A 576,716-nucleotide genomic window follows, 5' to 3' on the forward strand; every position below is an offset into this window, starting at 1 on the left:
AGAGAAGGCAGGACACAGTTTCACTTGAATAACTTCTTTCAAAAGAATGCTTTACAATTTCTGCTAGATAGTGCATAGATTTTATATTAGACATATTTTTACGCCTACTTCACAATAAACACAGAATAATTTTAAAGAGTTTTGACACTTACATCCTAAAAAATATTCTGCCATTTGATGGTTCGCTCAACACATCATGGAAGCCCAACAGGTTGACCCCTGAGGATGGCTTTGCAGTCAGAGAAAATCTGTGGACAGTTATTTAGCTGAAGAAAACTCTTCTTATTGACTGACAGGCCCGGAAACTGGACTTTAATCAAAAGATTTCATTTAGTACCAGGAAGAAAGGGCACTGGCCTGTTTGTATGAGCAAGCCATGTGCCGATGCAACACACTGAAGAAAAATGTCTCGAATTCCTCCATTGGTCCAGTCTGACAGGCAGCCTGGGGATCTACCCAGGAACAAGAGGAAGCTTGAGTCCAGTCTCGGCACACATGCAAAGTGAGGGGCAGAAATGATTCAGATGACACATACATGCAACTGTGAACTTCACAAAACCCTCAAGCCTTCAGAGATTAAGGACTGACCTTTATCAGAAGGTGGGAGACATTTACAACAAACCCCAGGCCTGACTGGTTTTCTATTTTTTGGCCATATTCCCAAATTCTTAGATAGAGAATAAACTAACTCACAATGTGTCAGATTTTGAATTCGCTCCAAAAACCAAGAGTTGAGTTATTTGACCTTATGTTATTAATGTGAGATTTACATGTGGCCCTGGCAGATAATACCATCCCCATTTACAGACATATAACCTCAAGGTATGCATCAATCACTTGTGCTTCAGGAGAGACATGTACAATGTGTAGGGTGTTCTTAGAAGGCATCTAACTTGGGTAATGGAATTACTCAATGACTTAAGAAGACTACACTTCAGACAAATAACCTGAGTTCAAATCTAGCTCTTCACATGGTCTAGATTTGAACAGGTTGCTTGAGCATCTCCGAGCCGTTTAGCAAATTCATTCCTCAAATGGGCATCACAGTACCAGCTTAAGAGTAATCAGTTTGCTTGACTTTTTAGTAAGGATACAAAATAAATTACAATTGCTATCATCAAGTCTATTATTGAATTTGTGATTATTATTTTTGAGAACTTCTAAAGTGGTTGTAATTTCAGTTCCCACTCCAGGAACACCTCCTCTAATTTGTGGCTGGAAAGACTTACTTTAAATTCTAAGTGTAGAACACTTGCAGCTGACACTCTCACACCTAAGCCTAGTATGGGCACCCTCATCAGCTTATTCTCTGAACACCTCTTGACTATGGTCAGAGATCCCTGAGAAGTTTGTGATCATGTGATCATGTGATCATGTAGGGAAATCCCAGTTGGCTTGGAAACCTTCCTGGGCTTCAGAGCCTGGTGCTTGGGTGCTCAGCTTCCTGCCTCCAGACTTCTCCTACCCCATGTAGAGAAAGAGGCAACTGCTTGATCATGGGGCGGGGCAGGCATGCCATCTTAGGGAAGCAACATCAGACTTCAGAAATTCAGCAATAGGTGAACTCCCTTCTCAAATTCTCAAGAGTAATGTGGGTGAAAGTTGCAGTGGCTTGATGTGTTTGGGGGTCCCCTGGCAATGGGACCAGGACTTACCCCAGGTACACGAACTGGCTTTTTAGACCCCGTTCCCTATGGTGTGATGCCTTACTCAGCCTTGATGCAGTGGGGAGGGGCTAGGTCCGGCCCCAACTTGGTATGCCAGCCTGTGTTAACTACCCAAGAGAGGCCTTACCCTCTCTGAGGAGAGTATGGAGGTGTAAGGGGGTAGGTGGGGGGGGGGGGGAGGAGTGGGAGAAGAGAAGGGAGGGGGAACAGGGGTTGACATGTAAAAGAAAAGAAAATTTCTTTTAAATAAAAAATTATATATAAAAAGAGTCCTGTCGGTCTGCACAGTTAGACTCAGGACAGTGTCTAAGGCCTTCATTTCCTGCCAAGGCCATTGATGTGGGCAGGTGACTACCAATCTGAGTTTCATGTGTCTGCTCACCCATACCTTCTGCAGATTCCTCAATATCTGAACAGGTAGTCTGTGGCACACACCTGGGCAAACAACTCCATGTCCCAACTACATCTGGTTTAGCTCTTTTTTTCTGCGAGTGCTGGGAAGACAGTTTCAAGGGAGCTGGTCACAAGTCACACACCACACTTGCCTGGAAAAAACTTCTCTCTTTTTTCCTGAGCGATCTGTTAGTGAGCCATGCTGCTTCCTCGTCCCTTTTCTCTTTGGCATACCACAGTCAGAGGGCAGCTGGCTGGCTCTCCATCCCAAGGCTGAAGATTTGGTCTCCAAGCAGGCTTAGTGTTGCTCTGCCAGGCTGACTGTACTTGGAGGGCAATGCTGAATTAACGCTATGCCTTTAGGGTTTATACCCAGCACCCTACAAAACCCTTAGAGCTCAGAAGCAGTCCTGTGAAGGTTTGTCCTTCAAGGAGTTGAAGCCTTGATTTACTCTTACCAGATTCAACTTTCTATCACCCTACTCAACTTCCTGGGACTGTGGGAACTGAGGCTAGGTTCTGCATGAAGGCTAAGACTCTAATCCTGATAAATAGATACCCCAATCCCACAGGCCCTCCTAGTTGCTCCTATTGTCAGGGCCTTGTTTCCATTAGGATGTCCCTAAATGTCCCTTTTATTGTCCAGTGTTAATCATTCCTCACAGAGATCGCTCATTAATATCTTTACTGGACTTCTGAGCATACCTGCCACTGTACATATCTGGGGTTCTCTCTGATCCCAGTTCCAGAAGACTGTAAGTATTCTAGGTCACTCTGTCCTTTGGGACTGAGTCTCTCTTAACCTGACTAGGACATCCCTCCCATAAACATTTCTGTGCTGGGTGCACAAGGTTTAAAAAAGTGGATATGGTCCTGTCCCCGCCCTTCAGGAGCTCACTGTCTAGGTAAAACAGCTAAGTTGAGTGTAAAGAAGGAAGAACTATTGTGTAGGAAGCACAGAAGATGACTGACCACAGACAGGGCCATCTTCACAAGACACACTGGAGCTGGCCCTATGCCCTATGCTGGGGAGTGGAGGGAACTCCTGTCATAGGAAATGTCTTGAGACTGCAGACACAGGGATAGAAAGGGCCATAGTCAAGCAGCTGAGCTTGTCTTGTTGGAAACTTGGCTGGAAAGGTGGCCGTGGACCTCCAGGGCATGGTGAAGAATTTGGACTTCATCCCATCAGTGATGTGCAGCCATGGCCGGGCTCTGAGCAGGACAGGGGTCTGTGATGGAATCTCACTCCTTCCTCGGTGGCTCTTTTTCTTCCGTCCACTTACCTCTTTCATCAGAAACAGTGTGCCTGCCTTGTCATTCCAGTAGGGCTACAGCAAAGCCTGTGAGTTCAATCATGGTGCTTCCACGCAGGAGGCCCGGGAGCTAAGTGATTAGATTGTGAGGAAATTGGAAGGTGAGCTTGAGTTCTGCTGGAGTCCGTGTCAGTCCTTATTTCATTCATCTTCCAGACCAAATTAGACCCGCTCCACTTGGAGCCACGCGTCCTTCCACCTGCACTCGCTGCCTTCTCAGGGCCTGACCCTCTCAATTATCTTCCTTCTCTGCTGCGCTCCACACCCAGCTCTTTCATTAGCTTTTAAACATGCCCCAGCCCTTCCCATTAAGAAGTAGCAAAATAGCAACAAGCCAAAGGAGCCTCCTCCAGCTGTATTTGTGTATGTCTTCACCATGCACAGTCAATCTATTTGAAAGCTTATGGTGTTCTTTTCTCCATAATCAATCAGCCATCTTCTTCGGCTACTATCTCTGTGGTGAACTTGCCCTTAATAAGGTCAGCAATGCCTTCCCATAGATAGTTCATGGGCATTCCCTCTGTCTCTCTCTTGGACAGGGCCCCTATGTAGCCCAAGGCGGCATAGGACTCATATCAATCCTCCTGCCTCAGCTTTCTAGATACTAGGATTCCAGACATGTACCACTACAGCTGTTTTCATGAGTGCTGGCTATTTGTTGTGTTTGGAGGCATGATCTCATGTAGTCCAGGCTGACCCAAAGTTTGCCATGTAGTTAAGGATGACCCTGAACTCATCCTCCTGCCTCTATCTTCTAAGCCCTGGGATCACAGGTGTGCCTTTCTCTGTTGGGTCTTTTTCCAGACTCACCTCACATAGGCCCTCTTAGAAGCATTGGGCCTTGGGATGACTGTTCCTTCTCTAAAATGTGTTCCTCTGACTGTATGGACACCACAAGCTCCTGATTTCCCCTCCCCGCTGTGGAGTTTCTGTTGACACTCCTCTGGGAACCCTCAGTTGTCAGGGTGGCTATTGAATAGGCTGCATATCAAAGCTGCATGCAAGCTCACTTCTCTTTCCATCATCATATCCCAAAGCCATAAACTCTTTTGCTTCCATGACTTGACTGGGCAAAGGATGCCTCCAAGAGTACAAGCTAGGATTTCTTAGCTGGATTGTAGACCTCTGGACCCTGTGCTCATGGGCAGCTCTGATACTGTGTCTTCCTTCCTTGGGTTTCTTTCTTCTTGTATATTTCCTACCTCAGTTGATGTATGAAAACCTACCCAGACACCTAAACAAAATATGAGGGGTGTCATTTTAGTCCTTTCCTCTCTAACTCCTGGCAGCCAATCCACCTCCCCCTCTGCTGACCTTGCCTGATTTGTGTTTCTTGGGTGGATCTGTTTTCTTCACCTTTCTGCTACTTCGAAGCATACATCCCCAAGACCACTGTGGTCTTCTACCTTGAGCACAGGTCTCTGGATTAACCTCTCCAAATTGGGTTCGATATCTGCCTTTCCATTTTCCATCTGCTGGCCAGTGGCTTATATGAAGTGGATGTTTCTTGCTTGAATCTACTTCCTAGCCCATGCTTCAGAGTGATATACAGGTCCCTTATCCTCTCATGTAAGGCCCTTCATGGGGCAGGCCCTCCCCACCCCTCCAGCTACCCACAGCCAGCCCTTTATTCCTCAGCCTCAAAGAATAACCTATGACCCCACAGACATGACATTTGACTTCTGAAACGAACAAGCACGAGCTGTTCCCTCCACTGCTAACCCAGAGCTCAGCTTGGTAACTTCTTCCACTCTAGTTCCAGTTGAGCAGCACCTATGGGATCACTGTCTTTGACTGCTCAGGACGATGGTGGTTCTCCCATGACCGTCCATTTCCCCATCAAGTCACTTACAAAGTTGCATTCTGCTGTGAAGCCAATGCCTGGAACTTGGCATTGTATTTGGGGCAGAAGGCCATTTCTAGCACTACAGCAGTTGCTCACATGCAGGCAACTATGACTTCAGTAAGACCAGAAGAGGCGACTTAAATATCCTTGAGGAGACAGCAGCTTCTCTTCCCGGAGAACAGAATGGTATGGGCTCAGGAGCTTAGCGGAAGCTTGTTTGCCTATACATTTGTTTTGTTTGAGTGTTTTAATTTTTATTCCTTCTGCTGAGCAGGAGGCTGCAGAATTCTGAGTGAGGGTGTCTTCTGGGAGATTAAATAAATCTTGGAAGGAAGAAATTGTTAGTGTAGAGGGCTGTTAAAACACTGATGTAGGTCTGGTATTATGGCTCAGTTGAGAGAGAGCTTGCCTAGCATGCACAAGGTCCTGAGTTTGATTCCCAAGAAGACATACACTGAGCATAATGGTACACATTTGTAACCCCAGTTCTTGGGAGGTAGAGGCAGGGGGATCATGAAATCAAGGTATCCTGCTTATAGCCAATTGGAGGCCAGCCTGGGCTACACAAAGCTCTGCCTCCAGTTCTCCAAAGAGAAAATAAAATGTACCAGTCAAGTTTCCTTGGTCAGAGGAGCCCTGACAATCCCCATTTGGCCTAACGACAAGTTACTTTGGCAGTACATAGTCCCCAGGTTCAGGGGTTCAGGACACACTCCAGGTCCCTCTCAGGATAGGTTGCCCTCTGCCCCCTGGATTTGCTTCTGTCAGACCAGGAACAAGACAAGTTAGTTTTGCCTCTTGGAGCCCTTGTGCAGTAACTAACACTCAGTGGAAAACTGCTGTGTCCTCAGCTGGAGCTCTGGGGAAGACTGACATTGTGTTAAAGATTCAGACAGGGTTGAAAGAGAGCGTTTTAAACATCACAAAACTAAAATTAGGGTAGACTGGGACTGATAGCAGTTAAGAGTAATTGAGGAAGATCCCAGCGAAATACCTGGGGGTTAACTTATTTTAAAGCATGCTGTCTAAGGTCATGAAGTCTAGAGGTAAAATAATGACTTACTCAACTTTCTCAGTTTAAACTTTTTTCAGGCACCACAAATTCTAGAACCTTCTACAAGCCACATGGCATGCTAACAGAGAGCACCAAGGCAAGGATGAACTGTGTTCTCTTTCACTTGGGAATTGCCAAGAATTGTGATGTACTAAGTTGTGACTCTCAACAGCTTGGAACCACTCCAGGGCCCTTGATAACAAGGCAAGCCCCGAGGGATGCAGGATAGTGAGCGATCTCTTCCCCAGGTGTGCAGTAGAGGCCCATTCCCCACTGTTCATCCCCATTACCCTTGCTCTGAGGCCTGAGATCTGCCAGGGCCTACGTTTGTCCTCAGATCTCTTGCTGGTCTCCCAAGACTTGGTAGTGGTAAACACAGATGCCATTGGTCTCAGACCATGATCTTCCAGCATGACCCACACACCCTCTCCACCATTTGGCCACCTTTCTGTGGCCCTGGCAATTCCACTCTAACACTGCCTGGAGTCTCACCAGCGTCTGGGAAGACACAAACCTGTCTGTTTTTGAAAATGACCCTACAACTTCTATGTGTAGGGTATAGCACAGTGACCGAGGAGCTAAGTCTTCTCTGAATCTTTCCATTTCTTTGGTTATTGGGCCCTTTGAGATTCTGCATGGTGCCTGTGTGCTGCTGGTCTCCACTCAGGCTTCCCTTTACTTCATGTGCAAGGAACTTAATGTATCCTTAGCCAGTTGGTGACAGTCATTATTTTCAAATGATGATGAAAACCCTAGGTTATTTCACAAAGAACCTCTTAGAGCAGACAGAGCTATCTGGAGCTTGCATTTCTTATTAAATGGTGTAGTTTTTCCTCTTGTCCTCTGCCTCACTGACCCTCACCCCAATATTCCTAGAATCCTATGTCTCCATAGATACTGCTCTCTCTGTCCTCTTCAGGAGTCTTTGTTACTCCCTCTGAGTGTTGGAGTGACAGACAGAGAGAGAGAGAGAGGGAGAGAGAGAGAGAGAGAGAGAGAGAGAGAGAGAGAGAGAGAGAGAGAGAAAGAGAGAGAGACCAGGAGAAGATGAGTATCTCTAAGGCTTCTGCACATAAGCCATCTTCATTTCTGTCACCCCTGGCCCGCCTGCCATTGGCGGATCATACGTACGGACTCTTGGTGGTCTCCTTTATTTGAACCACACCCTGGGCTACATGGCAAGGCTGCAGATTGCATGCCGTCAGCTTGGCTTTGCATCTCACAAATCACTGCATGTATTTTAAGTTCTGGACATGTTATGGGAGGTACTCATGAACTCAGCAGCTATGGCTGCCCGCAGAAATCAAGCCAGTCAACATCCCAGCATGGTTGGGGGAGGGGTTCATAAGCCCCCACCCACACCTGAGGAGTTATTAGAAGCTGCTGGCTGCTGGGAGAGAGTCATTTTTCTTCAAGGATGTGACCACTGGTAGGTTGTCTAAGGACCAGTGGATGGCTCTATATCTATGTACTTATAAGCAGCACTACCTAGACTCAGTGGGTTATAAAAACAAAGAGAACAAAAAATTGGGAGGGGGATGTGGGAGGTCCCAGGAGGGGTCTGGAGGAGACAGTGAGGGATAGATAGATAGATTCACAAAATACATTATATACATGTATGAAATTCTCAAATAATAAATTAAAATATAATATTAAAAAAGTAGAGCTCTTGAGGCAAGAATGTGGCTCAGTCGGTAGAGTCCTTGTCCTGAGTTCTATTACCAGCAATCCCCCACACAAAATGTCTCAGTTGGATGATCGTTAGCAGCACATGCAACTGGAATCTAGAAGGATAGGCTCTCACAGCTAGTAGGCATCCTCCTGAGAGAACTCTTTGAAAGTTGAGAAGGAAGTCCCCTGAACCCTGCCTGCCAGTCTCCCCTATCACTTCACACCCAAGAGTGTGAGGGTTCATGCCTCTCTGAGTTCCCAGGAACCCCAAGAACGCCAGCAACTATCACTTCCTGAGCCAGCGTCTTCACACAGAACACTATGAATTCTCAGGGAGGAAAGTTAATGTAAGTCTGGCCTCCTGGGCCAGCAGCATCAGAACCATTTGTAAGATGTTTAAGTTCTAGGTTTTACTCCAGGCCTGCCAAATTAGAAACCCAAACATGGGTTCTGTATCCTGTGATTACAACCCCCTCCCGGGTAATGTCAAGTCACACTTTGGTGTAACAGCCCACTGGGGCAATGGTAAGGAGTAGGGTCAACTGTCCTAGTAAAATGCCGACTCCATTGTGTGACCTAGGAAAGGTCTTTGTTCTTGAGATTCTGAGTCTGAAGGTGGGAACGAGGCAGGATCTGCTGGGACTTCACAATTTATAGTGAAGTAGAGATCTCAGATATGTAAAGCTTTAAAAGACAAAGGCTGCTTGCTAGTGACACTCCTTAGACCCCTTCCTGCTTCTTCTATTGGTCTGGGTGGTGGTGGTGCTGGGCAGCTTTGACTGGGACACCAGGTAGGGTGTCTGCAGAGCAGGCCTGAAGTTGTTGAGAGCTTGTTCATGTCAGTGTCACTGAGAACTGTGTCCCCTTCCTGGGCTCTGCAGACCCTTCTTGTTTTCTTCTCTGTGCTCTGCCCTTTCTGGGACCTTGTGCTAACACCAAACGGAAGTGCTTGACATGAACTTCATGTTAACCCTGCCTTGACCACACCAAGATTGGTAGGTTGGTGTTGATAGTGCTAGAGAGGAGACTGAGTAAGAGATACTGCCTAAAGAATGTGGTGACAAATCAACTCATCCCTGTGAAAACTGAGAATAGATTGGTCATATGGCTTAGGCTTGAAAGACACTCATGGATAATTAGTAAACTACTGTGCGTGTAATTGTTAATCAACTAAGCAGGGGAGATTCTGTCTTCCAGTCTCCTGGCTGAACTAGAGCCCTCTGCAGACCACATGGGAATCTGTTGAAGGGTGCTCTCTCTCCCCAGCTTCCCCCATCCTCCAGGAGCCAACTTTATAGCTATGCTTTAAGGTAAGCTCACCTGGGTTGTAGCTGTATCTTCAAGTTATGAGTTACTTTGAAGGTGCTTCCTGCTAGTCCAGAGCTGGTAACTCAAGGCCAGAATTCCCCTGTGACAGTTTAAATCGTGAACTTAGAACAACCTTCAGGGATGGGAGTCTCGATAAGGCTTGCCTAGGTCGGGTTGGTCTATGGGCATGTCTAGGGGTGATTGTCATGATTATGTTAATTGATATGGGAAGACTCAGCCCACTGTGGGCAGCACCATTCACTAGGCAGGGGATCCTGGACTGTAAAAAGTAGAAGGGGCGCTGAGCACAAATGAGCATACATGCATTCATTTTCTCACTGCTCTCAACCGTGGATGTGATATGACCACCTGCTTAAGGTTTTTAATGCTTTGACTGGCGTGCAATAATGGATTATCACTTGGAAGTGTGAGTCAAATAAACCTTTTCTCCCGTGGGCTGCTTTTGCTATGATATTTTATCACAGCAACAGAAATGGAACTAGGATTCTCTCCCATCAGTTCACTAGGCCTAGAGGAAAAGGCTCACACTGCCTTAGATATATATTGAGTTTGGAACCAAGGTTTCTTCCAAGTCCTCACATCTCCCTAGATGTGTGTTTACAGACATAACAATAGCAAGCAGTCTAAAGTTTGGACATCAACTTCTTAGTATAGTGTGTGAGCTAAAATCAGAGTCCAGGGACACACACTCTGACAACATCTTACATAAACCCAGACATGCTTCTGCTCTTTTTAATTAGACAGATAAAATTAGCAAGGAGATTAAGGTAAAAGGAGAAATTAAAAATATTTAAATGTTAGGTGGAATTTACAAAAGTGAATCAAACAATGAACAATGAGGTACAAGAAGGAATGTGAAGAGAAACACGGACAGGACAGAGACATTCCTCGGATGTCACACGGCTTCAGCCAGTCCGCAGGCCAGGCAAGAAAGAATTCTCCCTTGCCGCCTCTAAAATTGCTGGTTCCGGGGATGTGGAAGAACATTCTCCAGAAATCCTTTCCTTCTCCTTTTCTTCAGATCTTATCAGTGATAACTCTTCAGTCAGCATCATTCTAGAATGGCCCACACTGCATCCAATTCAAACCACTCACCTGTTTCCTTCTTAATTTGCAAACTCTTCAGAGACTGTTTTTTTTTTTTTTTTTTTTTTTTTTTTAAATTTTCATTTGAGTTCCCCGCCCCGCTCTTTTCTCTTCCCATTGAGCCAAGCAGCCAGTGGGCCAAGCAGAAAGCCAGGCCAACAGCGTATTCCAGCCCCCTGAGACCTCCCAGAGCCCAAACTCTCAAAGCCCAATTCTTTTTTCTTGTTTGCATCTGTCACGAACAAGCACAGTCGTTTTATAACGCAGACACACATACGTGTGCGCTTGCACACGGAAACAGGTTTTTTCTATTATTTTTCCAATTTGTGGTTTCTTTTTTCCTTTTTGCAGAAAATGCAAACAAAAGAAAAACGAGGTTTTCAATTGAAGGTACATCTCTTCTTCAATATGAAGACATTAATTGGATTGGTTGGATCCCCATGCAGTAGTGGTCAGCAAGGTCCTTTGGCAACTGACAGAACAACATCTGGAGACTCAGGAGCTGGGTTTGATTTGAAGAAACTTCCCTACACGAGTCATGAGCAAAGGGAGATGATATGGGGAGGGAGGAGGGACTCTCAGGGAGGAGTACAAAAGGAGAAAAGAAAAGAACATCATTGGTGAGGGAGAAGATGGAACAGCCCGAGGCTTGTGTCTCATCCCTCCACCTCCTTCCCTTCTTCCTGCAGACAGGTAACTCCAATCCCTTAGGAGCCGAGTTCACCTTGGTTCCCAATTCATATGGATTCAGCTTCACTTCTGTTAAACATCACCTTTCTCTATCTTTATTATCACGTGTTTGGTTTCCCACGGCATCGACGTGCTTCTGTTGCGGAGAAACGACGATTGCCCATGAGCCACGGGTCCAGTTCATTCTTCACAGATGGAAAGTTGTTTCCCAGCCAAAAAGCTGATCTTTCTTGCACATTCCACAGTGGTCAACCTCTGGTTTCCCTTTGACCCTGGTTCTTTTCACTTCCTCTCCTCCCCTGTGAATGCAAGTGTTCTCATGCCATTACCGATGGTGACTGACTCATCTGGACCCTCATCGAATGGATGCTGCTCAGAATCTTCTTCTGATGGCCTGCCAAGGTGACCCCTATTCTCAGGAGGTCTCTAGAAGGGCAAAGGAGTCAATGTTAGAGTTAGGGCAGCTTTTTCACAGCTCAAACTTAACACCAAAGGCATGCTCCTGAAAATAGTAGGGTGGGCAGAAAAATGTGCTAAAAATCCCAGAATCTTAAGTGAAATCAGGCCAAGTATTTACCAATATTTCTTTTACTTTGTATATGTGCAAATGTGTGTGAGTCTCTAGTGGTGTGTGTGTGTGTGTGTGTGTGTGTGTGTGTGTACATATATGTACATGGATATGGAGGTCAGAGGCCAGCCTTGAGTGTTACTCCCTAGTCACCATCAACCTTGTCTTGTGTGTTTGTTTCTATGAGATTGTCTCTTGCTGTGGGATGTTCTGTATGGCAAATGTGTTGCTGATTAGTCAATAAATAAAACACTGATTGGCCATTGGCTAGGCAGGAAGTGTAGGCGGGACAAGGAGGAGAATAAAGCTGGGAAGTGGAAGGCTGAGTGAGAGAGACACTGCCAGCCGCCATGATGACAAGCAGCATGTGAAGACACCGGTAAGCCACGAGCCGCATGGCAGGGTATAGATTTGTGGAAATGGATTAATTTAAGCTGTAAGAACAGTTAGCAAGAAGCCTGCCACGGCCATACAGCTTGTAACCAATATAAGTCTCTGTGTTTACTTGGTCAGGTCTGAGCTGCTGTGGGACTGGCAGGTGAGAGAGATTTGTCCTGACTGTGGGCCAGGCAGGAAAACTCTATCTACAAATGGCATCCAACATGGTGGCAAGAGTTTCCACCTAAAAACTGAGAAAAAAGATTCTAAAACGGAGCTAAAAATAGTTCCTAATTGTCTCTCTCAAATGAGCGGCAGCTGCCGGTTTGAGCTACTGGCCGGTTCCTAGAGTGTGTGCTCGACCTGCCGTATGGCGGGAATGAGGCCTCTGCAAGTGGCAGATTAAGCTGCATGGTGGATTTAGACTTTGCTAGCACAAAACAAAAAAAAAAAAAGAGGTTTCTGGTCTACATGCTGCTTGGATTAAAAACATAGACCCACAATAGCTCCCAGAGCTGGCGGTAAACCACTGCCATGTTGGGAAGCTGAGGTGGGCGGAGCCAGCAGCCACAGCTGCTGCAGTTTAAAGCAATAAATTCACAATAAGACAGATACAGACGTAATAGTTTACAATGTGTGTAAAATATACGTAGGCTTGAAAGAGACAAAAAAGGTGATACATACAGTTATAGAAACAAATACATAGTTTTAAAAAATAAAGTCTTTAAAGAGACAGTAAAATTAATATAAAAAATAAGCCACGTGAAGATGAATATTACACAGAGAATCTGGATTGTGTTGTCTTTGGGATTTTTAACTGCAGAAAAACATTTGATTGTAAAAACTGTTGAATTATGCCAAAATGTATATTTTAAAGGTACCTTGACTTCAAAATTTGGATATAAGGATATGTTGCTTTGGAAAGGAGACTCTGCTTTTGTTCCCACAGAAAGCCAGAGGCTATGGATTTGTTCCAGATTAAGATACATCAGGTTTGACCAGCCAAGACCTCCTGAAAGGTCTCCGATGACACCATGGCCCAGACGATCCAACATCCAGAATGGTTTGAAGGCAACTGGCTCAGACAATACACCCTCATGGACTATTTCATAATCCTAAAATTTTCTTTATGTCCCCATAAGATACAGCGCCCCCCTCCAGCAGGAAGTAGTAAGAGAAGCTACGCCCAAATTCCCAAATTATATGTAATTTTACTTTGTTAAGGTTAAAACCTTCCTTTTGGAAAAAAAAAAGGGGGGGGGAAGTGCTGTGGGATGTTCTGTATGGCAAATGTGTTGTTGATTAGTCAATAAATAAATCACTGATTGGCCATTGGCTAGGCAGGAAGTGTGGGCAGGACAAGGAGGAGAATAAAGCTGGGAAGTGGAAGGCTGAGTGAGAGAGACACTGCCAGCCGCCATGATGACAAGCAGCATGTGAAGACACCGGTAAGCCACGAGCCGCATGGCAGGGTATAGATTTGTGGAAATGGATTAATTTAAGCTGTAAGAACAGTTAGCAAGAAGCCTGCCATGGCCATACAGTTTGTAACCAATATAAGTCTCTGTGTTTACTTGGTCAGGTCTGAGCTGCTGTGGGACTGGCAGGTGAGAGAGATTTGTCCTGACTGTGGGCCAGGCAGGAAAACTCTATCTACAGTCTCTCACTGACTGACCTGGGGCATGCCAATTATGACAGTGTGGCCGGCCAGTGAGCCTATGGGGTCTTTCTGTCTCTACCTTTTCAGTGCTGGGATTGTAAATGAATGCCACCCTACCCAGCTTCTTTCACAATGATTCTGGAGATAAAACTCAGGTCCTCATGCTTGCCTAGCAAGCATTCTACTGACTGAGCTATCCCCCTCGCCCCCAGCACCAAGTTATAATATTACCCTGCTCAAACTCATGTTCTCTGTGCACCCCTTGTCCCACCAATCTCCATGGGCCATGCCTTATTTCTCATCCATGGATTCAGAAGCAGCCTTTTCACAGTGGCATGACCCTCAGGTGGACTGGAATTTTCCTCTGACTCTCTAAGTGCACACTCTATGGGACTTTGGTTATTTTGTGGAACTTTCTGCCTAAATTAGTGAACACCCACTGAGATTGAAAAGCTACAGGGCTTGCCTGGTCTTCTGATGTTTCCCCCTGAGTTTCCAATCTCTCACTCTGTTTGAATTTTAATGCCATGCATTTTTAAGAAGGGTGATCTTAAAATAACTTTAAAATATCTGCCCAAGTAGGAATCCAAAGAATATGTCTGGGAGAGAGTTTCAGATCGGATTCATTTGTCAACTGTGAGAATTAATATGAACAAGTCCTTAGCTGGTAACAATGCAGAGTACTGCCCAAGTGCATACCATGTGCTATATACTATCCTATCTAAACTTGCAGGGATGTGTTTCTCAGTCATCAGATAGAGAAACTTCAGTCACAGATGGTAAGTTTAACAGCACCCAGGTTTTCTGAGCAGGCAATGGACCACACGCATGCTTGTTAGACCATGCTATTCCATTTGTCTCTATACAAACCAATGACAAGGGCACTATTCTTACATGTGCATTTACAGACAAGACAAGTGTCATTCAAAGAAGTGAAGCACTGAATATCACACAGCAGGTAAGCAGTGAGAGACATAGAATTCAAATAGAACAGCACCTGGTTCCCAGCCTCCTAACAGGCCTTTCAAACTCTTCTACGGGACTGCTTATGTCTTCCACACTCCCTGAGCCTAGCACAGGCAAGCTTTTTTGTATACTGCACACCCTGGCAGACCCTGGGCTGTGTGTCTGTATCCACAATGCCTTGGCCCTACGCCTCCCCAGACCCCAGCGCCCCATGTTAGCTAGCTGCAGTCCATCTCTCCAAGGCTGCAGCTGCTTGAGATAGGCAAATTGCCTGTGTCTTTTATAGCAAATACTTTGGGGAAGCATGCTTGAATTTTGAATTCACAAATTGCCCCGCCATCTATTTTATCGAGTTGCTCATTTTCTTTTTTTTTTTCCTCCATCTTTCATCTCTCAAGAAACAAACTGAATTGCTCCAGTACTGTGTGGCTGTGTTTTACTTTGAACTAAATCCCTTAATTTTCAGTTTGACTTTCCTTTTAATCCTCTCCTTGTTCCTTTTTTCTGCGACTTTCCCCAGACTGAAGGAACAGCTTTATTTGACTCATTCAGTTATGGAGGGGAGGAGGGGGAAACATGTCAAAGAAAAGTCTTAGGCAGACTAGAATGAGCAAAGTAGTGTGGCCCTGACTCGATGAATGCCTACACTTAGGCCCTCTGATCACCCAGGAGCATCCCTCTGGGCGCTGCAAGATGGGAAGGCTGGTTCTTTTTAACTTTGTTTATTTTAGTTTTGTGCTGTCCAATTGGCAACCATTCAAAATGTGTAGGACTATCTTTTTTTAGGGATCACCAGGAAATGGACCTTTACCAAACACACACTGCTATTTAGTGGGTTCAAATGGAGATGCACATTCAATCCACCAAACGGAGAAAACCCAGACTCCATCGTTTATGATAAGAATAAACCTCACAGTGATAAGCCTGACTCCAGGCATGGGCCAGAAGCCAGTCAGTGTCTGAAATCTGTCCTTCTGCACCGGAGTATAAAGCCAGGAGTGGATCTCCACTCTTCTCTCCCGGATGAAGCAACTGGCCTGGTCATAAGAAAACCCCAATGCCCAGCATTGTGCCTAAGATATAACAGATGACCAGTTAACATATTACCTGCCTGCTGGACTGATGGGTCCTCAGTCATAGGAGACATGTATCGCAGGTCTCCAAAATCCATTCTGATGCTATCAGTATGCATTGTAGCTCAGGGGTGTGTGTGTGTGTGTGTGTGTGTGTGTGTGTGTGTGTGTGTGTGTAAGAACTGATTTCCTGGCTTGGATTATTTGAACTGTTTAAGTACACAAGGCAAAAGCAAAATCTAAACCTGGTCCTTCTTGTGTTTCACAACCTTTGTCATACATCAGAATGACCTGGGGAATGCTGAAATCCCCTAAGCCCTGCTCTCACCACATAGCACTAATCAGAAGCCTACAGGTGGTGTCGATACTTTGGTCTTTTGTAGTCCAGGCTGGCCTTGAACTTGATATGGTAACTGAAGACAACCTTGAGTTTCTGATCCCCTTGTCTCTACCTCCCAAGTGCTCGGATTATAGACATGCACCACCATGCCCAGTTTACACAGTGCTAGAGGCTGAACCCAGGGTTTCATGTGTGTTAGGCAAGCACTCTACTGGCTGAGGCGCATCCCCAGGCATAGGCTTTCGTATTTCTTCAAGATTCCCAGACTACTCCCATGAGCGGCAAAGCCTGAGACCTCTTTTGGCCCTTAGAGGGGAAAGGTGGGGAGGGGGTAGATGCACATTGAACCAGCAGCCGGAAGAGCAGCCTGTGCCCCATCTTGCCTCCTGTGTCGTTCTATTTCACAATCTGTTGAATGGAAAGACTGGAGCTGGATAAATATTTCCCAAACTGCAGTTCCATAAAAACCTGTCCCTCAAAACTATGGTTCTAGGGTATTTAATAATTTGAAATGGGCTTCTTTATCTCAGGGTTTCTCGTGGCCTTTATAACGCTAAAATCAGCCGTGAGTCTCCACGAGGATGATAAAGTGTGCAGTACTTCCCAAATTTATTTGACCGTGAGACCTTTTTTCCAAGGAGAACCTATTAGCATTTCCCACAGCTGGTGCTGCTTGCAACGTTCTGGGGCAAACGATGGACCACATAGATCTTTAAGAACCCATCTCGCTCTCATCTTATTTGAATAATTTTATTTTGTGTATTCCTCCACACTCCTGTGGGAGCAGCAGACTGGCACGTAATGAGTAGGGGATGGAAGCATGTGTGTGTGTGTGTGTGTGTGTGTGTGTGTGTGTGTGTGTGTGTGTGTGTGGGTGGGTGTTTACAAGGGTTGTCCAAGTGTGAGGCTGACGCCCGGCTCCACACTGAGTCAGTGCAGTGCCCTGCCTGCGACTGTCTGAAGTGCTGGAGCCTGCTGTGTTCTTCCCTTCCATCTGGATGCTCTCTTTGGTGGGCTGAATGTATAAACTTAAATGGGGAGGAGACTTGATGATTAGAAAAATGACATATGGCTACGACTATGAAGAACTCTCATCCAGGGCCCAGAATAGATCTCTACCATCACCCCCAATCCTCCTCCATCTCCCGCCTTCATCTTCTCAAAGTACAGCCTCCCAACAAGGCTGGCTCTATATAGAGAAAGGGCCTTGACCCACATCATCTTCAGGAGCAGGGAAGGGGCCAGAACACTTTAGCTCTGGGCTGGACAAAGGAGGGTCTCTTCACTTACTCTGACGTCATCTGGGTGACCAGCTGGAGGGAGGTGAAGCCAGCGGTGAGGAAGCTGTCCCTGTACTGGACCATTTTGATGGCACTCAGCCAGTCATCCACGGTAGTAAAGGCCGTGAAGTCTGGGATAGAGCGGTCAAGCAGGGGTTGGGAAGGCCTGGCGAGACAGAGAGGAACAGGTGACCTCACGGCTGAAGAGAGGGGGCACTCCAGGCTGACCCTCCCCTCCTGGCACTGCCTCCAAAGCCGAAGGACCAGTCCTCCACTCGTAGGCATTGTCACAGGTCAGTCAACAACACAAACAGCTTGGTACAGTATTCAGTTGAAGGGAGGGGGAGACTGTGACTCCTCATCCCAAGATGTGGTCCTGTAAAAGATGTGTATAGCCTTGCCAAATCTGATGGCAACGGCTTTCCTTTTCCTGTTATCTGAAAAGCAAGGCATGGAACAGCCTAGCAATGACTGTCCTTCTCTGAACAGACTTGAAGTAGATACGCAGGGAACTGAACCAGCCATCTTGATGTCAGCTATCTTGAGGTCACTCCAGTTTCACACCCACTTTCCCTCTAGGCCACAAGAGTTTACTTCCTGTATCTTTGCATGGCATTACCCTCGTTAAGGTATTCTCTTGAGCTCTCCTTTACAAGGTCCACACTGAAGCCAGATACACTTTTCAAAATGCAGACATGATCACATCAAAGCTGTCTCCTTGACCGTAATACATACCAAACCCTTTGATGGGTGCTCACTGTTCTGAAAATGAAGATAATGCCCAATACACCCCGAGGACGGTGAGTGGCCTCATTTTTGCCCACCTCACCAGCTTCCTCAACTTCATGCTTAGCAACGGGCCCTGAGCACCTGACCCTCCTCACAGGCTGAGCACTTGCCCTTTGCTCCAATCTCCATGCTGATCTAGTCGATGCACTCTGGTCCTTCAAGTCTCATCTGCAAGATTGTTACCAGGTCCCTCTCGACTGCAATTGGAGACATGAGCTCTGGGTGCTCTGCATAGGACCCTGCCATGTCAGCCATTAAGATCTTAATTTTAAATTTTTTTATGATCATCTGATTAATGTCTGCTGTTCCTAAATTATTTTAAACTCCATAATGGCAAGGACTACATCTTACTTGTATAGAACCAGCACTGGCTACAAAGACTGGCCTGTAGCCACCTACTACATTTTAGTTGAAAAGAGAAATTAACAAATGCGTTCACGCAAATAGAGGTAAGTGAAGCACAGCAGACACTGTAGCTGACAGCTGTGTTGTGCACCCATTCATATCAAATGATTCTGCCGTGTATTTTTTTTTTTGGTCCCACAGTAATTGGAGCCTTTACCTATCATCTAACTATTGGCAAAAACTTCGAGCCCACAGCTATACGGGCCTAGACAATCAGTGCCGTTAACAAAAAGGTACCTCCTGGAAACAAGATCATCTAGAAATGCTGTAACACCAATCATATCAGATATAGTCTACTAATACAGAATCCAGTACTGAGTCCACTGGCTGCCAACAGATGGTAGAAACCTGACCAGGTCTTGGAATATCTGCTCACAATGGACACTTGGAATATATTTTAGAGGGAAGGAGGATAAAACGAAGGCAAAAATCTGGGAATGTATTCCATAGTGGATAATCTGTGCCACTCTGACTGCTTCTGACAGAGCAAAGGCTGCCAGCCATGCCCTTGGGCATGAGAACAACCACATCGAGGTATTACCCTGTTTCACTAGACTCACACAGCGGTGATGGTTGCCACAGTCTTGAGACTAGCTGGGTTCCGGATCATCTTGTCCAGGGTGTTGACAATCTCTGCAAAACGGGGCCGGCTATTGCGGTCCTTCTGCCAACAGTCCAGCATGAGCTGGTGCAGGGCAGCTGGGCAGTCCATAGGAGGGGGCAGCCGGTAGTCCTGTTCAATGGCATTGATGACCTGTAGTGGCAAGCAAGAATCAAGGTGACTAGGGAAATGTGTCAGCTAGTCATTAGCAAAGATGGAGTCTCCTCTAGCCGGGTTGGCACAGGTATGTTCATTGGTCACCACATATTTCCCACTATGTGATTTGCTGTGATCTTGGTTTCCCTACTTAGGAAGTAGGGACCAGATCTTGTCCCTTTGTGTCTCCTGTACCTGGTGCAGGGCCTGATAAAATTGGGTCTCTGCAAATGTTTGTGTAAGAACAAGAGGGTCAGAGGGCTGGAGAGGAGGCTCATTGGTTAGGAGCACTTGCTCATCTTGCAGGAGACCAAGGTTTGGTTGCCAGTGCCTACATCAGGCAGCTCTCAACCATTTTCAACTCCAGCCCAATGGGATCTGATCCCCTTTTCTAGATTCTTCAGTTACTGGCTGCCCATGGTGCACACATAGACAAAGACACAAACATACACAAATACAAATAAAACATTTAAATAGGTTTTAAGAGTAGAAAGTGGGACCAGAGAGCTGGCTCCAGTGGTAAAGAGTGTGCACTGCTCTTGCAGATGAATGGGTTTGATTCCCAGCACCCACATTGTACAGCTCACAATGGCCTGTAGCTCCAGAACTCCAGCTCTAGAGAGATCCAATGTTTCTGGCCTCTGAGGGCACCAGCACTGCCGTGTGTGTGCACATGAACACACACACACACACACACACACACACACACACACACACACACACACAGAGAGAGAGAGAGAGAGAGAGAGAGAGAGAGAGAGAGAGAGAGAGAGAGAGGGGACAGGTATAGGAGCTAGGCATGGTACACACTTTTGTAATTCCAGCAATTTAAAGTCTGATGTAGGAGGATTCTGGGCTAGCCTAGGCTATATAAGAATACTTTGTCTACAAAACAAGAAAACAAAAGGTATGGGGCTCAAATTTGCCTTCCTGGAAGCAGGTGGAAAACAGCAGTGACAGATTATGCGGAAACTTGGTGAACTAGTTATTTATAGATATGCTCCAAAAGCCTGAGATGGCCTCATTCTTTCAGTCCTGAGGGAAAAGGAAGGGAGGAGATGAATCAGCATTGCAGGTCCCACTCCATGCCTGGACTCCTCACATGCATCCTGTGCGAGGCTGCCCTAAGCATCCTGAGACAGCAACATGGAAAGGACTGGAGGTCAAGGCGAACAAACTCTGCAGTGTGGTGACAACAGCCCACAGAGCAAGGTGGGCTCACAAAGTGAGTGAAAACCTCTAATCCAGTGTGGGTGGCTTTCACCCCTCTGGTGAAAAAAAACTTTGTGAAACTTTTGGGACCTTTCGGTGCTTTATTTTTCAGACATGTGTGTGTTTTCACACTGTACTTCTTAATTCAACTCATATAAGTCAATTCTGCCTGCTATGCACTTTCTGTATCAGGAAAACAAAATCACGACCGACCCAGGTTCTAGCCGTATGATTGTATGAGGGCACACTTATAATACAACAGAAAGCCCAGAATCCAACCAGCCTTTAAAGAGACAGAGCCATCGAAATGGAAATAGGCTCACACTACCCTATCAGGCAAAAGGGTGGGATGTCTAACTGTACAGTATAGTCTTGCTTTCATAAAAAAACAAGTCATAACGTAACAGAGCCCAGCAACTGCATGGCGACCTTAGTTGGATATACACTGTGGGGCAAATTTCAGTCACCTCTGGGCAGGGAGGAATACAAATGTTCTTGATGTTTTTCATCTTGCTTGTTTGTATTTTATTGTCTATAATAATTGTGCATTGATTTATACTAAACAGGTGAAGCACCTTAAACAACAAAGGAAATTATTTGGAGTTCAGTGATTTTCTGGTATTTTTACCTCAATTTAAAAAAATCAGATTAATTTCAACTGATTGTTCTTTTCTTTCTGACCTTGTAAACTGGTTATTAGAGATAATCAGCATATTACTTTTTCCATTTTATATGGTGGAAAGTTAGCATACACCTCATATTAGTGTCACTACTATATAAAATGATGAGTGACTGGGAATACTGTCTTTTGAAGAGTGTATTGTACTGACTCATATTTATCTCCTCCACCCTGTTGTCAGTCAAATTCCCTTCTAGCCTCTTTGGAGGACATTACGGCCCCATTTCCCCATGAGGAAATGGAGAAATAAGCAATGTGCCTGAGACATATGAAGAGTAATAGTAACACACACAGGATACCTGCCTTTAAGGTGCCTGTAATCTAACCCTAAAGGCCACAGCACTCAGCTGGAGCCTTTGGGGTACTCACGGGCTGAAACACGATGGAGTTGAGCTAAGGGATGGAGCTCAGCTGGGGGATCCATGAGAACCAGTGACTGGGCATTGTTCCCATTAACCTGGCTCGTTGACATATGCTTTTTTCTAATGCCTTCCAAGCAACCAGACTGAGGGGCCTGGCGTCTCCATTCACTGTGGAGACAAGTGGAATTGTCCATTGAGTACTCAGAGTTGCTTTCTCAGGGTCAACCTAACACCAAGCTAGGTGAGGCCAGCAGGAGGGATGAGAGTCCAGGTTCCAAGTCCCATGGGGTCTTCTACACAAGGTAGTGGAAGGCATTAGTGTTCCTCTAAATCCCTGGCACTGCTGTACAAACCAGTTTTCCCCAGAAGCAAGGCAACTCCTCTCTCTATTTCAGTGGAACAGCGCTGAGGAGCACTGCTGAGGAGCACTTCACTATGCTGCGCTGTGGACCCAAGCACTCCAGACAGGGCATCAGGAGGATGGGATCCATGTTTGTGCCAAATCTTCAGCCCATGAGCTTTAGACCAAAGCCATGTAGCCGTGTTGATAACCACCCTGGTGTTTGTTTTGGCATTTCCTCCACTTGTTTGGCATGCTTACCATGCTTCTTTTGAAGAGGATATCAAAACGTCATTAGCTCCTGCTCCTCAGAAAGGTCAGTCAGGAGCAGAGTGGCTGTGTTGGTGAGAGTACTACATAGGGATTGGAGGTGTTGGCCAGTGGATCCTGGGTGCAAATTCTACTTCTTATCTATGAAATCAAGGGATAGTCACTGGATGGAAAACTGCACAGTGGGATGCTTGAAAGACCAGATGACAGAAGGAGAGGGTACATGCTGAGCTCTGCACAGATGACTGACAGAAAAGTCCTCATCATGTGGAGGGTATTATTACCACCACTTTTTTAGTGGACAGCTTCTCAGCAAGTAGGGAGCCACTACTGGCCATTTGGGAGGTCTAGGAAGGTAGTGTTTGAAATCATCAAGCACAAAGTAGGGACACATTGGGACCATACTCCGTTTCTCACCTTTTTCTATAGAGGACAACCATGGGAACTCTCTTCCCATATTCATCTTACAAAGTTGGACTTCACTCCATCAGCTATTTCTTCCAGATGATTTTGTTGCTATTATCCAAGCTGATACCCAAGCACTGATGCTTCTAAATTCTTTACAGTTTGTACTAGTTATATTTCTCATGGCTAAGAGTGGACAGAAGCAACTTAAGGCAGGGAGGAACTATTTTGGCTTACAGGTTCATGGAGTTAGGGTCCACTGTGCCAGGGAAGCCATGACAGAGGGCAAGGTCAGCTGTTGCTTGCTACATAGTACCACCCAGGAAGCAGAGAACTTGGGCTAGAAGGGAGGTTTCCTATGACCCTCAAGGCCTGTTTCCTAGTGAGCTACTTCCTTTAGCTAGACCTCAGCTCCTATTGGTTTTATACTCTCCAAAAACAGCTCCACCATCTGGAAAACAAGTGTTAAAACACATGAACCTATGAGGGACATTTCACATTCAAATTCTTCTTATGATTTAGATATGGATGCAAAGGTCATGTGTTTGAGGCTTGTTCAGTAGCCTATGGTGCTAGAGGGAAGTGGCATAACCTTCAGGAAGTGTCACCTAGCTAAAGGAAGAGTCCATCACTGAAGACATGCCCTGGAATGGGATATTGGCAACCTGGCTTCTTTTCCCCTTTCTTTTTGCTTCCTCTGCCACACGCCACACCACCCTGATGTTCTATCTCACAAAATCAGCCTGAAAGCCACGAAGTCAGCCAACTGTGAATGACATGTATAAAATGAAAATAAAATAAAATAAACCTTCTTCTCTTTTAAATCATTTCTCTTGTGTATTTTGTTATAGAAATGGAAAGCTAACTGACAAGACTCTCAAATGAAAAGAAAAAAATGACTTGGTCATCCACTGGTGTTTAGGCAGCATTTACCTGCTGGTCTTTATCTTTGAGGTGATTTCACTTGGGAGATTTTTATTGTCTTTTATCGTTTTTTTGTCTGTCTGTTTGTTTGTTTTGTTTTGTTTTTCGAGACAGGGTTTCTCTGTGTGGCTTTGAAGCCTGTCCTGGAACTGACTCTTTAGCCCAGGCTGGCCTCCAACTCACAGAGATCGCCCTGCCTCTGCTTCCCGAGTGCTGGGATTAAAGGCATGTGCCACCACCGCCTGGTAGGATTTTTATTCTCGTTTTAAGGATCTAGAGCTTTCCTAAATTTTTGGAGTGCATATAATTCATAGTTACTATTAAAATATCACTAGATCAAAGACATTATTAAATCTCTATTAGGGCTTGGAGATGATTCTCTGTCACCCTGCCTCTCTTACAGATATGGAGAGCAGTGTAGAGAAAGTCAACATGTCTAACTGTGACAAATACTGGGGGCTACATTTGAATTGTATGGGAATCCTAAGGCCAGGGCCTAGGATATCTTGCCAAGCAGGAATGAAGATCAATTGGTAGGAATTCTAAGTTCCTTCCTTGGCTCACAGCCGGGTGAGGTTTATGAATATGAAGAAGAATGGAGTTCGAGGCTAGCCTGGTCTACAGAGCAAGTTCTAGGACAGCCAGGGCTACATAGAAAAACCCTGTCTCAAAAGAGTTGATATTAGAGCAAGATCAGATGGCATTTCAAGGAGAAGGAAAGAGGGAGGCATTGGGGTGGGTATGAGAAGCAGTCTAGGCAACTTAAGCTGAGCTCACTGCATGGTCTGCTATTTCTTTTGAACACCTCAAAAGTCCAGTGTAATTAAACATCCTAGGGCCTAACCAAAATGTTGAGATAGGAGAGGAACTTCCTGTGTTCACATGAGCCCAGAGATGGCAGGTCTGTGGTTGAATCGGACTCAGGAGCCTGTAGAAAGTCCGAAGTGTTCTCAGGGTTATATGATATGAAGTGAACATAGCCTCTCTGGAAAGTGAGAGAGTCCCTACCTCAAATTCTGGGTTGAGTTCATGGCTGTCCCTGAATGCCTGTTTCCTGTTAGTGAGCTGGAGGTGGTTGGTACCTACTCGACCCTGAACTGGGAAGAGTGAAGTGGGGAAGCGCAGAGCAGTGGAGGAACCAGGGCAGAGTGGGTTAAGTTGAGCTCTGATGTTTCAATGAAACTGCAGCTCCTCTCCACAGACACTGCCACTCTCATTATCTCTGTCAATCAGATCCAAGCAGCAGAAGTTCCAAGTTGCTCTCTCTGGCTGACAAACTCTCTGTACATGTTCAAAGACCTTCCTGGGCTCCAGAAGCCCAATTACCAGCACTCCGACTTGCCTCTGCAATTCTTTTCCTTAAAGCCTTTTCAATTGTCATCTGTAAAATCCTTCACCGCCACCACCTCCATGCTTTCTGATGAGTGTGACTGCAGCCCAGCCGTGGGGAGCCCCTCCTGACTCTCCCCCAGGCCAGGTCCCGGGGGCTTTCTGAATGAGCATGATGTCACCTCCTGTTCCCATTAGGAGCAAAATGCACTTGGAACAGGGGCTTTATTTTGAAAAAATACAACAAAATGAGAATTATCGACTATTTTGCAGATGTTCACATTCCCTCTGAGTCTCCCCTCAAACATCAAATATCCAGGAAGCTTCCTCCTTCCTCCTAAATGCTCCCCAAACCCTCAGTATTTGCCACTGGACTGTAAACCCTTCAAGAGTAGAGACAGCAAGTGCAATGCTTTAGTCACCATTAGCATGAGTTGACTGTGTTGAATGAATGATTTGGGAATTCTTGAAACCCAATGTCAGAAATTCTATTTGTTTTCAGCACAGGTGAATGCATTGCCTGAGAATATCTCAAGTGTCAAATCTCACTTGTTGGTTTTGTAATCTATTCTATGTGAGCTGAATTGTTCTTTATCAGATTAAGGTCTCTGGGTGGGGACAAGATGGGTCTGCTTTGTCTGGCTAGCATTTTTCACTTAGACAGTATAAATGGAAGCTGTGTGCAGCCGATTTCATAAAAGCAGCCTAGTTACTGTCAGATCCACCACTTACTGATTGGACACACTACAGGAACAGAGGCGAGGCGTGGCTAATCACAGATAATAGAGGACCTAGACGCCGCATGGTTGGCATCAGGACCTGGTTAAGGACAAAGTCATTTTATCGGCTCTGAACTGGAGCACTCGGCACACACCAGCGCCAAGTACTGTTCCACAATCACCCAGACCCTCTTAAAATTTTGCTGGAAAACTACAACCTTTCTCACTCTTCGGAGAAAATCTATAAAGACTGTCTGGGGCAGTTTTCACAAGCTGAGCAGTGCCTTGGAGGCCATCCATGCATGGATGTGTTTACAGTGTGACTATGGGAGCTGAATGAATTGGATCTATACTGGGGACAGTCCTGTGTCTTCCAGCCTATAACCTTGGAAAGAAAAGAACTGTCCCCAGGAAGGTGGGAGGGAAAACAGGAGACACACACATGCACTCTTTGCAAGTAGCAAGCCTTTGAGCACCAAGGGGAGAGTGGGCATTCAAAACACAGAGGAGTGGTCAGGGAGAATAGCCCAGGTCAAAGGTGGTATTAAAATCCAGGCAATACTTTTGATTGGAATCTTATCATACACACCCAATCACCCTCAAAACTTTCATCACTCTTCACTTTGAAGCAAATTTCCCATCCAGAAAGAACATCACCAAAATGACTCACTTACACCACCTTTAGTGACTTCTTCCTTCGTTCTCACACTCTCCACCGAGGGCAACCTGGAGGGAGGTTGATGACCTCCTCTTCATAGACAGGGCCTTACTCCTGCAGCCTGCCTGAAACTGACCATCTTGGGAAGCTTTCTCACCACCTCCTATGCTGATATTAGCACAGGCCCAACAAGGCTGGATTCTTAGGGAAGAAGGCTCCTCACACTACTTTTCTTTAAGTTGATGGTAAAAGTTTCAAAAAACTGTAGCTTGCTTGGAGCAATACAGCTGTTGTGGGCAGTGCAGGATGGGGACTCAGGGCCATGACATTCAGAATACCCCCTCTTTCTGATCCCCGTCACATACATGGAAGCCTTGGCACTACAAGCATGAAGTCTGCAGGGATAAGTGTTTACGGCAATTAGATGTGGCTGATACTTACATCTTGATTGGACATATCCCAGTAAGGTCTCTCTCCAAATGACATGACTTCCCACATAACAATTCCATAGCTCCAGACATCGCTGGCTGATGTAAACTTGCGGTAGGCGATGGCCTCTGGAGCTGTCCATCTCACAGGGATCTTTCCTCCCTAGAAGAAGGAAAAAACAAAGTTGGCTCAAAACAGTAAAAAGAAATAAGGCGCACATCTTACTCCACACCATACCCTGCACTGCCTAGCTTGTGAATCAGAACAGCCAAGAAAATCCTTGAGGGGTGTCTACTTAGAAGAGCTAAGGGGGACCAGCAAGGCCTATACTAGCCCCATGGGCATTCCACACATGAAGGGGATGGCAGTGATGAAATTTCATCACCCTACCCTGATACCCTAAACTGATTCTGCTGGTAAGGTGGTGGGAGGAGAGAGCACAACCATTCTAAATCACTAGAACCTCATCAGATTGGCTACCTGTGGTACAAGTGATGGTTGTCATTGTCTCATGTCAATGTAAACACCACAGATTTGAATCAAGAGGAAACACAATGGACCCAAAGGAGTGATGGGGCATAATCTCTGAGGAGCCTCCTACTTAAAAGTCACACCAGCTGCACCTCTGCCCCTGTTCATATTGTATTGTGTTCCATCTCTGAGGGAAGGTTTACCTAGCTCCATGTCCTGCTTACAGCCCTGGGTTGCACTGGGTAAGAGGGATCCTGACATGTTTGTATGCTGGTCATCCCAGCTGTCCTTCAGCAGAAGTCAGGATCCGGGAGATAGGAGATCCTGTTTCCAAAGGGTTGATCTGTTTTTCAGGTTTTGTTTTGTTTTGTTTTTCGTTTCTTGTCCTGAGTACCATGTTGGATGTTTTTAACTCAGTTTTCTATTTAGCCCTTAACTTGCCTCTAGACCTGGTTAGCACTGCTAACAGGGCTCAAATCCATCTTTGCCATCACTTAGTCAGTGAATAAGCAAACAGAACCTGCTTTTTTCTGGGCCCTATTTGAGGAAGATCTGGGGTCTAAGAAAAGGGCCACCCAGAGAGGATACAAACTGCTATTGGGGTGCATGGATGGTGAGGAGGCAGACAGAAAATGGAAACTCCAAATGTAGTTAACACAATTGAAAAACGAGGAGGGTAGGATGGAAGTTAGCTGTGGGGGTTCTGCCCGTGTAACCAGGGCAAGTGCCCAGCCTCTCTGGGCTCCTGGTCATGAGCACCTGTGCAGTCTGGTCACATCTCGCAAGTGGCTCCTCTTCATATAGGTCTGATGCCACACTGCTTGTGTGTTAACTACTGTCTTCACTGGAGAGCAAGCCATGAACCAGACAAACTTGCTGTAGAAGAGACCTCCAGACAGGAAAGAGCTTAGGGAGCCTCGCCCAGCCAAGGCTAGTGATTCCTCAGAAGGAAACAGAAGGGGTGAGGGTGGGACAGAGAGCAAGGGACTTGTCCTACACTCACACTGACATGGACTTTACGTGTTAATGTGATCCACATCAAAGCTGTCACCCAAGCACACCATTCCCTAGGACATGTGTGACCCTCTTTTTACTCATTCCAACTACCAGTATCTCCCTCCACAGCACTGTTCTGTGCCTGGGCAGTGAATCACTCCATAGTGCCTGAAACTTGGGGAATCAGGCAATGGAGCCTGCACCAAGGGGCAAAAGACCCCACTTTCTTGCCCCCCAGGACTCATGTTGCAGCTGTAGGTGGCTAACTTTTATACTGAGTCCTCTTACAATCCATTCAAATCACCAAAATCTAGGGTGGAGTTTAGCAGAAATGCCTCAAACACGTTTAAACGGTTGATCTACAGGAGATGGGGAGAAGCCACAGGAAACAGCAAAATGCATTTTTTTAAATCTGGCTTCCTCTCCAGGGCTGGGAGGAATAAAGGCCACCTGGCCTGGACCTCCCCGGCACATGTCCAGCTTTCTGCAAGGAAAACAGTCCTGATTTCCCCTGGGGATTCTGGCAGGCTTTTGTGGTGGGAGATGTCCTCAGCTCAGATGCCAGAAACACAACAAATGCCTGGAGGATGGGATTAGGCTGCCCTGCAAGGGCTGCTCTGTCCTCACCATCCCCAGAACACAACTGCACTTACTGGCTTTAGCAATATGGTACCCATGATTGGGAAGAGAGAGAGAAAACTCATCTGATGAACCAATAACTACCAAACACATAAATGTCAGCAGGTGGTAGCTCAGAGACCCTGGTTCTATGTTGCCCTTGAGGGAGGGGTTGTTGCAACATCATGAGGTAGCCTGGGCTTCTCCAAAGGAAAAAGGGGGTTGTTTTTTTCAAAATACTTGAGTTGGGCCAAGGCGATAGGTCAGACAATAAAATGCTTGCCTTGCAACCATAAGGATCCAAGTTTGATCCCTAGAACCAAAATAAAGAAGGCCAGATGTGGTGGCATGTGCTTGTAAAATCAATACTGGAGACGGGCATATGCCTGGGGCTCATGGCCGGCCAGCCTAGCCTACTTGGTGAGCTCTAGGCCAATAATAGACCCTGCCTCAAAATACAATGTAGACAACACCTGAGTAAGTGAGGTCAGAGAGATCAGGAGGTGTGGGGTGTGTGTGTGTGTGTGTGTGTGTGTGTGTGTGTGTGTGTGTGAGAGAGAGAGAGAGAGAGAGAGAGAGAGAGAGAGAGAGAGAGAGAGAGAGAGAGAGAGAGTGTCTATGTGAGTGGGAACTTAGCGTGTGTGTGCAAGACTGAGAGAGAGAAAGAGGACTAGGTAGAGGAAGACCATAAGTAAAGGGGACTTGGGGCTTGCTTATCTTCTGTGTGTGTGTTTGCTGGGGAGGGGTGAGGGATGAAAGTGTAGTTCTAAATTTCAAAGAGATGATTTGGGAGTCTGGAAGTGTCCTCCTCTGCCAAATCTGGAGCAGACCCCAGGGGCCGTCAGCGACAGCTGTTGAGCTGCTCCCTCTTGCATGTAAAGTGGCAGTGCCAGGCCCACTGGCGGGGAGCCTGGAGCCCTCCTGCCACCTTGCACTGCCGGGCCTCACTGAGCATGGAGCCTGTCAACACCAGTCCCTCCACCTCAGCAGGCGGCTGGGCCTTCCAGAAGAGCCACCCAGGACAAGGAAGTGACGGCTTGTCACGGCCAGCTCTTCTCCTTGGCTGAAAGACCAGGGGTGCACTGACCCTAAGGCAGCACAAAGGGAAACACGAAGTCAGGGAAGCCTGGGGTGGGTGCCTTCCCTCCTGAGGAGCTTACATTTTCCTTCTGGTTTTTTTAAACACATTGGCTGCATTGCCTTCTGATGCTCATCGGTAATTACAGTGATGGTTATGATTACTTAACTTGTCTTCAATTATGTGACAGGGAATCTATTAGGTTAGAGGATGCTGACCAGCCCCACGAGGGGACCAAAGCAAAGGAGGTGGATGGCACTGCAGCAGGCAGGGTGTCCACAAGCCAGGAAGGTCTTGCTGCTAGAAGAGGAAATCTGGACCAAAACCAAGGTCAGTGCATCCACATGTCTGCAAAGTGTTGTCAGGGTCCCTTACTCTCCAATGACATTAAGAAAGGGGCACAGACGAACAGTAACTTCCTCTATTGGATGGTAGGTAACACAAAAGAATTCTTGTGCTGAAGAATGGATAGATTCATTAGGAAGAAATCAGCATCCTCGTGGACAGAGAAAGACTGAAGAGACCTTCAACTCTGGGCCAGGCTTTGCACAGTACTCTGACTCACTTCCCCCAGGGATGCTGAGGGTGCAGGTCTACATTCTGCAGGCAATGCTATGTTAGTCCTGTTCATCTTTGCCATTACCAAATACCTGACAGAAACAAGTTTATGCTGGCTCACAGCTTCAGAGGTGCTGATCTCTCATGATGGGGAGAAGCAGAGCTGAAAAGTCACTTCACAGCAGACAGGAGACAGAGCAGGGGGCACACAGGAAGGGGCTAGGGTAAGGGACAACTTCCAGTGACCAAGGTCCTCCAACTAGGTCCCACAGAACAGGCATCTATGCTGTGCCTACTCTGTCCCCAGCAGGGAACTGGGGACATTGCAGTGATGAGACCCAACTCCGACTTCAAGAAGCAAAGTTTATCCCTGTAGCCACCCAGTCAGTATACTGTCTTGTCACAGTGAGGACAGATACAGCACATACCCTTTGTCCTCTAATCTACCCTACTGGGAAGTTTCCCAGGCCAAGCTCTGGTCTCAGGACTCATCCCCCGATGAATACTCATCTTAGAGAAGCTTCTGGGTGACTGGCATAGTCATGATATCTCTCTCCACCATATTCTGTGAAACAAAGACTCTTTGGGATTATACAGGAATCCAGGCACTAATGAATATTGACCATGGTGATCATAGACTTATTCACAAAATACTGGAATCATGGTGCAGGCATCTCTTAAGGTTTGGAAGTGATAGGTTTGTGACAAGAGTGTCACACAATGGATCTGAATTTCATAAGCCTACTGCTCTAAAAGATTTATAACATTGGAAATATGTTGGAATTTTAATGGGCCAGGCATATAACCCATGAAGCATGTTATTGTTATCATTAAACAAGGACCTACTAAATTTATAAGTCAGACTATGTCACCCACAGGAAGATATGTCCATCTTCTAACCTGTTGTAGTGACATTAGGGTTCTGGAGGATATAATCAAGTCAAGATGAGGTCATCCTGCATTGGAACTGGCCCTAAATGCAATGCTAGCTTCTTTACAGGAAGGTCATGTTCATAAATGGCAGCAGAGAGGGGTGATCACTCTGTAAAGATGGAGGCAGAGATGTGGATGGTGTATCTACAAAGTCACGTAAGGGACAGGTAGCATCTAGGAATGAGACATGAGTAGAGATTCCTTTCTGTGGCCTTCAGATGGAGCATGGCCCTTGCTAAATGGGAACCTTGGCCTTCCAGCCTGCAGCTCTGAGAAACTGAATTCCTGCTGTCTAAAGTCGGGTGGTTCTACTTCCTTACAGCAACTGCAGAGAGCTAATGCATGGACTACACACAGCTGGGCGAGGCAGCTGTTTAAAGTCCCTGCTCCGATCTCTTAGGTGGCAAATTCTTCCAAGACACTGTTATTAGAGTGGTGGGTAGGACTTGGGGATGAGGGGTACTGCCGACACTTCATATCAAAGCGTCTTAATTAATCTTGGGCCCCTGTAATATTTATTCAGTGCTAATTTATCAGACCCAGCCACAGTCCACACCATGGAGGGCTCTTCCCTAGCATGAAGCAGAGTCCCAAAACCTAGGTGGCAAATTCAGCCCTGACAGCCGTGCTAGACATACCCAACACTGAAGGCAAAGCCAACAGTCCTCTTCACACCCAGGTGGCCTAGCCCAGGAGTGCTCAAGCTTGTCTGCCCACTGTAATCACTCAGGGCAAGTCTTTATTGTCTTTGTAATCTGGTACAGCTAATCCCAGGTACCTTCTTCATTTGTGTCGAATTTCTGGGAGCGATGCCCAAGGATTGGTAGGTTTAACAGGAATCTGAGAACAGAATCACTGGTAGGTGGTCCTAATATGTAGACACGAGTTGCCTCTGAGACCACAGAAGGGGGTGTCAGTCTTGGTTAGCAATGTCTGCAGTGGGTGAGGGAGCAGGCGGCTAAGTATGCGTGGCAAGTATCTGCCAGTACTGCACTAAATCCCACAAGACCTTAAAATGCTGAAACAGGAACAGAGGGCAAATTTGCCTTGCACGTCAAGAGTCACTCTGGAGTAGGCAGATTGGACACACCCCTTGGGGCAGTGACCATCCTGACTGTAGTTGACCAGCCTGGATGAGGCAGCCACCCATGAAGGCAGCTCTGTGCAGTCCTGTGTAGACAAGTTGGGGCGCAGATGGGCCCTGTCTTCAGAGCACGTCTATGTGACACACACCCCTCCTGTTCCTCAGTCACTGTCTGCTACTTTCGACCAAAAAGTCTGAAGTCAGCCTATGTGCTAAATGGGAAGAGTATTTCAGAATGAATGGCCGGCTTTAAAGGTGCTGGCAAGCACACCAACCCATTTTTTTTTTTTTCAACCTAATAAGTCAAGTGATTTCTTTTTCACTAGAGAAGCCCAGAATCAGTCAAGGACAGAAAGTTTCTGCTTAGAGGTATCTCTCTACCTTTGTGTCTTCCCAGCTCCTAGCAGCCAGTGGAAAGGGCTCCTCCTGCCTGTTAGATTGCAACTGAACCTATGGAACAAAGAGGTGATCCTAGGATGCCTGGAATTTGCAGGGACACAGTCTCTCCACCTTCGGGAAGAGTTCATCTGGCCCTGCTGCTACCTTCCTTCTAGAAGCCAGGCTCTTGTTAGAGATGCTGTAGTTTATTTCCTTGCTAAGGATTATGATGCAACCTACAGAGAAGGAGAAGGACTCCATGAGCAGTGGGCTGGCTGCTGGGACAGGCACGCTTCTGGGAGGGCGTTCTCGTTTGTCTTGCAAATAACATACCCTAGCAGCCCAGGAGAAGGCTGGGAGAAAAGAACCCAGAAAAAAGACACCCAGCCTTGGTGACTGCAGAAGAAACTGCTTCTAAACAGAATGTTTTTCAAAGCTTTTCTTGAAGCATTAGCCGCGCCCGCAAAATGAATGACACAATGTATTTTGTACCAGTAATAAAATATGTGATTTGAATAACTACAAATGAAAAGATTTACAGTCGGTGGGCTCCTGGCTGCCTCTCCCCTGAGCTTTGTGTGTGCCGAAACCCTTCTGCAAGATGCTGCAAAAGGTAATTGCAGCCCAAACATCATCTCCCAGCAGCTAGAGAAAGGCCTATTTGGACATAAATTAACTAAAAATATGCGGGTGATAGTGTGTATTTCATGTGTGAAGAACAGAAAGGCCACTTGGTGACGTTTCCGACTGGGGAAAAAAAAAAAAAAACCTCAGTTCTGAACCAAACAGATGAAACAGAAGTCGTTTCTCTGCAACACAGTGACAGGAAAACAGCTGGCTTTTATTACCCACCCCCAAAACAGCCCCCGCCGCCGCCGCTCCATCATTATTGTCTTTCAGCATTCGGCACTTCTTGCGTTTACAATTAAAAAGAAAGAATGGAGAGATGAGGGGTAAATGGTTCCCAAGCTGCCTTCATTCATTTGACGTGTGCATAGGTGGCGGTAATTCTCCCGCTGGCCTGGATCAGTAGAGCAAAAGGAAGAAACGTGGCTTCTCCCCTGAAGGGGCACTGTCCAGTGCGGGCTCAGGAATGGCGGTGCAGGCAGATGCTCTTCTGCATGGTACCCTACCAAAGCTGGGCCCTGCTATCAGCACTTCTGAAGAACCATCTTAGGTCAACTGGATGAAAGGGATCTAGATTCTTTGCATTTTGCCTTCACAAATGGACTGCTTACTGATAACCCAGGGAGGGAGCTAGACATCCACCTAGGAGTCTAGGGAAGAGTTATGAACTTCCTTGCTATGGAAACAAAATGCCCTCATTTAGTGGTCGGGGACCATGAGCCTCTAGGCCCTTTAGATGACAGGTGGGTGTGGAGGATCAGGGAGCAGGGAATAGGGAAGGCTGAAAAGAGGCTCCAAGTTTACGCAGATGTCACAGCCACTGTATCATCCCTGCTTCTCAGAACCTGTAGGAACTGAGCTTTCTCCTGGAGCTCATCTAACCCCTTTGCTTTCTGCTGCCCTCCTCAGCTCCAGGCCCCTCTAAGTGACCACACCCCCCATCTGGAGACAGTCCATTTCCTGCATCTCTATACCCCAACTTGTCCACAGCAAGTTGAGAGCTCTTGCCTCCATTCTCCTACCTTTGTATCTGTGTTTCCCCCATCACACCCATCACCCCTCCCATTCTTTTCCATTTCTGCTTCTGTGCATGGAGGGCACTGGGTCTTTCTGCTGTCTTTCACTGGAGTGTCCCTCCTACAGCCGTGCACCTGGCAGGGCTTCTTCCTGACAGTGAGCAGAAGAGGTGGAGGCTGCTCTGCCTCTAGATTAGTGGTTCTCAACCTGTGGGGGTCGTGACCCCCTGGGGGGGCTCGTATCAGATATTTACATTACGATTCATAATAGCAGCAAAATTACAGCTATGAAGTAGCAACAAAATAATTTTATGGTTGGGGGGTGTTACCACAACATGAGGAACTGTGTTAAAGGGTTGTCACCACATGAGGAAGGTTGAGAACCACTGGTCTAAATAAAGCAAGGGATCTTAGATACAGGCTGGCTTCCACTCTGCCACCCTGGAGACTTCTGCCCAGCTTTGCCTAAAACTGTGGAGTTTGATCTGCCTGCCTAACTGAGGTTACTATGATCTCTAGTATTTTCTCTATTTGTGGAATATCAGCATCTGAGAGACGGTGATAATAACTTACATTAACAGGGAAAGTAGGTCTATTCTTAGTCACATTCTATTTTCTGATGCCTTACCAATGTCCGCTAACCACGGTTCAAATCTCCTTTCTTATTCCTACCCCTAAAAAGCTAATTTAAAACAATCGTTCACATTAAACAGCTTATTCTGGCCTCCTGAACAGCAGCCCCTTCTTGGCATGGCTTCTCCCTCAAACAAACCCAGCAGTTATAACCAAGTCACTTAACCACTCCATCTTACTGTCTCCACCTGCCAATGGGGATAATAATGCTTAATTATCTCAGAGGGGTGCATGAGGAGCTGTTAGCTAATGCTGGCGGTGGAGTGTGCAAGTGTGCTACTGAGGCTGCTCCACCTGCCTCCCAGCAGGACCCCTGTTCCCTGAGTCTCCTGTCTTCCTCTAGAGGTAGTGAGCAATGGCTGGGGAGAACTGGGTGGAGCCATGCCCAAAGGCCACCTAGGGAGGCCAGTTTCTTCCTGGATGTCTTCCACACCAGTGGTGTGAACTGAATCAGGCATTTTGAATCTTGATTTATAGACCCTGGGAATGGAGCTACCCAGGGTACCTACCTGATGAAAGGTGGTGGGAGCACTGAAACCTCCCCTCCTACACTGTGTTTCCTTCCCATTGGATAATGGGAAAGAGGGCAAGATAAATGGAGACTTGTGTTCCTATGTGTGGCAGGAAAGCAGCATTTTTTCTCATACAAAGGAAGAAACAGGATGGGCTCTGCATTACATTCTTAGGCTGCAGAGCTCCAACTCTCTCTAAAACTCACCCCTCTCTCTCATCCTCCCTTCCCACCCCTCTCTCATATAGCGTTAACAAGCTCAATGTGCAGGTTGGGAATAAGTGAAGGGGATCAATGGTGTCCTGTGTGAGGAATGGGAGTTGGAAATGGGCTTATCTCAACCATGGTAAAAGGACTTGGAAAATGAACTTCTACCTAGATTTAAATCTGAAAATCTGTAGCACTGTCACTAGATACAGATGTGACACACTGAGAGGGACACACTATCATCTGCATACTGTATAATGAATAACCTGGATCCCATCATGAGAAGATATAAGGCAAACCTGAATCAGGGAGATTCCATTAAAAATATACAAATGGGGGCCAAGGGCATGGTTCAGAGGGTAAAGGCATTCACTGCCAAACCCAAGGAGTCAGTTCAATCCTGGGAGTGAACAGATTCCCTAAAATTGTCCTCTGACCTCCACACACATACCATGGCATCCATGCATACACACACAGTAATAAATAAATGAAATAAAATATACAAATGATATTCTGTTGTGGAATAATCTTTTTGTACATTGTGAAGATGTGTCACTTGGATTGATATAATAAAAAGCTGATTGGCCAATAGCTAGGCAGGATTTTCGGGGCAGAGAGAACACTGGGAAGAAGGCAGAGTTGTGGGCCTGATGCAGGGAGGATGCAAGACATGCAGAAGGAGAGGTAAGAGTCACAAGCCATGTGGAAACATGTAGATGAATAGAAATGAGTTAATTTAAGTTATAAGAACTAGTTAGAAACAAGCCTAAGCTATCAACTGAGCTTTCATAGCTAATAATAAGTCTCTGTGTCCTGATTTGGGAGCTGGCAGGTAGGATAGAGAAAGACCCACGACAATATTCTTCAAAATAGCATTAAAGACATCAGTAGCATTAAAAAACAACATTGTGAAAGCATTCTTAATTAAAGGAGAAGTCAACATTAACTAAAGACATAATATCTGATCCCAGTATTAGAGGGAAAAGAAATGCTTAGGAAAATGAAAATACAGAGCACATTAGATAAGAGTATTTTATCTGTGTTAAGTTACTAAATAGAGAAGAATGCCAGAGCAATATATGAATATATCCTTAATACAGAAATAATTTATAGGGAAATGTCCAAGAGTAAAGAGTTACAGTGTATGTAACACATTGTCTAAGAGTTCAGAAAAGGGTTGTGATACAGATTAAGGGACAGCATTTGCCTAGGATGTATGGGATGTCAGAGACCCTGGGTTCCATCCCTGATACTGAAAAAAAGAAATTAAGATAAGAATACAGGAAAAAGTATTTTTCAAAATTAGAATGGGAGTGTAAATAATAAAGAGATGAACCATGAGCTGGGCCCAATGGCACGGCCTGCAATCCTTAGTTCTTCAGGAGGATGAAGCAGGAACATCCAAATTTCAAGACCAGCCTGGGGAACTTAGTGACCCAGTTTAAAACAAACAAACAAACAAAGGACCTGATGGGGAAGTGGCCTGGGATATAGCTCAGTGGAGAGCACCTAGTTGGTATCATGTATTGTTTGAGGCCTGAGATTCCCAGCAAAACACACACACACACACACACACACACACACACACACACACACACACACACACACACACACACACCAAAAAGACATGGGCTAAAACATGCATAGGTGTTATTATTTCTTTGCAAATATTCCTTACATTTGAATTTTTACATTTTAGATGTGCAAAATGTTTTAAAATATGTTTTACTTATTTTTGACAATTTCATACATCTATATAATGTATTTATATACCTACCACCTATTCCTCTCTATCCCCCTCCAACTACCTCTAGAACCCTTTGTCCTAAGTGTATCACTCTTGTTTCATGATTACTTTTTGTAACCCAATAGGTTTAGTGAGTGTTACTTGCCTGTATACGGGTTTGAAGTTATTTATCGGATCATAGCAACTCACCAGTGTTCCACTCATGAAGAAAAATGACTCCCCACCTCTCAGCACCATTAACTTCCAAGAGCTCTTTAGAGAAGGGTAGGATCTCATGGGCCCCTCTCCCATCCATGCTGGAATGGGCTTGATCATATGCAGATAACCACAGCTGCCATGAGTTCATGAGCGGGTGAGCCATGTCATGTCTAGAAGACAGCATTTCACTAGGCTTCTCCTCATTCTTTGGTGAATGCACAAAAAATATTTTGGATGGCAAGTTTTCTTAGGTTATTATACAGAAGGTTGACGTGAGTGTACAGAGGCATCTATGTAGCAGACTTCCTTTTGGGCCACCAACCAGCTCCCAAATCATGACACCAAGACATATTAGTTATGAATGCTTGGCCTTAGTTTAGGCTTGTTTCTGGCTAGCTTTTTTTTTTTTTTTTAACTTAAATTAACCTGTTTCTCTTCATCTACATTTTTGCCTCAGGGCTTTTTACCTTTCTTTCATTCTGTACATTCTACTTTTCCTGCTTCTTCCTATGTCTGGCTGGCTGGACCCTGTAATCTCCCTCTCTTTTTCCCTTGTTCTCTCTTTCTCCCTCTAGCCTAGATGCCTCATCCTACTTATTCTTTCTGCATACCAGCCTTGCCTATCCCTCTACTACCTTGCTATTGGCTGTACAATTTCTTATTAGACTAACCAGGTGTTGTAGGCAGACAAAGCAACATATCTTTACATCGTTAAACAAATATAACACATCTGTATGAGAATTTCTCTGAAGTACTATTTGAAATCATGTATCAGAAGCTACCTAGATGGTCACCCTGCAAAAAAGCTGATGAAATAACTCATCTAGGTCACCTGTACAAAAGGTGTCAGTGGAAGCCTGAAGAACAAACCACACGACAGAAAAAAACACACACAAAAAACCCAAACAAACAAACAAACAAAACAAACAGTCTCCTAGGGCATAAAGCAAGGACCAACTGTCATATTCATAATATTGGGTAAATGACCAAGAATACCCATAGCCAGCCAGGGTGGGCTGATTTAAATTTTAAGAGATTTTATTCACACACACACACACACACACACACACACACACACACACACATACACTGTATATAGTTAGAAAGGAACCATAAGGAAAGCACTGATGATTAACCATTTAAGAGAGCTGTGGAAAGGAAGTCAGGGTTTTGTCTTTTTTTTTTAAACCTTAAATGTATTTATATTATAACTATAATGGTTTAAAAACACAGCATCCTGAAGACTTCTTTTGGTTCCTTCCTTCACAGAGACTTGTCTTCCAAGTTGGATAACAAAGTCTCCCTTTTCTTCAACTTCTGGGATTACTTTCTTCCCAGATGTGGGACAAGGAGTATCTGGGTTTTGTTAAATAAAAGTTTGATGAAAGGGGCTGGTTATAACAGTCATCAGAGTGGGAACAGAAACCACAGTGTTTCTTCCAGTGTGAAATACCTGGAAGCCTCTGGGGCAGCCACACTGCACCTAAGGTTCAGAGGCTTCTTCTTCATTGTACACTAGCTATTCTTAGCTTCTCAAATCTCCAATGATGTTTGTCTCACTTTAATTTCTTAGTTCATTCTACAGATGTTTCTTGAGCAGCACACAAAAGTTCAAGGTTATTGTGCTATAAGGAAGAAAAGATGGCAGTGGCTGGTCAAGAACCCCAGGAGGTAGAGCTTTTTTGAGCTCCTGGATAGGTTGGGGGAGGGGACAGATTTTTAAGTGCAGTACTGAGGGCACAGGGGAGGCAGGCCTAGGTCTCCAAGACTGTCTCACTATGTTGATCCACCCAGGCCTCCCTCAGCAACACTGACATTGATAGTATTACCTGAGTCTTCCCCACTGATTGGTCTCTACATTCTGATCCCCCTTAGGATCTGCTTCTCATTCTCATTTCTTAAGAAACCAAGCCCTGGAATTGCTCCCACATTTCTATGCTTAACAGAACCAATCAGAGAAAGGTTGTGTTCTGGACACATGGTTAATAAGTTACAAAGACTCCCAATGAACTGAACAAGATATATAATGTAAAACCATTTTAGAGATCATAAAAAAAATACAAATAAGTGTATGCACACACACTCACACACGACAGTTAGGAAGGAACCACACCAAACTACAATGACAACATGTCCTCTGTGGACCACAGGTGGACCCAGGCATGGGTTAACCCAAAGGCATTGGGGATTTTCACAGTGGGAGGAAGAGTCCCTTTGTTTTCTGCTCTCCTAGCCCTGACTTTGCTCTTTACAGGATGATCCTGGTGGCTCATCGCACTTGGAGACTTCCCAAATGTCTGAGGGTTCTTAGACTGGGTGCAGCAGCAACACCTTCTACAAGAACTTAAACATCTCCTCCAGAGCTATGGGGGTTCATAGTCACCACATTTCAGGGACCCAGCACCCAGAAGGCAATCCTTAATGGCTTTGTTCACCCTGGAGGTTCTTTGTATCTTGCCAGAACATTCCAGAATCATTCAAGACCCACAACATTTTCACCTTTATGGGTCTTTAAGAGCTATATCTTACTAGCTGTTGCAAAGGATGAGTGCCATGAGGACAGAAGGGGGACAAGGCATCCCAACTTTGGATAGAGTAGCTTGAAACCAGAGAACCAGGAAGGGAGGAGGGAACAGTATGTGAGGCAAAGAGAAGCATGCCTGGTTGTCACCTCATCTTGTCATTTTCATCCCCAGGTAAGCCACCAACTGATAGACATTTTTACACAAAAGGTGAGGGCAGAATGTAAAGAATGGATAAGCTCAAGTCTTAAAAACCATAGTTCAGACCAAAGAAGAGAAATATGTGAATACATGAGAATCTTCATGTTGCTGACCAAAGGTCTTTCTAAGGACTTCCCAAGCAAAAATCAAGACTATGACCTTCAGAATATTGTTAGGTTGAAATTCCAAAGAGAAAAGGGGAGCATTTGTTTGATATACTGAACTATTCAAATAATTCCTTGTAAGTGACAAGTACTGGCTGGTTACATAGTGGCTTAAAAAATAACATTTAGTTAATATTAAAAATTGAGTCTGAGATTTATCAATGGATTCTAAAATTGGGGTATTTTTTTGATGAGACTTAGGATTCCAGTGTGACCTAGTAGTATCTTCTCACAGGGAAAAGTGCAATATGGACAGTATGTAACTACCATTGGTGAACAAAATTAATAACGCCAATGAAGGACAGATGGACATCACATGTATCCAAAATTAATAATGCCAATGAAGGACAGATGGACATCACATGTCTCCAGACACAACACTGCTAGAATAAAATCATGGCCAAGAACGTAGAATGGGAATGGAATCATGAGAGATGTCAGAAAAACCCCAAGGGACAAACGTTTCATTTAAAAAAGTGAGTGTGTGCTTTAAAAAATGTCAGTGTCATAAAAGACAAAGAAACACAGGGGAAATAGTCCATATTAGAAGAGGCTAAAGAGACAAGAAAATTAGAAGTAGCCCCTGCTAGACAGCAGATTAGAGGCTGCTTACTACTAGTAGAGGTGGACCCAACAAAATTAAAAACCTGTCCATGATATAGACTTCAGAGTCATTAAAAAAACTCATCCAAACAAAAAGTTTTCTAAAAATTCCCTTGCCAACTGATGATGTATCTTAAGGAATCATTTCACCAAACAGCGACATTTCCTTTTGAGTTGTGTTTGGAAAGAAGCCAATGAGGAGATCCCCAAGACAATTCTATGGCTTCAAATGTAGACAGTAAATAAAATGCAATGTGCACCATCTTCTTTGAAGCTCCTGAAGTTAAGGGGGGAAATGTTCCAAGAGTCATCTTTAGAAACAAACTAACACTGAGCATGCTCTGTGGACTCTCTTTGAAGTCCAGTGAAAGATGACAGGGACAGAAATATTGACCTCAGAAACTGGCTCACTACAGCAACAAAAGCCTTGTTTGGAAGACACCTTCAGTGAAGACAAGCTACCAACAGCAGGTACGTTGGGGGTGCTGTTCCTCGGGTTAGGGGCCCGGGGCCTGGGAGATCTTTGCACCACCAGCACTGCCTGGTTCCATTCTGTAAAATGCTATCGCATGGAGAGAATGCTGGCCACATCTCACAGGTGCACAGACTCAAATACAGAGGAGAGCCCACGTTTCCCACATTTTTTTACACAGATAGACGTGTGAACATGATCATTTAGTTTCAATCTTACTGAAAGCTAAGTTTTTCCTGCTTCGGATAGCCCTATTGATGGTGCAACTATAATATGCTGAGATAGAGTGCAAACTTTTTGAAGGTGACTGATCAGACTCTAATTTCCTAACAGGGGCATTTCTGCTAGACAGTCATACACACATTTCACATAAACCTCATTTTCTGCAAAAATGTACAGCGAAATAACAGAAGCTATGGGAGGAAGTACATTTGGAAGAGAACACTTGAGGTCTAGTGAAGACCCACAATCTAATAGCAGCAGCACAGTGGAAAATGACAAGCCTCCTGTGCACCTGCAGAGTCAGTCAGTCCAGAGAGTCTTTGCAGCCTTAAGCTCCTCTGTTTTGTGCCTCTCCTTGGAAATATCAGTCGTGGTGGTTTGAACATCTCATAGGCATCGGTTTGGTCCAAAGTAAAAATCCAACCCAGGTTATAGGCTTTTTAAGTCACACAAGCAAATATGTTTTCAGTGTCCTCTGCTTCACCAGATAATGAAATGGACAGTGAGGTGACTTTGGAATCCGCTAACCTTGCCACCCTTAGCCCTAAATAAAGGCCTTTCGATCAGGGTCCAGCTCTGTACTTTAGGTCTTCTCATTATTCGAAAGCTTATTCTTTGATGGTAAGAAAGCTCAGATCTACGTGTTTTAGGAACAAACACTGGAAAAAGGCAACATGAAAACCTGACACTGTCCTGGTACCCTGTTCTCATTTACTAATCCTCAGTGAGTAAATCTGCACTGAAGACAGGCACTGGAGAGCAGGCTGGATCTTCATTCCTTGGATAAGGCACAGCAGAGGAGGTGAGTGCTAATGGACAGAGATCCAGTATCTACAGTGCACCAACTTCTCTGCTGGGTACTTTACATATTTAATATCCATGTTTCACATATTCATGCACTTTTCACAGTAATAAATGGGTTCTTATCCCCCTTCCCCAAGACAGGGTTTCTCTATGTAGCCCTGGCTGTCCTGGAACTTTCTCTGCAGACCAGGCTGGCCTGGAACTCACAGGGATCTGCCTGCCTCTACCTCCCAAGTGCTGGGATTGAAGGTGTGTGCCACCACTGCCCAGACAATAAATGGGTTCTATCACCACTTTACAGATTAGAAAACTGAGGCTCGAGGAGTAGATACCCTACCTGGTCTATCACATAGTATGTTAGTAGCAGAGCTGGGCTTAAGGTCTCACTGCCATACAAGCCTGGGAGAATTTGTATGTGAACCCTCACACTCGCATGATTAGCTGAAAGGAAACAACTGGGCATGTTGGTAATAGTATTTAGCATGTCCAATGTTGTTGGAATTGATTTTGCCCCCAAATCAGGTGAAAGTTTTTCACTGAGATCAGAAATCCTTTACTAATGATCCTGTTTCATCAGCTTTTGTAATAACATTTTATAGGATATTAGAGGTGCTAGGGGGTCATGAAAGCACATAATCCTGCTTCTCCTCTGATCTTTACAATGATTGTGTTATATAGACCAGACATAATACATTCTTTTCCTTTGGGCAGATAACGGAGTAGTCTCACAGACTTAGTGTAAGTTCACCTAAGTTACCAGGAGAGGCCCAGCACTCAGACCATGTTTTCTGACTCCATATCCAGCTTTGTTCTTAGAACTTCTGAGGGGACCCCCCAGACCCCTTTCAGAGCTACCTATCCTTAGATCTCCAGTGAATTGTCTCTGGTTAGCAATGTTGGGATTTGTTATATCACATGATTTGAAATATTATGAAAATATAAAATGAAAAAAATAAGCTTAGGTCTTCATTACAGAAGATGATGATCAGGGTAATGAGTATCAAAAGTTAACACAAAAAACCCAGCAAAGACAAAGACTGATGTGTTTTAAATGACTGAGTCTACTCTCTTACTAAAATAATTTTTGAATAGTATTAATTATTATAGACTAAGAACATCATAAGTAACTACTATTTAAATTTAAAAGTAATAGAACCGTAGCATGTGAAACAACCAAACAAATTCCCCAGGGAGAAGTCTTCAAAAGTGGTGAGGTCCACAGTCAGGGCTCTAGGACCATTCCTGGCTAAGTAGTGGTTTAGAACTTAAGAAGCCTGTGGTTTATGCCCCAAACATGCACCTCTCTTAGGCAGGAATAACTGTGAGGACCGAGGGAGCTATTCTCATCCCTTCTAGCTTGGAACAGCAATGTGTGGGTCTGGTGGGGTCAGCTCCAGACATCTGAGAATGTTGGCTTTGTATTTTATTAGGAAACTCTCAGAGAGTTCATAAATAGGAAGTCACCTTGGCCCTTGTCACTGCCCCCGCCCCCTTTCTCTATACTGCTTGGCTCCTTGGCCACAAGAGAATAGAGAGGCTTTACAGAGCACTTTGCAAAAACAGTTTTTGCTAAGTGTGTAAAAAGCTGGGGGGAAAGTCTGCCGCCAACAAAGGTGAGAGCCAACCATGAGGAGAGGTGAGCAGCTTGCCCTGGCAAGCAGAAGCCACAGCTCTGAACCTGAACTTCTCCCTATGCCTTATTTTTCCCTTTTTTTTCAACACCCAGGTCTTCTCTAAGTGAGCAGAGTTAATAGAAGTCGATGCAGATGCTCTCACCGGAGTTCCTTTTTCTGTATTACTCTCTTCTCACAGGAAATGGTTTACTCTAATGCTCTATGGGAGGATTACCCTGAAGCCTTCAGTCTAAAATCCTGCATATCCCCTGCAGCTGGAGCACCAGCACAGCCTTTGATCAGAGCTCCAGGTCTCTCTCCTTTACTCCCTCCTCTGTCTCCCTCATCTACCTCAGCATTGGTTAACCTGCTGGCTCAGAGTATCCACTCCGTGTCTTTAGGTATTTGAATTCTGCTTTCCCAAAGGAAGGGAACTAGGTTCAGCCTTGACAATACTGGTTTTGAACTACCAAGCTCTTTTAGAAAAACAGTCTTACCTCTGCATTCTCAAAATGTCTATCCAAGTTTCCTTTTCTTGGATAAACACTGTGCCTTAAAGAGACTCAAGGGACCCACAGACTTTCTCAGGGAAGGGGCTCTGCGCTGGGAAGGTTCACAGGCCAAGTTCTGGCTGGTCTTGGAGGTCTTTCTTAGGCTGGGTGCTTAGGACAAGAAGCCTATCCTCTACATCAACATCACTAACAATGCTTAAGACTTCTGTGGAGCAAGATAGGATTGCTAAGACTTCCCCAGTCTCTAGGCTGGGCAGGGCTTTCCAAATGTGAGAAGTCCCCGGATTTTTACCATATTGGGACATAGCACTTTAAAGACCATGCTCCTGCAAGGGTGCCTTTACACACACACACACATACACACACACACACACACACACACACACACACACACACACACACACACACACATCTCTTTAAATCTGAAGCCATAAATCTGATGTTCAGTGCTCTGTTTAGCTTAAATTAACAACTTGACACAACCTAACATCACCTGGGAAAAGAGTCTCAAGAGGAACTGTCTACACTGGGTTGGCCTGTAGGCATATCTATGGGCCATTGTCTTAATTAAGTTAGTTGACATGGTAAGACCCAATCCACTGTGAGCCACGTCATTCCCTAGGCAGAGAATGGGCTGAACTTTGTTTAAGCGTGGAGAAATTGAGCGGAGAACCATCAAACAACTGAGCATGAATGTACGCACTTCTCTCAGCTCTTGACTATGGCTTTGATGTGACTAGCTATCTGAAGTTCCTGCTCCCACTTCCCCCATAACAATGGACTGCAACCTGCAATTGGAAGCTGTAATAAACTCATTTTTCTCCTAAGTTGCTTTTTCCAGGGTGTTTTTATCGCAATAACAGAAAGGAGACTAGAACTGCTCATCCCCCACTTCTCCTAGATAAATTCTAGGTGGATTTTCAAGAACCCCCATATAGAGTATTCCATCCCCATCCCTTACAGTCTGACCACTCACTCAATGCACACCTGTCTGAGGATAGTATTTCTTTCTTAGGACCTATACTGATTCAACCTAGCTGTTCTAACACAGTTCTCCAAACTGTGGGGCTTAAAGCAGTAGAATTTATTGTCTCACTGTTCTGAAGGCTGGAAGTCTGAAATGAAAGTGTCAGTTGGGTCTTGCTCATTCTGAAATGGTGCCCTTTCTAGTTTCCAGTGCTTACTGACAATGCTTGACACTCCTTGGCTCATGGACACATCATTCCACTCTATGTCTGCTCCTTTGTCACACAGCCACCCTCTCCCTGTATGTCTCTACGTGTCTTCTTTCCTATCAGATCCAGGAGCCACTCTCCCAATTTGATTTCACCATCACTTGACCCATATTCATAAAGATACAATTTCTAAGGAAGGATGCATTCTAGATATGTGTATGGGTGTGGGGTTAAGGACTCCCCTCTTTCTTTGGGAAAGGGCACAGTTCTGATAAAGGGTCCCCTAGCTGAAAAGGCTAACCATCTTCATTCACACTCACCAACTTTAGCTGAACGAGCCAGGCACACCCAATGAACATACTGATGCTTTCTATCTTTTTCTGACTGGATCATCTTCCCTTTCTACAAAACCTCCAGTCCCTGAACCATTATCAGCTTGTCCATATTGCCATCCATCCACTCCAGCATCTGAAAAATGTCTTTCATGTGCTCATTTCTACTCTAGAATCTACTTTTCAGAGCTTAATGTGCTGTTTCTTGCTCAGGGTTCCAAACCTGTACTAAACATCCAACTGGGAAAAGAAATGATAGCTACATACTATTGCCAATCAACATGCTAAATATAATCTTTAAATATCTTCTCTAGTAAAGGTCCTTACTTCTTGCAAGGAATCAATGATCCTTGATTGACTGGTTCATTGATTTATTGACTGACTCTCTGTGGGATCTCACCTAAGAAGATGAAATCATGTCCCTCTGTCTGGGAGTTATACAGCTCATCCTCCATTTATCCACAACCCCCAAGGCCAGTCCCTTCAGACTAGCCTCTTGACTCCTAAATCTAGTTTTTCATATCTTAGCAGGACTCCAGGGTCCAACGGCTGGGGCTAAACCACTGTGGCTGTTCACACAGTGTTCCCACATCCATATTGATTCATCTCCGCATCCATTTCTCCCAGTGTTCCCTTTGGCTCTTCCAGCAGGACGGCTGTTTCTTCCCATTGGTACTTGCACAGAGGCTCCTCACATCCTCACTCCCATGTACTCTGTCCTCGATGAACAGGATGCATGTCCACCTCCTGAGTACCCTAGTTAATTCTTGCCCATCTTTGGGTCTCAGCCCAGGGATTCCTCTCTTGGGATTCACTGATATACACTTGATATTCTCCATGATCATACTGAACAGTTATAATTACACAATGAATTATATAATCATTTAATGTCTACTTTTTGTATGCATGTAAGTATGAATGTATGTACACATTTGTCCCAGTTCACATGTACTGGTATACATGCCTGCCTGTGTGTGAGTAGGCCAGAGAACAACCATGAGTGACATTCTCAGGAACATCATCCATCTATTTTGATAGCAATTAGGCCAGAATGGTTGGAAATTGAGCCCCAGAGATCCTCTTGTCTCTCCTTCCCCAGCACTGGGATTGCAGATGTGTGCCAGCACGCATGGCCTTTTTACATAGGCTCTGGGGATCAAACTCAGGTCCTCATGTTCACGAGGCAAGCACTCTCTGCCTGGACTCCTACCACCCCTCCTTTGACTTGGAAAGGAACTTGAGGACCTGTGTCAGAACTGTACCTGTCAGGCTTTGCATGTTAGGTGATGTACCTGTGTTAGTTGGAGAGTGGCTGGAAGAGGCTGCCCTCTCATGTGATCACATGTATATGAGGTCCTGGCTCTGCACACCAGCTTGTGCACACTACATACTCACTGGCCCAGAGCAGAGAGGGGTACTGGATGAGAAACCTGACCAGCCCCTGGGTACTGGCTGGCTCAGGCTCTGAAATTCCATACTGATCCCACCCCAGCTAATAATATACAGGGGCTGCTAAGAATAATTATGCTGAGTCTTTCTCAAAAGGGCACTCCAGTCAAGTCCTGCTATCCCTATATGTGCATCTGCTGACAGAGTGACCCAGCAAGAGATCAGAAGGAGGGGGAGGAGGCAAGAGCCACCCAGGGAAGAATTATTTGAGTGGCAGAGCATGGGGCAGAATGACATTTGAATTATTCTTCCCTCGTATTAATTAATGCCAGAGAAGAATTTCCAGGGGGCCAGGAGTCAGGTTGATTCTGCCTGCAATTAAAGGGTCTCCCCATCTTTTCTTTGCTTGTCTTCGTTCCTCTCCATTTTCCCACTTACCCAGGAGATGGAGCTTACGCCCAAGCCAAGTGATTGAAAGAAGAGCTGGAAATCACTCTGAAAGTGGCCTCATGAGGGAGGCCACATCAGAAAAGGGGAAGTACGATTTAGATGTAAAACCACCAGGAACAGAGAGGAGAAAAGGCTGGGCCAGGACCACTGGGCACAAACGCACAGACATTGCTCTTTCTGAAGGATGCAGGTCATCGCCAGAGTTCTATAATCTCCCTCTGTAACCCAGGTTGTCTTTGAACCTGTGCTCTGCTTGCCTCAGTCTCCTCTCTGCCCCCAGTATGTTGGGATTAAAGGTATAAGCCACCATACTGGGCTAGAAACAACTTCTTTAAGAGCTACAACCAAGGGCAGATGGATGGGGATTTCTCCTGAGATGCTTGCAGGAAGGATTATCTTTGAGATAATTATCTGCTTTCTCTGTGTCTTTTAAGTATTAAATATATTATGAGGGGGAGGGAACCTTCTAAAACCAACTACTAGAGCAAACAAACTCACTTTTTATGAGTAATGAAAGAAAGATTAGGTTTTAGCTTTTTTGCTAACAGCTATTTGGAATGTGTGGATGGTGGTTGTGTATGGTTTTTGGGCAATCCTGGGTACATGTGTGTATTTATTTATGCATCCCTCTGCATCCAGTGCAAACCTGTGCATCACACACTTCTGCAGTGAAAGCATGTATGTGTTCACATATGTGTTTGTATGAATATGTATATGTATGCACATATGTGTATGGTACTGATGATGGGTATGGTGAGCCACTCAGCTCAGATTTTGGAGAAAGTTCACAGAGCTTTATATCCTCCTGGTAGAGTTCACCTAATCCTAGCCAGTTTGCCCCAGAACCATGCATAGCATTACTGGCCCCTAGAGAAACACCAAAGTCTGGACAGCTTGGACAAGGAAAGGCCTGTTCCCAGCACTGCTCCCTGTTGTTTTCCAGTGAATGGTGGTGGCAGTTTAGACCCAGACTTGACAGGAGGAAGACAAATGTCTCCAAGGCTAAGGTTTTGGCATCCCCTTGGCTTCCTCTCTTTGAGTCCCTTCTCTTAAACACCGCCAAGAAATTTCTGTGGACAGAGAAGAGCTTTCTCTCACAGACAGGTGTCCTGAGTTATCGTGTTAGTCAATTTTCCCTGACTGTGACAAAACACTGGAGATAAACAACTTCCGAGCTGAAAAGATTTCTTTGGGTTCATGGCTTCAGGGGTTTTCAGCCCATGGTCATTTGAACCTGTTGCTTCATGCCTGTGGTAAGGTCAAACATCATAGGAAAGAGTACACATTGGCCTAGAAGTAAAGGCAAGAGAGAAAGGGGCCAGGGTCCCCACATCCCTTTTCAAGGGTACACCCAATGACACAATGCCCTTCAACTAGGCCCTATCCCCTAAACTTTCCATCACCCCCAAACAGTGTCAGTACCTAGGGACAAAGCCTAAAGCAGCTTTGGGGGACATTAAAGACCCAAGTCATAACAGCTACACTCACTCTTCCTTTAAAGATCAATTAATGGCATGATAAGGACAACTAAATGCCATAAAGGGAATTCCTTCAGTTCAGTTCTGATGGACTGGGAAGACAAGGGAGCTTTTTTTTTTCTGATGAATGAATGATAATGAAAACAATGGCAACATTAGTAATTTATCTACTTTTGACACTATGATATAGATTGCTCTCCAGATTGGAAGTGACTGTTATTGGTTTCTTTCTGAACTTCTTCCTATACATCTCCATGGACCCAGGCCTGATTTAATGAATATTGCTTTGGTGTTTTTCCAAAGAGATTTTGGTTGGGGCAGTGATTCCGATATTGGGTGGGAAAATGTTACAGGATCAGAATAAGTTCCCAAGATTAGAGGCTGATATTAACTTGGGGTTCTGAGATGTAGCTTCACTGTCTCCTCAGACAGCAGTGATAGCTGGTGGCTGGTGGGAAAGTCCTAACTCTGAAAGACACGGAAGTCCCAAGTAACACCCCAGCCTTCAATTCCCTGGGCTTGAGGCAGCACAGTACAAAGATGGCTGAAATTGTATTTCCTTTCCCTAGTAAAAACTTGGTACAATATTTAATTTGATTTTTTTTTTTTTTTGGTTTTTTGAGACAGGGTTTCTCTGTGTTGCTTTGCGCCTTTCCTGGAACTCACTCTGTAGACCAGGCTGGCCTCGAACTCACAGAGATCCGCCTGACTCTGCCTCCCGAGTTCTGGGATTAAAGGCGTGCGCCACCACTGCCCGGCTACTTTGATTTTTTTTAAAGTAAGGTATGCTGTCTAGTTTTATGTCAACTTGACACAAGCTTGAGTCATTTGAGAGAAAGGAACTTCAATTGAGAAAATGCTTCCATAAAATCGAGCTGCAGGCAAGCCTGTAGAACATTTTCTAGATTAGTGATTGATGGAGAAGGGCCCAGCCCATCGTGGGTGAATGAACTAAACTCTTTCTTCTCCAAGTTACTTTGGTCATTGTGTTTCATCACATCAATAGTAACCCTAACTGAGACAACTTGGTAACAGGAGTGGGGTATTTCTGTGACAGACTTGACCATGTTTTGGGGGAAGGTTGTGAAAGAACCTTGGAACTTTGAGTTAGAAAAGCTACTGAGTGTTCAAAGCTTGGTGAGCTGTTCTATGAGAGGGTGGAAAACAAGTGTGTTGAGAGAAATGCAGACCATGGAGACCTGCCTCACTTGTGAAATTTCAGAGGAAAGCAAAGACTCTACCAGGCCCAATTGTATGAAGAATGTATAGTGTCTAGTCAGGTGGAGCTGAAGAATCAACTGTGATTAACTAGAGACCAGAACCACTGAAGTAAAACCTTTGCTTTACTGGGACAATTGATGCTGGTTATCTGGAGCAGAGCGAGGTAGTTAAGAAGAGATCAGCATCACTGAGGAGAAATCTTCTGGAAATGTTTCCTGAGAGTCAGCATACAGAAGCTGTGTTCCAGAGGCGGCCAAGGTTGTACCTCACACTGGCAGCCAAACTTGGTAGTGTAAGAGTCACTCAGGTGGTACTGGCATAGAGGGATCATGGAAAACAGCTGAGGTTTGGTACTTTGAGAGTGAAGGTGAAGCCTCAGTAGCAGTTGAAGACTCAGGATTGAAGGGGTCATGTAGAAAAGTTGAGGGTTGGCAGCATGAAGAAAGAGTCTAGGAGAAGCTATTGGTGAAAGTGCAGCCCAGTTGTAGCAGAAGACCCTAGCATTTTAGAGATGCCAGTACCATGAGATGACCACCAAGAACAGCAGTAGTGGTAGATAGGAGGCTGCCCAAGCTTAGAAGACAAGCTGTGTGTGTTGTGGAGGGCAGAGCTGGAGAACTGATCCAAGCCCTTTGAAGGAGCCAGAAGTTTGTGAGTGAATCCCAGACACTGGACATCGAGTTGTTTCTACTGTTGGAGTTTGGTTTTGCTTTGTTCAGATTGTGACTGAGCCCTGGTTCTTCCCTCTTGAAGTGAGAAGGTATTTAATTTAATTCTGAGTTTTACAGGAGCCCACAGCTGAAAAACTCTGAGCTTTTAAAGATTTTGGACTTCTAAAAAAAGAGATTGGATATTTAAAAGAGATTGGAGTTTTAATGTGTTTGAACTTTTTTTTTTACTGTACTATTTATTTATGTTTTATATTGTGGTATTGGTATTAATGTATCATCTTTGGGATAAATGTGAAAAGAAAGGTTCTAACTGAAAAGTTATGTGTTTGTGTGTCAAGTTGACAAGGGGTCAGTTGTGTTGAATAGTTTTATGTCAACTTGACACAAGCTAAAGTCATCTGAAAGAATGGCATCTCAATTGAGAAAATGTGTCCATAAGACTGAGCAGCAGGCAAGCATGCAGAATATTTTCTTAACTATCAATTAATGGGAGGGGTTCCAGCCCATTGTGGGTGGTGCCATCCCTGGGCTTTTGGTCCTGTGATCTACAAAAAAGCAGGCTGAGTAAGCCACAGGGAGCAAGCCAGTAAGCAGCACCCCTCCATGGCCTCTGTCTCAGCTCCTGCCTTCAGGTTACTGTCCTGCTTGAGTACCTATCCTGACTTTCTTTGATGATGAACTGTGATGTGGAAGCATAAGTTGAATAAACCACTTCAATCCCAACTTGCTTTGGTCATGGTATTTCATCACAGCAATAGTAACCCTACCTAAGACATAAGGTGACTGACATTTCTTGTGAAGTAAGATCTGAGCTAAAATATATTTAATGCAGTAGAATTGCAAGAGTGGTCCAGTGCCATCAGAGTTGGAATTAAATGGGAGCTAAGTAGAATGCAAAGTCTGGCTCCCCAGCAGACATGAAAGCAAGACCTCTGAGATAGAGACACAGAAACCTGTGTCTGAGAAGCCCTCCTGGGGATTGCAGTGCACTACAAATTGTGAGAACCATTGGTGTCTGTTGACCCAAGCTAGGTTACCTTCCTTGTGTTTTCTTTTGAGAAACTGTCTTCAAAATTCTCCCTACTGATCCCATCACAAGGGCCTTCAACTTTTCCCTTGTGAATATGTATCCGGCCATGGAGTGGGGATGGGAGGGATGAGGAAACACTCATGTTGGCTCTCCTAGCAATAGTATAAGCTGTAGCCAGAGCAGGTTTGTGTGAGAGGTTATTACCAGATTATCAAATGACTTCTTAGAAATATCACAAAAGCTTGCAAATTCTCGAAGTCTGGAGATGCAAGCCAGGTTCACAGAATATAACATAATCCAAGTCCTCCATTCTTTCTATCATCTCAGTTACTTCTCCCACTAGAGTTGGAGAGGTAGTTACAGAAGGATTCTTTCACTCCAGTACATACAGAACTCAGCTGGGCAGGACAATATCATGAAATAAAGACATGTGTTCTTCTAAAATGAAGAAGTCTAGATCTAGTATGGAGTCAGCTGTGGCTGATGTGGGTGATTCCCTGAAAATACAGTTGTTTCAGACTGGCTTTTAAATGTCCCCCAAAGATCATGTTTCTTCCTTCCATGCAATGTTTAGAGACCAGGATTTTGGGAAGTGACTGGATCATGAGGACTCTGATTTTATTAGTAGACAAATTCCATTCTAGATTCAGAGCTTAATGGGCTCTGGAGGAAGGGTTTTGTTATATAAGTGTTCTCTTTTCCTCTTTGTTTCCCTGATGCCATGAGGTAAGTAGCTTGTCCTATCCACAGTGACACTTGGCCTAATCCCAGACTCATGGTGATGGGACCAAGAGGCCATGGACTGACTATAACAGATCTCTGAATCTATCAGCCAAACAAAGCTTTCCACTTTAGAAGTTAATTGTCACAGTGATCCCACTTTCAACTTTTATTACATTTATTTAGTGGTGTGTGTGTGTGTGTGTGTGTGTGTGTGTGTGTGTGTGTGTGGTGTGTGTGTAGGCAGAAATTAGAGCAGAACTTGTGGAAGCTAGTTCTTTCTTTCTACCATGTTGAGTTCCAGGGATTGAATTCAGGTCTTAGATAATTACCCACTGAGCCATCTTGCCAGCCAGTATCTCAGCTATTTCTACACAACAGTTAACATAACTGTAAAGATAAAGGCTGTAGCTAAGACAATAATTCACAGGAAAAGTGGATAATGCAGGGGCAATGGTGAGATGCTGCTGCGGGCCACCCTGTACCTGGATGACCAGTTCATGACAGGGGAGCAAGGGCATCTGCAGAGCACATGAAGGGTATGCCAGGACAGCAAGTGTCCCTGGTTCCAGTGGGAAGATGGACTCCTATGTTCCAGGCCCAGCCAGCACAGCAGATGACTCTGATGCAGATGGGCCTACACTGGGGCAGACGTACCATGCAAGCTGTCCAGGCAGGCAGTGCAGGAGAAGAGGGGCAGCCACAGGGCAAGGTGGTACTTGAGAAAGCACACAAGAAAAGTAACAAGGATCTCAGAAGGATAAGAGCAGTGGAAAGACAGCTTAGAAGACAGCTTCTGCCCCCTGCTCAGAGGCACAGATGCCCTGGAAACAGTTCCTCCTGACATTCACAGATGGGGACAGAGACAGGGCAGACATCAGCCGACTTGAGAACAGAAGTCAAGGAGCAGGAGAAGGAAGGGACAGGCTTAGAAGGAGGTGAGCTTTAGATGTGGCAGAAACACAGAGCATGGGAGGAGCAGCTGCTCCATACCAGAGAAAGGGGAGCAAAGGGGAAGGGCAGAGAGAGCTCGGAGAGCTTTGAAGACTTTGTGCAATTCATGATGAAACAGGGAAGCCTTGAGGGAGCAGGACCTGTGGAAGGCAGGAGCACAGTTGGAGACTTCTTAGAGAGGCAGCCCAGGAGGGATGCTATAGGATGGGAACATTGACACTACTTTAGCAGAAGAAACACATCTGAATACTAAGGAGGAAAATCATGGTCACTATGGGACTGGCAGGGCCTCTTCCCATGCATCAAAAGAGAAGAAACCCTGCCAAATGGGGCAGAACTTTTTGTCCCCTCAGCATAAAGCCTCCATCCAGAAGTCTCTGGGATCCAGTTGGTGTTTGTTCTGCACACCAATGTCAAACGTCAGAGGGTAGAGATCAGCTTTGGGAAAGTGTATGAGATTCAAAATGCAAAACATTTGTCACAGGTGTGGCATCTTTCCTGGGATGTGTAGGCTGTTTTCTAGGTTGCTAACATTACCCAGAACCAAGTATCATGAGAGTATGATCTGCAAGGTCAAACATTGAGAACTTGTCTTTAACAGGGCATAGGAGTGTTTGTTGAGACACACATCACAGAATACAGACACATATCTGGCAAGAAATAACATTTGTAGATGGCACAGGCGTTCAGAGCCCAGCCCATCTCTTTTTTTCTGTTCACCACAACAGGCAGGAATATTAGTAGCTGCTCAGAACTCTTTCTTAGGTTAGTGAATTTATTGCAATCACAGGAAGCACAAAGGAACAAATTTTATCTGTTCATTATTGTGGGAGCCTGTTGGGAAGGAAATGCTCCTGGGGCTAGAAATAGCAATTTAAAGTGGAGAACAAACACCCAGAGAAAAGGAGTAGGGTGGAGAAGAACGTCAGAGTGCCGGATGAAGGATGAGGGCCTAGGAGGAAAGACTAGAAAACTCTAATAGCTATTAATGAGGTCCTCACTTACAAAGAAACACCAGGTGAATTAGAAGATGATGATGCTAAAGGGGCCTTGAAAGAGCTGTGTGAAAGAGAATGAAGGTGGAGAAGACTGTCTCATAGAACTGAAATTAAGGGCATGAAGCTGCAAGCTCCACTTTGGATATGGGGGTGGATATGCTTCTAATAAACAAAGCCTCCAAGAAATAATAAGGAGTCTAACTGGAGACAGAACGGGAAGGAAGAGGGGAGAAGAAGAGGGAAGGAGGGGAGATTCCCTGAATTTTCTGGAAACTGAACAGCACAAAGCTATGCCTTTTGCAGTTCTGGATACCCTGGGTCTCTGCAGTCTGCTCATCCAACAATACCAGGGGAAAATCTCACCAATTTTCCCGGTTGCGAGAACAAAGAGAGGGCTCCCAGGGTAGTGTCCATCAGAAGGGCTGGAGAGGAAGGGGTCTGATCTCTAGCTGCCCCTGAAGGTTGCTGTACAAAACAGGCTAAAACTCACAGGAACTGAGAGCTAAGATGGAGATACAGTTTGCTGTTCAAATACAACTAAAACACTAATCTTAAATGGTTTTATTAATAAAAAAAACTTGAGAGCCAGGGGTGAATTCTGAAAGATCAGAGAAGCAGAACAAGCCACAGCTAACCTCACCTTGACAATTACTCATCAGATCTTGTTTCCATGAATCTTCAGACTGAAAGTTTCTGAGTCCTCACCTGAATGGATCTCAGCTGAACTGCTGTTAAAAGCCTCAAAGCTTAAAAGCCTCTAGTTCCTGGTCCTCACACCTTATATACCTTTCTGCTTCCTGCCATCACTTCCTGGGATTAAAGGTGTGTGTCACCATGCCTGGCTGTTTCCAGTGTGGTCTTGAACTCACAGAGATCCAGATTGATCTCTGCCTCTCAAGTGATAGGATTAAAGGTGTGTGTGCCACCATTTTCTGGCCTCTATGTCTGTCTAGTGGCTGTTCTGTTCTCTGACCCCAGATAAGTTTATTAGGGTGCACAATATATTGGAGGACTCAATATCACCACATGCAACTAAGTTATTTTCCTGCTAAATTAAACCTATTAACACTCTGGACCCATGTATCAGAAACTAGTCTCAACAGTATAATATTCACCATGTTTATAGTCCCAAATTTCTAGGTATACAGAGAGCCAGGGACATGTGGCTCATTTCTGTGGGAAAAGACAATGAAAAGGTGCCAATCCAGGGACAGAGTAGTTGAAAAAAAAAGACTCCAAAGTAACTGTTATAGCCATGTTCAGTGATGTAAAGAAAAATTCCTTTAATGAATGAAAAGAAAAAACACTTCAACCAAGAATTACAAGGCACAGAAACAAATATGCTAAATATTATAGAACTACAGTTCATAGAATCAGAAAAATCCAGCCCTAGGTGGAGAAAGAGGAGATAAAAAATAAAAAATATATTTTGCAGAAATATGATTGAAAACTTCCTGAATATGTGAAAAGCACAAATATACAGATTTAAGAAACTTAGAAAACCTTAATTGGGATAAATTTTGGAGGAAGGACACATTCCTAAGTACATCTTAGTGAGGGTAAGGAAACCAAATATTGTGAGGAGCACTTGGACACAACCAGAGAAATATATTACACAATACAGTGTGTACCTGTGTGTGTGTGTGTGTGTGTGTGTGTGTGTGTGTGTGTGTGTGAATCTCAGAAGATTGCAGACCAGCCCCTTCATAAAATAAAAACCACCCCCATTTGAGTCGGATGTCCCCTCCTGATGTAACTCATGGTATACATCTTATCTATAAACATCAGTTACATGATTCCCAACCTTCTCTGCAAAGTTACTTTGTTGCATTTTTATTAAATGAGTAGTACGTGTGTGTGTGTGTGTGTGTGTGTGTGTGTGTGTGCACATATGCACATGTGAGGGCAGAGGCTGACTGCCAGTGTCTTCCTCCGTCACTCTCTATGCTATTTTTTTTTTCTAACAAGGACCTCTGATTCTGCTAGCCTTGCTGGTCAGAAAGCCCCAGGGATCTGCCTGTTCATTGCTTCCCAGCATTGGGGTGAGCGTATATGCAGCCACACTCAGCTTTTACATGAGTGCTGGTGAGCAAACCCAGATCCTTCTGCCTGGACAGCAAGTCCTTTAGCAACAGGGCCATGTCCCCAGCCCCTCAATCAGTATTTGAAAAGAGACAATTTGAAGCTATGTAAAAACTCTGCTCTTTTCCCCAGGCCCTCCTCAGGTTTTAGTATCCACTTACATTTTTTTCATCAGAAATAACCATTGATTGATAGTTGCCAACTGGTAGATTTCTAGTAATATTTTAATAATGTTCTTTCTAGTATAAGGTAGCACTTTCTTGTCCTATCAGTGTGAACTCAATAGCCTTATATTATTGATCTTATTAGGCGAGTTATAATCTGCTACTGTCATCTTGTATTTTATATTTTAAGGTTCAAATTATCTAAGTTTAGACATTAGAAGATGCTTAAAGCTGGATATTTTGGATTTTTTGACATATCCTTATCATTACTTGAATGTTTTCTCACTTTTTCACACACACACACACACACACACACACACACACACACACACACACACACACATGGACAGACGGTGTGCTGACTCATCTTATTTTCCCTGCTGAGGCTCTGGAAGGGGCCAGTCTCTAATGAGTCCTAGTTGCTTGAAGTGGGGTAGATAAAATTAATCAAAATCTGAATGCCAGATGTACTCTTCCTGCATAGATGTCACCACTTCCAGGAACCCCCAACCCTACTTATTTGCCTGTCTCACAGTCACACAAATATGTCTGCTCAAGCTCAACACTGCACAATCCATTCCAGCTTTCATTCTTTCCATGTGTGCACTGTAGCATGAATTCTAACTGGTCTTAATAATAAAAATCCAGAGCCAGATATCAGGGTAAATGCTGAAAGATCAGTAAAGGAGCCAGCCACTAGAGAGACTTCTTACCTCCAGGACCTCTCAGCTGAAAGGGACTGGGCTCCTATCTCCTCCCACTCTATATTCTTCTCTCTACCCAGCCATATCACTTCCTATCTCCACCTCCCAAGTGCTGGGATCAAAGGTGTGAGCCACCACTGCATGGCTCTGTTTTTCTTTTAGACTGGGTCAATCTTGTGTAGCACAGGGTGGCCTTGAACTCACAGAGATCTGTCTGCCTCTGCCTCCCAAGCGCTGGGATTAAAGGTGTGTGCCACTACTGCTTGGCCTCAAGGGCTAACTAGTGTCTTAGCTCTGCATTCTGATCTTCAGGAAAGCTTTATTTGTTAGGTCACAAACAAAATATCACCACAGTGCACCACTCTCCCCATAGTTCGTATACCCACCATAGTTTTTAATCACTCACTGGAGTAGGGGTGCCCTCACACACAAGTGTTAGTCTCTACTAGATTATGACAGCTACCTTTGTTGGCCCTATCAAGGAGTGTTTTGGTAAAAGAAAGTAAAGAGAAAAACCAAGGAAGTATGGTTTTTTTTTAATACATGAAAACAGAGGAATGGAAGAAACTCAAAGGCAAAGGCAAGTGGAGAGGGAAGTCAAGTTATTTTTCTCAAACAAATCTATCACCTTTAGATTATGTGTACAGATCTATATGCACAGCATACACACACACACACACACACACACACACACACACACACACACACACACACACCCCTTTACCCTTTGAATGGTTGTCCCCCATCCCAAGACTATTAATTCTACCACAGGTGTCTGAGAGAGCCTATTGTTGTTGACCTCTTAGGCATTTTCTCATTCTCAGTTACCAGGAATGGTGGTCTCTAGTCTAACACACTGAATTGTCCCTCTTGCCACAGGACCTTTGGAAGCCCTGCTTCTTTGCTTGTGTGGCCCAACCTGATATGTTCCCTTGGGGAAAAGAATGTTATACTCTATTTGTGTGCCTTCAAAGTAATATATATGTTAAAGTCCTAATCCCCAGTGGGATGATATTTGGAGGCAGGCTTTTAGGAGATAAATATGGTTAGAATTAGACCATGAAGATGCAGATCCCATGATGGATTAATACCCTTATGTTTATAAGATTATTTCAATCCTCAGTTTTTAGGAGAGGTATGAGCACTCTCTCTCTCTCTCTAATGCACATACCAAGGTATTCAAGGACATGATTAAGAGGAAGGTCCCTACCAAGAGCCTGACCAGGCTGTTGTTGTCTTGACTTGAGACACTCTACCTTCCAGGACCAGGAGGAATGAATGTTTCTTGTTTAAGCTATCAAGCTAGGGGCATTTCATTTCAGCAGCCCAGGTTGACTAAAGTTGACTTATTCTTCCAATCTGTTGGAACACCATCATCTCCTCCCCTGGAAGTCCTCCTTAATCCCCCTAGACACCATCAGAACATTGTATTGTTTACTGTTTTCTTCATGCTCTTGCAGCAGATAGCTGTGCTGTCATTGAGTATGCATCTGATGAATGCCCATGTTGTCACTAAACTCTATGCATTGTGAAGCAGTAGTATCTCTTTTGATCCTGATTATATGCTTATGTGATATAGTACTGACACATAAAAGACACTCAATAAATGTTTATCTTTTGAATAAACTGTTTGTATTTTTGAAGCATAATCTATTCAATCAACAAATGTGTTCATTTCTATTTCTAGGAAAAGGCAAACAGAAGAAATGGCATGGGAAATATGATGAGTCAAGTGAACATACAACCAATGCTCCTGAAGACTCTGAGGTCCAGAGTTAACAGATCTTGTCGTATAGAGGAAGCATCTATAAAATCCCTGCAGACAATCTAAGCAATGTGTATGGTAAAATCATGTGGGAAGTTTTCCCTAAGAAACTTCTCCTGTAAGGTACACTGTAAGGTAGATGTAAGTTTTGTATTTGACTCCATCACTACTTAAGTGACCCAGGAGCATTAAAGTGTCAGTTCTTCCAAAGGCAAGCTGAGCTCCATTCAAAGACCAGCTGTGAATACAAACACATTTTGTGTATGTTTGGACCCAGACAAGGGAATTTCAAATGTCACTTAAAAGAAAGGAAATTTAAGACTAGTCTGAAAAATGTTTTTAAGAGAAGGATGGAAGACTTTGCTTCTTCCAAATGGTAAGACTTTCATTAAAATTTTGTTATATGATATTTGCTCAAGTCATTATGACTACACCAATAAGAAGAGATACTGGATAAACAGATCAACAGAATCAAAGAGTTGATGGAAAGAACTTAATGTCAAGGATGACACAATGTCTTGGAAATAAAGTATATATTGAATGAGTGGCATGATTGCTCACCTTGACAAAGCTAAGTAAGAAGTGACTTTCCAATCCACATTTAAAAATACATTTCAGAATATTCCTGGTGTCTGTCAATAAGATGATGGGAAAATAAACAACAAACTCAAGAGGAATAAACTCCTACTGCACATAGCAAGAAGAGTGATTCTCTCAAACACGATACAAAGGGGAAACACCCAGACATCCAGGAGTATGCCCTGTATGGTTCCATTTCTATGACGGTCCAGACTGACTGTGAAGTTCTGATACATACTTACATACATACATACACACATACATACACATATAAACATTTGAAAAACCCAGGGCAGTGGTTGTATCTGAGTGTGTTTGGCAGGTGGGGGTTGACTAGAGGTGTGGCACATGGAGGAGCCTCCTGGGGTGATGACTAGACTCTTTATCTTGCTGGAAGTTTGAGTGATACAGCTCTATACATTTGTTGAAATCCCAAATTTGTACTTAAGATGTGCACACCAATGTGTGCAGAAACAAAAGGTAAGTGTAAACAAAAATGACACTGGACAGAGGTACAGGCCAGCGTTAGATGGTGAAGCACACAAAGCAAGATACTCCTTCTGGGATCTACAAGGGGTCCATATGAAGATTCTTGGTCAAATTCTTTAAAGTTCTATGTATGCCCAAAATTTTTCTGAAATAAGTGTGTGTTAAAATAACTTCAGGTGTGCTAAATATTTACATATAGCACAAACATAGACACAATGCATTTGTACTGAAAACTCTAAGAAACGTTTCATAATTTTGTGTGAGGAGAACTTTAAAAGCAAACCAGAATCCTAAGAAGATATAGAAGAAATGATAGATATTTTTGACTACCTGAATCTTGGTGACTTTGTAAACCAGACGATGCCACATGCAATTAGAAAAGCAACATGTGGGAACCCAACTGTGTCATATACCATCAAGAGGCAACATTCCCAGCATAAACACCAGGAAAAGACCCAGTGGGGGAAAAATAGGTAAAGACATAATGGGAGAGAGAAAAATGAGTTCTGGCAATTGTATAAAAATGCAAATTAAAACAAAATGAGGTGGCCATGTTTTGCTATTGAATTAGCATAATTTCAAAGATTGGTAACCTCCAGTACCACTCAGGATGTTAGATGATCAACACCCTCCCAGGAGAGTATGAATATTCACTAAGCTTTGGAAAGTCAATCTGGAAGTAAAAAAATCCCATGGGGCACAGAAGAATTCAGAGAAACAAGTATAGCGTGGTTGGAGAAAAATGTGGAAGGAGACACATCTAACTTAGATGATGCTTCCAGGAAGAGGTTGGAGCGCTTTGGCCTGAGTGTCAAATTTGGCTTCTCTCATGTGCATAGCTCAGAATGATGTTTATCACTTTTTAAAGGGTCGCACTACAAATGGTTACAGAATTCTTTACATAATTCTCCATTTTGTTTTCTTGGCCAACAAAGCCTAAAATACTAGCCAGATGGCTCTTTAAGGAAAAGTTTATGGACTCCTACTGTGGGGGAGTCATCATTCACTAATTATTTTTTGCACTTGCTTCTCTGTATTATTTTAATTTGTACATTTCATTTTGAGGTATAAAGAAGATAGATAGGGAGGCGAGGGAAGATATTGCTGGATCATGAATGTAAGCAGAAAACGAAGACACTAGCTAGACACTCAGTGTAGCAGTCTAGGCCAAAGAGAGAGGAGCCTTACAAGGTCAGGGGGCAGTGGAAGGAAGAGTGGGGATAGGTTTCCTAGGAGTAACAGAAGACCAGGCTGGAATATTGAGACATGGGAGGAAACCAATGGTGACTCTTCTATTTCAGTCTCTAGTTAAATAGAGCCAGCCATGGAGATGGAGCGATGGGAAGGTTACATTGGAGAGGAAAGCCAGAACTCTATTTTGAACCCATTATGCTTCCAAGAGGAACTGTGTGAAGGAGGCAGTGGGATAGAGATTAGAGCTACTCAGGATGTGGAGGGGGAGGCTGAGAGGAGATCATATTTCAGCACCCAGTATGGAGCTGGTACTTAAAGCCCCCTGGATGCAAGATAGGAAACTGAACCAGATTCTGATGATGCAATGCCCAGCTCAACTGGGAACCAACAGTTCCAACTTTGCCTAGAGCTGCTTCCTGTGGAAAGATGTCTCTGATGCCACTCTTGCTTGTCTGGATTCTCTAAACTCACCTGCTCCAAATTGTTCTTGCCACTGGCTAAGGCACACTGTGGCTTCCAAGTAGACACCGGCTCTTTCTGGAAAGCTGAGGTCAAATCCTTGCCCAGACACTGGCTGCTACTATTTCTACTGGAGGGATGGGGTGCCCAGCATCTATCTTCCCTAAGTGAGGAAAAAAACTCAGCCACAAGTCCTGAGATACCTTCAGCCATCGCTGACTCATGCCTTACTTTCTCTGAGGGGGCTAAGGACTCACCAAGGAGCTGGTGTAGGTGGGATCTGAGGTGTCATCCTGGAGGTAGCGAGAGAGGCCAAAGTCAGACACTTTGCACACCAGGTTGCTGTTGACCAGAATATTCCTAGCAGCCAGGTCCCTGTGCACATAATTCATCTCAGATAGGTACTTCATGCCAGCAGCGATGCCCCTCAGCATCCCGACAAGCTGGATCACGGTGAACTGTCCATCATTTTGCTGTGATAAGACAAAAGGGAGATCAGGATCAAGATGGGCTTCAGTGGCTAAACAGGAGCCTAGACAGCATGGCCGATGGGTTGTCAGCCCTTTGTCAGCACCCAGCATTCAGTTCCCCATTGCTTCTTCCGGCTCCTCCCTCCTCCTCATCGCTTTCCTTGAATGCTCTGCTCTCTTCTTGCCAAGCCCTGTCGATTTCATCTCCAAATTACATCTCAAACCGTCCACTCTTCTCCCTTTCCACTGCCACCATTCCAAACAAGTCACTGCCATCCATCACCTGTAACAGCCTCCTGAACCTGCCCCCTACAATCCATTCTCTCCATGGCAGCCAGGGCCATCTTTTCAAGACATAAATCAGCCCATGTCACTCCCTGGCTTAAACTCTCTAATAGCTTCCTATTGCATTAAGGAAAAGCTCCCAACTCCTCAGTACAGCTTAGAAGACCCTAGGGACCAGCTACAGCCTCGCTTCAGGCTCTGGACTCACACACTCATGCTGCATGAAGCCACAGGGACTGGAGAACTCTAGATTCTTTCCAAGGCAAGTCCTACTTGCCCTGGAGCTTCATAAGTACCATTCTTCTGTTTCTTTCTCTCTCAGCCCATCCCTATGTACCTTCTGTTCTCTGTTTAACGTCCCTTCTCAAAGATGTCATCCTTATGATTGCCCCTTCCCCAAATGTAATTAGCATTCTCTGAACATTATTTTCCGATGTATTACTGTGTTGCCTTCCATTTCACAGGTTTGAACTTTGTGGATGTGTGTGCAAACTTCTGTCTTTGCTGTTTGAATATAACCCTTTGAGCACAAGAACTCCCATCCCTCAAGGTCCCTATAGTATTTTCAGTGCTGAAAACTTTAACAAAAAAATAGAAGAAGAAGAAAAGTCCCCACATCTTAAAAAGCATATGTAGTTGAGTGACCAGCATCTCTTGCTATTTCCCAAACTCAAAGTCTCAGTCACATTCTTTGAATTTTCTGAGCTGGCAAGCTTTACTTTGTGTAACCAAGCTCACCTCATAGGGGTCAGTGGGGGCTGAAGCTCACACACAGTGTCTGGTACCTGGAACCCTGCTAGTGTCCATGCTAGTCTATATTACTGTTCTCTCCCATCACTGGTGGACTCAGTTGCTAGCACCAATGCCCCCTCCCCATTAGACAGATTTTCCAACAAATCGAATGTGTCTTCTTCTTGCCACACATAAGCTCCTGGGTCTTGCCTCTGCAGACAATGGTTAAATCAGTGGGCCCGGAGCCATGCTCCCAGGAACTTCCCTTCCTATTTAGTTCAGCCTCAGTTTCTCTCCAAAGGGTAGTAAGTTGTGTCCATGTCAATTAGCACACCCTAAACATCGGAATGCTATGACTGGAGGAGAGATGGGAGGAGGCAGGGCACCTGAGGTCTAGTCTAGTTATTGTTGAACACAGTACTGGGTAAGCCACACTCTCTGCTTCAGAAGTCCACATGTGAAATCCACAAAGCACACACAGTGTGAGGAGCCCCTTTGTATTGAACATCTAATGGGGAGATCATGCAATACACACACATCTATTATCTCATTTCAAATGGATGGGTATGCCATTTTTGCACATATAACAATGACTGTCTCTTCTTCAGAATCCACCAGTAGCCAATGATCCTATGGGGAAGGTGTACTGGTTGGTTTTATCAACTTGATACAAACCTAGACATCAGAGGGAATTGTTTCCATCACATTGACCTGTGTGCATGACTGTAGCAAACATTTCTTGATTAACGATTAATGTGGGAGGGCCATCCCACTGTGGGCTGTGTCACCACTGGACAGGTGGTCCTGCCTAGCATCAGAAAGCAGGCTGAGCAAGCCATGGAGAGCGAGGCAGTAAGCAGCTCCCCTCCACGGTTCCTGCTTCTGCTCCTTCTGTAATTCCTGCCTGGATTCCCACCCTGAAGGGACACGACCTTTTAGATGAAGCAAACCCTGTCCTCCCCAAGTTGCTTTGGGTCAGTATTTTAGCACAGTAACCGAGAAGAAAACTAGGACACGCCCCATGGGCCAGGCTGCTCCCGACTCAATTCTTACCCACCGCCCAACCTGTCCAGAATGCTTTTTCTGTGACATTTTCTTCTAAGGACCTAAAATAAAAGTACAGTGCTGCTCTGTGGAAAGACTGACTGACATGCCCATCTGGGAAGGATGAATGTACCAGGGATGATTCAAATCCTCCTCCCGAGTGAACTTCCATCAGCACCCTTTCCAGAAGCCAGCTGGCCTTTCAGGAACACCCCGCATTTTCCCTAAGCACATCTCTGGGAGGTTTGCCTCCTCAGAAAGTCCCCATGCAACTTCTGTAGATTATAAAAATGCATCCCAGCTTCAAGTCACGTGTGCTGAATTTTTTTTAATTCCATTTTTCATTTCTTCTTCTTAAGTGTAGGTGACATTCTAATGAAAAATTGATATCTCGCTAAAGATTTCATTCTAGAGAGGGACGGTGGCACTTAAAAACAATGGGAAGGCTGCTGGCAAGGCATCCATACTTTTGCTTTAATTCACGGAAGCCTTCCTGGGTTTGCCTTGTGGTTAAAATTTAGACCAGACACCACTATAGTTTCAAAGGTTAACAGAGGCCAGAAGTGGTTAAAAAGTTGGGTGTCTGGATCCAAACAGATATAGTGTGGACCCAGGCTCTGCCATTCACTGGCAAGCAAGTGATTTAGCCTTCAGAGTGGTGATCCCCACACCTGAAACTTAAGGAGCACAGTGTGAACTCTTCCTGGACTCTGTGGGGGTTAAATGAGTTCACAGGTCAGTCGCCTTCATCTGGGACCCTGTGATGCACTCAGGAGTCAGGCCATCCTTTCCTCCCAGTCACCTCCTCCATGGACCTCAAGTGTTCTCATTGAGGGAGACCTGGATCCAGTTCAAGGTTCCTCATGTTTTCCTGAGTGTGTGAGAGACACTCTAGGGTCATCACTCAAGGGAAGTCCAGTCCAATGGGCATTCTAAGCTCGACATACAAAGAGTCAATACTGGTAACAATTCCCTGCTGCAAACCCAGTGGTAACAGTGGATGATGAAGACTTAATGACACACGCTTGAAATCTGAATCAATTCTCACATACCAGCTTCTTCCATTACATGGCTTACAAATGGCAAATCATACTTCACAAAATATGATCAGAGCCTTCAAACTGGCCCTGGGCAGAAGAAAAGGCAGGCAATATTGTATTGTTTTCATAGATAAGATAAAGGAAGTCCAGAAGATCTACGTGAACAGACTTAAATCACTCTGTGTGAGTTTGTTTTATAACAGAGGTCTAAATCCAGAGTGGTAAATTACTTCTGTGCTGACATTCCATCTCTGATCCTCCAGTAATGGCTGTCTTCAGTGGTGTATGGAGGAAAAGGCTGTGGGAGCTTCTTCAGGAGAAAAGCCACCTGTGACTAATGATGCTGCTGTTATCTGGTCTTTGGACTCCTGTCCTGTGCCTCATTCCCTGGAATATGCTGAGTCTGCAACAGGCAACATATTTTCCTTAGGCACTGAGGGTAAACATATCTCTACAGGAAGGGTCCTGACTGTTGAATTTACCATCTTGGTGAAACCTAAGGGTATAAACATACTATCCTTCCCCTGATGGGTCCAACTGCTTTTTGCTCAATTCACTGGAATGGTGCATGTATGGAGGTCAAAGGACACCTTGATCCTCTCTATTAGGTGGTTTCTGGGGCTTGGACTCTGGTGGTTAAGCTGGTAGCAAGCTCCTTTACCCACTGAGCCATCTCATGGGCCCTGGGAAATTGTTTTGAGAGACAAGTTAAATTATGTAGCATGGTGGGCCACAGGCTTTGTAACTGCAAAGATAAGAACAGCAGCGTGGAAAGTCAGCAAAGCAGAATAAGCACCACCTGGTTTCGGGGCGACTTTGGAAAGCAACGGGGCTCCATGGTACAGTGAGGAGATGCAGGCCTGGCTGGAGTGGTTTAAACTTTCTTCTCATTCTGAAGTGCTTTCTACTGAAATTGCTTTCCTGCAAATGCATGGAGCCACTTGCTGGTCCTCGTATCAGACAGGGAGGATTTAGGTATTTCCACTTTCATTGACAAATCCACTTCAGGAAATGAAACCCTTATTTGATTTGTTTGAAGAGAATGAATCATAGATTTTTTTTTTAACTAAAAGAGAACTTTCAAGCTCATCCAGCTCAATGCCTTTAGTTTATAGATTGGAAAATTGAGTTAAGGGACTCGCTCCAGGCCATAGGGTGACTCATAGCAGAAGCCAAGCCAGGGCCTCAGTCTCAGGACTTTCAATCTGATATTCTCTCCCTAGTTGCTTCCTTCTAGCTTCAGACCATGAACGAGCTTCCCTGATGAAAAGGATCCCATTTGACATCACTCACTGACTACCAAGAGTCTTACAGATATGACCATCTATGAATGAACCAACAGTGACCACAGGGTTCTATTTTGGAGCCTTTGAAAAGACATGGATCTGAGTTTCAGGGATGGTTCTGAAGATCAGGGAAGAGCTACCAGGAGGGTGATATTAGAATCTGTTACCAAGAATGAACTCTTCCATTTAAAACGATTAGCAATTTGGAACCACCTCTTGAGTGTTTCCAATCCTCCTAGAAGATGGGAATTCCAAGTTCTGCAAAGACAAGGATGGAGAATGGAAAAAAAAATGAGGTGTGGATCTCTGAGGCTCTGACCCAAGGCCAGAGTGGGAGGCCTCTCAAAGCTGCTAAGTCCAGGACTGGAAGAAAGCAAACACTTGTACAATTTAAGAACTAATTCTTTTTCTTTCTTCTTTGAATGGTGGTCCTAAAATTATCCTCCTTCCCAGAAGATGGAGCCTGTAGAACTGAACTGATGACCTATTTTTTCAATTTTACCAAGTAGCAGATACATCAATTAATGTTGCTATGCTCTAGGGTTCAGTAGTAAGGCTGAAATTAGATTTATAGATTACCTGCCTCCACGAGGTGCGAACAGCCAGAAACACTGCATTTCCCTGCTGCTCTTGGCACTGCCTGCTCTTGCCACCTCTTTCCAGTTGTTCCCTTGCCTCTGTTTTTCTGTGTTCCTCTCTTGCCCTGAGCTTTCCTCCCACGGTGCATATAGTTTCATTATCATGAAAAACCCCAGTGCCCAACAAGTCTATGTGTCCTGGCCCCCAGGTGGAAAATGCTCTGTCTGGGAGGAGTAACAAGGTGGGGCTTTGCTTCTCAGAAGCTCCTGAGGGATGACTCTCCCTGTCCTACAAGAGACCTTGAGAGGGACTCTGATTCTTTCAACCATGTGGTGACTTTCTCTAAAGTAGAATCAAGTGACACCAAGGAAACACATGACTCTGGAGAGAGTCTTGAGGCTGGTCCAGAAAATTCTTGCCTTTCTATTCACACACATTTCACTGTCTCCACAAGATCTCTGATCATAAATGATTGCCCTTGGGAAAGCACAAGAGTGTGCCTTGCTCTCATGTGTCTACAAGAGAATGAGGTGCCATGGGCACACAGCATTTCTAGAACTCTCTTCCACTCTCTAGAAATCATTGTGCATAGTTTTCATTCAGCCAGCATTTACCATGGCTCATTGTGCTAGGCACTAGAGATTCAAAACAGAGATGCAACCATTCCACCAAGGAGGCATGTACTACAGCAATTTCTCCATTCCCACTTCTTCAACAACTCCTCCCCCAACTACCAGCTTAGGCAACAAGCATGTACTGCCCTGAAAAGGCAGCTTCAGTGGTGTCAAAGTACAGCTTCCAATCAGGTCCCACTGCAATCAAGTCTCAGTGCCACGCCCACCCTGCTCCTGGGAGTGGGAAGGACCTTGTAGCTGCTGTAGATTGTGAAATAGCCCATGTTCACTTTAATTTCTACACATACCAAGCTATCCCACATTTCACCATCCACCTCCCCACTGGTCTTCGAGACTCCCCATGCCCTAGTCTCAGAGAAGTTCTCCCTCTCTTTGATACCTCCCCCGACATCCCCAGGAAGACTCATGTTTGACTCTGTAATATCTCTGCCTTTCACTCATAGAAACAAAGTGTTACACAAGCAGGTAACAACTGGCAGCTTTGAACATGCAGGTTTGAGGTAGGGACTGCCTCTATGGTGGGTTGTATTCTATCCAATGGCTATAGCAAATTTCTCTCCCTCTCTCTCTCTCTCTCTCTCTCTCTCTCTCTCTCTCTCTCTCTCTCTCTCTCTCGTGTGTGTGTGTGTGTGTGTGTGTGTGTGTGTGTGTGTGTGTGTGTATACCTGTGGGAGCCAGAAATCAACACTGAGTAGCTCCCACAATCACTTTTCACCTTATTTTTTAAGACAAGGCTTCTCATTGAGCTCAGTGTTTCAGTTAGACTAGATAGCCAGAAAGTCCTTATAACCCACGTGTCCCCTTTCCCCACCCCAAGCCTAGTACTGTTGTTACAGATAGGGGCCAATGCATCTGTTTATGTGGGTGTTGGGGATATGAACTCAGGTCCTCATCCTTATGCAAGCAAGTGCTTTATAGACTCAGCCATATCCCTAGTCACCTGAGACTAAAGTAAAAGATACTGTGTCATTGTCATCCCTAAAACATGAGGACTTCTCTCTTTCCCTGGCTCTTGGTGGGCCTGGGACTGTGTTAAAAGTGACAGTATATGATTTCCAAGACACACAAATGGTACAGCCTTCACTGTCTCCTTGAAGGATGCTTGTTTTTGGACCCAGCTTGTTCCAAAGATGTTTAAGCAGGTCACTAGGAAAGGTATGGCTGATAACACATTTAACCTCCATGTTAACACAAGAGTGAAAGAGACTTCTGACAACTTCCAACCTGAGCTGTTCCATATGACTCTACAAGAAACTAGACCAACACCCTTGTCTCAGTTGCGGGTCTATGAGTACCGTAAATCATGTTGCTGTGCTGAGTCAGTTGGGTCATGGGTGATTAGTTATAAGGCATTAGAGCTGTATTCTTCTATTGCATAGGCCTAGTCTTCAGTGTAGGCTTGGCAAGAGCACTCAACAAACCAATGCTTCAGTATGAATGGATGGTCCTTTGATCAGCAACCACAGCTGCTGACTGAGTGTAGAGACATGCATAGTCTGTTCACCTAAAGTCCTCTCTCAGAAGGTTCTGGCCATTCTTTGATGCTGTTCCAAGACCCTCTGCTCCTAGACTCACTAGACGTTCCCTCTCAGCCTCTTGGTAAGGCCTGATTTCTGGTCTAGGTTTGCTACCATCCATTCTCCATATGCTTCTGTGATATCCTGCAAAAAAAGGGGCTCCATTGTGAGCACGGCCTCACGAGAACACGTCCTGACACAGATCCTTCAAAGATCTCTCAAACAGAACACAGCTAGGTACCTCCACTTCTGCTGCAGGTTGGACTGGGAGGACACACAATTCTGTATGGAAGCCAGGAAAGACTTCTGGGTGGCTGTGGCAGCCTTTCAGATGCCTCTTTGGATGATAGGAGGCTCATGGATTTTTCTAGAAGATGGCAACTTGTTTTCTTTCTGACTAGCCAACTGAGGAGAGCTGGCTGTGAGGTCGCCTATGCTGGTGTAGGGCAATAGTAGCCATTAGCATGAGTCACACTGGGCCATGAAACCACTGAGAGTCTCTTGCATCTCAGTCTCAGTAATTCATGAAGATATCAGTGACCGTTCTTTGCTTCCACCATCTTACTCAACCTATAAGCACTTATTGAGGCCCTCCCCTGTATCATCCTCCCTTTGAGGAGACCTCAGACTCTGCTTTGTTCTTCTTTCTTTTTAAAAATAATATATTTTTAATCTTAAATATATTTTAATTAGAATATAATTACATCACTCCCCCCATTCCCTTTTCTCTCTCCAGCTCCTTCATCTATGGTTCAGAGAACATCATGGAAGAATTGATAGACAGAAAGATTGTATGAGTTGGAATGCCAGTGAGTCTGCTCTGAGAATGCCACTGATAAATATAACTGCATAAACAAGACCCAAACAACAACAATATCAAGAGACACGCCAATGAGGAAGAGGGGAAATGTCACGGTGGGGAGTTCCACCCCTACATCAAGAATTATAGACAACTAATGACTCCTGAGAGATTGAGGATTAGCCTCTCCCAGGGATGAGACTCTGATTGGTTACCCAGTGCAAAGGCATTCTTCCCTTTCCACAACAAATATCTGCTAAACTTGCCAAGATTAAAACCTGCCCACATGTGACCAGTCAGTCCTGAAGGCAGATTATCCTCACAGGACACTTCTCCCCAGGACCTTTGCTCTGAATCCGACAGTATTAACACCACCCATGCCCCTCAGTGACTCTTACCCTGAGGAAAGAATCCAAAGCACCATTCTCCATGAACTCCGTAATGATCATGACAGGCCGACTCTTGGTGACGACACCCTCCAAGCGAATGATGTTGGGATGGTCAAACTGGCCCATGATGCTTGCCTCACTCAGAAAATCCCGACGCTGTTTCTCTGAATATCCAGCCTTCAGGGTCTTGATGGCCACATAGATTTCCCTCTTGCCTGGCAGTTTCAAACGGCCCTTGTACACCTCTCCAAACTCCCCTGAAACAGCAAGCACGCAATTAGGCTCCTCATCCTTCTCAATCTGTGGAACCACAAGGGGAGGCATCTTATCAAGAACAATGGTGCTCAAGGTAGGATTGTGATTAGAGTGAAGAAATGGAAATTGGATTTTTTCTATGCAACTGTGATGTCTAGGCTGTAATCAGTTCATAGGAAACACAAAAGGAATACTAAAGTATACTCCTTACATCAGTTCTTAGAAATAGTTTGAGTAGCCGAAGTAGAATTTTAGAACATATCCAAGTTTGTGTTTTGTCTCACAGTTAATATGTGTGAGTATGTGTATGTGTGTGTGTGTGTGTGTGTGTGTGTGTGTGTGTGTGTGTGTGTGTGTCCCAGATGAATAATTAAAGAGAAATAGCCAATTTCATTTTGGCAGAATCGTGGTTCATTTTTAGCAGAGCTGGGTACACAGATGTCTGGGGGATAGAGGGAGGATATGTGGGTTCTTTAGTTGATGCTCCCACATTAAACACATTGAACACATGGGTGGCTATTGTGTCCTCCAGAAAACTGGCCCTGAAAAGTTAGGAAATGAGCAAGTTTATCCATGAAACATGAAAGGGGAAGGAAGCAGGACTGGACACAGAGAGCCCCAGATCACAACAAAACACATCCCAAGCGGACCTGACAAAGTCTCAGCCAGCCAAATAGGCAATAACAAGTTCCTGTTCCCAAAATAGCCACCCCTAAAATCCCCACCAGGCTCAGCCACTAGCTGGGGGCTGCCTGGAGGAGCTAGGCCTCTGCAGGAAAGCAGAGGCAGACCCAGAGAGTGCTGCTGAACAGTAAGATATTTATTTCTCCAAGTAGGCACAGGCTGAACACCTCCATGGGTGCGCCATAGGATTCAACGTGGGTTTTTTTTTTCAGTAAAATTGCTAAGAGTAAAAACAATTTTGATGACACCATTTCATAGCTGTCTAAAAGAAAAAAGTCTGTTGAATCCTGCTTAATGTGCTTTCAAAAGTTATTTGAGGATTTCACTTGGTTTTGTGACTACCGGTTCTTTCCTGGAAAGTAGTTAAGTGCCTCCTCGCAAGGGCTTCACTGAAATGCATGTCAAAGGCCTGTCAGGAGAAACAGGGGCTTCTGGTGGGCACACTTTCTCTTTTCCTTTAAGCTTCTGAAGGAAAATGATAGGGCAAAGTGTGAACAATCAGATAAACTACCAGCCACACTGAAGAGACATGTTAACATGTGTCTGTGCTTTAGTCCGGAGCGCCTTTTGCTTTTTGCGACAGACAACACTGGAAGAGAACTATGCAAAAAGACTTTTATGCAAAACTGCCCTGAATTCTACTGAACATGACAAAATGTGGGGCTGGATGAGAAGCTGGCTTAAGCACTATTAGGAAGATCTCAGCCCAGACCTAATACTCAGAGAGCTGTCATTTGTAACATTTGGCTTTGACATTGAATCGTAGACGGCTTTGGTGAATTGCTTGGGGTCGGACTGAAACTCTCTCACATTTAGAGCTTGCACACCCACTGGAGTACCTGGTGTGTGCCTGGCATGCCAATAAAAGTCAGTGTGTCATATGTATCGTTATTGCTTTGGCCTTTGCCTTGCCCACACTCTGACCATAAACTACTGAGATTTTATCACTGCTTCATCCAAAAGAAGCCCAAGCGTTGGTGCTTACCACTGTACGTAAAGGGATGCTTATAGGGGCCTTTGGTGCTTACCACTGTATGTAAAGGAATGCTTGTAGGGGCCTTTGGTGCTTACCACTGTATGTAAAGGAATGCTTGTAGGGGCCGACAGGACAGCTCAGTGGGTATAGTGCCTGTGGCTCAAGCAGCAGGATTTTAGCTCAGTTCACCAGCACTTAGATAAAAAAAAAAAAAAAAAAAAAAAACATGCCCATAGGAATGCTGGGGAGATGGAGACAGGAGGATTCCCTAGAACTCACTGGCCAACTAGTCTTGCTGAGTTGGTGAGGTCCAGGTTCACAGAGACTCTGCCTCAAAATGTAAGGGACAGCAGTCAAGAAAGATTTCCAGCATCAACCTCTAGTCTCCACATGCATATAGACATAGGTGAACGTACATACCAACACTGTGTACCCACTTGCCTCTACCCACACATAAGAATGCTTGTACGCAGCAGATGAATGCTGAATGCCTATGTAAAGGAATGGTTGGAAAACACCATACCCATCTCAGGGAATGCCTAGAAATATGGAAAGTAATAGATGAGTGATATATGTTGACTTTGAAAGATGTTCACATTATACTGAGTGAAGGAGAGAAGGGAAGCGAGTTACAGAACATCATTTGCTGTGTGTGCCCACAGGGGATGCATGCCAGGATAAAAGGATAATTATGAAAAGTACATATCAGATGTATTTTTAACATCAAATTATTTTTAAAAATGCTTATATGAGAAGGATGGAGATAGGACATGGGAGTAGAGATTAGTAAACTTGGTTTAGTTAATTTTATGTTGAGTTGCTATAATAAGCATAACTTGAGTAGTTAAAATGCAAAAAAAATTTAAAGTCAAACACTAAACAGGGATCTGTCATATATATGTGTCTCTCTATATGTATATGTGTCTACATATATATGCATACATATATAACACGCATATATAGTAGAATCCATCCTTCTGGTAAACTAATATTTAGTAACTATGAATATAAATAGTATATTTGAAAAATACGCTAATTGAATAATATTGGTTAGTATTTCTTCTTGTTGCCATAATGAGTTCTAGCTTCCTTTAGGAGAAAGGCATAGTTGAGAAATTGTGGGGCACGTATACTACTATTTCTTTTGGGTGGAGATAGCCCACAAATAATTATCTATTGGCCAGCTGCTATGGCATACTTCTTTCCATTCAATCACCAGGACATTCCTGCAAATAAAATATCCGTTTTACTAATAAGTAAATTAGCAAGGAGACACCAAAAGCCTGTTCCCAAACCAGACAGCTGAAAGTCGGAGTTGGGGCTCTGGCCACACCTGTTTCATTTCTTACCATTTGCTACTGGATAAAAAGTTACATTTCAGAGAGCATCCTGCCTGCTTCTTCCAGCAGTTCTATCTGATGCACTGACTATCCCAGCAAGTCAGTATCCAGGTAAGAGGACAGAAGCAGAGTTTCTTCCTTGTCTTCCTTCCTTTCCTCTCTCCTTCTGGCCTCCGCTCACTGTCTTCCTTTCTGAGACACGGTCTGTAGTCCAGACCATCCTTAAATTGTCAGTAGTCCTCCTGCCTTGGCCTCCTGAGTGCTGATATTACAGACATATGCTATCACCCATCTCAGAATAATTCTTTAAGTGGATGCCATTCATCCAAGACTCTGGGAGTTAGGTGGAACCAGAATATTTATCAGTCTGTGTGTGTAATTTGGGAAAATGCACTAGATAGACCTGATGTGCCCCCAACCTTAACACATAAGCATCCCAGTTAAGAAACTGTTCTAAGTCAGCTGTCCCTGCAACAAGAGTACAAAGATTGAGGTTTCATCTGGAGATTCTGAGAAACTGATCTGGGTGCAGCCTGGGAATTTATATATTTAAAAGCTGCCTACAGGATTGGCTACATAATTTCAGTTACTGGCAGAAAATGAAAATATAGGACTTCTTTGCTCAAAAATTATGAAGGACTTCAAGATGGAGACAGGAGAGCATAAAACTGAAGTGGAGACGTTTCTGAACATGGGTCCAAATTCTTCACTGTCCAGGTGCTCCTGAGGTGTGGCCAAGGTTGAGAACTATAACCTCCACCGTCCTGCAAACAGATTAGTGGACTACCCAAAGCCCGGGAGTCAGAAACTTATTTTGACTCTGTTAAGCTTACATGCCAGCTGCCTCACACCGCACATATCCAGGAACACCATGTAGGCTTTATTGATGAGTGGAGAGGAAGAAGACAAGGCAGGAAAACAAACCAGGAAAGCATGCTGTTGAGTTGTCTCCCCCTAGGACATAGTAGATGAGATTACTTCACTGTTTGATCTTTATGGCTAACCAGTCTTCAAGTTGGTTCTAAGACTAGAGCTACAGATTATACCTTCTGTGGGGTCTCAGCTCACTCTTTGAAAAAGTAAGAAAATAAAAGCTTGTTCTCCTTGGGTAGGGTGAGGTGGGTGTAGTTGCTGGTGACTTTAGTGCTCAGAGATCTATTCTTCAGTGGAGTAAAGAGAGGACATTCTGGAAAATTAGAGAAACCTAGTAGTTTCTGAGCCAGGAGGCCTTCAAAGCACCAACTGCAAAGTAAGTCACTCAGTATCAGTGCCTCCCTCAGAGATACCCCATAATTAAGTGGCCCCTCGGTGCAATGGAGCAGGTAGGGGAAGGAGCATCATGTCTACTCTGGCCTGCAAGCTGGTCAACAGACCTTGGCTTGGCCCCTACATCTCCAGGACTCAATGTTCTCATCCCTATATAATGGGAAGAAGCAGAAGGCTGCCTTCCCTTTCCTGGAAGTCAAGATACGGGTCTCTAACTGTCAAACAGTTAAGGATGCATGTGGGTGGTGAGTGATAATCAAAGAAACAGGAATGAGGAGAGAGGGTGTTTGTGGGACATTATGGATAGCAAGGGGGAGGAGACATAGGTCTCTGTAGTCTTGCAAGACTTAGAGGTGCCTGATCCACAACAGATGCCAGAGGCTGTGGAAAGTCCCTTTGCCAGGAATCCCAACATGGAGGATATCCCCAGCCAAGTCTTACAAGGTAAAATCTGGGGTCTCTGGCCATTTAGCATTTCCACAGCCTCACAGGGAGGTGGAAGCCCATGGCCATATTGCCATTATTAATGGCAAGGAAAACCCAGGACTTGTGTCATTTATTACCAAAGAAAGTGCTACTCCCATGTATTCTTTAACTTATGTGCTAACTTTAGTTCAGGTACGAATTTTAAAAACTGTACTTGCCTGGGTGCCGTGGTATGCAGAAGACAGAGGAACACAGGTTGTGAACAGACTGGACTGTGCTATGAGACTCAGTCAAAAAAAAGATCAAGCAAGAGAGCAAACCAAGTGACCAACTGCATTCATCCTTATTTCTGCTTTCTGATCATTTCCTGCAACTGGAGCAGAACTTGATGGTGCCTTGTAGTGTGAGGATCTGAAATCTTACAGACTTTCCTGTTGTATACACCCCACATCAGGATCACACTTTTTTTTAAATTTCATAATAAAATATTTCAGCACATTGGGGTATACCAGGTCGGCTGAAGAGTGCAGTTGGTTATTTGGTGAAGATTCTTATCTACAGTAGGTATAGACAGCCTAATTTTGGTCTGGGTAGACTTTGATCAGCATGCATCTCTGCAACTGATGTGGGTCCTCTCCCATAGCCTCATATCAATTTGCTTAGGGCTCAGCTCCAGCACCCAGCCGGTATGGAGGCCACGGGCACTGAGTGGCTCTCAGCATGTCTTGCCTAGCATCTGTATCTGGAACTTGTTAGAAAATACAGATTCCCAGAGTCCCACCAGATTTACTAGAGCAGAGGCTTGGTGGGTGGGACCCTGGAATCTGGATGTTAGCTCATTTCCAAGTGATTCTGATGCCAGGCTCTCCTCCAAGAAGCACTTCCTCACGGCTGTCAGTTAATGCCTTCTAGCTGGCTCTTCTGACAGTCGTCCCTGACAGCTGTGGAAACTATTCCTTACAAGTTGCAGCCTTGCCAATGCCTCTTTCCTACCTTCCTTGACAAAATGAGGAAGAGAGAAACAGTGTTTCGGCACCATTAAATACCTCAACTATTATATATAAAATCAGAAGGGAAGAATTTTCAATTTTTGGAAATGAAACATCCAACCTGCCAGCAGGTACTTCAAGCAGCAGCTATTGGCTGTATGCAGCAGAAATCTACACCCACAATTGCGCCCCCCTTTTCTAGCAGCATTTTGAAGTCTCAAACTGCCTTGGGGGGAAAAATGGAAAGCAGAAATTCTAGTTACTAATTCAGGCATACCCTCGATAAGGAACTTTTAAAGAATAAATTTAAGCTAGGTTCGAAAGAATGGTTTCAAGCAAGTTCCAACACAATAGCCTGTGCAAGAGAAGTAGGTTATGACTAAACACAAGAGTGATAAGGACTATGGCATGCATCTCACCATCTCCTGGCCATGCACAGAGGACAGACATTACTAATTGATCACATCCATTTTCATCCTTTGGCAGAGTTCCTCTGATGTCGATTACCCAGGCTGCTATAGTAAGTGCAAGAGATCGAATGGTTTCATGGTCACAGTGTTTACAGAATGTAATGAGATGATGAGGGCAGAATGGACTTCTCTTTTTCTATAACTCGTTGTGGTTGTTAGACAACAGTATGCTTCTGTATCACATGTGTTTATATATGCATACATGCATGGAATTACATGTGTATATACAATGATGATATTTTCATAATTAAGCATATATAAGTATAAATTTAAAGATATTTGGGGCCTTATTGACCTTAGGAGACAGAGACAAGGCAGACAAGGTAAGTGTGGAGTGTGTTCTATGAAGAGCATGGTTTTTCCAGGGACCGTAGGACAGTTATTACAGTACTACCACATGGGATAATGAATTGGAAGGCAGTATTGAAATTCCAAGCAAAAAGGCCTGAGTACTCCAACTGCTAGGCAGAGTTTACCATCAGAAGCAATGACTGTGTATTTAGCTGCTCTTTTCCACAGCAACGAAAGTGGCAGCGAGTGCAGGGGTTTCATTTACCAGCTCTGGATCAGCTGCATCTGGGTTTAAATTGTAGCTGCATCATTAACTCAAGGGCAGCACAGCCCGCAGCAAGCCATCCTCTGCATGTTGATTTCCTCACCAGTCTAAAACACCCATACACACGTAAACATCAACTCTGACTCAGGCTATTACAAGGATTAGATGCACAGTACTTGTGAAGTATGCAGGGTAGTGCCAGGCACATGGCACATGCTAAGAACATGCTGCACACTTTAATTATATTTCCTGGAGACATCTGCTTGGGCTCCTCTTCTAGAACCCTTCCTGCTACCCTCATGTTTTGCCCATCTTTACTCTAAATGATGCCATGCATGTCAGGTTAGCAAGGAACCTTTCTCTGCAGAGATTCATCCAAAAATAACAACTCCGTATAGTGAGCACACATCCATCTGTGTACAGCATCCATTCCCTTACCCAGTCCTCCCCTGCAAGCAGCCTTCTTGGACATAATCATCTATGGCAGAAGGACTGTACTAGTAGCTACTGGAGATGGGCATTTATTCACTGAACTACAGTTAGCATGCTCTCCCCTGGATAACACCTCTAATGACAGCCTTACCTACAATTTCATGCACTTAACAGCCATATGCTCAGGCTACTGCACAGTTACGCGGGTAGTAGCAAACTGAGCACAGGAGTGTTTTTCATTCTGTAAGAATATATACGGCAGCCCTGACTGATGCTCTAGGTAAGTCCAACTGATCAAAATTAATCAAAAAGCCAAAAGTAACCAATAAGGTGACTCTTATTAGTCACACCCATGACAACCATGAGCTGATAATCTCCATCAAGACCAGAGTGGTGTGTTGCCTCCTCTACAGAGACTTCAGTTGACCCCATTGTCCACATGAGGGAGGGGATGGATTAGCTGTCTCTCACTCCAGTGAGCCACCTTCAGAGTGCCAAATGTGCACTGACCTTATTCCATCTCTCTAGTCTCTCTCTTCATTCCCTCAAACTCTGTCTAGCTCCCAAAACTTTTACCCTGCCACATGCTTTCCTCCAAGTACCCACTGTCACCAGCACATCTGAGAAACATACAGTTGAACAACAAAGTTCCACACACTAGGTCAGGTCCCAAGTTAATAAAAGCACACGCGTTCTCTCCTTCTAATATAACTGTGAGCCCCATGAGGATAGGTGGACTCAAACAACTACATATTATTGACATATTAATCTTCTTGAGTGGTGTCACACCAGGCTCTACAATGATTATTTTTCATTCTTTTATTCAACATCCTAAACAACTTTAGAAGATACTTTGAAGTTAATGCCATTTGCCTGTCTCGTAGTTTCCAGATTCTACTTCACTGACCTTCACTCACACGCATAACCGACACTTCCACACCCTAGGTGCCAAGCAGCCTTACTCTACCTTCTTGGTACTTAGCCTGATGGTCCTCATTTCTGGGCCCAGCCTCCATGCTAACTGCCCCGATTCACTCCAGTTGCTAAACCTCATAGTAGATCCATTTGCCATACTACTCCAGCTTGGACATCTAGTTATGTCAATGCCATCTCCCATCCCACCCTTTACCCCAGCATCAGCCCTCTCAGAACCTCTTCCCACATCTAGACAAAGTCATATAGCTTGTCTCCAGGCTTCAGAAGGCTTACCCACTCTTGCCCATAATCTCCTTCCCATCAGACCTACAGCAGTTACCATGGTCCACTCTCTGAACGCCATCCTATTGCTCAATCTGCTCAGAATCCTGTTTTTTTCTTGGGAAAATCTGTACTACAGTTGTTCCATCTCTAGGCCAGCCTGATTCTCCAAACTAACCCACAAGACTCTTTCCAGCAGCTTGCTCTCTCTCTGTTCTTACTCCATCTAAGCTATTAGTCCTCAGTGGTCACTCAGGTCTCTATTCCCCAAGTCCTCCATGCCAGCAAGCCTCTCCTCCTATTTCCAAGGCTGTATCCTCCCTACGGTCCTCCCCTCATCTCTCAACCTCTTCTTTCCTTTCATGGAGTGTGGCATTGTGCTTTGTGCTAGACAATACTCTCCCATGGCAAAGATTGTTAAACATGGAGTACATTTCCCAGCATCTGCCACAGTTGCAGGCTTAATGAATAAAGGTTTTTCTGAACACTAAAATTAATCTCTCCTGTAACAAGCACAACCTCCTTCTCTGGCTCTATATTTGGTAGGCAAAGGCCTTGGTAACCTCTTTAAAATAGCCTTGCACTTTTCTATGGGGTGGCATTCCTTGTACACTCTTAGAGATGTAGGGTAGTATGGATTTTCATTGCTGTGAAGAGATACCATGACCATGGCAACGCTTATAAAGAAAACATTTAATTGGTGTGGCTTGCTTACAGTTTCAGAGGTTCAGTGCATTATCACCACGACAGGAGCATGGCAGTGTGCGGGCAGATGTGGTGCTGAAGCTTAGACCGCTGTGTCTTGTAGGCAACAAGAAGTCAACTGACTCACTGGGCAGTATTCCGAGCATAGGAAACCTCAAAGCCCACCCCCATGGTGACACACTTCCTCCAACAAGGCCATACCCACTCCAATAAAACCACACCTCCTAATAGTGCCACTCCCTATGAGATTATGGGGGCCAATTACATTCAAACTACCACAGTGTGCAACTACCAGCTCTCTCAAAAGACAAGAAATAGGGAGAACAAGAGCTCATGGTAACAGTGTTTGCCAGCTCAATATACCTATAATAGCCAATGGTGAGCACCAATGGTACTGCACACGGGGCTGAGAAGAGGTACAAAAAGTCTGCCCAAGGGTGCTAGTGCAGGCTGACTCCAGCATGCCTCAACTGGAACATAATGTTCCTCCTCTTCCTTGAATCATGTGGCATTCCTTTTCTGTCACTGTCTGTCTCTAATGCAGAGGTTCTCAACCTTCCTAATGTGGTGACCCTTTAATACAGCTCCTCATGTTATGGTGACCCCAACCATAAAATTGTTTTCGTTGCTACTTCATAACTGTAATCTTGCTACTGTTATGAATCATAATGTAGACATATGTTTTGGATGGTCTTATGTGACTCCTGACCCCAAGGGGGGTCAAGACCCACAGGTTGAGAACCACTTCTCTAAAGTGTTTCACAAAACCTTACTTTTTTCTACTAGTTTTCAGCTTGAAGGTTATTTCTTTTGTGCAGTTTGGTTTGTGGTTTGAATGTAAAAATGCCCCCATAGGTTCATTTACTTGAATACTTGGTCCCAGCTGGCTGCTGCTTTAAGAGGTCGGGGGTGAGGGGCTGCAGAAACGAAGAGCACGTGCTGCTCTTACAGAGGCCCCAGGTTCAAGTCCCAGCACCCACATGGTGGGTCATAGTCATTCATAGCTCCACTTCCAGGGGATCTGATACCCTCTTCTGACTTCTGTGGGCACTAATCATGTCCATGGTGCCCATACATTCAGGCAAAATACTCACATGCAACATAAAACTAACACACTTTGGAAGGGAAAAAAAGGCTGTGGCACCTTTCAGAGGTGGAGCCTTGCTGGAGGAGTGGATCTCTGGGGGCAAGCTGTCATGTTTGCTTCCCAGCTGCTCTCTACATCCTGACCCGGTGCTTCAGGCTCCTTCTGTCGTCATCCCTCCATGATGAACTGTATCCTTCTTTAAACCATAAGCCAAAATTAACCCTTCCAATCTTAAGTGCTTCTTGTCAAGTGTCTGATCACAAGAAGAAAACTAAAAAAATACAGGAGCCCTCCTGATCCCCCAGGACCCCCAGCCCATGGAAAGACCCACATCCTGCAAGGACCCAGAGGCTGCTCTGTGGCTGCACCGTGTGAAATAGCTCTGACCACTTCGCTCACTTCCCACTAAGTCTGTCAGACTTTAGAGCCGAGGAGCCATTTACTCTTCTTAGGAAATCCTCTTCAGCGTATAGAAAGTATCCACTGAAAGCTTTTTGATGGAAGGAGACAAAGAAGAGAAGGGAGGCAGAGAGGGAAGAAGGGAGGAAGGGAAGAAGGGGAGAAAGGAGGGAAGGAAGGAAGAAAGGAGGGAGGAGGGAAGGTTGGTTGACCATTGATTTTCTTCTTTGTGGCTTTTGCTTTTGTTTTTGATATTTTTTTCCATATTGCAAACCAGTTTTCTCTTTCTGCACCAATGCTTCTGGGTGGCTAAGAGAAACATTGTCAATTGTATTGTGTAATTGTTACTTTTTGCTTTTTGTTTGGCTACCAAGCTCTTTATTAGCAAAAGGGGGAGCAGTCTCGGGGAGGCAGGGTATGGGGGAAGGGAATGTGTTGGTAGAGTGTCTCGTGTTAAAATTGCATCCAGTTGTGAACAGTGAGTTAATACCCACAGGGATCAGCCCTGGGATGGCTTTGAATCCCAAGTAGATGAGCCTTGGTCGAAGCTCGTCAGCAGGGACCAGACACAATTCTGAATGCCATGCTGCTGAGTACTGAGTATCGTGTAATCTGTTAAATGCATTTCTCTTAATCCCACACAAGCCACACCGAAAACACCGAACCTCCTCTGAGCAGAATGTACAAACACAGCAGCAGTGGCAAATGCTACACACGATGGAAGGTGAAGGATAGAGTGGGACCATCAATTGTCCCTTTATGGGCATCTGGCAGTTGGTGAGCTCACCCCAAATTGTAGCTCCCTGGCAGGATCATAAAGCGAGAAGGCTCTTTACTCGTCCCCTGACAAAGGCAGGAGGGGTTTTGATGTGTGCTGTCTAGGATGAAATGCAGTCCAGAACACATCACTCTAAGCACATGACATAAATAACAACATTAAAATCACTAGCACCATTACTGCGAGCCATAACAACAATTAATAACACGGGCAAACAGAGTGCAAGACAGCGGGCACGCCTCCTCAACACTCTTAAGTTTCCTGGAGAAATCAGAGCCTGTAAGAGCAATCCAATTTATCTGGTACCCAACCTTCCAACACACGATCCTTAAATATGTCAGTGTCTAAAGAGTAAGGGAAAATTATCGACACAGAAGTGAAAGTCGTGGTTCAGTAAAATATTTAATGATAGTAAATAGGAACTATGTAGAGACCCTGGTGGATAAGATTCTAGTCGGCCAGCTAGAACTCCTTAGGATTTGGGGATGGGTGGTGGTGTGATGTGACAGGGAGAGTTCCAGGGCCTTCCACAGTGAAGCTGGAGGAGGGGCAAGGATGCAGCACTTAAGAGGAACCCAAAGCATGGAGATGATGTCCTACTGGGGTATGCTTCCCAATGTGACTCCCAATTCCATAAGTGGTTTTTTGACCCTTCGGTACATTGAGAGAAGGAGTGAGTGGAAGGATGATGACATTTCCTCTAAAGATAATATATGAAGTGGCCGTCTGTTGAATGTCGCTTAAACATGCTTTGCTGAGTTAAAATGTTACTGGGAGGTGCCACTCTATGGCTGTCCAGTGACACGAATCAAGCACTTCAGTGACAGGAGCAATGAAGAGGACAACCTCTGCAATGGCTAATAAGAACCGAAGAAGTAAAGACAAAGAATGGTGTAGAAGCAAATAAAGTCTGGAAGGAGACCCAAATCAAAGAAGTAAAGAGATTACTTATAAAGGAACGATGTCGGGAATGTTTTTATCTAACATTAAGGCATCTCACCCACACTACATTAATTAGGCTGGGTCTATAGACAGATTGGCTCTACAACCTGTTAAAGAAAGATGAGTTTTTCTGGATCAGTCTTTTGGTGTGATTTCTCAGGAGCACCTCAGCAGTTAGTTCTAACCTAGGCTGGGATTCTGTTCTGATGCCCGGTCTGGATACAAGTATGTAAGCACAGGAAAAGGAGAACTCAAAGTGGCGGGGGAGAAGTCTTGGCCCAAAGTCATTGAGATACCATTTTCAGCAAGTGTGATGCTAGATCAACTTTTTAAATTGCTTATTCCTATCTTCATGACTAAGTACGCTACATCTCTCTCCTTATCTGGGTTTCCTGGTCTGTTTCCATTGCTATTCCTGAATCTTTGAAAACTAGAGCCAAAGCCTGTGCTTTCCCAAGCAAGCTTAGCCACTGTGACCAAGGTCCCCAAAGATTCTGAGCAACACTCTTGCATATTCTAGTGGTCCAGGTTCATATTCTGAAAAGAATGAAAGACATCTAGAATAGTAGGAAGACAGTGTTTGGACAACAAGAAGACAGAGACGAGGGGAGAGTAGAGCCATACCTGCTCCGATGACCTCTTCAATTTTCACAAAAGATACATCAATCTCCTTGGCAAACTCCCGGACAGCTTCATTGGGGTCCTCATAAGTGAAGGGATCAATGTAGATCTTCATCCCTGGGGAGCCTTGTTGGATGAGACAAGCAGGTTAACATCCCAGACAGAATACGGGTCACTGCTGCTACTGATGTCCCCAGCACCAAGGGTATTCCTGGGAGGGACCCTTCTTTTAACCGGGTGGCTGTAAACTTCCTCTGCCCCATCTCTTCTTCGTGGGCTTCCCCATCTCTCTTTTCCCTGGACCACTCTGGTTCTCTGCCCTCTACTTCTCCTCCATATTTTTTCTCTTTCTATGCTCTTGATGAAATGTGGAACAGATTACTTATAAGTGACAGATCGGGACCAGTTCCCACACCAGGCACTCACAGAAGCCGAAGAAGCTGATTGATGCCAACCAAATGCATTAGCAGAAAAGTGGTGGTAAAATGGTAGGGTAGATATCAATATTTATCAACTTGACAACCTTCCTGAGTGGAGGCCACGGTTAAGGTTATAACTGAGGGCTGTGGTCCATGGCCACAAGAGGGATGAGGATGGATATTTTAAAAAAAGGAAGAAATCGCTGTTAGAAAACCCTCAAGACAGAATTGCCAACACTGTACACCAGAAGAGAAAATTTGAGGAGAAAGCTCAGAAAATACTAATGCAGGAAGGAGCAACGTCTACATAGGAAAAATGGGGTGGAATGAAAGAAAAATGGTAATTGAACCCCCCATGCCTTCAGACACACTGAAGTATGAAAAACGAATAAAATGGTAGATGAGAAATACATAAAAGAATATAGACCTTGTCACTGATGTATACAGTGGCAAGATAGATAGCTGTGCTTGAGGACAAAATAGAGAATTGTCATTGCAGAAAAAATACTTCCAAAAAGTAGAGGACAGGGGACTAAAAAAGCAAATGGAACACAAAAAACAAATGGATTCATTTGAAATGTAATTTTTCAACTTGTTTGATGTGTCATTAAGTGAAGTGTAGAAATTGTTTCCACGGTGCTGGGATGGTAAAAGGTGGGGCCTCCAAAAGACAGGCTGTATGGTCTACTGCTGCCTGCTGTGGTGTGCTCATGGAGGAGGCTGATCAGCGGGGACAGGTCCCTGGGGTCTCTATGGGTGATGGTGGGGATCCAAGCTGAGGCTGGGCTTCAGGTTCCTTGTCTCTGCACCTCACCCACACCTGAATCCCTATGGCCTCCCAGCCTTGCACCCACACTCCAGTTCTGTCCTTTTCCATCAGAAAAACATCTGATGCCTCTCTCAATGTCTTGATCAGCACCTTATTCAGGAAAGGATTAAAATCTTAGGATATAATCCAAAGAAGGAAGGAAGATACACCGAAGAAGAGGGGAGATTTATTTTTTTTTAAGCCAAAGGAAGCCAAATGCCCTGACATGAGAAATAGATTTTCCTAAAAGATAGGTTCTTTTGTTCTTAGGCAAAAACTGCTCCTACTATTCTGGAGTACTTGTTTGAAAGTAGTCATTCTAAAAAGCTTCTGGTGGTGGGATTGAGAGCTTAGGGACATAGCTCAATCAGTAAAGTACTTATCTTGTGAGCATGAGGACCTCAGTTTGACCCAAACATTCATGTAAAATTTTGGATGTCGTGGCATTGAATTGTAACCCCAAGTGCTGGGGAGGTAGAGAGAGGTGACTCCCCAAGGCTCACTATCCAGCCAGCCTGGCCTAAAATAGGAAGGTTCCAAAGAGAGATTTTGCCTCACAAAAAATTGGACAACACAGGAGGAACAACAAGCAAGATTGACCTTGACCTTGACCACTGTCCATCCAACAAATGTGCACACATATGCTCATGAACCTGTGCTTGCACCTCGCCTCGCTCCACATCCCTATACATACATGAAAAACTCTACAAAACCTGATGATGTCTTTGACTTTGGAACATACTAACTAAAATTTGGACAAAGCAAACAGAGATCCTTACTTCTGTCTATGTCCAGTCTGTTGACACCGTGAAACACTATCAACAAACTTCATGCTTGAAAACCATACAATCGAGCTAAAAAATTGGTGGCAAAAAAAAAAATCTCATAATGATTTAAGTAAGTTTATGATTTTGTCTTGGGCCACATTCAGAGTAACTCTTGGTTGCAGGAGGCTTGCTGCCCACCTGAGACATTTTACTCCCTGGGGGATAGCAGTCTGTGTGCACATGTGCATGAGTGAGAAAGCTCTTCAGTAGCGACGGACCAAGGGCAAAGCAGAGATGAGGCATCACTGATTTCACATCTGCTGTGCAGAGCAGTTGAAGAGCAATGCAAATGGCCAGACTTCCAACTCGTGAAAAGCCCAGGGCATCATTCAGCCCTGCTTAGGGTTCACCTAGAAACTGCCCTAAAGGCCAAGCTATGAAAGCAAATGGTTTGTCTGGGGCATGCCAAGAAGTGCAGGAAAGGAAAAAGGAAATTAAATAGGGAGCAAACATTGCTGTGGGATGTCTTTCTGTATGCTGTGACTATGTGTGGCTCCCACTGGATAATAAATAAAGCACATTGGCCTATTGCATGGCAGGATGGAACCAGGTGGGAAAATCCAAAAGAGATAGTGAGAGAAGAAGGGTTGAGGAGACGCTGTGAGCCACTGCCAAGAGAAGCAAGATGTGAAAGTACCAGTAAGCCAGGAAACCATGTGGCAAGACATAGATGAACAGAAATGGGTTGAGTTGGGTTATGGGAGATAACTAGCAAGAAACCTAAGCCATAGGCTATACAGTTTGTAATTAATGTTAAGCCTCTGAATGATCATTTTATAAGTTGCTGCGGGACCGCAGGTGGGAGAGATTTGTCTGAACCTTGGGGCCTGGCAGGACTGGAGAAATATCCGCCTACAAAACGTGGCAGATGTAAGGTGTATCCTTAAGCCATTAACTATTGTAGGTTATTATAGCTGGCTTTATCTCCTTGAGGACACTCTGTGAACTTGGATGAGTGGCCACAAGCTTCAGAATGGGCACTCCCTAGGGTGAAGGGAGCTAAGGTAGTTCCATAAAGATTGCCATAATCAAACTTTAGGCACTGAATGGCCAGTAACATGAGCAAGAGGGAGACTCTAAGACCAGAGAGTGCAGTCAGGCAAAGAAACACAGATGCTGATGGTGGAGGTCAGCCAGCATGATGGAAGGATGAATGAAGGAGGCAGACAATACAAAATCACTCCAAGTGCATAAAAGAAAAGAGGAGTAACCAAGGACATCAGGGTAGAGTCAGTAAGCTGTGACTTTCCCTCCTAATTCTGTGCGTCCTGGTGCTGAGATCTGCAGGTGACATTAGACCCCCCAAATACTTTATTAACCTTGCATAATACAGTAAGTTCAGACTTATCTCTTACCACAGCTTTTCCACCAATAGGGGAAATGAGACTTTCCTTCCAGCTTGCCTGTGAGAATGAGGACCCTATGACAAGTGGCAGGCCCAGCACAGTGCCCCATGTACTGAGAAGACTCCCTGACTAATAGACTCATTACGGTTATCAACAAATTTGTTCTCAGAAGTGTGCGGGGAGGTAGAAAAGGAAGTGAGGCATGGTGGGCAGTGGGGAATGTAAGCCACTTAGGGTTATATTAGTTACTTTCAAAATAACTACCTTGTTATTTTAGATCAAGGGCTTTTAAAGATGTATGCTAAGCTGTCCTAAAGGAGTTCTTCCATGGAAACTAATTAAACAATCTAGAATGGGCTGTAATGAATGGTTTGCAAGTAAAGACATATATGAGGATGAATGGGAAAGGATTCTGAGCTAATGAGCTTTACAGATATTGGCTCCAGCCAGTTTGGGGAAGAAGCTGTTCCCAGAAGGGAGACAGCTCATCTCTTGATGGAGCCTCTATTTTTAAGGCCAGTAATGTGCCACAAAGTGCACTCAGATGGGAGAATGTCTACCCTGTGACCATGCATGCACTTAACTCCCCAAGAGATATGTGAGGAATTGAAAAGTGTAAATACATATGTGCATGCATTTGCACTCACGTGTACATATGTGTAATATCATAGCCGCTGAGCTGTGTCTAAGGGCTTTGGCTGTCACTGAGGCATTTCCTCAGAAGCCAAGAGGGTTGCTTAATGCCCAGGACTATGATCTGTTGAAATGCCCAACCAAAATGAATGCCCTAAATCCTGCATCTAATGCATCACTAAAAATCACTCCTCGTTTTCCTAGACATTGAGTAAAAGCATTATTATGTGGAGGAAGGAAACTGGGAAAGTTCAATCAAGGTCTAAGAAATGGTTCACACTTAGTGCCTTTCCTCTAACCACAGCCTGGTAAGAGCCCAGTAAGGCAGGAAAAAGAGATGGCGCTGGCCCAGGTCCTCCTGCTACAGGCAGGGGTCTTCGTATTCCAAATTAACAGACGGATTTGGCTAAGCATATGAATACAATGGATCTCCTTGCAAATACCTCCCCATATGATGACAGATCTCCCTAGACCATGCTCCCAAGCTCTAGCCAGCCTTTCTCAAATCCCAGAAGATGAGAGGGGAAAAAAATGCCTTTCGCTAGGCGGAACAGGTCATTTGTCTTTTGGCTCATTTTGTGTTTCTACATAAATCCCGCATCAGCCTGTTCCTGCTCCCACTTGCCAGTGAGCAGTTTTTAATTATCAGGAAAATGGTATTTAGTGCAATGAATCACCAGACAGTGAACAAGGAATCAAGTCAGCAAGAGAGTAAGGCACAGACACTGGGAGGCTGGATACAGAAAATGTTTTCTGATTGTGAATGTTGAGGAAATCCTGTTAGAGGAGATGGTGACATATCAGAGGTAACAGACCCCTATAACACATGGCATTTTATAGTGATTGATGTGACCTTCACAGCATTGTGAGTAATAGAAATACTGTTAAAGTGTTAGCCATGTCTGAGTTTCCATTTTTTTTCAATCATAGATTGCATATCTTTGGCATCAAAGGGGCATGTGTGGACTTAAACTTCTGATTGTTAGTGTCTTCATTGTTAGTGCTTTGCTAGTAAGCACACCCCCAGCTTTCCCATCTCCTCGTTTACAAATCTCCAATAAAGATCTCGTTTGTAAACATGTTCATAGGGAGCATGGCTTTACTGCTGTCTGGTACCTTCTTGCATGGCATCAAATAGTTGTGGAAGCAGAAGAAATTTTTTTTTCCACTGTCAGAGACCCTGCACCAGAGTATCAACAGAGGTGGCTAAGATGAGCTCTGGATGCAAGAAGTCTTACTTGGGGGAATTTGAAAGGTTATGGAGACATTTATAAGTGCCAAGGGTGCAGGGGAAAACCAGAGAGCTCACTGTTGTAAACAGCAGGTGACATGCATGGACTCAGAGCTAGGGGAGAAGACCCACTGCCCTTGTGCCAGCCTGGTGTGCATTCTGAGCGTAGAACTAGTAGCAAGGACATCTGCAGGCCAGTTGTGACAACTGATCCTAGGGCTTCAGAGGTTCCAGCAAAAGCCAGCTGGCCTCTAGCTGAGGGAGGATTGCTAGAACCTACAGGGTAGTCTCAGAGAATGAATGAGTTGAATTGTCTCCAATCATTAATATTCTTGTGTCCCAGCAGGTCCTGATAGAGTCATAAGGAGATAGGGAAGTGTGCCTGCTAGTACCTCATTCTGAATCCAAGAGAGACTGTGTCACCTTGTGACAGTCTCATCCAGGTATTTGAGCACGAGAGGGGAGCCATTTAGAAACATGTGCAGTCCTTGAGGGACCTTCTCTGATAATCTGCCTCAGGGCGTCAAGTCTCCCTCCTTTTCCTCTACTCTGCTAGACATCCAACCAGCACTGTGGCATCTACAAGAAAGCAAGGCTCCTAGGGTTCTTCATGTGATTGAGACATGAAATAGGCCATGAAAGGGCACAAAGCTGGGCAGTGCTGAATCAGGAGACCACAGCTGGTCATGGGTTGCAAACACTATAGAGACTGGAGAAGGCAGAAGGCCATGGATGCCACTCTTCAAAGTCAGACTGCTAGAAGCTCCAGAACTGGATTAAATCTAGAAGGACAGCAGGACACGATCCTACAAAGGAGAAGTTTGGAATGTCCAGAGAGAGGCTTGGTACCAGGTGCGGAGGAAGAGGGAGGCCAGCTTGAAGCAGAGGCAACAGTTTTGACAGACAAGCACTGGGGCCCCAATTACTCAACACAGCGATGACTGATGCCACAGGGCACACAGGGCTGACAACTCTTTTATCAGCAGTGGAGGGGTATTCTGAGAGCAGGACAATGGAAAGTTTATTTTGCTGAAGAAGGGACGGTAGGCTGGGGAAATGGTTGTGAAGTGGTCTCAGCAATTACTTAAGGTGTAAGATGGCAGCATTTGCAACCAAAGTGTTGGAAGGATGACAACAGAAGAGGCAAGAGCAAATAATCCTGGAAAGTTGCTTAACACCTCCATGCATGTGGGTATGTATGACCAGGATTGACAAGTTCTTCCAGGCAGGGACCTCTGCTGCTGGACTGCTGAAGTCCTACTGGGAACCCAAGGGCAATAGACGATGATCCTGGAACTACTGGAGGTAACAGTTGCAGAAGCTCTGGCTAGGAGCCAGCAGCATACACATGGGTGAATCTAGATCTTTCGATTTATTTGTCATTTAACAAACATTGACTGCAAACTCGGCCTCCTTTTATACCAAGGAGCCTTTCCTTCTGTGCCTGTAGGCCTTCACTTATATATGATCTAATCTTAGTGCCTCAGTCTGTCTTTTCCTTCCAGTGTCCTCCTGTCCTGCATATCAAGTCTCAGGTGATTTCTTGGGAGCTGGGTGCTATCGTGAAGTTCAGAAAGTATCAACCACCCAGAATGCAGTAACTTAGATATAATTCTGGGTGTGACTTCATCCCGTCTCTCACCTAAGGCATCCATTACTAAAAACTCTCAAGCCCTAGCCTCATTGTAGAGGAACCTTTTTGATGGACAGCCCCTGTGAATCTGGCAACATACTGCCACTGAGTCAGACACTGGCCACGCCCGACACAGGCAGGCTGCTCTTTTCTGGACTGGTGCTTTGCAGAATGTGTCCTTCTTGAAACCAGGCAGGTTCTGAGGACAAAGTCCATGACTCTGAGTGGGTTCTTAACAGCACAAAGAGTAGATGTAAACATTTAATACAACAAGTACTCAAAATGGGTGTTATTAATATTCTTCATTAGTAGTGACACTGAGAGTAAGCATGTGATCAGTTAGGTTTTTTTTTCTCACACAAATAAATAGTAAGTGGGATCGCTCCCTATTTGTACTGCTTCAGTTTTGTTTTAACCTAAACACTAGGTTCCAGATTTATCCTGCTAACATTTTGTCTTGCAGATTTCAAATTAGCATTCAAAGCTGTTGGGTAGCTCTGAATTTTGATTCTGTCTTTTATGGTGTTAGTTCTGCTTCCCAACTGTTACCTACAAACTCAATCAGCATCCCCACGCTTGCTTCTGACTCCTGAAGTTAAAAAAGCAATCAAACAAACATGGATTGAACAGGACAAGAACTAGAATAACGCCAGGACCTTCCTCCTGAGTGACAGTCACTAATTCACTTTCTCTCCGTATGAAGACAAGTCTGTATCTACTTAACAATGCCTTCCATTATACCATAAGATATTTTTGCCAAAATAATCATTTGCTACCCATAATTCTTGAATTTACTAAATGTAATATCTAATTAAAAGAGACAAGGTCCCATAATTTTTTTTTTCTTAATCATCTCATGTCTATTCCTAATGATGACAGAACTCAAGTTCATTGTCTCAGACCCATGTTTTTCACAATGTCATGAGGCATTTTCTGGGCCTGGACTCACAACTATATCCTCTCTCTCTTTGCTTTGTCTGAAGATTATGGTGTTTCCTGATCTCAAGTATTATGGTTGGCTTTAATATCTTTTTTGCCACGTATCAGAATCACGTGACTAGGGAGCCCCACCTGGAAAAGCATGCTGAGTTATTTGATTGATATGGAAAGATCCACTTCAACTGTGGGTGGTGCCTTCTGAGATGAAAAGGACATGGCAGAAGAAAAATGATCTCCCTGCCTCTTGTTTGCCTGACCTCCCTCGGCCATTGAGTTAATCTGTCCCACTGCTGCTGCTGGTTGCTATACTACTACCAGCACCAGCATGTCCAAGCTTCCGGTCCAAGCTTTCTTTGGGACTAGGGATCAGCAGTTCTCCAGGAACCTTCAGAGCTTCTGGGGCCAAATTGAGACAGCTGAGTAGTTCCCAGTTCTCAGCTTCCAGGTGTGATTCTGCTGTTGTTAGCCTCTGTGTGTGTGTGTGTGTGTGTGTGTGTGTGTGTGTGTGTGTGTGTGTGTGTGATTATTCATTCCATTGGTTTCAGTCCTCTGGAGAATCCTGACAAATACAGGTCCATATCTCATTTATGCTTTTTTTCAAAACATGCCAGTAGACATTATAATTTATATCTTCCACTCAGAGGCAATTTTCTTAGGACTGATCTCCTAAAGTCCTTAACCCTTTCACAAGCCCCGATCTCCCTTTATCTCCAGCCAGTTCAGAAATCAAGAATGACCTATGTTCCCTGAACACCTGTTTGCATTTCCCCGGAATAGAAAGAACCATAACTTCCTGAAGTTAGATTCCTAAGCCTCCCTGCTTTACCTGGACATTCTGTCCAGGTCATCCATAATTAGTCAACAACTTATGAGAACTGGACAAAGAAACCAAGACAACATACTGTCTACCCATTTCCGAGCATGAGAAGCCCATGTTCCTTCCCACCCACCCTTGAACATGAACCTCTGGCTCAATAACTCTTTATCAGACTGACACCACATGCAGCATATTCTTTTTCTAGTCCACCCTCCAAGGAGTGTCTTTCCACCAATTCAAATTTCCCTCTACATCTCTGTTCACTAAAGTCTCAGACAGCAGTTCTCATCCTGTGGGTTGTGATCCCCACAGGGGTACATATCAGGTATCCTGCATATCAGATATTTACATTATGATTCATAACAGTATCAAAATTACAGTTATGATAGTAACAAAAATAATTTTATTGTTGGGGGGCTAACCACAACATGAGGAACTGCATTAAAAGGTTGCAGCATTAGGAAGGCTGAACACCACTGTCCTAGGGTCAGGGGTGAAATATGAGCCCATTCCTGAATACAACATCATGTTTTCTAGTAACCAAATCTGCCATCATGCCTTGACTCATTAGGGAAGACCAGACTGTTGGAAATATTTCTTTTCTGTCTCTTTCAATCGCTGCATCACTTTAAAAGGGAAAGTCTGCAAGACAAGAACCACCAGCTCCTTCATAATGCCCCCTGGAAGATCCAAGGGAGTTGGGGGTCCCCAGACAATGGGGAACAGAGCTGAGCAACTGCTGCAGATGCTGTCACTCCAAGACCAGGAAACCCTCAGAGGTTTCAAAGCACCCACACTCCACAGAGGGCATTCTTACGGGGAGTTCAGGCTCAGTTATGCATCTGCACACACAATTGGGCACATTTGAGCCTTTTGACTCTTGGAATGGGACTCTGAGGTGGGGACTCACAAACCACCAACCAGGGCATCTGAGATTAGACATAGAGCTGCACCCAAGACTAGGCACACTGAGCCTCTGCAACATGGAGAGATCATGAGATCTGCAGCCAGACTCAGAGGGCGCACAATCCACCTCTTCAACCCTCAAGCTTTGTCACTCAGAAAAGTCACTTGTCCTTCTGAGATTACTCCCTGTTTCCTTGAGTGGTTGTGGAGACCATGGGAGTCAGGCAAGCTACTAGATTACAGTTCCCAGTGTAGGCACAGATAAAACCTTCCATAGCCATCCCACCCACTGCACTCTGTCTGCCCTCCATCCCAGCTAGGCTCTTCCTTCACCAGAGCTTTAGTTTTCTCTTCTGCTCTTTGTACGCTGGTCCGCCTTCTAGCTGCATGGTCCTTGGATCACAATTCTCCAATAGTAATGGCTTGAACCAAAGAGATGGTTGTTCATAGGAGAAAAGCACATAAACACAACTTAGTGCACAAGGGTGTGAGCTTAGAGAACCCAGGTGTGTGGGAGGGGAAAGTGTCAGGCCAGGTGTGTGGGGGGAGGCAAGTGTCAGGGATTGATTAAAAGAGAATAGTTGTACACAGAGGAGAAGGGCATTTAGAAATGGGTCATATATCTAAGGTAGCCTAAGAAGTAAACTGAGGCTGCCCACAAGAAACCTACATCCATGTAGCAACAACAGGTGAAACTTACTGACTGACTCCAGCCATGATCACTGGTGGTAGCAAGGGCCCTATGGCTGAAGACTGGGGAGTAGTTCTTCTACAGAGACTAGGAACCAGAGATACCGCCCTCTGTGGCTATCCCCCCACTCTCCCACACAGGGAGACATGAGCATTTTAGAAACAAATCTTTGTACACCAAGTAGCCTGGCAGAGGCATGCTTGAAGAGAAGAACAGCCAAGTGTCAGGCTGACATTGTCAAAAGAGCATCATCACTCTACCCTGGATGCCTGGGGATCCTCTGTGCCCCATCGGAGGAATGGCACAACTTTAGAAAGAGGGTTCTCGACTGAGTCACTTTTGGGCACTGTTATAAGTCTCTAGACTTCAAAATGAAATTGCATCTTTTGAACCCAATCATGTACTCTTGGGGTCCCGACTGCTTTAAGGCCCAAAGCACCATCTATAACTGATTTATCTAAAGAACCAGATCTGAGCCGGGCGGTGGTAGCACACGCCTTTAATCCCAGCACTTGGGAGGCAGAGGCAGGCGGATCTCTGTGAGTTCAAGGCTACTACAAAGTAAGTTCCAGGAAAGGCGCAAAGCTACACAGAGAAACCCTGTCTCAAAAAAAAAGGAAAAAGAAAAGAAAGAACCAGATCTGAAATGGACATCTAGTGGCTCATCAGAGGAAGGAACTGGCCCAAAGCAGACAAGGAAGCAATGCCGGAAGCCAGGGCTAGAGGAGGGAGACAGAGAGCGGGCTTTGGGACAACTCTGAGGCACTAGGCAGCAGTACATATCTTCTGAGAGTCAGATACCAAAGTCCGAATTCATGAGCTGGACTGGGGAGTCCTGATGCCCTATGGTGGCTTCTCCTCGCAATGCCTACCCTGTACACACCCTGGTTGTCAATGGTTTGATCGTATATAAATCTTCAGCTGTGCCATGATTGAAAAGCCGTATCTACAGAGTGACTTTTGAGCAGCCCAAGCTCGTACCCTCCACATTAGAACATGTGCTCCTTCATAGCATGGATGTAGCTGTGAGCACTGCATTTCTTGTCTCAGATGACCTTGGAGAAGGAAAGTAGTCTGGTTCATGAGAATTTTAGTCTTAAAAGCCATTTTTACTTACAAAAGAACCCACCCAGTGAAATGAACCCATGCTTCAGGTTATATGTGTCTATGGGATCTGCTCACTGCTGAGTGCTCAGGAAAAAAGTGGTTTAGGAAACAGGAGGAGGACTCGAGTGTGATGTGGCTTACAGGGGAAAGCCCAGTGTGCTGGGCAAGATTTTTGGGGGGCACTTGTGGAATTCAGAAAGAGTCATTTAGAAGCAGTATCTTAGGTAAGGCTCTAAGTACCTGCTTCTGGAAGCAGGGAGATGGCCCACCTTCCCTCCTGGGAACTGTTTTAGACTGCAATGCTGGAATCATTCAGAGGAAGAAGCAGCAATTTTGATAAAGAATTCTATGTATGTTGGTGAGAGAAATTTGAGTTACAAAAAAAAAATTTTATACAGAGGCTTAAAAGAGAGAGAGGCAGGGGTAAGATAATGAATGAGAGAAACTTTTAAGGTACTGTTTAAAAGAAAAAGGCTTGGGAGATACCCCAGCACTTCAGCCTCCTGGGCTCTGTTATCTTTTTAATTCCCTGCATTCATGTTCTATGGCTTATCTGTGAATTTGGTTAACACATTCCCCAGCCGCTCAACTGGATAAGATAAGGTAGAAGATGTTAATAGAGAACCCTCCATCTTTCCCCACTGAGTGTGATTTCAGGATTCATTGACTTGCTAAACTCTGTCTCCCCCTGTCTCGAATATGGCTTATCAGTGCAGAAAGTAATCTCCCACCAGGAGTCCAGTGACTGTCCTTAAAGGGCAGGCAGTGGACAGCCCGTGGTCTTCAGGGACTTGCAGAGAAGGGCCACTTGGGCACTGAGGGCTTGTCAGACATTGCTGCTATACCTGATCGTCACTAGACTGGCTCTGAGGACCACTGTACACACATACTGGCTGGGTGTGTGCTCTCTACTCACCTCGGCCTGTGCTGTAATGCTGGAGTTTATCACTGTACACAGCCTCTTTGCTGTAAGCTCGCTTCCTGCAGGTAGAGAAGAGGGGCTTTCTTAGCAGGGTCACACCCAGATCTCACGCCCAGACACAGAACTCAGCCCCGGTGTCTCCTGGGATTGGAAACTGGGGACTCCTCACTGGAAGGTTTTGCTTCTGCTTTAGTTCACATTCTGGTAGGCCAACACACATTCCCTTGGGTAGAGGCTTCAGCTTTCAAGCCAAAGGCTTGCAGGTACCAGGAAAGGCTGTGGGCATCTGCCAAGAGGGCAGTGGTGATGCGGGCTCCCATCAGTACCAGTGAACTGCAGAATGCTCGGTGGGAGCCGACTACAGGACTTTGTAGGCAATTTCTGGGATAACCACCCAAGGCAGCAGCAAACAGTATTAAAAATTCACAAGGCCTCCAGGCCAGTCTGTGTGCAGAGCTCAGCTCACACCGTCTCTTCCTTACCCCCTCTTCTGCCTGCTTGCCTTTTGCTTGCCGCCCAGGGCCTGAGCTCTCTAACCGGAAGACTGCCCGTGCACAGCTATGATGCCCCAGTGGGTCAAATGCAATTTTGTAACTGTCACTCGGAAAAGTCCTTGTGCATGAGGGGCTAAAAGTCTTGGCTGAAATGAGGTTGGAGGATGGACGCTGTTTACTTATAGTCTTGCCCAGTTCCCATAGCAGGTTTTTATCCAAAGGCACAAAGAAAATAAATAATCTTGAGATTTCTAGGCTGCTGGTCGAAGAACTTACCCAGGCTGACCAGCTTGAGGAAGGGCCAACACGGGAGAAGCGTACACAGAGAGGGGCTTCCTGGGTTCAGGGAGGGTAGAGTGGAAGACCTACCTGCTGCAGACGATGGAGATGGCCACCAGAGACACAACAAAGACGACCCCAGCTGCTGCGGAGCCAGCAATCAGGGGGAGCTGCTCTCTCAGCTCTGACTTGTAATCATCTAGGTGAGAAAGAAAAGAATTAGAATCCTTCCCGCGTGCCCCGTGCACATAGCTGGACTTGGTGCATGTTCCCAAAGACACCAGATATATGGGTATGTGTGGGTTCCACTTTCTAATGCTTCAGAGTGGGCAACAGCAATAAAGACTAAACAGCAGGGGCAACTCTGGTAACTCAGGGCTGATGACAATCGACTCCCAAGAGAAGGTGATGCCCGGCCTTCACCACCTTGCTCTGAAGGTTTTTCCAAGTCCTTTCCGTTGTATTAAGACTAAGACCAATGGAGGGGAATCAAAGGCTGTTGCTGAAACAGCTTAAGCTGTTGAAACGCAACTTGTCAACAGATTCATTGAGCAGATTTTTACAGTTTATCTGTAGTCAGCCAGCGCTGTGGCAGGAGCTGTGGAGGATGACGAGATGCCAGAGAAATTGCCCAGCACTCTGAGCTCCCACTCGACAAGAAAAGGATTGAAGTTTCTGCCAAGTGCTGAAACAACGATGCATTATGTGTGGAGTGGAACACCTCAGGGTCATAGAAGTGGACAGAGATGGTCCAAACCCTGATGTTGCCTGTGCATTCTTTGTAGTCTTGGGGGAAATTATTTTACCCCCTATGATTCTCAGGCCTCTTGACAGTTGACAAAAGGTCAAACCAAGTGAATAGCTCACAGTATCTGACCTACATCATGGATGTGCCCAAATTCTACTTCTCTTGAATCCACGCCAGCCACCCAAGTCAGCTTGTGATCCTTCCTGTGGTGGCGGTTGGCCATGGATGCTGCGAAGAAGCCATTATCTACAGCTTTAGACCCAGGCTAAAGCTGGATGGTCAAACTGTTTATATTTTATTATGATTAGAGTTGTCAGATACAGCAAACAAAACCACAACCTGCACTTCAGATAAATAGTGAATGATATTTTAGTATAAATATGCACCCAATATTGCATGGGAGATATTCATCCTTAAACATTATTGATCTGGAATTCAAATGAAACTGATCTCCCTATATTTTATCTGGCAACCTCAATGACAAAGCTCACTACACTAAGGGTCCCCCATAAATCACACCAGGATCTCTGTGAGCACAGCTGTTAAACTCCACTATTTCTGAGCCCCTCCTCAAATCTACTGGTGAAGATCAGGGTGTCTGCATGTTTCACCAATACCTCAGCAAGGGTTTATGCTCTCCAGCATTTGTGAGCCATCTTTCACCTAGCTGGGCAGAAAAGGTAACTTCTAGAGACAAGGCTGTTAGCTCTTAGTGTGTATACATGTGCACGGGGGTTGAGATCAGAAGGCAACTTTGGATATCATTTCTCAGGAGCCATCCTCCTTAGTTTGGTGTGTGTGTGTGTGTGTGTGTGTGTGTGTGTGTGTGTGTGTGTGTGTGCTGTGTAGGTGTACGAAGGTCAGAGGTCAACATCAGATATAGTCTGCAATGATGTCACCATTTTTTTAAAGATACAGTCATCTCAGAACTTGAAAGCTGGCCATCAAGGCCTAAGATCCCCCTGTTTCCCAGCCCTGGGATTACAGGCACAAACTGTTCTACCTGGCTTTTTATGTAGGTACTAGTGATCCGAACTCAGGTCCTCACATTTGAACAGCAAATCCTTTACTGGTAGCATTCACTTTGTCTTTTGAGATACGATCTCTCACTGAAACCTAGGATTTGCCAATTAGGATAAACTGGCTGGCCACCTAGCCTCAGGGATCCATCCATTTCTACCTTCCCAGCACTGGGACGACAAATGTGTACTATGCCACTTAGCGTTTGTTTCTTTGTTTGTTTGTTTAAATATGGGCTGTGATGCTGGAACTTGGGTCCTTATGCTTATGTGGCAAGCACATTATAACTGAGCTACCTACCCAGACTGCTGTTGGCTCTTAAAATGCCTCATTCTATAGACTATAGAAAGTAACTAAAAAGACTGAAGGTGGAATTTTGGTTTCGTCAACTGAGAGTTTTGTTTGCATGTCTGCACTATGTGTATCTGTGTGTGTCCAAGTATGGTTTTAAATGTGAGTACAGGTGCCCATGGAAATCAGAGAGGGCATTGGATCCTCTGGAGCTGGAGTTATAGTGGTTGTATGTCCACTCCTGAAGTGAATGCTGGGAACTGAACTTGGGAAGAGCAGTACGCATTCTTAACAACTGAGCCATCTCTTCAGCACCAACTGGGAGTATGTTTTTTAAATATGTATTTTACAAAGGAAGTTGTCAGGAAATAAAATGCAGGGAACCACAATGATGAGTCTTTGACAAAGTCTTCACAAAGCAAATCTTCACAGAACAATATGAAACCCAAAGGTGATGATGATAATTAATAAACAATAACAGAAAAAAAAACAAGTCAGAGGTTAGCACACAGTAGCTAAGAGTGGCCAGGGCACCATGTGCAGTCACCTGCCCAGTATAGCCACTGACCTAAAAGGGTCCCACAGGTCTTCCTGCCTCAGTGTCCCTCCCACTGATCAATCTTCAAACTCCGTCTCTGTTGCAGACCTGTCTGCGGCTTCAGTGAGCATCATCACCAATAAACAAGCCCCGTCATTAAGATAAATTCTCTCAAATTTGGCCACTTACCAGAACTCTCTTACATCTTCCCTCTCTCAGGTCTGCAAAACTTAACTGCCAAATGTAAAAAGAATAGCCTTCTTGGGGGAAATTTGTTACTTCTTGATTTGTCTAGCAGAATTGCCAAGAGACCAGTGCTCAGAGCATTTGGAGTTTGGGGCTTTTAATCCTGTGTACCTCCTGATGCCAAAGTGCCTATAAATCTAGATGGTAAGTGAGGTGCAAAATGGGGGAGCAGAGTCCTTAAGGGAGAAGCAGATGGCCTGCGTTCTTCCCATCCCAGCAGTGTTATCAATCTCAATGCACGGGCTCACCTTTCTACCCCATCTCACCAGCTCGAAACATGAGAGAAAATTCACCTGGCATAAACTCAACTGGCTACACACTCCAGTCTCATAGGGGCCAGACAGCTCATGCAAAGCCTCCAGCTGAGCTGCTTCGAGGTGGGGGGCACCATCTGGGGTAAAACTGTTACTCTCCTTTGTCTCTCTCCTCATACCAGAACACCCAGCCCTGGCTTCCATAATGTTTTTTTTCACAAGAAATTTTTGGATAAAACAATTTGATTTTTAAATATTTCTAATTAGTGTAGAAACTGCTTCCAAATATGTGTGTCAAGATAAAACCTCAAGTCTTCTCAAGAGTGCCAGTCTGAACTAGAATGCTTTGTGGAAGAAAGACATTTCAAGTATATGTTAACTATCAAAGAAAGCATGAAGGGCTTCCAATTGATGGGTTGTAGAATAGATTGACATTTAGAAAATTATATGGAAATGGCTCATGAATGAGTCAATATAGACAGGTAGGCAGGCAGAAAAGTACAGGCATGCACAAACTCTGGTAGATGGCTAGCTAAGGGAAAAAGAGGTGGGTAGTGAGACAACCAGAGCTGAGCGCAATGCCACGGCTGCAGCGAAATCAGATCCGCTGAACTAATGATGGAGGTGTTCTCAGAGGACAAGGAAGCAAAGTTAAAAGAGGTAACAAACAAGCTCCCAAAGAAAAGTTTTTGGGGTGTGTGTGCAATAGTCCATATAACTGGCAACCTGGAAACATCTAGAATGTCCCAGGAGACAAACTTCTGGGCATATCTATGAGGGAGTTCCTAGCTTGGGTTAATTGAGATAGGAAAACACACCCTAAATATAAACGACACCAGGCCATGGGCTGGGGTTCTGGATTGGATAAAAAGGAGAAAGAAGTTAGGTATCACCATCTGTCTCTTCGTGTTCCGTAACTGTGGACACGGTATGGGTGGCTGCCTTGGGCTCCTGCTGCCATGACTTCCCATCATATGCCCCCGAACTGTGAGCCAAGATGCACTCTTCCTTCCTGCATTATTTCTGCCAGCTATTTGTCATAGTAAGGAAAGTTATTCAGGGGAATGGATTTTCTGCACTGAAAACAGCTCCTCTGTGTTCTCTCTCTCTCTGAAAATACCTGAGCAGGTCATGGGTGAAATGACTGCAGTATTCTGAGATCCTGGGCACATGGCCCAAACATTGTCTCCTCTTTTTTTTTTTCTTTCTGTTCCAGAGTCCAAGCATAGCGGAGTGAGATGGAGGTGAGGAGGAGGCAGTGCAGTTCCCTGGACTCTCTTAAGGAGACAAGGAGGCACCTGTGAGACATAGGGGATCTCACTCTTGGGTAGATGCAGAAACACATAGGGTATAGAGCCACATGGGGTACCCTCCCAAGGCATTCAGTCAGACGCTGAGAGAGACAGAGACCAGATTTCAGAGTGCTGGCATGGACCAAAACAGTCCACATGGTCCTGCCGGGAGACAAGTCCTACTAAAGGAACACCGCTAGTCTAGTGGGACTGGGTACCATGGAGGTGTCTACAGGATTGCTTTTCTTTCACCATTGCCTGCTCTGTGCCTGTGTCATTTACACCCCCAACACTCATCCCCGCCCCCTCCTCACCAGCCTTACCATCTGTCAGAGTCTGGAAGCACATCTTGCCACTGAACTTGCCGTAGCCGGCCACGGTTCTGGCGCGCACCTGGACCACGTACACCATGCCCGGCCGCAGCCCATCAATCCGGGCCGTGTTAGTCTGGCTCCTGGCCATGGAAGAGTTGAATTCATTGTGCTCCTAAAGAAGAGACAGGGGAAGGGAAAGGGGTCAGCAGCCAGCTCCTGAGTACTGTAACCCCAGGCAGCTCTGGGAGGGCACTCAGTCCCATCAGTTCTTGGTCTTACACCTCTGGTAGAAGTTGTCTTTCTCGGAATGAGGACAGCCTGCCTGGGCCGAGGGAATGAAGAGTCAGCTTTGGCCCACAGGGTGGCGGCACACCGAAGAAAGGAATCTGAGGAGAGAGTTGAGCTCCCAGTGCCTGACCGGGAGTTCATAGACACTTTCTGTCCATGCCCCAGGCCTCCCTCAGGGTTCACAGGTAAAATAACAGCTCAGTCAGCTTTGCAAATTCCATCACCCCTCTGATCTCAACAATGGCAAGCTTTGCAGCCGACACGTGCCTCTTGTCTGCCTCTATTTGCTTCTGCTGATGTACAGTGCGTTCTCTCCCCACTTGAGATCTGCTGGCCATGCTGCACAATTACTGTTCTAGATGATCCTGAAGTTCCTCCAAAGCGTTCAGTGAAGGGCTTTGCCTCCATTCTGCTACAGTGGCTGAGGTCTTTCTAGACTGCCTCTCATACCTGCTTCTACCTTCTCTTGGCCTTATCTGGATATCCATGTTCCAACTCCCCACCATCAGCTCCTGAGACAGCATGTCCCTTCTCCCAGGGGTCCTCATCCCTTCCATCAACTCCAGGAATCAACCCATCTTCCTGCCTCCTCTCTCTAATATGTTTGTCCAGCGTTAAGGTTCTTGTCTTAAAGGGTCGCTGCTTTAACTGTCACCAGATGGAAACCAAACTTCTCAAGTGAGACAACCATGCCCTTCAGGATGAAAATAGTTCTAATCTTTCACAGTTCCCTTAAAGCTGTGGTCTTATTATTCCCCTGGGAACCACGCCCAAGCCACCAGCATTTTGCTCAAGGCTATTTCCCCAGTCTGAAATGATCCTGCTCCCTCCAGGTTATTTAAGCTCACATCCCCCAGTGCCTCCTCCCTAGGGAGCCCTATTTCACTTCCCCAGCACATAGGCTCTTTTATCACTGCCCTTGCTGTTTACAGCTCACTCTTAGCACCCTATACATCAGCCTGGTCTCCATTTCCATGTGAGCATATCTTTCCTCTGCAAGGATTCTGGGCTAACACTAAGTGTGCAGGAACAAAAGCTTAGAGTCTGGGCCTTCCTCTGTATGAATCCTGGAGTGAATCAGTGAATCCTGGAGTGCGATGACTTCCTTGAAAATAAAGAGGCAGGGTCACTAAAAACAGACCAATTCCCAACCTCCTGTTCAGATCTGGGAAGCCATTAAGAGTTCTAGGCACAGTGGTTCAAGAGGCAAGGAGACAGATGAGAGAAAGGTGCACACGGAGACTCTACACCCCCACATGCTCAGCCAAATCCCAAGGAGAAAACATGGGGAAGTGAACTGGAACAAAAGAGGAAATTCTGACTCTCCTAAAATATGTAGAACGGTACTTTGCAAAAGCAAAATCCACTGTTTTCTCTCATCCGGTCAATATATATATATATATATATATATATATATATATATATATATATATATATATATATTGTATATATATATGGGTGTGTATGGGCTGTGGGTCCAAAGTGTGGTTTGTCTCTTCTGGGGAGACAACACCCTGTGGAATGGAGAGGAAGACACATGGACGACGACAGTGTTGATTGTGTGATGTGGCAGAGGGACACTGGCGGTGGGGAAGGGGCTGTGGGGATGTGTCAAAGGGAAACAAGCCTGATTTGGGGAGAGAGCTATTCAGAGGGAATCAGGAACGAGTAGCATAAGTACCCTCACACACATGAAAGAAATCAACAACATTGCATTGGTAACTGGAGATCAAAAACAGAATAAAACAGACTGAAAGAAGGGCCAAAAGGACTGAGGAGCATGCAGTGTCCTGGATAGTTTTGTGTCAACTTGACATAAGCTACAGTTATCTGAGTGGAGGTAGACTCAATTTAGAAAAAGCCTCCATAAGATCAGGTTGAAAGCAAGCCTGGAGAGCATTTTTTTTAAAATTAGTGATTGATGGGGAGGACCCAGTTAATTGTGGATGGGGCTACCCCTGGGCTGGTGGTCCTGAATTCTGTAAGAAAGCAGGTTGAGCAAGCCAGTAGCCAGTAAGCAGCACTCCTCCATGTCCTCTGCATCAGCTTCTACCTCCCTCCAGGTTCCTGCCCTGTTTGAGATCTTGCCCCAGCTTCCTTCGAGGATGAATATGGAAGTGTAAGCCAAATAAACTCTTTCCTCCAGAACTGGCTTTTTTTTTTTTTTTTTTTTTTTTTTTTGTTACGGTATATCATTGCAGCAAAGAAACCCTAAGACACAAAGAATTTGGGAGTGTAGGTGGCACAGGGGTAGTAATGAAAAAGTTTGGCTTGAGGAGTCATGGGTTCAAGGCTAGCAGTTGAAAGTTACAAAAAGGCCCTAATGGAGAGGTTTACCCACTGAGCACTGGGGGAAGTTGTGAAGAAAGGAACTTCTCACTGGCCTTTGCATCTACTTGTACAGCAGGGGCTGGAGACGATGCCCCTGGGGTCCTCTCCACCCCAGTGAGGGATTGAGCAGATGGAAGGTTGTTCACTGTAGAAGGGATGTCATCTAGAACTTGCTAATTACTATTGTGACACACTGAAGACAAGAGATCAGAAACTATGAGCATCACCTCATCATGTTGCAAAGAAGAAGAAAACACCATTGCTACAAAATGCAGGCAACTGCCCGACTTCCCTGGTTTCGCAGGAATCAGATGGAATCACGCACTGCTTGAGATGAGTGAAACACTGATTGGGTAGCGCTTACTGCGGGGAGAGTGTTTTGATATATTGGCATTTGGATGGTGAGGACCAAATGTTAACCCATAATCACTTTCCAGTCCACACACGCTTGAAGCGGTTCAGTGATTAAAATGGGCATCAGTTCTTGTTCTTTGCCAAGTCATTAATCAATTCCAGACAAATGAGTGAGAGCGATGAGCAAGGTTGCTTATGACTGGTTTGATTATAAGTATGTGAAGATGGAGGACACAGCTACTGAGGGCAGTGGTTATGTCTCCATTATCTCTCTACCCCCAGCATCCCAGCTCCTCGCAGCCGGGGCTCGCCACAACTCAGTGCTAAGGGAATGAGCAAACAACGGTGCGCTTACCATCAGCTGAGCACAAGGTGTTGCTAAGGTCTAGAAGTGTTTCTGTGAGATCTTGAAATTTGAAGAGTAGAACGCCCCCCTCCCCAACCTAAACCAACTGGCCCTAGCTTAGACAGTTGTTATGAAGTGCTGGAGAGATCTAAACACTTAATCATAAAGACAGCGGAGGGCAGATGTAGATGCTCCCCCTCCATGGTTTGCGTACATGCACTGACACCAGGAGTGAAAAGTTCTACAAGACAGTAAACAAGAGAGAATGATGAATGGGCATATATTGAGATGGGGAAAGAGACGAACTTGGGAGAGGCGCAGGGAGTGTCTAGTTCTCTGATCTGAGATCTCTATTAATGAACGGCTGGGGGAAGGCAGAGCCCCACTGATTCTATTCACAAAACTGAAGTTAGTTGAAAAGTGTTCCCAGCACAGACTGAGAGTCTTATTGGGCAGGAGACCCACAAGGGTGCTGCCAGAGGCTGCAAAACTACCACCAGTGGGCCAGCCACTTACCTTATAAATAAAGTGCTATGGCACACAGCCACGCCCATCTCTTGCTATGCTGCCTGGGGCTGCTTTCCTGCTAATGACTCTCGGTTCAGATGAAGAGAGTGGGACATCCACAGGGAGAGGAGGTGGTACAGGATGAGGGCATATGGAATTTTGTTTCTTTGGACTGGATCCAAGACATTGAATGGGCAGGATTCTATTTGTGTTGGTGAATTGGACATGATGATCATTCGTTTTGCTTATACGTCTTTGGGTTTAATATTAAAATCCAGTATCTTATTTCAGGAGTCACTCTGATACAGAAATCCTGAGCATAGATGATGATTTCATACAATTCCAGAAATTTCTAGCATTGAAATATAATAAAAATGTCTGTAATTTGGTTCTGTGACTCCCTATATGTGACCTGTGTGGTCGTGGTTGTCATTTAGCCTTTATGTGATTTAGTTCCATCATCTATAACTGATTATAAGTGGCTTATAAATGTATTTCTTTCAAGGATCAGAACTAATATGTCTGTGTATATTTGGAACATAATAGGTACTCAATATATGATGAATTACCATTTTGGTTATTATTTCAAAATGCCCTCACAGGCCAATGTCTTTTTCTTTAGTCATATTGGAAATGGTCAAGGCAATGTAATGGATTTTGCAGTGGAGCTCTTTGTAAGCCAAGGAGAGTTTTTTTCTCATATGCTCAAGGGTGGTCAATGACTAGGCAAAGAATCCTCTTATGTTCCCAAGAAAAGCAACTCATCCTCTGGAGGAAGGACAATAATATGCTCCACTGAGGTGTGCAAGCTGCCTCAGGCATTGAGTGCCATGTTTATGTGTGTGTTAATAATTAGTATGAATTAATGAGAAGCAAGGGGATGGCCTAAAACAGGAGACTAATGTCCTTCATAGCCTAAAAAGCTGAGGTTAATCACGGTGCTGCAAAGGAGGAGGTTTGAGTGGAAATGCAAAGACAGTGGCAGACAGAGGTTGGCCTGCGCTGAGCCGGGGAACAGGAAGCCAAGGCACAGAGGCTGGAGCCACATGGCTGTGGACCCAGGTTATGTCAAGCACTTGACCTCATCACAGTTGCCCACTGAAGTGTCTGCTCTCTGCCTTGTCCACAGAAAGTGAGGGCGAGGCAGAGCAGTTGGCACCAAAACACTCAGCCCCTTGCCAACACTGCCACCTGCTGCAGGGTAAAAGAGCAGGTCTCACATCCTAGCTATGTGATTGACCTATGAGAGTATTTTTGCTTATTTTTATTGTGCAAAGTGGTTATAATAATACTGAACATACTAGAATATGAAAGGAAGCGTAAATCTTATTAAGTAAGGTACCAAATAGGCATATCTTAGAAAAATTCTTCTTCTCAGATAAAGTATAATTTCAACAGGGCTGCAAGGTCACATGTATGGTAAAAGGGATTGAGTAGATCCTGGCCAATGACCCAGTACACTGCACAGTAAACTGGTATATGTAACTTGGTGAGACTTCTAGGTCAACTTTGGTATAAGATGAAGCCAATGGGTCCAAACAGTTTTATAGATTGGTTCTTACCTTATTATCTCCCCCCCCCCCAATTTGTTTTGCACAAATAGATCCTTAACTTGGAAGTGACTTGGGTATAACGGCACGCTGGCTAGTTTTATGTCAACTTGACACAAGGTAGAGTCATCTGAAAGGAGGGAACCTAAACTGAGAAAAAGCCCCCATAAGATCCAGCTATAGGGCATTTTCTTAATTAGTGATTGATGAGGGAAAGCCCAGCCCATTGTGGGTGGGGACATCCCTGGGCTTGTGGTCCTGAGTCCTCTAAGAAAGTAGACTGAGCAAGCCGTGAGAAAGAAGCACCCCTCCATGGCCTCAGCATCAGCTCCTGCCTCCAGGTTCCATCCCTACTTGAGTTCCTGTCCTGACTTCCTTCAATGATGGACTATGATGTTCCACATTACTATGATGTAAGCCAAATAAACCCTTTCCTCCCCATCTTGCTTTTGGTCATGGTATTTCATGATTCAGCAACGATTACTATAACTAAGAAAAATTGGTTACAATTCCCTTCAATTCATTGAATGTTATGAGTCAACTGTCTATGAAGGCCAGTGTTCTCTAAACAGAACTGAATGTTATCTCATTCGTCTCGCTGGCATGTACTCCCATAATGTTGAGGAGCATACCTCCCCCACAGACAGGACTGGTGACCTAGACTGATCTGTACCTCTACTTTCAGGGATGTAAAACAGATACCATTTCACAAATGTGCAAACTGTGCCCTACAATGGTTCAGTCACAGGCCACAGCAGCTTGTCAGGGTACTGGAAATGAGGGCTTTGCTTCTACTGCAGTGCTATTCAGCCATCCATCTGGCCTCCCTGCAGGGCTGTGAGGTCTTAATCTCTAATTTTCTCTATATCTATCTACCTAGCAAATGACCTCAGTTAGACAAAGGATTTTCATACCATGTACATCCCAACAACTCACACATGGGCATCTTCAAACCATCCCCTCTCTTAATTCCAAATGAAGAGTTACCTTCTGGCTGAGGTCACCAGTTTTCTATTTCACACCTCTACTTGGCTTTCTTACAGGCATTTTAGCCACGGAGCTCTTCTTTCATCCCAATATCCATTACCCATGGAGATCTCCTCCTTGGTTGACGTTGCCTACTTCATTCTAGAAGGTCTCTTTAAACTCATCCACATCCCATCCAACTTAGAAACCCTGTTAGCTCTCCCTGTAGTGTGTACTATATATCTAGAAGCCAGCTAATTTCCACAGCTCGTGGGTGATGCTCCAACTCAAATATCTATCTTCCTGACAGATGATTATGGATCTAGCAAGCCTATTTACAGCCTGAACGATGTTCAGAATATAAGTCACATCCTGTCCCTCTTCTGCTCTTCAAGTGTGGTGGTTCCCTGCCTTACTCAGTAGTAAAGCTTGAGTCATTATACCTCAACATGTTGACTTCCCCTGGTAATAAGCTCTCTCACGTGTCCACTAGCTCCCTACTGCTCATATCATCCCAGGTGTTCTCATCTGCTTCCTGTTCCTGGAGTCACAGCTGTGACAGCATTTCACATTCTATCATTCTCTCCTTGCTGAGATTTTTTTGTGTGTCTCTGTGTGTCTATTTTATGTGGGGGTGTATATGTGCCACTGCATATGTGTAGATGCCAGAGGACAACTTTCAGGAGTTGGTTCTCTTTCAACCTTTATTTGGCTTCTAGATATCAAATTCAGGATATCAGGCTTGCTCACAAAATACCTTTACCCTCTGAGGATCTTGCCAGATCATCTATATTTTTTATGCTATGATTTTAAACATGATAATCATTTCCATATTTTGTATGTTCATTGTGTAGTCTGTCTCCCTCTTTTGGGAAGCAAAACTCCTATGGCAGAACACTTTTGTTCACTAACATATCCTAGAATAGGACCTACCAAATAGTATTGAGATCAAACTCTTCAACAAATAAACAAATGCATCTGGTGTTTTCCTAAACAGTATGTTGGGTTAGTTCAGGAAGCACTGTATTTTCCCAGGATTTTTGCAAACGCTGCAGTTCACCATGGTGGTCCTGCTTCCGTGGATGATGAACAAGCTAGGGACCAACCCTACATGGCATTGTTTCCCTTTTCTTGGCAATACATGCCCTGGGTAGCCTTCAGCAGCAGCTGCTGACAAGTAGTCAAGGACTGCAATACACAAATTTCTACTTCAATTCATTTTTTTTATCTCACCCTTTTAAATGTCCAATTACATGTTCCTTAACCTCCACATTAGTGTCTTGACACATGCATATAATTTATAAATAAGTAAGCTTGAGTTGGAGGCACGGGATCAACAATTTGGAAAACAAATCACTTACAAGAGTCCCAAATCCTCTAAAGGTTCGGGGGCACCGGGTGGTTTTATTGCATTCTCCTTGGGACGGCAAATACGTGGCTGTAGGATGGGGAGTGGTTTGCAGAGTCCAGTCCAGTAAACTGTCCAGACTGTCAGACGATGAGTCTGAAGGCTCTCTCCCGAGTCAACGCAGAGAAAGCCTGGGCAAGGCAGACCCGAATTTCTCCCCAGGGATCCCCTTTCCTCCCTATGGGCTTCCTCCAGCCTGTCTCCTTGTGCCTTCCACTGGCCACACTCACTGAACAGTGTTGGCTTAGCCTTAGAAGCCTGAGGTCAAAGCTAGCTCACCTTCTCGTAGTACCGGATCTCATAGTCCAGGATGATGCCATTGGGCTGCTCTGGCTGAGGCCATGACAAGGTGATGCTCCTCATGGTGGCACTGACCTGGTGCATGATGGGGACAGTGGAGGGGGCTGTGGAGAGAGGAAGAGACAAGGGTAGCCAAAGAAATAATCAATATGGGAGAAGTGCTATCTTTTGGAGAGGAATAGAGAGAAAAAGGTGACTGGGTTTGAATTCTGTGCTTTCTCATTAGCTGAACTGGATCTGCAGAACTCCCTGTGGGTTTTGTGGGCTGAATGGAGTTGAGATGATAGAGCAGAGAGAAGGTGATAATTTAGCAGAGGAAAACACACGTGGGCAGGGCTGGGGTGGATGTGGAATATTTACGGTACAGAAGAAAAAGATTAAACAAGGGCTAGTGATATGGTTCAGTGGGTAAAGGTGCTTGCTGTGAAAGCCTGGCAACCCGGGTTCAATCCCCAAAACTGGCACAAAAGTGGAATGAGGGGACTAACTCCATAGACTTGTCCTTTAACCTTCATATGTATACTGGGGCATATGTGTCAACACACACACTTAAAAAATCCAAAGTAAAAGAGAACTTGAAAAATAGGTGGAAGAGACAGGAACAATGAGAAGCCTTTGAAGTACAAGGTGCTGAAGGACCCTCAGTGCTGCTGTCATGGGCTGAGAAAACCTGGGGCAAGAGAGAACATCAAGGGTAGAACTGATTAGTGCAAAGTAACTAACTGTACCATAGAAAGGGATATTCCAGCTAACATTTCTTTCTGGTACTGTGTGTAAGATTTTAATGTACTTCCAAAGAAAGGAGGTAGCATCCCTCACGAAGACAGGAACAGAGCTGCAACAGAGGCCCTGTCAGAACTCTCCAAATGAGAACATTTGTAATGAAGAACTCACAAACGCAAATGAAGAAATGATACACAAAGCAAACGTTTGGAAACAGGGTAATAATTCCAAGATCAGCAAAGATGATTATGAAATTTGTGTTAGGAAATAATATTTATCTCCAAATTTAACGTTTTTCACACAGTGTAAGTAAAATGAAAACAGTCTGGAAATAATAAATGAGGGCTGTCTTCCTAAGGGAAGAGGAGGGTAATGGATGAGGCTCAGTCTGCGATCTGCTCAGGGGCTGTTTTGTTTAGTCCTGGCACTTCTGCAGTGATGAAGGTCATTTCCTCACTCGAACTCCACTTTACAAGGGCTTCTCTGGGGACCATGGCTGAGTGACATTTACTATCCTCAATTTAAGTTAATAGATTCCCACCAAGACCTGGAATTACAGAGCACAGCTAGCAGATCACGTAAGGGGGAAGGCATAGATTTGCCCACAGTTCGTCAGACTCTGGCACCTACTAAAGTCAGTCTGTGCCAGGGAAGGGGAAGCAGAGGATGCATTCTAACCATAGAGTGAGAAGTGGGAAATGCTACATGACATCTTAGCATCAGAGTGTCCTCTGGGACTTTGGAGGTCAGTTTGCACAAAGCCTCCTAGAGACCATGTGTTGGCCATGACACTGCACCTCTCTGAACTCCTATTCCTAGGGTCATAACTGACTAAGAGCCTCAGATGCTGTGCCACTGTATTTACACAGAGGCTTGCCTCCTTCAGAGTTCCAGATAATCACTGAGTAGCCTGCCCATCCCTGCAAAACATGGGTTCCCCAGTGGGTACTCCTAATCAAAGATCCCACAATGATCTTTCCAAGGCTTCATGATAATAGTACAGGTGTGCCCGAATCCTCCTGCCCAGTCCTTCTGCCTCTCCTCTTCCTTCCCTCTCACTTTTACTGGAATGGGATGATCACTGTTGTTTGACTGCTCCCCCTACAATGTCCCTACCAAGCACTTGCTGCCAAGTTCCTGCTACATGTAAGACATTTCGCTCCGTGCTTCTGTAAATCTCACTACTTTTGTATCTGCCTTACCCACATCTCTGTCTACTTCTCCTTGGTCTCACCTCTCTCAACTAAAGTAGTCTAGTGTAGCACGAATCTTAAAAGGTTTTATTAATAAAAACAAACCCGGGAGCCAGATATTGGGGTGATTGCTGAAAGATCAGAGATCACAGCTAACCTCACCTCGCCAACTCCTCAGCTGATCCTGTTTCTTCAAACTGGAAGCCTCTGTGTCCTCATCTGAATGGATCTCAGATGAACTGCTGCTCAAAAGCCTAAAAGCTTAACAGCCTAGTTCCTGGTCCTCACGCCTTATATACCTTTCTGCTTTCTGCCATCACTTCCTGTGATTAAAGGCGTGTGTTACCGTGCCTGGCTGTTTCCAGTGTGGCTTTGAACTCATAGATATCCAGATGGATCTCTGCCTCCAGAATGTTAGGATTAAAGGTGTGTGTGTGTGTGTGTGTGTGTGTGTGTGTGTGTGTGTGTGTGCGCGTGCGTGCCACTATTTTCTGGCCTCTATGTCTGTCTAGTGGCTGTTCTGTTCTCTGACCCCACATAAGTTTATTATGGTGCACAATATATTGGGGGAACACCATATCACCACAGTCTAGAGCATTCCTTGTTGCACATAATAGCTTGTCAAAGATCTAAAAAAACAAGTTAGATTGTACTTGAGTTTTCCCTGCTATAAAAATTGGTCAGCTGCTATAGATATTTCTGCCATAGCAGGACATGCTGCTACCTGCAGTAGCTCTTTCCAAATGGGTCCATGTTATCTACATGTCTGTAGGCATGAGATAGAGACATCAGTCTAATTCTCCTCCATTGTTTGTACTACAAGTTAAGTTTAAATCTAATATCTACCATGTTTTGTGTTTTCTATTAATTTGACTATTAGCCTTTGGATCAAAACCATGTCTTTGTTGTTCAATCAGGAAGTTAGAGCCACATATAACCTCTAGATTTTGTCAAGGTCTGTTCTCTCTCACCATGTCTACAGAGTTGGATTTCTGCTGTGGAGATTCATAATCCCTCTTTGCTTTTTTATGGTATTAAATTTGATTTACTAATCTAACAAGTTGAAAGAACTTTTTATTCTCTTTGTAACTGTCTAATGCATTTTTTCTCCTACCTTGGTATTATAGCCCAGCTTTGTTAGTTAATTAAACAGTTGCTGTTTAATTGCATCTGCCATGCAGCTGCTCTTTTAGGTTCTAGAGATACATTCATGGGCAAAGTAAAGCTTCTTGCCCTCATAAAACCTACTCTCTACTGGAGGGATTCAGAGTCTAGACATACTAAACAAATAAAAAGATATATAAAAGGTAGTATGTACAGTGGGGGAAATGAAGTAGGGAAAGAGGAGGTGGAACACCAGGGTAGGCAGTATGTGGCTGGCTTATGGGCAGCAAAGGCCTCCCTGAGTAGCAGTGCAGGACTATAAGCTAGAGGACAGTGAGAGCAGCATTGGAGAAGAGACAGCCAGAGTACAGTGTCTGACCTGAAAGCATCACAGTCCAGGGGGAGGGGAGGGCCTTTGGCTTCTATTCCAAGTGAAGAGGAGAGTGAAAGGATCGGTAACAACAGCATAATGACGATCTGACTTGTGTGCTAACAGTGGCATCTTCTTCTGTGCTGCAAACAGAAGGTGTGGGCCAGACAAAAGCAGGAGGACCCATCATAAAGTCACTGTTGTGAGATCAGCCTCCAACAGCAGAGAAGCCAGAGCCCGCAGAGCAGCAGTCTCCAACTTAATGATGCTTTGGCCTTGCTCTTTCAACTCTACCATGTTGAAAAGTGATTCTTATGCAGCAGAAACTATTTCTGATTTTGAACCTTTCCCAACCTAGAGATATTGGCTACAATACTCTCGTGATGCTGGGCAGCAACAATGAGCCACATCCATGTAAACATACAGTGACTAGTCCATCATCCACAGTTACGACATCATCAGTTGTGTGTGTGTGTGTGTGTGTGTGTGTGTGTGTGTGTGTGTGTGTGTGTGTGTGATGTTTGGTTTGGGATGGAGCTGTTTAATAAACTTATTTAGCTATATGAGATGTTGATATACTGTCATAAACTGGGCTCTACATTAGGTAATTATTCCCAATTGTAGGCTGATACTGTTTTGAGCACATTTCAGTTAGGTTGGCCTAAAATTGGTGTTAGGTGCAGTTAGTGCTGTAGTGTAGCTATTTCTTCCCAGGAAACCATTCCTTCCTGGAGAGAGGAGGGAGCCTCATAAGACTCAGAAAGCTCATAAAACATAGAAGCCTCAGGAAGCTCAGAAAATGACAAGATTCACAAGGCCCTTCCCCAAGTTTATACAAACAATAACAATTTCTGGAGAGATGAGATTCTCTCTGGTGGAGCTGCCTGTAAACTGTTCAGGGGGCTCCAGGGATTGTAGTTTTCATCAGTTGTCACCCATGCTGGGGTAGGCTTTTCAGAGGTGCAGCTGCCTTTGAGTCACTCATGCTCCCATTAGTTATCCCAGTGAAGTTACTAATGCACTAAGCTAGACTCGAGTGGGGTTACTCCTCTGATCTGTCATGGGTAGCCTATCTAGAGTGATCAGAGATCTGTCTCTCCTGGAAAAGTCATATACAATGTAATTTTGACTTATTATATTTGCAACTCAGTGAAAGTGTCATGGGGATGTAGCCCCCTCACAAGTTGAGGAATACTGCCATTGGGAATGGCTCATAGATGTGGGATACAGAAGAAAAAGAATTAAAAACAACTGCAAGGTTTTTGTTTGGAACAACCAAAGGGCAAGGCTGCCATCAACTGAGACGAGAGACGACATCAACACAAGCCATCTGGGAGGACAGACCAGGGGTTCCACTTTGAACACATTATTTTTCAGGTGTCTAGGATGTCCCATGTAGACACTGGGTAGGGAGACAAGTGCGGAAAGTTGGAGCTGTTTACTAGTATTTCAATAAATCAGGAAGGAGCAGAACTGACAGATCATGAAGATAACTAGTGCAGTGCATGTTTTAAGATGTAGGAAATGAGGAGAAAACAGCAAGGGGCCCTGTGAAAGCAAGGCCAATGGAGTAGAAGGAAAGCCTGAAGAGTGTGATTGCCTGGAAACCAAGTGGAAGGAGGCATACTCAGGGGACCGAATATGTTAAATCTTACTGCTAAGTCAGGTAAAATGAACCTGGAACTGAACTCCTGATTTAGGGACAGCCTCTGTGGTTAACCATTTGGATGGTATATATTCAGATTGCTCAAGATCCTGCATGCCTTAGCAGAACTATGGGAGGAAGTATAGGTAGTTCAGAAAGTGGCACAGTCTCCCAGAGTTGCTACATGTTTGGGGGATCCCAGTGTGACCCAAGATGGAAATGACTGAAGGGCTCCTGATAATAATGCTTTCCTACCACAACTTGCCATTCAGGCTCCTCTTACAGGCCATACGGAAGCACAATCTGCATAATGTTGGTTTTAGAAGTACCACACAGGTTTTCAAGCTCCTTCTGTCTTCAGAGGTAAAATGTCATCTATTAATACTGGCAGACTTAGAGCTGGGAATGTAGGTCAGCTGGTAGAGTACTCACTGAGCATGCACCAAGCTCTGGGGTCAATTCCTAGCACCACAGAAAAAATAACTATTGTGGTACACATCTGTAATGCCAGTTTGGGGAAGGTAGAGGCAAAAAGATCAAAAGTTCAAGGTCATCCTTGGCTATCTAGTGAGTTCAAGACCAGCCTATGCTGTATGAGACTCTGTCTCAAACAAAGAGGTAACAAATTTAAAAAAAAAAAAAGGAGGACTCCAAGATGGCATGATGGTCACTTTCTCTGGGGATAGAATCAAATGCAGGAGAGCAGCTACTTCTTGAGGTGGGTGGTGACAAAAACACGCTCAGAGGCTTTGGGGTTAAAACAGAGGGTAAGAAAGAACATCCCAGCACCGAGGTCAGTAGCTGTGTGCAGAGGGCAGAGGTGAAAGGAAAAGGGAGAAACATGGAAAACACAGTAGCACAGGCCTAGGCACCATGCAGAGGTCCAGAAAGGCACACAGGGAGGTTTCTTAGCTTCACAATGGGTAGTTGGGAAGTCATCTTGATAAGATCTTGCCTGGACCCACTGCTGGGAGAATCAAAGTTTCCTTCATTTTCCTGTGTCTGGGAACAAAGCCATGAATAAGTACTGGCCAGAAAGCCAGTCTGGCAACCATAGAAAAGACTCTGAACTAAAGGGCTAAGAACTAGGCATGATGACTCACACATGAAATTCCAACCCTCCAGAGACTGAAGCAGGAGGATTTTGGAAAGTTCTAGGACGACTTGGGCCTACATAAAGTTTCCGATCAGCCAGGACTGTGCAGTAAAACCTTCAAAAATTAAATAATGTTAATAATTTAGTTAAATAACAACAATCACAACAATAATGATGAAAAAAGTGAGAGTTCTGTGAAGTGGAAAACCACACCAGGCTGAAGCAAATAAAAGGGAACAAAATTCCAGGCCAGTTTAGACCATCGATTTGCAAGGGAAGGTATGGGCACTGAGGTGAGTCTGTACCTTCCAGTAACTGCCCCCAGGAGCTGAGTTTCAGAACACTAGACCTGAGGGGAGGGCCCCAGATCTGTGCTACTTAGGTTATGTCAACTTGACACAAACTAAGCTGACCCGAGAAGAAAGAAGCTCAATTGAGGAGTTCTATTGGATGGGCCTGTGAGCATATCTGTGGGGCATTTTATTTATAAATGATTGGTGTGGGAGGGCCCAGTCTACTGTGAGTGGTGCCACCCCTGGGCTGGTGGTCCTGAGTTATACAAAGGAGCAAGCCAAGAAGCCATGGAGACCAAGCCAGTAAGCAGCATTCCCCATGGTCTTTGCTTTAGTTCCTGTCTCCAGGTTCCTACCTTGAGCTCCTGCCCTGACTTCACTCAGTGATGAACTGTTACCTGGAAGTGCGACGTGAAATGAACTCTTTTCTTTCCAAATTGTTTTTGGTCAGTGTTTTATCACAGCAATGGAAATCAGACCAGGACAGAGTCCTCCACTATCCATGCTTCAGGGTTGATGGTTGCAGTTCCATACTGCTTCCCTGTCATCCAAACATACACACAGGGTCCTAGATCTGCAACAACAGGTAGCAATGGGGCAGCCATCCAAATGCACATGGAACATGAGACCTGTGCAAACCTGGTTGATTCACAGATTGTACCTCCCCATGACCAGGAGTTACAAGTGGCTCTGTCTATAATCCATACCTGGTTGGTGGGTGAACAGAAGGGAAGCAGAGAAAGATGGCAGACAGTGCATAGTCTGTGCTTTCTCCAAAACCTGCACAGAACTCTCCCTTCTGCCTCCACATGGGCAAAAAGGAAACTTGTAGGATTTTTTTTTTTTGGTTTGTTTTTTATTAAAATTTTTTGTCATGCCTGCTTAGATTGAAATTTATATGTGCATCTTTTTCATCTCCCCTCCTTTTAAAATATTTAATTCTTAGGCTATAGCTCTATCTCAATTGGCAGAATGCTCATTTACCATGAGAATATATAGGTTCATTCTCCAGCACCACATAAAACTGGATATAAAGGTACAACTTTGTAAGTCTGACCAGGAGTTCAAGGTCACCGAAAAAGAAAAAAAAATTCTTAATCCTTTTCTATTTCCTCCTCTATTTCTCTCCCTTTTAAAAAAATTCACTAGATTATTTTCTTTTTCTCATTTTCCCCTTTGATGTTTTCCATTTAAAAATCTTTTATTTGATTTTCCCTCTCTTCTTTGTTGTTCCTCCTTTTAATATTTCATCTTTTCTTAGCATTCAGAACAGAAGGAGAAAAAGACCCTCAAAGATAAACATGAACTAAAACAATTCATGACACTAAGTCAGCATTACAGGAGATATTTAAAAGTTCACTTCATAGTAGAAGAAGATAAACACAGCCAAGAGAGCATGAGGAAGACTAAGCATATTAAGACCAGATGAGCAAATAGGCACTGGGAGAGAATCAAATCTTAGAGAAAACAACAGGAAACAGAACATGCTTTTTAATAATACTCCTGTATGTAGATGGTTATAATTCTCCAGTTAAAAGACAAAGAAGAGTGGTTTATTAAATGATAAACAAGACCCAACTACTTGCCACCTGCAGGAAACTCACCACAGTGGCAAAGAAATACACAAACTGAAAGTAAAAGGATAAAATGTTATATTCCCAGCTAATAGAATGTGAAGGCAAGTAGAAGTGGCTATTCCTATATCCAACAAAGCAGATCTCAACCTAAAACTAGAAGAAACAAATGTCATCTATATTGATAAAAGAAACATTATACTAAGAAGATATAATGGTTGTAAATATACACACACTGATATCAGTATGCTTCAATTCATAATAGAAGTGCTATTGTCCGTAAAGATGCAACTAAGGATCAATACAATAATAATGGGTGTTTGTGGTTTGTTTATTAAATTTCCCTTAAAGCTTCATGCATTTGAAGCTTTGTCCCTGGCTGGTGGTGCTACCGAGATGTGGGTAAACCAGCAAGGCTGTGACCTAATCAACAGGTTAACCCACTGATGGCATTATTGGCATGTGATGGAAGTGAGGAGGTGAGCCTGGGCCCAGAAGATCACTGGGGTGTATCTTTGAAGGGAATATATTGTCTGTGGCCATTTCCTGTCTCTCTGCGTCTTGGTCATCATGAGGTGAGCAGCTGTGCTCTACCATGCCTTCCTGTTGCCATGGTGTCCTGCTTCACCACAGGCTCACATCAGGGAAGCAAACCAAACATGGACTGAAACCTGTCAAAGTATAAGTAGGAATAAGCCTTTCCTCCTTTAAATGATTTTTCCAAGACACTTTCGCAGTGGCAAAAAGGCTGGCTGGCACAGCAGATGACTTTAGCATTCTATTCTCCCCAGTAGATAGGCTATCCAAAGCAAAACTCAACAAAGAAACACAGGAGGTTAACTGCACTGCAGGTCAAGTGGAATCAGCATACATCTACAGGATATTTTTTCCAAAAGATGCAAAACATTCTCTTCTCGGCAGCTTATGGAAGTTTCCCCCAAAGTGGTCATTTTAAAGATACACAGCAAGGTGCAACAAATACAAAAATACTGAAATATTTGTTTGGATCTTACCAGTTCTCAATGGAAAAACTGGAAATAACTGGTGGGAGAAACTATAGATAATTCACAAATACACAGACTGAAAAACACACTTTTGAAACACCAGTAAGCCATTGAAGAAATCAGGGGAGAAACTGAAATAAAAGTCAAAATATCTGAAAGACTCTGCAATAAGATCATAAATTTTATTTAAAAATTTAGTAGAGTGACAATACAAAATCAGTATATGAAAATCAGTAGATTCTCTAAACACTGGCAATGAACTCATTGAAAAAGAAATCAGGAAAACAACTGCATTAATAATAAACTCAATAAAATTAAAAATAAGCCTAACCCAGGAGACTTTCATAATGAAAACTCTGAAACCCTGAAGAAAGAAATAGAAGAAGACACCAGAGGATGGAAAGACCCCAAATGCCCATGAGTCAGCAGAATTGCATAATTGATACTGGAAATCAGCCATATTGCTGAAAGTGTTTCATAGGTTCAGTATAATCCCTACCAAAATTCCAATGATATTCTTCATAGAACTAGAAACAAACAAACAAACAAACAAACAAACCCCAAAGTTCATAAGGAAGTACAAAAGATCCCAGATAGCCAAAGTCATCCTAAGCAAGAAACGCTGGAGGCATCAAAACGCTCCATTTCATATTATACTACAGAGCCATAGTAATAAAACAGCATGGAATGGGCACACAGATTGACCTGTAAAACAATGAGACAGAAGAAATAGCCAGAAATAAACTCACACAGCTACAGAAGCAGATTTGGACAAAGATGCAAATATATAAACATGAAGGAAAATGCCATGTCTTTACCAAATGGTGTTGGGAAAATGGTACATCCACAAGCAGATGACTGAAATTCATTCGAGCCCCACCTCTCACTCTGCCCAAAATTCATCTTGAAACCGTATGAATTTAAGACCCGAAGTTGGAAACTTCTGGAGGAACATTTAGCCGAGACCTTCAAGATACAGACATAGGCAATGGCTTCAAGAATAGGATTTCCATAGCTAAAAGAGAATAGTAAGGGTTGACAAGTGAGGTTTATCCAATTAAAAAGCTTCTGTACCTCAGTAGAAACAGCAGCGGAATGAAGAGGCAGCCCACACAATGGAGGAAATCTTTGCCAGCCATTCACCTGATGGGTGACACTGAGTATATAGAGAACTCAGAAAGTTCAAGCCAAATAAATAAATCATCCAATCAATAGATGGGCAACTGGACTCAACCGATACTTTTCAAAAGACCCAGATAGCCGATAGAAACTGTGGGACATCCTTGGCTATGGGGGAAATGCAAATCAAATGTATGTCAGAATGACTGTAGTGGACAACAAAGGCAACAAGAGGTAGCAAGGACGAGGTGGGAGAAGGCTTACACAGTGTTGGTGGGAATGTGCATCAGTACAGCTATTCTGCAAATTCCTCAAAAACTTAAAATCAAAACTATACAATCCAGTTTTCCACTCCTGAGTCAAAGTCAGTAAGTAATGCACACACACACACACACACACACACACACACACACACACACACACACACAAATGCATAGGGGAACACTATTTAGCCACAAATAAGAATGAAATCACATCGTTTACAGGGAAATAGACAAAACCGGCAATCATCATGCTATGAAAACCAGACCAGCTTTAGAAAGACAAGATTCACATGCTTTCTCTCATATGTGGTGCTGGGATCAGGGACATGCAAGAAAATGGAAGTAAAGAATTGTGGGAGAAGAACAGGACCAGTAGAAAAAGGAAAGAGGATACAAGAGGGATAATTGGGGAATAAACATGATCAAAGTATCTTATATACATGCACAAATATGTAAGAATAAATGCCATTATTTTGTACAATTCTGTGTACTGAATTTTTGAAAGATTAACTCTAACAGTCTGAGGCTAACCCTGAGCTTGATTCTTCTCTATGCCTCTGTCTTCAGAAAACTTTCATTCAAATCCATGTACTTGTCAAACACTATGGCATGCCTGCTCTGATCACTGGGGTCAGAGAAAAGAGATCACAACCTTGTTCTTGAGGTTCTTAGAGTTCAGTGGGGGGGTCAGACTATAAAGACAACCACAGGGCATGGCAGAGAGAAACAACCAGTATCCCAAATCATTAATGCCCTTGTTTCTGGAGTTGGCATGGGCCACCCCAGCAGCCACCTAGCAGCTCATAGATCCATGAGAAGGGGGTTGTGGTCATCCCTGTCAACATTTCTTGGATTGATAGTGATGGCCTACTGGTCACAAGTCCTTTGGAAAACTGTGTGCCCCACACAAGGAACTCTAATGTCTTACACTTTAATTGTGATGGGGCTTAGCACATGGGAGAAAGCAACAGAGCATCCTCCCATGAAAGTTAGGAACAGCTTACAGCCAGGCTCTGCCATCAGCAGTACCTACACTATGGATTTGGTTTTCCTTTTCTAAGGGCAAATATCACCCCTAAATCTTCTCTTTTATGTGCTATGAAACCATCAGGCAAGCAGAAAATAAAAATAAGCTCAGGTATTCATTCATTCAAACACCAACTTCTAGAAAAACTAAGGCAGATGAGAAGATAAATTCCAGCAGGCAACCCCTGTGACCCTCCCATCCCCAAAACATTGATTTCAGCAGTCAGTCAGGGCAGTCTTTTCTACATAATCCTCAGAGGAAGGAATGGTTTTACTGAATGCTTGAAAGAATCTGTTTTGCAAGGACGCACAAAGCTTTTGAGTAAATTAAACATTCTACCAAGAGACAGAAATAATGAAAATGAAGAGTTCACAAGATTATTCAAATTTAAAAAAAAAGAGCCCCCTTTTTTTAAGAAAAGGTATGAAGAAAGAATTAGTTTGGGAGTTATTTGGAAAGAAGATAGACGATACCAAAGTCTCAGTAAAGATGTTTGGCCTTAAAAGGAGGTGCTCAGAAAAATCTAAACAGAAACAAAATTGCCCTGCAGTCCCTCTTAGAAAAACACAGAGGCTAGACCTACAGGATGGAAAAGTACAGAGGCTAGCCCAACAGGATCATAAAGAGAGCAGGAAGCAAAGAACGTCTCTTCTGTCCCCAATACAAAAATTAACCAGGGTTCAAACAAAGTTAGAGCCAAGAGTATCCACTAGGAGAGCCTACCATCCATATTCAGAGTGCCTTTAAGGATGTGAAAAGAATCAGAAAAGAATGTAAAAGCAGTTACTGAGCAGCTCAGAGATGGAGAAGAAGCAAGGGCAGGTCAAGGGAGAAAAGTTCTTTGTTTCTGGTTTTGCCACTGAAGACTTTTGGGAGATCTTACACTCCAGTTGCTTTAGTAGCAGACAGATCCAAGAGAGGGCATCGTATACACTATAGCAAGTACACAAAATGTTCTTGCCTGTTTCTGATAAGTGGGATGTAGATAAATTGTAGATAAGATGGCCCTAAGGCAAGTTGGAAAAGATTACAGTCACAACACAGGACAAGTGCCAGCCCAATATTGGTCACTGGTCACTGCCAACAATACTAGAGATGGGTGTCAAGCACAGCAGTAACCAGGCTTCCATTTTCACAAAAAGCTCGAGGGGACAGTGAGGCTTATGACTCTGTGGAGTCTGATATGATGCCATGAATCTACCTCAAAAATTCATCCCTCCATATATGGACCCTAGAGTCCTGATGTGTGGCAGTCTTGATAATGCCACCTGGATGGTACATGTCTTGACCCCCCAATTTAGCTACAGATTTGACCACATTCAAGGTTGTCTTCTTACTCATTTTGTTTCCTTTATTCAATAGGGATATTTTCCCCCAACAGATAATCATTTCCAATTCCAAAATATAAGAATAAGTAAATGTGCTTTTCTTCTGTGATAATTACTAAGTTCTGATGCATTATCTTTGCTCATTAGAAATTACTTCATAATCTCTTAATTGATTTTTTGGTCAAAATAATTCCTTCAAGAATTATCCATAATCCACTTTTGGGATCTAACAAATAATACAAGTTTACTATGTTAATACACTTTTAAGACATTAAAAATATTTACGTATTTTTCTCATATACATATGAGAACATTCACATCCACTCAAAATTAAGTTGTTCTGTTGAAGTATAATCTTTGAAGAAGTTATGAAAATAAGACATTGGGACTTTTGAAGGTCATCAAACCTTTTCTAAAAAGAAAATGGTGTTGCTTGTATGGCTTGGAGTCCTTCCTTCCAGGGATAGCTGGTTTCCAGGCCATCTCTCCCAGCTCAGAATGTTGAGTTTCCTCTAGTTTACTCAGATAAAAAGAGAAAGGCCTCAGAGTCTCCTGAAGAAGTTCATATCTGGGGTTTCTCAGAAGACTCATAAAAAGAGGATCCTAGCCTCGAAGTAACCCATGGTTGAGATGGTAGGGTCATTTTCCTTGACCCTTTCATAGGAGATGGTCCTCACAGTGACCATTTCTCGTGAGAGAGGTACTGCTGCCTCAGCCTGAACTGTGGAAACTCAAGACCTACTAACCACTTTTAATACAAGCACTCCTTTTTGCATTGTTTCCACATCGGGGCTGTTGAGATAACGCTGGCATTCAGCTGTCAGCATCCTTCCTGGTGGCTAGAGTTCAGGGTACCGGAAGGTGCTATGCAGGGCCGTAAGGAGAGAAAGGTCACCAAGGCCTTTCCCAGCTGTGGATCCTTTGTGCTATAGTTCTGACTAGACAGGCAAGATGCACACACTGGTACAATAGTGGAAGGAATATTTTGTGGGCAACCAACCATTTTCCAATTGAATTTGAGGGCCACTCTACAGATGGGAACACATGTCTCTTACTGTAAAGTGGTGCAAAATTCTATGCATGGGGAAGCTACGGATCCTCGGGAGAATGTACTACTGATGTTTTGTGTAGCCAAACTGACTTCTAAGTGTTTATGTTTATACTCAGAGACTACTCCTGCTCTCAGCCTGGGTCATGCAAGCTTCTTTTTGTACAAGGTGGCAATTAATTCAGAGACTCACAGCTGGTCAAAATACTGAAAAAGTGACTGTTGAGTGCTCAGCTCTAAATGGAACTGACTATATCACCACCCTTCAAGGCCAGGGGGACACATAGAGGAGGGCCAGAAAAATTGTAGGAGCTTGAGGGTGAAGGACAATGCTATGGAATGTTGTCATTTGGATATGGAATAGCCACAGATACAGAATATGTAGGAGGGATAGCTACCTGCAAAAGACCTACATATATGTATGTGTGTGTGTGCATGTGCACACACACACACACACACACACACACACACACACACACACACACACACAACATGGGGGTATGAAAGGGATTCATTGGGAAGAAAGAGAAGGAAGTTTACAGGAGAGTGGGAGAGAAAAGAGAGTAATGGAGCATGAATATGATCATAATATGTCTTATACATATATGAAAGTGTTTTTAAAAATTATAAAAAGGAATAATTCAGGGTCAAGGAAAATGGCTCCGTCAATCAAGTGTTTGCCTTATAAGCATGAGGACCTGAGTTTAAGCCCCAGAACCACCTCCCCTGCAAGCCAGGTGTGCTAGTATACATCTGCAATCCCAGTGCTAGGGGGGCAGAGACAGGCAAATACCGGGGACTTGCTAGATAGATAGTCAACCTGGCCTATCTGACAAGCTCTAGGCCAACGAGAGACTTTTGTCTCAAAAAACAAAGTGGAAAATCCTGAGGAATGTTGTCTTCTGGCCTCCACACGTACCTATACATCACATATGCACCTGTACACCTATTAACACACACACAGACACACACACATACACACACACACACACACACACAGAGAGAGAGAGAGAGAGAGAGAGAGAGAGAGAGAGAGAGAGAGAGAGAGAGAGAGAGAGAGAGAATAATGCTTCTGTGAGCATTCATACACCAGTTTCTGTGTATCATATTCTAGCATTTCTCTTGAGGGTAAACCTAGGATTGGATTGCTGGAGCATATGGAAATAGCAGCCCCCGTACTCTGTCTAGAATAGCATTTCCCAGCCCCATCGTCCTTGGACTCATAGCTTGCCTTCTATACCATCGACCACATCTGTGAAGAAAGGTGGGATAAGGAATAATAAACAGCCCAAGGCCCCCACTCAGTGTAGCAGGAATTAGCAGAAATGAAGGAGGGCTGTATTCAGGGCCCTATAACACTGCTGAGAGACTGGTCCCTTTTCCAGCTTGGCCTTCTTCTTACTCTGTGATCTTGAGTTAACCTGAGGCCTTAACGTCTTTGAAGCTTGTAGTTTTTAGCCATACAACAGGAATGTTAATCCTCACATTATGAATTTTCCAAATGTTCTGAGGCTGTGCCATGTGTGGTCTACCACTCCTATCAGCCTGGGTGTTTGGCATCCACCTGCAACCCTCCTTCTGGGACCAGAGCTGCTCACACATGCAAATCAATCCTGGGCATAGCTCCCCAAGATAAATGTGAGAAGCACAATCCAATCCAGTGGTGGCCTCCGGTATTTATTTCATAAATACCTTTGAGGCAATAAATATAAATGTCAACCAAGTCAGGGTGGAGGTGCTAGGCAAGACCAGGCTTGGAGATAGGGAGGGTGAACAAAATGGACCAGAGGTGGAAGAGACACATTCCAGAAGTGGAATGACTTTCTTGGGAAATGGGAAACCTGGAGTCAGACTGTGTTTTCCAGGAAGTAATTTAGGAAGAAATAAGTGCCTAGCTCCTAAGAATAAGACAACCTGTGACTCTGTGGGGGGAGGGAGCCATACCCTATTCACCCAGTGGGATGCCCTGAGTGTTCCTGAGGCTCCACCAAGGCCTGTTCACAGATCTCGTTACTCCCCTTATGCCTCACCCTACTGTCCCAGCACTCAGATCCTACCCCTGGACCTCTTGACTTTGAACTGCTAGACCAACTGTCCTGAAGCTTGATGTTACACATGTTACCCTGATATCCCAAAACCTTCAGTGACCCCCTCTCCAGTGGAAAAAGTCCTAACTCTCTCCTTAACATTTACAGGTGTAGGCATTAATTGCTGCAGGTTCAGGAACTTTCTTCTCATGTATGACTGGGACCTGCCTTCATGACACTGTTAGCCTTTAAAAGCACTGCCCTGTCCCAACTCAAAGGCCTTGCTGTTGATAACATCATTGGGAGATGTGCTCAGCTTGAGAATCATCATGCTATTATCTAACTCTCTTGCCACTCTGTTATCCATCATTGGAGGAAGTTCTTTGGGGCAGGAGGTATGGTTTTAGTCACTTCACATTAAACCAGTATCACTAACCATATTTTAGATGCCTAGCAACACTTTGTTCAAACTGCAATGGTTGGGGATCTCCTCCAAAGTTCTCAGAGGAAAGGGGGAGGGGTGGGAAATGGCTTAGTTCTACCAAACACAGGTATTAGCATTTAGAAGAGGGTGGGAGAAGGGAAGCAGAGCTGTGAATCCTGGGAAGGGAGACAGGGAACAACTGTAAGTATGAGAGTTCCAGAGAAGGAGGAACAGGACTTCTGTATTGTGTAGATGATAAAAGCCAGGAGGCTGAGTCAATCCTGATCTTAGTAGGGCACTAAACTGCTTGAGACCTCTGAGAGTTCCCTGGAGCCTCGGGGTTAAATTGTGTGAGCTCCTAGCAAGGTATGAATGACAGAAATAGGAGAGGCCCATTGGGAGTGGCTGGCTGTCTTTTCCCTCATGGAAAACACATCCACAGGGAAAAAGAAAAGAAGCCCAAACCTGTATAGAAATGTCAGCTAGGGTCCAGGCCCACTGGTACTGGCGGCAAAGAGTGATGTGCACCCCGATCAATGACTTGAGTTTCTCGTGACATTTCCATTCTAGAAAGAAAGCCAGCTAAGAAGGTTCTGCCTGGAGAACTGGCTCTCCCTCTGTTGATGGAAACTCATCCCACTGCACAAATATGCTTGAATTTTACATTAGGAAGCCCGACTCATTAAATACTTTTGGTGCAGTAACACTTCTGGTCAAAGTAGATTAAACAAATAAGCAATTAGTTTGGAGCCTGGATATGAATACAAAAGCAGAATTAATTATTTCTCTCATTGTTTTCTCCTATTGTGAGCACTGGCTTCATGTTTTATTCTAGGAATTAACCCTGGCACTTCCCTTCAATTCTCTCCCTAACCTGGGATTACCTGGGGTCAGAGGACGCCCTAGGTCTGCAGCCTTACTTCTTTATTGTTGTGGGATACTGACTGAGTCAGAGGGTAGGACTCCATGAGAGAAAGTGAGGGCTGAGCTGAGTGAGCCAGTGAGCTTATGCCCACAGGCAGAGTCATAGGCTCTTCCTTCCATTAAGGGTTTAATGCAGGAACCTTATTTCTTCTATTATGTCTCATATATGTGGGAGATATTCTTTATTGAGCCCATCTACCTAACTGTGGGAGTTCTCAGAATGTGGTCCCAGATCAGCAGCACCAGGGACCTGGTAATAATGCAGATGTTTCATTCCCACCCATGGCTGAGCTAGGACCTGGGAGAGGTGAACCCAGTAATCTGGGCTTAAGGACCCTTCGAGACCTTCACATCAGTCTGATGCATGCTCAGGTTTGGAAACTGCTTATCTACAAATCTGGAAATCGGAAATGTTAAGCTCTGAGAGGACATCCCGGTCATTCAATTTTCTGTCAACTCTTCGAATTTACAGATTAGAGTGCTGAAGGCAGGAGAGGGAAAGTGACTTCCTTAAGTCCCTAGCAAGTTCATGCAGAGCCAGAAATAGCCTGGCCTCCTTTCCGGGACTGATGCTAGCTGTCCCTCTATGCTGTCCCTACACTCAGGAGCTCAGCAATTCCACTGTCCCCCGAGGATGCCTTGAACCAGGGTGGGAGGCAGTTAGCTCCTATCACTCACTGTCTTCAGGAACTCATGTTCTCAGAGAGATCAGGGGCTCCCTGCAACCTCTTCCATCCAAGTGTGGAGAACATTGGTCCGGAAGGCGGAGGTCAATAGCCCTGCCACGCAATGCTGCTTCTGGTGCCCCAGCTTGGCATGTCCCCATAGCTCCTCCTCCCTCTCAAGAGAACCAGAAAGGTACCTCAGAAAATGATAATTTACTGTAGAAATGGCAGCAAATCTGAGCTGTGGGACCCTGTGGAGTTGTATGTGTCGGGGTGGGAATGGGGAGTTAGTTACTCCTCAGGAGAGGCTGTCCTTGGCAGGCATCCAGGATCACTGCTAAAGCATGTGAGGACCTATAGGTTAGCTGAAGTGCTCTTTTCAGCTGCCTCCTGTGGACCTATGTGCCTTTCCTGGTGTAAGATGAGTGCTGGCACCTTTGGTCTGATATCTGATCAGAGAAAGTTTCACCAGAAAGTTCCACCACCCGGGTGGGGCTGGCAGGCTCTGGAGGCCACAAAAGATATATTGCAGTGGGCCGTATGTCCTGCTTACTCCCTCCCTAAGTCTTACCCAGACACATTCAGCGAAGCCTCCCCACCCCGCAAGTGGCTGGGACACTTCTGCCACCATCCTGAGGCAGGCATTACCACACTGTCCTCCCCTAGGCCTGGAGTCCCAAGTCTTTTTGTCTGAAGGCCCGGGACCTTTCCTCAGCAGAGCGGTTCACTGGCAGTCAGGTGCCTTCCTGCAACACACACTGTCAATTCCTCCTCGCGTTTCACCATCCCCCCTAAGTACCAATCTCTCTTCCCTCAACCCTGGCTTTACTGGCCCTGCAAGGAGCACATTCCCGTTGGATCTTCCAAAATGGCTACTCAGAAACCAGAGAAATCTCCAGTCCCCACTACCTCCTCTGACAACATGCTTTCTGGACCCATGTTAAGGAAAAGCTCTCCTCAGAGGCACCTGCGCCCTACAGCTCTCTCCAGCGTTGGTACTTGGCGATTTTATGCCTGCCACCCCTCAGAGGCAGGAAGTGGGGTATGCCCTTCCTGCCTCTTCCACCTCTCTCACATTACAGCATCTCCTGTATCCTCTGCAGAAGCGCCACGTCTGGGCCACCACTGTCCAGGCTGTGAGACAACCATGCTCTTCTTCCTTCTCGCCGTCGCTTCTCCATTCATGGCTGTTTCTTCCCCTCCGCCACGAGCCTTGCTCTCCAGAGAATAACTCCAATGTCTTCTTGAGTAACTCACTTTTCATCCCCTCTGCTCCTCACCTCTCCCGTGTCTGCTTAGTCCACAGTATGCACTTAGACTTTACCTCACCCAAAGTTACTCCATTTTCAAAACTGTACACTAAAGATTGTACTTCCTCAACACCATCTCTGATGATCCACTGTAACTCTTCCTGGCTTCATCTGGCCTTGTTGGTCCCATTTCCGCCCACGAAGCCAGTCCTGTTCTGGTTTATATTGCTCATTATCCAATTTTGGTTCTGTCTGTCTAGTGTTATAATTCGAGGTACTCATGCCCTCAGACAAGGGTGTCTTTCTCCTTCCACCTGTCAAAATTCAACCAGAGATGGAGCCATGGTCCCTCTGCAGGGTCTCATCTCCAGGAGGCACACTGTGGGAAAGGCTACACAAAAGGGCAAGGCACGGAGAGTGTAGGGGGTGTCTTTGTAAACATGTGATTATTAGCTTCAAATAAGCTCTCAACATGTTCCAGAAATGCAGAGTTCTCTGGTAATTCCATCTCCCATCCTCTGTAATTGCTCACGGGATTTATTTCACTCCCCTCCATTCTTCAGCCCCAACACTATCCTTTTTGCTCTTGGCGAGCAAACTTATTTCCCACTTCACAGAGAAAATTGAAGCCTGAATATCCGACTGCATAAACAACACTTTGAATAGGCACTCAAATCCTCCATGATTTGCCACATGGAGGACTGAACCTATCTTCTCTAGATGCTGTCCTGAAAGCTTCCGGAAGCCCCTGGGATATCTCCTGGGTGGATTCTAGCCACTGCCTCATTCTCCTGTTTTTCTCTCTGTGTTCTCAATGTCAGCTGCCTGCAAGACCCCTTAAGGAAAACTGCTCATTAAGTCAGATTACACTCTCCTCTGGAGGACCTGCAGCCCTGTGAGTACACAGTTTCCGGGCCTCTTCAGGCAGCACTGGGCTCACTACAACCCCTGAGAGCTCCCCTCTCCCTATTAACTATGGCACCTTATCACAAAGCCTCAAGCCTGCCTCAGACCTCACAGCATTCTTCACACCAATGTTGTCCCCATCTTTAGTCTCTGCACTCATCCCCACCTACTGGATGAGGAAACAGACACCAAGAGAACTCTACTGTCCCCTAGCTTCCTGCACATCTGCTTCTTTATAAGTGTCTCTTCCTGTACACAAACCCCACCCTGCAAAGGACATTGGCTTAGGAGGCAGTGTCTCTGGATATGACCTAAGGCCAGCCAGGAGACTGTAGCAGAAGACACAGGGCTGAGATACAGGAGTTGCCTGGGTTCTTTTCCTGCAGGACCCACCAGGAGAAACATGACCATAATGTGTGTGTGTGTGATTATGTGCATTCTCTCTCTCTCTCTCTCTCTCTCTCTCTCTCTCTCACACACACACACACACACACACACACACACACACACACACACACACACTATTGCCCATCCAAGGACTCACTATGTCATCAATGTGGCTAGCAATGTTTAAGGAAGGACAAAGCCAAACTAGGATTTTTCTATGGGGCAGATACATCACAGGGAGCATGACTGGGCCCCTGCTCTGTCCTTATGTCCTGGAAGAAAAGAAAGAAGGACAAAAAGGGAAAGTAGGAAATGCATGCTTTAAAATCTTAGGATTTGATGCTATAGCTACCATCCTACAGTTAAGCAGACACTGACTGATTCCACGGCCTGGGGTGCTGGCAGAGTCCCCTTTTCCCTACAAAATATTTGTGGTCCAGCACTGCCTTTATTTACCCAGAACGTTTGCTGTGCCTTTTCCCCCATCTTTCACATCCGCTCTGAGATGTTAATTTTCTGAAATTAAACACTTAGCTTGATTACTGTTTTGTTAATTGCTGCATTCAAAAGCCCCTCATGCTCCTGCCTGCTTAACATGGATGGTGCTGTGAAAATGACAGGCAGGGAGCTTGGAATGCAGGTGGACAGACAACAGCACTGGAATGCCATCCCAGCCAGCCATCACTGTGCCTGCCTGCCAGGGTTCCCTGCCAGTGGGGAGCAAGGAGAGCAGGCCAGGCCATAGGAAAGGGGCTCCCACAGGGCCACTTCAAGGAGATACAGTACACAGGAAGTCCCACACTCATCAGCACTTGGAGGGGTTATGGGCTTAATCCCAATCTAGTTCCAGAATGACATGCCTGGTGGAGAAACCACTGAGAGAGCTGAAGCTAAATCATTTGTTGATGCTGGAAACTGATTTCACAAGAGCAAGACTTTCATTATTATTTATTAGCATTTGTAGAATACGTTCTGTGTTTTAAGCATCTAGCTAGACCACAGGCTTCAGAAGGCAATATGATAGTTTCAGTTGGCTCATATAGGGGCCTTGCCACTGGAATGTTGTGGTGATCTGAATGAGAATGGCCCTCATAGACACATATATTTGAATATTTGGGTCCCTGGTTGGTGGAATTGCTGAGAAGGATTAGGAGGTGTGGCCTTGTTAGAAGAGGTGTGTCACTGAGCATAGGCTTTGAGGTTTCAAAAGTCTACACTATTCCCAGTTAGTTCTCTCTGCTTCATGCTTGTAGATCAGGATGCAAGCTCTCGGTCACAGCTCCAGCGCCATTCCTTCCTGCCTGCTGCCATGTTCCCTGCCATGATGGCCATGAACTCTGACTTTCTGAAACTCTAAGCCCCCAACAAACTCTTTGCCTTGGTTGTGGTATCCCTTCACAGCAATAGAAAAGTAAAACAAAAGTTAAGTGGACAGCTAACCCCTCTCCACCCTTCTACTCTCTTTGCCAAGACCACAGTTCCAGTGATAGTTATTTCACAATCTAACTTGTTCCTTCTGCAGTTGAGGAGTACAACAATCTCATGTAGACTTTGAACAGATTAGGAACTCCCTACCATCTCATTGTCAGCATCCCCAACGTCATCTCACGAGCCGCATAGCATACTCACAGTACTCTATCCAAGATGGAGTAAGATGAGCAAACAAGTCCCCAGGTTTCTGGTGACACTCTAGTCACTTTAGCAGTGATACAGGGGAGAGCCACTTCTCAGCTCTCAGCATCACTAGGTACAACTCAGTACGAGAAATAAAGATGTCTGAAACCCAATCTTTGTGTGGCCTACCCACATGAATATCAAACTAGTCCAGTTAGCTAACAATAAAATTATACCATCCGACACAGACACTGGAGAGTAACTGGCACCAGAAACTGGGGTGCTTTCTGGAATTTGCCTGTGTTTATATCCTAAGTCTCAAGCAGGGAGTGGGGCTCAGACCTTCAAGTCACAACAAAGTCATCAATCCATTTACTTATGGCTGTTCTGGGCCTCTTGGCCTGGTCTCAGTGGGTGCTGTGAACTAATACAAGCTCCATGAAGATATGGATCTTTGCCTGTTTTCTTTCCAGCTATGCCCATGGTGTGTGGACAGTGTATGACTGACAGGAGTATCAGTGCATATTTGTTAAGAAATTGAAAGGAGGAGAATGTGTAAGATTTGAGCCATCACCTGCTAAGCTGTCACAAAGACGGCATTAAGTGATTGTATCTCCAAAGTTCAAGTGTTCATATACACCAATCAGTCTCCCTGTAAAGGTAGCTGAATCTCTTTCTGTTCCTCTAATTGGATCGTAGCTCTCTAAGTCCTTTTAGGAGCCACAGTAAAGGAAGATACCTGGTCATCTGGCTGATCTGGAAGAAGTCTTAAGATGTCACCTGTAGACTTCCAAGACACATTCTAATTGCCACACTCCAGCCAAACACATGTACTGGTTGCTATCGGTGTGGAATAAAGCTTTCTAGCACCAATTTAAAGGCTCGCTGTGCCTGGTACTCAGTAGCTCTTTCCCAAGGAAGCCACTGGTAGATGAGAGAGCCTGGTTTTCCCCAGAGCTCTCCATCCATGCAGAGGAAAACTCCAAAGCTGTAGGAGGCTGACAGCCACATGCTGACCTCAGCCTCACTGACAACACACCAGCTGTCGTCACTACATATGGCCTTTCTGAAGTCAAGGCCTTTCTAAGGCCACCTGCAAGCTTCTTCTCAATGGCAGGACTTAAGACACAATCTGAACCTGCCTGAAGTTAGCAACGAGAAAACAGCAATGGAATGAACTATGAAATTGAATTAAGAACAGTGAAAATTTCATTTCCTTAAGTTGTTTTAACTTTTCTTTATTTACTTCTTTCAAGGTTTTCTTTAAAGTCATTCCAGTCTTTTTAAAGCCCTGACTCAATCTTTTCTCTGCTCTAGAGCAATTCTCACCCACTCCTTTCCAATGAGACCAGCCTTTAAAAATGAACTGGTTCCAGCATATGGAATCTTAACACTCTACATTTTTACAGGCAGCGTGTAATATTGTTTTAATATTTAATTTTGAGATTTACATAATATCTTTCCTCCAAAGAGCTCGATATATTGCAATATCGTAAATTCCTTTTCATATTCAAAGATTATTCTTTATGCATGCAAATACTATATTTAACCAAGGAATAATGCAAATGAGGTGATGGATTCAGAGGTATTGACGTTCTAGGTAATTCTTTTGTAGGAAAAGCAGTGCTTCTGAGTGATGTTAATTGCCTAAGAACTTCAAAAATGCCTTAAAAATGGACAAATTGTAGGAGCTTATGACTATTAACAGAAACAGCATAGTTATTTTAGACAACACTAAGTAATAGATTATGTCTGTGTTGTGGACATGATAAATGGAATTGCACATGCAGGGGTCCAGCAGGCCATACATGAACTGTATGCAACAGAAACATCACACATTTTTTTAGAAAGGCAGAGGATGCCTCTGAGAGGCAGAAACTCCCTGGGTCAGGTACTGGAGCCACTGAGTCCCACCCTCATCATGATCTCAATGATGCAGACTTGGTTCCCTCCTTTCTGGTGCCTATTCCAATCAACACAACATGGGCAGATGGATACAGATAGCCTCAATACCAAACAAAGAGACTCAGAAGCCTTAGAAGAAAACATATGAGGAAGGGAAGTCCAGCAATTTGCTCAGGACATATTCCCAGAAATGATGCTAATCTCCCAGCCCATAGCAGGATGTAGAGTGATTTTTTCCATCTCCATCTCATTTGCTTGTCGCTATAGTACCAGGAAGCAGGTTATCACGGTTTTCATTTCACAGGTGAGAAATGAGGGATGCTGACAGTTAAATGAATTTTTGAGAATCATGTGAGGAACAGAGAGGGGATCCAACCGAGGACTCCCTGTGTGAGCCCAGGAGGTGAGGAAGACGTCTGCCCCAGGCAAAACGAGGCTCCACAGCACAGCAGCTCATGTTAAGGCTTGGGTAAATCAGATTTGTCCTTGGAATGAGAGGCTACCAGCCATAGCCAGCAGGCCAAATCCAGAATCGGATTTGTTTGGCTCTCAAGTACTTAAAATTTTCTAATCAGTTGTCAACATTTTAAATCCATATTTCTGGCTTATAAAATCAGGCAGTGCCAGGCATGGCCACACTTGCTGGAACAGGGTGGTGGCTGTATAGATGTCCTCCAGTTCTCCCCAGTCCCCACCAGTCCCCACCTCCTTTCACCTAGTCCAGCTGATTTCTCTCCACTGCTATCTGGCCTTCCGGCCTTTGAGTTTGTTCACTTTGGCTTGGACAATCTCAAATCAGGCCTTGGTGTAATTCATCTCCCCACTCCCAAGGTCTCAGGGGCTCCTTTCCCTGATTCTGATGCTCTGGGGCTAGTCAGCAGATAGAGACTCCAAGTCTGTCATTCATTTAATTCTCTCTGTTGATCAGATGACCCAGCTATTGGAATAATCTGAGGCCAGGTGCCAGAGAATGACCGTGGGAGTTCATGGTGGTAACAGCTTCACTGCAGACTGTTTGGCCACTGGAACAGGGAGAGTTTTGCCTGATCCAGCCTGTTTTAAACTCAACTGCAGCTGTATTCAGTGCGAGGATACATCCCTCCAGCCCTCACGTAAATCTGGGCTTGCATAATTCATGACCAACCCTGACCAAAGATGATGGACACTTTTTTGACAGCTAAAGTGGTCCAGCTACATGGCAATAGCTTAGAGAGAGTTTATAGGTTATATGTCCCTCCATAATGTGATTTTTGATAGGTTTGAGGATAAAATGGTCACAAACCTGAGCCTGAAATTCGGGAACACTATTTTCTCATGGTTAGATGTTAAACTTTAAAAACACTCCAAACCCGGTTTCTTCATCTGACACACATCTCCACAAAGAGCTTGCTAGGGATAGACACACTGGAGGTGCTCAGAAGTAGAAGAACGTTTTCTCAGAAGTAGAAGAACCTTATCCTGGGTGACAGTCCTCTTCTGTTATTAGTCAAGGCAACCAAGGTACTGAAATATCATTAGGATTGTGATGGAAAACCAAGACTATGAATCCCCAAGTCACCATCAAGTCTGAGTGAAGAACTATGGGCCCCATGTCCAATGGTCCATAAGGAAATTACAAAATTCTGTCCCTTGGGGACCAGAAAAGTCTACCATTATAAACTATTAAATGGGGAAATCAGAGGAGCCATCTACTTTTAGGATAGGATGCCGGAAGGCTGAAACCAAGATGTGAGATCATGATAACTTTCTACACACCCTTCCATCTTAGATTCTCCTAATTCCTGCAAGTCTCTGTTTCCTTATCAGAAAGATGGGTAATTATTGGGTAATTGTGAGAATTAAATGAGGCTGCACACTTCATAATTCTTTGTGAATGTAAAAGACATATACACATGAGTTATCCATAGTAACCTTTACTTGTTTCTCCACGAGGACCCACCCAATAGTGGTCAAACAGTCCACAGTAGTTCCTGGCTTGTCTAATACTTACAGGTTGACTTAATGATTGATTTCTGGACTTCTCTTGGTGAGATTTTCGACCTACTGTCTACTTTTAGGACAGTGGGGGCCACAGACACTTACATGGATCATACTGTAAAGCAGGGGAAAGAGGGGTGGTGGGAAAAGGCTAGCCTGTCCATCTCCAACACTGGATGAGCTCAATGGTGTCTTGAGAAGGCTAGACACATCAGGACCTTGGTTAAACACAGGACCACCCACTTCATTCCCTACATTTGGTTTTCAGAATGCCTACTATTTAGTCTCCTAACTATGGTAACATGCATAGCTTTTGTTCACATTTCTAAACTGTTCTTACAAAGGCATGGGGTCAAGTATTCATTTTAGCCATTCCTACCTTAAAAAAAAGACAATACTATTGGCTGAAGATGACTTGCACTCATGTACATAGTCACCAAATAGACACTGTTCCTCCATGTTACACAGCACACCAACTAGGAGCCACTAGCTGACTTGATATTTGCTTTACATAAACCACATACTATCATGAAGCTATTGCATCATTCTCTTGCCGATTATAAACTTTGTGATTTCAACGTTTTAGAATTATCAAAGAAGAATTCTATATTGGAAGGTTATAATGAGGCATAAAACAGAGGAAGGTTAAGAATAAAGGATCTGCTGGTGAATAAAGTGCATGAGAAATGTGTTTGTACCATCGCAAATGAGTGGGGATAAAAATAAATATTTTGAATGTTGGTACTGCAGGGCCCCTTTTAGGAGCCCTGGTACCTCTGCTCCACTGAAGCCCAGGAAGGTGCGGATGGCAAGACAAGCAGATGGGCAGGTTCGGGAATAGCAGGGTAAGGGAAGGGAGGAAAAGAAATAAAAGCAAACTGATCTAAATGGCAGGTTTATTCGCACATGCTTAGAGAGAGAGAAAAGACAGCCAAGCTCAGAGTAACATGACAGCCTGGCAGGATTGTTATTCCCAGAAGCTGGGACACTAAAATATTTCAGCCAGTTTCCTGCCTTAACTCTCCAAGGGAAATGCTTGCTAACAAAGACTGTCCATGTTACATGCTCAACATAATGCAGAAAACGCCATTCCATTTTCTTGGGTAAGACAGACTGTCACAACCTTTGTCTCCATGGCACCGGTCTGTGGTCACCAGCTGGAGGTTTCTACACTTTCACTCTTGTTTTCTCACCATACACGTATGCATACAAACACGTGACCACGCACATACATATAAACACACCACATGAACACACACACACACACACACACACACACACACACACACACACACACACAGCAACGGCACAGCCATCTGGACAGCCATGCTTTCCCATAACACTTTTTTTTCTTCTCAGTTCTGAGAGTGTTAACCCAAGAATCATCTGCCATCAAAAATGCCTGATATTAAAAAGGGTGGAACAAGTTTGAGGATGGGATGTTTATGAGTAGGAAAGGATAGAGCAAAAAGAGGGAGGTCAAGAAGGAGGATACAGAACAAGAAAGAAAGCAAAGAAAGATGCTTAGTTTCTACTATTCTATTAACAAGTTGTCCTTATAGAACGTTTTTATTAAAAATCTATAATTACAAATAAGATCATAGTCCAGTGTTGATAACCCCTGTCACCTATAGATGTGATATTCACTTGCCTCCTGAGTCTTGCTCGCTCACACAGGAGACAAGCATTTCTTTTTTTAATTACTTATTGTTTACTGCCAGTGTATAGCACACTATGCTTAGAACACAGCACCTTACAACTCTGTGCCTTAAGTCAGGGTCTTGCAAATGCTTCCATTAATGAGTTTCATGGGATAGACAACTGTGTCTAAGTATCACTGTATTTCTCATAGCATCTAGTCCACAGCATGGTATAGAGTGGATGCTAAATAACTGTCTCTTAATAATGAATGAGTAAATAAATGAGTTAGTGCATGAATGGACTGGCTAAACAGATATAAAAGGAAATGGATTGCTCTAAGAAGTGTAAAAAGCAATAATGGGGAAAGATGGGAAGAGTAAGCAATAAACACAGAGACAGAAAGATGTATTCTGATCTATGCATGCTGCAGAGCTACTCAGGGTCCTAGGTATCTCCCATTATTGTCTACCCTAGGACTCTATAGCACTGTAGCATGCATCCAGGAAGGATGTACTCTGGAAAAACAAGAGTTTCATTGAAAATGAAGTTTGTTTCATTGGTTTTCTATGAAAGCACCATTGGTGTTCTAGTTCTCTCTCAAAGATTTATAATGTTCTCACCACTCATTCCTTATCTACCTACCCACCTATCTTTCTATCTGTACATGCAACTGACTCATCCATCCATTATCTTTCCATCTATTCTCTTTCCATCCACGTATCCATACAACCATCAATCTAACCATCATCCTTCTATCCATTTGCCCACTAGCACTTACTAAGGCCCGGCTAGATGCAGAGTACCAGGCCCTGTTCCAGGTTAGACACATGTATTTGCTTTGACGGTGGGCAAAAGAAAATTTCTTACTTTCCAACTCACTCTTGAGGTTGAAAGATGATGTCAGTTTCCTCCACAGTCATAAACATCTGTCACCTGCCTGAGGGCAGGTTGGTGGGATAGGTGTGGCTTTGGCTATGACCCTACATAGAGATGGATGAAAAGACAGACAGACAGACACACAAAAACCTGCAGACTCACCAGCCTGGTTTGTGGTGATGTTGACGGAGACATGCTGTGGGGGGAAGGGACTCTTGCTAGAGACTCCATTGATGGCCTGGATATCAAAGGTGTAGGGGGTGTGAGCCCATAGGCTACTGATGGAGACACGACACTCAGTCAGGCCCAGCTGCCTGGGTACAAACTCCACATTATCATCACAGCGGGAGCAGCTCCGGCGGTCTGCTCGGCACTTCTTGCAGATGATGTTGTAGGTCACATCATCCCGCCCACCGGTCTCTCTTGGAGGGTGCCACTCCAGAATGATAGATGTCTCATTGACTATGGAGATGACATTTCGGGGACCTGATGGGACACCTGCAGGGAGACAAAGAAAGGTCTAGTGAGGCTGAGAAGATAGCTCCTTGCTCAGCAGCAACTCTCTAGGCTGCCTTCGGTGCCTGCTCAACTTCAATTTCATCATACACTCTATTTCCCAACCCAAAGATTCATGTTCAAATCCATCATAAAGGGAAAATAAGGTAGACAAAGATGACAACCTGTCCCCAACTCCCTTTTGCATTATTCCTACTCTGATTTGCTTCCTTTTGATCAGGTGTGCCAAAAGAGAGAAAAGTTTAAAGATGTGAGTTCAAGTATTTTTGTATTGGGGACCAAGCCCCACCCTCCATGAACATTCATGGTTAGTATGCATGTATCTAAGACAGTTACTGAATTTCTTACCTTTTCTTCTTTGTAATACAGCTCAATGATATATGAGCAGACCCCCCCCCCCCAAACCCCAACAGATCCTGGAATCCCACACAAAATTCTATACAACTTAGTACTCATGTGCATGATTCAGGGCTGTGACTCTATGGGACAGGCTGGCAGAGCAGCTGGAGAGATGAGTAGTCACACTGTGCCAGGTTGATAGCTGTAGACCAGAGACAGCACTGAGTGGCAGAGGTTCATACAGCCACCATCTTTGACCCAACAACACAAGGAAGCATAAGCACATGTTTTGGAGCAGCCAGCCAGCTGCTTCATATGCATGACTTACTTACCTGCCCCTCCCACCAAGGAATCCTACCAGGAAGATGCAGCAATCATCTCAAAGGTTTAGGGAGACTAAAGCTTACAAAGAAACCTAGTGATTGGTCACATGGTCTACAGGAACCAAAGTCAGAATGGATGCCCAGACCTGCCTATTTCCAAAGTTCATGTTCCTAAGCAGAGACATGTTCTTAGTACCTGCTTCCCCAAAACCAAGCAGCCTCACTGGGACGCTCATGGCTATTCATGATTCAAAAGGTGGAAATGCCTTGCTACATAACTCTGGAAAACTTGTGCCCTGTACAAAAGCAAAACGTTGCTGAATTGATGGCCACAATGTCGACATTTTCAGATTTTGTTGGAGAACCTCCTTCCTACCAAACAGGATTGATCATAGCCTCAAGTTTCCAAGCCTGAGCCTTGCATATTGTCAATGTTTAACGGATGGAAATGAATCCCACCCGGAAGCCCCCCTTCTGAACAGCAGGTCGGCTTGAGCAGCCGTTCCCGGTAGTAATGCATTCAGAATCCACACACGTGACCATCACCAGCTGAACGAAGACATGTGTAAAGTGGTTCATGCTGGAGACAGGAATCAATTGCCAACACACAAAATGAGGGAATAACAACAAGGTCGGAGGGCACCAGGGAAGGATTCTGTGTTGAATCAGTCAACAGCCAGCAGCTAGAGCAGAAAGCAAATATTAAACCAGATTCTATTAAAACATGAAAGAAAATCAGTACTGTACTATATAAAGCCCATTAGGCCTGAGCTAAAGCATGGCATTCATGCACACTTGTGACAGGGCTGAATTCATGAAGCTTTTTTTACTGAAGCCTTGCAAACAGTGTTCAAGAATTCTCCACCCATCTCTCCAGGGAAATACATCCATTCTCTTCGAGTCGGTACAGAGCTGGTACAGGGAAAGCAGCAGGCCCTGTCTCAGATGTGCTCTTCCTGAGCCAGGTTGCCTTGCTGCACTGTACAGTCTGTTAAAGCCCATTTTGGTCCCTGCACATCTTGAACATCTTTGTTTGCTTCAGGCCAGGGAGACGCAGCCCACAAGCTCCCATTGATCGATGCCACTACGGCTTGCCCCATTTTCATAGCAGACAGACTTGCCTCAGCCACAAGCCTCTCTTGCACTCTCAATACATACATCCTCTGAGTGGGTGCACTGTACTAGGTATGGAGTAAATCTCTTAAAAATATGTTACATCAGAGCATCCCACAGGCTTCCAAGGCTATCTTTAAGAAAGCAGCCTTGGGTAAAAAGGCTGAGGCTTGACCAAGAGAGTAACGGTCTAGTGCTTGCATTTCTCAGACCCTCTCTCCTCTAGAGCTTTCTTCTGTTGGAACTCCAACTTCATCCTGTCCTCTTGACTCCAGGTTCCAAGTGTCAACCTGCAGAAGTTTTCACTATTTTCAAACCAAATACCACACCTGGCATCATTCCACATTGCTCTAGCTAAGCTTTTCCGAAGTAACTGTCCCTCCTACCTCTGTGCTCCGCCACCTGCTCCCCTGCCTCCTTACTCCTCCTATGACTGTGTTCCATTTCTCCTTTGCTTGACAAATTCAGGGACTACAACTCAGACAACAGCTATAACACAGCTCAGTCCCTATGTTTAGACACCCTGTTTTGTCTCTAGCCAGGCCCTCGGAATCACATCTGCGTCCTCCAACTCATGGGTCCTCTTTGTGACCTATCAGGGCCACTACCTTATTTGCTGTTCCCTATCTCCCCACAGCTTCAGAATAGCCCCAGGCCTCATCAATTCGCTGCCTCACTGAAGGGCCTCTCAGTTCTCCTGCATTTCTTCTGCACCTCTCTCATCCATTCTCTTCTACCAGAGAGTAAAATCTAAAATGCACACAGGGACGTCGTGTTCCTCTGCTCAAAGCACTGTGCCTTCCAGTTACCCTGAATGGTCACTCTGCTTTCCATGTGACATCAGTCACTTTCCTAGGTTCTTCTTCTGAGGATTCCATCTCCTCAGACTGTTTACGCTTGCCTCTCCCAGGACGGCCTTTTGGAATGTTCCTACAATTTCCTGTGTGCCCTAAACTCTCTTTGCCCCCCCCAAGACTGTACATGATGTTCTTTGTTCTCCCCCAAGTTCTTGCCCCTCCTACCTACTTCAGGAACTTCAGCTCATCCTTAGAGACCCAGGGTCTATTCCTTAAGGGACTGTCCCCAACGTCTGTCAGTCATGCAGTCCCTTCTTGGTCTCCCATAGATTCATTTTTACACACCTAACCAGATTGTACCATTGCATAGTGAAGGTCTCTCTGTGCCATCCTCACCACGCTGTGGCCTCCTGATGAGGAGGTACTTGGTGTGTCTGAAATAGCCAAGACCACATAGCACTTTGCCTATCCTTTGCCAGTATCCAGTAGTCATGTACTCTTCTCAGTTGGCATCCTTTTTGTTTTCTATGTGCGTGACTGATGGTCTCATATGTCCACCCCCCTCTAGTGAGATGGGATGCCTTTCTGTGGGCAGATGAAAGGACCTCAGGTAGACCTTAACCTCAGCAGCAGTCAAGACCCCCTGAAATGGCCCTAAGTAGCAGAGGTTTTGATGAGATAAAGTAGGGAAGAAACAATCCTCTTCCATCTGCAATCGAGGGCAGCTTGGTAGACCTACCTTGGTGGATGCTACTTCCCATTGTTCCTTGCCACCCAGAAAGGATGTCCTCAAGAAGGGACTTTTCCTCACATTTATTTAGGAACAATTTTCACGTGAAATATGGCCACTCCATTCTGATCCATGTGTGCTTTTCATAGTGGCCATCCCTGCGAGACATGAGGAGGGAAGGAGGAGGGCATGGTTGTTGAGTCCAGGGGCAAATAAACCTCATCATTTTCTCCTAAGTAACCTTTACCAGACACCCAGGGCCTTTCCTGAGGATGGAGCACAGAGACTGAGGAGAAGGTAGTATGCCTGATATAAATCCTCCCCCAGCTTCCTCACTGGTGTTTATTGCACAGATTGGGTACCAGTGCATTCTTATGGAGATAACTCAAGTTTGGGCCATAAGAGTGACTGGGAATCCATTCATTATTCATCTACTTGTCCATTCTTTACTACTATAACAAAAAGTCTCTGGACTTGTCCAGCCTCTTAGGAGGCAGAGAGGAGTAAGAAACAAAGCAGGCCGACTTTTTCCTCCGATGGAACTGGTATTTATCTCTGGAGATGGAAATCTGACAGAATAGAAGTAAACCTGGGGACAAATGGGATGGTTTCAGATAAGAGTAAGTGCTGTGAGATAAAACAGCCCTGGGGCTCAGATCCCAGGACAATGTCCAACTCTGTCCCTTATTCCCATGAGGCCTGCTCTGGGCCAGGCAAGCTAGTGCTTCAGGGTTTGGTGGTAAAATGAGGATGGCCGCCAGTGTCCGGGCTCCGGCATCTTAATGAGACAGGTAGGTTCCTGAAGACAGGCTGCCCGGGCTTTCATGCCTGGATGAAGAGATTAGCTGGTGCAGGTCTAGATCCAGGCATGAATCTCACTAGAGGAAGGGGCTACGATCACTTTCTAACCATTTAGGTGTTTCTCCTGGATTGGGGGCCCCATGCTTCACTGGGACTACGCATTCAGAATGGAAGCTTCCAGCAACATCCCAGGAAGGAGACCTAAATATCTTAAAGGGGAACAGAAAGGGAGGTCAAAAGATAGGAAGAAAATCAGCTACCCCCATCAGCAAGAGTCCCCATCAACTGCCCGGCCAGGATCAGCAACACAGTCTCCTTGTCTGAGCTCCCCGCTCTCATGGCTACTCCCTCGTTTTTCTTAATTACATACAGACAGGCCTTCTGAAGCCTGTCTGATCTGTTGCCACGGTTACTACCGATGAACATATTCTGTTTAAAAGGCTAGGGAAATTCAGTCCTTTGAAAGAATGGGAAAAGTGTTGAGCTGTGATTTTTCTGCTTGGATGAGGAGGGAGCACGGTGGGTCCTGAGTTATGAAGATAGGTCTCTAATGTGAAGTATGTACCAAAGGGGCTGGCTCAGTCACATGAAACATGGGTGTCAGGGGGACCTCAAGGAGTTAAACTGGATCCCTCTAGAGCCTTCAGCTCAAGTGTTATAATCTCGAGATAGGATCTCCCTACTTCTTAATGTGATTTTGGCCAGGTGACTTTATTTAAGAATGGAAAGACAAGGTAGGTGGCAGAAAGCAGGCGAGTTTATTTGTAGCCATCAAGCTGGAAATAAGAGTACACTTAAGTAAATCAAAGGGAAAATGTGCTGAGGACGGGTAAGCTCTGAAAGCCAGTCCCCTTATCAGGAATCTTAATAAGGCCAACCTCCTGGTCTCAGAACTTCAAATGAGTTCCAGGACCACACAAAGAACAGAGAAGCTAATCTGCACTGCTGTAGCCAGGTCTGCATCCTTAGATATCTCCCTATGGGGGTTCCTAAGGATGCCAGCAATGAGATGATGCTGTCCTAGAGATTTCCACATTCAGCCTGGCATGGTACTCCCTGCATTAGGCCAGAAAAGGTCCCTTCTACTCTGTGCATGCCCCCTGGGATAATCTGATAAAGCAACCAGGTTTTTCTGCAAAAAAGTGAACATATGCTCAATGCATGACTGTTCACACAGTGAGTAGGCTCACAGTCTTCTTAAGCTAACCATGAACCCCTTGAATATTTATACCAATCAACTTGGACAGCTATGAGAAAACGAACTTGTAAGCCTTGATTTCCTCATCTAAGAAAATGAAACTGTGGTATGGTGGCTGGTACATGGAAGAATGGAGTATGTCAGTGGCTATAATTGCCATCATTGTCATTATTGGGTTATCAGAAACCCTTATCCACTCATCTAACTAACACTCATATCATACTTCCATTCTCTCTATGGGCACAGACTCTACTTCCAGGATTATGCTGGGCAATGTACAAGACATGAAGCTATGGAGGGATGTTAGGGAACTCAGGTGCAAGACCCCACATCTGGGAGTTGTGAATCCATACAGTTAAAAGTAAAGGAAATGGGATGGAAAGCATTGCAGATGACAAGTTAGATCTGTATTTTCAGATATGATTTAGAGATTCTGTCCTCAAGCATGGATCTACTCTTGGGGAGAAACATTTTGGAGATTGTTTCTGCCCAATTCTGTATATTCCAAGCTACTTAGCTCCAGAAATCACCACCCCCAAGAAAGACTACTTTAACATGGTACTGGTTATCCAGAAAAGTCTAGATCTTGACACCTTCTGAACTGTGACCTCTGCATATACTTGTATCTGTGCTTTCTGGTCTCTGAAAGGTGGTATTCATAGTCTTCCTTGACATACAGTCAAAGACATATCTCTTTATTCCTGCAGGAAGTTATGCCTTCTTCTCTGTCTCTCTTTAGAAGAAAGGGTTGAGGTAGGGTTTGGGAATGAGCCAAGAGGATATTTAATGCTCAAGACCCTTGAGTATTTTCAATCAAGAAAATCTAAACCATAATGTTCTTATGACTGAAAAGAGTCAAGATTGTAGGTTACATAAAATGACTGCATGCTTAAATATAGGGTGAAGGCTTGGAGACAGTAGAGAGGAGGATGAGAAAAATGACTTTAGGGTAAGGATGATGGGAGAGAGTGAGGTGTAAGTGCCCAGGAACACGTTGGGTGGTGTGCTCAGTGTAGATCCAACATTAGTTCTCCAAAATGAGGATTCTGTCAGAGTATTTCTTTCCTCATTGCTCACTGTGGCAGAGCTAATTAAAGGAGCTACAACTGAGTGATTGGAAACCTTCCTAGAGAAGGTAGAAAAGTCCTTGAGAGTCTATAGAGAAATAGATAAGATCCAGGTGGCAGGGGCAGATGTGGAAATATGGGATGTAGAGGTTTTCTATGGGTGCAAAGTATGTAGAAAATTTAATCAGTTTTATTGTTATGCCTTGCACTAAATACAGCACACAAGGTTGAAAGCAAGCTTGGCTAGAAGGTGACATAACCTGGCAGACGACATGCCCACAACTGTCAGAGATGTATGACAGTAATCAAATAAACATGAACACAGCTTCACATTCCCTTGCGTCTTCTTCTTTGGTAACTGATTATTTGAGAGCAAAGTCAAAACAAAAGCTTCCTTCACCCTTTCTAACTGCCATGTGTAGCTATGACACGTCCCAACCTGAGTTCAGCTCTCCTCTCCCCTTCCCTCCTCACAAAGATGACTCTGATTCATCTCCCATCATAATCACACTAAGTACAGAAGCCCAAGAAGAGGTCAGACAGGGAGCACCAATGACTTACAGGAGAGTCTGATGAGTGGCAATGTGTTGCTTCAGAACCTTGGAGAGGGAATTGAGCCCTCCTGCTTCTAATGAGTCTGCGCTGGGTACCAGGATAACAGGGGTCATTGACAGCAGAGGTTATCAGATTCTGTCATAGGGTGAAGGGGACTGCTGAAGCCATATTGGGAAGTTGAGAATAAGGTATCGAGTACATGGTGAGAAGAGGTGACACAAAACAGACAGAAAAAGGGGTCATTATAGGATGCCAGACATCTTCCTGTCAACAACAGAAACTTGGAGGATCTCAGGATCACTGGGAAAAAACAGACCATAGATGTCTGCAATCTGTGGGTGATGAGCACTGGGTGCAGTGCTCTGCCAGTGTAGAGGAAGTTCTGGGGTGAACTTCCAGAGGTGGACTCATACCAAAAATCTGCATTGGAGAATGGCTAGAGCCTATCCTTTTGCAATGTTGGCCATCTTTTGAGGATCTTCTCCTCAATATGTTGGCTGGAGCTCTGGGGTAAAGAAGAGAGGGCATCAAAACCTAGGAATAACATACAGGATCCTAACAAGAATAACATATAGGATCCTGTGAGCACAACCCTCCCAGGGACAATTTCATGCCCTTAGGAGTCAGCTTCAAATGGAGCCCTGGACCAACTCACTAGCAATGGGAGGTCTGGCTTCTTCAGATTAGGATGAGCCAAATCCTGCACATTTACAGGTAAGACCAAAAGATTATAATCGCTCAGAAGAATTATATAGGACTTCCAAAAAGTAAAGGATTAAAATGGCACCTGCCAGTTACAATACCTTCTTTCCTTCTTTGCTTTCTATTGCTGTGATAGAGACCATGGCCAAAGGTGGCTCAGAGACAAAGGTTTTTTATTTTGTTTTGATTTTTGGCTTATACAGCCCAGCCCTAGCAGGAGCCAAGGGAACTCAAGCATCTTGGAGACAGGAACTGAAGCAGGTACTTTGGAGGAACCTTGCTCATAGTTTGATCTTTATATTCAGTTACCTTTTTTTATATATATATCCCAGGACCACCTGCCCAGAGATGGCTCCTCCCACAGCAGGCTGGGCCCTTTCACACCAATCATTGATCAAGAAAATGCCCTACACATTTGCCTACAGGCCAATCTGATAAAGGCATTTTCTCAATACTGGTTCCCTCTTCCCAGATGACTCTATCTTGTATTGGACTGATGAGCTAACAAACACAGCTTCTGTAATGGCAGCTATCCATTTTATTCATTATGTTGTAATGATTACTTCAAGTGCTACAACACAAGCAAATGCTGCTCCCATGGAGTTTACAGTCTAGTGGAGGAGTCAGATAAGTGCTATCTACCCTTCCAAAGGGTAGGTAAATGTGTGATATAATTGGTGGCAAGGCTCTGGTTATAAAGAACAGGAAGAAGGGAGTCAGTGTGCCTGGTGATCAAGTGAACCTCTTAGATGAGGTCATTGGACAGACACTACATTGCGGTGATTCGGGAGCCACTAACTAGACTATAGAGGGAATGTTCCCCAGGCTAGAGCCAGTACCTACAATAATCCTGAGAAGGAAGTGTGATTGGCTAGTTAAGGAAAATTGCAGGGGGTGCAAGGGGAATGTAGCTGTAAGAAAATTGATGAGTGGGGGAGATGGGAGAAAGAATGGAGAGAGTAAGTTACCAGTAGAGGCAGATTATCAGGTTCTGTAAATCCTGGGAACAGTTTGCAGGGATTTTATTCTCAGTAATATTTTACTCTAGGGAAGGCTCTGAGGAAGGACACACTCAGACTCTCTCTCTCTCTCTCTCTCTCTCTCTCTCTCTCTCTCTCTCTCTCTCTCTCTGTGTGTGTGTGTGTGTGTGTGTGTGTGTGTGTGTGTGTGTGTGTGTGTGTTTGCATGTGTACACACACACATGCACAAGGAGGCCAGAGGAATAAACCTGGTGTCTGCTGGAATACTTTCCACCTTTTTTTTTTTTTTTGGTTTTTCGAGACAGGGTTTCTCTGTGTAGCTTTGCGCCTTTCCTGGGACTCACTTGGTAGCCCAGGCTGGCCTCGAACTCACAGAGATCCGCCTGGCTCTGCCTCCCGAGTGCTGGGATTAAAGGCGTGCGCCACCACCGCCCGGCTACTTTCCACCTTTTTTATTTGATACCAGGCATCTCATTGAACCTGGGACTATGCTGGCTGCCAACAAGCCTTAGTAATTCTCCTGTCTGTCTCCTCCCAAGTGCTGGGATTACAGATATGTGCAGCCATGCCTGGCTTTTAACATGGGTGCCGGGATCTGAACTCAGGTCCTCATGCCTGCCTAGAAGTGCTCTTACCCCCAGAACCATTTCTCCAGCCCCACGGTCAGACTTTCTAGGTCCTGTTCTAGCTGTTGTGAAAGCAACACAAAAGGGGATACAAGTGGAAGCAGACAGACCGGCCAGGAGGCTACAGAAGCCATGCAGATGAGGGACAACAGTGGCTTGGGCCAGGACAGAGGACAAACAAGAAAGAGCCTCATTGTTTTTTACATATTCTGTCTGCTGACATTATCACTAGGTTACTTCACAACTGTGTCTTTACTACCACCATTTTCATGATGAAAAAACTTGAGGTTCAGAGAGACAAAGTGGCTTGTCTGTGGTCAAAGGTGTGCCAAGGTCAAGGTGGGTCTGCGACATGGATGTGTTCACCTTGCACCTCTTCCCTCCCAGTGAGTGGATACTTGGTGACCAAAAGAGCTCTTTATCCACTGGTTACTCCTTGGCCTGGCTCTGATTTGGTGGAAAACTAATATTGTTTGTTCCCTAGCATAGATTTCTACAGAGACTAAAAAACAAAAAAGATTAAAAGAACAAAGAGATGGTGTTGGTCAACATTCAGCAGAGTTCTGTATCGAAGTCAATTTTCTCTTCATAAACACTATATATAAAGCACCATATTTGGCATTTTTGTATAACTTAGTGAAGTTGATCTTCCTGATATCTTGGAAGGTAGGGACTATTGTCCTCGGCATAAATATGAGGAATCAAATCACTTGAATCAACTTATGGGGCTGTTTGAGAGGAGGTGGCGCATACACCTACTTGCCTGCTGTCCTGTTCCCTAAGTGTTCAAGGCACAGGTAAAGTACAATAGAATCTGGGGGTTATGGGGGGCTCACAAGTTGATAGGAAGCTTTTATTCATAATCATCTCAACCCCTACCTTTAGGGGCAAGAACACTCACTCTGGTTCTGGGGCTATGTGAGCAAGTCTGCACACATTCCTAAGGGTCTCTTACATACTGGGTCCATACACAGGCAATTCTCCTAATCATAACAGTTAGTAACAGGAAAGAAATGATTAGTCAAAACAAGGAGGGACCGTGATGAGAGGGATTTTAGGGGTATCAAATAGCCTGGCGTCATGTATCTCACTACCTACCAGTGTTTGTATAGACAACTTCTTGCTTTCCCGTCTTTAATGGAGCTAATTGTCTGGGACAGAGGGATGGGTTCCACTTCCTGGGAAAAGAGACAGTTCCTCTCCAAAGTCTGCATTGGAGCTGGGAGATCAGGTTTCTGGAGAGCCACAGAAATCTATTGAAGACTGATGAGGGACTGCAGCCTGGGGTTAGCAGACCTCAAAAGACTGTACCCATGGCCGTTAATGTCCATTCAGGGGAAGCTCAGATGAGGCCAAAGAGAGGGGAAGTATTGATGACATACCACGCAGAGAGTCCCTGAAGACATTCCAAACCAAAAGGAGATATATAGCAGGTCATTTTAAAGACATGACCTTTAGAAGTCCTTCTCTGGAAGCCTTGAAAACTGAGGCAGGCTATGGTTATGGCATCCCAGGTCCAACTCATGTCAGAGGACATTTTCCCTGTGGTCTTCTGCTATGCTGACAATATCCTAGACCACGCTTTGCCAAGGCAAGCTCCAAGGTGTTGAGTCTGAGTCTTCTCGAACTGTCAAAAGACATTGTGAAACACTTCATTTCTGGTACTACAGGGAGATAGAGCTTACTTGGGCAGGGTCTTCATTGAGCTCCTCCTTCTGGCCTATCATTCCTAACTGATGCACTTGGGGCCTGAACCACGTGGACTTACTCAACTGGTTTAAAACAAGCTGATGCCACTCAGAGCTCAGTGATTGTCACTATGTAGGTGCAAATGTGAAGACCAAGGTCTGGCTAGGAAACTGGGTCAAGAGCAATGATACTGTGAATCTCAAGACTCAACAGCCTTACACCAAGACATGACAGGGACAAAGATCACAAACTGTGGAAAGGCACCTTGGTTCTTCTAGAATCACTTGTCAAGTATGCGGAACCCAGCAGGGTCTTCCGAGTACACAGTATACACTGTGAACTCTCAGGAATAGGGCACCAATGAAGGGAGGGTATGGACTAATCAAAGTATCCTACCCTATTCTATTCTATTCTATTCTATTCTATTCTATTCTATTCTATTCTATTCTATTCTATTCTATTCTATTCTATTCTATTCTAATTTTTTGAGACAAGATCTCATGTAGTCCAGGCTGGCCTTGAACTCACTGCATAGATGAGGATGATCTGAACTTCTGATCCTCTAGCTACCACATCCCAAGTGCTGAAATGACAGGCTTGGACCACAGCAGCCTGTTTTATGCAGTCTCAGGGATCAACCCCAAAACTCTGTACATGACAGATAAGTATTCTACTAACTGAGCTATATCCTCACCTTCCACAGCAACTTTTAAAAGAAAATATCCAGGGTTAGGGATATGTTTCAATTGGTAAAGTGCTTGTTGAGCACCCACTAAAATGTCAAGTGTGGCAGAACCTGTCTGCAATCCCAGTGCTGGCAAATCAGAGACAGGAAGACACCTGGAGCATCCTTACAGCTCAGTATCCAGTTGGCCTAGGCAAATCAGTGAAATGTCTGTTTAGTGAGAGTCTGTTTCCCATAAATATGACATCCAACATAGTTGACCTCTGGCCTCCACGTGCACACAAAATCATGCATACATATATGCACACCCACGCGCGTGCACACGCACACACACACACACACACACACACACACACACACACAGAAAGAGTTGGGGAGGGATAACTAGACAACCATTTGAGCCAGACTGGCTAAGTCTCTGCTGTAAAAAGAAAATCAGTTTGTACTAGGTAGAAATTAGGCCTCAGGGCAGCTGCATGATCAAGAATTCTCCTTGCCATCCTCAGAGAATGTGGTACCCAGGGAAGAGTCCCACATCTTTGTAGTTCATCAGAAATTACCAAGAGCTTCACCCAGGAACAACAGATGCTTTTCTAATTGTTCCTCATCTTTTGTTAAATGACTATGGATCTCATAATGGCTGGAAAGGGGTTAAGGATAAACAGCCATGGATGAGGAATTCTTTTTCCCTGGGAATACACTGAAGACTCTTCTAGATTGTTTCGTGAAGTTCTAAGAGGTGCATGGGCTGCTTCTCTACTGGTTCACAAGAAATACCAGTTTCTTAGACAAAACGACAATAGACAATTAAGGTCAGAAGGAAGGAGGAGGGGGAGGAAGAAGAAGAAGAAGAAGGAGGAGGAGGAGGAGGAGGAGGAGGAGGAGGAGGAGGAGGAGGAGGAGAAGGAGAAGAAGAAGAAGAAGAAGAAGAAGAAGAAGAAGAAGAAGAAGAAGAAGAAGAAGAAGAAGAAGAAGAAGAAGAAGAAGAAGAAGAAGCAGCAGTAAGGAGTCCTCTCAGGGAGCTATAGATCCTTCAAGGTTAAGTCCTGATTCTGACATTTCCTACATACACTAGTTCTTAGCATGGAAAGTAGTCTTGGACATAATCAGTATGTCACAGATGGCAAATGCCCCTCTGCTGTCCCACTCCAGTGGTCAACCTTTGTTGGATTCTGCCAGGGGAAGGAGGCTCACTACTTTTCTTGTTTCTAACTCATCTATTACTCATGATAGACTGTTTTAAAAGATAATGAAAAAAGTATCTATTCATAATAAGTCACAAAACCAATAAAATACCTAGTATCAAATCTCACAAAGTCTTTGTAATATGTGTATGAAGACAACTGTAAAGTCTTACTGAAGGGCACAGAAGAAAACTTGGCTGCCGTATCCTCAGATGACAAGCCTCAACATCATAAAGAAGACAGTAACCTCCAAAGTAATCTGTATACCCAATGCCATCCAATTCCCATTAAATAGAATTGCTTAATGAAATGTGTCCAGCTAGCTCTAAGGATTGTCTTCAAAGAACAGGTTTTTAGTAAGTGACAAGATGATTTTGAGAAATGAATACTATCCAGAGGCTTGGTTCATCAGCTATTGAGATATGTCATAAGTCTATGATCTTTAAAACTAGTATCAGAACAGACCAGACAATCAAAGGCAAATAATAAAACTAGTATCAGAATAGACAAGACAATCAAAGGCAAAGAATACAGACAACTAGGTGCAGGTGTGAAGTCTATAATGAAAGAGTTACCTCACTAAGATATGTATAGTTCAGGCGGAGCGGATGGCATGCTGTACTTTAATACTATGAACAAAAATATCAATATTGCATTCTACACAAGGATAAATTCCAGATACATGAATGAGTTAAACAAAAACACTTTCCCAGAGAGTGAAAAAGTAAGAACGTATTTTTATACTCTCAGAATGGCATGCATAAGACCCAGACAAAAAGTCAGCACACAAAACCCCAATTCCAGAAAGAAATAGATGGTCAGATTTGAGTTCAAAGATTAAAATACTTAGATATGACACAAAATGTAGCCATAATAGAGGTCCAGATAAGGGGGGGACTAGGGGGCAGGATGCCACAGTTAATTAATGAGTTTCTGAAAGTCAGCTTAAATAGAAAAGGCAAAGATTCTTCATAGGCAAGTCCCTGAAGACAGAACAAACGGGCCAACAAACATATTAAACAATACCCACTCACATGTATGCAGGGAAATACCAATCAAAACAAGTAGAACGTTAGTTAAATTGGCACAGATTAAAAGTCTCACTAACATCCTTGGCCACATGGGGAAATGAGATGCATACTAAATGGCTATAAATTGGTCAAGTCCTTTGGGAAAGCATTCTGGGAGTATCCACTAACTGCCTAAGTACCTATAATTCAGCAATTCTATCTTGAGGTGAACATGTGTTCCCCAAGGTATGCTTGTGCATTTGTATGGCAGGATTATTGTTTATATTAACAAAACTTTGGGATGGACCCGTGCCCACTCACAAGGGAATGACGGAGTGGGTGTACACTAATTATAGGGATGGTAAGGCTGCAAATTCATGTCAGGACAGACTCTGAGAAGGGTGCTGATGACAGCTTGAGGTTGAGACACAACCCCAACCAGTCTAAGGGAGTTAAGGATAGATACTGAACCTGGATCCCTGGCAGAGTCAATCGTCAACAATAGGGGTACAGTGAGTCAATACCAGTGTGACTGGCATGGTGACCCAGGAAAATTCCCAGTGGTAGATGTTGGCCTGAGGCCCAGCAGTAGTTCAGTCTCACACTTCACTCCTAAACTTGAGTTTGGTGTTTGGCTGGCTTGGACCAGAAACTTATGTTGAGCCAACTTGTATGTGGAGCCAGGAAGTCAGCTGGGACCCACTTAAGAAGCTGGGGATCAAGATAGTTCAGGAAGATTCAGAAAGGCAAGATGGCATCAGCGTTTGCCAAGCTAGAAGGGTTCTCTTGAATCATTTGATCTAAAATGCTTGGTACCTTCCATTCACTTATTGTTGTCTTGTTTTGTGCCCCATAACATAGAGATCTAAGACTCACTTCTTATTTTTCATCAAAAACCAAACAATGAGAGTTGACTGAGTACTTGGCACATGTCCAAAACTTAGGGAGTGTTTTGTATGCATTTTACAGTGGACATGATAAAAAAATACAGTATGCTCATTATTTTCAGAAAAGGAACAAAAGTATGGAGAAGTCAGGTAACCTACCCAAGACCACTCAGCAAGGGAGGTAAAATCAGGTGTCAACCATGGTCTACATCACTCCACCAGCAGGCCTCTTACCGCTAAACTGGGGTAGACACTTACATCAGATTCAGCGTAGAAGAAAATGAGATCTGTGCGTTGAGAGTTTCTAGTCCAGTGGAAAAGCAAGGGTGTGCTGTGCAACCGGCACAGAATATTGCATGTGAGAAGGGAGGCATCCTCCTCTCTGAGGATGTGGAGTCTGACAGAGCACAGATGTAGAGACACGCTCTTGACTGCCTGTCCTCCCCTAAGAGGTGAGGTGAAGCAGAGTCTAAGAACCTATGGCTTCAGCTGCCATTAAGTCCCTTTCATCTATCCTCCCTTCCAGGGCCCAGAACCTGTACATATGACATCAGGACCACGGCCCAAGACTTCAGAGGAGCATTCATGTCAAGAAAGGACTCACAAATGATAGGAAGGACTGCTTTAGGCTGATTTTTAAAACAGGGAAAAGAGGAAATTAAATAGATAATTTTACACCAATCCCTTCCTATCTCCGGAACTTCATACTTGAATCAGTGCCTGAGTCTCAAAGAAAGAGTAAGGACAGGCAGAAGGTGTAAGTCAGACTAGCCAGCATTATTTCTCCTTCTAAAAGTACAGTGGCTTACAGACAAAAGGGTCATAATGACTAAATAGATTTTCACAAAGGTAACTACAAAAGGGACACAAATCTGTATGTACTGAATAGTGCACAGTGCTAATGCCACTGCTTGAGACCCTGTCTCAAAAGGAAGGTGGAGAGTGTGGGGAGGTAGTCCCGTGGTAAGAGTGCTTGTTATGTAACCATGACCACTTGAATTTGAATCACCAGCACCCACATAAGAAGCCAAGCATGGTCATCCATGCCTACAAATAAGCATTGAGGAGCAGGAGCAGAAACAAGTGGATCCTAACACTTCACTGGCTAGACAGCCTAGCTGAAAAGCTGAGTGCTCTCTGTCTCAAGGCAATAAAGCAGAGAGTGATGGAGGAGTACACTCAGTGTTCTTCTCTATGCAGAGGCATTCACACTCACACACTCATATAACACACACACACACACACACACACACACACACACACACCACATACACACAAAGGTGGAAAGTGATAGAAGAAGCCTAAAGTCATTCACTGACCTCCACACAGAACACAATAGTGAGTGAACCTGCACACATTCAGACAAAAACAAGAAACGAAATAGTTGTTAGAAGAGTGACGGTGACCTGAGGATGGGAGGAAATGCTATGCTTGAGGAGATAGATTAAAATAATATTTAGCTAATAGAGGTGATCATGGAAAGATAAAGTAGTTTTCTTTAAACATGGAATCCATTGAACATTGGTCCTCTATGATCAAGCAAAGGTCAACACAATGTCAAAGTGTGGGAGGAGGTCCCAACACAAGGCCTTGGAAGGGTTCTCTTTCAATGACGGGTGATGGGGGCTAGCAATAGAAAAGGGCCATCTAGAGCCACATCTGAACTATCCATCAACACAAACATTAAAAAAAAATAAAAGAGGAAGAATGCTTTCTCAGGTTCAGAGAAAGGAAGCAGGTGTAGGGAAGTTTGGGAGACAGGCCCTACTGGTGCTGCTCCAGATGGTAGCTGTCTGCTACCCCCAAGTGCTCTTAGCACAAAAGGCTGAAGCATAGCCACCGAATGTGCTTGGCTATTAGCTTAAAAGTTCAAGCTAGACAAGGCCTCATAAGGGTTAGACCCACTTGGGTCAAACAACTGTGAAAAGAAATTTCAGATTACAGAAGTGTAAAAGCACATTTACACAGGCAGTGCTGACCCTTCTCAAAACAAGAGTGACAGTTATAAATAGCTTGCAGCTTGCAGCCAGCCTCCTTCCATTCTGCATCCACATGCACATCTACTTGGCTGGCAGAGGGTGTGGGCCCAGCCAGACCCCGGCAGGGTTCAGGAGGCATCTTGCCCTGGCTCTTGTTGCCTTATAATCTATGCTTGGATTTTCCGCAAGAAAAAACAAAAAACAGAATATCTGCTTCTCAAAAAGCTTAGGGAAAACCTCCAGGGAGACTCAAAGGGATGGCCGCCATTGTAACTTCTCTTCCGAGTCACCTTGGAGCCCCTCATTCGTTCTATTTCTCTATCCAAAGTGGCCAAGGGACACCTCAATGCATTTGAAGAAGGAATAAAAGAAACAGGACAAGCTCCAGCTTGCCTCTGTGACCCATCAAAATTTCTCCCGTGTGGGTGACAGAAAAAAAGGGTTTTTGCGGTCAGAAATGTAACAAGGTAATTATTTTCACACCAGTCCTTCTGCATGGTTTTTCACAGACAGCAATTTTATAAGGCATAATTATCTATTTTCGTTTGCTTCATAAATTCCTCCTTTCCATTTCGTCCCCCAGTAAACTAGAAATTATTTAAAATGAAGCCGTGCAACTCGATGCTTGGTCTCACTTGGCTGTGTGCTTCCTCCTGTCTTCCTGCCTCTTCCCTCTGGCTGCCCCTGCCACGGTCCCCTTACCATCTGACCTTCTCCTGTCATTTGGAGGAGGCAGCAAGTCCCGCTCCCTCAGAACTGAAGGCTGAGCCAGGTGAGATGGCACACCTGCAATCTCAGCAGCAATAGGATCAGGAGTTCAAGGTCATCCCTAGCTACATAGGGAATTCAAGGCCAGCCTAGGTAACGTGAGACTCCATCTTTACAAAAGAACTGAAGTCCAGTTTTGTGGGCCATCACTCCCAAGCTTTTGAGCTTATGGCTCCAAAAGCTCCAGGGGACACAGCTGGACCAGGCCTCCAGGGCTTCACATATGCCTTTTCCTCTCTCCTGCAGCATGCCTAAGCATAATAGGTCAACTGCTCACTTGTTTTCACCAGGGATCTTCAGACCATGGGTGACTGTGTGGTTTATGGGCAGCCAGTGGGTTCTGCTCAGGGCTGAAGCAAAACTTGCCTCCCCCTGCCCCGCCCCCGACTCCGAACACATCACTTTTACTTTCAGATCTCTGATATCCTCTCCTGCTGGAAGCTTCACTATCTTCTACACACTTTCACACTTTCCAGGGATATAACCAAAGCAAGTTCTAACATCGATGGAGAGTTTACTATGAACCAGGCACTGGGCCAAAGATGCTATAATACGATTTTGCTTAATCCTCGTAACAACTCAGAAAGGCGTACGACAGTGAGAGTGTGAGAATGAAAGGGGGGTGGAGGAAAGAGAGGAGATGAGGACGAGGTCACAGAGGAGGCAAGAGAGAGTGGAGATGTAAATAAAGTACCAAGCCCATCTTCCAACCACCGTGTGCAAATGCTGTCTGTCTGTTTCCTCGGGACCTTCTCAAGATCAGGGCATCCTAGTGACTCCAGGACGCCCAGGGTTCTGAGGTCTCTGGGCAGTGCACCAGGTGGGCAGCAGGAGGAAACAGGGATGCTCTGAAGATGTGCTTAGTCTTTGTTCTGTATCTCTTTCCCAATATACAGCCCTGGAAGTCCTTAGCACCTCCACAGTAATCAGACAACTAAATGCAAGAAATTTCAGGATGGGGACTGGTCACTGAGGCAGGATTAGGAGGGTAGGGCTGTCCAAGACCCAAGTCTTGAAGAGAGAGGAGATGAAGATTAAATTGATCACCAAAGGCCAAGGAAGTAAAGAAATCAGGGACACATAATAAAGTTCCATAAAATCCCCAAAACATTGGGTTCAAAGAGCTTCTAGGCGGCTCTATGTGCTTCTGGGGTGTGGCAACTTCAGGGTGCCCCTATGTATTCATGTATCCATTCTCTTTGTGATATTCTTTATGATGAGCTGGGAACCCCATGTTTCCCAGAGTCTTGTGAACTACGCAGGTACATTAGTCAAATTTAAATTAGGGCTTCTTGGAACCTCAATTTATGGTTGATAGGTCAAGACCACAGGTTTACCCACTTGTGATTAGTATCCAAAGGTGAGAAACAGCCTTGGGGACCAATCTCTCAACCTGTAGAGTCAGACACTTGCTTTAGGTATATGGAGTGAGGCCCAAGATGGGATTAAGGAATATGTAGCTGGTGCCCACTGGGGCAGGATTGTTTGCTGGTGGAGAGAGATGCCCAAACCTTTAGGGGCTGTGTTGACTGTGTTGTAGAGGCAGAAAAAAATATGGTTGCCATCTCCTAGACCCAAGATGGGGAAAGGAAGAAACCATATTTACTGAAGCACAGCAAGCTCAAAGCTCAGAAATAGCTCTTCAGTCCACAGCCTTTCTAGACTTCTCTCCTCCTTGCTGCTGGGACAACATTGTCCCTGATCCTATCCTTACTCTCCTCCTTCTGTCTCAGGACCCTACTGTAAGTGACCCTCCTCACTGATGGTGTAGCATCATGTCCAGATCACCAGACTTCCTTTGGGGTTTCACTGGCCGGGAGAGGAAAGGGGTCAGTTGGAGCCCACCTTTAACTGTTCCCCCGTGTTCTCAGCTTATCCTCTGCATGGCTTAAGATAGGAGGATGAAGTCACTTGGGAGAGTATGGCAAAGTATTGGGCCAAGGCTGGGCAAGGAGCCATCAGCCAGGCACTCTAATGCCAGGGATAGAACTGTGTAGCCCTCGGCAGAAGAGGGAAGAGGAAAGAAGGAAGGAAGGAAGGAAGGAAGGAAGGAAGGAAGGAAGGAAGGAAGGAAGGAAGGAAGGAAGAGAGGGAAGGAGGGAAGGAAGGGAGGAAGGAAGGAAGGAAGGAAGGAAGGAAGGGAGGGAGGGAGGGAAAGAGGGAGGAAGGAGGGAAGGAAGGAAGAGAGGGAAGGAGGGAAGGAAGGAAGGGAGGGAGGGAGGGAAAGAGGGAGGAAGGAGGGAAGGAAGGAAAGAAGGATATAAGGAAGAGAGGGAGGGAGGGAAGGAAGGAGGGAGGGAGGAAGAAGGAATTCAGTGTCTGCAGGCCAGAAGTGGTCATATGAATTCAGACTCTGTAGGAATGAACAGCCCACTCTGCCTGTGTCCCTGAGGTCACTGGAGTCCACACTGCCCCTTTAATCCTGCCTTGAATGCACCCTCCCCCGACTTCACTGATGAGGCTCAAAGACAGGCTAGACAGACAAGGCCAGGGCCTCACAGACATCAAGGGAATTTCTATCTCTCCTAGTGATTAAAAAGAAAATATAGAAATACCCAGACAAGACTACAGAACTTTCCACTGTCAATTTTTTAGATGGGCTAAATTAAAATTTTATGTGCATATGTTCATCTGTGTGCAGGTAGAGGGGGTGTGTGTGTGTGTGTGTGTGTGTGTGTGTGTGTGTGTGTGTGTGTGTGTATGTGTGTGTGTGTAGGCCAAAGACTCACCAAGTAGGCTAGGCTGGCTGGCCATAGAGGCCTGGCTCTGCTTGCCCACCCCCAGCCCCACAAGCTCTGGGATTATGAGCATTCAGGACCACATCCAGTTTTATTCTGTAGGTTCTAGGATTGGACTCAGATCATCAGTGTTTCACCAACTGTGCTCTCATCCCAGCCCTACAGAAACATTTTAATATTACAAAAATATAATACATGTGTGATACCCCAAAGATTAACAGGCTTCATTTAAAATATTTGGTTTTGCCAGGCCCTATGGTGCAGGCCTGTAATCCTATCTAATAATGAGTCTGAGGCAAGGGCATTACCACAGACTTGCTTTGGCAGCTTAATGAGACCCAAATTTAAAAAAAAAAAAAAGGCATCTCAGGGAGCAGGGGTAAAAACATTACTAGCAAGTTACTAGCAAGAAGGAAGCCATAGGTTCAGTCCTTAATATTGAACATATAAAAATAATCCTTAGTGTAGTATAGGTGTTAAAACCTTGTAAGGGGCATATATTATATTTATAAATTTGTATAAATACATATACAAAATGTTTTATAGGAAGGAGTGGATTGCTGATGTAATCTCACTTGAAGACAATGGCCTTAAGCTAGACCTGAGGTCCTTCAACATTGGCCGGCTCTTGGACTCTCCTACCTGCTTTCTCCTCTTGTTCACAGCACCAGGCCATGGCAGGTGCTCATTGTCTCCATACATTTATAAAGACAAATCTTCTTTATCTTTAGTACCCAGGCAGCCTATGGTTGTTTCCTGCTAGGACAGATGAAGCCTCGGTTTTACAAGATGAACCAGCTCTCCCAGGCCCAAGCCTCCACCAGCCTCTCCAGCTGGGCTCAGCCTCCTGCATACTTGTCTCACTAGACCTGCTGGGCTAGTGAGGAGCCTCAAGGCCACAGTACAGGGCTGTGCCTTTCTTCAACAGCTCTAGATATTCTCCTTGTATCTGAAAAATTATTTACTGTGGTGATGTGCCGTGCCTTTTTAAGAGAACAGATGGCACCTCCAATTAGAATGCTTTTAAAGGAAACCCTAATGAGAATATAAAAGCCAACAAATTGACTTTTTCATACAGTACTTCCCTGGCACACAATAAATCAAATATATAATGAGGCTCAGGGAAATTGTAGCTTTATTTATACATGTTTTGCCTAGCATTGTGTTGTACCCATGTCCTGCCTCCCTGAGTCTCCTCCCCAAGTGCTTGCCCCTCCAGGATGAGGGGCAACGTGTCCAGGAGCTGTTCATGGCCCTCCTTGCCACAGTCATGTGTGCTTTGATGTGGCAGTTTCTAGTTTGAGCCTTCTCTCTATGTCTGAAGGCACAAGAAAAGGGGTTGTGTAAAGGGGCAACAGTTGGGGTGGCATGCTCCCTCACCATCTAAATAAGAAGGGGAGAGTATGGTGGAACACCACTGGTGAATATTCCAGAGATAGCTGGACCAGAGGCAGGAGGGAAAAGCCTGTGTGATCTAACTTAAAGATGGTCTTGGGATATGGGTAGTATGGAGTGAGGCATTTCCATGGTCAAACTAGGGACATTGGAATGTTCCTATTTTCCCATAGACTCATGCCTGTCAGGAAGGGGGCCAGAAGATAAGCCTTGGTAAATAAGTGGGAGAAGACAGAAACACATTGACATTATGAGCCCCTGGCCATTGACCTGACTTCTTCCAGATAGCCTTATCATGAGGTTTCATGAGCTGACAATTTGTCTCCTGAAGTGGGATGCTAAGGGCCCATATGGATGAGTTGATCTGCAGAGAAAACCTGGCCAGAGGGAAGTTCTGTGAGCAGAAACACAAGAGCAGTGATTTTAGGAGAGAAGCTGCCAGAGGCTGGGTGGATGCTTTGGCTGTTGTGCAGACTGGTGTTTGGTCTGGCCACCCAGAGAGTATAGTGATCTAGCATCCCTAATGGAATTTAAAGAAGTGTATTAAATATTGCTTTTTGGGCCCATGGAAGACTGCCATGGGGCGGGGGGGGGGAGGGCTCTTAAAATCAGAGGAGGAGACACCACCACTGAAAGATGGGAACTTGGGGCAGCAGGAGAGGAATCATTTCTGTTAATCTCCACCCACCTGAGAAGGAAGGCAGGGAAAATCAGTTTACAAGACGATGAGTTTTTCCTCAGCTCAAATCTATAAGCATCGATTGAGCTCAGGACCTTGATCTAGAAGACGCTTTCATTTCTCCTCTGCACCCAGCAAAGGTTACAAATGCTACAAGGCCAGGGCTGAGAAATTCTTCTACCCAGTCCAGTGATTTTTTCCCCTGTCCATCAAACTATAAGTGTGTGTGAAATATACCTCTGTGGGCCTCTTCACTGGGCTGAGAGGGAACCGGTCTTAGGGGTGTAAGGGGAGGTGCCTGCTCACAGTGAGCCACACCAAAGCATCTAGTGCAGAAGAAAGTTCTGGTCTGATTACAGGCTAACCTGCAGTATTGATCCCAGAATGCAATGGGAATACTGAGAGGCGAGATCATCCCTACTTCAGGGCTTTGGCACTTAGAGAGGGAAAAGGTGTGTAAGTGCTGCTCAGGAAGAACTGCATTCCCTGCCTCCTGTGCTTATGGGAGAGCAGACCAGAGGGAAATTATCCTCTCCCTGCCTGGAGAGTACAGCCGTTCCTCTGCTTTTAGAAGAATGGCTGTTTTTTCTTTCCACAGCAGATAATGGGAGAGTGGATATAGCTGACACATTAACCACCAGTTTCTAGAGTTTAGTGCACTGAGAGGGACACTGTAGTCAGACTTCTGGTCTTGTCATTTGGCTAGAGCTCAGATGTTAGCCACTACAAGGGACAAAGGGGATGAATATTTAGACCTGATACTCAAGGACTTTCAGTTGGTATCTAAGACAATTACAAAGTAAATGGACAGTTAATAAACCTATGAGAACTTCCAGGGAAGCAGACACTGAGAAGACACACTGCAGAGTGATTTTTCAACTGCAGGGACCAGGAGGCAGGGGCATCTTGGAGGAGGCAACTGTAAGAGTTACAAGTTATTGCGATATGCGAGTAGATCTTGATTTTGCACACAAAGAATTCTAGATAGGCAGTTTTAAATTTTCGTGGGAAGAAGTTGTCCTAGGGGTGTGTGAGAGGAGGGCTCTCACATTGGGAAGAGGATCATGAAAGAGTGCAATCTAAACCAATAGTATGCTGCTGAGAAAAGAGAGCCCTCCATTTCAGCACCTCGGCCAGCACCCCAGCTTTGCATTTCCTTGGAAGGATGACCTACCTGCTCTCTCCCCTGTTCCAGGTCCACCATTTGTATAGTCAAGGAATCAGACTCCCCAGCCCACAGCCTTTACTAGACACTTACTAGTGCACGCCACTTCTGGGGGATCAAAGTCTGCTCGGTAATAACCAGTCCGGCAGGTGCAGATGGGAGATGCCTCTGAAGGAGAGCGGCTGTTGGAGGGGCAGTGGGAGCAGCCTTCAGCTTCCTGGCTGGCCTTGAAGGTCCCCGCAGGACAGGCTACAACACAAAGATCATGTAAGAGTTAATGGAAGAATGGCAACCAGATACCCTTCCCTGAAAATGAAAATGAAAGTTTTGCCATCCTAAAACAAAAGGATGCTGAGTTACCTCTTCACACCAAGATGCACAGAGTGAGCATCTCAGATGCAAGAAACCTGCTTAATATCTCAGTTCTCCAAACATCTTGACAATGGCCCTTCTCTGATTTTCCCCTCTTAGGTACATCAAGAGATTTTATTGGTAAGATGATTCAAATGTGTGGCTGGTGTCTGGGACACAAATGTCTAGCCTTTTCTCCTGCCTTAACAGTTAGGGTCTTTCCCTGAACACTTGATGAAGGAATGGAACCCCATAGTCTCAGATAAAAAGGGGTCTCTGTAGTCAATGACCAGACTTCTGATTCTTAAATGTCATATTGCAGCAAACATGAGGGGCACTGAGATGTGTTTACTAGCATTTGCTATGAATGATGGTTAAAGGATTAGAATTCACAAGCAATTCAATTCTTTAAAGAAAAATTAAAGTGATTTCAAGGTCACTGCCTTAACAGCATCACTCTACCTTAATTGCATTTTTATATGCTTTCTAGGACAGGGCAAGTAAAAGGGGGGCTTTGCAGGCAGCTTGTGTCATGTGCTTGGAGTCACCTTTCATTCATGCAGCAACAGGAAAGGTTGGGAACAACTGACATCGCTTGGTGCTTACTTGGCTTGTTCTCATTATGGTTATCTCTTCTAGTTTCTTGAAGAGCCAGGCTGTTAAGAGTCATGCCATGCAATGCTTGTTTCCACATTGTCCCACAAGCTGTGGCCATGTCTCATCTACTGAGATCTGGAACACTTGGTCTTATCCTTACTGATCTCCCAAAATTACAACCCCATTGTCCCTATTTCCCCAAGGACTGTCTTTATCACTTCAGTCCCTGCTTCTCCCTGTATCCCTGGGGTCAAACTTACGGCCCAGTCAACTTGTTTGGATTCCCTACAAACCTCACTAATCCATTCAACAAATATTCACTGCACACCTTCTGAGACCCTGCTGCAGGGGCCACAAGTTGCTTTCTAGGACTTTTGGATCCACTGTGACCACACTATTTGTCTTAGTTGGGGTGTCTATTACTGTGTTGAAACACCATGACCAAAAGCAACTTGGGGAGGAAAGGGTTCATTTCATTCACAGTTCTATATAACAGTTCACCATCAAAAGCAGTGAGGGCAGAGACTCATACAGGGCAGGAATCTGGAGGCAAGAGCTGATGCAGAGGCCCTGGAAGGGTACTACTTACTGGCTTCCTCTTCATGGTTTGCTCAGCCTGCTTTCCTATGGAATCCAGGACCATCAGCCCAGGGATAACACCACCCACAATGGGCTGGGCCCTCCCCTATCAATCACTAACTAAGAAAAACGCCCCACAGATTTGCCTATAGGTCTTATGGAGACATTTTCTCAATTGAGGTCTCTCCTCTCTGATGACTCTAGCTGTGTCAAGTTGACATAAAACTAGCCAGGACACTATTATATAGTACGATGTGATTGTCGCCTGAACAGAGCTGTTGTAAAAGTTCCACTTACATGAAGCTCATCTTCTCAAATATATTGTTCCCTCCTGGAAAGTACAGAGGATTCTTTAATAATAGCAGTAGCCACCATCTGTTAGCTTGCCTTGTTAAGTGTTTTACGTACATTACTCTATGGGGTGGCTATTATTATCTCCATTTTGCTAATGAGGAAATTGGGACATGGAGAGGTTAAAAACATTCACAGGATCACTCTGCAGGAGAAATGATGGTGGTGGTACACATGTAAACTAGTTCCAAAACATCTACCACTTTCCTGCCCAGACAGGAAGAAAGAATAGTCTCCTGTGTGGCGATTCCTCCATCAGCTGCTCACTTGAAGTGAGGAGACAGTCTCAAGTTACACTGGATGTGCGCTGGATGGGAGCCCACTGCAGACTGGAGCAAACTTCTGTGAAATGGAATATTCCCGAATGGTGTAAGCCAACTGCATTCCATGGAATACAAGTTCTTTGCATTTTCAATGCCTATTACTTACAGAAAATATGGACCTAAAAATAAAGAATAAACTTAATGGTTTACTGCAGAATGTCTCAGAACTTCAGAAAGTGAAGTCTTCAATGCTAGGCTTCGTTTTTCTTTTTCTTTCTTTTTTTTCCCAAGAAGGCCTCCTCTGCAGTGCATCCCCTAGGATTCACACTCCCTGGAACACACTGGATACACTGCTGTTTCACAGCTGATGGGCAAACAATAACTGCCGTTGTAACCCACGTCAGAAATAGGCCACTCACTGACCCATGTTAACACATTCAAAAGAAAATCTCCGTAGCAAGAAAAAGAATGTTTGAATTTTCAAACAAAAGAGTCAATCAATCAATAAAACCTCAAGCAAAAACATCAACTACCATACTTGGGGCAGCCTAAAATCTGGCTTACTAATCCACCATTCTGAGCCCACTCACTGGGGTCTCTCCCCGTCTGCCTTGCCCTTTTCCTTTCTCTATGTCTTACTCCTCTCCTGGATAAGAGTGCACCCCTTTGCATTGAGTCTCTGGTGTTCCTACCCTGCCGGGTTCTGCAGCCTCAACTGCTTCCATGCAGCAGGATGCCTTCCTGGAAAGGGGAGGGAGCTGGTGACTACTCATGCATTCATATTCAGTCCCTGCCACACTGTAATTTTCTTAATGTACTGGTCCAAGAAGAACAAAGTGTTTTCACTTTCTTCTCAGCACTTAAAAGCCACCTTGCGTTACATTTAATAAGTTAACAGCATAAACAGTCATCCTGATATCCACAAGTGGAAGGGGGATTTGAAAATGCCTTTCTCTGAGATTTCTGATGAAGGAATGGGAGGCCTCTGCTCTGGGCGACTAGGTCTCTGAATTTGAAGGATGCCCCAGGAAAGGAACTAGAGGGGAGAGGGTAAAAGCTGAACTATTCATTTATTTATTATGTGTGAGGTGTATGTACCGCCCTCCCTCTCTGTGGCGTATGCAGGTGTAAGTGCACTATTTGTACATTAACGTGTACACATGTACTTGTGGAGATAAGAGGTCAAAATTAGGTGTATTCCTCAATCATTGTCCACTTTATTTATTTTTTTAACACAGGGTCTCTTCCTGAACATAGAGCTCACCAATTCTGCTAAGCTGGCCAGTCTATGAGTTCCAGGGATCCTCCTGTCTCTGCCCCTGGCCCATCACTGAGGTTACAGACATGTGCCACTGTACCCTGCTTTTTATTATGTGGGTTCTAGGGATGTGAACTCAGGGACTGTGCTTATACAGCAAGTACTTTTCTTACTAAGATATCTCCCCCAGAACCCCACAAGCTGGACCACAGAGAGTGGTCCAGAAACAGCTGGAGGAAAGAGGTCTTGGAAAGACCTGAGTCTATAGTCCCCATGGAATTGAGATCTGGCCTATGGCTGCCTTCTAGATTTAGCTCTGCCTTCTAGATTTGCTGATTTTACCAAAGTGAACACCTGTGAGTTATAGCACCCCTCAGAGCCTCGGTTTGCTCATCTATATAAAGTATCTATCTATACTGCTCACAACTCACAGGCCAGCAGCATTTAATAAACTCAAATACGTGGCACAGCTGGTACCCATGTGTACCACACCAGGGTAGCTCCCTCAACCCAGTTTCCACAAACTCTTTTGAAAGCCAAGGGTTTTTTTTTAAATGACTTTACAATTCAAAGTCTGAATAGACATTAGGAGCCCCAATGAAGGCATTGAAGTCTTAGAAACAAGTGGGAAAGCTGTGTTCCTGCCTAGGCTGTTCCTGTCTGGGTGATTAGTGAATCATTATAAGATACATTCTACCTATAATTTCAAAATACTCACATTCCATGTGTTAATATTTTAATGGAATCTGTGAACAGGCAGTCTCTAACTTGTAAGGACAGTCTTTCTAAATCCATGCACTGAACTTTGGGATTGTGAACTTGTAATCCTGCTGGCACAGTATTTTCTCATATAGTTTATGCGTTAAATAATAGTTAAAGTGGCAGGCTAGTCCACAAAACCTTTTAAACTCATCTTGTATCAGATGCCACTAATCAGAAGGAGATGTTGACACCATTGTTTTTTACTAAGAACAATAAGTGAGAAAAGCAGGCTTCCCTTGAGAAAAGGCAGCTCTAATTAGAAGTGATAAGTGGAACATTTGAGTCAATTCTGGCAAAAACTATATAGACATATAGACCAAAGAAATGAATGTGAAGGGCCTGCCAGGCTGGGTAAGCATGGCTGAGTGGGCAAATGCCCACTGTACGAGTATGAGGGCCTGAGTTTGGCTCCTGGAACACAATCCCAGTACTCCTGCAGAAGGATGAGAGGCAGAGAGAGGAGAATTCCCAGGATCTCAGCTAGCCTGCCACATGTAGAGGAAAAACAGTAAGAAACTCTGCCTCAGCCAAAGGAGAAGCTGAGGACTAACATTCCAGGTTACCCTCCTACCCTCTGACTTCCACTTGAGCACCATAGCATGCATGTGCCCCAACATGAACATATGTACACACACACACACACACACACACACACACACACACACACACACACACACACACACGTGGAAAGGAAGAAAGAGAGTGAAAGAGAGATGACTGATTTATTTTTTTAAAAAAAAAGAATAACAATGAAATACTGTTAGCTGCTATGGGATGTTCTGTATGCTGTGAATATGTGTTGCTCTGATTGGTTGACAAATAGAATGCTGATTGGCCAGTAGCCAGGCAGGAAGTATAAGTGGGATAAGCAGACAAGGAGAATTCTGGGAAGAGGAAGGTTGAGTTAGGAGACACCAGCCTGCTGTCCAGGGAGCAGCATGTAATGGCACACAGGTAAAGCCATAAAACATGTGGCAATATATAGATGAACAGAAATGGGCTGAGTTTAAGTGTAAGAGCTAGTCAGTCATAAGCCTGAACTAATGGCTGAGCAGTTTTAATTAATATAAGCCTCTATGTATTTACTTGGGTCTGAGCAGCTGCAGACTAGGCGGGACACAGGAAAACTTCCAGCTACAGTTAGCCATGTGTGAACACTTCTGAGGTAGATAACAGCTCTCTGACTTGATATTTCAAAAACTAGTTTTCTTCCTCTATAGAGAATCATGATCCAGTCATCACTATGATGATGAGCACTGCCATTCAGCCACTGTTTGCTGAGGACCTGTTGGAAGCCAGGAGCTATGTTAGAGGAATAGGGCTGTACATGCAAATGGGGTTTGGGACTTTAGGGACTCCCTTTCTGATTGGGTGAAACAGAGAACAGAACACTGCTTCTGAAGCAGATCTATGCTTGTGTGTACATCAGGGACCAGTTACCAGGACACACACATTTTGGGAATGCAGCCTTAGAAGATGAGAACCATGTGAAGCATCTCCCTAAGAGACAAGATTCAGAACGGGAGGACTAGGGATGAGACACACTTGCCTAGCATGCATAAAGCTGTTGGCTTGATCCCTCAGCCTTGCGTAAACCAGACAGGGTGGTGCGTGCCTGCAACCTCAACACTTGGGATGTGGAGGCTGGAGGATCAGAAGTCCAGAAGCATCCCTAGCTATATAGCTAGTTCAGGGACAGCCTTGGATACAGGAGACTATCTCCAATAGCAACACCAAAAGATTCAGAAGAGGGGATGATAACAAAGCAAGAAAGAAAGAGGTGGGAGAATTGGGGAGGTGAAAGAAGACCTAGGCAAGGAGTACTTGATCATAATCATGAGGGTTGGTAGGAAGTCAAGAGCCATTTGCACTTCTCTGTGTATTCCTGGAAGATAGCAAGACACCATCACATGGGGCTGTATGTCTGACACAGGAGGGGACGGACCACAATTGTCTTACTTCTTTAAGAAGGGGGAGGTTACTTTCCTTCATTGTAAGTGATCAGGTTCAGAGGCTAAGCTAGCAGAACAGAGGTAGGGGCAGACATGCACTCTACATCTCCTCTCCCCATTCCTGGCTTCAGCAGAGGGAGGGGATGAGAACTGAGTGCTCTACCCCTAAGCACGTACATACTTCCCATCCTCCAAGCAAAACACACATTTCCCTCTCCCTTTCAGCAACACGAGGAGGCTGGCACGTGTCATCTCTAGCAGAAGGTCACCTTGGAATGCCCCCCCCCACCTTCTCAGCGCCTCAGAGCTGTAACAAATTGCCTGCTGCTTACAATGCTCTTGAGAACGCCCCTCTCCTCCCGTCCCTGCACGAAGCCTTCCAGTGACACGGAATCCATCACCTACAGTACTATTACTTTATAAAGAAACAGATTAAGTGTCTCATAAACAGTGCAGTGATTGAGATAATGGAAAGCGCTTCTCGTCCCCGTCTGCAGCATCAGGTTATGAAGCTTCTCCAAGCAGCCAGGAAGAGGAAATTAATAGAAGCAAGAGGGAATAACCACTTTTATGCAATTTCCTCAGGAGATAGTGGACCATCTAATCTTTATTGGGGCCCTTTAACCTGTCACTCACCACTCACCAGAGCCTCTTTAGCTCTCGCAATTTCTCCTGATATCTAAGGAAGATAAGACGGAAACCTCAAAATATTATTTGATAATTTTTCAAAGGTGGAGGGTGCCCCCTGCCTCCATTGCCTCCCTTCTCAATGGAAGACTCAGAAAACATTTTTATGCAGCACAAATGGAGGAGAGTCTAACTATTCTTCATGCATAGTCCAGGAGGTCAGCGCTGCTCCGCAGGAAGAGACTCCCTCTTTGCATTTTAAATGTGTTTTTTCTCTCCACCACTGCCTTCTGTCCTTGCACTCTCTTTTTAATAATCTGATTACTTCTCTTGATCTAATTTTTTTTCCCCAAATGAGTTTGCAAAGGTTCATGCCAATGAATATTCATCTCCTGCTTAAGATCCGGGGCCTCTTTCTCAAGGCAGGTGTAACTGAGCAGCTGGTTCAGGGAGGTCTGCCTGTCTCATAGGCTGACAGTGAAGGGGCTGAGCACATTTCTGCTCAGGAAGAGAGAGGTTCACAGAGCATCATCCCTAACCCATGCCCCCCCATTACCTCCTCAGCATGCTCCCACTCTGCAGATGTGTCTCTTTGCAGCGGCTCAGAATTGCAAACTAGTTGTGGTGGTGAGGGACCATGCACAGGACTCTGCATGACTCCTCCCTTAGCTCTTGTGACCAGAGCTCCCCAGGGGGCTTACACCATGAATGCTGACTCTAACCATCCATCCACCCATCCAGCTAACCACCCATCCACCTAACCATGTATTCATCCACCAATTAGTCCACTCACTCACACATACATCAATCTACCCACTCATATATCAGTCCTTCTACCCACTCATCTACCCACCCACCCATCCATTTCCTTACCCATCCATCAATCACTCTATCTGCCTATCCACTCATCTATCCATCTACCCATTCATTCATCCATCCACCTACCCACCCACCCATCCATCCATCCTTAATTCATCCACTCATCCATGTATCTACCCATCCACCTATCTACCTACCAATCCATCCATCCACCTGCCATTCACTCACCAACTCATCCATCAACCTATACACCCAAACAACCACTCATCTACCCATTCTCCCATCCATCCATCCATCCATCCATCCATCCATCCATCCATCCATCCACTGCAGCAGTTTGAATACTCTCTGAAGTCTGACTCTAGGTCTTTTCATGTTTGTGTTTTCTCTCTCCTGTGCACAGCACAAGCCTTCCAGATGTTATGGCTGGTTACAATGGATGTTGTTCGCTGAAAGCCTACTGGAATAATGCCCCAAAGATCAAAGGTGTGACAATAACAACTGCCACAAGTGATCCTTAATTAGAGGGAAGGAATTGAGGGCAGGCCTCTACGGTGGGGATTCTTGCAGGTTTTCTGGAGAGTTATTTGATGAAGATCTCAAAAATATTCAAAGCCCTTGTTCAAAGGTTAAGACTTCCAAAGAAAAAGCAGGAAAATGTGGGAAAAGACTTGTTCATGGACGTTTGTCACGGTGTTGTTCCTAATGCAGAAGAAAGGAATGGAGATAGGGAGTAAAGAAAGGAAGAAGAGAAGGAAATAAGGAAGGAATGGAAGGAGGGAAGGATGGAGGGAGGGAGGGACTTAAAAATCTAATATGAGAATATTGACTAAGCAAACATGGAACATTTGTATAGTACAATTCAACATGGTCATTAACATTGTGTCTTAGAAAATATTTTAGAAGTGAATTCTGAAACTGTATAAAGACTATGAACTTCATTTTATATATATATATATATATATATATATATATATATATATATATATATATATGTCATACTAACTAAAATGAAAAATAGTAGGAGTTTGCATTGTCAGTAATTATTACTTTGGATGTTTTATCAGTATTTTGTGATACACACACACACACACACACACACACACACACACACATACACTTTGATAATCAAAGAACATATATTCACTACATTTTAAATTTTTTGTGGAGGATACTGCAGTATGGATGCAGGCTCTGATCCCAAAGAGAGTTGGGTCAGGCAGGATACAGTGGGCTGTGAGCTGGGGAAAGCTCTACAGCAGAGGCAGAGGTGTCCTGTTCTCTTGATAGGAAGAAGGAAGTGAATGGGAGTTGAGAAGGCTGCCCAGAGGAGTCGGCACCTACACAGGCCTTCAGAGGAGGGGTTAAAGCAGATGCACAGATGAGAAGGCAAGGCAGAGGGGAAAGAGCGCACCAGGATTCACAAAGCAGGAGCATGCTTGCCTGGGAAAGTCTGGAGTAGCGGCAGAAGTGGCCAGGACCATGGAGTCGTTATGGGGACTGTGGAGGAAATGGGCCAGGAGGCATTCAATTCTACATCACCTAGGGCATGTGAAGCCAAACAGGTCTTCCAGTCTTTCCTCCCTGGGCCCCGTGCCAGCTGTAATGGCCTGTGCAGTTGGGACACTTAGTTGTGTCATATGCTCGTGTCACTCATGATGACACTTGCTGAAATTGATGCCTTGTGCAGGCATCTTGACACAGACTGTAAGTCACGGTGCCATTAAGCTACGAACACAGCGGCAGTGGTAGCAAATCAGGAGCTCATTAGCATGGAAGATGCTGAAGAGGTGAGTTTGATATGGGGTGGGGGTGGAAAGCTTTGCCTCAATGCAATGGAGAAACCACAATACAGGGCCAAAAGGTAATAACAGAAGAATAAGGTCCCAAGGTGGAGGGACAGGCCCTTGGGGCCCTCAGCGGGTAGCCAGGCACATTAAACTTTCTCATAAGTTAGTAGAAGATTGACCTGAAACCCTGGATCAAGGTCAGAGGGATGTTTTCTAATGGTCTATGCTAATGCAGCAGACTGCATGCCTGTGTCCCCTAAAATCAACTGGTATTTAGAGCTGGAGCCTCTTGGAGGTGATTAGATCCTGGAGGACAGAGCTTCTAGGTGCTCTTACAAGAAGAGAGGGAAGGCAGCCTGTTTTCTCTCTGTTCTCAGTGCCATCTGCAAAGCAGGAAGCATCTCCCCAGATGCTGTGCACAGGCAACTTGATCTTGTACAGCCAAGCTTCCAGAATAGTGAGAAATAAATGTCTGTTGCTCAAGCAGCTCACTTTATGCAATGTGCAGTAGAGCAGAGATGACCAAGATGGGAATCACCAGCGCCTGGAATTGCAGACACAAAGGATCTTGGACCCTGATCCAGACCAGCTACCTCAGGGGTTCAGGCTAAGTCCTCTAGCCCATGCTGAAGTAGTGTGTGGGTCTGAAAAGTGGGTCTGTAAAGCTGCTGTTTGCTGGAGTGTGAACATAAGCACGTCACTTCACACCTCCAAATCCTGGAACCTCTATCTGCAACAAAGGGCACGGAATCATCCCATTCTCAAGCTAGTATAGAGATCTGTGTGATGTTTAAAAACTTCCTAGAACACAGTATTGCCTTAAGAAATAGCAGAAAGCTGCTCTCTGCAAGAAGCAGGGATGAATGCTTTCATCCGTTGGTTATTTAAGACACTTAACTGACCACTTGTCACAAACTTGGAGATGGGCAGGCACTGGGAGACATCAGCACATGAGATGGGGGGCTGTTTTGCCGCTAATAACCTATGGAATGTTACTAGTAATCGACTCCCTGTGACTTTGACAGGGACAGAGGTCAAGGTAGGAAAGGACCCAGAACAGAGAAGTTAGGGCGGGACTCACTTGGAGACCAAGACTGAACTGGCTCCTCTTGTGTATGACTGTGTTTTCACCCCAGACCTGTCCCCTACCCAGCAGACAGAACTAGAAGGGCCAGTCTTCAGACTCACACAGCCTCAGAGTGGCAGGGAGACCTTCAGAACTCTAGGATGTCACAGGGAAAAGTACTCTGAGAGGAGACCACCACCCTTGCACATACAGCACTTGCACCCAGCAGACCTTCCCGATAGCCTGTCAAGGGACCGATTGGCTTTATCCCAGCACTGGCCAGGAGGGTGGGACTGGAGGGAGATGAAGGAGCACCCAGGAAGACAAACACAGTAGGGAAAGGAGAGAACAAGGAAATGGAAGGGCTGAGCTGGGAAGGGCTAAACACTCTTTGACAGGGGACCTGAGACCTTTCTCAGGCTAGCCAGTGAGTGGGAATTCATTGAAATTATTCATTGCCTCAGCCTGCCTCTGGATAGAAGGGAAAGATAGAAGATGTGGCAGGAATTACTGGGGGACAGCTGGCAGGCCCTTCATATGCCCAGCTCAGGCCTCAGAGAAGCATCATAAGCATCCCACTCGGTTCCCATGGAGACACCCTGGAGTCTGCACACAGGACACAGGTACCCATGAATGGGGCAGGAGACAATAACAGTCAACACAGGAGTGGCCACCAGGCAAACAGTGAGCAGACCCAGAGCCTGGTCCTGCATGCTCCCGGGTCCCTACAACTTTGAAAATATTGGCAGGAGATGGAGAGAGACAGAGCAGGGACCTGACAAGACACTAGCCCGGCTAACGAGTGGGGTGGCCTGCTCACTCCCAGAGCCCTTTAAGGGCTAATCAGTGTGGGAAGGCAGGAACCAGAGACGCAAAAAGTCTAAAAAGGGTTTATGATACTCTTCCTACAGAATTCATCCTAGAGATAATCACACATGATTCAAAACAGAACTATGAGATTTTCATCACACTTAATAACATGGAAAAGGAACAACCTAAAAACCATAAATGGGAACACCATAATTTAACTTAGTTTCTATTGGGAGATTTAGTGACCTGGACAAATACTGGTTATTTATTAGTGACTGAGAAAAAAAACCACAATAATAGGAACAGACAGTATTCTCCAGTACTAGTAACAATGATTTTATAACTTTTTAAATATACAGTAGTGAGATGAGGGTGGGTTTCTCATATTTTTTCTGATTTATATTTTCCCATTTTATACTGTACACTTACATTGCTTTTTTAAATATAGACAAATATTTTCTTCAAGTAGAAGAATGTCAGAAAGCTACTCTGGTCAGGGGCAGTGTGGGAAGGAGAAGGCAAATTTGGAAGTGGGGCATGTAAGCCCCTCAAAGCCACATGAGTGGTCAGCCCCCCTCCCCCGAGGACCTCTAAAGTGCCAGGTTCTACCCACAGAACACTCTCACTTCCCTAACTGCTGGACCTTGTTCCCACCCTGAAGAGTAGAAAGCCCAATCTCTGGACATGAAATCCCACCAATCTCCACCCTGGAAAGTTCCACCCCGAAAATATTCCACTCCCTTCCCAAGAAACTCTATTTAAGCCCTGTATCCTGTTTAGTTTGCTGCTGTTTCTCACGCGAGCAGAGGCGGCTATGCTCGTGGCTTTTTTCCCTCCCAATAAATCTCTTGTGTGAGGTTTGTTGTGTGGTGTGATTTTGTGGTACTCCTTGGCTCCGGGCTTCCAGAATACATTTCTCTCTGAGATGTAATCCTTACGGGGTATGAAGTGAGAAGCAGGTTATGAGTGGGAAAGGGGTATGAGGGAGAAGCGTGGTATGAGGGGCAAGTGGGGTAAGAGGGAGAAGTGGGGTATGAGGGGCAAGTGAGGTAAGAGGGAGAAGTGGGGTATGAGGGGGAAGTGGGGTAAGAGGGAGAAGTGGGGTATGAGGGGGAAGTGGGGTAAGAGGGAGAAGTGGGGTATGAGGGGGAAGTGGGGTAAGAGGGAGAAGTGGGGTATGAGGGGGAGGTGGGGTATGAGGGAGAAGTGGGGTATGAGTGGCCTAAAGGTTGGCACAGAGCCCCCTCACTTAACTTAGTTCTCCCATGTATCCCTGCATCTCCATGTCCTCAACTCTACCTCTTCAGTCACTGTCGGTGTCCCCTAAACCACTGTCATTTATTTGGTGCATAGCAGAGACCTCTTCCTATATGCCATCGCCTGCACACTGGCCAAGAAGCTGCTGTGTACAGAAAACCTGGTGTGTGAGATGCCTGGTGGAGATTCAGTCAGAAGTTAAACTCTCAAGCATGGATCAAGTCTCTTTGAGGGCTGAGGAGGTGGCTCAGTAGGTAAGAAGCACTTGCCACGAAAGCACGAGGACCAGAGGTCAGTCCCTAGAACCCACGCCAAGATGGACTTGGTAATGTGTGACAAACAAGAGATTTTGCTGTCTAAGACAAAGTGGAAGGTGAGGGCCCACCTTGGCACATGTGTACCTGCACACACAAGAGAATACAGAGAGAGAGAGAGAGAGAGAGAGAGAGAGAGAGAGAGAGAGAGAGAGAGAGAGAGAGAGAGAGGCGAATCCTTGAGAAGGTGAAGCCACAGCCAGGCAGGCGAGCACAAAATGAAAGGGATGAAGAGGATGATCCAGGCTGGGGCATGGAGGAACTGATGCTCTACAGACAGATGCCTCTTTTAGGGAGGTATCCTCTCTCTGCTCCCCTTTCAGCCACCAGGGAGCTACTCCACTGGGTCTCCAGTATTCAAGACAGAGGAAGATATGGACCCTTAGTTCAGGCACCCTAATGAGCTTCTGGTTGTCTGTCCTCACAGCCCCCACCCCCAGAGAGCCATCCTAGGCTCCCACTAAATCAGCAAAGGCAGGGGAATCCCTGGCCATCCCCTCCTCAGCCCTGTGTACCCCAGGCCCCTCCCCAGCAGAGACCAGCTGTCAATGTTCTAAAAATGCCATCAGTCTGGTGGCTCTGTGCCTGCTGTGGACAAGCGGGACATATGCTGGCCATCAGGCAGCTTCTTATGTTTTCAAACTGCAGTGTTTACCCTCAGAGCAAAGCCTTGTTTTTAAGCACTTCCCTGACAAACACCTTGATGGATTCAAATAACTCTAAATAACTTCTTCAGATAAATGAAGGTGAGTGCTCCCTCAGTCTCTAAGGGTTGGACATGGCTGCTTGCTCCTGCTCAGGTCTCTGGCACAAGCAGGTTAGACTGTGGTGAGTCTTCTCAGGGATGACACCACCTTTCCCAGCCTCCTTTGCTTTCTCAGAGTGAACTCAAAAACAAAACACACACACACACACACACACACACACACACACACACACACACACACACATAAGCATACATACATGCATGCACATACACACATACACACATACACACACACACACACACACACACACACACACACACACACACACACACACGTGCGTGCACAAGCATGCACACCAGAGCTGTGTATGGTAGCATACACCAAGAGAAAAGAAATGAGCAAAGAAAGAGAAGAGAAGAAAAGAGAAAAGGCAACTAAGTGTGGGTGTATGATGCAAATCTCACTTCCCCTCCAAATCTAGCAAGGCGAATAGGGCTTTCTTTTAGGAAGATTGTTGTGGGCCCTCCTTTTCCAGGCTCTTCCCTCTGAGGTTTTGATGAACTCACAAATCACAGGCAGACAGTGTGATTCTATCCAACATGCGGGAGGACAGTGCCTCTGCCTCTGACTGCCGCAGTAGACATCACTAATCAATCATTGGACTCATTCCTAACCAATGTACAGCAGAACTCTGGATCTTCTTTTTTATTTTTATTTATTTATTTTTGAGGCAGGTTCTCACTATAGACTAGGCTGGCTTTGAACTCAGAGTTGCTGGGATCAAAAGCATATACCATCAAGCCAGCCAAACTCTGGATCTTTAACACAGCACTGAGGCAGCCACTATACCTCAAGACATCTGCCACATCCCAGACCTGGAATGGGGAAAAGAAGGCAGTGGGTTGACCTAAGGTAAGTAGTCAGGGAAACGTCAGAACATGCCAGTGTCTGTTCCTGCTCTTCCTGTCTACAGGGCCCTGCATTGGGATGGGTCGAACACAGCTTCCAGGGGTTCACCCTGCCACCACCCCACTTCCTCTACTCTTTCTCTCTCTCCCCTTTGAGGTCATCCTCATCACACAGCCTCCTTGCCAACTGGGAAGCCAGGCGCCTAATTATGCTCTCGGTGTGCGTTGGTGAGAGCAGAATAATGTAGAAGTAAGTATGCTAAGAGGAGCCATATCTCCAGAGAAGGTCGAGTGCTGCATAAGTAAAATGTAAGATTAAGATTCCCCCCTTCTGTGGTGTACTTGATAAAATAATTTTGCTGTGACCTTTACAGAAACCCAGGAGTAAAAACGGGCACCATGGAGTCTGCAGCTTCCCCCCAGGTCACCAAGTCACAAACACATAAATCTGCCAACGATATTATACAGCATTCAAGGGGGACGGGCAGACCAAATAAATGACTTTTACTTTGTGGTAATGGTTAAAGCAAAAGTGTTGGGGCTGAAATACTTGTGCTGAGTCGTCAAAGCTGTCTGGACAGATAAGGGACAAGAGCCCTGCCTGCCTATACAGTGCTGACCTTGCTTGTGTGGCAGAACAGACATGGCTATGGACCCACTTAGCAGAATGCCAGAGGAGAAGAGCTTGGCAGGGCAAGCAGGCAAGAGTGGGTAGGCATCGAAGTCAAGTCCAGCTGGCTCAGTGTCAAACACCTCAGCAGGGTGTCTATTTGACAGTGTCTTGGATCCTCAAACACAGGGATGGTGAATGGAGTCACTGCAGGTCTCAAAGTCACTCCTGTGAAAGTGGAATGACCCATGAGCCATGATTGGTGCTGAGATAAGAAGGTTATATGCACCCAAGCATTACAGTGTCCCAGTTCAACTGCAGAGAACAACCAACATTTGCCTGAGCTTTGTACAGAGACTGAAGGCAGAGGACTTGGCCAACGCCATTTTCCTGGTCTATGAGTTTTACTCTAGACCTTGCCAACCCCAAGGGCATCTGTGAGCAAATAAAATTAGATATGCAGGTTTTGGATGGGGAAGGCACCCCATTCTGAGCAATGCTGTGAGGCCAACTCTTAGCTTAGCCCTAGGGCTGTGAAAGGAATGATGGAGATCTCAGACCACGGCAGCCTGAGTAGGTTGAACAAGATGGGAAAGACTGGGTAGCTATGCTCTCAAACTGACCATTTATCCCCAGGTGCTGAGAAGCAATTTCCAGTGAGCACATGTCCTCCCTGTCTGCAGTCTCCTGGCTTGACATGTTTTCACCTATTGCTTTCAGAGGTACCAGTTAAGTGTTATTAAGGGGGTACCTACAATAAAGATCAGAGGTGTTGAGGTTGCACTTGCAAGCTTAGATCTGAGTGTGTACTCAGGGAAGCAAAAGCCATTCAGCTCCACAGGATCTGCATAGGGAGGCTGAGAAAGAGCAGAGGGACAGACTGAGTACAGACCCTGCAGGAAGATAGGGAGCAGGCCCCGAGTAGCTATGAATTCTGAAAGGACTTGCCTGAAGCAAACAGATGTCACAAGATCAGGGCTAAGAGAGTGACTGATATCCAGCTAGACAGGTGGACATGAAACTGGTCCCTCTGCTGTTAAGGAAGGAGACTGTTTTCCCTTGGACAGATTTTTGGAGCCAGGTTAACAAAGGCCTCTTTTATATGAAAAATGAAAAACTGGCATCTTCTACAGACATGCAGCAGGATGGGATGCTTGGGTGCAAGATCTGTCCCAAGCCAGTTACCAACTATTGAGATCAGCTATAAAACTGCCTTGATGTTAGTTTAAAGTTGTTTTATTCATTATAGCAACAAAGCTGGGGAGATGGTCCTGTTAGTAAGGTGCCTGCATGAGGGCCTGTGTTCAGGAGCTTAGAAGTCAAATAGGAAGCCAGGCATAGTAGAGCATGCTTGTAACCTCAGTGCTGGGAGGCAGGGGACAAGCAGAGGTGGATACTCTGAAGTCCAGTAATGAGCATTGGATTAAGTGGAGATCCTAAAATATCAAAGATGGTAGGCTGGGAAGATGGCTTGATGGATAAAGTGCTTTCTACACAAGCATGAGGACTTGTGTTTGGATTCCAAGAATCCATGTAGAAGTCAGACAATAGTCCATGTCACTTATCTCAGTGCTACAACAGCAAGGTATAAAGCAGAGAGGAGAGAATCCCTGGAAGCTTGAGGTGCTAGCCTGGTGTACACAGTGGTGAAGAACGAGAGACTTTGCCTCAAAGAAATGGAAGGGGAGGGCCAACACCAAAGACTGTGCAATGACCTGCACATGGACATTGTGAGGACCAACACTTAAAACTGTGCAATGACCTGCACATGGACACTGTGGCACATGTATGGCCACACTCACACCTTACACACATGAACACACACACACACACACACACACACACACACACACACACACACACACACAGAGCAGGGAGGGAGGGAAGGAGGGATGGAGGGACAGAGGGACAGAGGGAACAAGAGTGGAAAATAGACAAGGAAAGATACCCCACATCCACACCTCAGGCCTCTACCTCCATATATATACTCACACTAACAAGTATAAATACCACATACAACATATAGGCAAATGAAATAACAAGCCAGACAAGGTGGTGTACACCTATAATCTCAAAACTTGGGGGATGAAGGCAGAAAGATCTGGAATTTAAAGTTGCCCTCAGCTGCACAGGGCTTTGGAGGCCAGCCTAGACTACATGAGACCCTGTCTCACACAATAACAACAATAGTAACAATGAACAATGGCCAACTTTCACCATGGCCAGGTCACCTGCTAAGAATGACTTCATGACCCCATCACAGCAGCCCTAAGATACAACAGCTATAATTTTTCCAAACAGGAAACTTTGGCTCAGATACATTTAGTAGCCTGTCTGAACCTTATGCTCCCTCATTTTTAGGTGTGTGTGTGTGTGTGTGTGTGTGTGTGTGTGTGTGTGTGTGTGCGTGTGCGCGCGCATGTGCACGTGCTTTGCTGGAGACCAAATTCATAAGACATCCTAACCCAGGGCTGAGTAATGTATTGCTAGAGATCTACCCTGTGCGTCCCATGTATTAGGCAAGTATGTTATTGTTGAGCTACATCTTTGGCCACCATTATTCCTAAAAACACAAACATCTTGCACTATTTCTTTCTGATTATCATAAGCAAATATAACTAAGATACCTCTTCTTTTCAGCTAGGCTGAATAAGAAAGGGACCAGCAGCCCCATTTTGCTAACAGTGACATTGAGGATCAGCAGGGTTAAAATTGCTCAGTGTTCCCAGCTAATTTCTGACAAGAGGCTGTGTTGGTTACTTTTCTAGTTGTTATGACCAAATGCCTGACAAGAAGCAACCTAAGGAGGATGGTGTTACTTGGGCTCTCAGTGGGTGGGATACAGTTCAGCACATTGGGAGTGTGATGTGGTTGATCACCTGTATCCTCAATCAAGGGATGGGGAGGGGCATGGTGGAGGCTGGTGCTATGCTCGTTCCCTCTCTTTTCACTTTTGTCTAGTCTGTGGGAGGGTAGCACCCACATCCAGGGTCTGTCTTCCCACCTCAGTCATCCCTTCATAGAGATAACAACACAGGCATGTCCAGAGGTTTGTCTCCTAGGTGACTCTCAACCTAGTAAGTTGGCAAGATTATCCATCAGAGGATGGGAATTCGAAGTTGGCTCTGCCTGGCATACAAACTCACAGCCTTTCCAGTTACATTCTGTGGAATGTTGTCTGTGGAGGTTGTGGCTGTCTTTATTCATGCATATGTGGATAAAGACTGGAAAATGCCCAGGTTCAAGTGCATCTGAGTCCACACAAGAGGCTTAGACACCGATGAATCTCTTTCTGATCACCAAGGGCATCTTGCCCTACTTTCTCTGCCTCCAGGAGTAAAAATCACTCACTCACACACACACACACACACACACACACACACACACACACACACACACACACACGGCCCCCATGGTCTACGTCATATGTTGCTTCTGCTCCCCTCTGAGGCCTGTTGGCCTGGATTCCTGACCAGGCATGAAATCATGATGTATGGATGTGGTCACCAGGAAATCTGCAGAGGCTTGCTCTGGAATGGAAATTCATCTTTCCAGTGGCTTCTGGGGCAAAGGAAGAAGGAAGCACAAGAAGTACATGAAAAGGAAAGTGCATCCTCCAGTGGATGCTTGCACAGCCAGACACTGAGAGGGCTGGAGTGTGCATGGAACCTGCTGTGCCCACCTCAAATGAGTGCCAGGTGAAGCTTCAAGAGAACAAGACATTGGCTGTTGGTGTAACCTATCATACCTACAGTTAACATTCTCCGACACCCCAGTCCAGGTACCCAGAGCAACTGTGTCTCAGTTTATGCTTGCTTCCCAGATAACTTCAGGATAGGTTGGCAGGTACAGAAGTAGCCACCCTGCTGTCTCTCCTTGTGAGGGTACAGAACAGAGAATGCTAATAAAGCTGTGTGGCTTTGAACATAGATGTCACCACAGCCAGGCTAATGATCATTATAACTCTATGAAATGCCATGACTGAATCCCCCTTCTCCCATTTCTACATACAATGCTCACTTGTTAATGACCAGGATAAAGGGCCATGAAACAATATTGTTCCCATGTAGCAGGGCTGTATCTCCATTCTCAATAAGAACCCAGAATTTCATCAGGGGAACAAAGGCGACTCACCAAGACATGTCAATTATTTCATAATGACAGCTATTCAACTCCTGAATTCATCAGTGGGGGCTTGAAATGCATCGGTTCATCAAGCTGAGCACGTTTCTGAGCAGGCTTTCACCATTTGGGAATCAGGCCATAATTGCAATACCAACACTTTGACTTTCCATGGAATTTTTCAAGGAGACAAAGGGTTTTGACACATCCCTTTCTCACCCAGCTCTGAGCCTCTTTGTAGATTCTGGAATAACTAAATCACTGTGCCCCGACTCCCACCCCAAGACTCAGGAGGCAGAGATGGGAGGGTGGCGAGCTCAAGGCCAACTTGGGTCCTTTAGGTTCTAGTAGAAGATTCAGTAGAACTGAAAGCTGATGAAAACTATAAGCTGCAAGAAGCATAGCTAGGGGTGAGAGATGAACAGGGAATTAACTGGAAGAGGAAGGCTTCCTGGAGGAGGTGATAGGTAATGTGGGTTGTGAAGCATGAACAGTAATTTACTTGGCAAATAGAATAAAGAAATGCACTCCTGGCAGGAGAACTACTGTGGGTAACGTGCAAAGGTGGTGAAATGGCCCATAGACGTCTGTCAGCTGGCTAGTGCTCTAGCTGATAGCCCGTCACTGACCTAGTAAAGATTCTGAGGTTGTCCTGTGGACTGACACCTGGTGTCCCAAATAGGCCGGAAAGTCTTGAACAGAAAGACTACTAAATGGAGCCTGGAGATGAGCAAGGCCCAGGAGTGTCCAATACTCCCATGCCAGCTTCTGGCTGTCTGGTGCTCCCACACCGGCTCCCCCGGCTGTGTGACATAACCCTTCCTACTCCACTGATGTCATTCAAAGACCCTGTAAGGCTGTTTGGCTATAGAATCAATGGAGTTCAGGCTGGCTGGAGCTTCCCAGCCTTCCTAGCCCTGGGAGGGGGTCTCTCCCTTAGCTCCGGCAGCCTCTGTACCTTAGTCTAGAGTAGAACCAGCCAAATGCAAGGGGGCCGACCTCCAGGTATCACCTCCCTTCTGCTAAGCAGGCCAAGGAACTCCATTCTCTCTGAGGCTGGCCTTCCCTCTGCTCAGGAGATGCCTTCTTCATGGAGAGAGCTGTTCTCTGCTCTCAATCAGGGCTATGCTTCAGACCTTCACGGGACCCACTGTGGATTTATGATTTAATTTGTGTGTATGGCTCTAAGAAATGATTTCAGGGCTGGTCACTTAAGAAATGATTAAAGACCATCATTTCCAACCCACAGCACTCCCTGGGGGAAGGGAAGTGGTCTGAGGCAGAGGGAGGTGTTAATAATACACTGAGATGGACGCCTAGCAAGAGACGCCAGTCACCTGGGAAGACAGAGGCGGGGAGGAGGGGCCGGATGCTGGAGGCTGTGGGCTATGTGTGTGCCCAGCCATACCTGACAATGCTGACACACTAGATCTTAGAGGAGCCACCCACATCCGACCTTCCTGATGCTATCTTTGCCTAGGCTGGCAGATTCCATCAGAGGCAGGCCCAGTGAGCCAGCAGCAGCCCAGCCTCCTGCCCTAGCATCTTTACCCATCTCAGAGCAGTCATCTCTGGGCCTGAACGTGGGCGATCTCAATGAGGAGGAAGGAGAAGACTCAAAAAGGCACCCTCCTACTAGTAGCTTTCCACGTGTTGACACAGAGCGGAAATTCACACGCAGGAGTTCTAAATCACCCCTGGCATCTCCTCAGTGCACAGCCAAATGTCACACTGTACCAATTTATGAGGTGTGGCTATAAAGTTCCGAGACCAGTAACGAGCTTGCAAAGACGAACTTAGCCTCCCTCCAGGAATTCCTCAATGTCGGTGCTGTTCTCAATACCTCCCGATGTTCATCAACTGGCTCCACCAAGTGAGAGCACAGAGGAGCCTGGACCAGGCATGCCTGGGTCTGTGCAGATGAAGGCAGGCCATATGAAAGCAGGAAGTCTCAGAATGTCACAGGAGGCAATAGTGAGGCCACTGAATTGACCTTCAGAGTCATCCCTGAAGACCTAGTGTCTTGGTGAGGCTGTTCCTAAGCCCTTGCAACCTGGGAGGCTTTGATGCAGCCAATCTGAACCTAGGGCTTGTCTGGGAAATGGGGTGAAGGAGGGCAAGAGCAGCTTCCCAGCTTGCTGTGTGCTGTTGAGCCAGTACAAAGCATGATGCTGATGTTAATTACAGCTCCCAAGGCTGCCTGTGCAAACCCCTCCAACAACCATCATCCTAAAGATGTTGCGATTGTTTTTTCGAGGTTTTCATGTAAATAGCAAGAATGCACATTCTCAATTATGTTCTGTAACACCTCTCAAGAAAGGAGACACGGTGGCCAGGTAGAACCACAGAGAAGTCCCTGGAAATGACAGAGCAGAACCACAGGTGGGCATTGCAGTATCCAGAGTGATTTGCCCTTCCTGGGCTACACTTGTTCTAAGGTGGAGTGAATGCTTAGACTAGACTCATAGATCTGATGATGCTCCTTGAACATACGCTTGCTTTCTGTCAATCACCTATCCTGCAGTTAATGTTACAGAGGCCAGTCAATGCTGTCCCTACCACTATGACTCTAATTGAGATGTGACTACCATCTTCTCCAGGTTAGGTGAGGTCAGGCACCCAGGAAGCCAAAGGTAGGCCCAGCCCTGCATAGTAAAGGCAAAGTGGAGGCTCAGCTCATCATCCAGAGTCAGGCCTCCCAGCGAGATTTTCCCATTAGTCTGCAGGGCTTCTCCATCAATAATGAGACCAAGCATAATGAAGATAAATATTTTGCAATGAATGGTCGCTTTTTCACATGGGAAAAAGCCATTCAAATTAAAGACACTTTGGTCTCTCTCTCTCTCTCTCTCTCTTTACATTTATTTCATTTTCTTGGCATATCTCTGAGCTGAAAGAAAAATCCTTGCTTAAAAAAAGAAAGAAAGAAAGAAAAAGAAAGAGATCAGGCAGAGGGAGAAACCTAGCCAGTAGCAGAAGCAGCCTGTCTATAATGCTGCCACCACAAGTACACCCCTGGTGCTGCCTCGCACCCACTCTGGGGAAAGGAAGGTCGGTCCCAGGACAGATCAGCTGCGGGCTCCCTGTGCACCAGCGGCTGGAGTAGGAGAGGCACAGCACTCAAGGGATTCATTTCTTTGTATTATTGTTTTGAATGTGGAGGCTTTTCATTAACTTGACACTAACTCTTGCCTACTACACACCTAATTAAATCCCTAGTTGGAGATGTGTGAGAGCGGCATGTGGGAGCACCATCTCCTCCACCTGTCTTGCCCAGTCAAGGAGGAGGTGCTCCTGATGGGACTGACTCGGCCCTGTTGCCTAGTGTTCCTGTCCTGATGGTTTCAACCTAACTTCTTATCTTGTCTTTTTTTTTTCCTTCTCTCTCTTTTCCTGATTTTTGAAGAGTGTTTCAAGTAATCCAGACTGGCCTCTAACTCCCTATGTAGTCAAGCACAGCCTTGAACTCCTGACTCTCCTGATGCCACCTCCTGCATGCTGGGTCTGTAGGTATTCAGCACCACATCGGGCTCTCCTGTGTTTTCAACCTCTGTCCTCTGGATGGCTCACAAGGCCTGCCCCAAAGCCTGCAGCCTCCCTAAGCTCCTCTTCTCCCAGTTCAACTATCACTACATCCTGCTCTCTTACCTTCTGGGCTATAGTCCAATCCCCCCTCTTTCTACTCCAGCCTTGGTCAGAAATTCACCTTTCATTAGCTCTCTAGTTTTCCCAGCTGTAGCTTAGCAGTCTGTTCCTGCCAGGGAGATCCCACACCATGGCCCTTTCCCATCTAAACACCGTTATGGCTCCTCCCAACAGTAGAGCCCAGAGCCCTGACCTGAATTTTCACTGTCCCTTGACACAGGGGAGGAGCCCCGTTTGCTTATGCAGCTCCTCACTCTCCTTACCTCTCCAGAACTAAGTTCACAGCAAAGGGGGGGCTGACTCCCTGGGAACATGCCTGGACAAAGTTTTCTGCTTCCTCTGCCCACACATCAGGTTACCCAAGGAGTGGAAACTGCTCAGGGCCCTCTTCCTTGAAACCCATTCTGCTCTATGCCAGGCCCAGGCATCTGCGTGCCTCAATCACAGAACACCCGGCCCTAGGTATAGGTATCGCTGCTGGCTCCCCTGCCAGCTCCCCCTCCCTTCATCAACTTGCTGAGAGTAGCCTGTGCATCTTTGCCTGTCAACCCCTAAGCGGTGTTTGTAGACTCCTGTGGAATGAAAAAAACAACTGGGTACACACAGCATTTTAAGAGCTGACGCGCTTTTTTGTTTTGTTTTTAATTCTCCCTGCTATATGACTCTTAAGATCTAAGATATTTTTTCACACACAGCCCACTATCTAAAGTGCCTTCACTACCACAGATAACCCTGAAATGCATCCTACTCACTACAGCTTCCCTCCGATTGCACCCTTTCCATGAATGCATCCCCATCCCCCACTGACATCTTCTTCCAGAATGCTCCCTCAGAGCCATGTAGGGTGTGGAGCTGGAGGGAATGGGGAATGCCTGTGGGTAAGTCCTTAATCTTTGGAAGTCTCAGGTTCCCCAACTATAAATTTCAAATAATAGCAGTGCTAACCAACTTCATATGGCTGCTGAAGATGGACCGTTGGTAATTCAGGTGATCTGTATAATCCACACTCATGTTTCATCATCGCCATCATCACCATTTTGGTGTTTCTCACTGAACTCCTGTGAGTAAAGGCTTTACCTAAGTCAACTTTGTACACTGCTGTGCTCAAGATTCCACTCAATTCAGGTCCTTGTCAGGGTCTTGGGTCCTTGTTAACTGTTGGACTGTACTTCTATCTTTGGAGCTCATGTCTGACCACAATGCCCCTACTGAAGCCACAGTGATTCTGCATTGTTCCCAGCTTCCGCAACTTTTCCATTCTCTGCAGGGGTCTTTTGCGGTAATGAAGGACTTTCTTTAAGCCCTCCCCCTCTGCCAATCACCCATGCTAAGGAGAGCCTGCATCGCTCCTCTCCAGCCTGGGCCTTCTGCTAGGATCTCCCCACTCCTGCTGCTGTTCCATCTGCCTCATGAAGAGGCACGCAGGAACCTCCTCTGCTTCCTCTGTCTTGCTCCAGGAACTGTGGGACTCTGAGCTGCCTGCACACAGTAAAACCATCATCCTCGCCCATCCTTCTGTGTCTCCTGCCTCCAGGTGCCGCCTTGACTCCACACACACAGCCATTGCCTTGTGAGTCTGAGAAAGTTCACACTTTCACCTGAATTATCTGTTGGAAAAGTATTCCCCATTATTGCCTAAGTCCCATCTCAGGTTCGCCGCCTGAAAGCTGAGAACTACATTTCCCAGAAAGCCAGGTTGAAAGGCGTGGATTAGAGTTCCCCAATGAAAAAGTTCCTGCCAGACACAGGGGGTGGGGTGGGGTATTGGGAAAGTTCAGAAAGTGCCAGGAGGTTTCTATGAGTCCTTGGCTTTTCAGTACTAGAGGTGGCCATGACTGTCACTGGCTAGGGCTTTCGGTTACTGACCCCTGAAAGTTAGTGGCTAACCTTAGAACACCTAGTCATCTAGCCTGAGCTCTGGCTCCCTGAACTTAGAGTTTTACAAAGGGGCTGAGAATATAGCTCAGTGGTAAGCATCATTGCATTGCCTAGGATATTTTTAATTACTTTTTTATTTTATGTGTGTGTGTGTGTGTGTGTGTGTGTGTGTGTGTGTGTGTGTGTGTGTAGACTGCATGCAATCTGTACTTCCCAGTGTGTGACAGGTGCCTACAGAAGTCAGAAGAGGGCATTGGATCCCCTGGAACTGGACTTAAAGACAGTTGTGAGCTACCATGTAAGCGCTGGAACTAGAATCCAAGCCCCCTGGAAGAGCAGTCGGTGCTCTTAACCACTGAGCCATCTCTCTGACATCTCTCGAGCCCCATCACTAGCGTTTTTGAACCCTCTGGGTTTGATCCCAGGCACAAAAACTTTTGCAAGCATTTCAATTCTTACACAAAAAAATCCAATTCAACCTGAAATAACCTGGAATATTCTTATAAAAATTCCCTTTGCTCTCTCCCCCACCCCCAGAAATGTAACAAACAGGTTTTCTTCTAAAATAGATCCTTAAAAATTTCCCCAGACTTATGCCTCACTTTCTGAGAATTTGGAAGAAGCAGGATTGCAAAATGTTGCAGACTCCATTGTTCTTTTGGGGATTGGAGAGGGGGTATGAGGAGCCCCATCTCTCCCTCCTCTCCATCACAGGTTCCACTCCTCGGTTTCCAGGTGGAGTTGGCTGTAGATTTGGAACATAAGACACCTGTCTGAATTGGAAGAGGCTGGATGAAGTAATAGTGGTACACAGAGATAATATGGCAGATGCCTGTAGAAATCATAGCACTTGGTTTTAAAGACAACACACTAACCTCTGACGATAAGACAGCAAATTACTGTCAGGGGCCAGGACTGTTAGGGTGAGGACTGTGCTCAGGGCCAGCCACACTGTTGTGTATGAGTCTCCTACCAGCCTTTGAGGCAGAGGCTGTCCCAACACCCTATGACAGATGTGGAAACCAATGTACAGAAAGGATTAACTATCCCAAGCCTGGTTTAAGCTTCAGGAAAGTGTCTTTGAAGCTTCTAACCATGACCTCCACCCTGTCAGTGGTGTTTAAATCCTAAAGTGGCCGACTTGTCTGCCACCAGCAGCCTGATCTCTGGAGCCTTCTCACAGCCTATGCCCAGAGATTCTCCCTATGCCCAGAACGGCACTCTCCCGAGACTCTCCAGACAGGAGCCCTGCATCCCTGGCCTCTGCCCCACCCCACCTATTCCCAAAGGTGACACGATTGAAGCAGCTCACCCTTGATAATCAAGACAGCTTAGCTTGCCCCAGGAAGCATTTCTTCTCATACAAATCTGATTAACCTTGCAGTGAGCTGCAGGAGTTTGGTTTTGATCCGGACAAGAAGAGCTTCCCTTTCATCCTCCTGTCTCCTCCCCCTTCTCCTGGCCACTCTGCCTCCTCCTGAAGGCTCTCTCTCTGAGCCCAAGACTTCAACCTGCTCACACCACACCTCCAGCAAACTTTGCTGATACACCCCCCCAACCCACACACCCCCATGAACTCTTCTCTTTCTACCCCTCCCCTTCCCAAACTTTACAAAGAACTCCCTAGCTAGGAAGGTGGAGTTGCCACTTTGAGGACCCATGGGACAGGATGTGATCAGAGCCCCACCACTCATCATCTCAGCACTCCCCCAAAACTGCTCCCAGTAAACAGGACCCCAGTCACAACATGGTCCCGACTTCAGGGTTGCCCTGTCGTACTGACTCTGCCGCCTCCGTATCCCTTTTAGGTCCTACAGATGTAGATGAACTTGAAGTGGCTATTTCTACTCAGACACCCTGGACTGTCTCCACAACTTGGAGAAAGGACACATCTGGGGTGACAGGCAAGAGGACAAGCGGCAAGGCTGCAATGGCGAGTGGGCCACATCTCCAGGTTCCACTGCAGTGCCTCCGAGCAGGCACACAGGAACAGTAATTAGCATACACACAGCCACACATGCACAAATTGCAGAACCATTATTTTGTAATTTCCATAACGAGGCCTTTGGAATAATAATCAAGCTGAGGGAGAGGGAAGAAGCATGGCCCTCCCTGAGGAAGCTCAGATCTGTGCTGCTGGGTCCCAGGCTGAGCTCTCCAGGACCACATGGAAAAGAGCAGCTGGGCTCCAGGAGGCAGAGCCCTGACTGAACTCTCCTTTGACATGGGGCTTCTGAGTAGAGCCTCTCAGAATGCCTGTTCTAATGGGGTGAGGGACCGGGTGGCAGCAGGGACATGTAAAAGACTACATGTGGCCCCAATTCCATGAAGGCATGGTCCCATGGGCAGTGATATGGGTTCTTCATTAAATATAAACATGGTTCTTTTAGATAGAGGCATGGGTTTTATATGATGGGGTCACAGGTTCCATTTGGATGGAGGCAAGAGTCTTCCTTTGAATATACGCATGGATACCATAGAAGTAGAGACTCAGGTCCAGAAGGCACGATGGTTCTGCAGGCTCAGAGCTCTACAGTCAACTTCATACCCAGCCTCTGGGCATCTATTCTCTAATAAGACTCTACAATGGGCAGCTCACTAGCATTCTCATTTGCTTTTACTTAAGTCTCATTCTTAACACTGGCATTATCTGTGTTTCAGTGTTAAGACATTGAGTGCTATATTCTAGAGTGATGTGATGTCTGATTACAAGATCTCTTACCACAAGGACCTTCTTTCTGGCTGTAGGAACTAGAGAAAAGGAGAGTAATACAGAGAAGAAAGGGAGCTTGCAACAATCTACAAGAAAGCCTCCATACAAGATCAAACAAAGAGTTCAGGTTAAATCAAATTGGTGTTTTATTTGTTTGGTCACACTATCCAGCTCTGGCTGGTCCTTAACTAGTTGTGTAGACCAAGATAGTCTTGAACTGTCAGCAATCCCCACACCTCTGTCTCCCGAGTATTGGGATTATAGGCATGCACTACCTTTGAAGCCACACTAAAAAGGTACATTTCTCCTGCCTCGCAAGATCCTTCCCTCATTGGATCTTTTCAGGCCCAGCTCTGGTTAATGCAAGCACTTTGGATGTATGGTCAGCTTTTCCTGGCAGATAGCTCCCACCAGCTCCCACCTGGCTCTGCCTCTCTCACACAGGTGGTGCTGGTAAAACCTTCCTCTGTCCACGTGTCCATCACCACACTGGCCTTAAGGGAGACCCTTTCAAAAGTCCTGCCCTAGATGGTTATGATGGAAGCAGGTATAAGCTTGGCAGAGCTCAGGACAGATGGGCTCTAGAGTTGGACCTGGCTGCTGGGCCCTGCTGTCTACTACCACACATCACAGACACAGGATTAGGTGTGTGGCTGGTCCTTCTTGCCACACGGGCCAGGGATGTCGAGGCCAGTCTGGTTCCATCCTTCTAGAAGACAGGCAGGTGGGACTCTTGGAACATAGCTGCCACCGAGCATGGCAATGTTTCTCACTTCTTCCATCTGCCTCCTCTAGTTGGGCACAATGGCTGAGCTTGTCTTGAAGACTCCAAACTTCTCACATTAAGCCATTCAAATGAACTCTCAGAAGAAATCTGGAAACAGTGAGTGCTTGGGCTGCAATCCAGGCTCTGAGCTAATTGCTTTTTGGGCCCTGGACATCTGACTTTACCCTCTGGGCCTCAGTTCCAGCGTCTGCAAAATGGAGAGACAATAATAGTGTCTACTTCAAAGATGTAAGGATTAAAGGAATTGTCACCACAATGTGCTTTCTATAGCTTCTACCACATAAAAGGCCTCTGAATTCGGTCTCAGAACTCCGAGGGACTGGTCAATACTCAGAAGCAAGTAACTAAACAGATGGCAAAGATGAGCCTTCAGATGAATGCAGCAGTGTCTCTAGTCTCAGAATCCACCAAGTCAAATGCAGAAGGCCTCCACTGCTCCCAGGCCTCTTCCTCTAGCTGTTGTGTATAGCACTCAGACGGGCCTCCACAGTCTGCTATGGTTCCTCTTGTAGGGTTCCAGGAATATGTCACCACCCAAGCCTTTATGGCTGTCCCCATCACACATCCTTCATATTTTCTCTTCATCACAATCTGCCTGTCAGCTTCTCCTACCACACCTCCCCTTTCCCTCACTCTGAAGCTATTTCTTAACCAGTCTCAGCTCCACCATCCCATGGCCCAGTGGTGTATATACTAGAAAACAGTCATACCTGTCGTAGGAACCAGCTTCTGAACAATGGAGGAGAGGGCTGACCTGAGAGCTGGGAGAGAGGAGGGACATGGCTGCTGGGACAGGAGTGGGTTCACAGTGGCTGAAGGGAGCATCAAGCGGGGAACCTCTGCTATGTGAGTGACAGCCAGAAGAAGCCTGGGTAGGATGCTGTGAGCCTCAGCTGAGACTGACAGGTGAACTTGGGAGCTGCCTCTGGCTGTCATTCCTGTAGGGACAGGGTGACAGGTCCCCAGCACTCAGCTCTGTGGCTCCACACTTGAGAGGGGGGCATCAATGTTTCCAGGAGGCTGAGACGTGCTCTAAGAGGTTCAGAGGCTATTCTCCCCTGTTCTCTAACTCCCATCTTTCTTAAACAGCTTTATGGAGGTATAATTAATGTATCATAAAATTTGATGTAAATGTATAGTGTGATGGGTTTTAGTAACTTTATGGAGTTATGCAACCACTGTATAATATCATTTTAGAACAATTTCAATCACCCCCAAAAGTCACTTGTGCCCATCTGAAACATGAGCCCCCACTTCCTACTTCAGACAACCCTGAACTACTTTCTGTTTCCAAAGATTTACCTTTTCTGGATAGTCTATAAATTCACTGTATTGCTTTTACTGTTGTTTCTCTCACATCTCATATAGTTAAAGTTTATCCTTTTTTACTATTGCATTACCATTGAATGGATATACCACAATCTATTTATCCATTCATTACTTGGTGAACAGCTGTATAAGTCCTACTTTATGCCTATTATAAATAATGCTGCTGTGAACATTTGCATGCAAGTCATTTCTTGGACAAGTGTTTTAATCTCTTGAGTAGCAAGAGGAGGTAGAATTGCTGGGTCGTGTACTAAATTTATGTTTAATTTAAGAGATTATCAAACTACTGTCCCAAAGTGGCTGTGCAGTCTTACATTCACGTCAGGATTGTGCAAGACTTTGGGTTTTGGGGATTCAGAGATTCTGTGCATTCTAGCGAAGTAGCATGTTGTTGTAGTTTGAATTGCATTTTCCTGAAGACTAATGATGTTGAACATTTTTCTCTGGATATATTAATCACCTCTCTTTGCAGAAATGTCTATTCTGCTAATTTTAAATTGAGTTGTTTGACTTCTTATTCTTGCCCTTTAAGTGTCTTCCTCTATTTTGACCACAAGTTCCTTATCAGACATAGTCTGTGCAAATAGACTCTATCAAGTCTGGGTATTGTCTTCTGCTTTTCTTTTTTCTTTTTTTAAATTTATTTATTTATTATGTATACAGAATTGGGTCCAGATCTCATTGCAGATGGTTGTGAGCCACCATGTGGATGCTGGGAATTGAACTCGGGACCTCTTGAAGAGCATTCAGTTCTCTTAACCTCTGAGCCATCTCTCCAGCCCCAGTCTTCTGATTTTCTTAATGGTGTTTTCTGAAAAACCCAAGTTTCCACTTTATGGAATCTAAATCATCATTTTTTTTCCTATGTGTTACACTTTCGGATTCATAGCTAAGGAGTTACAATTTCTAAAGTTACAATTTTTTCAATAGAACGTCTAAATGTTTTATTATTGTTATTATTGTTGTTGGGGCTGAAGAAATGGGTCAGTAGTTAAGAGCATTTATTCCTCTTGTAGAGGGCCCAGCCTGGATATGCAGCACCCACATGGTGGCTCACAACCACCTGCAACTCCAGTTCCACGGGATCTGACACCCTCTTGTGTCCTCCTTGGGCTGCTGCAGAAATGGTGCACGCACTCAGACACACACACACACAGAAGATAAATAAAGAAATACATTTAAATTTTTTATTGTTATTGGGGTGTGTGTGTGTGTGTGTGTGTGTGTGTGTGTGTGTGTGTGTGTGCTGTAGCATGCTTATACGTGTAGGGGACAATTCCGTGGACTTGGTTGTCCCCTCCCACCAACATGCAGCAGTGTCTCTAGTCTCAAACCCCTGCTGTCAAGCTTACACTACAGGCGCTTCACCTGCTGAGTCACCTCAGCGTCCCTCACAGAAGCTTTATGCTTTCCTTTTCCTGTTTGGCTCTCATCCTCTTTGCATGGATATTTGTGTGGAGTATGAGGTAAGGGTCTCAGGTTGCTTTTCTTACACATGTATAAACACTTGACCCCACATTCTCCCTTCCAGCACAAGGAGCCTGCCTCTCAAGATGATTTCCAAACACGTACGTGACTGATTGCTTATCCCCAGCTGCCTCAAACAGGAGATAGGGCTACAGCACCCACAAGTACCAAGGAGAACAATTGGAGGGCTCCCCACCATGTGAGGGCCTTGCAGGTATAGACATAACCCTCCCTCCATCCCCCTCATTGTGGCCTACCCACCATTCATCCTCAACAAGAATTAATAGCCCACTGTGAGGATGGGGGGAGGGTGATGGGGAAGAGGCAGGACAGTAGCTTCCTGCTAGCTGCATCTCTCTTCCAACTCCTCTGAGAGGAGGAGTGGGTGTCCTATAAGCCACCACACCCCATTGTTAGTCAAGCCCTTGTCCCAAAGAGAGCACAGACTCCCTTGGCTCTAGCCACTGGAAGCAGAGATGCTGTGGTGGGGGAGAAGGCCACTCCCTCCTCTCAGAACCTCATCAGGTTCATGCAAACATCAGATAAACGGATTTTCTCCCCAGGGACTGGAGCCACATGCTGACAGAAATGGGGAAATCAGGGCTATGAAACCAGAGGACAGAGCACAGACAACAGCCAGTGGCAAGCCTGCTCATCAGAAAGCTCCCAGAGTGCTGTTATCGATTCCCAGGCAATCTAACCCTGGCAGACAAAAGGAAAATGCCAGCAGATTCTAGCAGTCTAGTTGTCTGAATTCCCAGACACTGGTGCTGCCAGGGCACTGGCAAAGTGGCCCCAGCCTCCAGGGAGGGCAGTGGTGGCAGGTGGGAGGTGGAGACAACTAAAGGTGTTACAGTCCCAAGGGGAATTCCTGGGTCCATGGAGGGTGGTATAGCTGTGAGCTAGACTTCCAAACAACTTCCTGTATCCAGCTTCTAGACTTTGCTCTTTCAGAAGCCATTAGATATCCCCTATAAACCTTTCCTAATCTAGTGGGCAACTGAAGTCTCCCCCATACCCCAGGAATATACTAAGGAAAACCCATAGAGAATTGCAAGCATTTTCACCACGGCTCCTTTTGAGTAGCTGTCTGGACTATATGTAGGGGTCACCTTTGGGGTACCATTCCACCCTCCTTGTGTAGGCCTTGCATTTGCCTTGTTTGAGCCCTTTAATGTTGTTCATGTGGCCTTTACAGGTAACATGTAGTAGGAAGGAAGGAGACACAGCACTCCAACTTGTAAAGTTTGGAAAGGACCTGATATGAGCTAGTGCCATCCCTTTCCATTCAGGTAGAGACGCTAGCCTGGGGGGGGGGGGAGTAGCCCACAGTCACAGCATAAGCCTGGCAGAGTGGCTCACATTTATAATCCCAGTGCTTGGAAGGATGCTGGGGCAGATGCATGAACTTGAAGGCCAGCCTGGGCACATAGTAAGTTCCAACCAGTCTTGGCTACAGTATGAGACTCTGTCTCAAAAAAAGCTAAAATCCAGGACTTGGACAATGTTTCAGTTTGTAAAATGCTTGCCACGTGGACAATGGTTCGGTTGGCAAAATGCTTGCCACACAAGCTTGAGGACATGAGTTTAGATTCCCGGCACCACACTAAAGCCAAGAGCTAAGCACACATCTGTAACCCAGCACTGGGGAGGAGGCCAAGACAGCAATATCCCTGGGGCTCCTTGGCCAGCCTGTCTAGTCAAATCAAACCAGTGAGCTCTGGCTTGAGTGAGAGACCTTGTCTCAGAAAGTGAAGTGGAGCCTGGTCAAGGAAGACAGTCTACCTGTGTCCTCCACATACATATGACATGTTCATGCCACACCAACACTGGGAGCACGCACACACACACACACACACACACACACACACACACACACGCACACATGTACATGCACACACATACACCTAACACACACACAGAGAGAGAGAGAGAGAGAGAGAGAGAGAGAGAGAGAGAGAGAGAGAGAGAGAGAGAGAAGAAACAAACAGAAACAAGGCCACAGCAGAGGATTCCAGGGCAAGCAGGTCAGCAGGGTGACTCTGGACTGGTAACCAGTGTCTACCCGGGAGAGAAACACATCAGTTGCTTTCAGTAATGAAATAAGTCAAGATCTAATTGCAACTGTTGTGTTCAGTAGCAGATGGGTAAAAGTATTCCTAACAGCAGGGACTGGGTTCTATTTACTCAATAAAACCCCAGAGTACTAAGGAAATATTTAAGGAATAGAATTAACCCTAAAACAAAATCATGCAAGGGTTTTGCATATAAAAATCTGGAGAAAGAAAAGACTAGCAATCTGTGGGAAGTTCTCAAGTTGCATGTGTTCACTTATCCATTCACTCAACAAGCCCCCCACTCACTGAAGTGCATCACGTGTGCTTCAATCTGTGCAGTCCCAGTGACACTCGAAACAAGTGTCCTCACTGATCTAGAGGATGGAGGGACCAACTCATTATTTTGAAAAGTGATCATGAGAAATAATCAGGCGCGTCTCTGCTTTTCCTTTGTACATAACCCCCTCCATGCAGGTAAATTTCTTCTTGAATATTCCAGTGAATGGCTGGGGAGATGTCTCAATGGGAAACCTGTCTGCTAATGCAAGCAACAAGATCTGACTTGGGCACCTAGGCACCCGGGCACCCGGGCACTGCACTCGTGTAAGAAGCTGGACACAGGAGCATGTTTCTGCAATCCCAGTTTTGGGGAAACAGAGATGGGGGGATCCCCAGGCCTTGCTGACCAGTTAGTCTAGACAAATTGGGGAGCTTTGGGTTCCATGAGACTTTGTCTCCAAAAATCGTGATTAAAAAGGTATCTAATATTGCCCTCTGACCTCCACACATGCAGGTGCATATGCATACACATACAGTTATGTACATACATAATAGATAGATGAATAAGTTAAACAATGAAGATACTCCAGTTACTACATAAGGAGTAGCAGCAGTGGAATGTTCACACTTTGCAACGCTGATGGAATCCTGGATTCTGGGCCATAAGAATCATGTCCTCAGCATCCCAGACAGAAAGACAGACAGATGCGCTGTGGCTCTATGCAAGAAAATGAGGCTGAAGTATAGTTTCCAAAGAAACGATCTGGATCCCATGGAGCCTCAAACTTCCTCTTTACAAGAAATGAGGAGGCCCAATGTGCCCACTAGACAATGCTACAGCTTGACAACCCAGACCAGGACATGCTTTGTGGGACAGACAGCCTGGTTTCTTCAAGGGACAGATTTTAAGAAAATTCAATAGACTCACAGAGAAAATATGGATTAAAAGATAACTTAAAAGATACTTAAAAGGTACAACAAGCCAATTTCAATTTAAGGACCTTTTTAGGCACCAGATGCAAACAAATAAAAACGAAAAATGAGACACTCAGGGAATTCTGAAGGCTCCCTACATATCTGATGGCAGCCAGGGAGGGTTGTAAATTCTCTTAGATATGATAATGGACTTGTGGTGATTTTCTCTAAAAAGCCCTTATCTTTTAGAGATACACTCTGAAATATTTACTGATAAAATGATATGATATATTGGATTTGCTTCAACATAAGGGCAAGAGAGAAATGGATTGGCCTTGGGTTAATAATTGTTGAGGCTGAATGATGGGAGGGAAGTGGGTTCTCTACTTTCGTGCATATTTTAAATTTTCCATTATGACTATACTCAGAAGTTATTTGAACTACTGTTGGATGACAAGGAGAGAGGGTGCCCTACAAAAGCAGACGATGGGAGAGGAAGGACTAGTCCTCTCGCTGGAGTTCCCACAGCTCTGAAGGGTAAGAAGGAAGAAGACAGCCAATGCTTCGGGAAGCAAGCAAGAAAGTTTCAGACAGTGGTTTGCTCCATTGCAAATGGAGTAGACAGAGTAGAGCTGGAGATGGCTCAGTGGGAAAAGGTGCCTGTCACCTAGCCGATGACCTGAGTTGGATCCCTGTGCCCTTATGACAGAAGGAGAGAACCCACTCCCCTGAGTTGTTCTCTGACCTCCATACACTTGCATGACAGGCATGGGTACACATACCCCATGCCTACACACACATAAACAAAAATAAAGTAAATGCAATAAAAACATCCTTTTAAAGAAAAAAAACAGGGCCAATGGAAGTAAGGAAGGGAGCCAAGGGGATAGTCCCTTAGACTAAGTCAGGGAAAGTCAGAAGCAGCCACACAAAGGACCTGCCTAGGATTGAGGTGCCCACTCAGTGGGTGAGAGAGCTTGCTGAATAAGCATGAGAACGTGAGTTCAAATCCCTAGAACCTACATAGAATATGAGGCCTGGTCTCCTGAGCCTATAAGCCCAGCACTGTAGGGGAGGGAGACAGGGGGATTGTTGGGGCTAATCCCCCAGTCTAGCTCCAGGTTTAATATGGGACTTTGTCTCAAAGGAATAAGACAGAAAGTGACAGAACAGGGCATCCAATGCCCTTTACTGGCTTCCATGCATGTACACACACACACACACACACACACACACACACACACACACACACACAGACTCAAACACACAAATAATAAATAAATACAAACAAATACATGAAGGACCTGTCTGGGGGAAGCTGTGACAAGTACTAAGGTCCTGGGGTGGGTATGATTATGTGATGTTCCAGAACAGCATGGAGGCTGGGGTGTCTGTAGGTTAGGGGGCTGGGCGTGGGAGGAATCAGCCTGAAAACAGAAGATGGGAAAAGGAACTTGGTTTGACTATGAAAGAAGACTGCTTTAAAGGTCAGAGTGGCTGGTTCCATTGGTTCTCTGAGGACAGCATCTGATGGCTGGGGACAGTGGACCTTCATGGAGGCAAGGACAGAAGTAAGAGAGAGAGACCAAGGTGCAGACTGGTTACTGCTCTGGAGATGAACCCCTAGAATTTGCAGTTGGATTGAAAGCACGGTGAGGAAGCTGTTGAGGAATGGAATAAAAAAAATCACCTAACTTTGCCTAAGTTCCAAACTGTGGTAGTGCCATGCACTCAGATGGTGAAAAGGACGTGGAGGAGAAAGCCCAGAGTTCTGTGTGGCCCACACTGTGTGTAAGATGCCTATCGGCCATGGGGGGTGGGAGTGTGGGGGGGAGCTGTCAGGTCCACAGGTGAATATATCATTCTGGGCTGGGCTGGAGATGCAAACTGAGGTGTCATTAGCATACAGATGGCATTTAGAGCTATGAGCTTTTCCACTCCTTTCCAAACTAAAGCACTAAGAGGAGGCCCCCAGAACCTCCAAGGAAATGGTGTTGGAACAAAAGGAGGTGTCAAACCGCTTTACATTTTCAAAGCCCAAAGCCTGGAGTATAGGACTCCTCACACTCAGGTCCACTACCACATCTCATTCTGAAACTGTAGCTTTCCTTTGTGAAGGCTGGAAAGAAACCACACAAATCCTGTCTCCCTCTCAGCGTAGTCAAGTCCTATCTTCTTCAAGAGTCATTTTATTCTTATGAAGCCTCCACATGTCTTAACCCAGTCGTAAGAGATTTCTCCTCTCTGGGTTCCTGAATCGGTATCTGAGTTTCATGTTGTACGGCTCCTCAGCTGATGCTGTGGTTTCCTGGACCAAGTCAACCCCAAAAGACTGCAGATGAAGATGGCCTTGTCTTTGTGTTCAGTTGAAGAAAATGAACACTCGGATCCTGGGCTCCCTTACAGTTCTGCAAGAAATCCTTCTGAATTGTTGAAGATCATGCCAAAGCCACAAGCCATGGCAAAGCCAAGTCACACCAGCAAAGGAAGGCTCCTTGGCTCTTGAGGGGAATAGCATTCAAGAGTGCATTACTCATGCCCCCAAAGCTTTCACACTGGAAAAAAGAGGCACACCCGGCTGCCCTGGGATATCTCCCATTGGTCAGCACTCTGCAGAAACACTTCTTCCAAAGTCCTTTTCCTTGGTTCTGAGGAACCCCTCACTCTGGCAAGGCCAGCAGCCTGAAAGAATGGCAACAGAGAACCTCACTTGGAGCTTGTACAACTAGTGACCCAAAGAAGGGTTTGCCTTAGCCCAAATCTTGGGGTCTTTTTTGGTTTTTAATTGAATTGATTACCATATGAGAGTGCACTATAAAGATTGATTCCGAATGGATGAAAGACCAAAATTTAAAAAGCTAAAACTGCAAAATTCTTTGAAGAAAAACACAGGCATAAATCTTCATGTCCTTGGATGGGGTAATGAGTTTCTCAGCAACGACACCAAAGCACGGCAACAAAAAGAAATAATAGGTAAATTGGATTTCATCGAAATCAAAAACTTTCATGCTTCAAAGGACACTATCAAGAAAGTGAAAAGACAAACCATAGAATGGGAAAAAAATATTTGTAAATTATATATCTGATAAGACTGTACCAATCAGGGTATGTAAAGAACTCTTATATCTCAACAATAAAAAGACAAATAGCCCAATTTAAAAATGGGCAGAAGTATAGAATAAACATCTCTGAAGATATCCCAATGGCCCCAATAAACATATGAAAAGACAATTCAACATCATTAAGGAAATGCAAAGCCAAGCCTCAATGAGATACTACTTTGCATTCAGGAGGATGGCTATAATAAGAAAGACGGACAATAAAAGCAACGAGGACATTGTTGGCTGGGATGCAATGATACTGAAAAGGAGTTTATCAGTTCTGGTAGCTAAGAATAGGCTTAGTGTGTGACCCAGAAATCCCAATCCCAGCTATATACCCAATAAAACAGAAAAGCTATGTCCTCACAAAAACTTGTGCACAAGTGTCAACATCAGCACTGTTTGTAGGAGTCAAAAAATAGAAATAAATTGAATCTCCATCCACTGATAAACAGATAAACAAGATGTAGGATATGTATACACTGAGATATTATTCAGTTGTAGAGAGGAATGAGGTTCCTTGTTATAGTCACAAGCTACCACCTGGATAACTTCAAAATGTGTTAAGTGAGTAAAGGCAGTTACAAAAGGCCATGCATATGTAGCTTCATTGATACAAAATGTTCAGAGTGGGCAAATTCACAAAGATGGACAATAGATCATGGCTGCCAGGGCTTAAGGGTGCTGAAAACAATGAGTGGCAGCTGAATGTATGTGGGTTTCTTTTTGGGGTGATGAAATGTTTTAAAATAAGATAGTAGAGATGTGTGCATGAATTTATGAAAACACTTTAAAGGGTTTTTTTTCTTACATGTGACCCAAATCACCACAGAAGGCTTGTGAGAGGGTGCAAAGAGCACTCTGGTACTCCTACTCCCCACTACTTCAATGGCTTGCCTCTGGCTCTCTTCACTAACACACAATGCCATCTAGGAGCTTAGGGTCACTATATCTGAGAATCAGTGGTCAGATGGACTCCCATCTCCTCCATGGGCACACTGGTGCCACAGGGACATGATCAAGGTCACAGGGTAACAGAGGCATGCAGAGAGTCTATATCTCCATATTTCAGTGTTAAAAGGCTTTCTAGCTCCTCTAGTCACTTAAGCCCCTGGGATGCTATTTTATTACTATATTGTCACCATCCTCATCAAACGCATTATTGTGCACATAGCTGTCCATCCTAAAGCAGGTGAAGCCCTGCCTCCCTAACACTGGACACACTGACAGGCTTTGCAGCAGGAATAAGCTGCTGCCTAATTCTCTCTCCTCTCCTGTCGCTGTCACCATGACCCTTTCCTTCCTCTCCCTCCTGCTTTCTCCACTCTGTGTTTCTTGAGTTGTTTCAAGCAGGTGGAGTTCAAGCTAATTGGTAGACCTGCTTGTAATAGTGTGAGCTGCCAGGGAGCAGTCCTGCAGGAGAAAATTGACCCATGTCACAATATCCCAGGGAATGTGGTACTCAGGCACTCTTAGTGACACCTGAATTCTAAATGTCAGCTTAGCAGCCGTGGAGCAGTAAATGATTGTGTTCCACTCAGAGGCAACTCCATCAGTAACGATATTTTTCCTGACTCTGATGTAAACCTGCTAGAGAAGCTGGGCCTAAGTTTCCTGGTTTCTTACCCTAGGACAGAATTTAAAAAAAAAAAAAGAAGAAGCCACTGGATACAGGGGACCAGCCTGATGGACACAATGCGCAAGATACGTGAGAAATGCTGGCTGATGCAACTGCCTTGGTAAGCTCCATATGGTTTGATTTTCATGGACTTGAATGGGAAGGACTACTGCCTTTCACACACCCCTTCTTTCCATTGCATTCTGCTCAGGTGTCACTGGGTATTCTTAGAGAAAAGCTTCCTGTGATCAAACAAGTCCAGAGAAAATGTCACACTCAACTGTATTGAAAGTCAGATCTGCTGGCCACTGTCACCAATGTTTCTCCACTAAACTATTGCAAGGTGAACAGCACATTGGAGTATGCAAGTTCTGAGGAGTCCTGTAGGGGATACACAGCAAGCATCCTGCATCAGTCTGGATAGAACCCTTCCCTGAAAAACTTCCATCTACTAGGAACCTGAGCTCTGTGGAGCTTGGGATGCTGTGGCAGGGCCCCAGTTACAAGAGGCAAGTGGGTAGGATGAGACAGTGACAGCTAATGCTGAAGAAGCATGCTTAGCTTCTGATACTGGGGACCAGTGAGTCCCAGGTGAGATGATTTTAGAGTCTATGGCTTTACCAATGATGGTGAGATGGGTAGAATAGATGGAGAAACCTTCAGGGAAGTAGAATGATGCCTACCTCAGAGGTTAATATGGGCAAAGGCCAAGAGATGCTTTCCAGGTGGCATTAATACCTGGAGGGAGGAAGAGCCCAAGATATTCCCCCAAGAACTGCAACAGTGGTAAAAGAAATAAAAAGAAGCTGGCAGCAGAGCCCCTAGTGGGGCCTTCATCCTAAGGCATGAAGATGCTCAGTGACAGCGAGGCAGAGACAGAAGAAAGGTGGGCAGAACCCAGTGTCTGCCAGGAAAGCCATCGTTCCCATTCACAGCACGGCCCAGTTTGTAGAGGAGTTAGACATCAGTGTTGGGATGAGGGTACCTCATTCACCTTCCGCCACATTCAGCAAGCGAAGTTAAGAGGAGAGGCCTGAGAAAGACTGTTGATGCAGACAGAATACCAGCCCCAACCCAGAAGACTGAATGACGGACAGAATGTATCAGCCCCAACCCAGAAGCTCAGGGCTCCTGTGCTCAGCACTACCTGGCTTTTTCCAGGTTTATTCCTCTGTCTCCCAATCTGTCTGTGTGTGGTCCAGCTAAGATTTTTTCACTTGGCCTATTCCCCTACCCACCCTATAGGTCTGGTTTCACCCCAGAGAACCACTGGTTTTGGAGGGGGCACATTGTGGGCAAAATCCAATATTTCAGTATGTGATTGCTCTTTACAGCTGATCAAATGTGATTTTCCAGTTGAGAGAGAAAAATAAACTCACTAAAATAAACGAGTTAAATGGAAGCCGCTAACCTTTAAGACAAAGGATTCCCACCATGGCCTGAGCAGGTGGGGGCTCCATTTTCTGGGGTGTCCCGTGAAAGGGCACGCTTTTGTATAGCTGTGCTTCATACAGTATATGTGTGTAGACACAGACAAGCACGACACAGTGCACATGTACCAGGGAGTCTGACTGTGACCTTGTACAATGTGGTCACCACACTCCGAGAACCTGTGAGGAAGAGTGACCAAAATGGAAAGGTGACAGGATGAACCCCTCTGACTAGATGGACAGGGGAGCCAGCTCCAAGATGGCCGAGTCCTTTGGGGAGGGAAGGAGGCCAGACGGGAGGGAACTAGACTTCCTCAGAGTGGGGAAGATGGGAAGAGACAAGATAGGGGGTAAATTAGGAGCAGAGCACAGAGGCTCTGGGGAGGTTGTATATCGAAAAAGGGCTGACTGCACAAATGTGAAGACCTGAGTTTGATTCCTAGCACTAGAGTTAAAAATAAGGCAGGAAAAAGCACAGGGACAAATAGCCAAATGAATGGAAACATATGAACTATGAACCAATAGCTGAGGAGCCCCCAACTGGATCAGGCCCTCTGGATAAGTGAGACAGTTGATTAGCTTGATCTGTTTGGGAAGCACCCAGGCAGTGGGACCAGGTCCTGTTCTCAGTGCATGAGTTGGCTTTTTGGAACCTGGGGCTATTACAGAGATATTTGGCTCAGCCTGGGAGGAGGGGACTGGACCTGCCTGGACTGAATCTACCAGGTTGAACTCAATCCTCAGGGGAGTCTTTGCCCTGGAGGAGATGGGAATGGAGGGTGGGCTGGAGGGAAGGTGGGGGGGGGGGCGGTGGGAGGGGGGAGAACAAGGGAATCCGTGGGAAAAAAAATAAGCTGGGCGTAGGGCATACAACTCTAAACCCAGCACTGGGAGGCAGAGACAGGTGGGTTTCTGGGGCTTGCTGGCCAGCCAGTCCAGCAAAACCGGAGAGCTCCCTGTCTCAAAAAACACGGGGTCGGGGAATGATGACTGAAGGAGACCTTTGACATCAGCTTCTGGGCTCCACTCAGATGCTCACACACACTTGTTCTCTCTCTCTCTCTCTCTCTCTCTCTCTCTCTCTCTCTCTCTCTCTCTCACACACACACACACACACACACACACACACACACACACACACACACAATGGGACAAATGGAGAAAGAGACAGAGGGAGAGGGGCACAGAAAGAAGAAGGAGACAGAACAAATCAGTGACACAGACATAATGGAGCCCTTTCACGGGGTCATCTGGTTCTAGGGAGCATGCGGAACTGGGAGCTAAGGCATCAGGGACTTGACAACTGGAACTAACTGTTGAGGTACACCAGAAACTCCTCAAAGGAGAAGAGAATAGAGAGGGAAGAGAGGAAGGACAAAGGAGAATGGAGACGGCAAGGAGGGCCTCAGTGCTAGATGCTGGAGGCTCCAGGTCACCTCCCAGAGGCTCCCCACAGCTTTCTTTTGGCCTCTGGCTTCTGTTCTCCTTCCTTTAGCCCCTTTCCTATAAACAGTCCTCATGCAGGGCCGTCTGCTGGGATGGAGGGCACTCTCCAAAGTTATCCTGAGCAGCACATGGCACCAGGAGCTCATCTTTACACCTGTCTAGGAGCCCGCACTAGCCCCGTCCTCTGCCCTAGCTCCCTCCTCTGCCCAGGCTTTTACTCCTGGTATCAGGAGATTCCTGGTGTGGCAGCTAGAAGGGTGTGAGGGTCTGAGCACAGGTGCTGCTTTATCAGGGGTCACTGAGCCTAAGGGGGACTTCCAGTCCCTCTGCTCTAGACAAGCAGATGTCCTTCCCCCAGTCTGCACAGGTGGGCACAGAGCAGAGTGGGGAAGGGGCCGGTGTTCCTGAATATCAGACACATTTCCAGGAGTCTTCTTCCAGAGCAGCAGCCCTTGGGGCTCTCACCCGACCTTGCCTCCTCTACACCCAAGGCTCCCTGCTAGCAATTACCCCTGCTTGCAGAGCCCAGCCTCCTGCCTTGAATCCACTCCCCCACAGCCCGCCTGTCTCATCTGTGTCTGTGAGGGCTCCAAGAAACCCCAAGCATCTTTGTGTGGAAAATGCATTAGAAAGCATGAAGTCTATTGGAAATCTAATGAGATCAGAATAGAAAAAGAAAGACAAATTCCACTTCTTTCTCCTACTGCTAGCTTTGATGCTACTCTAGGGAGTCTGGGAGTGGGTGGGGTTCTTTGTACTCAGAAGTGCCCTGGATGAAAGTCAGCCGACCTCAATTCACCTTCATGCCAGCTCTGGTTCTTTGGTGGGGGTGTGGTGTGTGTGGAGTGGGGTGGCAGGTAAACCAAGCTCTGGGAGTAAGGCAGAGTGCATTTCATCCCCTCTGCCTGTAATGGATTCTCTCTGATTTCAAAAACCCACTGAGTGCCTAGGTTCCCTGCTGCAGAGGGAGCCCTACCTTCTTCATGCCTAATAGATGGAGCCAACCCATTGGGCCACTGGATCTGCTGAGAAGAACTCAATGCTCCTCTGATGTTTGAGATTATTGGCTCAATGGCCACTTAACAACTGGCAGCCTGAGATACTTTCTGAGGGTAAGTTGTACAATGGGTGGGCTGCCAGAGTGGAAACTTTCAAGCCAGACCAGAGAGTGGGAAGGAAACCCTAGAAAGAGACCCAGAGAAACACTGTGATGTTCCCTACTCTCCTGTACTCTGGGCTTCAGAAAGGAGTCTAAATACAAAGAAAAGAAAAGAGCCTCCCTAGATGGAGGATAGAAGATAAACCCCTCCTCAGCCTGCCCACAGTGGGTCCCTGTACCAGCCACCCTTCTTCAGACCTGTGCAGAGTAGCCTCACACATGGACCCCAAGACAACCACCTGGATGGTAGATGTCTGTCAGCACCAATGTGAGGGCAAACATCCTCTAAGGGTATGAGAGGCTTGTGTTGGACTTTTACATTCATGACTCTATTTATCAAACACCCCCGTGAACAAACAAGGACACATGGAGACAGGCTTGCTCAGGTCAGGGAATTATCAGGACGACTTGTATAAAGGAACTTGACAGTCTATATAAGAAGTCACAGAAGGTACCTAGGCCAGCAGAGTGGATGACTAGGTTGGGAACAAGCTGGCTCTTCTCAAGGTGAGCTCAGTCACTCACAGGGTGGCTTTAGGGGACAGGTCACTAATCTGTACCTCCGTGTTCTCACCAGAAAAAAAAAAATGAGAGTTATAGCACCAACTCCATGAGGTCACAGCTGGAAAGAAGCACGGACTGAGCCCCTGGAGAGGACTTGACAGACGGGAGCCAGTGCTGTGGTTGAGAGGCTCCCCAAATAGATAACTCACAAGGCTGGCTGGGATTTAGGTACAATATGTTCTCTGAAGTGTTGTGCATGATCATTTTTGGAAAAACAGATACAAACCAAATGTCCAATGTGAGAGAAATTGTTCAGCAAATGGTATAATAATACCCAAAGGTAGACAGCCAAATGGGCAGCCATTAAAAAAAAAAGGTTCTCGATTCTGTTTTTCATATCAACATGCTTAGAAGAGAATGTTACGTCCAAAATATCATCAACTAGACAAAGAGTCTATAAGGGAAAGAAAACACACCAAAATGTGTGCGCTCTATTGCCCGCTTCTTCATTATATTTAACTTCTCATATTTTGGATGGTAGACATCTGTTAATTCCAGACTAAAGTTTTAACTTATTGAAACTGAAATGAAAATGAAAGCAGAAGGAGGTTAGGGGAAGAAGGAAGCAGAAAGACCAACACCGGCCTTTGGAAGAAGCACCTCCACCGTGAAGAAACACACGGATGGGATGAGGCCCATGCAGAGAGGAAAATCGAGTCCTGTGATAAATCTGAGTTTATGAGGAATGAATATGCAGTGTTGGTGAAAATTGTGTTGTGTCTGGAAAAAAAGAACGATAAATATGTATATGATGTAAATCTCATAATAAATCTGTGAAGATCTTCTGAGCTAACAGCCATGCAAGCTCACACCAAGAGGTCTCTCTGAGCTGTCTCCAGGCGATCTGGGCCATCCAGCAATGAAGGGGCCATGTCTGCCCTTGAGGGAGGTATACCCCCTCCTCCACTGGGGTGTAATGTCCTTTGAAGCCCTGGCAGGCACAGTGAAGTGAGGACCTCAGCATGTGGTGCCCCTTCCTGGCATGTTTCAGAGCACTCTCAATTTCTCCCTTCCATGCCTGGCTTTCCAGCTCTCTAGGTGGCTGCATCTCATCTTCTGCTCCATCCCGTTCTGCTTCAGTTCCATGTCAAGCCCCATTCCTCCACAATGAATCCAGAATTAAGCCCCAGGATTAGGGCTCAAACAAGAAAAGAAATGGTCACTGAATAAGAACAAATTGTATGCTGCACCTTGTTCAGGGACCTTGGGCCCAGCAGTGAGTGTTGCCTCCTTGAGCTCAAGGAATCACGTGTCTGGTCATAGCCAGTGAAGAAGCTCTGTGTCTTGAATGATGAGTAGGATAACTCTAAAATTATTTTACAGAACTGAATTGCTCGAAGGAGAATTTTAGAAAAACAGAACATTCCCCCTTCTCCCTCTCCTTACTCTTCAACCTCCCGTACACACATACACACACACACACACACACACACACACACACACACACACACACACACACACACACACTGTGGCTGATGGCTATTTCAAAGGCTATGAGGGGGACCTGCAGGCTAAAGACTCAGAACGAGCTGAAGTTCAAGGAAGTTACCACTGGCAAAATCCCTTTGTCATTGTGAGGAATCAGTCGTGTGTGTGTGTGTGTGTGTGTGTGTGTGTGTGTGTGTGTGTGTGTGTGTATACTGATGCATAAACATGTGGTTAAACATGTCTGTTGAGGCCAGAGGACAACTTCAGGTGCCATTTCTCAGGATGCTGGCTTTTTAAACCTTGCTTTTTGAGACAGGGTATCATTCACCAGCCTAGAATTTGCTACTTCAGCAAGGCTGACTACAGTAAACCCAGGCATCTAACTGTCTTTGCCCTCCCTATGTACCACCATGACCAGTGGTAGATATGGAACTCAAGTCCTCATGCTTCCATGGAGATCACTTTAGGGGTCATCTCCCCATCCCAGTCTTTTGCTTTTGTAAAATTAACACTTTCAACTGATTAAGTCCTACTCACATTAGGGAAGGTCATTTACTTCAGTCAAAGTCTACTTCTTTACATGTTAATCTCACATAAAACATACTTTCGTGGAAGCATCTAGAACAGTGTTTGACAAAATGTCTGATCCTGTACCTTGCCACATTGACACATGAAGTCAGTCACCATCCCACCATTATATTTTTATGAGATGGAAAGACAGTCTTCAGCAATACCTTGCTTTGGCCTAGAGCTGGCAAAGCCTACACTCCAATGTAAACCCTTGAGTAAACGCCATCTTCTTTTTACGCTTCCCCTTTAAATCAGAAGCAAGCTCATGCTGCTCCGGTTTCTGTTTCTCTGACTTGCCTTTTACTCTGCTCTAGAGGTTTCCAGAGCATATCTCAACTCAGAGACCATCTTGAAAAAGATGTCCATCATGACGACCAACTCTGAAGCATCCCCAAAACTACTTCCAGCACACACCAGGGAAGCAAGCACTCTCCCAAGATGCTCACTCAGTGGACCCACTTCACATTCTGAACGTTTCACACAACAACATTATGATTGCCTTTGTAACTGGCCACTCAGATCTCTCTAAAAGGGTCTGGAGTTCTCCTTTTAGATACATATATAGAACCAACCCTTGTTTCCCTAAGACAGACTAACACTGTCTTGGCAAATGGCATGTGCTCAGCCCTGAGGTTGGCCCATATGAAACCATTAGTATATAACCTATAGAAACAGCATATTCATATGGTGGAAGAAATAATCCAGTCATCTCTTCCTGGCCAGACCTCACTTCTCCAGTGTTCTATCCTCCACCAGAGAGAATTTCCTCTCTCTCTCTCTCTCTCTCTCTCTCTCTCTCTCTGGATGGGAGTGAAAGATGGCCTTATTATAAACATTCAGAAGCGATTTGAGAAGTGACAGCATCTCTTAGAGCAATGAGGTGATGCATCCAGCTGCCTTCTCTGCCGTTTAACTTCCTGACAGGAGGCCCAGAACGTAAGGAAATTGATTGTCCTGTACAAAGTCAAGTAAATAAATAGCAATGCTTAATGCAATCATTTTCCATATTGCCTCATCAAAGCCCACACAGTCAAAGCCATTTATGAATTCCGTAGGTCCCTCCTGTTGTCATCTTTTCAGCACGCCACTCTCAAAGATGCCTTTAGGTGGGGAGAAATGGGAGACGAGGTGCTAATCAATCTTGAAGCTATGATCGGAAACGATTTGGAAGGAAGACAGCTCGCTCGAGCCATTCCTAAATTCAGGCAGGAAACCTCCCAGGCACTAAGTCATTAAGAGAATCATAGGGAGAAAGATGGGAAATTCATCATTAGGAAATAACATCTCTGGGTCCTTTGTGTTCCTCTGAATTTATTAAAAAAAGAAAAAAAACTTTCGAAGGTGGTTAGGACCCCAACTCAAGGTAAAGGTAGGCTGGACTGAAGTGTTCCTGCTACTAGAGTGTTGAGTTTCTTGTTCCCTTCCTTTCCGCCATTCTCAAAATGAAGATTGCAGAGTCCTAGAAAATCAAGGATAGTTAGATTCTTAGCTAGGACTGAAGGACAGACATCTGAACTATTCTATCAGAACATGAAAAATGTGGGCCGTGGAAGTGGCTCAGTGGGTGAAGGGCTGGCCACACAAGTGTGAGGACCTGAGTTCAGATTCTGAGAATCCACATAAGATCAGATGTGATCCCAGCACCTCTATCATGGAATGGGAGGCAGACACAGAACCTCAGAAGTCACAGACCAGCTGGCCTGGTGTATGTACATAGCAGCCAACAGCAAAAGACCCTGTCTCAAAATGGTAGACCTTGAAAAACAACACCCAAGATGGTCCTTTAGCCACACATATAAAAACACACAGATACATACATTGTACACATATTCACAGAGATGAAAACATTCAAAATGTAACATGGTTTTAATAAATATAAATTGATTTTAACTTAAAAGATTATCCTTTATTCATTATGTCTGTGATACCTGGAGATAGAGTTAGGTTACTTGACTTACAGAGTAACATGGCTGTAAACAGTCTTGATATTTTCAGAACTCTCACAAATGAGTCACACTTAGTTCCAAGGTTAGGCTCTCAAGTCAGTAAATAAAACAAAAGCACATATGGGAAGTTCTCCACCATCCATCCATGATGGCTTGAATTTGTCTCTGTATTCTCTTACAATTTGCTACCTGACGATAATTCATACCAAAGCTGATATAAGCAATGGAAACCCAACTGCCCATGAACTTAAACTCCAAAGGGAATGCACTGACTATGAAGGTAAGGGATGGATGGAGGCAGGCCTCACTCTCAGGGTGAGACTCCTCAGGGTCCTTGTCCTGGAGTTACATCAGAAGCTCACAGGAAAGCCATATCATGGACTATGGGACAAGCCAGACTCTGCCCTTTGTCAAGTTACCAAGCAGAGAGAGCACCCAGAACACACAATCAAAGACTTGGAACTTAGTTCATGAACCATGATTTCCTCAGGGGCAGGAAAAATTTACCCAAGTAGAACCTGAGTCAAAGTTGGTTCTCAGGACAATCTGATGGACAGGCAGATACTCACACCTTTATGAACATACTTTAGGGTGTAGGAGTTCTGAATCGTGGCTCCTTAAGTACCTGAAGTTCCTCTGATAAAGAAATGGAGTTAGGTATTTCCTAGCATAGAGAGTGTTGAAACCATTTTATATGACAGCCTCTATATTACACTGCTTACTGGACCAAGGCCTTCAGAAACTGTCTGCTTTCAATTTCTGTCTCTGGAGATTCAGCCACTATGGTGTAGAAGAAAGGACAGGTATGGATACTGTAAAACATAGCCCCGATTGACTTAGCTAACAGTCAGCAACACCTCCAGAACTGTGAGGAAAGACACCCTCATGACTACCCCACATGAAACAATCATCTGAGCGCAGGTGTATAAAGGATAGTGAAGAAGTGTTGAGTGGAGCCCAGTAAACTCCCAGGGGTATGATGAAGAATCATGGCACTACTGTCGTTCCCATGAATGCCTGTGCTTTATAACAGATCATCAAAACAGACTAAGTGACTAAAGCTGTAATAGGAATCAAAGATTTAGACAAGGCAATGCTTTTCTTAATAGCAAAAATAAAACCTGATTAGATCTCTATCTAACTTGGCTTCTGGGAGCTGTCTACTGGTAGGCAAGAGGAAGCATAGACAGTGATTATAAACAGGGTACTACTCCATTTAGACCCCAAAGATCCCAAGGGCACGGTGATCAGAAACGCCTTCTGTAGAGTCATAGTAGATAGGTGGCTTCAGTATCCTAAAGGAAGCAAAGGGCTGGAATGCTGAGCTCCACGGGTCTCCATGGCTGCTAGAAATGTGTGCTTGGTAACAAAGCTTACACTGTGATCAAGTAAACATGACTCAAGTGATGGCTGGGCATATGAGCTGTTCTATGACCTACACTCTGATGACAAGGCACAAAACTGGAAAAAGCAGAAGCCTCTGGGATCCATGACAGTGTGACACTTCATGCCACATGGGACTGGATCTCCACATATGGGAACAGAGTAGTGAAGGTGGTGACGTTAGCCATTCTGCCCCTTATAATCCACAAAACCCACTCCAAAGGAATTATCAACCCTGCCACTGCTGACATTTGGAGATGAATGCCTTGTTTTGTGGGGAAGGAATGCCCTTGCTTTGTGGAGTGAAGAACAATATTATATCTTCCCATGATTATCCAATATACCCTCTTATTATGTGTGTGTTTGTGTGTGGGCTGCATATGTGTGGAGACCAGAGATGAACACTGTCTTCCTCAATCACTCACCACCTTGTTTCTTGAGACAGGGTCTCTCTCTGAACCCAGAGCTCACTGATTCAGCTAGTAAGCCAGCAAGCCCCAGGGATCCTCTTGTCTCTGCCTCTTCAGACCTGGGATTACAGACATGTGCTACCATACCCAGCTTTTTCACTTGGGTACAGGAATCAAACTCAGGCCCTTATGTTTGTGTGACAGGCAATTTACTGGTTAAGCTCTTTCCCAACCTCCTACCTTCCAGTTTTGAACATCAAAGTATTTCCAAAAATAAATGTTTGTTAAGGGCAGATGAAAAGGCCAGTGAATAAATGAATGAATGAATGAATGATGGCACTGCAGACATACACCCTGCCCCTGAGTTCCGGGTGCTTAGTGGAGAAGAAGCAGTTAATGGGTCAGCCAGTCCTCCAAAGGCCCTGAATCCTCAATGGGTCTTGCTGGCTGTGCAGTTTGATGCTTTTCCAATTAGCAAAAAAACTTGCCGATGCCAACAGACCTTGAATAGGGTCGCAGGAATGGGTCCGCTGATAAGCCAGGCCCATGAGTGTGACACCAGGAAGCTCAAGCACCTGTCTGACTGGGCACCGATTCAGTCTCTTTGTCAAAGTCTCGATTTGGAGTGACAGGATCTCACCTTCTGTCTCCCCAGCTGCCATCTGCAAAGGTCACTCGCTCTAATTTGCCTGGCGTTCTTCCTCTCTTGACCCTTCTCAAAACTGTCACGTCTCTCTTCCTATTCCAGCCCCATCAAGGCCTTTTTTTTTTTTTTTAGTTCACTGGTCTGTTATGTACTGTTCCACACTAGGGTGAGTTCGGTGAGGCTTCAGAAATAAAGGTCAACAGACTTTCACGAGAGAGAGGAGAGGAAAAGAGGAGCCTTGGGAACCTGTCCTTCCATGGCTTTGCGTGACTTTCTGCTCCCTCTGACTCAGCCACACTCACTATCCTGAGCTTAAAGCCACAGAATGTGGGCTAGGGTTATATCTGTGGGCAAGGAGAGTTGGGTAAGACAAGTAAGTAGACATAACACGGCCTAATCTTCCTCCCTTTAAAATAGGGAATGCACTGCTTCCTAAGTGTTTAAGCCTCGCTGCTAAGCCCCAGAGAGTAGTCTCACATGACCTGTTTGCAGTCCATGGAGTCAGTGTGACAGTCTCTATGAGAGAGGAGAATAAAAGATACTTTGAAGTCCTTGATCTTAGGGGCCTCAGAGTCTTCCGAGGGGCTTGTCAAGACACAGATTGTTTGGTCTACCCCAAAGTTTCAGATTTAGGAGGTCTAGTCTGGTGTCAGGAAATCAACACTCCTCACTCAGATTATTAGTACCTTAGAATAGAAAGCAAGCAGTTCACCAGATCCATACCACGAGGCAGACCTGGACAGAGACTACTACACACTTCTGGCATCAGAGCCTAATGTCTTAACCTGGTATTTTAGGTAACCTTGTAAGCCAGAAGACCAAAGATTTACAGATAGAAAGACAATCTACCATCTCACTCATTAAATGTTTGTCAAGCTTGGCCCATTTTCCCAGTCATATCCTTTTTATGAGGACACCAACTAAAATGAGAAGTCATCTTTAAGGATCACGTATGGCCAGCTAAGGACGACACTCCTACACTATTGTGATATATAATGCCAGTGAAGTGCCAGAAGAGCTACAGGTTAGACCGAATGTCGGTCTGTTCTTTGAGGAGTAGGCCAATAGTCCTCAAAGCCCTCTTGGTTTCATGGGTACCTTTGACTCTTGTTGATTCATCACATAGCAACACAAAGAAAGTTTTAATGAACATACTTTTCAAACGCAGCATGTAGCATGTTATGCCTGTATCAACTGAAGGCACCTAGGTCTCCATTGCTTCTGTACTCAACCTGATGATGCTTTACCTTGGTTTAATTAAATTAAGAAAAGTGACCTCACAGATGCACAGTGATGTTGTCACAAAACTTGGTGAGTTAAGTTGAAAGATGGTACCTTAAGCTTAACCAATGAAATATTTGCATTGTTACATTTTTAACAGCATCTATCCATTTTGAACTTTGATGGAATTTTTTCTGAATAATTCAGTTCTAGGTCATTTCATAAATACCAGAACTGAGTTATGCAGTACTTCTGAATGCTGATACATGAAATCATGAAACTACAGAGCTGGGGATGTGGCTCAGTTGGTAAAGGGCCTGCCGAGCACACACCAGGTAGCAGATTTTATCCTCAGCACTGCATAAACTGGGTACAGTGGATCACACCTTCAATACCAGCATTCAGGAAGTAGGACCAAGAGGATCAGAAATTCAAGGTCATGCTTGGCTATATAGAGAGTTCAAGGCTGGTAGGGAGTACATAAGACCCTATCACAAAAACAAAATTATATTTGTCAGAATAATCTATTAAGTAACAGGCACTTGTTAGGTTTACTGAAACACAAACTTTTATTTTAAATCTCAAATTCAATCATTGGTAGCTCTTGTCTTGTAGCAAGGAGCCCTTTCTTTTATTTCCAAGAAAAGATTTGCAAGTCAGGATAGTCTGTGTTTTATTATTTCTTCAAGTAAAAATAGTATTCTGGGTCTAAGGAAATAGCTCAGTGAGTAAGAGCTCTTGCACAAGAGGGAAGACCTGAGTTCACACCCCAGTACTCATGAAAAGGGCAGGTGTGTCCACATGCCTGCCTAGAATCCCAGAGCTAAAGGGGGAAGAGACAGGAGGTTCACTGGGGCTTGCTGCCACCAGCATAGCTTTAGGTTCAGTGAGAGACCCTGTCTCAAAGGAATAAGTTAGAGAATGATAGAATTGGACACCTGACATCCTCCTCTGGCCTCCATACATGTATGTGCAGGCATGGGCACACACACACACACACACACACACACACACACACACACACACACACACAGACAGAGACTGGTTCAGTTTGCAGCTCAAGTGCTCTGCTTGAGACAATCAGATATACCACTGAGGCCCTTTATCAACACTCAGCATTTCATCATACAGAATATTAAAGGCTCTAGGGTAAGGATTTCACAAAATCACCAAATATTGGCCAGTTTGTTAAGGAAATTCTTATATGATAGTGCCTTTTATTTGATCTTATTTTATTTTGTCTGACTAGCAAGAGACAGAGGACATGATGACCACCAGAACATTTTGGTGTCACTAGAGACTGGACCCTAGTCAGTCAGCAGCAAGCTTTCTTATTGGTGGCTTTCTGCACAATCCACACAAACATGAGCACAGCAAGGGGCATCTCCAAGTGTCCTTAGGACCTCCTGAAGGCTCTCTGGGGCTTCTGTGGAACTGTCTTTCATAGCCACAACGCTTTAGAAGCATTAAATTCCTCTGCATTCCTCAGGCATCCCCTGAACAACCACTTAGCTTGTTTAATGCCTCAAAATATTAAAAGCACAAAGGTCAAAGTGGGGGAGAAAAAATACATTTAGGGAAAACCCATTTCTATATTGTAATGCATGAGCTAAGAATATAGTCGAATTAAGCAGGGACTTAATTTAGCTTAAATGGCATCACTTTAAAAACAGCCAAATGTGTTCCGACATTATAGGCCTAATTAATATGTTTTCTAGTAATAATCAGTACCATTTATCAAACATTCATGAAGGACTAGGCATTGTGCAGACAACCTTTGCCTACATTATCTTGTTTGATCTTTTCAACAACCCTAGGAAACAAGCAAAATTACCTGAGTTTCCAAAGACTCGGGGGTGGGAGTGAGGAAAAGTGCCCCATACTAATCACGAATGATACAGAAACAGATCTGGGATTGAAACCTTGGTTCTATCTGACCTTAAAGCCACGTATGTGTATCTGCATCTCTATGTGTATGTGTATGCACATGTATGTGTGTGTGCATGCATGTACACCTGCATGTATATGTGCACAGATATGTGCATATGCATTGAGGCCAGAAGAAAACCTATGGTGTCATTCATCAGTTGTGGTGATTTGAACGAAAATGCCCCCCATAGGCTCACATATTTTAATGCTTGTTCTGTAGTTAGTAGAACTGTTTAGGGAGGATTAGGAGGTGTGGCCTTGTGGGAACTGCCTTTGAGATTTAAAAAGTCTATACCATTTCCAGTTAGTCCCCCCACCTCACTGCCTTGGGCTTACTGATCAAATATAAGCTCTCAGCCACTGCTCCAGTGCCATATCTGTCTGCCTGCTGCCACGTTCCCCAACATGATGATCATGGGCTCTACTATGCTCTAGAATCATGAGCCCCAAATTAAACACTTTCTTTTCTAAGTTTCCTTGGTTATGCCTGCCTGCCTACCTGCTGTCATGCTTCTCATCATGCTGGTCATGGACTCATCCCTGAAACTATAAACAAGGCCTCAACTAAATGTTTTTTCTTATAAGTTGTTTCAGTCATGGGGTCTCTTCACAGCAATAGAAAAATAAATATATTTTTAGTTTGGTTTCTTTTGCTGTGATAAGACACCATGACCAAAAGCAACTTGGAGAAGAAACGATTTATTTCAGCTTTCAATTGTAGCCCATCATGAATGAAAGTCTGGCAGTAACTCCAGGTAGAAACCTCGAGGTAGGAGTTGAAGCAGAGGCCATGGAGAAATGTCATCTACTGGTTTGCTCCTCCTGGCTTGCTCAGTTTTCTTTCGTATACACCCCTGGACCACCTGCCCAGAGGACAGCACTATTCATAGTGGGCAGGGCCCATCCACATCAATCATTAACTAATAAAATGCACCACAGGCTTACCTACAGGCCAATCTGATAGAGGCATTTTCTCCGCTGAGGTTTCCTCTTCTCCAATGACTCCAGCTTGTGTCAAGCTGCCAAAAAACTAACCAGCACACCATCATCCAGATTTCTTTTTTGAGAGAGAGTCTCTCACTGGACTGGAATTTCAAAGTAAGCTAGGCTGGCTGGCCAGCAAGCCCTAGACATCTGCCTGTCTCCACCTCCTCAGCTCAGGGATTACATGCATACAACTATGAAGGAATTTTTTGAGGTGGACACTATGGATTGAATTCAGATCCTGGTGTAAGCACGTTACCAACTGACAATCTCAGTAGCCCTGAAGCTATATTCTTAACCTCTGCTCTGCTGCACACTGAGTCCTGCTAACCCTACAGTTCATGCTGAGATAGCTCTGTGTGCTGAGGCTAGATACTGTCATTATCCACAGGGACTGGTCACTTGGTGGACACAGGGAGAGCTGCTCATCTCCAGGAGAGCACAGCTTGGTCACACTTGCACATCATTCAGGAGATGTTTGTTTGTTACAGTAACAATGGTAACAATAGACTCCTCACAAACCATCCTGCTTGTGACATATACAGAAATTCCTGCCCCTTGACATCCTGGGGAGCTACAATAAACATTGGTGAATCTCTCTCTCTCTCTCTCCTCCCTCCCTCCCTCCCCTCTCCTCCTTCCCTCCAGTCATTTGAAAGTGAGCCAAATTCCATTTTAATTAGAATCAATTTCTTGATGAATTCACTGCTTGGACATGCATTATACAAACTCTACCTGTCAATCAATTACTATCCTACTTGTTCTCATGAGCCCAGTCTTGATAGTTAAACCACAGACAAGTGAAGAGCTCAGAAGACACCACGAGCAGGGGTGGAGTGGGAACACTGGACGCCAGCACTATCTGACCTGGAGCCTCTACTGTACCAGCTGCTTACATCTAGCACTGGGGAATTGGCATGTCAGCCTCATCCTGCTTCTCCCTCCCCAGAGCTAATTCAAGAAAAGGCTTTTTAGCAGTCCAAGGCATGATAGTCTAGCTAGCATGAAGACATGATCCAGTCAGAGGAAGATAAAGCTCTTTGGATACAAAAGACTTCCATCAAAAGAAGCCATGCAGAGAATGTCTATGCAGCGTGAAGATGGAACAAGACCTTCTATGGGGGAGGAAGGGGCAGTTGGAACAAGGAGTCCTCAGGTCTTCCATAAACCAGTCACAGTGGCAGGTGCCTCCACAGACAGGTTGATCAGGGAGGGTCTCTATAGGAGGCCAAATCAGGAGATGGTATATGAGAGCCTGGGGGGTGGGAGGAACCAAAGCTGGTGGGTCTTCAGTGAAGCCTCAGCCTCAGAAGGCACCATGCATCCTGGAGGGGACTTCTCACTCTTAAGAGAGGCCACTGGCATTATGGAGAGCCCCATTCTAGCCTCAGCTTACTCTTAGTTACTAACTTTCAAAAGACAAGAGAGAAAATTATCAAACTCTAATTAGGGGCTCAAATATCCTCTACTCCTTTGGGTATAAATATAGGTCACAACCAAGAGGATAAAAATCCTGCATGCGGACACTGGGCTCTCACAAATGTAATGTAGAAGCCCAGCATTTGCTCGCTGTGGGAAGTTGTCCAAAAGATTAGAGGAGAAACATTAGGGGATGGGTCAGAAGGCATCTCTCCATCATATGGAGGATGCACCTGGTGTTTGCATGAACCAGAAAGTGAGAGGACACCTTGCCTATCTCAGTGCAAATGAACTTCACCCCAGGGAAGCCTGCCTTGAAAACTCAGTAAACCCAGTTCAGTGAGCAAGACCCTGCCCCATCACAGCAGAAGGGAAGCCCTCCTCAGCAGGGATGTGGGATAGACCAAGTAAAAATACAGGACATCTAGCCCAACGGGCATTTCAGATAAACCACAGAGAGCCTTTAGTGTGTGTGCTCCAAATATTGCATGGGACATGCACTAAAAATTTATTCCTTGTGAGAAATCCACTTGGCACTTACATGGTTTGACTGCATCCCCAAATCCTGTGTTGGGAACTTAATCCCTAATGCAAATGTCTGGAGGAACTTCACGGGAGGTGATTAGGCCACGAGGGACTCTGTCCTCAGGATGAGATTTATGGTATTATTATAGGAGTTGGAGCCATTGACATACACCCATCTCCCTACCCCCCTTCTCTTCCTCCCTCCCTCACCCTAAGTCACTAAACACAGCAAGAAGGGCCTGGCCAGATGTAGTGAGCCCCTCTATCCAAGATGTCCCAGCTCCTAGGTCTGTGAGCCAGTACACTTCTACATATTACAGAAACCCAGCCACTACTCTTCTGTCAGGGCAGCAAGAAGCAGGCCGAGACAGGGACAGACACACTCTGAAATGTCAGTGTAACCAGACATCCTGGATTTTATCTGAAAACCTCTCTCAGCATCTCCAATCTGATGCTTCAAGTCTTTGGCTTCCTGCCTGCAGAACTTGAGAGTCTGTACCCTCTGCTTCTTCTTTATAGAGGATAGCCTGCTCAGAGATAGCTGGGGAGGGTAACTCCATGAGATACTTTATAAAAGAGTCCCAGGAGATATTTGTATTTGAGAAGCCCCATCTGACGACATACCTTCAGTGAAGGCCAAAAACCCAGTACCACAACTCATTTTTCCACTGGCCCTCATAAGCCATACCAAGCACTACACTCTAAGGATTGATTGCATCCCTCTCTTCTTGGTTGCCAGGAGCCCCAGGAAGGGGCCTCAAGCCTCAAGCTGTAGAACCATCCTTAACCAGTCCCTTTTTTTTTCCGGTCACAAAAGAAAATCCCCTCTGAAGGTATTCATTAAATAAAGTCCCGGCTGAGCCTTTCCTAAGGGGCTCTGGGCATTCTGCAGCTGGCCACCACTAATCCCCATCAAATTCCAATGCTGTAGGAAGAGGAAGGAATTATAGATGTAAAATTGTTATCATGAGGATTCAGGCGGATTTCTCCTCGTCACGCTACTAAGAAGAATGCCTTTCGAATACAGAGTGTCTTATAGTCTAGAAAGAGCTCTCCTTTGCATTATCTTTGGGGCTGGGCGGAACAGTGACCTGCTAGGGCACGGATATCCTCTGAGTCCTTGCAGCTCCTGCCTCAACGACGCCTCATCACCATAGCGTGGCCAGGCTATGCCACCAAAGTGGAGACTGGTCACTAAAGTTGTAAACGACTAACTCAGCCCTCACACTGTATTTCAGGGAAGATCATAAAAGGATCAGGACTGTAGGAGGGGGCAAGCCCAACCAAAAACCATGACCTAAAAGGGGGTGAAGCCTGACTAGGAGAATATGAAATTTTTATTTTAACCCTAACTTCAGAATTCCTGAGACTCGGAGCTAGGGAGGTGGTTCAGACAGGAATGTGCTTGCTGTACAAGTATGAGGGCCTGAGTCTGGATCTCCAGGGCCTACATAAAATCTGGGGACAGCCAAACATGTCTGTCATCCAATTACTGGAGTTGTGGATAGGCAGGTTAGTTAGCTGAACAAGTTAACTCAAAGTTCAGTGAGAAGCCTTATCTCAAAAAATGAAGTGAAGAATGGGCAAAGAAGACACCAGATGTTGACCTCTGGCCTCTACAAATGCATGTGTACACATAGGAACACCTACATTCATATAGACACACACACACACACACGGGTGGGGGTGTGTGGAGAACTCTTAAAACCTTTTCATGAATCATCCAACCAGCTAGTGACTGAGAAACATCACACACACAGACACACAGAGATCCACACACAGGAAGTGTGAAATCCGTATTTTAAGTGTGTACCTCATGGCTTATTCAATACTGTTAACCCAAGTGTAGCACAGACACAATACCACGTTCTGACTTGCTCAACCACTCCTTTCCTACCAAGTGTGCAGAACACCCAACTAAACTGAAACATCTAGACGGTGGGGGAGTGGATGAGGACTGATCACCTACATTGTCCCTCATTGAACCTCAGTTTCCCCATTAGTAAATGGTCTGGTCTACATGACTTATAAATCTCTTCCAACATTTTAACCTGGAAAGTAACAACAATGACCTTTAAAAGCCAAACTCATGCAAAGGCAGTCATTTTCTCCCTTATATATCTGATGAGAGTAAACCCCCACCCCCTCGCTTTTTTTCCCACAAAACATCTGTCCTCCAGGGACAGTTCCCTACTGGTTGGAACCTTTCCCAAGTTTTGAGGCCAAAACCATGGAGAATTGTATCAAATCCTCCCCCAAAGGCCAGAGTCTGATGCCTAGCATCCTTCTTGCCTCGTGGAGATTCGAAACAAGGGGTAGATGTCTCATTTCCCTGTGCATCTGGAGGAAGGAGATTGAGTCTCAGAGCAATTCACCACGCTGAAAACCTCTGTTTTGCTTCCAGACCTGGGCTCTTGCTCTAGCCCTGCTGTGTGTGCTAATTTTCTTATGCTGAGCCTGGCCTGAGGGTGGCTGCATCCCAGGATAGGATGCCCCACTCCACTTCTCCCCATCTTGAGAAAGTCTGATTACAGAGTATCACACCATCCTCTTGTCTGTGGTCTAGATAGCAACCCCTCAGCTCTGTTCCTTCCCAGTTGGCCTGGATCCATCTGTCTGAATGGCTCAGTCAGGGAAACAGAAAGCAGCCTTAATGGCCATGTCATGACTGCACATTCAAACTCCACTGGCCACCTTCAGATGTCTGCATCCCCTACATCCTACCTCTGGCTTCACAGTTGGGGATCTCAATCTGGCTGCATGGTACCAGCTCAGCCTGCAATCCTATAGGTTTCCCAAGGAAGCACAGAACTGTACTGACCAGAGAGATTAGGGAACCTACCCCAAGTCTAAGCAGCAATTCTGAGGAAGAGAGAGACCAGGATATCAACTGCTGTATGAGCTGAGTCAGGAGAACCTTCTAAATGTGTGACAACCAAGCCTAAGGTAGGGGACAGCAGCACCCGAGCGATGCAAGCCTGAGGACACTCATCTAGCTCCATCTCAGGGCACAGTAACCTGCAAACTGCAGAACACCCACAAACTGCTGAAGATAACGCCAAACAGCAAAAATAGCCACATAGGCCAGCAAGAACTGGCCCTGCCCCTGACCAGTTTGGACAAGTTTGTACCAGTCCCTCTGTTTCCTTGATCAACTATCCCTATGTGAAGTTCAGCTGATGTAGAATAATAGATAAATGCCCTGAGACTGCTTTTCAGCCTGTAATGTTACAGCAATCTTCTGTATCCTTCTCCAGCTCTTCCTAGCAGCTTGGTGGCACTGGCCAGCTCTCCCTGACGTCATTCACTGCCCATTAGCTACAGTATAAATGGGAGGCACTAAGCCTCCTAAGAGGGTGCTCCATCGGCTTCACCATGCCACCTGTGCCAATGACCTCCACTGCCTTCTTCACCCAAAGATGTTCTCCTTGGGGGTCAGGAGTAGCTTCTCAGCTATGTCTTCAGTCTTTGGCCAACAGTCAAGTGGTTATTAGGAAGTACTTGGTAGATATCTATGAAATCAGTGAATGGATGAAAAGATGGAAGGGAGAGAGGGAGGGATTGAGGGAGGGAGCGAGGGAAGAAAGGAAGGAGGGAGGGTTGTGATATACACCTTTAGTGCACAAAAGAATTGTGTGCCTGGATATACTTTTCCTCAGAGTTGTCAATCTAGCCAGACTAAATACTTTGGCAAGTTACATGAGCCAACTTCCTTGGCTGTCAGAGTTCTCTTGATGGCCGAGCAGAGTGCTGGTCTCTTATCCACAGAGCCCCCCATGGGCTGGCGGCCTGGCCCGTACATAGGCTTAGAGGCGTTGCGATGGTTGATGACTATCCATTAGGGAAGGACATCTGTGGTGGCAGGAAATGGCCAGTGGACAACGGGTCTCCAGCTGCTGGTCTTCCCCAGCAGTAGGATTGAGATCCCTTGGGAGCGGCCGTGGGAAGGGCTGCACTGGTGAGCAGGATACTACTGAGGTTCCAGGTTTAAGCACACAGCACACTGGATTTCAGCTTCCTTCTCTAATTAGCCAAGGACGCTCTCCCTAGGGTGCACTTTAAGAATAAAGGACCCCCTGATTAAAGGTAATTCACTTTCCCCAATTCCATTTACCATCATATGTAATTATTGTAAATACTGGCTTAAAATAAGGAGCATTTTCTTCTTTCCCTGTACAAGCCTGGCTTCCCTTTCTATGGTACTAGGCAGTGAAATCCCAGCTCTGCAGGTGAAAAGCCAGTTCCTCTTAGTGGAAAGGGACAGCAGACAAAGCCCTATGGACAAAAGACACCCTAGAGTCCGAAGCAGGGATGATGGCGGGTTGCCACACAGCCTCTCTGGGGAAGAGAAAAACACAGAAGGCAGTAAGATTGTTTGGAACAACCTGTTCCTGCTCCAGGTGGGTTGCAGACCCCCCAGGACAAAGCCATGTGACTCTAAACCATAATGGGGTGAGAAGAATGAACTCAGAATACAGAAGTGGAGAACTGAGGTCCAAAGCTGGCTCTGGGAATGGATGGGATTGGCCAGCAGCAGGAACAGGGCACACCCAGAGGGGAATCTCTCCAGGCTGAGTCACTGCTGAGCACTGAGACTGTCTCTCAAGCTGGGATGTCACAGGGAAACTGCATCCTTCAGCTGTGCTCAGTGACCTATCAGCTGCTCTCCTTCCTTCTGGTCAAAAGTCTTACTCAGGCCCTACAGTCAGGGGCCTAGCCCAAACAGGTGACACATTGTCATACTAAGAAGTCAGCTACAGGGGCTAGGGCCCCCATCTGCTCCCATAGTCACAACCCCCATCTTGGGACCTCTGAAAGCACCTGCTGCCATCACAACAGCTGCTTTGGCAGAGTCTCTGTCCGGGGTCCCTGTGGCTACTGCAACCTGAGATCTTGTCAGTAAAGCACAAGATGACTTGACTATCAGTTCCCCCAGGATCCATCTGCCCAGGTTGCTGCATGGGTTTTCAACCTCCAATCTCCCCACATCTCCCAGCTGACAGCACATGTCTCTCACAGCATTCAGAAACTGTTTATATAGACACACAGTCCAGAGCCTGCAGCCTCACACCGCAGCCTGATCCAGCCTCTGGGGCACATAGGCACCTCCCCTCTGAGAGGCTTTTGGTAGACCTGGCTAGACTTCTAAGCCCGCTGCCCCTTGCCCTCCCCAGACGGGAAGTGCATATTTTATGTCCAGTGGAGCATGAAGGTCTGAAGGAGGCAGGGTGATTTATCAGAGATATAAACATACAGTTGAAATTGTGTCAATATTTCTTTGCATAGTGGATTCTGAGAGATGCCCCCTATTTCTCTGGTAAATCATATACATTTAAAGTCCCCAAATGCCTAAATATATATTTATCCAGTAAATCAGCTCAGCTTTGAAGTGGCTCATTTCTTTCCAGCAGAAATCCAGGAATACTGGATAGAGTTGCTAACCCTGTTTTTCTTTCTCTAGATAAAAAGAGAGAGAGAGAGAAAGAGAAGAAAAATGAAGTTCTGAATAATGAATGTTTAAATATTGACGAAGGTTTGACACTAATGGTGTGAGGGAGTATGTTCGGCACAGTAGCGCCTCTGCAGCAGGATGTGCAGGGGGAGGCAATAAGCTAGACCCTCTCGGGCCCCTTCCGGCAACAACACTCCCTGAATCTGTGACACATTGAGTGTTTGGGGAGCTGGGGCAGACAAGCACTGGACTTGGATGGAGTCTTCTTGATGCCACCGGAAATCACTGATTTATTGGTCTTCATTTCCTGATTCCTCCTCTCAACACATTTGCAAACAGTGTATTCAGAAACTACAATTTCTCATTTTTTTAAAGCATATTTCCCTAGACATCTTCAAGGATGGCTCGCCGCCTCCGTCTTCCTAGGAGGATATTAAAACCCGCAGTGAAGGATGGACTTGTGCGGCATGCCGAAGGCTGAGCTCGGAACACAGTAGGTTCTCAGGCAATAATGATTTCTTTCCTAGAGCCTCCCCAAGTTCAAGTTCATTGATTCTCATAGTTGCATCCCAGGAGGCCTTGTCTACTAAGTCAGGGAGATGGAGAGTTAGTGAATGAACATATGAACTCAAACAGCTGCCAGGCATGAGTCCTGTAGGGTTGCACTGACAGGCAATTTGGGGGGCTCCAGTGGCTGTAAGAATGGAAGACATGGGCTCCCAAGGAAAGGTGACCCTCCTTTGGGCATGTGCTATCCTGTCTTCAGAGGGACCATGGCTTTGAGTTCATCATCTGTCCCTCTGCCTTTAAGTCAAACCAAAAGTAAATGATCCCTGACTGTCACATTAGCAGAAAAGACACCTTATCCGAAGCCTGTCAGCTCTCATCCTTTTCCTGTCCTGGTTAGGGAAGGATCCCCTTCCCTGCCTCACTGTGTGAGTTCCCATCTCGAAGAAGATGAAAATTTGCCATTAGTGTCGTTTACATCCAAATCTCTGGTCCAAACACATTCCTTGTTGCTGGACCCTCACTAAAATGACAACGTAGAGTTGAAAAGGTTTAAATTCTCCCTGGGCAAAAAGAAGGAGTAAGGAGACTCAGCACATGAAGAGCGGGGTAGACACCGCCTTTGAAAAATGGTCACGGCACGGTGCCCTGTGCTTCTGAGGGGCTTGGGATGTTCTACCACTGTGGTACCACACATAAAGTGTCAGGTGACTAGAGAAGTCGGGAACATCTGAGGAAAGGTCTCCAGATTCTCTAACTAGCCCAGTGAATGAATGGGTCACAGGTCACCCTGCCACCACACCACCCAGCAGTGACTGTGCCATCCATCCACCAATAGGCTCCAGTCCCCCACACGGACCTTTGATCACCTTTCAGTGCCTCATGCTGCAATCAGCAGCTTGCACGCTCAGATGTGTTTGTTTAAGCCTGCCATCAGACAAAGGCAACTCTGAAAGTGTGAAGGAGATGGAGGTGGGAGACAACAAAGCAGATAACTGAAGGGAATACCTAAAATTAAGATAACTATCACCTGAAAGGTAAGGAGCTGTTACACTCATGAACAAAGAACAGAGTTCTATGAAAAGAGTCACAGACAGATAGACAACAGCCAGTACAAAGCACAGCAGTCCAGTGGTTGCATGGTGGAGCTGAAGATGGGCAAACACCTATAAATCGCAAGAGTGCTGTGTGTGATGCATGCCTGTACTCTCTGAGATACACGCAAGAGAAGTAGGAGTTCATAGGAATTCTCAGCTGGCTGCACAGTAAGTTCAAAGCCTGGGTTATATAAGATCCCATCTCAGAATCAATAATAATAACATTGAAAAATAAAAAATCAGAGAGATTTTTTTTAAATTAGCCTATCCAATCATTTTTATACCTGTTTAAGAAATAAAAGAAAGAACTGATAAAATGGACACAAAGTTTCCCCAAAAGTGCCACAACAAATTTTATTATGATAAAGGACATTAGATACCAGATGAAACTATCCACACAACACCCAGGTGCATTTTTAAAAAGCATAAAATTTCAAAATTTCATAGATAAAAGAGAACTAAAAACTTTCAAGGAGGAGAGTTGAGCCAAACTGAAGACAAACTAAGGAAAATTAGATTATTACTGGACATCCCAACAGCAGTACTGACAAGTGGATGAAGCCACAGCAGTGCCTTCAAATTTCAGAAGAATGAGATTTCCAGCTTAGAATTCATTCCTAGACATCTGAAGTACAAGAGCAGAGTAATGGTCTCTTCAGACAGCTGAACTTACAAACTGTACCTTCCAAGCACACTTAAAAATAAAAAATCTCTGGAGGATGTACTCAAGTTACAAGAGAAACGAGCCAATAAAGATGCAGACATAGACTCAGGAAAAAAGGGAAGGCAGTACGACAGTGTGCCCCCTCCAAATCTCAGTCCACATTAGAATACACAGCAAGACAGGAAATGAGATCTGAGCAGAACAGTAACATGGGCGGGGCTGGGTCATCTGGGGTGGCGGTGGGTCTTCTAAACCACCCAGGCAATTGGAAGATGACATTTGTTATCTGAACAGATTTGGTTGAGTCTGTAAAAAGTAAAATAAAATCATAATAGGTAGACAATTAAATGAATTTTTAAAAAGGGAGGAAAGGATCAACCCAATTTTTATGGAGATATATATAAAGGCAAATAACCATGTAACTCTACATGGCTCAGCAATGAAAAACAGTTGCACGAATATGATAATCTAAAGATAATCATGGATTTAATCACACAGTTACTTAAGTATATCTATAAATATATATTTCTATATAATTCATAACATGGATATACACTCTGTATTACATATACATAAGTGTCAAAAATTCATATGTAAAACTCAAAATATTATAGATCAATAACAACAAATAAAAACAATAGGTTTAGGGATAAATAATAGAAGAAGGGAAAGAAGAGGGAGGAGACAAAATAAGAGAATCAAATCCTCCTCAGGCATCAAGGGAAGTCAAGAGCCACCAATTTTTAAACTGATGCCAACTATGTGCACACAATTTATAAGCTGAAACACATGAGGAGCAGATTTAAGGGTTAGGGAACAGGATGGGCTGAGAAGGCAACAAGAAGCTTTTTTTTTCCATTAAGAAATGGTCTTCTCATTGAATTCTTTTAATCCATTACTTGGATTAAATAAATCAAATAAATATTTATTAAATGAAATAAAACTTAATTTAACAAATAAAAAGCTCCTATTCCGACAAGCAGGTCCACTGAAACATGAAAGAAGAGAGTGCTAGGCAACCCCTTGGCATGCCATGAACACCAACGCCTGCCCTGAACAGGGTGATAGCTATTTGTTTCTCCTTCTAAAGAATGGGGATGAAAAGGTTTTGGAGATGGCAGTCTTAGTGGATTAGTTAGAACATCTCTCTTTGGGGTAAAATAAAGTAAAAGGTGGCACAACCACAGCCATGTTTATAAAAACACACAGCCCTTGAAAGGAACCATTTTGGTGTTTTCTCCAAGTCTCTTAGAAGAATTTGGACAAAGTGATCATTGCAGCCAAAGGGGATTCCCACCATGCCACCCTATCACAATCTATTTCACATTTTGCATTTACAGAGGATTTCCAGTTAGGTGCTGGAATGAACTAGGTGCAGAGGAAAATCTAATGGCTCAGCTCACCTGCATGTATGCTGAGAGCATGTGTCTGATATGCCCTGGCAACCAGAAGCGCTGACTGAGTGAACTTAAGGCTTCAGAGAGGCCCTTCTGCAGGGCAGTCCACAATCAATCACTTCATTGGGCATTTTCTGAGTTACAGCCTGAGCCTGTGAGAATCACCACAAACACCAACATTAAAAAAGAGTTCCCCCAAAGAAACAGGAATTGTCATTTAAAGACTGAGTATAAAAGTGCTCAGGGTGAGAAAATTCACTACAAAGGAGAATGATAGGAAATGGTGGCTATACAGTCATGGCCGACACCGTGTCTCCCAGATTCCCACTAAAACATCAGTAAAAACTGGAAATAAAAACTCAAAAGCTACTACAAAGATGACAGCTTGACACATACCGAAACCTCCAGGGATTTTGCCAATTATAAAGCCACAAAAGTGGAACCCCAAAACAGAGGGAGGCACACAACTGCCTTCAGACTTTCCTCTTCTTCCTCTTCCTCCTCTTCTTTCTCTGTTTTTTTCCTTGGCCCCAAATATAAACTAAAACAGGGGAAAGATTCGGCAGCTGTGTCTCAGCTACATATATAAAAGGCTTCCTCAGACCTGTTACCAGTGTCAGATTTCAGAAAGGGATGATGTGGGTATAACTTCTCCACCCCCACCCACCCTGGAAATACTTGACAATGGATGTCTGGAGAGGTTATGGCTCTCACCTGAGGGTGTAAATGTTAGTGTCATCTAGTGGGCAGAGGTCAGAGACACTGTTAAACATCTTAGGATGTGCAGGCAGTATCTACAACAGCCTTCCCCTACCAAAACCCAGGAGTGCTGAGGATGAGAAAATCTCTCTTGTACAGGGCCTAGTTTCTATTTTAGACAATAAGAATGTGTTTCTTCATCAAATTGCATAATCAAATATACTAATGTCTCTTTTTCTGCCTTTCTGTCACACACACACACACACACACACACACACACACACACACACACACACACACGAGAAAGAGAGGGGGGGAGAAAGAAACAAAATTTAATACACTGAGTTTGAATACTGTAATATTGTTTTATTTAAGGACTTAAAAATCAGTAAGTATATAGATAAGAGGAAAAAATAAAAGGATGGGCTGGGAAAATGGCTCAGTAGGTACAGCACTTGTTATAGGAGCCGCAGGACCTGAGTGCAGATCCCTAGAACCCATGTTAAAAGCCAGGTATGCATATTGTATATGCATATCTGTAACTGATGCTTGGGAGGTAGAGACAGGAGAATCCCCGGGGTTACTCCTGGTCTAAACAAACCAATGAGCTCTCCAGACTGAGAGAGAGACACACATTGGTTCAAAATTTTGTTTTGATTTGGGTGTTGTTTTTTTTTTTTGCCCTTTTCTATTCTTACTATTTTGGTTTTCATGTTTTGTTTTGACTTGTGGTGGGAAGAGAACATAAACAACCATAGAAGGACTGCCTTCAATCATGGATGCAACACAAAGGAGAGAAGAGAAGAGTCTGGTCAGTGTCTCCTGGGTTTGTAGAGGAATGCTGTGCCCAGACATTTATACTCAATCAACCCAGTGTCAAATGTGGAGCAACAAAGACGTTTCTGACAGCACAGCAGGCAGCACTGGATGGACCGCTCAACCCTGCACAGTGATGGATTTGCAGGAGGAATCTGAGCATAGACAGGAGGTGAGCGGTTACACCCATAGGAATACAATGTTCTCTACATTGTTACTGTACACACGAGAAGAAATGAACAGGTAACAAGAAAAGGGAGGCAACCAGAAATGCAGTATTTCTTTTCTGGGGTGAAAAGGCATCTCTGCATAGCCTGTGCTAATAATGGGAAAACCTCAACCAGTTCAATAGTTTTCTGGATAAATGAAAAATGTCAAAGTGTGACACAGGAAAAATGAAAACCTTAAGAGGTCATTTACGAAAGCAAAACAAGACCTACCAAACCATAAATCTGAGAGAACCAGCCCAAGGCTGACTAGCTTCACAGGTAGATTTTTCAAACACTTAAGAGACAGAAAACTCCATGCTATATTAACTGTTGGCTATGTTAAAGAACATAAATTTTTATCTAGTTCATTTCCTAGTTAGTATATAATCTTATACAAAAATGTGTCAACATGAATAAAGAAGGAGAAATATTTACATGAGTATATATGCGTGCATCTAAGAACAAGCTCAGTGGGCCAAACAATGCACAAAATGATCAAATCTAATTAGCTAAACTTGAAGTAATAGTTCCACAGATATAAGTCATTGTATTCATGTCAATTGGTCACCAAGAAAGCAATGTGTTTCCCTTAAAACATACATAATATGCTCTTCTTCACTACTTGTTCAAGATATCTATATCTATATCTATCTATCTATCTATCTATCTATCTATCTATCTATCTATTTCCCCCAGTTTTCTTTTTTAAACATATACCATTATTAATGGAGAGACAACGAAAGGCAGTTCCATTAAAATCAGGGAAAAAATGAGCCTCTTCCCTCTCACTGATGTCTTTCCCTCTTTGGGAAGATCAGGCCAAGGCCACCCGAAATGAAACCGAAATGAGAGACTGAACCATTAGAAAGGAAGTAAGGAATCGTCATTGCTTCAGACGGTATGATTAGAGACCCAGAAACTGCCAGGGAGAAACCTGAAAATATCATATAATTAGAAAACCGAGTTCAGAAAAGTGAACCATTATAGGGGAGAGGGGCTTTCTGTAAGACCAGAAATAATTAGTTTTAAAAATCCACTCACAATAGCACTAAAAGACATCAGGAGCAATCAAAGGCATCATTGTCGTCCCACACTGTGGCGCAGAAATGAAAAAAGCTAAGAACATAATAAAACACAGAAAATGAGGTTTGGCAAAACGAGACGCATGTTTACTGGAAGACTGAACGAAATCAACTCTCAAATGAGCATACAATTCGAAAGCACACAGTGAAATTACTATCAGCTACCTGGTGCTAAAGGAAAGGTGTTTTAAAAAAAAAGCAAAAAGGAACAGAAGGCAAAAGAACCCCCAGATCAGGTCAAAAGCATGGTCAAGGGAACTAAAAAGGCTGGAAAGGAAGAAGGGGAGGGGCTCTTCTCGGCAGAGCTCTGCTTTCCTACTTTACAGCTGTTACAATTCAAAGCTTGGCCCTGTGCGGATCGCTGATAACAAAGTACTGTAACACAAGTCTCCAAACGGACCCAGACACATTTAAGAACTTAATAAATTACAAAGAAGGCAGTAGAAGCAAATGCACTAGGACAATCGGCTCTGGGGAATAAAGAGAATTAGGTTCCCACCCTACTACTGTTTACTACAACACACGCCAGGTGGACAGGGGAGTTAACGCAAAAGCTAAGGCCGTCTGAAATAGGACTATATCCACGCATGGCTTTGTGATTTAATTATTCTAATGTTTTAACAAAGCATTAGGCTTTTCTTTTATAGCACAGCAGAAAATAGAGTTGTAAATTTAACCGAAGGACACACTAAGCATGAAAATCCCATGCAGGGGATAGATTACAAAAGGAATGCTCAAAACAGACAGCACCAGAAAAGTCAAAACTTCTGCTGTTTACAAACCACAAGAGGGACTATGAGATGGTTCGATGGGTAGAGCACTTGTCTTGCCAGCCTGACATTCCAAGTTCGAATCTCCAGAACCCACCCAAAAGCTGGATGAGGTAGTGCATGTGTCTGTCGTCTGAGCACACCTATGGGAAAATGAGAGGAGGAGATGGGAATTCCTGGAAGCTTCTGGGCCCATTCTGCAGAGGCAACAGAACCCTCCTGTCTCAAAGAAGGTGGAAGGCAAGAACTGATACTTGATACCCCATGTTATCTTCTGACTTCCACAGACCCATAGTGGCATACACTTTGCCAAATTCATACATACACACACACACACATACACACTATGGAAAATATTAATGATCTGAGGTACAGGATAGCTTGACAATGCCCAGTAAATAAAATAAGCCAGTTACAAAAGACCCTAAATTGCCTGATTTCACTCATATGAAATGCCTAGAACAGGCAAATCCATAGAGACAAAAAGAAAGATTGGCAGTTGCTTAGGGATGGGGATGGGGGGGATTCAATTGGAATGGGGAAAGACTATTAATGTGTATGGGTTCATTCTGGGTAGGATGAAACTGCTTTAAAGTAGAGTGTAATGATGGTTGTGCATATATTAAATAGCACTGAATTGTACACTTTGATGGGTGAATTATATGTTATGCGAATTACTTCTCAATAAAATTGTTATAAAAATTTAATGGCAAATGACCAACTGGGAGAAATACTGACACCTCATTGGACATTTAGGCAAAAATCAATAAACAGACAATAAATGGCCAATAAGTTGGCTAGCAGGGTTCATTCTATTTAGTTAGCAGAGGTTTAAGACAGTATTCTCGATATAGGTGTGGGGACAGGGACCCTCTCGTCTCCTGTAGAACAAAGCCTTCATGTGTGCACCCTGGAAAGCAACTTGGCAGTGAGCATTGAGCCTGTTCTCAAATACTTTCCCTCCAATTCACATGTAGGAATCAGAGTCCTATAAAAGTGAGAACAAAAAGTGCCCATACACCTGTGAGGATGCTCATAGCATCATTATTTGCAGGTATTTGTAATATCCACAAATTAGAAAGAAATGAAATGCTCAAAAGGGGAGAAATGACTAAATAAATTATGGATCAGCTACAAGACTGAATATTATGCATCCATTAAAAATGATGTTTTCAAATAAATTTAATGACAGGGAAAATGATCACAATGTAATGTTCAGCGAATGAAGGATGTAAAATTGCTTACAATATGATCCCATGCACACACAGTGCTGAAATGAAATATACCAAAGGGCTGGCAGACATTATTCAGATGGTGGTACTTCTGGGTAGTTTTCATTCTTTATATTTCCCATGTCTTCCATGTTTCTTACAACAGGCTTGCTTTATTTCTATATTAGAAAAAAATAGTATTTTCTTGAAATATTCATCTACAGAGAAGTCTTTGGCCAGAAAAGGTGAATAACTCCAATGTAGTTCCTTGGAAGATTAGTATCTGCCTTGCCCCCATCCACTGTGTCCTTGTGTGGAGGCCTTTTCAAAGGCCCCCAACTCCTGTGGGAACCTAGCCCTAGTTACAAGCCCTACCAAGGACTTCTGTAGTAACTTTTCTATTGTTATGCTAAGATACCATCCATGATCAAGGCAGCTTATAGAAGTAAGAGTTTATTGGGTTTACAGTTTCAAAGGGTGAGTCCATGACTATTATGTTGGGGACTTGCCAGCAGGTAGACAGGTATGCTGCTGGAGCAGTAGCTGAGAATTTATGTGTTGAGACAACAGAGAGAGAATGAGAGACAGAGACAGAGACTGGGCCTAGCATGGTCTTGAAACCTCAAGGTGACACACCTCCTCCAACAAGGCCATTCCTCTTAATCCTACCCAAAAACTTCCACCCTGGGGACCAAGTATTCAAATATTTGAGCCTATGGATGCCATTCTCATCCAAGCATTAACAGATGCCTAAATGCTATAACTTATTTAGGGTTTCTCATGCCTAGGAAGCTGAGTCCCTCAAAGACTAAGGCTGACGACATCGATGAGTTGAAAGTCTTTCTGTACCATTTGGTGATTATATTAATGAGGAACATCTTGAAGACCAAAGATTATATTAATAAGACTAAAGACTATCTACCTGCTCCTCACCATGATAGTCATGGACTCACCCTCTGAAACTGTAAACCCAATAAACTCTTCTATAAGCTGCCTTGAATCCAAGCGGAAAAATGCTTGGTGTGACTTCATGTCTCCAGAGACCACACCCAGCCTACCTGCCTGCTACCTAGGATATCTCTTATGCTGGAGGGAAGTGACACAGGGAGCCCACTTAATGGCTGTGATGATCAAGCCAATGGCAGGGAGGTCACTGTGAACACACACTGTTTGCATACAGACCTCCCACTGAGGTCTCCATCCTTCTAGTCCTTCTGTCTGTACTTCCTGTCCCTGTATCCCCATCACCTGTCAAGACTCATTCCTACCCAGCCATGAGGACCAGATGAGACCATCACACACAGGTTGTGCTCAGTCCTGTCACAAAGAAGGTCAGTAAACTGGTTTGCAAAGGAAATGGTCCCTGTATCCACTTAACAGCTACAAAGCTAGGCTGCGTGTCATCAAGAAAATAAGATGCTGGGCATATCCCATGTTGCTTGTGGATTGGGTAGGGTGTATAGAGAATGACCTCAGCATGGGGTTACGGCCACTGTTGTAAAAGAGTGCAGAGTCTGCTGAATATGTTCTGAGGCATCTGAGGCTTTTGTGAAGCTGGGAAGATACCATAGGAGGCAGGGGTCTTTCAAGAAGTGGAGCTGGGTGTGGTGTATACTTTGCAATCCCAGCATTCAGGAGACAGAGGCAGAAGCATCACACTTACAAGGCTAGCCTAATCTAATGGTAAGTTTTAGGTCAGCTGATGATACAAACATAAACAACAAATGAACAAAGAAGGTTGGGATTGTAGTGGGCCCAGAAGAGGAGGCAGGTAACACAAGAGCTTGCTCTTGAAAGGAGGGCAGAGATGGGGAAAAGGCCAAAACTGAATGAAGTTTTGAAGCAAGATCCCGAGCAGGAGGAGCACTGAGTAGGTCACCTTAGGCATCTGTCCAGGAAACACTCCTAGAGGTCAGCCCTAGTTCAATTCCCCACTACAGTAGCCAAAAGGCCTCACTGGGCACTCAGCAAAGTGTGGGGGTGGCAGGGGGGGTGATAGCCGCCTGCTCTGGAATCTGAGCCCCTGGGAACCTCCTTAAGAGGAGGTCATTCTCCCTTACATCAAGGAACTGCCCACCTTCACAGCTCAAACTGAGTACTAGCTCCCATCTCACTGCTTCTCATGTTCTCCCATCTTCTCCATGGCTCTCAAGACACCCACCTTAAAGCCTAGACACAGTACATGGACCTGTGTCCTTGACATTAGCATCAATGTCAGTGACAGAGCCCAGTAAAAGTACCTTAATGCATATGAATGCCTAAGGGTCCCTGCTGGGCCCCTCCCTCCGCCTCTCCTTCTTTATCCCCTCGACCATTTCATCTAATAAACACTGATTAAGTGACATGGTAGACAAGACCCTGTGGCAACCATTTGGAAATGTCACAATGAAGATACTGTCCTTGGCCCCAATGTATTCAGCTTCTAATCGATGGAACAGAAAAGAAAAAAAGACTAGTGTCCAGGTGGCAGGAGCTTTGCCAAGGCCCCTGAGACCACGCTGGGATAGGGGTGTTCTGCAGGAAGGAGAGAGTAGACAGGAAAGGATGTGGGATTCTACCAGTCACAGCAGCAAGTAGTCTCCCCCAACCACGTGTCCCTATCCCCAGCACTCAAGTGCTGAACCTCCAAAACAGGTGCTAAACTGGGAGCACCAGAGCCAGCGAACCCAGCCAAACAAAGCTCCATTTGGTTCCCATGCCTACTCTGCCTCCTCAGCACCTGAATTTAAGATTCATCAGAGGGCTCTGGCTGCCTGGGAAATAATGATTTATTCTCTTTCACTACACACATGTTCATACTCTCTCTCTCTCTCTCTCTCTCTCTCTCTCTCTCTCTCTCTCTCTCTCTCTCTCTCTCTCACACACACACACACACACACACACACACACACACACAATTTTTGCAATCTTTTGTTCTTGGTCTCTTATACATTTAATTACCTTAGTATAAATCTGATTCTGCCTCTTGGGAAAAAAATCTCTCTTGTTTTCCTTTCATTTCCCTTTTCTTTCACATCACATTTGACGAAGTTGGGAAGAGACAGCCAAGACAGATGAGCAGAGAGAGGAAGTGGAGAAGCTGCCCGGCCAGCGCAGGCGGGCATGATGACGCAGGCCCTCCGCACCCACACTGTGTTATAAATTAGGAGAAGTGCCCTGTACTTATATTTAATTCAATAACAAATACTGACTTGCATAAAAATAGCTTGTTTTCATTCTGGGAGGGTGAGGCCTAAATTTAAACAATCTTTCCCATTCTGCCTAAGGATCGAGACTGTCAATTCTGCCTCCTCCTCTCCTGCTAAGTTCCAGCTGATGCGTGGAGACAGACAGGATGTTGTTTGGGGGTGAGGGAGGGGCTGAAACAAAGGCCCCGTTGGGAGGGCAGAATGGAAATCTCTGGAGGTAGAGAACTCCCCTGGCCAGAATCGTAAGAAATGCATCTGTGTGGTGTCTAAGGGAAATGTCCATCCAGTGATTGGAGGCATTGCTGAGGGGCAATGAAAGTCATATTTTGATCCTGAAGGAGGAGAAATACAATCTCTCGAGAAGTGGGAGGCTGTGAGGCCTGGGCTTCAGTAACCATGACAATGCACCTGTTTGCCTGGGCTGGCTTGGGCCATGGGCAAAGCAAACTGCTGCTGGCTTGATCCTGCTTCTCAACTGGCCCTGGGTACCACGGGAGAGGTGGTGGCTCTTCTCAGCCTTGGCCTCCTCCCAGCTGAATCCATTGTCAATTGTGCTTTGCACACACTGGTCAGAGCAGTGGTGGGTGGTATCACCTGTGCCATTACTTCACTCAAGCCACTGATGCCCTGATCCGTGAGTAAACCTCAGCCCAAGCATCATCCAGGAGACAGTCTGGGCCCAGCACACCCACTGCTCCATCCTGAGTTCACGCTTTTTATTCTGTGTATGTGTGTTTTATTGAAAATGGACTTTTAGCCAAGAGCGATTCAAAGTGACCAGGTCAGGTGTCACCTCTTCAAAAAGTCCTTCCCTGATTATTATCTAAAGCACGCCTGGTCCACAGCATTCTCTTTGCTGTCATTCTTTATGAGGAGAGGGGTAGGGAGAAAAAGGCAAAGGAGGGTGAGTATGGTCAAAGTATATGATATACTTGTATGAAATGTCATTATGAAGCCAGACTCTTAGGGAAAAAAATCAATATATGCTAATGAAATATAAAGGCTCCAGGCTATTTTCAAGTTCATTCAGGCTGAAAGATCACAACTTTGGAAATATGCACACCTTCCCATAGCTGCTGCCTGCCTTTTAGGACAGATGTCAAAAGCCACTGGGTCAGTAGTGAGCCCCAGGGAGTCTGGGGGCTCCCAGTGACCAAGATGCTCAAATGACATGAAGGACAGTGCAGGCACCTGGCCACATGAAGCTTAGCAAGGAAACTGGAAGCCAGAGCGACTGTCTTCCCGCAGAAGGACACAGAATGCACCGGGATCCATAAGAAAATGTGAAGGGGCGAGCATGGATTACCGTGTACAAAAGGAACAGGGTTGGAGTTGGGAACTCCTAGCACACTCTGTACCCATTCCCACACACACCCACAGCAGCCCAGGTCCTTTGGCCCCTGAAGACAGAGGTGTAAACCTGTGATTGACTGTGACCAAAAAATTCTCTCCCTCCTGAGGTCTATTAAATAAAAAAGAAAGGAAAATAAAACTAGAAAGCAAAACCTGGAAGAAATGGTTATAACAACCCATAAAAGAGTGGGTGATTTATAACTATGTGAAAACTGGCCCTAGGTGGCCTGTCACTGTGGAGTATGCCAGGACTTTGCTTCAAGTGGCATCCCACAAAGTCCTGTGGGCACCTGCTTTGTGAACAATACATATTCCTGCTGTGGGATGGTCTGTATGTCAAATGTGTTGCTGATTGGTCAATGAATAAATCACTGATTGGTCAGTGGCTAGGCAGGAAGTATAGGCGGGACTAACAGAGAGGAGAATTGAGAGAACAGGAAGCTGGGTGAGGGAGACACTGCCAGCCGCCATCAGGACAAGGAAGATGTAAAGTACCGGTAAGCCACAAGCCACGTGGCAAGGTATAGATTAATAGAAATGGATTAATTTAAGCTGTAAGAACAGTTAGCAAGAAGCCTGCCACGGCCATACAGTTTGTAACCAATATAAGTCTCTGTGTTTATTTGGTTGGGTCTGAATGGCTGTGGGACTGGCGGGTGTCAGAGATTTGTCCTGACTGTGGGCCAGGCAGGAAACCTCTAGCTACATATTCCCTTTAAACAGGCAGGTTTCAAAACGTGGCACATCTGGAAGAGCCGGGAACTGGACAGGCATGTCTCCTCTCCCGATGCCTGCTACCCAATAGCCAATGTTCTAGATTATGAGTGGGCATTTCTCAGTCCACCCATGGCATGAGGTCTTCTTGCCAGAGGCAGCTTTTCCCTCAGAAATACTGGGCTGACTAAAATCTCAGCACCACCCTTGTATCTGTCAGCATCCCTGGCCACAGTAAAGACAGAACAGGAAGGCTGCCTTTTGGGAAGCCTCATAGCTCTCCAAATCAAGGGAGGCTGGGCTGCAGATCCTAGGCTATAATCCAAGGCCATATGAACTGTGTCATCCATCCCCAGTGGTCCCTCGGCAGCTGCCCCTTTATCACTGGACACAGATACATCTGTTGTGACTCATGCTGTCCTCCCGACACCTTCAGGCCACTCAGTTGAGGGTTAAGCAGGTGCCTCCAAGTAGTGGAACTGAAGTCAAAGGCCAGGCTCAAGCTCTGCAGAAGAGAGAGGAAGATCTCCAAATCTTCCCACTTCTCCCCTAGGGTGGGGATCCACTCCTTTACCCTACCTCCACCTTCCTCTCTGACCTCCATCCTCAAGCAGGAAGGCATACCTAGGTTCTGGGTATCCCCTCTCCTACCCACTGGACATTTTGTCTCTGAAGCATAGCATCGCATCCTCAACTACTAGAACACTTTTATTCATCAGACCACTAAAAAACAGCTAGAGAGAGAAAGAGCTGAGTGGGTAAGAGTGCTTGCTGTGCCAGCATGAGGACCTGAGTTCAAACCCCCAGCATTGTGTAAAAAGCCAGGCATGGCCATATGTGTGCCTGTAATCCTAGCACTGTGAAAGGTGGATGTAGGAGGGATCTCTGGGTCTTGCTGGCCACCAGCCTAGTTCTGGCTTCAGTGAGAGAAGCTCTTTCAAAGGAGTAAGGCCAAGAGTGACAGAGACACTCAAAGTCCTCTTCTGGCTTTTGTGCAGATTCACGGGTGCACAAACACATATGCACCACACACATACACACACACACACACACACACACACACACACACACACACACACACACGGGTGGGGACAGGAATAAGCTCTTCTGCCTGATATGCTGTTGAGTCAGTGTTAAATTCTAGTGTTTACAATGTGCTAAATCCACACCCAAGAAGAAATGCTGCTGCCAACATAAGTTTAGCTCCTGGCTACCAGGGAAGCTGGAGGCAGTTTCTAGGGAGAGGGAGATGTTTGGAAATAAGATAAGCACCCTTCCTAAGCTAGATGAATCTGAGCCATGATGCTAATTGTGGGGAGGGTAATGGCTATAGAGGCAGAGGGTGAGGGCCAGGCAAAGAGGCCCTCTTTTCTTAACACAGCTTGGCCCTGGAATTCTCAAGGACTCCTCTTCCTACTCCTAACTCTTCTCAGAGTGTCTGTCAAAATCACCTGGCTCTCCAATTATGTCCTGTGACACAAAGACTCTTGGGTATGCAGTAGAGATGCGGTGGCTGAGCTGCCACAGTCTGCTCGCATTCCATCCTCCAGCGGGCACGTGGATTCCACATTGTCTTGATGGACTTGTGAACACCGTCAGCCATCATAACACAAGGACTGTCAGTGCAGGCCACACACTGACCCTGCACAGTGACACCCTCTCTACCCCATAAACTCCTTAAGGGTCTAAGTCACTGAAGCAGTCATTCTTGTTTGGGAGTTAAGCAAGGTAGACAACGATTATGATTCAGCTTACCAACAGAGATGGTACACAACACACACACCCACACACACACACACACACACACACACACACATACACACACACTGTTTGGCCCAAACATAAATGGGGCAAAAGTTAGGACTATTTGGGAGGACCTTCTGAGGAATATCCTCTGTTCTCAAGTGGATAGGTGCCACGTTGACTATGACATCACGGCTTGTAAGTGTATTGGAGAAGGGAAGTTTTAGTCACTTTGAAATATTTCCAGCCAACAGTAACTGCCATCGTTTCTCTTCCTGTTGCTGTGGTGAAATATCTGACAAATGCAACTTAAGGGAGAGAGGATTTATTCCAGCTCACAGTTCAGGGGCATCATCCATCATGGCGGGGAAGTCAAGATGGCAGGAGCGTGTGAAGCAGTTGTTCACACTGGCTCCACAATCAGCAAAACAATAGTGAACACATGCATGCTGGGGCTCTGCTCACTTTCCTCATGTATACAGTCCAGGGTCCCCTACCCCAGGGTTTAGTCCCACCTAGAGTCAAAATAGGTCTTCTCACATCACTTAACATAGTCAAGACAACACTCCTCACAGCAGCCAAGAGGCTCATCTCCCAGGTGACTCTAGATCTCATCAAGGTTACAACTGACATTAACCATCACAACATCTCCTTGTAATGAAAGATGAATAGGAAAACATAGCCCATGGCATTATGGGTGATGTGGCCTCTGCCTCCAGAGCAGGGCAGTACAGTCAATGGGTTCAGACTTTCTCTCCAGTTCCTCATCAGCCCTTTAAACAACCTTAGCAGAGAAACAAGCTGATGAGCTTGTGCAGGTGACTCTCCCTCCTCTGGACATGCTCACTTGGGACACGCTCACAAGATCGACCCACTCCACCTGTAAGAGCCAGGGCAATGCAGACAGAGGCACCTGCTGGCATAAATGCCATGTTACCTAGGGATATGGAAGAGATATGATGACTAAACACAACAGACTGAACCACACAGTGGCTGCAGCCAAAACAGGAAATTAACTTCTGCAGCGCGCTGTCTCCTCCCACACAGGTGTGGCTGAATATGCATAGAAAACACAGTATGTTTCTTACTTTACTAAGAGATATATGTGTATTAACTTTCTAGAACGAAGTAGTCAATGGAGAATGCTCCAAGGGACCACATACAAGTCAGCCATGGGGGAAAAACCACTTCAATGTATTGCATTTTGTACTGAATCCCTGGAGTCAGCCTCTGAGGAAGGTAGCATGATTGATTGGGCACCCTCCTGGCAGCAGGCAGGCAAAACTAGGCAACTCACACTCATATCAAACTTTGTGATGACACCTCAGGAGAAGGGGCTTTCTGTGGCTTAAGTCAAGGGCTACACCTTGGAGAAGTTATGATCCCTGGTGCTCAGTCTTCCCTCAAGGTACTGAACTTGAACACAGTGTTGCCTCTTCATCATTGGTTGTTCTGGTTAAGGAACACCCCACTGAAATGGCCACCAGGGAGAGATAACCCCCATAAGGTACATAGGAGACCCTAATGGCTTCCTAACAAGGAATAACAAAGGAGCAAGAATATTCAAATCAAGTGTAGTTCATATTGCTTTACCCACTTGAAAATATTTGCAATGCGCTGTCAGGGTGCAGAAGTGGTCGTCACCACCAACCACATAGCAGAGAAGGTGGTGGCATATGGAAGAGCGTCGGATGCTGCTATAGAGCTCCTCAGACCCTGGACAAGCCTAGATTTCTTATATTCTGGATTTCTTCTAGAATGAATGTAGCCTCCTGAGAGTGTAGAGGAGAGGCTAGAATCTATGGGACAGTCAGAGGAGAAGTACATGGAGAAGAGACCACCCAAAACACACAAGAGCCTTCAGAGACAAATAGAAGAAGGCTTTCCTGATGTCAGGGTTTGAAAATGCCCCCATAGAAAAGTCAAACTACATCTCTGGCCATCGTGGAGAAATGACTAAACGTCAAGGGAAAAGGAGTTCCTGGGGCATCCAGATGGAAAAAAGCAAAGGACTTAAGGGAGGTAAAAGCAAAACTTTCTACAAACCAACCTCAGCAACAATCGATGTCCTGTGCTCAGTGTCCTGCAGGGACACCAAAGCCATGTCCACAGACTCTGAGCAAAGGCACTGGTGTGACCTGTGTGTGGGGGCTAAATTTACCCAGGTAGGCTTCCACAGTGCCATGTACACTAATAGGGAGGGAAATCCAAGAACTGAAATGCCAGAGACTCAAAGAAGTGAGCTGTGGGAAGGTAGAGAAGTGGGAACAAAAAATGACTGGCTTAGCTTGCTTCCTATTGCTGTGATAAACACTATAACCAAAATCAACTTGGGGAGGAAGGGGTTATTTCAGCTTAGAGTCCATCATTCAGAGACATCAGAATGGAAACTCAAGGCAGGAACTGAAGCAGAGGCCATGGAGGAAAGCCACTTACCCGCTTGCTCTTCATGGCTTGCTCAGCCCATTTTCTTATACCCCCCAGGACCACCTGCTCATGTGGAACTGGATGTAGTTTGTTGGGCCATGCTCCCTGCCACATCAATCATTCATCAAGAAAATGGCCCTACAAACTGGCTTACAGGCAATCTGATGGAAACATTTCTTCAACTGAAATTCATCCTCACAGACGACTTTAGCATGTGCCAAGCTGACAAAAAACTAACCAGGACAATGACAGATGGAACCTGATTAACTGGGTACAGGAAACACAACCTGTTAGCAATTCTCCATCCAAGAGCAGAGGCACTGACGTCACAGGGGACTTTCCAGAACCACAGACCCTTGGGCTCCACTTCAGACCCAATGTACCAGAATCCTCACTTCAAGAAGACACCCAGTCAATGCACATAGACTTTAACCTCTGAACAGAATGACTCTCTGGAATAAAGCGGAAGGACAGCCAATGGTCACCCAGTGGATAAGAGCAAAGACTCCTGAACATGGAGGCAGGAAATGGAAGATAACAGTGCCCAACAGTTAAACCCAAACCCTAACAAGAGATTTGGGATGGAGGTGGGGGAGCAGCTGGGGCTCAAGAAGCTGAGAAATTTAACAATGCAAGTGAGTTTGAGCTTCTGCCCATTAAAGAAGAAATTTGGCAGGATTTTTTTTTTTTTTTTTTGCGGGGGTGGGTAACTTCTAATCATGGAAGACATTTCTGAAATTTAGCAATTTTTGCAGTATTGTTTTAATTCTTGTCTATTAAATTCTAATCAAACTAAACATACTACTTTCAATTTAAAATGTATATAGTATGATTTTATTTTTGCAAGACTGTTTGAATTGATCTAATTAGCTATCATTCTATCAGAGAGCTATGGACCAAGTGTTAATGGTTTCTTCTAGATAGTGGGAAGTAATTTTGGTGTGTGTGTGTGTGTGTGTGTGTGTGTGTGTGTGTGTGTGTGTACTCTCGTCTATTATTCAATTTTTAAAAAACTAATAATAGCATGTGTTGTTTCACAAAAAACTTAAATGCATAATTAGAAAGGGCCATTTCTAATAACAGGTTTAAATAACGCTCTAAATAGTACTTATACTCCAAAATCTCAAAAGAAATACTATTTAAATGAAGTTAAAAGAAACCAAATTAAGTGATAAACTGGAAACAGAAATGTAGTCATTCTCACCACTAACCATTTTTTCCATCAGGATGTGAGGTGGGTCTAGCAGTGTTTTTCAGCTTTCCGTTAGAAGCAACTCTGGGGCATAGGGGATGACGCAGTCTGCAAAGTACTTGTTTATGTAAGCATGGTGGCCTGAGCTCGGGCCTCAGAACCCATGTAACAATATTGAAAGTGGTTGCTTGCATTTCCAGTGCCAGCACCTGGGAGGCTGAGACAGGCAGATCCCTGGAGCTTGCCAGCAAGCCATCCCAGCTAAAACAGTGAGCTTCAAGCCAATGAGAAATCTTGTCTCAAAGGAGGCAGATTGTGTTACTGAAGATGAAACCCAAGGTTGTCCTCTGGCCTACCCATGTATGCACATATAGGCATGTGGTATACACACACTCACACATGCATGCACACACACTCACACATACATGCACACACACATACACACACACACACACACACACACACACACACACACACACACACACACACTAAAAATGAAACCAAAAGTTTCTCTGCAGTTGCAAACCCTTCCTTGTATCTCCAAGGCTCTATCAGCTGTGGCTCTAGCTGGGGCAATCCTCAGTATTTCCTAGAGCCACCAAGGCCTGCCTATTCAGTTCTCATCACCTCTAATAGCCCGTGAAGAAAAGCCCTCAAATTTTCTTACATTTACTACACAACAAAGCACACAGGCTCATTAACACAGGACCCTCAGAGCCGTGCTCCACACCACTGGCTCAAACTGCTGGCTTCCAGACTTACTTCTGGGGGAGGTTAATAAGATGTAAGAGCCCAAGCTCTGTGCTCCTTTGAGACTCTGGGTGGGCCCTGTACTCTGTAGCAGCTCTTGGTCGATCCTGAGGGAACTGAATCAGACTCTGGACCTTGACCAGGTGTCGGAGGACCAGGTGATGCTAATTGCAGCTACCAGGCCACAGGCTCCTCCTCTCCTACCTGTTTCTGGGCCCAGCTCTTGAACCAAGGAAGGGTATGGTTATACTGTCGCTCTCCCTGAAGGCAATCCACACCCTGTGGCTCTGCAGCAGAGTAAGATGGGAGAAACAAGCCATGAGCACATGACTCTGCAGTAAGTAGCCCACAGGCATGGGGTGCACTCACCATGCTGTCACCTGGACATGCCCATCTCAAGGGACACTGAGCTTTCCCAGCAAAATATCTCCATCAAGCTGCTTTTCAACCAGACTTGTCCTTTCACGGACAAAACAACTGAGGGCCAGCAGGCCAGGGAGTGGCCTCTACCTTCCTAGACCAGGTCTCCCTCTGCTGGCCCCTGTGCCGTCATCCCCACTTTCATAAGAAATGTCACGCAGGCATTCAGAACAGCCTAAGACACTTTTCCAGGTGAACTCTTCAACAACTTCTCATAGCAGTGACTTCCACCTCCCCCACTCTGCTGAGAGGAAATTACTCAGGATTATTGGTCCTAGAGAGATTGCTATACGGACCTGGATCCCTGGCATGTTCTAACTCCATTTCAGAAACACATTCTAGCTGTGGATAGCAGAAGAGTCTTTGGAAACTGCTTACCAATGTGATGGTTGCTGAGATGAGCTCTCCAAAGCCACGGAGCAAAGTGGTCAGGAGCACACATTCCAGGCTGGGAGTGTAGCTCACTGATGGAGTGCTTGCCTACCATCCTCAAGGTGCTGTCTTGGATCCCTGCATTGGGACAGTATAGGGAAAAGCATCCAATCTGGAGGCACCCTGACTGAGCCTAAGCTCAGGTGGTACAACTCAAGGAAAATTACTTCGCTTTTCTCTTGCCTTGATGTCCATCATCATGGCTCCCTCACTGTAATACATGACATCTAAAGGAGTTTACACTGTACATCAAATGGGAAGTATCAAACACAGAGATCATGTTAATAGTCCCAAATTTTAGCACCTGTTTGAATGCATCTAGCTTCTCTCCTCTTTCAGTTCCAGATCCTTAGGTCACACTTGGTCCTATATGCTCCCTGTTGTCAGTCTGCCACCCGGTTCTTCCTTAACTCTGGCACTCAGACTAACCCTTGCTTCCTTATTTTGTCCTCCAGCTCACCCACAGTGCCTGTCACCCCTGATCTCAACAGAGCCTCTGAGTCCCTGATGATTTTGTCAGGGATATGAGGGCTGGTGAAGCCCCAGCCATCCCATTAGTAATAATTCTGTTAAATAACTATGCTGTCGCCTTGAGAAATGGGGTGGCATCACCTGGCACTGCCCTTAGTCCTGACCCGATCAACTTTTTAATCCATAAAATGGAGGTGAAATACTTAATGGGATGTATATCAAATCTGGAGGTGACAGAAAGCTGGAAGAAATGATGAAAACGCCAGTGAGTGAGTTCACATTCAGACTGATCTCTGGGGACTGGAATTCTGGACCGAGGCCAAGGGAAGGTGTTCTTTATACAGGACAGGCATAAATTTCAAATGTGGGAGGGCAGCACTGGCTTTGCAGCCTACTACAGGGAGGGGAGTGAGGCATGAAGGTGACCTGAAGCTTCTTGAACTAATCCATGGTGGGGCTGCCTCCCAGAAGGACCCACCTACTGTCCTCGGAATTTAGAAGGAATCCCTTCTAAAGAATTTGGGTTCTGGGCTGGAGGGATAGCTCAGCCGTTAAAGGCTAGGCTCACAACCAAAAATATAAGAATTTGGGTTCTTTTCTTTCTTTTTTTTTTTGGAAAGTATTATTATTACTGACAATTTCATAAATGCATGTATTTTGGTCATTTTTATCCCCTCATCCTCCTCTTACTCCTGTTGAACTCTTTCCCTCCAACAAGCCCCCTCCTATTTTCATGCCTTTTGTTTGCTTTATTTCCTTCTTTGTTAGCCACTGAGTTTATTCAGGGTTTAATTAATGTCTGCATGAGTATACATGAATAAAAACATAAAAAGAAAGGGCATGATTGCTCCTAGGTATGGTGGAGGAGAAGGTTTATTGTAGGTAAGAGGGAGAGCATGGCCAGAGGCTGAGACATCTGGGAGAGTCCAGCATGCACATGACCCTGAGCTGGGCCATGTGAGGAGAGGGCAGAGGGGGGAGGGCAGAGCCAAGAGTCTAGGAGAGTAAAGGATAGACAAAAGGTACCAGGTAACCAAAATGGCTGGACTATATAGGGAAGGGCAACTGAGAAATGGGCAGCCTAACCCCTGAGCTGGAGAAGTTTACGGTAGGGGGCAGGGTATGCCAGCCATATCCTGTAACATGTAGGGACTGAGGGATGCTGGGAGAACCTGAAGACCAGGTTCACTTTGATATGTGAAATAGGCACCTAAGTTAGCCCTTTGTCCTGGTGATTGACACCTATCAATATGTAAGAGGTTATTTACAGGAGCAAGAACAGCTTACCAATGGCTACAACACTTAAGAAAATGACTCTGCTCTCCTAACACACACTGACTGCCAAAAGCTCCTTAAGGAAGGGTGGGGCCTCATAAGTCCCTCCCCTATCCATGATGGGATGTTGATGGCTGCCATCTTCTGCAGGTAACCACAGCAGCTTTGAGTTCCTGAGTGCAAAGGTTATACTGCATCTAGGAGACATTTCTGAGCACTCCTCCATCCTCCAGCTCTTAACCTTCAAGAAGAACCTTCCCTGGGTAATAAGAATGTCAGGGATTAGCATTCACAGGACTTGAGTTCATTCATTGGTTCATGGACCCACTTACCATTTATTTCAAGTATTATCTTTGCAAGCAGCTGGCCTAAGAACTGCTAAGAGAAGGACTACATTTTCTCTGGTTATTCCGAATGTTTAAAATAAGAGACTAGAATACACCACGAGGGTAAATTAATAGAGCACACCCTTTGCAAGGAAGCAGAAAGGGGTAGGCTCCTGTCACTAGCTCAGGCTGAAATATGGATAGGGTATTACTATAGTATTCAGCAGCTGGACCTCTGAGGGCCTCTTTCAAGCAGCATTCTGTCATTCTATGATGCCCATGATGAGGTGGGGTAACAGGTAGAGATTCTTTCAAGCCCCAGCCAGCCAGCCTCCCTTTTACCTCTACATTGCTTCTTACTTGCTCCTGTCTTGACTTGGTACCAAAGTAACTCTGGTCTATGACCTCAGCCTAAATCCATACAACATAAGCACATAAAGAATCGTAGATTGAACGTATAAGCATACCATGGTCTAGCTTTTTAAGATGGTAAACATAAATATTTGGGGTCTGGGAAGATGCCTGCTGTGCAAACAGGCATCTTCCTGTCCCTAAGTTTGGGTTCTCCATCCCCTACATAAAAGCCTGGCACACTGCAGCCCAGTGTGCAACCCCAGAGCTGTGGGTGAAAGAAGGCAGAGACATAGGCAGATACCTGAAGCTCATGGCCAGCCTCATAAAATGGTCCAGAGTCAATGAGAAACCACAGCTCAAATAATGAGAAGATGGAGAAGCAAGGGAGGAAGACAGTGATGGCTCCCAGGATCTGCACACCCACATGTGCACATACGTATCCAACATGAACATGCACACACACACACACACACACACACACACACACACACACACACACGCACACACGCACACTTAATACATCCTCATGGATCACAGCAATGTGTAGCACAAGTTTGGGAGGGAGGAAATCCAGTGACTACATCAAAAGACACAGTGCGTACCCTTTCCATCCCCATACCCCCATTTCTGAAAATGCCTTATTCAGATATACTTGCATTGCATTCCTGCAGGATGTTTTATTGAACTGTGCCATACATTTTACTTTGTGCATCAGCAGTATATTCCTGTCTTTTATTGTCATTTTTGTGATAGTAAAATGTACATAACATAATATTTCTCATTTTAACTACTTGTAAGTGTGCAATTCAGTGTCATAAAATCTATTCACACCATGACACAGTTATCACCATTATCTATAGACTTGAATATTTTCATCATTCCCAACACAAAAATCCATACCTACAAACAATAACTCCCACGTCTCTCTTCCCTTCACCCTTGGTAGCTTGTATTCTGATGTCACACTGAATTTGCTTGTTTTAGGTACCTTATGGAAGTCGTATCACACAATATTTCCCTTCCATAATTGGCTTCTTTTACTTAACGTTGTGTTTTCAAGGGCTACCTCTGTTACAGATACTGCAATAATTCATTCCTTTTTATAGCTGAATAATTCTCCACTGGATTTGCATACCACATTTTGTTTATGTGCTCCTCTCTTGATGGGCACTTGGCAGAGTTCTTTTGGCTACTGTGAATAATGCTGCTGTGATCACTGATATCAATATCTGAATCTCTGCTGTCAATTCTTGTGCGCACAATTCTTTTGGCAGCAAAAAATTACGTACAACCACTCTAATCATCAGTAAGTAACTAGTTAAGTAAGTCGCCGTATTCACACATTAGAATAGCACATTTCCCTTTAGAATGGGTTGCTCTTGGAGTCTTGGTATGGGATCATTTATAAGTCACAGTATCATGGAAGGAGTAAGAAAAAGAGGAGCAGCAGTGGCAGCTGCAGCATGGGGAAGAAGTGAGTGCATGTCTAATGCACACACTATCTGTGGAAGGCTCCACCAGAGCCACCTCCACCCTAGGAGGTCACTGGGTGTGTGTTCAGCAGTGATGAAAGCTTTGCTATATGCCTTTTATACTGATGGAAATATTCAAATGAATTGAATGCTCTGTCCTCTTAAACATTAATAATACTTTATACTGTGGGTGATTTCTCAAAATCTTGAATGTGGAGTCTGGGGAGATGCCAAAGTTGGTGAAGTGCTTGTCACACAAGCATGCAGACCTACTAAGTTCAATCCCCAGCAGTTATTATAAAAGCTTTGTATGGTGGTGTATGCTTAATCCTGGTGATGGGAAGGTGCAGAACCACAGATCCCACTGAGAAACCCTGTCTCATAAGTAAGTAAATAAATACACATACACACACACACATACACACACACACATACACACACACATACATACATACATACATACATACATACATACATACATACATACATACATACAAGGTGGACAGCTCCTAGGAATTAACACCAAAGGTTGACCTCTGGCCTCTACACTCACATGTACCTGCATGTGGAAATACACACATATACACACAAACATGTGCACATATACAAAGACTGATATGCATCATGAGTTCAGCAAAAGGAGAGGATGTGTGATAGCAGCCTTGGAAAATGGAGGCAGAAGACATCCATCACTCCGAGCCCTAAAACGAAACCAGTGGCATCTTCAAACACAGCTCACTGTCAACAGCCACCTTGATGCCACCAACTTTCTCCACCTCAATCCCCACTTCTCTTCTTCCTCTGGTAAATGGAAAAGTTATGTGGAGATCTGGAAGGTGAAGAGAGGGTGGGAACCGGGTCTGTTGGTACCTAGCCTGCTGGAGAGGAAAGTCATTGAGTGGGGCTTCAAAGGTATAGAGATGCCCTGGCCTGATGGAAGTCAGCACTCCATGTCAGGAGCAGCCTTTCCTGTCCTCTTCCAGGTGGGATCTGTCCAAAAGGTGTCTGCTAAGAACCAAGTGGACAGACATCACAGGATGATAATTGAATCATATGTGAAAATGAGCTGACGAGGGGACATGCAATAAAAGCCAGAGGAAAGAGAATGGAGGTACGAGTTGCTGAAATAGCTGCTCTATATTCCAAGGCCTTCCTGGCTCCTAGCAGGGTTGGAGATTAGTGTTGATAATAGCCTCACCATAGGACCACAAAAAAATCAATGGAGCTGGGGCTGAAGCAGGATCCATTTATCTTCTTGGGGTGAAATAGAAGGTGTGATTTTTAAAGAGACAAATTATACCGAATGTGGGTAATTGATGTGCACACACAGAGCCATGCAAGGAGGGCCAGCTCACACAATTGCACAGTATCCAGCATTATTCTTGTCAAAAGCTTCTTGTAACAATGCCAACCCCAGGGCACGGTTCAAGTGCTCCAGAGAGTAGTAACAGGAATTGAGTTCTAGAATATGCTGCATTAATTTTGCATGGTTAATTATTTGTGTGAAAAGGCAATAAAGAATACTAAAAAGAAAAGGCAATGCGTAGGTCTTGCTTTCTAATGAAAGTACTTGCCCAGGACAGGGTTCCAGAGGTCACTTAATCTATCCCTCTGCTTCTTGTTTTAATGGACTGGTAGCCTCTTGAATAAAACTTTTCTTCCTTAAAGGACTTCATGTGAGCTCGCTCATTGATCAACGCACACACTTCTCATCAGCCAGGATGATCCCATCACCTCAACAGTGTCAATATCTGACACCTCAGAGGCTCATGGAAGGTGTTGTATTGATTCATTGATGAATTTGTTAATTAAGTGAGGCCTCGTTCCCACACATGAGATGCACATCATAAGCAGAGGCTAGAGTGTCCACACTCAGCTTTCTCAGTCAGTTCCCAGTTGTAAGCTACATGGGAGGGTTCGAGTGGGTCCCCAAATTCCAGTTACAGGTAGGTTTAGACCCCAAAGCATGGAGAGAACCACTGTGCAATTCCTGGAAAGTGCCTTTTGGGGGACCAGGGACCCAGGACAAGGGCAATTTTCACAGTTTACTGTGCATCAATAGCCTTGACATCTGGAGACAGAAGGATGGAACAACCCCTAACCAGAAAGATGAAGGCTTTGGTCTGTGGGAGAGTTTCACTCAGTGATTCATCAGGGCTATTTAGGGAGGAAAAAAATATGAAGAAGCAGAGTGCTAGGGAGGTCCCCAGGAATCCACGAAGATGACTCCACCATAGACTACTGGCAATGGTCGAGAGGGTGCTGAGCTAACCTACTCTGGTGATCGGATGGCCAAACACTCTAACTGTCTTGATAGAACCCTCATCCAGTGACTGATGGAAGCAGATGCAGAGATCCACGTCTGGGTCCCAGGTGGAGCTCCAAGAGTCCAGCTGATGAGAGAGGGGAGGGATTATATGAGCAAGAGGTATCAAGACCATGATTGGAAAAAGTACAGAGACAACTAGCCAAACTAGTGGAAACACATGAACCAATAGCTGAGGAGCCGCCATGGTACTGGACTAGGCCCTCTGGATAAGTGAGAAAGTTGTTTAGCTTGAACTGTTTAGGAGGTCCCCAAGCAGTGGGATTGGCTGTCCCTAGTGCATGAGCCTGCTTTTTGGAACCTAGTGCCTCTGGGGAGACACTTTTCACAGTCTTGGTACAGGGCGGAGGGGCTTGGACCTGCCTCAACTGAATGTACCAGGCTCTGCTGACTCCCCATGGGAGACCTTGCCTTGGAGGAGGTGGGAATGGGGAGCGGGTTAGGGGGGAAGGCTGGGGGGTGGGAGGAGGGAGGACAGGGGATTCTGTGGTTGATATGTAAAATGAATAAAAAAAACTCTTAAAAAAATAAATAAAATTATTTATTGTGTGTGTATGTTGTGTGTGTGTAGTATATGTATGTGCTTGCATGTGTGTGTGTGGGGGGTGTATTTGTGTGTGTGTGTGTGTGTGTGTGTGTGTGTGTGCAGGTACTCACATCCATGTGTTCCCTGAAGGCACAGAAGAATGTCAGATGTCCTACTCTATCACTCTCCACCTTATTCCCTTCAGACAAGGTCTCTTACCAAACATGGAGCGAGGCTGGTGGCCGACAAGCATCAGTGACTCTCCTGTCATCACTATCCCCCACCCTACTCTTAGCAGGTCACACATGCACTTGACCACTTTTGGCTTTTTTATGTCTGTTCTTTGCTGTGGGATGTTCTGTATGGCAAATGTGTTGCTAATTAGTCAATAAATAAAACACTGATTGGCCATTGGCTAGGCAGGAAGTGTAGGCGGGACAAGGAGGAGAATAAAGCTGGGAAGTGGAAGGCTGAGTGAGAGAGACACTGCCAGCCGCCACGATGACAAACAGCATGTGAAGATGCCGGTAAGCCACGAGCCATGTGGCAAGGTATAGATTAATGGAAATGGATTAATTTAAGCTGGAAGAACAGTTAGCAAGAAGCCTGCCACGGCCATACAGTTCGTAACCAATATAAGTCTCTGTGTTTACTTGGTCGGGTTTGAGCGGCTGTGGGACTGGCAGGTGAGAGAGATTTGTCCTGACTGTGGCCCAGGCAGGAAAACTTAAGCTACAGTTCTTGGCATTTGAATTCAGGCCTTTATGTGTGTACAATAAGCTCACACCTCTGAGCTGTCTTCCCAGCCCAGGGCCACTCTCCTCTAGTCCTCTGGAAAGGCACTCACTGCCAGAGCAGGGCTGCAGGTCACCTGAAACAAAGTGCTTTGGTGGAGCTGCCCAATGCCATGTCTAGAAACTTCTTATATCCTAGGCTGGTTTTGAGGGTGCCAGGATCCTCCATTCATCCCTCCCTTTCCTCCTACATATTTGGGCCATGTTTTGCCATTCCCTCACCTCATCCAGGTCCTCCACTTCAACTAAGGCCCAAGCCCAGAGAGGAACACATCTCAGCATCTCTAGATACTTTTCTATAAGCAGCTGCCCTCCCAGCATACGGTTTCCTCCCCTCCTTGACCCAGCACTATTTAGGGAGGGAACAGCTTCCCCTCCACCACTGATTGATTCCCATCCACCTCTCTTCCTTCCTTCTTGAATCCACACCTCCCTATTTGCCCTTCACCCTGCTCAACCTGCTCACTCAAGAGGGGATTTTCTCAACTGTGCTTCTAAAACAAAGGGTCACCAGAGATGAATCTGGGATCAGATGCACTTGGCTCTTTACCCTTCTCAGCTCACCTTGTGGGGCCAGCCTACTTCTTCCACCAGCTCATCTGTCTCAAACTTTCTGCTCTGCTCCCCTGCCCTTTATCTCCCTCACTGGCTCACACTTCTCCTTCTGTTGTAGCCATGCCTCTCAGAGTCCAGGAGGGTCTTTCTCTCTCTCCATCCATCCATCCCTCCTTCCCTCCCTCCCTCCTCCCTCTCAACAATAACATACCATTTCACAATTTTAAAATACATACATTAAACATCACAACTGATACTGTGTTAGATGTTGTTGGTGCAATGGTTAATAACAGTTCTTTCCAAAAGCTCAAAGACAAATGGGGAAGGAGAGAGATAGGTGCAGGAGTTAACACAATATATGGAGAAAATCTGGGCCCAAAATAGGGATCACAAGGCCCAAAGTTCTCACAATTTTTCAGCAAAAATAAGATGTCAGAAAAATGTCAAACCTTTAGCAGCACCTGCTTTTAAACCAACCCTGACAAGCCGCCCAGTGTCAGGTGGGGTAAGAGAGGAGCTGAGCAAACCCAGCCAGGTGGTAAGACACATGCACCCCTATGATTCTATGTCAACAACAGAAACTGACTGACGGGGGGGGGGCAGCAAATGTCCATGTACTGTTATCGTGTCCCTGTCCCCAGAGACCCCGGGCTCCTACTAGGGGGGAACTTGTCCGTGTGGTGAGTTCAGAAAGCATCCATACCACCTTCGTCCTCATCTGCCCTTCCAGAAAATGACCATACCAAGCACAGATACCACATGATGAGGAGGGGAGTGACGTGTTCTGAGAGCCTTTAGTCTCTAGGGACCATCACTGTGGGAATGAAGAGAACAGCACTGAGGAAGTGGCTTATGCCAGGTACTGTATTTTTCACACCTTGCACTGAGCTAGAGAAATCGAAGAAGCAGATGCTGTAGGTCAAAGGAATATGTGACCTGAGCGGAGCAGAGATACATCAAGTGAAAAACCATCCAGATATGAGAAATTGGACTGGCACCTGAACACATCCATCTCCAAGGCTGGTGGGAAAAAAAAACAATGAAGGAATTAAAGTGCCCTAGGAGTGGGCAGAAATAGAGTCCCAGGGCAAGCGCTCACCTCAGTGAGTCTCAGCAAAGCCTATCCTCCTCAGAGCAAAGGGGGAAGATTCCATCTATAACAGGAATGGAGTCATCTCTAAAAATGAGATACTGTAGAAAATAAACAAGAAGCTGTTTACTAGTTTACTATTTTAGAAGTGTACTGAACCATCATGGCCTCTGTGCCAGAGAAGAAGAGTAACAAGAAAGGGAGAGCAACAGGCCGAGATGAGAGGGAAGACAGATTCAAACTGGATGGGTTGCAGGGAAACTCACAGTAAACGCAGAAACCAAGCCGCTTCACTGGCAGGAAAGAACTGACCCTCGCGAGGTTCAGAACAGCAAGCCGGCAATGTAGAAAGCAAGTGTGGAAGTGGAGGTTATGAGGCAGGAGGTGGGAGATCTGGGAACCAGAGGATGGAAAGCCACATGGAGATAATGAGAGTTCCTGAAATATCAGCCACAAATGAAGCAGAAGAGAAATGGAAGATAGAATGTAATAAAACACTACGGAGCTGCAGATAGAGACTCTGTGTGCAGACAGATGGGCTCACCAGGCAGTCGGGCAAAGGAGACCCAAGACAAGACGCACACTGGAAAATAAGAATGCTAATGTCAGAAAGGGGGAGAACGTGGAGAGAGAGAGACTGAGACTGTATGGAAGGGTGGCTTCAGCTGTCTCAGGGACAGCCGTCTGAGAATTGCTGAGGCAGTGCCTGTGCAGAAGACAGGACCTCCCCAGGGAGGGCAAGAGAGAGATCCGCTCAGGAGGGAGGCAGGAACACAGCTGAGCTCCTGAAAAGTAAGGGGAACCCTCGTTCTGTCCTAAATGTCCAAGTGAAGTCCCTGCTGTGAAAGACTGTGTAGCTTTAGAGAGTAAAGATCCTTAAAAGGAGGGACCTACGGTCCACAAACTGACATAAGCTAGAGGATTAGGGTACACAGCAATGTTAAATGTTACTCTAAATGTTTCAAACTAGAAAATTTTAAAGCAATGGGACAGTAGTATAAAACATTGACATCAATAGCAAAATACATAAATAATAACATACATATAAGCATGTAGCAAATACAAATGGGCATTCACAATAGAAGAAACTCATGAAAACTTTTTTTAGTCCAACTTTCCTAAGTTTTTGGGAGGTGAGATGACTCAGTTATTGCAAGTGCTTGCCAACAAGACTGAGGACCTTTTTTGTGTTTTGTTTTGTTTGTTGTTGTTTTTTTTTTTTTTTTATCCCCAGGACCCACATGGTAAAAGAAAAGAACAGACGCCTATAAGTTATCCTCTGACCTCCACAATCCACAATGGGAAGACACACCCTACCCCATCACTACCTCACATGCACACACCCACACACATAATAAAACAAATATAATAAAAGTTCAAAATTTTTAAGTAACAGTGACTGAGGACTTAGGAGATAGGTCAGTTGGTAAGCACTTGTTCTGCAAGTGTGAGGACTTGAGTTCAATCCTCAGAATATGTTTTTAAAAGTTAGGTGTGATGACACATGTAGTTGTTTTTTTTACTATTTACTCCTTTCTCTTTGAGGCCCACCACCCAGCTCCCAAATAAATACACAGAGACTTATTCTTACTTATGAATGAATGCCTGGCCTCAGCATGGCTTATTTCTAGCCAGATTTTCTTAACTTAAATTATCCCATCTACACTTTGCCTCTGGGCATTTACCTTTCTCTATACTATATCTCTTTACTTCTTATTCCATTGCTGGCTGTGTGACTGGGTAGGTGGCCCCTGGTGTCCTCTCTCCTTCTCCTTTTCTTGCTCTTCCCTCCTCTCTCCAGCCTAGATTTCTCCTATTTATTCTCTCTGCCTGGCAGCCCCGCCTATCCCTCTCCTGCCTAGCTATTGGTCTTACAGCTCTTTATTAGACCAATCAGGTATTTTAGACAGGCAAAGTAACACAGCTTTACAGAGTCAGACAAATGCAACATAAAAGAATGCAACACATCTTTGCATCATTAAACAAACATTCCACATCATAAAAGAATGTAATACATCTTTAACTAATATTCCACACTGACACATGCTTGAAATATCAGCGCTGAGGAGGCAGAGACAGGTGGATCCCTAGAGCTTGCAAGCCAGCCAACTTAGACAATCCAGTAAGTTTCTGACCAATGACAAACCCTGTCTCAAAAACCAAAGTAGACAACACTTGAGGAAGGACACCTGAGGTTGACCTCTGCCCTCTCTCTACATAGATGCACACACATGGACATGAATATGCAAACACACATAATGATGTGTTCGCAGTATTTTAAATAAATTAACAATGATTTAGCATTTTCAACTATTAGACTAAGAAATGATCAGAACAATTGCAGTGAGTGGAGTTGTAAACACTGGGGGACAATAGCCTGCCACTCTCATGGGTATCTTAAATACAAGGCAACATCAACACATCACTTCTGAATGGCATGTCATCATTTTTTATCAAAAGCCCACAAATGTAGGAAACCTTAACCCCCGAATCAAACCTCTTGGGTTTATCTTGAGAAGATCATCCACTAAATTTTTTAAAAAAAAATGAGCACCTCACTAGGTATGGCTTATAACAATGCATGCAAATTGAAATAGGCTACATGAGTGGTTGACAATCAACAATGGGTTGGGGAAGAGGCAGCAGGATTCTTAGAAATGCACCAAGCATATGGTATTGTTTCTGATAAAGAGACTCTCGTGCCAACTAAGGCATAAACTCACTTATTTGTGGTGTGTGAGTGTGTGTATGCGTGTGTGTGTATGTGTGTCTGTGTGAGTGTTCATGAGTTGACAACTCTCGTGAGTCAGTTCTTTCTGACTATCCTGTGGGTCCTAGGGACCACACTCAGGTTGTTTGGCTTGATGGCAAGGACGTTTACCCACTGAGTCATCTCCCTGGCCAATTCTTGAACTGTTAATGTATAATTAAAATGCCCAATAGTGCAATTGATGAGTCACAGGATAAGCAGGTCAGCTGTGTGAGCCACTGGATGCCCTGGTACAGGGTGGTTGCCCTGCTGCCTTTCAGTCCCACCAGCACTCAGTTTCTCTCCATCCTTAGCCAGCATTTATCATCATTCTCTTTTATTTCACCTGTCCTTAACAATGGGTACTGGGTCCTCGTTTTGCTCTTAATCTACATTTTCCTAATGACTAATGATGTTAGACATCTTTCCCCATGCTTATTGGTTATATACCAAAAGTGAAAACTTATTCATACAAAATGTGTACATAAATATCCACAGTACTTTATAACTTCCCCCAAACTACAAATAAGTCAAATGTCCTTAAAAGGTGAGTGGATAGTTAAACAAACTTTAGTATATCCAATAGTGGAATATTACTCAGCAATAAAAAGGAATAAACTATTAATGCACACAGTATATGCACCCATTCCTTTAGGTATATCATTAGGGAATAATACTGACTAAAACAAAAAGGAAGAAGTCAATTCCTGAAAGCTATACTCTGTATGACTCCATTCATATAGCACCTTGAAATGACACAGTTCTAGAGATGGACAACAGATTGGTTCCTGGGCTAGGGAGGAAAGAGAAGAATACCATGGCTGTATAAAAAAAGGATCACTAGGGATGCTTTAGGTTCTGGTCCATGGTGCTCATTCACTTCCACACAGCTGACAGAATCCAGGGCTGGGGAAATGCCTTAGTCCCTAAAGTATTCATCGCAAAAGTGTGTGAGGACCTGAGTTTGATTCCCAGAACCAACATTGAAAAATGAAAGGAAAAAGAAAAAGCCAGTCATGGTGGCACATGCTTGTGATCCTAGCACTTCAGAAGAAGTAAAGGCAGATCCTTCAGGCTCACTAACCAGCCGGCCTAGCATAATCATCGAGTCCCAGACCAGTGAGAGACACTGTCTCATAAAACAAGATGAACAGCTGCAGGGGAACAAGACCCAAGGTGGATCTCTAATCTCTACATCCATGTATACACATATGTATACACATGGACACATGCAAGGAAGTGATACACACACACACACACACACACACACACACACACACACACACACACACACACCAAAAGCTGCTATCCGATGACAGTCAATCAATTATATAGGTATGAAATTATGGCTAGATTATGCAAGATGTTATCACTGGTACAGACAAACCAGACGAAGAGTACATGAGTCTGTTTTATTTCTTTACAAAAAATATTTTATTTCATTTTAATTATGCAAGTAGGTGTGGCAGGGTGTGTGCTCAGGATCCCTGAAGTTGCAGGCAGTTGTGAGCTGCCCTATGTGGGTTCTGGAAGAACAGTATGCATTCTTAACCACTGAGCCATCTCTCCAGCAGCTTCAGAAGACTGTACTCAACCTCAAACTAAAGTTTTAAAATGCAAGAGGACATAGAAATATAGCAAACATGCACCAAGGAACTGCTACGATACAGCTGTCCACACATTTGGGGTCAGAGGACATATGGTCAGCATTTGCCCCTCCAGGGACTGAGTAGGGCTTCCTACTTGAGGAACAGGTGCATAAGGACAGGAGATAAAGGGTACAATCTGAGACCCTGAGATGGGAGTTCTGGAGCCCCAGAGGCATCCTGATCAGAAGGGGTGAGAAGCGATACAGTGGGAAGGCCTGCCTTTCCTCCACCTCCAACATGGTGTCATTTATTCATCTTATCATTTATTTATTCATTCACTCTTATATTGAACAAGAAACACTGCAGCACAGCCCTCAGGATAACAAGATAAAAGGCAAGCCTTCCTACTCCAACCAGGAAGAGGTTTCAAGGCAACAGGAATCAAGAGCTTACAAAGAAGCCAGAGGCAAGAATGATATTTTGGTCCTAGAATCCCAGGACTTTAACACAGTTGAACCATAGAGTCAGAAAACGAGTGAGGTGTGTGTGAGTGGGATGTTAATCCAACCCAGGATCCCACAAGCCCTGAGCATCATGCTAAGGAAACCAGGCAACTCTGATAGGTGACTGGTAGGTAAGCCGCCAAAGACACCCTGCCAGGGAAGACAACATCAAAAGCTGCCACAGGCAAATCACAGGCAGATAAGTAAGGGCTGTGAACTGGGGAGGAACAGGAAGTCCTACTGTACTCTAGGCCAAGGCAGCACAGCCCCCAAACCCTTATGTTTCTTGGGCTTCAGTGGGAACCAGTCCTCAGGTCCAGAGCTGCGATGGTTTATGAAGTTCTGAGCTCCGGGGCCAAACTCGCCCATCCCCGATCAATTGCTCCCTGTCACAAACTGATCTGGTTCCAGTTCTTTACTTTCTGGACCATAAAGTTGTCCTCTGCGTGACTTAGGAGGCTCTTCTGTGCCAGGCATTTATAACATACAGGTACCTGTGCAGCCCTCAGCCCCCATTAGTGTGCTGCCTGCCGATTTAGCTGTCCTCTCCAAGGCACCAGAGATCTGTTTCCCTAGACCTCGATGGCCTGGCATCCAAATAAGGCTGAAGGTTTCCAGAGCTGTGCAGCTGCAGCAGAAGGTGGGTGGGGTCGGGGAGAGGACTTCTTCGGCCTGGTAGGACATCATTCTTGCATGGTGAGAGACAATCCTATCAGATAGTTCTCCCACTCAGATCACCCAGGACCACAGGAAGGAGCCTGGATTCTACCAGCTGGAAACGTAGAAAGAACTAGAAGCATGCCCCTTCATCACAGGTCTGGAGACCATCATGGCAGAACCAGTGTAGCCTGGGTCATGAGAAGACATTTAAGCATTCCTGGGGAACAGATTTAAAAACAGAGATCTTAGCTTTGTCCCTAGATTGCCTCACTGTACTTGTCCTTCTGTGCCATACTCTGACACAGTTTCCCTCAGAAAGCTACTGTCATAGCAGCAGCCCCCGGGAACTTGAGTGCAAAGCCCTGGGAGGGGTCCTTCCACAGTATAGGGGTCATCTTGTGATGTTTGAATGCTTAGGGAAGCCCCTGGCATGTACAAGTCGCTCTGTGGATATCTATGGAATCATGTTTTGTTTTAACCTGTTTTCTCCTGAAATAAGAGCACAAAAATATCTCTTTCCCCACACTGACTGGAGGCTTGGCAACACTGTCCTGGAGCTGGGGGGAGACTCAGCACCCACTCTTTGCCCACAGAGAACTAGAACAATGGGCCCACAGAAGCAAGGCCCTGTTTCCACAGGATACAGCTTGATGTGTGACATCCTGGAAGAGGCAGGACCTAAAAAACAGTCCAGCCTCACCTTCACCCATAGCAGTCCTGAGCACCCTCCTCCCACATTTGAACAATGTGTCCAGGGCCATATAGCATCACTTGTATGGTCCCATGCTACTTCTTAGATTTCAACATTGAACTCATTTACAGAGTGACCTTTAGAAAAGTAAAATGGGAAAGCCAGGTTGTCCTCACAGGTGGCCTGTGATTAAAGTTTCCAAAACGCAACAAGAAAAGATGGAGGCTGAGTCAGAGAGAGAGAGAGAGAGAGAGAGAGAGAGAGAGAGAGAGAGAGAGAGAGAGAGAGAGAGACAGAGACACAGAGACAGAGACACAGAGACAGAGACACAGAGACAGAGACAGAGACACAGAGACAGACAGAGACAGAGATCACTGAAGCAAACAGCCTTGGAAATGACAGTTTGTTAGATTTATTACTCCCTTGGGAGGTCCTGAAAAGTGGGAGAGAAAGGCCCCTGTGTGGAACAGAGCAGTGCACAGCAAATTACAATACAGGGTTTGCCCAGGTTAGAGAAGTCAGTGACACTCTCCCAGGAGTTGGCATTTGAGCTGAGATCTATCTGCCTTAGGGAAGGACAGAAAGAAAGGAGGAAGGACCTGGGCAGGGAGATCGACACTAGAAAGGCCTCAAGTTGAAGGAAGTTCAGCTGAGAGACATCCAGTCTGAGAAAACAGAGATCGCCTGAGGAATTGGCGAGGTGAGGAAGCTGTGGCCTGTTCTGTCTCTCTGATTTTCCAGCGTTCACCCCAATACCTGGCTCCAGGTTTGATTTTATTAACAAGACTCTTTAAGATTCGTGCTACAGGTCTCCAGCTGGCACTAGGAAAACCATTCAAATACAAAGGCTTCATCCCAACCCATCCCAAACTGTAGAAGGCCCAGCTCCAGTAGGGAGCATTTTAAAACCTCCAAGAGACAGAGACAGACAGACAGACACAGAGAGAGAGGGGAGAGAAACAGACAGACAGACAGAAGGGGGAAGAGAGGGAAGAAGCCCACTAGCATCAAAGACTGTGCTCATCAGCTTAGCCTCCTGGACCCCCTTCTCAGGTAGAGAAAGAGGTGTGCCTGGGTAATAAAGCTGTGGCTGAGGTGTGAAGACACTTGGGCCCTGGGTAATATGGATGGAGAGCTAAAGAGAATGGATCTGCTCCACAGCAGAGCCCACAGGAGTCTGCACAGTACTAGCCTTGTTAAGTGTGCACAGTAGGGAAAAAAAATGGCAGGGCGATAAGGCCAGCTCATTATTGGGTACATCAAAGTAAGAGAGAAATATGAAAATGTAGCATGAAAAAGACAGAAAAGGACTGCAGGCTAGAAGAAAATATAGCACCCAAAATAGAAAAAAAATTATCCGTAAGGGCTTATTTTCAGAATTCAATAATACAAAAGCTCAAAAACTAGACAATAAAACAACAGAATAAAATTTAAAAGAGAGATTTCAGAGTTAAGGAAACAAATTATAGATCAAAATGGCAATATTATAAAACTAATAAGGTAGAAATGACTATAGAATTAAATTATTGACATAAAAGAAATAGGTGAAAAGTGAGTCACCAGCAAAGGAAATAGTGTGTGGAGGCCAACCACTGTCCCGAGAGAGGCCCAGCCAGAGCAAGCTAAAAGAAGAGGGGTTGGAGAGGCTCAGTTGGTAAGTCAGTTGTGTTGCCTTCCACACAAGTATGAGTCAGATCCCAGCACCCGTGTAGAAAGCCAGGGGAGGAGAAGACAAAAAGATCCTTCAGAACTCCATGCCCAAACTGGGGGATGTGGGGGGGTGTTTTATATATATACATATATATATATTTCTTTAAATTATCAAGGACTGGGAGGAGAAAGCAAAGGAATAGAGTTACACCGGTGCTCTCAACTTTCCTCGCTAGGATTACATTGTATTATTGAATATCTATGAAGCTTAGGCCAAGCATGGTGATGCAGGCATGTCACCACAGCTCTCCAGAAATGGAGGAAGGAAGAGCTGACGTTCAAAACCAGCGTGAGCTTCTTAGACAGACCTTGGGGAGGCAGGGATAGAAAGAGAGAAGAAGGGAGGGAAGGATGGGGAGGAGAAAGCTATTACAAAATAACAATCTGAATGATTTTAGAGCATTCTTAAAGTAGGGTATGTACGAGAGTGTACACATGAACTCCCAGAATTTAGGCAGCAGACACAGGAAGATAGGAGGATTATGAGTTTGAGGATAATCTGGGCTCCCTGGAATGATGCCATTGCAAAGTAAAAAAAATCCCCACAGTGTGAGTGTGCATACACACCAACATGTGTACACAGGTACCAAACATACATACATATACACAAACATACAGAGAAAACTATCACATTTTAAAGTTAGTTATGACTTTTTCTAACTATAATACTGATAGATTATAGTTAAATGTCTAAACTGAGGTTGACTTAAATTCAAGATTGGTAATTTCTGCATTATCTTGTATTTTTTTAAACTTTCCCATTTTTCACATATTATATACACACATATTTCCACTTCTGAAATGTTGGTAGAAGTGTCTAACTTTAATAAAAACAAAAGTCATTATTCTAAAATAGGAATGTCACACACATATGAAGAGCATCAATAGTATTTTGAATATGTTAATATTATAATTATGATTTCCACGTTAGTCTCTCTTTGCTAACAGGTTTTCAGAATCTCCCTCTCAGTGAGTTCAGTAGGCATTTATAATTTTCCTCTGCTGTAGTCAATGGCCACACAAATTCATCTTGTCCTCCAATCAAATCTTCATAGCCTTTCTGACATCGCCTGCATTAGACCATGCCTCTCTGTTTCCTTCCACCATCACAATTTAAAGCTTTGATGCCTTACTTGGAGCCCTAACACGTCTTAGAAGAGTTTTGCTCTAAGTCCTCAGTCCCCTTAAAACACAACAGAGCCTGTTCTTGGACTTGATGGCAGACCACACATATCTCAGCCCTCTTTCTACACAGACACAGGAAGGCACTCCCAGATCTTCCTCTGAGTCTGCTTATGAAACTTCTACCTTCCACACCCTCTGCTTGCTCCTACTACCATCAGTTTCTCTGTTTCTAAATTATCCCCCAAAGCAGTGACTCCAAACCTGAATGTCTTGAAACAGAAATTCCCCAAGCATACAGAAATAAAGCCAAGAATACCAGAGTTTCATAAAAAAAAAAAAATCTGTGGTTGGGAGGGATTACTGTACCACAAATCAGTGAGAGTAAGTAAACACCACATTGATATGGTACCCAAAGACTTGCACCATGTATCACTATGGCTACCCAGCTATAATAAACAGGAAGGAAGAAGAATGTGTATCTCCTGATACTGGTGGCCCTACTTCAATCTAATGGCACATCACTTACTGTGAATGCTCTTATTAGAGTGGTTAACACTTCAAGACACAATTTATAGGGCAGAACAAAGATTAGTCGTGCCCATGTTTACTCATTTGATTAGTCTGAGTGCTCATCTTTGAGAGAATAAGTTAGAGTGCACCATGACTATAGAGGATGGTGAATATAGTGATGCCAAAGCCAATACTAGGCATTAATTTGTTCAGCTGATTTCATTTGCATCACTCCAGCTCCCTTCTGGCCCATGCCCAGCTCTCAGTCCAAGGTATTATATTCACTGTCCATCCTACAGCCACAGTAGGCTGGTAGGAATCTCACAAGACACAGCCATGGACAGTGGCTCAGAGAAATAGAGCTACTGGTTTTAACTGAAGGGCAAGGCTTTAGCTATCCCTTTCCTCTTAGTGTTGAGGAGCGCTGAGCCCGTGGAACATAGCTAAGTTCTGAAATTTCTATCCAATCTTAGACAAGTTAGTTACAACTTTGTTATTCAAGGTCCCCTTGGAAAAACAAAGCTGAGGAAGGTACATACTCTATTAAGTTGTATTAGTTTGCTCAGGCTGCTTTAACAAAACACCATACATAAGTAGCTAAACTAACAGAAATTTACTCTCTCCCAGTGATGGAGGTTGTAATCCCAGATCAAGGTAATAACAGGGCTGGTTTCTGGGGAAGCTACTCTCATGGCTTATAGGTAACATCTTCTTGCTTTGACCTCACAACATATTTTGTCTATGTGACTTCAGACACCAGCCCATCGGCTGAGGGTCTGACCCGTTTGACCTAATTTAATCTTTATCTACTTCAAGGTCCTATCTCCAAATATCATCACATTGGGGGTTAGAACCTCAACAAAGGACTTTTGTGGAAACATAAGTCAGCTCATGACACCTGTCATGATTAGATAAATTAATGCATATAGTGCTATTGTCACGCTCACACATTCCTGACAAGCTACCACCAGATAATAGTGAATGCCCAGTCTCTCATGCATGAAGTGCATGGATACGTATCTCAGTGAGTTTCTGGGGAAGGATGGGAAGGCCCTTTATCCTAAGGTCAGTTCCACAAATAAATCTACTGAGGTGAAAAGGCCATGTGTACACAAGGGTTAAATGTAATACAGTAGGATCTTCAGAGCAATTAAACTCTCATAGATTTTCACAAAGAATGCATTCTGGAATGTTTACATTCTGTGATTGTACTGTTCTTTCTGTGTGTGTGTGTGTGTGTGTGTGTGTGTGTGTGTGTGTGTGTGTGTGCTAAACTGATCTTCCTTTAAGAAATGATGCATCCATGATAGTAAGTAGATCTCTTGTGTGCGTGTATGCATGTGTGTGTGTGCATGTGTATTACTATCCTTAAGTGGAAACTTATGATACCACAGTAATATTAGGGACCAATTTGAGTCTCAAAGCCTACAGCCTGTGGGCTGGACTGAATTCTAAAAGGATTTGGAACATTCGAATTTTCTACTGGACCTCCACTGGTATCTCCAAGTGCACTGGTTGTTGTTGAACATAATCTGTCCTCAGACTAACATCAGGAACCCTCCTCCTCCACAGTCCTGGGGTGCTCATTGTCACACACAGAGAACACATATTGATGCATATGCTTGCTTGAGAGGATGGGCAATTAAGAATGCCTCATTTAGGCTGCATTCCACTTGGCAGGGATGAGTTAAGAGGCACCATCTAAGAGATAAAACACAGAACTAGCCCACTGTTGGTAAATTTACTGAATATACTCTTAGGTTTCCCAAGTCAAAAGAATGGTTTCATGGGATAATTATGAGATCCTCCCAGCATTCAAATTCTCCAAGAGTCTGGAAGACAGTCTTGTGATTGTAAAGAAAGACTAATGAGATGGCATGTGAATTACTACACCCTGACCTGCTGTGTTAACCCTGAATTTATACCTTAAGACAATGGATGACATGCGAACCTCCTGTATTTCATCCCTAAATTGTTAGCATTTGAATGTGTATCTGATGGCCATTCTCTAACATGGCTTCTGCCAGGCTGGGATCATATGTGACTCCTGAGCAGGAGCTTCCTAGAAGGTCTTAAAGCTATTTGCCACCACGAACAAGCCAGTGGTTCAGGCTTGCACTGCATTCATCTGAGCACATGGTGTCCTTGTAGACAAGCACTACTGGTAACACTGAACGCTGAGCAAGTCAGCCTGGATAAGAGACAGGTGCTTGTTAAAAACACACTTCAGTAAACTGAAAATTAGGAGAAAATAATACAAAGTCAGACATGGTGGAGCATGCCTGAAATCATAGCACCGGGGAGGCTGAGGGTAGGTTCCACCAGCCTGTGCCACATAGAAAGACCTTGTTTCAAAAAATGCAATCAATAATAAAAATACAATGAGTCACTCGAGTCAATACTTAGTAAGGGTTTGCTGTGTCTCAGCTGATGCATGAGAGAGGTTATACTCATGTCTGTCCTTGCTACAGCCCATGGAATGGGATTCTAGATAAGAAATCTGAGGCATGAGTAGCCCAAGATGGAATAGATATAGGAACAGCCTCTTCCTCTTTGCAAGGAATCTGTGGTAAAAGGAAGTATAAAGGCCAGCTCACCTTGATGCTAACAGGAAAAAAACGAACAAAAAAAAAAAAAACCAAAAAAAACATCAAGCACAGACCAAGGGCCTAGCAGACAAACCGAATATTATAGGATGGGCTATCAAAATGGGCCCAGACAAGGAATTCAAGAGTTAAAACCAAGGAAGCCAAGTTCAATATTGTAATAGAATAGCTTGACCCAAAATGTTCCACCAGTGTGGTGGTCCCCATTGACCCAACCTCTGCCCAGCCACACTTTCCTGCTGAGGACACCTAAGCTCACACTGATGACACACACTAACTATAGCCATGAGGTCAAGTGTGACCTAAGCCAGCTCTGCTACATCATCGCTCTCTTCACCTCCAAGGCCCCATGCTCATTTCCTCTTTTCCCCGGTGCCTGCCCCTTCCACTCAGTGCATGAAGTTGTCTCTTCTAAAGTTTTTCTCCCTGCCCCACTTCTCCTTCATCCTCCATTTCCTAGAAGTACATGTTCACATCTACACTCATCTTCAGTGTGGCTTGCATGGCCCATTGCAAGCTGGAATGAGCACTGTGGGTGGGTGAGGTCCCTTCCCTCTCTGGGACCTAGAAGTCCCTTAGCTCTTCTGGAGAGGTTTCATGGCAAGTATGGTATTATACTTCGCTGCCTGCTCACCACCATACATACCCAACCATGCCCCTTCCTTCATTCTGCCTTTGGATCCTCCCTAATCCTAGTCCCCCCTTCTCGGAGGTCCATCCCATTAAAGCAAAGCTGTGGTTACGGCTCCCAGCAAGCTCCTGTCAGGGTCACTGTTCACACGGTTTACCTGGATGTGGTGGCTTCGTAGGAGGAAAAGGGAATCAGCCTAGAAGGGAGATTACCTCTGGTGACCACTGGCCACCTAGAAGGATATCCACATACAGAAGAGGTCACCCCAGGCTGACACTAATATGGAAAAAGGCCCATGTTGGGGAAGTAACGTCCAGAGTCCAGGGTCACTCCCTTGGTTATTTTCCAACCCTAGGATTTCCATGGTAAGTTCTGTGTTGAGAGGATGAGAAAACACTCTCTACAGCCACCCAAGAGTCCCTTTGCTCACTTGCAGGATACGGCATTTGTTTGACCTTCTCCAGGAAAATCCTCAACTGAAGTCACATCTACGTAGCCCTCAGGGAAACCAAGGAGTCCCGTGAGAGAGTTGAGGGAGGGTGTACCCCTCGACACACACACACACACACACAACATACACTTTGCAGATAAATTGCTGAAATCAAAGGTACAGAATTCACACGGTGGGTGTGGCTGTGTCACCTCTGTAACGACAATACTGCAGAGGGAATCGAAGCTTCCTGAATACTTGTCCGTGCTTTGGTCAAGCAGCTTTGTCTATGAGATTTGGGGTCACTACCAAAATGGTCCTAGGACAGGATCCTACTGCAGAATTTTCAGCAAGAAAGGGCCCCATCAGGGGCTTCACAGGAGATGCCAAGTCCTGGGGGGAGGTTTCACAGCTCCAAGACCCAGCTAGAGCTCTGCCTTGTGGGGAAGAACCTCCCCAGCGAAGCTTCTGGCTTCCTGCAGACTCTCTGAAACAAAGCCCTGCTTCCCTTCACTTCCAGTTCCCCCTTTGCTCTGAAAGAGTATATTTCTGCACCCCACCTCACGCTTGCTCTCCTGAGAAGCCACTCTGGGCAGCGATGAGTCTAACCACAGATGGTGCAGGAGAATTAGCATTGAGCCCCACCGAGCCATGAAGCGAACAGAAGAGGTGACTACTTTACACCTGCAATTAGACACACATGCAGAACTGTGCTCACAACCAGTTGCACCTGCAAGTGGTTAATTACTAAACAGCAAATGCAATTAGGTACTTACATAGGATCTCCAGGACCAAAGTTGCCAACCCAGGAGTCACCAGGGAACACGTGGTCATGCGCACATTCACTCACACACGTACACAGGAAACATACACATACTGACGAAGCACTGAACACAGAACCAAGCCACCTGACCCCCAGGGTTACAGACTTAAGATGCCGAGGCAGTAGGGGACCTCCTTGTTAAAACTGGGAAGCCGCACTACAAAAATCTAGGTTACACTAAGCTTTATGTCAATATATAGGACAACTTCTAAGGCTCCAGCACAGATAAGAACAGCACAAGATTGCAGATTGTCCTTTTGATAAGGACTGAGCAATAGTAGAAAACAAATTGGCCCTGGGCATGCAAGGCCAGGCTGCAGAAAAGGCCCATGCTTTCAGGCCTGGTCGCCTGTGGTTGATCCTGTTGTCAACTATTATTCAGCGGCACAGGACAGAGGCTCACCATAATTGTTATATTCACAGTTTATTTTTTAATCTCAAACATCGCTTTGGAAAGTCACACACAGAATCAGAGAGTGACCTTTAAGAATTCTCTCCAGCTCCTCCTTTGTGGGCCTTTCTTCCTTCCTCCAGCTTCTTTGAGCTGTGATACCGAGTTGTCATGTTTTTCAACAATATTTCCTTTGCAGCAGCCGAGTGAGGAGGAATACATCTGCGTGTTTAATTGTAGTTGCTTCCAGTGTGGTAGACTGAAGAGCCTCTTCGGGGGTAATGAGACCTGTTGAGGCACACGCTGGTAGACGGAGGAAGGACTGGTAAGTGGTTAGAGCAATCCGGGGCTCTGCAAACACCCTACTTAGGAGGCGAGCTTGCCTGCCTCCTCCCAAGAGCCACTCCAAGCAAGCTGTGACACTTATCTTCCTTCCGAGGTAAGGGACACTCCCCCTTCATTCCTTTTTTGCTTTTCTTTCTTCTTTACCCCCTCCCTTCTTCTCCATGGCTCCCCTTCATTCATTAAAAAGAATCAAATGCAGAGAATTATCTACGTTGTCCCTGCTTGCTAAGCACCTGGTGGACTACAGAGAAATCATCTGGGTCTGTTTATTGTTCCAGGGTCTACGGGTTGGGGGTAAATTGCTGGGCCTGGTGGTTTACACCTGTAATCCCAGCACCCAGGAAGCAGAGTCAGGAGGATCAGGAGTTTGAGGTCAGCCTGGGTTAAACACAACACCACAGTGCCTTTAAGGAATAAAGATAGATTTAACCCAAATTTTTGACTTTTGCTCAGGCACTTGGTAGCTGTGTGACCTTGGACAAGTAACTTGACTCCTGGTAAGACTAAACCTACTCTTCATGAGTGGCAACACACAGCCTACCATTATTAGTCAAGTGTCTAGCTTATCATAAGCATAATAATACTTAAATGATAGTTGTTATTACATAGAACCATCAGTGATATATTATTGACAAAATCATGAACACTGTCTTCCTGAAGGGTCTAAAGCCTGAAAATCAAGTGTGAATAGAGTCTGAACAACTCTAGCTACACTGTGACCTCTCAAAAACTTTTGCATATCCATAATTACGACACTGAGAACCACATCTGGCTTCAGGGCAGATGCTCACTAAACACTCTTTAGGGATGGTGGTATGGTGGCATGCATCCTGAAGGAAACTGTGGAGACAAGGAGAAAAAGAAAACATTTTCAAGTTAGGCCAGTGATACTGAAAGAACTGAATGCGGCTATATAGTTCTAGCCAATGAGATGATGTGATGGTTTGGATTTTACTTATTCATTTAATTAGGTAGTCTTTTATTTGTGCATGGTCATATCTATGTGTGCACAAGTGCATGAGTATGTATATGTCCCTGTGGAAGTCAGGGGGCAACAGCCAGTATCATTCCTCCAGCATTTCCACCACTGTTTAGGCAGGGTCATTCACTGGCCTGGAACTCTGTAGGTTGCCTAGCCTGTGAACACCAGGAATCTGCCTGTTTCCCCAGTGCTGGAATTGCGCCGTACCTCACCTTTTATCTTCTAAAGTGGGTCCTAGGGATGAAATTTATGTTTTCATGCTTGCAAGGCAAACACTTTACCAGCCAAGTCATAGCCTCATCCCCTGTGGTTTGGGATTTTAAATGTCCCCTACAAGGCACATGCTAAAGGCTTGGTCCCCAGGCTGTGGCACTGTAGGAAGGTGGCAGAACTTTTAAAAGGTGGGACTTCACTGAAGCCAGATTGTTATGGGCATGCCCTCAAAGGGGATATTAAAATCATGGTCCTGCCCCTTCTCTCTTGTTACTTTCTGGCCACAAATGAGATAAACAACTTTGTTCAACCATATACCCTGTGATACACTGTGATATACTGTGATATAGCACCACAAGCCCAAGAGCACTGTGACCAACAAGTCACGGACTGAAACTTTGAAACCATGAGCTAGAATAAATGATTCCTTCTTTTAAACTATCTTGGGGGTTTTGTCACATCCACCAAAGGTTGACTGGTACATATATAACAGGAGCAGTGTATCACTTAAAACAAGTGCCTGTAATCATGAATGCAGCACCCACCAGGAGCTCCCTCTCCCTCTGCCAGAAGACTAGCAACAATAGGGAACTAACTCTGAAGGTACAAAATAAGGGAGGAATAAACTGCTCTGTTTTAAGGCACTACAGTTTGAAAGAATGCTTGTTACTGCAGCAAATCCTCACCCATGCTGACTGATACAAGTCCAATAGCTTTTTAAAAACCTAATAAAAATAAAATCTAGCGTGGGCTGGAGTTGTGGTGAGAGAAGTACTATGTGGGAAATGAAATAGGAAAGGTCAGTTAGTGGAGTCACTTGATGGTCAAGAAGGAAGCCATTGTCAGCATATGCTTCAGGAGATCCCAGCACATGGACAACAGCATGGTACAAGGAGGAAGACCTAGACAGTCTGATGTACTATGCTATGCTCATCTTCCTGGTGTAGCCTTCAAGGAGGTGAACTCTTAGAGCTTGAGAACAAAGTGATTTGAACCCCCAGGAATCAGGCCCAGTGCCTCGTCTTCTAGAGAGTTTCAGTGTTTTAGGATCATGTCAGATGATCCTACAGTGCTATGGCTTACAAGCATCGGGCAGAGAATCCTCAAACCATATAAGCCATAAAAGTCATGTCAACTTCTGCCTTTGTCATTGGAACATTCTCTTTTGGAACCCTGACATGCCATGTAAGAATTCAGTGGCCAGGAAGCCACCAAGGTACACAGAAACCCAAGCCACCTTGGCTGGGAGTAAGGATTATAGCCCATTGGTTCTGCTAAGTTTTGCTTTCTGATCATCCCATATAATAAGCATCTAGAAGATTCTGTCTCCAGGCTGATCTAAGCTTACAGCTAAATTCTCAGTACATGGGTCAGAAACAATGTCTGGTTACACTTGTCCAACATCCTGATGCAGAGAAACTTGTGCATAAAGAAAGGCAGCTGCCGTCTTATGCAACCACTGAGGCTGTTGTGGTGCAGCTGCAGGTAACCAAAGCCTAGCCCCACCAAGTAATGTCTCCAGCAGGGCAACCGGGCAGTAATGCAAACTCCTCTCACTGGGGCTCAAGAGGTCAATAAGTAAATGAACATTCAACTACCACCTGCTAGCCGGAGGATCTTGTGTTGGTCACTCTACCTGTTACCATCTGTTTCTTCCAAAGAGCAAGGATACAAGTCCCCACAGCAATAATTCCTTCCAAAGCTTATCTTGGGGAAAATGGGAATGTATGGTTTGCTAAGCCCTGTACAAATGCTCATTGGTACTGTCAGTACAGTGAAAGCAGCCCCTTCTAATGCTTCCATGAAGAACACGAGCCATTTATGAAGAATGGAGTGAACTACCCATACATACATACACACAACACACACACACATGAACATACACACACAACACACACACACACACACACACACACACACACACACACACACACACACACACTCAGTTTTCCCTTTCTGAAGACAAAGGATTCATCTGGAACAAAAGTCTAAAGCTGCAAGAACTGAAACATATCAATCTGGTTGGCTTTTCTTTTTCTTTTCTCTTTTTAAACATACTCTTTTACCAAAGTTATAAAATTGCACACAATAGCTTCCAAAAGATCTAATCACTAGATTTCTTCTTAAGATTTCTAGGTTAAAAATAGCTTAAATATACTTCTCCTGTCAGTCAAATCACAGGGTAGAAGACACCGCATACCATTCTAAATATAAGCTGAGGATATATCTTTCTCCAGAGAAAAATACTCCAAGATAATGATTTTTTATTTATTTTCCCCACATATCATGAGGAAGCGATCACTGGCTTCTAGATACCAGGACCAAAGTCATAGAGCCACCCTTAGTGGGGACACCATGGAGGAGGACACGGAGGACAGCAGGTTCTATTTTACTCTTCTGAGGCTACAGAGCAGCAGTGTGGCCTCTTTTCTCCTTATTGGATATCTCCCACATCGATCATTTCTTCCTTCCTTCCTTCCTTCCTTCCTTCCTTCCTTCCTTCCTTCCTCCCTTCCTTCCTTCCTTCTTTCCTTCTTTCCTTCTTTCCTTCCTTTCTCCCTCCCTCCCTCCCTCCCTTCCTCCCTCCCTCCTTCTCTCCCTCCCTCCCTTCCCCCTCCCTTCCTTCAGCACAACTGTTTTTCATGCTTGGTAATACCTCCAACTGTACCTGGCACAGGAGCTCTCTGATGCCATTTTAACACTGTAGCCCTGAGGTGGTGCCAATTTAAGGAAAAGATGGAGGAAATGCGGGAGTTGGTGCCTATGAGACATGGAGGTATGAGAGGCCAGACTCGGTTCTGAGATTCCTTTAGCACTGTGTAGCAATAAGGTAGGGTGTTCAGACATGGTCATGAGTGGGACAGGAGACCCAAAGAAGACTCTCCTACAGATGGACAGGGAGGAACATTCCTGGAACTGTTGTGGAAAACATCCTGGGACCAGGACAGGAGCCAACAAGACCAGAGACGGCCTCACCACAACAGCCTCCAAGTAAGCAAGGGAGAGAAGATGAGGGCTTCAGGGTTCTTCCACAGTGGAACTGGCAGACTCGTTACATTGATGGGTTGGGGGAAAGGGGCAGGTTCTCCAAAGGGAGTAAGGACAGCCTTGTAACCCCCGGACACACACTCAGTTTTGAAGCTCCACAAATAGTATCTGTCTCCCTCTGGAAAGTGATCCAGCCAAACTCTGGTGAGTTTGTTGGAAGATGCCAGGCCCCTTCAGTGTGGATGCCACCCCCTGGACTCCTTCAAATGTGCCTGGACACAAGAGAAAATGGACAAGACAAGAGAGGCTGTGGGTAAAAGTGGTCTTCACAGGTAGAGGCAGGGCCACACCAGTGAGAGACTTTCTCTGTTCCTGAGAGAAGAATTGGGTGAATTCCAGTGTTCAGTGGCTTCTGCCCTTTCTGGCCCTCTGTGTGCATGTACACGTGTGTGTGTGTGTGTGTGTGTGTGTGTGTGTGTGTGTGTGTGTGTGTGTGTGTTCATATGGAAAGGCACACAAGAACATGTATAGAAACCAGAGGACAATCTCTGTTGCTCCTTAGGTCTGTTACCTTGTTTTTTTTGTTTTTTTTTTTTTTTTTGGAGGGTGGGGGTGTCTCATTGGCCTGGAACTCACCAAGTAAGCTAAGGATCTGCCTCCCCAGAGCCAGGATTACAAGTATTCACCCACCAGGAATGTTCGGTTTGGTTTTTCACATGGGTTCTGGGAACCGAGCATACCACATTTGTGTTTACAAGGCGTGTGCTTCATCAACTGAGCTGTGTGCCCAGCCCCCAGCCTCTGCTCTTCTGTGTGTATCTCTGGACAGCTGGAGTGGGGGCTCAACAGGCAGAGTGGGGGACGAGGAAAGTCTGTCCTTCTGATGGTGGGGAGAGAAGAAGGCAGAGAGGAAAACACCCAGGGAAAGAATAGAGAATGAACCTGCCTAGAGGCACTGCACACCAATGAAATCCTACACCGGGGCATTTCTGCTCCGGGAATAAACTCTGGGGTTCCAGCATGACCCATGATTCTGAGAAGAAAGGTCTGAAATGCTGTCAAGATGGAAGGAAGGTGGGGAGATAAAGTGGAGGGGAAGGAACAAAAGAAGGACCATTCTTCTGTCCCTGGGGGCGCTCTGTGAGCACGTTCTGGGCCTTACCTGTTCAAGAAACAAGAAAATGAGGGAATGGGTACTCAGAACTCTGCCAAAGAGGAGGCCAGGACGGGCACGTTCAGGAATGCAGAATGTGAAGTCCATGCCAGGGAGGAAACTGTTGCCCAGGAGCCCATCCTTCCTTAGCATCGACCCCTTTGCAGGAAGAACCAGGCTGGGAGCTGGGATTTTCTGAAGCACCCTCTTCTGTCACATGCTGGTCCACTCGCTGCTTCAGCAACAGCCGCCAGGACTGATGCAGCGTGAGGCACAAGCTGAAGTTCTGCCCAGGGGCCTCCTCCAGCATGAAAGGAACCCGGGACAGCAGCTTCAAGGACTTCTGCTCTTTCACTCTGATGAGTGTGAAGGTGGGGAAGTGGATGGAGAAGCCATGACGACGACATCTCTCCCAGGAGCAAAACACTTGTAAGGAAGCTTCGGATGCCTCACCCCGCCTTTACTGAAGTATATATAACAGACCGTTTTAAACGGTCGTATTTTGAATTTTGACAAAACAAATCTCCACCAGAAATAAATGACCTTCGGGTACACGTTTCTATGGAGAAGGCAGCACATGGGAGTCAAAGCCACAAGACTGACCAGGAGTGTAGGTAAATGGTAAAAGGAGGTTCCTCCATCTGGGCTGCTGTTTGCATTAGGATCTTGCGGCTCTTGGGCTTTGGCTACAAAATCAGGCAGGTGTTGAGTGACAAGCCCTGCCTCCACCCACGCCCAGCACTGTTAATCCAGAGTGGTGTCATATAGAGGGCTGTTTATGGAAACCTGCGTGTTGTTTCTAGAAGAAATGTCTGAGCCATGATAGGTGCTACAAAAGCACAGAAGAGATGGGGTAACTTCTGGAGAAGTGATTCCTAAGGTTCCCCCAAATAAAAACTAGCTACACACATGTAAGCCACACAAGAGAAATCGTTTTGTAGTGTATCAGATTTATCTTTGAGCATGTAAGAAATTGGGCAAGCTGGCCAAAGCTCCCTGTCATCTCAGGTAGGTTTGAATCACCTTTCACCTTCCTACCAAATGGTCCCAGCCCAGAGCTGCCCTTATTGGGCCAGGAGAGGAGCTCATCTCCCACAAAGCTGGGGACTCCAGGCTGCAGTGACCAGGGGAGTCTCAGTCCAGCTATCTGTGCTCTGGGCTCCCCCTCTCTGCCCTTGCCCAGGAGCCAGAAGCAAAGAGACCCTGGGGTTCCCCCACCTAACCCCCTGGATCTTTGAACTCATGGAAGAAATGAGCTGGTTCCAGTAGCTGTGGTACCCATGGATGGGGACTTCAGAGCAGATCAGACTTGTTGACAGCCACATGGCCCACAGAGGTCACCTCTGACCATGACATCAGTACTTTCTGCCATCCATCATCTTGTTTCCCTGCCTTGGTTTCCCACTTCCTCTAAGATCCCCATCTAGTCACATGATCCTATTGGATCATTTGTGCATACCCAGCCTCATACTCAGAAGATGCAATGCAGGAGGCATGCAGGCGTGCATGTACACCTTCCACGAGGTAAAACGTCTTTTGCTCACTTTGTCCAACTTGGTTTTCTGGTATTTTCTCATTACCAATAGTTCTTCTTTTAAAAAGAATGTCCTGTACTAACTTGACAGTGTCTTCAGACTCACAGTGTCCCGCCTCCTGAGGTTAGTTAGGGACGATTAAATGAGATCATGTAGAGAAAGCGCTCAGCCCAGGCCAGGGATACACAGCAGGGATTGGGCTGCTAAGTGCTACATGGGAGAACACAGGGAGACATTCCCACCCATTCTCCTGCCCAAGCCCACCCCTCACTCCTGTGAAGCTTGTGTTCACTCTCTGTGCATGCTCTCATGAGCCCTGTCCTCAAATCCAGGCCTGTAGGACAAGCTATCCTCCTGCCCAAGATGCTCGGGACTGCAAAATGGAGGACTATCCTGACCCCCAGCTCATTAGATGTGGCATCTGAGGTCCCTGAGCTCTCCAAGTCTCCAGAAAAGAGTTTCCAGCATCGACTCCCTAACTCAATAGAACAAAGTCAACAGCTTTTGAAACAGCTTTCTTCCTACATTTAAAAATAAGATCATGAAAAGTCCCCCAGAAAAATCAATGCTGGCTTTTTAAAACTCCAAATCAATGTGATGTGTGAAAGTTCTCATTAAGAGAGAGGTAGGGGAGGTCAAAGAAACAAGGAGAATCAAAAGGGAAGAGGTGGAGAGGGGGGAGGAAACAGAAGCAGAGCTAGAACTGTGGTGGCCAGGAGGTGAGACTGGTGGGGAGGGAGAGGGCCAGAGGCCAGGTGCAGAGCACAGGGCTGGCGCCATTGTAGAGGGGCTCCTCCCAGGAGAAGGGACATGCTGAGTGGATCCAAGAATGAAGCCTTGCGACTGCCCACTCCCTCCAGAAGCCATCCCCCAGCCTTAGGAATTTGGGGACAGAGGACAAAGAGGACACAGGAAGACAGATAAGATACTATACTGGGAGGCAGGCTCTAACAGAAAACTCAATTATTATGTCCAGCTGGTATTGGAAAAAAAAATCAAAAATCATTTTTTGAAAACAAAATTCGAGGGTGAGGGGATGATAGGGTTTCATGTATCTCAGCCTGGCCTCTAAATCTCTGTGTAGCTGGGAATGACCTTGCACTCCTGGTCCTTCTGTCTCCACACCCTTAAAAGCTCTTTATAAAAGATGTCTAGGGGTTGTTAGGTCTTGGGAACTTGATAAGATTTAAAATTTGGACTTGTTGCAAGAGTGGGGAGAAAGGTAGCATGGTCTGCATAAAAGCTGCCAATCAGAGCTGTACTTGTATGGTGAACAGTCTCTAGGGGCCAGCAGTGAACAAAATGCACTTTGCAAGTGTTCATTAATCATCATTCGCAACTATCCTGAGAGGTAGACTACCCTTATACCCATTTTATGATTGGAGAAAACAAGGCACAGATAGGGGATATAACCTACTAGGGGTCATACAGCTAGTAAGGGATGGCTCTGGACTCTGAGTTCACACTCTAAATCATAGTGTTTTTTTGTGCCTGTGTATTCCTCTGTGTGTGTGTGTGTGTGTGTGTGTGTGTGTGTGTGTGCGCGCGCACGCGCACACACACACGCGTGCATGCTCTTCAATGCTTGTCTGAAAATGTGCCTGATCCTAGACAGAGGCAATGAGGAATCTGAAAGATTTGTTCATAGCGGGTGACTGGCTTATTCTGGGACTAGGGAAGATAAATCTGGAGACAGATGGACAAGGTTTGGTTAGAGGCCACTGCAACTGCCTGCAGGATGACACATATCCCTGGGACCAGGAGCGGACCTAAACCAGCACACAGCACTCTCTGAAGGCTGTCCCTCCAGCAGAGTCACTGGCTCCACTGACCTTTAGGTCATCCCTCCCTAAGACATGCTCCCCTCCTTCTGGCAGGTCAGAGCAGACATCTCAGTGTCTCTGAAGTGATAAAGCTCTGTCCCAGCTCAGGCCTTCGAGCCTGGAGCTGCAGTTAGCCCCAGGTTTGAATGGTCTCTGATTTTTTTTCTATCCAGATTCTTTGAAAACTCCCAGTTGATACTGCCCCTGCTGCCCCTGGACATTTTAATTCTGCTCAGATGACTTTTTTGAAAGAGCAGAATACAGACAAGGACCGCTTCTACCCCTTTGTCCTCCCACTGCCAAACCTACAGTTGGCTCCTCCATCAGACAGAAGTAAAGAGCCTTTTTACAATCTTTGAAAGTGCTGTGGACAGAGCCCAAGGCTTTGGCAAGAGCTCTGCCCCTGAGCCACACCTCAACTGTTAGAAAGAATATTTTTTCCCCCAGGATGATCCAAGAATCCACTTTAGACTTTTCCTTCATTATCAAGGCCCTCCCTCTATCTCACTTTCAGGAAGGCAAGGGAGGCATTAAGAAATGGTCCTTCTGGTGTCTGGTCACCCATATGTCCTCTTATGGTGACCTCACAGGACTACTAAGGCTGGGGCTCTGGTAGGAGGATATTTGCCCAGCCCAAAGAAGAAAATAACTGCTAACACTCAGCTCAATGAGTATCAGATTTATCAATTGTTTGTCACTAACGTGGTACTATGCAGGTACACCAGGGCCCATGTCAGTCAGACTCAAAGGCCAAGCAAGGCTATCACAGACAACATAAGAAGGGGCATTTCATCCTTTTCCATCCAGGAAAGACCTCAGATTCACATCCAAGAGGATCCCCTCACAGACTGAAATGACACCACCACCCTGTGTCCCATTATCCACCTAGAAAACAAAAACATTTCATAAATCTCCCAAGTCTCCTCTTGTCACATAATAGAGAATACTGCAATTATTGTGTTAAAAGCATATATTTGCTGAATGCAAACCTTTAAAACATGTTGTAATGTCTGTGACCCCATTTTGATATTATCTCTTAAAACTCCTATGCATAGTCTCAGAGGGAGACACAAAGATGCAGACACTCTCTTTTCAGCCAGGAAGCCTACACGCAGGCTTGGTGCAGAGCAAGGATGCTCTGAAAGAGCATGAGAGAGAAGAGGGAGAAGCCAGTGGGTAAAAAAGGTGGCTTTCCCCAGGCAAATCCCTGCTTCAGGAATAAGCATGCTGACCAGCTCCGGTCCACACCAGGGCAAGGCCATGCTCAGACTGCAAATTCCTATTTCTGATTTGTTTTTAAAAGGCCTCTGTTTAAGCAGGTCACACCTTTTAGCAACCAATAGAGGAAGATATTCTAACAGCTTGGCTTGCATTTCTTTTTAATGGGGGGGGGGGCACGTATTTCAAGCATACACGAAGGAAGTCCACGGAAGTATAATGTTAAATATTACAGAGTTGAATTTGCCTCATCTCTGTAGGTTTCAGCAGGTCCTCCCACTGAACTGAAACACAGTCATAAAAAAAGAAAATTAGCTGACTTGTTCCATACAGTGATGGGAAAAAGACGGACATGGGATATGATGCAGTTTGCTTTAATGGGAAGAAACAGAGCAGGAGCCTTGGAGGTTTGGAGACGGACAAAGTAAAGGACAGTCTGCTGGAACCCAGTAGATTTATAAAGCAGTACTTTGGGTGAGAACTGAGAGGAGGCGTTCTCCTCAATCAGGAGAAGGGCTGATGGATTCTCCCCAGCCAGGGCCTCCTAGACAGGGAAGTAGCCCTCCTACTGCATCCCCTGCCTTCCCTGTGAACCTGTCCGTGTAAGAACACTGGGCTTGCTGTGCAAACACACTCTGCTAGAGGCCTGCCTGGCCCAGTCCCACCCATGCAAACAGACAAGTTTCCCTGATCCTCCACAGAAATTCCAGAGCAGACCCCAGGGGGACAGTCAGGCATCTGCTCCACCTGCTACCGAAAATGCCTTGGGCAGAGTGATGTCACCTATGAGAACAGTAAGGTGGAAAGCAAGGGAAGGATCAGAGTGCAGAGAAGCCCCCCCTCTATGCCCCATTGCCCCCCCCAGAAGAAGAAACAGGAAGCATCTAAGCCTGCACTCCAGTTTGCTTAATCAGCCCTCTTTTCTCCCTGTCTCTTTTCAGTTTGCCTCTCAGATTGCCTGGGCCTCACTCCTGATAAGTTAAGCCTTCTCCCTGGCACCAAAGCACTGTTGGGCCAGTTGAAAGCTTCCATTCTAGCTGGCTTTGCCTCCTGAGCAGCTGTCCCCCTTGGCCTTGCTTCTGCCCTCCCCACAACCTCATCTCCAAGTCCCTCTAACACCCAGGATGGAGGACTGATTAGAATTTGAGATCATTTTCCCAGGGCATCACAGCACTTTCTTTCAAGAGGCATGAGAGTGAGAGGGATAAAGCTTAAATTTCAAGGAGCAAATACTTTTGAGACTGAAAGGGAAAATGGTTTAATTGCTTAAGTTCTTATTAGCCTCCAACAATATGGTGGGCGGGTGGGCAAGAAAAGAGCTTGGGGGTGCATTTAGCTTCCACAAACCTGTTTTGCCTGATGAGCTTGTGAGGCAGGAGGCCAGACTCACATCCTATGACTGCTGCTGGCCTCAGAACTCCACCTGCTGTGAATGGGCCTTCTCTCTCTGCAGCCAGGAGGCCTAGGGGATCCCCCCTTTGCTCTTCAAATACTTATTGACCATTCAGGAAACAGCAGTTGACAAGCAGAACACACACACACACACACACACACACACACACACACACACACACACACACACACCATGCATGCACACACATGTCCCTGCCATGTACAACCACCAAAGCTTGGGCATCCATGGCTTGTTGGCAGCAGTGATTTCCCATAGTTCATTGCATGATACATGCACCTCTGTCCTTGTCATCTATATTGCCCTAGGGGGAGGTATGTCTAGGTATTAGAAAGAAGCCAATGTCCCCGTAAGCTCTCCTATCTAAATCAGTTTTCCAAACAGATTCCTTCTTCTCTGATGTAGCCATTGCTTTAAAGGTCCTGGTGAAAGGAATGAACCAATTAACTCTCTTACCTTCCCACACCCTGCGTCCTGTCTTCTGGACTAGTTGGGTCCAATCTGTATTGTAGTAAAGCATCCATGATCCTCACTTACATTTCACAAGAGATCAGGAAATAATTTCATTTAAGAATATGCTCTGTAATTTTTATTTTAGGGTGGGAAGGGATCATGTGTGTGCCTCAGAGCTTATAGAACAATTTGCAGGAATTGGTCCTCGCCTTTTACCACGTGGGGCCCAGGGAATCAAACTCAGGTCATCAGTCTTGGAAGCAGAAATCTTTATCCTCTGAGCCACCTTTCCAGCCGATTTCATCCTCTTCAACACAGAAGGCTCTTACTACAAAATCTTTAGATATTCGTGCCCACCCCCTCCACCTCCATTTACTTTATGCTCACAGAAAATGCATCCCATCGAGGCCCAGTCCCCAGGGACCAACACTGCCCTTTCTGTAGAGGGCTCTGCGATGTCAGTCATTCTGGCCATCTCCAGGCCTGCAGTGCTAGCCCCGCTGGCTGAAGCCCTCAGTCTGGCTTGCTGCTGGGGAAGAGAAAAGCAGGTCCTGATACTGGCTGCTGCTTCCCAGGTCACACGCTTGCTAGCCGGTACAACAACATGGTTGCTCTGGCTAAACTTGGTGACACAGCACAAATGGGAGCCCCACCTAGAGATAGGGCCAGGCGGGAGTGCCTGTGAAAGAACATCTTGATTTTTCCAGAGCCATTTCCCAAGCTGAATCTTCCCAGTGCCCCAGTTGCTTCTGGAGGGGCGGGGCGGGGGGTGCAGCCGGCCAGAACAAAAGTTATCAATAAAAAGATACACTTAAACATCCCCCAAAGGGAGACTATTGTTAACTGGGAGATTGCGAGGGTGCAAAAGGAGATCTGGGGTAGGTGGGGGGGGTGCAGGGTTCGGGGGGGGGGGGTGCGGGTCACAAGAAACTGTCACTTCTGGTTTTCTCCCACCTTACGAGGGAAAAGCAAGACAAAGCCCTCTTTGGCATTTTGAAGAAGCTTTGCTGTTTATTTTGTCAAAATATCCCTCCCCAGTCCTTTCAGGGCCCCTCCCCCTCCCCCTTTCTACACTGGCTCTAAAGAAGGGACTGATTTGCACGGGGACTGGCCTCTCTTCCAGGCTCACATTCTCCGGCTCTAATTAGCAACTGCTTTTCTTTAATTTTTGTATGTGTGTTCAAAGACCAAGAGAATGAAAGGGGAAAGCAGAGGTCTGTGTGAAAGGGGAGAGCAGACGGCCTCTCCCTCGCCCCTCTGTGTGCCCAGGCGCCCATGTTGGCAAACAGCACACAATGTCTGTCTATAAAGCCTTTTGTGGCTCAGAAGGAGGGACCAGCACACAGTTGCAGGCAGGAAAGGAGACTGGGAGAGGAAGGCTTGAGGAGACCTGACACTGGACACACAGAAGACCTGGAGACAGTCACCAACACCTCCCTCTCCCAGGCCAGGAGGAAGTGGGTAGAGGAATGTCCATGTCAGTGTCCCTGGCCTGGGCACAGTTGCCGTCAGGCCTCTGTGTGGCAAATCTGCCACCTCCAGGCCCACAGCAAGTCAGAGGGAGGACTGCTGCTCTGCTTGGGCACCCATCACTCACTTGTAGATTATAATGGGCAAGAAGGGGCATTCTGATGGGAGGGTCACTCACGTCCGTTACCCCAGCACTCAGGAGGCGGAGGCAGGAGGGTTGAAAATTTAGCTACCCTGGGCTAAATAGCAGACCTTGTCTTGTGATAAAAAGAAAAAGGATCAGAGAAAAACAGCATCCCTTGATGGGAAAAAAAAAAGTGGGAGAAAACTGATAAGGCCAATCATTAAAGAGAAAACACTCCCAAATAATTGTTTTCATCAGAGAGAACACTTAGGCAAGCAGAGAGGCTGGGTTGGTGGACAGACATGCCATGGGAGAGTGGAACCATCAACCTGCAAGGTAGACCAGTGACTCCCAACCGTGTGGGCCACATCCAACAACCATCAACCTGCAAGGTAGATCAGTGACTCCCAACCATGTGGGCCACATCCAACAACCAACAGATGGGCTGCTGGTTCTTAACTTGTGGCTGGAATGAAAGATCTGAGAGAAGCAAGAAGAGAGGGATGAAAAGAATTCCTATCAATAAGACAAATCAAGGATGGGGTTAGAGAAGCCGAAAGAAACGACGTGCAAGGCGAGAAACTAAATGAGAGCAGAGCACCAGGGAATTCTACGGAGATGATTTCAAAGTTAGGATAACTTAATTAATGATATTATTATGAACATGTATGGCTATATATTAATTATTTTGATGACAAAATCACTCTTGTAATATTTGCAATTGATTTCGATGATAGACATTGATTTCCTATATTTTACTATGTAAGGAATTAATTTTGTAAATGGAAATTCAAATCTAAACAGTTTCCCAGAGGGGGAAGGAGCAGAGATAGAAACTGGTTTATTAAAACTCCACCAGTGAGCAGCTCCCGCTTTTCTCTCTCTGGAATCCATCTAGAAAGAAGACAGATGAGAGAACAGAGAAAATGAAGGGGATGAAGAGGAAGCACCGCAAACAAATTTGGCTCAAGACGGCGGCGCAGGAGTGTGTGTGGGGGGGGGGGGGGGGGGGCGGGGAGAGGCAAACAGCCAATCAGGAGAGAAGCGCTCCAAGTCCCAGGGGCCTCCACCCTGGGAGTAGTGTCGGCATGTGTGTGACAGACCCGGAAACCAAATGCAAGCCCCCAAATCACCTAGCTCCCAGAACAGGCGGATTTTGCCAAGCTCATGATTTGGCAGGGCTCTCGCATATTCCATACAATTCCACAAGACGCTCCATCCGTCTCGCACAGAGAGCAGATTGTCATTTTCCACTTGAAATACACACGCTGCTCTGACCTTATGTCCTCTGTCAAACGGGTATGTTGTCACCCCCTTCCGGGGAAAGGGGTTCAGAACGGATGGGTGTGCGGTCGGTCGCTCTGCTGGGTTTGTTTTGCGTGTTTGTGCGCAACGTGTCGCTGTATTGGACAACAGACAGACAAGGCCTCTGCCATTGCTGGTAACTGTCTCCATCTGGTTCTGCCATCTTCGACTCCAAAAGTGCCTGCCTTGAGCCCGTTCTGGGTTTTTCAGCAGTCCTCACTGCTCAGGCGAAGACGCTGTCTTAGGCATTCTCTCAATGGAGGGCCCCGCCCCCTCTGAGGCTCGCCCCCTCCTTTTACACATTTTGCTTTGGATGTGTTTTGTTTTCACTTGACAGATGGCACAGGCGTGGCCACTGTCTATTAGAGCTTTCAAGGAGGGGAAGAAACTGGGAGTTGGACCTAGGTAAATGGTAGTTCACTCTGAGCAGTGGCTATGTTATGGCCACTCTGTGGTCCTGCTGGTCCATTTCTGGCCCACAGGAAAAGAACATGACCGGTGAAATCCCCAGGTCCAGGTCAGATTCTGGGCAGCTCAGTGGAGGCTTCTAACTGAAGCCACCTCCCATAACAAACTGAAGTGAATCACAGTTCCTCTCTAGCTAGGAGGAGTAACAGGTAACAGAGACAGCAGTGCCTGGAGTCCTGTGCTATACATGACCTTGGGAAAGCTACTGAGCCTCTCTGTGCTTCAGTCTTCAGTGAAACATGACGGTACGCACCGCATGTCTCTCCTGGCAAAGACTGAAGAGATGAAGTCAAAAGGGAATCCGGTAAAGCACCTAGCTTATTATACTGGGTCCACAACCCAGCCATGCTATGGTAGCATTTCAGCACAAGACAACCCAGAAAAGCAGGCTGCATACTGAAGTCACAGTCACCAGAATCTGGCAATGGAATGGAAGGCAATACTAAAGTTTATATAACCATTCTCCTACATCCTTTCAAACATACACCATTAATGCATTAACCTTTATTCATTTTTATTGTGTGCAACACCGGAGCGCACTGGCCACAGTGCTTGTGGGAAGGTCAGGCGACAATTTCCCGGAGTCTGTTTCTCTCCTTCTACCATGGGATTAGAGGACTGAACTCAGGTCCTTCAGAGAGTGTTTTTACCTGCTGAGTCGTGTTGGTATTGCTGGCCCCATGCGGGAGCTTTGATTTGTTATTTTCATCTATTGTTTTTCTTTAAAACTTATAAAACAATGAATGCATTTACTTTTTTTAAAAAAAAAAAAAGGTGTGCTGAGAAAGGAAGGAAAGAGAGAGGGAGGGACAATAAAAGTAAGAAGAAAGGAGGGGAAGGCCGGGGAAGAAAGAGGGAGACTCAAACAAGTAAGGGAGGCAGGGAATTCCATGGTCCAGAGAGAAAGTAGTGCCACAGAGCTGGAGGAGAAAAACCAAAAGATGCTCACAGCCGCACTGAGCAGCATCCCAGGCTGAGACAGAGGCAGGACCAGGGCTTCAGCACAGCGGGAAGATGAACGCTGAGCCTAGGGCACCTGCTCAGAGGTGGAGGTGAACGGATTTGAAGTTGCCAGGGAAGGGAAAGGGGGTGTCAGGTCTAGAAAGGATGGGTTGGTGAAATGGGAGGGAACCTGGCAGAGGTGAGGGCTGAAGGCTGATTTAAGAAGAGTATGTCACCAGGGTAAGCAGAAGTGGAAGTGCCCTGAGGTAAGTTGAGATGGTAAAGGGAGTGGAGTGGAGGGGCTGAGCCAAGAGGGCCAGAGCTAGACGATCTGCAGAAAAGAGTAGAGAATCCCAGACCCAGTTCAGAGGCAGAAGGGGAAGAAAGGGAAGAATAAAGGGTGTTCCCACCAGACTGGGCATTGGCTTTCCTGAAACTAGACCACAAGAATGAATGACACAGGCCTCCAGCATCCGGTGCCTGCTCCTGCCCTGTCCTTCTGCAGACACCAGCTGTCTAGGAAATACCTGAATGGATGCGTGTAAGGCATGTGTAAAATGCAGGGAACATAGACGATGGGCAGAGAGCATTGCAGGAGGCCATGCAGAGCCAGAAGGATAGGACAGACGAAGATGAAGGAGACCAGAGGGAGAGGACTCCAGTCTGTGTACCATCCAAGCACACCCAGCTCCATGCTGCATTCGAATAGCAAGCCAGGGCCTCAGCAACTTACAGAACTTCCCAACACTCAACAGCCCTCACAGCAAGACAAATGCAAATTGAAACTGGAGTGGGATGCCATTTTTCACCTACCAGATTGGCAATGATAAAAATGATTGATATTTTATTATCTTGGCAGAGGTATGGGGAATAAGAACTCATACTGCAGGTGTGGGTAGGTGCAAAAAAAAAGTTTTTGGTAGAATATGCCTTTTTGAGGGAACACAATTTGGGAATATCTATCAAAGTTAAAAATGTATATGCTTTGACTCAGCAATTTTACTTTATAGATGCAGAGATCCACACCCAAACACCAGGCTAAGCTCCAGGAGTCCAGTTGAAGAGAGAGAGGAGAGATTCTATGAGCAAGGGGCATCAAGATCATGATGGGTAAACCTACAGAGACAACCAAACCAAACTAGTGGGAACTCATGAAATTTAGACCAACATCTGTGGAGCCTCCATGGGACTGGACATGCATAAGCAAGACAGCTATGTAGCTTGATCTGCTTAAGGGGCTCCCTGGCAGTAGGATCAGGATCCATCTCTGTTGCATGAGCAGGTTTTCTGGAGCCCACTACCTATGGTGGGACAACTTGCACAGCCTTGAGGCAGGGGGAGGGGCTTCAACCTGCCTCTACTGAATGGATCAGGCTCTGCTGACTCCCCATGGGAGGCCTTACCTTCTTATAGGAGGGAATGGGGGGTGAGTTGGTAGGGGTGGCTGGAGGGGTGGGAAGAGGGAAGAGGGGGATCTGTGATTGGTATTTAAAATGAATAAAAAAATTTCTTAATTAAAAAAAGTTTTTGGTAGAATATGCCTTTTTGAGGGAACACAATTTGGGAATATCTATCAAAATTAAAAATGTATATGCTTTGACTCAGCAATTTTACTTCAGAGAATTTGCTGCATTCTTAGCTCCTAGAAAAGTGCTTGGCACAAAGAAAGTCCTCAATAAATATTCATTGAGTAAATTAATTAATGAATTTATCTTGCCGATGTTCTCACATATTAATTCAAAGATTAATACGCAAGGGTATCTATCCCAGTATTGCTCAGAAATAGCAAGAGATAGGGGGAAAACTAAATGTATATAAATGAAGAGCCAGTAAAATAAATAAATAGAACACAATGAAATAACAATCAGCACAAAACATTTTTAACCTTCATTGCAAAGTAGGAACTGAGCTGGGGAGACCAGGTACAGGGCCTCGGTCAAGTCCCCAGTGGGGTGGGTCAAGCGTTTGTTTGTGTCCTGAGTGAACAAATCTCAGCTCTCCTCTGCAAGGGAAATTTTAAACTTTAACAGTAAGAAAGACTGGGGAGGGGGGTGGAAGGAGGCCAGCATGAAAGGAAATTTACATATCTGGAGTGTTTTCCAGATCTGCATAAAAGTTCTATCCCAAGAAAGAAAAACTCAAAGATGAACCAGACTCTCCTGGGGACTGTGAGTTCTACCCCTGGAGGAAATGAGATGGGATGGATAGGGGTGGTTAACCTTGGGGCCCTGATTTAGCCAGGAAAGATTCTGCTCTCTAGGTTTCTCCAGACTAACACTCCATATGTGGCTCCAACATCCTCTGGCTATGGAGGCTCTTCCTAAGAGTTAGAGTGCAACAAATGCTTGGAGTTAAACCAAGACCTGAGGATGTACGGAAAATCTACACATGAAAGGCCCAGCCACCACCACTGCCCAGTGAGTTTCTGGAAACGATATAGTTGTGAAGATGACCCAGGCTACTTGACTTCAAAGCTCCAAAGAGGAACAGGAAGGCCAGAAACATGCAGGCCTGCAGATAACAGAAGCAGGGCACGCACCTGAAGAGGGTGTGGCTTAGCTGTGACCAGAACACATGCTGCTGCTGCTGGAAGCCCTGGGTCAGTGAGCTACCCCAACAAACCAAGATCAACTGGAAACTAAAAAGCTGACTTCCTGTCCACCTAATGAAAGTTTCAGAACTGCACTGGGTCTTGAATGTCATTCCAAGAAGCTTCCTGAGGTGGTCTGTGGAACCTCCTACCTCTGGAGCCTGCTGCAGGTGACCTGATTTCCTCCTGTCCTCCCAGACCTGCATGCAGAGACAGGACTAGTCCACTTGCAGGTGCATGAACACAGCCTTCAGCAGGCTGAGTAAACACCTAGGAGGCAAATGCTCTCTGACACCTGGATGGTGTCTAGAACCCAAAGCAAACCCTGCCATATTCTGTATTAAATTACATCCCAGAAGGAACTGTCTGCCCTATATCACCACATGGCTGTTAAAATAAGATAGAGGTTCAACTGCTTTTATTAGCTAACTAATAGTTTAAGCAGCAAGGAGAGTATATACAGATCATCTGAAGGCCATGAGCTGTCTCTAGGGAAAGGTTGAGGTTACTTCTCTCAATATCCCTTTCAAAGCCCTAATAGTAAAGTAAGACTTGCTTTGGGTGGCTTTCCAGTGTCCTTTGCCACAGCCTTACCATGGCTTTTCAGTTGTCTCCATCTCACTGCACTGAGGAAGATCCAGGAGCATCAGGGCTCTGTCAACACTGTTGTCAATGGCAACAGGAAGTAAAACAATAAAGACTGAGCTCCCTCCTGGGGGCCTAGAACCAAAAGACACAGGATTCATAGTAGGTTTCTTCTCAGTGACTCCCCTTCTATTCAAGAAAGTGTGTGCTCAGAACCTGCAGCAAGGGACTTCCCAGCACCAGAGAACAACGGGGCAGAAAGCAAAGGATACTATTACATGAAAAATGTCCCTCCCAAATCCAAGTGTTACAAAGCAATAGTATTAAGAGGTGGGTCTTTAAGAAGGTGATTAAATTATGAGGTCCCTATCCTGTGAATGGGATTAAGGCACTCACAACACTAGAGTCCTCACAACGCTAGGATAGCTCCTCCACCTCTCTGCCATGGAGGGCACAGTGGCCCTCCTCTCCAGAAGATGGAATTCTTACTGTAGAACTGAATCTACCAAAGACTGGGACTTGGACTTCCTTAGCTCTAAACCTGTAGGAAGTGGATTTCAGCCCATTCTAAAGCACCCTATCTGTGGCATTCTGTTCTAGCAGCACCCACAGACCAGCATGCTTAGTGTGGCTGAGCTGCAACACAGCCCTTGAAGAGTTCTTGATGCAGATTAGAAAGTCACATCTGGACTCCACCATGTTCTCACCCCCCCCCCTTTCTCTGACACAAAGCCTTAGGTCAGGAAGCTGTGATTACCCTCCAGAAATGGCGCGCTACTTAGATGGTTTGTAAAACATTCTCATGTTCTCTGGAAAAAGGGGTTGAGTCCAGCCAACAAGATGACAACCAACAAAAAATCCTGGGCAGACACATGGTGCAGAACTGTGTAAGGACATCCAGGAACCGCAAGCAAAACCAAGGTTAATATTCCTGAAAACATATTTTTAAGGGTGGTTAACTTCAGCCTAGTCTAGTCTCACAACCAGAGGCAGAAGGTAGCATCTTAAGACCCAAGTTCCAATCCCAGGACTGACAAGAGTTGGCTTGTCTTCTCTATGGACAAATCCCACCCATGCCTCTCACTCATTCACTCAGTTTCAGACCTCATAGGTTTTCATGAGCAGATGACAGCGCAGTCAACAGCCGCCTTCAGGCACCTGCTAAACTCCCAGCCCGGAGATATTTCCACTACTCACATCAAAATGCATATTTATTAAGTCACGGATGGCCAGGCTTAATGCAAAATGCAGACTTCCTCCCAGACAGCTCTCCTGCCTGAAGGGTGTTATCACTCAGTGGTCATGGGGCTGCCCTGAGATGATCAAGACTGTTTAGTCAACAACAGTGGAGTGTGGGTCTTCTGGAGCAGGAAGGGGAGGTGCAGAACCTAGGAGGATTCGCACCCTGACACCTACATCCTAGGCTGCCTTTAGAGCCCAACACGTTGGTGGCTGTGCAGCACAGGGACATCCTTCCAGTTCCACTCACTGTTGTTCATGGGGTCACAGTCCATTACGTCCAGCCAATTACATATGACTCCTCTCTGGAGGACACTGGGCAGGGCCACTGCAGGAAGCAGAGGAGGCCCCGGGTGGTTTCTAAATGAAGTAGCCTGTTGGGAAATCCTATTATGAAGCTCATCTTACAGGGCTGCAGTGTTAATGACCTTGGCCTCCCTTGGCCCTGAGAATAGCTGGTCTCCCTGGGGCTGGAGGGGAGGCCATCTGGGCTGTGGACTTTCTCTCTCCAGCTGGCTGCTGGTGGGCCAGGGGGAGTGTAGTGCTCCTCAGTGCCCTTGAATATGACTGCCAGCGCAGTGGCCTGACTCATGTGCACATACATGGGAACACATATGCACAAATATACACCATTTCCCGGGGTCTTCCCTTTCTCCTGCAGAACTTCAACAGGAACTGTCAAGGAACCCAAAGCTGAGGCCAACAACCTTAAGGGGGATGGAAATAGGCCCTAGAAACCTCCTTTGAGCTAAATTAGACATATTTTTCTCCCCCTTCAAATCTTGCAGGTTTTTTCATCTCAACTCCCCTAGGCTTATAAAGTGGCTCATCTCAACTGTTCAAGTTGACAAAAGGCATTGAAATTGTTGAAAGGTTCAAAGTGTCCCTTGGGTTTCCATGCATGAAGGAATTTACATGCAGGTAGAAAACTACCAAAGAACAAGGTTCCCACTTGGTGTGCGTGGTGGGGGTAGAGATGCAGCCATTCTAGGAAAGGAGACCCTTGGAGGTATGTCAGGGTAGAGCCTGCACAGGTGGGGGTGCCAACCCCAGCCCACAGCTCACACGGGGAGGTGGGGAGCTGCAGAGCCATGGAACAATTTGGAACAGAGAATCGTTCTATTCTCCAGGACGTTCAAAGGCCCCGTCAGCATCCATGGCTGGACTGGTGATGGTTGGACTTGAGAATTCCCTGGGAAAGCTGCAAGGCTTCCCAGGTATGCTCAGCTGCAACACCAGTTTCAATCCTGAGTGGGAACTAGAAGTTTTAAAGGCGTGGCCCTGTCTGTTGCCAGGAAGGGTGCCATTTCTAGTATGCTTGGGGGTTCTGGTACCTACTAGCTAGTGCTGGCTCTCTACAGGAATAGCTATTCTCTTCTGTAACTTCTGGGCAGTCAACCTCCCAGCCCTCTCTCACCTACTCAGAACTCCTCTGGGGCTCCTGATCAGCTACAGCACCAAGTCAATTAGCCTTTGGCCTATAGTCCCATCTGCTAAAGTCAGAAGCCTTCTCTGGACACCATAGATCACTCCCTTCTGCCAGAGGTCAAGGCACCTGGGACAGGCAGGAACATGGGCAAAAGGGATGATAGACAGGACTGTGTACCCTATTATTTTCCGAGCCACAGCCCACCCCCTCTACTTAATGCCCCGTGACTGAAAAGAAGCCCATGACGCAGAACCTTCTGGAAGCTTTAAAGAGTGTTTGCAAAGTTAGCCCTTCAGGGAATACCCAAGGGTGGAACAGAACCCCAAGCTAGGGCCTGCTCTGGAAGCCCTGGGCACCCAGAAGGTACGTTACAGCCTGATGTTTTGACAGAAGAAGAAGGAGCCTGCTCCTAGTAGGCACCTAGGATTGTCAGTTCCAGCCCTGTGCCGGTTAGTTTTTTTGTCAACTTGGCACAAACCTGGACACGTCTGAGAAGGCAGAAGCTCAATGGAGTAACTGCTTCCATCAGATTGTCCTATAGGCAAGTCTGTATGGGCAGTTTCTTGATTAATGATTGATGTGGGAGAACCCAGCTCCCTCGGGGCTATACCACCCCTGTACAGGTGGTCCTGGGTTCTGTAAGAAACAGGCTGAGCAAGCCATGGGGAGCAAGCCAGTAAGCAACGCTCCTTCGTGGCCTCTGCTGCAGTTCTTGCCTCCATGTTTCTGCCCTGTTTGAGTTCCTTCCCTGACTTCCCTCCAATGATGGGCTGTAATTGGGGGTTATAAGCTGAAATACAAGGCCCCTACCCCAGCTGGTTTGGGTCATGTTGTTTTATCACAGCACCGGAAACCCTGACTAAGCCATAGCCCCACCATCTTCCCTTTAGGCTAACCTTAGCCAAAATATTTTAAAGTTTGCCCAGCACCAGCTCAGGGCTTGCCAGCACAGTGAGAGCTATGCCGCATGGGGCCCACACAAAGAATCACTTCACTGGGAACGCTAGCAGGAGGAATGTGGCAAAAAGATAGAAAGGAAGCTGTGTTTTCTTGTTAATCCCCTAAGCTATGAGCACATGACCAAAAGCTGAAATAGATGAGCCGTCTCCCAAGTAATTAATAATTTCATACTGACTGACACATGATGAGGTCAGAGTCGGTGGTAGGACCAACATGCCTGTGCGCTTCTGCCTGATGGGCCTAGCCTGTGTGTGTGCTACAGAAAGGATGAGTCAGAGGCAGGCCCTCAGCCACAGAACCCTCTAGAAAGTATGTGAGCCACATGCCAACACCTAAGTTCTACCACCCAGCCTCTGCCTGCTGTCCTCATTGTCCCTTCTCATATCCTCTCTCTCTGCAACAGGAACTGCTCCAGGCCAGGACTGCTCCTGGCTGCCTGGGCTGCCTAATTGGTCTCCAGGTGCCTCTGCACAACCCAATGACTGGTCACCAGGAATTTGACAGATACATAGGTTTAGCAGATGGGAAGTGAAAGCCAGAGAATATGGTTCCTTGCCCATCAGAACAGTAACTCCTTAAAAAATAGGGAACCAAAAAGCAGAAAGGATGCTGTTTCTACAGCCACTCTATAGATTCTCTATAGGCAAAGTCTCAGCTGCAAATATCCCAATGGGTGGGGGGATTGGCACACGGTGAGAACCACAACACTATCAGGCTCCCCACAGTGAGATTGTGGCAACAAGAATTTGCAGGCTATGTCAGGACATAGCAGCTGTTGGACCTCCGCTGCCTTTCACCTACAGTATCTGCTACTCACGGTTCTCCCCGATCCTGTTCTCATGAGGTGGCCACCCCAGAATCGTCATTAAGGACTGATCCCAATGCCTACCTGGCAACCCAGTAGGCAACCCAGTATGCGCATATCATGTGGCTGGAGGTCTCCCCTTGAAAATACAGCACTGGGACCAACCTCAGATTTCTACACGCACTGCCTATCCCAAGGGTAGGTACAACAGCCTTCCAAAGTCTCCATCTACACAGGGCTTGGGTCCCCTCTTTTCCCAAGCACTGCTCTGTGAATCCTCGACAGAGTGGTCTAGTTCAGCCATCAGAGTTCTCATACCAGCAATCGGGAGGATGTAAATATTGAGCTTCTGAGACAGAGGTGAAGGGCTTCTTTTGGTCTCCAAGGGAAATGGGCTTAGCCAGGCTATGGAGCCGAAAAAACCATGCTACTACCCAACTCGTCACGCTACACTCTCAAAAGTGCCACCAGAATGTAGCTGCCTGCTGGTGCAGTGAGGATGTCCTGCCCACCCCCCTCCACCCCCGCCTCCACCCTCCAATGAGTTTACAGTAAGTGGTTACATGTAAAGTTCAGCCATGTTCACAACAGTCAGAGATTGGCAACATCCAAGCAAGCCCATAAGAGCGGTTTGGGCCAAGAAGGAAGAATGAAAAGAAAGAACTTGCATTTACATATTTGTCCCCACAGGCCCTCCCCAGGACAACCATGAGAGGTGACTGACAAGCAGTGTGGACAGCAGAGTCCCCCAAAAGAGTAACGTTCCAATTAGTCCAAAGAAACGAGAGCCTGTTTCCCAGAGTCCCAATTAAATCACAACCAATCAATGCTTGCTCCCATCCCTGCCATTCTGCTCAGGAAATAATGAGAAAAATGAGAGGGGCCCCCGCCAGCAACTTCCGTGTGGCAGCCCTTTGAAGCCAGAGAAATGCACCCCAGCATGGTTTGCAAGCATGTCCAGTCGCCACTGCACCTGTGCCTTTAAGACAGCCTGGTGTCTTGGTCCCCACTCGGACCCTGAAGAATGCCAAAGAGGGTGCCCTCGCCCCACCCCCAACCTGTGGGACACAGAGAAGCTCTGTGGGACCAGACCCGGCTGGTCTTAAAACTGTCTGCATTGATTCATCACTGGATCTGGCGCGCTCGCCCCTCTGTTTCCACGCCATCCATCATGGGTCCCAGAACCAAGAAATCCAATAAAGACACAATGGCACAGCTCTGTGTTCCCAGCAGGCCCCAGAAAGGCTGTGCGAAGGCCCCAGCCCAGGCAATTAGCTGAATCCATGGGATCGCGTGCTGATGGGCTTTCAAAATCCCTTGCCAGGCATTTCACAGGCAGGTGTTTGGGGAAGGAGGGAAGGAAGCAGACAAGGGCTGGCTGGGTGCTCCAGCAGCACCAGAGGATGACCAGGAGGGTGCTTTCAGGAGACCTGCGATGGAGAAGGACCTAAATTCGCTCCTAAACTGCAAGAGACAGGGAGCAACCCTTGAATTACAATACCATGAAGATGATCATTTCCAGGCCTTTCTAAGCAATCCAAACTTCTGAAGATAATAAGCAAGATTTAATAACGGAACTCACCTTCTCTTCCCAGCATCACCCTATATCCAGCTCCAATGATGTAGACCAGACAAGAGATACAGGGTTTCTAGACCCTTCCATCCACTCTGGGGCCAAATGGAGCCAGTTCAGCATATTTATTACCACATATTGAACAACAACAGTAATGTAGGGTTCAGAGATCTACTGTGAGCGTGGAATACCTTAAGCCTCCAACCTGCAAAGTTTGCGTCAGTCTGCCCAACTCAGAAGCCAAGGTACCTCCACACATGGAACATTCCCATTCCTGTCCCAGTAGCTGCATCTCCCTCCAGGGCCTGGCACTGAGCCCCTGGAGAAAGACAGTCAAGCCAGAGGGCCTTGAGTTAATGAGCTCCATGGCTTCAGGACCAAGTTCAGTGCTGTGGGAGCTGGACTGAAATGAACTAAAATATTTTCCAAATTCAGTCACTTCTCAATTACCCTTGAGTGAACTGTCCATGACAACCCAAATACTCCATGCCCCCCAGAGCTTGAGGCTCATGAAAGATGCATAGAGTGATGTGTGTGTGTGTGTGTGTGTGTGTGTGTGTGTGAGAGAGAGAGAGAGAGAGAGAGAGAGATACAGAGATACAGAGACACACACACAGAGACAGAAAATGCATGTTCCCAAACTAACTATAAATAAGTGATTATTGAATAGTTTTCCACTCTTGAGAATTTTCCCCATCCCTTCCTCCACATATGCATACAGACACTTGGTCCACAACTGGGAAATCATGAGGCCTAGCGCTGGGGACAGAGGTTCTTCGGAGATTCATAATAAGCCACTAGGCTCTCTCTTTTCCTGAATGACCCCAAACTAGAAGCAGGAACATAATGAACTTGGACCTCCCCAGGCGGGATGGAAGCAGACACTCAAGAAGCCCCAAACTTACCCTTGCAGACCACGCTGTTCTCCGGCTCATAGCCAGGCTTACAGGTGCAGCGCCCAATGGGCACCATCCACTCTCCATCCCCATTGCAGTAGAGTTTTATGGGAACGTCCACTTCTTCTGCATTAGGGATGCATGTGCCCCGAGCAATCACCAGAGATGTGCTCTCTGCTCCTGTCATGGTTTCAGGGAACACTGCGAAGTTTTGCACAATGCTTGGACACTTTTTGAAGAAGACACGGACAGAAAGGAGAGACATACAGGCTCCATAATCCTGGAAAGCGAGGTAAAATCCATTCCGAGTAAGAGGCCCAAAGCTCCTGACTTCTGTGTTGACCTTCATCAATCTTCCCCCAAAATCCACCTGAGAGAAGCTCTCATCTGCAGCAATGGTATCAACTTTGAGGTAGGGGGCTTCAGACCAGAAGGCTGACTTCTTGGTGGCAATGACAGAGTCAGTCTCATAGTAGTACAAGTTGAAGGTCTCCTTGCAGGAGCCTGGGACATTTGGGAGGCTGCTGCAGTCCCTCACAGTGAAGCGCATCTCCGTGTAGATGCGATGGGCACCCCGTCTGTTGATAAAGGTGGTGAGCAGCCAGTTGTTCTGGTTGGGTTCAAAGACGTTGCACACTTGGTAAGTACGGATGGTGTTCAGGTTTTCATCATAGCCACTGACTTCTTCCCACTGTCTCAAGCGGGCCGCAGGCACACACATGCAAAATCAGAAAAGGAGAGAGTGATAAGATCAAAAGAGGCAATCCGGAAGAGAATCCCAGAGCTTTGGAGGGGCTTTAAGAGCCCACCAGTCTCACTGCTCCATTTAACAAAGGTGCTCATATAGCCATGTCTGTGTTTTAAAGACTGCCTGAGATTCAGCGTCTCAGTTCTCTACAAATACACCCCCCCAATACAACAGGTTTAATTATAGAAAGTATTCCCTCAGCCAGGGGGTGGTAGCGCACGCCTTATTTCCAAGCACTCAGAAGGCAGAGGCATGTGGTCTCTACAAGTTCCAGGCCAACCTGGTCTACAGAGTGAGTTCCAGGACAGCCAGAGCTGCAACACAGAGAAACCCTGTCTCAGAAAACCAAACCAAAAAAAAAGAAAGAAAGAGAGACAGAGAGTGGGGGAGGGAGGGAGGGAGGGAGAGAGCGGAAGGAAGGAAGGGAGGGAGGGAGAGAGAGAGGGAGGGAGGGAGGGAGGGAGGGAGGGAGGGAGGGAGGGAGGGAGGAAGGAAGGAAGGAAGGAAGGAAGGAAGGAAGGAAGGAAGGAAGGAAGGAAGGGAGGAAGGAAGGAAGGGAGGAAGGAAGGAAGCATTACCTCATCAAACTTGGAAATCTCATGCTGTGCGCATGTGTGTGTCCTTTATTGTAACTTATTGAGGGCAGGCACCGTACTCTTGGCTGCCAACAGCCTCTACTCTATAAATTAGAGATCTGGTTATAAAAGAACTCCACAACAGACATCCCCATCTGTGAACCTAATATCTTTATGGTGGCAAAACTCCTTTATATACCTCTGCAAAGCATATAAAGAGAAACTTTTTTTTAGTTTCTCAACAACCTTAGATTATCAGAACCATTTGTTTTAGAAGAGCAATCTCTTTGAAAGAGCTAGACTGTGAAACGATGGAGGCTGCTAAGAGACACTCTTAATGAAGTTAATTCAGCTCCTGTGTGAAACTGTCAAGCTGAGATGAGATGGAGGAGCAATGTAGGAGGACAGTACTTAGAAAGGAAGGGCCATTGCTTACCCCGGGAGAGACACCTGATTCATAGTGGAAAAGAGAACTCCTATTTCAGAATCTTTATGTAGCAGAGGAAGAGTGGCGAACAGCGCATTTACTCCACGCCCTACAAGAGTCTCATGGTTGTTTGGTTATCTCCAATTCATAGCTAATCAGACATCACGTAAGTCCTCCACGGTACACGGCTGTAAGAGAAGCTGTATAGGAGGGATGGTGCTTTGAATCACCTAAAAACTTCGAGAAGGGAATTTCTGCAGCAGGTAATGGGAGGAAGTTAATAACTGAAGGAATCTCTTCCCCTGGAGCTACAAAGGAAGACACATAGTGTCAAGGGCAGAGGGGACAACAGGGGGACATCTAGAGAGCTGACCTACATATCCAGGATTGCCGGGCTCTCTCAGCCCTCCTAGAGTACCACTTCCTGTTCCAGCCAGAGTCTCTGATGAGTTCCTTCCAGAAACCCTTGGGGACTGAAGGTCCATGTTGATTTGTTGCCTATATAAAATATCAGTTCTCCCAAAAAGCAACCAGTATCCCATCTGTCGTTTGATTTGTTACCCCCCCCCTTTCTCCTTCTCAAGGCATTCATAACATAGGCTGATCTTGAACTTGCTACATAGCTACACCTGCTGCTACCTTCCCAACGGTATTAACAGGACAGGACCACCACAGCTATCTATGTAGTGCTGGAGGTTGAACTCTGGGCTTTGTGCGTGCTAGGCAAGCACTCTGCTAACTGAACTACGTCCCCAGCTTCTTGCAGTCACTCTTCTGGCCCCCAGCACCACTCCTTGCTCAACTTGTAACACCAGGACTTTAATGTTGCCAAAGTTGCAAGTGGCTTCCACCTCCAAGCACCATCTTTAGGCATTTGACCTAGGATGCCTTTTCCATCTTTGCTAGAATAACTGCAACTCTGGAAAACCTCCCAGTTTCCAGCTCGTACTACCCAGGCTGGACACTTGATCTACCCTTTCTCCACCTGTAAGAATTTGGACACACGGACACTGAAGCATCCCGTCCCACCAGTGGTTGGTGGGACCCTAAAGGATCACAGCATAGGGATATTCAGCATCTGGACCCAGCACCGGAACAGATATTGTACACACATGAGGATATGCCTGTTCCCATGCTCAGTGGCAGGGCCACAAGCTGAGCAAAAGCCCTACTGCATAGCTCATGTGGAGTATAAATCCACACTGTCAAACCTCACCTTGGCTTTGCTTAATTTCTTATTGATCTCTGGATGTAGAGGAGCCACTTGTTTTTTTTTTTTCTTTCTTAAAGACTGTGTTATGTTCTATTTAAATGTGTTTGTGGAAGTTTTGTTCTGCTTGACTGGGTCTTGGAAACCAGAAAGCAAATAGATGAGGAGAAGTTGCTGACAGCATTTCAGATCGTTTTCAGGCCTCCCTCCCTTGAAACATTTTCCCTGCTGACCTGACATGACTTTGGAGGGAGGGCAGGCAGCTTTCTTTTAATGTTCTAGAATTGTTTAAACTCAGCAGGTCTCATGATCCATTGTTCCAGCAGAGTTTCAGCATAAATGCTGGGCCCTTTGGCTGATGCCCAGGTGAAGCATGGACCCCATTCAGGGCAGAGGTCTCCTCACAGCCAGAGCCTCTGGCCACCCAACACTAATGCAGCTCTCCCTGGGAAAGGAAGTACTAGCTACCAGGCTCACCTGAATGCCAAGGCCATTACCACTGAACGTCCTGAGATAAACAGAATGAGGATTTCACTCAGCAGAGTCGGGCTATTGAGAACATTCATCTTCGAAAATGACGCTGATTAACATTGTAAGACCCAACAGAGGTAATCGCTTCAGACATTAACCTCTCCGGGCCTCAGTTTCCTCGTCTGTAAAATGAGGAATCATACTGGGTGACCTCAAGTTGTAAAATTCTACAGATCTAATTGGTTCTGTGACAGCTCCTAAGGGAGCGCTCAAATCAAATTAGAGGGGATAGAGCTGCATGTTCAAAAGGAAAGAGTAGAAAGGAATGGAGAGAAAGGAAAATAGCCCCCTGTGGTGTGGGGGGAAAGGAGACCTCGACTACAGCGCTGCGCATTAATTTCTCTCCGGCTTCCATTCTTCTCCTGTCAGCTGGTGCTGTGAGGGTGGGAGAAGGAAGAGAGAAGACAGGGCGAGAGGAGAGATAAATGCCTCCCAGGGTAAGTAGCAATTATGATGGGGAGGGCCTTAAGAAAGAGAAGATCTCAGTTCATGGAGACAGACTAGGATGGGCTGGCATTCCCAGCAGGGAGGGACAAACATTGTTATTTGTTGATGTTACACCGCATCAGTCTCATTGCTTTATTGCAAAACCTCACTCATTCATCAGCGGAAAATGTTTTCTAAACGTCAGCTTTATGCCAGGCATTCCATTAGCCACTGGGGATACAGCAGTGTGAAGCTTAGGACTGAGGGACAGGGACAGAAATTAGAAAATTATCAGAATAACTACATAATTGCAGTTGTGTTAATTAATGGGAGGTTATGAGGTACCAAGAAAGGGAATGTACATGAAATGCAGGAAAGTCTTCCAAAAGAGTCTCCAAGTGGATAGGGTGGATGGAGAGGAGTTGTCTTGGAGAGGTGTGTATATCCTAGGGGCAAAAATGGGCAGAGCATCTGTGCCCCAGGCACACAAATACAAAAGCCCTGTGGTGGGAAAAAGCAAGCTGGTGTTATTCAGGGATGAAGTTCACGTGGCAGAGTCTTACAAAGTAGGCATGGTAGGGATAAAACCAAGGGATGGACATGATGAGAACTTCCGGTTTCAACCTGAGCACAGAAAACACAGACAGACGAATTCTAGAGAGGAAACACCCAGATGACCAAAGTTCAATGTTTAGAGGGTATCTCAAAGTAGGAACTAGGCTGGAAGAAGGCCTAAGAGCATGGGAGGAACAGCTGGAGATCACTGCCATCCAGCTGTGAAAGAAGATGGGATGGGGAGGAGACCTGTGGAGCTGGGAGAGGTATTTCAAGGGAGACTCTCACTGACAGTGAAGTGACAGACCCAAGGGTCCATGTGACCCATAAACATCTTTTCACACTATCTTTGAGTATCTCAGATCTTTAGAAATGCTGGTTTCCCTGCGCCTTTCCTTTAAAAAGCCAGAAGTTCCTATGGGCCTTGGATAGTCGGACTGAAGAGATTCCTTTTCAGCACCAATTTTGTTACCATTAGCCTGTACTGTCCAAGGGCAGACTTACAGCACTTCTCCATTCAGTGGCCACTTCCCAGCCTCCAGTTCTAAGTGCTATCCTCCCCCTCCCACTGTGTTTTTTACCTGCTGCCACTAAACAGCAGCAAAGTACCACGAGCGGCTTAGTAGACTGGCAAGACATCAAAGAGATAAAGTGCCAAGTCTTGGTAAGGAAGTGACTAAGAAGATACCAGGAATTGGAAATGGATAACATCATTTTGGTTTGGGTTTTAATTTAATGCAGTTGCTTCTCTCAACACTGAAAATGTTAACCTAAACTCAAATCAGTGGGAAAAGGTAAATGAATTTTTTTTCCAAATTTTGGATAACTGGGTAACCATCTGGAAAAAGCTAGCTCCCCTATCCTCCATCCATTATTCCAGAATAAATTCCCAATAAATCAGAGAGTTAAACATTAAAAACAAAACCATAAAAATACCAAAAGAGATCACAGGGACAATTTCTCTACATTAATCATAACACAAAACTCAAGAGGCCATAATTTGATAAATTCAACTTCACCAATTTTCTTCATTTTTTTAAATGGGCATGATGGAAATCTTTGTAAGCAAAGAGAAAAGAAATAGGGAAAGCTTGATGAAGAAAACCCTCAAAACTATTTATAATGTATCATGAGTAACACATTAATTTCCCCCTAATATATAGAGAGCTTATATATCAGTAATAAAATAGACATACAGGCAAAGAACATCAACAAATAGCTCACTGGGATGCAGACACACCTCTCAGTCATATGACAGGATGTGGAATGTCAGTCAGCATTGCAGAAATGGTCTAGGCCGTGTTTTGACCTTTTCTGTTGTTGGTGGTTAAAGAATAGACGTTTAAAGACACTGTATTTGAAAGGATATTGGAGATAAGAGTTATTGATACACAGGTATCAGGAGAAATGGCTCAACAGTTAAGAGCCCCTTCTCCCCTTCAGAAAACTGGGATTCAAGTCCCACAACCATGCATAATTCCAGTTCTAGGGGATCTGATGCCCCCTTCTGGCCTCCTTGTGCACTGACACACAAGTGGTGCACATACATACATGCAGGCAAACATGCAGACACATGAACTGAAACTAAATCTTTATAAAAGAATTCTGATACACAGCTGAATGGGAGGCAAATTCGTATCATTCCAATCAAAAATTACAGTCATTGACTCAGCAATTCTACTTGGAGGATCATTCGTCAGATAAATTTTCACATATAAAATATCTGATTCATATTCACATCTGTGTCATAGTTACTCACTCAAGCCATCATCACCTCCAGAGGCAGCCATGTCGCTGAGGATCACATTCAGTAAGCCTTCCCAGGATCTACTGACAGGGAGCTTTGCAGAGCCGTGATGGACTGAGGAGCCATTCACTGAGACCGAATTACTCGCCAACCATTATTAAAAATCTTAGTTGTGGAGTACGCTTCCTGTTTCACCGCACATCAATCTCTCTATACCCACCCCTCTTCCTGGATCTCTCAATTTAATTCTTTAATGTGACTGAAGAACTTTGTTAATATCCAATAAGTAGCAAGTTCATAAACAAAGTATAATGTTTCCATACAGTGGAATATTATTTGCAACAGAAAAGGAGTGAATTACTGATACATATTAAAACAGGGGTAAATCCAAAAAATGTTATGTCAAGTGAAGGAAAATATGTGCCTTGAAAGGCCACACATTATATGACTCTAGACACACAAAAAGTCAGAAGAGCCAAATAAACAAACAGAAAAGCATCTTTCCTGGGCCTGGGGAGTCTGGAAAATAACTGCAAATAGGTACAAGTGGATAAGAATCTTCTTTGGGGTTGGTGGGAATGTTCTGAAATGGGGGTATGATGATCACAAGCCTTGCAAATTTACTATAATAATTTAATTGCATGCCTAAAATGGGGATATCTACAAGAGATGAATAAATACATCACTATAGCTAACAAACTTCATTATTTTGGGCAGTTGATACCTCAGCCCCCCAACAATGCAGACTTGGCCTGTGTCATCCACAAACACCATGCCCACAGCAGCCCACACCTCTGTTCACCCTATCCCCTTACCCAGAATGCCCTTCTCATTCCTCTATCCTTCTGTACTTCAGCTTCTTAAGTAGTGGGTTACCACCCTGTATGGGATGACACAAGTGCATGTGGTGGTCTCTCTCTCACATACACAAAGGCACACACAGGCACACACAGGCACATATGTACCCACAAATTAACAATAGCACAAGGTTTCTGAGTATACAGGGAACAAAGATTAACACAAAATCAACATGTAATGAATCTCAAATCTCTCTGGCAATGCTCAACATCCTGTGGCACTCAGCTTCACTGCTGCCTTCATTCTGTACACACAATATGCACACTTCATTCCGCACATGTCACACCATTCAAGGCCAACAAATTCAAACACCTCAGCTCAGATTTGAGCCAACCGTATGCTCTAAACAGTGTTTTTATGGTACACAAGAGTATTCTATGCTGTATCATCTAAACTAGGGTGGTTGAATTACAGAAAACAAAGACAATGTTTTCCTACCATCACTACTCATCAAATCAGTACATCTTTGGGTTCTACTATTTTGTTAGGATGTTTAAATTTTAAAACTGTCATTTGAGTGGCTGACTTGAATTTCATTTTAAAAGAAAATCATTAAGTGAACTTGGTTTTGGGATTGGGACAGAATTTCAACAACTTCTGAAATGGCCCTAAACATTCTTCTGACATTTGATAGTCTGAATTTATGTGAACTAGTGTTCTCAGCATTGATGATCATAAGTGTACAATATTGATCAACCTTGAAATATTGAAGATGCTCCATGTCCTGCAGTATCAAGTATTTAGCCATGAGTTAATTTTCCATGTATAAAACATGCAAGCATACCTATCTCATTAGTGTGCAAATTTGTATCTGTCTTTAATAAATGCTAAGATTATATAAATGACAAAGAATCATTTTAAAATAAATTTCTTTGTGATCACTATCGGTAAAAGTTTGGTTTGCAAATCTAATTTATAGGCTATGTACCAGGTTTGCATAAACTTTTCTGGGTCAAGTGGTGTTGAAAGGAAGAAGTCTAAGAAATCTTCTTCTAAACCAAGTGCCAAATATTCCTTCAGTCTATCTTGTTTCTGGATGAACAAATGATGCTAAAATGGAGGCAAGACAGCATCTAGAAGTGGCCAAGGAGACATCCTTGTCACTGGGACCAGAGACCAGAGTAGTACCTAAAAGTGTCCCAAAGACCGGGTGAGACTCTTGGTTTCAGAATCCCATGCCATGCAACAACGGTGTCTGATCCGGGAATGTCTAGGACCAATGAAATCCACAGGTCTTCTTGGTACTCATCCCATTTTTATCCCAGATGATCTCATGTCAACAAGCAACACTGGAGACCTGTCCGGCAGACATCAGGCCAACCGTGTTCAGCAAGTCCAAGCACAATCGGCCATTCTTGCAGAACAGTATTTCTCCTAACTGGCCTCTCTCTTCCATTCCCAAAGCCACTGCCCTGGGGATGGTGCTTACACGGTCTGTCTTGTTTCTGTTTGGTTTTGCTGTTGTTGTGGTCGTTGCTGCTGCTGTTTTGTCAGAAAATAGTGGCAACACATAAAGGCAAGAGACGTCAAGGGCTCAAGCCAAGAGCACTTCCTCTCACATGGAGGCCCAGAAGCCATGCCCACTTCCTAGTACTGGTGCTGAGGTTCTGACAGACCCTAGCACCGCCCCCTAATCTGCCTTCTACAACCACCTGATCTCTACTGCACAGAGCCAAAGAATGGCAGGCCTGGCTGGACACATTCAAGAGGGATATGAACTGTTACCAAGCAGACAGACTGAGGACATCCTGCAATATCTACACACAAGTCACGTGGCAGACGCACAGCAGGACTGAGTTCTCTACAGTCCCTCCTTCAAGGAGTCTCGGGCCCCACTTCCTCTGTGATGATGTCCCCAGCTTAAATCTGGATGGAGATTAGTTTTCAGAAGGCTTCGTGCATGGGTGAGTCTATTCCACACAATTTAACATTTGGTAATGCACTCTTTCCAACGACTCTTTAATTGCTTTGTGTGTGTGACTTTGGTTTCTGCTACTGAGCTGTGAGCTCCTTGAGGACATGAAATTGTGTTTTGACTAATTCATTAGTTCATGTCAACAAGCAACATTATTCAATGCATGGAACTTCACACCACTGGGGCCATGCAACAACAGTGTTTTACCTGGGAATGTCTAGGACCAATGAAATCCACAGGTCTTCTTGGTACTCAGTTCATTTTTATCCTAGATGATCTCATCCATATACAAGGATTCCGTTGCTATGGAGTAGATCACCAGTTTCACTGCTCCCCAGTGATCAGCCTTGTATAACAGGCTGCCTGCTGGACATTACCTGCAGATACTTGGAACTCACCTTGCTCTCAGCAACACCATGTCCACACAGTGCCAAATGCCCTATGCCTAGGAGGAACTCTGTGCTTTTCTTTCTCCTTTGGTGTCATTTCTGTTTGTCACAGGGGATTAATTACCAAATCTTTCTTCTATTCTCTCCTCTGTGGTGCCTCTATCCAGCGTTCTCTTCCTTTCCCCTTTCTGCCATTGACTCTTCACTCCCCTCCCAATGACTCTTCCAGTCACTCTTTTTAATTCTTCTGACCCTAGGAATCTTCTAGAACACAAATCCATCTCCTCCATCACCGTACCTAAAGGGTTGGAACAGTGCTGAGTGCCTCATTATGCTCCTAGTGCTCAGCTCTCAAAAAAAAAAAAAAAAAATACTAGGTTGGTGCCATGAAAGCTACCAAAGGAAGCAACCAACAGTCCTATATGTAAAACCTGTGAACCACAACAATGACCAGCATGGCATGATAACCCTCAGGGTTCAGTAGTGGCATCCACACCTAGGTGGTAATCAACAGCTTTCTAATTGAACTTAAGGCCCTGCTCATCAAGAGGGAAATCATGCCTGGTATTAGAAACCTAGCCAACCACCCAGGGCAAATGAAGTCATAGATCTTGGAGGAAAGCCTACAACTACTACTAAACCAGTATAATCCCTAACGACATTCTAAATATTTATCTTTACACCCACAGATAAATGTAGCCCCAACCCCTCATTAAGGAAACTTCTTTTACAACGGGGGAGACCATTACAGAAAACCACAATCAATCCAAAATTCGGAGGTGTGGAGCCCAGTCCCAGCTGGCATATTTAGGACACAACTCCCCAAACTCAGTGATCACTGTAGAAGAGGAGGCAGAAAGACTGTAAGAGTGAGCCAAAAGAACAAGAAGCTTGCTTTGAGACTGTGTCTCCTAGAAATGTCAGAAATCACACCATTAAGTCTCACCATCGTGTCTGCCTAAACGTGACTTGAACAAGGAAGACACCACCAGTCACACTAATGTGGAAAGGGGATAGCTCATGGAGCCTCAGCCCTCGACAAAGAACTACAGTCAACTAAGAAATGCTGAGAGCAGGAGAGATTGTCTTCCCCACCGAAGAGCATGCCAATTGGTTATCCAACACCAAACGGTCAGTCCTGAAAAAACATGTACATACAAGTAACATTATATGGACTGAGTAGATCAACAAAGGAAAGGGGCATGACTCTGAAAGCAAGCAAGGGGGTAAGTACACAGGAGGGTTTGGAGGGAGAGATGATGTAATAATCTCAAACAATGAAAGAATTATTTTAAAAGATGCTAGAAGCCAGAGGCAATGAGTGAAGCTCTACTGTTTCTGCCTCCTTGGCCACTGATCCTGGACTGGGATTTACTACAGTGCTCTATAATGAGAAGAAGAAACAATCCACCTTGCACATCACACAGACAGACTAGCAACAGCCTTTCAAAGGGCACTATTATTGATGCAAATAGCCCATCTGTCCTTGAGATAAGCATAATAAAGAAAACAATGACACCCATTAGAAAATACTTGCTCAGGCTTTTGGACTATGACTTTGATGAATGGGAATGGCACCTTCAGGTACCTCCAAGCTCTAGGTTTGCTAGACCTACTTACTGGAAGTCAGAGCTGGTCTGTTGCTCTGGAGGGGCTTCCAGGTGTCTACAGACATTTGAACAGTGAACACTGACTACTCGCTGTCAGGCTGATCATGTAACTATGTGTGACTCTGTGTGTGTGTGTGTGTGTGTGTGTGTGTGTGTGTGTGTGTGTGTGTGTGTGTGTGTGTGTGTGAAGTGACATCAAAACTCATATATGTGTATGAACCTCTCCCCTTTCAAGAACACTATCATGAGCTCTTCCCACCAGGCTATCTATACTGTCTTTTACACCAGCCTCCAGACACTGATACATTCCTTATCTACAAGAGTGGCTTTGGGTTAGAAGCATGCAAAGGTCAATTATAGTCAGTTTTGATACATGAGGTTGATGACCAAACTAAGCAATAATATTTATTGGTCAAATATAAAGAAACCAGTGAAGTTCAGAGATCTGGGCCATTTCTACATGATCTCTGAAGACAATCACAACTTAAAAACCATGAGGAGCTCTACAAGGACTTGATAGTTAGCCCTTCCCTAGAGTATTATAACGCCTCTTCCTCACTCCCAGAATTCTCACTAACCATCAGGATGCCACAACCTAACGACATCCACAAGCCATGTTTGCAAGGCTTGCTGGCAAGGCTCACCTCCTCTGGACACTTTTACTTAAGATAGGGGCAGAAACAATTGAAATTTGGGCTGAAGAGATGGCTAGTTGTTAAAGTGCTTGCTGCACAGGCCAAGTACCTGAGTTCGGCTCCCCAGCAATCATAAAAAACCAAGTATGCCTATACACACCTGAAACCCAAAGCTGGGGAGGCAAAGGTGTGCAGACCCTTGGATCTCATTGGTTCCCAGGTTCATAAGAGACCCTGTCTCAAAACATAAGGTGACTTGGGATTGAGCAAGACACTTAATACTGGCCACTGGCTTCCACACACCTGTGCTCACACACATACTTGGGCACCTACATGCATACACATACATTCACATGATCTCTCTCTCTCTCTCTCTCTCTCTCTCTCTCTCTCTCTCTCTCTCTCTCTCTCTCTCACACACACACACACACACACACACACACACACACACACACACACACACACACAATTATTAGAATCAGCTTTTCTGCCTCTGTTAGCCTGACAAGATCCCAGCCATTCTAACCTGTCTCGTGCCCAACTCAATGAACTCATTTCTAAAAGTCATGAACGGAAAAGACTGAAGAATCTACTCATTCCCCCAAACAATGTTTGAGGTGTTGGTGACACGGCAGAAAACAGACAAATTCGCAGCCCCTGTGGACCTTACATTGTAACATAGTGAACCAGAAAGTGAACAAACAAGACAATTATGAAGTTACTTCCTCTAAATGGGAACTCTCCTTCCTGGAGAAAGGAAAACGTCTCCTAAGGCCCCGGATGCTAAGAAGCTTGGAACCCGGGGAGCCCAGAAAGCTCCAAGCCTCCTGAGGCTCCTTCCCAGGGTTATATAAGCAGTAGAGGCCTGCTGGGGGAGAAGTTAGGTGGGGCTGCCTGCTGTACGGAGCTCCAGAGGTAGAGCATGGGTGGGTTGTCCCCCATGGTGAGAGGGGCTTTAATGACACAGCTGCTATAGAATCACTCGCTCAGCTGCAACTCTGCATTCATTTTCTGGTAAGTAACCTCCATGGATTTATTAGTTCACCATGCTGGAACTGACTGGGTGGGATTGGCTTTGTTTGTTGTTGTTGCTGCTGTTGTTGTTGATTTTTTATTTTGTTTGTTTGTCTTGGGGTAGAGTCTGTCATTGGCGTCCGATCTGAGGTGAATAGATTTTTTTTTTCAAATCTTTCTGTGGGAAGTTATGCAACAAAGTCATATAGTATTTCAGGCTGTTAGAGAGTACAGAGCCCGTGGGGAGACAAGCCATGACAGCCAGTGAGTGGGGTGGCTGAGAAGGGCTTCTAAAATTTGAATGACACCTACCAGCCAGGCTGGGGGTCCATTCCAATCACAAGAACAAATGCCCAGGGTAAGTAGCCTGGTACATGCTATAAAAACCAGAATAGCAGTATAAGCAGTATAAGTAATAGCTATAAGAACACAGAGTCGGGAAGGACTAGAAGGAGATATGGCTGGGAGGTGGCCAGGTGGCCTCACCTCCGCTAACTGCTGTCTTGTGACCACAGACAACGTTCTGCCTCCAGTTTCTTCACCTGCAAAATACTATTTTCCTTGCAGGGTGTGGTGAGGCCTCAGAGGTCACGGAAGTAACTCTTGGAGAGTCTTCAGCAACTACCACTTACTGCCTACCAGCAATTACTGTTGCTGGTCCGATGTCCATCATTACTGTGTTAACCTCAAGACCTGCCTCTAGTTGAGTCAACAGGGTGCGGAAGCCATCTTGATCGTAGATAAACTATCCTACCCTGTGCCCAGCAGAATGTAAGGACTAAACGTCCAAACTGCCTCTCCACACAGACCCAGGGAGACGACCGGCAGCCCTTCTCTTCTCTGACAGTTTCCCAGGCTCCCTCCCAGTCTACTTCAGCATTGGCCATCTTCTTTCAGTCAGGCTTTCAGTGGGTCTCCGTCACCCACCAGCTCAGATCACAGAAGATAAAACTGGACACAGCTCACAGGCTCTGGGTCCACTCTGCAGTCTGTAATTGGGCATCACCTGCTGTTAGGGGAAGCTGCTATGTCACCAGAAACTGTTGCCACTGTGCCCTGTGGGACAATAATGGGAATGTGATGGCCTTGCCCAATCAGGGGAGATGGCTGCCTCTCTGACCATGGCTCCAGCAGTGTTCAACTTCATCAAGCACAGAGGAGCCCACAGATTCATTAGGGCAGCAGATGGGCCAGAGACACCACCATCAAGCTTCTCACCAATCAGTGTGGACTCCAAGAAAGAAGCTCCAGCATAGACAGTAGGTTAAGCCTGAAAGAGCTAGGAGATTAGACAAGCTAGAAGGCTAATGAAAATGTAAAAGGCGGTCCTTGGGGCATAAACTCCTACATGCCCAGAGGGACCTATCATTTAGCACACCAACCAACCAAGGCAACATTTCCCCAATGGCTCCCCTGCGGGCCTGAGCACCAGCTCACCTCCCAATATGCTTAATTTACCTCCCAGATGTGCTGGGCGGGAAGGATATGAATGCCCCCCCCACACACATCACCACAGCCCATGCAGTGTGCTGAAAAGAAGGGTGCCTCACAGAACATTGTTTCTTTATGGCCAGCATCTTGAAAGAACTTCATATTGCCTATTGTGGGACACAAAACAGAATTCTCTGAACCCCAGATTCGTAGCATGGATACATTCCCTGGAGTGCATAAGAGTTTCTAAGGAGTAAGGGGGCATAATTAGAATATGGAGAACATGTACATAATGCTACCCAATATAGTCTCTAAATTTTAGTCCAAAAGCAAAACTCCACAAGATCCATTGGAAGCACATGCCCCACCTCCACTCCCAGCTGCCTCTGCCTCTGTCTCCTCATGTCCTCTCTAACAGAATTTAATGCTACATAACTTCGCCATACGAGTTTTCCAGGGGGTGATATGAACAAATGTCTGTTCACTCCAGATGAGGCACTAACAATGAATCAGAGAAATGATTCTACCCAAGTCCAGCTTGAAGCAATGAGGAGTTGACTGGCTCACTTACAGACATATGAGTGCGGAGGTTAAAGGAACATGGATGTGTCACCCCACTATTGGATGGTGTAGAAATGGGGAGAGAGAAGGTCCCAAGTGAGTACACCTGATACCGAAAGGCAGCATCTGTGTTTACCAAACAAGCTTGGCGCTGAGGCACTGTCCAACAGGAAACAAAGGTAAATTCCCTACAGCAAGTACCTAGTACTTGCCTAGAAAACCAGGGTACCAGCGTGGCTCCAAGAGCAAAGAGTCAGGAAGACTGGAAGGAGATGAGGCTGAGAGGTGGCCAATTGAGACCTGCCTGCGGTCCTGCCCATCCCAGAACCAAATCATGAGGTGGTTAGCACAGCGGGGAAGTTCACCAGCTCTGGGCTCAGCCAGACCCAGCTGGTTGACCAGAGGCAACTCTTTAAACCTCTCCAAACCAGTTTCCTCCTTTGCAGCAGAGATAAGCTAAAAGTACCTAGTCTGCGAGATGACCTGAGGATTAAACAGGATTTATAGCTGGCTGGCGTGCTTAAAAACCCAAGTCACAGTCTTTGGGGACTCTGGTGAGACCGGCGTGGTGGGCTTGGTGCCCCTCAACAGTGTATGGTCTGCAGCCCTCTCCTGACTGCCTGGTTTTCTCTCCTCATGCGTCCCCTTTCACCGCCCTCATATGTGTATGGACACATGTGTGCATGTGTGTGGACCTAGGTGCACATAGAGCTAGGAGTGCTGGTCAGGGCCCTCCCTCACAGAGGGCAAGTGAGGACTGACTCCTTTTCCCTACTCTGGATTAGAGGGAGCTCCCTTCGCGGCTCAGGGACCCCATGCTATGGGAGCCACCACATTCCCAGAAGGCTTGAGGTCCAGCTGACAGGCCCCTTTATGTAGCCTGACACATTTCATACCCCGGGATCTGCCAGCACATCAGCAACAGCATTGACGCGGCAGGTCTGGGCCTTGGGAGGAGCATCTGGTCCACACACCCCCAGGCCACGGGAAGCTCCACCAGGCAGCAGCGTGGTGTACCAGGCCCTGCCTGGAGTGGGGTCCCTGGCCATTATGACAGCTGCTGCTGCTGTTGACACTGCCACAGTGACAAATTCATCCTTCTGACAGGATCCTTTTAAATAATTCACAGGGAGCTGGGGATTAAGACACTGTTTCTCTCTGTCTCTGTTGAGATTCAAAATACCTCCAACTGGGGGATTTAAAGAGAATATAATGGCCTGGCCCTCTAGGGTCTACCCTCCCCCTTTCCTCCCCTTTCCCATTTCCCAAACTCATCCCCCACCCCACCAGCTAGCCCCATAACAAGAAGGTCCAGAAAACAAGAAAGAAAGAAAAAAAAAAAAAAAGGGGGAGGGGAGCCAGTGCTTGGTTGGTCACTATGGCAACGGTGGCAGGGTATTCAGCTACTATTATCCCAGTACCTCACACATGTGATTATCTTAAGCTGTCTATTGAATGTGGTTCGCACTGCTGCCCAACACGGCCTTGTTCGACAAGGCAGGGGCGGGAGCTGCAGGCCCCAGGCCCCAGCTGCCTAATAGAGCTTGGCTCAGCCCCTGGTGCCACTGATGGAGGGCACAGGGTTAGCCCTAGAGAGACTAGTGGCATTTTCCTTCAGCTTGGGGGATCGCTGCTCAGAATGCCTAGCAGAGGCCAACCTGAAGCTGGTCCATCACACTGGGTCATAGGCTGAGAAAACGGGCTTCTCCTTCTGTGAGCTCACAGCACATGGGCCATGCTGGCTATAGCCAGCTGGAACCATCCTGGAGACAAGAGAGCCAGCCTTGGAAGGAAGGAGGGGCTCTTGGCTTCATTCCCATTCTCAGAGTCCAAGTGAACTAAGTCTGGCCTGGGAAGAAGGATGTCTCCCCTCCAGTCTGCTGCCCCCTCCCCCCAACGGGATGGGAATGTGGCCACCTCCTATAACCTGCTTTGGGGGAGTATGTTTTTCCTGTGGCTGCTGGAACTTGGTGCCAGGATGCCTGTGGAGGACTCTGATGCCTACTGAGAAAAATGACCTCATTCCTTTGCTTCCTGGACTTGGCTTTGGACCACTTCTAGACTAAGGTGCCTTGATCCACAAGCATTCCTTGAATGACAAGATCACTCATCCAAAACCACTGATGACATTCTACCTTTTCCAGGGTCTCTTTGAAAATTCAGATTCTAGGTTGAGCCCATTACTTCGGATATTCTCAGGCTAGTACCATGCAGTGCATAGTGGCACACCAGCATCATCCATGGCTTGCACTTAGGCCACTCTAAATGTCTAAGATCAGCCTGGCCTTTACTCCACCTGCAGCTCCATGCAGATGTGACTAGCCACAAACAAGTCCTAGAAACTTGAAGATTGCCCAGTGTGTCATCCCTGGCTCACTGTTGCACAATGAATTAATTGTCTATACCTAAATGCAAACACAATCCATTATCATTGGTCACGTAGGATTCACAGCAGAGCTCTCAGTCAGCAAGCTAAGTCTGAAACCTTCCTCTAACCTCACATCGACTGCTCTGTCCTTTGTGACACCAGGACATGGCTGAGACTTCCTTGTCCATCATGATGATTCAGGGCCAAGTGCACGGAGATGAAGATGTGCCAAACTGGGACACACACAAACACACACGCAGAGAGAGAGAGAGAGAGAGAGAGAGAGAGAGAGAGAGAGAGAGAGAGAGAGAGAGAGCTTGAAGGCAAGAGGAACTAATTGAACAGAACCAACACCAAAACCACCAGATAAAACAAAGTGGCTCACTGAGGTCCTCTCACAGTCTTCCTTTTCTGAATATCCTCACTTCTGAGTGATTACCAAGGCTTAGGGGATGGGAACAGACCCATGAAAGACCCTGTATCACTGCCTAGATCCCACCATCTCCAGACAACTCCTGTATCTTGGATTTCTGGCCAGGACTCACATCCATGATGAGTGAGGCTTCCCACTTCATGCTCCCCCTAGACTTACTATCTTCTGCCCCTAAACCTTCGTATCACAAATCACCTGCTCCAGCTGCCCCTTTCAAGTTTGAAAAAAAAAAAAAAGACTGACTCATTTGGCACTCCCCACAAGTACCATTCTCTGGGTGCACTTACAGTTGAAGCCAATCTCCTGTCTCCCTTCGTAGAGTGTCAGGAAACATTGGCCTCTGCTCAATGCCTACCTGCCCTCTGGTTCCTCAAGCATCTCTGGTCCCCTCTTCATACAGTGGAACACAGACAGTGGAACAAGAGTGAGCTCTGTGGTTAGATAGGCCTGGGGTCAGTCTCAGTGCTGTGACTTTGAGTAATGACTCTGATATTTAAGGACACCACTGAAGAATGGAAGAAATGTCACCTACCTTCAGGGTCCTGGTGAGAGTGAGGCGATACATGTCGTCCTGGAACCTGGTACACCAGGCCAGTGTTTAACTGAAGGTGACCAGTAGTGGTAGAAGTGAATAGAAACCCTGCTACCAATAGCAGGGTGTGTCCTCTGGCCTTCATTCAAGAGAAACGGCCTAGTAGAAAGGCTGAAGCGTTTCTCGTTCCCACCCAAGCTGAGCCCCTCTAAAGAGAGTCAGTGCTGCCAAGCACGCAGTATCACCCTCAGCTTTGTGGTTTACGAAAAAGGTAAACAAAATTAAATCCTCCCGTCACTCCGTAAATAAACTCTTATATCTCTCGTGCTACAAATGTAGAATATGGGCCCAGAGAAGTTAAAGACCTTAGCAGAAAACGATCCCAGAACATCCGCTTCCAAAATCCTGGGCTTGCTCCTTTATAAACACAGTGGGTGAATAGGAAAATCAAGCTTCATCGGGGAGCTACCCTGTTTCTGCGGAGACTCATCCTTCCTAGGGCTGGGCACAGAGTCTTCACTTCCTTCCAATGACCTTGACACTCCCTTCACCTGTTTCCTCCTGAGCAACTTCTCTGGGCATGCTCTCAAGCCATGTGTGGGGCAGGGGTGGGGGGAGTTACATATGCATATATGTGTGTGTGTACACATGCATATGCATGTGCATGTGTGTAGCGACCAGAGGTTGATACTGAGTGTCTTCCTCAATTGTTCTCCACCGTATCTATCAAGACAGGAGCCCTCTCAAAATCTGGAGCTCACTGATTGGGTGGGCCAGCAAGCTATGTCGGAATCTCTGTGGTATCCCTTGTGGCATCCCTTGTGGCATCCCTTGTGGGTATTCTTCTCAGCACTAGGATTACATGTGCATGGCAAGTCTAACTTTTGTTGTGGATGCTCCAAAGCTGAACTCACACCCTCCTGTTTGTGCCTCGGGGACTTTGCCAGCTGAGCTATCTTCCTGGCCTCTTTGACAACTTCCTAAATCAGTCTCACCTTCTTCGAACGTTCTGCCCTTCGCTCAGGATTCCTGTCTGAGTGGCTGTGAGATCAGGCTGGAAGAGCTGATCCAGTCTGCTCCATTTGGGTGCCAAGCTTCAGGAACCCTGCTTTCTGTCGCTGTCCCAAAAGCCCCTTAATGCAGGAAGAGCTGTCAATCCGCCCCCAGGCTAACATGCCATTTGCAGAAGAATTTCAGGGCTGGAACAACTTTCCTATGGAGGGGTTAAGAGAAGACAAGACTCCCATCTGTCCTAGTCAACATGGGTTAAACCAAGTAGGGTGCAAACGAGCCAGATGTGGCCTGGGAAAGGGACACACAGACCCACCTGCCTGTGTGCTCCAACCTGAGTTGGAACCTGACTGTCATGGGTGAGCCACTCAGGCGACTGCTTCTTTCTGGGGCCATGTCTTCTCCAAAAAGGGAGAGGTGGGTTTTTTAGGTGACCTCTGGAGTTTGGGAACAGACCTAATAGGCTGATGAATGAGTCTGTGAGTCATTTCTAAGGGACAGAAAGGAAATTAGTGTGACGTCAAGATTCTGGAAAGCACAACTCCCAACGTCCCTTAATCCAGTAAACTAGAAATAAGGCTCTCTCAACCCCCTTACCCCCACACACCCCCCACAAGACACACATACACACACACACACACACACACACACACACACACACACACACACACACACACACAAACACACACAGAGGAGAGTCAACCCAACTCTCCTCCCCTGAGGCTCCATCTAGTGCCCACCAACCTTCCTGCCTCACCAGGCCTCTTGGCCTCTTAGATTCGGAATCTCCTGGCCCACCCTCCTTCTCCTGCAGGAGGCCCCACCTCCTGACTCTAGTCCTGAGCCCCGCATGCCTTTGTCTATCACTGTCTCTGTCAGGCAGGTGATTTTAAACTTCCATTCCTAAAAGACGCATATTATATAAAAAATGTTTTAAGTGCCTTGGGTGTTTTGCTCCTCATTGCTTCATAAAAGTGACATTAATAGCCAGGGAAGAGCTCGGCTGAGTGCAATTAGGGAGGATGTTTCAGGTATGAAAGCTGTTTTGAGCCTGCTAATGTTTCCTAATTACAGGCCTTTTGGTAGAGAGAGAAAAAGATAAAGAGTGGGTGGGAGACCTGGGGTGGGGAACTCTGCCTCTGCTCAGTGGTTTACCTGAAGAGGGAAGGGGAGGGGGGAGGAGGAGGGAGAGATCAGAGGGTCAGAGGCCACCAGCAGGAGGGCTGGCTTCTCTTGGCCGAGAAAGCCATACTAATTCCTGGGTAACAGCTAAAGGAAGGATTCCATTCATGGCTCGTACTGTGAGAAAAATAAAACCTTTTACACACTGCGCCTGAATTCCTGGACCTCATGGGCAACTCGGCTTGAGCCTTCCACAATTCACATCTGCGGTCTGCCCTAAGCAGGCATCTCATTAGTTGTGCCAGAGAGGATCAGCCTACCGGAGGTTAAAGGGCAGAGGTAAAAGGGCAGCGGGGACACCTTTTAGCCATGTGATCTAAGGAAATGGATCAGCGTCTCCTCATTTTAGTTTCCTTGGCAGCAACATGGAGCCCGGGAAATCCCAGGGGTTGGTCCATGCAGCCTCTTCTCCAGTGTTGGGCTTGCTGTTTGTTTTTCCATTTTTATTTACCATCTAATACTTTCTGGAACTTATACCCTGCTTCCCCCAGTGGAGCTCTTCCTCCTTCCCTGCCGTCCCTGGGCTTCCACGGGGCCTAGTTCAACACCGAGCAGACACAGGCTGTATGTGAGCAACAAGCACTCTGAGGGAGGGTACAGAATCCAAACCCAGCCACCGAGGCCCAAGTAGAACAAAGGCCAGGGCTTCTGCTCGGGGATCCAGCAGCAGGTGTTTCCTCTTTCCTAGCAGAAAGATGGAAGACAATTCGAAAGGGCAGGAGCTGCTGCAGACACGTTGGGAGAAAGAGGAGCTGTAGCGCCAGACCAATACACAACACTGTGGGAGACGCAGCAAGAGAAAGAGTGGGGAGGAGATAGAAAAGAAAGAAAAAAGGGGACAGGTGTAGAGTGGGGTATCGAGGGAAGTCAGCTCACCCCAAAGATCTAGACTGGCCCAACCTATAACCTCATGCCACCTGGACCATGCAAGCCATGAGCCGGGCTGCTTCCTCAGAGACTAGCTTGGGCTTTTCTGTCGCTGGCCACCAAAAGTCCTGACTAAGGGAAAGTGCAGGTTGAGGGTAGCTACCAGTACCCAGCCAAAAGGCTACATGCTCTCAGACCAGCACACAGTCTGAGAAAGCACAGCAGGCCCCACCCTCGGCCCTCCTGCTCCTGGCAGGGTTCCAAAGTCAAATAGGGGAAGTTCCATTCACAAAACCCTTTCTCTCACCCGCAGTCAAATCTCACTTGAATCTACCCCTAACTCAGCTCAGGCGCTTCTGTCCTAATTAGCAGGATTGAGTCATCAAAGGAAGAGGAGAAAAAAACTCAGCCCTCCAGAGGGCTGATAATAGGCTAGTGCTTCCTAAGTAGGTGCCAAAGAAAACTTCTTTACCCACTCCCTGTCCTGTGTGATGCTGTTGCTCCACAGAGGGAGGGAGTCTAAAGAGCAGGCTCTGGTCTCCTGCATACGGGATCAGCCAAGTGGGAATGTGAGCAGGGATCTGATGTCATGGCCTGGGGCCTAGGCTGCTGCTCCACAGGCTTGTCACTCAACAGCCCACAAAAATCTGAATTGATTTTGTTTGGCCTCGGAAGAGACAGGCAGTTACTGGAGAGGCTTTCTCTCCTGGGTACACTTAACTCACTCCCAGGAGAGCCAGCTGGCAAGGGTACCTGGAGGACCTGAGGACAGAGACATAGCCAGGGCTGCTGAGGGGCCCAGACAGTCTACACCTGGACACCCAGAAAATCCCTACACCCGCCGGCAGCTTGTGCAGAGAGTTAATGGTCAGATATAGACTTTCAGATAGGATTCTTTCCCTCCTCAGCATCTGGCTCCAGATGTTTAGCACTTATCAGTTCAATAATCCTCCCAGCACACCACAGAACTGCCTAGAGAGGCCTGGGCAAAACACATTTAACTTCATCTGTCCATACATAGACACCTATACACCCAAGCACTTATATACACAGGCATATACATACACACATAAATATACATGTGTATTCAGATACACACACATACACTGATACATGTGTAGAAATGTAAAGGCATACAAATATACATACATACACACATAAATATGCACATATACACAGATATACACACATAGATATATACCCAGACACAAATATATACAAATATAAACATATGTATACACACATATACATATATACATATAAATTACATACCCCAAATAGGCACATATAGGTACACATATATACACATATATACAAACACACATATAAAATATGCATACAAGTGTGTATCTATATGTATATATGTATATGTATGTATACACACACACACACACACACACACACACACACACACACGCTGATTACATACAGAGAACACACAGGAGCCCCGTTCACTCAAACTGTGGGCTTGCCAGGCTTGATTATGGATTATTAAGCCTTGGTGAAGAATGGCTAGTATTAAAATAGTCAACTCCACATGCCACTGGCTGTGAAGGTGATTCCGAGAGGCAGTATAGATGCACATGGAGTCTGGAAGCCCACAAAGCAGTCTTTGAAGATGAGAACTTCATAGATATTCTTAGAGACTCACATCATAGACCCAGGAACTGACACTAAAGCGGTCATCCATGGCTCAGGTGCAATAGTAGGTGAGCTCTGCCCAAGGTCTTTGAGAGTAAAGGGAGTTTGGGTTTGGATTTCCAACAAGGAAACTGAATATGCCTGGCTCTCAGAGGGACCCAGACTTGCCTCTAACCCATTACAGTCAGAACTCGAAATGAAAGACACCTTCTGGGTGTCCATTCTCCTCCATCAGACTCATCTTAGAGGTAGTGCTATTTGCATTGCTAACTAGCTCTTTAATGACAGTTGGATACTGCAAGGCCTAGAACTAACTCTTTGTTGGGCTACAATGAACCTGCCCTGGGCATCTCTTAGTGTAGAACCCTGGGTTACAGATGCAAAGAGGTATCACTTACTCAGTTGACAGACATTCCTGGTGCCTGTGCCCTGCTAGGCTGGAACCAGGGACATGGAACTAGAGCAGACTCATCCTCTGGGCCTTGAAAATGTGAACACATTATTTTCCTTATGGCAGGCTGTGAGAGGCCAGTGTTGTGACCTCTGAGCCACAGTGGGAGGAGGACCCAGGAGGATCCCGGAGGGGATGGAGCAGAGCTGATACATGCAGGGCACAGGGTCGTGGAGGAAGATGAGAACGGAAAGGGCTGGGCAGCACCTACAAACAGGACTGCAGAGGAACGTGCATCCGTGAAGGCCACCATTTACAGTGTAGTGATTACCCCAGACTCTCTGAACTCACCACTGCCTGGAAATCCTACACTGTGCAGGGCTGACAGGACAAGGATGGACCCAGCCTAGGAAGGGGCTTCCTGGCGAACTACACTGGGATGTCCTCACATGGGAACTCAGCACCTCTCTGGCTCTGTCCATTTATGTGATTTTTACCCTTTGCCTCTGTTTACCAGGAAGCATGTGATTTTCATTAAACCAAGAGGCTTACATTAAAGGCGAGTGCTTAATTACCAAGTGGGAGTTTGAATTTTGGCATAAATATGTTCTAATTTTGACATGTAATTATTAGAGTCAGCTTTCTAACAACAGAGCTGAAAACGGCTTGTGGGCTATATACAGGTGCTTAGCCAAGCCCAAGGCTGTTCTTAAGTAGAACAGCAGAGGTACACAGATAGCCACATAAACCAAAGAGTCTCTCAGGCTCTCTCTGTGGAGCCCAACAAGCCAGCCATGTGCTGTGGACAGCATCCACCAAAATGCCAACTGCCTCCCTTCTTGGGGAGAACAAGTTTAAGGCAGAGCAAACCTAACTCAAAGTTCCCTCCAGGCTCACATAATGATACCACACAGTTGCCTTCTTCAGTTTGATTAACTAATGGCTTACTGACTATACAGAGATAATTCAAGGCCTGTGTCCGCTATATTTTCCACTGGGTCCTAAGTAGATATGAACTACCTACCATGTCTTTTTAGCTTCTCAAGTGACCTAAGCTCCTCTGGGTCTGAAGTTTATCTTCTGCTCCAGCCCTAAACTGGGACCTCTCATCACTTCTGAAGGCTGTGCCTTAAATCCTACCCCTGACATAAGGCTGCTGTGGGATTGTCTGTATGTCAAATGTGTTGCTCTGATTGGTCAATAAATAAAACACTGATTGGCCAGTAGCCAGGCAGGAAGTATAGGTGGGACTAACAGAGAGAAGAACTGAGAGAACAGGAAGGCGGAGGGAGACACTGCCAGCCGCCGCCATGACAAGCAGCACGTGAAGATGCCAGTAAGCCATGAGCCACGTGGCAAGGTATAGATTTATAGAAATGGATTAATTTAAGATGTAAGAACTAGATAGCTAGAAGCCTGAGCCATTAGGCCAAACAGTTTAAATAATATAAGCGTTTGTGTGTTTATTTTATAAGTGGGCTTGTCGGACTGCCGGGGCTTGGCGGACCCAGGCCAAGGACTGGCCTGAGCATCCCACTAGTTGGTCTAAGCCAGACAAACTCAGCAGGTTCTGGGAGCATCAGTTGACTACTTATCTGGTTGTAGGATCCCTATAAGAAATGTTGTGCTACGTTAGGAACCAGTGTGAAGGGCAGACTGTGAGCAGTCAGGCAGCTGTCATCTCTAAAGGGCATCACTTGACTTTGAATGTCTCCCTCAAGGAACAGCTTCCTTGGGAAAGATTGAAGGTTTAAGAAGACAGAAGTTATGTACAAGAAGAAAGGGAAAGAAAAACAAATCAAGGAGAATATCTACAAATCATATACGTTCCTTATAAAGACATGTAAGCTAGTCAACAATAATGAGATTGTGAAGGGAACAAGCTTAGAACATTCAGGCATCTCAGATTGATCATCTCATCAGCTTCCTGTGAAGTCCCAGGTAGAGTGGGCTGGTTTCCCCTGGTTGCCTACAGTATTTCTAGCAGTATTTGAACCTGTCCAGTTGGGTCCTTTGCTAGGTCCTAACTCGATGCTAACTTCATCCTGACCCAAGGCATGGTACTTACACTTGGTAATGCAACCTGCAAATGCAGGGGTTGGGGTGGGGGAGAGTGAGAGTCCTGGGGAGTACACACTGAGAGCACCATTGACCTACTACCTGAGGAGGCCTTAGGATAAGGTGAGGCCTTATTGTGCTAAAGATCCATTATGGAACACACATGTTACCAAACACAGAAACAAAGAAAGTCAAGGGCAGGTGAGGAAACCTAGGGCCACCCTGCTCTACCTGACTTCACTCCTTGAATGGGAAGAAGAGCCTACTCATCCCCCTGTACTCTCACTTTGTCATTAAGACCCAGAGCCAGCCAATCACTGTGCAGGACATGTGAGTATCTTCTCTATCCCCTTTATCTCACTGTGGTCCATCATTGCTGACTCCCCCTCCTTCACTCTTCTCAAAGGGCTCTGTGACTAGAGCATTTAAATCTGATTCTCCTGATGCACCCAAGGCAGCTGAAGGAGCCTCTTCCATGCCTTTCTTCCAGCAGTTCTCTACAGCCCTATCAGCAGGGTGACTCTTTTATTCTGTGGCCCAGATCTCTCCATCTCCTGGAAGATTAAAAACCCAAGGACCTTCTGACTGAGCTGTGCTCTAATCTGCCCCAACTCATCCTGACACTCTCCCCACACCTCCGTGTTCTACACACAGACTTGTGCCTCATGACTTTTCATGACTCACCATTTGACCAGCTGTCCCTCCTACCTGGAATGTCTTCCCCAACACTCCACGCCCTGCTTGTCAAACTCCCGCCCCCCCCCCCCCCCCCCCCCCCCCCGCAATCCAGCTGACATGAACCTTCTTTGGGAAGACTTCTTGCCCCCCTCTGGTTCCTCATTTCCAACTCTGTGTCATATGTGTCCATTGATCTCTCCAGTGTGACAATGAAGAGATGCACCCTAACTTACCCGTGAACATGGATGGCTTTCACAGGAGACCATGAGCATCACAAAGCTGTTCATCATATCTATAGCATCTGGCCAGGTACATGTACACTAACCAAATGAATTAAGAATGTGTCTCTAAGGCAAGCTCCAGGTACATGATAGCCTCAGCACTTCTGACCACCAGCCCCTTCCTCATGCTCTAGGCCTCTCTGCAGCCCTGTGGGAACTGCTGATCTCTGATGTGCAGTAAAGGCATTAGTGTTAAGGTCTCCATTCTGATACATCTATGGTCTGCATCGTCCAGGAGCTAGTTGTCTTGAAAGACTGGGTCATGAGATGCTCTACACCACACATAAAGGAGCAGCTCTGAGACCCTGTGGTGCTACTCTCTGGATAAGTAGTACACCCAACATCCCCTCTGTGTACTGCTCCCCACATGTATGCCTTTAGGAAAGCCCTGCACTTCCCAGCTACCCTATGGACTCAGGACCTCCCTGTAGGACTGAAGGATGCTGGTCTGATACTCACCCCAGAGGCAGGATTGGCTGTCCATCCCAGCTCTGCAGTGGCTGTCCTTGTGTCCATCAACGTTTCTGCAAATCAGAAAGAGAAGAGTGCATGAAGCTATGTGTGACAGTAGCTGGTGCCAGTGCTGGTGCTGTGGTGGTAGCCTTGGGTATCTTTGTACTCAGCCTCCTTTGTAACAACCAAGACACAGTGAGGGGACAGAGCTTGCTGAGACCCACTGCAGACCTCATGTTCTTCTCTCCAGAACTCCTCAGTTACCTGTGTGCCAGGACCCATCTTTGCACTCACATCTTAATCCCCTACATCCAGCATCTACCTACATCACATCACTACCCAAGGGCTTTCTCAGGGCCATACTGACCCAGTGCCCAAACTATATGCCTTCCTCTAGCCTTAATGGATCCTTTGTGTGTCCTCCTCTGTACCTAACTGCTTCTCCAGCCTCTCTTCTCTCCCCACAAATTCCCCTGCCTCCTCCCTGTTGATGCCCTGAGATGGCAATTCCCAGACACCAACTGCTCCCCGAAATCTCTTCCCACAAATCTCTTTGCCCCTGGACCAGACATATGCCCACTTTCTTCCCCAATAACCTGACAAGGGCTTAGAAAATTTGACAAGCAGCAAATCCAAAACAGGAATGTACTGTTTTAGCCTCAGCACAAGCACAGGTAAATATTTCTTTATCCCCTGTTGGTCTTCTTAACCTCTTGCTCATAACCCAGTCTATCCCTGTCCCTAGGCAATGGCTGATCCATAGTCATTATAAAGTAAAAGCCATTGTTTTTAATTTTCTAGAAGTTGAATTATATACTCTGTACAGCTTTTATCTGGCTGCTTTCAGGATCATAGTTTCAAGATGTACTCATATTTTGAGAATACTATAATTTTTCCTTTGTTATTATTTTTGTTGGTATTTGGGTGGGTGAAAACTTTTCTGAGCTAGGGTCTTGTGGTGTTGTCCAAGTTGGCCTTGAACTCACAATTCTCCACACTCCAGCTCTTGAGTGCTGGGAGAACAAGTGTGTATCACCACACTCAGCTTCATTGCTTTTTATTGCTAAATGGAATCTCATTTTATGAATGCACTTCAATTTGTTCATATATTTACTCTTTTCCAGATTGGAGCTATTGCATGAGAGTAGGAGTAATCTTTCCAAATCTTCATCAGCATTGCATACTGTGCCTTCTTTGTGGCTCAATAGTATTCTATCCCACATATGTGTGTGTGTGTGTGTGTGTGTGTGTGTGTGTGTGTGTGTGTGTATAACATCACATTTTTTTAACTCCATTCACCTATCAGTGGCTATGTTGGCTGATCCCACATTTTGCTATTGTGAATAATGCTGTAATAAAGACAAGCATGAGGTTTCTCTTTGACACAATGATTCCATTCCTTTTTGGATATATATTCAGACATGGACATGGGGTTTTTGAACAATATGGTGGCCATAGTTTAGTTTTTTGAGACCCATCCCCTTCTATTTTCCATAGTGACCTTGCTCAACTACATTCTCACTAGTGGGAATGAATAAGTTCGCCTTTCTCTCCTCCCTCGAAAAAAATTTTCCTGTATATGTTTATGCTGAGCACATGTGTGTATGAGTCTTCACATGTGCTTGAGTGCACATGTGTGCATGTGTGCGTGTGTGTGTGTGTGTGTGTGTGTGTGTGTGTGTGTGTGTGTGTGTGTAGGCCAAAGTTTGACATCAGGAATCTCCCTTGTTCTCTCGCCACTCTGAGAAGTGGGAATCTAGTTTCATTCTCCTGCATGTGTATATCTAACTTTGACAAATCCATTTATTGAAGAGACTGTCCTTTCTCCAATATATGCTCTTGAAGCCTTTGTCAATGACTAGCTGTCTTAGACTATGCTGTTTTGATTACTGTAGCTTTGTCACATGTTTTGAATCATGCATTATGATGTCTCCCACTTCATTCTTTTTGCATAACACTGCTTTAGGTATCCTGAATCTTGTCTATATCCATATGAATTTTGTGATCGTCTTTTCTAGCTCTGAAGAGGACGACATTGGTATTTTGATGGATTGAGTTTGTGAACTACTTTGAGTAGAACAGACATTCTGACAATGGTATTATATGCTCCCAATCTCTGAGCAGAAGTTTTCTTTCTGTTTTATATGATTCTATGATTTCTATAATATTCTTGGAAGGAGCAGTCTGGTGAGGCTGTGAATTCTATCAGTTTTTCTTGTCTGGAGACAACTTTTTTCTTTCTTTCACTTCCAAAGGTAGACATCGCTGGGTATAATATTCTTGGTTGGTAGATTTGTTTCTTTCTAAACTTTGAATGTACCATATCATTCCCTCTTAGCCTATAAAGTTTCTGCAAAGAAAACTCTGCTGTTAGTCTGCCCAGAGCAGGGGGTCTCTTAAAAAAATGATCTGGCAGTTCTCACTGTGTTTAGAATTTTCTGTCTTGTAATTTTCATAGTTTGCATCTAAGCATCATGGAGAAGACCTTTGTAGGTCAAGTCTTTTTGAGATCTTTGGGGCTGCCTGGGCCTGGATGTCTGTATCTCTCCCAAGGTTAGGGACATTTGCTACTATTATTGAACACTTTTTCTGTGTCTTTCCCCATCCCTTCACTTTCTTGAACACTGATAATTTGAAAATAATTTGTTCAATGGTGCTCCAAAAGTCCTAACCCTCAAGACACCCCTTCCCCCGCTTTTTATGACCTGGGATGTTTCAAAAGATTCAGCTTACAGTTCAGTAATCCTTTCTTCTTTCTGATGGAGTCTGTCAGTGAGGCTCTTAACTCTGTTTTATGTTTGATTTCCTGAGTTCTTCAGTCCAGCCTTTGCTTCTTTCCCACGGTCTCCATCCCTTTACTATATTCCTCATTCATGCTGTGAGTTGTTCTCTTAAAATCTCACTGACTCATCTGTTTGTATTCTCTTGATTCTCACTGAGTGTCCCTGGAATCATTATTTTGAATTGCATGTCAGGCATCTCATCATTTTCCTTTTCTTCGGGGTCTCTTGCTAGAGAGTAGTGTACTCCTTTGGAGGCATTGTATCTCTGTGCTTCTTCATATTTACTGTGTCTCCACATCGATGTTTGCACATCCCAAAGATTATGTGTCTCCTCCAATTGAAGGGCAGCCTTCATATGAACATCTTTCAGCTGAAGATGTTTCTTAGTGTAGTTGTCTGGTAGACTGAGTTGGATTTAGTGCCAGGTTAGTGCCACAGTACAGTCTCTATATAGATTCTTTGGCTAGAATCAATAGCTTTTAAGATGGTGCATGTGACAGCAGGGCCCATCTGATTTCAGATTGTGTGGGAGCAGGGACATTCTAGCAGCCAAGTGGGTGTAGTGACTGGTGCATAGAGCAGTGGTGGTAGGGTACCTATTACATAGACTCTTGTGACAAAAATAGCAAGGCCAGAGATACAGAATTTAGTAGCTAATGTCTTAAGATGAGCACCTCTGTCACTGATGGTCCCCTATAATGGCAGTGGTAGCACTGGGAACACGGAAGAGTATGGAGGATGTGTCCCTAAACCTCACTGTGGTGAGCATTGCTGGCAGCAGAGATCTAATAAGAGGCATGTCCTTGTGCCACTCAGTGGTGCACTCTGAAGGCACTAAAGGATGGGGGACCATAGGAGGAAGTAGTGATGTATGCTGGCAGCGGCAGTGAATGGCAGGGAGGCATGGGTGGGAGAGGCCCAGGTCCCAGAAAGCAAGCACTTTGTTTCTTTGGGTCTTGGGGGTTGCACCACATGCTGTGCTGAACCACCTGTCCCTGTTGTACAAGGCACTACACGGGTTTGTATACTGGAGTCACAGTTGTACTGGTAGATCTAGTTGAGTTCATGAAGCTTTCATGCATTGTGCAAGTTGGGGAGAATGTTTGCAGGGCACCCAGATTGGGCACAGGCAGAAGTTTATGTTCCCATTGGGGAGAGGCATATGAATCTCTGCAGTAGCTCTATCCTCAAAAGGACACTACTTGCATCATTCTAGTACTCAAAGGAAGAGGAGGAAGGAGACCATGTAGGTTCTCTCTCTCTGAAAAATGCTATGGTGCAAACTCCAGTCAGCAACCTCAACTTAGCCCTGGCCTGTCATGACTATGGAATTCTCTGACAGCTAGACTGCAGTTGTCCCTGGAAATTGGGCTCTTCCAGGACTGTTCTATTGACCATTTCCCCAAAAAAATGGTCATCTCCCCAACCAGGGGCTCAGGGTCCTGGTTCCTGCTGTTCTTTGCCCCTCTCTGGGCAGCTATCCCAGGTCTCCCTGTCTCACAGGGCTTCCATTACTCCCTCAGCAGTCCCCTCAGCATCCACTTCACTGTGTTGGTTCCTGGTTGGGGAGGCAAGCACCTCCCACCTCTATCCAGCCTTCCTGGGGTCTCCTCAGAGGTCTTTGTATCTTCTGGACCCTGGTCTTTTTTCAGATACACACTTTGTAAATATTTACTCTCATTCAGGTGCTTGCCTTTCATTTTCTTAGCAGTGTCTTTTCAAAAGCCCAAGTTTTTACTTTTGACAAAGCCCAATTCATCAAGTGATGGGTGATGTCATTCTGTATGCTGTGAATATGTGTTGCTCTGATTGGTTGATAAATAAAGCTGTTTGGCCAATGGTGAAGCAAAATAAGGTTAGGCAGGACATTCTAACTAGAGAGAGAGAAAGGAGAAAGACAATAGAGGAGACACTGTCAGCCGCCGCCAGGAGAAGCAAGATGTAAAGATACCAGTAAGTCACGAGCCATGTGGCAAGGTATAGATTTATAGATGGGTTAATTTAAGATGTAAGAGCTAGCTAGCAAGAAGCCTGAGCCATTAGGTGATACAGTTCATAATTAATATAAGCTTCTGTGTGTTCACTGGATCTGAGTGGCTGTAGGACCATGAGGCTGTGGGAGCTGGGCAGGACCAGGAAAACTTACAACTACAATCAAGCTTTTCTTTCATAGTCTACTACCGTATCTGAGAATTCTTTGCCCAGCCCAAAGGTAGCAAGTTTTTTTTTTCACCTAGTACTTTATGATTCATTTTGAGTTAAAAATTTTGGATATATCATAGAAGGTATAAGTCAGTATGGTCTTTTAGATGGTCATCAAATTGTTCCAGAGGTGCAATTTTTCCCTATGACATGAGGCCTTGCTTTGTTGCTCAGGCTGACCTAGAACTCCTGAGCTCAAGTGATCCTCATGCCTCAGCCTCCTGAGTAGCTGAGATGACAGCTGTGTGGTCCAGCACCCCACCAGAGTGACATCTTTGACAATCCACACACTCTGGTGGAGGTGTCTTACTCATTTAAACTCTCAACAGAGTAGTACAGCCCATCCCAGCTGCAGAAATGCAGAAAACACAGAGGTGGGTTATGGTGGTATTTTATTTGTACTGAAATGTGATTTTAATTGTATGTTAATAAATAAAGTTGCCCAGGGGTCAGAGCTATTAGAGCCATAGCAAAAGCTGGGTGGTAGTGGTGCACGCCTTTAATCCCAGAACTTGGTAGGCAGAGCTAGGTAGATCTCTGTGTGTTCAAGGATACAGCGAACAGACAGTGACTAGGCAGTCATGTGGTTGTTTTACAACCAATGAGAAGGCAGAACAGAAAGTCTATATAAAGACAAACACACAGGAAGTAGGTCTCTTTCGGAGATGTCTCTTGGCTTAAGAGGCTAGCTGCAGCAGGCAGGTAAGGCTCTTAGCTCTCATCTCTTGGCTTTCTTCTTTGCATTGGTTCTGTGTTTCTTATTTAATAAGATGGTTGGTTACATCTACAGTGGGTAGGTATAGATGAGCCTTTTTTCCCTCTGGTCTCCCACCACCTCCCCTACACCAGGTGAACAGCCATTCCATACTCACTTCTTCAGGAAAGAGATATGAAAGTGGAAAGCAGAGTTAAAATCTTTGGATTTGAAGGAAACAAGCCTCAAGGCAGAAAGTAAAGGTTTAAAGAGAAACTGGAGGTGAAGTGTGGGAATGAAATGAAGAGAGACAATGATGACTGGTATCATCACCAGAATGCTTCGATGGGTAAAGGACTTGCTACGCAAGCATGGTGAACTGAGTTCAGATTCTTAGCAGCCATATAAAAGGAGAGCACACATCTATAATCTCAGCACTGGGGAGGCATCAACTGGAGGATCCTGATGATTGGTTGGCCAGCCTGTCTAGCCAAAATGGTGAACTCCTGGTTCAGTAGGAGACCCTGTCTCAATAAAGTGGATAGCAATCAAAGACACCCAACATGGCAACATGGACCTCTGGCCTTAACACATGGGTGCATGTTTAACTACACACACACACACACACACACACACACACACACACACACACACATACACCACACACATCTCATACACCACACACATCTCATACACACACATGCACACATACCATATATGCCACACACGTATCACACACACACACACATCACACACACACATACCACACAGACAAACCACATACAACACACACACACACCACACACACACATACACATACATACCACATATACCACACAAACATCACACACACACACACACACACACACACACACCACAAACCACATACACTACACAGACACACCACATATACCACACACACATTTCTCTCTCTCTTACATACACACACATACCACACACAGACAAACCACATACAATACACACACACACCACACAGACAAACCACATACACCACACACACACAGAGGCACATGCACTCAACAAAGAAAAGAAGTCCTTGATGTATTCATTGGTCAGTGCTACTCCTGAAGGTTGTCTACCCCAGAGCCCAAGATGGAAGTCAGTTCCAGAAACGGGCCTGGACATCCACCGTCCCAGCAGGTGAAAACACAGCCCAGTGGCCTCACCAGCTAATGGCCACTAGAGGAGCTTCAAGGAGCCTGAGGGCCTGAGCAAGTCTAATTAATGAGGAACCACAAAGAAAGATCTGCATGGACCTCGAACAAGGGCCCAGCAGTCACCAGGAGCCTGTGTGGAATGCACGGCCCATGGATATCTGTAGGGCCAGGACCAACAGGACCACAGAAAGCCTCCCCTGCCACATGAGAACATGTACCATTGCCTGCAGCTAGCATCTCTGCCCTAGTGGAGTGATAGCGCACATTTGGAAGCTGCCTGGAAGAAGGAAAAGCTGCACTTTCTTGCCCTCTTTGGGCTTGGGTTAGAGTTGAGCCCAGAGCTATCACATGAAAAACACTAGAGCTGGCATCGTGAGTCTGTTTTCCCCTCCAACTGCCGACAGCAGTTGCGAAGAGCAAGCTTCCCTTCTCTCCTCATCTCCACTTCACAGCACTAATAATGATCATAATGACATACCACATTTACATAATACACTTCTCAGAAGGTACTCCAGGAGCCCCTGTAGAAGCTCATCTCAGTGATCATTAAAATATCTCTGCCAGGTGGGTCTGAAGCAGGAACAAAAGCACTCATATGACAGAACAGAAAACCAAGGCACAGAGAGGGACGCTGCTTTCTGAAAGGTCACACAGCTTCCCATCCTGGCACAGAAGGCCTCAGATCCCAGCTCAAGTCCCACCAGGCAGATCTGGAAGTTTCCTGCAGCTCTGGGATTGAGGAAGCAATGGGGGCACTTTCTGATTGGGCCATGAAGCCACAAAAGCTCTGGAATTCAACTCAGCACCAACCACAGAACCTCACGGAAGGGGCACTGAGTTGGTTGGAAGTGACAGTGGCAGAGGAAATGGAGTCCAGAATCAAAACTCAGAATGGGATTTCGTTTCCAAACCTTCCAAGGACTCCTTTGTTCTGTTAATTCCATAAATACAATCTCAGTCCCCATAACAGTCACAGGCACCTGCTTTAGAATGTAACTGAATCTGCTCATGAATAGTATTTTTCATGCAGTCTATTGGACAGAAGCTGTGGCAAGAGAAATCCATCTCCTTACATCCCAACCAGCATGGAGACAGAGGACCACAGACACGTGAGCCATCCACTCCACGTGATTAAGGTTAGTTGCTCTTCTGGCATGGGGCACTCCTGATTACAGCTTTCCACTCTGGTGGGGGCTGAATAAAAGTGATCTAGGGAGGTTTACCTCTCTCTGGAGAGGAAGCGACCACTCATTTGCATTTATAAAGCATATTGAGATTCTGGCAGAAAGTTATGGGGGAAGCACAATTCAATATTTACCGTCACTTCTGCTCTCAAACAGTGGCACGGGGACCAGACCAGCTGGAAGGGCATGTGTTGCTGTCAGATCCAAAGATGCCTGCAGGGGACAGGGCTCTGGGACTCATGCCCATCACCTCATAGGCTCTGCCCCTCTGGGAGCTCATGTATAGTATAGAAAAAAAGACTGGGTTTGGGAAGACAGATCCAGGACCCAGCGCTCAACACCTCCATCTCTCCCCTCTTCATCTGAAGAATGTGGTCTCATAGGGAAGATACTGGAGGAGGGGGAGGCAAAGCATGTGTTATCATTGCTGTAGTAACTCCGTCATTCCCAGCTCATGGTCCTGGTCTATGGGGAGAATCCAACGCACTGGTACCTACAGGATGCCCATAAGGTATCTCCAGAAAGGTAATGATACATTTCCAACCCATCACCTCTCCATGTCCTTGCATGGTCGGAAGAGGAGTTGATGATGTACATTGAAGATACGTTGAGGATACCGCGATGGGTGAGAACAGATGTGTGCCCTGGATGAGCTCATGGACAGGAAATAGAGCTACACCTGGCCTCCTGGTCTCCTGCGCCCACGAGAGGGTGACTAGAGAACTCAAGGCAATGTGCAAGGGTTTTCTGCACAGGGGTATCAGTGTGCCTGCCTCAGTGGGTCCTGCTGATCTCCTTGCCTAGGTGAAGTCAGCTTTCAAGAAGGAAAAATAAAGTAACTGTATACTGTCCTGCCCACCCTTTGGACAGGGACTGGGGGAGTGGCTTTCAGATCAACACTGGGAGGAGCAAAAGCAGGTTGAAGGGAATTGAGTGACAGTCCAAAGCAGGGACAGAAGCGGGCTCTGGCAGGAGCTAGGCTGACTGATGAAAGGAAGATGCAAAGAGGAGCCTGGCAAAATGAACTCTTTAACCCAGGGGACATTTTTCTTTAGAGACTTCAGCACAAGAACCTCATGACCCACCCAGCAACCTGTGGGGCCACACCTGGGGGCCTGGGGTGTAAGTCCTGGTCTACGCTTCCTCTAAGGGAAAGGAGGCAGCTGCTGCCGGGCTTTGATGGCAGTTTCTCTTTCTGTCTCCATTGGCATCTGTGGATGTATTGATATTTGAGGGAGAATTAGATACCTGTCGTGATAAAAGAGAAATAAATAAGCTCTCTTTGTTCGGTTCAGCCATTCTTTTTTTGGAGAGACATAGATTAGACATTCAGTTGATTTACAATGTCCTCCACGGTGGTAACAATATACACAGGCCCAGAAGAATGGAGGAACAGGGCTTCTGGTCATTTCTGAGGCAATGCCTGATGGGTACTTGACAAGACAAGCCCACCAAACATGGACCAGTGCCGCCATGCGGTCCTTTCTCGATAGCCCACAAGACTCTGGAACTGGGAGCCACAGCCCGGTGTGCTTCACAAACCAGGCTCCTGTCCCCTGGACACAAGAAGCTGAGAGTCTTGCCCCATGGCAGACATGGCTTAAGCAGCCCCAACTTCTTCCTTCGCAAGGAATCATGGGAGGGGACTGTGCAGTGGTGACAAAAAGGTGTTCGAGTAAACTTGTACAAAAGTTTTTGAGGAATATGTGGGGGTGGGGCACAGTGCAGACTCCAGAAATAAAATGAGAGCAGACAGACAAGGCAGCCCTCAGGGAGCTTGCAGCCAACCAGGAAATGGAAACTAACGCAATACTCATGCAAGTAAATCTGCAGTTCTATCCTCGGTGAGTGACAGGGAGGTGGCACGCAGGGACACTAATGAACAATGAATTTTACAAGAGTAGGGTGTTGAAGGATATTTGATCAACACTCTATCCTTGCTTGCCTGACTAAGACATCTTCTGATTGGTTTAATAAAGAGCCGAACTGCCAACAGCTAGGCAGGAAAGGATAGGCTGGACTTCCGGGCAGAGATAGGAACTCTGGGAAGAATCTGAGAGGCAGAGATTCCCCAGCCAGACATGGAGGAAGTAGATGCATGGTAATGAGCAGAGGTAACAAAGCACGTGTCAGAACATAGATTAATATAAATGGGTTATTTTAAGTTATAACAGCTAGTTGGGAACACGTCTAAGCTAAGTCCAAGCTTTCATAATTAATAAAAAGTCTCAGCATCATTATTTGGGAGCTGGTGGTCCAAAGAAAGTCTGACTACAGTGGGGTCATGGGTAAGCACATCTAAGCCCTGACAGGCAGCTGACACTTATTCCCTCCCTTTCCCAGTTCTTGGCTCTTGAAAGCACATGGACAGATTACTACTACTATTACTACTACACCCCAAGACCTCCAAACCCCCACACACCACAAACACATGAATGCACATGCACACATGCATACACGTACAGCCCTAAGACCTAGCCCATATTGGCAGGTATAAGGTGACTCTCCCCAACCCCAGCTGCAACTCCAGTGTGTGCTAGGGGCCATAAGTGAGCACAGCTAAGCTTTCTGCCTTTCCCAGGGACCCCCATGCTACCCCAGACCCAACCCTGCACACTGGGCAAGCCAGCCTCAGCCCTGCACATTGGGCAATCCACACCTGTTACAGCTCCTGAATGACACCTGCCTAGCCCTTCAGATGTTCTGTGGCCCTCTGGAGCCACAGCTCTTACAACAAGGGTCTCAGCACCAAAGGTGACCAAGTCCAATTTCCTAGCATGTCCAAGCCTCCTGTAGCAGTACAGACTGGCCACCTAGGATTTGGTCCCTGTCCCTCTCAATTGGCTCAAAATGAACCCAGGAAGAGGCTTTGCCAGCTCTGAGTTTGGGGATAGGGTTGGTTGACTGTCAACTGCTAAGTGTACCAGCCAAGCACTTAATAAGGGCTCATGTTCTGGCAAATCTGGAGCATGGGCCCAGTAAAGCTGCAGAAGGCTAAAGTGAGAACGTACTCCAAGTAGGTTTCCATACCCCACTTCCACCCATGGGCCCACCCCACCTAAATCTCTCTACATTCATTCTTTCTCCTCCTCTTTCTCCACACTAACTTCCCTCCAAATTTTCCTGCCACCTTCCCCTAGCACCTGTGTTTTTGTATGTGTGTAATACAGATGTACATGTTTGTGTATGGGGGTGTACACTCACATGTGTATACAGGTGCATATAGAGGTCAGAGGCTGACGTTTTATTCTTTGAGACAGGGTCTCTCAATGACTTGGCTAGGCTGTCTGGCCATCAAGCTTCAGAGATCCACTTGTCTCTGCTTCCCGGTAATAATCACAAATGTATGCCACTACATTGTCTAGATTTTTTTATGTGGGTGCCAGAGATCTTAACTCAGGTTCTTGTGCTTCTACAGCAAGCACTTTACCAACTGAGCTATTTCCCCAGCCACTGACATTTGGTTTTGATTTCCTTCTTTTCCTTAGTTTCCTATCAAAACATTTGCCAACTTCCATTGCTTCTTCCTTCAAGGCACCCATTTCCTATTGCCTGCACCCTGGGTCCAGACCCCATCCTGCACACTGGGACCCACCTCCCTAGTGATGTCTCACCAGAAGCCCCATCTGAACTGCCCTCTATGCCGCTGACATCCTCATCATCTGCTGCCAGTGCAACTCATTCAGCTTTGGAGGAGGCTGTATAACCACACCAAGGAAAGCTTTATCCAACATCAGGCCCTCTGACCACAGAATGACCTCACTCCATCACTCTCAAGAGTTCGTCCAGAGGAAACAATTGCCGAAGAACGGCGGAAGGAAGGCCCTGTTTCATGACGACGTTCATCACAGCACTGTCTACAGTTGAGGTTCTGACAGTAGCCCGTCCTCACACACATACCAGCAGTGTTGTGGAAGGGCGTGAATAAGAATATGAGCCCCCAGACATACATCAGGGAACAGTTGGGTGTGCCCCAAAGATGCCATTCAAGTGATGCTTCAACTGGGAGACCTACTTATGCAGGGACAGAGTAGCAAGAGGCAAGTTCTGCTGGGATAGACATGCCTCTTTACAGTTAAGAGTTCTATGTCATTACATCGTCTTACAATACCGAAGTTCAGAGACACAACTTTAACATTATCTTCTAGAAATGCCTCTTGCAGCACACCTTCCCTCCCTACTTTGTGACTCTCTACTGACTGGGGGATTGTTACTAATGTCTGCCCTTCCAAGACCGCTCTGACCCAGAGATACCTCCTCCAAAATATCCCTCAAAGTAAACCTCTCCCACTCCCTGGTTCTTGTGCTGTTCCTCCTTCCTGGAATGGCCTCTTCATTCTCTCCATCTGCTGAAATAGGAGGTCATAAAGCCTGCCCTAGCTCTACTCATGGAGGTCCACCTTGTTCTGAGTAACTCTCACTTCCTCAGTGTCTGGTTTGAGTTATTGCGTTTGAGCACCAAGAGAGGTTAGAGCTGTGGCTTTGGCTCTGAGTTTCACTGCACGCCTGCTCTCGCTACCATAACCATCAATAAACCCTAAAGACACATGTTCAATTCCCAGCAGTGAGTAAACCACAGCCCAGCTGTGCTGTGGAATAATCCTTTTGTACACTGTGAGTATGTATTACTCTCATTGGCTAATAAAGAACTGACTGGCCCATAGCTGGACAAGAAGAGATTGGGTGGGAAAGCCAAACTGAGAATGCTGGGAAGGAGAAGGGTGGAGTCTGGAGTCACCAGCAGACTCAAGGAGAAGCAAGATGGGCATGCTGTATTGAGAAAAGGTACCAAGCCACATGGCAAAACATAGATAAGAAATGTGGGTTAATTTAAATGTAAGAGTTAGCCAGTAATAAGCCTGAGCTATTGACTGAGCATTTGTAATTAATATTAAGCCTGTGTGGTTACTTGAAAGCAGCTTGCAGACAGAAACTTCCACCTACTCAGCTAGGTTTCAAAGGCCTTGTCCCTTAACAGCGAGCCTCCTCTCCTGCATCTCCCTCAGCCAATAGCATTGGCCCTGAAAGAAGCTCTGTATCAAGTACACTCATTTGACTAACACCTATTTACTAGCTTTGCCAAGTGTAAATCTTAGGCAAATGGAAGCTATTATTATGCATGTCTCCATTGATTGACGGGTGGTAATGGCCAGCAAGGAAGAGAAACAAGCTTGAGTAAACTGAATGAGCCAATCCAACCCATCTGTTGAATGACTGACTGATTGAATGAGTCTGAACAGGCATTCAAATTGGAAATACAAACTGTGAAATTTGCTCTTTTAAAGGACATACAGATCTGCACAGTCCTCCCTGCCACGCCTTTCTCCTTCTGCCTCTTTTATGTTTCAGGGTACAATTAATTATGGTAAATAAAAGGAGCCACAGCTTACATGGGTCACAGCACAGTGCCTCAAGGGGGTGGGATAGGCTCCAGATCTAGTACTGGTTCACACATGGGGCCTACCTTAAGAATGAGCAGGAAGCTAGATGTGGTTCCGATGCCCCTCCCGCCAAAAGCCCTTCTGAGCCAGGTTCTTAGAGAAACAGGCTCAGCTCGTGCCTGGGAACAAGATTGGGGTGGGGTACCAGGAAGTCCTGAAATGCCTTGGAAGGGCTCTGTTCTCTGACCAGCCCAGCCTTGAACTTGCTGTGTGACTTACAAGGATCCACTTCTTTTCTGGCTCAGAGGGTCTCTACGGCTCCTAGTTCTGATATATAAGAAACATAGCAAGCAATTAAAGGGAACCCCTGTCCTAGGGTGACCTCTGCATCCTCATCCCCATGCATGACTGGACCCCATGGTAGTGTGGGAATATGTAGACTTGTACTCTGCAGGAGCTCCACTAATAAGATATGGAGCTGACTAGAAGAGGTTTGCTAGAAAGGTTCCACCAAGGCACCACTACCCAATTGACTTAAAAACAACAGAAAGGTATTGTCTCCCTGTTCCTGAGGTCAGAATTCTTGAAGCAAGCTATCAGGAGGGCCATACTCCCTCTAAAATCTGTAGGGCAGAGGTATCCCTTGCTTTCTCTGGTAGTTGCCCAGTTAGTGGTGTTTTGTCTACCTTCAGCCTAGACATCTCTCCTTTCATTATCTACAGACATTTTATAAGTACACACCAGTCATGCTATAGAAGAATCTACCCAACTCTGGTATGAATCAATCTTAACTAATCCTGCAATAAACCTGTTCCCATCTGAGGTCACACTGCCGGGTATGGGAGGTTAGGACTTGGGCGTCTTTTTTTTCCCAGGGAACACAAACCAACTCATAAGAAGAAAGGGAAGACACTTGGAAACATGGTTGTGAGATGTCTCCCATCCAATAGCTGGGCTTCATGCAGATATAAATAAGACCAGATATCTTCAAAGTCCCCCATACTAGCAATCAAAGGATAGAGGCTCTCCATTTGGTCCTTCAGACCCTCTCAAATTGCTCTATCCTGGGAAGAACTTTGCAGGCTGCATCAGCAGGGTACTCTCTCACCAGCAGAAGCATGAGGGATGTGGGGATTGACAGCCCACATGAACATTTCCAGCTCTTCTTCCTTAACTGTAGAGGGTGGTGACCCTCTCCAACAGCTGTGGTCTGGTGGCATGGCTCCTTTCAAGTCTACAGATGGTGAAAGCCAGGGCTGTTGCTAACTTCCAAGGGCCACACCATCTTTGTTGTCTTCAACTCTAAGAAAACTCTTAAAAAAATTTGTTGTGGGACTACGTGGGGAAGAGATGAACAAGAAATAAATAGAAAAGAGAGATATATTTACCCCGATAGATCATAAACAATGATAAACCAAAGCAGTGATACTTTCAGCCACCTCACTGAAAAGCCGACCCCAACATGGGTGACAACTCAGGAAATCTGCATCCGTGGAGCTCCCTGCACAGCTTACAGGGAGCTCACATGGATTGAGTCTCTTCTCCCTACCAGTTGTTTCTGTTTCTATAACCCTGGGGAGCAGCTTGTCCATCTTGCGATTTTGTCAAGTTCCTGAGTCAGGTAAGCTGCATGACCACGGCTGTACCACCACTCCCAACGAGGAGGAAACACCTGTAGAGCATCATCATTAATCTCCTCTCAGTCGCCTCTTTAAACTGTACCATTTATTCCTTCCAAGTCCCTGATGACACTTGGAGTTAGGCAGCACCCCCATCTTGGGTCCCCTCTCCATCTAGCCCTATAGTTGTCTATACAAGAGGACAGCCACCATGACAACATGTTGACCATACTGGACGTGAAGTAGACAGACCTGAGTATGAGCCTTAGCTCTAACGCTGTCTACTTGTATGACCTCAAACAAGTTGCTTAGACCCTTAAAATTAATGTTCAGTCACCCTCTCAATGAGGACAACAACATCTGCTTTGCCAGGTAATTGAGGGGAGTCAGTGAAATATTCACCAACCACTTACTGTAGCTTCTGGGAAGTTTTATATGATCTGGAAAGAGCAGCTATGTTAGAGTGCATGACTGATAACGAGGAGCAGAGTCTCCTCATGGCCCAAGCTCTTTAGCTTTACCAGGGGAGACCTGGCCAGCTTCTAGCTATCTAATGCCAATGCTCATTGTGAAGGGTGGGCACTGCCTCTACCCAGCCCTGCCTCTAAACCAACCTCAGTAGCCACAGCTGACTGAGAAACCACACTCAGCCCTTCAGTCACACTTTTAAGTCCTCAGCACTCTTCAACTCAGACGTGGATATTGTAGCCTTCACCACGCCCATACATTGCATATGGCAGGGATCTGGGATGAGGTTGCAGTCACAGCAACAACCTTTCCTGATGGCCACTCTCAAAAGCAAGATGGAACCCGTGAGGCCTCACCTGGGTCTGAAGCAGTGGGAAGTCTACCAAGAGGGAACCCAAAGGGTCATAGAGTCTATACTCCAACCTATGACATGCAGTGAGGCTTAAGAATGGCACTGGGTCTTTTGGGCTCCAGACACTGGCTATGATCTAGAAGAATGACCATACTACCATTGCAGCAGCCCCGACACTGCCCTGCTCTGCACCCTGCCTCTTCCTCCTCCTTGAAGTGTGCTCCGAGAGCAATAGCTGTCTGTGGTCTCCCATAGCCAGACCTAAGAGACCACAGTTGTTTTCCAGGGCTGGTGGAAGAGGCTTACTGATCTAGCTGGAAATGAACATCCATGCAGGAGCCATGGACTGTGCAAAGTGGCATATATGTTTAATGGGTGCAGAAGGTAATGGATCTCCACACTACGCAGGACCCACAGCCTGTCTCGTCCACTGAGCAACAGGGCCAGCAGCCATAGCTACGTACAGCATGATTCCCCTGGGTCTGATGCTTCACACTGGAAAAAGAGGGTTGAAGATTCAGTAGTTTGGGAACAAGAGGGTCTGGGGAGCAGATTCCTGTCTTGCCTACTATCTCATGTACCCACAGTGTTCCCATATAGCAACTGAAATCAAGACTCTCCGTGCTTCCATAGAACTTGAGAAGGGGGTGAGAAAACAGAAAAATAGTTCCCAAGGACTTTCCAAGAGGCCAAAGTCAGGACAACGCTTCAGAACAAAGACAGCCTGGCACCCAGAGGTGTCTTTCCTGATACAAGCTGCCAATCTTCCTGCAGCTTGAGGCAATCAATACCATTCTCACAAGGAAATCAATCCAGGAGTATTCTTATCTGGCATTAGGTGGAATCCCAGTACAGAAGACTGCTCTCTTGAAAGCCTGAAACCCAGGACTCTACACAGCCTTCCATGCCCAGGCAGGGCCTGCATTCATCCTGGCACTCCCCTCCACTAAAGGTGCCTGGATCTCCCTCCTGTGGCCTGCCCACCCAGAGCATAACTTCCCACCTCCAGGAGATTTGTTGATGAAAGAGACACAGCCCTGCAAATCTAAGAATTGATAGCTTCTCTCCTACAACGAACGCCAGAGCAAATGCGAGAAAAGAAAATGGAAGGTAGCTGTTGGGAGCATAAATATCCCAAAGGGCCATGGTCCTGAGGCCCTTTTTTCTTTCTATCTTAGCTCCCTTTCCAATTTCTTCTCTGTATTCTCTTCTCTAAGATGACTCGACACCCTCTCAAGTTCAGGTCCATCTTTCTAATATCTGAAATATCTGATGTCACAGCCAGAGAACTCCATGATGGGTCTTTAGGGCTTTATAGCATCAAATATCTGCATCCAGAAGCCAAATTGGCCATAAGATGTCAATAGGTACAGACATGGTAGGTCTCAGAAGCCTGGTTATACATCCACACACAGTCCTAGAAGCCAAGCTTCTTCCCAGATCCCCCCTTACTCAAGTTACCACAGGTCATAACCCTTTGCCCAATCTAGTCACCCTGGGTAGAATGAGGAAAGAGAACCCCAGGGATTCAAGGCCAGGGAATATCATTTGGATGACTGTCCAGCAAGCCGACTGTGCAGACCTGGCCAAAAGCCTACTGCTGTTTGTTTACCTACTGACAGTTTTGTGAGGAGTGCCAAAGATCCATGAAAATGTAGGAGCCTGGTATTTCCCAGTCTTCCGGTCCCATGAGTCTAAGGGAGATGAAATCTGTTTACCCTAGCCACCCTGACAGAACCATGAGTTTGTGCTGAAGGACCATGCATAATCAGCTCACTGCTCCTGCTCCTCCTGTGTACAGTAAGGGAAGAGCTCCCACTCTGCACAGGATGCAGTCACCCAGTGGGCATCCATCACCTCAGAGAAAGGCAGGGAGGAGAGTCCACATGCCCATGCAAAATGACTCTCCGAGGCCCTAATGAAGGCCAGCGATGGATGGTGGACTGGGCTTGTTAATCAGCAGCAACACACTGCTGCTGTCTGCCTCTCCCTGCCAGGCCCTCCAGGGTTCTCCATCCTGAGTGATCTGTGGTTCAGTGGTTCTCAGATGGTACTGGCTCAGGGCTTCACCCCAGAGCCCCTGTTCACACTAGCAGCAGCAATAACGGCAGAGGGAGCCTTGAGCTGGGCTGTTGTGAATGTAGTAGCTGAATGGCATCCAGCCAGAGGAAACACAGGCTGGACACATCCCACACTCCACTGTGTAGCCAGAAGGTTTCTCCAGTTCTGCCCGGGCCCTGCAGTCGGGAAGAATCTCTCCTACCTGCATCCTGCAGCCACTTGGTCCCGAATAAACACACAGAGATTTATATTCTTTTCAAACTATACAGCCTAATGGCTCAGGCTTCTCACTAGCTAGCTCTTACATCTTAAATTAACCCATTTCTATGAATCTATACTTTGCCACATGGCTTGTGGCTTACCAGTACTTTTACATCTTGCTTCTCCTGGCGGTGGCTAGCAGTGTCTGCCCCACTCTCCTTTCTTCTCTCACTATCTCTCTTGGATTTTCCTGCCTGGCTCCATCCTGCCCTGCCATACGCCAATGCAGCTTTATTTATCAACCCATCATAGCAACCAACACATAGTCACAGAATACAGAAAGACAGTCCACAGCACCACTATGGAGATCCCAGGAGCCCTCAGAATTAGTGCAGCTCCTGCCAGGTGGCTGGCACTGGCCCTTGATGCTCCCTTGGTGTTGACCATTACCAAAACTGCCTCACCACCACTTTTACAGCACAGCACAGCTCTCCTTAATGACAGTGCTTGTGACCTGCTTCAACTGTCCCCCTCAACTTCAAAGCCTCAGCCCCGCACCTTCAGACTCCCAGGCTGGCCCAACACATCCTTCTAAGGCCAAGACATTGCTCCTCCCTTCCTCTGGGAAGCCTGCCTAAACACCCAGCCTTGGCCGTCTCTGCCCTGGAGATGTAACCCACACCACTCCAGCTCTGAGTTTGCTGTGCCCTGTGTCACACTCTGTGTGGTCTCTGGCTTGGGATGCAGAAAGACTTGGAGACAATGATGTCAGGGTCTGTAAGCACCCCACCGGCCCTGTACACCTTCACAGCCCTGTACCATCCAATAATAACCAGTCTGACAATAGGTCCCTGATGCAGGATCCACACCCATGGGCTCAAAAGTCCCAGGGTTTCAGAAGACCATCATTCTTCAAGGCGGTCTCTATGTGTCTCAAGCTACTAAGACATCCCATTCCAGCTCTCGATAGTCTTGCTGTTCACTGCAGGTGCCTATCCCTCTGCTGCTTCTCACAGTTCCCTGGGGCCTGGGGTTAGTTATGAATGGCTTGTAATGACCTATCTAAGTTCTAGCCCTGTTCTTTGTACAAACCACATGACCACTGTCATCAGTATGGGAGTTTGAGGGGAGGTGATGGGATCAATGAACTACTATCAGCAGATCCATGAGAGAAACCAACCGAGTGTGGCCCAGCTTGGGCTATGAGATTACAGTTCTGGCTTGCTATGCAATCCTAGGGCTCATGAGTTCCCGGGGGGGGGGGGGGGGGGGGGGTTACAACTGCCCTTTCTGAGTCTACAGTGCTCCCATCCTCAGGAAGGACCTTTGGCCAATCCAGCCCTCCTTGTCATGGAAAGTATGTCTAGTCCTTCCTGTCAATCATACTCGCAAAGCCTCTCTATTATCACTGAGATCTCGGCAGAAAAAAAGGCCTGAGAAGACTTGTGTTTGTTTCCTGATTGATGTCATTGACTTGCTCCTGGCATCCAGCATTTCCTGAGCTCCCAAATGATCACAGTGCCATAAATGTCCTCCCCATGAGCCTCACAAATCTCTCACAGTGCTCACTTTTGCACAAAAAGAAATGTTCCCAGATGGAATTTAAAGGTCCAGGCAAAACACCCTCCCTGGCCTTAGGATGTCCTATAGATTTCCATAGCTGGGCACAGGCAGGCCACAGAGTCCTCTTATCTTCTTGTTCTAGTCTAGCTGGGAACACCAGGTGTATCCCCCGGTGGGGGATAGGAGGGTCAGGTGAAGTCCCAGCCCAGAGCCTGCTGGGCACTAGCTACAGCACTCTTGCGGTGACTTGCAACTAGGGGCTGAACAAATCCTGTATCACAACCAGGATGCCCTGGGCATTAGAATGGCAGTCATGGTCCCAGAAGCTGGAGGAGGGCTGATGTCACTTTTGTTGTTGGATCCCAGGGCCACAGTAACTACCAAGGGATCCATCCCCATGGCATGATGCTCTTCATCTCCCTGTGTTTCCCTCGTGAATCTCACTGTGTGTACCACTCTCTAGGTGAAAGATGCATTCTCAGAACTGGTCCACAAGACCTGGAAGCCCCCACAGATCTGCCCTCTCCATTCTGTTGGTCCCATTATCTTACCCTGCCCCTCTTCTCTCCCCCTCCCTCTCCCTCCTCCTCCTCGTTTCCCACTCCTTCCTCTCTTCTCTCTCTCCCTCTTTATTCTGCTGTTGCTGCTTAACAGGGTGCTTCTGGAATGAATGGTGTTTTCAGGCCTGGCCAGGAATACATCCGGCCTTTCCCAGCCCCACCCCTATCCTCACCGTACTGGGGGCGGTCTGTGGAAAGCTGGGCCAGACAATGGGCCAGTGGGTTCACTTCAGAGCTCACAAAAGCCCCATTGCCCTCTGAGCAGCTCAGAGTGACAGGCATAGGGAACAAATCCCCTTCCTGTCAGGCTGCCTGCGTGGGATCCTACAGAGCCATGGGGCCTCTAGGCAGCTAGGCTGGAGCCCTGGGCACGAAGCCCAAGACAGCCAACAGAAAGAGGCAACCCCTCCGTCAGCCAGAGTCCTGGGAGATGCAGAGTGAAGCAACAGAGGCTTGGAAAAACCCACCCTGTATATTCACTGGTGGTGGTAGAGCCATCATGGCCAAAACCATGACTCTACATACAGAAGGTCCCACACTAAGGGTCTTACAGAACAAGTTTTCTGACAGGAGGAGGAGACTTGCAGCTCACTGCAGCACAGGCTTTCTAAGTCCAGGCACTGGACCTAGACAAGGGTCTGTCAGTGGGTAACTAAGTCAGACATGGAGTTAAGAGATCAAAGAAGGGGACCCCCACCTGGCCACAGCAGCTCAGCCACTAGCACTCCCACTATATACTTGGAAAGCTGTTGGCTGCTAGCCCTGTACCAAGGTTTAAGGACAGTACCATGTCAGAAGCTTGGAAAGACAGGCCACATTCTAGCAGTCTGGAGGGTACCATGCAGATGAGGAAGAGGCTTGTTCAATTAGACCTCACTCTCCTGGTCCAGTCTACTGGTGATGTCTACCGTGGACACGTCCTGGGATTCCCATGACTTTTTAAATTGAGGAAGACACACAAGCCCTCCCTTTTCTTGTAAAATGTCTGGTCTCTTCTTTTTTTAATTTCTATCAGCAGTACCAGCAGGCATTCCTGGGAGGGAAGGGCTAGCCTGCCCCATTCTTCCAGAGAGTTGCTCTGCTGTATACACTGTCATGCAATCACGACAAAGCAGAAAACAGCAAAGTAACTGTGTGTGTGTGTGTGTGTGTGTGTGTGTGTGTGTGTGTGTGTGTGTCTGTGTCTGTGTTGTCCCCGCCCGCCCCCCACGATCCCACCCTGTGGCAGGTGCTTGTGAGTTAAGTTCAAACCTCAACAAAACAATATGCCCCTTCACTCTCCAACACACAAAGCTTGGTGTTACATCTCGAAATTGCCAGCAACAACTGAGTTATGCTTTCTTTATGCTTCACCAAGCACCTTCTGCCTGCCTGGCCTTCCTTTAGAAAAAAATGATAAAAAGCGTTATGTACCAGCAGAGGAAAAACACACACACACACACACACACACACACACACACACACACACACACACACACCTGCCTCTTTTAGAAGCATGCTTAGCCAGCCATGGTTCAACTGAGACCCAGCTCTAGGGCTGGATGCAATAAACACAAGCTCTCATGTTGGTTCTGTGATCCTGGACTGCCCACACAACCTCCCTGAACCCCAGGCTTCTCATCTGAAACATGGATACAACATATGTGCTTCCCAAGGTTCTGTGAAGAGGGCCTGAGACACTTGGGGAAAAGATTTTTACTTCACTCCATCTCTGTGCTGTTTGCCAACGCTGTCCATTATCTTTATGTGGTTAAATAAAATTAAGACATGCTTTTTTGAAAAAGCTCCTGTCTAGCCCTTAGAGTTCACAATGCCTGTACAAGCATTAGCACATCTTCAGATGATTGCTAGGAGATAATCAGTGGCCTTACTGCTGCAGATGCCACCATATGACCTGGACAGAATGTTATTTATTGAATGGGGACTTGTCTAGACTGCTAGTGCTGCCATGTTGGTTTGAAGTGGCATGGTTCTAGAGGAGTCCATCAGGTCAGGAACACACACACATACACACACACGTGGCCTCACTCTACCATTGACCCACTGGGTGCTATGAATCACACTTATACTGTCTACACTGGTGGCTGACAAACTTTATATCTCGGGCTTTGTGAATCATAGCATCTCCCCTTTAACTAACTGAACTCTGTTACTGTTGTCACAGCTGGTACACAGGACAGCCTGTGGCTGAGGCTTGGATAAATGTGCTGAAAGAATATGATTGATGATATTTCATTTTTTCTTGTAATTTTTGATGAACTAATTCATTATTTTGTTGTACAATAATCCAATACCCTTACAGCTATCATCGTACCTATAAGCTTCCACAGAAGTCTCTGTGACCTCCAGAAAATCCCCAACCAGGACCCTAGGGATACTCAAAGAATAAAAACAGAATTAAATAAATTTCATATTCACAAGCTATCTGAGCAAAGTGTGCCCACAGAAGACGACTGGCCTAATTTTGGCCTATAATGTTGTCCTCTTGGGCTAACTGATTTCAGCTCAGTTCAAAAGGAGTTTGAGTCCTTCCTAACGGGTATAAAGGACAACAAGAGAAACACACCAAATACAAGCCTCATTTGCCACTAATGAACTTGCAGAGGAATGTGTGTAATTAGCGTGGGTATCAGCTGGGGGTCTGTAGACTTGACACATCAATGGAAATGCATCACCGTGGGAGAGCTCAGAAGGGCTGGGAGCCCGGGCTCTGATGTGATGGGAACCACCAATCAGAGGCATGATGAAGGAGATCTGTGGAGAGAAAAAGCAACATAGCAAAACCAGGTGGCCGAGGAGCGTAGCAGCAAATGGGCAAAGCCGGCTTCAGCAGGGGAAGCAGATGACAAGATGCACAGTCGAAAGAGGTCAAGGACTGCCCGGGAGTCACGGGGAAGTGCCAAGGCCCTGACTGGAGGGTGCAGTTCTGAAGGTCACTGAGGAGAAACGACTACAGCAAAACTGGTCACCGTAAAGGGGAGCTAAGTCCCCAGTTCCTTCAGTGCTGGGAATTAGTGGATAGAGAAAGCTTAGAAAACAGCTAGAGATGAAAACAAAAACCAAGACCGAGTCATCAGCACACACTAAGGTCATGACCAAGATTGAAGGCAGTTAGGAGGTAGACGGTCAGAACTTCCAAGTGAGACTACAATTAGAACTCCAGTGATGGGGAGCAAGAGCCAGTGAAATGGGCTGAATTGTGCCTTCAAAAGGACAGTTTCATGGCCAGGTGATGGTGGTTCATACCTTTAATCCCAGCACTACAGAGGTGGAGACAGGTGGATCCCTGTGAGTCTGCGGCTAGCCTAGTCTATAGAGTGAATTCAAGAAAAGCCAAGGTTACACAGAAAATCTGTCTTGAAAGACCAAAGGGGGGGAAAAAAGATACTTCCAAGAGTGTGACTTTATTCAGAAATAGGGTCTTGAGATATTATTAATGATCTTGAGAGATAATCTTAAGATTCAGGTGGGCCCAACATTTAGTACCTGGAGAGAAAGGTTTGATACAGAGGGGAAGACATGGGTGGACAAGGGCAGGGGTGATGGTTAATAGTCATTGTCAACTTGGTTATACTTAGAGTCACCATGGAAACACAACTCTGAGTGTGTCCATGAGGGTTTTCCAGAAAGGTTTCACTGGAGAAGGAAGACCTACCCCGAATGAGGGTAGCAACATCAGTGGTACAGGATAGCAGACTGAATGAAAAGGGGAGCACAAACCGATCGCCACCACAGATCACTCTCTACAGCCTGACTACCACAGTGGCTTCTCTGCCATGACGGGCTTCGCTCTCAAATAGTGCTCACAACAAACTCCTCCTTTTCTTTTAAAAAAAAAAATCTTTTAGATCTTATCCATTTTGCTTTTTACATGTATGGGTGTTTTGCCTGCACATATGTCTGTGCACCATGTGTGTGTAATGCTCACGCAGATGCTAAGAGGGCACTGGATCCCCTTGGACGTGAGTTACAGACAGTTGTGAGCTGCCATGTAGATACTGAGAATTGAACTCAAGCTTCTGGGAAAACAGCCAGTGCTCCTAACCACTGAGCCATCTCTCCAGCCCCCAACCCTTCCTTTTTAAATTGCTTTTTCTTGGCTGTTTTGTCACAGCAACAACAACAACAAAATAACAAATACACCAGGAATTAGAGTCACACATCTGCCAACCAAGGAATGCCAACTGCCAGGTGCCAAGGACAGCTCAGCAAGAGGCGTGGAATAGATTCTCCCAGAAGCCTCCAAAAAGAGCCCATTCTGCCAATGCCTCCATTTTGTACGTTTGACCTCCAGAATAGCAAAACAACAAAATTGAATTGTTTTAAGCTCCTAGGTCTGTGGTAATTTTTTAATGGCATCTCTTGAGAGGTCTTACAGCAGGAACAACACATCCTCACTGTGGTCACAGGTCAATCACTGCATTCACCACCCCCAAGCCAACCATGACTATTCACGATTTGTTCAGTGTCTAGAAAGCCACAGTTGCTGAGGTAACTGATTATGACAAGGCACTCAGGGACAGGCAGGCAGACATCTAAGCCACTGACTGGTTCTGAAGGCTATGGTGTTTGCTGGCTTGGCATGGAAGGCCCTGATTTTAGAAGCACCAGGGCAGTGGACTGAGGAAGTTCAGTGAGGAGTAAGTCTAGCTGGCTTCAGTGTCAAGGTTCTGGGAAAATTATAACCCCAGGGTTTCTATATGCCCTGAGAAAGTCCTTCATCACCTTAGACTTCACTTTTTGGAGCTAACTAGCACAGCCCACCAGGACCCTTAGGAGAAGAACAGAATAGGAAAGCCTGGGGTGGACACAGAATGCTTCTTGCAAGAAAGCTAAGGCATTCCCTAAATTATACAAAGGACTTGGGGGTGGGGGGAAGGAAGGATGGGAGGCTTGAAGACATGTCTCCCAAACAGTGATCTGTAGAAATGGGAAAGGAATGTGTTTAAGAGAATATCATTTGTGTGATCCCATTAGATAAGAGCTCATTAACACAGGTAAAGCAGTGTCTTAATGCACAATTCTTCAGAGAGCAGTGGGACATGGGAGCTGAGATGTGGGAACAAGAATAATCTTCAAGAGCTTCCACCAGGCAAATGTGCTGGCTGCCAAAGAAAGGGTGAGGCTTCAGACAGCATTGAGTGTGCTCACAGCAGGGCCAGGCTGCTATGTGCTGTTAGGACCCAGAAGCCAGCCGTGGGCCATTCTGACTTGTTCCCATGTTGCTTAAAAGATGGCTAGGAAAGAAGCACTTGATGTGTCCTCCGGCCACTCAATCACCCATGAAGCCACTTGAGCACCTGCTGCCTTTGATCTGCCCATCTCATTGGCCTTCCGGACCTCCATGCCTATGCACACACCTTTATCCAACAGGTATTCTCTACAGATGTGTCTGACTGATGGATGAATCTTGTCGTCTAGTAATATGGCCAGCGGCCGAGTGTGGAAGCGAGGCAAGCGGTGGTTGCAGTGGGCAGAATCCATGATCAGCCGGGCAGCTGAGGGGCTGTGCACTCACAGGCATGAGGTGTCCGCTTTGTGATGTCTCCTGGGGCCCCTTCATCCAGTACTCCTTACAGCTCAAGCAGAAACGTTAACAAAGACTGATGCACTGATGGCTGCCAACCTTTCTCCACCTGCAACTTCGATAAGAAAAAGAGGCCCTTACACTAACTGAGGGAGGCCGATGCAGCCATTGAAGGGAGGCAGGCCCTTCTAAAGGCTCAGTACCACCCACCCAGCTGCCATCTCCTTGCAGCCTGAGGGGCTGTGGTAAACTATGCTGGACTGGGGACATGCCCACTGTTTCTATTTTTCAGATTCTCTTTCCAAAGAGATCATTTGTCTCTCAAGATGCAGCCCTGCCTGGGACCTGGCACTCCACCACCTAGGGGAAGGGCTACATTCCCCCAAAGGCAGGGGATTAAAATAGAGAAGATAAAGAACTAGGCAAGACTGACCCAAACAAGAACATATTTGCCAAAACCAGACCTTTTCCACTAGAGGACCTTGAACAAATTGTATAAACACTATATTTAGATGTTTTGAAACAACCTTAAAAGCCGTTTTTTCCTAAATCACACTCGGATTTCTTCCTGAACTCTGTGGTCAGCTGCAGAATTCACATCCTCATTCACACTTACTTGGAATTGTAAGACCCTGTCTTTGGTTTGTCTGCAAAGCCTCTGCACCAATGTCCTGGTAGAATAGCTCTCACTCAGAAACTTACCCCCATTCAGAGCCGTCCAGCCCTAGCTCAGCAGATACAAAGGCCCAATAACTGCAGACCTTCCTCCTATCACCCTGGAGTTCACCTGCCACACCCCTCCCATCCTGTGGGCCACAGCAGCACTGGCCCAGGCTGACCCCCGCCCACAGCAGCCCCCACTACCGGTGCTGTGGTAGCAGCTGCTCTCTTTCACAAGCTGCCTCAGTGAGATGAAAGGGGCTATGTCCCTTAAACAGAAGAGAATATTTTAAACAGGGAATTAACAGCAAATTAAACTGGTTTCATTGTACTCATTCATGCGCAAAATGAGTGTGGGAGTTAAATGGAGAAAAACCAAACAGACCATGAGTTGCGATAATCAGAGGGCAGAATCCAGTTTCCAAAAGAAAATGATCCCTCAGAGGAGGAAAGCACTGCCTGGAATGGGCTCCCAATGTGTCAAGGGCACTGCCCTTTTGCCCACCCAAAGCCAACATCCTTGTAGAGCTGGATGGTACAAAGGACCAGAGCCATCCCTCTTGTGAAAACTGCTACTGTGTTCAGAAACAGCGGATTGCATTGCCTCCACATGTTCAGTCAAAACCACTAAAGCAACAACCAATTAGGCCTACAAGCCTCCTCAGCCTTTCCCTTCCCAGGCAGAGTCTGCCACAGGGGGCTCGCCAGGAAACTGCTCAGCCCATGAGTTAGAAGAGTGCCCATCAGTTTCCTAGGAGTTTGGGACCTGGGCTTAGCAGCAACAGAATAATAATCAGATTAAAGCATTGAGCAACTTTCAGGAATTCCGTAAGCCTCTTTCCTTCCAACTCTACCTGCTTCATTTATTATTTGATTCCCATCTCTGCAGGGCACCACAGAACACAAACGCAGCTGGATGGAAGAGGACTCGAAGCCCAGGACCTTTCAAGAGGTTGTTGGTTGCAAAGGGTGGGAATGTTCCCATGCTAATTCATGTGTGTGTGTGTGTGTGTGTGTGTGTGTATGTGTACGTGTGTGTGTGTGTGTGTGTGTGTGTGTGTGTGTGTGTGTGTGTGTATACACATGTGCAGGTGTATGTAAATGGACATGTGTGCATGTGGAAGCCACAGATCAATGTCTGGTGTTTTCCTCTCTTCCTCCTTACCTTATTTTTTATAACTTTTTTGTTTTTTGAGAATTTCATATGTAAATACACTGTGTTTACACCATTTCTACCTCTTCCTCTCCTATTTCAACTCCTCCTTATCCCCAATTCCCTCTCAGATTCACGACCTCTCCTTCCATGATTATTATTGCTACATATATCTACAATCTCCTGAGTCCATTTAAGTGTTGCTTGTGTGTACCTGTGTTCAGGGCTGACCACCTGCAACTGACAAACCAGTCAGGGTGATTGCCCCTGGAGAAAAGTGATTCTCCTTCCCTCAGCAGCCCGCCTGTGTTCTTCATCTAGGGATGGGGTCTTGTGAAATTTCCTCCATCTAGACTGGGATGTAAACTGGTCATTACGTAGGTGTTGGTTAACCAGCTATACAGTTGAGATTTGACGGAACCATCACCCCCATCATGTCTGGAAGACACTACTGTGTAACAGGCATCCTGATCCTCTGGCTCTTACCATCTTTCTAGTCCCTGTTCCACAATGTTTCCAGGGCCTTGAGTTCAGGGGCTGGGTTGTAAATGTATTAATTCGGGCTGGACACCTCCCTGCCGCTTATTCTCTGCATTTTGACCAATTGTGTATCTCTACAGGGACTTCCATGTGCCACAAAAAGAAGTTTCTTTAATGAAGGGTGAGTGCTGCACATCTGTGGGTATAAGAATAGGTGTTAGGAATATGGTTAGAACATAGGCTGATTCAGGGAAATGGCAGTAGTAGCCTTCGCTCTAACATCTACAACCTCTCAAGCCATGGGTAGTTGGCTAGGTTCACAGTACCTGGCATGAGTTCCTTCTTAGTGCCTTGGCCTAAAGTCCAACCATAAAGCTGTTAGTGACACCCAAGTTATAAGTGCCACTATTGTACCCTTGGAGATATCTTCTTGCTAAGCTAGTCATTGTTGTCATGGGCTTAACAGCTGGGAGGACTACTGATTGCTTTTCTTCCTCCTTGGCAGCTTGCACAGCACCATTATATATTATGAAAATTAGACCTCAGGAAGATGCCTTCCAGGTCAGTTTCAGCTCATTCCTCCAAGTCTTGTGTCTAACATGTGTGGTATCTTCAGCAATAGGGTCTTACCTTTGAGTCTAAGGGTGGGTAACCAACACAATGCCAATAACCTCTATCGTTTGCATGGTCTGTTGAAAGCCCTGACCAACAATTCAAAGGAAGGTTTCCTGTGACTATCACTAGGGTACTTGGTAGATAGTCTATGGCTCCTTGGCTGGTAGGGGGGCATTACCATCCCACATTGCATAAATCAATTTTATATACATATACACATTTAAGACAGGATCTCTCACTGAACCTGGGCTCAGCAATTGAGCTAGACTTAGCTGGCCGACAAACCCCAGGGCTTCTGACTCCCAGGCCTAAGATTCCAAACACAGCAGTCACATTCAGCTTTTGCATAGGTGCTGGGATCAAACTCAGCTGCAAGAGCTTTTCCAACTGAACCGTCCCCTTACCACCCCAGGCTACCTCGTCTTTGATAACTTAGGACGCGGCTAAATGGGCCCATGTGTGCTGTGCACGTCATCATAGCCCACGTATTGGGGCAAGCTTGGTCTTCTATATGAGGATGCCGGAGAGTTCTCCAGGGTGAATGTCAACTCTACCCTGTCCCTTGCCCTTGCACACACACACACACACACACACACACACACACACACACACACACACACACCCTGAATTGCAGAGGACTCTAGAGTGCAGGATCCTGGCAGCTTCTCAAAGCCCATCTTAGCACCCCCACCCACACATACACACACAATGCATTTTGTTAACTCTGGCTTGGTTCTGGCCAAAGCTCTCTGTGGAATGCCTACATTCCTGTTGATACTTCTTTTTTTTAAGATTGATATTTTAATATTTATTTATGTGGACATGTGTGTGTATGCACATATAGGTGTCCACAGAGGCCAGAAGTGAGTGTCAGATCCCCTGAATCCGGAGTCACAGAGGTTTGTGAGCCACCCTATGTAGGTGATGGGAACTGAACACCAGTAAAAGCAGCAAGCACTCTTAATCACTGAGCCATCTTGCCAGCTCCCCTACATCTTCTTACTTCATCAAAAATATGGAAGCACAAAAAATTAAACGTTAGTAGTACCGAAAGTACTGAATATACAAACGGACCCTGTTCTCTCACCTTGGATTGTGAACAAGGTGCCCTGAGAGAAGCCTGTGAGGGCCGCCTGATAAACAGTGACAGGATGACCTAAAGAGGTTCACTGTCAGAGTGACATAGGGAAGCCTACAGAGACTGAAGAGCATGTGTGAGCTCTTAGAACAGAGCTTAAAGGGGCTGGGGAGGTGTGGGCCCTGGCCCCCCACTGTGAGTGGCTGCCACTGGCTGGCCTTTACCTTAACAAGGAGGCAGCTCAGCGGAGCTACTGCCTGGTCTGCATGGTCTCTGGATTCAAGCTTCATCAACAACCCCCCCCCACACACACACACACACACTTTTAATGGCATAAACAACTTTCAGAGACTCCCACAAAAGTGGCACAAGTTGAATGACTTAAATATCACAAGTAAAAGCCACAAGCCCGAGACTGCTGACACTTGCCCTGCCCCGGGTAATAGCTCATCATCAGCTGCACGAAGAACTAAAGCCAGGAGAACCTAATCGCATCTGACAGGAAATTGGCAAAAAAAAAAATATCAAATAATCAAGAAGATTATTTGAAATATGGGTATACATCCACTGTCGTTAATGAGGAGCCGCTCCCTAAGCATGTATTTTGCCTCGCCATGCCAGCTAATGAAATTAAGAAGCCATTTTAATCATAGCAAGATACTTTAAAATATTGTTTATTTCATCTTTATCTGATTTTTAATTTTGTTTTACTGCACATATGGAAATGCACAGGGTATATTATAACATTTACATGCATATATTCACTAGATACATAAGGATGTAGGGATGTAGGTATTGGAGCTCAGGCCTGGTTTGGGGTCCTGGAGGCGGAGATTCGTCCTGCCTCCATGAGTAGCACCATCCTCATGCTAGCCTCCCAAACCCTATGTACCCCCGTGGACTCCAGGCTCCCCTCTATTGGGCTCTCTGTCATCTCTTCTCTCTGATCCTTCTCTGGCTCGCCCTAGTCCATCCTTCAGTTTGTGTGCGCATGGCATTGGCACTCTGCTCTCTCCTGACCCATGCCTTCCCCAGCCTCTACCTGCTGCCTCACCCTTATCCTTGGACCTTCCAAAGCCATTCTCCATCTTACAAACACGCCAGGCTCCCTAAGATGAAAATCAGATCCAATCTGTCTCTCACACAAAGGCTTCTGAAAGCTTCCTGTGCGACTGGAAGGAGGGGTGGGATGCTTCCTTCCCCTCCCGCTCTGCATCTCCACTGGTGTCAGTGTTACCAGCGACACCGATTGCTCCACCAGTATGGGACAGATGCTACTGCTAAATGTGTCTCTATCTCCCGGGTTCCCTTAAGAGGAAGTAACAAGGGCTGTGTCACTTTACAGACAGAATCTGAGCCCTGCCCAAGTTCCCACAGCACTTCTGTGCCTCCGCCTCTGCCCCTGCTTCCCAAGCAGCCTTAGCTCACTGTAGTGTTCTGTTTGTAGCACGGCTCCCTTTACTCGGGGTACCACCTTTGCCCTCCTCCTTTCTCTTCTCGCTTTCTTCCTCCCGAGTGGCTGTAGCTTAGGTGGCAAAACAAGGTGATCACCATACAGGCCACTGATGGCTGCCAATCTAGCAGGTGAGAGCCTGGTGGGGAAAATGAGCCAAGCCAAACCTGTTCAGACCTCCGAGTCTAATTCACAATGGGCAGGACCTCCATCTCTCACACCACCCTACCCACATGCCACCACCACGGACTTCTCCCTCAACCACCACTTTCATCCCGCTTCTTCCTGGCCCCAAGTCCGCCCCAGGGTATCATTTCTATTCAACTCTTTATAAGCATTGAGCAGCTAGTAAGCACTGGGCTAGACCCTGTGGGGGATTTGAAGATGTGCAAGGAAAATCTCTGCTCCCAGCAGCCTGCCTCAACTTCCCATCACCTCAAAAACTCAGCAAGCATAGACATGACTCTGAATTAGCCTCTGCTGCCTCCCACCTGGAGACTCCATTTCCTCAAAAAAGGTCTGCATCTAGGAGTGTGATCTGAGCGGTTAAAAGCAGGAAAGGGGCCAGTGAGGTAGGTGTCTTAGCTAGCAAAGAGGCTTGCTGCCAAGCCTGATGACCTGAGTTTGATTCTCAGGGTCCACGAGGTGGAATGAGAGAACTGATGGATGCAAGTTGTCCTCTGACCTCCACATGTTCATCACAGCATGTGTGCCCACATACATGCATGCATACATACATAAAATATATAATAAATAGATAAATGTATGTATATATGTAATTAAATTTTTAAAAAGGAGACGAAATCATCCTTAAGGTGTAACAAATGCCATCCTTCAAAAGATATTTATTTTACCTTGTGGGAAGGAGAGAAAAGATGGGGCAGCTTAACTAGGATTTAATACACGTGCCAGTCAAATGCGGAAGGGCTTTCCAGATAGAGCGAACAGTAACAGCAAATGATCCAAAGCACCAAGAGCTGGTGAACATGCTGCCCAGTAAAGAACTTGGAAAAAATTGACAGGGATGGAGGAGCATTGCAAGCTAGCCACAGTTGGACCAGACTCACACTGCCTAGAATACACTGTAAAAACATCCTATGATCCCTGGGCCCCAGTGGCTGAGGAAGACAAAGAGGAACTTCACGTGTCACAAATTGAAGATATTTTATTCCTCCTTCTAACACCGGGAAGTGCCCTGTAAGCCCCTTTGATGGTGTGAGGAGGTTTTGAAACCCTCTTCAATTCCTCTGTCCTACAGACTAGCACACAGAGAAATCAGGAAAGCTGCAGTGGTAAACAACAGTGTCTTCCTCAATGGTTAGACATCCCAGAGTTGGCACTCAGCCTTATCTAAATCATGTTGTTGGTACAGAGTCTCCCACCTACTCCCTACCCACATGCTGCCGGTGCCAGGAGCATCCAGGACTGTGCCCACTAGTCCCAAGCACTATGCTCACACATGGCACAGCTGGGACCACATAGCTTCCTCCCAACCAAGGAGGACATCAAGGTGTTTCTGGGCTCCTGGAGGCTGGCTTCATGTCCTCAGAAGCCCTGGAACTTTTCCTCTTGGAAACAAACTGACAAACAAGAGGGCGGGCGTCTCCACACGAGCAGCCGTGTTTTCCCCATAAGCAAATGGAGCCCGCACAGACATCGCTCTCCTCTCACAGATGGGTGCCTAGAAAACACAAGCTTGCTTCCAGACTACAGATCGTGACGAGGCCCACATCACCTGCTCATGGGCAGACTCTATAGTTGCTTGCCAGGGAGGGAGGGTATTCAGGGCTGGCCAACCACCAAGCACAGTGAGATGCTGAATCCTGTCATTACATGGGGCTCAGATTTTAGATGACATGGTCAGTAAGAAAAGGACCTGTGGAGACCAGCTGGAAATATACACAGTCCAGCCCAGCGCTGCTATCAGCACGTGGTGCTTTTGTGATCAAGCGATTCTTCTCATCTGAAAATGTGCTTGTTCGCGAAGCCCACTCCCAGGATAGTGCCTGGAATGGTGAAATGCTGAAAATTAAATGACTGGCCACAAGTGACTAGCCAGGACCACAAACCATTCTGGCCACATCTGGTCACTCCTCTCCCTCTTAGGCACAGTTAGCCACCCAGTTGTAATAATCTTCCACCCCAGTCCATCCCAGACGCAGAAGAGAAACAGTAACTTGCCTTTATAGGATCCATCTGAGTCCCTAAGCCCTGAACACTCCGGGGAGGGTGAGTGATTAGTGGGAAGCACAGTGTCCAGCTCTGGCTGTCTTGTCCAGTCCATGCTGTCTTGGCTGATACTAAGAAAAGAAACTTCCCCTGGAAGGGGCTTTGAAGACCCTCCATTGATCATGGCATGGACAGACAGCTCCAGCTGCCCGAGCGGAAAAATGTTCTTCCTTCTTGAGGGACTGCAGACAGTGATTTGAACCAGTGCCCCAAATCAGCCTCCACCTTCCCTTTGTAGCCAGTCCCAGGGTGTCCAAGCCAAGATGAAGGAGGGTTTGTGATGAGGAACAAAGGCCCCAAAGAGAGAAGTGACCATTCATCTATCATTCGTTCATGGCATCAATCAACACTACGGTAGAAATGTTGGGGACTGGTTACTTTACGGCAGGGTGCTCATGGGTGGCTGCCCACAGGAAATGCCACTTCAACCTCTGCATGAGCTTCAGAGAAAGCCTCCCAGCTCTGGAAATCCTGCTCACCTCAAATGACCTGTGTGACCCCGCTTCAAGGAAACAAAACAAAACAGACAAGACAACTCTCTAAAGTGCAGGTGTCTCACCGAAGGACCCATGGCTTTCTTCCATCACCCCGGGTAGCCTCAGGCTCCTACTCGGGCACAGCTGTACTGGTGACTATATGGATGCCACACATGACCTGATCTCCATGCTGCTGCAGGCCCTTAGCTCCACTCTGCACCCTGCAGAGGTCAGCTCAGGAACTTGGAATTGGGCTATACCTCTGATGGCTGAGCTTGCTTTCCATCTGTGGCTCCTCACTAGTCCCCACTGTTGGTGGACTAGGTTAGCATGCAGAACAATCACGGAGCCTTCCTTTTGGGCTAACTGAGGATCCCAACACACTGACGCTAGATGGTGCCATCAATAATAGCAGCTCTCATGATGGGGCATATACAGTTGTTGGGACTGTCACTATTTCCGCCCCCACTGGAGCGTCACTGATTGGGGGTCTTCTGTCAGAATGATGCAATGGTTTCCTGACAGCCCACTGAGCTTTAGGTCTTCCCTTTGGTTGTTCATGGACTGGAGCTCTCCACCCACCCCCATCTCCTATTCCCCAGAGACTTTGTTCACCAGTTCCGGAGGCGAGAGAGCAAGCCCACTTGGGCAGACTTGCTAGAAACTACTGCAGGTTTTGTGATCACAGCGATAGCAATCTGAATGCCCAGCTGTACGCTCAGTAGTCTTCAGGTCCAGGTCCCGCCGTTCCTACAAGATTCTCCTTGGTCTTGGACTCTACAGAGCTGAAGTTAGTGAGGGAACAGCTAGGGGCTTTTGGTCCCCAGCGGAGATGTTCAAGTGGGGAACGTCATGTTGATGGCATCTCTTAGCATGCCCCCTTCTCCTTGGCATCCTGAAGGACCTGACCTGCTACTCTACTGACAGGCTTGTGTCTTCCCATCTCCCCAGCGATCCCTGCTACAACCCTCTGCTATCAGACCCAGAAAAGTGTTGGTGGAGTCAGAGAATATCCCTGCTCCTCAACTGTCCCCCATACCTACCACAGGCGCCAACTTTCTGGTCAGCTGCAAAGATGATCGGCAAGAGCAGTATATGTTTGGATATATATTTTTTAAATTTATTTTCCTTTTAAAAATTATAATATATATTTATATGTATACAGGTGTGTGGGGGGGTACATGAGCACACATGAGCACATGTACCTCCAAAAACCAGAGAAGGTGTTGGATCCCCTGGAGCTGGAGTTCCAGGAGGTTATGGACTGCCTAACATGGGTCCTGGGAACAGAACTCAGGTCCTTTGCAAAAGCATATGTGCTCTTAACCACTGAGCTATCCCTCTAGCCCTGGGGATAGGATTTTATGACTACAGGAGGTGGGGCAGTCTTATGATGGGACTCATGCTCTTTACAATTTAGATTTGAATTGGACCAAATTCCCCATCCCTTGTAAGTGCTGACACTTTGCATGCGTCTCTATTATCAGCCCACCTTCTCTGGCAATTTAAACTTGAATAGAAACTTGGGCTGACCTGCTTAACATTCTTGGCTTTTCCTCTTGGAACATATAAATGGAGGATTCACTCTTGCTTACATGAGTACTGGAGAGATCTTTGAGCATGTTTAATGGAGAAAGTGCATGTTTCCAGGTCTTGTATCTACACACAAAAGGTCCTAGCACCACATTTTACCTTTCAGCTCCATCCAAGCCTGGAAAATTTCCACTTCAAAGCCTGAGTATTTTCATTTTCTTTGTGGGAAAAAAATGCATTGGTAACAGTTGGAGCGTATTCTCCTCCAAGCTAGGCTCTCTCCAGTGATGCCAGAGGGACAGACACATGCTCTTCTCCCTCTTCTATGCTGAGCACCCTTGTGAGCCTCTGGACTCTGAGATTCTCTGTGCCTGGACAAGATGTTCCACTCACAGGCATCTAGCCAGCCAAGAAATGGAGAGGAAACACAGTCAGTTGAATTGGGAAGAGCCTGTAGCCATTAACCTCCAGTGCACAAGGAGAAAGCAAGTGGTGGTGGTGGGAGGGGGGGCGGAGGCTGTCTCTGGTGCTGACAGACTTAGATTTATTTTGCTGAGGTTTTTGTTTTGTTTTGTTTTTGTAAGACAGGGTTGCACTGTGTAGAACTTGCTATGTAGACCAGTTGGGCCTTGAACTCACAGAGATTTGCCTACCTCTGTCTCCCTAGTGCTAGAATTAAAGGTATCACCATCACACCCAGTTGTGCATTAATTTCATTTCAATAACATAGTTTATACATTCATTATAAAAAAACAGGTTTCATTATGACATTTTATTTATTTAATTGTATGTGTGTATTTGTGTGTGTGTGTGTGTGTGTGTGTGTGTGTGAGAGAGAGAGAGAGAGAGAGAGGTGGTATATGATGAACACATGTCTGAGCACCACACGTATGCACCTGTAGTTGCGCGCAGAGACCAGAGGGGAAAATTGGATGTCCTGCTCTAATCTACCTTGTTCCTTTGATACGAGTCTCTCACTAAACCTGGAGCTAGGCTGGTAGCCAGCAGACCCCCACTATCCTCCTGTCTCCGCTCCCTACAGTGTTGGGGTTACAGGCATGCACAACCATGGCCAGATTTAATTTGAACTAAGAACCTTATGCTTGCAAAGAAAGTGCTCTTCTCGCTGGCTGAGCCATCTTCCTGCCTCCCTGTGACATTTTCATATATGTACATAATGGATTTAATCATATTCACTTCCTATTACTCTCTTCTTTTCCTCCTGCTTCTGCTGCTCCCCTTCCTCCCAGTGAGTCCTTCTTCTGCTTTTCTTTGTTATGACCCAATGAGGACTATTAGGGTTGCTTACAGGAGCACGGGCTATAAGGCTATGAAAATGCTCCCCCTCCCAACAGCCTTTAGACTATAAGCCTCCAAAAGAGATTGGGAGGGGTTATCAAAGGGGAAGATGTGGCTGAGCACAGAACCCTTTCCCCGCAGAGGCTGGAGGCTGGAGACTGTCGTCCACCTTCACATGCTGAAGCTTTAGTGAACTCAGACAAGAAGAGATGAGGTCCAAGTGTAATAGCCACCATTCTTCCTTCCCAGGAAAGAAAAGAAAATGAGAAACTAGAGAGAGAGATGCCAGCTGGGGGAAGAAAACCATCAAAAGGAGACATTTCCCAGGAACAAAAGCAGCCAGCTCTTCACTGTTCCTCTGCAGATCAGAGGTGACCACAGTGAGATGCGGAGGCAAGCCCACCCTCTGTCACTATGGTAGTCACGACACACTGGACTAAGGAGTGAGGGTTGAAAAGCCTACTGCGGAGAGTTTGGGACCAGTCAAAAGCTGGTATTCCACACCAGAGCCCATGCTCCAAACAGAGCTCTCAATTGTTTGCCCGGAACACGCTTCTCATTTGTCAGAACCCAGGGAAAGAACCAACCCCAAATCCAGGCATTATCAACAGCCATTAGAGAGGGAAATCAGGACTTTGAAGGACGCGAGCATCAGAGACATGCACACAGCAGTGCTGCTTCTCCTGGAGTCTGGCATGGTGGAGATGACCCTTCAGAAGATCTCTAAGCTAGGAAGTTTCAGGCTCTGCTCTTCAGCTTCAGCAACTTCAAAGCATATTATCAGAAGGGGCTTCAGATGAGGAGAGGGAGGCCCAAAAGAGAAATAGCAATCTCAAGATACTAAAGCTTCAGGGCTGGTCCAACTCCTCTTTCCAAAGCTGTGCTTGTGGAATGCTGCAGTGCAGACACGGGGATCCTCTGAGTATCAAAGCACTTCGGGAGGAAGCCCCTCACTCAGTGCACTGGATGCCTAGGAAACCACATCACAATCTGAAAGAAACCCATCCTTTCTCACACCTCCTGCTCAGGTGGGAAGAAACCCCACGTCCTGCTTAACCAGCAATGCAGAGGAAGGGAAGAACAGATCGTGCTTACAGGATCGAGGGAGGCATGCATCAATGATGGGAGAGAGGAGGCAAAGGAAAGAATACTCCCCCTACACCTAACTGAAGAAGGACTCAGTTGCCTTCTTAGTCCGTGGTGTGTGCTATTCTATAAGGTTCTGTGACAGAATTTAGTAGGTAGGAGTTCACACCTCACTCATCTGACAGTCTGGAGGGACAGACTGGCCAAAAGAGGGCCAGATTCACCCACTGTCACAGGAAAGTCCATGAGCATGTGAATGAAGTGGGCAGGGAGAGCTGTCACTACACACAGACACAGGGGAGGACTTCATCTAGAACAGTCTTAAGGCTGAGACTGGAGAGAGAAGTAGAAAAGGGCTGATGTAGGAAAGGGAGCTGGTATTAGGAAGACAAGAGGCAAAGTGTGTTCCTAAAAGTCCAGATGACCCCAGGGACCTGACACTTCCCAACAAGAGGGATGCTTTGAGGGTAGGTACTTGAGAGGGATGAGGAGAGGGAGAGTCTTGGCTTGCGCTGAGGAGACCAAGCATGCAGGGCCTTTCAGGCCACTTTAGGTGGCTCTTCAGTTGTGCTTATGGCACACCGGCTCATTTTCCTACTTTCTTCCCAGTGCAAAGATGCGTTTGAGGCAGAATGGGCTGAAAAACAGACTGGTTCATGCAGTTAACACAGTCTAGATTTAGACTCTTCCCTCGAATCCTGGATGCAAATGAAAACCAGGTTTCAGTAGTCGACACTCGCTAATCATACACAACTAATTAAGTCTGTAATCAAGGCAATCTCTACGCCCCTGAGACCATCAGCCCCCAGGCCTGCACTATGGGGAGGTGGCCCGTCCTGAGGCCAGCTCTTCCTGTGTCGTTCTTATAACTTAATTGGTTCTCAGATGGATGACATGAGATTTTTCATTATATTTGGCTGGGAGATGCAGGAGGCTGATAGGGTGTGCGTGAGCAAGTGCTTTTGTGCAGGCTACCCACATCTTCTGTTTGCAAGGGGCCTGACCCAGTCTGAGCAAATGGTGTTGAACTAGCGAGGGCTCAGCAAAGCAATCCATTTATTATAATTCTGCAGAGAAGAGGTCCAGTAAATCAAAAAGACAACCTGACTGCAAACAAATTACACACCAAGAGATAGCACAGAGGGAGGAGGGGGATGAGAGGAGACAAAAGAAGGGGACAGAAAAAGCAGAGAATAGAGACTTACGGAGATGCTGAGAGCCAGAAAAAGGGGGGGCGAGGGAGAACAGAATCCTAATTTGTCCATCAAGAAGAAAAAGAAAATGAAAAGCCTCCTACCAAGAGAGATGCCATGTACTGGAAACCAGGAACTCACAAACCCTGGACTTAAAAAACCAACTTCCCTTTGTTCTCTGGAGAGGTCACCCAGGGAGTGATTGATGGGCAGTTACTTTCTCCTGTACAAACGTCCATGCTTCTCCTTTTTCATGCAAATGGACTTGGGGACCTCTTCTTAACACAGAGTTAACCTGTTACTGGCATCCCTTGTACAAATATGTAGCCGGCCTAAGGATCCCAGGAATATGCTGCCCCTTTGCGGAGCCAAGGTCAGCCAAGATGGGTTTCTGGGAAGGAACTCAAGAGCTATGACAGCTGGTGGGTGGCTGTGATGGAAACTGTCACATCCACAGCCCTCACAAGGACACTAAGCTGCACTTAGCCTTCAAGGACATGGTGAGGAATAGTTGAGCTACCACTGGAGTCCCCCTTTGTCTGGAAACGCACGTTCAGAGATCCAAATATCTCCTTTACAAAAGCAACCTCGAAAAAGAACCTGGTTAGAAACAGGAAAGCTGCAAAAAGAGCAGGGTAAGGTAGAAAGGGGACCTGGCTAGACAGTGACAGTCACACCACAGCTCTTCCAGTCACACCCATTATACTCACAAAAGCCCAGCTAAAGAGGAAATGGTACGAGCTACAAAAAGAGGCTGTGTCCACACTCATTTCCCAGGACCCTGAACAGACTCACCCAGACGGCTTATTACTTCATGGCAGGACAGTGAAGAAATGTGGCTAAGTGTACATGATGAAGCTGTAAGGACTCCAGGCAGACTTGGGCCCTGCCTTATGCTTTTTTTTTAGCACAAATACAAAAGTCCTGAATAATTAATGGCGGAAAAAAAAATCCAACAACACCCTGAAATACAAAATTGGGTTTGTTTTAAGGCAAGGATGGTTCAATATTTGATAACCATCTATATTTTTTTATTTTTATTTTGCAATACAATTCAGTTCTACATATCAGCCACGGATTTCCTTGTTCTCCCCACTCCGGCCCCCTCACCTTCCCCCCAGCCCACCCCCCATTCCCACCTCCTCCAGGGCAAAGCCTCCCCCCGCGGACTGAGATCAACCTGGTAGACTCAGTCCAGGTAGGTCCATTCCCCTCCTCCCAGGCCGAGCCAAGCGATCCTGCATAGGCCCCAGGGATAACCATCTATATTAACTAACAAATGCAAAGTTTTATACCTGGGTGGATACTGGAAGGCAATTAATGGGCTAGTGAGATGCCTCAGAGAGTAAAGGGCCTTACCATGACCATCTAGAAAGCTGAATTCAGTCCCTGGAACCCACATAAAGGTGGAAAGAGAGAACCAACTCCACCAAGCTATCCTCTGACATGTTCACATGTGCACTTGCACAGACACACATACACACACACACATTTTTTTAAAAAAGAAAAAGCTACTAATAATGTTAAAAATTCCATTCTTAAAAAGAATTTACAATAAAATAAAAATAGCTGCATACATTCTGCCTTGAAGAGATACATCTTTTCCTATTCAAAATGTATGATGGAAAGACACTAGAATGTATCCCATAAAAATTAGGAGCAAGGCAAAACTGTCACATTTACCTTGGTTGCTGAACATTGTGGAGGGGCAGCAGGCAAAGCAATTAGCCTCGGAAATTAGGCGTATGGGTTGGAAAGCAGGAAACAAACACAGTCAACATTAGTAGCTAATATAATCATACACCTGGCAAACCCAAGGTAATCAACTGGCAATCTGCTCTAAACAGTAAAAGGACAGGTTATTAAAGGAGCACATAGAAAGCAATGCTTACTATAATTACAAAAGAGACAAACAATTGGAAGATATGAAAGAGGGAAATGCCGTTTATAACAGCAATGAAAGACAGAACACTTGAAGGTATATATACCTTGAAAGAAAAGGATGTGGTCCAGAGTCTCAGCAAAGAATCATGAGTATCACCAACATGCTCATTCTTTCTTAGTGAGTCTACAGTTTGAGATCACTAAAAGTAGGAGGCTGAAGTTTAAACAGAAAAGCTAGCGGGGGCACCCACTTTTCAGCATCCTTGGGCTCTAGCCAGGGGTCTGTACCAGCACTTATCCTATGGACTAGTAATTCTGTTTCTAGGAACAAGCTCAAGAGCCAGAGGAATCCCGAGACAGCTCTGCTCAAAAGAGGCATACACAAGAACGTCAGTGGAAGTGTTCTTCTTAATGGTAGGAAACTGGGTACAAGCTAAATGCTTATCAACAGGAGAATTAGCAAATTGCGATGTTTTTATTCAACAAATGCCACACAGCTGTGGCAATAATGGACTAGAGCAGCATATCTCAGCCTGGATGAGTCTCTCAAGCATAATATTGAAGAGTGGGGTTGGGGAGGCTGAGAGGGGTAAGCACAAATCAGAAGAACACACAAAATATAATACTACTTTCAGAAACATTTAGAGACATTTGGCTTTGTTTGGTCCGCACACACAAGCTTTAGATGGGCATAAAAATCTGTGGAAATACAAAACACAAAATCTCATGACTAACCCTGTGGGAGAACAGGGCTAAGGAGAATTGGTGGGACTCCCCTACATTAGTAAAGGGCTCTGGGGATATTTGGGGAGCCGGGGAGGGGGCTGATAGATCAATGCTTCTAACTCATTTTCATTCTTTTCCAAATGCTGTTATTTATATTTTTAGAGGTCTAAGACATAGTTAAGTCATTTTAGCAAAAATTCAAATAAGCAAAAATAACCATGAAAACAAAAAGAAAAATAAACATCTTGTTTTACCACATATTATGGGCTGGGGATTGCTCAGTGGGTAAAAACACTTGCCATGTAAACATAAGGACTGGTGTTCAGATCTCCAGAACCCACATAAAAACTGGGCAGATGTGGAGGTCTGCTTGTAATCCCAATAGTGAGGGAGGCAGAGATAGTTAGAGACTGGAGAATGCTGGCTGAACTCATGACCTTTGCATGAGTGTCACTTTAAGAATGTGGAAAAAACCCGAAAAATGAAAAACAAATATCATGCCCAGAGGGGAGCAGTGAGTGTCTCACTCCGAAGCTGATGTGAAGTGGCAAGATTCACCAGGACCGTTCTGAGAACTATCTGCTACTATGTTTGGGATGAAGGACAGCCGTTAAGGGAATGCCATTTGTATGGGAGGGAATGGGGGTGTGTAAAGGAAAGCAACTTGCTGCAAATTTGCATAATGGGAAGGAGTTGTTTGGGGAGGGGTGAGAAGGGAACCCCAGCTTTTGTGGTTTTAACTCTGCAGGGTGACACATTTTGTAAGTTCATAAAAAGCTGAAGATTAATGAGCCCAAATCCAGGAAGTCTTTAAAGCTCCTCCAGAGGAGAGAATGCTATCAATATTAGAGTACTCACCGAACAAAAACTCAAGTGCCTTTAAAAGAAGACAGGTCGTATTCTCCATCTGGAAGAATGACATTCCGATTTTGGGGGGAATTCTCGATAAGAAGCCCAGTCAAGTCTCCACTAGGAAATAAGAGGCCACATGGAGGAGAGCCAAGACCTCCAGCCAACAGCCAGCTCCGCTGTCAAATGGGGATCAGGTTAGTGCAGAGCCTGCAACCTTCCAGCTAAGTGTATCGAGTACGTGGTCCAGGTAGAATCAGAAAAGGAGCTACTTAGCTCCAAACTAGACAGCAAACATGCATGGTGCTTGTTTCAGTGGTTTTTGAGACAGGGTCTCACTATGTAGTTCTGGCTGTCCTGGAACTCACTCTGTAGACTAGACTGGCCTCAACTCACGGAGATCCTCCTGTCTCTGCCTCCTGAGTGCTGGGAATAAAGGTGTGTGCACCACCACGCCTGGCTTTGAGCTATCACACTGGAGGAAAGTTCGCTGTGCAGCAGTGGACAGCCACTGTTCCTTGTGTGTTCCACACCTTTCTGCATCTGTAGTGCTCTGTTTACGTTGTTCTCAACTCCCGGCCAGGCAATCTCACTGTTTGGAAGGAATAAAACCTCCCTGCCTTAAGTTCCTTTCACTGAGTATCTTGTCAGGGCTGTGAGAAAAATAACTAATATATGAAGTCTCTCCTAGGGCTGCTTCAACTATTAACTGTGTGACGTTGGGCACACAAGTCACCTGAAAACACAGATCATCACAGTGACACCTCCCCACCACAAAGCTGTGATAGAATGTGTGACAGTGTCGTCGCCGGGGAGATGACTCTGCCAGTTAGGGCTTGCCTTGCAAGCATGAGGACCTGTGTTCAATCCCACCACATAAAAAGGGTAGCATGCCCTTCCACGCCCAGAGCTGAGGAGGCAGAGGCAGGAGGTCCCCCTGAGATCCCCTGGCCAGCCAACCTAGCATAATGGGTGAACGCCAGGCCAATGACAGACCCTGTCTCAGTGGAAGAGTTTAACATCTGAGGAACAGCATTAGATACTGACTTCTGGCCCCCACACATGTGAATACATATCCTTGCAGGTTCACCCACATACAGAGGCACACACAGGCACACACACACACACACACACACACACACACACACACACACACACACACCTGCACATACACACAAACAAGTACAAAAGTTTTGTATATCTCCCAGTATATATAAAATGCTCAAGAAATATGGATTGCTATTAATACTGTAAAGTATTTATTCAAGAAATATCTGTTATTATTTATAGGAGGGAAAATGCTTAATATTTTAATTGGTCCCTTGGCTTTGCCATGGGTCCTCTTTTTTTCTTATTTTATTATTTTTTTTTAATCTTTTCAATATGGCAAGTGGGTATGGCATAAAAGAGCGTTTCACTCTTGTTTCTGCCCCTGACAGGCTGTGTGGCCTGGGGCAAATGACTTCACCTCTCTGTGCTTCCCCTTTGTCAACTGTGAAATGCGAGGACAAAATGCATACTTAATTTCTGGAATTGTTTTGAGAAGTAAATTAGTTAATTCCTTTCAAGCATGCAGAGCAACACACGGAGTGCTCAATAAATATTAGTAACAGGGTCTATCCCCTGGGGCCAGATGCTGCCGCTTGGAATGTGAACCACACAGGAAATAAACCACGGAGCTTTCTGACCCAATGACTTCTGCACTTGAGGGGATGGACCTCCGAGCCTTCCTGTTTTTCCGGAACCCCAGGGGTAGATCCTACTTCTTCGTGATCCACGTTTCATTTTTCTCTACGTTAACTGCGGCTTAGTCACCTCCTCCCTCTGGGATCCTTTAGTTTTAATTAACTAACTCTTTAACCATGCCTGAAGCACCAGGCGCTTCCATACCTATGCAGACTGAGCCTCCCAGCGTTACCCAAGTAGGGGCCTTCCTCAGCATCCCCCACCCCCACCCCCACACCTCGGCAGGCATGGCCGGGCTTCCCTCTACCACCCTGACCAGTGAACTTTAGCTAATATCTCCCAAAGGATCACTTGCAGGGGACGAGGGCGGATACCACCCTTAGGGAGTCTCCCTGGCTTTTCTTCACCAGAATCAGATCTGAGGTGACATCAGAAACAAAGCCCACATGGTTTCTCCGTCCCCAGGATTTCCCAGACTTCCTGAGCCACGGGGACCTTTCTTTCTCATAGTATCAGTTACGTTTCGCTCCTGGGGAAGGAAACTCAGGTAGGGAGCCCCAGAGTTGAGACTATGGAAAAGGACCTGCAGTGTCCTCTCCTGGGGAGCTGTGCCTGAGCTTGGGGCTACCTCTCACAGCAGGGGCTACCAGTTTTCTAAAAGGAAACAGGGAAGGTGGCACCAGCCAAAACCACTGGGGGAAGAAAAGTGAAGACAGGCCCAGGAAGGAGCTGGGCGCCTCCTCGGATGCACTGCTCTCACCTAAAATCCTTAATGTTACTCTCCAACTGCTCGCTGGCTGTTGTTTTTGAATGTCACATATTGTCTGCTGTTTGAACTCCCTCCTACCACACTCAGGCTTGTTTTTAATGTCAACAGTTCGCTGATGCTCTGTCCATTGCTCTGCCGCCTCACACACACCTCTGTGTTCTCCCGGGGTTGTTTGACTGTGGTGTCTTCAAGCTCCTTCAGCTCTGCATCGATGCCTTGTTGATCCTGACTAGGTAGGGTGTTTCTCGTGTCCATTTCTGGATGTTCTGTTTAGATATTGTTTGTGGATCTGCTGCGTCTTCTTCACATGTTCATATTTCACCCTCTAGGAAAACTGAAGTAATCTCTTGACACCACCAGGATCCAAAGCTTTATGTTCCAATTCCCTGAGAACCTAAGCAGTGCCACCCTCTGGGACCCACAGTAAGGCGTGGGAGTCACTGTGTGTCCCATTGTGTTCCCTCTCTGGGGGGCGCTGATGTCGGCTTCATCATGCCTCAGTTCACATAAAGCTTCCATAATTGCTTGCCAATTTGGCTGACCACAGGTGTTCAGACTGGGTCTAACCAGGTAAATTTTGCTCAATTTTGATTCATTCGTGGGGTGCCTCCATGGTGCCCACATGTGCCAGGTGTGAGTAGGGAGATAATCAAGCCATGTAAGGGAGCAAACAGAGTTTTCCCACAGCTTTTCCACAGTGCTCTGAACCCTAGCCTTTTCAAACGCAAGCACTCAGATTAGCCCAAGGAAATACGATCTGGACCATTAAGGTCTTTTGAAAGGAAATGGTATTATTCCATTATATTCTGTTGTTGTTTCTGCTGATTTTGGGTATTTCACTGAACTAACAGAACCGGGACTGGTGCTCCTCAGTCTGAACTCTGACTAATTAGAACCCAGCGTTCTCTCCAATAAGAACACACCACCTTCTGATTAAATGAACTCCTCAGTCCCGAGAACGGCAGTCAGGCAGCTTTGGCTTCAAGCAGATATTTTCAAAGAGTTAAAAGGAAGCCTGAGCTCATTTATGTATAACAAGCATATGGACATAAAAAGGCTTCTTGGAGGATTAATGAAGTAATGGAATTGTGATCCTTCATGGACTCAGAATTCTTCCAGCTGTTTGTTACTCAACAGGGAACTTGGCAATCCCCACCTCCCTCCACAACATGGCTGCTCTCTGAATATGCAAAGTGGTCGATGCCACAGCCCACACTGGAACTGGGCCCTGGAGTTTTAGCATCTCCACCTGGCAGTCTGCCTGAAGGATGGAGGGTGAGATGTGGGGTGGCCTAGGGCAGTGTCGCCAGCTCCAGAATGGATGGACCTGTATTCACATAGCATTCTCCCTGCCGCTTGTCCAGCAGCGTGACTACATTTCTGCACTTTTCCAAATCAGAGATATAGCTCACGATTCATAAAGTTGCACAAAGCGATGCAGAAAATGCACTTAGTACTGAGCCCAGCACCAGGAGGGTCCCTGCAGGACTCTCCTTGACCATCCCTCCATCTCTCCCTCCTGAGGCAGGTGACACTTATTCTCCAACTCTCTCATTGCTGGGAGCTGCTCCATGGGCTTCACAGTAACCACAGGCTACACAGGAAAGCCCAACCTCCAAAGACGCAATGAGCCTTTGGCTAGCACCCCACACACTCCCCACTGCCTCTCTTTCTGAATTCTGATTGCTGAAGTACAACCCATGAAGGACAATTTTTAAAAAGCTAGCTCCTCCTCCAAAAAAAATTTTAAATACATTACTTCATTCTTTCTGGAAAGGATTACATTTGATCAGGCTTGCAATCTCAGAATTATCAAAATATAAGGATTAAACAGGATGTTTCAAATGCTTTAATCATCTTCAACATTTCTTCTTGGAGACCACATGATCTCTTCCTGGATGGAACATTCACTACCCATCATGGCTGGATGTCACATTTCCAGACAGCCTGCATCCAAAAGTGAGACACAGAACAAACTCTGCACTTGGGAGCACTCTTTCTTAGGAAGATCACACCTGCCTCTGCCTCTAACACAGTGATTCTTTTTTTTTTTTTTTTTTTTTTTTGGTTTTTTGAGACAGGGTTTCTCTGAGTAGCTTTGCGCCTTTCCTGGGACTCACTTGGTAGCCCAGGCTGGCCTCGAACTCGCAGAGATCCGCCTGGCTCTGCCTCCCGAGTGCTGGGATTAAAGGCGTGCGCCACCACCGCCCGGCTTTAACAAAGTGATTCTTAACCTGTGGGTTGTGACCCTTTTGTTAAAAGTTATGAAGTAGCAACGAAAATGATTTTATGGTTGGGGGTCAGCACAAAATGAGAAACTGTACAAAAGGCTCACAGCATTAGGAAGGTTGAGAACCACTGCTCTAAGATCTCAGGTCTACAGCCTACCTTCATTTCTTCTGCTATGTTCCTGGGATGTTAGCCCAGCTTCTCCTCTGAGTAAATTGTGGTTTGGCTGGTGGAGGTGGAGTGCCAGCACACTGGGACAAGTAAAGTAGGGGAGCTTGCAAGGCTCCTTCCCATTCTAAGAACTCTAGCTGCAGGAGGGAAGATGGGTCCTTCCAGCACGAGTCTCCATCTCAGTCATTTCAGAGCAGATTTTCCCCCAATCCCAAGTTGATTCTCCATGGCAAATCTGTGGTATAGCCATTTGAACTCTGGAGTTTGATAATTGGGAATTTTTTATAGCTTTAATTATTTCCTATGTTCTCTTTTTTATATACAATGAATCATTCTGGTCCTGAGAGAGGAAAAAATAAAAAATCTTTTGAAAGTTATGGCTGTAATTTCAACAGGAGGCGATCGGGCTTTGAGAACCATGTGTGTATTTTGTTACATTTTCCAAGTCTATTTTTCATCCCCACTGGTTAATGAAAATGTTATTTCTATCTTACATTTTGGGTGTTAATTTCTGACAAGTGTTTTTGGTTTGTTAGTTATGGCTGGTTATTGCCTCTGGGTCCCTCCCTCTTTTGTGTATTTCTAGAAATACTCAACTCTTGGTCGGATGAGGTCTGATTCACCCCTGGCTGTGATTAACTGTGTCAGTATTGGGGGATCTAATTTATGTTTGTGTGATTCCTCTAGTGTTTCCATTTTCTTTTCTAATTATCCATTTTTCTCCATCTTTTTTCCTGGAATTAGGACTGAATTAGCTTGCCACTGATTACAGTCTTGGACACATCCCAAAGAATATTGTTGGACAGCTCCCCGTTATCATTTCATTCCATAAATTCTTTGTTTGGTTTTTGCAATAAAGCTTTATTAACCCTCCGTGAACCCTTATTTCCATTCACTCAGCCATCTCCGATTGGAAAGCGCGCCAAGCCATGGTCAGATGTAACAGCAGTCACTCACACATTTTCTCCTGTTGCCTGCCAAGTCGAACTCTCTTTACAAAGTCAAAATTCAACGAACTGAAAGGAAGATCCATGGTTTCACTGAGACCCTGGCTTGCCTTTGCAGTTACTTCCTACTTCCAATAATATACTTGTTTGTCATGCTGGTGAGGATGTCAGTCGAAGCAAGCTGGGCAGCTTTGCTGAAGGACACAAGTCAGTCAAGAACTCTTTGGCTAGGACTCTCTCTCTTACAGGTCCCTTCAGAACAGAACCCTTCCTGACCCAGCTCCATACATAATGAAGCATCAGTCATTGCTCCTCATGGCTCAGCCTGAGACAGGTAGGGTGCCTGTAAAACTCCCCTGTAATGAGGTTCAGCTCACCTGGCATCAGCCTAGATCCCTGTCCTGGTTACTTTTCTCATGGCTATGACAAAATCCCTGATGGAAGCAGTTTAAAGGAAAAGGGATTTCAGGGGTGGGGAGAGGGGCGGGCGGCTCACAGTCTGAAGGTACAGTCACCAAGGTGGGGAAGGCAGTGACAGGAGTGGCTGGAGGCAGAGGTGGTCGGAGTTTACTAGTAACTGGACTGACCAGACAGCAAAGACAGAGGGATGCTGGCACCTCCCTAGCTTTCTCTTCTCCCCCTCTGTGTACGTGCGTATGTGTGTGAGCGGATGTGTGGGTGGATGTGTGCAAGTGTGTGTGCACACAGGTACATGCATGCATGTTTGTATAAAAGGCCAGAGATCAGGAGCAATTCACTTTGTCTTTTGGGAATGGATCTTTCACTAAGACCTGGGGCTCATCAATTTGGCTACAAAGGTGGTTGGCCAGTGAGTCCCAGGGACTGTCCTGTGTCTGCCTCCCTAACACAAGTGTATTACAAGTATATACTTCCACAGTGAGCTCGCTCTCTCTCTCTCTCTCTCTCTCTCTCTCTCTCTCTCTCTCTCTCTCTCTCTCTCTCTCTGGGTGTGTGTCTGTGTGTGTGTGTCTGTGTGTGTGTGTGTTTCTGTGTCTGTATGTCTGTGCATGTGTGTTAGGGATCTAACTCAGGCCCTCATGCTGAGCTATATGCCTAGCCCTCTTTTTCACCTTTTTAACCCATTGGATTGTACTACCACATTCAATTAAACTCTGTAAACACCCTTGAAGTCACCCCAAAGTGTGACTCCTCAGGGACTCCAAATCCAGTCTCATGACAGTGAAGATTAAGCATCACAGGACCTTTTTATGTCAAGTGACCCCTGCGATGACTCCAGCTTCTGGGTAAATTCTCATTTCTGCTAGTCCCCTGATTCTGTTTGCATATACATGCTTCATGCCCATCTCATCAAGCATGTATCTCCCATAGCACTCTACTCCATATATCCTGCACAGTCGGTGAGTGTATTCACACATATCTTTCTCTCCTGTTGAGTTCTTGGATCTACTGCTATGCTGGGAGATGATTCTTCCTGATTTTGCAACATTAATTCTAAGGCTAGGGGTCATTATTTATAGATGGTTTTACCACAGCTAGCAAGGCTTGTCTACGCAGAATCTAACTAGAACAGAGGCTCAGTGATCTTGAACAAGGCCCCTCCATTATCCTTGATCTGTCAGGATGAGTGTGGAAGTGGCACTGCTTCCCCTGAGAAGAAATATTGTCCCCAGAATGCTTAGCCATGTAATTCTCACACCATACCTTCCTCTCACAGACAGCAACCAGCCCCTTCCCTCTTGAAGGGAGGATCCAGCAGCCCAACTCCAGGTTACCTAGTCTTGTATAATTACACTGCTGGGATTCTCATCAGTGTTCATCTAGCCAAATCTAGACAGCTTGTAGGCCCTCAGCACAGTTCTGCTCTGTGACCAATGTGCCCAGCGGAAGCCTTTCTGAGCCTGAGCATTGGCTGAGTGCTCCAAGAAGAGCCTTGAAGATGAATCTTGGTCCTGTGGTGATTGAAACTCTGTCCCCATGTCTCTAGTCTCAGTGCCAAGCCTTTAGAACCATCTGGGGACATCTCTAGGCTTTATGGAGGATTATAACCATCTCAAGGAAGAGACTCCAAGCCATCACCATCAATCTTGCCCTAAAGAACATCTCAGGCCAGTGATAAGGGCCCTGCATAAAAGAAGAAAGTCCCTCCTGTCGGTCCCTCAACTAGAGAGCAGCATCCTTCTTGTCATCCTTTGACTCCATATGGCTATATGTCAGCTGCATTCCGGCCAGTTCAGACTAGTGCAGATGTGCCCTATCCCCACCCCAAGCCTCTGAGCAAAAGGCAGTTGCTAAGGAAAAAAGTAGCGAGCATGGGATTGGGGAGGTCCTCGAAGTGCAGAACTGAGGCAGAGATCTGAGGCAATGAGACCCCGGAAGCCCCAGAGCACCACATCCTTAGTTTTTCTATTCTGGAGCACCCTCTAGAGTGTACTGTGCTAATTTTTCTGGCTTCCTTTACAGACGTTCTCTGGCTTTCTTAGAAATTTCTTTAAGACTGGTCCAACCAACACCCTTTTTAAGGTTCCTGTTTCGATGACATCATGTTAATTTAGATATAGAGCCTTCTATAGCAACTATGCCGACTCATCTCCTCTCTGTATGAACTTTGCCAAACTAAATTCTCTTCTAAAGCTTACAGAGCTGCACCACTCCCACTGGCCCCTGGATCTCTGTTCTTTAATTTCTTGGAGAAATCTTTGGCAAATAATTCTAGCTATGATTTAAAATGAATGTTGGTTTTTCCAGGCTGGGCAGCGATTCCTTGATTTCAGTCCCTCAGGCATGCCTGAGACCTGGCCTTGACTCTATCACCCTAACCATCACTGAGCACAGTTCATGTGATCTAGGCATGAGCCTCACTCAGCCATATTTTCTACAAAGGAGAAATAGAAGTTGGTAGGCATGAGGTTTCCCGGATGTGAGGCAGAGAGGTGAGCACCAGTAGCTAAGCTGCATGCCGCACTATGTTCTACCAAGTGTTGGGGAGAAATGCATTCCCCTCTCAACTCCTTCTCCACCCTCTGGTTACCCCAAGGCAGAAGTCTTGGGGGCATGGAGTTTCTCTAGCATCTCAAACACATAATTAAAAAAAATAGCTGTTTTTAGGTTTTGCTGAAGCTTACCATTTTCACTAATGACTCGGCTCAACAGTTGTCCTCAATCATATGCATCTGGTTTTCTCTACACTACTGTGACAAACTTTTACAATGGAATACATTTTTAAAGTACTGAAATGAATAAACACTAGTACAGACAGCAAACCCACATAGTAAAAATTTATCAAAGTGGTTGGTATGGGAATCATGGGAGTCCACCAAACGCTGGGTTCCATGACCTGAAGTACCCTTCAGGACTAAGCCTCTGGATTCCTGCCTATCGCTATAATCCAAGCTGTAATAAGCAGAAATGAGCAGATCAACTCTTCCCACCTACCAGCTCCATGGAAGCCCTGAAATCACAGTAGAGGGACTTCCTCCCAGGAGGAAGCAGGCAGACTCACCGGGTGCTAAGCACGGAGCTTCCTCTCTCCAGCCCTGGGAGCAGGCAGCCAGCCAGCCTCTGTGCCCAGTTCTCTCCAGCCACATAGTGAGCAAGAAGCATTATCTATTCCTGGGGTTTACAGCCTCACCTTGCTCTTTAAAAGCTTTAAAACACTCTGCCATCTACCGCTGCCCCACATCTGGTTCCTCCACTAAGGGAGGGGAAAAAAATTAAGTTGAAAAAAGGCAATTGAATTATTCAGAGTAGTTCGTCTTATTTTTTAAATAATCAGAAAAATTCTTGATTCTATATAGATATTTAACCTATTGAAAGCTCAATGAAGACTGGCTAAGAGAACTCTCCAAGAAGTTCCAAACTGGCCACCCAGAGCTGACACCGAATCGATCCAGAATGAAATTGTACACGGGACACCTGCCGCTGGCAGCCTTGCTGGCAAAGGGCACTCTCAAGAAAGGAGTCCAGGCCGGGCGGTGGTGGCGCACACCTTTAATCCCAGCACTCGGGAGGCAGAGCCAGGCGGATCTCTGTGAGTTCGAGGCCAGCCTGGACTACCAAGTGAGTTCCAGGAAAGGCGCAAAGCTACACAGAGAACCCTGTCTCGAAAAAAAAAAGAAGGGAGTCCAGGCAGAGCAGGAGCAGGAGCAGCCCCCCTTTGCAGCCCCTCTCCGGGGCTGCAGAAGAGTCACTTCAACTTTGCCTAGAAGTCAGCCAGACAGACAGCACTGTTGGGATTGAGGACTCAGGGAGACTCCCACGGCTGAAGGTCAAGAACAACAACATGTCCTGCCTTACCCTACCTGGGTGAGCCATGCAGAGAGGCCTAGCACAGCCTCTCCAGGACATGAAAAGCTGCACCACGGACATGAAAAGCTCCATTTAACAACACTGCCCTCATCTCACTATCTGGAGCCATCTTCTGCTTTCTCCCCGAGGAAAGCACATGCCCGTGACTAGAGGAGACACTGTTTCAAGCAGTAACTCAGAAGCTTTATCATTTGTCAAAACAGTAAGTGATCCACAGCCTGTGTTATGTGCCGGCAATAGCAATCTTGTTGGGATCAGCCTCCCAACTAATGGTAACCTTGTTTCTGTAGTCTGACTCTGTGACGGTTGGTGTCATAGTGCTAAGCAGATCAGTAAGGGTGGTGTGGTGCTGGCTCAGTGTGGAGCCTGAGGGTCACAGGAGGACAGGGAGAGATGTCGGACATGGGAAGAACACAGCTTTAGGGATAACCATGCCATAGAGACCATGTGACTGGCTTCTGAGTTGATTTTTCTTCCATAACACAAGGAGCAGCCCCTACAGTGTTGGACTAGTCGTTGCTATCCTCGCTGGGCTATAATTCCCAAACAACACTCTAGTCATTCAGACATACTGTCTATGGTACTGGCTTCTCAGTCCATGAAGAGTAGCCCAAGACAGTAGGTCTTCTAAGACCCCAAGATCCATGGGAGATCCGGGCTTGTAAATTCAGTCACAGTACATGCCTGTCACAGGGACCACAACCCTGTGTCTGCCACATAGCCCCAGCCTCTGCTCAGTGTGGTTGCATCTGCCTGAGGCTGAGGCTGGACTTGTGTTTGGTGGGTTCATGGGTCTGAACTCCATGAGACACAAGCCAGGGTCAGGAGGTGGGGATTCCGACAAAAGCGCAAGAGCAAAAATGCATTCCTTTGTACTACAAATGGCAAGTCGTGCAGGAAACGCATAACCTCCTTGGGATGGTAGGAAAGCTGGGAAGGTGGTGTGGACTACGTAATTCCTTCCAACTGGGCATTGCTGGCTCCTCTCTTCAGTAAAAACACCTTGACTCAGTTCTTGTAAGATACTACCCCACATTGAGACTGTGTCAATCATGCTCATACTCTTCCCATCCTCCTCCATCTTACTCTATTACCCTCAGCCACAACCACTGGCCACATAACCCAAGACGACCTACTGAGCTTCTGCCTGAAGCCTTGTCCAGTCTTGTTATAGGGTATGTGAATGGTCTGCATATCAAGTCTGAGCTTCTCAGCGGGTGTCTTTGCCATCATGTCTAAGAAAGAAGCTTACAGATGAGGGTAAGAGGCAAGAAATAAGAGTTCCCAGGATTCTGTGCTGCCTGAGCACCTGGGTCAAGCAGTATCAGAAAGCATGTTTCTTTTCAGCTTTGTGAATCAATAAATTCCCCCCTTTTTAAAGAAAAATAGTGTGTGTGTGTGTGTGTGTGTGTGTGTGTGTGTGTGTGTGTGTGTGTGTGTACATGCACAAAGAAGTCAGAAGTTGGTTCCCACTTTCCACCATGTGGGTACAGGTGCCAGGGATCAAGCTCAGGTCGTCACACTAGGTGGCAAGCATCTTACCTGCTGAGCCACATCGCCTGCCCAGTTCCTCTTTCCTATGAGGTAATCGGAGTTGCCTTTTAATCACTCACAAGTTCACAAAGGCTGAATGGTAATGGCTGGGCACCAAGTTGGCAAATAAAGAGGGATGCAGGGAGAAGAAAGGCCATTGGTCACCTGGAAGCAGTGTAGGTAGAGAGAGAGGGCAAAGAAAGTCCAGACAGAGACAGGTGAGGAGACAAGAGATTCTGTACCTGTGAGAGCTGAGGAGGCCAAAGCCACATGCCTGAGAACAGGACTACACTCCACCACTTTCTCAGTCTTCTCTCAGAGCTGAGTGTCTATCTCCTCAGTTAAAGCTGAGTCTGGTATGAAGTTTAGGAAATCCCCTCTGGAGTGTGTGTGGAGAAATGGTTTGGGAATAAGCAGGGGTGTGGAGGAACGGGACTGAGTATTGCCTTAGGGCAGAGGTCCTGGCCAAGATGTCAGAGGCTCAAAGGAGGCCCCGCAACTACTTCCCTGGTTTGTCCCATTTGGTCTATCTTTTTAAAAAGTGGCTTTTAAAAACTGGAAGGAAAACAGATGCTTGAGAGGTGGAGTAAAAATGGGTAAAACATAATCACTTCACTTAGGTAGAGATCTACGGTATTTCTAGCCTGCTCATAAACATTAGCCCACCACTGCCTTAGGCAGTTATTATCCACATTTTATAGATGTGGAAACTGCAGCTAGAGGCACTGAGTGACTTGCCTGAAACTCTGACCACTAATGCCAAGGCAGTGCCTTTGCTGTCCCAGCTCCGAGAGTCCCCAAAGCTATCAGCCTCTCCTCCTTTCTCTGCAATTCTGTACGTGTTCCTGCCTTCAGCAGGAGACCCTGGCTTCATCTTCTCCACACTGCCCACGTGCACTTGTCTCCATTGCCAACCGTGCCTCCATCTGCCCGAACTCTCCCTCCCAGCTGGTCTTCTGCTCCCTCTACTCGCCAACACAAAGCCCTGGTGAGAGGCAGGCGGGCAGGTCAGCTGTTCTTGGCTGGTTCAAATGGGAAGAGATCAGAACAACATTGCATCCACCGAAGATGACTTCCTAAGGGAGCCAGGAGCCCAGCTCTGGGCAGTGCCCCACAAGTGTGAAAAGGATTGCCTACTGTCTACCCACATCAACAACCATGAAGAAGGAGATGAGCAGACTGCCTCAGACAATACAAGGGAGCCTGAGTGTGGAAGGAGACTATAGGTATCAATGCAAGTGCCTACTACACAGACAAGGGGAAAGCTCAACAGTGGGACCCCGTACTATATATAAGCCATCGGGCAGCTCCTGTCATGAACTCAGTTCTACCCTTAAACTGTTCCTTCTGAAAATTCTCACGTAAGAGAAAAAGAGAAACATGTCTGAACAGTAAATGTGACTTCCACACCTTCGGATGAAGAATGGAGAATCACAGTGCATCTACACAGGAGTCTCTCCTTAGGTTATCCACACCAGCCTGCTGCCTCCTGGACCCAAGTGACCCATGGTTCTAATGCTGCCCACACACTGGGGGTGAGAAGTGTATAATGCTTTAAAAAAACATTGCTAATATTTAATTATATATTGTTTATTCAGACTTTCACAGGAAATCCAGGACTTCCAGGTCATATTAAAGAGTGAGTATGACCTGGCCACATTTGGTCCTAAAGTCACTGAGCCACAGGCATGCCCACAGTCCCTGGTCAAAAGATCCTGAGCAACCGAGCTAATAACTGAGTTCTGCACAAGGGCCAACCCAAGGAAACCTCTCCTCTCAAAGTTCTGCTGCTCAGAGGAGTCCCCCACGCTCCTCTCTGCCTCCTCTGTCTAGCCTGGTGGGCAAAACCTCCTCATGAGACTTACTCCACCAATTCCTGGAGACCATCTCCTTGTTCACATTGAGTTTAGCTCTCCAATCTACACTGCCACGAGACACACGCCTGCCGGCTCAGAACCCGAGCTGGGGCCATCCAGTTAATTGCACCACTGTGCAAGTCTGGCTGCTCCAGAAGGACAGCAACTGGGGTTTGGGGATAAATCAAATTAAAGGGAAGACCATCTCTGAGGAACATAACAGCTCAGAGCAGCAGTTCATAAATGGACAGCAGCATGTATCAAGTCCCCACAGCTGTATTTCCTCAATAAATAACCTACACTAATATTGCTGAGATGTAGACTCCCTAAAAGGATTGTTGCTGGGTATTAGAAATCAAATCAATTCAGGATGAATCTCCAAACCTTCTGGGTACTTCGAATGTGTCCATTATACTCTAGAAGAGTCTTCTCTTACTCGAGAGAAGGATGTAAATTTGCTTCTAAGCCCATCTAAATTACAAACCCTAACTTGTATTCAGAAAACAAAGGGTTTGGGGCTGTGGAGGGCCACAGTGGAATCAATAAAAGAATTTGGTGCCCATCCCACTCTGGAACATGTTTTCTCTCCCCTCTTCCTCTCCTTTCCCTTTTCTCCTCCTTCTGCTCTCCCCTGTCCTTATTCTTTGTGCATGATCTTCTCAATCTATCACAGCATGGGCAGAGCTGTGCAGCAATTTCCTCTGAGACAAAACATTCCATCTTGGATGGAAGCTCGTTTAGATTCAGAATGTTCTAAAGGGATGTAAAATATCACTACAGGGAAGCTAGTTAAAACTAGGAAGTAAACAACACAACAACTTCAGGAAGTTCCTAAAATTGACCAGATACACTAGGACGCCTCTTTCCCTGAGCTTGCATCAGCAATAAGGACTGCTGAGAGACATTTGGGGACCAGCTGAACTTCCCGGAAGCAGATCAGTCAAGCTGACCAGCAAAGCTGCCTGAAAGAGGCAGAGAGCAGCCTAGATGCCTAAAGAGGCTCAGAGCCACTGAACTGCCTGGAAGAGATACTCTCCAACCTATCGAAATGCCTGCAGGTGGTGCAGTAAGCTACAGGTTCCAGTTTTCGTGAGCCATCATCCATGATGTCTCTGAGCCATCTACTCCTATAAGTAATCACTCACCCATATTCCTATAAGTAACTCCAATCAAACTCTGGTTCACCAAGTTGGACTTTGGTGGTGTGGTGGTTTGAATGAAAATTAGCTCCCAGGGACTGGCACTATTTGGAAGTGTGGCCTTGTTAGAAAGAAGTGTTTCACTAAGGGTGGGCTTTGAGGCTTCAGAAGTTCAAGCCAAGCCCAGGGCCACTCTCTCTTCCTGCTGCCTGCTGATCCAGATGTAGAACTCTCAGCTCCTTCTCCAGCACCATGTCTGCCTGAGTGTCCCCATGCTTCCCAACATGGTGATGATGGACTAAACGTCTGAAACTGTAACCAGCTCCAATTAAACATTTCCTTATAAGAGTTGCCATGGTTATGATGTTTCTTCATAGCAATAAAACCCTAACTAAGACAGGTGACTGTAATTTAGTGACCGGCTCTACTTTAAGAGTTTATGCTGAGAAGTTCACTCCAGATAGTGTGTCAAATATCTAGAAATGTCCACTGGTGAATTATGACTAAAACATGAGCTGTATCAGATTCATGAGCTCTCCAGTTCATCCTTACTTACCACAGTATCATAAATTAATCATGCAGTTGTTCATTCTGTTTGTGCTGCATACTCTTGGGGTGCCAGACCTTGTACTAAACAAGGGATAGATGGGTGTGGTCCCTGCCTCACAGAATGCCCGGCCTAGTACAGAAATAATATTCTCTTACTGTACCTTGTGATAAGGGTATAATGGTGGCAGAGGTATCAAGCACTCACTCTGTATTTTAATTTATGGAAAGGTGTAGAAGGAGCCTAAGCAGAGAGTGACATGATTACTCATGTAATTGAGTAAATTAGATGTCAAGAAAGCACTGTTCTAGCCATGGTGTTGTTACTTGGATTGTCACTCAACTGGCAGCACCCAGTCTCGATTTGCTTTATTTATTGGGAATCTGTGGTGTGTAATGTGATAGGTTGGCCATAAAAATGTCTAATGGTTACATGTGAAATGGCCATGTCTTTCAGCTTTGCATGAAAATGGCAAATTCTGCTTAATGTTCCCAGACTCTTGTGCAGTCTGATTAATTGTACTGGATCCAAATTATAAGAAATAGAAGCAGCCATGGAAGAAAGGACTAAGACATTGTTAGCCAAAGGCTTTTCCCCCACATGGTAATTTACTTTCAAGCGTTCTTAGGAAAGTCTGGGACAACCATTCCAAGTTACTATGGAGAGAGCGGGGAAGCCCTGAGTGTGGGATCATTAATTCACGCGTAGATAGGCAGATCTGTTTTACTGAACCCACCCTTGACCCTGTTGATTTGTTGTGACAGATCAAGCCTTAATCACAGGCATCAGGGGAGGCTCAGAACAGAGTGGACCAAAGCAAAAACAGCAAAGTGGGATAAGACCAGAGAGCCACAGATTATGTGAAAAGGGGTCCTCCTCCACAGAACAGATGCAGGTAGCAGGAGTACAAGAAAGGTAATTTGGCCCCCCCTGTGTTACCACATGGACACATCATTCAACGCCTCCAGACTTTTCTGCTCTCAAACATTGCCTTTGGATGTGTTAAATATTGGTGGATTAACTCCTCTAAGTGGGCCAGCTGCTCACCATCACAGTCACACCTACAGGGCATGGTTTCTATGAAGAGAAGCCAGACTCTAGGCTAGCCATATTTGGCTACCCACAACCCCGTTTGCCACCCCCAGCCACATGCAAACACTTGCCACATCACCTGTAACAACCGAGATGGTGACGGTTATGATTACTGCACCCCCTGGGGTCTACACACAAGGACTCCAGGGGGGAATGGCCATGAGCCAATGAAGTAGACTTTCCCAAAGGACCCTCTCACTCAGCTTTCAGGGGCAGGTTCCAGTGGGTCTGTCTTGAGAAAGCAACACAGTTGGGGTCAAAAAGAGTTTTGGAATAAGACAAAAGTGAGCGAACTTCAAGTCTGCTGAACACAAGCTTGGATGACCTTAGGTAAGGTCCTGAGATCTTTAAACCTCAGTCTTGACTAAAAAGGCAAATGGCTCCCACTTGTTCAAAATGGGGGTGGGGGGTAAATGTGACCATGAATTCACTCAATAAGTACTTGCTGAGTGCATACTATATCCCAGGTGTAGCGCTTGGCCCTAATTAGAGCAGATGCCAGTGAAGCTAGCCCTGGGTGCATACAGACTGTGGATTAGGGAAAAAAAGACAGGCGATGGGATTTATCACAATGTGATCTATGAAAACATAGCAAGACAAAAGGATGGTGAGCAGCAAGGGCTCTCACCCCATCTACAAGACAACAGGAGACATCTCTGTTCAGCTGGTATTAACAGGGCCTGACTGATGAGGGCCCTGTCCCAGGAAGACCCAACAAAAAGAGCAACTCTAAGCCTAGGAGTAATGATTGCCACAGCAGAGTATAGCAAGAAGCCAGTAAAGCAGCCACCAAGGCCTGGAGAGCCCTGAGAACAGAGGGTGGGGTGGCTAAGGTTGCAGAGGTATCAAGGATCAGAGCACACTGGGACCTGAGGGTATTGAGAACAAATTTGAGCATTCTTGAAAGGTACTAAGAAAGTGGGAAATGAAAAGAGGATTTGATTTCAGTCCAACCTGAGTGAGAAGGATCCTGGAGATGGGATACCTATTATTTTTGCCTCTTGACAAAAGATGCTGGGGTATGGGACTTGGCGGATGCAGTAGGGAGCAAACAGGTGCAGGAGGCACCTAGAATCAATAGTGTCTGTAAGTGGACTAGACGAGGGCCTGAGAAAAAGAGAGGTGTTAAAGGTGACCTGTGTTTTACAGCTAGGACAATGTGGTAGGTCATACTCCCAGGTAGAGTCATGTGAAGGCTGAAGAAGAAACAGATCCATAGGTTTTGGTTTTTTGTTTCTTGTTTTTTTGTTTTGGTTTTTGTTTTTGTTTTGAGACAGGGTTTCTCTGTGTAGCTTTGGCACCTTTCCTGGAACTCACTCTGTAGCCCAGGCTGGCCTCGAACTCACAGAGATCTGCCTGCCTCTGCCTCCCACGTGCTGGGATTAAAAGCATGCACCACCACCGCCCAGCTGAAACAGATCCACCTTACATAGGCTTTGGCTAAAGAGGATATCTAATGAGATGTGCCAGTAGCTACACAAAATCCAGGTGGAAACGGCAGCCTGCTTGTAATCCCAGTGCTCAGAAGGTGGAGGCAGAGGGTCTCCAGGGTAAGCTGGCCAGCTATATTAACTGGCAAACTCTGAGTTCAGTGAGAGGCACTACCTTAGTAAACAAAGTGGACAGTAACCAAGAACGATACCCAACCAGCCTCTGACCTCAACATACTCATGCATATGCACATGCGCTATACACATGTACACCCACATACATACAGATGGACATGCACACATAAGAAAAGGCCCTAGTAGTCATCACAAACAGTAACAACCATGGTCATCATTACATATGGCATCATTATAATGGCATGTGGCACGTTAGCAACCAGCATCTGCTTCAAATCTGGATCCACCCTGACAAAGGGTTCTCAGAGCCTCAGAACTTGCTATCTGTTCCCCACCTCTACTGCCAGCATCTGGGACCACACCTGCCCAAGTCCCCACTCCCTAATCCCAGCCATTCCTCCAGCCCACAGAATTAGCTCAATTGACTCATTTATTGCTCAGATTATGGAAGGTACCCACCTGCCTAGACACAGTGGCACATGTGCAATATAGGAAAGATGGCAGCAATGTTATAAATAAGTGATGCCCTCCTCGTTAGGCCCTGAGCTGTAATCATTATCCAGCTCCACACAGCTTCCCTGAGCTGCAGCTGGTTTAAAAGGTCATTATCTGATATTGTTTTAGCAACTAGGTATTTCTATGGCCTCCCTCTGGCCTGCACTTTTCTAATCTCTGCTACATTATTAAACAGGGGCCTTTCTCGCCATGCAGTAACCCATGGTGAAGAGCTCACAGGCTGCCTGTCCCAGGGATCCCAAGCTATTAGAGGAGCCAGCAAGCCTGTCTGGTGTGATGACTCCAGTTGGAGTCAGGAAGAAAGGAGGAAGTGTGGGGTGTCTGCTCTGCTAGTTCTGGGCTGTATAAACAAGGCAAGCTGCTTAATCACTAGACGTCTCCTCTTCCACCACTAAAAATTAGAGAGACGTGGGTAAGAGGGTGCTGATGGTGGATACTTCCTCTGGAGCTCAGTGTTTCATACTTCATTTATTCCTTACAACTTCATGTGTGTTGGACAGCTCTGTCCTGGTTTGACTTATTCTTTTGAGTCCTAGTCTGCCTGTGCCTGGGGCTTTCTGAGGCTACACTGGCCTAGCACATTGCTACAGATGGCACAGCCTTTGGCAATGCCAGACTCGGTTCAAGATCCAGAAGGAGCTAGAATGTTGTGTCTTCCTGGATCCCTGAGAAAAGGGTCGGTGCCCTTCTGGTCTATGGACAGACCTTTCAGAATACTCCTTAGCTAGCCCCTGGTGCTTTGCCTACTACCTGGGACCAGGCAGTGACATCCTTTTCCCACCTGGGATCAGGCAGTGACCTGCATCCTAATGAAATACACTTTGAGTGGGCTGCCAAGGAGCCATGCTTTCCTATAACTCTACCCTGACCCCGTGGACTCTGTCCTGAGTGTCTTCCTTTCCCATACCAGTTGTCCACAGACTCTGCTCATCACTAAAGTGCTTCTGCCTATCTGCACTCTTGTTTCTCCCCAGAGAGGCCAGAGTTCACTCTTTTCTCTCTCATACAGACCCAGGTCATTCCTGACATCTACTGCCATGTCCCACCTAGTAAGAGCAAATCGAAGCAGCAGAAATTCTCTTATATGAACTTAGCTGGTGGATATGCTTTATTCTTCTAACGCAATCTATAAAATGTTCAGACCCTATGTCATGGCCCCAGGATCGCTTGCACTCACGCCCAATCAGTTAGGCAGAATGCTCACCCAGAGTGCGCTGTGTTTCTGCTCACACCTGTTTGCCAGCTGTGTTTATTAGACATGCTTAGTTAAATATTAATAAGCCGTAGAAGTATGCATGAGAAAGGCAAGAGCTATTGTTCCTGTTACAATGAGATGAATGCTTTGAAAAGATACAATATTTGAAAGTTGCTAAAAACAAAATCGGTGTCCCTTTTTGGATAGGGTAAGACAAAGCCAAAAGAGCAGGAACAAAAGGTCATTAAAATCCAGCATATTTTTCACTCAAACAGCTTTAGAGTCTTCAAGGTCTTGCTCTATTATATGTAGTGGTAGTGGGTGGGTGTTTTAGAAGCCAAGAGTAGCATCTCTCCAAGCTCTTGGAAAACCAAGGTGACACATCCATTTGACCTCAGGCAGTGGTTCATGGTTTGGCCTAAGGTTCACCCTCTCTAAAACCATTCAAAGGCTGTCCCTGGGCATGCAGAAACAAAAACTTGCTAATATTTTCTACTGAAAGATCACCGGAAAGTTGTGGTCCCAGGAACCACAAGCTGCCATCTTAGTGGGGTCATGTAGAATGACTTTGAGGAGTGGCATCAGTCCAGAAAGAGTGGCCAGCGTAGGAGGAGAGAGAGTCCATGACAGTGTTTGGTCTTCCTGGTCTATCGTCAACAATTCTGTTTGTTTAAGTCAGGCTGGATCTGCATTTCCACACCCACCTGGCTTTTTCACCTCTAAGAGCTCCCTGTTAGTCCTGCCTTCCAGATGATCATCTTCTCCTCCTCTTTCTCCTCCTACTCTTCATTCCCCTTCATCATCATCATCATCATCATCATCATCATCATCATCATCGGCACTATACTATCTAATCCATGTCAGCAACCCTGTAAGGCAAGTTCCACTGAGAGAAAACCCTGGAACCAGGAACGCAGGTAAAAGTATTAAATGACTTGCTTAAGGCTGCCCAATTTATTAGAGGCAGGGGCAGGATTTGAACCCAGCTTCTTATCCCTGGGGTGAGCATTTATCACACCATGCAGACTCACAGTCCAAGTATACAGATAGGCTTCTCAGTAGCACAAGATACCTGTGGGCACCGCATGACAGCAAGGCACACTCCATGGAATCATTATTTTCCCACCAGGAAGTCCCTTTTGTGCCTTGTACAAACATCGACTGTTACATAAGCCACTAGTGTGTCGCATCCGAGCATTTACCAGCCTCGGTTTGGAGCTATTTAGAAAACAACACGAAACTGAAAATGTGTTTTACTCCCATTTGTAGTCCCAGAAGTTGACACACAGTACATGCTCAATAAATAGCTACAAGGCTGAATAAAGCAAGCTAGAGCCATGCTCGGGATTTTACTCCTCAGGCCTCCTGGAACTCTCCCAGTTTCTCACAGAAACTCTCCCCGTGAGGTGTCTGGAGATTGAGGCACCCCCCACCCCAACATAGCTTCTTCTTCTCACCTCACCTTCTCCAGCTTTCCCCCGGCAGCCTTCCTTGTATGTTACAGCTTCAGCACTAGAAGGCGGCTTACTTACCCAACTACTCCACTGGTAACCAGGGCAACATTCATTTGATGGGCATGTCTGCCCCTGCTTAGGATCCAAACAGCTGAGCCCTACGCACCAGCAATTAACTGATGAAAGATGGTAAGTCCCCCCTCAGTTATGCTTCTTAAGTTAAAATATAACTCTTCGTTAAAGCAGCCAAGACTGAGATCCTAAGTGGGATTAATCATGTCCACATTCAAAACTCTGATACATAATTTAAGAACAAGAGGCCAAGAAAGATAAGAACTTAAGGACAATTGGGTATCTTTTCATTAAACCTTAACCCATCCATCAATGACTCATCTAATTCCTGTCTCTTGCTCTGACTGCAGCCCAAACTGCCTTTAAATTCCCCTGAACTCTTTCTCAGAGGCAAGGGCTGCACTTGGGGTCTGGGGAATACATTCTCTACTGGCTCTAATTCTTGCCCATTTACCTTTCCAGAGCAAGCTGAAGTCCCTCTTGGAGGCAGTACCTGAGAGAAAAGTGTTCCAACCCTCAGAAGCCAGACCTGCCCTCCCCTCCTATCCATGTCACTCTCAGCACAGGACAGATGTGACAAAGCAGGCCCCCAGTGAACATTCCCAAAAGAGTTAGACTTTAAGTCACCAACATCTTCAGCTTTCTCTATAGAATGGTCCCACGTGCTCCTTCATACCAGTGAGTAACTATTTTTCATCTATGAAATTTAAAGCTTGGATTTCAAAGTCTTGAAGGCAGAGCTAAGCTTGAGTATAACTGCTGGGGGAGGAGAGGAATGGGGTTCTGAAGGAGACATAGAAGAATCACATGGCAATCAATGAGTCTTATATGAATGAGCGATCTTGATCTCATTAGACAGGTTCCCCGAGATTCCTTCCACCATACTTCCTACCACTACAGAATTGAATTTCCCTGCACAAATAACAAGATGCACAGCTCCAACAGACATTAATCAACAAGGCGTATTTGGGGAAGGGAACTAAGATCTATGGTCACTAATTAAAGGTTATTTGTTTAGAAGGCTAATAAAAGGAATGTGCTCCACAGAAGATCTGGTCCATATCTAAAGAATAAGAAGCAACATCTCAGAGGTCCGTGGCTGTGTGTCCCTCTCCACAATGCTTATAATTCAACAACATCCACTATTCTCCATGGGAAGGGTCAGTCTGGGAAACGAGTGATACAGTGGATCTGGGCCCTACAGTGGATCACAGGCTGACCATTTAGGAGTAGAACTTGGGAGTGTGTTAGGAATAGAGGCAGAGGTAGGATCAGGCATGTTCACAGCAGTGCTCAGATTCCTGTTAGCTAAATGCCTTCTGATGCTTGTCTTCTAATGGGGTTGTCTGAAGGAGAGAAGCTGCTGCCAGAGGACCTGGACCTCTGCTGCTTTGGGCCATTCTGCTCCTAATGTAGGAACAAATATGGCTGAGTATATGAATGATTGTCTGCTACAGGGACAGGCAGGTATAGTTGGAATTTTCTTTGGGCCCCAGCCAGCTCCCAAATAAAGACACGGAGACTTATTGTTAATTATGAATGCTCAACCTTAGCTTAGGCTTATTGCACTAGCTCTTTTAACTTGTTTTAACCTGTTTCTATTCATCTACATTTTGCCTTGGGGCTTCTTACCTTTCTTTTATTCTGTATATCCTACTTTCCTGCTTCCTCCATGTCTGGCTGGCTGGACCCTGGTGTCTACCTGGTGTCTCTTTTTCTTTCTCTCTCGAGCCTAAATTCCTCCTCCCACTTACCCTCTCTGCCTGGAAGTTCCACCTATACTTCTTCCCTCACTATTGGCTATTTAACTTTTTATTAGACTAATCAGGTACCTTAGGCAGGCAAGGTAAAACAGCAAGACATCTTTACATAATTAAACAAATATTCCACAACATAAGCAAATGCAACACACCTTTACATAGTTAAAAAAAGTAACACATCTTTGCATAGTTAAACAAGTATTCTGCAACAGGCAGGTCTATCCTTTACACACTGACGTACGTAAGTCTCCTAGGTTGGGCCACTAACACTGGTAAAAGACCCAGAAAATGCAATCCTGTGAGGACTTAAGGAGCTCCCTGCTAGCTGCTTAGGAGATAACTCTGTAATTAGGAAGCTAAAAAAAAAATTAACACATGCATTAGTGTGGAGTGACCAGACCTCACCTCTATGCCCAACTCATTCCTAAGCCCCACTTTTGCCCAGTGACTCCTTGACTTTCTCAGAGGATCTAGAACCCTAGGAACTGCATAGGTTTTGACCATCATACATAGGCAGCAGACAACAGGTACTGGACAAGAAAGAAGTGGGCCTTGGATATGGGCAGTGTTCCTGAGCCATGCATTCCCATAAAAAAACCTGAGACATACATAGTCCCACCTAGAGCAGCTCCAGCAGTCAACGCCCCTCCAGTAATGCTTTTTTTTTTTTTTTTGCCATAAGCAACTGCAGATAAAACCCAGAAGTTGTGAAAATAGTTAAATGAGTACTCATTGTCAGGTTAACATACCACATCTAGCAACAGAGACAGGCAGGGAGCCAGAGGCAGATTCTAGCTGCTGCTCCAACCTAGTCCAGTCTCTTAGTCATTGTCTGGGGCTGGTATCCCCTGGAACCTGGGTGTGAGGACATAAGAACACATTCTCTGCTCACCCTGCATGCAGATTTGAGGCTGCCCTTAGGTCTTCCTTAGTTCGAGGATGAACTCCACTTGTCTCCCATATACTACCTGCTCAGAGACAGGTCCCCATGAGAAGTCTCTTCTCACCCTTTCTCAGATAACCTGGTTAATCTCATTATCTTGATTTAATTGAAAAATGCCTAGGAGATGATTAAAGCACACCTCTGGGTGTGTCTGTGATGAAGTTTTCAAAGATTGGGTTTTAAGGGCTCTGACCTGATGGGTGGATTAATCCCTGGATGGATTCGTAATCAGGTGGCATTGTGGGGAGAGGTGGTAAAAGCTTTAAAAAATGGGGCCTTTTGGGATGAATTGGTTACTGCAGGTGTGTCCCCAGGAGGCTATTTTTTTCCTTGGCCCATGCCTGTAGCCTCCTTTTCCTAATTCATGGCCACCATGGTGCAAGATGCTCGGTATCACCGCCTGGTCCACACTGTGATGGACTGACTCTCTGGAACTGTGAGCCAAATTAAACCACCTGTTTTTACATTATGTCAATCATTCCACCAGAGCCATGAGAAAAGCAGCTAAGAAACCCTTCCTTGGCATGCTCAGCAGTGGGATTGCCAATAGTCAACCATTCTGACCTTTAAAAAGAGCAACTTTCTTTGGCTAAACCCAAAACAAGAAAATACAAGCCCTGAGTCTAATTACTTTTCTTTAATATCCAAAAGGGAGCAGAGTTAAGACTCCATTTTGCATCTTATTTATTTGACTTACTACATTTTGGCAATCTTTCCAAATCAGGTCACCAAGACCATCTTTTATTTTTTTTAACAGCTCCAGAGTACTCTTCCATTGTATGGATGTTCCATTGGCTTCTAAAATAGTTTCATAGGGTTAGACATTTGGTCTCTTGCCAATTTTTTGCCACCACAAACAATGCCGGGAAGAACTGTCTTGAACAATCTTTTGCATAGGTGTTAGATTTTTGTAAGATAAATTCCTATGAATGGAACATCAGGGCCAATGGGCAGATGTTTTTGTAAATTTGGTCTGCTTTTTTTGCCAAAAAGTTCTCATTAAGAACTGAGCTGATTTACACCCCACTGGTGACAGATGAGAATCCCCAGGATGTTGGTTTGTACATGTTCCTCCAGATCCACACTTTCCGCAGTAGTGACTCATGGCTGGCCATGCAATCAAAGTTGTGAGTTGCAATTAGTATTTTTAATGAAATAGGAAAATTTAAACAAGAATAAAAGTAGAAAAAATTTTAAAGATCACACTGATCTGCATATAAAAGTGTAAGTATTATTTGGAGATGCTTTGTTTTAGAAGTTTGATATTCAGAAAACTCTCTCTCTCTCACACACACACAAAGTACAGTATTTATTACATTGTATGAACTATTCATTTTATTATAGCATGGCCTTTGAGTGAGACAATTTGGCCTACTGTAGCTAATGTAAGTGTTTTAAGACCACCAAAGGTAAACTGAACTAAACCATGATGTTTAGTGGGCCAGGCATATGAAAGGCAGGTGTTTCCTGGCTGGTATGTTTGTTGGATTGTTTGTTTATTTGACAGGGTTCAGGTTGGATTCAAACTCATTATGGAGTCTAGGTTAAGAATTCCTTATCCTCCTGCTTCAGCCTCCTGCATACTGAGATGAGAGGTGTGCCCATGCCCAGGGTTAAATGCACTTTTATCAGTATTTACAAGCTTATCACAGGCTTTCCGGGTCACAGCCCATCCAGTGTAAGTGAAGGAGCATTTAGTGTTTTACTATAGAGTCACTGTCAGTGATTTGTGTGTGGATGCATGTGCACTCGTGTGTATACATGTAGAGGCCAGAGGGCAACCTAAGGTATCATTCTTCAGAACTGCCCACCTTGATTTCTGAGCTGGAGTCTCTCACTAGGACTTTCAAATATTAGTCTAGGCTAGCTGGCTAACAAGCCTGGGATTATAAGCATGTACCATGCCCAGCATTTTATATGGGCTCCAAAGATCGAACTCAGGTACTTATGCTTGGAAAGCAAGATGTTTTCCAAAGTCATGATCAAAGAATTTTGAACAACAGTCTTAGCTCTTAAGCCCCTTCGAGAATCTAATGAAAGCCATGGAAACCCGAGAGAGTTCAGTCACAACTCAGTTCTCTGGCCTCCCAGAGGCCCATCCAGAGACCCTGGTTTGGGATGAAAGCTGAGCCGTGGTGTCAGCCACTTGGGGGCTGGTCTGTGGGCTCATTTCCAGCCCTCCTGACCAGAAAACTGGCAGAGAAGGTGCCAAACAAAGAAGCAGGCCACCTTTGCTCCCAACATATCTCCTGCCACCTTCTGTAGCCCTGGGAGTCTGGGTCCTCCTGCTGATGCAGCCCTTCCTCTGGTAAGAGGCCAGGGAACAGTTTGACAGAGAGTAAAGAATCCTCTCCTTCTAGTTCATTGGTCTCTATTTCCTTTAAGTCTGTGACTTCGCAGAGAAATGAAATTGAAAGAGACAGGAGGAAGGGAGAGGAAGGGAGTGGGAGGGAGAAAGGAGGGGAGGGGGTGGAAAGAGACAGGTAGAGCAGAGAAAAACAGGAGGAGAGACAGACAAGCAGGGGGGTGAGGAGAGGGAAAGAGGGGAGGGAACAAGGGAGAGGGAGGTTAGAACAAAGGGCCTTTCCAAGGTCTGCTCCAGCAGCCAACAGTGACAGCTGCCCAGAACCTGCTGCAGCGGACCACTGGGCCCCTGAAACCCCACCACCAAGCTCCCCTTTACTTTCTTCTCCTTCTGTCTCTTCCTGGTGGTTCTTGTAGCCGCTTAGGAACACGGTGTTGAAAAGACAAAGGCGCACACAAACCCAGTGATTTTCTCCTAAGAACTCAGTTTTTATACAGTAAGCTCAAACCAGGTAGGCTGAAGCCCTGGTCCCAGCCTCCCTGGGTGGGGAAGTGCTAATGGGCCGCCACAGGGGCTCTTCCACACACTGACCCTTTTCCCTGTCCAGACAAAACTCATCCCTAGAGGAGTGAAATATATCATTTTAAAGTTGACGAGTTGATGGTGAGTTTTGAAAATGTTTTGAGGTAGGTGTAAAAAGAAGAAAAGGTCAATTGCTACTCTTGAAAAACAGGAAGTTTACAAAGAGACACAGCTGGAAATCAGTCCTGCTTATTAACTGAAATCCTCCTCTGGCCACAGAAGCTCGGGTGGGTGGCTGTGTAGGTATGTAAGTGGATGCATTTTGCTTTGAAGCAGGCCACCTGAAGGCAGCAGACAGACTGGAGAGAAGAGACAGGAAACTGGCCTAAAGGGGCCTCGGGTAGAGGAATGGCAAGAGTCGGCTTGAAAGCAACGTCTTTATACTTCCGGCTATTTAAGTGAGCTGGGAGACAGCTGTGACAGGACAGGGGTGGTGTACATGGGGGAAGGCTGGGAGACGAGAGAAGACAGGTGGATGGCTCAGGTGGCATGAGGCTTTGGATGCCAGGCCAGAGGATCTAAGGGTCCTGCCCGGGGGCCCTTGGGCCTGGAATGGTCCTCAAATAAACCACATCCCCAGTAACAGCCCCAAGTTCTATCCAGCCAAAGGGAAGGAAAACAGCACCCACAAACACTCATGTGGCTTTGGGTTGAGGGGACTCTGTCAAGAAGACACGTGTGGGATCCACTACAGTGCTCCCAACCTGTCCCTCAGGAGCAGGCCCTGCAAGTCACCTGCTGCTGGGGGCTCCTTTTAGTTCCAGGATTGTGAGCCTCAACTGCACCATGAGGCTAAAGACACGGCAAGAAGGGTGTCCTATTCTCAGAGCTGAAAGCCAGCTTCCAGCCTTGATCATCAACCCCTCAAAGGGTTCATCACGTCAAAGCAGCGGATCCCACCAGCACTCCAAGCCACCCTATGACCAAGGCTGGTGCCTTTTGCCCCTGGGCCATATTGGCTACAGCTTGTCGGGAGCACTTTAATTAGTGCTTTATTTTAATTGATGATATATTGTAATTGGTGTTTCGATTTAATTAAAGTTTTATTCTAATTGAGTGGAGTTTTTTTTTCCTTGCAAGGTTTGAAGAAACAGAAAGAATAATAGCTTGTCCAAAAATAAATCTATGACCAAATAGACCAGAATCCCAAGGGGTAGGGAGAAAAAACATGGTTGAAACAGTCTAATCCAGGGTCTCCTGAAGACAGACTAACGACAGCTCTGGACAACCCCTGACCTCTTCAAGCACAAGTCAAGTGGACCCTTTGGGGGCTCCAAGGCTGCAACATTGCTTCTGTTCCCATGAAACCAGGCTGGGCTTCCCCATGCCCTCACCCAGTACTGGAGGCCCAGGATTGTACCCATGGACCTCACTCCATCCTCAGTGCCAGGCCATATGCTCCCCAGGAGAAGGGAAGGCCAAGGCCAGGTTCTATGGCTCTGTGATTTACACACAGCCCCAGTGATCCCCAATGTGCCCCAGGAGGTAGGAGGATCTAAAAGGTAACTGAGTACAGGGACACAGTGAGGTTAAGACAGACATTCTTGCAAAGCAGAAGCCAGACCCAGGCCTGCCTGGAGCCTGCTAAGTTCATGTGTTTCCCCCTTCCAAAATGAACACCCAGGTTAGACTCAAGACAGAAGTTCAAGGGGGTCTAACACCCAGGCTATCTTTGTATCCCTGCTTTGCCAGTCATGCCCTGCCCTTTCATCACCCCAACCCGTCCCTTTTTTTTTATACACACTATCCCCAAGTCAGCCTCCTTTTCTAGAAGCTCTGGTGCTCTCATACTGAGACCCATTTGCCTCCTCCAACAAGGGCTCTAACTGGAGTTACAGTATGCCTTGGCCAAATGGTCCTGACCTGGAGGCTCTGGGTCTTTCTACCCGCCCCTGGCCTAAATGGGAATTCTACCTCACCAAATCAGCAGGCAAGGTGGCCAGGGTGTGTTTGAGTCACTGGTCTTCCCGTTTCTTTCCTTGGTTGTCTGTGCCATAGTAGTTGCACCCAATTGTTTTCTTCTGTTATATTTTGACTCCAGAACAAGTCTAGAGTGATTTTTAACACCTTTCTGGTCAACTGTTTCATTTCTCCTGACCCTGAGCTTGTCCCTTTGAAGTCACTTTCCTCCTGTCTATACTCACTTCCTTTTACCCTAAGATTCTGGCGTCTGGAGACCCAGCCCCACCCTCTCGCGGGCCTTCCAGTACACCCGACTTCACCCACCTGTCCATCCTTCTCTGAGCTCCTTCACGTGCAGGATCTTCCATCACTAGGCAATTACCAAAGCTTCCCAGGGAAGCACAAATGGCCACATAAGCTATGCATCAAGTGCATTCCAATTCAACAGTGAGCCTTGGGACACCACCTTCCACCTATGGAATCTGGGATCGAGCCTAGGCGTCCAGGAGGGCTGATGACGGACAAGAATGGCAGTACTGAGCAACCTGTTTGGAAAACGTGAGGAGGGGCTGTGTCTTCTGACAAAGTCTGAAGATTCACATAGTCCAAATGTCCCTTGAAATCCTGAGGAAGGGACCATGCTGAAGACCAACATGTCATCTTCCCATGTGTCTGACCAGCCAGGAACAGATGGCCTCTTTCTTTGGCTGGGGACCAATGAAGCAGTTGGTGAATGCTGAGGTGCCAGAGAACACAAAACTATACATCTTTAACACCAGTATGGATCACACTGGGTGTGGTGAAAGGCTCCCAGAATGGAGTGGGGGGTGAAAAAGGCTGGCTGAGAGGTTGCTGGGCCCCTTTCCCGGTGTGTGTGTGTGTGTGTGTGTGTGTGTGTGTGTGTGTGTATGTGTGTGTGTGTGTGTGTGTGTGTGTGTGTTGGTAGAGAAATCTGGTCACTTAAATATGATTATTTTCAACATATAAAAAATCCTCTAAAAAAATCCATTTCTGCCAGGCGGTGGTGGCGCACGTCTTTAATCCCAGCACTCGAGAGGCAGAGCCAGGCAGATCTCTGTGAGTTCGAGGCCAGCCTGGTCTACAGAGCAAGATCCAGGACAGGCACCAAAACTACACAGAGAAACCCTGTCTCAAAAAACCAAAAGAAAAAAGAAAAACAAAGAAAAAATCCATTTCTTCAGAGTTTACCAAAGAAAGCAATGAAGTATACTTTTTAAAAAGCTAACTAGATGATATATTTTCAGTTTCACACAATGGGAGTACAGTTAAATACTATACAGCCACTTGATGGACTATTACAAAGCCATTAAAAATGGAAATCATAGAGATTATGTAAAGCACGGAAATATTAATAGTAAAGCGATGAGTGAGGAGGAAAAAGAAGGACACTAAACTATGAATGCAGATCTGGAAAGCTACAGGCACAGCGGAATCTATACACCTAATGGAGGGGAGCTCACGAAAAGTGAATTTAGTGATTGTATAACCAAAATCATTAGTTTAAAAAGAAAAAGAATTAGAAAATAAATGCTTGCTAATTGGGTAGATGATTGCTCTTAGGCAGGAGGAATTCTGAGCCCTAATGGTGCGGCTGGCAGGCTCGTCGGGACAGAAGGCGAGGTCTCCAGGCTCCAAGTGAAGATGCTATTTCCGTCACCCTGCGACTGGCCATGGCAGGCTCCAACAGACAGCTCAGTGAGCCCCAGCCAGAACCAGGACCCTCTAGGGAGCCCAAGTCTAGATCCACTGGACTCAGATCAGGGTCCAGATCTGCTACACCATCTTGACCAGGCTAGGAAAATGCCATCCCCTCCCAAGGTGAGATCCCTGAAGCCTTCTAGTTAGCAGCACCCTGAGGCTGTGTTAGGGAAGAACTCTTCTGGCTGGTTGGTGACTGGTCACATACGGAGACCTAACAGTGAGCAACCACAGAAAGAGGGAGAAGAGAAGACATGGTACCACGGGACCCCAGGTCAAAGTCTAATTCAGTTAGCTACTAGCAACTGCCAAATGTTGGTGAGAAGACCGGCACAAGGAATGGGGGAGAAAGTCAGGGTTTCTTCATTCCAAGGTGGTAGGACAAGCAAAAGGCATTCCACACTAATCTCACTAATTCCTCTTGCCGCTCACCCCTCTCTTTCAGCTCACATCAGCCACCCTGTGGGGAATGAGACCTCTGTCTGAGCAGGTCTCTCATAACTGGCTGTGGGGCAGAATCAATCCCACCACAGGGACCCCCATTACCCAAGCAGAAGGGACTCTGACAAAGGAATCTGAGCTTTGAGAACCAGCTGCAGGGCTGTCCTGGATGTTAAGAGTCTGCCCCCACTGACCCTGGCTCCACTCCGTGGTCACTACCTCTCCCAGTCATGCCTCAGTTTCCTCAAAGTGAGCGGGTGGATCACACTGGTTCTTGGGGCTCCTGACTCTTACCAGACTCTCACCCCTTGCTGTTATTCCAGAGCAGACAGGTTTTTCTGTGTCTTTTCCTGAAAGTGGCTTTTGGTTCTTGCTACATCTGCTCCAGGCTCTTTTATCGGCTTGAGGACCTTGTTGTGGGCTGCTGATAGGAACAGATTTTAAATCATCCCTTGCCATGTCGAGTGCAAACACACCATCACTCCCGTGCCTAACAACACCCGCCATCAATGGAAGGCCATATTTAGCAGATGTTCAGCAGTAATTACCTGGACATCAGACACTTTCTCCAAGTTTAATTACTCAGTGATGGCAGCCTCATACACCCTCCTACGTGCAACCTCCAGCTCTTAAACGGACACACACAAAGGACCACAATGAGAATCTCACTAGCATGGGTTTCTGGAATAGGGTCATCCTGAAGGTGACAGTCACCTACCTGATAATACTGATAAGGTCACAAGGCTTGACAGAACTTCCAGGAAAGTGCCATGTTAGTATCCTTCATGAAATCACTTTAGGCGAGGTCAGACCCACAATTTGGTGCACATTAGCAGCCCTCAGAAAGAGTGATATATAGAACAAGTTGCCAGCATTGCTTATAAATCCTATGCTGGATTGTGGCATGCTTCTCATCCTAGCAGACCAGCTGTACATAGATTCCCATTATGTAACAGGTACAAGGTACCAGTGGAATTCCAATACTCAATAGCATAAGGCTTTCTTGGACTCTGGTGTCACCTCCACCCTGGGGATGTAACAGCTTTCAGTTTCAGGTAGGTGTGTGAACAGTGGCTCCCTGTGTGGTGCTGGAGTGGACATTGCAAGCCTTTGCTTCTGCCTCATGGCCAGCCAACCCCACTCCTGATCGGCCCCTGTACAGAGGCACACACCAAATAGGAAGCTTCACAAGATAGCCAATGGGTAGACAGAAGTAGTCACTCACCCTGGGCCGACATCCTTAACCAGTCAGTGGTCCATGGGCGGTCTGGGATGAAAAGGTGAATCACACCAACAAAAATGCCTGCACCAGGGGTGTGAACCAGTTCCTGGGTGTATGTACTGCTAACAGGAGTCTAGGCATCAACGAAGACTCTGGGCAGAACTAGGAGACACTGAGAAGAACCAGGACTCGGAGGGAATAGAAAGCTACTGAGACAGGAGATAGTAGAGAGAGCTGCCTAGAGGAGCAGGCATAGAATGTGGAAGATCTGAAGTGACGTGGGCTGCAGGGCCTGCCCTGCATCCAAACCCACCTTAGCAGAGATGACCTCCCTCTGCCTTTTGGAGATGCCTCACTCAGATTCCCCTGGCTACCTGCCATCCTTACTATAGCTCCCCAGTCATGTGAGAGGGTCTCAATCCCCAAGATGACAAGAAGCTGCCTGAATGACACCTCTCCAGAGGATATGTTCCTTCTATGCGTGTGTTTTATAGAAATTCTCATAGTTTAATGAGTACAGAAAAAGCACAGCCTTCCTTCTTGGTTTTTATAACCCTCTTGCTCATCAAAAACAGTGTTGTCCCACAGAAGCAGCAGGCAGGCCACCTGGGTAATTACAGTCTTTAGCCACTCCATTATTACAGGTTTGGGTTTTGTTTTGTTTCTGTTTGTTTGAGTTTTGAGACAAGATCTCAGTATGTAAACCTGGCTGGCCTGCAACTCTCTATGTAGACCAGGCTGGCCTCACAGAGTTCCATTTCTTTCTGACTCCAGAGTGCTGAGACTAAAGGTGTGTACTACCAGGCCCGGCAATGATGGAATTTTTTAAAAGTGAAAACAATTTAAATGATTTATTTTCTTTATCATAGTATGTCTAAAGTATCACAGCTTAAACGTGATCTGTATCAAGTTGACGGGATATTTTATTCTTTTTCCGTATTAAATCATCAGTGGATTTTACACTACCAGCACCTCTGAGCAGGCTCAGTGTGTTTTCAGTGCTGGATGACCAAGTGTGGTGGGAGGCTGCACTACTCAATAAAGCAGGCCTCAAATTAGATCACTTTCTCATCAGTCTCCGAGACTACTGATAGCAGACAAAAACAACCTGTGTGGTTAAAGGCAATTTCACTTCTTCCAGGCTACAGGAAGCTCTTTGCAGATTTACTCAGGCTCATTTGCCCCAGTCACCAGCCTTGAGGTGAAGCCGGGGTGCCAGAAAGCTGAGCCATCTGCTAGTAGGGACATGAGGAGTGCTATCTGTTTTTATCCTAACCCACATGGTGCACGGCCCACCCAAGGAGAGTCCTCTGGTCCAGGCTGAGAGGCAGATTGTAATGCCTGCCCTCTACACCACACCCATCCCTGATATAGTCTACTCCAGACCAGTCCCTGTGCCTTGCCTTCCAAGTTTCCACATTTGCAGCCTGTCCAGTGTCTCAAAGCTCTTCACATCCCTCTTGTCTAAGGGAGTGAGTCACAACCAGAATGCCTGTATCAGGACTGGGAACCAGTCCCTCATAGTATGAAGAAACTAGCTGGTACCTGGGTTACAAGGAGAATGCAAGACAGATCCCAGACAAGCCGAGAGAAGCAGACGCTCTGAGAGGAGGGGAAGCTACCATGCAAACAGGCAAAGCCTCAGTAACTCGGACAGGAAAGTGGAACACAGGAAAGGAGTGAGCACCTTGGACCTCGATTCATACATCACTCTTCTGAAGTTGTCAGTGTGAGGCAGCCATTGTCCCTCGCCTCCCTTCCCTCCCTGCCTTTGGCCATCCTCCAGGAACCAGAAGAGCTTCCATATCCATCTTCTCATGGGGGTCCTGGTGCCCCTTGAGATGAGGGAGCTGTCTACAGGCAAGCTGGTGTCTTGGGAGCCTTCTTTTCAGCCATTAGTAGCTATATGACCTGAATAACTCACTTGGCTTTTCATCATCTGGAACACAGGCATACTACTATTACCATCCCATAGGGTTATTTTGGGGATACTTGGTACTAGCTTGGGGCTCTGGAATAGAAGTTCTTTGGAGAAGTAGACACGTCTCTAATTCCGGCTTTTGTTGTTCCTGCTCTTCAGTATATGTCATCTCCCTTTCTGTGACACCGCTGGTGGGAGTGTCACGGGGAAAGAAACCAGCACACAGATAGAAGGATATGTGGGGGGAAGGTCTCTAAGATACCTCCCAGCACGAAGACAGGAGGATGTATGGGGGGAAAGTCTCTAAGATACCTCCCAGCACGAAGACAGAAGGATGTATGGGGGGAAAGTCTCTAAGATACCTCCCAGCACAAAGACAGAAGGATGTATGGGGGGAAAGTCTCTAAGATACCTCCCAGCACACAGACAGAAGGATATATGGGAGGGAAGGTCTCTAAGATACCTCCCATTATACTTAGTGTGCTCACTCAAGCTGCAGCCACATCTGTCACCCAGTAACTATCTGGTTGCATCGAGGTGACTTCTGATATCTCTTCAGATGAGTGGTGATAATTCACAAGACACACAGTCCTACAACCTTGCTACCTTATAGCTCCTCATCCACTCTTCTACAGGCTTGGTGGGCAAGTCCCTTCCAGTCTCTCTGAAAAAAAACCTTTGCCCTCCCAATGTCTCTGAAATCTCTTCACAGATCTGGGGGAAGCCATCTTAAGGAATGTTCCATTGCCTCACTCCAGAACTTCGGAGTCTACGCTAAATGTTGCCACAGGAATTGCCCCAATCTGCATTCCCAGTGCTGCCAGGAAGCCTCTGTCATAAACCTCACATTTTATTTATAATTCATTCTATTCTAGAAGATTTAGAATGGATTATAAGATTTATGAAAAATACTGTAAGCTATATTAAGTAAACAGGTAAATATGTATATTGCTAAATTTGAAGATAAAGTCATTGACCACTACATATAATGTGTTCAATTTTTCTGAATATGTGTATTTTCATGTGTACACATGTGTGCCCCCGGGCGTGTGTTGAACATTCATGTATTATAAGAGAAACAAGCTGTACAAAATTTAACAGGTTGTCAAAGGGAACAGGTGGGGAATTATAATTAACTTCATTTTTTTCTTTACATTTTTCTATATTTTCTTAACTTTTTATAGGGAATCTATATATGTTTTATAATAAGAAAAAGGCAATGAAAATATCTCTAAAGAAAAATAGTTGAGACAGAAAAAGCTCAACCAAGAGTAAAGACATAAATTGTAAGCCCATGGTGAAGCTAAAACAACTCATTTTCCATGGCCAAACCACACACTTGGAGCTCGATTTTCTAGCAGTCAATAGATAAAGAAAATCTGATCAGTTACACGGGTCACAGGGTGCACAGGACATAAACAGAATGATTGCTCACAAAAGCCTGGCTGTTCCTGGTATCAAAGCCTAATGCAACGCCTCCCCTGTGTCCCCACAGAGAGCTTGCTGTATAATGCAGTGAACACTGCCAGCAACACCCTCACAGTCAACACCACCAGGAGCATTGTGGAGGCTGCTTCCTGAAGCTCTTCAGCATGGAGTGAGGGCATCTCGCCCAGGATCAGTGCAGTGAAAAGCAATTTGTCATGGACTGGAAACCACATGGCCAGGTTTACCATGGTTCCAACTTAGTCCACTGAGAGACTTTAGACCATCAAGACAGGGACATAGATTTCCCTCTAGGGAACCTCCCTCTCCCACACCGCTCTGTGCATCTCATCCCCTAAGTTATCAAGCAAGATCCTAAACCTCTAAGAGGCTGCAGACACTGCCTCATCTACTCACTTGTTTATCTCACACATATTCACACACACACACACACACACACACACACACACACACACACACACGGCACAATGTACCCCTTTCATACAATGACACCCATACATCTAGAAGCCCCCAATAGCTCCACTAGCACTATCCCACCACCATCATCCCAGGGCTCATGAAAGAGCCAACACCATTTTCTTTATGTGGCAGGCCTGGTTAATTCCCAGGGTAGGAGAGGGATGTGTGAGCCTTGTCACATACCAAGGTGCCTTGTCACACACCAAGGTGCACAGTTAGTAATAGCCATCTGGAATGGAGGATGCTGAGGCTGAGAATGGGCTCATGGTGAGGACCTTATGAGGGATGGTCTCTGGCCCTCGGCTGAAGAGGAAAGGCTGCTCCAGGATGTGGTGTCCTCCCTTATGAGCCAGGAAGCTTTGGATACTAGGCCAGCTTTCCATGTGACTTCAGACCCCACACATACACACATTGCAAGCCTCCTACCACTTGGGAGTCTCATGGGCATCTGACTCAGCGCAGTCAAGACCCGAACATGGTGCACTAGCAACTTTTCCTCTTTCTGTGACCAAATGGCTGGCAAAGGCAACCCCAGGGAAAGGGGTTTGTTGAGCTTATAGTTCTAGGATACAGGCAATCGTGGAGAAAGAATCACAGCCAGTGAGCGCAACTTTTCCTCTTTCTGTGACCAAATGGCTGGCAAAGGCAACCCCAGGGAAAGGGGTTTGTTGAGCTTATAGTTCTAGGATACAGGCAATTGTGGAGAAAGAATCACAGCCAGTGAGCGCCGCAGGCTTCGCATCCACGGTCAGGAAGCAGTGATGAAGGTTAGTGCTCAGTTTGCTTTCTCCTACTTACTCAGTCCGTGGGATGGAGGCACCCAAAGTTAACCTGCGTCTTCCCACCTCAGTTTACTTCAGCTAGATCTTCCCTCACAGACATTCTGGAGGCTTGTCTCTTAGGGAGTTCTAGATCCAATCGAGCTGACCATCAACAATAGCCATCCCACAGGGTGATCTTCCAAACCATCCCCATCTCAAGTAGGGGCATATATCACCCGTAAATACTAGAAATCTGGAGGCCATTCTTGACATCTCCCTCTATCCCATGCTCAATTCATTACCAAGGTCTATTGATGGTATCATGAAAGCATGTCTGCCATTTTCCTCCATTCCCAGGTCCATAATGAGAGGCATGCCTTGTCATGCCCTGGACAGTTTCATAAGCACTGTGACTGCCTCTCAACTTACCTTGCTAGCCCAAGGAGGGATGGATGTCACAGGTCACACTGGAACACCAGCACCTCCACTTCCAGGAGCATGGCTCCATCCTACACGTTCCCTCCTTTACCTTGCACTGACACCAGCAATCTCCAGGAAAGTGTCAGCATACCTGCCAACCCCCTTTTCTCCTTTCCCTCCACACTCGTTTTCATTTCCAATCTGTCCCTGCCCTGTGTTCTAGTTTGCTTCCTATTGCTGTCACAAACACCATGCTCAAGGGGAACCTAGGGGAGGAAAGAGTGCATTTCAGCTTACACTTTCTACTCCAGTGCTGAGGAAAGCCAGGGCAGGAACTCAAGGCAGGAACCTGGAGGCAGGAACTGGAGCAGAGACCAAGAGGAGCACTTCTTACTGGTTTGTTCCTTGTGGCTTTCTCAGTCTCCTTTCTTATACAACCCAGGGCCACTTGCCCAGCAGTGACACCACCTATAGAGGGCTGGACCCTTCCATATCAACATTAATCAAGCAAATGTACTACAGACTTGCCTACAGGCCAATCTGATGGGGGTGGTTTTCTCAACTGAGGCTTCCTAAGTGACTCTAGCTTGTATCAATTTGACATAAAACCACCCAGCAACTCCTTTTTGGTTCTTCGGCTTGTTCCTGTGTTCTCTACCTACCTACCTACCTACCTACCTACCTACCTATCTATCTACCTACCTACCTACCTACCTATCTATCTACATATATATCCCTCCTTCCCTCATTGTCTTCCCCACTGCCCTCCTTCTTCTCTTCCCTCCCGCCTCCCTAGCCCAGTTCCACTTCCTCCTTCCTCTTGTACGACAGTCAAAGGCATTCAGTGTTGACAGAGACCTCACCTGCCCTCTGACCATGCAGAAGGGGGTTGTGACTGACACTCAGAACTAAAGCAACTCAGAACAGCTGACAGCAGGATCAGGCCTTGGTCTCATGACCTAGTCCAGCATCCTCTTCCACTCACAGTTCTGTGTCTCTACTTTTCTTTGTCCCATGACTCTTATGACAGTGGCCCTCTGTTAGCTAAAGACAGGGATAGTCATTCTTTGTGCAATGCCAATAAATAATTTGAGTGACAGGGTATGCATCTGCCTAGATAAAACTCTCTGTCTCTCTTTGTTTGTCTCTCTGTGTGTTATTCTCTCTGTGTGTCCTCTCTTTTCTCTCTCTCTCTCTCTCTCTCTCTCTCTCTCTCTCTCTCTCTCTCTCTTTCAACCTCTATCTATATATCTCTCTGTCTCTGTGTATGTGTCTCTCTTTGTGTGTGATTCTCTCTCTGTATGTTATTCTCTCTGTGTGTGTCTTCTCTCTTTCTCTGTCTCTCTCTCTTTCGACCTCTATCTATATATCTCTCTGTCTCTCTGTGTGTCTCTGTGTGTGTGTTTCTCTCTGTATCTCTCTCTGTATGTGATTCTCTGTGTGTGTGTGTCCTCTCTCTTTCTCTGTCTCTCTCTCTCGACCTCTATCTATATATCTGTCTCTTTCAATATCTTCCTAATTCTTTATTTCTATCACTCCTTCCCTTTGCTTTCTGTCTTTGCCTCTTTTTTCTACTCTACATTTTTCTCCTCTTTTCCCCCTCTCACAATTATAACACCCACTGACACCTGTCCTAGGCACCTCACAGCAAGCAGAGCTTCTCAAGGAGAGGCTTCCTAGGGAAATCCTCACCTGCACAGAGGAAAATGGGGCCTGCAAACATGGGTGGGGCTGGAAGAGGAAATAGGAAGTGTTGAGAGCACTTGGCCATAGGGCTTCCCCCTCTCTCTCAATGTTACTCCTGGGGCCCCAGGTCTCATCCTGGTGAGACTGATGTTCCTGCCCTACTGGAACACATCTACAAAATTTCTCTTTACAGACCCATCACCTCACTACAATGGACTCACCAAAATACCATGCAAAAGATCCCAAAGGAAACAGGGGTGGGCAGGAGGGAATGGCTGATCCTCTGCCCTCTTCTCCTCAGCCCCATATGGTCTTGGCACAAGAGGGCTGTAGAAATCCAATAACATCTTCGGAGCCCATCCAGATTTAACAGAACCATCTGTGAAAACACAGCTTGCCAGGGTGGGAGTGGTGGGGTATACTGTGGCTACAGATTGAGGGTCAAGGCACAGTGCCAGAATGTAGAACAGTAGAAAAGAGGGTACCAATGAGGTGGACAGAGGCATGAGGAGCAGCCAGCAAATAGCACAACAGTGGCATTGTCTTTCCTGTGGTGACCACTTAAACCATGCAGGAATACACTCCCGAGGTAGGTCAAGTACACAGTGACTATCAAGAGAGAGGCGGGAACATGTAATTTGAACTTGGACAGATTCTGTGGTCCTAAGGTCCTGCTGCTAATCCACTTTTGGGTGAAATTCAAAACAGACCTGGAGCAAAAGATGCTTTAAGATCCAGAGTTCATCTGCAGGTCCAAGGAAACCCGCCAGACCTCTAAAGGCTAGCAAATGACCACAGTGTAGTGGGAGCATGGGCAGGGCTACAGTAAGGCAAACATATTACAGTATGTTTTCCAGACTGTCATGATTTGCAATTTCTTTTATTATTTTTGGTCAATGTAAATGTCTAACAAAGGAAACTTGATATTGATGCCTTCTTTTAAAGACTTATATTTAAAAAAAAAAGAAAGAAATGCCTCTTCTTCGTTATACAGGGAGAAGTTAGGATATGTAAAGCTTTTGCCCCATGGTAAACTAGCAGAAGGTGGACCAAGCCTGTAGAGGCCAAGACAGACAGACACATGTGCCTCCCACGCAAGTAAATCCAAGTGTATCAGGGACACTGTATTAAAAGAGGAGTGACAGGAGGGAACAGGCAGGGGAAGCCAGGGAGAGAGGAAGGGACAGGAAGGGAAGATGCCAAAGGGCAGCTGACAGAAGCCACAGAGAGGAAATCACAGGGGAGTGGAGATGAGAGGGCAGAAAGAGGGCCTGGGACCACGGGAGGAAAAGCACAGGACAGCTCAGCAGTGGAGGAAACCCCAGAGGAAACCCACAGAATGAGACCTAAGCACCTGGGACACTTGTCCCCAAGGGAGTATCACAAGAAACAAACACAGACAGACACCCTTCTTTTCTGTCTCCCTGAAGACCAAATTCATTCTCTCCTCCAAACATGGCCTATAGGCCTCCGAGACCCTAAGCCTCCTTTCTCTCTTTGATGGGCTCCGGCACTAGAGGGACCCAGAATCTGCACTCCCTGCTCCCCAAACACGCTCAGATCTCAAGCCTGGAGGAAACAAGGCAATGGCCTAACTGGGAAGAGGAGGGAAAGCCTGCTCCTGGTCCAGGCTGGTGGCCAAGGCCCATCCTCCCATTGTGAGGCCGTTTCCCTTCCAGCAGCCTCTGTGGTGCTGGCCCCAAGGGCAAGCAGATAAACACTCTCCTGGCTGTGCCCCAACAGGCAGAGCAGCAGCTGATTCTGCTCTTTGGAGACCCTATCTACACTCCCTCGTGCCCTCTGAGTAGCTACTAGGTTCCCAGGAAATGAGAATGGAGTGGGTTACAACAAGGAGTCAACAGCCATAGCCACTGTGACAGCAGTACTGCCACTGTTCCCCATTCCTCCAGCACGGAACCCCAAAGCTCTCTCTCTAGGGCTTTGGGAGGAAAAGTCCAGGAAGGCTGGCATTGTTGCCTGCACCCGGGGTTTCTAAGTCAGTCCCTGAGCCATCTATGGCCCCTCTCACTGTATGCCTGGGACACTGGCCTCTTCCGGTCCACTCTTCCCTAGCCCCACTAGTACTTCAGTGGACAGAGTTGTGAAGACAAGCCCCATCCCTAACCCCTCTCAGCCTCCAGTAAAGATGGAGCCCATCTTCCCAGGGGCAAAGCTGGTGGTCACCTTCAGTTCCCCAAGGCGTTGGCATGCAGCAGTGCCCTCAGGCTTGCTCACAGTGCAGTGCCGAGAAGGACCGAGGCAGGCTCCTCTGGGGAGCTCCCAGCTGTTCTGATGTGGAACACAGAAGACAGTGGCGGTGAGTGGTGGGGAAGGAGCTTTAACGCTGCCACCGTTTTAAATGACAGCCATTGTTCCTTGGCAATTTTATGATCAAAGAGAAGAAAGAGGCCTTTTTAAGAAACCATGTCGCACATTTATGGAGCCCCAGAGGATTGGGGAAGAGGCTCCAAAGAGGGGAAGAAAGAATGGAGGGTGAAACTGCAACAAAGAGGAGGCGGATCCAGGCTGGAGTCTGCAAGCCTGCCTCTCCCTGGGGTCCCAAAGCACAGTCCACAGAAGCAGCTTCCCAGCACAGCCACCAGACACTGGAGCTCTGCTGCTAAGTGACCCCAAAACTGGGCCCAGCAGAAGTAACAAGGGATGGGTGATGGCCCTTTCTCCCACTATAGAGGCTTCTTGAACCAGACCCAGAGGACACATAGCCACGTCCTTCCCTGTCCTTCCCTGTCCTCCCCTGCCTTGACTTACCTCCCTACGTCCACCCTCCCCAGCAAAGGCAACAATTCAGGCAGCTAATCCTGAGGGTAAGGATGGGGAGATGGGCCCCAGAACAGGTCTTTACAGTGTCCAGGCTGAGCTGAATCTCAGAAGGCAGCCCACATGAGCCCGCTGGCATGAAGAACTTCTGACCCCATAGCTATACTTCTGATTCAAGATCCTCACTATATCAGCAGCAGCTTTCCCTGAGCCAGTAACTCTCCCCAGAGATAGCGCAAAAGAGCCACACATCCATCTCCCAGCTCCAGATGCTGGCCGAACACCTCTCTACCCATGGCCAGACACACTCCCATTTCTCACCCCAGCCCCACCCACTTCCAGGACCCATGTCCTGTGTGGATGAGATTCCCCTTCTGGAAGGACTGGAAAGCCTCTTCTCTGGAAGTCCTGTCTTGCTCTTAGCAGCCTCCCTTGGCCATACTCACAGCGGAGTCTCTGCACAGGCGGCAGCAGAATCTGGGAACTTGCTCAAAATTCTGCCCTTTTGGCTCCACGCAGAGCTACAGCCCACCCAATCCATGTAAGCAAGTCCATCGGGTGGTTTTGAGGCTGATGTCTGAGAATCATTTGTCAAGGTTAGAGACTCTCAACATCCATGCATATGCTGATACTGTGAGCATGACACTCTGAGGGGCGTGCCCAAAATTTCTGGCATGTTGCGGTCCCTACTGCTGAACTTTCACATCACACCTTTGCACAAGTAGGGTTTCCACAACACACTCGGATATCACCCTTGTCAGCATCCATATAATACCTTGCAGATATTCAGTCTATATCCTTGAAATAGAGGTCCACAGACTCTGAACACTGTTCCACCATTGAAGAAACAGCTTCGAGCCACCAAAGGCCTGTTGTACAAGGGCTGGAGAGATGACTTAATCAGTAAGTGTTCGCTGTTCAAGTACGAGTAACTGTGTTTGGATCCCTGGCACATACACAAAAGGTTGAATGTGTCAGTGTTTTTTTGTAATCCCAGCACTGGGAAGATAAAGACAGATGGATCACTGGGGTTTCCTGGCTAGTCAGTCAAGGCAAACCACTGAGCTTCAAGTTCAGTGAGAGACTGTGTCTCAAAAACATAAAGTGGAAAAAAAATAGAGGAAGATATCTGATATCAACCTCTGGCCACTCTATGCATATATGCACACATACCTGCACATATGTGCGCATACATGTAAACACATATACCATACACAGATATACACATGCACACAAAGAACACAGGAGACTATATTATTATATTATAGAATGAGATGTCATAGAGAAGCCTCCTAACAGAGTCCCCTCCGACTGGGTATGTGGAGGACTGGGCCCACCACAGCAAGGCACAAGCTTGCTGGCTGAACGGCTTCCTCAAGCTTTGTAGCACCATTATTGTGCCAGCACCACAATAGCAAGAAGTTACTTCTAGTTTAAATTGTCAATATTAATCTAATGCCTGCAATGAATGGAGTGGTGATGATAAACGGGGTGTTGAATAAAGATGAAGGCTCCAACAGCCTGGGAGAAAATTCCCTCTGACTTAAAGTTACCGTCCTGATTAAAATTTCCATTTTATTATCCTAATCAGCAATCTTTGTTCAACGTGCTACAATTTCTATTTTCTCCACTTAGAGAGATAATTAACAAAACTATAAACATATTAAAAGTAAAATGTTTATTAAAATTACTCTGTTATCGGTATTTAACTTCTTTTTCAGAGATGCGGTGCTTCATTAAGACACACCCATGCCTCCAGAAAGACTTCCTCATTCTCAAATGAATCATCCTCTCCCTGCTGGGAGCCTCATCCTGTCCCCAAAGTCCCTGGAAGCAGACAACCCCAATCCTGGTCACAATGCTCGTATGTTCTTTCAACTTAATCCTGCTTAATTGCATCTTGTTCCAACTGAAAATATCTTTGAGCATAAAAGATTCATTTTCACCATTATTAATGAGTGGCTGGGGTGGAAAAGACACAATTGGGAAACTGAGGCCTAGGAGAACACAAAAAGGCCTCCACATAAGGCACATTCACAACTCTCTAGAATAGAATAGTTCATAAATAAACAGTTATAATGAACCTGGTTTATACCAGGCTGGGGGCAGACTCCATACCACCACACTCCCAGAAGCTGACTCCAGGTGGGACACCAGATGCACGTTTTGAGCCACAGTGAGAAAATTGTCTGTGTCTGAACACTGACCCCTTATTCAAACATGGAATCTGATGCCCCTTGTGGGCTGTCTGTCCATGAAGTATGGAAGCCTGGACCCAGGTGCGAAGGGCCATCACAGGTCCCAGGGAAGCATCCTAAGATCTTGTGGTTTCTTTCTTCCTTCTTGAATTCATCATCTCAGGATAGACTAGTACTACTCCATGTCACCTGGTTGCATTCTTAAAACATGACTGACTGAACTATGGAAATAGTTCTGTTAGTAAAGGACTTGCCTTATCAGCATGAGGGCCTGAACTCAGTTCCAAGAACCCACCTTAAAAAAAAAAAAAAAAAGCCAGGAGTGATGTCATGTGCATGTAATGCCTGTGCTGGGGAAGTGGAGACAGCCAGGTACCTGGGGTCACCAGCCTAGTCTCTGGTGAGTTCTAAGCTAGTGAGAGATCTTATCTCAAAAATGACAGACGGTGGCTGAGGGACAACACCTAAGGTTGCCACTGGCCTCCACATGCATATTTACACATGTGCATGTACAACCAAACACAGACACATGCATTCATACACATGAGAGCACACACACATATTCACATGTAAGTGTACGCATGGCACACAAAAACAAGGCTGACTGGGCACCAGAAATCGTAGAAATCATCCTCCCTGTAACTACCAGGAGTCTAGAGGGGCCATGGGACTGCCGCCATGCCCACAGAAAGCTTGGCTTGAAGCTGTTTGGTGCAGAGCCTCATAAATTAGGGAGAGTCTCAGCATTTACAGACTGGAAAACTGAAGTTTGGTGTAGTTAAGGACCCCGAGTAAGTCGCAAGGCCAACAGGCTGGTGGCAGCCCTAATACTCGCTGCCTTCTACACTAGCACAGGCTCAGATCACAGGTAAGGCCCTCCTTCTAAAACAGGAAGTCAGCCAGGCCTCTCTGCTGCTGTTGCAGGCCCCAGAGACCCCATGTCGGCCTGTCTGGGTGGGATGGTGTTTTCCAGGACTTGTGCTTTAACCTGGGGCATCTCCAGGTATCCTGGAGCCTCCAAGGGCAAGATCATACTCCATTAGTCAGTGTGACCGGGTGCCCAGCCTCTGACCCCACTGGAAGCAACTGGCGTGGAAGCTGACCACACTTGGGAAAATGGAGGAAGCAGTTCAGCACACAGGCCCAGGGGTGAGGGCCATTCATCTCATGCCACCAAAGGAAATGAAATCATTATGTCTGCAGCTACAGAATCCAAAGAACAAATTTCCTGCCAGGATAATAAATGGATTCTTTTGTTTTTCCCTTGGCTCCCATCACATGACCCTCCTTCCTCATTCAGGTGACTCTGTGGATAAATACCCAGAGGTTTCAGTTTCAACCTGGGAAATTGACTGGGGCGGGGGTGGGACTCATCAGCACCCACCATTGCCCCACTCTTTCCCTTGTCTTTCCTTCCTAAAATACCTCCTGCCAAGGTGAGTGGGCTCCCCTGCTCTCTCGCCCTCTCTTCACAGACTTTTTGTAAAAAGAACCCCTCTCCACCCCCAGATAAGAGGTTTTGTGGTCATTCTGTGGAGAAGAGTGGGGAGAAGCCATTTTACCACTTAAGAGATGTCACACAAGATGTACTCTGGAAACAATAATGAATAGTAAATATGAGCTATAAAGATCTCAGGGCTGGCAGAGGAGCGCCAGGGCTATGCTCCAGCTGATGTGCATGGAGGGAGCAATGCAGGACTTGGGAGGTATGGCGAAGGCAGCGTTATGGGCAACCTGGGTTCCACGGGGCTGCACTAACATTCTCCCAAATGGGGCCTCGGAGCCCTGCCCTGGCAGATGGCAATGTGAAGCAATGAACCACTTCATAATGGGCTTCTGCTCAGCCACAACACAGAGCACTCAACTTCTGAAATGGGTCTGTATTTGCAAAGAAAAATTGCTTCTGGCTTAACATCCAGCCAGAGCCTGGTGCATGGCGAACTAGACCAGGAAAATCTATGGGCTGCCCCTTGCTCTTCTGCCTCTTGGCCTCTGAGATGGATAAAGGCCAAAAAGTGACACACTTCTCCGATGGGTTGAAAAGGCAACTCCAAAGGACAGGGTGACAGCCCATTTTCTCAAGGGTGTGGCACACATTAGGACACCCTCTGCAGAGCAGAAATAACCACAGAAGGACTTCTTCTCTTTGGCCTGGACACAAATTCCTCTACCACTAGCATGATTGGGGTGGGGCATGGAGGGAGTAGCTCTAGTTACCCATCAGAGGAAGGAGTGCTTCCTTTGTGAAAAACACAATAGGACCTTGCAAGGCAACTCCAGACTACACTAAAAAACTGTGACATAGGAGCGCTTCTAGGCAAACAGTGGATAAAAGGTGATCTGGGAACCATTAAATTGTGCCTCCTAAGAAGAGAGTGTGATCTTGTGTGTGACTGCCATAATCTGAGGTCAACTGCACAGTCTCTCAGACAAGAAGTCCAGCCTGCAGGAGGTGAGTAAGTGACCCTGTGGCTTATGTCCCACTACCCTTGACTAGAGTAGAGTCCCAAGGCTACAGCAAAGAATCATGGATGTCAGATCTCCAACACTAATTGTCACACCGTCCAACCTCTTTCTGTACCTGAGCCTCTCCATTTGTGCCTGTCACGGCTCTTGACTATAACTTCGTAAACTATTGTTTATGGTTTTGTCTTTCCCACTAAGCATTTCTCCAGAGTATCCAGGTTGTCTCATTTATTTTAGCTTCTTTAGCAAAATGGATGGATGGATGGATGGATGGATGGATGGATGGATGGATGGATGGATGGGCCAGATTACCCAAAGCATATTATCTTGATCAACAACACATCTTATGGAAGAGATGAAATTAAAAATCACAAAGGGCTACTCCACACTGGGTATTGTTCTAGATACAGCAACACCCTATTTAACCTACACAACTATTTCAAGGAGCCTTATTTGGACATTTGACAAAAGGGAAAGCCCTGGGTTTGTATCCCAAGACCAGGTCTATGAAGGACTTAACATCCAGTGTTCAGGTGGCTTACACTGTCCATCTTCAGGAAATGAGTACAGCAAATATTTGCTGGGTACCTGGTGGGCATGATCCACACACTGGAGAGTTAAAGGTAAACCTTCAGTAGAATCAGATGGCATACTTCCTCACTGTATAATTCGAAGAGGAACACAAGTTCCCCAGTGACCACATACAGGCAAAAGATGATCACATCAAAACACAGGCAGGCTGGAAGAGATTATGGCTAGCACAGAAAAAGGAGACAGACAGATGATCCTATTTTTAAAATAACAACAACCATAGAGCTGCACAAAAGTAACAGAATTGCATCTCAGCATCCTGGGGACAGACCAAAGACAACCAACAGTCTGAGAAGCATGTGTGCTTCAAAGACTGAACTTTGCATGAAAACAGTGGGCATCTGTGGCATCCTTGCCTAGGCCTGAACCACCACCCTACCCTGAGCTCTTCTAACACGGAAGAACAAAGAACAAGGAGGTCATGAGAGATGTGACACCAAAGGTGACTCACTGTATGTGGAATGACTGAGATGCTTGTGCCAGCATCAGCAGCAGACTTGACAGTCTCATCAGAGGAGACTGTGGCATGGATGGAGCAAGCATCTTCTCATCTGTGGGTAGACACATAACAGATGAAGGCCAGAGAGTGTGGGGCATACTTGGGCTGCAAAGAGGGTGCTAAGAGAAATTTAGATAAATAGAGCTTAAGCTTTAAGCTGTTTATGCAGAGAATGGATACAAATGGTACCAGAAGAAGTTAGTTTAAGCTGTTTGTACAGAGAATAGATACAAAGGATGGCTAAGAGGAAGTTAGCTTGGATTGTTTGTATGGAGAATAAAGACGAATAGTAAAAAAGAAAGTTAGCTCAAGTTATTTATGCTAAGATAAGATACTAAAAACAAAAGATGATGTCAAGATATAAACAACTTGTAAATAGGGTGACCTTTAAAATGATTGGTTGGTTCCTTCACCCCCTCCTAGGGTTCTGAGGTTTTCTGGTATAAAAGAGACTTACTGCCTATCAATAAAGGAGTTCTTGCTTGACTTGACTCCCCGCTGCGTCTGATTGTCTCCGGGTAAGAGGGAGGCTGGGGGGCGCAAGGTGGCTGGGTGGTTCCAGGCCACCTCTTCACAGGTGACCTAAGTTCCCGGTGGGGCAGGTCCCCACAAGAGAGGACCAAGGTGCCCACCTCATTCTCACAGCTTTTAGCCTGCGCTTCCTCATAAGAGATCTTTAAGGTCCTGCTGGAAATTCAAAGCCAGAGTAGATCCCGAAGAGGCCTGATCTTGATGTGTATCCACCTACCAACCCATAGTTGGCTAAGTGTCTTGAGAAGCAAGAGCCTAGTCTTTGTCTAATCACAGGGAGACCTCTAGCCTACACACACAAGCTACTATGTGCTGTAGTATGCACAAAGAATGCCCTTTCATTAGTCTATGTGTTAATAACAGTCAGCAGGGTGCTGTTGGAGAGCTGATGAACCATTAAGAGATCGCCTAGTGGAAGATCTTCCAGGCACTGGAGATGACTTTGAAGGGGACATCTGGAAGCCCACTCCTTTCCCTCCTTCTCTGTTAGTCCCAGCCAGAGGTGAGCATTTTTTGCTAAGCCATGCACTCCTACTATAATATGCTACCCCACACGACAGGCCTATAAAGCAATAGAGCCAACCAATCATGGACTGAAACCTCCAAAACTGTGAGCGCCCCCAAAAGCCCATTTTTCTTTATAAGTTAAGCTAACATGCTGGCAATCTAACAAATACTAACAGTAACACCAAGAGTTGAATGTAGAAACAAAGATGAAAACATCACTGCCCACATACCGCCGGGCAGCTGCATATCACTGATTAGCCCAGGTAAGTTACTGTACAAAAGACTAGCAAAATCCTCTGGGGATAGGAAAATCAGAACCTCTTGCGCCAGGCAGTGGTGGTACACACCTTCAATCCCAGCACTCGGGAGGCAGAAGCAGGCAGATCTCTGTGAGTTCAAGGCCAGCCTGGTCTACAGAGTGAGATCCAGGACAGGCTCCAAAGCTACACAGAAAAACCAAGAAAAAAAAAAAGAACCTCTTGCATCTGGATCCCCAGCAACCATGTAAAGGCTGTGTGCAGCAACAGTACACATTGGTAACCCCAGCACTGGCGTCTAAGAGACTCATGGATCCAGCCTTCTGGCTTAGCCAACCAATGAGCTCCAGGTTCAGTGAAGAGAATGATCCTGGGGCTTGTTGGATACCAGCCACACCAAATCAGTCAGAACCAGGTTCAGTTAGAGATGCTGTCTTAAAAACTAAAGTGGGTGTGATTGAGGAAAACATATAAAATCTACCTCTGGTTTCCACCAGCACACTTACACACACAGACACACACACACACACACACACACACACACACACACACACACACACACCAACATATAGACAAGGAAAGAGGAGACTCCAGAGGCGATACAGTATATGGTTTAAGGTATCTCATTTTCAACAACAACCACAACAAAAATATGATACAGCCGAAGAAACAGAAAAGTATGAGCCTGGGGCCTATGCTGGGACACTTTGCTCAGCCTTGGTGTAGGGAGGAGGGGACTGGACCTGCCTTGGCCGAGTCTACCAGGCTGGGTTGACTCCCCAGGGGAGACCTTGCCTTGGAGGAGGTGGGAATGGGGGGTGGAATGGGGGGGGGAGAGTTGGGTGGTGGGAGGAGGGAGGACAGGGGAATCCGTGGCTGATATGTGAAATTAAGTTAATTATAAAATAAAAATATTTAATAAAAAAAAGAGAAGTATGGCCCATGCTCAAGAAAGATAGCCGTCAGTAGAAACTGCCTCTGAGTCGCTGAATTCAGCATTCTTCAAAGTGGCACTGTGAATATGTTGAAAACGTACAGGAAACCATGTGGAAATAATCAAGGAAAATACAACAACGATGGACAAACAAATCTTCACAGAGCTAGGAACATTCAAAACTGAAGTTCTAGAGTTGAAAAATACATCAACTGACTTGAAAAACTCACTGGAGGAGCTCATCAGACAATTTACCACAGGAAAAGAAGGGAGAGCCAGTTAACCTGAAGACAGAGCAAGGGGAATCATCACGTCTCAAGAAGAAAGTTAAAGAGCAAGATAAACATAGAAATCCACTGGCTGACATCACACAGGTTCCCAGAAATATGACAAAAACTATCAAAGGAGAAAAGGGACAAAGGAAAACTTTTTAAACATCAAGGATCAAATTTGATGGGAAGCAACAATCTATATACACTTAGCAGCTCAAAAACACTGTGAGATAAACCTAAGAAGAGTCACACTTGTGCATACCACAGCCAAGCCAGAACATTTGAAGGAGGCAAGAAGAGCAATCAACACATGCAGGCACATGGAGGCAGTCAACATCTGACTGCTGAAGCAAGGGAGACCCAAAGGCAACAGGACAGTACTCCAAGTACAGAAGACAAATCTACCAGTCATGAATTATACATCCAGCAAAGTATTCCACACACACACACAAAAAAAAAAAAAAAAAATGAGGACAAAATAAAGACATTCCTGGATAACAAGACTAAGAGACTATTATTGCTATCAAGCCTGCTTACAATATAAAAATACTTAAAAAAAATAGCATTTAGGATAAAAATACATGGGACCAGAAGGTAACTAGGAAGCACAAGAAATAAATTAAAGAACCAGAAATGGTAAATATAGGAATTTTACCTGAGAATTAACATTTTCTCTTAACTGCATTAAAAGGCTCAAAAATAAAATAACAACACTGTGTTGGTGAGTTTCCGGCACAGAACTCAGAGGAGGGCCCAGGCACACCTCACAGAAGAGAAGCCACTGGAACCAGGTCATGAAGATACATTACAAGATGGCGAGAAAGGCGCTCCAGGCAGAGAGAAAGAACGGGCTGAAGGTGTAGACCCAGGAAGGCATGCTTGAGGAGAGGCTGGTGTAGACCCAGGAAGGCAGGCTTGTGGAGAGGCTGGTGTAGACCCAGGTAGGTACGCTTGTGGAGAAGTTGGTGTAGACCCTGGAAGGCATTCTTGCAGAGAAGCTGGTGTAGTCTCTGGTAGGCATGCTTGCAGAGAAGCTGGTGTAGACCCTGGTAGGCATGCTTGCGGAGAGGCTGGTGTAGACCCAGGAAGGCATGCTTGCGGAGAAGCTGGTGTAGACCCAGGAAGGCAGGCTTGCGGAAAGGCTGAGAGGTGTGAGAGGTGAGGCCCTGGGCTTAGGGTTGGAAGAGTCAGCTGGAAGCAACTGAAGCTTGTGGAAAACTGACCTAAGGGGATGAGACCACTTTCTGCCCAATCAAAGAGAAGAGAACAGAGCATGCAGGTAACAGAATTGGACTTATGAATAATGTACTTTCCCTCCTTGCTCTGAAATATGGAAGTTTAAGATCAAGGTTCCAACAGATTCAGAGTCTGGCGAGTACCTGCTTTCTGGTTCTTCGATGGGACCTTCTCATTGTATCTTCACATGCTGGACAAGGCAAAGGAGCTCGCTAGAGTCTCTTTTACAAGGTTCTACCCCATAGCCAAGTCACCTATCAGAAGTCTCACTTGCTAACATCATCTCTTTTGGGGGGCTAAGATATAAATTTATTAACTCAGGTGGACCACTAACCGTCAGACCATAGTATGGCTGTAATCTCCAGGAGTGATGTCCGTAAAGTTCTCTTCTTTTCTGTGCAGATCTCAAAGTCCCCATGGATGAACCCAAACAGATATAAAGCACTGAGGAAGACCATAAGTGGCAGAGTACTCAGAGACAGAGAAATATGGTCATTTAAGTTAATTCACATAATACCGGCTACTCGGATATGCCTGCATGCCAAGCCCCCTCACTTCAGCTTGAGTGCCAAGCAAGGTTTCCAAGCTCACAGGCAGATTCTACACCCCTCCTCCTGCCACAGCTCCAGCTAGCAGTTTGGGTATGAGGGTGTCCCCTTTAGAGCAGGGGGTGACATCAACACAACAGGAAAATAAGCAGAGGACCTCGGGAGCTCTAGCCCACCCTCACCTTCTGTCAAGAAGGGCCATTCCACTGTCCCAGACCCAGGAAGGTTCCCTAGAAGGAAAAGTACCTGGACTCGGTTCTCCTCAGTGGTAACCAATCTCAGCACCTCCTATGCTGCTGCTGTGACATGCCTCAGGGACAAATGTTGGGGCAGGTGGGACAGGCTCTCGGTACCCAAAGCCCTGCTCCTCTAGAGCTGAGCAGACAAAGCATCTAATGTGAAAATGTCTCAGCCAGTGCCGGTCACCCACATCAGAGCCCTCCTAAACACCATGAAAAGCCCTGACAGGCAAAGGACACAAGCTGCCAGCCACATAGCTACACAGTCAGCTCCAGGCTTCTTAAAGGTAGGGGTGCAGGGAGAGGAAGCCAGAAAAGGAAGGACTGAGGGGGTAGCAGGCTCAGGTTGGAGCCATGGTTTTAAAGGGTCCCCAAGATGGGACAGTACCTCTCAGTGCAAAAGCTACCTTTCTTAAGGCCATGTGCATTCACGGCAGTGTGGGGGCACAGATCTGACTGTAATTCCTGTTCCTGAGAGGCAGAGGCATGAGGATGGTGAGTTCAAGGTCAGCCTGAACTACATATAGAGACCTGTCTCAAAAGAAACAAATGAACATTTGTATTGAAAGAAAGAGAAACAATGAGTAGCTGATTGCCACCGGAATAGCAAGCCATTCTGGAAGGAAGCAGTTGGCAATTCCCAGCCAGGGTCACTAAATCTTACCCTATGCTACAAGCTGCACAGGGGACCCTTAAAGGGAAGGGTTGCCACATCTGTCACTTAGGGACAGGCCGAGCGGCAGTCAGGGACCTTGCATTTATAGCATGCACCACTGCCGCACACTATAAAACGGCACCCAGATTGCAGCGTCCACACCAACTTCATAAAATACTTTTTATTGGTATTGTTATGGTTCTGACTCAAACAACTTCATAAAATTTTCCTTCCTATGAAGTGGGTGCTCATATTCACCCACTCCTTGGAAAGCCAGGAGCTCTGTTGTTATTGCCAGGGCCTATTTAACTAAGGGTGAGCATGGAGACACTATTCACATGGTATGTGCGTGTGTGTGTGTGTGTGTGTGTGTGTGTGTGTGTGTGTGTGTACGTGTGTGTACGTGTGTGCATGTGAACGTTTGTGTGTGCACATGTTTGTGTGCTCGCACTCACACTCGCACATGTAGGTACACATGTGTATGTGGCTGTGCATGGAAACCAAAGGACAACTTCAAGTAGCCTTCCTAAGACCATCAACCTTTCCCTCGAGACAGCTTCTCTCACTCGCCTGCAGCTCTACAAGAAGGTTAGGCTGGCCAGCCAGTGAGCCCTCACCTGTCTGCCTCCTCGGCACTGGAATTACAGGTGCATCAGCACACTCAGATTTTTACATGGATGCTGGACATCAAACTCAGGTCCTCTGAACACACTTCACTCACGGAGCCATCTCTTCAGCCCATCTGAAAAACTTTTTTGAAGATTGGGGCATAACAAGCTATTTGAGATGCCAGTTTTGTCAATGTTTTAAAATTGGGGGTTTTCAGTTGGGCGGTGGTAGCACATGCCTTTAATCCCAACACTACAAAGCTACACAGAGAAACCCTGTCTCGAAAAACCAAAATAAATAAATAAAATGGGGGTTTTCAGCAGGGTAAATCTACAATATTAGGCAATGCCCACATAGCTAAACTGGTCTGTGACACCTGATTCAGATCAACCACAAACTGGGACACAGTCTGCTCCAAACAACACTCTGTACTGGGCCCCATGAGAAGGTGGGTGAGGTCTGATGCCTCACCTCAGTGGCACATGCTTCCTGCGAAAATCAAAGGCTGAAATTTAGACACTAAAGTAGTAGAATGTAGAGAAAGAGATTTCTTACAAAGAGGGAAGTATGTAGTCTGACAACAAAATGTCACCTCTCTGCTCCTGCCCCTGAATCTGATAATGGGATGCCCCAGGGGGTCCAGTCCTTGTCTATCCTGTGCACATTGAACTAGTAACTTGTTACATCCCCAAGACTTACAGCAGAATCACATGAAGTGGTTTCCACCTTTCCACCCCGCCCCCTTACACACACACACCCAACAGGTCACACCATCTGTGGAATTGGGACTTCTTTTGAGGGGAGTTCCAGGGGATGGGACTTGAAACACAGTCAGCAGGTGTGGCTCTGAGCTCAGTTCCCCAGTGCTCACCAGCCCTGCCTTATGCCAGCCCCTCTCTCAGGACAATGCCATTCTCTCTTCCTACTCAGCAACCTGCTGGAAGGCAGGGACCAGTTTGGATGCTCTGGGCCTTAGAATGAGTTCCAGCATAGCAGGGTCTTCTGGATGCCCAAGAGCAGAGGTAGTTACAGACAGTCCTCCTAACCCAGATAACTGGCCCACCACCTGTGCTTTTACCTAAGATCCACTCTCTTCCTACCAGCAACACAGCCAGAGTCAAAGACAACAAATGAACCAGCCAGAAAACCAGGCGATGCTCAGATTACACGCTGTGAGCTTCGCAGAGCTAGGCACTATCCAATGGCAAGCATGGTAAAGCCAGGGATGTGTTTGCAGAGCACTGGTACCATCACCAGAAACAGGAAGGAGTGTGACAAGAGAGTCAAGTCATTTGCACATCCTAGCTTCAGGTTGGCCTCTTAGCCTCCCTGCGTCTGTCAATAGGAGTGATACTGTTGGGTTGCACACTGAGAGTCAAATGAAACAACACATACAAAATACTTAATACACAATACTTGGCATACAGTGGTAGGCACTACAAAAATACTAGTGTTCTTCCACCTGATTGTTATTAATTGATAAATATATATGTATCAACCTAGAGTAGAAAAGAAATCATTTACTTAGGCATGTCCTGGACGACCCCTATATGTTTTGTTTCTGGTGATCCTACTCATATTTTCCTAGGAGTAGAAAATGCACCTTTGTTTCTAGCTTAAACGTTTCATATAGAGGAGCTGCCTTGCCCTTTCCATGCATGTCATTAAGCTGCCTCCGCATGGCCGTGGCTGCTTTGGGCTCATCATCAAACTGGGAGGCATGATTTGTCTTAGATCCAGCCACAACCATGAATTTTCCAGATATTAATTTTCAGAGAGTAAGAAAGGCTCCGTGTGATTGATTTTATAGTTCTATTAAGTGAAGGATCTTTGAAAGGAGGGTGCTGAGCAATTACTCTCCGTGACTTCTGAACATAGCACAAGGGGCTGAGGGTTTAAATTTGTGCATCACAGCTGACAGATGGGAGGAAGGACTGGTTCACCAACAGACTGGCAAAACTTTAGTATAAACTGCTAAGAAGCAGTAGAGAAGACATCTGGAAGATGTCCCCAAGAGTCAACAGGCTTGGGAAGGGTAGGCAATTAGGAAGCCAGGGCTCTCTCTTGATGTTACTTCTGACCCAACAGGAGACTCCAGCTACATTAGCATACATTGCAGGACCTCAGAGTCATCATTTCTAAAGGAGAGGAGGGGCCAAAATACCCATTTACAGCTACCCTGGAAGAATGTGGCCACCATCAATCTTTCACACTTTTTCTATTACATCTCCTTGATCCTGGCTTCCATCTTCTATGTGGAGCCCAGACCAGCATCTCAGAAGACTTATGTCATCCCTATACTACAAAAAAAAATATTGACTATGGGGCAAAAGGCTTCTGGAGGGCAGGGCCAAAGATCCCTAAAGCCTCCCAAGTAATCTTGAAGCCATATCCATCCAGGGAACACCCCTGTCCCTGATCTCCATACTCCAGGCTCCATCTAGGCTTAAAGTCCATCCATGTACAATTTTTTCTCTTTATACAGCTCTGAAAGGGGGCCAAGGACACAAGATACAGATGTTTATCTGGTACAGCATACATCTTCAAAAGAGAATCTGTATGAACAAGGCTACCATGTTCCTCACTTTATTTTTAAATTTTCCTTGCATGGGAACTATTGAAAATTTCACCAAACAGTCTAACCACCTTACCTAAATTCTTAGTCTTTGGGGGCCAAAGTAAACTTTCTTTGAGACTCAGTTCCCCAACAAACTTTGCTTTTATTCATATGTACCAGCTACCACAGCATCAAGAAGTCCCAGGCTAAGCATGGCTTTCTCCTCTGAGCCAGCATCCAGTGCTGCAGGCATCCCATCTCACCAGCCAGACCCTCCCCTGCTGCATCTTGGTGTCATTGTCCCTCTCTTCCCATTTCTGGGGACAGAAAAGGTGAGTACACAAAGCATCTTGATCTCCATGGGAACCATCAGATGGTCATTCCACAACTTGCATAAACAACCTCTGTGTTCATGTGAATCAAGAGCAACACGGCCGAGGAGATAGATGGTCGGTCCTGAAAACTGCACATGAGCAACGTTATACTGAGCAGATAATATTTAGGAATACACATACATACACATGTGTGTGTGTATATATATATAAAATATTGCATGTAATGGCAATTCATGAAAAAGAAGTCATGAATTTAAAAGACAGAGCAAGGAGGGATATATGGGAGAGTTTGGAGGAAAGAAAGGGAAGAAAAAATGATGTAATTATATTGTAATCTCAGAAATAAAAATCGAGTTCTTAGGGCCAGTGAGATGGCTCAGCAGGTAAAGGTACCTTCCTCCATCCTGAAACCTGAGTTTGATCTCCAGGACCCACATAGTAGAGGGAGAAAATTGATACCCACAAGTTATCCTCTGCCTTCCACACATGCACCATGGCAGATGGGCCCACACACATACAAATGAACAAGTAGATAAATAGATGTAAACAAAAAGTAATATAGTTTTTAATTAACTCCATTTTTAAAATATCACTTTGATTTTTTTTTAACCAAATATGAACTAAAGGTCAAAGCAAGATCCTAGAACACAAACAACTCCTTCTGACCATGGGGTGTTTGAGTGAAGCCACTGTTTCCACTGCACTCCAGAGCTGGGCCAGGGGCGTGTCTTTCACTGCAGAGCACAGACACTTCAGAACCAGCCACACCAATACCTAGCCATCATCCTTTTTCAGTATCAATTCTGCTTGTCAAAGCTCCGGGTGAACACATCAGAGACAGGTATTTGCTGACATGTAATTTTCAATATATCATCCAAGCCAATTAAAGTCACTTTTTCAAACTTATCAGAATGGTAAAATGATCGACCAAGCTCCTAATGATTGTGGCCTTTTCTGTGGGTGGAGAAACAGCATCTTCTTTCTCTAGACAAAGTCATTTCAGATTAATCACCCGAGAACTGGAAGAGCTGGAGACCTTCTATTTTGCTTCTGGCCAATGAGTTAACTGGAGAAGATGGTAAATATGAGGCTCCACCATGAAAGATCGTACGTTTCTTCTCTTGATTATAGTCATGCTGGTTTATATTTGTTGGGTTTTAAAGCCTTTCATCATTTTTATAACTGAAATACTAACGGAGCACGTATAGGCTCTTGCTTAGATCTTTGTCTCTTGAATGTAAAGACTCATGACACATAAATATGTGGTTCCTCTAAAATTATCTGAATGTCTCTTTCTGTTGTACTTTATTTGCCTAATAGAACAGTCTTTAAACTTCTGCCAAATTATCTTTCATGTATCTGTTAGACAGGAGATGACTTAGCTCTTAAGTTGCAAGTATCTACTTCAATTTGTATTAATAACTGAAGTTCCTAAAGGGTTGTTATTTTTTAGATGCAAAATTAAAACAAGAATAATGAGGTAATTCTTCTAAACGCACTTTTTAAAACCCAATGCGTCTCTGATTTATGAAAAACAAGGTGATAAAATCCATTATTAAAATTTACTTTTTAATTGAGAAAGCTGAGCATAATAGGTGTTTAAATCATACCTTGCATCCACTATTGTGTCAAATCAATCTGAGAGTAAAGGACTCAAACTGTGTCTTAGATATCTGCTCAGTGTATCCCCTGAGCACAGGGAACTGGCAGGCTGTGCCCAACAGGTACCCAGGGACAGCTCTCCAAGATGAAGGCCCAACCCCTTCTATGTCCAGATGTCCTTTGTCTAACTTCAAAGCAAGTGTCCAAGGAAGGTTCAAACTGCTGGTTGAAACATTCTTTTACAAACACCTCATTATGAGGAGCCTTGGTGCCGGTTGATAGAGCTCACTCATATCACATCTGTGTTAGGACCAAAGCAGCCCTTGTGCCTGGAACCTCCAACTTGTGGCCAAAAGAATCCAAAGGGGAGAGAAATAGGTGTCTGAGTTCCAACATAGGAGTGATGTCATGGGGCTCTGGAGAACCCAGGAAGTCTTGATTCCCATTTCCTGCTTCCCCTCTCTTCCCTCCTTCCTTAGTCAGGACCTTCCCTTCACAGAGGTACCCACAAAGCAAAGAACAGAGGTTGGTCACCTCACACCAACCCGTATCTGTCCCACCTGGCTTAATGAAGCAGGTATTGGAGCAAAAAGAACGCAGGCTTTGATTCCTGGTTGATATGGGTACAACCTTGGTTTCTGGCATTTCCACTGACCTTAGGTAATTCATCTGGCATCTCTGGGCTTCAGGGTCTTAATCTATGAACTAGCAAGTGGGCTTGTGGTCATGATTGTAGACTGCAGGTAAAGTTACTATCACAGTAACTGACTGAAATATGTGCACCAATAAAGGCCATGCTCACTCAGGTATTGGTGTATTACTCAATTCCAAACCCTCCATAGGACTGAAAACTGGTTATTACACAGGCTGGAATCCAGAATACACCACCACTAACTGCGTCCCACTGAGGAAGGGGTAGAAGTCTCCCACATTTTGACCCCAATCGCACTAGGATGGACCTCGTTTCTCTAGGGTATCTATCATCTCCAACTCTGCAAGGCACCCACTCTCACCCCAGGCCACCACTCAACTGAGGCACTTCCATCAGGGACATCACACCTGCTCCAATGTTAACACTGCTTCTCCCACCTGGTTGCCGACAGCCCTGGGAACCTAAATCCTAGACACCCTATGGAAGCCAAGAAAGAGAGGCTGCCAACCTATGGCACCACAGGGCAGCCAACCGTGATAGCATGCCTCTAAATTACCCCCTGTTCACATCACTGGGGAAGTAGCATTTGTTTTTATTTTCTAGGACAGACAGTCAATCACTCGTATGTGACAGAAATAAAGATAAATACCACCCGTTGAACTTTAAATCAAAATGCTAATCCCAGGCTGACTTCTCTGTCAAGGTCTGACACTGAAATAATTCAGCACGCTTTGATTATGCCTGAAATTAATGCTCTGGTGGCGATTATGTCTATTAATCACAGATTTTGATAGGATAGTTGCACATGCTCCTGTACTAGGGACATCCAGTGATGCTCTGATGGCCAGAAGACCTGTGCCTGGGTATCCTCAACTCACACATCACAAGACAATCTCCGACTGACGTCTGAAATGACTACCTGGTACTTCTGTGGTGACAAGGCTCACAGGATCACTCCTGAGAAGCATTTATGAGGTGATGCATTTTGAATACCTGCAAAAGGCAAAGAACCATCCTGTCTGTGAAGGGCCAAGCAAGATGAAGTTGAGCTGGCCAGCATGAGGTACCAGAAAAGACCTGAGAGTTACCCCCAAGGATGACAACACTTTGGACTGTTGGTCCAAAGAACCAACAGTCACATTCCCAAAGCCCACTGGGAGTTTGTTTTCTCTGGCAAGGGGTTGGGGGCATGGTTCTTTGCCCTGGAGATTTACTAGAGGGGACAGACCGAAAAACCAAATATGCATTCCATCTCTACAAGACTCTACTCCACCCCACATCTGCCCTCTTATGCAGCAAAGGACAGTGCACTCCTTATCAAGGTCTACCTGAAGGTCTCCCCAAGGCATCTGAGATGTGTCTGAGCAAAGCAAATGAAGAGCACTATTGCCACTAGACTTATATTCTAGGGAATTTAATAAGGCCTATAGTTTAGGCCTTCTCATCCTCTGCCTCTGGAATAATCCAGCAGCCTTTTACTCACTCTTCTTCCCCATCTTGGTGACTGTTAAGATGTGGATGTAGTTTGCCTCTGTCGAACTCATGTTGAAATGTAGTTTCTGATGTAACATTACTGAGAGGTGAGAACTTTAGGAGGCAATCAGGCCATAGGAGTCCCTCTCTCATAAAGCCACAAATGTAGCTCCCATGAAACTGAGTTAATTATCACAAGACTGGGTTGTTATAAAGAGAATCGGCTCTTTGGTTCCCTCTCCTCTCCAGATGCTCACACCATGCTTCCAAAGTGAGATCCTCAACCATAAGCAAAACTGGTACCAATCTCAGGCTCTCAGACCTCCAAAACTGTGAGCTACATAAACCTCTTTATGAATTTCCCAACCTCAGTTTATAAAGCAGTGAAAAACAGTCTGAGATAAAGACCTTCTAGCCACCACCCACGAAATGCCAACAAAGCTTTCTTTTTGTTGTTATTGTTGGTGGTGATGGGGTATGTTAGATGCACATGTATACCATATACGGATGCATTCAGGTACACGTGCAAATGTGTTCACATGTGTGTGAAGAGCAGATGTCAATGCCAAGTGTCTTTCCTCAATCACTCTCCATCTTTATTTGTTGAGACAGGGATTCTCACTAAGCCTGAAGCTCACTGATTCTGCTAGACTGGCTGGCCAATGAACTTCAAAGATCTACCTGTCCCTCCTTCCCCAGCACTGGGATTACAGATGCAATCTGCCACACCCAGATTTTTTATACAGGTTCTGAGGATCTGAATGCAAGTCCTCACGCTTGTGTGACAGCAACTTTAGTCACTGAAACATCTCCCTAGCCCCACAACAAGTTTCTTAAATGTAAATGAGACTAAAACCCTTCAGTGGACACCAGTTAAAAGTTGAGAGCCCATATCTCTTATAGTGCTTTCCCCTCCCTGGCCCATCAGCCCCACTCCCTTTAGAGCACATGATGCCTTAGCAAAAGAGTAGTCAACAGAATTTCAGCACATGCATCAAGAGCCAACCCTCCATGCTGTTATTAGTCATGCATCTTAGGTTCTAGACCAATGGTTCTCAACCTGTGGGTCACAACTCTTTTGGGGATCAAAGGACTCTTTCATAGGGGTCATCTAAGAGCATCAGAAAATGCAGATGCTTACATTACAATTCATAACAATAGAAAAATTGGTTATGAAGTAGCAACAAAAATAATGTTATGGTTGGGGATCACTACAACATGAGGAACTGTATTAAAGGGTCACAGCACTAGGAAGGTTGAGAACCACTGCTCTAGAGCCTACCTTTTCTCTCCTCCTACTTCAACGCTCAGCTTCCTAGGCAGCTGCTCAAGAGATACTGGGCCCTTAGCTGGTCTGTCCTTTTACATGAAACAGTCACTGTCCTATCATTCCCTCTCTGCCCACCTCTCCCATGAGAATGAACTTGGTTTAGCCTGAAATAGTGCTTTGTGCATCTCTTAGTCCCAGCCCAATCTTTGGACATATTAGGTATTCAATGAAAGTTTACTGCCCTGAACCAATCGTGCCGTAAAAATCTAACCATCCTTTAGTGCACCATTTCCATGGGGGGAAAATGTGTTCCAAGTTCTTCCTAGCCTACTGGAAACACAGGTCACCTGAGTCACTGTCACAATGACATGAATGTCAGTTCATCTAACATGTTCTATTTTAGGCAGGCTTTTTCACTGAATTGGAGGACCTGCAGGATCATAGGTCAGTGTGAGGGCCCTGGCAGTTCAAAAAAGGGGAGTTCAGGTGAGTTTGCCTCTGTACTCATGCATGGGAGTGGGGGATGAGAGTCCCATAAGACCACAAGATGACTCATGGTATTCAACTAAGGATGAACCATAAGACTGGGATTCAAGCCTCAAGGCTAGAGAGTAGGCTAGGCATGCACTGTATGTAATACCACAGTTGCTGTGTGGCTAAACAGCAAACCACAGCAGTGATACTCATATGGCTGGAGCTGGAACACAGAAGAGGATCTCTTTTGAGCACATCTCAGTGGAGTGCTATGATGAGGGATGAAGGCTTGGGGTCTGCACTGTTTCAACATCTATCCCAGCTTTCTTCTTAGTTCTGCCCTGAACGTAGCTTTGCCCATTTGGACATTTAATTGGTCTCACTATTGCCCTGGTTCAGCTCTGATGAAAGTCTATGCAACAAACCCAACCTTATCTTGCACATTACTGTTGGATCATAAGGTTCAGCAAAGCAACAAACATGATACCAGTTACATCTGAATTCCTGACAAACAACACATGATACTTGTAGTATAAGCCTGTGCTGAATATCACACACATGCAGTTTGTCAGTGAATGCCCCATGCAGCATTTTGGACATACTTAAGAACTGCTTCTTCTCTGGAATTCAGGTATAATTGGGTAGCCAATCTTTTATCTGGCAACTCTACCTTGCCATGACTCTTACCAATGCTGTTCCCATAAGACATTAGAATGTTTAGATAGTTTCTAAAAACTTCAGTTGATATGTTTTCAGATTAATAGCCCCAAATTCTCTCGGGCATATCATAGCAGCATTCAAGCAGGTCAATTCTCCCTCCATAAGCTGGACCAAGAAAGAATACAGAATCTCTTCTTTGGGAAATCAGAGAAATCTCAGAAGCATCTCTCTGCCATCAGAGAGGAACAAGTTAAACGTCATGAAGTCGGGGAAGGCTCCGGGCCACACAATGCCCTGGTGGCAGAGGAAGCTGATGTTCCCCATTTATACAGAAATGACACTTGGGAAAACAAGAGGCTTGAGAGCCAGTGCAACGGTCAAAAGAGCCTTTAAGAAAGTACAGGTAGAGAGTGGGAACCAACATGGAGATGGATCGTGGGAAGGCAGAGGCATCAGCAGCATGTCCCGGGTGAAAGCAAGCTTCTGATGCTCGTCTTCTTTCAGTCAAGTGGGGGACGAAGAACTTGAGCAAGTTTGTGATCTTGGGAAAAGGAAGCTAGAGAAAGCAGGGATGAGAAAGTGTAAGAGGTACACACTCCCCAAGTCCACCCAGCTATGGGGTCAAGGAGCTAGCCTATAACGGTGGGATCAGGGTCCAGCTGGCCTCCAGTCACCCTAGTCAGCTCTTAGGAAGATTTAAGAGACTCCTGCTGCCAAGAGAGTCCTGGGGAGCCAGGGCCCTCAGAAGGATAGTGGATTCTAACTACCCTCACTGAGGTGATCTCAAGTTCACGCAAGTATAGAAAACCACTGTCTACTTCAAGAGAGAGGAAAAGGCAATGGAGTGAGGTGAGAAATTCTGAAGGACTTACACACACACACACACACACACACACACACATACACACACACACACACACACACACACACACACACACACACACACACACACACACACCAGCTCCTCCAAAGCATCCACTCTATCTTAACTGGACTTTAGCACTTGTCCCAACCAGGACACCCTTGTTCTTTATGGAAAGAGGGAAATCCAAGGAAGATCTCGGTGGCTTAGTAGAAGAGACCCTTCAAAGTCCAGTGGTCCACCAGATACCTGCTCAGAGGGAAGGGATGTGTCAGAGGCCCAAAGTCAGGTGAGGAAGAGGCCCTAAGGATGCTCATCCCTGCCAAGGGCTCTCAGAACTTTTTCTTACACATTCTTCTTGAGGAAGGGACCATAAATACACCTAAGCAGCAAGGCACATAGTGGCTTCAGCCAGACTGCCTTTATCCCTGCTCTTAGCCCACGTACCACTTCACTGGGCCCTTACGCCCATCCCATTCTGGATAGGTCAAACTCCCTCAAAGCCTTCCATAAAGCTGCTCCTTCCCCCAAGACAATGTGCATTTATGTAGATAAAAATTTAAAGTTGGTACAGAGCTTGCCTAGCATGCACAAAGGCCCTAAGTTTCATACCTAGCACTGCATAAGCAGAGCTAGTCCAGCACTTAGGAGGTAGAAACTGGGGGGACAGAAGCTCGAGATCATCATACATATTGAGTTCAAGGCCAGCATGGAATACATGAAGCCCTGCCTCATAAATAAATAAATAAATAAATAAATAAATAAATAAATAAATGAAATTTCTCTTAGAAATACTTTTAAAAGAGAAAGGGGATTTGGAAAAAAATGTTCTTTTGCAATAAAAGGGAATAGTAGGAAAATGATGAAAAGTGTGAAGTTGTCTAGACTGGACTCAAAACTGCAAAAATACTGCAGCCATGTTCAGGAGACATACCAGGTTTCTTCTGAGACTGGTGACAGCCTGCTCCGGGTCTCACTCTCCTCGTTTCTGGTGGTTTTTTTGGCAATCCCTGATGTATTTTGGCAGGAAAACACATGGCCCAGATCCCTGCCTTCATGCCCACATGCTATGCTCCTAGAGCAAGCACCTACGTCCTTTTCATAGGGACACCAGTCATGCTGGATAGGGGGCCCACTCTATTCTGATATGATCTCATCTTTTCTTACACTCACAGGGATAATGCTTCAAAACAGGGCCACGTGCTCAGGTTCCCAATGTAAGGACTTTCAGCTCTTTGCTTAGAGTCCACAATCCAGCCCCTAACCAGGGTATAATGCAGTTCTTTGCAATTTACTATAAGTCCTGTAAGCCTAAAATTATTTCAAATTTAAGAAGTTTATTTTTTCAAGATAATAATATGAAGGTCCAAGATGAATCGAGGGAAGGGTGTGCCAGGGAGAAAAGGCGTTGCTGAGAAGGGAGGTCCCTCTTAGAGTTTTAGAGGTCCACCAGCAAGCGTCTTTTGGTAGATATCTGAGAAAGGTGACTTTGCCCAAGTGCTCATGGCCCCAGGACAAACAGAGCCCCCAGACCAATGCCATGCTCATGGCCCCAGGACAAACAGAGCCCCCAGCCCAATGCCATGCTCATGGCCCCAGTACAAACAGAGCCCCCAGACCAATGTCAAGCTCATGACCCCAGTACAAACGGAGCCCCCAGCCTAATGCCACTATCTCGAGGGACTTCCCTTGGAGGGAAGATGCTCATGACCTTGTTGAGAATATGAATATTTTCCCTTCTCAGACAAGCTTGCAGCAGGCTGTACTTGCCCAGCATCTCAATAGATGCTTGCGGTAGTTAATTAGAAGAATGTTGCTAAACAAAGACAGCTAAATAATTGTGTGTTTCACAGAATTTTATTTCTTAACTAGTATCTCTTAAAAATAGCCCACTCCATATGAGAGTTTTTCTTTTATTCAAATCGTGTTTGAGAAATTGTGTGTTTAAACAGCAGTTCTTTCACATACAGGAAGAAGAGGCCATGGGGGTTAGCAGATGCCCCCCAAAGAGGGCAGACAGAAGGCTCCACCAGCCCTGGCTCCATACAGCTCTGACTTCTCAGGGTTGGACACTGAGAATACAGGAATGTGGGTGCCATCTTCCTAGCTAGAAATGTTCTACATTTGGGACATATCAGCAAGCCAATCCAGTGTCATGTCCTGATTCAGTACCCATGTGGGTCCAAAGCCGTGCTGAACACGCTCCAGGAAACACTGCCAGACCTCTTCCATAGCCTTCAGCCTCCTTTGGGCTAGAGACAACTTTTTATCCCCCACATCTTTCATGGAGTAATTCTCCATGCAGCCTGGACCGTCTGGACAACCACAGAAAGGGGAAACAGCAGTGGACAGGATGCCAGGTCATGCCTGCTGCTGGCTGCACCCCTTCACCCACACAGATCCCAGGGGGAAGTAATCAGCCTCTTAGGCTCTCTCAGTCCAGATCTGTAACATGACTAAATTGAGTCAGACACTGGAAATTAACACAGATTTTTAACTACAGCAGCCCAAACCAGAAACTAGTGTGATCTAGAAAGGTTCTAGCTAACCAGGAACAGAACCAGAGGACATTTCAGCCTAAAATGCTCCGTTTGTTTTAATTCCACTTGGGCAACTGTGAGGACCCACTGCCATCTCGTTATGGCACTGTATTCAGAGTTGACTCATCACGGGAGGTTTTCAGTTCCCTCTCATTTCCCTTTGGTTTTATCTCCTTTGCTGTGATGATTTTCACTGACCCCTCACCAGAACCCCCACATCTCCAACATGTGATTTTCACATTTATTCCAACTTGAACATAAGCTCTTTTCCTGGAAGTTGTCCTGTGTGCCAAGCAGATGCCTTTTCTCAATGGGGGAACCACAGAAGGGAAAACGGGCATCCATTCCACGGGCTCTTGAGGAAGACAGGCTTTCTTCTTGATCCCCTGGGTTTTGATGGAGACCAGAGGGTATGAGAGAGGATTCAGACAGAAAGTGTGAACAGCAAGCATGGGGGAAAGAAAGGCAATCCGAGAGATGCCGGAAGAGAGGGGCAGTTAGTGTGAGAGAGGATGCTGGACAGGATACAGATGAAGGGCTGTGAAAACCATTGCTTTCTCCCAGCCAGAACCCACTCAGCCTTACTACCCAAACTGTCCTTGTGGTCTGTCTTTCATATTTCATTCACCTTTTCCCACTCTCAGTCTTCGTCTTTCGAGACACCCAATCTGAGCTCCCCAGGGAGAAGAAATCTAGACTAATCAATGAACCCAGCCTCTGAGCATGGTGATGAGTTCAAGTGGGCTAGAGGCCAATCAGAATGATCTTCAGGACTGCTGGAAACTACCAGTAAGTAATGTCCTTGTTTCTGTTGGAGTCAACCCAAAAGGCCTGCTGAAGCATCGGGGGCAAGATGCTACTCAGGAGGTAGTGCTGAAGTCCAAGGAACTGAATCCTAACAGCATCCTGATGCCACCCATGTATGGAATCAGCATCTCGCTATATTCCACCTACACAGGCCAACAACACATGTACGTATTCACACATGTGTGTCTGTTTGGTTTATCATCACTCAAAATCAAAATAATGCTAACAGACAGCTCAGGTTAGAGAAAAAAAAGCACCCAATGAGATGGTCTCAGTTTCTGGCTCACCCACAGAACAGCTATGTGAGTTGGATGACGCCACTTATCATCCACAGGCCTGCATTTCCTCATCTATGAACTGTATGTAAGGATCTGTGAGCTGAAGTTTATGGAGGCTCAGGCTCTTTCAATCCTGGCAGAATCTGCTGCCTGGTGCTGGATGCAGTGGGAAACTGGGGAAACTGCAGCATCCCAAACAGAGAATGCACACCCAAGAAAACATGGTCCAGATTCTCTAGTCCAGGCCCCACATGGGCTGGACAGGGCATAGACCCCTGGCCAGGAATCCACTGCAGTGTGCTCTCTAGGTAGGTGGAATATCTATGGGCCGGCATCAGAGGAGTAGAAAGTGAAGACTTTCACACCAGAGACTACTGTGCTCACAGAGAGGGGAGTGAAAAGGAAGTCACTTGCTGTGGGATGTTCTGTATGTCAAATGTGTTGTTGATTGGTCAATAAATAAATCATTGATTGGCCCGTGGTCAGGCAAAAAGTATAGGCGGGACAAGGAGGAGAATAAAGCTGGGAAGTGAAAGACTGAGGCAGAGAGACATTGCCAGCCGCCATGATGACAAGCCACATGTGAAGATGCCGGTAAGCCACGAGCCATGTGGCAAGGTATAGATTAATGGAAATGGATTAATTTAAGCTGTAAGAACAGTTAACAAGAAGCCTGTCACGGCCATACAGTTTGTAACCAATATAAGTCTCCGTGTTTACTTGGTCGGGTCTGACGGCTGTGGGACTGGCAGGTGATAGAGATTTGTCCTGACTGTGGGCCAGGCAGGAAAACTCTAGCTACAGTCACTTACACCTCCTGGCCATTTGTGCCTGCTACGCAAATGAATGACCCCACCTTCTCCCTCCAGGAATGGGAGAATTCACTCTGAGTTCTGTGAGCTACTTTGTACTCCCAATGGGAAAGCTGCTATATAGCTATAAGGGGGTGATTAATTTTATCTCTCTAAATGCCTCAGTATCATTTGCCAAAATGATGATTTATTATTTAGACAACCTTTATATTTCCAAGGGGCTTTAACATCATTTATAGTGAATGAAATAAAACTGATGAGGACTTTGAAAACCAGGCATGGCGAAGAGACGTGTGAGAAGCTGGAGTTATTTATCTACAACCAGAGAAGGCAGATGAAGGACATAGCAAGAGCCATCCATTCTATGCAGAGCAGCCCTACAGAAGGGCCATCCTGCCTCCAGACAATTAGGGGAGGAAAAAATGGGACAGTCCACTGGGAGGGAGATATTTTCCTCAGTAGTGTAGCCACTGTTGCGTTCTCTGTGCTCCTGTTAAGTGACCCTAATTAAATTCATTGTTTCATTTAAAAAAAAAAAGACATAAAAGTAGAAATGGAATTAGTTGGGAAAAGGAAAGAAATCAGTAAGAATGGGAGGGTAATGGGGTAACTCTGTGTGTGTGTGTGGTTTTTTTTTGTGTGTGTGTGTTTGTGTGTGTGTGTGTGTGTGTGTGTGTGTGTGTGTGTGTGTACACAGATAATGAAAACTATTGTTATATGCAATTTGTATATACTAAGAAAACATTTCTTTAAGTAATGGGATAGATGACATTGTAGCTAGGCTGACCTAGGCTGGACATGTGGTGGATGATAGAAATCACTGCTTGAACATATATTGGTTCTTAGCACATCTAAAAGCTAATTTCACCTTTTATACAGCACAGGAAGTTGAAGAAACACATCTTCAGGAATGACAGAGGATAACTAAGGGGCAAGCCTGAACTTTCAGAAGGAAAAGCATATTAATACAGCAAACACCCCCTACTATGAGCCAAGCCCTGGTGGGAGCTGGAGACTGGAGTATATTACTGTGTAGAGGAAGCAGATCTGAAGACCCGTGAGTAGAGGAGGAACCTTGCCAATCAGAGTCCCTCCACTTCTTGAAAAACCCCTAGGTCTCTAGGTCATGTTGCATCTGGCACACACAGAAGCACTTGATGGGATGACAGACCAGATGGAGATCTGTGGGCCAGGACAAGTACAAATTGATGGATTCATAGCTGGCACAATTGTGGTACCCAAAGAGGGGCCACCAGAAGCAGCATCTTCCGTGGGATATCACAGGCTCTGCCTTCTTTGGCATCTTTATCAAGGCTTAAATAAAACCATGAAAGCAATGCTTATTCGATCTCAACTACCAGGATACTTGGCCAAAACCAAGCAGCTGAAATGAACAGTTTTGCACGCTTAGGTTCAAAGCCATCCCATCAGAGCTACAGTAGATCTGTGCGCTGGCCATGATGCTGCCAGACTGCACATCAGCAGCCAAGCATCTGGGTATGATGGACACACCATCCCAGTGTCACCAGTGCGCCTTCATTTGAGACAGAGTCTCAACAGGAAGACTTGTCCTGGCCACCTCTTCCTGGTTATGATGGCCCTCAGGCACATGCCAGAATTGTGGCCACCAACGTTGCACCTTTCTAGTCTTGTCTTATATGACAAATTCAATTGATTGTTTGTATAACCTCTGTTTATTGAGTGTAACAAATTGCCCTCAAAATTTAGTGGTTTGAGGCAATAATGTTTTATTATCTCTGAAAATTCTGCAGGTTGGATGGACTCAGCTGGGCAGTTCTCACTTGGGCAACTCAGGAGGTGGCAGTCAGATGTTGGCAGGGCCTGTGATCATCTGAAGCCTTCACTAAGCTCGATGACAACATGGCTCACTCACATGGCTGGCAATGGCTGGACTTGCAGCCAGGATCTCACCTGGGGCTGTCAACTGAAGCATCTACAGTAGCAGTCACTCCATGTGGCGTAGACAGCTTACAGGTGGCAACCAGGTTTCCAGATCACGCTCAAAGCTAGAGTCTCCAGAGATGAAAGTACAAACCAATAGTGAACACGTTCTGACTTTAGAATTCCCGGAACATCAATGCCTTTGCCACACATTACCCATCAGGCCAGTCATTGGGACAGTCCAGTTGCAAAGGGAAGAAAATTGGACTCCACACTGGCTACGTCGAACTGCAGAGAGCATGCTGAATGGGAACATTGCTTTAGCTATCTACAAGGGACCTGACAGACCACGTATTTAACAATGTGGAACAATGATAAGAAAGATTCCAACTGACAAGAGCACCACCATCAGTGTGTCCCCTCCCAGGAACTCTAGACCCAGATCTTTAAAAGTCATTGTACACCAAATACAACCATTTCCCCATCTACCCTTCTGCCCTACACTCTCTTTCCAGGAACTTACTCCCACATCTCCCAACACCTGACCCTCACCTGGCCTTGCCTCTTTCTCATCTCCATGCTGACATTCATGTCAACAGGAATCAACAGCCTTGCCTTATTGGATACACAAGAAGCCACCAGTGCTTAGTCACTTGTAAAAGCCAGGATTCAAAAAGATAGACGTGTGAACCCTTCTGTAAATATTCAACGAAAACTCACAGGGAAATCATATTTGTTTTTATTATCTTGCAAGTCTGCAAAGAGCAGCTGCTCACAAAGCCCACTGTTCCAGATTGCAGTGAGCTGTCCTCTGAGACCTGCAGAAGATGGCAGGGAGACGCTAACCAGAGACCTTCAGCATCTAATAGACAGATCACATTTTAAAGTCCCCCACCTTGGTTCTCCATGTCTCTCCTTGTCACTTTGTCACCTCAGGCATGTCTTTATAATGCCATAGACTTTTGCCATGGACATAGATGCTATCACAGATACCCAACTTAGGGCAGTTAAAAAGTCTTTGTATTTATAGTTTCCTAAGAGAACATCAGCATGGATCCTCATGTGTATGAAACTCAATGAAAGCCATACTAGTTTCCTGAATATCTATTGAGTTCCCTCTCATAAATTGTCGAATATGAATAATAGAAATAATTCTGACTGGGGCCCAGAAGAGTTCTGACATGACCTTGGTCAAGCTGGGCCTTTGTTTCCCCATTTGTAAAATGGGGATGATGATGTTTAGCTTTTAATGCTCTAGTGAGAGGCACACAAGTATTTCCTCTGTTGTAGAGCCCGACAAGACCCACCATGCTCAACAGGCAGGCCTCCTTCCTCCTGCATTTCCAGAACCTAAAGAGACTGCGTGGCCCATTCCAGTAAACAGAAAACTCCAGAGGCCTTTAGAGATGGTAACGAGAGCTGGGCTACCAAGAGGACCTTGATGGCATCAGCTCTGCCACACGTTGATGTCCCCTTCTCTCCCCACCTTTCTCTGTCCTCATCCTCCACTTCTGGGATCTGCCAGGCCGCTCTGCCTGGGGAGGGCTTCTCTCTGAACTGACTCCTTCCCAGGAAGAGACAAGTACATCTCTGCTCCAATCCAAACATTCTTCAGACCAACTTTTCATCCAAAGCAATTGTCTGAGGAGCTACAGGTGCAGAGGGAAGGGGGGGGGGGCTGATCTCAGTGCCTTGGGAGGGAATGGGGAAGGTGAGTGGTCCTAGTTTGGCTGGCTGTGGCTGCTTTCCTGGAGCCTAGATCTGAGGCAAGGGTACAGATGTTGATGGGAAACCGTCAAGAGTACGACCCCTACAGGACTCTTGTTTCTGTCCATCTCCAGCAACCATCTGCTACTCAAACTCCCATGAACCACCCCAGCACTTCTGAGAAGGACACAAACCTCCTGTGAGGTAACTGGCCATAAATTTCTTAAGAGCAAAAGCAGGCTATTTTAAAATTGAAAGGTCTCCGCTGTAACTTAGATCTGTGTCTCTGCTGAATGAGGCAAGATGGAAACAGAAAGCATTTTGGTGAACGCAAGCCTCTCCAAGGAGAGGCTGGAGTGGTCCTGCTCACAAATGGCATAAGATTATACTCTACCACTTTAAATGTCAAATTGAATAAAATCACAGGCATTCCTGGAAAGTGTGCAGGCAACTTCCTAGCCTTAGGGAGCAAACTCCTTTGCAAAGGAAATGAAAGAAAAGTATGTATATATTGCTCAGTGCCCACCACCACTCCACACACCCCATCAACTTAGCTCAGCTCACCACACCAACAATAATTGACCATGGAAACTGGAAGAGACCAGGAACCTGCGTCCTGGGTGTGTAGCGTCTACCCTATATCTGATTGTACCTACTGTGTTGAGTTATTCCTCATGCATAAAAACACAGAGAGCAGCCTGGAGCCTACAGTGTCGTGATAGGGTTTATAGGGACTCATACTGAGTTACGGCTCATTCATAGCAACACAGAGGCAACCTGGAGCCTACAGTGTGGTAACATGGTAGATGAAGACCAGGAGTCACAGATCATAAAGACTGGCTACCGTTCAGAAGGATGAAATCAGAAGTGGGGTGTTTGTCAATTGAGGTACACTTTGTGCCCCAGACAAATCCTCAACTCTGGGAAGAAGGCAGAGAGAATTTAAGGGGGTCCCTCTACTTCATTCCCATCATCCTCAATTTCAACACTGCCTTCTACTTTCTATAATTAGTCAACATTATGGACAACAGTCTAGGTTTTTATAGCCTCTTAGTGTTTAGGGCCAAGCACTGACTTCCTTACTTGCTTTTGCCCATGACTGTGACAAACTAAGGTTAGGAAAAGTATAGTTGAGAAAGACCACTCCCAGGCACACTGACATTAGCATGGGAACTTTCCCCACCCAGGAATCCACAGAGAACAAGACACTATAATCTTCCAACTTCAAACCCGACTTCCACCCTGTGGCACAGAAGTAATCCTCCTTTACACAGGAGAAGATCCACTTCATTACTTTCTCCAGGTCTTCAACCTGCTAGATGAGGGCAATGCCCAGAGCTGACCTTCCAGCCCTGGTTCCCAGGCCTTTGGAAGCAGCCTGGACTGCACCTTCAGCCCTCCTGAGGTTAGTTCTGCAATCCACTCTGAGGACCTCCAGACTTCTCTTGCCTCTGTTATCCCATGAGTCTATCTATCACAGTAAACCTTCTAACAAGCAATCGGATAACCCCAGTCTCTCTGGAACAGCCTGCCCAATGCAAATCTTCCTTCTTTCATAAAGCTCGTCTGATTTCTGTTGTTGTTGTTGTTGCTGTTATTGTTGTTGTTGTTACACAGAAGTGGGAATGGAGGTGCAAATACTCTGAGTCAGGAGGAAGCTTGGAAGTTTCCAGGAAAAGAAGAGGCAGCTGAGGCTGATGGGGACCTACTGCAGGTATCTCTGACAAACATAAATAAATAAACCAAGAACTTGCTGTTAGAGTCACTTGGGTGCTAGTCTTTCTGGCTGCTTGATTTTGCATGGAATAATATTTTGCCTGCAATTAAGGACCCAGACTCCATCCCTGAACTGTAACTTCTAAGCATGTCCTGCCCTATTCACATTAAAGCAGTCAGCTTCTGGTCCAAAGGGACAGTCTTTAAATGTTGGAAGGTAAGGAAGAAAAGGAACGGAGGGAGGGAGAGAGGGAAAGAGAAAAAGAGAGGAAGAGAAAAAGAAGAGAGGGAGGGAAGGATATAGGTGCTTCACATATGTGTGCAATAAATTAATTAATAACAGAGAAATACTAATCAATCCCACAAAAGAAAGTGTACCCAAACAGACCACCCAAGGTCTCCTATCTACAGAGGAAAGATCTGGAACCAACCTTTCTAGAGGAGGCAGCTGGCATTCTGTCCAACATGAAAAGCAATACCTAGGACTGCCAGTCATAGCAGTCAGTAGGAGTATAAACTGAGGCAGTAACCGAATGCCAAAGCAATCTGCAATGAGGCCCACAGGGGATCTGAACTTGGGTCTGTCTGTCTCCCACACTCTGCCAAAGTGTGTGTGTGAGAGAAGAGACATCCTGTTCTCCCCACTGAGGAAGCAGAACACAGAGCCAGGAACACAGGCTGTGACTCCATCACTTACCTTCGACACTTACATAACCTTCCTGTGACTCAATTTCCACCCGCATGTGTGCTGATGAATGGATGTGACACAAGCGTCCGTGGATCAGAGCGGTAGGCTCTGCCGTTCACTCTACTACACTGCTGACTTTTTTTTTTTTCACTTTGGGAAATATTCATAATAAATTGGGAAACAGCAAAATGTCCTGAGGTCAAAGCTGATATATGACCCCATCAAAAAAAGAAAAGAAAAAAAAAAGTCCCTGGCATCAAAATAGCAGAATAAAAATAGCTACATCAAACAGCTGTGCCAACCTTCTCATCGTGTCAGGGGAATATAAATTGGTTTAGCCTTTTTGGAGGGCAGCTGGCAACATCCATCAGACTTTTAAACAAGCCAAGTTTTCCCTTAAACTTTCTATTTTAAAATGATATTGATCACACAGGAAAGTTACAAGACTCAATCTCCCAAATGCCTTCTACCCTGATTCCACTAATTCCCAACATTATTTTTCACATCCATTTGTCCGTTCTTCCTCTTTCCACATACTTTAGCAAATACAATATATCATAATATATACGATTTTTTGCATTATGCATAGTGTATATTACACACACATTTGCTTTCCTTCATGACTCCTCCAAGAGCTGGTTGAGTACATCATGGTCTTTTGCTGACTAATTCTTAAATATTGCTTTCCTAAGAAAAAGAATATTCTCCCATTTGACCACAATGCTATCACCAAATTTGGAGAATTGAATATTTTTGTTATAATTATTTCATCTAATTAGATGCTCTTTTAATTTTAGAAGCTCAGATTCCAAATCTGTCAGTTGTCCAAGTGTGTACTAGAATAAAATTTTCCTAGCTCAAGATCACATATTTATAATGTATTACAGTCACTTGTCATATCACTTTGGTCATCTTTAATCTGGACCATTTCTTGAAAAATATTTTTTTTTTTTTGGTTTTTCAAGACAAGGTTTCTCTGTGTAGTTTTGCGACTTTTCCTGGAACTCACTCTGAAGCCCAGGCTGTCCTCGAACTCACAGAGATCCACCTGCCTCTGCCTCCCGAGTGCTGGGATCAAAGGTGTGCTCCATCACCACCCAGCTAATAATATTTTTTTTTTAAGTTTGACCTGAGTTCGACAAACTGCTAAAAGCATTTCTCTGGTCTTTGCCCTGAAGCATCTCAGCCAGGCACCTGGAATTCCAGTTGTTATGAGGTGGGAGGAGCTTGAGTCTGAATTTCTACCACACTCCCAAGGGAATGCCACACCCTGTTTTCCCAGCACACACTTGTGTGGCAGCCAAGGAAGAACTTTGTGCAAAGTTGACCTAGACCCTTACAAGAAACCTCTTGCTTTCCCTTGGATGAAGCCTGAAGGCCATGGCATCTGGAAGTCAGGATGCGTCAAGCATGCTGAGCTGTACCTCACAAGAACACCCCTCAGACTCTCCGTTGCCAGAAGTCCAAGACAGAGGGAGAACTGTCACTGAAGTGGGCTTCTCTGCCGACTCCGCCTCCCAGATGATCTCTGCTTCAGACAGCGAAACCCTTCAAGAAGGAAGTTTCTGTGCCCTGCCTCTTCTATTGGCACAAACCCACTGTCTCTTCCAAGAAGCTGTCTGGTTACCCTCGCCCACTCCAACATCTCTGCCCTCAAACATCCGGCATGACTAAGCACCAGGCCTCACCACCAGGAGATCACTTGAACCATTGCTTTCCCACACAGCTGCCCCTTCCCTGTGCCACTGTTCCTGCTCTTCCTCACTCCTCTTACCCACAGGCTCCCCCTCATAAGAGGTCTCCTCAATGGTCAGTCCCTGATCTGATCCACCTCCAGGTCTTTCATACTCGGTCACGTGGCTGTCCATCTAATCTCCACAACCAGCTCTCCGAGGTCCCTTGCTGGCCCTGTTTTTGATGGCTGAGTCCCCTGTTCTATCACCATAGAAACACTAGCGTCAGCCTTTGCCTGTGGGATCCTGGGCAATGTGACAGGGACCCAATTCACCCACCAATATTTTACCAGACACCTGTCTATGCCAAGTCCCAGGCTTGATTTGGGGGGGACTCAAAAAATACCAGACACCGGGGACTAGGCAGATGGTTCGGCAGTTAAAGTCTTGCCAGGTGAACAAGAGGAGCAGGGTTCAGATTCCCAGAACCAGTGTAAATGCCAGGTGGGCATGGCAGCTAGCCCAAATGTTCCAGTCTTGGAGGGAGGAGAATGCATTCCTGGAACAAACTGTCTAGAGAGGTGAAGAGCTACCAGCAAGGTCTGAGTTCAACTGACAGACGCTGCTCTCAATGAATAAAGTGGAAAGTAATCAAGATTCTAGACATCTGCCTCGGGCCTCCACCCACCCCCCCAACACACACACACACACACACACACACACACACACACACACACACACACACACACGACCGTAATATATACATATGAAAATAAGAAAGCAAAAATAAATACATAAATTTCAGACAGCAGAGGCTTCTGTCATGCTCAAAGCCAGGAGTGTCACAGCCCCAGCCACATATTTATAAGTGGTGACAAAAGGCCCAGGTAAGCATACAGTCTTTGCTAACACATATTACTTCTGCATCCCTACTACATGTCCCCTCCACTACAATTGCCATGATCACCAAACATCATCCAAGTAACAGCAGACATGGGCGAAGCCTCTTCTTCACTGCTGGTGAGTGTGGAGCCCTGTGTCCATCTTGTGAAACTCAGGAGTTAACCAAGGGTGACACCATGACTCTAGTGCATGGCAAGCCAGAACAGCTGGCAGTGCCCAGGAGGCCAAAAGGCCAAGAGAAAGGTGTTGGTTATCCTGGGGCATCCAATGCCCTGACAAATGGGCCCAGTGGCGAGAGAGTCTGGGGGTGTGCCCCGGGGGCGGGGGTGCTTCAGGTGCAGCATCTGATCTCCCTTCACAGGACACCCTGTGAAGAGAAACCGTGCCTTTCTCCACTAAAAGGAAACCTCTCGAGGGGCAGGGAACATGGCTCAGTCAATGAAGTATCTGCAGCATAAACATGAACAGCCGAGTATAGATCTTTGACATCTACGTAAAGAGCCTGGGGCGGTCACATGCGTCTGTAACTCTTGCACTGCGGGTGGGGATGGGGAGACAGTCAGATGCATGGAGCTCACTGGCCAGCTAGTCTAGGCATTTGGTGAACTCAGGGTTCAGTGAGAGATCCCATCTCAAAAATATAAAGTGGGGAGTTATAATGAGAGGTTCCCAATGTCAAGCCCCAGCTTCCACACATACCTTCACACAACTGCATGCACACCTGCACACACACATACACACCACACAAAGAAAGAAGGAAGGAAGGAAGGGAGGGAGGGAGAGAGGGAGGGAGGGAGGGAGGAGGGAGGGAAGGGAGGGAGGGAGGGAAGGAAGGAAGGAAGGAAGGAAGGAAGGAAGGAAGGAAGGAAGGAAGGAAGAAAGGAAGGAAGGAAGGAAGGAAGACAAGCCCCAAATCAAAACCAGCTGAAATAGAAAGGCCCTGGTGAAGAAATCTATGGAGCTCTCCAGCCTCCTCCTGCACCCACCACCATGCAGGTGGAGTTACCCTGCAGTGTGCCTGTTTCACACACCCAGGAATACAGTAGAGAAAAGGTTGAAACTGGGGGTGACACGTGACACAGGGGCATAAGCAGAGAAATACAATCCCAGGTAATCTGCACTGTGGACTCCTGCTGAGCATCACACACTCCCATGACAGAAGCCCACTTCTTAAGTCCTGACTGTCCTCCTCAACCTGGGTATGTACGTCTTCCCCAATAACTGACAGCCCATCCCAAACTCACTCCTAGGAATGAAACCCAGAAGGTATAGTACATAGTCTATAGAGACAACTTATAGTCTCCTAAGTCCATGGAGCAATGGTACTCCACATACAGTGGGTGGGTGGAGTCATTCTGATGCCTCCAAAAACAGTCATCCATGTGGAAAAGGTACCCATGATGGACATCTGAACTAAAGAGCGTGAGCAAAAGATCTGAACATCTATCTCACCAAATAATGTCTATGAATAGAGATAAGCACACAACAACCCCATCACCAGCCACTAGGCAAATGAGACTGGAAACCAACAATGTCACACCATCACACACCCACCCGAGTGACTACATTTCAAAAGATTGACAATAGTAATTGTTTGGGGGGATGAGGAGCAACAGGAGTCTCACACACTGCTGGTGTGTGCACAATGGCACAGTCACTGTGGGACACAGATTGACAGTCTCTTACAAAGTTAAACATACATTTGCCATAGTATTCAACATTTCTACTTTCCAGTATTTATGCAAGAGAAATGAACACATAGTTTCCATTCTGTATCTCATAGGCATGTACTTGTTCATGGCAGCTTTACTGAAAAGCAGCTAAAAACCAGGAACTAGAAACAAATATCTCTCCACCGACAAGTAGATGAAGCAGTTAGATACATGTCTTCAATGGAATAGTACTCAGCAATACAAAGGATTGATGCAGCAACATAAAAGAATCTCAGATATATTTGCTAAGTGAAAAAAGCCAAACAAAACCAAAAGAGTACCATGTTATATGAGTTTCTGGAAAAAACAGAACAACAGAGTGAGAAACCAGATCAGTGGTTGACAGAGGCCAATAATGAAGAAGAGAAAATGATAATAACAAAACTGAGTGGCTGTGGGCATGTCCTATCCAGTGTTTATATGGTGGTGACACGTCAACCGTGGAATGGCACAGTGAAAACTTCACTGCCTGTGAATCACACCTGAAGAAAGCTTCTATTTTCAAAGGCTAGACCTGGACTCAAGAAACTATTTTCACATCCTTAGTATCAGGACTGACATTCAGCATGTACATGCCCGTGTGATCAAGTGTGTTAAAACACAGGACCACTTGCACCTAGCCATCAGTTCCCACTGCCTGAGCCTCTGAGTTAGCCCCATGGTCCAGCTCTTCTCTGGGCCCTGGTACCTCTCAGATAGCTAAAGGGCTAATATCTGTTCAACAGAAACCTTCTGAGCCAGTTAGACTTGGCTCCACACCAAGTGATAGGAAAAGAAATGGTTTATAGCCCACTCTAACTCAGTTGAAGACAGGCTAAGCTACCCTCAGGCCCACTTCATTAGACAGTACATTCTCTGTGGGGAAGGAGCAGGATTCTCCACTGGGAAGAAAAGTAAAAACAGCTTGAGTTTCAGAATGGTTCTTGGCCTGCCAAAGGCCTCAGTGTGAAAATCGGTGTCCTGGCTATCTGTGGCATTAGCATTTCACAGCATGGAACACAAGAAAAACAGAGCTTTGAGGGATCAGAAGGGATGGGAAAAAATCAATCAGAACAAGGCTGAGGAACACTGGTTTATGTGCAAGAATCACAGAATAAAAAGTGATGCACAGTCCCAGCCCAGACGGTATTCCCACTGGGGGCATCCACTTAGGCAACGGTCACCACTGCCCACATGGTGAGATGGGCAACAGGAAGCTCAGTGTGATGTGAAAGAATTACAGCCACACAGGTTCACAAGACCCTCCCTCACAGGCTATCCCTCCAGAGAAAGCCAGCTCCTCTCTCTCTTAGTTAAGCAGGGACATGAGTTTATCTGGTCTTGTGGTTAGTGTCATCAACTTGACAGGATCCAGAATCCTAAAGGATGGACCTCTTGGCATGCCCAAGTGGGGACTATCTTGATTACATTCATTGGGGTGGGAAGACTCATCCACAGTAGGTGGGACCATTCCTGGCTGGGATGCTAGACATATAAATAAGGTAAGTGAGCTGAGCAGCTGTATGTATACACTGCTCTCTACTTCTGAGGACATGTGACCAGATGTTTCAGGCTTCTGCCACATTGACTTCCACCTCATGATGGACTGTATCTTGAACTCTGAGCTAAAATAAACCATTGCTTCCTGATACTGCTTTTGTAAGGCAAGTATTTTGTCACAGCAACAGAAAAGTAGCTGAGATGCAGGGCATCAGCGCCTTCACTAACTGAGGACTATGCATGAATGAAGAAGGCTTCAACCAGGCCAGCACACTGGTGTCCACAGGGGGACTAAAGGAAGCCCAGGCTGTCACCTCCCCTCCCCAGCATTGTATCTCTCTGTCCTTGTCTGGAGCCTGTGGTGGCAGAGGCACACACAGCATATCCGGTCGTTGTTTCAGTGGGTGTTAAGTAATGAAGACAACTTCCAAATGAGAAGAAATTAAGCGCTGGAGCTGAGTCCCCGCTTTGTCAAGCTCAGCCGAGCCAGCGCCTCCTCGGAACGCTTGCTTTGTGCCTGATACATTATGACAAAGCCGTAATTGTTCTTTCAGTCTTTCCCCGATATTTCATAACAACATGAAGTGGGAGTCGCAAAGGTCAGTCGCGCTGTAGAGCGAGCGTTGTTCTTATTGTCCTTTTCTGAATAGTGGCTTCCATTTGCCAGGCTGCTCCATGCCCATGAGCCTCGGCAGCCAGGCCTGCTGGTGTTTGAAAGATGCTGCACCACCTACTCAGGGCAGAATATGCTAATTTGCTGAGTGGTCTTGTACCACTGTCTAGCCACATCATCTGCATAAATACAGACACGTACAAGCACGTGAGTACATGCACAGGAATGTACATACCCACAGACAGACACACACAGGCACATGTATATATGCATAGACATACATACACACATTCTCTCTCTCTCTCTCTCTCTCTCTCTCTCTCTCTCTCTCTCTCTCTCCTCCCAAACAACCCACTCCAAAACCAGGAATGGAAATAATAGCAACTGCCAGGTCCACAGGAACCACGAAACAGATACATCTCTCTTATTCCTGGGACAACACTCTTGTCTGGTAGGTAGTAAAGAAATCCTAAGACTTTCAGTGAAGAGCATCTCAGACTTAGGCTAAAACCTGACTCTGGGAGATGGGGTGATGAATTAGTGGGTAAAAGTGCCTGCTGTGCAAGTGTGGGGACCTGAGTTCAAATCCCCAGCACTCATGTAAAAATCCTAGCATGGCTGCGAGTACCAACTTCAACCTCAGTGCTTGGGGGCTGGGAACAAAAACAGAAGAGTTGTTGGGGCAGACTAGCCACCAGCCTAGCTGCAGGGTCAGTGAGAGACCCCTGTCTCAAGGGAATGAGGTAGAGAATGATAGAGCAGAGCAGCCAACATCCTCCTCTGACCTCCTCCATACGCTCACAGGTTCATGTGCCTGCACAACACAGACACACCTATCACACACAATACCACATACACACATTCTACTTGGAATTTATTCTGATAGTACTCCATAGTTGGCAGTGGAGGCTTACCATCTGTAAGAACTTCGTAGCCACATCCAAAGCCCAAGGAGACTCCCTCCGGCATGTTTCAGGTATACACACCTCTTGAGCCTCCGCTGACAGATCTGTATAATGGACTCAATTCCTGTCAACCCATTGACAGGATTCTCTTACTGTAGACATACCTTAGAGAACAGATTTTGGGAACCAGTGGATTATCTGGGTGTATCTGGATGGGCAAGTTTTATAGGACTCTGCATGTGCAAATAAGGTTGGGGGTGAAGCCTGAGATGCTCTGGGGAGATGTACCTGGAGTCTGGGCAGGGCTCTGTTTGAGGAACTTGGGTACCACAAAAGAGAGCAGAAGAGCCCTGGCAGGCTGTGTCAGAGAGCAGCTTTGTGCCTGACCCCTGGGGCATCATGGTTGCTAAGGAATCTTTGAGATGCGAATAAATTGGTAAATACTGTCCACAAGATCCCAAAACAAGGAGAGGAGGGGATGCTCTCAACTAGTCAGGTGAGTGAAAGCAAAAGTACTTTCTCCCGATTGGGAAAGAAACCCACTGGTTTTCATGTGGAGAAGCAGCATTGTGCTACTGTGTTTTCAAAAAGAAAAAAAAAAAAAAACTTCTTTTCCACTTGGCTGGGAGTAGAGGAAATTTGGAACCAGGAGCAGGAGCCTGGAAAGTACAAAGATTCTCCCCTGATCGGCTCTAGGCAGATTTTAAATACTCTTGTTTTTCCATTGAGAAAGTACCATTTAAGTAAGGCATGAAAGACGTGGTCTGGACTGTGTGTAAGAGCACTTTTCTGTGCAAGCATGAGGACCTGAGCTCAAGTCTCCAGGATCCGCCGCATGTTTTAAAGGGCACGGCTATGTGTGTAAAGACAGAAGGATCGCTGAAGCTCACCAGCCACCAACCTTGCTCCAGGATCAGTAGGGGATCCTGTCTCAGTGGAATAAGGTGGATCATTAACAGAGCAAGAGAACACCCAAGATCTTTAGCTGGCCTCTGTGCTACAGAGGTGCACACAGCTGCCACCACACATGCATGTACACACACACACACACACACACACACACACACACACACACACACACACAGATGTGTTCTGCTAAGGACACTAAAGGCTTGCCATGTTGTACAAGTTTCAAAACCTAGAGAGAAGAGTTTAAAAAATATGTTGAAAACTATGACTCACTACTCTGCTGGTGGGAACTGGGTGTAACTAAGCCATGATTGTCAGTGGCTGGAAAGAGGAGAAATGACCATCTCAGTGATCTATGTGTGTGTTTCCTTCATCTTGCTTTCCACTGAGCACTCAACTTCCATGGGAGGTTAAGTTTAGGTGCACCTGTGTCTGCACTGGGACCCAGAGTGCTGCAGCAGGAAGAGAGTCGTGGCTCCTCCCCAAGGCTTTTACAAACAGCTCTACAGTAATGTGGTGGTATTTTACTTGTACTGAAATGTGATTTTAATTGTATGTTAATAAATAAAGTCGTCTGGGGGTCAGAGCTATTAGAGCCATAGCAAGTGCGTGGCGGCGGTGGCGCACGCCTTTAAGGACCTGGAGGGCAGTACATTCAGGCAGTGACGAGGCAGTCACATGTTTGGGTTTACAACCAATGAGAAGGCAGAACAGTTAGAGTATATAAAGACATACACACAGGAAGTAGGCCCTTTTTTTTCGGAGAGCTCTCTTGGCTGAAGAGGATCCCTGAATCAGGAAGGGTGAGGCTCTTAGCTCTGACCTCTTGGCTTTCTTCTCTGAATCTGCTCTGTGTTTCTTATTTAATAAGACCGTTGGTTACATCTACACAGTAAGGACACTCTTCCCTTAGAGTCAAGGGGGGATCGGTCACCAGAGTCTTAAAACCGCTTTGCCATTAGCCCAGTGCCAATGCGCTCTACCCACTCACTGCTGAGTTTGATCAGTGTCCAGGAACAGAGAGAGCATCCTCACCAAGATAGACACTGCCTGCCCAGCTGCCTCCAGCCTTGCACTCCTGGGTGTTTACGTTTCTATCACTTTCTACCTCCTTAGCTTTTGCAACATAGCCAACCAGGCTATCTCAGCCCTAGCCAACACTTTCTGGACTCCACAGTACATATCCCTTCTCTTAGTGTGCATATGATGGCTCTTGCTCCATTATCCAGTCACCCAGGAACACAGGATGAGTGTGGCAAATGGCTGCCAGTCTTACACTCATTTCTGCTTCTACTAGTAACTGTATGCTGACATTTTTGTGAGGAACCTGCCCTTTTGTGCCTCAAGCCAAGCAGCTGAGGTGAATCCAGAGCTAATTGCCCTACCGTGACTCGCTCTAGGTCATGTGGCCTAAGCCTGGCCAGTGACAGTGTTTCATCCTCCTGTAACAAAGCCTGGTTCACTGAGAGACTTGGGCCCTCATGGAAGCCGACGGGACAAAAAATCAGGGGGTGTTTCGCAGATCTTCTAGGGGCAGGAGGTTACGAATCTATATTTCTGTTGATAGTTCAAGAGGCCAAGAGTTTGAGAGTGCCAACAGCCACATGACCATCACAAGGGACAGCAGCCAAAGGATGGCGTCAACAAAAAATGACTGCAATTTTTCTCTGTTAGCTCCACTATATCCACTCCACACTTTTCTATGTCTTAGACGATCAACCTCCATGGACTAAATCAACCAGACTCCAATATCCTCTGCCCTAGTGTGCGTGTGTGCCTGTGTGTGTGTGTGTATGTGTGCGTGTATGTGTGTGTAAGGCAGAGAACATTAGGTGTCTTACTAAACTGCTCTCCTCTTTAATCTTTGAGACGAAGATGAGGTCTCTCACTGAACCTGGAGTTCACTGATTGGCTGTACTAGCTAGCCAGGAGGACCCACGTATCCATCTATCTCCACCTCTCCAGCTCTGGGGTACAGATGTGTGCTGCTGCGGCTGTCTCTTACACAGTGCTGGGTTTCTGAACTCAGGTCCTTGCGCTGTGCAGTGAGCACTTTACCAAGTGAGGCATCTGCCCATACTTCTCCTGCCTTCTTGTCCACTGATCAGAATGAGGGGCTGGTAGAGACGGGGTGGAGAAAGAATGGAAAGAAGACAGCCCGAGACCCTCTCGGAGCAGTCTGGGCAACAGCTACATTCCTAGCTGGTCTGGCCGTTCTCAGGAGTTCCTTCCATGGAACACTCTGGTCAGGTCCCAAGAGCCCTGGGGTACACAATGACCTGCCACTGCTGTGATCTGGCTCCGCCCCATCCTCCCTGGGTCCCTGTACTCTCTGCCTATCTCTGTAAAGAGCTTCCTAAGTTGACCCTTTGACACTACTGTCTGTTTAATGTCAGGACTCTGGCTTATAAAGTCAAGAGCCAAGGAATAAAGGCAGCCTGGGTCCAGAGAGCATGTTGTCCCTGAGAACAGTCATGACTTCAATCTCAAATGATCTAGCAATGACAAGTGTCCCTGTTTGTTTTTCTGCAGCCTGAGTGGAGCATCTGTCACTACAAAGAAAACATACAGCTGATAGGTAAAGCCTAAAGCCTTTGGTGGGAAAATCTGGATGGCCACCTTCATGAGAAAGGGGATTGGAACAGCCTGGACCTCTCACTGTACCCACCCCCACCCCTGACAACATCCTGCCCCCCCTCCAAGAAAACTCATTCCCCCAACGCACATGGCCTGTCTCTATCTCACACATAAAGAGGCTTCCCCCACCTCTCTCTCTCTCTCTCTCTCTCTCTCTCTCTCTCTCTCTCTCTCTCTCTCTCTCTCTCACACACACACACACACACACACACACACACACACACACACACACACAGTCGTTCTCTCTTTCACACACACACAGTCTCTCTCTCACACTCACAGTCTCTCTCACACGCACAGTCTCTCTCTCTCTCTCTCTCTCTCTCTCTCTCTCTCTCTCTCTCTCTCTCTCAACCTGTTTCTCTTATCTCACTCTCACATATTCTCTCACACATATGAACACATACTATCTCTGTCTCTCTGACTCTCTCTTTCTCTCTCAACTTTCCTATCTCACATGCACCTATACTGCCTATACTTTTTATTCTCTCTATATATATATCTCTATCTCTCTCTCTCTCTCTCTCTCTCTCTCTCTCTCTCTCTCTCTCTCACACACACACACACACACACACACACACACACACACTCCTTCCTCAACGCTTTCTGGTTTGAAGCATGTCCCTCTCCTCGTCTCCCGGTGACAGGTGTGGAACTATCCCCACATCCCCTGCATCCCTCCAGTGTCCTCTAAGAAGCAGTCTGTAGTTTTCGAGCCTCTGTCTCCCCCAGCAGTCCGCTGTTCAGTGAGCTCCTGGAAGGGAAGGCTGTGTTCTCGATCTCCGTATGTTTGGTTCTCAGTACAGTGTTTCTCACACTGATGCTCAACAGATGTGCTCTGGGCAAACATTGATGAGTCTGGTGACTGCTGGACCGACGCTTGCCCTGCATCTCACCCCCAAGTTGCCCCTTATAGAATATGGACTCTCCAATCTGGGATGGCTCAGCTCTTATGTGATGCTCAGAGGACAGTCTGCTTCACCTACCACGCAAAGCAGCCTCTTCCACGTTGGTTCAGCTGGACCAGACAGAATTCCAGTCAAATCAAAGCTTATCTCCCATGCATAGCATGCCTGCTTGTTATGGCTGCCCTTCAAACAGAAAGAAAGAGGGCCTCCTGCCTCCAACCTTAAGCTGACCAAGCCTGCCCCCAGTACTCACAATCACATCCTATCTGTCCCCTTTATCTCTGTCCTGAAATTATGCTGTGTGCTGTTCATCTTCCTGGTGACCGACTGTGCCCCAGTAGCCTGGAGATGGAACACCCTCATTCTGCCCAATGCCAGGTACACCATGGGAGGTTAGCAGATTGTTGTTAAATGTTGCATGAATGAAACACAGTAACTCCCCGACCACCCCAGCCTTCTCCTGCATCTCTCTCTAATTTTCTCTACCATTTTTCTTCTAGGGCTTCTAAGAAATTCCATTTACCAATTGTCACACAAGTCAATTCAAACTCAGCGTTTTTTAAGCAATGGTGACAATCATTTCATTCCTGAACCTGAAATTCACACGAAGCTCATGAAGCAGGTCTGTCCCTCTCCACTCAGGGAAAGCAGTGGTGGCCCAAAAGATGGAGGGGCTGCCATCTGAAGACTCATTTGTATCTAGCATCTGCAGCTGGTCACGGGCAGGACCCTAAGCCGGGGGTGTGCCTAGGACATCCCTGTGACTTCTCCCTGCCACCTAGGTTTCCTTACAACATGGCAGATGAGATGTGTGTGTGTGTGAGAGAGAGGGGGGGAGGAGAGAGGGAGGGAGAGAGAGCTCTTTATGATCTTTTATGACCACAGCAGATGAATACAATATTCATGATTCAGTTTTAAACATTCGGTTGGCCTTTTCTTTCTTTCTCTTCATGAAACCAACTCTCATTATTTACCCACCTATGTGGCTTACACTACAGCTATGAAGATAGCTGAGAGACAGTGCCTCCATCCTCAAGGCTTCATAGAGCTGTGTGGGATGGGCAGAGGGAGGCAGAGGGGGCTGCAACAGGACCCTGGGGCAAGGGATACTTTCAAGGAGAGGGGTCCACCAGGGTGAATCCAGAAGAACAGCTTAGGTTTAGCCTGGAAGAGATCAGTGAGGAACTCAACAAACACTCTGAAGCCCCAGAGGCACACCCCAGCACGGGGTCAGATGATCTCTCAGTGTGTGCGGTGGGGGAAGAGCAGCAGGTATTCAAAGCCTGTAATGCCTGTGTATCCATGTGAGCCTGCCTGTATGGGAGCTGGAGAGGGCAGTACTGGGGGACAGTGGGTGGTAAGGAAAGGAAGAGTCTGGATGGTGAAGAGTCTTTCTTGGGTCCTGAAAGCACCAGGGAACCAACAAGGGACTCACACATGTGGCATGACTATGTTGACACCAATTAGCAAGTCATGGTCTGAGACACCCAGAGTATGTTCTCAGCAGTGACCTCTTGGTACTTCCTACAAACTTAATGAATTTTCTGGTGATGCTGACACCCCATTCTTTTCCTCCAAGCTTACTGATTACCCCTGTCTCTGTAGTGCACTCATCCTCAGAGATGGAGAAACCCTGGAGGGGCTTCTAGTCCTGTGGCCAGAAGAGCAGACAGCCTAGTTCAGGAGCAGAAACAGGTTCAAGAGCACCTGGAACGAGGCCCCTCCCCTCTCCCCCAGCTCCCCTCCCAGCTCCGGCCTCCCTCAGCGTCAGTGAGAGGGACAAAGGCCAAGGCCTTATGCTGATGTGCTGGAGAAACGCAGAGGGGAAGCTAAGAACAATTAACTGCAGCGCCCAGCTGTGGCTCTCAGATAAGGCAGCCTCTCTGCTGCCACTGCCCATCTTCCTGCTGGTCCTGTTCGCAGCCATGACCCTCAGAGGACAAGCCACTGCCCAGAGAGTGAGATGCTGAGGGATTCCCACATCCAGAGCTGAGGTTCTCCGTCCAGTGCCTCCCTTTGAAGTCTGCAGCTCGCCAGCGGAAAGGGAGTGGTTGGGCAGTCAGGGAACCGCAAGGCCTAGGCTAAGACAGGTAGGGCAGGGCCCTCGGGAAGAAACAGGGGCACCCATCTACCTCAGGCCCTGCTTTTGTTGGTGAGACCGTGGACAGAGCCCCAGGAAACCTGCACAGTGCCCCCGCCCCCCGCCGCCGCCGCCACACACACACCACCACCACCACCACCACCACCACCACCCCTGACTACTGGATTCCACGCTGCCTTTGAGCTCCTGAACTCAACGAAGACAAGACCCAGAGGACCTGTGGCAAAAGAAACCAATCTGTGACCCCAGGGGTAAGGTGAGGTTCTTGGAAAGAGCATGCAAACGGGAGACATAAACTCTGAGGTTGTTCTCCAGCCTACAGAACAGCTGGGGCTGCTCTCCACATCGAGAAGAGACCCAATAGCAGACACAGAAAGAGTGGCCATCCGGAACCTTAAATGGCATCGGGCAGGACAAGGGGCCAAAGGTTCATGGTTTTGAAGTAAAAGCTCCCGATTTTAATCCACACAAAAGCAATGATAAGTAGAAAGGGTGCCACGTTGAGAATTTAGCAAATCAGTTGGGCTCTTAGCTGAAGGCAGTTAACCTGTGCAGGCCTTAGCTCCCTCACCTGTACCCCAGAACAGACGCCCAGATGCTGAGGGCATATACATCCACACATGTGTTCTGTGTTCTGTGAGTGGGTGCAAGCACAGTCCAGTTCTGCCTCTAGCACCACCAGGCTGGGTGGCTCCAGGACAGTCTGTCTCCTGCCTAAATCTTGTCTCTTCTTCTGTCTCCATTGTGTGGAGACCACAGAGGAGGCGCACCTGCCGCACGCTCTCTCGAGCTTTAGTAACCCCTTAAGCAACCGATGGAGTGTGTCTGTCTTTCCAGTGCAGAGACCTTGGAAGCTAGTGTTAAGGACCCTGCTCTCCTCTGCTTGCCCACGCCCCTCCTGACCACCCACCTCTGCCCATTTCTCTGCTCATTATCACCTCCACCAGGGGACAGAGAAGCAGAGCAAAGAGGTTAAATTCAAATCAGTCATTTTGTCACTTGCTGCCAGAAAGCAGGAGGGGAGAGATGAGAGACACAAGGCCTCAGGTGCAATCTGTGGGCAGAAATGAGTCCTGGTAATTCTCGGGAAATCTCCTAGATGTTTTCACATTGGCCCAGTTCTGCCACAGAGAACGCTGGGGGAGCCTTCTACCAGCGGCCTCCTTAAGCAGTTGTTAATGGTGTTGTCTGCAGCTGCAGAGATTTCACCTGACCTGGGGAAACATCTGTGCGGGCGACAGAGAGAGAAGCAGGGCCTGCTCCTCCATCCCTTCTGTCCCCTTTAGCGAGTATGCCACCCTGTTGCTCGAGTCACCAGCAGGGTCATTAGAGTCTAGTGAAGGTCCCCTGGTCGTCAGCTGAGGGCATCTTTCCCTAACACTCCCATCCACACTTGCTAGAAAGTAAGAGAACAGCTGAAGAAGGTGCTCGGGGTGGGAGTGGACCGCTACGGCAGAATGAGATGTGCCCGTGAGGGTGAATGCATGGCCAACCTGATTAGATTTGCTAAGGGGTTGATGAGACAATGGAGTGTGTCTGCTTCTCCAGAGAATATTAACTGATGGGGGAGCATCCACCCTGACTGTGGGTGGTGCTCTGGGCTGAGGGCACTGACCTGGGGAAAGGAGGGGAGAGAGGAGAGGACAAGGCTAGCCCTCCTCAGAGCATCCTCTCCCTCCATCATGATATGGACCCCTCCACAAGCCTCCCTTCCCCTGAAGGTGAATGAGTCCTCCAAAACCATGAGAAAAATAAGTGTTTCCTGCTTTACATCATCTGTGTCAGCTGTTTTTGTCACAGCATCACAGAAAGTAACAACAGACCCATTTGCTGGGCTGAGATGGAGATGAAAACTCACTAAAGAAATCAGAGACAAACACATCTAAGGTACCTGAGAGGCACCTGGCAGATCATTCCCCCATGGTGCCGGTGGGGACCATGACACCATATTGCCTGCACTGCCTAAACTTGCAGCTGAGGTTCCTTGAGGATAGGGTCCCTATGGGAGTGCTGGGCCAAGGCCCTTCTTGACCCTGACCAAGTTCCTTTTCCTTATTAGTCTAGGATACCCAGACACAGAATTCTCAAATGCCTGTGAGGATCCATGGATCCTAGGATTTTGTTTGAAGTTATCAATCTGCCTACCACTGCTTCAGCTGAGGCCAGCTCTGTGTTTCTGCTCTTCTCTCTACATGGCCCTCCCTCAGTCTGACTCAACATTGAAGAAACCAAGGCATGAGGAAGGGGAGTGAGATCATGCATCTGACTGATTCCTCAGCCTTGGTTTCAACGGAAAGTAGATTTCCATACACAAAGGACCCATTCACTGTCCTCTAGGCCTCCCTGGAAGATGTGTCCTTTACAATTTAACCTTCAGAGATGTGACCAACAACTCAGCAAGATGATCCCAAACATCAGGGGTTTGGATGGTGCAGAAGTCCCCGAGCCAGCCTCTCAGTGCCCCTTTCAGTGCAGTTGAACAGGAAGCCAAAGGCCCCACCTAGGACTGCAATTGAAGCGGAATCTGCAGACAGAGGGAGGCATTTCACATGCAAAATTTTTCTTTTAAATATGAAATCTCTCCCAAGGCATTACTTTATTATTATAGTAATTTCCTCAGAAGGGCAGACATCCAATGCTCTGTTTCTCCACCATCTTTGGAGACAGGAAAATTTAATAGAAATATTCAGGTTCCTTAAGTGGCTAGTGCAGAAGAGGGAGAGATAAAAGGAGTTTCTCCAAGGATATCGACTCCTGGAATCCAGGTGAGAGGTGTGCTCCAGACGGTCATGTGGTGACAGGTAAGGGCCTGGGCCATCTCCTTTGAGACACTGGTCTCTGTGTGTCCAGAGGAGAGGCACAGGGGAGCTTTGTGGGGGCTAGTTCTTTATCTTCAGTGTTGAATCATGTCACTCATCTCTTCTCTTCTGTGGAAACCTGGAATCCCCACTGGTCAGTGAAGACCCCAACAGCCACTGGCTGAGCTGGCACCAAGCTTGTCCCACCCATGAAGGCAGGCTGAACCTCCTACATGCACACTCTATGCTCTGAGGTGGAGTGAGGCAGTGTGGGTAAGAGTACAGACCCTACAACCTGACTGCCTCGCTCAACCACTTACCAGGCACGTATCTTTATTGAATTGTGTCTCAGGCTTCTCATCTATAAAATGGGACAGGTCTTGATAGTAAAAATAAGACCTATTTGGTAGGGTTGGTAAAAACTGAGGGAGGGGTTGGGGGGTATCAGAATACTTCTCACCAGCAGTTTCGAAATCTACTGGCATCGGGCTGCCTGTCTCTCAACCACCGAGCATTTTGCTAAAACTGCAGATACCCAAGCCATTCCAACTCAGTCAGTGCAGACTGAAGTAAAATCTGCCCAAATTTTAGATTGCACTCTGATGTGGACCTGCGTTTTCAGGAGGCATGTGCACCGGCATCTTCTAGGAAACCTACACAAAGTCCAAATGTTCAGAACTCATCCAAACCTTCTGAACTTGGAGCCAAGAACTTTCAGGAAGTTGCTCGGGCATACACAGGCTTCCAGACATCTTAGAAGCCCTGCCTGCAATGGCTGTGCCTCTTGGGAGTTTCAAAAATTGTCTCTCTTTCCCATGCTAGAATAACATGATTTTCTTGAGTCTTCATGCTGCAGAGAACTCTTTCAGACTAGCTATAGATGGCTTTTTTCAACTTCATATACAAGTGTCTTTTTAATCTCAGTAGTATCTCTTTTTAACACAGTACAGAATATGTTCTCAGAATGGATACCACTGGTCCCAGCATCTAAGGCTGGAGTGGGTAGGCCTGAAATCTACTGGATAGTGCAGGGCACTGAAGCCAGGTGGTCTGGGTGACAGTCTCCAAGTGACAGAGTTAGGGACAAAAAGCCAGAGGCCATGCTCTGGCTTCATGGGTCCTGACTAGGATGAAAAGGCAGAGGCTGGGAGAAGCAAGGGTTTGTCAGGGTCCAGAAGCCCAGAGGGTGTCAGCAGCTTTTCCCCATCTATCTCACTCCCCTCTGAAAGCCAAGGCAGGAAGCCCAGCAAGCCTTTGCCCTGGGCTGCTTGTATCCTCCCCCACCTCACAGAGCACACTGGCTGCAGGGAGACAGGCAGGAGGGAGGAGGGAGGAGGGAGGAGGGAGGAGGGAGGGATGGCTCTCCTTCAGTCTGCTTTTCCCACAGAAGGGCCAACCAGCTTCCTGCCTGGTGGCATGTAAATGAGAACCCCTCCACCCCCACCCAGTCCATGCCCCCCTGTTAGACAAGGTGGAGAAGAGCCTGGAACACACTAGCTATTTCCCCCTCCCTCCCTCCCTCCCTCCCTTCTTTCTCTCCTGCCTTCCTTCCTTCACCCAGCCATAGGTCACATAAGGACCTGCCTTCCTTGGCCCACATCTCCCCATCTGGACCACACATGACAGACGCGGCTCTTTTGCGCCTGCCCCAGCTTAAACTGAGAACCTGCCCGAAATCCAGCCCAGAGCTCCCAGGAAGAAGACAGACACACAAGTGGCTGAGATCACCAAGAACACTGCCTTCCCCCGGAGCAGAGTTTGGGGAGGGCCTGCGGTCTGGGTAGGCAGCTCATTGATCCACTCCTCTGAGAATTATTCTGTACTCATCACAAACCAAATGAGGCTGGCCCCAACCCAGGCAGGCAGGCAGGCAGGCGGGAAGGCGGCTCTGTGTGTGGAGAGGAGAAAAGGAACCTGCCCGTTGTCATTGGAGAAAAAGAGGAAGCGAATGGTGTGTTCTACCCCTGCACGCTTAGCAGGGACAAGGCGCCGCTTGAATATTCTGCTGAATGTGGTATTTCTTTTAACCCTTACAGAGATTTTCAAACCACAGAATAAGGCTTTCCTGTCAAGCAACTGGTAAAGTCCCCCCAACCCTACACCGAGAGGAGGCCACAGCTCTGAAGTGGCTCCTGCCACCAGGCCTGGGTGACACAGCCCTGTACACCAGGCTGAACGGACACAATGGCACCCGTGCGTAGCTCCATCGCGAAGGCAAAGGGGCTAGTGGGGGGGGGGGTGTTTGGGGAGGAATGTGTCCTGGTGCCCGACTTGTTCCATACACTGCTTTGCAAACTATTTCACCTATATATACGTCCCCTCCATCTATTGAGACTCAAAGCCAAGAGCAGACTTCCTAAAGTGGACATCCATCTGAGACCGAATCCTCGACCCTGCAGAGACGCTAAGAGTGGTAGACCTGAGCAGCCCCAGACCGACGTGTCGCCAGCCACCCCAGCCCACACAGTCCTGTAGGCCACCCCGCCTTGCAGTTGCTCTCGCCTGGCTTTGTTGCGGGGTTGTTATCTATCCCTTTCTATTTCAACTGCTTCTGCACGTGTCTCCCGATGAGTCAACCTCAGGCCCACGCTGGGGCGCTGACCACACTCCATGCCAGTCTAAACCCTGCACAATCCAAAAGTCACACCACACACACACACACACACACACACACACACACACACACACACACACACACACACACACACGAAGACCGGCAGCCTGGCAGGGCAGCAGGAAGCCGAGGGCAAACAAAAAGCCACCTTGGGGAAAGCGAGAGAAAGCTTTCTACATACATTAGTCCCTGCTCCTCTCGTCACCATAACCACAGGTACCGGGCAGTGGCGGTAGTCTTTGCCATGGCTAAGACATCTTCGCTGCTGTGACCCGGTGGGGCGTGGGGGTATGCCCGCTTCTCTTGGAAAGGAGCAGTGCTTTCTGGAAGGGTCAGGGACACTGGACCAATATTGGTATGGAGTTTCAACTGAGCGGGTCAGTTCACCTGGAACCCGCTACCCGGCGGAGTCAGCCTGGCAAGCGACCTCTCAGATGGAAACGCAGCAGGGGAAACCGGGAGCTGCGACCCTTCCACCCCGTGTGTCCAGGTGGAGTCCGCCTGGCAAGCGACCTCCATCCATCGGAGAGTGGAGCAGAAGTGACGGAACCTCACCCCCGAGTTGCTCCCTTCCAGCTAACTAACTCTGCTCCCCTGCCGAGATGCCCCCCCAGGAGGTGGCGGGCACCGCAGCTCAGCTGGGAAGATTGGGGGCGGGGAAGGGGGCGGGAGGCGGGGAGGCGAGCAGGGATTTCCCACAGGGATTCGCGAGCGCCTTGAGTGCCTGAGCTCCCGGGTGCGCCCCGCAAGGGGTCCGCTGAGCGGGTTTGGCTGGACACCAGCCGGAGGCACAACCACGCTGAGCCAGCAGGGATGGTGTCGCTGCTAGTGGGCTCGCAACCACGCAGTCTCTTCTCCTGGAGATGAGTTTAGGCAGGATCGGCACTCACCCCAGCCCACCCCTGCTCCAAAGCTCAGAAGGCGAGAAATGTGTCCATCTCGCTCTTGCTGCCTCTGGAAGATTGTAGCCCCGCAGGTTCTCAGACTGATCCCCCTAGGGTGCGGTCAATGGACTTGGCCCCCCCTTGCTTGCCAGCCACTTGCAGGGTACCGGCTCAAAGCTTCTCTGATCCCCCGCGCGCAGCTCTAGCCTGCCGAGCCCAGAGTCCCGAGCATCAGACTGCGAGCGAGCTGGGAAAGGGAGGCGGCGCGCCACCGCTCGCCAGCGCATCCAGGCCCGGCAATGAAAGAGCCCAAGGTGCCCACTCTAGGAGCCCCGTGGCCCGAGGTATCCCTTCCCAGACCAGCTTCTCCCGGAGCTAAGGAGCTTGCACCGCAGTGCAGCGGGCTCCGAGCTCTCCGAGTCGGAGATGTCCGGGGATCGTGGTGTCTGGGAGCACCGGGGCGCGGAGCATGGAGACTCTGCGAACCAGCGGCGGGTGCCCAGGGTCGGCCGGGGGCATACCTGTGGGTACCGCCCTAGCCCGGTGCCCCGTCTCCTCCCAGGCTCTGGGACATCCTTGCCCTCAGGCACCAGGATGCCTGACTACGCCGAGCAACCAAAGGAGCCCCGAGAAGCGTGCGACACCCGGGAACTGGCAGCTGGCAGCCACCAAGTTGCGCCACGAAGGGTACGTTACCTTCCATCGCGGCCACTGCAGATGCCAGGAGGAGCAGCAGCAGGCAATCCAGGGCCATCGCCGGCCAGCGGCCCCCAGGCCGAGCCCCAGCCGAGACGCGCCGCGTCCCGGGGCGCCGCTGCGCTCCCGGCGGGTGGCTTCTCCGTGTCCTTTCTCGCTCTGGCCGGGACCGGACTCCCCGGAGCGCGGCGTGGGCGTGGGCGGGAGTGTGCGCGCGTGGGGCGGTGCGGGCGCGCGTGGATGTGGGTGTGCATGTGTGTGTGTGTGTTTATGGGAGAGGTGGGTGTGTGCGTGCGTGTGTGAGAGAGGGTGAGGGAGAGCGAGCCTGGGAGAGCGCGCGAGAGCGTGTGCGTCCTGGTGTCACATTGCGAGCTACAGCGGAGCCTACGGGAGGATAGAGCGGGCCAGACTGACGGGGGAGGGAGCGGGATCCCCCACCATCAGCTCTCTCTCCACCCCTAACACCTCCTGTCCAATCAAGGAATCAAACCTGCAAAATTCCCTCATCCAATCAGGCGCGAGCACCTCCTTACACTGGCATTGTTAGTTTAAGAAAAACTTTTGCTTGCAAGGCTGTGCGGGAGGGTTGGGAAGGCGCTAGGAGGGGACCGCGCTCCCCCTCGTGGTGATATTGAAGAACTGCATCCTCGCACCCTAGCTCCCCAGGCCGGAAAGGAGGGGGCTCAGCCAAGAAGTCAATTGAGGTCCCTTAACTTTTACAGCCACCGCAGAGCTACTCCTGACTACTCCTATGCAGCGTGCCTCCTCTCAATAGCATTTTGCTGATCAGTTTTGTTTATTGTTGAGTTTTGTCTGGTTTTGTTCACTCAGAATTCCCGGTGCTGTTTTAATAGTTCACTCTTGGCGTGCTTCTGTGGAGTGAGTGAGTGAATGTGTTTTCCAGCCTTTGTAGGTGCCACTCAGGGGTAGCCAGGACGCCTGGTGGGCTTCCTATCATATCCCTACCTGCATGTCTCCAGAAGGCTCTTCCCAGATGGGTCTCTGAGCATCGAGTCTTCCCAAAAGAGTCTTGGTGGGAAGACCTGGGGTTACAGGGCTATCTATGAAGAAACAGCAGGCAGTCTGACAACTCAAGGGTCCCCAGAGTACGGAGCCAGAGAAAGACATCTTGTAGACCAGGACTGGAGGTGGGTGGGAAGGACTGGGTTCTGCAGCCACAGGAGACCAGGGTTCTGGGAATGGGAGTGATTCTCTCACGGTCAGCCCTCAGGATAGTGCTCTGTTCTGCTGTCTGGTGATAGGGTTAGACTGTTTCAGAGAAGACACTGGCCTTGAGGCTTGCCAAAGGTTGTGTGGTAGAAGGTCCTTGCCTCCTCCCTCACCCTCAGACTTCCTACAGAGTTAGGGATGCCCCTGGATGTTGTTCGAATCTTAGATGGTCTTTTAATAAAAATAAAATAAATAAAAAACCAAAGCCAGATATCAGGGTGAAAGCTGAAAGATCCAAGAAGCAGAACACCCAGCCACTAGTTCTTACCTCTACAAAATCCTCGGCCTAATGAGAGTGAGTTCCTGTTTCCTCACGCCTTATATACCCTTCTCTGCCCTGCCATATTACTTCCTGGGATTAAAGGTATGTGTACTTTCCAAGCAAAGGCATGAGATCTCAAGTGCTGAGATGAAAGGTGTGTGCCACCACTGCCTGACTCTGTGTCTAATCTAATAGCTGGCTCTGTCCTCTGATCCTCAGGCAAGTTTATTGGGGTACACAATATATCACCACATCTGGATGACTCACCTGGGAAGGGCTTCAGATGTCTCCCCAAACCTTTTTCAGGAATTGTTAAGAGGTTAACAATTTGGCAACTCTCTTTTAGGGACCTTTTGGGAATATCAGTTTCCCACTCTGTCTTTTTACAGAGACTGCTTCCCCTTCCCCTCAAACTCAGCCACACTCATGTCTCCTGATTCTGACAGTTCGGTTCTTTGTGTTCCAGGCTGCCTGTGTCTTCACCTACCCTCCAGCCAGCCAGCCTCAGAACCTGAAAGATGCCAGTGACCCCCACTTCTTCATCCTCCCTAATGCTACCTCAGTTGCCCTCTGTTCCTCCACAGCACCAACTGTGTCTTGAAGTCTCTGAAGCAAGGGAAGTCCCCTCTGGCATGGGTGGCAATGCATCTTCTTCAGCTTTGGCAACACTTTCCACAGTCCAGTTTCACTGCCTGTCTGTCTTATTGCTTCTTGCTCTTCCTCCTTTACCTCTTCATCTCCTAAGAGCAGGATTTCTCTAAAGTTCTTTCCTTGAAGCCTCCCCTCTTTACACCCATGACCAACTCCTTAGCAGCTTCTTCTGCTCTTCCACTTGCAGCCATTCCTATGGATGGATAATGGGTGGATCATAGATGGATGGATGGGTGGATGACAGATGGAGGGATGGATGGATGGATGGATGACAGATGGATGGATGGATGGATGAGTGGATGACAGATGGAGGGATGGATGGATGGATGGATGGATGGGTGGGTGACAGATGGAGGGATGGATGGATGGGTGGGTGGATGACAGATGGAGGGATGGATGGATGGATGGATGGGTGGGTGGATGATGGATGGATGGGTGGATCACAGATAGATGGATGGATGGATGGATGGGTGGATGACAGATGGATGGATGGATGGATTGGTGAGTGGATCACAGATAAATGGATGGATGGATGGATGGATTGGTGGATGACCGATGGATGGATGGATGGATGGATGGATAGGATGGATCACAAATAGATGGATGGATAGATGAATGGATGCATGATGGATGGATCACAGATGGATGGATGAATGGATGGATGTATCACAGATGGATGGATGGATGGATGGATAGGATGGATCACAAATAGATGGATGGATAGATGAATGGATGCATGATGGATGGATCACAGATGGATGGATGAATGGATGGATGTATCACAGATGGATGGATGAATGGATGGATGTATCACAGATGGATGGATGAATGGATGGATGTATCACAGATGGATGGATGGATCACAGATGGATGGATGGATGGATGGATGTATCACAGATGGATGGATGAATGGATGGATGTATCACAGATGGATGGATGGATCACAGATGGATGGATGGATGGATGGATGAATGGATGGATGGGTGGATAAATGGATGGGTGAATAGATAATAGCAGATGGATGATGGATGCATGGATGAGTTGTTTCAGGCTCTCTTCTCCCCTTCACTCCTCCAAGCACACCCAGCAAAACCACCTTTCCCACTACCTCTTCCCAAGGAGCCTTTGTCCCAAGTCCATAAGTCTGTTTCAGTTCCATGTCACACTGCCTTCCTCTGGACGACGGAAGAATCTCTAAAAGGCCACCAGGCTTCTGTCCCCTGTAACCCTGCTGAGTGCTGCTGCCACCTTAGCTTCCCTAAGCTAATCTTGATCTTATCTCTTTGTATCTTATCAATCCAGAAGCTCCCCCACTGTCTCTGGAAGAAAGACAGGACACTCTGGCATGACCTCCAGATTTTAGTACACGATCCATGTAACTCCATTCTTCTCCCAGTTTCTGCTCGGCCCTCTCATGGCCTACAATGCTTGACTCTTCACTGCCTCCATACCAGACCTCAGCTAGTCTCACATTCATCCACCTACTCAGGAAATATTTACTGAGTATTTATGATGCACCAGGCATACCCTGGCAGACTGGGGACGTGATGGACAGGGAACTTATTAAACGGCAGAGGAATGACAAAAAAAAAAAAAAATAGGCATTGGCATGCCAAGCTGCCAGAGGACTCGAGGATAACACAACAGTGAAGCTGCTGTGGGGTGATCAGGATAGAAACATCATGGGTTTGTTGAGCACCATGTAGGATGTTTATTTACAAAACCGAAGTGAGCTGAGTTGAATTTCCAGCCCTCTATTTCTACTCAAGCCCCACCTGTCAAGGAGCCTCTTCTCGATCCCTCTCATTAACTCTTCCAGCTGCATCTCTGTGTGTACTCAGTGCCTCTCCCTGATCTGGCTGTAGATAGAACTGGGCATTACCCACCCATGAAATGGCATACCTTGGAGGTCCCTTGGAGCAGGTCAAGTACAGGCATCAGAAAAGAACACTGCTATGTCTTTCAGCCTGTTCCCCAAATCAGCAGCTGAGCTCCCTGAAAACACCAGTTTCCCTGCCCTCACTCCTGTGGATTTTAAAACTGTGGGGAACAGGAGGATCCACAGACCCTCCAGTGGGATCTCATAGCCCTGCCTCCCTCTACACAGTAGGGCTTGGGCCAAGAGCTTCAAATTGTGCCGGAGCCTCCTCTGGAGACAGCTTGGAGGTGATACACCAGAGTAGCCCAGGGACAGGGCTTCCATCCGCATCACTTTGGTTTTATGTGGCACCTGCGTTGGAAATTCCTTCCTGTTAGAAGGAAATGTTCTACAGCTGGAAGGCGGAGGGTGGGGGCAGGTAATAAGAGAGGGTTGCATTGCTAGGGGTGGTAATATCAACGCAGAGGACTATGGGAACAGTTTCTGTGACTTCTAGAACCTGCTGATGCTTTTGGTGAGAAGAACCTCAGTTTGTGGCTGCCTGCTAATTTCCCTTATAACTCAAGAAACTTGACTTTCCTGATCATGTTAATCACTGTTATCTGTTTGTTTGTTGTTTTGTTTTTGTTGTTGTTTATTTTCCTGTAGAGTGCATTGGTTTTTCTCTTGCAATGAGTTATACCTCAAACAGCATGGCTGGCGTGAAAGTCCACATCTGGGGACATGTTTTACCCCTGTGTCACACCTTGGCTGTGTTTTCCTTCTCTCCTGTCAAATGCTCACTTGTTCTCTTGATTAATATCTGGGCTATTTGATATCACTAAATCACTCCTTCAGAGTGACAGATGTGTACTACCAAGGCCAGGAGCTAAGGGCTCTCAGGTACCCAAAAAGGGACTGAACCCTTTCAGTGAGACTCAGAGGCCCTTCTGGCTAGAAGGCTTGGAAGAACCCAACCGGTTCACTGCTTACAACTAAACAGTTTGGGGTCTCATGGTTGTAAAGTGCTTTCTAGTGAAAGCAATTGCATAATCTTCGTCACAAAACTCCCTTGTTAGAAAGTGCCCGATCTGGCCCCAATTTACACACTTTCCCTAACATACTCAACCACGTCTTCAAGCCATCTGTTAGCTTAGAGAAAGACAAAGCTAACTACCTGAGAAGACCACCTGTGTGCTTATATGTGAGAAGGTACTGTTGCTTGCATATCCTGTCTTTTTCCTTTTAAAATATATTCTCCTCATAAATTAATGCTTTTGTTACATACTCTGTGACCTGGGCTACCTTTAATTAGATTCTTAAGCTGCAAGACACATTCTTCATTAATTCTTTTCAGAGAGGCATGTGGACTCTTCAAGATTCATTTGAGTGGATGATAGACAAATAATGAAAAACTTCCTCTGCCCTCTTTGTCCATTCCGCACTCACTCAGCAGCAATGCTACACCAGTGTCTTGTAGAGTGCTGGGGAGACCCAGTGATGCCTGGAATCCAGTCTCTTTCTTTAGGATCCCTAGGACCCTCCATCTTCCTGGAAAGAGAGGTAAAGGACCAAAGTGTGCCCTGCTTCCTACCCACATGGCCTCTGGATAATGGCTTTCAGCCATCTGCTTCTTCTGTCTCAGGGCAAATTTCCCAGCAGATACAGATGCATGTGAGGAATTTACATAACAAGGTAACAAACACTGACAGGCAACCACATTGCCAGGATGTGGAAGGGACTGACAACACTTTCAAGGTAGATGAAGTGGGATTGAGGGAAAAAAATGATCAAGCGCATGTATGCCGTATGTCAAATTCTCTTCCTTAAAAACAAGCTGCTTTAAAGATGTGTGTGTGTGTGTGTGTGTGTGTGTGTGTGTGTGTGTGTGTGTGTGTTCTTTGAGAATTTCGTACAATATGTTCTGATCATGTTTATCCACCTTCCCCTAATTCCTTCCAGACCTACTCCTCACTTCCCTACCCACCAACTTTGTGTTCCTGTTTATTTAGTTAGTTTTATTTTTTTATTAACCCATCAAGCCCAGTTTGCGCTACCCACATGGTCTTGTGTATGTGACCTTCAACTGGAGCATGGTCAACTTATCAAGGGCTACACTCTCCGATAAGAGGACATAAACTGACTCCCTCTCTCCCAGCAGCTGTTAAAATTATCTTCAGCTAAGGGTGAGTGAGACTTTGTGCCCACTTTCCTTGTCCATGCTAGGATTTGGTCTGGCTTGGGCTTGCACAGGTCTTGAGAATGCTCTCATAACTGCTGTGAGTTCATGGACATGCAGCTACCTTGCTGTGTCATTGTTTTCTTGTAGTCGTCCACCACCCCACTGTGTAGTAGTGGCATAAGCATCATGGGTGTAACTAATAACACTCTGCTTCTGATTGGATCTAAGTCCCACCCCACATGATAAAACCTATGCTTGGCACCATTACCCAACCAAGAACCTACAACTAGACAGGTTATAAGCCCCAGGAGAAAATATTATATTCTATATATTACTATTATTTGGTAAATGGACATAGTATTTAAACTTATAACTCATTGTTATATCCATAGATTAACACTCAGTGTCTTCTTATTCCAAAGAAAACCTTTAAAATGAGAGAGGCAACTGGGCAGGTGGACTAGCTCAGAAAGACACAGTTCATTTCTGAATCAAATAACAGTCAATTGACTGGAGTAGACACAGTAGTAATGATTATGCATCTTATTAAATAGCTTTATCCTGTGACACACATTAGGTCAGAGTACCAGAGGGGTAGGATGGAGGGTGGAGGAAGCTCAGTAGAGCACACTCGCCTCTGTGAAGTAGCTGACAGGTGAACACTACTGGCCCTCCAACCATAGGCCTACATCAAGCCAGTAGGCAGGCTGAGGAATAGAGGTCAACCCACTCATCCTGCCTCACAGAATCCACTCCAAAGTAGTGACTTCCTCCTTGAGGAAAGGAAGAGGGCTGAGGATGGCCTGAGGAAGGATGAGAGAACAAGAGCAGTACCTTAAGACCCAAGTTTGGGGGGTACCCACTGAAGTAGATGTTCTGTGAACTCTAGAGAAACTTCCAGGGAACTTCTTGACACTCAGAAGACATAAACTCCAAAGGCAAGAGAGTGAGATAACAGGAAAGGGTAACAACATAGCCAGCGAGGGAGCTCCCTTGGTCATGAAATAGATCAAGAGACAGAGAAGGGTTTTAAGGAAACAGAATTCATTTCCATATGGATATCTCAGTAAGAGCAGATGTGTTTCTGCTGAGCATTGACTGGATGACGTGGAAAAGTCTTCCTAGGAAGGCCCACAAAGAAAGTAGAGAATACAAAACACACTGGGAACAGAAAAGGGAGAACCAACATATGTAAAATTGAACTAGCTGCTTGCAAGAAGATGGAGAGTTTCAGGGGTCCTGGAACAATCCCCAGAACAGTCAGAAGTTCCTAAAAGAGGCACCTATGCAAACACCATGAAAACTGACACAACTATGAAAGAATATAACTTTTCTTTGCTGAGTAGCAATGTGATAGTCACACCTAGGTGTTTTTGAACCACGTTAAGTACTTAGAAAAAATTTCATTACATATGTTTATTTATTTAGGGGAGGGGATACATGTCACAGCATGCATATGGAGATCAGAGAACAACTTGCCTTAGACAGTTCTCTCCTCCCATCATGTAGGTCCTGGGGACAGAAGTCAGGTTGTCAAGCTTGGTGGCCAGTGTCTTTACTCTCTGAACCAGCATTTCAGATTCCACACAGCTATAAAGAAATCTTACACCTACCCAAGGACAAACACACACACAAACACAATCACAATCAGACAGACTGTTTAGAAAATGAAGGAAAGCATGTCTGTTACTTACAGTAGCATAAATACTAGTTTCAGAACGGTAAATTCAAAGAAAATAAGAGCATTTGTGTGATTGGGGCTATGTTGTTTTGTTTTAGGAGTGAAAATTGGTGTTACAGAAAGAGTGTGCCCAGCTAACTGAAGGCAACAAACACTTTTTAGTTATGTTTCAGGTGTCAGAAAATGTGTAAGTGTTTAGAAAAAATAAATGCCTGAAGATTTATTTCAGTTGATAAAGAGAGGAAGTTTGGTGTTGTACATTAGAAATCTGCTTGTACACTAGTTTTAGCTTTTCATTCATCCTATGGAACTGCAATGTTACACTCTTTGAGATGAGTCTCTTTCCCTCTTGCTCCAACAGCATCCGCCATTTTAACTGTTCTATGTATTTTTTTTAACTTTCTATTCCATATACAAGCAAGATCATGCAATAGTCTCCCTCCCCTACATGTGTTTTTTTTTTTCACTTAATATCCTCTGGGTTTATTTATTCTGTAACAAGTAGCAAAATCTCCTTTTTCAAGGCTGAACAATAATTCATTATATATAAACATAATTTCATTATTATCAGTTGATGGACATGAGTTGTTTTAATGTCTTTCCTATTACGAATAATGCTGTGTGAGCACCAGAGTGCAGACATCTCTGTAAGGTGCAGCTTTCATTTCCCCTGAGTATAAAACCAGAAGAGGGATTCTAGCTGATGTTGTGGCTTTATTTTTAGACATTTGAGGAACCTCTTTTCTGCTGCTCCTACCATCGCTTGCTGTCTCTTGTCCTTCTTTTGGACAGCTCCCATTACTGCGTGAGGTGATACCTCATTGTCCCATCATGGATTTGATTCTCATCTCCTTACTGGTAACTTGAGTATCTTTTCACTCACTGACCCTTTGAGGGTGGGGAATAAGTGAACCTGCGTGGAGGCATGCTCCACTTTCTCTTTTGGTGTATATGAGAGACACAGGGTTCCTCACAGAACCTAGTGCTCACTGAATCATCTTTACTAACTGGCCAGGGAGCCCCCAGGATCCGCTTCTCTCTGCCTCTCCAGTGCTGGGATTACAGGTACGTACCACTGGACTCTGTTTTGTTGTTTTGGTTTGGTTTGGTTTGGTTTGGTTGGTTGGTTGGTTGGTTGGTTGGTTGGTTGGTTTGTCTGTTTAATGGAGGTTCTGTGGCTCAAACTCAACATACTTTTATAACAAGTATTTCACCAACTGAACCATCTTCCCAGTCCTTGCTGGCCATTCTTACGTCTTCCTTGAAGAAAATGACTACTCAACTCATGCCCCCTTGTTTAGTTGAGGGGTATCTTTTGGTTCTGTTTTCTTGCCACAGAGTTGGGTAAGCCCCTTGCCTACTGTGGAAATTAACCATTTTATTAACACTCAGTTTGTGAATCTTTCTTCCAGTCTCTGGGCCACCTCCTCACTGTGTTCTTTTCTTTTCTGTACAAAACTCTTTAGTTTGTTCTCATTCCAGATATTTGTTTTTACTTCAGTTGACTGAGGAATTCATTGCCAAGATCATCACTGCCAAGGAGTTGTTTTTTACCCTGTTTTCTTTAGAGTTCCAGGTCTACATTTGGGATGGTAATTCATTTCAAGCTAAATTTTATGTGGTGTAAAAAAAGGTTCCCGATTCATGTACTTGCATGTGTAGAACCCATTTTCTCAGCACTACTTGTTAAAGAAATCCCATAGTTGCTTTCTTAGTGTGTCTGTCCACACTGAGAAGCCCATACTCACACGAGCTTATGTCTAAATGTCCTGCTCTGTTTTGTCGGTCTCTGTGCATGTGTTGATAACACTAAACCACAAGCAAGTCCTAAGCCATACTGTTTCAATCACTATAAATTGTCAGGCAATTTGAAACCAGGAAATATGGTGCTTCTGACTTCCTTCTGTTTTGCTAAAGATTGCCTCAGATATCTTGGGCCTTTTGTGGTTCCATGCACATTTAAGAATCTTTTTTCTCTCCTATTTCCATGATGAATTTGGGGTGGAATCTTGACAGAGCGTATGCTGGAGCTATATATTACTTTGGATATTATGTATATTGCAACATTATTCATTCTTTCAATCTGTGAATATAGGCTATTTCTCCATATATTTGTGTCTTCTTTGGTTTCTTTTATTAGCATTTATAGTCTTTAGTGCATAGATCTTTCATCTCTAGAGTTGAATTGATTCCCAAGTGTTTTATTCTTAATTGTTAATGGGAGTCTTTTCTCTATTTATTTTCCAGGTTGGTTGTTATTGATGTGAAGAAAGACCAGTTGTGTTGATTTTGTGTCCTCTTAAACTGAAATAAAATGTCTCAAATCAAAAAAGAATATATATATTCTTAAAATTCTAATTACTGAAACCTAACTCTGTGTGTTCAGATTTTTTGAAATCAAGACCAGAGAGCAAAGGAAGGGGGTGTTGACCAAGCAACCTGAGGTCCCTGCTACACTCAGGGAGGACTCAGAAATGTTTCCATTTGAGCATCTGGCAAACACTGTAATTGCTTTAAAAGGTAAATATTGTTTAAAATTTAAACGTGGTTTTCAAAAGGTTTCTACAAATATACCGTAAAGAGGTAGAGAAACACTTTTGAAAATATTGGAGACAATAAAAGCAAAATGTCACCCTTTTGTTAAAAGGAGAATTGGGAAAAAAGCATAAATAAACCAAGAGAAAGTTTCCATTTGAGCAATAAAATTTTATAAGAAATTCAGAAATACTTCCAATAACAAATGTGAATGAATCGAATCTTGACTAAAAGATATGCAGAAATGACAGGCTTCCAGCAGCAAAATGTAAATGCAGAAAGAAAATAAAATTATATATATATATATATATATATATATATATATATATAATTTTATGCTTTAATATGTATGCCCTAAAATCCTAGATCTGTCTGAATTTTGATTTCCAACTAAGAGTAAAAAGAAGACTTTTCAAACAAGACTGAAGAAATGTACCACCAAGTTACTGTCTGGAAGAGGTCCAGCAAGTCAACTATTCAAGGAATGAGAAAACAAATGACGGGCTGGAGAGATGGCTCAGCAGTTAAGAGCTCTGGCTGCTCTTCCAGAGGACCCCAGTTCTGTTCCCAGCACTCACATGGCAGCTCACAACATCCATAACTCCCAGGGGATCCAACACCCTCTTCTGTCCTCTGTGGGCACTGCATGCACATGGTACACACACACACACGCACACGCACACGCACACACACACATATGCAGGAAAACATCCACATATAAATCATAAGTCATGTTTTTTAAAAAAATAAAGTAAATGAAGAATAACAAAGTCAGAGGAGAGAGAAACTTGAGTAAAGGAACTGTTGAGTGGATAAAGGATTGGGATTGGCAACAGTAAGATGTCACTAAAATGCAGAAGAAAAATAGAGCAGTTTGATATGAGAGTTAAAGAGCCAGAATTTTGTACACAGTAGAACCATTCTGAGATGATGCAGAAATATTGAATACTTTTATATGTTATAAACCAGCCATGCCTGAAGTATTAATGGTGTCCACTTCCAAATAAACAGTGGGAGCAAAGAGGGATAATGAAAGTTAATCAATACTGTGGAAAGGAGGAAAGTGGGGGTTGGGTAATGTAGACATAAAACATGAGAGAAGATAATGGAATTAAGTCCAAACACACTAGCGATGAGAACAAATACTGTGTGGTAAGCTCATCATTCTAAAGGACGAACATCAGATGGACTACAAAGAAATCCATTATCTACCGTTTAAAAGAAAACATATCTAAAGCCATAATGACTCACATGTATTCAAAGTAAATGGATAAGAGAAAAATACAATAGGCAAATATTATTTTTAAAAAGCTGGCACCACTGGATTAATACCAAACAGAATAAATATTATGGAAAAGGCATCATGAATAATGAAGAAGGTCACTACATAATAATAAAGAGCTAATTGTTTGAGAAAGACACACGAATCTGAATTTCTGTGTAGCTAAGGTATAGCCTAAAAACGGGCAGATTTTCAAGGAGGAGCTGATAGATCTGTCAATAGAGAGAGTAATTTTACCAGGCCTCCTCTTGTTATTGATACATTGTGAAGACTGACTGCTTATGAGGCCACAAATTGCAATAAAGACCAAATGGCTTGCCACCTGGTGAGTGTCGCTTGACCTCAAAGCCATCCAATTAAAAATCAATAACAGAAGAAACTGGAGAGGAGTTATGATGGGAACAGGAAGGATATAGAAGGCGACGACGACAGAAACATTTCATACCATGCACTGGAACATCTGGAAAACCAACCGGAAGGCTCAAAGCAGCTCACTGGGAGCTCAGAAAAGGCAAGAGGGCTGCAATTAACTGTGTGGAAATAAGCAACAGGAGGATAAATACACACAATTACAGGAATAGGGAATGAATTATTAACAAGATCCTCATATTTCAAAGTTCACGCTAAGGAAGAGAAGCTATTTTTTTTTTTAAGTCTTCCAAGCTGGACACTGCTGTGTACTACTCTGTGGCTTCAATCCCAGCACTCAGGATAGAGAATAGAAGATTTGGGGTCCCAGGCCATGCTGGGCTACATGGCAAAACTCTGTTTCTCACTGTCAACCCCTTTTATTTTATTTTATCTTATTTTATTTTTGAGATAAGACTTTTCTAATAAGATTGAGCTAGTTTGCCAGAAATAGGGTATGTAATAAGACACAACAAAAATCAATATTAGGGATGAAAGGGGCATATGCATGCAAAGTAAACTTTGAAATACTATGCCACTTGAATGAAATAGTAATGTTTCTTGAGAAGAAAATACAGTGTATAAAATCTGATTCACACCAAAAAAAAAATGAAAATAGTTGAGTAGAGTGATTACCATGAAAGGATTTGAATCAGCAATTTAAATCTACTAGGCTCCAAAAAAGGAAACAACATTAAGTCTAAACGTTTTGCTAGTGAATTCTACTACAAACATTGAACAGTGTGACTCCCAAACCTTGTCAGGAGGTGGAGATACAGTGCCGTTGGGCTTGTCCCAGGACAGAAAGAATGGTCCAATTTTAGAGAAATATATTCACTTCACTGACTGACTAAAAGACAAAACACATATGGTCATCTCAAGAGCCTGAGACCAAACTTTGATAAAAATGCAGAATGAACTTTAAAAATATTGAATAAAAGAGCTGGGAATATAACTCAGAAGTAGGGCACTTGCCTAGTGTGTATGAGAGACTGAGTTCAATTCATAGCATCTCAATAAATGAGTGGAGAAGAACAGAAACTTTATTGGGATAGAACACATACAAAACTCCAGATCGAATGTCCTGTTATCCAAGGAATCCTCAGTGTCCCCTCTATGGGTAGGAAAGAATGATGCTTCCTCTCCTGACCACTACTCAGCACTCTACTGCAGGCGTCTGCTAGCCATTTGACCATATGGAAAAGCAATGGATGATGTAGGGGAGGGAAGATGTCCACCTTGGGTGACAGTTAGTTGATACATCGAAAACTCACGTGGCTGGACAGATAAATCATCAGACCACACAAGGCATCGCCAAAGCTGCTGGTTACAAAGTTAATATATTTTTAAAAACAGCTTTTTTTCAGCATCAAAATCAAGTCATTTTAACAATATAGCATTTTAGTATCAATTTGTAAAGCTCAGACATTTCTTGACATGAATCTAAAGCATATTTAGAAGAACACTTTCTTTAGAAAGCTTCAGGAAGCCTACGTGGACACATTGTAAAAGCTTTATTAATATATTTAGAAGAACCAAGGAGCCAAACTAGGCTCAAAAGGAGAGAACTTGTAGCCACTTTCCCCAACATTAGCTGGAAATTTAGCTCAAGTGTAGAATATACCCATTGTATTTTTTGAGGAATTTGGCAATTTAATCATAAACTTCAAAGGCAAAAGATAGGACTAAGCAGAACAAACTGGAATAAACCAGAGTGGGAGGCTTCTGCCAGGTTTTGAAACTTACAATGCCCATAATTAAAAAAATACAGAATTCACATGGTGATTTAGCACCAATGCATATATAGAAAACTCACCCTCCAGGGAAGCGTAATAAATATCAAGGCTAGATAAGCCACCAATAAATGTTGCTGAGAGCATTTAGAAACTGTGATTGAGTTTCTGTCCCACACCAAATGTAATCAACTTCAGGCATATTGAAAACAAATGTTTAAATGTGAAATGTTAAAATATTTTTGAAGAAAATATTCTAGAATACTTAATGAGGCAAGGATAATGAGGGAGATTTCCTAAAGGTACCGAAAATAGAGACTGAAGGAAAGTACAGCTGTGCTTAGCCAGAAAAAGGGAAAGTGGTTGAAAAACAGCAGAAACAGTCAAGTCTCACAGTGGGAGAAAAGATTTAGACCCTACTTTTAAAAAAAAGAAGGTACTATCATCCACAATATATAAAGAATTTCTATGAACCAATAAGAAATATCTGTTTAAAACCATCCAAGCGTTCACTTGGCAGTTCACTCACTAAAATTTGAACCATGTAGAGATTAGAATGGTTCCCATGCTAAGATGTCATGCAAATTTGTGGCACCTTCCATATTTTTAAGCCACATCCAAAAGAACAAATATTGTATGATTCCACAGATAAGAAATATTTCAAGTTGGCAAACTCATAGACACTGTGAACAGATGAGAGCTTGCCAGGGACTTGCAGTGCAGGGGGTGGGGGGAGGGTGATGATCGGGGGATGATCAGGAGGTACAGCTTAGTGAACAAACAGTGTCTATGCAGGGTGACAAAAGAGTTTCGGAAATAGATGGTGGTGATGCCTGCACAACACTGTGCATGTAATTAATGGTGCTGAATTTTACACTTAGAAAGATTTCAATTCAAATTCTGTATGATGATAATGTGTGACCACAATAAAAGAAGATATTAAAAAGGGGAGCAAGAAATTCAGACAGACACTTCAGATAAAATACAAATGCCCTAACAATATCTGCAGAGATGTCTAGATGAAAACAACACCACAATGATACTTCTCACCTACTGCCAGGCAGAAATCATCAAGTAGGAATAAGGAGAACTGGTAGGACATGCAGCAATGGGAGCTGTCACGAGGTGCCCGTGGGAGTGTTAGTCAGTTCAAATGCTTTGGAAAGGAGGAGGCCATCACTCCCCGGAGCTTTGGAAACGCGTGCTTCCCATTGCCTTAATTACAGTGAGGTGCTGGCTGGAAGAAGAACAAGACGTGGCTTCGAGGGAAAAAAGTTTCTTTTTCTCACACATCTCACTTCTGACTCTCACAGTCTGGGCTACTTGGGTAACTCTGATTCTCCCAGCTTTGGGGGGGATGCAGTTCTTTCCTAGGCTTTTTTCTGCAAAGTTGAAGGTGGACCACTGAGCACCATTGGGTTTTGACTAATGAGGAGGGAGCGTGGAGGAAGCACACTGTCTGTCATGGGCTCTGATTGAGCAGCAGCAGAATGGGAAGCTGTTAAAGGTCCTCAGCAGAAAGGGAGCCTAGGAAACGTGGGAAGAAGCAGGAAGACATTCTGATGGAGAACTAGGAGTCTGTTGTACCCTGATGACATTTTGATTGATACCTGGAGCTCTCAGCTGTATCCTAAGCCTCAGCAATCTCATGACTACATGTACCTTGCAACTCTCCTGTGCATGGCCACCAGGAGACATATACAAGAAAGATAATAGGCACACCGTGGCATTATGCAAAAGAAAGAAACCACCCAAATGCTCATCACTGTGGTGATAATAAAATAAAATCATGAAAAAAAAATGAAGGAATAAAAATAAAAATCAAGAAAAATAAATCATGGCATACTCATTTACTGGAGTGAAAATGAACAGACTACTGGGACACAACTGGGAAAGGCCACAGACAATGCTCCTAAGAGAATATTAATATGCAACTCAGTACTAGGTACTGGGGTATTGTTTAATAATTTGTATTCAAATGATGTGTATAGATGCATATAATATTCACTATTTTGCATATATTTACAATAATAATTTATTATGTTTACCTCTCCAAAATAAAATAAATCTAATTTTCACTCAATAGTCTGATAAGAGCAAATGTTCGTTAATATTCGATGTAGGCAAGGCTATGGACAGATGGGTAGTAGGTGTGAACTGTGACTTTACTTTATCAAGTGTTTTGGCAATGTTAAAGAGAACTTCAATTGGACAGTTCTATCAGCTTCAAACTCACTGCTCAACATCAAATTAGAGAAACAGCAATGAAGTTCTGAGGCAGCAGGCAGAGGTACACCTTACATCACATCTCAGAACAGCTAAGCCTTTATGTGGTTACAGCACTGACTAGCTCCATAATGACCCAGCCTCATCACCAACCAGGAAGTAATAGTACAAAAGGGTGATGTGGATTATGTGTGCCTGAATAGATCTCTGAAACATACAGAGACAATGGCAGAAGATGTGGGGGGGGGATTTGCATTTGTTTTGAATTTTCTCCAAAATAACTCGTTATTTAGGAATGCCTAATATGAGAAATAATTTTGAATATTAAACTTAAAAACATTTTTTTGGGGGGGGGTTTCAAGACAGAGTTTTTCTGTGTAGCTTTGGAGCCTGTCATGGAACTTGCTCTGTAGCCCAGGCTGGCCTTGAACTCACAGAGATCCACCTGCCTCTGCCTCCTGAGTACCGGGATTAAAAGCACACACTACCACTGCCCAGATAAGCTTAAAAGCATTTTAACCCCCAAAAGCAATTTCACATCTAAATAAAACTAAATGATAAGATGATGCAACTTATCCCTTCATTCAAAAGTCGTTCTAGGTCTAGGGATGTCACTCAGCAGTAGAGTACTTGCCTAGTGTGTGCAAGGCCCTAGGACTGATCCCCAGTGTGGTAAAATAATAACAACAACAATAATGGATAGTAGTAATGGTAGTAGTTCTTGAGTACTATGATGCTTGCTCTTTATGATTAATTTGATTGGATTGAGAAGAAAGTGCATTTTGGGTGATTCTCTGAGGAGCTCGGCAAAGATTCGCTAATGGGGGAAAGACAGGCCCTAAATCTGGCAGCACCATCCTGAGGGCTGTGGGCCAAGATGGAATAGAAGGGGGGAAGGGAGAAAGTGAGCTTGAGCTGACATTCTCTGTCTCTGTGTGTCTATCTCTGTCTCTCTATCTCATCTTTCTCTCCTCCTCTCTCTCTCTCTCTCTCTCTCTCTCTCTCTCTCTCTCTCTCTCTCTCTCTCTCTCTCTGATTCCTGATGCCATGAGATGAGCAGCCTTGGCCACACACTACCATCATGATACTCTGCCTTACTGTGGGTCCAGAAGCAACAGAACCAAGGGCTATGGACCAAACCCTCTGAAACAGTAAGGCAAAAGAAATAACCCTTCCCTTTTATTTTGTTAATATCAGATATTTTGTCATATCAATGAAAATTAGAACACAAGTGCATACAACATTTCAGAATACAGAATAGTTGTGACTTCAAAGTGAAGTGTCTTCCTTACAAAATTTGCACATTTCATAGACTTAATCTCATCACAAATGAATTTTAGCAACCACAGTACTCAACAGAACAATATATTTTCATTAGGAAAAAAATCCCCGTTGTTGTTTTTTTTTTTTTAATTTTAATGAGTCAACTGGAGAAGTTCAGTAATTGTTCAAGTCCTTGGTTTCCCCATCAGAGAAGCAAGTGAGTAATGACATTTTGTTCAAAAGTCAGGAACTAGGCATCTATAAGTAAAAACTCTGATCATTTTGTTTGCAGAGCCTGTGTGTAACTGATCAACGGGGAGAAAAATAGAGGTAATTTATCTTACTTTTCACAAAGAGTCGAAGGTACAAAATGCTTGTCATTAAAACCAAAAATACAGTCCAGATCAAAACACTGTTAGGTGATCACACAGCTAATTGGAGCATGAGAAGCAAAAGGGGAGGAAGACAGAAAATCCACAAGTGCTCTTCAAAGAGGTCGCTGGGAAACGTGTGCCTTTCTTCACACTCTTGCTGAGGACTCAGAAACGCTAGAAGATGCACATGCAGAATTGTGTTTATCGCTTCTTAATTTTTGAAATCTTCATGTTGAAAAGTTGGAATTAAAAAATAATTAGCTTCTCTAATCATTAAGAAGTGAGTCACAGATGGGCACCACTGGCTATGATGGAAGGGGACCTGGCTCCCCAGAGAACTCCAGCCTGGGTCTCGAAGCTTGCCCATCCACTCCAATACCTGCCAGTATCAAAGATGGTTTAGAAGACATTAAAAGCACTCAATCAGGACCTCCATGGCTTCCAACACCCCTACCCGTCTTTACCCTCCAGCGTCATCAGAAATCTTTGTCCTCAGCCCCAACCCAACTGCCTCACACCACCAAGAATAGCAGGTGCTCTTGGCTTTACTTGGTCCCTAACAAAACCTGGACCTCATGGTCAAGCCATTGCCACAAAACCAGGTTTATTAACAGAGACTCTAGAACTGAGTTGCTTGGTATGGTAGCCATCAACTACACATGGCTTCCAACCATAGAATATGCAGGTAGTTAATACAGCATGTATCATTAGTGTAGAATACACACTGGCTTTAAAGGATTTAAAATATCCATAAAATATAATCAAGCATTAGCAATATGGAAAGCTCTGAGGGATATAGTTAGCTGATTTCACTGTTTCCGAAAATGAGAGTGTACTTACACCTAACATGGCCATGACATCATTAGAAAAGATAATCTTATGAGACCACCATCATATACACAATTGCTCTTCCATCAAAACATCATTTTGCAATGTATAACTATATGTTACTGGTAATTTTATGTTGACAACATGTTGAAATGATGACATTGCAGTACAGAGTTAAATTATATTGTGAAAATATCCCCTTCTTCACCATTTCAGTGTAGTTACTAATAATCTTTGCCTTGTATTTCTATTGAACAAGAACTGCCATGGGAATCAGCTATGGGGACAATGGGGAATGGCATAGGGTTGTCTGAGAGCAGGGAGTGGCAAGAATTAGGCATGTGTCATGGCCCCACACATTTAAGTTATGGCACAAGGCCTCCCCAGAGAAGAGGAGATGAATCAATATCCTACACTACTGCAAATACCTGCCTTGAGTTAAGAATCGGGTTTTAAGCCTGTGTGCTACATTGAAGAGTAAGTTGTTTCTTGGTTATGTGACTTCACACAACATGATCTGAGCTATCTGAACTCAGAAGAATTCTGTGGAAGGGAACAAGAGCCAAATGACAACATCCTCCTCAAGGAGGTAGTCAACTAAATGATGCCCCAAGGCATCAATAGGAGCTGTTTCCTTCTCTTTCACTGAGAAAGACCTGCTTATCATCCTTAGCAAAGCATTTGCAGGTGAGTTAAGGCTGTCCCTGCTGTTAGACACGGATTTCTTTGGCATATGTTTATTGAGTAACTGTCACATGCTGGACACTGGGGAAATAGTGTCAAGCTAAACAGACAGGTTTTCTGTTCTTGTGGTGTTAAATTCTAGTGGAAGAGACAGCCTCTCCCTGCAAAAACCTAGGCAAACACACACAGTTAGATCAGTTCAGACCATCCCAAGAAAGTCTCCAATAAAAGAATGGCAGTTGGTGGGATGGGACCCAATGTTACCCACTTGGAGGCATTAGAGTTCCACTGGGAGTTGTAAATAAATGTTGAAGTGGAGGAGGGCAGTGGAGCCGAAGACTAAGTGGAAGGATAGGATATGGGGGTTGAGAAACAGCCAGGATCAGTCATGGGAAATTCTCCTTACTCTGAGTTCTGATTCAAGGACCATGTTCATGGAGATTGTCTGCCCTCAGGGATATACCTAGGATGGGCCTAACAAGGCAGCATGCATTTGATCCTTCTCCTATGGTCAGGCAACAGCAGTGCCTGGAACTTAAGAGTCCAGAGAGACTTGACCTTTCTGGGTACCATTTTGCCTATGCTATGGGACTGGCTTCAGTGACTGTCCAAGGTCCTTCCCAGGCAAGCTTTGAAAAATGGGTTTAGTCTTCTCCAAGAGGAATTACTTCTCCAGGGTGGGAGCCCACAGAGTGAACACTGGTAAGTGAGCTCCAGACCCGGATTCAAGCAAACTCATGGTAGCAAAGAGACGCAGGATCTTGGAGAGGTTGGAGAGCCAGGAAGCAGGTGTAGTTGTTCTTTGTCCAGCCAGCTTTTGATGCCTTCCCACACTGCTGCCTCTGCGAGTCCACAGGCAGCTGATGTGGGCCTGGGGCCGGCCAGCAGAGTTGTAGGGCTATAGAAGATGCTATGGCTTCCCTGCTACATGGTTTAGTGGAAACCCCCCCCAGGAGGAGTTCCCTGACAAAGTGCCTTGCCACACCAGCCTAGAGGCCTGCTCTACCTACCGGAAGCCAAGTTCCCTGCCTGTCACCCAGAAAGGCTACAAAAGTATAAATGGCATCCCAGGTAAACCAAGCTTTTGGGAGTCACGCTTCCACTCTTGTGTTAGCCAAGCTCTCTGCCTTCTCTTGGAAGTAGACAAACTCCATAAGGAGAATCTGTGACCTTCTGTAAATCATCTTGGGAGGTAATTAGAGAAATATTGGAAACCCCACCCCCACCCCATGGTGCTTCAGGGACTCCGCTCGTGTGTGCCACTGACAGAGTCAGCAGAGAGCATTTTGGAAAGAGTCTCCACATCCCAAACCAGCAGTCTTCCTACAAAGCATGCTAGAGTAAAGGAGAGGTAACAGAGACTAGGAAATGAAACAATGGAGATGTAAAGAGAAATGAAGTGTAAAGTATGGAGCTTTGCCTGCCCGCCTTGCCCCACCAACTGCCGCCCACACAAGGTGTCCACAAGCCAGGAGTCTCCCTTGTAGTCTCATTCTAGTCTCCCATCATGGCCAGCAAAGAGACACCGATCTTCTCAATGTTGTGGTGAACAGAGGGGAAGGCCACTCAAGTCTGGCAAGAGGATCCAGCCCTACATCACTGTGCAGGGTGTCAGGCATTAAAGGTCAGGTTTCTCCCATCCACCACCTGTCCTGGAACCAAGTGAGACCAGGCCCACAGTGTCTCCAGAGGAAAGGCTGGTGGGGCAGCCAAGGCTGTTGTTTCAGACATGCCTAGCTGGGATACTCCTGCTCAGGGCACCTGTGTCAATTTTAACCCCCTCCACCATACAAGGCTGGATCCTCTGTACAGTGTGAAGGTCTGTCTGCAGCTTGAACATGCAAGAATGTTGGCAGGTAACATCACACCGGGAAATGCGCCCTCTAAGTCCAGGATCCAGAATGCATGAAGTGTTACAATTTCTGTTTAGAACAGTCTAGTAATTCTCAAGAATCAATAAACTGCAGCTAGAAGTCTTCTGATGGAGTTAGTGCTCTCTTCAGGTAGAGATGGGCATGGATTTCTTTTTACTAGTCCTCTGTCTGGTCCTTCACACTGGAAAAGGGACAGCAAAGGTTCTTAGTTGATGGAGTGGAAACAGAAGGCTGGGTTGTCCTGCCCTGAGAATTTTACCCCAGAGAGCGGCTCAGTGCCAGGAATGGAAGAGAGGATGCTGCCTGGCCTTGATATATCTGTTCAGATAGATTCTTCAAGTTTACCTTCTGGCCAACATGGACTGAAATTTGGGATCAAATTTAGAGATGGTTGCTAAGGGAATTGGGGTGAGTATTTGGTATATAAATCTTATCATTGTTTTCCAAATTAGCATCAACACAAGCTGTAACTTTGAGAGACTTTGAAGCTAATTAGCATGTGCACTTGTGAGTCAGGCAAAACCGGCAAAGACCCGGAAATGGGCCTTGTGATGTCTCATGACTCACATGTTTGTTTATAGTGTTCCTTCACCACTTGAGAATGAGATGGGGCCTAAGATGGGAAATCGAGAAGATGCTGAGTAAGGGAGATTGATTTGCAATATGTCACTCCTCGTGAACTGGGGTGCAGTCAACCAATGGCTGTGACTAGGAACTGAAGAGAAAGAAGAGCAGTTTGAATAGTATTTGGTAACAAACTAGATGAATGTCTCAAACCCATGAGAGGAAAGGAGGTGAATTATGAAATCAGTGACTGAAGATAACAGAAACAGCTGAAATTTGAGAATAGTCAAGTTAGTAGGAGAGAAATGGGAATAGGCTTGTAACTGTTACGAAGTGTTTCCATTTCAGGGGTTTGCTTGTTTGTTTGGTTTTTGCTCTCAATAATGCTGCATTGTTGATATGATCTTTTTGCTAATAGTTGTTGGAGTCTAACAACTTCTAGACATGTCTTCTTCTTCTGGAAATAGAATTACTTTATAAAAACAGTATGTTAGGGTGCAGTGACTTCCACAGTCCTGTGCACTGGCTCCACTCATGAGCACCCAGTTAGTGGGTCTACATAGAAACCCCAGTGGAATAAATTGTTGCCAGTCCCTTCCAGAGCATCTCAGTGGGCATCCAGATCTGAGAACTGCCTTCTGGATCTTCATATAAGTCAGAAAAGAGATGAACAAGAACAGATTTGATGGAAAGGAGCTGGCACAAAAGTACCTTTTAGAACAAGCTTTATTAGGAGAGAGGGCCTCCTGCTCATGGGGGTGGGGTCATGATCAGGAGTGGGAGAACAGTTAGGAGAGATATAACATCTGTCCCAGAGTTACAATTACTGTAATAAAATGCCATGACCAAAAAGAATTGGGAAAGAAAGGGTTAACTCAACCTACACTTCCACATCACTGTTCATCATTGAAGGAAGTCAGAACTCAAAACAGGGCAGGAACCTGGAGGCAGGAGCTGGGGCAGGAACCTGGAGGCAGGAGCTGATGCAGAGACTGTGGAGGGGTGCTGATGCAGAGACTGTGGAGGGGTGCTGCTCACTGGCCTGCTCCTCATGGCTTGCTCAGCCTACTTTCTCATAGCACCCAGGACTACCAGCCATGAGGTGGCACCACCCACAATGGGCTGGACCTTCCCCTATTAATCACTAATGAAGAAAATGCTCTATTGTGTTGCCTGCAGCCCTCTTATGGAGGCAATCTCAATTAAGGTTCCCTCCACTAAGATAACTTCAGCTTGTGCCAACTAGCCTGCACAACTGACCCCGTGTCAAGTTGACTTACAAACACATCACTGTTAGCCCACAATCTTCCCTTTCTTGTTCATCCCCCAAGATCACACATTAATAAAGACATTACTGGAAGTGGATCCAGAGGAGGAGTAGATAAAGGGGAAACTATTGTCAGGATATAGTGTATGAGGAAAGAATCTATTTTCAATTAAAGGGGAAAATAATAAAGACATCACAATATAAAACATTTTATAAACTTAAAAAATCCCACACTAGCCAGGCGGTGGTGGCGCACGCCTTTAATCCCAGCACTCGGGAGGCAGAGCCAGGTGGATCTCTGTGAGTTCGAGGCCAGCCTGGGCTACCAAGCGAGTCCCAGGAAAGGCGCAAAGCTACACAGAGAAACCCTGTCTCGAAAAACAAAAACAAAAAAAACAAAAAAAAAAAAAAAAAAAAAAAAATCCCACACCATTACAAATCCAAACAGTTTAAAAGTTGTCTCTTTAAAAATATCCAGTTTCTTTTAAAATCTAAAATCCCTTTTAAGAGTTTAAAATCTCTCAACAACAGGCTCCTATAAAATCAAAAATAAATTAAGTATTTCCTTATTTCAGGAGGGAAGAACCAGGGCAGTCACAAAGCAAATCAGAACAAAGCAAAACCAAACCCCAACTGTGTAAATAATTCAATGTTCAGTATCTGGGGCTCACTCACAATCTTCTGGGTTCCTCCAAAGGGCTTCGGTCACTTTTGCTCCATACTCTAGAGCACACACAGCTTGTCTTCTAAGCTCTGCCTGGCTCCACTCCACTGATGATACTGTTCTTGGTAATGGTCCCATGGTATTGGCATCTCCAAGATTCTGGAGTCTTCTACTGTAACTAAGCTGCACTTTTACCAATAGCCTCTTTTGGGCTCTCTTCAGGGTGCCAAGTCTCAGCTTCTCTACATGACCCATTTAAACCTGGGCCTTCAGCTGCTACTGAGCCTGCACCTTCACCAGTGGCCTCTTCTGGCCTCTCATAGTGCCAAGCCTCAGCTGTTCTCTATGATCCCTTTGTGTCTTCCGTTACCAATTGGGTAACTCTTATACTACCAAGTCAGCTGCCAGCAAGAGGTACGACCTTGCCGGGCAGTGGTGGCACATGCCTTTAATCCCAGCACTCAGGAGGCAGAGCCAGGCAGATCTCTGTAAGTTCTAGACCAGCCTGGTCTACAGAGTGAGATCCAGGAAGGCCCCAAAACTACATGGAGAAACTCTGTCTCAAAAAAACAAAACAAACAAACAAAAGGACCTCTTTTCAAAACACAAGAGGAGTTGCATTATGACACATGCAAGTGGAGACCACCAGGAGAGACAGCCACCCTGTACAGCATGACAGGGATCCTGGAAGTAGAAGCAGGCCCTTCAACTCCTGAGAAACAGAGCAAGTCCTTATGCACATAGGTTTTCAGAGGGTGGTGGCAAGTTCCACACCATGTTATTTAGCCTGACCTGGTCCACCTGCCAAGGGCACAGAGCATAAACCTTTCTTGAAACTGTAAGGGGGAGACACCAGGCTTGCTGGCTTCCTTTTCCCACTGAGCCCTGTATGTTCTAACAAGCCTCTGAAGGGGCCTGTCAGTTAAGTGAGAGACTGGGAGAGGGGACACGGCCTGACTTGGGAGTGGGGCAGCTGAAGGTTTGTGATTTAACATGTGTCTCTGTTATTCATCTCATGAAGAAGCCCGGCTGTTTGTATTTGAAAAGCAAGAACCTATCACACAGTGGCTGTCAGCTTACCTGGATGCAGAAAGCATCCCTAAGAGAAGACAAGTAGCCTGGACGGATGTGCCAGCTCTGCCCAGCCTGGGAATGATTCGGAGAAAGTTCTGCAGTGTGAAAAAGGAGCTGGCAGGATGTAGTTCTTACATCTCAGAAAGGATCCCCTTCCCTTCCACAAGTGGGGACTGAAAGCACAGGTGTCAGATGGAATTGGAATTGTTATTAATGTACATTCTTATTCTTGAATTTCATCTCTGACCCTTTCCAATAAACATAAGTAGGCCAGACTAGAGGTTTGTTTGTTTGTTTTCAAATTCTTGGAGAAAGAATGGTAACCAGGACCAAAGATGACATCTCTCAAAAGTCTGCAAACTGGCTGGGGAGATAGCCCGGCTGGTAAAGTGCTTGCCATGCAGACATCAGGGCCTGAGTTCAGATCTGAGCACCCATGTAAAACACCAGCTGTGGCAATCCATGTTCCAATTCTTAGGAGGGAGAAACAGATCCCTAGAGCTCACATCCAGACAAACTATCCACATCAGTGAGGGAAAAAAAGACACAAACCAAATGAGAAGACATTGTTATGCCACATGCAGTCTCAATCCCCCGATACCCCTAAACACACAGAATCCTCTGAGACCTCATAGGGCTGGGCTTTGGGGTCATTGTGATAGGGGAGTGATAACTAAAATCAAGGATTCTTCTGGAAGTCCTAGTGACCATCACCTAGTAAGAAGTGCTCATCAAGCTTCATAGATGTGCCAGGCTTTTCTGTAGCAATTCTCTGTGTACAGCCCAGGCACAGAGAACACTGAATATTACTAACTTCCCAGAAATGTTAAGCTAGTTACATGTATGATCTTGACAGCTATAACTTTAAGAGCTTTCCAGTGTTCCTAAGGTCAAAAGTCACAATGATGATTGAGGTCCACCAGTGACTGGGCATCAGAATCACTTGGAGAACTTATCAAAACTTAGCTTCTGCCTCCCCTATCCCCTACTCCCTCCCACTTTCCTATTTACCAGAAATCAGAGATGGGGCTCAAGGACTCACTTGGCTATCTATTCCCAGGTGGTGTGTATCCTGCTGGTTCACACTCAGAGCCACTGAGCAGCTGCAGCTTACATCTTAGGAAACTTCCAGCTGGTTAGGAGTACAGGCTCTTGCCTATCCCTTATGGGCATCAGTACTCATCATCCCTCCCTCATACGAACAACAAGAATACCCTAATTTGTAAGGTGTTGGCTGGGTGTGTTTAGGGATATCAGGGGGATTGAGACTGCATGTGAGCACAACAATGTCTTCTCATTTGCTTTGTGTCTTTTTTCTCACTGATGTCTGGATGTGAGCTCTAGGAATATGTTCCTCCATCCTAAGAATTAGAACATGAATTGTCACATCTGGTTTTTTACCTGGGTCCTCAGATCTGAACTCAGGCCCTGATGCCCACATGGCAAGCACTTTACCAGCCGGGCTATCTCCCCAGCCAGTTTGCAGACTTTTGAGAGATGTCATCTTTGGTCCTGGCTACCATTATTCAGGCTGTTGACTTCAGGTTATGCAGCTGAGGTTTCCCGTTTCTTACTAAGAGTTGGGGTGCTCTTCACTTCTTTCTGGTCCTTGTTTGTGGCTGGTAAAAGCACATCAAACCTTTCTGCTTGCAATCTCTTCTGCCCCAGCCTTTTTCACTTGGCACACCTGAACAACCCGGGCTCATCTCCCTACGTAGGCGTCAGCTAATTAGCATCTTTAATTGCATCTTCAGAGTACCATCGCAGCAGTACCTTGATTAGCCTTTGATTGAATAACTGTGGACAGAGCTCTGAGGGACATCGCTGGCTATCTACCTAACACCACACTCTTCGGACAGAGCTCTGAGGGACATCGTTAGCTATCTACCTAACACAGCGCTCTTCCTGGGTAGCAGCACTTCCAGAGAAGCACACATTTGAAGAAGATACTCTAGCTTATGTCAGCCACAGGCACCTGGACATCTGCAATCACAGGTCTTCCCATACCTGCGCCAGCCAAGTGTTAGGAAGGGATGCCAATGCCTACCAGAAGCGAGAAAGGTTCCTGGGGTCTTTCCTCTGCTCACTGTTAAAGTCTTTTGTTGTCTTAATTGGAGCTCCAGGAATTGCCCTTAATTAGAGCATCTACCTTGTAGCCTGTAGTGGCCCTGGCTTGACTCCACTGAAACAAACTCACTGAAAGATGCATGCAGTGGTTTAGGGTGGGTGACACAGAATAGAGTGGAGGAGCTTGCCTGCTTTCCCTTTAAGGGATAGCAGCTCAGGTGACCAGTCAATAAAATAACTTCAGGAGACTGACAGGCCTGTGATTGCCTTCAACAGCAGAGAAATCCAAATTGGCAAGCAAGGTCTGCAGAATTTTTCAATGTTGCTGGTAAGTTCTAGTTCTCAGCTAAAGATAATACTCAACAATGGGGTTCATGGGTACTGCTACAGGTACCATGCAGACCCGTTTGCCCCTAATCCGTTGCCTAGAGCCACCACCCAAGGAAAACGCAAATCTTTTCTGAGGCTCCGAGAGTTCCCCATGGGACGTGTGTGTATTAGTTACAGTTCCCTATTTGCTATGCCAGAATGTCTGACAAGAGAATCTTAAGGAGGGAAAGGGATGTTCTGGTTCATCGTTTAAGAGGGCTACAGTGCACCAGGATGGAAAGGTACGGAGGCAGGAGCATGAGACAGCTGTTCACATCACACCAGCAGTCAGTAAGCAGAAAGAGATGAATGCTGGTGTTCAGCTCACCATCTCCAGTCCAAGTGCCATCCACATTTGAGGTGGCTCTTCCCTCCTTGGTTAGACCTTTTGGGAAACACCCTCATAGACACAACCAGAGGTGTGTCTCCTAGATGATCCTAAACTTTATATATATCAAGATTAACTACCACAATGCCTAAGATTCTAAGAACCTATGGTCCCAGACTCCACAGTCCCTTCAGCTTCATCTCCAGTCAGTCTAGTCTCATCCATCCTCCCCAAGTGCCTCTAGGTCCCTGAACACATGGTGATACTCAGTGACATCAGCTCTTAACTCTGGCTGTCCTCTGCCCAGAATACTTTCTCTAGTCTTTACTCAGTTAATCTGCCATTATTTGCTATCCCACTCAGGTGTCCCTTTCAGGAAGGTCCTTCTCCACAGCTAAGCCCCAGTAGGCACCCCCACATGTGGAGGAATGAGTTCTGTAGCTAGAGTTTTCCTGCTTGGTCCACAGTCAGGACAAATCTCTCTCACCTGCCAGTCCCACAGCCGCTCAGACCCGACCAAGTAAACACAGAGACTTATATTGGTTACAAACTGTATGGCCGTGGCAGGCTTCTTGCTAACTGTTCTTACAGCTTAAATTAATCCATTTCTATAAATCTATACCTTGCCACATGGCTCGTGGCTTACTGGCATCTTCACATGCTGTTTCTCATCATGGCGGCTGGCAGTGTCTCTCAGCCTTCCACTTCCCAGCTTTATTCTCCTCCTTATCCCGCCTATACTTCCTGCCTAGCCAATGGCCAATCAGTGTTTTATTTATTGACCAATCAGAGCAACACATTTGCCATACAGAACATCCCACAGCAGGGTTCCGTGCCGGTCTTTCCTGTCCTCATTGAAGGGCTTTCTGACTCACAGCATGGACACTCAGAAACATTCACTTATGAATAATGACAAATCCTTGGGCAAGAAATTAGACTGACCAGGAAGAGGCAGGATTAGAAGCAAGGGGCGCATTCTGGCTTATCTGTGACTCTCAATCAAAACATCCAGAAACCAGTTCTCAGCAAAGTCTGTGGCTGGAGAAATGTATTGAAGTTCAATACTGGACAAACAGAGATGGAGTGACCCAAAGATGCAGGTTATTGGAACAGAAGGCAGAGAAATCGTGCTGTGCCAACACCAGCTTCATGGTGCAGCAGAGGGATGGGCTCACAGGGAAAGAGGGAGAGGCATACCTGGGAAACTTACTGCTGAACTATGAAGAGGAAAGGCAGGAGCTTAGGTGACCTGAGAGGCACACAGCCTGAGAAGACAGAAACATGTCCAGACTGGCAGAGGTCCGGACTATGCCCTCTTGCGAGTGATGACACAACACTTTCTTTGTTGTGCTGCTGTTATTTTCTATTAAGATCTTATGGTCCTTTATAAAAATTTGCTGACTGCTTCTAGCCCTTATTTCTTGCCTATTTAAGTATGTATTACTGTTGGTACTCTTTCTTTTAGTCAAATTATCTGATTAGTTTCTACTCTCTCTGTCTGTCTCCTTGGGTTAGAACCTTCATTTCCCATACCACTTTCACGTCTTCAAATAGTCTTTTCTCTTTACAGTAATAGTTCTAATTTTCTTCTCTCTACATTTTTTCTTACATTCATTTATTTCTGTGTGGAAGTCAGAGGACAACTTTCGGGAGTCGGTTCCCTCCTTCCACTGTGTGAGTCTTGGAGTTGAACCCAGGTCCTCATGCTTGGCAGCGAGCATTCTTCTCTCCCTTTGCTTGTATTTTAGACTTTTTTGTCTCTGTTGTTCGTGTCCTACCATTCCTGTCGTCATCAGAGTTATGGATGTTATACTCTGGGCGTGGTTTGCATTTTCTTTCCATGTGTGTTCACTCCTGTGTGTTAAAGCCACTGCCGTCTGTTTTCTCCTTTCTTCCTGTTGCTGGGGATCAAGCTCGACTTCAAGTATGCTGTGTGGATGGTCTGCTCTGAGATTTGTTTCAGCCCATACAAAGATTATTAGATGCTCTATACACAGCCCACCCGTGGTGATATTTTGTGTACCCTAATAAAATTTGCTGAAAGATTAGAGAGGCAAAGGAACAAGCCACTGCCACATCTCACCTCACCATCTCCATGAATCCTCTGACTGAAACCCTCTGAGTCCTCACCCGAAAGGCTCCAGCTGAAAAAGCCTTTCGTTCCTATCTCCTCACACCTTATGTGCCTTTCTCTGCCCAGTCACTAAAGATGTGTGTGCTTCCCAAGTACTAGGATTAAAGGTGTGTGCCACCACTGCCTGGCTCTGTTTCTCTCCTAGACTGAATCATCTCATGTGGTCCAGGGTGGCTTTGAACTCACAGAGATCCAGACAGATCTCTGCCTCCCTAAGTGCTAGGATTAAAAGTGTGTGCCACCACTGCCTGGCATCTGTGTTTAATCTAGTGGCTGTTCTCTCATCTTCAGGAAAATTTTATTAGGGTACACAATATACCACCACACCCACCTTACTCAAACTTCAGTAGTACCTGAACTCAATGAACAGGAGAGACTTTTAGAAAACAGCCAACAATCAGGATCCAAGTAGGACTAGCTGGGAATGGTGATGTTGAAGACCTATTCCTGCACATTCACCCATAGAGCCACAGCAGAGAGAAACAACAAAAGGACTGTGGATACCACACCTGTGAGAGACTACAGCACGGATCACTCCCATGCCCTCCAAGACAGTACACTGTCAGCAAGGTTTGATGAGGGAGCACAGGGCATCCTCCATGTATTCCACTGTCTATTACACGTCTGCCTGATTGCTTAGAAGTACCCCACTTTTGTGACCCCCAGGCTCCAACACAGGATGTACTGTGACTGTGTCCAAATACACAAACTGCCATCAATAAAACACACACACAACAGGGAAACTTTATAACAAAACCCAATTGGAATGCATTCAACACTTCCAAACAACCTGACATCCCAGAACACACTGACAAGAGATGGCTGGTTCCTAAAACAGCTCAGACATAAAAGTGGAAGAGCTATGAATCCAAACAGATGCTCGAATATCAACATAGAAACACAAGAAACATGGAAGAATGAAACCATGTGGCACCTCTGAAAGTTCACGTTCTCAATAGCTAACCTCGAGTATACGGAAATGGATCAGCCACCAAACAAACAGCTCAAGAGATTGCCTTTCATGCGATATGAATTACAAGAGAATACAGAGAATAACTGAGTAGAGATAAAAAGGATACCAGCGAGAAGTCCAATGGAGACGTACACTTTCTGAAAAAGAACCACAGATATCTTGGCAATGAAAAGAATCAAATAAAAAACTCAGTTTGAAGTATCACAAACAGACCATGTGGGAAAGGGAATTCTGAGGCTTGAGGATAAGATTCACTAATTAGAACACCCACAAAACAATAAAAAAATAAGAAATTGTGTACAGAATATGTGAGTCTCTGGGACAAATATATTTACTTTGGGTACAGAAGAAGATATCAAGGCCCAAATTAAAGACTTAGAAAGTCTATTCAGTGAAATAATAGTAGAAAAGTCCCCAAATCTTGGATCAATGTTGGACATCCAAGTGCAGGAGGCATTTAGAATCCCAATCGGGCATGCCCAGAAATTCACATCAAATTAAGTTAAAATGCCAAGAAGACAAAACAAAGAAATTTGTTGAGAACCACCAGAGAGAAGTGCCAACTCACTTAAAATGGCAAATCCATTAGAATAATAGATTTCTCAACAGAGACCCTGAAAGCAGGGAGGTCATAGAATGATGTATCGCAAGTCCTGGAAGAAAACAGCAGCCGACTTAAATTACAGCAGTTATCCTTCTGAACTGAAGGAAAAATAAAGAGCTTCCAAGAAAAGCACAGACCAAGGGATTTTCTGACCATCAAGACAGTAATGCAAATGCTACATAAAGTGCCCTACACACAGAAAAGGAAGGTAAGCAAAACCATGAGAATGCACGAGAGAGAGAGTCCACCAGAACAGAAGAACAAATGGGAATTAGAAAGGAAAAAAAACTAGCATTACTATAACAAAATGAAGAAATGGTTTCATGTCTTTCAGTTATGGCCTTGGATGTAATCAACCTAATTCTCTAGTTAAAAGGTGCAAACAGGCTGGTCTATTTAAACGCAATATCTAACAATTTACTGCCTGCAAGAAACACAGCTCTCAGGCAAAGATATACACAAACTGGAAGTGAAATGGATAGAAAAGCATAGTCTAAGCAAGTGGAAGCCATACTCATATCTGACAAGACTGACTTCAAGTCTAAGCTACACATGAGACAATCCCCAAGGTTTGGTGGTCTATGACTGGGCCAGTGAATGTTTGTTGAAAGAATGAACAGCATGAACACAGTTGTCTATTTTAATGGGATGTTAGCCTACAATCCAATTAGGCAGACTATTAATGCTCTATGCTTACATTGTCACAGTGTTTCTAAAAATGTGAGTTCCAGGAAAGGCGCAAAGCTACACAGAGAAACCCTGTCTCGAAAAACCAAAAAAAAAAAAATGTGATTCTTGGGACAGCAGCATCAGCACCACCTACAACATTCCCAGAAATTCAAAGGTCTCGTACTCACAAGTCTGTGGTCACAGCCTATTGAGTCAGAAACTCTTAAGAGTGGAGCCAGTAGTTTAGTTTTAATAAACTTTCCAGGTGGGTCTGTTGTCCTGGACATTTGAGGACCACTGCACAGCCAAACAATGCATCCCCATAGAGGAAAAATATTAGAGTATTCTGGAAGTGGCAAGGGCTCGCCAGTGTTGGCAGAGTCAACGGTCTGTGAGCACCATGAGGGCTGACTGGAGGCTCAGGGGTGATGTATCTTCCTGGAGACCTCAGCCCTGAGAGTCGCTCAGCCAAGTTTGTTCCCCAAACTATAATATATACACAGCCATAGCTTTAAGGATGGGGGTGTTGCTGCTGGCCAACACAGTCAGGAAGGAAGACAGCTGGAATAATTTGAAGGCTAAATTGAAAAGCGACAGTGAGAACTAGGTGAGTTGAAGGCCAGTTTGAGGACTTGAGTTAGAGGAGATATTCTGATCTCTAATCAAGCTCCTTGGAGCATGCCCCATCCTGATTCCTTGGATTCCTTTGTGGTCAACTCAAATACAGTCTTGAGAGTGAGAGCAAAATGTCTACACAGGTCTCCCAGGTCTGCACAGGAAGGTCCGACACAGGAGTGGAGCCACAGCAGGGTTTGGGCAGTGAAGCAAGGATTAACTAACTGTTGTCAGGACAGAAGCACAAGGGGTTGCAGCCCAGGTTAGAGAAAGCAAGAGCTCCCACAGGCTTTTAGAAAGCTCAACTTCAACTTGAACTTGGAGGCAGGTGGGGGTTATTTCTGAACTTCCAACAAGAAGGGCTTAGCAGAGATAGGATACCTGGGGCTGACTGGCAAGCCAGCCCAGCTGAATTGGTGAGCAACAGGTTCAGTGAGAAATGGTGTGTCCAAACATAAGGATGGAGAGTGATTGAGGAAGACACCCAACCTGTGACCTCACATGTATGTACACACATGTGTACATACATACAGACATGCATATGTACAGTACACATACACAAGCGCATAAACACTATCAATCCCCACAAATTTAAAAGGCATCTACTAGGCAGGATTTGGAAAATTAGAGAAAAATAAGTTATCCTTCACAGACAATAAGTGCTAGAGGGTCCTGGGTTTTCATGCCTTGTGGATTATGCACTCTTAGCCTGTCTGAATCTTTCTCACATCAGGAAGGCAGGCACAGGACTCCAGAAGACGCCCCTGAACTACACAGGTTTTAATGACAAGACACAGGTTTTAATGAGCCTTGGAGATTACTTTTAAAAATTAATGGGAAAAACTCTTCTCGTCTTCTAATTGAGTTTGGCAAACTATCTTTGCTGTCTGCATGTGAAAAAAAGGTCAGTGGGAAAGGTCACCAGCATGCGCCCAAACAGCTTTGCAGAGCTTTCTGGAAAGTCTTGTTTATTCTCCAAGGCCTGAAAATTTTTTTTCTGCCTGCATTTTTGTGTGGTTGGGGGCATGGCGTTGGTATTTTTCTTCCTGTTTTTGTTTGGGTTTAGTTCACTTTTGTTGTTTGTGGGATTGTTTTGTTTTATTTTGTCTTTTTTGGTTTTTCGAGACAGGGTTTCTCTGTGTAGCTTTGCGCCTTTCCTGGAACTCACTTGGTAGCCCAGGCTGGCCTCGAACTCACAGAGATCCGCCTGGCTCTGCCTCCTGAGTGCTGGGATTAAAGGCGTGCGCCACCACCGCCCGGCTTGTTTTATTTTGTCTTAAGAAATCCTCTCTATTAGTTTGGAAGAATGAGGTCCCAAACTATCTTTCTTAGTTAGGGTTGCTATTGTTGTGATAAAATACCATGACCAGAGGCAACTTGGGGAGGAAAGAGTTTATTTCAACTTATACTTCTAGTTACAGTCCATCTCTCAGGGAAGTCAGGGCAGGAACCTAGAGTCAGGAACGGAAGCAGAAGCTATGGAAGAGTGCTGCTTACTGGCTTGCTCACTTCTGCTGGCTTGCTCAGCCTGCTTTCTTATACATCCCAGGACTAGCAACCCAGGGGTGGCACCATCCGCAGGGGGGTGGGTGCTCCTGCATCAACCATTAATCAAGAAAGCACGCCACAGGCTTGTTCTAAAGCCAATCTGGTAGGGACATTTCCTCTATTGAGGTTTCCCTCTTCTCAAATGACTCTAACTTGTGTTAACTTGACAAAATGCTAACCAGGACGCCATCTCAGAGTGTGGCCAGCTTGCTTCTCCTGGGGGCTGCGAGGAAGGGGTCTACCATGCCATGGCTTACAATGTCTGCTTCTCCCTATGCGGTCATGTAGTCTTTCCTTTGCCATGTCTATGTCTATACCTCCCCCCTCGTGTGTGTGTGTGTGTGTGTGTGTGTGTGTGTGTGTGTGTGTGTGTGTTCATTCATGAGTAGGTAGGTACACATGTGTAAGTGTGCATATAGAGGCAGAAGTCAACCTTGAATGTCATCACTCTGGTGCTATCCACCTCGTTTCTTCAGTCAGGGTCTCTTAGTTGGCCTAGAACATTCTAGGCAGGCTAGCAAGAAAGCCCCAAGGATCTTCCTGTCTCTGCCACCTCAGTGCTAGGATGATAGGTGTGTGCCACCGTTTTCACAGGGGTTCTGGGGATCAAAAGCAGGTCCCAATGGCTTTAATGCAAGCACACTATTGACTGAGCCATTTCCCCGACCTCATACTTTCTCTTCTTACACAAACACCAGCCAGCTTGGATTAGCATCCTCTCCAATGACATCATTTTAACTTGTTACCATTGTAAAGACCCTATCTGTGAATACGGTCATAGTCTAGATTGCTGGGAGGTGGGTCTTCAGCATGTAAACTGTGAGGGTGGGTACAATTCAACCCCAAACACCCCTCAATCTCATTCATATACGTTCTTGCAAACTAGAAGCAAGAAAGCAGTATTTAGTTGGCACACCTCTGTTAGAAAACGGCCCAGTTCCACCTAGGACATAAGAAGTTCCCAGTTTTCATATAGCATCTGCCCTTGATGAAGCCTACCCCACGGAAGTGCCCTGGGAAGGAATACATGATTCCTCTCTTAGGCTGCTTGTCTTTTGTTGGCAATAGATTAAAGATCTGGACCCACAGGCAGGCCTGTCTTCATGAACTGACTACTCATCAGATAGGCAGGGTCCCCCTCCTCGTGCTGAAGGTGACACTGGTGTGTCCTTTTCACACTGGACACTATATATAACCCAAGACTCTGGTAAGGTTTCTCACCTCTCACTGTGCCCAGCAAGCTGTAAAAGTCTCAGAACTGCTCAGTCTCAGGCTAAGAACTGCTGGAAGGCTTTGCTCCTAAGCAAGGAGAAACAGCAGGCAGGGAGTTAAACAAAGCTCAGTGTTTTGAGTACAACGCAAAGGGAAAAATCCCTCCCCCTAGGCTCCTCTTGCCCTGGGTTAAATACCTGGAACTTTAAAGAGCCCGCCCAGCAGCTTCTTTGCCTTGGAGACAGATAAAGAAGCTCTCCTCCTTGGAGATCAAATGGAGGAAAGGCAGAGGCATCTCTTTGCCAATTCTGTTCTGAGTCTCTATGTATACACATTGGAGCTGGTCGCCAGTGCTGTGCGGGTGCCAGAGTTCCTGTGCATTCTTACTCCTCATTGCCCAGAGCGGACGAACTGCCTGCTGTGGTGCCTGCCTTAGCCAAAGCAAGAGGTTTCCCTTGGTCTTTTGGATAAAGTAAGTTTTTCTTAGCTCAATTTTAAAATCAACTAGGGAACCCCTTCTCAGGCCACCCTCCCTGATGGCTCAACCCAAGAGCTGTGTAATGCCATTGGCTTGAGTTTCAGGGGCCCCAGGGCTGTGCCTTTGCCTTGGAGGAAGTCCAAGGCCTGACCTTCCCTTCTAGCTACAGCTGGTCCTCTCCCAGCCTTCTTCATGTTCCAGTCCATGTTTGTGATAATTAAGGGCCCTGAAGATTTAATTAGGAGATCGTGTTGGGAGAACCAATGGGCAGAGATTGGTAGCTGGCCAAGGGAGGTTTGTGGGTTGGGACGGATGTGTGTGAGTGGGGAAGTGGAGAACATAGGTGTTCAGAAGAGTCACCTAGCAATGTTAGGAGCTGTCCCAGGCCTTCCACAGCACAGAGCTGAAACATATTCCCACAGAAACTACCATCTCACTGCAAAAAGACTCCTCGGCTACTGATGCTGCTGCTGCTCCTTCTTCTGACAACTGCTCTTTGAGCATTTAGTTTATTTATTCTAGACAATTAAAACATCCAATACTTAGGAGGGTCCTGGCATGAGAATTCAGTGGACGATGCAGAGCAAGTGTCCTGCAGACACTGGGATGCTGTGGATATCACTCTATATAAATAAAACACTGATTGGCCAGTGGCCAGGCAGGAAGTATAGGTGGAACAAGCAGAGAAGAGAATTCTGGGAAGTGGAAGGCTGAGAGAGAGAGACACTGCCAGCCGCCAGCCACCGCCATGACAAGCAGCATGTGAAGATGCCGGTAAGCCATGAGCCACGTGGCAAAGTATAGATTAATAGAAATGGGCTGAATATAAGAGTAAGAGCTAGACAATGATAGGCCTGAGCTAATGGTCAAGCAGTTTAAATAATGTAAGAGTCTGTGTGTTTATTTTATAAGTGGGCTCTGGGACTGGCGGGACTTGGTGGGAGCTGCAGAGAAACTCTCCAGCTACACTGGGACACTAAGTAGAGAGTCGCTTCAAGCCAGAAGCCCTAGCACAGCTTCACCTCACGGACCCCTACAGGGAGTGGCAAGGAGGCTAGGTGCATGACATTCTGAGACCCTCTCAGACCTAGAGAAGGAAACACTCTTGCCCTGGCACAGCCGCCCACTCTAACAAGATGTGGGACCCGAAACAAGCTCATAGCCTCTCCAGGGTCACTTTATGTCATTGTGATACGGAGGAAGCAAGGAAGCAAATCATCATGTATTAACACCCTCCCGGGAGGGCACATAGTCACTACTCCACACATACGGTTCCTCTTTATTACCACATTGATTCCCCCACAACACTCGGCTAGGACTGTGCCTGTGGTTTGATCACGCATGGGCATTTAACAGGGATGTCTGGCTTTTTCTTGAGTCTTCTGACTTCATCTTCCTCACCTGAGCCATAGAAGTGAGGATTCTCCCTGCTGTGAACCCTAATAACACAAATCGAAATGCTTACAATTGATTAAAGAGCATACTCTCATGTCAGCCTTGTCGGATCGTGGGTTCTAACTCTGTGTTTCAAACAATATTTGAGCTCCTTGTGCTCCAGAACAGGGATAAGCAAAACCGACTCCTTACAGGCTCCTATAAAGACTTAAAAGAATCTACAAAAGGATAGCATGTGTGGTATATCATCAACACAACAGATATTTCCAGATGTTCTCCTTTAATTAGTACAGGTGTTGTTACCATTACTACCCACAGCAGCGCACATGGTGATCCCCTCCAGTTCTGCCAGGCAAGCTTAAATGTGGGTGTCTCCTTCCTGTTCAACGAATTCTCCATTCCAGTATCTCCCATTGGTAACACAAGGTGATGGTATTGTTTTCCTTGCCAGGAAAATCCAGCGAGTGATGGCGCCAGAGGCAAAGACATGTGCCCTGCACGGGACTGGTTCCTACGACAGCTCCAGTGAGCTGGTGTGTGAGGGAACTTCCTGGGAAGACACAGGTCCCAGCCTTAAAGGACCACTCTTAAGAAGCAACAGATTACCACAGATTTAGCTAGCAAAAACAACACAACTACGTCATCTCCTCACATTGGAGGTCAGAAGCTGTTGTGACTCGGGTGAGAAATATCCCCGATAGGTTCGTGGATTTGCACACTTAGTTCCCAGTTGGTGGCTGTACTGCTTAGTTTCATGTCAACTTGATACAACCTAGAGTCATTGGGAAGATGGACTCTCAGTTGAGAAAATGCCTCCATGAGACTGGTCTGCTGTGCATTTTCTTAGTGATTGATGGGAGAGGGCCCAGCCCATTGTGGATGGTGCCATCCTTGGGCTGGTGGTCTGGGGTTCTAGAAGAAAGCAGGCTGAGCAAACCATGACGAGCAAGGCAGTAAACATGGCCTCTGTATCAGTTCCTGCCTCCAGGTTCCTGCCTTGAGTTCCGATGGTGATAGACTGAAAAGTGGAACTATAAGCTAAAATGGACTCTTTGCTTTCCAAGTTGCTTTCTGTCATGGTGTTTTGTTATAGCAATAAAAACCCTTAGACAGTGGAGCTATTTGGGGAGGTTCTGGAATCTTTACGAGGTGTGGCCTTACTGGAGGAAGATCATCGCTGGGGAAGACCTTTGACATTAGCCTGGATCCCTCCTCTTTGCTCTCTACTTCCCTGTGCAGATGAGTGTGATTAGTCTGTCCTGACTATCAAGTTGGCCTCCTGCTGCCATGATTTCCCTGCCATGTGGGACAGGGAGCCAGAATAGGCCCTTTCTTCCCTAACTTCCTTCTTGTCAGGGTATTGTATCATGGAAACAGAAAAGTAACTAATACAGAAAGAAGCCTAGCATTGGGATGGAGGCAAGTCCACATTCCTCATGGAGTTTCTAGGAGAGAATCGTGTCCTTGCCACTTGCAGCTTCTGAGGGCCACCTTACTCACCTTGGCTTTGCCCTCTTCTTGCACTTTCGAAGCCAACATCTGACTTCCTTCCATTTCTCTCCCAAGACCCCTGTAGTCACAGTGAACTAACTGGAATAATCTAGTTCAATCTCCCCATTTCAAGATCATTAATTATCACACCTGCAAAGTCCCTCCCAACCAGAAGGTAGCACATTCACACCTGCATCAGGACATGAGGTCTTAAAGGAGCCATTATCCAGCCCACCAACACAGAATAATTTGGAGTGCCACAGATCTCATCCAAAATTGCCTAGGACAATCTGTGAACACCAAGGTGGGATCCTGAGGTGTCGCTTTGAGATATTACATACTTATATCAGGTCCAACATGTGGGACTTTGAAAATGTCCCTGAACTCAGGTTCAGCAGCCCCAGAGTGTGGCATATTCAATAAATATTGCAAAACCTTAAATGACTGATGGCCTTGACTGCTCCACTTGGTTTTTGAATTAGCTCGTTTCCTCGTTGCTGTAATGAATTACCCAACAGAAATCAATTGAATGGAGCAGGGATTTATTTTTGGCTTATGGGTTGGCAGCACACAGTCCATCAAAGCAGGGAAGGTATGGCAATGGGAACGTGAGGCTGCCTGCTCACATCCAGGTAGACAGGAAAGTGGGAGAGGTGAGTGTTGGAGCTCACGTGGTTTTCTTTTTCCCAGTTTCTGTTCATTCAGGCTCATGGGAGAGCACCGCAACCCTTACCCCCTCCAGTGATCATCTCTGGAAATGCCCTCACAGACACACTCAACTGTGTGCCTCAACTTCCTGATCTAGTCACGCTGTCCATTGAAATTAACTATCTCAGGTCTCTCGGGTGTGAATTAGAGACCCCCATTTCCCACCCACCCACCCACCCCCGTGTACCTTCCATGGTTTTCAGAACTGTCTTGTGATGGGAACACAGTGACAGCACTATATAAACCACTAAGCTCTCATCCAGATCCATTTGCTGCTACTTCTGAAATCAGGACAGTGCATTCGAGTGCCCAGAGTTGATCATCACCATGCCTGCCGTATGCCTCTGTTGCTTTTGCAGCAGATTTGACGTAAGACTTGTGAACTCATGATCATACACCCCCTAATCTAATTACCATGACCACATCAACTCTAGCTGTAAGCACTAGAAACGCCAGGCACCTGATCTGTCTTACTCAGTCCTCTGTCCCTATGGCATGCAGGAGAAGTGCCGGGAAGTCTTTACTGAACAGAGGAAATGACTCCTCTTGGAGTAACCTGTCAACTCTGAACTCCTCCGTGGCAGAGACATCTTGATTCAGCAGCAGCAGTACGATGCCTAACCAACGGCAGCCCTCGGGGAGTTGTGCTCGTTTCTTGTAGCTGTCGTAATAAACTACCACAAACTCAGTTGTGAAAGAAAGTGTTCTCTCACAGTTCTTCAGCCTAGAAGTCTAAATCCAAAGTGTGAACAGGCTGAACTTCTTCCACACACTCTAAGAGAGCATCCTTCCTCGCCATTTCCAGCTGTGGATGCTGTGGGTCTTTGGCCTGTAGCAACAGAACTCCAACTTCTGCTTCCATCTCCCCGTGGCTTTCTCCTCTCCTTCCTGTGAACCTTCCTTGCCTCAAAATCCTTGAAATGAATGGTTAGGGAGATGGCTCAGTAGGTAAGAGTACTTTCTGTTTGAGCATGAGGACCTGAATTTGGATTCCCAGCACCCACATAACCAAAAGCCAGGCATGGCTGCCCATACCTATGACCCTAGAATTGGGGGGTAGGTAAAGCTAGATGAATCCTAGAAGCTTGCTGGCCTAGCTGGTTCAGTAAGAAGTCCTGTCTCAAGGAAATAAGGCAGAGAGAGAGAAAAAAACAAAACATCCAACACCGTACTCTAGTCTCTTCATACATGTTCACAGGCACCCCATCAATACTCTCACATACATGCATAACACACGTACACACACATACAGACATATATATACCCTAATGTGGTTGCTTCTGTGGGGGAGCAACCTTTATAGCAAATAAGGTAACATTAAATAGGTACCAGAGGTTAGGACCTGGATATATGGGGGCCACTTTCCAACTCACTATAGAAGTTCAGATTGAGCATCCCTAACTCTAAAATACAAAATTCAAAATGCTCTGAAATCTGAAACATTCTAAAAAGCTGACATAGTACTCAAAACTTTTCAATTTCTGGAACATTGCAGATTCTCATCCCTCATATTGCCCTAGCAATAGAATCTAGGCAATTCTTCCAAAACATGAAACACTCTGCAATCTGTAACACTTTTGATCCCAGATATTCCAGATAACAGATAGTATGTTTGTAGTTGTTGAATATACAAGTTAGCTTCTTAGGCACAAAAGTATAGCCTTGAGTTTGTCACCTAGAAGGCCTCAGAGTTCCTGAGTCCTACAGCTGAACCTGAGCCCCATTAGAAGGAACAATTCTTGGGTGTCCAGACAATATGTATCCCAGAGGTCACAGGGCATGGGTGTAAGTGGTTCCTCCAGGGAAATGGAGATGCATGCCTTTGATTAGGGAAGCCCATGGTTTGAGAGACATACAACAAAGTGAAAATATTCACACTTACATTGGAAGGGCAAGATGCCCTACAATGGTAGAAAGCCCCAGTAGGGCCGTATGTATGAAACCAAGGTATGGTTACAAAGGAATTAGCCAGGCAAAGCCAAATAGAATAAGTGTGACCTGGATAAGTGAGGTCACTGCCCTCTGCAGAGTGGTTAATGAGGCTAGTTCAGCACCTGGGATGTCCATAGCCAGGCTCTTCAGTGTGGAACCAGCCAACAATCAGGACTCACTAACCAAGCTCACCTTAAAGATGAGGAATTTAAGGCCCGCAAAGAAGTCTCAGTCTCAGTCTCTCTCTCTCTGTCTCTCTCTCTGTCTCTGTCTCTGTCTCTGTCTCTCTCTCTCTCTCTCACACACACACACACACACACACACACACACACACACACACACACACAAATACACACAGAGACACACACCTAGTGTACAGCTGGCCAATAATACATCAACAACTGCAGACCCACTCCTCCTCCTGGTCCAGCACTTTTCCTCTGCACAAGAAGCACCACTGTCGCCTCTGTGTGGGCACCACACTCATGTGACCATGTTACCCAGAGTCACCCAGGCCCCATGAGTGGTAGAGAAGGTGACAGATGTGATCAGAGTTCAGTGCAGAACTCAAGCGCTGCTTAAAATAAAGTTAACCCAGGGCATGAATAATAAGTGGTTGCTGAAAAATTGATTCACTGAAATTCTTCTGGTAGAACATGCTATCCTTTTTTGGAAGAAATTTTTGATACATGTCACCAGGAGCCATGACTTCATGGGAAGGGGGAACCTGCCCAGAAGACTAAGTAAGACACCAAGAGGAGAAAGCGGGGAGCAGAGAGAGAAGTAAGCTGGGGAGGAGACAGAGGTGGAGCAGGCCAGAAAATGTTGAGCAGTCTGTGGGTTTTAGAAGAGAAGAGGTCACAACAGCACCTGGGGTCATTGCCTTGCTTCTGTAAACAATCCTCCACTGTCCTTCTGCTTCTGCACCCCAAACTCCACCCTCTAGTGCCTCCCTGAAGGCCCTCCATTCTGTTGTGTTTTCCCCAGCCCTGCACAGAGGTCCATCCAACACCCACATGGCCATCCTTCCATTCACTGTCACAGGGGCCAACTTCATGTCAGCATCCATTCCCATGTCACACCACAGACTGCTTGTGATGTCTTGCAGAGTCACCTCCCCTCAAAAGGGTGACAACAGCTTAGGGCTAGCCCAATACCTTCCTCTTGCTGACACGCTTGTCCACGGAAGCATCCCAGGCTTGTTTCAAGAACTCTCCCGCTGTCCCAATTCCCATCTTTCTTCCCTGCTGTTCCCTCTCTGTGTTCTTACCTCCTCTCCCCCCACGGAGAGTCACAGAAGGCTCAGTGCTTGCCCTGGTTTCTCTCCAGCTCTGTGCTCCATAGACCCAGTAACTCCCATGGCACGAGAATTGCTGTTGAGTCCTGGAGCTGTGTTCTGTGCGTGCTTGTGTGTTAGGCTGTCGTTTTCCTTGTACCACTTCAGGGTCCCTTGGCCCCACATTCCCAGCATGTCTCCCCATAATCTACAGCACACACACACACACACACACACACACACACACACACACACACACAGAGAGAGAGAGAGAGAGAGAGAGAGAGAGAGAGAGAGAGAGAGAGACAGACAGACAGACAGACAGAGACAGAGACAGAGAGACAGAGGCAGAGACAGAGGCACACATGCCTACATACACAGAGGCACATATGCATACAGAGGAAGGGAGTTTTACACACACATGCACACACATATGCATACACTCAGCTTAAACCTAGTCACTAATATGTACATTCTCCTTTTCTTTAGGACTGCAAACTTCAGAATAATTCTTGATTCTTCCTTCTTACCCTCCCCTAGTATTCCGACAGACATCAGGTCCTATGCACAATCCACAAATACTCCTAAAGTACTCATCCTAAAAATATGCCTGGTCCCGAGTTTCCAGAACTCTGAGTCCGGGCTGTAAGTCCAGCACGGCTTAGCTGAGTAGCTCAGTACAGCGCTGTCCGCTCAGCTGCCAGGTGGGCTTTGTATAGGCAAGCTGTACCTGGCAAACCCAGCCAGCTCCTACCATTTTCCATCCTGCTTTTATTCTCTAACCAAAACCTGAGGGTATGACTTCCCTAAGCATCTATATGTTCAGCCATAAAGCCGGTTACTTCTAGATAGCCAGCTCTGTCCTAAGAGTGACAGACACTGTTGCATCCAACTGGTCCTCCTGGTCCCAAGATGTTAGCTGCCTAGGGCACCCAGCTGGTCCTCAATGCAGAAGATGTGCCAGGAAAGTATGAGTGGCCCGTGCTCAGCACAGAGAAGACAGACCCAGGTGCCTACTGGGTCCTGATTCCTGTGTGATTCCGAGACAGGGACACAGCCCAGGCCTGTGAAGTGCTACCCAGACTCTCTGCTGAGAAGTTAACACCCGGTACCTGTCCCAGTGCCTGTATGCACATTTGTCCCACCAGCCCTGGTCTCCTCTCCTTAGCTGGAAGGTCAAGGTATGAGACAGGCCTTCAGACAGATGTGTGCCCTCTTCCCCGATGTTTCCTTTCCTGGACGCAGCTAGACCTTCAGATGTCAGGTCTCCAGTCCCCAAATTCATCTCTGAAATGCATCATGGGCACAGTCCTCCATCCCTGCCCACAGTAAAACCTGGCTCCCCCAATACACGCTCAGATAAAGATGCTCTTCCTACTTGTAGGGTCCCTCTGACCCATTGCCAAGGTTTAGTGCTAGATTGAGAATCCCTTGGCTGTCGGTGGAAGGCTCCCATGGGGATGCTTTCATGGTCTCCTGGGACCTGAAGCTGCGTTCAGGGAGGCTGCCCTGTTCAGGGAGGCTGCCATGTACAGGTCAGGAAGCTCAGGCCTGGAGAGATGGCTCAGCTGGTAAAGAGCTTGCTGTGCAGGTCATTGTGCCTGCCCAGCAAGTCATCCCCAGCCCAAAGTGTAAAAGCTGCCGTAGTATTGTATGTCTGTAATCGCAGCACCAGGGAGAGGTGGGACAGAGACAGACAGACGTCTGAAGCTCAGTGGCCAGCCAGTCTAACTGAATTGGTGAGTTCCAGGGTTAGTGAGAGACGCTTTCTCAAAAATAGTGATGGGGTTGGGGATTTAGCTCAGTGGTAGAGCACTTGCCTAGTAAGCGCAAGGCCCTGGGTTCGGTCCTCAGCTCTGAAAAAAAAAAAAATAGAGAGTGACTAAGAATGACAATGGGTCTCTCTCTCTCCTCCCTCCCTCCCTCCCTCCCCTCTCTCTCTCCTCCCTCCCTCCCTCCCCTCTCTCTCTCTCTCACACACACACTCAAAGCTCATTATGAGCTGCCATTCAAACAAAGAATACTTGAGCTTCCAAAGAAGTGTCAAGCAAAGAACAGCCCACTGGGGCTGGACAAGTTCCCAAAAGTGCCCAGTCAGTGACTATCCCAAGCTCCTCTGCCCACCTAACTTCAGTCACACTGGCTCATGCTTCCCAAGTGGGAGCTAAACTCTGGGTGGGGCACAGATCACCCCCCAAGAGCCAGAGGTGGGAGCCTTTCTCCAAACTAGGGCAAAGTCTCTCAGGGACCATCCAGCACTCTGACTGTTATCAAAACCCAGAAGACTCCTTGAGCATTCAACTCACGCTTCCCCAGCAGCAGGTACCCTGGCTGGGAAGCTGCAAAACTGTGGCTTCCCTCGGGATCTTCTCCTCCACACCTAGCAGCCAGGATGAAAGAGAGCAGGAGGAAAGATGCTGAGCTGAATGAAGTCATGGCCACAGAGCAGGGCTGTGGAGAGCCCCTGCTGGGCAGAGAGGCCCCAGCCCCAGGTAGCTGGCAGAGAAGCCCAGACTGAGCAGGAGTCAATCCCGTTCAGAGGCCAAGTTGCGAGGAGTGCAGCCTTCCTGCTGTCCTCAGCCAAATGCTACCCCATGTCTTCAGCTGAACTGAAAAATGCAGACCACCTGAAGGGAGGGTGCCATTCACAGACACTCCACTAGAGGTCAGCCCTGAGAGAGGGCAGAGCTCAGCAAGTCCTCCTGGGAGCTACCCAAGGAGCTCACTCAGTCTTCCTGAGCTACACAAATGTCAGGTGTGGAGCTCAGAGATCCAGAATGAGCACGTAGAAGATGGCACTCTCCCACCGCCTGACCCTCGTCGCCCACCGGGTCCTCCATAACCAGCTCTCAGAGGCAACATGACACACCTGTCACCCTTCCTCTGAGGTCAGAAGCAGCTGACCTTACACTGCCCAGGAGTCCCTTGTCCTGACTAAGACTCCCACATAGAGGGAGGGATCCCAGAACGCAGCTGAGATCTGGAGGTCATTTGAGAGTTGCTCGCGTGCCCTTGAGCATTGCTCTCAGCCCTCTCAAGGGAAGCATTGGAGGAGCTGGATGGTCGCCTGTCCGCATCTAAGAGTCTCTGACAACGTGGCAGAGAGCTGGGCCCTTTCAATGAACGCTAACAAAAATGCAAGATATTTCTGTTTACTTTTCTCATCACTGTGACCAGATTATCTGATGGAAGTTGCTTAAAGAGGAGAAGCTTATCCCATTCTCAGGGGATGTAAGTCCGTTGTGGTATTATGGCATGCACAGACGCAGGTTTACAGTAGGCCACCTGCGTATCCCAGTGAGTCAAGCAGAAGGCTCAGGCAGGAACTAGAAGCAAAGCTCACTTTCAATGTCACCACCAATGACCCTCTCTGCTAGCTAGGCCATACACCCCAAAGTTCCACCACCTCACAAAACAGTGCCACTGGCTGTGGACTGAGTCTTCACATACGTGAGCCTACATTAGACATTCTGCACTCGAACTATAACAAAGCAAAGTCAGCGTAACCGAGCTCTCACAACTTCAGCATGTGGAGCACGTGAAATTAGGATGCCTTGGTGGGGGGCGGGGGGACAGACTCTCATCCTCTGAATCACCCATACCTGCTCACCTTCTCCACCTCCAGGGATGGTAACTGAGGTCCCCCTGGGACAGACTAGAATCTCCAAGATAAAATTTGAAAGCTGGAGGGCTCAGCATCTTATAGCCTTGATCATCTCAAACCCCAGGCTGCCTCCATCAACATATGGAGTGGGGGGAGAGAGGAACTCATGGGCTATGAAGTGGAAGGCATTCCTCACACCAAGGCCAGTCAGTGACAAGATAAAACATGTCCCCCTCTAAAACACTGGAGACTGCAGCCAGGACTCGAGAATATCTGATAATGCACCCCACTGCTATCCTGGGTGGAGGGTACAGTCAGAAATCTCAGGGCACAAGAGGACAAGAAAGGAAGTTCAGGGGCCAAGACCTATCTTGCCCGTGTGTCCCAGATCATTGCAAGCTCCCCCGTGTGTGTGTGTGTGTGTGTGTGTGTGTGTGTGTGCTTGTTAGACCTGGCAGATGGAGATATGTACCCTACCAGACCTTATTTTACACTTAGCAGGTCCTTTGGGCTCAAGGACACTATTTTGTCACATGCTCAGGATTTAACAGTAGCACTTCATGTTACCTAAAGGGATTCCCTAAAAAGAAAAGCCAGATCTTAAAACCCTGCAGCAACACAAATGCCTAGACCCCCACACACAACTGCGCACACACACACACACACACACACACACACACACACACACACACACACGTCTCACAGATGCCCACAAGATGCACATACACACCAATGTGTGACTTGCACATATTTGTGTCACGTACAGCAACACCCCAAGGCAGCACTGCAATAGAGCCAGGAAGGCCAGCCCAAGCATGTTCCTGTATCCAGCCTTGTGTCCTCAGGAAGTCACCCTCCCTCTCTGAGCCTTTATTTGCTTATTCATGAAAGTTCGTGTGTAGGAACTATTAATATTCAGGGCACTTTATGAGGATGGACTGAGAAAGGCCCACCATCTGTGCCTGACCCTTGAGCACCACTGCAAGCAGATCCCCAGGAAGAGCTGAGTGGCAAGGGGTGCTAAGAACCAGGAGGTACTGACTCATGCGCTCAGTGATAGGCCCTGGCTGCTATGTCTTTAGGTTACTTTTCTGATTCTATGGCTCCATGTGAAGTGAGGGTCCATAGCCCACTGAGTGTCAAGGGATGGGGCATGTGGACTGTCAAAGGGACAGTTTAGGCACTATAAGCCTATCTGCTGCTTGCCCAGGAAGGGCCAAGAGTCAGTGATAGATTCCAGGGGAGGCAGACACTACCACATCAGACAATGAGAGGGAGAGAGCTGGGATAAATATAGAGGAAGAAAACTCTAAATAGAGTGCTGACAGATGGAGAGAGAATGCGCAGAGATGGTCTGTATATAGTCAACTTAGCAAGACCGTGAGGGGCCAGCCAGGGACTACAGACAGGCGGTGGGCAGGGAGTAACCATCTCCCAGAGGGAGGGCCTGACTGATGATTGTGCATGTACAGACACCCACAGCTGAGGACAGAGGTAAGGGAGTGCTGACAGAGACGCCTGTCTGCCTATGACCTTTGTGCTCACTGCATGCCTGGACCCTGCTGAGGCCCTTCCCTACAAGCAGCTGCATCTCTGCCAGGCTGCCGACCACCACACCCACATTGTGCCCAAGCAGCCACAGAGCACGAGTGGAGGAGAGTGGCAAAGCAGGTCATCAGCGTGCAGAGGCAGGAGGAGGGAACATGGCTGCTTCAAAGGCTGATTCCCCAGCACAGCCACAATCAATTACCAAGCAGCCCTCACTTGTCAGCCCTGAATCTTAATGGTATTAATGAGACCTCAAGTCATTTTCTCCCTGGATCAGGTGCTTTTCTTCTATAATGTCTGTGCCCAGGGAATCAGGAACTCTCTCTGGCCCTGGCTTGGCCCACTCTGTTGGAGGAGGGTGCTCCCCAAAGCTCTTCGTGTCCTCTTTACGTGAATGTAATTAATTCTTTCTAAGGGGAATAAATGAACGCGATGTCTTCGTGGATAATCATGCGCATCCCTGGGCCTTTCACCTGTGGGAGGAAATGGCTGCCATCCATCACGGTGGTGCATGGATGGAGGAAGGAAGAGGGAAGTGATGAAGCAGGACTCAGGCTAGGAGATGCCCAGCCAATCAACCCTCTTGCCAGCTGCCCTCCTGAATGGGAAACCATTCATGTCTCATATATTCAGTTTGTATGTGCTACACACACTGTCCTTAGGCACAGGCTGGCAAAAGTGATGGACACATCTGATATGGCCTCTACCACCCCACAGATTTTCACCCAAATGTCCACATACAGGGAGGCTGACACCCCTGAAAGGACTTCCTCTTGATCCTCAGACCTCCTCCTACCTCTCTGGGCATCTCTCTTGATCTTTAAATTATCATTCTTTAAATGTCAGGGCCCCTTGGTTGTCACTTTCATCCAGTGTCTCTGCCTACCCTATAGTAATAACTCAGGAAGGTCATTCTGTGTACCCACTGAACATGCATGCCAGCCCTCGTGGAAAGATGAAGAGCAGAGTCTCCTGGGAACACACACAGACACACAGAGATGATAACAATTCATGACCTCCCTGTTTGAGAAATACTTGAAGGACTAAAGAAGCCTGGAACCTTCTTTCATAATGTGGTACAGTCATTGGAATGATTCAGTCGTGGAATTTGCTGGAACCAGTGCCTGAGCTATACTCAGTCTCGGTACATTTAGACAATAAGTGACAGTCAAGGAGGCTGAGACTGTCCTTGGTCTCCAGCCCAGGCCTTTCCTGTGGCTGCAAACAAGCACAGCCAACCCTCCGCAGCCTCATGGGCATATAGCAGGCACCTCAGCTCCAACAGACGCACCCCTGGCCCACAGCAACTGCACCAGCCTTCACCCTTTGCCCCACTGTTTGAGCTATCACCCAGAGCCATCTCTCTCCCACACTTAGACAACTATGGTATCCTGAATACCCCAGCAGGTCAAGCAGAGGTGTAAAAACCCCAGCAAACTACAAGTATGCAGGTCCCTCAAAAAGCTGAGCAGTCAGCTCATGGGTGGGGAGATGGTTCATTGGACAGGACCTAGGGAAAGAGCCTCTGAGGGTGCCTGTGAGGGATCTCCTTGATGGAGTTAATTTAGCTAGACTCACACTAAATGTGGACACACCGTTTCATGGGTGGGTGTGGGGGCCCACAGAGGTTTCCTAGTGAGATCTGAGCTTGCTTTACCCAGCAGGGCTGCATAAGGGGATGATTTGACCAGGGCGTGGTTACCAGGTGTTTGGGAGGGTCTACACTTGACTGTGCAGTGTGCTTTGATCTAGCAAGGGGCAGGCATTCTGCCCCACCCCTTGGCATTGTTATATAAAAAAAAATCCTTTTGAATAAAGTTCTGGGCTGTTGGGTATGGATCCAGGCCCTCCCGAAGCTATCCTGTGTTTCTTTCTTTCTCCTCATTGCTATCTTTCTATCTAATATTTCTTATCCCTCTCTCCTCATCATAGGAACCCTTTAAAAGGCGGGAGCTGGCCTCGCATAGGTGGGTTGTGAACTGAATAAGCAGGAGACAGGGAGCTGAATAGTAGCATTCATCTCCTTCTACTTCCTGGTGTGGACACAATGTGACCAACTGCCACATGCTCCCCCTGCCATGCCTTCCCTGCCATGATGGACTATGCCATGGAATCACAAGCCAAAATGAACCCTTTCTCACTCCCAAGTTACATTGGGAAGGCGTTTTTTTTTTTAAATCATAGCAACAGGAAAGTAACAAAGACAGGTATGTACCCCAGATAACAGCGGAGGGTACTCAAACAAGTTTGCATGCAAATACAGTAGTAAGCAGCAGTGGTCACACTAGCAGAAAGGTAGCAAGTATCCAATGTCCATGAGTGGACACACGGATGCATGAAAAGCAGTGTGTGTGTGTGTGTGTGTGGGTGTGTGTGTGTGTGTGTGTGTGTGTACATATATGATTGTTATTTATCCATAAAAGGAACAGAATGCATGCTACTCCCTGTAACTTGAAATCATTTACACTGAAAGGAATCAGGACAAAAATGGCACATATGATACAGTTCCATTTATATGAAATCTCCAAAGTAGGGAACTGCATACTGAAAATATGTTGGTGGTAGTCATGCAATGGAGAGGGGCGAATGAGAAGGGGCCATTAATGGACATGGAATTTTATTTTACAGCGATGGAAATGTTTCAGAATTCAGAAGAGGTGGTGATGGCACAATTGTTTGAATTGAAACAGCTCCTTCTCGGGGAACCTGTCAGTCTCGGATGTGGAGCCCTTTGTGTTACCAGCTTTGAAACACTCAGTACATCAAGGCAGAGACACACAGTGTGGATGGGGTTGTGGGAACCAGAGAAGGTGAGTGCACAGCTGGTAGGAAGCCCCTTGTTCCCTCAGGTCCTTCTGCAGAGGAGCTGGCTTCCTCCTGCCTCCCTGGGGAGGCTTCAGCCCTCTAGCATGAGCTCAGGTTCAGGGAGAGAGGGTTTTTCCCTGCATGGTGTCCAGGCACGAACACTGATGTGGACCCAGCTACCCAGAGGCTCAGAGCAGTAGATCATAGCTGATTCTCAAATCCAGAGGAAGCTCTGGCCTATCCTGTGGATTGCTGAGAGAGAATATTCAGGAATGCTGCTGTGCTGGGCTTGGTTCATCCATGCAGACGTCTGGAGCAACCCTCCTCTGGCTGCTCTTGAGGTGAGGAGCTAGAGATGGCCTCTATGGGGCCGCTCCTCCAGAAGGTGCCTACAGGGACACTGATCAGCAGGTCAAAGAGCCCAGTGAGAGACTTCCTTCCCATGACAGCTGACAGCCCTGGTTCAACATCTGGCCTGGTCTTGGATAAAACAGCTTTCTAAAGGAAGCAGCCCTGAAGAGCTCACACTAGGGATGCTGGTGAGGGGATACTACTGGTGATTCAACCTGGAGTGCTACAGGCTGTAGGATGCAGGGGAGTGTGGGATGCAGGGGGCGCGATGAAGTGCCGTTCACCTCAGGGAGCTCAGGCTTATTAGCATCCCATCTCTCTAACACCAGGCTCAAGTCCTGTGGGTGCTGGTAGGAAGAGCACAGGTAACACTAGAAGACTAGACCTTACCACAGTTATTGCAACCTATGAGGGTCTCGGGGCACCCTTCCCTCCAGCACAGTACCATGGCTCCGGGAGCTCTGGTTCCTTTAGTCTCTCCTCTATCTGTCCTTCTGTCTGCCCAGACCACTTAGTCTCTAACTTCCAGCTGGTGACCAGTTATCTGCTTGTCTCTTACTATCTTGTCATTCTACTCTATGTTCCTACAACTTCCCCTCACCCACAGGCACGTGGAGGCCAGAGGCCAGTGTCTGGTGTCTTCCTCAGTTGTTCTCTGTTTTTTGAGACAGTCTCCCATTGAACCTGGAGCGCGCTGATTGGCAACGAGCTCCAGGGATCCACTGTCTCTGTGTCCCCAGCACCGGGATTACAGACTTGCTGCCATGTCTGGCTTTTTACATGCATGCCTGGGATCTGGACTCAGGTCCTCGTGCCTGAGTAGCAAACACTGATTGACTGAGGCATTTCCCCTGCTCTGTCTCCCTTAAAACAAAACCAAACTTAACCCTCTTCTGGCATAGGGAATGAAGTGAAGAGGTCCAAGGAGCAGGGAGGGTCTGTGTGTCTTCATGCAGTTCCTTTGGCTACACATACTAGACTCCCGTCTTGAGATTCAGAAATGGAACAAGACCCTCTTATACGGTATTTCCTGACTCAGGCCCTTTCAGCTCTTTAAAACACTGTGCTGGCACCAAGACTCTATCCCAGCTGATCCTCCATGGTCCCCTCCAACAAAAACTTTATCAGGGTCTTTCTCTAGTTCTGTGGCTCGCAAGATCTGGCCCCTGGATCATGGCATCAGCATCCAGTGGCCAGAGACTAGACATGGAAATTCTCAGAAATTCTGGGGGAGAGTTCCAATAGCCAGTTTTAACCAGCTCTCTGGTGTTCTCTGGTCTGTTTTCCTGTTTCTGTCATTAATGCCACATCCAAAAGCAACTTGAGGAGGAGGAGGAGGTTTAGTTTAGGTTACAGTTCACCATTGAAGGAAGCCAGGGCGGGAGCTCATAGCAGGCTTCAGGAGGCAGGAAGCGAAGCAGAACCATGGAGGAACACTGCTTGCTAGCTTACTTTCCCTGGCTTGCTCAGCTACCTTTCTTACACAAGCCAGGCCCACCTGCCTAGGGATGGTGCCTCCCACAGTGGATTAGGCTTCCCTACATCAATTAGCAATCAAGAAAACATCCCACAGACATGCCCACAGGTTAATCTGCTGGAGAAAATTCCTCAACTGAGGTTCCCTCTTCCCAGGTAACTCTAGCTTGTGTCAAGTTGACAAGAAAAACTAAGCAGTATAGCAGTAGACAATAGTGACTGAAACCCAAAGACCTCTTACGTGCTTAAAGGCCTTGCCACACAAACAGGAGGACCTGAGTTCAGATCCCCAGCGCCCATGTGACAACAACAAAAGCCAGGTGCCTACAATCCCACTGGCAAGGACTTGGAGACAGGAGAATCCCTGGAGCTCAATGGCCGGTCAGTCTAGCTGAGTTCATGAGCTCTAGGTTCTATGAGAGACCCTGCCTCAAAAATAAAGAGCATGGTTGAGGAAGACACTTGTCAACTGACTTCAGGCCTCTGAGTGCACGCACACAAGCACACATACATACAAACATATGCATATAACACACACACATGTTCACACAGAGTGAATGAGGACTTGGTAATTCTGCCAAGGAGACAGGATAATCTATATTAGGAGAGCTCATGCAGTGTTGAGCAAAGAACATATATAGAAGCATTACTTCCTGGCAGTGAGACCCTCATCTTCCACTCTCTGATAAATGATCTTTGACATTTGGATACTATTTTCTGTGGGGATTCAAGATTTTGACAGCAGCATCTAAACATACTGTGGGTTCTACATGAATCACTCACCCATCCACAGTCACAGGAGGCCACACATTCAGCTTTTATTTCTCTAGTAGTCTCCGCCATGTTCCCATGCTCCAGCACCTCCATCTGAGAACCTGAGAGGTTCCTTCCTGCACCTTCTCTGATATCCCAGGGTCATGGCAACCACCATTCACAGATCTCTGGCCTTTGATGCAATGTCTACTACCCTGCTCATGGAGTGCTGGGGCTACCCACCTGGATGCAGTGAGTGGCACCTACCTCTCCACTGGCCATTCTCTCCCTTGTGTGTACCCTGGGAAGGGAAAAAAGAAGACTACAGAGCTACTGGGGTCCCTAGTGCAATGGTTCTTCCAATTTACCACCCATTTCTCTAGCAGAATTAAAGTCCTTAGGTTCATTCATTTCACTTTCAGTGATATAAAACACCGAATCTCCACTGTAGGCTGGACTTCGGTTGTTTCCTTTTGGGATTCTGAGCTTGGTGAATCAGCATGCCTGGTAATTCAGCACACATATATACTGGGTTAGGCTAGAGAGAACCTCTCACTCCGGAGACCCACAGGTCAGATTAGCAGATCAGTGTGGCCACAGAGATCTCTGAAGATGGCTATGAAGATCTATGGCTTCCTGGCTCTGTCTCTTTCACCAGTGTGTTCCTTCTGGGGATGGGTGCTACAAGAGGCAAAATGGAAGGTGCTAGAAAGGGGAACTTTCTATTCTAGGTTGGAATGCTAATGGAACAGAATCAGGATGAAAAGAGAGCTTGGGAAGACATTGTTCTAGTGGCAAAGTGGCCTTAACCAGGCTTCTTTTAATCTAGGCTTCAGAAGTGGGTAAAGGAAGATGGCTGGTTTGATGTCATAGCCAGAAGTCTGCAGGAGACTGCTACAGCTGTGATAGTCTAGGTGTGATATGGACTCCAGCTAAGCCTTGGCTTCCACACAGTGGCTCCATGAAGTAGGTTCCAAAGTACCCTGTGCTTATTCATGATGCGAGAGTCCCAAAGATCCCCTATCTCTTCTCACTGACCAGCCTAACCCCCATCTCCAACCTGAGTCTCAAGAGCAAGGCTTCTGCCTCCGGTTGGAGCTTCCCAGCCAGACTTTCAGCTCTGCTATCAAAGAAAGTTTTCTAGAACAATGGTAGCCACATCCTCCAACTCTGATAGCCCTGCTGCTCCCCTGCTGTCTGGTAGAGAAAACGCACAGTCTCAGCTCTGTCTGTCTCTCTTATCTCCTGCCATTCCAGCCCCTACTGAATTACTTTCTCTGTCTCTGTCTCTATCTCTGTCTCTGTCTCTGTCTCTTCCTCTCTCTCTCTCTCTCTCTCTCTCTCTCTCTCTCTCTCTCTCTCTCTCTCTCGTGTGTGTGTGTGTGTGTGTGTGTGTGTGAATTTTCTGCCACATTCTCAATTCCTCAGTGTTAGTTCCTATTCAACATCCCAAACCTAAATCTTAGATACAGCATTCCCACAAGTCAAGTTTACAATCAGTTAACAAAGCAGTACTTCTACCCTGCTTTTAAATTTGATTTTGCTCAGGAGACTGAGGTAGGAAAATCATAAATTCCAGTTCTGCCTAGGCTGCAGAGTGACTTCAAAGGCAGCCTGGGCAACTTAGTGAGACCCTTTTTTAAAAATAAAATTGTAAGCCGGGCGGTGGTGGCGCACGCCTTTAATCCCAGCACTCGGGAGGCAGAGCCAGGCGGATCTCTGTGAGTTCGAGGCCAGCCTGGTCTCCAAAGCGAGTTCCAGGAAAGGCGCAAAGCTACACAGAGAAACCCTGTCTCGAAAAAAAAAAAAAAAAAAACCAAAAAAAAAATAAATAAATAAATAAAATTGTAAAGAAAAGGTCTGAAGATGTAGCTCTGAGATAGAAGAGTATTTGCTTAGCATTTGTGGGGTCCTGGGTTCAGCCCCCACTGTGTCAAGCAACATGATAGTAGTAACTGTAACAACAACAGTAATAATAATGGTAGGATGATGTAAACCTATGTGCTGCAATTTGCTCTCTTTACTCAACCTTATGTTTGGAGACTTATTCCTGTTGATATGTGTAACTAGTTTATCAGGTTTTATCATTTTTCAGTTAATATACATACAAATTATTTCCAGTGTCAATAATGCTACTGTGAACGTTTCTAGCCTCCTGCTATGATAGGGGTTTCTGGAGTGTTCTGTGTTCTGAATAGATGGATCACAGAGCACACACCACTCTGACATAGACATGCCTGCCAAAGTATCTAAAGCAAGCCACACTCACAGAAATGACGCTTCAGGTTCCATGAGTCCACACCCTCACTAATTCCTGGTGTTCTTTTTCATTTTTGCCAACCTGAGGGGTATGAATTTCATCGTAGTGTTGTGTTGAATTTCTTCTACGCGCTATGCTGTTAGCTTGGTATCCTTCAGTGAGTCATACATGTCAGCACTTTGGCCCTTCTATCAACTCCTCTTCCTAAGTCTGGACTCTCCCTGTGAACTGCTTTTGTCCAACAGAATTCCGCAGCAGTAAAGCAGGGCCAGAGCTGGTCAGAAACCTCAAAAGTTATCAGTATATGGGACAGTCTGGAGTCGACATGCACGGTTTCCACGTACAGTGTTACACGACCATGCAGAGACACAGCGAGAGGTCACATGGAGAAAGGGTGGCCCTAAGAACAGAAGGGTCAGGCCCAAGAGTTGCATAACCTCCAAGTCATTCCAGCTGGCACCCCACTGCTAGCCACGAGAGCCAAAGGCCAGGGTGGGGACTGAGGAAGCCATACTGCACCTCCAGATCCAGCAGGCACCACGTGGAACTGAGATAAGCTGTCCTCACTAGGTCCCTTCCAGCTTTCTAAGCTACTGAACAGTGAAACACAGTTCAGTATTTTAGCATCTGTTTTTGAAGCCATCAAGTTTCATGTAGTTTATTAGGCAATGAGGTGACTGAATAACTTAATTACTAAGGTTGAACATCTTTTCATAGGCTTACTGACTATTCGATTTTCTCTTTGGGAAATTATTTATATCTTTTACTTATTTTTTATCGGATTGTCCTTCTGGTTTTGTTTTACTGAAGTTATTTATACAGTATGGACACAAATCCATTATTGGTTGAGTGTATCGTAATTTATCATCTCTGGCTTTCTGTTCAACTTTCTATAATCTTGTGATAGTTGCAAGATTTTAATTATGATACAGTTGAATTCACCAATATTTCCTGTTTCATGCTTTTTGTGCTCCTTGTGTTTTGTTTCAGAAATCCCTCCCTATCCTGAAGCCACAAGCATTTATCTCTGTCTTCTTCTGGAATATTTAATGCTGTGCTTTTTCATTTTTATTTTAAATCCATCTGAAATAGCCTTTGCTTATACTAGCAGGCAAGAATTTAATTTAATTTTGTCTCCATGAAAACAACAGTTGGCCCAAGATTATAATTCTTTCCTTCTCCATTGATAATAAGTTCACCTCTGTCATAAAGCAAACTTCGTATCTATGTAGATATAGTAGTTATATATATATATATATAGTGTATACATAAATACACACATATGGTTCTCTTTCTGGGCTCTGGGCTCCACAAGTTTCTTTCCTCAGCCCTGTATTAATGGCAGATCATTTCTATTATTACCACATTTCCAGAAACTCTGTTATCCAATCATGTGTCATCACTGTTTGCTCTTTTTTAAAAATTAATCTGACCATTTCAGCTTAGTCTTCTTTTATTATCTGGGATAAAGATTCTTCCACGTAAATTTTAGGATCAGGTTGGAAAATTCCAGAGTAAACCCTATAAAGAATTTGACTTATAGGATACTGCAGAGAAATTTCATATTTATAGTATCGAGCTTTCTTGTCTGTGGATGTGATCTATCACTCCATTTGTTTAGGCTCTCTCAACAGCTCTCGGTGAAGTTTAATAACTTCTTCAGAAAGGTCATGAGCATTTGGTCTTAGATTTATTCTTTTGTGCCTTACATTTTTGTTGTTGCTAATGCAAATAGTATTTTTAATTGTATTTTCTGAGTATTCACTGACGGTTAATAGGAATGAATTTCATTTTTGTATATTGACCTTCTGTCTAAGAATCATATTGATTTTAATGTTTCTGTGTAGATGATCCCATTACTGCCAGATGGTAATTTTCATTTCTTCCTTTACAATTATTTAATCTTTTGTTTCTTTTTCTGAGTCTTGTCGTGTGAGCCAAGAACTTCTTGGTGGCTGGGAGACTTGCTCTTTCTTCTAATTTTAAATGCATCACTTCTGAAAATCTCACCAAACTACACAGCGTTTCCAATAGGAGCTCTGAACATCCATACAAATTCTTTGATTTTTTGTGGGTTTTAAAAACACATTCATGGTAATAATATGCTTTTCTCCTTTCATCTGTAACCACAGTGTGTTTCAGTTTTATTCCACTAAGTTAGCCCTGCAGTGCTGAGACAAAGTTAATTTGATCGTGTTGTGTTTTTTCCTACTGACTATTACATTCAAAGCGCTAGTTTTTTGATTAAATTTTTTGAATTGATTTTCTCTTCTTGCATTATCCTTATCTTTTCTAGTATCAGGGAAATACCAGTCTTATAGAATTGGTAGCACTGTGTTGGAGTGTGCTCTCCCTGGTCTCTGGTGCAGCTGATACTATACAAAAGAGATTGGTTATGCGCTTTGATTTTTTTTTTTTAGAATGTTTTAGTTGACAGAATCTAAATTACTGATCCAATTACAATTGAACCTCATTATTTGTGAATTCTGTCTCTGCAGATTTGCCTACTCATGAAAAAGAATAAAATCCCCAAGTCAAATACCTGTGGTTCACGTGTGGTTGTGTGTGGACATGCACACAATGGTGAAAGAAGTCTACATCACTCAACACACATGTCCCATGTCACACAAGGCAATACTCTGCCTTCTCACTTTGATGTGTATATTGTGAACTGTGATCTTTTTCATACTCTATTCAGTGCCACATCTTTCACATCGGGGATGGGAACTTATGTTAGTGAATTTTCTGTTTAAAATGCCCCCAAGCATATTCTTGGAGTGCTACACAGAGTTCCCGAGTATAGCCAAACTGTCATGTGCTTTCTAGAGGAACTGTATCCGTCAGATCAACTTAATTCAGGCCTGAGTTATATTGCGGTTGGCTGTGAGCTCAACGTTAATGAATCAATAATTCAGTACCTTCAGGAAAAAAGAAGAGGAAATCACTGATCTGTAGGTGGGACTTCTCCAGAAAATGCTGAGGAATGTCTACCACAAAAGATGAACTTACAGAAAAGACCAAAAGCAGCTGAATTTGTGGAATCATGAGATGAAAGGGAGGTGTTTAAAGATATGGCTGACAGCAATGTTAGGGGGCTGAAAGCCAAAGAAAATGTTCATTTCATTCAGGGCAGCAAAATGTTAAACCCTTTTCAGCTAGAGCTCGCTACAAGTGTGAGGTGAAACTGAATGCATAAGGAATTCCAGGCAACCCAGGGCAACAGAAGGAAGCCCTGTCTCCAAAAAATCATAAATAGGGGCTGGAGAGATGGATCAATGGTTAAGAACACTTGGTGCTCTTCCAGAGGACCTGGGTTTGGCTCCCAGCACTCACATGGCAGCTCACAAACAGCTGTAACTCCAGTTCCAGAGCACCTGACACCCTTTTCTAGGCTCCAAAGGCACCTCACACATGTGATGCACTGATGTAGTTGTAGGCAGAACATTCATACACAAAATAAATAAAACCAAAAAATAAATATGTGAGCTAGTGTATGCACACACACAATCAATTGTGCAGTATCTGACCTCTCAAAATTGGCTTTCTTACCCAAAAAAACACCATTGAGGTACCGTTATAGTCCATTCAAGTTGCTTAACATATCAATAGCTTATTTTTGTTGTAAAGAGTAGCCACCGAGCTATAGAAGTATGTCTCGGTGGCCTCAGTATGCCTTAGAGTATTATAAACAATGCTGCCATTGACATCCAACTGCAGGTTTGTGTGTAAGTTTACATTTCTCTGGCATAAATGCCCAGTTATGGGATTGCTGGGTCTTAGGATAAGTGTCCATAGAGTTACTTAAGTCTTGTGTTTTTCCCTGCTTAACTCTTCTGGCTCTAAATGTTCATTCATATCTAATTACATTGGCCAGAACATCAAGAATGATGCTTAGTCATAGTAAAGACCATGGCACCTTTGCCTTGGTGGGAAGACCTCCAAAATTTCCCTATCCAGTAAGATTCTAGCCTTCGGGTTTAAGGATTACAAATGTTAGCATGCTGAGGATCTGTCTATCCAAATTAGTCTCCTAAGGCTGACCTAAGTACTACAAACTACGGCTTTGAGAAACAGAATGTTCCTGATGGCTGGAAGCAGGAACCCAAGTTGCAGGCATAACCGTCCTCCCCTGAAGCCTTCGTGAGCGAGTCATGGTCTCTCCCTACCTCCCAGCGCCTTGTTGGTGCTCCTTAACATTACTTAACCAGCTGCTTCGTTTCTTCAGTTCCTGGACCCTGTGTCACATGGTGTCCTTGGTCATGTCCTGCTTTGCTCTTTGTGGCTCTGATAAAACACTGACCAAAACCAATGTGGGGAGGAAAGGGTTTATTTCCACTTACAGGTTAGAGTCCATGGAGGAAGCCAGGACAGGAGACCAAGGCAAGCACCTGATTGAAGGAACTGAAGGAGAAGCCATGGAGGAATCTACCTACTAGCTTGCTCTCTTGGCTTGCTCCACCCTGCTTTCTTACACAATCCAGCACCACCTGCCCAGGGGTGGCACCACCCACAGTAAGCTGGGCCCTCCCAGTAACCATCAATCAAGAAAACACCCCACAGACAAGCCCACAGGCCCCCCTTGGATGGTAATTTCTCGGTTGAGGTTCTTCTTCCCAGGTGTCAAGGTGACAACTGATGCTCACGATGACATCTCCTGTGTCTTCTCTCCTAAGCACACTGGTCATATTGGATTAAGGGTTCAACCTGCTCCAGAATGACCTCATCTTACAATATCTGCAACGATCCATCCCCAAATAAAACCATCCCTGTGCCGCCTGCCTTCCTATCTTTCTCTACAGGAGACTGACAAAAGCTTAATTTCTTAAACATTTAAGTAATTTGAGAGTTTTGCCTGGAAGCCCTGAGGATTTTTCTTTGTCTGTAATGCCTGCAGTTTTATTAATATAGATTTTATATTTGAGATTTAATCATTCTGGAACAATCTTCCAAGTACATGTGTAAGAAGAGAGTCCTCCATGGGGTGCTCATGTTCCCCTGCATACTGCAGCAAGATGTTAGAATGCCATTCCATCAATCAGCCCCTGAGTGAGCCAGGGTCTCCCTCCAGAGCAAAAGTAAGACATGCTTGCTGCCCAGAATAATGGAATAAGAAAAGGGTGTCTTTCTGTCTGATCTAAAAGACCCAAGACCCCTAAGCACAGGTTTGTTTTCTGGAATGCTCTGGGTATAAATGTCACCTGACACTCTTTACATCACCCTATGTTCACCGAGATTCAAAGCAGCAGTATAAAATGGCAATAATTTGGACACTGCCTTTGTTCTAATAATTTTGCTCTCTGTAGCCCAGTGTTCTTGTGTTTTATGTTGTTGTGTGTAAAACTGTGGTGAACTAAGTGAGTGACTTCTAACTAGGAAACCACATAAGGCCCCTCACAGTTCTTGATGTGTGGCCCCTTTTAGTAGCATTAATTTCCGCATACATAAGGAAGGCTTTCTTGGGTAGAAATATTCATTGTGGTTTTTTTTCTTTTCTTTTCTTTCACTCATAGGTAGGTGGACTCTTCTTGACTCATCTTCTATGTCAATCATTTTCTTTCAGGACAATTCTGCTTCCTTATTTTGCTTTCATTATTTTGACTGTTTTTGTTTTGTTTTTGGTAGATTTTCTGGCTTTCTTCAGCCCTCTCTTTAAAATTTCATCTCAATATATTTCTTCTTCAGCATCTTGTAATGTGTTCTTCATTTCAAATGCTGTTGCTTCTTTGCATCCTTTTCCGAGTTTGTTCGGCTCTCGTTAGATTTGGTCCCCCATTTTATCTATTTCTGGGTTTAGTTTTTTTTTTTTTTTAATTTCTGGGTCTAGTTGTTTTCCTTTGTTTGTCTGTTTGTTTTTTGTAATCTCCAAATGCTTTCTAATGTGGATCAGAACATGGCATTGTAAGTTTCTTGTCCTTTGAGTGTTGGTTAGAGGACGACTATTGTGGCTAACAGTGTTGTGGACTTAGCTTAGCTTGCTTACACCTTTCCCTAGTCCTGTACATCGTGTGTAGGAGACCACGGCTGAAGACTTCCTTCTTTCTGTAAATTTGGCGTCGTGCGCTTTCTCTGTGGGTAGTGCTAAGGGGGTGAGAAACGCTGGTGTATCATAAACCTGTTTCACCCTAGGTCAGTATCTCCCCTCTCTCATCAGCACTTTCACCTTTCCACTGTCACATCTGTAAGGGACATTATTTATTCCTGTCCTGCTTGGACATTCTGTCAATTTGAAACACGCCAGAGTCATTTTGGAAGAGGGAACTTCAATTGAGAATGTGCCCCAACAAGATTAGCCCATAGGCAGGCCTGTGGGGGTACTTTTTTTATTAATTAATGACTGATATGGGAGGGCCCAGCTCACTGAACGGTGCCAGCCCAGGGCAGGTGATTCTCAGTTATATAAGACACCAAGGTGAGCAAGCCCATAAGCAGTGCTCTGCTGTGTTCTCTGCTTCAGTTCCTGCCTCCAGGTTCCTGCCTGGAGCTCCTGCCATAAATTCCCTTCGTGATGGACCACAAGCCATAGAACGTAATAAACTCTTTCTTCTGTGCATTGCTTTGGTCATAGTGTTTTATCACTGTAGTCGAGAGCAAACTAAGAGAGTCTCAACCTATTTTCTTGTCCCCTGGAGTCCCTGCTTCTCTGGAGCTGTTAGTTGAGTCTTAATTGCTTCAAAGCCGCTTTACCTTCAGCTGGAGCCATGACCAACCTCTGTTCAGTACTTTGACATTTCCTGTCAGACCTTCTTTCCTGGGAGTGATTGTGCCTGGTTTATTCCTGCTGTCATCTCTTCTTTCATAGAGTCTCTCAAGCTTCTCTACGACCCACACCCACGCCCCGCCAGAGCAGGCGCTTATCAGCTTAGACTCAGTTACAGTGATGCTGCTCTTTCTCCTCAAAGTGTGAAGATGTGGATTGGGGCAGTTTTATTTCCTCACCCGTCTGACTTAATTGAGTTTAGAGATAGTGTACAGACCAGAACAGATTCAAGAGGCTCTCTTTATTCTCCAGATGTGCTAGTGTTCCTTTATTCTAAGAATCGTATGCATCCATTTTGATTTTGGTTTTGACCAGTGAGTTACTTAGGTTTTGTTTCTAAATGTCAGAATACAGGAAGGTTTTTTTTTTTTTTTAAGTTGTTTTTATTTTCCAGTTTCTCACTTACTGCACGGGGATGGATTCAACATCTCCAAGTTGCTGATTGTCTTAGGGTTCCATTGCTGTGATAAAACATCATGACCAAAAACAGCTTGGGGAGGAAAGGGTTTGTTTCCTCTTACAGCTTAGAGTCTTAAGCAGAGGAGGAACCTAGAGGCAGGAACTGAAGCAGAGTCCATGGAGGAATGATGCTTACTGCCTTTCCCCTCACAGCTTCCTTAGCCTGCCTTCTCAAAGCATCCAGGACCAGCAGCCCACAGGTGGCACCTCCCACACTGAGCTTGACTCTCTCACATCAATTATCCATCCAGAAAATGTATCACAGACTTGCTCACAGGCCAGTCTGGTGGGGTCACTTTCTCAATTGAGGTTCCCTCCTCCCATGACTCTAGCTTGTATCAAATTGACATAAAACTAGGCAGCATACTGATCCTGTAGAGAGAGCTCATCTGTGGCCCTGTTGAAACATTTTCATGCATGATCCCTGTGTGCCTGCGAGGAATGTGTGTGGTCCAGTTCTTGATACAAGATTCTACACAGAAACACATTGGATCTACTTTGTTATATTATTGAAATACCCTTCAGAAGTTGTCTTCTTGAGATTTTAATTCCTGAAAGAAGTGTATTTAGAACCTCCCAGTGTGAGGCGTTTTTTTGTCAGCTTACACTTGTCCCACTGTCTCATCTTGTTTTAGATACTTTGAAACCATGTTACAAGATGTGTTGAAGTTTATGATGACTGTTTCATCCTAGCAAAGACTTCGTCATTGCATTCTGACCTGCAGTTTTAAAAACTGGTAATAGTGCTGGGCAGCAGTGACGCACACCTTTAATCCCAGCACTCGGGAAGCAGAGCCAGGCGGATCTCTGTGAGTTCGAGGCCAGCCTGTCTACAGAGCGAGATCCAGGACAGGCACCAAAACTACACAGAGAAACTCTGTCTCAAAAAAACAAAACAAAACAAAACAAAAAACAACCTGGTAATAGTATTCCAAGCTCGTTTGTTTGGGTTACCCTACAAACACCTTTTTCTACCACTTTATTTCCAGTCTTGTTTAATACCCTTTAGCGTTAGAGTGCTGCTCGTGAGCACCATATGTATGGATTGCCCTCAAAACTGTGTTAAGACATAGTCAGCCAATAGTGTATTTTTCCATTTAACCTGATAGTTCCGTATTTTAGCTAGAGTTTTGATACATTTATATTACTTCATAGATGTATTTCTGTGGGATTCTTTTCTGTGCTATTTTGTGCTTTTTTTTATTCTGATCTTACTAGTCTTTTAAGTCTGGATTTTTTTTTTAAAGAAACTGATTTCTTAGGGATGGAAAGATGGTTGCTCAATGGTTAGAGCACGTGTTGCTCTTGCAGAGGACCTGGGTTGATTCCCAGCACCCATGTGGTGGCTCACAATCACTCAGAACTCCAGTCCCAAGGGGTCTGATGCCCTCTTCTGACTTCTGCAGGGTACCAGGTGTGCACAGAGTGCGCAAACACATGCAGACAAGACATTCGTGTGCATAAAATAAACAAATAAAACTTTAAAAAATTGTAATTGATTTCTCTGGTTGTGAACAAAAACACTTGTCTGCAGTCTGATAGCTCCCTCAGTTACACATCAATATTTTTCTCTGTCAAAACCAAGTAAAATTAAATGTATTGTTACATCTGTGTGTGTCTAACACACACACACACACACACACACACACACACACACACACACACACACATACACACATATATATATACACACGTTCTTTCCATAGTGAGCACATTTTACTTTTATAATTTAAAATTATTTGGAGACAGGAATTTTAAAATATAGATGAATAAATAAATAAGGTCTATGTAGGAATCGGGTTGTTACAATTAGAGAAAGAACCCACAGACACATAATGGAGTGGCCAGAGCCTGTTAGGAGCCACCTCTACCCATCTTCCTTAAATATTTCTACCCGTGATGAGTAAATAGTTACAGAAAAAGAATTCATGCTGGCAGGGAGGCCTGATCCGAGCCCCTGTGGTAGCCCAGGTTAGCAAATTAAAACATTGTACGATACACTAAAGTCACATGTCAGTTATATAAGCTTTGAGTGTCTGGACTTTATCTATTAGCACTGTCTGGTGGGCCAGCCTCCCACACCCACTATGGTGGTAAGGGGTAGGAGTTTCTAAGCTCCTGACCTCTCTCAGCTACGTGAATCTGTGATGTCAGCATATATGCTTCATCTGGACACACACTCACATCTCTAACTTCATCTCAAGGGCTCCTTAGCACTCACTGAGGAGAATCCAGATGTTATTGCAGTATGGCTTATGGGCTTATAGAACCAACACTGTAGAATCTCCCCAAACGCTTCCCAGCAACTCCAGTGCAACCCATCCCTGACTTACCAAACATTTTACCAGGGTTAGACCTCAGAAGCTGGAGTAGACTAGGAAAAACCCACAGAAGGATCATGGGGAGGCACTACCTTCTTCATGAGTTAAACAAAAAGCTGCTAACTTGTTCAAATTCCTGACTCCCACGGATGTGGATCATTGCTGAGGTCCCCTGGGACTTTGATCATCCCCATCTCTAATCCTTAGCCATGAGTCTTCCTGCTCACAATTATCCAGAGGCCTCCAATGCTTCCTCTTCAATCCCAGATTAATTAGAACAAGCTAACAATTCCCCGTGTTGAGCAAATTCTAAGTTCTTTGTTCATGCTTCATTAAAGCTGAGATGCTTATCTTTCACTACAACACTAACGGAGAAAGAATGGCCCTGACCCTGTCAAGCTTGGCTTGAAGGTCTAGTCCAGTCTTTGCAAGCTCTGTAACACCGGCCAACCCAGAATTTCTCTGAGATTTCTTGCCTTCATTTATAAAACATGGTGAATATCAGTGCTTCTTTCAACCATACATTATTCCACTAGGGATCATCTGAACTAATAGGGAAAAAACTGCAAGGTACATATTTGAGGCAGATCTTGTCTTTTTAGAGCACGATAGATTCACAGAAAAAAATTGCAAACCTCATCTGCAACAGAACTAATCGTGGCACCTGTATTGAATATTATGCAGGTATGAAAAATGAGCAGACACACTAATCCACACAACTATAAGCGACAGAGTATACTTTAGTGAGGAAAGGACGGTGTTAAAGTATTCATAAGGTATTGCCTTTGGCACACATGAAAAAATAACTGTAGGACTATATTTTGTTTCTTTATCTTAAATAATTCTCAAGGAATTTAGTGACAGAGGCTAAAAGAGGATGGACAAAGATGGTGGAGGAGGTTCAAGGCAGGGGTGGGGACAGGATTTTTCATCACATACCATTTTATACTGTTTGGATTTTAGAACCACTTGAAGAAATAAAAATTAAAAGTTGGACATCTTTTCAAAGTAAATATGAAACCAGGCATGGTGGAAGATGCCTTTAATTCCAGCACTCCATAGTAGAGTAGAGGCAAGCAGATCTCGGTCTGTGAGTTCAAGGTCAGCCTAGTCTACATAGTGAGTTCCAGGCCAGCAAGGGCTCCATAGAGAGACCTGTCTCAAAATTAAAATGTGTGTGCATGTGTGTGTGTGTGTGTGTGTGTGTGTGTGTAAATTAAAATGGTAGCCTTCTTTGTACTGTTGTGAGATAAATAAGCCTGTGTGCATAGTATGTGTGTTATGAGCATCAGTAATAACAAATCTCCATGAAATGTACAATAAGCACTGATTAAATGAAGCTTGGTTCTCTTTTTATGGCTATCTTCTCTAATTATGAAATTGTGTCTTTTGATTAGAGAAAATTTCAAAGTAAGAGAAAAACCCTCAAGGGATCATGATCACTTGTTAGCCCATCAATCAGAGATATCTATGCATAGTTTGCATTTTTTGTTTATTAATCACTCAAGTTTTTACATATACACTTTATATAAGGCAATATGTTCAGTGTTCTACCCTGTGTACACCTTAATGCAAAGCGACCCCTTACAGCTGCTTCTTTTAACCTCTGCATTATACGCCACCATATAAATAGCCTTTGTCACGAATAGCAGTTATTCGTCCGTGTCCCCACACCCTGCCAACTCCTTGAGGTTAGGGACATTGTCTGATGCATCTCTGTGTCCCCTACGGCTGGCATACAGAGGGCTCTTGACAGATGACTGTGGAATGAACAGGCTAATTATCTGACCGTTACATAACCAGTAGCTTTTGGTTGGCATCTGGGTCATCTCCAGCAGCTCGGTCCTCTAAATAGTGTCAGCAAAGTCATCGTCCACATAAATCACCGATCACTGAGCCCGTCTTCACTGGTTTTCTTAAGCAAAATTCCTAGATGTGGAATCACTGGCTCCCTGGATAGGAAAAAATCTCCAGGTTGTTGAAATCACATTGCTAATTTGCCTTCCAGAAAGTTGTCCCAATCTGCACTCTTAGCAACCAACCCAAGGACCGAGGTACCAACACTCCTTGACAGGAGCTCTAGTCTTGACTGAGAAAATAGCAGGACCCAAGAAAGCAGACTGAGGAAGACAAGCATGCTATGATCTCACTCATGCGTACCACCCAAACTAGCTGATCTCATTCAAGCTGAGAGAAAGGTAGTCACCAGAGGTGAGGCAAGCAGAGGGAGGATCGGGAAGTGGGCCATCAACAGGCAGCAAATGGCAGTTACGCAGGAGAGATAAGTTCTGGTGTTTTCTGGCACAAGAGAGTCACTAGAGACAGAAAATATCTACTGTGTGCTCAAAAAAGCAGGAGAAAATAATTTTTTTATTTTTTGGTTTTTCGAGACAGAATTTCTCTGTATAGCCCTGGCTGTCTTGGAACTCACTCTGTAAACCAGGCTGGCCTTGGACTCAGAGATCCACTTGCCTCTGTCTCCCAAGTGGCAGGGATTTTTGAATATCTCTTTTTGTTTTTCTTGTTTCTTTGTTTGTTTGTTTGATGAGCATTTGGGGAGACAGATATGTTCAATCTCATTTAAGCGTTCAGCCATGTATACATGAATCAAATATCATACAGCACCCCATATGTATAAATGGTTGGTTCGATTTTTAAGAAAAAGGGGGGAATCCAAATGCTTTCACTTAATTAAGGAGGTTCAAGATGTTTTCTTTTGAACACATTTTTAAGAAATGTGGCTCTTTTTTTTTTTTTGTCCTTTTTACTAGAAACTTAACTATTCATTTGTCTGTTTCCTCAGGTTTGATGTTTTCCTTCTCAAATCCTGTCTTGTTTTAAGTCTCATGACTGTCTTTTACTTCACCGCTTACCTAATTGTCTCCATGGAACTGTTTTAAATTGTTCGAAAAAGTTTATATTGTGGATTTTTCCAACACGAACAACAGAAAGCCACCTCTGTTGCCGGACTTGGACATTCCTAAGGACTAGAAATCTGACTGTGGTTTTGGTGTGGTGGTGTTTGTTGTGTGGTGGGTGATAGAAGTGCAGGGGTGGTACTGGGGATTGAACCCGTGGCCCTGCACATGTGAGGCAAGCTTGTTATCATTAAGCTAAACCCCCAAACCTTTTAAAAGTTTTGCCATGAGACAGAGTCTTGCCAAGGTGCTTAACCTGACCTGGAACTCCCTGTGTAACCCAGGAAGTCCTTGAACTTCCTGCTTTTACAGGCCTGCACCACCAGGCCTGGCTTCTAATCTTGTTTTATCCCTTTCTTCCTTACCACACACATACAGATACGATTGTCATTGGGTTTGTTTTGTTTTGTTTGTTTGTTTGTTTTGTTTTGCTCTTTGTTAGAATAGTTTAGAAGATTCTTAGACACTGTAGCATTTGTGGACAGCCAAGGAATATTGAAGTTGTTTCCTAAGCCTGTCTCTAAGAAACCCGCGCTAACGTCACTGGCAGGTTTTGTTTACAACTTTTCAGAGCCCTCCCCTGCATCATGCCTTCACACTTTATTTCTTCTTTCTTGATGTAAAATGTGATTTTGTCCTTTTTCAGCCCACCTGCACACGATCCCTGGGTCACTGGTAAAATACTGCAGCTATACATCTGGGACACCGAACGGCCAAGGCCTTGTCAAAATCACCCAGATCCACAGGAGAGAAGAATAGTCAGTTTGCATTTGCTGAGAGGTAAACAGCGAATGTCCCAGGCCTGTGTTTGCTAACTGATCAGCCACTTTAATCAAACCCATAATTCAACAGCATTAACACTGTTAAATCTTAATTCATCTTCATTACATGGTCGCTTGTGTTGAGAGCGGAAACTAGGTTTATTCTCTTCCTCTCTCCAGTGGGATCCCTTTGTCATCCTGGAGCTACAGACTCTTCTGCCCACCCCACCCCCCTTCACAGCCTGGGCCTCCTCTTGGGGGATCTCCAATATGGCGGCAATGCCTTTATCTCTTCAAAGCCCAATAGAAGGCTGCTTTCTTTGCGCATGCAGACTGCTGGCAGGCAGAACAGAGAAAGAGAAGGGGGGGGCGGAGCGAGGGGAGCAAGGCATGTCTGCAAGACAGCAAGAGCAGTTTTTAAAAAGTAAGTGCTTGCAAAGACATAACTGCAGCCAGGCTGCAAGAGGAGAAGGCCACTCCAACCCACCGCTCCAGCAGGCCGGTCCCTGTGCTAATCCCAGTGAGAGCAATAGGAGCCGCAGGAATCTGAGCCGCCTGCCTGACTTCAGCATCTGGCTAAGTTGCAGGGCCCTGGATATGGGGAAGCTCTGTCTTGCGGGTGAAGAAATACCATCTTGTCAAGGCCCAGGAACAGCTATGGCCCCCATCCTAAGCTTTCTCCAAAACCAGTTCAATGCCCTTTATGAAGCAGTATTTGCATTCAAGTCAAGCTTTTACTCCCTGCCAATGCCTCAGTAAATCCTGGCCTGAGTGTATGAGAAAGGAAGAGGGGGAAGAAAGGGGAGGAGGGGCAGCCTTCCCCCATAATACCGGGGTATACTCTGGCCGCCTGTACATGCATACACACATGTGCACCTATGTGCATCCAGAGTGATTTGTTCAAAAATGAAACCAGCTGTCAAGTGGTAAACAAAGAGGATTCTGGGGGATTAAAATGTTGAGGCCAACCCAGAGCTGGGCCTTTGCTAATACTCACAGTGGCCAGGTGGTGCCCGGAAAGGTTTTAAAAGGCTCGAGGCCGGCACGAGGTGTGTGAAACCAGAGCTCGGCCTTTCCGTGGAAAAAGCCAGGGGGGGACAAGAAGGAGACAGGCTCTCTAGCCATGAAACGTGTTTCCAGAAGAATCTTTTGAATTAAAATAGATGCACTCCCAAAATAATCTTGTTTTGAAACATCAGAAATCTTAGGAAGAGGAAAGGGCTATCAACACACTTACCCTTTGAATCTGCTGTGGCCCTTGCTATTTATAATATATTTTTCCTTCATGTGTCTTAAAATAATCAACAGATATTCTCACATTAACTCTTGCAATCCCCCTTGTCCTTCCTCAGACTCCTGCCCTTCAAGGCCACAGAGGACACAGTCTGGGCTCTGGTGGCTACACCTTCTGATGCTCTTTCCCTTGTGAGTCCCCACGACTCCCTTGGCCTGGAATAGCCTCCTGACAACATGTCCAGCCTTTGGGCATCTGCACAAATGCCAGGGAGGAGGAATCCTGCAGGAGGGAGCTGCTGGAGGAGCACCAAGCTGGCAAGATCCCAGCAGCTTTCTAGATCTGGATTTCTGCTTCAGGGGCTCAGCTGACCGGAGTCACCATGAGGCCCAGGGCAAGGAACTGAGTTCCAGTGCTTCTAGACTACTTTCTATTTCAAAAGGTGAGTGAAGAAAAGCTATCTCCAGAGAAGGCACCAAATAACAGCCCACATGATTCATATGCACTGATTTTTAAAGCTTAAGAGTAGGCACACATAAGTCAAAGGTCACTTTAATAACCTGGGCTGCTGAGAGGGCTCAGAATAAAGTGACTTGCCTTGAACCCTCATTAAAAAAAAAAAAAATGTGATGTCATGCCATATGTAATCCTCCCAGAACCCAGGAGGCAGAGACATGGGGATTTCTGGGGCTCACTATCCAGCCTTCTCAGCAAGCACCAGACCAATGAAAGACCTTAACTGAAAAAAAGCAATGTGGGATGGCTTCGCCAAGGTTGCCCTCTGACCTCTGCGTGCATGGTCACATGCACTCACAGGTACATTTGAACACACATGAACACATACATGCAGACACACTCCCACCTCCCTCTAGTAATCTGAAAACCCAGGACAAGTACCTACCTGTTATCTCTCAATGAGAGCCAGGTGAGTCTGCCCTAACATGGAGAAGGCTCTTGGGATGACATTGGGAGTTCCCTGGAGAAGGTACTACCTGTCTCCCAAACCTACACAACTGGGAGGGGCCACATTTACAAATACTTCTCCGTAAATATATACATACATGTGTAAAGTGTCTTATTCTGTTTTCTATTGCTATAACAAAATATCATGGGCCAGGTAATTTAATTTTTAAAGAAATTTGCTTTTTATACTTTCTGAGGCTGAGAGGCCACATCTAGTGAACATGCTCTTCCTGGTGGGGCTGCCAGAGAGTCCAGAAGCATTGAAGGACATTGCAGGGTAAGAGGCCAGGTACGGGATCTGAGCCAAACTGACTGTTACAACAAGCCCCCTCTCAAGACGATCAAGTCACCTCTGATTCCAGAAATACATGAAGGGATCAGCATATTGATAGAGGCAGGCCATCCATGACCTAATTGCCTCTTAAGGGCCCCACTCCTTACTACTTCACCACGGCAATGAAGTGTTGGTGTGAGCTTTGGTGAAGACAGTTAAACCATAGGAGCAAGTCAGGAGCAAAATGAATATTGATTTACAAGGAGAAAACAATCTATAGAAAATTGGAGCTGGGGAGATCGCTTAGCAGGTTAAAGCAGAGCTATGCAAGCCTCGAAAGTGAACTGGGTTCAGTTCCAGGAATCCATACAAAACTCCGTGTATGTGGTGTGCATCTACACTCTTGGCATGTACACAGTGAGCCGGGAGGCACAGACAGGAGAATCACCTCTACAGCATGGCAGAAACAATGAGAGACCCTGGTCAAAAAGGCAGGAGGAGAGAACTGACTCATAAGAGTTCACACACACACACACACACACACACACACACACACAATTAATTTTTGAAAGAAACTTGAGAAAATTACAACTTGGTAGTCCAACACACCTTCATGATAAAAAGTCCTAGAGAGAGCAAGACTAGAGTGGATATACGTCAGCATAATAAAGTATACATGGCAAACCCACACCCAACACCATCCTAAATACAGACAACTTGAAGCAACCCCACTGAAATCAGGAACATGACAGACCTATCCACTACCCCTGCTCCTTTTCAATATTGTGCCTGAAGCACTCACTGGAGCGGTAAGGCAGGAGAAGGACACCATGCACCTCAGACTCAGGACTCAGAGCCGGATCTGGCCTGAAAGCCTCCTCTCTGAGGTGCTATGCAAATTGCCCAAGGAAGAGAGGCAGCCGGTACACCTACCCAGCCGTGACACCTATGAACCACAACAACGACCAGCATGGCAAAACATCTGAAGGGCACAACAACGGCACACATACCTTGTCGGTAATCTAATGGGACTTCAGGTCTGTTCAACAGGAGGGAAATCATGCCTGGTACTGGAAACCTAGACAAGCGTTTGTGCTGTGGATGGTTGATTGATAAATAAAACACTGATTGGCCAGTAGCCAGGCAAGAAGTATATGCGGGACTAGCAGAGAGGAGAATTGAGAAAACGGAAAGGCCGGGAGAGGAGACGCCAGCCTGCCGTCCAGAAAGGTAAAGGTAGCAGGTAAAGCCACAGAACATGTGGTGACATATAGATTAACAGAAATGGGTTGAGTATAAGAGTAAGAGCTAGACAATGGTAGGCCTGAGCTAATGGCTGAGCAGTTTAAATACTATAAGTGTCTGTATGTTTATTTTATAAGTGGGCTACAGAACTGCCGGGGCTTGGCGGGATCCAGAGAGAAAAACTCTAGCTACAAGTTTGTGAGGCCATGGATCTTGGAAAAGAACCAATTCTGCCATTTTATTAACTGGCACAACTTCTAATTGCATTCTAAACAGTTACCCTGTACCCACAGAGAAGTCTGACTCACCCCTCATCTAAGAAGCTGCTCTTTGCAGCAGATGGAGACCATCACAGGAAACCACAGCTGGTCAAAACCACTGATAATGGTGTGCTCTGCCCTAGGGAATGCATCTACACCACAACTCTTGTACCTAAGGCTCGGAAACACCATGAAAGACAGAGGGCGGGTGTAATAGGAGCCAGAGAACCAGAAAACCTGCTGTGAGATTGTCTCTGAGAAATGACAAGGAAGCTTCATCCATGACACCTCAACAACATAGCTACCTAAAGAGGATCTGAACAACTACAACAGCAGTAGACAAGCTAATGTGAAAGGGGAAACTCTCACAGGGCCCACTCTGAAACAAAACTACAGCAGCTAAGAGATGCTGAGCAATGGGTTAAAAAGTCATCCTCAAGAAAGGACCCCCAATGGGTTATCCAGTACTAAATGGTCATCTCTGAAGTCAGATACGTACAAGTAACGGCAAATGGACCGAGCAGGCTCTATGTATATATTTATGTGTGTGTGTGTGTGTGTGTGTGTGTGTGTAATGATAACAAAAAAAAAATGCCACAAATCTAAGAGTGAGCAAGGGAGGAGGGACATGGGAGCATTTGGAGAGAGAAAAAGGAAGGGAGAAATGATATAATTATATTTTAGTTTCAAAAATTAAAAACAAATTTGCAATTTAAATGACAAATATCAATAATATTACAAATTACAATAAGATAAATCCATACGTATCTCCAAATCCAAAACCTAACATCATTTAGAATAGTAATGCCTCACTACACAACATGCTTCTTAATGTTTTTTTCCCTTTATTTGGGGTTATATTTGATTAAATCTCCATAGGCAAATGATTTTATAATATGTTCTCTGAAGAAAATAGATGAAAACTCATTTTTCCCTCTAGATGTCTGGTTGGAGTTGGTTTTAAATTATTGATAGTTTAGAAAAGTTTCTTTTAGCTTCACTGCTCACTATTGGCAATATCACATTCATTTTTAGGATTGTCGTCAGATTTAGGGATGATTATCAAGTTTCCTTCATGTCTGAGCAGTTGCGATGGTACTTGTGGTTTGAAGTACTGAAGTACTGTTGGGGGCCATGTCTGTGGCATCAGTATTCTAATGAACTCTGCTTTCCACTCATCTCATCAAAAAAGAAAAAGAGGACTATGCCACAATTACACCTGTGTGCTCTATGTAATTGAGAACATCCCTCTGTGAATGAACTTCTGTTTTGATGAGGCATTCATAAGGACAAAATCCATCACTTATAAGTTTATCTCACAGAACACCTTGGGCCCTGCACCTTCCAGAGCTGGGGACCATAGATGTGTTTATGTTGTGAGTTTGCAGGCAGGACAGAACTAGTCTCTCTAGAAACCATCCTTACACCTGTAAAGGCCAGCAGTGGTTTGTACTGGAGAGTAATGGATCATAGTAATATATACCACTAACACCAGACTATACACATCCCAGCCCAGACCCCTTTGTAGATGCCAGGAAAGCCCTTGATTTCTCCAACTTTGACACAAAGAGCAGCTAGACAGCCAGGCAGTGTGTTAACGTAAGTAGTGTTAGGCAGTCACCTTTGCACATTTTTTAGGAGTTAAGCAGACACGGTGCTGAGCCCCCTCCTGACATCTCAAAGGTGATCTGGCACTGGAGGGGTCTGACGTTCATGCTCCACCGGTCCCTCACTTGTCAACCTCTGGATGTGGAAACAAGCTCTTCCTGGCTTTCTTGAATAAGAAAATAAGGAGGCTGAGAACATAAGGAATGCAGGTTTGTCCCATCCAGGTAGGCCTTGGGACCTGTGCCAACTTGTTGGAGCACCCTTTGTGGCAGCTTCGCTAACCAGTTGGGGTACTTGCAAATTATTATAGGGCCTTACTTATCCAAGGTAATCTTTTGAAGTTTTGCTCATGTAAAAATGTTACAGACCTAAAATAATCAAAACAGTCTTTAAAAATAACAGAATAAGAAATCTCATATTCTTGGTTTCAAATGTTTCTACGGTGATGAAATACAAAAATAAAGCAAAGGTGTAGAGATCAGTTGGGTACAATTGGGAGTCCAGAATTAAGCCTTACATTTGTGGTCATGACTGTGTTGATAGTCTACCTGGCGGAGGGGTGGGGGACGCTCAATGTACCTCAGACTGAATAGAATAGGAAACCCAGAAACGCATACTAGAAAGGGCATATGAGTCTCTGTGTGCCCTTCTCAGAAACTAACACCTCCTCTAAAAACGTGACCTCTGCTTCCCAGGAGGACTTGTGGGGGATTCCCTTGGAAATGAGTCAAACCTACAAACTGAGGGATCCAGAAAGGCCAGCACAGAGTGGTGTGGCTTCCTGTGCAGTGCCAGCCTGACCCAAAGACACCACGCCTGTGGAAATACACAGCCACGGAGGAAATGCTAGGGGAGGCGCTGCTTCCAGGCACTGCGAGAGAACCAGACATGGTAATTAATGGAATCTTATAAAACAAATTCCAATTGATCAGTCGGTAAGTTAGAGGATTGCCACCCAGTTGGAAACCGATTTAAAGGACATAAATTGAGTCAATAATAAATGTGGAAAGAGATGGGATTTGGGAGAAAGTGCGTGATGTAGCATTGCAGAAGTCTATGTTATTTATTACGGGGGATTAACAGTAATAAAAAAGGCTCCCACGACAAAGCCTTTGAAAGAAACTACTTAGATCTATAAGAAAGATCTGGTTTTAGGAGCTTAATTGAAAATATTAAACAGAAGACAGCAATTTAATTAAATATAACGATGGTGATAAATTGGTGGGTCATATCTAGTCACGGGAAGACAGGTCTCGAACAAAGGGGCTCTAGTGTGATCAGAGAGCTCAAGAACTGATGTCCTCATAAAGGGAGAATACCAGTATCAAGCTTTCTTCTATCCCTCCCTTAATGAAAGACTCAGCCCAGCACTGTTCATACACTCTCAGGAGAATGCATTGGGGTTGTGATGCTCCGCTTGTCATAAGACCCCCTGTCTGCTTGCCTGCCACCTCACTGGACAGAGAGAAAAGCCTTTCCCTGGTTGCAAAGTCCTCCTGGCACCAACTCCATCCCCAAATGGGTGTCTGTACACTGCCATGTTCATTGGACACAAAACAGGCTAGCCCAGAGTCACCCCGGTTTTGTGCATAAAGCAAGAGAAGAGCAAATTGTCGCTCAGATAGACGGTGAGGGGAACAGATACACCTCAGGAGTTGATACGGAGTGTCAATGATCATCCTGCTTGGGCATCTCTCCATACAGTTGGACCTCAGTGAAGGATGATGTCTCTTGTTGTGCTCATACTAGAGAGGCAGAGCACATGTGTCAGAGGCATGACTTTGATTTGGATATCAAGGGCCAATATGAAACACAATCAAGTGTGATCTCACACTCATTATAAAGAGGTAAGAGAAACTTTTACAGGTGGTGTAGCATATCTTTTTTAAATTATTAGTCAATTAATTTTGTGTCAGTGTGGTGTACGCATGTGAGTATGCAGATGCGCACAAAACCAGATATACCCAGGAATATGCCAGAAATGAGAATTTGCAAGTCCATCCCAACCTACTGAATCAGAAAATTTGGGATGAATGGGGCCAGAAAGCTCTGCTTGGTGTGCCCTCCAGGTTGTGACACACCCACAAGCTGAGGGTGCTAGTCCAGAGTTCTAATCTGCATGACTTCCACGGAACTTCCAGTTTGTTGAAAATCCTTTCCCCACTTCTGTTGGGAAAATGTATTTTCTTTCTAATTGGCGTCTGCTTGGCCTCATCTCAGCTCTGGGACTCGTCTGAGATCAGAAGTTCAAGGAAGATCAGCAAGTTCAAGGTCAGCTTGGACCATGTGGAACCTTGTCTCAAAAATAAATCATGAATGCTTAAATGAGTAAATATTTCATTCTCAAATAAAAAATGTCATTTTTTTTAAAAAAGGGATATTGGTTTGTGGAATTTACAAAAATAATTCTAAACTTGGAAATTGAATAAAATGAAAATAGAAATTTTTAAGCATGAAAATTCAAAACATGTTAAAAAAATAAAATTATCAATTCAGGAGGTCTAAATTTTAACACCAGGAGTTTGAGAAATTATAAAAAGGATGGAAAAAGAGTGATCATCAAGGAAAGAATATGAGGATATTTTAGGACTGAGGGTGAGTTTTCAGATGGAGATGGCTCATCAAGAGCCCATCAGAGCAGATGGATAAAAAGACCAATCAAACAGCAACAAAAACCTATCTCCACTGAAGAAGACGATTATGAAGTTTACAACCAGGGATATCGACACACAAAACACAGCTCTCACCTCCCAGTGAATAAGAGATAACTTATTCTGGTCACCCGAAATACCGTGTTCCAACATGCTACCAGGGAGGGTTAGTGACAGAGACATTAAGCAAATGAACAATGGGGCAATTATCCCCACTCCCCACCCTCCCAGAAAACTATAACCCATAGATGTTAAAGAAAGGAAATATAATCAGCAAACAATAGGTTGTTCACTTGGCAACTCTATTTACAATCACTCTCTTGTGAACACTGATGCTTCTTTAATCAAATCTTGTGAGATCAACAGACTGAGAGGAGAGAGCAGAAGTAGAGTCTCCCCCCCCTCGTGTGTGTGTGTGTGTGTGTGTGTGTGTGTGTGTGTGTGTGTGTGTGTGTATGGATGTGTGTGTGTGTGGATGGATGTGTGTGTGTGTGGATGTCAATGTGGATGTATGGACTATGTTTGTATACATATGTGTGGATATATGAATGTGGATCTGTGTGTGTGAATGTGTTTGTGTGGATGTGTGTTTGTGGATGAATGTGTGTGTGTATGTGTGTGTAAGTGGAGGATGTGGGGGGATATGTATGTGTATGTGTGTGCAAATGTTAAATCCAAATCTTGAAATAAAACTTCAATAGATCATACCTAAAAGTGGAAAATTAGGAAATTGAAGTACAATTGTGTAATTAAGAAATGGAGCCCAGGCCAGGGAAGTGGGTGGTAGGCTCCCTAGTGAATGGTACCATGAGTGGGAGGGAGTAGGGTGTAGGGGAGGGTGACAGTTCCTGGCTGTCATAAGCCCAAACCAAATTATACTCTTTGAATTATTAAACTAGATTCATGTTATTTTTGAAGCTGGAAATTACTTCCACTTGGCCCAAGAGATTGCACTGTGAGTCTGTGGATCCCCCTCCCCTTGGAAATAGCACCCGGGTCTCCCCTCAGTTACTGCAGAATTCTTCATTTCAGCACAGAACCCAGCTAGAGCTTTTCCGTTCCCTCGGGGAGAGACCAGCAAGCCATGCCCCTGGTTGGCCTCAAAGCTTCAAGTTGACATCCCTGTGCCTCTGAGACCAACAAAGCCCATGCTTTCTGCTCTGAGTCGAGAAGCTGAGGGCGATCCTGGTACTTAGACACAGTACCCCGACCCTGGAACCACGCTGGCCTTCAGAATGTTAGCCCAGACCAGGTGCCAGGCTCACTGGGGACAGAATCAAGGGTTCCCACACTCCGTCCAGCCCCAGGTCCTCTCACGGCCACTTGCCACAATCATTTGCCAGTGGTCCCTGCTTCTTGCCAATCTCTCAGGATCATAGGGAGGCCAGTACAGTATAGGGAAGAAAAACTGAATTCCAAGGCTAGGGATGTGGCTTGGAGGGTAGTGTGCTTGCCTAACGTGCCTGAGGTCCCAGGTTCAGTCTCCAGCACTGAATAAGCCAGGTGTGGAGGACACCCCAGCACTCAGGAGGTGGACCCAGGGGAAATCACAAGCTCAATGTCATCTTCAGCTACATAGTAGTTTGAAGCCAGCATGGAAAACAAAACAGACAAACAAACAAAAAACTTTATTCACACTAGAAAGGCCTTGCCTTCAATCCCATGGCCAGTCCTCACTAGCCATGTAATCACAGGTTATTGCTTTCTGCTGCCTCTTGGTCTCCACAGAGGCCAGGAGGCATTTGCCTTCTGAGTGCCTTATCTTAAGACATCAAGTGGTTCCACTTCAGCAGCATAGGTAAAAGCTGCTAGCTCAGCCCTGTGGGCCTGAAGTCTGGGTTCTTTCCAGACCACCTCTATAAATGTAGAGGGATGTACCTTATTCCCAGGAGGCTGCAAAGTTTTGCCAAGAGGCATTTATGAATAAGTATTGCGCCGCACAAAGGTTTATTTGGTAACTCAGGATTTTATGCAGTACCTATGCTGAGGTAAGTCCCTGTCCTCAAAAAGGGAAGCTTGTATGTTAGAGGAAGGCACCAGAATAAATCAATATCACTCTCTTATAAGTGTGACTGAGCCTCTGCTTTCACCCAGCTATTTCCCAGGGTCCTCCAGTGTCTCTCGAATGTTTGTGAGCATGCTCCATGACTGGTCATATAGCAGCCATCATTGGCATCCTCCTTCACTCCATCTTCCCAGATCAGTGTGCTTGGCTCTCTCCATACATCCCAGTGTCCAGTTAATCCCCTCCTATACATACCACCTCCAGCCCCATAGTGGTGCTCAGTGCTCTAGAGTCCCAAAGTCTCCAAAATAGAGTACTAGCACCTGGGTCCCTGGTAGGCTGAAGGCACACTGCTATGAACTTCATTTGTTCCCTTCCTCCTACGAAATCTCTGTCACCTGGGGTCAAAGCAAGATTCCTCCTATATCCAAGACTAACAAGGTCTACACTAAAAAATCTCCTTGGCCTTACACATGTCCATAGGACATAAGCTGAAGCAAGTCCTAGTGATGGGGGTTTTGTTCCTGAACCTTCTGCCTGACTACTTCTCCCCAACACCTCAAGAAACAATCTCTCCCACCCCCGGTAGTCTCTCTAATACATACTGACATGGCCCATGTCACCCAACACATGGACATGTGTGTACACACAAAGAGAGAAACACACACACAGGGCTGTCTCCACCCCATCCTGGAGCATCCTGCCTGGCCTTCCTTCTGTGGTCAAGATGCAGCCCAGTCAAAATTTCTCATCAGAGATCAAATGGGGCAGGAAGCCAACTGCCTCCCCTGAACCACTTCCGGTTACATCATAGAGAAAGGCCCTGAAACTTCAAGAGCTACAACTATCTAATAATCGCTAACTATGTAACAGAACATGAAATGTATGTAACATGGACAGGAAACAGACTATAGGATGAATATGCAGAACTATGTATGTGCCATGATGGCAGGAAAAAAAAGGTAAAAAACACCCTTCAACCAGCTGGATGCACACAGAGGGAAAGTAAGATGGCCATTCCCAGCCCAGAGAGGCCAGACAGACAGGCCCTCCATGACCAGTTCTGTTCCATGGAGCCTGTAAATTTCCAGGCTTCTTGCTCATTCCCTCAATGACCCATCAAGATAATGAAACCCTCCCCACTCTACAGGACATTCCCTTGAGACTCTGGTCTCTGCCAGGCAAAGCTTTATTGTTGTTGGAGATCCTTGACTAATCGGACAAATTAATCTCTGATAAAAGTTTAATGCAAAGATGCCAACTGGATTTCATTTTGGCTTCCAACAGTGATTGATTGGCTGTGGCTGCCTAAAGTGCTCATTTAGGAAGAACTATGGCTGGAGCTTAGCTCAGCAAGCAAGAGCACCAGGATTGATTTGCAATGTCTGAACTCCAAGCCATTAGGGGCAATGGCATCAAAGGTGCTCCTGGGTTCACCTCTCTCCCTCACTGGGTGCATACTTGCATTTTGACATGGCCACATCTCGATCAACAAATCTTGAGCTCCTAAAGATACACATGGAGCCCTTTGGAGAACAGCCCTTTCCAAGTGCCAGGAAGACTAGACCTCAGTAGCAGCATAGCATAGGGCCCTCAGAGTTCCAGCTCCAAATGAGAAGAGGACCGAGCAGGCATCATTCCCAGGCCACATCAAGATGGATCATTTATCTGCATTCTTCAAGAAAAGGCAAAGAGCAGAAGCACACAGAAACATGTCCTTGACGTGCTGTATTTATTCTGCCACAGAGGATCATGTTCTGCTGAGCTCCTCTTGAAGGTTCAGTCTGCACCTAACAGTTTGTCTAAACTTTACCCTCCCCCTGAGCAAAGAAGGGCAAGAGGGAACAGCGGTAGGGTCGAACTGACTGGGAGAAGACATTCACCCACAAAGGACACGTTAAGGCCAGGAAGGCCAGGCAAAGGTCTCTTAAGTTTGAAGTGTACAGCTCTCTGGTCCCAAGGCCCTTGGGCACTTGGTAGCTTTGCAGGCCTTCCTGCTTGCCTGCATTTGGGCAGCTGTCCTGCCTCTGAAGTCCTGAGCAAACCTCTCCACATCTCCACCATGGCACGTACACTGTCGTCACCATCAGCCCAGAAACTGAGTGAATCGGAGCCCGGGGTAGGTCCTGGCATACTGTAAGAAGATTATTTTATTGTTGTTGCATGAATAATGGAATTTGAATAAAATGTTGAGCAGTGTCCCCAAAAAGACATATCCAAGTCCTGGCTTCCAGCTCCTACAAATGGGGCTTTATTTGGAGATAGAGTCTCTGCAGATGTAAGTAAATTAGGATCTCAGGGTGAGGTCATCTTTGAGGTAGGTGGCCCCTAAACCCAGTGTTTTCATAAAAGAAAGGAAAGAGCTGACATACAGAATAGCTGTGTGGACTGACACAATGTGTCTCCAGCTGAGGAATACCAGGGGTTGCTAGAACACCCAGAAGTAAGGAGGGTGGGGGAACAGTCTCCCTCAGCACTTCTAGAAGGATCCACCTCTGCCACACTGATATCTGCATTCTCACCTCCAGGTCTGTGTGAGAATAAATTTCTGTTGTTTCAAGCCAAGCCTGTGGCACCTTATTATAGCAGGCCCCGGAAACAACACAGACTGAGAAGTGACTTCCCAGAGGTCTAGGGAGATGTCTCCCCGCTGAGGTAAAGTGTTCGCTGCACAAGCATAAGGGCCTGAGTTTGGATCCCTAAAGTCCAGGTAAAAGCAGGAGCCATAGCATGTATCAGTGTTCCCAGCACTCCAACAGTGAGATGGCGGGCAGACAGGAGAGTCCTTAGAAGCGTGAAGGCCAGCTCGCCTGGCACACGCAAAGTAGTGAACAAGAGACTGTCTCAAACAAGGCAGGTGAGGACCAGCACCTCCACACGTGTGCCTGCGTTCACATACACATGCAAAGACACACACACATACACACACACACACACACACACACACACACACACACACACACACACAAAGCACTCCCTCTTCCGGCCTCTTTGGGCACTGCCTGAATGTGGTGAACAGGCACACATGCAGGCAAAACACCCATGCACATAAAATAAATAAATAACTCCTTTTCAAAACAAAAAGGCACTAATCTCAGAGCTCTGTAGCTGCCTCCCACACCACAGGAACGCTCGTAGCCCACTTAGAAACATCCCTTCTCTCTAGTCTCACAGCTAAAGGGCCTCTAAGCTCAAACTCATCCATTCTGTAAGGGGAGAAACTGAGACCTGTGTACGTAAAATGACTTGCCCTAAATAATAAACCAGTTGAATATCTGAGACTATAGTTTATCTTCGGCTTATAGCTATAGAAAGAAACTCAGAGTGCAAACAGCCTCCCTTAGTTCCTAATCAACCAACCTTTAGCTTGCCTATGGCCTCCATGACCACATCCAGTTTTTTTAAGATATGGTAGGAGTAAGTGAACTTAGAAACATTAGGAGACTTTTAGTAGGGTCTCTGAAATGCCCCCCACCTAGGCTTACTCTCACTCATTTCCTTTGCCCTGACTCCCTCACCTCCCTGGACTTACATCCCCAGCCTGCCATACTAAGAGCCCTGTGGGGTGACGGCAACTATCTGTGTGTGGCTAGAGAGGTTGCCTTCAGGCCCAGGTGTAGGTGACCAGCCACCAGAATCTGACCAGGTGCCCTCAAGGAGAAGAGAAAGGGTGTCAACCTTGAAAATCAGCTGGGGCTGTTTAGAGTCCCTGCACATCTCAATCTCAAAGCAGTCACGAAAGGGTCTATGCAGTCCTGAGCCTCCTGCCCGCTACTTGGGTTTGGCTTCATTTGCTCTTCCAGGGCTGCAGATGTGCTTGTGAAGCATTCTGGAAGCAGCGTTCTAAACGGAAAGGCAGACGCCGCGGGTGCTTTTGGAACTTGGAACCTGGATATGAGACCTAGGATGTTAAAGGCGAGCCGAGCTTATTCTACTGTGCTTCGGGGAGCCTGGCAAGCTTCGAGTGCCCCGCCCCCTCCACCGAGCGCTCATAAACGTCTGCCAGGCCCCGCCCTTGCAGCAAGGCATGACCCTTCCATTCTGGGATCCACACACTATTTGCAGAAGTTTCCAGAGTGTGAGCAAGTCCAAGCTTGCCCAGAATCCAAATAAAGCACATGGGGGCCGTGTGGGTTTGTTGGTTTAAGGAAGAGGGACAGTGTTCTGTGTCTGAAACAGACTCCTTCTGTAAACAGCAGGCGCAAGCTGGCCCTGGCTTCAGGAGAAGGATTGCTGCTATGGTGTCTCCTCATGGGGCAACCTGGGGTTGGAACTGTTCCTAATCACAGCCACTCCTGGATCCAAGCAGGATGCACTTTTAAGATGCTTTCCTTTCTCCCGCTTTCCTTTTTTATATAAGGCTTTTGCATGTCTTCCCTCTTCTTGCTTTCTTTTTCTGTCTTCTTCCAAGTATAGATCTCCACTGGATACAGGTATGGTCCTGGGTACCAGAGAAGAGACATGAATGAGGTCCCACTGTCTCCTGGGGCTGTGAGAAGGGAGATGAAGAGCACAAGTTTGCATCTTCAAGAGATAGAGAGATCCACATATATACCACACAGTAAATAAGTAGATAAGTAAATAAAATTAGAGATAAAAATCGGCCAGATCTGAGAGAACATGCTGAGTTTGGAGAGTTGGCAATGACTGCCTAGGGTGGGGTGTGGGTTCTAAAGTGCAGTGGGTGGGTAAGCACCACTGGAAGCCATGAGGGACAAGATAGATCAGTCCAGACACAGTGGAAACTACCATTTGAACAAGAGAGTGACTTTGAGCACATCTACCTTCTGTGTCCAGGAAGCAACAGAGGGTTGAGGCAGGCCAGCGCTCATGCTGCCACAACTAGACATGAAAGGATAAACTAGGGGTGAGACAGGCTGGAGAGAATGCATCAGCAGATAAGAGTACTGGCTGCTCTTCTAGAGGTTCCATTCCCAGCACCCATAAGTTGGCACACAACTGACTGTAACTCCAGTTCCAAGGGATCTGATGCCCTCTTCTGGCCTCCCTGGGTATCAGACAAGTGGTGCACAGATATACATACAGGCGAAACACCCAACACATTAAGTAAAATTAGCAAGAATCATAATTTTTTTTAAATAGGAGAGCTGTTGTCATGGTTTGAGTCTGGACTGTCTCCCACAGACTCCAGTCTTGGATGTTTAGTCGTGAGCTGGTGGCACTATTCTGAAGGTGGTAAAGATCTAAGGGTTTTGATCTGGCTGGCCAAAGCAGCTCACTAGGGCTAAGACTTTGAAGGTTCTGCCTGCCTCTGGTTCTGACTGCACTCTCTGGTCCTGTTCACACCATGTGACAAATATCCATCATATGCTCTATGCCCTCCCTGCTGCAAAGTATGGAAAGCTCTTTAAAACCATGAGCTAAAATAAAGATGCCCTCCCTTAAGTTGTTGTCGATTATTTGGGTCTCAGCAACACAAAAGTAACGAGTGTGTCGTGGAAGCAATGGCATCAGAGTGACCTAAATGTCCAGGGAAGGGACAGCATCGCCTGGGTGAGCTGATGACTGTGCCTCTGTCTCTCCTTGGGAGCTCTTGCTAATTCAGGACACAGGCTTGACCTAGGCAGAGGGCACTACTGGCTGGGGAAAGAGAGCAAGAATGTTCTTCAAGACCTCGGGGGGGGGGGGGGGGGGGGGGGGGCTGGCTTCACAATCAAGAGACCAAGAAAACCATGAAGACAACACTGACTTGTCCCTGGGGGCAACACTGGAAGCTGGCCATCAGAACTGAAGGAAGACATCTCTGTCTTCATCAGAGGGAGGCTTGGGGCAAACACATGCTGGTGTCGCTCAGTGTAGTTGACATATTTGAGATCATAACCATAGGAAAATGGAGATCTAAACTCAAAAGAGCAGTGACATTCATGGGTTACTGTTGCTAACTTTTAAGTATCTTTCTTAGACTTCCCTTCCCTGCTTGGTTGAGAGTGGTCACGAGATAAATTTGCATGAGGCTTGGAAAATACATTCAGGTACCAGTTACTTGAACAATCTACAGTGACCTCAGCCCTACCAGTTGATACCAGCACAACATGCTTGCCCAGATGCCCCCTTCAGACATGCAGATGGTCTAATTCCAGTGAATCCCTTAGTCTTGACCAGGAGTTCTGATGCCCTGATCAGAACATGTCTGTTACAACAGATGTCAGGAAGCTTCATAGGGAAAGAGTCAGGTAAATGTGTTGGTTACTTTGATTGTCAGTTTGATAGGATCAAGAATCACCAACAAGATGAACAGCAGGCTACACCCGAGAGAGCTTATCTAGATTTGGTTAGTTTCTGGGGATGCCTGTGAGGGGTCATCTTGAAAGACCCATCCTGAAAGTGCATGGCATCATTCCCTGGCCATGGATCCTGAGCTACATAGAAAGGAGAAATCTAGCTGAGTTCTAGCATTCATAAGACTTTGTTTTCCTGGTTGTGGCTGCAATGTGAGCATCTGCCTCCTACTCCTGCTACAGGCACTCCCCCTCTGTGCTGGACTTTATCACCCGGAGCTATGAGCCAAAATAAAACCTTTCTCTGATAGGTTTCTTTTGTCAGGAGATTTTTGAAATGTTTAAATAAGGTTTTAATTACATTTGCTTATTGTGTGTATAGGTATAAACAGGTGTGCATGCACAGGCTTGCCATAGCATTTGTCGAGGTTAGAGGAAGTCATGGGATTTTCCCCTCTCCTACCATGGGAGTCCCAGGAGTTGAACCCAGGTCAGAGGCTTTGTGAAAACTGCCTTCAGCTACTGAGCCATCTCACTGACTCAGTCAGAGTACTTTATCACAGTAACAGGAAAAAGCAATAATTTTTCTGGGCTTTATAAGCTAACAAGGAAAATAGAATATTATAAAGGAGCTTAACAAAAGATAGAATAAATTCCCACAGGTATTTTGTACTAAATTTAAAATACAACATTAGTTGAATAAGTTTTTTGTGATGCAGGTCTACTTAGGAGAAAAAGCATTTGGGAACAAGACAACATTTTGAGTAATATGAATCCAGTTATTATTTACTACCAAAAAATTGATTACAAATATTCATTTATCAAAACCATTCTTAACTGTGAGCCATACAAAAAGCAGGCAATGGGCTTATTTTGGGCTATAGTTGATACCCGACAGACTGAGAATGTTCACAGATGAAGAAAAAGAGCCATCAGACTCTTAACCAGAACCTTAGGAAGAGTTTGCCCAATGAACAAGAACAAACTAAAGGTGTAGGGGATCTTAGTAGAACTTCAACTCATCAAAGAGTTCACCTCTGAGGGGAATTAGCTGGCATCTTTTTACACTGTCTAATGCCCCTTGGCAGGCTCTTCTTTGAACAGGAAGCAAGAGACCCCAGACTGCTGAGGCCTATTGGGTTCTTGTCTGTGACTGGTCCTGAAAGCCTTGGCAAGGGCCCTCCTCCTCCAGTAACCCTTTCCAGGAAGTCACTGGCTTCCAGCTCAGCAGAAGTTCTGAGATTCAGCTCATCTTCATTTGGGCAGTTCACCTTAAAGACAAACAGGGACCTAGAAGTAGAAGTGGGAGTGGGCAGGAGAACCCCCATGTGCAGAGGAGGCTCTATGTGATAGTCATTTGTACAGCAACCTAGACCCTCTTACGTGTGCCAGACACCATCCTAGGCCTCAGAACATCTCAGTAAACAAGATGGACAAGGAACTGCTCACAGAGTGACAGCCTCCTAAAGCAGTTCAGATATGTCTGCAGGTTTATACATAGCAAATACACATAAAATAAAACATCCTTTTGAGGGAAATACTGTAAGGACATCAAAGCAAGATGGTGTGGCAGAAGCTGGAGATATGCAGCCAGTGAGTCTTCTGGAGCTGGTAGCATTTAAGCCAAGACCTTGGGAAGAAGGAGGTAGCCATGCAGAAGCTGGAGACAGAGTATTTCAGGCAGAGGGAAGAGCTGGGCAAATATCCCAATCAGGGAACAAATTTAGCAGGAGGCTAGTGTGTCTGCAGCAGTGGGTGCTGGGAGATTGTTAGACAACTGGAGGGAAGGGTGGGCAGAAGCCAGGTTATGCAATTTCTCCTTTATGCTGTGGACTCACTCCTGCCTTTAGTGGCAGATTCTCTCCCACTTTCGGCAGAAGACTCTTCAGCAGGAGAATCACTCTTATTCTTTGGCGACAAACCAGCTCTCATCCATCTGAGTCCAGGGCTCTGGCGGGAGAGATGGCTCTGTGGGCCAAGTGCTTGCCCCACAAGCACGAGAACCTGAATTTGGATGCTTCACACATGTAAAGGCTGGGTGTGGTGGCACACATCTGTAACCCTTGTGCTTGGAGGAAGGTCAGAGATGGGCAGATCACTGGAGCTTGAAAGCCTGCTGGTCTAGCCAATGATGAGCTCTGGATTTTGTGAGAGACTCCGTTTCAAAATAAGGTGGGGATTCAAGATAAACTCCTCATGTTGGCCTCTGATCTAACACATGCACACACACACACACACACACACACACACACACACACACACACACACACACACACACAATAACTCAAAGCTCCATATCATATATATCATAATGGAGAACTTGCATGATGTGGCTTCTACCCACCCTTCCCACCTGTTGCCTGGCAGTCTCCCAGCACCCACTGCTCCAGACACACCAGCCTTCTGCTAAGTTTGTTTGCTGCTTGGGATATTTGCCCAGTTCTTCCCTGTGCCTGAAATGTTCTGCATCCACAGTGCCATTGGGGATTTCAACCAGAAAGACAGTCCCTCTGTTTCCTGCTACCTTTGACCTTGATTTCATGCCATCCTTCCTCTGGTTATTCATGAATCCTTCTCATCCTTTGCCAAGCTTCAAAAATTACCATAGCCTTTATTAAAAGGCTCAGGTCAAAACATTGGGACCATCCTAAATTCCTCTTCTTCTCTTGTGCTGTTCTTGGGTCTTCTGAGATTCTCTGGGGTCTTCCTTGGGTATATGCTCAGTGTTCAACCACGTTTCACCAACTGCACAGCTGTCACTGTCTTCTGAGTCATTGCCAGCTCACACCTGTGCACTACACATGTTCTTTCTTCCCTCCCCCTCTCTGATCTGTTTGGTACGTGGAGAGAGGCTCCTAGCTGATCACGTTAGCCTCCACCATTCTTCTGCACCCATCTGTCCTCTGGACTCACCGCTTGGAGAAAAAGTCAAGTTCTAAAGGAGTTTGAAAGGCCTCGAGGCACAGGCCTCTCACTGTTTCCTACTGTCTTCTCCTAATTCCAGTTCCACAACAGTGACTTCTCTGCTTCCCGTGTGCTGCAGTGGGGCCCTCGCATGAGTGATTTCCTTCCTTCTAAAAGGCTCTCCCTCCACATAGCTCATGGCTCTCTCCCCATCCTTTAGAGGATCTCTGCTCACAGGCCGTCTCCCAATGAAGACTTCCCTGTTCACCTACTGAGTGATATAAACTTCTGACATCTGTATCCTCCTTAACCTGCCTTACTTTTTTATCTCTTTCATAAAATTATCAGTTTCTAACATGTTTTATAACTCACCACTTGCTAGGACATTGTTTACCAAGTGGCCACCCAGCAAGAAGATTGGAGCCTCGTGAAAATTGACATCTTGTCTATTTTGTGCCCTTTATGCCAAGTACCTAAAGAACTAGTCAGCACATAATCAGTACCTAAAGAACTAGTCAGCACACAATCAGTACTCTATTAATATCTTTGAATAGACAGTTTTAGATCTTTGTCATTTTTTTTCAAAACTTGGATGTTCCAGGGGTGGTTGAGAACTGGCCCAACAAGCACAAAACTCAAGGTTCAATGCCCAGTAGCACATTAGAAAGGATGATTATAACATTGGTATTGTATGTCTACAGTCACAATGATACAGCCAGATTTTCTTCTTTCTGGAAGATCCTGGTCTCACCACTCTAGGAAAATAAAATGGATGGACACCCAAGAGTGAGTGCAGCAGGGAGTCTATTTACATGAAAGTGACTGCTTTAAGCACTAGGTGGCCAAGGGATGAAAACCTAAAGGTTGCCAGGTGGTACACGCCTGTAATCCCAGCACCCAGGAAGCAGAGACAGAAGGATCTCTGAGTTCTAGGTCAGCCTGGCCTCCAGAGCGAGTTCTAGGAAAGCCAGGATTACAGAGAAACCCTGCCTTGAAAAACCAAAAGAAAAAAGAAAAGAAAAATAGGAAGAATGGAAGGGAGGGAGGGAGGGAGGAGGAGAAGAGGGGGAGAGAGAAAAGGAAGGAAGAAGGAAAAAACAAGAGGGCACAAAGGTACAAGTGACAATTCTAAATTCTCAGTGGCCATGAGATTCCCACTAAGAACTGGTCCATCAGTGAAGAACAGGAGTGAGTCACCTTCTGAAGAGTCTGTCCTCTAAGGGCAGGAGAACCTGCCACTGAAGACAGAGTCGTCTTCCTCAGAAAATCAGGAGGCTCTCCAGATAATGAGTCTTCCTCCAAGGAGCTTGTCTCCTGCTGGGGACTGGGAGAATCGACTGCTCAAGAGTCTGCCTCTACACAGCAGGAGCATCTGGGAAGTGGGCCCCCAGTTAAGAGTCAGGCTCAGGATGAGAGCCAAATGGGACTAAGAAAAGGCTGTGCCCAGAGGTTCACACAGACTCAGGCAAACTCTGACTGTCTCTGTGTATGCAAATGAAGTGAAGATTAAGGACCAATCAGTAGATAAATGGAAAGTCTACCGAAACAGGGGAGGGCTCCCAAATAGGCCTGCTGCTCTATCCCCTCTTAATCCCTCTTTTGTTCTTTCAACAGAAGCAGGGAAAGTGAACAAGGAAAGTGGGGTTAAACCCCACCCCTGTGTTTTTAACATTTGTTCCTAGTTTCAGGTACCAATGCCCATCACATCCCAGGCCTTCTCCAGTTCCTATCACCAGCATCACCACCACTACCACCACCACCCTCCAGGAAAAAGTCCTATACCATCAGGACAGGGGTGACAATCACTCTGGCTGATTTAGGCTGAAAAGAGGTGTCATTAAGGAACAGAAGTCAGAGTTCCTTTAGAGGCTTATTGAGGGGTCCCTGGCAAAAAAAGGGGGGGCGTCTACACATGATTGAATCTGCATGACCTTCTGGTGTTTGAGCAATTCTAGGTGAGAAGAAACAAGTTTGTTAGTAAATTCAGTAAACAAGGCTCAAATAACAGGACCCAGATGGGCATTAGTAAAGACCTGTAAAGGGAGGCAACCGGGATGCCCAGGGCCACATTTTAGACCCAGAGCCCCATGTCTCTGCTAGCTGTTGGTGGATCTTAGAAACATGCTGGGTTCATTTTTTGCATTGAATCTCTGACTTTCCTTGATTAGTTGGTATAAGAACAACATTCATTCCTTCTTAGAAAGAAGCATAGTCCCCGCCACCTCTTTCAGCAGTCAGAAGATCAACTCCCTTTCAATTCTGGAAGGTCATGGCTGCCAGAGAATCTATCTGGCCCTGGAGTGCAACAATATGCCATGCAATCTTGTCTGGGCTATCAGAAAGAGCCCTTAGACATGCTCTGATACTGGGCAAGAGGTAATAAGTCCTCCCACACCAATGCTTAATCCTGTGGCCACTCCCAACGCCAAGGAAGAGAAATGACTTGCACAGCCTGCTTGGCCCTGACAGCTGCTGATAAAGGAATCACCAAAGGTTGGCTACTAGGAGTTATGTGAGGGTTGGAGAATAGATAAATGAGTATGCAAGGCTTTGGCCAATCGACCAGGAGCTTTGGTAGAAAACAGGTCCAGATAAGAAGAAATTGTTCTTAATTTTATTACTGTCTATTTTCCCAGGTCAAGTTTGCCCTCTCAGCAATATTCAGAAGATGGGAACAGGAAGTTTGGAAGTTCAAGGGTGTATTATTACAGAGACAAAAATAACCAAGGAAGACAGCAGTGGATGAGATGCAACCAAGTGTGATATAGAAAGTAGATAGACAAAGGATAGCCGTGCTGGCAGATCAGCCAGTAAAGAACAATGTGCTTTTAAGGGGAGAGGAGCCAGGAAGGAATCTGGATTCGATTGCAGAACCTGGAACCATAACAGTGGGAGACTGTAGGTGCAGGTCCAGGGCACAGTGAAGTAGGAGAAGAAGTGAAGGCCAGATTTAGACCCACACCCTTCCTGGCCCCAAGTCTGTTATATAACTTTTCCTTGGAAGATTTAAATAAACATATATTCACCCCAGATAAGACCCCAATGGCAGACCAAAGAAATGATTCTACTTAAAACTACCTTAGTGACTGCCTCAGTCAGGGTTTCTATTGCTGTGAAGAGACACCACAACCATGGCAACTTCTACAAAGAAAAGATTTAGTTGAGGTGGCAGCCTACAGTTTCAGTGGTTCAGTCCATTATCATCATGATGGGACATGGCAAGGGATACATGCAGGCAGACATGGTGCTGGAGAAGTAGCTGAGAGTTCTACATCTTACAGGCAACAGGAAGTAGACTCAGACACTGGGCGGTATCTTAAGCATAGGAAACCTCAAAGCCTACCCCCACAGTGACACACTTCCTCCGACAAGGCCACACCTGCTCCAACAAAGCAACACCTCCTAATAGTGCCACTGCCTATGAGCTTATGGGGCCAATTACATTCAAACTACCAAAGTGACCCAGAGAGTAAGCGACAGGGGTATGATGGAGAGTTTAGTTACAGTAGTACAAATGACTCCAAAGGCAAGCGTGTCACCAAAGGGGCCACCAAGCATTGAGGAGACTGCTCACAGCAGCCACATCCCTGGACTACTTTCAGGAAGCTAGACAGGTCAGAAAGTCTCCTCTTCCCCAGCTACTATTGCCTCTTCTCTGACCTTGAGGAAGAGTCTTGCGAATCACAAAACATTCCTTTTGTTTAGTTCCTGAGTCTTCAACCTCCCTCCACGAAGGAGGTTTCAGCTCTGAGGCCCTCCCATGCCACACCACCTCACGACTGACCCAGAACGGGTGGCTTATTCTGACTTCGGCCTGACCGTATTGAAGAGATGTTAGTGGGAGACGTCTGGGTAGTGGCATGTTGACAAGAGAATAAATCTCAGCCTGTGGTTGCAATTCAGTAGAAAATACCCCAGAACCTAAGAATCAAATGTTAGCAGTGTAAGGACAGTGGAAATTGCCCAAGTGTTGAATGTGCTCACCTCTGGGAAGTGTGAATTGCGACTGAGGAGGGATGGGACCGGAGCCTGCTGCTTTCATTATAAGCTGTATAGAACCATTTGTCTTTTTAAACTATGTCCGTGTGTTCCTTTTATAAAAATAAAAATTGAATTTCTGGCTGCTGTGTGGAGAATAGGTTGGAGGAGGGCAGGAATGGCACCAGGGCAGCCCATTGAGTGGTCCAGGGGACGGATGATGGAGGAACGGTAGTGGAGAGGAATGGATGTGATTGCAAAGTTTGGGGGACAGATTCAACATGACTTCCTGAAGGATTGCAGACCAAAAAAATGGGAGAAATAAAATACACTTTTAAGGCACTTTGCTGGGGCAGCCTAGTAAATGTGGAAGAGATTAGCTAGCCACCAGAGCATGGAATCTAAGGAGACTATTGTTCTTGATGTCACACAGGTGAAGGGAGGGTACTCACAAGTGAGCAGCTCTTGTATGTTAGGCCATCGCTCTACCCTCTGAGCTACATCCACAGCACTAGGGGCTAGATCTCCATGTGGGATGCCCTTGGCAGCTCACAGCCTCTTGATTCCCCAGCCTTGACTTAACAGAGTTTTGTGTTGTTTTCTGAGATAGGAAAGTAGTGAAAAAACTGAGGCATCATGGGTAGGACTAAAAGGGAAGATGTTTTCTATTAGCTAAATCACAGTGGAACTGTCTATTTTTTAATCCACAGGAAATCACCCACATTACTGATCAGCAGCTCGTGGATACAGTCAAGATCAAGGTTAGCAACACACTCAGAGCTCTCAAACAGAGCTGATGCCTAGAGTCACAGATGGAGATGGGCTCACTCTGAGAGAATGATTATAAAGGGGACAGGAGGGGACAGGTCAGAAACATTCTGACATTGAATAGTCAGGAGAACCTTCAGGGAAGGTGGACGGATACTAGAACAACAAGGGAGAAGCCAGGAAGGGCTGTTGTTTCAGAAGCTATGATGAAAACATTCACAAGCGAGATACCATCCTGACTCCTTCATCCCCACCACTGAGTCCAGAAATTGCGCAGTGAGTAAAAGTCAACTGTGTTTGCGTGTCTGTCCTGTCCATGCCTGTCTGCCCAGGGCTTGGATGTCTCACTGTCCTTTCTACCTTCCTCACTGTCAATCCTGCCCCATTTCAACCTCTAGGCCAGGTCACTTCCCCTTTCTGCAGTTGTCCTTTCCCCAGGACCTCCCAGTCCAGTTCAGCAACCCCTGCTGTCTTCTTAGGATTGGGCTTTAGAGATCCTTTTTATTGAGTACCTACTAAGCCAGGAGTGGAACTAGTCCTGGTGGATATAGACTTGATTAAGATAGATATTGCTTTTCAGAGGGGCTCAACGTGCCTTTGGGACACTTCCTGCTTTGAGCCCATTCAGATAGGTCAAGTCACCTGCCCACATCTGAATTCCAGCTCGATCCTAGTGGTCAGAGCCCCAGGTAAGTCTCCTCAGTCTGAGTGTGGAGGAAGTAAAAATGGTAACACTTCCTCACAGGCCACGAGAACCACCTGCCTTAGGAAAGGGTATACTAGGGATGGCTAAAGAAAAGCTAGCTAGAGCCTGGTATCATGATGCCTAGGATGATGCATAAAAAAAGGAAATGTTTGTCCTATTTTAGAATACAGGTGATCTCTAGCAACCAAACTAAAGACATGAGGAATGTGTTTGTAGGGGATCTGAGGCACAGGGGGTCATAATCATCCACCTAGAGACCAGGTACAGATGAGGACAGCCCGAGATCTGCCATCCCACCCCCTGAGACTCGGTCAGCCCAGGCAGAAGCCACTTACCCCCTTTCTTCTGCACTTACAGTCTAACCCTGCTTAGGCTCCATCCTGGAGCTATCCCAGCACACCATTCTCCCCAGCCCATGGCCTTAGTAGCAATTTGGAGTCAAGAACTGCAGCTAGTAGCAGCTGCAAAAGGCCCAGCTAAAGATCATGTTCTTGATAGGTCATCCTTGGCCTCCTGATTCCATCTCCATGGAAACTGGCCCTAGATGTAGGGAAACGGGGCATTCCATATACTCAGAGGCAGCCTTGGCTTTCACTCAAATCCTACTCCCCTCACTAAGGATGCCAGAGAAGCAAGCAGAATGTACCCTTACTAGACTGACACAGTGGGGGGAGGCTCTACCTGGTGCTTATCCCTCCCAGCCCTGGAGAACTTTCTGGACTTAGCTGTAGGCACCCATATCCCACCAAGGTTGAGAACTGGTCTCCAAGACTCAGTGATCTGGAGTGGAGGTGGTGAGAGCCCTAACATGACCTCTCCCTCAAGCTACATTTGTACTGAAGACCTTAACATGTTGCTTCCCTGACCTGACTTCCATAATCCCAATCTCTGCACATGGCAACACACGTACACAGCTTTCTGGCTTTAAAACAAATGCTACTAGGGCTGCTAACGATGAGAGCACCGGGAAGTATGCCGTGCCATGTCAGATTGGTGGGGCATCTGCCTGTGTGCTCACATTCCAGCACACAGCCTGTACAGGACAACACACCCATGCAGACGATGCCCTGTGTCTGAACACCAGTCCGTACCAACACGGCCTACATCTGCTCTGTGGCCCCACCCACCAGCCCTCCTCAGGTGCTCCATTCTCAAGCCAGCCAACTCCATCAAATGATTCCCTCAAGCACTTGAAGAGTTAGTTTGTTGTAGGATTCTCTTACTGCTTTATAAAAATGCTGAAGATGTGAGAAGAAAAATCAGATTGCTAACACTGGGAAGTATCATAGAACTCACAAGCTCAACCCAGGGTGCATGAATGTGGAATTCTGTAAGCATTATTAAAATAAGCAAATGGGAATCTTTAAACTGAGACTCGGTAGACTTAGGTTCAGGAAGGAGGGAGGGAAAGAGAGCATGTGTGTATGCGTGTGTTTGTGTGTGCATACATGTGTGTGAATTGTGAAGGAAAACAGATTAAAGAGCATAAGTGCTAGAAAATACATTTTCAAAGCAATTATTTAATAAATACATGCTGTGTTTAGCATCCTAGGATACTTCTCTTTCACAGACCTTGAACTTGATTGTGTTTTTATTGTTGTGGGCATATATGTGCATGCACGTATGAATGCATGGTCACATATGTGTGAACACACATGCATGGAGAGGTCAGCAGTTGACACTGTCTTCCTCAGTCGCTCCTCACTCTATTTAAGTTAAGTGACGCAGGGTCTCTCACTTAACCCAGAGATAGCCCCTTGCTCAGGGAATCTAAAGATCTGGAATAACAGGCAGGTCACCACACCTACCACCTACTCAGCTTTTTTTTTTTTTTTAATGTAGAAATTCCTGTCATCACAGCTTCACGGCAAATACTTTATCCATTGATCCATCTCCTCAGCCCTTTTTCTTATGTAAGATTCCATTATATGACTTGTACACACACCAACTACATGCATATTTTAGTAAAGCACTTACCCCTAAATGATATGCTCTATAAATACCATATATTCCTTTCTATCCAAACAACTGAGAATTTCATCATGAAATGCTGGGACAAATCCTCTGTCCCACACTAAAGTTGGTTTTCTTTTTGCACACACACACACACACACACACACACACACACACACACACACACAAGAAAAGAAAAAACTGTTCCTCTGTTAAGTTAGACTCTACTCTGCATCAGAATTAGCATCTCCCCACTCTCCCAAGTGCCCTTTCACCGTATGGAGGAATCTGTAAAAATTCCACTCTCTTCCTCACGAGAGAGTTCTTCAGACAGGAAGACAGCTGCTCTGCTCACAGGCCCTCCTTTTCAGATGAAAGAGCTCCCACTCTCAACAGTTCCTCAACGGAATGGTTATCCGGACCTGCCGCTCACCCTGGATGTGTACTACTGCAGCAAAGCCTCTTGAAGCCCGGCTGGTGCTTCAACAATGCATGTTGAGGAGATAAGTGGAGGCCTTAGCTTTTATTTCCAGAACTTGACTTCCAAACATCCGTCTTAAGGAAATCATCACACACGGGGACAATATAATAGAAAGCAAGTGGATAAAGCATGTTATATCCTCATAAGATTGGGCATTGTACAACCACTGAACACTGTTGTTTGGAGAACAAATGTCACACATTTCCCATGTGTAACACTCTCATGTACACACCCACGTATATGCATGTGCACACACACAGACATGCACAGACATTTATAGAAGAAGAAACACATCATTGGTGGTATTATATGATAATTCTTTTATATGTATGTATTCCTGTATGCATTTCTCAAATATTCTATACAGAGCAGGCAGTACTCTTAATTCACAAGAAGCAAGGTAACGGGTGGGGTGAAGTAGGCCAATAATCCCAGTATTCAGGAGGCAGAGGCAAGAGGTTCGGGAGCTCAGGGCCAATCTCTGCCATAGAGTCTGAGGTCACCTTGGGCTACAAGAGGCCTAGTCTCAAATTTTCAAAAAAATTTTAATTTAAATATATTAATATATTTGCATATTAATTAATATATTAAATATATTTAAAACCAAAATATATTTTTAATTTAAATACATTTAAAATAAAATGAAACAAAAAATATTTTAAAACAAAAACATGGTGCTAGGAATTGGACCCCCCACCCCCACCCCGTGCCTTCTGTAGTCTGGAATAACACAGGAAGTTGGTCTGGTCCCAAAGCCTGACATGTGACTGTGGTTTCCTGTTATAGACACTTTCAAACAACAGCCCTGAGACACTGCACTCCTGGAGCTCCCCTGAGCCAACACTGCGTGCTGGTGGCACCATGAGGGTGGTGACTTTTGCCACAATCAGGAAAAACACAAGCATCTGCCGCAGAAGGTGCCCAGGGCTGAGGGACGCTGCCACAGCAGCAAGCCCACATGCCCTGCTCAGAGACACACTTTCCCAGGCATTTTCTTACATTCAGGATATCCCAGTGGACAAATTTCACCTACACCATGGGACCTCCTGGGTCTCTAAAACAGCCTGTCCAGGTGGTTGTCTTAGACTAGATGTGTGCAGCCTTTTGACATTGCAACATGACTCATGCTCATAGCTATCCTAGGAGGTGTATGGTCTCGAAGCCATCGGTTAGACAAGGCTAACACAAGTAGAAAGCGGTGTGTGGTTGCCATAAGAGGTGACAAAAGCTTGGGGGCCCTGACTAGCCATGACTTACCCACCCTGTCTGAGCCTCAGTCTCCACCAGTGGAAGATGAAGACTTTACTAGACCCACATCTCTGGGTTGTAGTGGGGATTCTTAGAATTAGTACACACAAGTGTTTAGAGCTCTTGACTACCAACCACCAGTGGTCACAAGCGACATGTGACAAGCCAGAGAAGAGACGTACACTGCCTGCTCCTTTGTGGAGTGCTTAAATGGTTGTCCCTGCAACCTTCTTCGTCTGCTGAGAAATTTCCCATGTGTGGAAGACCTGTAGACACAAGTGTTCGTACTCTGGCCTTACGCTCTTCTCTGAGAGTGATCTAGAGAAGCCCTTTCCTTCCCTCAGGCACTCCCTGGACCCTTCTGCAAGCCCCTGCTACTCAATGTCTCTACCCGACTTTCTCACTACAGTCAGAACAAATGACAGGGTTTTCGCCAGCCAGGACCCATATCCGTCTGCTCACAAAGACCAGATGGACCACATGTTCTCTTTGTGAGCCCAGTGTGTCTGCTCCAAGGGAGCATGAAAGGTCATTGCTGTGTATGGGCAGATCCTCCTCTCAGCAAAGCCATCTCTCAGTAAATGAGTGTTGCCACCTCTCGCTGGAGGAGTCAGAACAATGTATACTCTGTCTTTCCAATCAGCGTTGTTTCCACAGGCTTTGGCTTCTGTGAGGAACATTTGGTTTAAAAGGAAATGGGATTTCCCCCTCAATATTCTTCTTGGATGACAGGTCTGTGATTGGAATCAGGGCATGAAAAATCATGCCCTGGTGGTTATTTCCATTAGTGGCTTTTGACTCTGCAGGGACACCTGGAGCACAGCACCCAGAGCCTTCCACCTCCCACCTCTTACAGTTCAGGCAGGTCCCAGCAGGCTGACCCAGAGCCTTTTGCTGTATCTGGACCTGTGATATCTGCAGCATCTTTGAAAGAGCCTGCTAAACCATCCTTACCTACATCATTGTCCTGTATGTCTCTGCTCTCATCCACCCTTCTTCCTCCCCCTCAGATGTGCCCATGAACATACAAGCATACATATACATGTGCCTGAATGTGCACACACACCTACATAGAAGATTCTTGGCTCTTTACAAGTGACGAACCTTGAGAAGTACTAATTTATCACATATGAAGAGAGAGAAAAAATGTTTTCTTGCATGAGTTTCAGGGTACCAGAACCCAGTAGGGCCCTGGAGGAAAAAAATGAAAGTGGGCATGGATATTCAAAAGGAGAGTAAAATAAGACCACACTCCAGGAGCTCTTAAAAGAGGATTCTGGAAGAAAGAGAGCCGCAGAAGTAGTAGACATATAAGAGCTGACTCAAGAGTCTGGCTGGCCCTGGAGCACTGGAGGACAGCAGCACAGCTCCATGGCCCTCCACTGCAGCATACATCCATGCATGGACAAGCTCTCGGGAGTTCTTGACAATGGTGGACAATAAGAAGTCAGAAGCGTGGGTAGACCCCTCTGCTTTTCCCTGGTCTCTGGCCAGGGCTCAGAGAACAGTGGTGAGTGTGCAGAGCAGGCTGTGATCTCAGAGAGCTTGCCTCTGCAGTCAGGATATTGTTGATGAGGAAATGCCTCCTTCCACATCCCCTCCAATCCCGACCCCGGAAGCCACCTCTGTTCTTGTGTTCCTGGTGGAGAAGAATTCACACCAGGCACAGGCAGAGCAAGCAAATGGTCAAGGTTTGTTCTAGCAGGTGAGAATGCAAATGCAAAGTGCACTCGAGAGTGGAGGGCTGACCCAGCCGGCCTCTGCGATCTGGACGTAAGGGACTTAGTCTACCATTCCCTTTGCCCACCCTTGGGGTCATCACCTTCCTGGAATAGGCAGCGGCTTTCTTGAAAGCCTTCTTTACCCACAGTTAATCTGCTACTACCAAATACTTTAGATGCAAGCATTTGCATCACAGTGTAACTACTACATGTGGAGTTGACAAGTTTACTAAGGGAAATGGTGCCTGGTGTGTGCTCCTCCAGAGCTTTCTGAGAGCCCATCCGAGTCTGTGGAGACCAGGTTGTCGTTTTCCCCAGACTCTCTTCCTATCTAGTCATCTTGGCTATCCCTTTCTAAGTTGAAAGCCCTCTCACAACCTTTCTCATTGTTCCCAACCTCGCTGTTTTAACGTTAATGTAATTTTAATCCTATTATTTGTTTTCACTGTAGCGAAGAGGAAACTGGACTAAGGCCTGAAAGGAGAGGGTGTCCACACAGCAGTTCACAGCAGATTCCTGATCGAGCAAGGCAGCATGTGGGTGTAGGGTGGTGGGTGTCCAGAAGTGACATCCTTGTCCATCTGTAGAGCTGTGATCAGCACAGTGAACTCCCTACCCAATGAAATCTTGTAGTAACATAAAAGCCCACTCAGAGGCCTGGAGACTAGAAGACTTACTTTCTGTAGTTGGCTGAGAAGACAATGGGACCAGTGGTCAAGACTAGCCTCTGGGTGAAGACAGTTGCCTGTGTGCCAATGGATCTGCCAACACTCCCGCAAAATGCCCTTGCCTTCTACCCTAGAGGCTGAGCACTAGCCACCGGCACATCTGCAGTGAGTAGCAATCTATGGGGGGGCCACTTCGGACATGCTGCTAAGAGAGAATGGGCTCTGACCTCACCTCCAGACCCCTTGATGTCAGTCCAGGTGTCTGGGCAACGAAGTGAAAATTCACAGAAAGCATATGGAAGGCAGCTTTCCCTGCAGGTCTCTTATGCTGTTTCTCTGAGTTCTTTAGTGATGACAGTTCTAAGAGTGTGGGCAGAGATGGGCAGTCACTTAATCCAGCCCATGGTGAAAGAATCATTCCTCTGCAGAGGCTCCTGCCTCCTGGGAATGTATGAGTCCCTAGTGCAGCTAGACAACAGCCATAAATGAACCCATGTTTGTTTATGCCCTGTCATCTTCTCTACATCAACTTTCTATGGAGTAAAGCAACACATTTTCCATTGATCGTGAATGATACTTGCCAACAAAAGTCTGGAAAGCAGCGCATAACGGAGATTTTTTTAAACTCTATTTCCAACCATTTCCTTAGGGAAGAAATCTAGAAATCATTTACTCCAGGCTTTTTGAGTAGCCCTGCTAAGCCACAGGGAGCCAGTACCCTTCTGACCTCAGCCTTGCCTATTTCCCTGCAGGTCTAGCTCCGGTCTTCACGTCTATATGACTGTGAAAATCCATCTGTCCCAGGTGAACTCCAGACAGCAAAGCAGGAAAGAGCAAAGGGCAAAACACCTGTGTGCTGTGGACCCACTAAAGCTTGTTTGATTGTTTGTTTGTTTGTTTGTTGTGGTCCAGGGATTGAACCCACAGCATCCTGCATGCTGTATGGCAAGCACTCTACCACTGAGATAAATTGTTACTCCTACACATTGTTATTTTATTTCTCTCTCTCTCTCTCTCTCTCTCTCTCTCTCTCTCTCTCTCTCTCTCTCTCTGTCTCTCTGTGTGTGTGTGTGTGTGTGTGTGTGTGTGTCTGTGTGTGTGTGTGTGTGTGTGTGTGTGTGTGTGTGTGTGTGTGTGTTATGCTAGCTAATTTTAACTGTCAATTTGACACAACCTGGAATCACGTGGGAATAGAATCTGTAGCAGGAATCTTAAAAGTTCTTATTAATAAAATCAAACCTGAGCCAGGTATTGGGGTGAACTGGAAGGTCAGAGAACCAGAACAAGCCGCAGCTACCTCACCTTGCCTCGCTGGATCCTCAGCTGGTCTTGTTTCCTCAGACTGGAGGCCTCTGAGTCCTCATCCAGAATGGGTCTCAGCTGAACTGTGCTGCTCGAAAGCCTGAATGCTTAACCAGTCAAATGCTTCTAGTTTCTGGTCTTCACGCCTTATATACCTTTCTGCTTTCTACCATCACTCCCTGGGATTAAAGGCTCGCTTTCTGGGATTAAAGGCATGAGTCTCCATGCTTGGCTGTATCCTTGAACATATGGATTTCTGCCTCTGGAATGCTAGGATTAAAGGTGTGTGCTACCACTGCCTATCCTCTAAGTTTAATATTGTGGCTGTTCTGTCTCTGACCCCAGGCAATTTTATTAGGGTGCACAATATTTTGGGGAACACAATACCACCACAAGAATCTTAACGAGACATTGTCTAGCTCTCAGGTCGGCCTGTGGACATGTCTTAATTATACATTCATGTGGGAAGATCCACCTTGAATGTGAATGGCACCGTTTCACGGACTGAGCCCTGAACTGTATAAGAGTGATGAAAGCTAAAGGCATGTAAGCAGGCAGCATGGGAACACTTGTCTCTATCGCTGTTCTTGACTATGAATGTGACACGCTCCTCCCTCGACCTCCCTTAACAACGGACTGTAACCTAGGGTTGTAAATCAGGCAAGCCCTTCTGCCCTCAGAAGCTTTTTAGTGAGAGTGCTTTATCATAGCAATAGAAGGAGATTAGAACAAGTGGGGTGTGTCTGTGGGGGGTGCATGCACCTGTGCAAGCTCAGAGGCCAGAGAAGGATGAGGGGTATCTTGCTCTATCACTCCATACATTGTTTCTCTAGTACTGAGTCTCTCATTGAACCTAGAGTTAATCTCATGGCCAGCAAGCCTCAGTGATCCTCCTGTCTCAGTCATCCTCAGAATTGGGAGTTCAGGCACACACAGCCACACACAGCTTTTTACATGGGTGTTGGAATCCAAACTCTGACCCTTCATTCTCATACAGCAAGCACTGATACCCACTGAGTAACCTCCCCAGCCCCTTCTTATCCGGTTTGAAATGAGTGTTCCTTAAAATCCCCACTCAACAAATTTCTCCAGCATCTTATTGCTCAAAACTGTGTCATATGACCCTCTAATTTGCATGAGGCCTGGAAATGTTGTCTTTCCAGGACACATTTCTGAGGCAGCGAAATGAGAGTTCTGTTTGTTTTCAAGAAGAAGAGAAAGGACACAGTGGGCAGCTGGCTGTCTCCACCAGGGGCCTCCACAACTGCACTTGCCTCAACCCATGCTCTTTGAAAGGGTCTGGAAAATAGATTAAAAGAACAAAAGAAATGAGGAACAGATGTAGAGGAGAAGGGAGGGGTTAGCATCAGGATGCCCAGCTCAGATGAAAACTTGTCTGCCTGCATTGGGATAACCAGCAGTCAGTTTGCTGAGGATGCAGGATGCTCAGTGTTAAAACTCAGACAGGAGCTGGGATGTGGCTCAGTGGTAGAGGGCTTGCCTGGTGTGTGAGGCCTCAGGTTCAGTCCTCAGTACTGCAAGAAAACTGAGAAAGTTCCAAACACATGGGGAGGCAGTCACCCTAAATGTTTATATGCCAGCATGAGGAGCCCATGACCAGTGCTCCCCAAAGCCCTCCACAGATCTCCAAAGCCTATTCTAGGGTCTACACAGTCACTATTTTTCTAATGATCTGATTTATTCATGCATTTCACACTCTTCTCTCACACTGTTACACAAAAGAGTTCCCCAGAGGTTATATGACCTGTGAGCATTCAGTAGACAGGGTATGCATGTGGAAATAGGATCCAGGTGCCTTGAGTTCCTCAAGAGAAAGGAAGTGCTTTATTCAACCGAAAGAGGAGGGTTTATATGAGCGAGAATTGTTGAGACCAAGGTTGGATAAAGCACAGGGACAAATAGCCAAACAAATGGAAACACATGAACTATGAACCAATGGCTGAGGGGTCCCCAACTGGATCAGGCCCTCTGAATGGGTGAGACAGTTGATTGGCTTGATCTGTTTTTTGAGGCATCCAGGCAGTGGGACCAGGTCCTGTGCTCATTGCATGAGTTGGCTGTTTGAAACCTGGGGCCTATGCAGGATCACTTGGCTCGGCCTGGGAGGAGGGGACTGGACCTGCCTGGACTGAGTCTACCAGGTTGATCTCAGTCCGTGGGCGAGGCTTTGCCCTGGAGGAGGTGAGAATAGGGGGTGGGCTGGGGGGAAGGTAAGGGGGGAGAACAAGGGAATCTGTGGCTGATATATAGAACTGAACTGTATTGCAAAAGAAAAAAAAAAAGAAAAGAAAAGAAAAAAAGGAAGTGGAAATATATATACTAAAGGAGAGACATCAAACACCAAAGAGGTGTTTTTTGGTGTTGGTTTTGTTTTGTTTTTTAACTTTTTTTTTTTTGAGACAGAGTTTCTCTGTATAACCCTGGCCATCCTGGAACTCATTCTGTAAACCAGGCTGGCCTCAAGCTCAGAGATCTGTCTGCCTCTGCCTTCCGAATGCTGAGATTAAGGCGTGTGCCACCACTGTCTACCAGAGAGGTTTAAAGACATGTAAAATAATGTCACTCTTCTTACTATTGATTATGATTTAGAAAATAGTTATTTTCATTAAAAATATGTTAATTGTAATTATTTATTAGTTATTTTTAAATGAAATTATAAGTCAATTTACAATATTTTCTTGCCCTTCATTTCTAATATGATAAATATTAGTAGTTATACATAACTTTTTTTTCATTTTATTTGTTTTGCCTGCATGCATGTCTGTTCCCCATGTGCATACAATGCAGGTCAAAAGAGGGTAACAGGTCCCTGGAACTGCAGTTACAGACAGATGTGAACCACCATATACTGGTGCTGGAAATCAGCCCTGGTCCTCTAGAAGACCAGCCACTGTTAATAAGCTATTTTTCCAGTGCCTATAGATTGAATTTTTTTTAAGTCCTTTGGAATTCTCAATAAATTACAAGAGTTTAAAAGGAAGCTGAGAACAGAGATCCACTGTCCTGCATGAGACTGGGGATGAGAGGGTTGGGGATTAGAGTACAAAATCTTCTGGAAGCTAAAGAATAGAACGAAGACTGGGAGTAATACATAGAGCCAGACATCAGGAAGTTGAATTTCCAGGACCTTCCATGTGTGTGCACATGCACGCTCGTGTGTGTAAGTGCATTGGTGAGGACGGGGGAGGGGGGTTGTGTGCCTGTGTGTGTGCCTATGTGTGTTCCTGTGTGCATCAGTGCCTTGCTACTGTACAAATCAAAGTGTGGCTCACAGACCAGCTCCCATCAGGGAACTTTTCATCCTCAGTTACAGTGGAGGTAAATACAGAAATAAGAACAGCTTTAGAAACTTCTACAGCAATTGGACAAAGCAGCTTGGTATTTGTCAAGCTGATGACAAGAATCTAGGCTTGTATATTGTTTATCTTTAGTCATTTGTTATAGCACTGTATTTCATAGAAGTATTCCATGATGCTTTGGGAAGCTTAGAAAATATGGTCATTTCATGCTTGAGATGAGCCATAAAGGGTACATACTAATTATCCAGACAAAGAGGGGGACATAGAATGGATTTCATGGAAAATGTGTGTTTTGGGGGAAATTCTGCATGGTTTATGATACACCCCCTCCTGATTACCTGATCTCAGGCTTTTATTGAGCTAGTTTATAATTTTATGGATTATATATAATTAATAGCAATGTGAAATAATTTCTGTCCATACACATGCAAAAACTCTGCCAAGCAGCTGACTTCCTTCCTTTCTGTGGAAAAGGCCAGTTCTGCCTCCATCTGTTTCTTATGTCAATATTCCTGGTCTTGAAATACATATGATTTGAATTCTCCTTGGACCTAGTTACAACATCTTACAAATTTCTTCATCCACAGATTTTACTTAAAAATTATTTATATGCATTCATTTAAAATAATACATTATTTTGCATTATTGGGAAATTGTTACCCGGTTTAGGAAGTGCTCCTCTTGGATCCTACCATTGATATACCTTAGTTGCTCTCTGGATTTCTTTTCCATTATCTTTCTGTTGACATCTATACACTCTACTCCATATATTTTTTTCTTCTATATCAGCTTCCCTTGCATTCTAGTCTTGGTGTCCTTATCATCTTAGCTGTGGGATAGAAAAGAGAATACAAGTAGTCATAATAATCCAAAAAAATATTTGGGGTTGGGGGAAGAAAGATAGAAGAAGGGAGACAAAGAGAAAGAGAGTGAAGAGGGAGGGGTATTGAAGGGAACATGGGATCATTCCATGTGGTCTCTCATATGTGAACTACAGATACCTGTCATCCACAACTATTACTAAACACCTTTTGGTTTTCTGAGTGAGTCCACACCTCTATGAGCTCAAAGGCTCAATGCTTGGAAGTGAGTGCTAATGTCTCCAAGCAGAAGAAGACCTTTGTCATGAGGTCTAGATATTGGAAAGGTTACTATGAAGCATGAAGCATCTATGGAAGATTATGACTTGGTAGCCAGGGTGATGGCCCCAGCCACCTGTGATCCTGCTGTCACTCACAGCTGGATGGGGTGCTGTCTGCTTTATGCAGACACAAACAATAGACAAGCAAAGGCTAAGGGGCTACATTAGCATTGACCACCCTGAGTTTCAGAGATTCACCAGCTGGGCTTCCACACCCCGCACCCAGGTGCGCTAGAGGTGTCTGGCTCTAAGCTTTCATAAAAGTTTATTGTTCTAGGTGCTCAAGACAGAGGCTAATTGTACTGGGCTTAGAGCACTGGGGGCTAGCAGCTAGAGTTACTGTCCCTGAGCTGTGGTGTCAGGATCCTCGGCTCTCCAACTCTTGGCAGCTCTCTCGGGCTCGTCTTGTGTCCAGAGCTTTTCAGTCCTTGGAGCTTGGGCTCCCACCCTTGGCTTTTGACAGCCACTCATCTTCCACAATCTCAGCTTCTCTGCCATCCTGCACAGTCTTAGCACCTCAGATTCTGCCCTGGGCTGCTCTCTGGAACTCTTTGGCTACCTACTAATGTTACAGCTCAGAGCTTTGGGTACTAGGGTTCTTAGCTTTAGTGGCTTTTTCGAACTCTTAGCTACCTCACTACCACCACTGTCACTGCCAAGCTGAAAGCCTTAGGTCTTGTCTACTTGGTGCAATAAGCCCAGCCTGCTCTACCCATAATAAAGACCATAACTAGGCAAAAGATCCTGGGGGGGAGCTTTTATTGGGGCTTACTGTCATAACACTAAAGCATAGTACCCAGGAAAGATGTCTCTCAGATTAATCTAAAAAGGAGGGGCAAACAGCCACCTCATACAGCCAGGAGGATGTGGCATGCTTGTAGTTAGATTATAATTCTACCAGTCATAGCCATTTGTGTGCATGGTTTCCAGTTTTGCCAATTGTAAACTTTACATAAAGAACAATTACAAGCCAAGGACCAATTACAGACTTTTTGTTGAGTCATGGAAGAGGTGCTCTTCTTTTTTGTGTGTGAATATAGCTGCAAGGGAAGCAAGGTCGTCTTGAGTCCACAGAGATTTGTCTTGTCCAAAGTAGAGTCTTTCAAAGCAAATGCAAGCTTCCTGGAGCTTTCATGCTTGGAGAAGGGCCTCCTAAAGCAGGAGTCATAGCTTCAGCAGCAGTTATAGTTCCAGTGATCTACAACTGGCATGCAGTTTCTTCAGATTAAATGTGGAGTGTTGCCAAAGAGGGCTTTCTTGTCTTACAGCTCACCACTCAAGGCTATTAGACACAAGTTAAGGGTTTGTCAGCTATCATTCAAGAGCTTAACAGGTGGTCCTAACAGCTTAGCTTATTTTAGAGATGGACATTAAAAGATGCTTGCAGTAAAGGCCTATCACAGAATTCTCAACAATACCTAGCAGTGCTTAATATCTAGCCATCTAGCCACAGATCCTGTCTTAGGGTTTCTATTGCTATCAAGAGACACCATAAAACCACATTTAATGGGGTGGTGGCTTACAGTTTCAGAGGTTTAGTCCATTATCATCATGATGGGAAGCATGGCAGCATGCTGGCAGATATGGTGCTGGAGAGGTAACTGAGAGTTCTACATCTTGCAGGCACGGGAAGTGGTCTGTCTCACTGGGTGTGGCTTGAACATATATGAGACCTCAAAGCTTGCCTCCAAGTGACACACTTCCTCCAACAAGACCACACCTACTCCAACAAGGCCACACCTCCTAATAGTGCCACTCCCTTTGGGGGCCATTTTCTTTCAAACCACCACAGACTCTTAAAGAGAATTGGATTCACCCTTATCTGTCTTACTAAGGGCATGTGCGGTTGGGATGTTTGAGGCCTGCTGATGACTGCATCTTTTATTCCTCTCACTCTCAAATTCTATAACACTTTCCCTGTGGCTGGTCGGGGTTCATTGTCTTCTCAATACAGATTTCCTCTTCATTTCTTCAACTCTTCTGTAGCCTCCTTAGCTTGAATTCATCCTGAAACTCACATAGATATATACAAAGAGATATTCACTGTTGAGATGAGAGTTAATATTAGTAATTAAGATCGGAATAGAAGATTCTACATTTGCCCCAGCCAGATTACCAAGGTACCTGGCAATGTGTTGCTCCTGAAAATGTATCACCTTATGAATTTATTGTTATTCAATAAATTCTGACACTGTGGAAAGACACAAATGTGTTTGTCTGTGTTTCTGGCATAGTGTGCTACTGCAGTTGCTGTGGTACTCAGTTACTACAAACACATTCCCAAGCTCAGAGAAGTTGACACACACAAGCATGAAGCATCATGGAAATCAGGATTTGCTCTTTCAGAGACAAGCACATGAGAAAACCCTTCTGCAATGAGGAGGACTGTGACAGCCCTTCAGGCAGAGGGTGGCCTGGTGAACGCACATAGTTCACTTCTCGGCTGAGGTGAGTTTAAGTTAGAGTTTGTCCACATGTTTTCTAGAGAGTCACAGAAAGTGGTGAGAGTTTTTGAGCATTTGGGTGGATAAAGAGACACATTTACAGAGAATCAGCAAATGTGTTCCCCTACGATTTCTGAGAATTTATTTATGCTGCATTTTTCATTAAACTTGTGCAACAGAAGCACAAAGAGCTATGTGACCTGGGGTAAACCACTTGACCTCTCTGAGCTATAGCTCACAGTGAGGTATGATGGAAGGCAAGGGAAATTTAAGGAGAGCCCCTCATCCTGAAATCCAGTTAAAGCGTTTACCATCAGAGAAGGAAGAATCCTACACAATGAATAACTGCTTAAGACCTTTCTCCACAGCTGTACACTGACAACATTCTAAGAATCTCACCAGAAAACCCAGTTACAGCGAAGGGCGTCAATATATTTAGTCCCTTGTGGAACCCTAGTGGTCCCTGGTTTGATTTACCAAATTATAATCCCATCTAAAGCACTTCTGGACCCAAAAAATAATTCCACTCCTCAAAGGAGGAAGAAAAGGAAGTGGGGTTGCTCAGCAACGTTTTGAGACCTGACTTGAGAGCCACCAAAACAGTGTATATGGCCAATGCTACAGCAATTATTACGACTTGCCCTTGAGGAGCCTGTGCCCATGCCTGGTCTATCGTGACTTCCTCGACTTTCCCTCGGGGAGCACACACTCCTACCTACCCTCTGGGTTGTGACTTACTTTCTTCTCAGCACCTCTTTGTCTCTTAAGCCTCATGTCTAAACCTATGCTAAAGTATCTTTAATAATGGGGTGGAGAGATGGTTCATTGGTTAGCAGCATTCACAGCTTGCAGAAAACCCAGGTTCAGTTCTCAGCACCCACACAGTGGCAGACAATCATCTGTAACTCCAGGTCCCAGAATCTCACTCATTCTTCTGGCCTCTGCAGGTTCCTGCATGCATGTGGTACACATACATGCAGGCAACACATCCATACATATAAAATAAAACTAAGTACCATCTTCAAAAATATATATTCAATTAAATCTCCAACTCTCTCATTGTACCAGTTGTTCTGAAATTCCTTCCGGTATCAAAGCCAGAAACCCCAGTTTGGCCTGAGTCAGGGTCCCTAAAAATCTAAGCACCCTCTTCAGGCTGCGTGGGTGATAGTGTGGAACTGTGTCTCTGTCCCCGCTTTGCTGACAACAGAACTGTTATAAAGCTTGGAGGTGAGGAGAGGAACAGCATGGTGACACCTTTCCCACCATGTGTCGTTGTGCTTAAGTCTGCTGAAGGGACGCTAGATGAGTGCCTCCTCCCTCCATGACTGACACTGGAGGAGGCACTGCAGCAGCAGCATGGCTGAATGAACTAACTTGCTCTTGAGGTGTGTTTCGCACAAATGATACCATGCTTGCTGTGTGTTGTCAGGCAAGTTATCCGCTCTCTTTCACTCCATTTCTCCACTTCTAACATGGTGTCTCTGATGATGTTGCTTCACTCCATAGGGGTGTGACGAGGTTCACATGAGACCATCGCCAGAGAGCGGTTCCAGTGTTATACCTAAGAAACCCTTGGTATCATCTGCTGCTCTCATAGCTGCTGCTGTTTGCTCGGGCCAGAAGCTGTCCTCATGATTGCCGCAGAGCTGGCTAGGTAAGTAAAGCACTGTGCGCAGTGTGCCGTGGACATTGATGGAGTCGGGGTGAGATAAGGGGATCTTGAAGGCCCAGAACAGACCCACATCCCCTGCCAGCTAGAAGCTCTTGGCGGATTAAGACCTGGGCCTGCCAAGGACACTGCTGACCCCAGCCCAGGTCAGAAGTGTGCTCGCTTGAGCTTCAGAGCTTTCCAGCCTGTCCGACACAGAACATTGGGTGTATGAATGTGCTCAGTAACTTGAGCCTACCTTCAGAGGCTTCAGAAATTGAGAGAGGACAGAAAGCTCTTTCTTCAGACAACCACAACACCAATAAACAAGTTTTCAGGGAGATCGGGGCCAACTCCAGACTCAGCAGGGCTGGCTGTCCTTTTAGGGAGTCCTGAACCTATTTTCGGTAGAGGCAGCGGTGAGTGACAGCAGTGTTACCACCATTCCTGGCTGGCCAATGAGCCAGCTCCTTCCCGTTTCTCACTCTCACAGGAGCAGACTGGTTGTTCAAAGTTCCAACACTGAGGTCAGATGTGCCCAGGCTGGGGCCTTGGCCCCACCACAGGCTTCTTGCTGACCTTGAGTGAGCTGGCTAATCCGGGCCTTTTGAGAAGTAAGTGGTGGATCTATGGTAATATTAGCAACCCAGAGCTTGGCACAGAGTAAGTCTCAGCGTGTGACAGAGCACTGTCCCTCTCTGACCCACGAGGACACTGCATCCCACTCTGGCCAAAATCACACTCTAATCCATCACCCCGCCACCATCACAACCCTGCACTGCTCTCCTGTCCCTCTGTGGAAGCCCTAGAGCAGTGGTCCTCAACCTTCCTAATGCTGTGGCCCCTTAATACAGTTTCTCATGTTGTGGTGACCCCCAACAATAAAATTATTTCATTACTACTTCATAACCATAATTTTACCAATGCTATGAATTATAATGTAAATATCTGATGTGCAATCAGTGTGGGGGTTGTGACACACAGGTTGAGAACTGCTGTCCTAACGTGAGACACATATGTCACTCTCTTTGTTCAACTGCCTATCCAAGCAATGCGCCTCAAAGAGTAAAAATTTCCCCTCAGGAATCCCGTGCTGAGAGCAAGGAAGGGCTGAAATCTTGCCATTTGTCTCCCAGGAAGAGATTTCACACAGCTCTGGAAGCTTCTCTCATAGTTAGATTAATATATGCACATTCACTGGCTTTTGTTTTGTCTACTCTACCAAAGTATAATACTGCTACCAAAAAAAAAATCCAAAAGAAAACTAGATAATATTGTGTCCGGTTTAGCCAACCTGTAAATAAATCCATTTTCCTACTGATTTCCGTTCCCTAATGTCTATGCTGCAGGTTTCCAAGCCCAAGTGCCCTGTAACAGAAAAGTCCGTTGTAGAAACTGGAGTAACCCTCTGCTCCAAGGATCCAGCCAAGACAAGGAAGGCACCAGCTATGACAGGGCAACAATGTCTGTCAGGCAAGCTCTTCCCTTTGGCCCATCAAACCAGAACATTCTCTCTGCATAGCCAAGGATGACCTTGAGTTTCTGATCCTCCTTCCTATACCTCCAGAGTTCTGGGATTACAGAAGCATGCCACCATACTTGTTTTTCACAGTGTTGTGATCAATCCCAGAGCTTTGTACATGCTAAGCAAGTATTCTACCAACTGAACTGCATTCTCAGCCCAAGAACATTCTTCGGAAAGGGCTAAAGATCTAAAGATGAGCCTGGAGAGATGCACCCTCATGTTATCTTATTCTAAACACAGACCAGAATCAATAGTCAGAGCCAGAGATCACATGTCTGTGCCCAGACTCTGAGATAAAGAGTAAAGGTTAAAAAATAAATGAGGGGAGGGAGGAGGAACAGTGGGTGATATGTAAAATGAAAAAAATAAACAAGTAAAACTTAAAAAAGATAAGCAAAAGGAAGAAATAAAAAATTCATGTTTTTACAGTTTAAAAAAAAAAAATAAAAAAAATAAAAAATAAAAAAAAAATAATAAATGAGAATACACACACGGGATGTGATGAGCACCCTACAGAGGCCGCTCAGCAATGGGTACTCTCTGGGATGTTGTGCACTAATATGGTGCTACCCACAGCTATGTGTGTGTTCCGATGATCACAGTTCCCCAGACAAAACCTTAATGATGTCACTCACCACTTTTTCTCAGCATAGTTTAAATTGGTATAAACACATTTATAAATAAACTGTTTGGCATGAAGCTATGAATTTACTCCATTCAGGCGAGTTTATACATAATGTTTACAGTATGATTTTGATTCACAAGGGTCTACTTAACCCACAATATGTTGGCAAGTCTGTCTTTTAGGGGAAAACATTTGTATTAGAACACATTACAACCCAAATAAACATAGTCTAAGGTCTGCCCAGCATCTGATCCCTCTTTCCTCCTCCATTCAGGCCATGAGACTGCAGGGACCAGTCCTAGAAGGTTGTGATTAGTAGGGCCATCATGATAAGCACATCTCTCAACAGTGTCATGCTCAGGGATAACATTGTCACCTGGTGTCACTCTGAACTCTTGAGGTCCAGGAACAGATGAGACCTAAGTTGGTTCAGTTAGACAGAGGAACATCCCTTCATCCTGTGAATATAAGAAAGATCTGCTTACTGTCTCGCTGAAAATTAATATAGAAACATGCTGTCCCTTTTGCTGCCAGAGGCCATCTTACATGCACAGCTGAGATCTGCCTGAAGATAAAGTATTATAAGTGATCAAAAGGCCAGGCAAGCCAATGGTGGCTGCACTGAACCACGCCCTGCTCATTTCACCTCTGGACTTCCTGTTTTACAACACGATTAATCTGTGTTCAATGTGGAAGAGTTTTCTATTGTTCTAGGAAGAAGAAATCTGTTTTTCTGGCAGGACTTAAGCCTATAGAGGAACGGAAGAGAAATGACCCCTGAGGTAACAGCCAGACACAGCACTGCAGGATATAATCCCAGCACTGAATCGAGGCAGGGGAATGGTTAAGTTGGTGGCTATCATGGACCTACACAGTAAAAACCTATCTCAAAAAAAAAAAAAAAAAGAAATTGAGTAGGTAATGGAAGAAGGTAGTAATTAAGGAGCCTATGCTTAAACAATAAGGTCATTTGCCTACAGAAATCATGAAAGAGAAAGCCTGTTGAAACAGAGATCCTGGCTGCTGAACCACACACTCAGCCCATAGCATCATGGTCCTCGTTGTTCAGAAACAGAGTCAGAAGGGGTCAAGACAAGTGAGCTATGGGATAAGATGCCCAGGGGACTGCAGTGAGCTGACCATGAGTACAGAGAGCTCATGAACCCAAAGCTCTCTAGAGTGTGAAAGAACTGCCTGGAGTCCCTAGAAATGTGTCATTTTTGGAACTAAAGCCCTCTTGGGCAGCTTGCTTCCTCTCCCAGAAACTTCCTTCCAACCTCGGATGCACACTGATCTTCTTACTTTCTCCTCAAGCTAATAGATGTTCTTAGTACTTCCTCCTGGTCTCAACTAGTGTGGATCCCCTTCCACAACAAAATCCAAATGAGAAGGGAAAATGTCAAGATCGTCTGTGATCATGAAACCTCATCATAGCACACATCTGTTGCCATCCATTCCTGCTTCTGGTAACAGCACCCATTATGCCTGAGGCAATGTGGACTACAATGGTTCTGACTCTACCCATGATCCACAGTGGCACGTAGCTCAAGTCTAACTAGTGTCGTTCCCTCATTATTTTAGATATTGTTACATCTAGCTCGTTATGTACCATGAGGAAGGAGAGAGACAACACTTATGGGTTCCAAAGATTTTAATAATTCACTACATAAGTGGGTCACTAATCGATCAGGGCTGCAGGAGAAAGTCTCAGGAGCCTTGTTTCTCCTGGCAGCCCTGAGCAGGAACAGAAAGCGGGGTTTATAAGCATAAAATTCACAAATATTTGTTGCCAAGTTACAGTTATAATTTTCGCCAATCAGGATTTAGAGATTAGGGGCTGTCTTGTGTGTTCCATCACTGTCAACTGACATACAATAGAAGCCTTTCAGTCCAACCAATCAGATTCATTTGTTCCTTCTGTGGTTAGGAACAGCCGTAATGTTTCTAGAGAGCCAAAGACGCATAATGACTATTTCTATGGTTTAGGGAGGAGGTGGATCAGCCATTGGAAAGTTCTCGGCTCCCCTAGGACTTGGGAACCTGAACTTTATTTCACCCTACGAGTAAAATAGAGTGTGAAGTCTAAATGGCAGAACTTAGGCCAAGGTGCTTTTTACCTACTCTCTTCAATATAGAATATAGGCAGATGAACCCCAATTAAGTCTTACAAAGTCAATGAATTGGTGTTGGGGGTAGGGGACTAGATCTGCCAAAAGCAGGAAGATGTGAGCCTTTGGGTAGTTACTGGGACCATGTTGGTAGTTTATGAGAAGAGCCTTTCTAACAATGAAGCAAAGTTAGAAAGAGGCAGGCAGAGTGAGAGAAAGACTGTGTCCTGCTCACATCATTTGAGCCCCATTCCCTTGTCTGAATCCAGCACCCTGCATTTTTCACTTAGATGAACTGATGTATATATAATATAATTTTGACTTAACTGCTATGGTTGATTTTTCTATCACTTGTAACTGATGGAGTCTGGGTTAATAACAATTCTCAATCTTATAAAAAAAAATGACATTCCCTCTCTTACTATTCTTGGTTTTATGTAAGAGACCTAGGTTGTTCCTAATGGACATAATTGTCTGACCTTGAACAAGCCACAACCAAGTGTTCTCAACAGCAAATGGGGATGCTCAATCTCCCAGGTTTTTTTTCTGTCCTGAAATTGTGTACATCTGTGAATAGTCTCTTAGCAACCTTCACCTTCACAGAATTAGATGCAAAATGACTTTCTTCAAATAAATGGATTCACAATATTAAAATACAATTTTGGTAGTTTAATTATATGCCAGATTTGTAAACTATTGAAGGCCTTTTTGCTTTAGCAAGACACATAATAACTCCACGCTCATGTCACACATATGTCATCTCTAATTTCTTATTCTTTGAAAGATTTTGTTTTTATTTTTAATTGTGGGGAGAAGGGCTGTGCACATGAGTGTGTGTACCCATGGAGGCCAAAAGAGACTGTCAAATTCCCAGGAACTGGAGTTACAAGCTATTGTGGGCCACCTGATATGGGTGCTGGGAGCTGAACTCCGGTCTTCTGCAAGAGCAAGCTGTACTCTTAACCAGTGGAGCATTTCTCCTGGCCCTTGTCTCTCATTTCCGGTACCTGAAAACTTCCACTACCCCTGCCTGCTTCTGATGTGCTCAGCTTTCTTATGGTTAACCTGTACACTTCCATAAGATATAGGTTGTCAGTAAACACCAAAAGTGTCCCAGATAGAAAGTGAACGAGTTATAAGAGACAGCCTTCAGACCTAGCTCACCTTCCTGCATCCCTGCCTACTTCTTAGTCCAATACTTATCCCTTCTTTTGGGAGACTTTGCTATTATCCAACAGGGCGGGGGACATCTAGGTCATGTTATTTGCAGCTCTTGGTGTGAGTTTGCTCTTCTGGGCGTTTAATGTGAACTTCTCTCAATACAACCACAGATTCATTTCTCAATACTCTATGTTTTAGACAAAAAACACCAGGAGCGACCCAGGTGACTCAGAACTCAAGTCTCTGGGGCACTCAGAAGTAGCAGGATTGGGGAGCTGATTTTTCTGGCCTGCTCTTAAATGAAACCAATTGATGCCTGGCCTGGCCCATTCATCAGATGTAATGGGTGATAACTGGGATGAAACATGCTCTGTAGCATCACTCCAGGGACTTTTTCACAGAGGCCAGTCCACTTGGTCCATGCCCTCAGAGCACAGGATGCTCTCCAGCTGCAGAACAGGAGCAAGGGGCCCCGTGAACATCTACATGCCTTGAAGAGTATGACCCTGGTAGCTGTGTGCTCCAGCATGGCAGGACGCTGCTCCTGGAAGATCTCTGTGTGTGCTAGTTGGCTCTATACACCTTTCTAATTTCAAGTCTCAATGTCTTCTAATGTAAAGTGGGGCCAGGAAACCTGTTGGAGTAACTAACTATGAGACCCAGCTGAGGTTATGGGCGTAAAACACCTGCCACATAGTCAAATTTTGGCAACTATACCAGTTTGAGTGTCTTCTAGCCTTGAGAGACGGTGCTGTGCTGGTCAGAGACCACACCAGTCCCAGCTGCCTCGCTCTCCCAGCCTACCCATGGGATAAATAAACTCCATGGAATTTTCACGATAGCCCCCGCTGCCTCCCACCACAGCCTTTTCATCGTTCCACCTCTGGAGAACTGGGAAGCAATCTCTCCTTGACTATTTTACCTCAGATTATGGCTTCCTTACATTCTTGGGGTCAGATTTATTTAAGAATCTAATGACAGCTGTCTCTCAACCTTATAAAAAAAAAAAAGGAGTCACATGTTCCTTACAATTTTTCATGGGGCTCATGGATTCCCTGATTAAGATGTCGTCTGCCTTAGCTGACCTTCAGCAGCTCCTGGCCATCCCATTTGTCCTCAGGCCAGTGTTCCTGTGGCTCACATGTTCATGGATCACCTGAAGGCACAGGGTAACAGTCCCTCACTTCACAGTTTACAAAGTGCCACAGAGCAAAGTGGCACACTCTTTCTTCAGCAGCAGCCAAAGCCAGTTCTAGCCCCATCAGCCCCCCTTTCCTGGCACCTTCTCAAAAGACATGGTCTCTGGGCTCTCTCAAAATTGGTGACCCCTCACAGAACAAGGGGTCCTGAAGAGGGTCTACTCCCCTACCTTCCCTTTGGGTTCCTTCCAGCCCTTGAGACATGTCCTGCTCCCAGGCCCGCCCCTCCGTGTCCTGAGTGCCACCTGTCCTGTGGCTTCACTAACAAGTGCCACTCTCCTGTAAAGCTCCTCTGGGCTCAACCTCCAGGGCGAGAGGGGAGAATTAAGACACCAGAGTTGAAAGATGCTGGGCTCCAGAAGCGAGCACTAAGTAGACTTGAATAGCAGAGTATTTCAAAGGCACCGTGGAAGTCCATGTCCAGCCTCTCTGGAGCCCTTTCAGCATCCTGCTCACAGGGACACTAGCTTTTGATCCTACAAATGAATCAGGGCCTTTATACTTCCACATTTCAATGGGAAAATGTTGCTGGGGACTTTGGGCCTGTCAAGCATACAGAGGTGTCTCCCCAAATCATGAAGCCAGAGATTTCCCCTTGGGAAATGATGGCAATTTTGAGCTGGAAGATTAAAGTCATGTGATGCTGAGGGAACTGAGGCTTGGTAACGTCTACTGCTTTTCCCAGACCCCATGCCAGTGTGAAAGCCAAGCTTTTACACCAAATATCCAGATAAACAGTCTCTTAACAGAAACACTCAGACTGTCCAGAGCTCTTCCTCCTTCGTACATCTTACAAGAATGCACACAGGTCCCAAAGGCTGACTCCAGTTCACAATGACACACCCATTTCCTCAACGGCTGTTTCTTGCATGGACTTGACAATGCTAAATGGCCCTCCCTCATGACCTCACATTGGCTTAATTCTATAAAGATTATTTCCAAATAAAGTCATATTCTGAGATAGTAGAGGTTTAAGACTTCAAAACATGAACTTGGTGGAGGGGATACATCCCAGCTCCCAACAGTTTGTATATTCATAAAAGAGAAAAATCATAACTCTCTTGGTGAGATAGCATGGGAGGATGGCCTGGTGAATAATTTTTCATAACCGTGTGGGACCAGCCCATCACGCCATGGTGAGGACAGCAGTCCTGCTATGGAGCACAAAGGCTGCTTCTGTTACCTGTCAGCTGAATGGGGTTCTGCTGGGGTCTGTCCTGTGGCCACATGGTGTTTAAACACATCAAGCCAATACAGGAAAACCTCAGATAAGCCTAGGTCCTAATGAGCTGAGGGTAACTTACTGATGTCAACGTTCAGTTCTCTTGTGCATAAAATGGGGCTAACCTATTCCAACACTTTCCAGGAAAATAGGGACTGGAATATAAGACAAGTAATTGCCATTACGTGAACAGTAATTATGCCTAATAAATTAAAGATAGTTAAACGTTGCCTTTTCCTTTAAACAACCATGCCCCCATCTGCATGCACACATATGCACACAAATACAAGCATGCATACACACAGCATGCCTACATATACACAAACACACAAGTACACACATACAAACATGCATACACACATATGAACACAAACATGCATGTACATACACACATAAATGCAAGCATGTGTACATATATGTGCATGCATACACACACACACACACACACACACACACACACACACACACACATACACACACCATTTCCAAAGAAAGGTATTAATAGCGATGTTTCAGAGTGGCCCATTGATGTGGGCCACTAACTCTGTTTAGTTGAAATCTGAATGACCTTTGAATACCATACTCTTAATTCTGATGAACGGCACATGGAGAGGACTCACTTGCCGCTGCCAGGAGGCTCTGTGGGTCTTATACGGAGGAAGGACCTGAGTGGGGTCCTGAACAAGGTAGAGGCAGTGGCTGGCCATTGGGTAAAAAGGATACTTGCGTGTGACAGATCTGCAGAAGCACTGCAGTGTGGTGGTTGTGGGCCAGGCTCCTAGAGCTGGGCTTGAATCCAGAGGCACAAACTTGAGGGAGTTACTTAGACTCATTGTACTGGTATCCTCGCCTGCAAAATGGAGCCAATTATGGTGCCAACTTCACAAATTCTGTTGTGGAGTTTATGTGGATTAATTTTTTAAGAGGTCTTAGAATGATGTCTGGCATGTAGCAAGTTGCCTGAGGCTGTTAACCACTGTGGCTCACCCTATTCACTTATGAACATGAACTGATTAGCTGGTATATGCTGAACTCCATGCTAGTTGCACACACAGACCCTTGTCCCCACAGAAGCACATAGCAGAGGTACAAAGCCCAGCCTCCCTAGTGCTTTAAGAAGAATTACAAAGACCAGCCCAGAAAATCATGGAAAGCAGATGACTAGCCCGTGACGTGACCTGGATGGAGACCATGGACACAGAGGCAGGTGTCCAGAAAAGCACACCACTAGCTGGTTCAGTCTTAAAGTGAGAACAGGCGTGTTTGGGGGAGAAGGTAGAAGAGATGTGTATGCCTACAGAGGCTCCATGGCAACCAACAAGCCACCCTGGCTTGGAGGAACACAGCATGAGCAGTGGGCATAGGAAATACATCTGAGAAGCAGGTGGAAGAGAGCACCTGGTGGCCCCATGGTTTCTGCTAAGAACTTCAGCTGAATCCCTTATTGTCATAATCAGAGAGGAGTATACTCAAATTTGTGTTTGAAGCCCAAGTGTGGTAACAGTTGTGAAGGGAGGGTAGAGGAGAACACTGGAGATGAGGTACTGATCCATTAAGCTGACTGGCATGGGTGGCAATATGAAAGGGTTGCAGAGAGAGAAGTGGTGTTAGGGATGCTGAAGAAGGAGAAGAGCATGACTAGGTGGCAGGATAACCATATGAAGAGCAAGAGGTG

The 576,716-nt window shown here is 45.8% G+C and overlaps 1 protein-coding gene and 1 long non-coding RNA gene across 3 annotated transcripts; one reads left to right on the forward strand and one right to left on the reverse strand.

Moving 5' to 3' along the window:
* Window positions 1-9,994: 9,994 nt before the first annotated feature.
* Ephb1 (EPH receptor B1) lies at window positions 9,995-458,372 on the reverse strand. 2 transcript variants are annotated; one of them, XM_052718319.1, is made up of 16 exons: window positions 457,986-458,151; window positions 321,393-321,457; window positions 294,869-295,550; window positions 162,724-162,879; window positions 138,867-139,202; window positions 110,301-110,425; window positions 102,281-102,443; window positions 97,659-97,767; window positions 96,790-96,854; window positions 84,520-84,642; window positions 71,403-71,650; window positions 62,875-63,090; window positions 26,608-26,757; window positions 19,072-19,265; window positions 17,328-17,483; window positions 9,995-11,478 (listed from the first exon to the last, which is right to left on the reverse strand). In XM_052718319.1, exons 1-16 carry the CDS (start codon window positions 458,041-458,043, stop codon window positions 11,370-11,372), a joined length of 2,955 nt encoding a protein of 984 aa, XP_052574279.1. In that variant the 5' UTR covers window positions 458,044-458,151; the 3' UTR covers window positions 9,995-11,369. The 2 variants fall into 2 exon arrangements, with proteins under 2 accessions (XP_052574279.1, XP_052574285.1); XM_052718325.1 differs by lacking the exon at window positions 294,869-295,550 and having other exon boundaries at window positions 457,986-458,372.
* LOC128097670 (uncharacterized) lies at window positions 455,339-473,929 on the forward strand. The gene is made up of 3 exons (XR_008213940.1): window positions 455,339-457,976; window positions 467,351-467,441; window positions 468,097-473,929. It is a non-coding gene; the product is annotated as an uncharacterized LOC128097670 (long non-coding RNA).
* Window positions 473,930-576,716: the final 102,787 nt, after the last annotated feature.

This window comes from Peromyscus californicus, unplaced genomic scaffold (genome assembly GCF_007827085.1).
Source record: "Peromyscus californicus insignis strain IS unplaced genomic scaffold, ASM782708v3 Scaffold_11__1_contigs__length_118956290, whole genome shotgun sequence".
Lineage (NCBI taxonomy): Eukaryota > Metazoa > Chordata > Mammalia > Rodentia > Cricetidae > Peromyscus > Peromyscus californicus.

Coding starts and splice junctions, on each gene's coding strand:
- Ephb1 (XM_052718319.1), bottom strand. CDS start 458,043: ATGGCCCTGGATTGCCTGCTGCTGCTCCTCCTGGCATCTGCAGTGGCC. Junction 321,458..457,985: donor TGCAGTGGCCGCGATGGAAG/GTAACGTACCCT, acceptor TCTGATTTGCAG/AAACGTTGATGGACACAAGG. Junction 71,651..84,519: donor TGAAGAGGTCATCGGAGCAG/GTATGGCTCTAC, acceptor TTGCTGTTTCAG/GGGAGTTTGGAGAGGTGTAC.